The sequence below is a fragment of the Vulpes lagopus genome, chromosome 5, assembly GCF_018345385.1.
Source record: "Vulpes lagopus strain Blue_001 chromosome 5, ASM1834538v1, whole genome shotgun sequence".
Taxonomy (NCBI): Eukaryota; Metazoa; Chordata; class Mammalia; order Carnivora; family Canidae; genus Vulpes; species Vulpes lagopus.
The window spans coordinates 68,604,164-69,069,442 of record NC_054828.1 but is presented as its reverse complement, the minus strand read 5'-3'; the positions used below and the strand labels follow the sequence as shown (position 1 = coordinate 69,069,442).

The 465,279-nt window shown below is 44.0% G+C and overlaps 19 protein-coding genes, 3 non-coding genes and 2 pseudogenes across 46 annotated transcripts; 9 read left to right on the top strand and 15 right to left on the bottom strand.

Moving 5' to 3' along the window:
• The first annotated feature begins 3,996 nt into the window (after positions 1 to 3,996).
• COQ10A (coenzyme Q10A) lies at positions 3,997 to 7,275 on the top strand. Its single transcript, XM_041756186.1, has 5 exons — positions 3,997 to 4,301; positions 4,721 to 4,867; positions 5,663 to 5,855; positions 6,102 to 6,203; positions 6,465 to 7,275. The coding sequence occupies exons 1-5, from the start codon at positions 4,156 to 4,158 to the stop codon at positions 6,630 to 6,632; spliced, it is 756 nt and encodes a 251-aa protein (XP_041612120.1). The 5' UTR covers positions 3,997 to 4,155; the 3' UTR covers positions 6,633 to 7,275.
• A 707-nt stretch (positions 7,276 to 7,982) lies between these two features.
• Positions 7,983 to 36,189, bottom strand: CS (citrate synthase). The gene is made up of 11 exons (XM_041756185.1): positions 35,973 to 36,189; positions 21,860 to 21,910; positions 21,188 to 21,295; positions 19,524 to 19,589; positions 19,042 to 19,173; positions 18,600 to 18,788; positions 11,398 to 11,597; positions 10,522 to 10,651; positions 10,298 to 10,399; positions 9,885 to 10,094; positions 7,983 to 9,569 (listed from the first exon to the last, which is right to left on the bottom strand). Exons 1-11 carry the CDS (start codon positions 36,012 to 36,014, stop codon positions 9,399 to 9,401), a joined length of 1,401 nt encoding a protein of 466 aa, XP_041612119.1. The 5' UTR covers positions 36,015 to 36,189; the 3' UTR covers positions 7,983 to 9,398.
• A 6,265-nt stretch (positions 36,190 to 42,454) lies between these two features.
• Positions 42,455 to 45,679, bottom strand: CNPY2 (canopy FGF signaling regulator 2). Of its 2 annotated transcripts, none has more exons than XM_041756188.1 (6): positions 45,526 to 45,679; positions 44,548 to 44,660; positions 44,280 to 44,395; positions 43,233 to 43,436; positions 42,984 to 43,080; positions 42,455 to 42,617 (listed from the first exon to the last, which is right to left on the bottom strand). In XM_041756188.1, the coding sequence occupies exons 2-6, from the start codon at positions 44,633 to 44,635 to the stop codon at positions 42,574 to 42,576; spliced, it is 549 nt and encodes a 182-aa protein (XP_041612122.1). In that variant the 5' UTR covers positions 44,636 to 44,660; positions 45,526 to 45,679; the 3' UTR covers positions 42,455 to 42,573. The 2 variants fall into 2 exon arrangements, with proteins under 2 accessions (XP_041612122.1, XP_041612121.1); XM_041756187.1 differs by lacking the exon at positions 45,526 to 45,679 and adding an exon at positions 45,190 to 45,493.
• A 411-nt stretch (positions 45,680 to 46,090) lies between these two features.
• PAN2 (poly(A) specific ribonuclease subunit PAN2) lies at positions 46,091 to 60,926 on the bottom strand. Of its 5 annotated transcripts, none has more exons than XM_041756178.1 (26): positions 59,995 to 60,926; positions 58,960 to 59,352; positions 55,736 to 55,905; positions 55,503 to 55,623; positions 55,263 to 55,340; positions 54,600 to 54,867; positions 53,850 to 54,192; positions 53,551 to 53,647; positions 52,567 to 52,686; positions 52,235 to 52,354; positions 51,830 to 51,958; positions 51,503 to 51,702; positions 51,247 to 51,395; positions 51,016 to 51,122; positions 50,717 to 50,815; positions 50,288 to 50,361; positions 50,035 to 50,182; positions 49,592 to 49,735; positions 49,411 to 49,470; positions 49,096 to 49,186; positions 48,336 to 48,493; positions 48,093 to 48,236; positions 47,770 to 47,949; positions 47,554 to 47,647; positions 47,080 to 47,277; positions 46,091 to 46,787 (listed from the first exon to the last, which is right to left on the bottom strand). In XM_041756178.1, exons 2-26 carry the CDS (start codon positions 59,239 to 59,241, stop codon positions 46,753 to 46,755), a joined length of 3,609 nt encoding a protein of 1,202 aa, XP_041612112.1. In that variant the 5' UTR covers positions 59,242 to 59,352; positions 59,995 to 60,926; the 3' UTR covers positions 46,091 to 46,752. The 5 variants fall into 5 exon arrangements, with proteins under 5 accessions (XP_041612112.1, XP_041612114.1, XP_041612113.1 ...); XM_041756180.1 differs by having other exon boundaries at positions 51,259 to 51,395; XM_041756179.1 differs by having other exon boundaries at positions 51,247 to 51,392.
• A 2,667-nt stretch (positions 60,927 to 63,593) lies between these two features.
• IL23A (interleukin 23 subunit alpha) lies at positions 63,594 to 65,440 on the top strand. The gene is made up of 4 exons (XM_041756189.1): positions 63,594 to 63,761; positions 63,978 to 64,079; positions 64,911 to 65,045; positions 65,147 to 65,440. Exons 1-4 carry the CDS (start codon positions 63,594 to 63,596, stop codon positions 65,306 to 65,308), a joined length of 567 nt encoding a protein of 188 aa, XP_041612123.1. The 3' UTR covers positions 65,309 to 65,440.
• Positions 65,441 to 66,457: 1,017 nt separating this feature from the next.
• STAT2 (signal transducer and activator of transcription 2) lies at positions 66,458 to 85,769 on the bottom strand. Of its 2 annotated transcripts, none has more exons than XM_041756183.1 (24): positions 85,646 to 85,769; positions 82,882 to 83,096; positions 82,576 to 82,729; positions 82,127 to 82,222; positions 81,363 to 81,452; positions 81,196 to 81,271; positions 80,675 to 80,760; positions 80,365 to 80,513; positions 73,466 to 73,624; positions 73,266 to 73,358; positions 72,973 to 73,032; positions 72,589 to 72,606; positions 72,278 to 72,371; positions 72,081 to 72,128; positions 71,915 to 71,998; positions 71,661 to 71,759; positions 71,431 to 71,566; positions 71,256 to 71,308; positions 71,032 to 71,126; positions 70,316 to 70,452; positions 69,955 to 70,137; positions 69,662 to 69,719; positions 68,273 to 68,595; positions 66,458 to 67,988 (listed from the first exon to the last, which is right to left on the bottom strand). In XM_041756183.1, exons 2-24 carry the CDS (start codon positions 83,010 to 83,012, stop codon positions 67,846 to 67,848), a joined length of 2,565 nt encoding a protein of 854 aa, XP_041612117.1. In that variant the 5' UTR covers positions 83,013 to 83,096; positions 85,646 to 85,769; the 3' UTR covers positions 66,458 to 67,845. The 2 variants fall into 2 exon arrangements, with proteins under 2 accessions (XP_041612117.1, XP_041612118.1); XM_041756184.1 differs by having other exon boundaries at positions 80,675 to 80,742.
• A 629-nt stretch (positions 85,770 to 86,398) lies between these two features.
• APOF (apolipoprotein F) lies at positions 86,399 to 90,166 on the bottom strand. Of its 3 annotated transcripts, XM_041756150.1 has the most exons (3): positions 89,942 to 90,166; positions 88,310 to 88,350; positions 86,399 to 87,651 (listed from the first exon to the last, which is right to left on the bottom strand). In XM_041756150.1, exons 2-3 carry the CDS (start codon positions 88,314 to 88,316, stop codon positions 86,804 to 86,806), a joined length of 855 nt encoding a protein of 284 aa, XP_041612084.1. In that variant the 5' UTR covers positions 88,317 to 88,350; positions 89,942 to 90,166; the 3' UTR covers positions 86,399 to 86,803. The 3 variants fall into 3 exon arrangements, with proteins under 3 accessions (XP_041612084.1, XP_041612085.1, XP_041612086.1); XM_041756151.1 differs by lacking the exon at positions 88,310 to 88,350 and having other exon boundaries at positions 86,399 to 87,666; positions 89,942 to 90,161; XM_041756152.1 differs by lacking the exon at positions 88,310 to 88,350 and having other exon boundaries at positions 89,942 to 90,161.
• A 6,026-nt stretch (positions 90,167 to 96,192) lies between these two features.
• TIMELESS (timeless circadian regulator) lies at positions 96,193 to 128,192 on the bottom strand. Of its 2 annotated transcripts, none has more exons than XM_041757200.1 (29): positions 128,097 to 128,192; positions 114,473 to 114,637; positions 114,190 to 114,343; positions 113,955 to 114,069; positions 113,796 to 113,858; positions 112,977 to 113,078; positions 112,605 to 112,760; positions 112,015 to 112,148; positions 111,668 to 111,755; positions 111,047 to 111,223; positions 110,240 to 110,457; positions 109,901 to 110,004; positions 109,599 to 109,768; positions 104,740 to 104,874; positions 104,489 to 104,640; positions 103,286 to 103,383; positions 103,060 to 103,195; positions 102,748 to 102,949; positions 102,323 to 102,468; positions 101,385 to 101,470; positions 100,986 to 101,100; positions 100,814 to 100,896; positions 100,443 to 100,585; positions 100,056 to 100,236; positions 99,908 to 99,976; positions 99,664 to 99,782; positions 98,742 to 98,967; positions 98,513 to 98,617; positions 96,193 to 98,372 (listed from the first exon to the last, which is right to left on the bottom strand). In XM_041757200.1, exons 2-29 carry the CDS (start codon positions 114,567 to 114,569, stop codon positions 98,299 to 98,301), a joined length of 3,648 nt encoding a protein of 1,215 aa, XP_041613134.1. In that variant the 5' UTR covers positions 114,570 to 114,637; positions 128,097 to 128,192; the 3' UTR covers positions 96,193 to 98,298. The 2 variants fall into 2 exon arrangements, with proteins under 2 accessions (XP_041613134.1, XP_041613135.1); XM_041757201.1 differs by having other exon boundaries at positions 98,525 to 98,617.
• Positions 128,193 to 128,493: 301 nt separating this feature from the next.
• LOC121491270 (major intrinsic protein of lens fiber) lies at positions 128,494 to 133,418 on the bottom strand. The gene is made up of 4 exons (XM_041756024.1): positions 133,059 to 133,418; positions 132,422 to 132,586; positions 131,906 to 131,986; positions 128,494 to 130,112 (listed from the first exon to the last, which is right to left on the bottom strand). The coding sequence occupies exons 1-4, from the start codon at positions 133,416 to 133,418 to the stop codon at positions 129,927 to 129,929; spliced, it is 792 nt and encodes a 263-aa protein (XP_041611958.1). The 3' UTR covers positions 128,494 to 129,926.
• A 3,156-nt stretch (positions 133,419 to 136,574) lies between these two features.
• On the top strand, positions 136,575 to 136,871 carry LOC121491272 (small EDRK-rich factor 2-like). Its single transcript, XM_041756026.1, has one exon. It carries the CDS (start codon positions 136,590 to 136,592, stop codon positions 136,749 to 136,751), a length of 162 nt encoding a protein of 53 aa, XP_041611960.1. The 5' UTR covers positions 136,575 to 136,589; the 3' UTR covers positions 136,752 to 136,871.
• Positions 136,872 to 147,370: 10,499 nt separating this feature from the next.
• SPRYD4 (SPRY domain containing 4) lies at positions 147,371 to 149,386 on the top strand. Its single transcript, XM_041756025.1, has 2 exons — positions 147,371 to 147,530; positions 147,830 to 149,386. The coding sequence occupies exons 1-2, from the start codon at positions 147,446 to 147,448 to the stop codon at positions 148,366 to 148,368; spliced, it is 624 nt and encodes a 207-aa protein (XP_041611959.1). The 5' UTR covers positions 147,371 to 147,445; the 3' UTR covers positions 148,369 to 149,386.
• On the bottom strand, positions 149,361 to 165,623 carry GLS2 (glutaminase 2). The gene is made up of 18 exons (XM_041756023.1): positions 165,248 to 165,623; positions 158,796 to 158,895; positions 158,242 to 158,363; positions 157,485 to 157,614; positions 156,868 to 156,947; positions 156,615 to 156,778; positions 156,336 to 156,394; positions 154,833 to 154,865; positions 154,257 to 154,315; positions 153,679 to 153,745; positions 153,477 to 153,527; positions 152,875 to 153,051; positions 151,661 to 151,792; positions 151,455 to 151,547; positions 151,227 to 151,288; positions 150,663 to 150,739; positions 150,170 to 150,233; positions 149,361 to 150,032 (listed from the first exon to the last, which is right to left on the bottom strand). Exons 1-18 carry the CDS (start codon positions 165,427 to 165,429, stop codon positions 149,876 to 149,878), a joined length of 1,809 nt encoding a protein of 602 aa, XP_041611957.1. The 5' UTR covers positions 165,430 to 165,623; the 3' UTR covers positions 149,361 to 149,875.
• A 252-nt stretch (positions 165,624 to 165,875) lies between these two features.
• RBMS2 (RNA binding motif single stranded interacting protein 2) lies at positions 165,876 to 263,481 on the top strand. 7 transcript variants are annotated; one of them, XM_041757267.1, is made up of 16 exons: positions 165,877 to 166,142; positions 190,052 to 190,119; positions 191,201 to 191,287; positions 238,377 to 238,543; positions 243,758 to 243,816; positions 244,634 to 244,725; positions 246,518 to 246,675; positions 253,320 to 253,399; positions 253,527 to 253,636; positions 253,963 to 254,009; positions 254,185 to 254,278; positions 260,159 to 260,236; positions 260,580 to 260,690; positions 261,265 to 261,345; positions 261,751 to 261,902; positions 262,884 to 263,481. In XM_041757267.1, the coding sequence occupies exons 3-15, from the start codon at positions 191,222 to 191,224 to the stop codon at positions 261,895 to 261,897; spliced, it is 1,290 nt and encodes a 429-aa protein (XP_041613201.1). In that variant the 5' UTR covers positions 165,877 to 166,142; positions 190,052 to 190,119; positions 191,201 to 191,221; the 3' UTR covers positions 261,898 to 261,902; positions 262,884 to 263,481. The 7 variants fall into 7 exon arrangements, with proteins under 7 accessions (XP_041613204.1, XP_041613201.1, XP_041613203.1 ...); XM_041757266.1 differs by lacking the exon at positions 165,877 to 166,142 and adding an exon at positions 189,671 to 189,950; XM_041757268.1 differs by lacking the exon at positions 165,877 to 166,142 and adding an exon at positions 189,676 to 189,950 and having other exon boundaries at positions 261,817 to 261,902.
• LOC121492036 lies at positions 197,574 to 208,730 on the top strand (annotated as a pseudogene).
• Positions 263,482 to 267,991: 4,510 nt separating the features above from the next.
• On the bottom strand, positions 267,992 to 303,125 carry BAZ2A (bromodomain adjacent to zinc finger domain 2A). 4 transcript variants are annotated; one of them, XM_041757261.1, is made up of 31 exons: positions 302,931 to 303,125; positions 298,057 to 298,141; positions 287,254 to 287,391; positions 285,082 to 285,675; positions 284,847 to 284,948; positions 284,009 to 284,194; positions 283,173 to 283,391; positions 282,220 to 282,720; positions 282,019 to 282,079; positions 280,859 to 280,967; positions 280,588 to 280,689; positions 280,222 to 280,432; positions 278,698 to 278,798; positions 278,293 to 278,358; positions 277,873 to 278,106; positions 277,478 to 277,732; positions 276,873 to 277,087; positions 276,513 to 276,587; positions 276,124 to 276,304; positions 275,963 to 276,022; positions 275,627 to 275,771; positions 273,618 to 274,312; positions 273,271 to 273,475; positions 272,999 to 273,154; positions 272,735 to 272,886; positions 272,259 to 272,548; positions 272,015 to 272,147; positions 271,755 to 271,901; positions 271,136 to 271,362; positions 270,870 to 271,013; positions 267,992 to 270,789 (listed from the first exon to the last, which is right to left on the bottom strand). In XM_041757261.1, the coding sequence occupies exons 3-31, from the start codon at positions 287,387 to 287,389 to the stop codon at positions 270,624 to 270,626; spliced, it is 5,868 nt and encodes a 1,955-aa protein (XP_041613195.1). In that variant the 5' UTR covers positions 287,390 to 287,391; positions 298,057 to 298,141; positions 302,931 to 303,125; the 3' UTR covers positions 267,992 to 270,623. The 4 variants fall into 4 exon arrangements, with proteins under 4 accessions (XP_041613195.1, XP_041613197.1, XP_041613198.1 ...); XM_041757263.1 differs by having other exon boundaries at positions 271,136 to 271,359; XM_041757264.1 differs by lacking the exon at positions 284,847 to 284,948.
• Positions 303,126 to 304,726: 1,601 nt separating this feature from the next.
• ATP5F1B (ATP synthase F1 subunit beta) lies at positions 304,727 to 311,653 on the bottom strand. The gene is made up of 10 exons (XM_041757213.1): positions 311,493 to 311,653; positions 310,847 to 311,029; positions 310,435 to 310,609; positions 309,149 to 309,270; positions 308,705 to 308,889; positions 308,030 to 308,188; positions 307,798 to 307,920; positions 306,905 to 307,117; positions 305,954 to 306,155; positions 304,727 to 304,977 (listed from the first exon to the last, which is right to left on the bottom strand). The coding sequence occupies exons 1-10, from the start codon at positions 311,614 to 311,616 to the stop codon at positions 304,880 to 304,882; spliced, it is 1,584 nt and encodes a 527-aa protein (XP_041613147.1). The 5' UTR covers positions 311,617 to 311,653; the 3' UTR covers positions 304,727 to 304,879.
• LOC121492280 lies at positions 308,995 to 309,065 on the bottom strand. The gene has a single exon (XR_005988176.1). It is a non-coding gene; the product is annotated as a small nucleolar RNA SNORD59 (small nucleolar RNA).
• Positions 310,705 to 310,780, bottom strand: LOC121492281. The gene has a single exon (XR_005988177.1). It is a non-coding gene; the product is annotated as a small nucleolar RNA SNORD59 (small nucleolar RNA).
• An 8,111-nt stretch (positions 311,654 to 319,764) lies between the features above and the next one.
• PTGES3 (prostaglandin E synthase 3) lies at positions 319,765 to 344,026 on the bottom strand. The gene is made up of 10 exons (XM_041756961.1): positions 344,010 to 344,026; positions 342,583 to 343,052; positions 342,059 to 342,545; positions 326,208 to 326,321; positions 325,992 to 326,061; positions 324,946 to 325,044; positions 324,192 to 324,281; positions 322,086 to 322,148; positions 321,225 to 321,249; positions 319,765 to 320,915 (listed from the first exon to the last, which is right to left on the bottom strand). The coding sequence occupies exons 1-10, from the start codon at positions 344,024 to 344,026 to the stop codon at positions 320,896 to 320,898; spliced, it is 1,455 nt and encodes a 484-aa protein (XP_041612895.1). The 3' UTR covers positions 319,765 to 320,895.
• A 5,727-nt stretch (positions 344,027 to 349,753) lies between these two features.
• LOC121491799 lies at positions 349,754 to 370,432 on the top strand (annotated as a pseudogene).
• A 14,638-nt stretch (positions 370,433 to 385,070) lies between these two features.
• Positions 385,071 to 397,747, bottom strand: NACA (nascent polypeptide associated complex subunit alpha). Of its 4 annotated transcripts, none has more exons than XM_041755861.1 (9): positions 397,630 to 397,747; positions 396,748 to 396,819; positions 389,066 to 394,150; positions 387,816 to 387,901; positions 387,558 to 387,635; positions 386,493 to 386,639; positions 385,742 to 385,870; positions 385,403 to 385,525; positions 385,071 to 385,195 (listed from the first exon to the last, which is right to left on the bottom strand). In XM_041755861.1, exons 2-9 carry the CDS (start codon positions 396,815 to 396,817, stop codon positions 385,181 to 385,183), a joined length of 5,733 nt encoding a protein of 1,910 aa, XP_041611795.1. In that variant the 5' UTR covers positions 396,818 to 396,819; positions 397,630 to 397,747; the 3' UTR covers positions 385,071 to 385,180. The 4 variants fall into 4 exon arrangements, with proteins under 4 accessions (XP_041611795.1, XP_041611794.1, XP_041611797.1 ...); XM_041755860.1 differs by having other exon boundaries at positions 396,748 to 396,910; positions 397,630 to 397,742; XM_041755863.1 differs by lacking the exon at positions 389,066 to 394,150 and having other exon boundaries at positions 385,175 to 385,525; positions 396,748 to 396,910; positions 397,630 to 397,741.
• Positions 397,748 to 401,575: 3,828 nt separating this feature from the next.
• PRIM1 (DNA primase subunit 1) lies at positions 401,576 to 423,577 on the bottom strand. The gene is made up of 13 exons (XM_041757153.1): positions 423,406 to 423,577; positions 422,590 to 422,747; positions 417,017 to 417,123; positions 416,872 to 416,945; positions 415,327 to 415,463; positions 414,869 to 414,927; positions 413,754 to 413,863; positions 412,908 to 412,996; positions 412,600 to 412,738; positions 410,516 to 410,585; positions 409,532 to 409,623; positions 403,430 to 403,528; positions 401,576 to 401,873 (listed from the first exon to the last, which is right to left on the bottom strand). Exons 1-13 carry the CDS (start codon positions 423,506 to 423,508, stop codon positions 401,854 to 401,856), a joined length of 1,257 nt encoding a protein of 418 aa, XP_041613087.1. The 5' UTR covers positions 423,509 to 423,577; the 3' UTR covers positions 401,576 to 401,853.
• A 60-nt stretch (positions 423,578 to 423,637) lies between these two features.
• On the top strand, positions 423,638 to 464,545 carry HSD17B6 (hydroxysteroid 17-beta dehydrogenase 6). Of its 4 annotated transcripts, none has more exons than XM_041757156.1 (5): positions 423,638 to 423,762; positions 453,844 to 454,176; positions 456,583 to 456,841; positions 460,807 to 460,970; positions 463,866 to 464,545. In XM_041757156.1, the coding sequence occupies exons 2-5, from the start codon at positions 453,864 to 453,866 to the stop codon at positions 464,081 to 464,083; spliced, it is 954 nt and encodes a 317-aa protein (XP_041613090.1). In that variant the 5' UTR covers positions 423,638 to 423,762; positions 453,844 to 453,863; the 3' UTR covers positions 464,084 to 464,545. The 4 variants fall into 4 exon arrangements, with proteins under 4 accessions (XP_041613090.1, XP_041613091.1, XP_041613089.1 ...); XM_041757157.1 differs by lacking the exon at positions 423,638 to 423,762 and adding an exon at positions 433,082 to 433,133; XM_041757155.1 differs by lacking the exon at positions 423,638 to 423,762 and adding an exon at positions 445,396 to 445,414.
• LOC121492232 lies at positions 433,405 to 433,509 on the top strand. The gene has a single exon (XR_005988143.1). It is a non-coding gene; the product is annotated as a U6 spliceosomal RNA (small nuclear RNA).
• Positions 464,546 to 465,279: the final 734 nt, after the last annotated feature.

The window sequence follows — 465,279 nt, the reverse complement described above, 5'->3', positions numbered from 1 at the left end:
TCTGTGCCCTTCGTTACCTTTGGTATCTTGATTCCCACCAGAAAGATACAGACACTGATAACAGTGCTTTTTCCTGGAGAGAGAAATTAGGGAACAGGGAATGAGGAATGAGAGGGGAAAATACCTATCATTAGATACCTTCAGCAGTTTTTGAGGGACTCCGGGGTGGCTCAGTGGTTGGGCATCTGCCTTCAGCCCAGGGGTGATGGAGTCCTGCATCAAGCTTCCTTGGATGGAGCCTGCTACTCCCTCTGCCTGTTTCTCTGCCTCTCTCTCTGTCTTTCATGAATGAATAAATGAAATCTTTAAAAAAAATATTTTTGTACTTCTACCGTATTGAAAAAAATTTATATTACTTAAAACTTAACCTATTCCTCCAAGAAATCTTCCTCGGTTAACAGGGTTTTTCCCTTTTGTTAGGCTTCGTTAACACTTATATATATTTAGTTTACATTGTAGCAGTCAGATTTTAAGATTTTATTCATTTATTCATGAGAGGCACGGAGAGAGGCAGAGACACAGACAGAGGGAGAAGCAGGCTCCCTGAGGGGAGCCTGATGCAGGACTTGATCCCAGAAACCCAGGATCACCATGCAAGCAAAAGGCAGACGCTCAACCACTGAGTCACCCAGGTGTCCCTGTAGCAATCAGGTTTAAATTTTTTTTTAAATTTTTATTTATTTATGATAGTCACAGAAAGATAGAGAGAGGCAGAGACACAGGCAGAGGGAGAAGCAGGCTCCATGCACTGGGAGCCCGATGTGGGATTCGATCCCGGGTCTCCAGGATCGTGCCCTGGGCCAAAGGCAGGCGCCAAACCGCTACGCCACCCAGGGATCCCGCAATCTGGTTTAAATTGCACACCTTTGTTGCTCATTTCACCCTATATCTTTGACATATAAGTGTCCAACATTACAGAATAGATCTCAAACTCCTTTCTAGACTGTCTTCCAACACAGGACTATATATCGTTTTGGTTTCATTCTTTTTGGTTTTTTTTTTTTCCCATGAAAAAAAGGATTTTGAGCTCTCTAAAGGCAAGGATATACATTATTATTTGTAGCTGTAACAGGGCAGGAGCAGGCACTTAACATTTGACAAAGAGGAGAAAGATGAGGCTGAAGAAGTAGAAACTGAAGGTAGCTGGGAATCAGATGGATATGGGTGTTGGTACATGTTGACTTGACTGTTGGGCCTTCCAGGAAGGGCTGAGCTAGGTTATGGCCCAGAGGATGGGGAGGAGGGGACTACATGGCCTCTATTGCCTGAAATAGCTCTTGGTAACCTGAGGAATTGGAGTCAGGGGTTGAGCTGGGGTCACGTGCCTGGTTCTGGCGTGGGAGTGGAGGTGAACAAGGGAGGTTGCCAGCTGGGTTCTCTGGGCAGCTGGAAAGAGGAGGAAGGGCTAAAGAGTTATTTTTAATATTATTCAGAGCACAGAAAGAGGATTTCCCAGTAGGGAAAAAAAGGGATATGATGTAGGTAACACAGATACTTCCAAGGTTTGGTGAGATGCAAGGGGCTGGGAGGGGTGGGTCGGGGATATTTAGGCCGGAAGTGGTAGCAAAGGTCTTCTGTGAAGACAGACCTGTGATTCAACTGCTGACTTCACGTTTGGGTAACTCTAGGCAGACACTTCCCTATTTTTAAGCCTCAGTTTTAGCAAATGCTGATTGAGGTTTCAACCATTATAGAATGCATAGTACAGCACTATATGCTAACTGGTTTGGAAGTAGAAACTTAGAAGTAATAGTGTCTGTTTTTGTGGAACTTATAAGAACATATGCATACATATGAAGCAACTAAAGAATACAGGGTACATGTCATTTGACATGGCATTATGTGTTTGGGGTAATGTTCAGGGATGGGTTCAGTCAAAAGAGGGTCCTCCTGGAGAAGGTATGTTTTGAGTTAGTACTTGAAGTTACTGATGTAGAATGACAGGGAAATGGCAGGAAATTGGTTGTTCAAGTACAAGAAATGAACTAGGAAAAGTTTAAATGGCAGTAATTAGCTAATCTAATTAGTAGGGGGACAACAAGCAAATTGACTTGGCAGGCCTATTGTACCTTGGGGATTCTGTAGCAGTTAACTCGGTTAAGGCATAGTGTTAATGAGGTCACAGTTCAGTCATGTATCCCGGTTAATTTCTGTCTTTTATCCAGCCTGTTCGTTTCTCCTCACTCTAAGCAGCTGTCTCACATGTGTAAGCCCTTAGAGGGAGTGGGTCAGGACCAGAAAGCAGGGTTGGAAAGAGTAAGTCTGTCCCTCAAGGTCACATGCCCATCTGAGAGTGGCTCCAGATTACCATCTTGGAACTGGAAGGAGATACTGTATCCTGGTGGTAGGGCTAGGGGTGCTGGGGAAAAAAGAAGAAAGAAAAAGAGATAAATAAGATCATTCTCCAATTTGGGGCCTCATGTATAAGTAAATATAAAATAAGGATTAAAATGCCTTCCTTAAAAATGTTAAATGTAAGCTCTTTGAAATCCAAATAAATTGGGCTCAAAATTTAAATCAATTTAAATCCAAAATTTAAATCAATCAATCCCTTCCCTGGCTCAGTTGATGGAGGATCTCAGGGTTGTGAGTCTGAGCCCCACGTTGGGTGTAGAGATTACTTTAAAAAATAAAATCTTAAAAAAAGTTAAATCAGTCCATATCCAATGGAAGTCCCAAAATTAATGCCAATCTCAAGGAGGAGTGGGGAGGTGGGGGATTTATGTTTCCAGGTCCCCATTAAGGGAAGATGTTTCTCTTCCACACCAATTAGACCCCAGAGGCAACAGTCTAGTTACTTTGTCTTCCTTCCCCCTTCCACACATTACTTAGATAAGAGTCTCCTGAATGTGGAAGTGTGATCAAAGATTTGGAGCAAAAGCAGAAGGACTTGCACTATAATAGCATAAACATCTCTAAATGCTCTAAATGCAACAGCAGGCACCACCATTCTTTTTTTTTTTTTTTTTTTTTTTTAAGACTTTGACAGGGAGGTAGAGGACAAGAAAGGGAAGTGGGAGACAGAGGAGCTGACTCCCCACTGAGCAAGGGGCCAGAACTTGGGACTCAATCCCAGGACCCTGGGATCATGACCTCAGCCAAAGGTAGATGCCTAACTTACAGAGCCACCCAGGCGCCCAGGCATGACCATTTTTCTTTTAAGATTTTATTTATTCGTAAGAGACACACAGAGCGAGGCAGAGACACAGGCAGATTGAAGCAGGCTCCGTCAGGGGAGCCGGATGAAGGACTCGATCCCAGGACTGGGGCGTCAAGACCTGGGCCAAAAGGCGCTCAGCCACTGAGCCAGCAGGTGCCCTTGGCCACCACCATTCTCCAAATGCCCTTCTTCTCCACTATGGGAGAACTTCAGTGATTTCTGCACCCACCTAGATCCAATCTCTTTTTATTTCCCTTTTATTCTTCCCATTTTTATCAAGGGCATTTCGCCCTCCTTGGATCGCGACGGCGAGCAGCCTAGTGACACTGGTCGGCCCGGGTTCCCGCCCCCGAGTCTCCCCCTTGGGCAAGCGCACACTCCCAGGCGAAGGCGGTTTTCTCCTCTGAAATCAAGTCTGGTTTTCCCTCCGCCTTCCCCGACTTCTTCCTGTAAATACTAAAAGAGAAAACTACGCAAGGTCTTAGCCCAGAGGGCGGAAGACTCCTTTCCTCCGTGCGTGCAGCACAGCGCCGGGTGCCAGCCCGGAGGCAGCGGCGCGGGCAGCTGCGAACCGGGGCGCGTGCGGACCCGCCGCCGCCCGCGGAGCCGCCTCGGTGCCTCCGCTTCGGCCTCTGCCGGGCGGCTGGGCCCTCGGGCCCCCGCGGCTTCTCACTCCCCCGCGCCCTTTCCCGCCGGACGCGTGAGACTACATCTCCCGAGAGGCCGCGCCGGCCCCCCGCCCCCGGCCCCCGGCCCGCGCCATGGCGACGGCGTGACGTGGGGGCGCCGGGAGCTGCGGGCGCGGCGGGAGCAGCGGGAGCAGCGGGCGCAGCGGGCGCGGCCTCAGTTCCAGGCTCCCCGCCCGCCCAGGCGGGAGCAGGGCGACAGCAGCCGCGGCCCAGGGCGGCGCCGCCTCGCGCCGAGCCCGCCGCCGGCCGCCGCTCCTTCGCAGCGAGGGGGCCCGCGGGCGCCGCCGCCGACCGGGCGAGGGGCGCATGGCCTCGGGGCGCATGGCCTCGGCGGGCGCGCGCCGGCTCCCCGGAGGGACGCGCGCGGCGGCCCAGCGCTGCTGCGGCTTCGCGCTCCGCCCGGCCCCGCCCCCGGGCCCGCCGCGGCCGCCGCGGCCGCCGCGGCCAATGAGGTGAGGGGGAGGCGCGAGCGCCCGCGCGGGCGGCGAGGGGTCGCCCGGGGCGGCGGGGGCGGGGGCGGGCGCGGCCTCCCCGGGGTCTCCCGGGGCGCTCGCCTTCCAGCCCGGGCGCCCAACCGCTGCTTGCCGCTGGCGGGCCCCGAGGCCGCGGCCCCCGAGTCCTAGCTCTTAGCCGCGACGCGGCCCCCGCTCAAAGGATGCACCCCGCTTTTGCCCGCCCCCCCCCAGCACTGTCCTCGGCCGCCCTCGACCTTTCGCACTCGTGACTGCCGCGCCGCCGCGCCCGGCAGGCCGCAGCAGGTGCTGGGGAAAGCTTGTCCGGACGCCCTGCCTGGGATGTGCCCCGCTCCCCCGGGAATGCCTGAGGGACACAAACAGTCGTGACTTCCTCTCTCCTTTCCTCTTGTCCTTAGATTTCTGACGCCCTGCAGCCTTTTCTTGCCCCGCGCTGCCCAGGTCTTGGTGGCTGAGGTTGGCTTACCTCCCTCTCGTTCCTTCATGGGCTTTGCAGCCCCCTTCACCAACAAGCGAAAGGCTTACTCCGAGCGTAGGATCATGGGGTGAGCATCCTCCCCCCTCCAGCATCCTTACACCTTCCCTTCGTCTCCAAATGACTAACTCCAGGCTAGGATGCAAGGTGGCAGTGGTGGGCTAGCTTCCTCCCCGGCCATCCCTCTCCCCAGCTATTATTACTGATCCTTTATCCTTCCCTGCTAGCCTTCCAACCTTAATTTTCCCCTTCCTCGTTGCCCTGTCAATTAAACGAAACATGATTGCATTTGGACAGTATAAGACGACAGGGTATTGTCCCTCTGCTGACCTTTTACACATATTCGTGGGCAAAATAAAAATACTAACTGAGCACTTGCTACAGCTAGTAGTTAGGCTACTTAGGTGTTTTACATAGTTTTTCTCATTTGATCCTGTCAACAAACCTATGAATCAAGTACTAAGTCTGATTTATAGATGAGAAAACGGAGGCACAGGTAATTTTACCTAGGGCTACATTGTTAGAAAGTTGTAGAGCTAGGATCTGAGTTCTTGTGATCACCAATTAAATTGGTAGCCTCTGTTCCCCCTAGATGGTCCCACTTAGTATCAAAATAGATAATAAATGCTGGGTAGCCCAAGTGGCTCAACTGTTTATTGCCTCCTTCGACCCAGGGCATGATCCTGGAGACCCCGGATCAAGTCCCACGTCCGGCTCCCTGCATGGAGCCTGCTTCTCCCTCTGCCTGTGTCTCTGCCTGCCTGTGTGTCTCATGAATAAATAAAATCATAAAAAATAGATAATAAATGCAAAAGCATTCTGTGAACTGCAAAACATAATCTCTCTCTGTGACTCCTTCCTCTAGGTACTCAATGCAGGAGATGTTCGAAGTGGTGTCCAATGTCCAGGAGTATCGTGAGTTTGTGCCCTGGTGTAAGAAGTCCTTGGTGGTATCTAGCCGCAAAGGTCACCTGAAGGCCCAGTTAGAGGTTGGCTTTCCACCTATAGTGGAACGTTATACGTCTGCTGTTTCCATGGTCAAACCTCACATGGTCAAGGTGAGGCACTGGGAGGGATTAATCAGCAAAGTTTTTGTATTTTTTAGCATTTTTTACACTGAAGGGTTATTTTGGCCTTCCTTGTAGTGATTTTATCAATACTTCCCTAATAAAACATTAGAAGGAAAGGAAGACATTTTTCAGTTCTTTCTTATACACTCTTGTACTCATTATAGGTTTTTTTAAAGTACTTATTAAAAGGTTTCATTCTATTGTAATATTATTTGACTAACTGCCCTCTTCTAGGCTGTTTGCACTGATGGCAAGCTCTTCAACCACTTAGAGACCATTTGGCGATTCAGCCCTGGTATTCCTGCCTATCCTCGAACTTGCACTGTGGACTTTTCGGTGAGTCAGGAGGCTGTGGAGCATAGAGCAACAACTGGATTGTGAAGGCTGGGCAGAGGTACTGTGACAGTTATTAAGTATAGCTAGGACTTGGTATTGCCCAAGTCAATGACACTTTCCAGAGGTCTGAGCTTACATCAAACTTTACTCTGTGCTCAGTCCTAAGTAAGGGCTTTTGAGGGGATCTAAGGAACTGAAGTGGGTAAGGGAAGAAAGGACTATCCACCAAGGTCTTGAATAGTTTCTCTTACCCATTCCCAGATTTCCTTTGAATTTCGTTCTCTACTGCACTCCCAGCTGGCCACCATGTTTTTCGATGAGGTTGTCAAACAGAATGTCGCTGCCTTCGAACGTCGGGCAGCCACCAAGTTTGGTCCAGAAACAGCCATCCCCCGTGAACTGATGTTCCATGAGGTGCACCAGACTTGAGGCAGGATTGTTCCCTGGCCTCTCCTCTCCCTCCCAACCCAATTCTCTTATTTATTTCACTTGACTTCTGCTCCAATGTAACAGAAGAGTCTGTGTTCATAATGATATTCTCCCTCTCAATTCCCCAGAAATTGGGTTATAAGCTGGCTGGAAATGCTGGGGCAGAAAAGCAGGAGGTTATGGAAAGAAGACATGCCTAGGAAATGGTCAGGCTCATCTTGAGAGCCTCATATGTCTGATGTCTGCAGCCTTCTCACGGGGAATTATAATCACGACTGTTGGTTGTCTTTGGACCCTGTCAGGATGCCTTAGTGTCTGACCAGGGGAACATTGCAACTTTTCCAGAGATTGAATAAACTGAACTTTTTCCTCTGACAGAGAGGTATTGGGTAGTCAATAACCTGCCTGCCTGAGGTGTCTCAGGAAATGCTAGATCTGGCCCCAGCTTGAAATCTGTATGAACTCACTTTAAGAATATTTCCATGCTGCCTGGTTAGTGGAGAGCAAGGGGCTGTCAACATCAGTGCCACAGGGGCAAGGAGAATAAAAGCACTGAAGAGAATTGTACTCTTGGGTTGTACCTTTTTCTTCCACTTGGCTGAGTTTTTATAAAATTTCAATAAATTAATTGTGACAGTGTGAATTTGGCATTTTTATACTGTTTCTTCGGGGGAACAATGTGGATATAGCAGAGCAGAAGAAAGTCATGGCTTCCTCAGGGGAGTAAAGATGCAAGAAGGCCTCTTGGACATAGTGTCCCTGCTAACTATAGTAGCACATTCTACAAGCCAGGATCTAGTACCCACTCCCTTGCCTATTTATAGACTTTTTCAGAAGGTCAGTTGCAGCAGCAGTCTCAGGACACAATAATCTGGCCTCAGATCTACCATATAGCCCATGGCCTCAGGACCACCTCTTATTCTGAAGACCTTTAAGAGACTGCAAGGAACGGGCATTCCACACAGCACCAGAGCCCTCTAGTGGCTCAGGTCCAGAGCTAGCGGTCCTCCTCTGCCCTTGGTATGGTTTGTTCCTTTCACCCAGTGGGCTGGACCAGCTTCCTTGGATTAGCCACAGAAGCAGGTGTGAGGTCTCAGCTAAGGTCCTTGAGTGTGCTATCTTATGACAAAATTAAGTAGGATGGGGGCGCTGAACGATAAGGACTTCTAACCTTGAGGGGAGATAGGAGACAGAACTCTCCTTTGGAAATTTCACAGGGATCAGACCCAACTAAAGATAAAGGTGCGCACAAGACGACTTAGGACCCACTTAGTCCAGGATCTTGCTAGCCATATTCCTTATTTTATAACAGAAATTCTTCCAGGCCTTATTTAAGAGCAGGCTCAAGCATTGTTAATAAAAACATTTATTTTGCATTTTATACAGAACAACCTGAAGTCTGGATCATGACTTGACAGTTACCCAGGGGTTTACAGACAATGTGTCCATCTCAGCGTGGCTCTAGGGATTAGGGATCCACACAAACACAGGCAGGAGTTTGCAAGGAAGGAAGGGGGCACAGTAGGAGTGTATTTCAATCCTTTCTTAAAGAAAAGGCAGTAGAGCATTCTGAGTCACTGAAAACCTGTGCAAATGGGGCTTCTAAGAAATAAGCACTGTACTGTAAGCTCTTGGGGAAGGGACCGGATAAGGACCTTGATAAATAAAGGGATATTTCCTTGTAGCAGGAAAAGAGAAGGGAGGCCTAGTATTTTTAATGTTCTTAGCCCCAGAACCTGATCGTCAAAGGAAACCACGTCCAATCTTAAATAATTTCCCTGCTCAGAAAGTAGTACCTATATCTCTGGAACCAGACTCTGAAGATATCATTCTGGACATTCCCAAGTCCTTATTCAGTGGCGTATAGCATATTAAAATAAAGGGGAGAAAAAAGGTCAGAGGGTAGTGGCTTGTGTTCCGCAGAAGTGAAAACTTAGATCATGTTAAGCACTCATACAGCCAAATGACTGGGAAGGACTACTACTTACTTAGATAGCGGCATATATAACCTGCTGAAAGAGGTCTCTAGTAAGGACCAAGAAGGGTAGGTCCAGAGCACCCTCAGCTTGAAGTGCAGCAGGTACAGAAAATCTGGAAGGAGGGAAGAAAGTAGTGGGGAATGGAACACTTCAGATCTTAATCTTCATGGGATAATTAAAAAAAAACCAACAACACTGGGTGCCAGTCACAAAATGTTAATGGCCTTTATGGTCACTTGATAGCATAAAAAAAAATGCCAAAGATGTCCAACTAACCAACAGGTCTTGCTAGGAAGTGTCTGTGTGCATGGAAGAGGGTGATGGGGCTTGATAAAGCTGATAATCCAACATGATTCCTATGGAAACAAAAAAGGCAGAGTCCTGATTTGCTGGCCTACGGAGGACTGGAGAGGACAGAACCGAAAGCTCTGAAGTGACTGCAGATTCTCTGCAACCAGCTTTAACCCATGGAAAGGAGAGCCAGATTCTCACTCTAGAGATGGTGGGGGGCCCCAACCTAACCCATATCACATGCATTAGTCCTGGTCACCCTACAGTTGATGGGCAACTCACCAGGCAAGAGAAAGGAACTAACTGGTTGGGGAGGAAGGGGTTACTTTTTATCTCTTAAAGTCTTAATTTATATTTTAACCTCCAACTTATTATCAGTGCCTCAGATACAATTTAATCTTAAGTCTTAAAAAGCCCCCTGAAACAAAACAAAATTATACTTTTTTTTTTAAAGCTCCCTCACTTTCTGGTAGTTAGTCTCCCCCAGTCTTCAGTTTTACCCTGACTTAGAGTCCACAAACTTCATCAGACCATCTGTGCTCATGGACTTGGGCCTCTCTAGTGGGAAGCCTAGGGCTCGGCTCCAGATGAGCTGTGCCAGTACACCCAGTGCTCGTGATACCCCAAACAGGACTGTGTAGTAATTCATCTCTGTCATGCCGTAGTACTGTAAGAATAAAAGAGAGAAAAGTTCTGTTAAAGGCCCTGAGGTAATGGCACGCACAAGTTCAGGGTGACACAAACCTTAACCAAGTCAGCCTTAAATAGAAATGAAACTAGGAATAATACAATAATTGGGATTCTGAAAAGAGAGCACCCTTTTCCTCCTGCCTGCACCTGCCCTCCGCCATAGGCAACTTTATCAAAGGGGTAAAGAAGAAGGTATGAGTCTTTGCTCTGACTACGAGGTTGACTTTCTGCATGGCAGAGAACATTAGGGGTTGGCACAAATAAAAGGGAAAGCAGGGACAGGAAGGCTCACCTGGAGCAGCACGCCACTGTGAGCATCTACATTGGGCCAAGGGTTCTTGGCCTTGCCCTGCTCTAACAGGACATTGGGCACAATCTTGTACAGCTGAGCAACCAGCTTAAACATGGAGTCATGAGGCAGGTGTTTCAGAGCAAACTCTCGCTGACAGGTATATCGTGGGTCAGTCTTCCTTAGTACTGCATGGCCATAGCCTGGGACAACCTGCGAAGAAGAAAGGGTAAAAAAGCCAGTTGTATTCTCAAGTAGATGTTCTTGTCTTTTCTAAATTCTTTAGGATAGACAAATATGGGGGAGGGGGGTCTTCTCTAACTTAGTAACCTCTTTCATTCTATTCTCCTTAATTCTTCCAAATCATGCAACTTGGGTCTTGGTTTCTTTCCTAGTTGCTAAGCATCTCTGCTTACCCGTCCTGAGTTCAGTGTGTTCCATATGTAGTCTCGTAACTTCTCATCTGACACATCTTTGCCAACTTCTTTCTGTAGTTGTGTGAGCCAAACAAGTACTTCCTATGGGTTAGGTTTGGGGAATAAGATAGTGTCAACACATATGCCAAGAGAGAATGCCAAGATCAGAAGAAAAGCACGAGAGTAAGAAAAGCATGGAGCAGAAAAGGAAAAGGAAGTCTTACCTGATTTGCCAAACCATGCAGGGGCCCTGCTAGCCCATTCATGGCTGCCGCAAAGGACAGGTAGGGGTCTGAAAGGGCACTGCCCACCAGGTGGCTGGTATGGGCACTTACATTGCCTCCCTCATGGTCACTGCAAGGAAGTAAGAAAGGAGAATCAAGGCCAAGAGAAAGAGGAGGAAAAAGGGGCAGACTATAGAAATACAGACCTTGCTATTCTCTCATCACATGCTAGCCTACTTATGGGCTCATACCAGCCTATAGCAGCCAATGATACAGAAGCTTTTGTAAGAGATGTCCCAAACTCATTACCAGCCTTTATTCACACTAATCCACAGGGCTGGAGAGGTCATTGGTTGATGACGCCTGTGTGACAAGTTTCTGGACTCTCACTCCAGCTTTAATAGCAATGGCCAGAAGAGGGAGCTCCTAGAAAGCTGAAAGATCATCTACTGTGACAACAACTTTGCCCCAGCTGCTTAGAAGCATTACTTTGTTCTTAAAAGTGGTTATGGTAATCTCCCTACACCTCTGGATTTCCTTTACTAGACTCCTTTCTTGGCTTGTGTGATCCCTCATGCCATGTTTCCACCTCCTTGCTGCCTACCACCTGTTCCCAGAAGATGAGAATGTGAAGGAGCTTTTCTTAAAAATTTCTATCAATCCAGGGCAGCCTGGGTGGCTCAGCGGTTTAGCACCGCCTTTGGCCCAGGGCGTGATCCTGGAGGCCAGGGATTGAGTCCCATGTCGGGCTCCTTGCATGGAGCCTGCTTCTCCCTCTGCCTGTGTTTCTGCCTCTCTCTCTCTCATAAATAAATAAAATCTTAAAAAAAAAATTCTATCAATCCCTGGTAGCTATGGTTGCTAGGTCTAGCTTACCTGTGGATGGTGAGGTACAAGCGCATGAGCTCAGTGAACTGAGCATCAGTATAGCCTAACATGTTGGTAAAATTGTGGGACCAGTCCAGCTTAGAGTCAATGGCCCCAATACTGCTGCCCTCTCGGTAGAGATTCCGGTAAATCTTTGCTGCAACACAAGGTAGCTTTGCGATCAGATCCATACAATCTTCATAAATCAACTGTTGAGGAAAATAGAGGGGGGGAAACAAAAGGATTATCAATAAAAAAGAATTAATAAGCAAGGATGCTCTTTGTACTCCATGGATTGGGCTATTTGGTTAATGGTTTCATGCTCAGTGATTATATATGGAGGGTAACAATAACTATTTAACTGAATAATTTTTATGACCCAGGCTCTGCACTAAATGATTCACACATAATATCTCATGTATATCTTGTGCATTAGGACATAGTAACCTCCATTTCACAGGTGAGGAAACAAGTTCAGAGCATTCAGTTAAATGCCAAAGTCAGATTAAAAAAAAAAAAAAGATTTATTTTTGAGGGGGTTGAGGGAGAAACGGAGAATCTCCAAGACTCCCTACTGAGCATGGAGCCTGACCATGTGGGGCATCCCATGACTCTGAGAGATCATGACCTAAGCCAAAATCAAGAGTTGGACACTTAACTGAGCCACCCAGCACGCCCACTTTTATGTTTAATCATGATCTTTCCCACTACGTGACTTAATGCGCTAAAACACTAGGTTTTAAGAATCAAGTCTATATTTCATCTTTCTTTTCTTTTTTTTAATGATTTTATTTATTTATTCATAGAGACACAGAGAGAGAGACAGAGAGGCAGAGGCACAGGCAGAGGGAGAAGCAAGCTCCATGCAGGGAGCCTGATGTGGGACTCAATCCAGGGTCCCCAGGATCAAACCCCGGGCTGCAGGCGGTGCTAAACCGCTGCACCACTGGGGCTGCCTATCTTTTAAAGAAAATTCACCATATATACCAAGGGTCAAACAGTGGCACTCAACTGTTAATAACAAAGACTTCTGTTTTGTAAGCACTTATTATATAACAGGTACTGTGATATGTTATTTGTATTTTTTTCTTTTCTCACAATAGCCCTGTAAGGTAATATATCCCTCATTTTATAAATGAAAAAGTATGGAAGCTTGGCCAGGTCAAGTAACTTGCCCAAAGTTACCCAAGTTACCCACTCAGCTAATAAGCATCATGTAGCTTAAACAATTTTTTAACTCATGGACAATCTTGTTTCATCTATACCCTTACTTTCGCCTTCCCCCTCCCAAATTATTTTGAGCGAATTCGAAATATCATATATTCCAACATTGAAATATATAAGCATATAACTCTAAAGATAAAGGCTGTGAAAAAAATCATAAAGCCATTAGCCTATAGGAAAAAAAATGAACAAATCCTCAATATTACTAAATATCTACTGAAAATAGCCCACACTGCAATGCAATCATCTCACATCTTTAAACTTTTTAATTTTATTTTTTTAATTCTATTTATTTATTTATTTATTCATTCATTCATTCATTCATTCATTTATGAGAGACACGTTGGGCTGCCCTAAGTCTTTTTGTCTTTTTTGATCAATGTTGGGTTCCCTCTTTTTTTTTTTGGAACTACTTTGCAATTTATTTATGTAAAATCGGATCACTCGTTCTGGAGAATTTCCCAGTTTAGATTTTGCTGGTTATATACCTGTGATGTCATTTAACCTGTTCCTATTAGGGATCCCTGGGTGGCGCAGCGGTTTGGCGCCTGCCTTTGGCCCAGGGCGCGATCCTGGAGACCCGGGGTCGAATCCCACATCAGGCTCCCGGTGCATGGAGCCTGCTTCTCCCTCCGCCTGTGTCTCTGCCTCTCTCTCTCTCTCTCTGTGACTATCATAAATAAATAAAAATTAAAAAAAACAAAAAAAAAAACCACACACAAAAAAACAAAAAAAAAAAACAAAACATAACCTGTTCCTATTGCTCTGTCTACTGTATTTTCTACAAACTGAGAGATCTAAAGGCTTGAGTAGTTTCAGATTCAATTTTTTTTTTTTAAAGCAAGACTACCCAAATGACCATCCAGTGATGTATGCAAGTATTGAACCACTATATTGTAACCTGAAACTAGTATTATACTGTATGTTAACTGGAATTTAAACCTTAAAAAAGGGCAGCCCGGGTGGCTCAGCGGTTTAGTGCTGCCTTCAGCCCAGGGCGTGATCCTGGAGAACCGGGATCCAGTCCTGCGTCGGGCTCCCTGCATGGAGCCTGCTACTCCCTCTGCCTTGTGTCTCTGCCTCTCTTTCTCTCTCTGTGTGGGTCTCTCATGAATAAATAAATAAAATCTTTAAAAATAAATAAAAATAAAAAGCGTATCTTTACAAAAATAAATAAAAATAAACCTTAAAAAAAAAAAAAAGACTACCTAATAAATATTGCTGTTTATTTACTAATAGAAACAGAAAAAGAAGGGGCAGCCCAGTGGCTCAGCGGTTTAGCGCCACCTTCAGCCCAGGGTCTGATCCTGGAGACCCAGAATCAAGTCCCACGTCGGGCTCCCTGCATGGAGCCTGCTTCTCCCTCTGCCTGTGTCTCTGCCTCTCTCTCTTTCTCTCTCTCTGTGTCTCTCATGAATAAATAAATAAAATCTAAAAAACAAACGAACAAAAAAAGAGAAGTAAGTTGATAGGGCATAACTCTTGATCTTAGGGTTGTAAATTCAAGCCCCATGTTGGGTGTAAGAGATTACTTAAAAAAAAAATCTAAAAAAAAAAAAAGAGGAAAATATAACTTAGCTGTCTCTTTTAGGGATATTAGCTTACTCAACTCTTCGGTCTCAATATTATATTCTCAAGGGGATTTTAAGTTCCTCAGGGACAAGACAGAGTTTTGGCATTATTTTCTTTTTGGAAATAACTTAAAAAAATCTGCTTTTGGGAGGCCGGGGTGGCTCGGTGGTTTAGTGCCTGCCTTGGGTTCAGGGTGTGATCCTGGGGTCCTGTGATCAGGTCCCACATCAGGCGCTTCTCCCTCTGCCTGTGTCCCTGCCTCTCTCTCTGTATTTCTCATGAATGAATGAATGAATGAATGAATGAATAAATAAATAAATAAATCTGCTTTCATCCATAGTTCCAGGTACATAGCATGGAATAAACAGTCAATCAACAGCTGGTTGATATTATTATGTAGTGCTAATACACAAGTTATTATTTTTTAAAATTTCATTTATTTATTCATGAGAGACACACAGAAAGAGAGAGGCAGAGACATAGGCAGAGGGAGACGCAGACCCCATGCAAGGAGCCCGATGTGGGACTCGACCCCGGGACTCCAGGATCACGCCCTGGGCGCAAGGCAGGTGCTAAACCGCTGAGCCACCCCAGGGATCCCAATACACAAGTTAAATAGCTAAATGCTCCTGCAAGGAGCAGGAGGTTCCAGTAGTTCTGTTCAAACAAAGAACAAAACCTATTAATAACTAGCCAAAATGAGTTAATCCCTATGAAGTCACAAGTTATTCAAGTATCAAATATTTTGTGAATTTTGTCAATGTCACTGGATTCAATAATAATATAAAAATTAAAAAGCTACTCGAAGCAAGAAATATTCAGCTAACACTTGCAAGTTCTCAGGAGATTACTTTTGTGATAATCATACTCTAACCACACACACCTCCTTACAGATTTATATCCTCCAAGGAAGTAGGTTACTTCCAGAAGCCTGCATCAAGTATATGTAGTCCTAAGAGACTTGGATTAATTAGCATAATGCCAAGAAGAACAGGATCCTGGGCTAGACAAATTGTTATCTGTGGAGTATATACTAACTTGCAAAACTATTTGGAAAGTAATGATTGGCCACATCAAAAAGAAACCACATAAAGGAGATTGTGTTCATTTCCACTACTGAGAATGAAGTTTATAAACCAACATGTATCAGACCAAGTAGGACAACATGGGATCCTTAAGCTGTTTTTGTAGTGGTCAATGCTGTATAGTCAAGAAGAGATCAAAATCAAAACTGACAGAAAACTCTTGTTATCTCTTTATTTTTTTAATTTTTATTTTTATTTTTAAATTTATGATAGTCAGAGAGAGAGAGAGAGAGAGAGAGGCAGAGACATAGGCAGAGGGAGAAGCAGGCTCCATGCACGGGGAGCCCGATGTGGGATTCGATCCTGGGTCTCCAGGATCGCACCCTGGGCCAAAGGCAGGCGCCAAACTGCTGCGTCACCCAGGGATCCCATCTCTTTCTTTAAAAAAAAAAATTTAAATATCTTTATTTATTTGAGAGAGAGAGAGAGATCTCAGAAGGTGAGGGAGAAGCAGACTTGCCGCTGAGCAGGGAGCCCAACCAATGTGGTGCTCCATCCCAGGACAGTGAGGTCATGATCTGAGCTGAAAGCAGATGCTTAACCAACTGAGCCACCCAAGTGCCCCCTATTTCTCTTTTTTCTTTTTAAGATTTTATTTATTTATTCATGAGAGACGCGGAGAGGCAGCAAAACAGGCAGAGGGAGAAGTAGGCTCCCCGCAGGGAGGAACTCAATCCCAGGATCCCGGGATCAAGACCTGAGCCAATGGCAGATGCTCCACCACTGAGCCACTCAGGCATCCCCCTATTTCTTTTTTTAATAAGTTAAGACTGAGATGCTATTTAGCTATTTGTACCAAAACACTCTTCATTGATACAGCCTTGCGGGAGAAAAAAAAAAGGCAATTAAGACAGGCCAACATCACAACTATCTGGAATAAGGATTATAAGGATTGTAAAGCTGACCATAATCATCATCGTGAGTCGTGGCCAGGTAGTTCGCTTTCAATCATCATTAAGAAGGCACACAGAGAAAAAAAAAAAAAAGAAGACACAGAGAGGGGCAACTTGGGTGACTCAGCGGTTTAGTGCTGCCTTCAGCCCAGGGCATGATCCTGGAGACCCAGGAACGAGTCCCACGTCAGGCTCCCCACATGGAGCCTGCTTCTCCCTCTGCCTGTGTCTCTGCCTCTCTCTCTCATGAATAAATAAATAAAGTCTTAAAAAAAAAAAAAAAAAAAAGAAATAGTGTGTCTGACCTTTGAGACACACAAGATATAACAGCAAAAGAGCATGAAGAAAGAAAAAAAAAAAGAGCATGAAGCTCTACTAAACTAAAGCAGTTACTGGTGCTAATATTGGTGCAGTGTGAACTTATCAGACACACATCCTCTAAGGCTGACAAATACATCAGTACCACTTATAAATACTCTCCAAAAGATTGGCAAAGTCCTGGAACATAACATGTTTACTTCAAGACAACTGTACTCAGATGACATCTCACGAAGAGATAATGGCAGAACAGTCAATCAATGATTACACTGAAACAATATTCATTTTAATGATTCAATAAAGGACAGTATGAAACAATGAAGCATGCTTGGATCCCTGGGAAATATCTTATAGGTCTATTATAAAGCATGAAGAAGCTATTTTCTCCTCCTGTCGTGACAATCAAAGATAATAGCACTGTGAGTAGTAACAGGCAGATTCAAGTGGTCAATTTCTAAAAGACAAGGGTTTTGTTTTGTTTTTTAAAGATTTTATTTATTTATTCATGAGACAGAGAGAGAGAGAGGCAGAGACACAGTCAGAGGGAGAAGTAGGCTCCACGTAGAGAGCACAATGTGTGACTCAATCTCAGGACGCTGGGATCATACCCTGAGCCAAAGGCAAACACTCAATAGCTGAGCCACCCAGGCGTCCGGAAGAGACGAGTCTTAAAATAGGAGAACTGCTGGTCCCAATTTAACCTTTTCTGCTATGGTGACCCACACAAATAACAATTACCTGAGTAACATTTTAAAAAGAAAATGGGAAAAAAAGAAAATGGAGGGACGCTTGGGTGGCTCAGTGGTTGAGCGTCAGCCTTCGGCTCAGGGTGTGATCCTGGAGTCCTGGGATCAAGTCCCGCATCGGGCTCCCTGCGTGGAGCCTGCTTCTCCCTCTGCCTGTGTCTCTGCCCCTCTCTCTGTGTGTCTCTCATGAATAAATAAATAAAATCTTAAAAACAAACAAATAAATAGGAAAAAATGGAAAGCAATATATTCAGATTATACAACCTTCTGAACCTGCTGATACAGGGCTTTATGAATGCTTTAAGTACTTGTGAATGTGTATATTTTCCATAATTCCTATGCCTTCTTTCACAGTGCCAACCTAATTTCAAACTCCCTTCCACTTTCCCCCAATAGCAAACACAATTCAATACACAGTTGGCATTGAGTAAGTATTGACCAACCAAATGAAGCAGGATTTGCCAAAACCCCAAAAGGATTGCATCAGATCAGTGGACTGTGCATGTTATTCTGTGCCATGCATCAAGTAAACTCTTTGGGGGCTTTCTCCTAGTCAAATCATCTATCTAGTGTATCTGCTTCACAAAAAGGGACCATTCTGTTCCTATTTTACCTGTCTCCAAATAAGAAAAGAAAATGAGATGGATGTCTTGCTATAAACCTAGCCAGATAACTTGTACTTTACCCAGTGTTTGTGAATACCATGTAGGGTACTGGAAAGAGGATGGAAGGAGTTATGTACTATGCACTGGGACAAGGCAGTCTTCTCATACTCCAACCAGTTCAAACTAGTAAGGGTCACATCTCATTTTCAGAAATCAAAGCTCATTTGTTTCTGGATCCTACTCGCAGGGTAGTAACCACCCTTCTGCTGTGAGACAGTACAGAACACTGGCAGATTGGCATTAGTCCTCCTAGCTAGACTGAGAACTGCCTTAGCTGTCATTCACCTAACATCCCAAGATCTTCCTCATTTGAGGACAAGAACAAGAAAAAGGGACATTTGGGGCTAGGGTAGACTACTCTGTGAAATCTTCCTCAGGGATCCTGTAGTTAAGTCACATCTTTTTCAATGTTCCAACAGCCCTGTGTAATATACCCTATTGCAGCAAGATTTACTGAACTGTATTTTTTTTACATGTATCTCACCCTAATCAAACCAATAACCTTGGTGATAGAAAGCATGTTCCATTTATCTATATAATCCCAAGGACCGAAAAAAAAGCAAGCCTAAAATAAAAATTTGTTAAATGAGCTTCTGTCATAACTCAGAGTAGTAATCCTCTTAAAGATTCTACATTCCTTTTTCTTCCTTCACACTCAAGTCCTTTAAATCCCCATCACACATCAATCATTACACCAAAATTTCTTACCTCCCAGTACTTGGTTCGGTTGATACCCTCTGCATATGCTCGGGCAAAGTTACTTTCACTGTTGAGGGCTGTAATGGCTGCACTGAGCTGAGACATAGGGTGTAGATTGGTAGGAAAGTTGTCCAGCATGGTGACCACATGGGAAGGTAGAGCTGCCCTCTTTGCCCACTCTTTTGAGAGCCAAGACACCTGTAGAAAGGCAGACATTGCTCATAACACTAGGCAAGGGAAAAAGAGAAATAAAAAAGACAGTGACATCTAAATAAAGAAAATCCAAGAGAATTCAACTCAGTCCACTTATACTGCAGAACTCTGCTCTGATTCCTTCCACTTACTACACATCCCTACAAACTACCACCCAGAGCCAAATTAGGATTAAGTGCCTGAGATTAGAGAAAGGCAAAGAAGGAGAAAGAGAAGGGCTAATATCCTTCTGCTTTACCTGTTCTTCTGTTGGGATTTGTCCAGTTACCAGCAACCAAAATAAGCCCTCTGGCAGGGGTTCTTCACCGCCTTTAGCCTTAGGCAGCAGTTTCTGGCACTCAGGGATACTGTAGCCTCGGAAACGGATGCCCTTGAGGGAAAAGAGTTAGGAGGTACAAATTTTAAATTTACTAGCCTGGAAGTCACATAATTGACTAGTCTCATTCTTATCAGACCTTTCAACAAGTTAGAATAGAATTTTTAAAGCTTAAAAAAAAATTTTTAAAAGCTTAAATCTTCACATAACTTAATTCTGTTTAGTACTTTTAGTTTTATTAGGTAATATATTGAAAAGGTAGACTTATTTTTCAGTTATCCCACATGTACCTATTTTCCATACACAAAGACAAATGCTTTGTTTTCTTTACCCTCATCAGTCTAATCTATGGTGCGCACAACAGTCAGTAAACTATGATTAGTGTTGACATGAGGGTCTCTTACCTCATCAGGATCAAGAACTGATGTTTCATATACTAATCCCTTCATGCCTCTCATGCCACCGTACATCTAAAGAAAGAGAGGATAGGATGTAACAAGTAGTCAGAATAATTCAGGCTAGTGCTTGTTAGTGTTCTATGGCATCTGAGAAAGGAAATGTACTTCCTGACTTGTAAGACTTCATTCATAGAAAGATTTCTTTTTTTTTTCTTTTTTTTTTTTTCATAGAAAGATTTCTGAGAGGTTTACTTACTATAGAAGCCTGCTAACACTGGAAATGAAAATTTTAAGTTGAAAAATCTGTCTTTATTTATTGTGTCTGCCTCTGCTTCCTTCTCTTCTTGTATTTTATTCTTTATTCTACCCATTCTTACTCCTTCATTCCCACAACCAAAGTCAACAGAATGCGATCTACAACAGGGAAAGGAGATAGAGACCAAAGACTAAACACTGCTGTGGAATTATCATTTGAGCTGCTCAGACTCTTAGAGCTGGGGAAGCCATCCTAGGGTTGTTCTAGACCACCTGCTGGAGCTGATCTAGGTGTATAAATGATCAACACAGCATTAACTCTAACAGAGTCCTGGCCCCAAAAGCTGAGGGGTTGGGAAGAGGAATAGGTACTTCATTCATCTCTCCCATGGGTAAATTAATCTAGGCTCAACTATTAAATTTATTTAAAAATACTGGGGATCCCTGGGTGGCTCAGCAGTCGGGCGCCTGCCTTTGGCCCAGGGCGCGATCCTGGAGTCCTGGGATCGAGTCCCGTGTTGGGCTCCCAGCATGGAGCCTGCTTCTCCCTCCTCCTGTGTCTCTGCCTCTCTCTCTCTATATATATATCTATCATGAATAAATAAATAAATCTTTAAAAAAATAAAAATTAAAACAGTCTAGGGCGCCTGGGTGGCTCAGTCAGTTAAGCATCTGCCTTCAGCTCAGGTTGTGATCCCAGGGTCATGGGATGGAGTCTCACATTGGGCTCCCTGCTCATGAGGAGTCTGTTTCTCCCTCTATCTCTGCCTCCCTTTTTCTCCCTCATAAGTAAATAAATAAATCTTAAAAAAAAAAAAAAAAAAAAAAAGAACAAAAACAAAGAACATTCTAATTTCTAATGAACATCTGAAGCTCCAACTTTTCCATGTATGGGACAGAATGCTTCTGAATAGTCAGTGAAGAGAATTTTTTTTAAAGATTTTATTTATTAAAAAAAAAAAGATTTTATTTATTTATTCATGAAAGACACAGAGAGAGAGGGAGAGACAGAGGCAGAGAGAGAAGCAGGCTCCAGGCAGGGAGCCTGATGCGGGACTCGATCCTGAGACCTTGGGATCACGCCCTGAGCCAGGGGCAGGTACTCAACCGCTGAGCCACCCAGGCGTCCCAAGAGAATGGTATTTTTTTTTTAATTTTTTAATTTTTAATTTTTTATTTTTTATGTATGATAGTCACAGAGAGAGAGAGAGAGAGGCAGAGACACAGGCAGAGGGAGAAGCAGGCTCCATGCACCGGGAGCCCGATGTGGGATTCGATCCCGGGTCTCCAGGATCACGCCCTGGGCCAAAGGCAGGCGCCAAACCGCTGCGCCACCCAGGGATCCCCGAGAATGGTATTTTTGTTGAAGCACATTACAGAGCTACTTTTTCCAGCCAAAGCCCCACAATCTTTACCATGTCCACAGTGATCTGGCCCACTACTGTCTTGCCATGTTGCTGCCTGAAGGTCTTTATTCTGGCCTGCTCCTTCGGTATCAAGTCAGCCAATATGTCTTTCAAATTCTAAAAAGAGACATAGAGAGGTTAGGTGATGGTCAAAATGTTGATTAGATTTTTCCTACAAAGTAGGTATGCTAAGACTGATTTTTAGAATTTGGCTTTCTCTATTTGCTAGAGAAATATGGTCAACTACTCTGTCCAGATGAGGGTAAAAGAATTAGGCAGAGAGGGAAGGGAATGGAGAGTTTATGGGTACAAAGTTTCAATTTGGGAAGATGAAAGAGTTCTAGAGATGATAGTGATGATAGTTGTACAATAATGTGAATGTACTTACTGCCACTAAACTATACACTTAAAAAAGGTTAAAATGGGAAACTTTATGTTATGCATATTTTATTACAATTTAAAAGATAAGGCAAAAATATTTGCTATTCCCATCTCACTACACTCTTGAATAAATTACTTCCTAAAATAATAGTAATATTAACTAATAGTTATAACAACAATAACAAAAGACACCTCTGAGTTACTCAGGATAATGATGAGAAGCTAGGTGGTAACCAACCCTACTCCCCAGCCCATAATCCCAGGGTCAGATTGCCTCAGTTACTCTTTTCCAGTCCTTACCGTAGAGGAGGCACTGGCATGCCGAGCAGCAAGAACAAGACAAGATGCATTCTGCAAAGAAAACACAACACCTTATGCAACAGTTACTCTTTCCTCCTATGTATAACAAGGAGTTATAGTGACTCATCCTCTTTCTCTCCACCTTACTTAGCCTCCGAGGACAGTCTGACATAAAAAGAGCTGTAAAAGGCCCTGAATAGCTTTGAAGGAGTCCCCAATCTGGAGGCAATAGCAGATTTAACTCTGCATCCATAGCTTTAATAGCATTTGCTGTGGAGAGGCTCTTTCCAGTCATCTGGGTTTCATCATGGCGGGCTTTGCTAGGCACTGAAAGGTCAGAGAAGTGGTTGTTAGAGTCAGGCTAACACAATCCAGCTGTCAATAGTTCTGAGTGGCCTCAGAAAAGCAAATGAGGGGACTGACCCTGCTGGTAAGACCTCTCCAGCCTAGGAGAGGCCACAGGCAGAGGCTGCCTTCACCACACTTCTTCAAAGTTCCTGAAAAAAGCTCAGGAAGACAGAATACCTACAATTTAACAACAGACTACTCAATAACAGCACTGGGAAACCAAAAAACTGGAAAACTACCTTCCAAACACCGAGAGAAAAGAATTATTAAGCTAAGGTATATCCAGGTGAGGAAAAAGTCTTAACAAAAGGGGGTGAAATAGAGACCTTTCAGATAAACAAAAGCTGAGTTTGTCACATACCCACCTGTCCTAAAGGAATTCTACAAAGACAAATAACATAGCTCACCTATGTTTTCTATACTTAGAGGTTTCTCCCCACAAAAAGAAAGGCTACTCTCTATGAGAAGATTGCTGAGGTGCAACAGAGTTCAACACTGCCTTTGAAAAAAAACAACCAATTACACTACTAATCAGCTATGAAGTTTGACAAGATTAACTTCTCTGCACAAGATTTTGAAGATAAAATGATAGTCAAAGCCACCTTCGTTTTCCTCATCTATAAAAGTGGTGTTAGGATGCCTGGGTGGCTCAGTGGTTGAGCATCTGCCTTTGGCTCAGGGCGTGATCACCGAGTCCTGAGATCAAGTCCTGCATCAGGCCTGCTTCTCCCTCTGCCTGTGTCTCTGTCTCTCTCTCTCTGTGTCTCTCATGAATAAATAATTAAGATCTTAAAAAAAAAAAAATGGTGTTAAATACCTACCACATATTTCACAGGGCTGTCTTCTGATAATTAAATTACGATGATGTGAAAACACTTGGCAAACTAAAAAGATTACACACACACACACACACACACACACACACACAAACTAATCCAGGAACAAGACCAAACCTTTCCTCATTTTGTCAAAAGGCCAGATAAACCTTTTCTTGTAACTACTGCACTGCTGGCTGATTGCACTGAAAATCATTTGAAGCAATAGTACTGTATAAATTCCAAAACAGGGGCAGCTGGGTGGCTCAGTGGTTGAGCGTCTGCCTTTGGCTCAGGTCATAATCCCAGGATCCTGGGGTCCTGGGATGGAGTCCTGCATAGGGCTCCCTGCAGGGAGCCTGCTTCTCCCTCTGCCTGTGTCTCTGCCTCTCTCTCTCTGTGTCTCTCACGAATAAATAAATAAAATCTCAAAAAATTTAAAAAAATTTCCATGCCTAAGGGGAGAATTCAGAAGGGCTGGAGATGTTTTAGAATTTAGTATCCTTCTTTTTTGGGAGCACCAGGAAGAACTAGAAAGGAAAGAGATCCTTCAGAAAAGGTGTTTTTTTTGTTGTTGTTTTTTAAAGAAGGTGGGGAGGGGGAGGGGGAGGAAAAGGGGGAGAGGGAGAGGGAGTCTTAAGTAGGTTCTCAGAGAAGTGCAGAGCAGCCTAGGGCTTGATCCCTGAGATCTTGACCAGAGCTGAAATCAAGAGTCTGGAGACTGCCTGACTTTCTGTTTCTCCTCTCCTCTGCCCCTCACCCCCTCCCATGTGCACACATGCACACATGCTCTCTAAAATAAATATTTTAAAAATTAAATGATTTATAAAATAAAATAAAAAGACTCAATCCAAAGCTAAATTCAGAGAATACAAGGAAAGCTACTACATTCCCAAAATAAAGGGGGACTGCCTCAGCTTATTAACTCCTTTCATTAACTTTCTAAAGAATCTCTTCTGGCTCAATGGGAACCATTTGGGCAAAAAAGTAGGCAGCACAAACAGGCCTTTAGCCTCTTCACCCTTCATGGGGAAAATGGAAACCTGAACTAGTATCTAAGAAATGATTTTACCTTTTCTTATTAGTTACCACCGAGTTAACAAGAAAACATGCAAATAAATTCTGTTCCTTGCTCCATGGTCCCTAGATCCTGATATAGAATGGCCACCTCCCAGAGACTACATCAGCCCTGCAGCAGACAGACCTTTTAATTATGGGTGGTTGGTTGTTGTGGTTGTTTGGTTTCTAAAAAGGCTAACATAAAAGGCGAACATATCATCTGAGAGGTGTTAAAATCTCTCCATAATGATCTCTTTTCCACTTTTTAATTTTTTTTCCAAAGATTTTATTTATTTATTCATGAGAGACACAGAGAGAAAGAGACACAGGCACAGGCACAGAGAGAAGCAGGCTCCACACAGGGAACCCGATTTGGGACCGGATCCCGGCACTCCAGGATCACACCCTGGGCTGAAGGCAGTGCTAAACTGCTGAGCCACCCGGGCTGCCCTCCACTTTTTAAAAAAAGATTTTTTATTTATCTATTTATGAGAGACAAAGAGACAGGCAAAGACATAGGCAGAGAGAAAGCAGGCTCCGTGCCGGGAGCCCAACTGGGGATCGATCCCGGCACTCCGGGATCACACCTCCATCCAAAGGCAGGCGCTCAACCGCTGAGCCACCCAGGCGTCCATTTTTCCACTTTTAAATCAGTTTTAAGTTTCTATGATTGCAGGGGTGCCCTGCTGGCTCAGTTGGAAGAACATGAGACTCCTGATCTTGGGGTTGTGAGTTCGAGCCCCACATTGGGTGTAGAAATTACTAAAATCTTTTTAAAAAAAGGTTCTAGGGCAGCCGGGGTGGCTCAGTGGTTTAGCGCCGTCTTCAGCCCAGGCCCTGATCCTGGAGTCAGGATGGAGTCCCGTGGCAGGCTCCCTACATGGAGCCTGTTTCTCCTTCTGCCTGTGTCTCTCATAAATAAAATTTTATTTTTTTTTATTTTTATTTTTTTATAAATAAAATTTTATAAATAAATAAATAAATAAATAAATAAATGAATGAATGAATGAATCAGATGGGTCATTACTGCTGCTTCATTACAATCATTTCTCATATCTATCTGTATGAACGCTACTTTAAAACAATGCATTGGGATCCCTGGGTGGCGCAGCGGTTTAGCGCCTGCCTTTGGCCCAGGGTGCGATCCTGGAGACCCGGGGTCGAATCCCACATCGAATCCCACATCGGGCTCCCGGTGCATGGAGCCTGCTTCTCCCTCTGCCTGTGTCTCTGCCTCTCTCTCTCTGTGACTATCATAAATAAATTAAAAAAAAAAAAAAACAAAAAAACAACAATGCATAGAGGGGATCCCTGGGTGGCTCAGCGGTTTAGTGCCTGCCTTCGGTCCAGGGTGTGATCCTGGAGTCCCGGGATCGAGTCCCATGTCGGGCTCCCTGCATGAAGCCTGCTTCTCCCTCTGCCTGTGTCTCTGCCTCTCTCTCTCAGTCTGTGTCTCTCATGAATAAATAAATAAAATATTAAAAAAAATAAATAGGGATCCCTGGGTGGCGCATCGGTTTGGCACCTGCCTTTGGCCCGGGGTGCGATCCTGGGGACCGGGGATCGAGTCCCGCGTCGGGCTCCCGGTGCATGGAGCCTGTTTTTCCCTCTGCCTGTGTCTCTGCCTCTCTCTCTCTGTGTGACTATCATAAATAAATAAAAAATTAAAAATAAAAATAAACAAACAAACAAACAAATAAATAAAACAATGCATAGGAAGAGAAACTTAGAACTACACTGTCACCCCACTTCCAACATCAGCGAAGTCTTCATTACCTTTGTACTAAGCATCTTGCCCTTTCAGGTGAGGAGCTTCAGGAATAACTTAGAGGGTTGATCTCAACTGTCCCTGATCTCCATTAGTAACACTTCTTAGACAGACCTCCAATTTGTAAAGCAATCCTGTTTTGTGGATAGTGTGGATATGCAGCTATAGAATAAAGCTAGTATATTCTGTTTCTACTGCCCTTCTCTGCTGCTTATTACCTGTGACCCCAGCCACGTCATTTAATGGTTCTGTCATTTAATGGTTCTGTGCGTCAGTCTCCTTATCTGTAAAATGGGAACAGTAACAGTACCCACCTTAAAGGACTGCTGTGAGAATTAAGGCAACACTTAAAAAGCACTTAAAACCACGTCTGGCAAATGCTTTGTACTTGTTATATAATAAATACATAAAATTAAACAGTATGGCCATTTTCTCACATCCTCTCTGCAGCTTAAAAGAAAACTAAAGAAATTAGAAGGATTTTAAAGGCAGCAATTCGTTGATATAACCACTCAAAGGCTAGAATAGGAAAAATTCAAGTTAGAACAATTTTACCTAATGAGGTAAAACACAGAGCACACAATTAGCAATGTGGAAAGGAAATCTGGGTTTTAGCCCCAGCTCCATTACTAGACAACAGACAAAACAAAACAACTAACTGCAGTTGACCCTTGGAACATGGGAATTAGGGATGCAGACCCCTCATGCAGTTGAAACTCTGGCTATAACTCTTGATTCCCCCCAAAACTTAACTACTAATAAACTACTATTGGCTGGAAGCTTTAATGAGAACATAAACGGTCTACTAATACCTATCTTATATATTATGTTACATAGTGTATTCTTACAAAAAAAGGTAGAGAAAATGTTAGTAAGAAAGTCCTAAGGAGGGCAGCCCTGGTGGCGCAGCGGTTTAGTGCCGCCTGCAGCCTGGGGTGTGATCCTGGAGACCCGGGATCAAGTCCCACATTTCTCCCTCTGCCTGTGTCTCTGCCTCTCTGCCTGCCTCTCTTTCTGCCTCTGAATAAATTTAAAAAAAAAAAAAAGGTCTCTTGGTAAGAGATCTTATTTCATAAAAAAAAGAAAGAAAGAAAGAAAGAAAGAAAGAAAGAAAGAAAGAAAGAAAGAAAGTCAGTCCTAAGGAAAAAATATATTTGCAGTACTGTACTTTTTTTTTTTTTTTTGTAAAAAATCCACATGTAAGTGGACCAGCAGTTGAAACTATGTTGTTCAAGGGTCAACTGTATTGTTCCCCTTTCCTTCTCCATATTTAGGATAACACTCAAGCTACTTAGCTCAAAGTCTGATAAGTCTAATAAGGACATATGTAAAGTCTAATAAGGACATAGGTAAAGGTACTCAAAAGCCTTGCTATTTAAAATATAACTGCCTAGCCAGCAGCATTAGCATTTCTTGGGGCTTGTCAGAAATGTGGAATCTTGGGCCTCACATCAGACCTACTATATCCAAATCTGCAGTGTAACAAGCTCCCTAGTTGACCCACATGAACGATAAGGGAGAAGCGTAGAATGTAGACCCTGGCATGTACAGCTATTAACGATCAAGTCTTAAATCCAGGTTCTGTCACTATCCTGCTGTGTTACCTTGGCTAACTTCTAAGTCTCAGGTTTCATATTTCTTTTTTTTTTTTTTTTTTTATTTATTTATGATAGTCACAGAGAGAGAGAGAGAGAGAGAGAGGCAGAGACACAGGCAGAGGGAGAAGCAGGCTCCATGCACCGGGAGCCCGATGTGGGATTCGATCCCGGGTCTCCAGGATCGCGCCCTGGGCCAAAGGCAGGCGCCAAACTGCTGCGCCACCCAGGGATCCCCTGGTTTCATATTTCTAAATTGATAATAATAAAGCCAATTTTGGGGTAGATAAGTAGACTGTACAAAATAGTCTGCATGAGGGCAGCCCCAGTGGCGCAGCGGTTTAGCGCCGCCTGCAGCCCAGGGTGTGATCCTGGAGCCCCTGGATCGAGTCCCATATCAGGCTCTCTGCATGGAGCCTGCTTCTCCCTCTGCCTTGTGTCTCTGTGTGTCTCTATGAATAAATAAATAAAATCTTAAAAAAAAAAGTCTGCATGAAAACATCTAAAACAGTGCCTTCTGCATAAGTGAGTTCAATAAATAGGTGTTTCTCAGAAAAAAAGTGTGTTTTTTTTTAAAGATTTTATTTATTCATTCATGAGAGACACAGAGAGAGAGGCAGAGACACAGGCAGAGGGAGAAGCAGGCTCCCTGCAGGGAGCCGGATGTGGGATTTGATCCCAGGACTCCAGGATCATGCCCTGAAGCAAAGAAAGGCACTCAACTGCTGAGCCACCCAGGCTTCCCTCTTCGAAGAGTGTTGGCTATTACCTACCACGTCAAGTGTCTTTACTCTCTCCTGGAATTGGATTCCAGGAAAGAGGTAGTCAAGCCTGAGGAAGGGGTGAATGGATAATTCCCTCTACCTGCAGAATAGGAAATAAAGTCCCAATTTTCTTTTTAAGGGCCTTAGGAGTGTCCCAACCAGGAGGGGAAGAGTCTCAAGGAGAGGAAACAAATCTAACTACCCAGCAGAATAAATGACTAGAAAGGAGAGACTGGAGGACTGTTATACCCAAGGTTACACACCTCATTTCACCTACCTCCTAGCTGCCAAAGAAACCTGCTGAATAGCTTTGTATAGTACATTCAGACTATACTCACTGATGGGACAGGCAGATTACAAATCTCTGAGTCATCCCTGAACTTTCACCTACCAGCTCCTCCCTCTAATTTTTGAGGCGTGGCATCTAGGCTTTTGCCTTCCAGTAGCACGCCACGTGGTGAGTCACCCTACTGGAACAGCAGCTGTCAGGTGAATCAGGGAGTCACGTTATTCAACAGGTCAGCTCCTTCAGGAGCTGCTTCAGGAGAGAGCTGCTTCCAAAGACAAGGGCCTGGCTCACATGTCTGACAACGGATCTGACAACGGATTCGCTGAAGGGTAGGGGGTGGGTGGTTACAATCAGTAAGAGGTTTTTTTAAACCTCAAACGCTGCCACCCCTTGCAAGAACCCTTATAGTGAGTCTGCTATTATTGATGGAAGTGCGCTGTAGCTCTCAACTGTGCTACAATTGAAAAATGTAATTAAAAGAACTTCCACCTTAAAGGGACAAGAGAGGAAAGGGACTTAGTACATGCAGGAAATTCTGCCAAGCACTTGCCTTGCCTATAATACTTAAGGTATTTCTGGAATAGGGTATTGGCCAAATTACCAAAAATCATCTGAAACTACTCCCTCCTCCCTCAAATTCTAGGAACAGCAGAGTCCTATTTGAAAGAGCACTTTATTTATTTTTTTTTTAATTTTTTTTTAAAATTTATTTATGATAGTCACACACAGAGAGAGAGGCAGAGACACAGGCAGAGGGAGAAGCAGGCTTCATGCACCAGGAGCCCGACGTGGGATTCGATCCCGGGTCTCCAGGATCGCGCCCTGGGCCAAAGGCAGGCGCCATACCGCTGCGCCACCCAGGGATCCCCCTCTTATTCCTCTTAACCTACTGTCATCATTGATCCACACTCAGGACCTTTACTCCAAAGGGGAAGGGCCAAATTTTCTTTGATCCTCCATCCTAGGCATATTTAGAACATGCCCTGCAACATATCCAAGAGCTCCAACATTAAAAGCCTGAGAGAGATGCTCCTCATTTTAATAGAGCCCTTGCCCTTCATCAAAAAAAGATCAGAGCTTGCCAAGCCAGCAGAACTGGCTTAGTTGATGAAGCAAACATAATGCACTAATAACTGGTAGGAAAAATCTTGTGCTGCAAAGGCTTCCAATGCAGAAGGAACAACCTGCATTAAAGGAAAAAGAACACGCACAGGACAAAGACTCCTCTCTCCCCAGAACCAGGTCAGAACTAACGCCTTTTAACATCTGTGTTTCACAATGGTGATACTGGAAGTAGGCCTGCACTCCTCGATCAGGCTACTTAATAGCCTGAGCACGGTAATCTTCAGATTTCATACCTTGAACTCCTTCATACTCATGAGTTTCCTTAATAATTCTACCTAATTGTCATTTTCTAACAGACTCTTCCCTAAAGACTCACTCCAAGGGAGACCACCAAAGACCTCAGAAAAGAATCAAGAGCCCTAAATTTTCCTTTCAGTAGAAATCTTTACAGTTCTTTAACAATTATTTTCTGGGGGATCCCTGGGTGGCGCAACGGTTTAGCACCTGCCTTTGGCCCAGGGCGCGATCCTGGGGACCCAGGATGGAATCCCACGTCGGGCTCCCGGTGCATGGAACCTGCTTCTCCCTCTGCCTGTGTCTCTGCCTCTCTCTCTCTCTCTCTCTCTCTGTGACTATCATAAACAAACAAATAAATAAATAAATAAAATTAAAAAAAAAAAACAATTATTTTCTGAATATCTACTTATTCTATACACACTAAGTGTACACAGGTGAGTAAAGCATACAGGATCTGCTGTCCTATTAGCTTTCTGAGAACTAAAAACTGCTCTCACTTCCACTAGGAGTTTAAGATTTTATTTATCCCGGCAGCCCAGGTGGCTCAGCGGTTTAGCGCCGTCTTGAGCCCAGGGCGTGATCCTGGAGACCCGGGATAGAGTCCCATGTCGGGCTCCCTGCATGGAGCCTGTTTCTCCCTCTCTCAGTCTCTCATGAATAAATAAAATCTTTAAAAAAAAAAAAAAAAGATTTTATTTATCCATTCGACAGAGACAGAGAGAGAGAATAAGCAGAAGCAGCAGAGGGAAAAGGAGAAGCAGGCTCCCCGCTGAACAATGAGAAGGACATGAGGCTTGATCCCAGGATCCTGGGATCATGAGCTGAGCCAAAAGCAGATGCTTAACTGAGCCACCCAGATGCCCCCTACTAGGAGTTCTTACAAGTTTTAGTGCCTAACACTTTGGTCCAGAAATTTACAAGAAACTTTTCTGAAGGCATTTGAGAAAAAGGCCTAGAAGACAAACCTAAAGAAAATAGTCAAAAAAGCCCATATACTCAAAAATTTATACATTCAATAAAGTTGCAAATAAAAAGACGTGTATGTAGCTTTACTGGCCCAAAAGAAGGGGACCATCAGGCATCATCAGTCAGAAGCATTAAAAAAAAAATAGAAGTTTCTAGATCCTATCCCACCTTTGCTGAATCAGAATCTGAAGACAGGATTCAAGAATGTGCAACGTGAAGAAGCAACCCAGATGATGATGCCACTGTGAACTTACAGAATTTTCATTTTTTATTTGTTATTTTTTGTTTCTTTTCTTAGAGGGGGTAGGGGTAGAGGAAGATTGAGAGAATCTTAAGCAGGCTCCACGCCCAGCATGGAGCCCAACATAGGTCTTGATCTCAGAGCCCTGAGATCATGATCTGAGCCAAAATCAAGAGTCAGATGCTTAACTGACTGAGCCACTCAGGTGCCCCAAGAACTTTTAAAAGGATAACATGTGGGCAGCCCAGGTGGCTCAGCGGTTTAGCGCCTGCCTTCCACCCAGGGTGTGATCCTGGAGACCCAGGATCCAGTTCCACATCAGGCTCCCTGCAGGGAGCCTTCTTCTCCTTCTGCCTGTGTCTCTGCCTCTCTCTCTGTGTGTGTGTCTCTCATGAATAATTAAATAAAAAAATTTAAAAAAAAATTTTTTAAATTTATTTATGATAGTCACACACACAGAGAGAGAGGCAGAGACACAGGCAGAGGGAGAAGCAGGCTCCATGCATCGGGAGCCCGATGTGGGATTCGATCCCGGGTCTCCAGGATCGCGCCCTGGGCCAAAGGCAGGCGCCAAACCGCTGCACCACCCAGGGATCCCTAAATAAAATATTTCTAAAAATTTGGGCAGCTCCGGGGCACCGGCTGGCTCAGCTGAGCACACCCAACTCTTGATCTCGGGGTCATGAGTTTGAGCCCCCATGTTGGGTGTAGAGATTGCTTAAAAACAAAATCTTAAAAAAAAAAAAAAGATTTTGGGTATTTGAGTCAAAAAATGAAAGACAGTCATATGCTCAGAAAGACCTATTGCTGGGATCCCTGGGTGGCTCAGCAATTTTGCGCTGCCTTCAGCTCAGGGCCTGATACTGGAGACCAGGGATCAAGTCCAGCATGGGGCTCCCTCCAGGGAATCTGCTTCTCCCCTCTGCCTGTGTCTCTGCCTCTCTGTGTCTCTCATGAATAAATAAAATCTTTTTTTTTTTTTTAAAGACCTATTGCTAACTTTGCTTCACTACTGTTTTTTTTTTTTTTTAAGATTTTAATTTATTTGGGATCCCTGGGTAGCGCAGCGGTTTGGCGCCTGCCTTTGGCCCAGGGCGCGATCCTGGAGACCCGGGATCGAGTCCCACGTCGGGCTCCCGGTGCATGGAGCCTGCTTCTCCCTCTTCCTATGTCTCTGCCTCTCTCTCTCTCTCTGTGAGTATCATAAATAAATAAAATTTTTTTTTAAATTTAAAGATTTTAATTTATTCATGAGAGACACACAGAGAGAGAGAGAGAGAGAGAGAGGCAGAGACACAGGCAGAGGGAGAAGTAGGCTCCCTGCAGGGATCCCTGATCTCCAGGATTAGGCCCTGAGCTGAAGGCCGTGCTAAACTGCTGAGCCACCTGGGCCGCCCTTCACTACTGTTTTAAATTTCATGCCCTACTCAACTCTATCACATAAAGCACTGAAGGGCAAAAAGAATTACTATGTAGCTTTAGAGAGATCCAACACATCTGGCTTCCTGCCTTCTGCCCACTTGGATTCTAAGAAACAAGAATGCCAGCCTTCACCTTTCTAATGATCTACTTTAGCAGTGCTTCCCCACCCCCATGTATTCATCTGTTAACAATCTAAAGGCCACTGGGGGGCACCTACCTGGGTGGCTCAGTGGTTGAACATCTATCTACCTTCCCGGATCGAGTCCCATTATCAGGCTCCCCATGGGAGCCTGCTTCTCCCTCTCCCTATCTCTGCCTCTCTCATGAATAAATAAAAATAAAATCTTAAAAAAGGCCACTAGGATGGACAGATGCAGTTATCCCACCAGTAGCACATGAGGAGGATTTACTCTCCATTTTTCATCTTCAGCCCAACTAGCAAGCATCAAGGAACTGACATCCCTTTGAGTAGGCTGATAATCAAAGTGAAGGCACATAGATTTGGGCGCTTGCCTTTAAAAGTTCTAGGCTGTACAGAGTGCCTGGCTGGCTCAGTTGAAAGAGCATGTGACTCTTAATCTTGAGGTCGTGGGTTCAAGCCCCATGTTGGGTGTAGAGATTACTTAAATAAATAAACTTAAAACATTTAAAAAAAAAGATTTATTTATTTATTTATTTATTTATTTATTTATTTATTTATTTATTTATGTTTATGATAGACAGAGAGAGAGAGAGAGGCAGAGACACAGGAAAAGGGAGAAGCAGGCTCCCTTCATGCCGGGAGCCTGATGTGGTACTCGATCCCCGGACTCCAGGATTGTACCATGGGCCAAAGGCAGGTGCCAAACTGCTGAGCCACCCGGGGATCCCCAACTTAAAACATTAAAAAAAAATAAAATAAAAGTTCTGAACTGAGACCTAGCTAATATTTCACAGAAAAAACTTTTGTTGAACCCGATTTCTGACTAGGATTAATACAAAACACGTTCAGTGATGTAGGTCTACTGTAAAGGAATTATAAGTATTAAATACATGTCTTGAAAAAGTCTAGAGGGACGCCTGGGTGGTTCAGCAGTTGAATATCTGCTTTTGGCTCAGGGTGTGATCCCGGGGTCCCGGGATCGAGTCCTGCATCAGGCTTCGTGCATGGAGCCTGCTTCTCCCTCTGCCTGTCTCTGCCTCTCTCTCTCTCTCTGTCTCTCATGAATAAATAAATAAACTCTTAAAAAAAAAAAGTGTAGAAATACTTAACACTTTTGGCTTGATTTTCTCAAAGTCATTGAACATCTTGGCTTAGAGGAGCAGTGCTCAATGGTACAAGAAATAATTATGATTTGTTAAGTCACAATAGTGTTAAAAGAGAGAACAGAAATAAATCAGTGGCCATACTCTAACTCCCGACCCAAATCCAAACTCAGATCACATGTGAAAAAATAATACATCACAAAGATAAGGCATCCACAGCTAATACTAAGACCACCATTTAGTAGAAATTCATTTGGGTAAACAAGAAGTCCAATAATCTGAATTAGTATCTCTTTCCAACTCAGGTGTTCATTAAATTACCTGAAAGTGGATAGAGTGGAACAATGTAACAATGACTGGCATTTGTGTCACTTAGCAAGGTTAAAAAAAATCTCTTCTCAGAAAAGTGAAACTACATCTGACCTTGAGAATCAAAGTGGTAGGGGTCAGTGTTCCCAGATCAGGAAATGAATTCTCTTTGCTTTCCAAAGCCTACCTAGCAGCAAAAGTAAAATCAGTTAAGCTTTAGGCTATCTGAATATTCAAGGCAGGTGCTAGCAATGCTACAAACTGAACAGGCTTCCTGCTATCTTGGTTATTCTAGTTAGATCTCAGGAAATTTCCACTCGAGTTTTTTTGGGCTTTGCTAGTTTTTAAGGATCAAAAGCTTTCAAATGGCTTCCAATTTACAGGTTTCTGGGGTCCTCAGGATCATTTCTACCAGTAAAGTCAACAAAACAAAACAATACTGATTCTACAATTATGTAGCACTATCATCCCAAAAGCTTCCTGGGCTTCCCCAGAGGCTTAAAAAAACAAAATGAATTCAAAAGGTAAATTCTAAAGGCTTTTAAAAATCACTGAAGGATTAAATGATCTGGTCTGGGTTAGGAGCTCTGGAATGAGCTAATTATGGTGTCGTGTCCCCTATTCTGCCAAAACACTATCTAGAACTCGCCTCATTTCCCAAGGGGCCTTCCTTATCCTGTTCCCTGGCAGCAGCAGAAGCAACAGTCAAGTAAGACAAGTGTCTCCCAAACGATCAGCCTCCACCTGCTGCTGGGCACCCGGAAGAACCTCCATGCTAGATTCTACAGGCTTCACCTCATCTGCCAGCCATGCAAGCTAACACACAGCACGCCAATGCCATCCTAAGACTTTCCTTTCCTCCAGGTGCTGGCAGCTTTAATCTGCAGGAGAAAGTGTAAATTCTCTGCAGAAGTCAAGGTCACTTGTGGGACTGTCCCTGCCTGGATTAGAGGGCTGGGACTCTCTCCTCAAAACAGCAGTTTCTCTATTTAAAGGGTTAAGTGACCCAGGCACCAAAGCCCTGGCCATTTGAAATTGAAAGCACCATTACCTGCAACAAGATTCCTATGATCCAAAGGCAAGAACATTCAAGTAAATGAGGGCCTCCAAGAACGAGAGAGCTCTCTCCGGTAGACTTCAAAGCAATAGCTAAGCCTGAGTGAGCAAGGAGTAGGACCGGTCATGTGACTTTGGCAGCACTATCTCCAGTCCAGTATCTTCACTTTCTGGCCTGCCTTTTGGAGGAACAATCTTTCTGGTTCTTTCTGCAATCATTATGTGATAATTATGCAGAAGGTCTTACAGAAGGGCTCCACCCCACCCAGGCTCCTCCTATACGAAGAGTAAGTGCAAGAGTCCCAAGGACAAAGAGGACCCAGTCCCACTCCACCAGCAGAACTGCTAAGGCTCGGTCACTAAAAGCTTCAAAAATTGGGTCGGAGAAACAGTAAGAGGCAGTTTGGGAGCCGACAAGGCCCTCCCCGCAAAGCAGAAGCCGAAGCCGGCCACGGCGCAGCTCACCAGGGGCAGTGCCCGGAGCCGGCCGCGGCCGCCTCTCCTACCCCCGCACCCCTCTCCCCAACGGGCCCTTCCCCTAAGTCCGGAGACACACGACACCGAGGCTCTCCAGCGGCACCTCCTTTCCGGGGCTCCCCCGTCCTGGCCGAGCCGGGTGACAGCAGCGTCCGGGCTCTCCGCCCGCCCAAGACCGCAGGCCGGAGCGCGCAGCGCCCTCTTCACCCCCGGGGGCAGAAGGCCAGCGGAGCACATGGCCTGGGAGTGCCACCGAGGGCTGGCGGCCAGCCAGGCGCAGGGCCCCTTTAAGGCGCGCAGGGGTGTGAGGTGGAGGGGAGGGGACCCCGGCGCCCGAGAGCCTGCAGTCGCCTCAGCCCCACCCTGGGGCCGCGCGCTCCCTCCCGGAGTTGCTCACCTTGGCTCCGAAGAGCCGGGCGGCCGCAGTGAGTAGAGCCATGACGGGCGAACGCGGGCTTCCGGCGGGGAGGCAGGACCGGGAGAGCTGCGGCCGGGGGAGCCGCCGCCGCTGCACCGAGGGCCGCGCCGACGGGCCGACAAGGTTGAAAGGAGGCGGCTGAGGGAAAGGGGAGACGAGCCGGCGGCGGCGCCCAGCCCGGGGTCCTCGGTGAGGCCCCGCCCCCCGCCCCGACTCGCTCCCGCCCCTCCCAGGGGACTCGCTTCGGGCCCGACCATTGGCCCGGCGTCCGCGGGGGCGGGACCTGAGCCGCTGACAGCGGGCGCGGCGGGCAGGATTGGACCGCCGGGTTGGGCCGGGAGGGGGGCGCGGAGGTGCCTAAGTATGTGCCTGCTAACTCCGTTAACTTCCTCCTCGGCTTCCCTTCTCGCCCTCAGCTGCTCGGGGTTAGCTCTGAGGGGAGTGTGGGAGGAGGGCTCCGACCGAGGACTCCGACCTCAGAGGGCCTCGGAAGCCGGTCCCATCCTGCACCGTCGCGGCCACTGACCACTGCCTGCCCCTCCTACCAGCTGGCGGTCTTTCCTGAGGAATGTCTTTGGTCAGTGACTTAATGGCCTTAGAGGTGACGTCATGTGGACAGGCTATGATGCCAGCGCTGCTGCCTGGCGATCCTTTGAGGTCAGCCGAGGCCACGGTATTATTATAGATAAAGAGACCCCCAATACATGGGGAAGGAAGGCAAAGGCGGGAGGCTGGTATCCAGTGCTCTTTACGGGCCGTCAGCCCTGCGTCCAGTGCGGGGAAATCGAAGTCTTACAGATGCCCCTTAATATGAAGGCTTCCGAGGCCGCCTACCTGGCTCAGCCGGTGGAGCATACCACTTTTTTTAATTTTTTTTATTATTATTTATTTATGATAGTCATACAGAGAGAGAGAGAGAGAGAGAGGCAGAGACACAGGCAGAGGGAGAAGCAGGCTCCATGCACCGGGAGCCTGACGTGGGATTCGATCCCGGGTCTCCAGGATCGCGCCCTGGGCCAAAGGCAGGCGCCAAACCGCTGCGCCACCCAGGGATCCCGGAGCATACCACTCTTGATATCGTTGTAGGCTGGAGCCCCACCTTGGGTGTAGAGATTACTTAAAAAAAAAAAAAAAAATCTTAAAAAGAAAAATGAAGGTTTTCCAGCACAGGCCAGAACCTCTGGGTCTCAGCCACTCTAGTCACATAACCCCATGCAGCCAGTTCACCCCACATCTAGCCAGTCATAAGGGCAAAAGCTGCAGACCAGCCCCACATCCAAAATCAGGCATTAAGCACCCTCTCCTTTTGTCACATCACTCCCATGGGGCTTCTGGACCCCTGCTCCTACTTGGCTGTCTTCTGTACACTCTTATCCTATGCTTGCCAGAGATTAAATGAACCACAGTACTAAAGTGATCTTTCATATCACTCTTGACTAACTTCTCTAGAAAGACAAGACCTCAGGACCTTTGCACCCCCTAATAGTATCATTGTCATTGACCTAGGGGCAGGGTGAAACTGGCCCAAGGACCAGGGCACCTTATCTACAAACCCCAAGCCCCAAATAAACAGTCCTTTTATCTCTTCACAGAGCAGTAACAAGATTCAGAAGTCTCAGTACCACCTAAACCAGGTTTAGATAGACCTTTTTTTTTTTTAAATATTTTATTTATTCATGAGAGAGACACACACAGAGAGAGGGTGAGAGAGGGAGAAAGAGAGAGGCAGACACAAGCAGAGGGAGAAGGAGACTCCATGCAGGGAGCCTGACATGCGCCTAGACCCCGTGTCTCCAGGATCACACCCCCAGGGCTGAAGGCCGAGCTAAACCGCTGAGCCACCAGGGCTGCCCTTAGATAGACCTCTTTTATAAAGAACCTGGTTTATAGCTTGAGGGGGAAAGAGAAAGAAAACCACTATTTCTCTTCCCAAGTTACCTTGTACTTAGTTTCAGACCTACCAAGCAATACTCCTCTGATTTAGGGTTCAGATAGGTAGGACTTAGGAAGGAACTTCATAAAGAAAAGCCAGGTAGAGCCCCAAAGGAACATTGACCTCAACTACCTTCTCGGTGACTTCAAAGTTCCGCTTATCAATATTTGCTCCCAATTTAGTATCTTACAGATTATTTCCTCCTAACCCTAGAATAGTCTGACCTGGTTTCTGCTCTCTAGTTAATTATCCACAGACACCAACCAGCTGACCAGGGGCCTGAACTCCAGTGCCCGCAAGACAGGAGGCATTTTCAGGATGAGTCTACCAAAGGGATATTAACTATTATTATTAAAATGTTTTTATTTATTTTTTAAAAAAGTATTTATTTATTCATGAGAGACACACAGAGAGGCAGAGACACAGGCAGAGGGAGAAGCAGGCTCCATGCAAGGAGCCCAATGCGGGACTTAATCCTGGGACTCCAAGATCACAACCTCAGCTGAAGGCAGATGCTCAACCGCTGAGCCACTCAGGCATCCCAAAATTTTATTTAAGTAATCTCTGCACCCAATGCGGGACTCAAACTCACAACCATGATATCAAGAATTGCATGCTTTACCTTCTGAGCCAGCCAGGTGCCCCCCGCTCAAAGAGATAAATCAGAGTGGCCATAAGGGTAACCTACTTTGGAGCTCTAATGATTGGAGGGAAGGTGAGAAACAGCAGTGCTTTTGACACCGTGTCCTAGAGACTAGTGTTATGAAGGCTTTATGGGCTTGTTTTGAAGTTGTTTAGTCTTGACGTCAACTACTATAAAGCCAGTGGGAAAGCCCAGGGATCAGAAGGACTAAATGTTACCTCCCAGAAGCTAACTTAGAATCTCTTTCTAAATGTGAATGGGACCTGGGGAAGAGAGAAGAAAGGGAGGACTGCTATGAATAAAGCAACCAAATGAGCATTAGGTCCAAATACAACTAAGTGCCTGAGGAGAGGGGGCAATGGAGAGAAGGCGGACAATTGAGGTCATATTGACCTTGCAAGGTCCTCTTTAAAATGAAGAGGCAATGGTGCCCCCTGGTGGCTATGGGTAAGCTGGGGGCGGGGGGGAATGCAATCCAAACTTCAACTTAAACTGCCTATATCAGTAATAGCTAAAATTTATACTTACAGGGATGCCCAGGTGACTCAGCAGTTGAGCATCTGCCTTTGGCTCAGGGCCTGATCCCAGAGTCCTGGGATTGAGTCCCACATCGGGCTCCCCAAATGGAGCCTGCTTCTCCCTTTGCCTGTCTCTGCCTCTCATGAGTAAATAAAATCTTTAAAAAAATGTATACTTACAATTTTCAGGTACTATATAAATATGGTACACCCATTATCTTAAAATTAATCCTCACAACAAGTCTAAGGGATGTAGGTAATAGTACCTTTACAGAGGAGGAAACCAAGGTTTAAAGTATCCAGCTAAGGATTATAGTTCATAATTGGCCAGAAGCTGTATCTTAACTACTAAGCTGTATTGTTTTTATGGTGATGAATGTGAATTATCAGCTGCAACTCAGGATGGGGACTTCTGAGTCATTGTTAACTGCCTCCTGGGCACATCACCTCAATGTGTTCTATATTTTTAAATATTTTATAAAATAAAAACTATAGTCTTACTCATCTGTAAAACCTTTGTACATCCATACCTGAAATAAAGGTAGGAGAGACGAACATTTAGCACCTAAAGTGACCAAGGAGTAGGATAGATTTCTTCAATGAATAATCTGTCTGGAGAGATAGCTGAAAGTTGGATAGAATGCCTTTTCACTATTGATTATTAGAGTCAGAGGGCATGTGTCCAAACTTAGAGGTAGTTTTCAAACAAAAGTACTAGTGTACACAGCCACTGGGGACTACATGGAGAATCCACTACAGGGAATGAGATATAGCAGAAAAACCACTGGCCTAGGGATAAGATGATCACTAAGTCTTGGCTCATGGAAGTCTTGACTCCCCATGACACAACCTCTTTGAACTTAGTTTCTTCATCTGTAAAATGGGAATAACATCTACTTAGAACTGTAAAGATTAAATAAAGTATATGTGCTTGTTATGAATATTCACCATATACTAGTTCCTTTGCCCTTCCTAGTCATCCCTGTCCTATATTTAAAGGACTCTTATCACTGCTCTTAATCCTCTTTAAAAACAGAATAAAAACTCTCTAAAACTTATTTTTATTTTTTGTTAAAGATTTTATTTGAAAGAGTAAGCAAGAGAGAGAGAAGCAGGCTCCTCGTTGTGCAGGAAGCCCAATGCAGGGCTTGACCCAGGACCCTGGGATCATGACCTGAGCCGAAGGTAGATGCTCAACTAAGCCACGCAGGTGCCCCTAAAACTTATTTTTAAAGGACTAGATTTTCACATAATAAATTTTCTTAGTCACATCCAGATCTCATTGAATACTGTCTTTGAGAATGTTTAAGTTCTAACATTTTGATAAACTCATTTAGAAGACACCTAAAGCTTAAGGTGTAACCAGATATGTGAAGTTACTATTTGATCTGCCAAATACTGGGCTAGAATAATTTGTTGTAGGGAGCCTCCAGAAGGGTTCAGATAAATTCATGAATTCCTGTGGTAACCTGTGATATGAATAAAGAGATGTGCAAACTTTATCCTCCTAACCTTCTGAAGATCAAGTCAAGGAAGATAATGTCCACTCTTTCCTATGTAGGACACACCCCTGTGTAGCAATGGCAACACTCTGGGCTGGAGAGTTAACTGCTGACCTTGACAGGCTAGGGGAACATCAAAAGTAACTTATTACCAACTAACAGTATTTTATTAGAATTTGTAACTAATTTTCTTTCTTGTACATTAAAACAATTTCAAGTTCCCTATAAGAGTACTCTCACACTTCTGATAAGCTCTCTGATGGAAGAGTAAGTTTTTGGACACAAGGCAATGGACAGAATCCTGGGTAATACTCACAGGGGTATGAAGCATGTGAACATTATTCATGTGCATCACAGAAGAAAAAAAAATGATTAGTAACAGCTGGTATGGAAAATGGACTTGACAGGATACAGCATTTCCTATGTCTGATGAGAAAAGAAGGAATTAATACGGGGATCCCTGGGTGGCTCAATGGTTTGGCGCCTGCCCCTTTTGCCCCCTGGAGTCCCAGGATCGAGTCCCACATCAGGCTCCCTGCATGGAGCCTGCTTCTCCTTCTGCCTGTGTCTCTGCCTCTCTCTCTCTCTGTCTCTCATGAATAAATAAAATCTTTAAAAAAAAACAACAAAAAAAAAGGGAATTAATACTAGATCCTGAGTTTAGCTGTCAACTAATATCAGGATGCTTGCTCCAAACTAGTGCTTCTGTTAGATTTCACAGGGACTTATGGTACAAGAAAGCTTCACTAAACCCAATCACTTTGTGTGCCAGGCTTAGTGCAAGGTATTATTAAGAGAAAAAAAGAAAATAGAAGCTACTTTATAGCTATCTTAGATCAGACTGACACTTGGGAACTTTAACTTATTGATCCAATTTTGGCACTACAGAACTTCAGGACCTGTGGTATCCCTGGAACTCAGTTTTTTCATCTATAAAATGGGCAGAGGTGAATGAGATGACCTCCAAGGTCCCTTTAGATTAGATTCAAAATGTTTAATTTTAAAAGTCTTTAAAATGTTTATTCAGGTGTTCTCTCCCTGAGGCATTCTGGGATAGAAATGTTCCATTCCAAAAAATAAATAAATAAATAAATAAATAAAAGAAAAGAAATGTTCCATTCCAAACCCCGAGACAGACACACCTCTCAGGATCAGGGTGTTTAAGAAGCTCCTCAAAGAAGGTATCCTTTAGGTTTTCATCCTTTTGCCCCAGCACAGAATCTCCACACATACAAAGTGGGGACAGACTTACAGTCCAGAGCGATAGATGGAGATGATAAAGTATATAAAGGTATACTTTAGTGTTGCAGTTGGCATCAAATCTAAAAGCTTAGGCCAGCAAGCAAGGGGCTTCATTAAATAGCCCTCATCTCTCCCTATCTGATAAAGCCCTTACTTTTCAGATGAGTTGATCATATCCATTTCCCCTTTCTGTGTGCTATTGCTGATCCCTCCATCTGGAAGAGCAGGAAGGGAAGAATAATGCATGTCTATTATTTCTTTCAAGATCAAGCTCTGTCTTACTTTATGCTTCATCAGTATAAATACAAGAAATTTCTAGAATCCCGTACTACCATATACTTACCTATGTTCCCTTGCTTATTCACAGAAGTTCCTCTTCTCTCCACAATTATACTCTAAACACATGGTATTGAGTAAGCACTGATAAATGCTTATCTAGTTTGTGAGTCCAGCAGGAATCTCAGATGGCAAAAGAATGAAAGCCTCATCAGACTCCTCCTACCTTCATGCTACACCACTTCCAAAGCTCTTCCCTCCCTTTCCTTTCCTATCTGGAATCCCCTATCTTCAAAGCCTACTTGTAAGGGTTGATTCTGGGCATGAAAAGACAACACAGTTCATACTTTGGGTTTCACAATTTTTCAGTTCATTTCAGTAAAAACATAATATAAAAGGCATTGCCACCCTCTTCCCCTCCTGGGGGTGATCCATCAAGCCTGCCAGTCTGGGCCGCTCCAGTGGTTCATAGCTCATCATGCGATATGTGCAGGGCATGGTCACATAGATCTGCAAATAGCACATAACAGTTTGAAGGAAAATGCCACTCTCATACCCATATGTGCCACTATCAAGAAAATACCCAACACCAAACAGGCACACACCAACCACCATTTTCCAGAGCAAATCCTGTTAAATGACAAAACATTCCCCCTGTCCTTTCATCTGTATCTCGGATGAGGGAGCCACAAATTCTGAATGCTGATAAGATCATGGAGAGGAACAACCCTAGTCCCTAAGTCACAGGTAATGGAAAGCAACTCTTGACCTAATATCAGAGGATAGGAGGTGGGGTAGGAGGTAGAGGAACATGCTAGAGAATGTGCCAAATTCCAAAGGACTGTGAGGACAGGCAGTAAAGCGGGAGTTGTTTACCTGTTCGCTTACTACAAAGTTTGTCTTTAACATTGTCAGCCTCTCGGGAAAAGAATTCAATGAGTTCATCCTCATATTCCTCCACAATGCTCTCACACTGTCAACCCAAGGGAGAAATGAGTGAGAGAGGGCAGCAAGAAGCCTTTTGCCTCCACCTCCAGAGAGGAGGAGGATTTTAGCACAACTTACCATTAGGCTCTCCAATAACTCCCAATCTTCAAACACCAGCTACCCACTCCCAAAGCTCACCGCAAACTTGAGAGTGCCACTGATGTCTGAATCAATTCGGATGCCCTGTAGGTCCAGTTCACTGGATTCTCCATTCCGGCCCACTACACGTACGTAGTTCTTGCGGTGCGTGGAGGGGTCAATCTGTTCCCCATACTCCTTCATCCGGTCACATACCTCCTCTAGCAGCTCTGTGAGGTGGGCCTCTGAGCGAGCATAAGGCACCTAGAAATGTCCTCAGCCTTGGGTCACATTCTTCTACGTCTGTACATCAGTAATTTACATCCTTACTTTTCCTTCCAAATCTAGTTCAACCAACCTATTCTAAAAAGCCTTCCCTAATTAAAAACAATACAGTTTATTGTATAGTTCCTAAGTGCTTTCAAATATATAATCTTATTTTACCTCACTATACAATCCCAAGAAATAAAACAAGTGCCCTCGGCTACAAATTCTAGATAAACAGAGACCTCTTTGCTTAATCCTAGTCAACTATGTGTCCTTTCCCCTTGAATTTCCTTAATTCTTTTGGGTGTAAGCTAATGCTTTTCTTTCTTTGTATTAAATAATACTAATATCTGTCCTCAATAGGAGCATTAGTCAGATAATGTAAGCTTTGAGGATAACAATTATTAAAGCATCTCACAAACATCATAGCCTTAACTTTTCTTTACAGGCGCTCACTAGATACAGCTTTGTATATTTGCTATGTTTTCCACTAAAACATAAATTTCCTAAATACAAGGATAAGACCTCCTTTTTTCTTTTTTTGAATGAATGTTTGTATATATACGAATTGTGCCGTAAAAACTGAGTGACATTAATTAAGGATGTGGAGAAGGGGGTTGATTAGGGTCTGCTAACCACTACAGCATGAAACAAAGTATTAAGGTTTGGAGCCAGGAAGCAAGCACATAGAGTATAAGCCTCTAACCTCTTACAAACGAGACAGCCCTCTCTGGGTCAATGTTTTCTTCACTTCTATTAAACCAAGGTCCTTCTTAATTAGTTGACTTCTCATTCAAAGTCAGAGTGAGCTACTTTATTTGGGGGAGCAGTAACAGTTACCTCCACCACTGACTGGCTGCCATCTGGATTGATTCGGAAAGAGCCCATCTGAATGGTCTTCTTGGGATCCACCTGGGCAATTTCCCACTCTAGTTCATCCACCAGAGCCCTGCAAGCTGGTGTGAGGGGAGGGAAAGGAGGAGGGAGGAGGGGAGAAAGGAATCACCCAGGGATTTCCATTTATCCTTCTCCCAGACCCTGGATCTCATGCTCTCCCAAGGCTCTGTCTTCCCACCCTCCTTCTCAGTTATTCTCTTTGTGCCCTTACCTCCACAGTGTAGATCCTGGCTCCTCCGAGCCCAGGCAGTTCCCAGCAGGGCCCCCAGAAGCAGGGCCAGACAACCCCAGCCTTTCATCTTTAGCGTGATGGGGTGGCTCCACCTGGGTTTGGGTTGGAATAAAACAGAGGTGTGAGCAGCCGGCTCCATTCCCAACCCCCGCAATCCCTCATCCCGAGGCCTACAAAGGCCGCACTGTGACTCTGGCTCTCCTTTTCAGGAAATGGCCAGGACACAAAGGGGCTCCTGTGTGCCCAGTGCTAGAGGGCTCGGCCTCCCCCTCCAAACTCGGGGCTCAGCCTCAGACACTGCGGCGACAGGTGAGGCCCCACGTGTCGGTCCTTCAGCTTCGGCCGCGGGGGCTCCCAGGGTGACGGGGCAGCTGCGGAGCGGCGGCGGGCGAGGAGCGGGGCGGCCGACTGCGGCCGGGAAGCGGCGCGGCGTCGGGCGGGAGACGAGCGCTCGGCGACCGGCCTACGTGCAGCCAGCAGCGTGGATTCCCATTCCCGCGCCCGCGCCCGCGCCCGCGCCCGCCGCCTACTCCCGCGCGCACCAGCCCCCTTCTCGGGACGCCGCCTCTGCCCTCGCTCCGGGCCACCCCCGACTCTCGGTGCCGCTCGCAGCCGTCCCACCTCTGCTCCCGGGGCCGCCGCCGTGGCCCAGGCGCTCCGGACGGCCGCACTCGCCCTTCGGCGCCGGCCCCAGCACCTGGCGGCTGGGGAGCGGGCTGCCCAGGCTTCCCCGGGGCGCGCCGGCTCTTCCCAGGCACGTCCGCCCCGGCGACTGCCGGCCCCGGCTCCCCGCGCTCTAAGCCGGCGCCCAAGAGGGGTCCGGGGCGCGGCGGCGCGAGCCCCACACCGGGGACCGACCCCACACCCGCCCCTCCAAACTCTCGCGCGAACAGGCAGCTCCGGAGCGCCTTCCCGGCAGCGAGGACCCCGGGGGCTCGCAGAAGGACCCAGACTTGCGTGGCGAGCAGCTCCACGTGACCACCAGGGGTCAGCCGAAGAATAGGAGTGGCCGGAGCACGGCCGGAGCGCGGCGTGGCGTCGGCAGGCGCAGGGCCGCGCGCCGGGCCAGGTGGCTCAGGACCTTCCCCGAGAGGTGCGCGGCCGGCGGGCGACCGCCCTCGTTTCAGGTCCGCAGACTACATCTCCCAGGAAGCACTGCTGCAGCACGGATCCGTAGTACCAGCGGGGCTTAAGATAGCCCGAAACCTGTAGCCCGTCAGCTTCCCCAACTTTCCATCTACGCAATTAACCAGGAAACCAAGCCGCATGTCTTAAAAGAATCCAGCGTTAGGGTACTCGGCAGCCATAAGGAAGACCTAACATCATCCAGGAAAGACACACTTCTATTTCTCCAATATCCTCGACTTTGAACTCCAGAGCTTCACCTTCATTTCTATGTGGGAACTTGAAAAGTTTTTTTTTTTTTTTTTCCAGTTGTTATAGAAAGCCAACACAAAGAAAGGAGGGCTGAAGTTAGAGCATCCCATACTCGCAGGTCTCTAATGACATAGATGACAGCCAATAATATTTTTGATTTTATTTTATAAAACATGCAGTTTAAAACAAAATTTTAAAAAATAACAAAACTTGGGACAGGAGAGTGGATGGAAGACAGATGCTTCTCAGCTGTCAGCAGGAGTGAAGCCAGCAGCCAAGCTTTGTCTAGGACCCAAAGGGCCTTTTGGCAATGATGGTGTTGGCAACACTGGTTTGCTAGGGCCACCGATGCTCTATGTCCTGGCCCCTCCAGGCATCCCTCAAGCAGTCAGAGACAGACCTGAGCTGTCTTAAGTTACTGTTGTAAGCCTGTCACTGTCCAGGACTTCAGTCCTTAGCCAACTAGGAACCAAGAGTACTGGTTCCCGGAGTGGGTTATTTGTTTGCCTGGATAGTAATTACCCAGGATATTTATTGAGAATACAAATTACTTTCCATTTAGGTCAATCCTAGACTCTTTTTCTGGCCTGCTATTTTGCAAAGGATGAAAAAGGAATCTGGCTCCTTTTCCCTTTGCAACAACTCTGCTGCATTCCAGTTCTATTAATAGCACCATCTGTAGACCCTGAGCAGGTCCAGTTCTGGAAGCAGATAAGGTAGAGCCAACTTGGGAAGCCATCTCCTGGTTCTGGGGCCACAGAACTTCCACAGAAGGGAGAGGGCATAGTTTGCTGGGAGAAGGTGAGGTCAAAGCGCCAACACTGAAGAGAAGACAGCTGCATCTGTCAGAGACAAAACCAAGAGCGTTGACTTTTAAGGTGAGTGGAGAAAAAAGCAGAGCAAACCTGTGGCAAACATTTTAGAACTGGGCAAGAGGAGGTTAGGATCAATGGAGAGTTTCAATGAAAAGAATTTATTTTACTGAAGATTAAGTGCTTTGTAAACTTTTGAGTGCTTTACAAATATAAGGTAGGGGTGGTACGGTTGTTGACATCACTATGATCGTTATTATAATCGTGGGTATAATCTTCATATACACAATCAAAACCCACCCTGACCCATCCCAGGTCTTACTCTTGGGACTTGTCTGGCCCTCAGGTTCAGGCACTTTCCAGTCCATCTTCCGGCCCTTCTCATAAAGACCCTTGAGCACTTTGTGGAAGGATTCAGGCTCAGTGCCATTTTTGCTTAGCTCCAGATATTTTCGGTAGAGCTGAAGGGCTGTGCGGGCATCCTCAATACTGTCATGGGTTTCCCCTTGAATCTTCAAGTCTACGGGAATTAGAGGTGGAATAGTTTGGGACCTAGCAAAGGAAGATAAGAACATGTCCCCAACTCACATCTCCAGCTCCCAATAAACAATGAAAAACTTGACTACCCCTGCAGGAAAGAGCCAAACACCATCCCTAGTGCAGAGGAATACTGAAGCTACTTAAATCCATTAGTAAGTCTTACTACTCAGGGCCCTCCCTACTCCTTTGACAACTCCCAACATTTTTTCCTGCTCTTAATGAGCACTACAAGGACCTACAAGGTACACCAACTCACCTAAAAAGTACCAAGCAAGGAATCGCAGGGAAATCATTCGTTTTCGGGGCATATGAAAGAGATAGACAGTGTCAAGGACTTGGTCCTTGGGCACCTGGCAGAGATAAAAGAGTGGGAGACTGAAGGCAGGCGATCTGTAATTTCCCATTTCCAAAAGCACAATATATACCCTAAAGGGCCCACATTCACAGAGTCTTAAAAGAACCCTGCCCGAACCATGAGGTTGATGACCCGGAAGTCCTTCTGTAGACCGTGACCCACAAACTTGACTCCAATGTCTATAAGAAAACGAAGCTTTAAGTAGGTAGACTTGAGAGTTGTGAGGTGCTTAGAGGAAATCTTGGCATCTAGGTCTCCTGGCTTTATCCCCGAGTACTGAGTCAAGTAATCCACCACCTAGGCATAGAGAAAAGGATAAGTCACTCAGGAACTGAAGGGCAGAGTCTCCTCCTACGCCTCTTCCCTGTGTTCTAGAGCACTCTACATAAGCACAAGGTCTGTCTCACTTGTGAGACTCTGGTCTGTCCATATCTTAATACCTGTTCCTGGGTAGAAATGTAGTCATCAATGAAGGGGATACCCTCATTGGGTCCTTGGCCTCGAACACAGGTAATCCTCGCTACTGACATCTGGCTCGGTTTGATGGTAGACTTGGTGCCATCACTGCGTAACTCTGCTTCCTCCTACGTGAGAAGAGTTGATAAGGAAATCAGAGAACTGCTTATGACTTCTAGTATCTCCAGAGTTCAGGTCTAACACCACAGCCTTTTGGACTTGATTACCTCATTAAGGGTGACAAACTCAGCATCCAGGCCCACCAGGTCCCCAACCTGTGGCATCTCATTCAGCATCAGTGGAATAAAAGTAGTGTGTGTTTTCCGTTGCTTCCGTGCTAGTGAGGCTTCAGCCAGCAGGACACTGGCTTCAATAGGGTTCTTGACTGGAAGGGAAAATCCAGAAAACATAGGGCTGGGGATGGGGAAGTAACCAGGGGAGGGAAACCCACAATGGCTGACCAGAGGCTGGGTCTACACTGTGACCCTTCAATAATCAATGAATGTGAGTAAAAAGATCATGTCTGATAAACAGATAGATGGAACACATCAACACTATTAAGAGAGATGCTAAGAAAAAAACAAAAAAGCAGAAAGGAAAGAGTAAGCCGTGGACTTTAGCTTAAAAACTCCAGAAGAATAAAGTTGCAGGGAAACTATGTCTAAAGGCACCAAAAAGGAACTTAGTAAGGAGCTAATCTCCAAAAGAAGGAAGCTTCACTTGGGGAGAAGAATGGTTAGACTCAAAATCAAAACCTTAGCCATTCTGATCAGATTTCCCCCTAGCACCTCTTCCCCAATATACCTCAGGATCTCCAGGTTCTAATTTTAAGGCCTGATGAACAGGAATCTCTTTAGTATCCCTGGAAATAGTGAACACTGTTACCTATCCTCACCTTAACAAGCTCTCTTTCTAAAGACCAATTTTTTTTTTCCTAAAGACCAATTTACACTGCCCACACCCTTCAGTCTATTCTGTATCACTTACTGTTCAGGTTGTATTTGGAATTAAGATTCCTTTTGACGTAATAAAGGATAGCAGGCACTTTCCAACTCATGTCAAACTGCACAGCTTCATGCTATAAAAGAAAAAGCACTTAATGGCCTATGTATATGCCCCCTTTTCCTTTTTTCCTAGCCAGACAGAAAACAGAAATCAAATGCTATTTTTAATTCTGCTAATGCTTTTTATTCTTGAGGATCCATCCCTCCCTCCTGAATCTGCCTGGCATTCTCTAGGGCACTGAGGATGAGAATGCTAGGAAAATGGGAGATAGAGAAAATGGAATGTGTTACAACTAACCTTATCAATAGGTTCAATAAGAAAGTCATTGAAGAGATACCACTGCTGGTGGGTAACACCCTGTGGAGAAGATACAGAAAAAGACTGATGCCAAAGTGACAGCTGGACCACTCTGGCTCAGACCCGGAACACCACTGTGGCTACCACCAGGAGTGTCCCTGCCTTGTGTAGTCTCACTCACCTCCTTACGCTGGTGGTAGGTCTCTCCAACTTTGATGTGAGCCACCAGGCTGCCCCCTGTGCGTGAGTCCAGGATGTGTACCACAGTAGCCATCAGGTCATACACATAGACACCATGCTCCTCCTCTGCCCTGGCTGGGCCCCACTGTGAGGGGGGTACCCAGGCTGCTAAGCTAAGTTTAAGGATGGGGAAGGAAGGGGAATGGGGATGGAGGGCAGGGAGTTTGGGGAATGAGGATGGGGGACCAGGGCAGGTTATCTCCATCCTAGCCCATCTATGATTCTCAATACTGAACTGAGTCACTCTGGAAAAGCCCACAACTGGTAAATATGTGGCTTTATGCCCTTCCTTTTCCCTATACCAAGTTCCATCTACCCCTTGTCCTGCTTCTGTCCCAACCTTCTCTCCCTTATTCCCCTTTCTCTTCCCAGTTGTTCAACAACCTGTATCTCATCGCCATCAGTCCAATTGCAAACATCCAGCCCTTTGTTCTTGGTCATCTTCATGCGAATGGAGAAAGGAAGCCAGACGTTCTTCAATTCCTCAACGGAGGAACACATCAGCATACCCTCTGGACTCCCTAGTTCTTTCCTATCAGGACAAGAGAATTAGAAATTTGTTCTGAAATCTAGCCAGTGACAAGAGGAGCCACAGGGTAGCTCAATCCTTTGACTACACCCCCAAGTCAGTACCTACCAATCAGCCAAAGCAAACTCTTTGTTTTTGGAGATTTCCCCACCATGCTTCTTTATGGCCATCTTAAAGGCAACCTGAACACAAAAGAAAAACTGATTTCCAGGGTGCGTGGGTGGCTCAGTTGGTTAAACGTCTGACTTTAAAACCTCCAACTCTTGGTTTCAGCTCAACTCATGATCTCAATGTCATGGGATAGAGCCCTGAGTCAGGCTCTGCACATAGCAGAGTGCGTTTGTCCCTTTCCCTCTGCTCCTCCCCCTCCATGCACGCGCATGCACGCTCTCTCTCTCCCTCCATCCCTTAAATGGATACATAAAATCTTTAAAAAAAAAAATCTGATTCCCCAGAACATTCATCATAAATGGAGCATAGAAGGGAGAGAAAATGAAAAAGTACACCTAAAGCTCTGCTTCCAGACCTGGCCCTTACCTCAGCCTGCACTCTCCAGAAATCAGCTTCTTTCAAGCTGTTCACCTCACAGTTGATGACAAGAATATCTGGCAGATGGCGGATGTTGCGGGTCTGAATCTGAGAGAGAAAAAAAACAATAACAACCAAGGAAAGGCAGGGAGCCTACGGGACAGAAACCAGGACAGGAAGAGTAAAACCTGGACCTGTGCTTTCAAACTGAGGTCTTCCCACTCCCTAAATCCCTGGATGGCAGCGCTGACCCAGCTAGTCCCGGAGGTGACCAAAGGCAAGTCAGTCCCCAACATGGGAGGACTCACCGTGGGCTGGTACTTCTCACAGTTGTCACACCAAGCCTGTGTATTCTGCTCCAGGCAGATGCTTCGCTTCAGCACCTGAGCAAAGTCACAACTCTTCCCGGTTTTATCTGAGGAGAAACTGGATGCTTCACTCTACGTTCTTCCTTCGGCCCACTGTTAGCCCCCCAACACCCTTTGCTTGATGTTATGGGACATCTGGGGGAGCCTTCCCACCCTAGCTGCAGGGTATACCGCTGGTGCTACCCTCGGGGTAGGAGAGCGTGAAGAGCAGGGTGGATGAGGCTCGCACGGTCTCACTGCCACAGCGGCAGAGGCTGCAGTTCTCCATCTCACAGCTGAACAGCTGCCCGATGACAGAGTCCCCCGATGAGCAAAAGCTGCTAAGAGTGGGGAAGGCAACGTATGCACATGGACGCAGTTAGGAGACCCTCTAAGTCACAGAGGGGCCTGTCACATGGCTTTCACTGTTCATGGCCTGATTTCATACCTGACTCCAGCACCTCGATAAGCCTGGGGTACTTCGAGCTCCTGCATATCCTGATGCAGCTGAGTAAGAATGAAGCGATTCCACCTCTGAATAAGCCTGGCCAGACTGCCTTTGCCTGATGCCTCATCTGAGTCAGCCAGGATCAGACCAAGCGCTGATGCCTCAGGGATGGTGCGGAATGCCCGAAGAAAATTACTGCCCTGGAATCCAGGAAGTGTGTTGGTAAAATGGGGCAGTTTTCTCTTTTGTGGCCATTTGCACAGCACTGTCCCTGCCTGCTCTCCACCCCCCTTCCCCTTTTATGCTCTCAGGTCTTTAGACACTGACCTGACAAGGGTCACCTCGAGAGAGATCCAACATGTGGAAGAGGAAGCCCAGCTCACATGCCAGGCAGAACTCCTTCTGGCAAAGATGGTTCTGGATTAGACAGCGGACAGGCTCCAGGAAGTAGAGCACCTGGGGGGAGAGCGAGAGAACTTGAGGCAGGAAACCAGTATAGGAAAGAAGAAAGATAGGAAAGTTAAGCGAGCTGGTGAAGAACCCAGAGCAGGAGTCCACTACAGGATGGAGTGCACAGAGGAGACCTGAAGGCTGCACAGCAAAAAAGAGCAGTAGCAGAGGCCATGATAAAGTGGGCTTGGTTGGAGAGGCCTAGAAAGAGAGTGGCTGTGGGACCCCAGAGAAGGACCAAGGCAGTAGGCATGTTCAAGTCACAGGCATACCCACTCTTACCTGGATCATGCAGTTACAGTAGGCATTGGGGATGTGGGGCTCTAATCCAGCAAACAGGGTCTTATTGTAGTGTTTGAAGTCAAAGTCCTCCAGCCCTAGCTTGGAGTATTTGATGGTTACCTGAGGCAGAAACAGTCTGAGCAAGATGAAGATATCCTCAGGGTGCCCTAAATCTTCACAGTAGTCATACCTTCCCCAGAACTTCCCCCCGGAGTCCAGGTGGTAGGTGAAGGCTTCTCAACAGTCCTTCAGTCCTTTCCCTTATGACACCCTTTCCCCAGGGAACCTTTCCCCACATCCCAGAGGGCTCCTTCCTTGGTATCCCCCCGCACCTTGCGGTATTTCTTAGAGACCATGTGGAGATGTGGCTCCTCTTCCCGCCCTATCGGTGACTCAGTGACCTGGCTGAAGCTGTCAAATTCACTGTCTGACTCCTTGAGTCGGTAAGGAATCTAGAATTTTTAAGAAGTAATTTTATTGGATGTCTTAATTATCTTTGGTTTCTCTCTCTCTCTCTCACACACACACACACACACACACACACACACCTTTATCCCCACACTGAACCTTCTAATTTCATGGGGTTTTCAGCAGCCACTACTTCCTTTTTATTCCTGCTGCCACCACCCCACCTCATCACAGCTGGACAACTAAGATGGCTTCCACACCAGGCTCTGCACATTCACTCTATCGGGTTCCCCCTAACAAACTCTCCCAAAATTTCAGTGCATCACTTCCCCCACTATACACTGGCATTCAAGGCTTCACAACTGGGCCTTTCCGACCTTAACATCTTGCGATTTCCCCACAGTAACCACTGCTCCAGCCAGACAGGTCCAATCACAGTCCCCATCAGACATGCCTTTTGCAGTTATGCTTCTTGAGACCTCTGCCAACACTGATCTCTCATCTTGAACATGCTCCCGTGTTACCTTCTACTTTTCCATCTTTCATCTTTCCAGCTCAATATCTACCTTTCTCAGTAAGTCTTCCCCGACCACTCTGGCCCAGAGTAACCCTTTCCCCAAACAGTCCTGGCACTGAATACTTAAAAACACTCCTTCAGCATTTAACAAGAGAACTTGTCACAGACAGGTCTTATCTTTGCCAACCAAATACTAAACTTCTTAACAGCAAAGACTGTCTTCTGTGTCTCTGAATTCCCCCTAATACCCAGCATGGTACCTTCAATTCAGTAGGCCTCAAAAAAACCTTTAATGACTAAAAGGAAAACCTGCTGAGGACCAGTAAGGAAACAAGACAGGAGAAATGCCAGGGGCTGCTGTTGGCGCTGAGCCTCTCTCCCCTGAACGTACCTGATTGCGCAGCCTGGTGCGGGGGTTGGGCGCATAGCCAATGAAGCCCACCTTCTTCATGGTGCGGAGAATCTCTGCATCCACAGGGGGCGCTCGCCTGTAATGCAGTAGAGTTCTAGGGCTTGAAGGTTGTGGTGTCTGGCCATCAAATCCCCAACCCCCAAGGAACCAGAAAAAAAGAAGATACTGAGGGCAGACAAAAATCAGGAAAGGAAGAGACTACTACAGGGCTTCCTGAGAAATCAGGTATCTCAGCCCTTTCCCCCTCCCTCCTTTTGGCTCAGATGCAAGGTTACAACCTGGGGGCTGGCGCTGAGTTGGCGGCAGGCCAATCCGAGAGAAGCGCGTCGGTAGTGAGCGGGACAGGGATGAGGGAAAGAGGCAGCAGGTCCTGACTCCAGTCCAGAGAAGGAAGTGAGTCCACGAGACAGGGTAGAGCAAACTCGGTCTCACGGGAGTAAGGGTTGAAGGAAGGCTCAGGGGAATCAGTCCAGAGGTGCACACAGCCCTCAGAATCCCCAAAGGCTAGGGCCTGCTTGCTGGCCGATACGTCAAATGTCATTAGTAGAGGCCCCACAGGATTCACATGAAAGATGTCTGCTGGGTTGGCCAGGCCTGTGGGCTCACAAAACTGGCACTGCCCTAGAAGAGAAGAGGAAGCCCAGTGAGTCCTGGAAGCTGAAAGGGGGCCATCCTGTTATGCCCCTCCTACCCTCTTGCCCTGGTATCAAAGAAAGATGGGGCCTAAATTTATGCCTAGAGATACAAAGAATACCATCAGATGCCTTCCCATAAACCACAGGCAAGTTTGCTCCTCAGTAAAGGCAGTTCTAAAGCTGTTTTGCCTGCCCACCTTTATCTTTTTCTGTGTTCTTCACATTCAGGAAGAAATTAAAGCTCTAATCTCTGATCCAACCTAAATGAGACCCTGATAGCCTGCTAAAAGGTTCCTAGTTTCTCCAACAAAGAGGTTCCTGGGAGTATAGTCCTGCTGCCTAGTTCTCCTTCATACATCAGCCCCTCCTACCCCTCCCTACATTCCTTCCTACCTGACTGGGAGATGATAGCAAGTCGGGACGTGTAGGTAGGGATGAAGCGCAAAAAGGCAGGATCCACGTGTACTTGAAGTGGTGTGATGGCACGCATCATACGCAGATCATACACCTTCAGGAAACGGTCACAGGCCAGGCCAGTGAGGCGACTGGAGAAGCCACAGGCAGCCAGTAGGTTGCCATGCACATCAAAATCTGACAGACTCCCTGAGAAAGCGTCGAACTCATGCTCCACCTTAAAAGTGCGAAGGTCTCGCAGGGAAACCTGAAGAAGAGATGCCTTGGTTATCTTCCAACACTGTCATCAAGAAAAGTACCTGCCACCTACCTAACCCTGTGAGGCCCCTGCCCAAAGAACTAAGGCTCTAGGATACAGGCAATGAAAACACAGAAAAGGTGTTAAAAAGAAAAAAAAGAAAAGCCACGAGCTGGAAGGGACCCCAAAGAGAATTCTTGCTTATTCTTTTGCCTCCAAGGTACAATCTCATTACCATAGAAAACATGAGGCTAAAAGATAATCTAGAAGAACATGGCTGAGGAGGAACTTGGTTGATTCCTCTAGTCCCTCCCACTACCCAGAATGCGAGGGAAAGGAGGAGCCCAAGCACATGTGTAATGAAACAGGGCCTTGTGGTAGGAAGAAACACAGAACCAAGCCACCTTGCCAGATGTGTGGCCACAGAAGAAGAAGCGATTTGTCTGTCTCATAATGGTGACTCCGGGCGTCTCGACTGCGTACTGCGGAGGAAAGCAGGAAATACCCGTGAGAATAATTCTTCCCACAGACCAAAGGAATAGAAAGGTCGCGCACACACTTAGGCATGTTCACAGCCCAGCTACATCCCCGGCCCCCAGAACGTCTCAGACCCGGCCTGGGTCTTTCCTGCCCCAGGCCTGTACCTTCTGAGTCTCCTGGACAGTGTTAAGGTCAATCTCCAGTATGTGGTTCTGCAGCCCGCCAACAAGCAGAGTGCTGCTATCCGTCAGCAGGACACTGTGCATATCCTCACTCTCATCTAGCCTGTGGGGGGAGGAAAGGCTAAGGGACCTGGTTCTCAGAAGCTTCCAATTCTTTAGCCTTCCCATTCTAGGAGGGACCCTCTTTCCCAGGCCAGAGCTGAGAAGCCACTTACAGGTAATCAAATATAATGAGGCCCCCACGGGCCATATACTTGAGGTTGTTCTTGGTGAGAAAAAGGATACCATTTTCCAGGCTCTGGATCTGTCGAATGTCATCACTGCCATTGACCTGAAAGGATGAGTAACGCTCCAAGGCTGGGCCAAAAAATGAAGTGGCATGGCCCTGTGGGGGACAGAAAAATGAGACACACCCTGAACGGAAGGGCAGCGCCATCCCAGATACAGGTCAGGGAATGGATGGATGTTGCTCAGCTTTCCTCCACTCTTGCTTGGCCTTTCTGGTTAGCAGCACCTGAAGTGTAAGGCCAGGATCCAATCTAAGTGATAAAGACACTGAGAATAGTATCTGTGTTTAATGCTTTACAAAGTACTTTGTAAACTCTACCTCATTTTATCCTCACAGTGACCCTGCTGAATAGGTAATGGCTCAGCTGGTTAGAACAGTTTCAGGTCAGGGATGGGGGTCCAATCCTCCACTGGCTTGGTTGCTTTCTTTCTTTCTTTCTTTTTTTTTTTTTTTTTTTTTAAAGATTTTACTTATTTATTCATGAGAGACAGAGAGAGAGAGAGAGGCAGAGACACAGGCAGAGGGAGAAGCAGGCTCCATGCAGGGAGCCCGACATGGGACTCGATCCCAGGTCTCCAGGATCACGCCCTGGGCTGAAGGCAGGCTCTAAACTGCTGAGCCACCCAGGGGTCCCCTCCATTGGCTTTCTTATGTTCCAGTCAAGTCTTAACGTCTACCAGCCACATGGGAAATATGTACTGTGGGTCACAGGCTGGAATAGAGAGAATGTGAAACTCATTCCACCCTTGGCTCCTATGACATCATTCATCATCATCTCTCCTGACTCTTAGCTCACATCTTCTCCTTATGTGCTTCCGTTCAGACCACTCTTAAAAAATAGCTATTCCCAGTTCACCACTTGCTCACTTGAGTCTTCCTAGGTAATTTCATCCACTCTCAAGGTTTTAACCACCCCTGGTCTTAGACTGATGGATTCTAACTCCCTTCCCTAGCCCAAACTACTGCCTCAAGCTTCGAACTTATATATCCTAATACCTACCAAACATCGCTCTTTAGATATTCTGTGAGAACCCCAAACTCATTACATTCCAAACTAAATTCGTCAATTTTACATCTCAATTCTTCTTAACTGTATTCCCTATGGTAGCACGGTCAATGTAATGGACTAAGTCACTGGTCATCAACTTAAATCTTACTTACTTCCAAAATATTTCCCAAATCTGTTCTCACGTATAAATCTCTACAGTGCTTCATTCAGGCCCTCATGTTGTATATGAACTGCTACAATAACCTACAAACTGATCTCACGGAGTGTCCCCCTTAAACTCTAAATACTGCTACCACAGTACTCATATCTGATATAAACCTAACCTTATCATTTTTTTTTTATTATTCATGACAGAGAGAAAGAGAAAGAGAGAGAGAGAGAGAGAGGCAGAGACACAGGCAGAGGGAGAAGCAGACTCCATGCAGGGAGCCCAACGTGGGACTTGATCCCGGGTCTCCAGGATCAAACCCCGGGCCGAAGGCGGCGCTAAACCGCTGGGCCACCAGGGCTGCCCTAACCTTATCGTTCTGGATAAAGATCTTCTATAGTGTGAAAGCTCAACTTCAAGCTCTTATAACCCTGCATGTGGTTTTTCTAGAATGTTCTCCCCCCCCCCCCCCCCCCCAGATATCTCCATGGCTTCCTCTCTGCATTCTAGAGAAGTTAGAATGGACATCCTGGCCTCCAGGTCTCTACTCAAATGTGCCTTTATGAGAGAGACCTTTCCCTGACCCAATAATCTAAACAGTAACACCTCCCACCCTTCATTACCTCAACCACCTTAGTCCACTTTATTTTCCTTAAAGATGCTAAACGATATCTGATATATTATAAATATATTTTGGTTGGGGACGCCTGGGTGGCTCACCAGTTGAGCATCTGCCTTTGGCTCAGGGCGTGATCCCAGGGTCCGAGATCAAGTCCCACATCAGACTCCTTGTGGGGAGCCTGCTTCTCCCTCTTCCTGTATCTCTGCTTCTCTCTATATATCTCTCATGAATAAATAAAATCTTTAAAAACATATGTATATGCATATATTTTTTGTTGTTGTTGTCTTTTTAAATGTTTTTTCTAAACCTAGACCACAGAGCAAGGTCTGGCACCTAGTAGGTGCTCAAAAAACACTAGTTGAATGGAATAATGTCTAACTCTTCACCTTTATCTTCCAGTACAGTAAATCTTAATTGCTTATAGTTCCTGCACTCTGAAGTCAGTGTATATCGTCCTGGGAATGTTATATTCTATTGCTTTTGCCAAGATAGCATTTCCCCCTCTTTTCACCTGACTCCCACTCACCTCTCAGAAAAGGACTTCGGTGTCACTTCCTTCTGGAGGCCCTCTGACCCTTCTCCACCCAGTACATATTTTTATACTGGCACTTAGTCTATATCTTACATTTATAATTAATAAGTGAAACAATTTAGGTTCTTCTAAAATATCACAAAGTTATCTGTTTATGTATCATTTCTTCCTCATTATTCTATAAATTCCTCAGGGCAAGGATTATGTTTTATTCTGCTTTATTCCCTACACCTAGCATAACATAAACACTGCCTACTGAAATGAATGTATTAACAAAAAAGGTCATTCTTTCTGATTAAAAAAAAAGCACAAATCATGCTCTATGGAAGGTAAATTAGTAAACCAACGATAACATGTTATTTCTTACAGAATCTTGGGCTCTCTAGCATACTGGCAATATAGATGCACATTTTTAAAAAATTAACATTGATAACTGCTCTTAAGAGAGATTAAAATCAGCCAGAGAAGACAAAATGACTCCATATAAGGTATTCAGAAACACGTTTGTTACATTCTATAATTATAAAAATGGAAAACAAAGGAACAGCATTAGAGATTGGATTTGGACACTACAGACTTAACTGATGAGTACACTTATCAAGATTAATCAAAGCTTGGAATGGGCAAATGGTAGAAAAATAATGCCTCTGAATCTTCTCTCTAGATCCTATGGCTCCGTCCGTCCACTCCCCTCCTCCTGACTTGACTTAGAGACCCAACTAACTCTCATCACCTCAACTCAGTTCTGCCTCCCAGTAAAGCAGCTGCCCTTGGGCTAAAGCCAGATAAAAGACCTCCAACATCTCCTTTCATCCCTTACAAAGGGGTACAGTTCTTACCCCGTGGCTTCCCACCCACAGCATCTCCTCGTGCAAGTCAAAGTGGGAGACGGAGACAGGCACACCCACTTCGGCCACCACACTGTGCAATTCAGAGTAGACACCTTCCATTATGTGTACTGACTCTGGGACGGGAAGAGCCTCCAAGGCCACCCCGTCCGGATCCAGCTCCACATTCTGTAGCAGACTTGAATTCAGGTGGGCATCCAGGACAGGGTCCAGGGCAGAATGCATGGTAGGGGCATACTCCGCCAGTCCAGGGTCCAGGCCCTCGAAGTTCATGATGACGGCAGATTAGACCCGTGGCACACCCTCCCTTGCAACAGGCCCTTAAGGGGCCTGACCCAACCTTCAGCAAAACAGCACCAGTGGGCCTAGAATGGACATCCTGGCCTGCAAAGGGAAAGAGGTAGCTGAGTCAGTGGCAGGCCCAGGTACTTGTATTCATTGTGTTCCCGATTATCTGGGCAGGAGGGAGATGAGGCAGGCAGATGTGAGAATGCCAGGTAGGGGAAGAAGCAGGCAGGAAGGGCATGGGCAGGGCGGGTAGGGGTGGAAGTCCTGGCCCCTCTTCTCCCCCAGGCCCTCTGTACTCCCCACCACCCTACTATCTAACGTAAGACTTGGCTTCCTTTCCATCTCCCTTCAGGCCTGCTCACTTGCCTGGTTCACCCCAGAACCATCAGTGGAAGGGGCAGCAACTGCGAGACAGGAGTTAGGCAGTGGGGCTAGGGTGCTTGTTTCCCAAAATTAGGGATGAGAGGTGGGGGGTTGGGAGGTGAGACCAAAAGGAGTCAGTTTCCCAGAATCCTCTGCAGTGTTACCCAGGATTCTCCAGGGAAAAATAAGAACGTCCAGTTACCCACAATTGGGGCGGGGGTGGGGGGACATGATGAAAGCGGCTAGTTACCCACAATTCTCTAGGGGAGCCAGAGAAATCAATTACCCAGAATTCTTCCCCGGCAGCGGGGAGGGGAGGGATTAGGGCAGGGGTCAGATGTGTTCTTGGGATGCTTACGGGGATTGGGTCATTACCAAGATTTCTCCATGGCGGATATTTTGGAGCGCGTGGAATTAAAACGAGTAGGGGTAGAGCAAGCGCCGTCAGCTCCGCGGGAAATTCCAGTTTCCCCAATTCTCCCCCGCGCCTGATGCTCAACCAAACCCTACGGCGGGAAGGACGGCGCGTTCCCAGTCGGAGCGTCCAATCAGGAAGGGCGCGAGGCTGCCCTCGGCCAATCAGGAGCAGCCAGGTGCCGCCGGCGCCGCGGCAGACGCGTGACGCACGCGCTGGGGCCGCGGGCTACGGGCCGCCGGCGGGGACACACGCGGTCGCCCCGCTGTGCTGCGCGTCGGCGGCGCGGCCCGTTCTCTCTCAGGCTTCCTTAGAACCGAGCTGGAGAACTGGCTGAGAAGCCGAGCTTCCGGCTCGCCGCGACTCGCGCCTCTGGCAGCGGGGCGCCCGGGGTGGAGCCCTGGGAGCGCTGGGTATTCCCGGCAGGGCCGGCGCGCGCCCTCCTCCCGCGGTGCTCGCGGCAGCCGCGCCGCCACCTCACCCCGCTGCCCCCGAGACTCGCCGAAATTCGCCGGCATTTCCTATCATTTCCAGGCATGGGGGAGAAAACAGGAAGCGGGAGCCTGGCCCTTGGCCGGCCGGCCGCGCCCTCCGCGGCCCCGCTCGCATCCGTCTGAAACTCCCCGTCCGTGAGGCGCCGCCGCACACGCCCCGTCGTCCCGGGCAGCGAGACCCTCGCCGTGCAGTTCCCCGGCCCCGGAGCCGGCCGTTGTGCCTCGGGGATGAGCACGGCAGGCCGGGACGTCCGCCCGCCCCGACGCTCACACACTGAGCATCGGCGGTAGTCAGGGATTCGGAGCTTGAGCTGCTGCGGGATGGGAGGTTGGGAGCGGCCTCCACGCCCGTCAGCTCAGCTTCCAAAGGACGCGTAGGGGTCCGCCCGGAGGGAAGGCCCTCACGGGGGCAGAGTTCGCGCATTCTCTCCCAGTACGTGCTGCCAGATACGCTGCAAGGAAAGAACTCCAGGATTTAGAATTCTGGAACTCAGGGATCCTAGAGTCCGTTGGAAAAGTCAAAGACGGAGACAAAGACACCTTAATTCAGAGGGTCTCTCAAACTGATCTGACTTCACAGGTCCCTAGATTTAAAATCTCGGAAAAAGGGATCCCTGCGTGGCTCAGCGGGTGAGCGTCTGCCTGCGGCCCAGGGTCCCTGCACGGAGCCTGCTTCTCCCTCTGCCTGTGTCTCTGCCTCTCTCTGTGTGTGTGTCTCTCCTGAATAAATACATAAAATCTCTAAAAAAAAAAAAAAAAAAAAAAAAAAAAAAAAAAACTTGGAAAAAGATGGGTGCTGAGAGATCGGACAGTTTGCACATCGTACACTTGGAGAAATTTCCATGTTGAGGTCTCAGATTGAGAAAGGCTTCGCAGACCTATGAGAATTACATGGCGGAAGACCCATGGCAGAGACAGACATCTGGGCTAGATGAGCTGCTTTATAAAGCTGCTTCGTGTCTCCTCGTGGTGTGTCTAGTGTAATAGAATGATGGAGAATGCAGGTTCTGAAGCCACATTGTCTGCCCGGAATTCTGGCCACTCAGATCCGTGATCTTGGATAAATTACTCATTTCCTTCTTCATCTGTAATATAGGGATGATAATAGTACCTACCTCACTGGGCTGTTGTGAGAATTAAATGGGTTAATACATGAAAAGGCCTTGCACCAAGTACTTGGCATAAAGTGAGAGTTGCATGTATATTAGCCCCAGTATTAATTACCTAGGGGAACTTCAGCTGGATTTGGAGTTTGGGCATCCAACTGGAAAGGCTGCTTAGGAGTGTCTTGTGAATGTGATTTGCATAACAGTTGTGGCCCTGCTGACGTCAAGGGGTCACGGCAGCTCCAGGTCAGATCAGTCCTGGAAGTAGTTTCCGCCACAGAACAGTCCCACAATCACCCCACCAACCTTGCTTCCTACCCAAATCTCTGAAGCACCAGGAAGTGAAACAAAGCAGCAGAGCCCCGTGCCTACAACTCACCCTAGTCTCTGTCATCCCATCCCCCAGGAGTCTACTTCCTCCTCCTTTTACCTTTCATCTCCTGTCCCTTAGGCCTCCCAGAATGGGGCCACAGGAGATACTAAACACAGTAAGGTGAGCTCCTCTCCTCCCCCTACAATCCCCGTTTCCTTATTCCATTTGTGTCTACATAGGTAGACAGAGGCAAACCATTTCCCACTCACACTGAGATTATCTCTCTTGATGCTGGAAATGTTTTATCCAAAGGAAAGTTACCACAGAGTCATAACATTTGAATCAAAGGTTTCATTGGGCAGTTTTGAATAGTTCTAAGGGAAGGGAGACCTCTATCAAGGGTAAGTTACTCAGAGAAGGGTCAACCTCTTGGGGAGGCCTTAAGGACCATCTCTGTGGTCAGCCATGTCCTCATTCTGACGTCCAAATTGTTCTGGGACCCTCCACCGGGGTTGGGGCAGTCCCAGATTTGGACCACCCCCCCACTCCCACGCCCAACTTCACATTCTCAGCTGTTTCACTGGATGTTGCATCAGGGAGGGTGATGAAATCAGTGTCAGCGGATTTTACCCATGGATGCAACAGGCTGAAGGACTGGCCAGGGTCACTGACATAGCGCACCTCAACTCCCTAGACCTCCTGGACTTCCTAGCTGTGGGACAGGGGTTAGGCTTAGCATATCTAGCCCTTGCTTACCCTGGCATCCCAAAAGAACCACTGCCTGAACCCCACAGATCCTATGAAACATTGGGCCACTAAGGCTGAGGAGTCAGAAGGTTCTCAGCAACAATTCTCCCCCTCCAAGAGCCCCCAAGCCCTCCTAGTCTCCACAATGAGGCCTGAAGTGGGGGCAGTAATATGTTTTATGGCATTATATGGCTTCCCAATTCACAAAGTACCATCGAGTCCATTCTCTTCCTTTGAAAATAATTGTTCTCAAGGGAGAAAAAGAAGCCCCCCTGGTTCTTAGATAGAGGGCACCAGGTGGAAACCAAACTTCATTCCAAACATCTTGCTATCCTATTGGGAAATAAATGAATGCTTCTGTTTTTTATTTTTCTCAGGCAGGAGGTAAGGAAATTAGGTGCTAGGGGGAAGTATATAGCTTTGAGAGGCAAAAAGATGACGGAAAAGTTAAACAGGAAGGAACTTGAGACTAGATTCATTTAAATATTCGTTCCTCCTACCCCCACCTCCTCTACAGCCACTTCAATTCATGGAGAGCATTACACATATGCCCCATCCCAGGCCTCCAGCCACAGCAACCACACGTCTCATTTCCCTTGGAACTAAGGCTGCATACCTGGGCTCCCCACGGAGGGGGATGATGCAGGGAGGGGAATCCCACCTGCTGTGAGTCACCTGCTAGTATAAAGGGCGGGTCTTACAATGCAGGGACCTTAAAAAGAGACTCAGAGACAAGGGGAAAAAAACAGCAGGAAGCAGTTCAGAAACAGAACAGAAGGAACCAAACCAGAGACTCACAGAACGGAGAGCATCAGGATCAGCACAGGGAAGTGGGCAGAGATTCCACAAGGACCAGTGCAAGGCCCAGAGCCAGCCAGATTTGAGAAGCAGGCAGCAAGATGCTGGGAAGCAGGGCTGTGATGCTGCTGCTGCTGCTGCTGCTGCCCTGGACTGCTGAGCCCCGGGCCATGCCTGAGGGCAGTAGCCCTGCCTGGATTCAGGGCCAGCAGCTCTCACAGAAGCTCTGCACGCTGGTGTGGAGTGCACATCCTCCCATGGGACATGTGGTAAGTGGCAGGCTTGGGCACCAAACAGGAGCCTATCCAAGCTCTTCAAGGATGCAGTGGGAGACTCTCTAGCTTTGGAGGAAGCTGGAGGGTCGGAGGTCATCAGAGAGTAAGAGAGGACAGGGGAGTGAGGTTCTGGGGAGAGTCATGGGCCTAGTGGAGTTTGAAAACATTTCTCTTATCTCTTTAATCTTCCCATTCCCTCCTGCATTCCAGGACCTACCAAGAGAAGAGGGAGATGGCGAGACTACAAGTGATGTCCCCCGCATCCAGTGCGGGGATGGCTGTGATCCCCAAGGACTCAAAGACAACAGTCAGGTAGTAAGATGAGGGTAGACGACAAGGACGAGGGGACTGGTACATCATTGGGTATTGTGGTGAATTAGTAAAAGTTCGATCTGACCTTGTCCGTTCAGCCTACTGTAACCAATATCACAGACTGGGTGGCTTATAAACATCCAAAATTTAGTTCTCACTGTTCTGGGGGCTGGAAGTCGGAGATCAGGGTGCTAGCATGGTCAGGTAAGGGCCTTCAAGACTGCAGGCTTCTGGGATCTTTTTCTTTCTTTCTTTTCTTTTCTTTCTTTCTTTTCTTTTCTTTTCTTTTCTTTTCTTTCTTTCTTTCTTTCTTTCTTTCTTTCTTTCTTTCTTTCTTTCTTTCTTTCTTTCTTTCTTTCTTTCTTTCTAAGATTTTATTTATTTATTTATGACAGACACAGAGAGAGAAAGAGGCAGAGACACAGGCAGAGGGAGAAGCAGGCTCCATGCAGGGAGCCCGACATGGGACTCGATCCCTGGTCTCCAAGATCACACCCTGGGCTGAAGGCGACACTAAACCACTGGGCCACCGGGGCTGCCCAGACTTCTAGGATCTTCATACAGCAGAGGGCCTTGGGAGTTCCATGGGTCTCTTTTAGAAGAGTACTAATTGAGTTCCAGAGGCCTCCACCCTCATGACATCATCACTTTGTGAAGGCCTTTCCTCCTAATACCATTATGCTAGGGGATTAGAATTCAACATCTGAATTTTGTGGGGACACAAACATCCAGACCATAGTGGTGTCTAAGAACAAAGCACTGGGTGGGTCTTTGGTGAATGGAGTAGGAAGAAGGGATGTTTTCTTTCACTGCTTTCTTTCCTCCCACCAGTTCTGCTTACAAAGGATCCACCAGGGCCTGGTTTTTTATGAGAAGCTGCTGGGCTCAGACATTTTCACAGGGGAGCCTGATGGCCCTGTGGGCCAGCTTCACGCCAACCTCCTGGGCCTTAGGCAACTCTTGCAGGTATGAACTAGGGGCCTGGAGAATGGGGGCTTGCAGGTATCAGACACAGGGACTGGACGGTGAAGGATCTAGAGTTCTGATTGTGTACTGTATCCTTTCAGCCAGAGGGTCACCACTGGGAGACTGAGCAAACTCCAAGCCCCAGTCCCAGCCAGCCATGGCAGCGCCTCCTCCTCCGCCTCAAGATCCTTCGCAGCCTCCAGGCCTTTGTGGCTGTAGCTGCCCGGGTCTTTGCCCACGGAGCAGCAACCCTGAGCCAGTAAAGCCAATGGCTTAAGGATGGTACCCAGATCTCCATGGCTCAGCAGTGCTAAATGAATCAGCCCAGGCACCTGTGAGCCAATAAGTTATCAGTCCATTAATTCTAATGAGACTTGCATATGTTGCATACTGACTAACTTATGATGCTGACCTAGGACAAAGTTGAATATTTATTCAATAGGAAGAGAAAACTTAAGATTATTTATCCTCATGGCAGCAGCTTGGGGAGGATTATTTATTATATTTATATTGAATTATGTACTTTTTTCAATAAAGACTTATTTATGTGGATATCTGAGTGTGATTTCTAGGCTTGGTTGGGAAAAGGAAAAAGAGGGCCAAAGGACTACTGTATGCATCCTTCTACTCTGCAGGGCTCCAGTGGACAGGGATATGTTTTCCTGACCTACTGGTATATACATAGAGTATCAAGGATCTTTTAGGTCTAGATCCTGGCATAGCTAAGCAAGCTGAATCGGATTACAAAGGGTTAAGATAAGGAAGCTGGGCCCCTAAATGTGACTCCTTTTGCCACCTGACCCTGTGCCTCCTTACTTTCTTGGCCAAGAGTGTATTTGGCCAAAGACAGGAGTCCCGATCACTGCAGGATCAAAAGTCAGAGCTGTTTGAGCAGAAAGGGTATTCCAGGAAGATGGTGGTAAATCTCCCAAATTAATGGGATTCTCCCTTAAGGACATCTGTGAGCCCCATCGGAGGGCCTGACTACCCAAGGGGAGGTAAACTATCTTTGAAGCAAAGAGAAGGGGGAGGCTACTGTGATCATTTCCCTTCCTTTTCTCCATAGTCACAACATTAAAAAAGCACAGGCTTTGAAGTCAAACAGAACCAGGCTTGTATCTTGGCTTTGTCACTAAACGGCCAAGTGACAATGGGCTAGTTCAAAACTGCCCATTCTAGAACTGTACCCACCCCCCCAACTTATATATGGCTCACAGACCTCTGGAAGAATCTAAGGGACAGGAAAGGCTGTTCTAAACAAGGGAGTAAGAAAAAAATTACAAAGGAGTGCCTACTGGGGTGAGTGGAAATGGGTCCTGATTTGCTGACCTTGATCTTACATGGCCTGCTAGTGTCTCCAAGGACATTAGTCTTTGTGAGCAGAGAAGTAAAGAAGTTCAGAGAGGAAACACTTCTAGGTCAGCACGAAGTTTATTAGCCATATCTGCTCAGAAGGGCCTCTTTCTGAACAGGACTATTCCTCTAACATACCAGCCAGAAAACAGCCCCATGTGCAGGGCCTCACTTCTGTTACGCCTCAAGTCATACTAGAAACATATTTTAGAACAAAGGCAGTTGTCCTGGGGTTCCCTGGGAATGACTAATGTGTGAGATTGTCTGGAGCCCCATGAAAAACATTCAAGGTTCTAAGTTTCAGGAACCTGGTTTTTGCCCAGGTCCACACCCAAGGAACAGAAACTCTTTCAGAAAAACAACATATTGCACAAAAGAATGAATGATATCTTAACAGAGAAATAACTAAGATGCAGAGCAAGATCTTGTTCTGTAAAAATATCAAATTCTACCTATACTATAAAAAGCGATTCCTAAATGCCCAGCAACTCCACCATCCTTGACCTCCAAGAGTAACAGCTGGTCTCCTAAGCAGTGAGGAAGTGAAGACTAGACAGAGAGAATTATTGTGCAAAGCTTCACAGGCATATTAGATTGGCAGGATCATTTTTAAAAATTTTTTTTTAAATTTATTTATGATAGTCACAGAGAGAGAGCTATATATATAGAGAGAGAGAGAGGCAGAGACACAGGCAGAGGGAGAAGCAGGCTCCATGCACCAGGAGCCCGATGTGGGACTCGATCCTGGGCCTCCAGGATCGCGCCCTGGGCCAAAGGCAGGCGCCAAACCGCTGCGCCACCCAGGGATCCCTGGCAGGATCATTTTAGGGGAAGGAATGGGTGTGGCCAGCTTGGGAGGCAGGGGAGGAGACTGTTAAGCAGAGGTTTATCTCCTATTCCCTTCTTTTGAGGGGAGCTTCACATGATAGGCTGAAGCAGAAAGCTCTCAATTTCTGCAGGAAACAAAGGAATTTAGGACTTGAATCAGGAGTAAGAAGAAGAAGGAAGGAAAAGATTATTCTAGACATGAGGGAACCAGAAGAGAGAAATGGAATCCCATCACATGTCTCTGTTCCCTACCAATGGCCAATGCTGTGGGCACCACCACATTAGCCTTACCAACCATTTGAATGTTGACGTTCCTCCCACACTGGAAAGAAGCCACTCCGAGTGCCTGAGCCTTCTAAGTACCTCCTAACTGTCCTGGCCTACCCTCAGAACTCCTGTACCTCCCAAAACAGGCCTAAAATACTAGTTAGAGCCATCGATAACATCTATTCTGATTCATTGGTGCCTCTTTCGTACCCGTAGTATGGTTTTACTTTCCACTCCAAAACCCAGAGTTAACTTAACCAGCTTAGAATGGGTTTTCCATTCTTAGAGAGCAACATCATGATGTAGGGGGTAGCAGGGACAAAAGATACAGGAAGAACAGGAAATGCAGTTCCTAGTAGTCAGAAGGAATCAAAGGTCCATCCGTGTAGAAATGGCTGGAGTGGAAGACGTAAGCCTCATCCATGATGTTCTGGCCAGCCAACAGTGGGTCACCATTTGGCATGATTTCCTCAATCTTCATACTGTTTCTGAAAACTAGACAGTCCAGAAAAAGAAATCAGTCCCCAATCTTTGGTAAGAAGTTCCCAATCCCGCAGGAAAAATGAAGGAGGATGGCAGTAGAGGCCTGGACAAGGTGTGAGGGGGCACTTAGGTCAGGGAAGGAGAAGGCATGTACATTTCATAATAAAAGGGATCACAAAGAAATGAGCCTCCCTCCAATGAGGAGCTTAGAGTTTAGCCTTTTCTATAATGGGAAAGGGAGGGCAGGTGGTAAAGGGAATGTGTCCCCACTTCCCCAGGCCCATCTCACCACTTACTTTCCATTTCCTCAGTGTTCAAGTGTCTCAGATCATGGGGCAGATCTGGCTCTGGCACTGCCTGTGATGCAAGGTCTGGGAGAGGCTCCAGCCTCAGCTCTGGTCCCAAGTCTGGCTCTGACACTCCCTGGGGTACCATGTCTAGTGTAGGCTCCAGCATGGGCTCCAGTGGTGGCCCCAGATCCAGCCCAGCCGCTAGCAGTGGCTCTAACTCCAGGCATGGCTCTTGCTGTGGCAACGGGGCTAGTCCTGTCTCCAGCTCCAAGGACTCTGCTTCTGGCTCCGGCTTAAGCTCCAGCGGTTGTTGCAGCTCATCCACCTGTCTGGATGCGGTAATACACACAAAAGGGCAGGGCTTAGTTGTTTAGGTGAACTGGAGAATGGCGGAGCAAGCGGAGACTATCTCTCTCGACTGAGAAGGCAAGAGAGCAAGGGCACCTGGGTGACTCCGTTGGTTAAGCATCTGACTCTTGATTTCTGCTCAGGTCATGATCTCAGGGTGGTGAGATTGAGCCCTGTGTCAGGCTCCATGCTCAGAGCGGAGTCTGCTTGAGATTCTCTCTGCTTGTCCCTCTACTCCTACCCCGGCCCTACTCGTGCATTCTCTCTCTCTCTCTTTAAGTAAATAAATAAATAAATAAATAATTTTTTTTTTTTTAAAGGCGGCAACAGGGCAATACAGCAGAGGGTTTAAGAGCACAGGCTTTGGAGTTAGGCTTGCCAGAGTTTGAATCCTATCATTTATTAGATAGGTGATCTTCAGCTTTCTGTGCCTCTGATTTATCATCGATAAAATGGAACCATCACCACCTAATAACGCTTCAGAGAGTATGATGGTTAAAAGCAGGACTTTGGAATCTGACAGACCTGGATCATTTACTAGCCATGTACCTTAGGCATGCCATTTCACCACACTAAACCTCAGGTTCTTCGGCTGAAATACCCATGTCTGCCTCACAGGACTATTATGGAGATTCAATAAATAAGAAACTAAATGCAAAATATTTAGTCCAGTACCTGCCACATAATAAACTTTCTTAAATGTGGCTGTTATCACCTAATTGGATGGGTTCTCAGAATTCAATAAAATAAAAAGAAACCTGTTTCTAAAAAAAAAAAAAAAAAAAAAATCTAGTACTATGCTTCAAGTAGATGCCCATTAACGTCAGTGATTATGACTCTTATTAGCAGGGAAGCCCTGTGGAAACAACCTAAGGATAGCAGCAGAGCACTAGGGAAGAAAGAGGCTAGCAGAATGAGGAAAAAAACCTAGAGGTTGGAGACTACGGGCCCATAGGAGAGAAGGCCAGAGAGGCAAACTGAGCGGGTCTGGGTCACCACATCAGCCAGCAAAGGCCAGGGAGGATGGGCAAGAAATGCATCTCTCACCTGTTAGAGACCACAATGAGCCTATGTTTCAGGTATTTCCTCCGTTCTTCGAGATTAACTGTGGGGGACATATGCAGGAGGACAGGGAGGTCAGTAGACTGGACACCTGGCCCAAGGACCCCTCGTGTAAACGGTCTTGATAATTGTATTTCCCTACTAACTAGCCGTGTCCCAGGGACAAATCCTTTCATTTCTCTGGCTACCAGTTTTTCCATGTCTGGAAGAAAGGAGCTGGATCTGTAGATGCCTGAGAGTCCCTGCAATCTTCAGTGACATACATCAACGATCCTTACCTTTCTCCTGGTAATAGCACCCAAAAGCCTCATCCCGGGGAATTCGTGGGTAGAGGAAGCACAGTGGGTTCTCAGGTATGTTCTCTTCGGTAAGCAGCTGGTAGTGGCGAATGATTTTGGTCAGTGGGAGAGACTGTAGCACTTCTTTGGTGAAGGGTTGCAGAGAGTTGATGAGCACCTTATCTGCAGAATGGATGTGGGAAGAGGCAGGCCTGAAACAAACAGTTGGGTCTGGGAGTCCCCCACCCTGGCCATCTAAGCCCCAACCTGCTGAGGGATTCAAGACAGAACCAGGGAAGCCAAGGGCTGGCAGAGGGACAGAAAGGACAGGCTGTGGGAACATGGGGGCGAAGCAGCTGACCATCATCCTGGTGTTCCACCCAGGAGCAGGTGATGCCCCCTTCTGATGTTTCACTGAAGCGCAGGAGAAAGGTGCCAGAGATGGTCTTCTTCAGCAGCCTGCGTTCCTTGCTCCGGCTCACAAAGCCCATGATGCGTCTGAAACAGAAAGCTGCTGTGAGGCCCTCATGCCTCCCTGCTGTCCTGCTGTCCTGCTCTCCTTGTACGGGGAGGCAGCGCCAGGGTTTGGCCCTTGCTCTTGGCCAAGTCACTTCCTCTTACTGATGGTATCCACCTTCCAGGGCTGGAAGAGGTTTGAGGATTCAGTGTGGTCACAGATGAAAAAGCACCTTGGAAAGGCAAATGAGCAGGTGGTGTGACGGGAGGAGCACAGGCTTGCAGTCAGATGAGGCCTGGGTTTGAGTCCCAAGCAGGCCCATTGAGTGAATTCTTTTTTTTTTTCATTGAGTGAAATTTTTTTCTTTTTTGAGTGAATTCTTTAACTTCTCTTTGACTCCACACGGTTGTAAGGATTACACGAGAGAGTTCATAAGGAGCATCCAGCAGGTTCTGGAGCACAACAGATGCTAGGACTATTATGAGTGAAAAAGGCGCGTGACCTTGCACCAGCATTTGCTTGCTCTCTCCCTTTCTGCCACATGAGGGCGCACAGAGTCCACTCAAGCCCAGAAAGGGGGAAAGCTGGGGTGGGGTGAGGGAGGCTGACCAAGGCCTTACCCATCATTCCAGAGATCCTTCAAGTGGTCATGTACCAGCTCCAGAATTTTGTCTAACCACGTCCAGAATGGTAGCTTGCCAGGAGGGCTCTCTCGCTGCAGGAGGAATGGAAAGGCAGGAAGAGACATGATTAGTTGCCCCCAGTGAGCAGATGGGAGTAAGGAGGGCAAGGACTAGTGTTTGCACAGGGGCTAGACGTAGTCGCACAGGATGCAGGGAGTTACCTTAGTGAAGTCGGCCCACGATAACAATGCGCCCTCAGTCCTAGAGTTCTGACCTGTGAACAGACAGACAGTTCAGGTAATCGACACAGGCAAGGCCAGGGTCCTTGGAATAGAAAGGGTGGAGGGCTGGGGAGACTACGGCTGGGGAAAGGCTGGGAGAAAAGGAGGTTTGTACCAAAGAGCTTGTTCCTCAGCATGCTCAGCTGGTCTGGGTCAAGGCCTCGGCCAACATAGGAGGAGAACTGCCAGCTGAGAGCAGGGCCCAGCAAGCTCCAGGGTGCCATGGGAGGGCTGGAGAAGAACTGCTGATTCTGCAAGAGTGGGAAGAGGGCTCAGAAGGAGCACCCTCAGGCCAAGCGTCCACACCCTTCCTTGCCACCCTGCACCATCAGCACCATCTCCTACCTGGGGGTTTGAGCTAAGCAGATTGAACCAAAGAACCGAGGCCCAGGCAATGGAAACTTGGTTCATATTGGAAATAATCACCACAGGGAGGGTGTCCGTCTGAAGAGAAAACAAGAGTCAGAGAGAGGGATGGGATGTTTCTAGCTTTGACAGAGGCAAAGGAGAACTTCCCGCCGGAGAGGCTTCCTTTAACCCCTCCTGAATGCCTTCCGCCAGATCTGCTTCATCTCTCCCTGCCCTCCATTTCCACTTACCTTCAGCTCCTCCTTCAGACCCTGGTAGGTGTATTTGACTGTAATGCTGATAATGTGCAGTTCCTCTGTCACACCCAGCATGCCCTAGGACAGCCGAAGACACAGCGGTCAGTGGGCCCTGTGGCAAGCTCCTCCCATCCCCCCCGCTGCTCTGGCCAGGCCTCACCTTATTGCAGCCCTTTCCTGGGCCACCTGAACGTTGTTCTACCAGAGTCTGTGAGTTGAGAGGAAATAAAATAAATGCCAGAGTGAGGACTCCAGGGTCCCTGGAACCCCTATTTCGCCTCAAGACTTCCCAAGGCCTGGGAACTTCCCTCAGCCCGTTGCACCGGACCAGAACCTTAGGCTGCTAGCCCTTCTTACCAGGTAACCGAAGTCCCAAATTAAGCCCTGACTCTGCCCCTTCTCGGGGGTCAGGGTTTTCTGGTTTGAGGTTAGAATGTTGAACTTCCGGAAGCTATTCCAGGAGGAAGAAGATATATGGAGAAGAGGAGAAGAGTTATTCTAAATACTCAGCAGGAAAACAACAAAAGTCCTACTTCATTCCAGACCTCCCCTCCTCCCTTTGTCCAACCCCCAACCAAGTCAACCTCCTTCTTGTCTGAGCCCCCATGTGGTTATTATGCAGGTTGTGCAGTGCACCCAAGTCGGCAGCATCCTTATCAGACACCTACCCTTGTGATTGAGGATTCCTGAAAAAAAAAAAAAAAAAAAAATCACTGAGAACCAAAACAGTGCAGAAGTTAGGAATTTAGTCTTTAGAGTCAGACAGACCTGGACTCAAACCCAAATCTGTGCTCACGAGTCTTATGGCCTTGCACAAGAGACACAATCTCTCTGGGCTTGTCTCTCCATCTGAACTGGGTGCTGCTAATACCTAACTCACAGGGTTCCTGGGACAAATGAGGACTGGACAAGCCGCATGTCACATAGTGCTCAACAAGAGCGAGGAGGCGGGGTAGGAACACAGCCCCAGGGCCCTCGGGTGAAGAGTGGGTCTCCTCTGCCCCAGCAGCCCATGTCCCTGCCACCCTGTGGCCCCACGTGCCCCAACTTACTTGTCAATGGAGACTTCTGCAGTCAGTGACTCGTTGCCTTCCTGGAGTCTCACCAGGAGCCTAAGTGGAAGAGGGGAAAGTGGTCAGGTTCAATCTCCTGGAGAGATCAAATGTTGGGAAAAGATAAGGTAAGAGATTAGAAGAGGTAGGTGGGAAAAAGAAAAAGAAAGAAACAAGGTAGGTGGATTAAAGAGAAAAGGGAGAAGACAAGAGTGGAAAGATCTAAGGCCAGAAAGCAAACAGTAGTACGAGGGCTGGAAAAAGGAAGCAGGAATGAGTCCTGAAATGCCAACCTTGTTCGGATAGTGAACTTGCTCCCAGTCTTGAGGATGAGGGGTCGGTGGGGAGTTTGGGGCATGCAGGGCTGGGTTTCTACCACGAAGGCTCTGGGGAGAGAGGTGGCCGAGAGAATATAGAGTTCAGTCTCTGCAGGAATAGCTCCTCTTGTTCTTTCCTTCTGCCCTCCCTGGAGGTCCCTCCCCGGCCTCTAGACCTGTGGAGCAGGCGCTGTAGCAACTCCAGGACCTGGGCCTTCCGCAGGTCGACCCCTGCTGTCAGAGGGTCATCCTGATAGCTAACCAGGTGACTTAATCCCTTCAGCTCCTCCAACAGCTGGCGCAGGTGGAACAACAGCTTGGCTCCAGCTGTGAACCTGGGTGATAGGATTCCAGAGACAGAGCAAACTGATGAGTTTCCTGGTCTTCCCCAGACAGGCTCCAGAAGCTTCCCTTTTACTATGTGGAGAGGCAGAAAGTGATTGGGATAAAAAAAGAACCCAGGAAGCCTAGGAAAGATTATGCAACATGATTCATAATCCAAGAAATAAAAATCAAAGCCACTTCCACATATAAAACTGGTAAAAGGAAAAAAAAAAAAAAAAAAAACTGGTAAAAGGGACGCCTGGGTGGCTCAGCGGTTGAGCATCAGCCTTTAGCCCAGGGCGTGATCCCAGAATCCAAGATCGAGTCCAGCATTGGGCTCCCTGCATGGAGCCTGCTTCTTCATCTGCCTATGTCTCTGCCTCTCTCTCGTGTCTCTCATAAATAAATAAAATCAAATCTTAAAAAAAAAAATGGTGGGATCCCTGGGTGGCGCAGCAGTTTAGCACCTGCCTTTGGCCCAGGGCGCGATCCTGGAGACCCGGGATCAAATCCCACGTCGGGCTCCCGGTGCATGGAGCCTGCTTCTCCCTCTGCCTGTGTCTCTGCCTCTCTCTCTCTCTCTGTGACTATCATAAATAATAAAATTAAAAAAAAAATTAAAAAAAAAATGGTGAAAGATTTATTTCTGTAATGAAGCTACTTTTCTTTTTTTTTTTTTTTTTTAATTTATTTATGATAGTCACAGAGAGAGAGAGAGAGGCAGAGATACAGGCAGAGGGAGAAGCAGGCTCCATGCACCGGGAGCCCGACGTGGGATTCGATCCCGGGTCTCCAGGATCGCGCCCTGGGCCAAAGGCAGGCGCCAAACCGCTGCGCCACCCAGGGATCCCTGAAGCTACTTTTCATATGACCCTTCAGGGCAGCCTGGTGGCTCAGCGGTTTAGCGCCGCCTTCAGCCCAGGGTGTGATCCTGGGGTCCTGGGATCAAGTCCCACGTTGGGCTCCCTGCATGGAGCCTGCTTCTCCCTCTGCCTGGGTCTCTGCCTCTTTCTGTATGTGTCTCATGAATAAATAAATAAAATCTTTAAAAAAAATCATATGACCCTTTATATGTACTATTATTCTAAGTGCTTACTGTATTTAATCCTTATAACAACCCTATGAGACAGCTATTATTATTATCCTCATTTTATAGATAATTAAACTCTAGAGAAAGGTTAAGTGACTTGCCTGAGGTCACAGAACTAGTATGGAGTAAGCTGTATATGATCCGGGCATTCTGGCTGCACAGTCCATACTTTTTTAAGTAGGCTCCACACCCAGCATGGGGCTCAAACTCATGACCCCCAGATCAGGACTCACATGTCCTACTGACTGAGCCAGCCATAACATTTTTAATTTATTTTATTTATTTTTTTATTTCTGGGACACCTGGGTGGCTCAGCAATTGGGCATCTGCCTTTGGCTCAGGGTGTGATCCTGAGGTCCCGGAATCGAGTCCTGCATACAGCTCCCTGCATGGAGCCTCCTTCTCCCTCTGCCTGTGTCTCTGCCTCTCTCTCTCTCTGTCTCTCATGAACAGATAAATAAAATCTTTAAAAAAATAAACAAACAAAATTTTATTTCAATTGAATTAACATATAATGCTATAATATACATGCAAGCTCAGGCACTTGGGTGGTTCAGTGGTTGAGCTCTGCCTTTGACTCAGGTCATGATCCCAGGGTCCTGGGATCGAGTCCCACATTTGGCTCCCCATGGGGAGCCTGTTTCTCCTTCTGCCTATGTTTCTGCCTCTTTCTCCATGTCTCTCATGAATAAATTTAAAAAATCTTAAAAAAAAAATGCTCCACAAACTGAGCCAGCCAGGTGGCTCAAATTTTTTTTTTAATTTTTATTTATTTATGATAGTCAGAGAGAGAGAGAGAGGCAGAGACACAGGCAGAGGGAGAAGCAGGCTCCATGCACCGGGAGCCCGACGTGGGATTCAATCCCGGGTCTCCAGGATCGTGCCCTGGGCCAAAAGCAGGCGCCAAACCGCTGCACCACCCAGGGATCCTTTTTTTTTTTAAGGATTTTATTTATTTATTCATAGAGATGCAGAGAGAGAGAGAGGCAGAGACACAGGCAGAGGGAGAAGCAGGCTCCATGCAGAGAGCCTGACATGGGACTTGATCCAGGGTCTCCAGGATCACGTCCTGGGCTGCAGGCAGCGCTAAACCGCTGCACCACCGGGGCTGCCCCCAGGCTCAAATTTTTAACATGGGAAAATATCTAAAAATATTAAATTTTTTAAAACCACAAGATAAAAAAAATAAAATAAAAACCACAAGATAGTACATTTATGATATGACCTGTCCTCGTTTATTTTTTTTCAATGATTTTATTTATTCATGAGAGACAAAGAGAGAGAGAGAGAGGCAGAGATAGAGGCAGAGGGAGAAGCAGGCTCCATGCAGGAAGCCTGACATGGGACTTGATCCTGGGTATCCAGGATGATGCCTTGGACTGAAGGTGGTGCTAAACTGCTGAGCCACCAGGGCTGCCCTGCCCTCTTTTAAAATAAATGTATATTTTAGAGCTCCCTGGGTGGCTCAGCGGATTGGCACCTGCCTTTGGCCCAGGGCGTGATCCTGGAGTCCCGGGATAGAGTCCAACATCGGGCTCCCGGCATGGAGCCTGCTTCTCCCTCCTCCTGTGTCTCTGTCTCTGTCTCTCTCTCTCTCTATCATAAATAAATAAATAAATCTTAAAAATAAAAAAATAAAAAATAAATAAATGTATATTTGGGGCACCCAACTGGCTCAGTCACTGGAACATGTGACTCTTGATCTTGGGGTTGTAAATTCAAACCTCATGTTAGATGTAGAGATTACTTAAATATAAAACCTTTGGTAGGTGGGCGCCTGGGTGGCTCAGCCAGTTGAGCCTTTGGCTTGGGTCATGATTTCCTGGGACTGAGCCCTGCATCGGGCTCCCTGCTTAGCGGGAAGGCTGATTCTCCCTCTCCCTTTGCTGTTCCCCCTGCTTGTGCTTGCTTTCTCTTTCTCCTTGTCAAAAAGATAAATCTTAAAAAAAATTAAAACCTTTAAAATAGATGGATTGTATATTTATGTATATACATAGGGAAAATCTGCAAAAAATGTATTCAAAAGCCCTAACACTGAGTACCTCTGCATGATCAGGTTATGCAGATAGGCAGTTTTTACTTTCTTTTAAGTTGTCTGAATTGTTTTTTCCAATTGAGACACATTATATTTATAATAAAAAAAAATCAATAAAGCTCTTTCTTTTTTCTTTTTCTGAAATTTTATTTATTTGAGAGAGAGAGAGAACATGAGCAGGGAGAGGGGCAGAGAGAAGCAGACTCTCCACTAGGCAGGGAGCCTGATGCAGGGCTTGATCCCAGGACCCTGGGATCATGACCCAAGCTGAAGGCAGACACAACTGACTGAATCATTCAAGCGCCCCCCAACTTTTTTTAAGAATTTCTTTATTTAGGGTAGCCCCGGTGGCGCAGTGGTTTAGCGCTGCCTGCAGCCCAGGGCGTGATCCTGGAGACCCTGGATCGAGTCCCACGTCAGGCTCTCTGCATGGAGTCTGCTTCTCCCTCTGCCTGTGTCTCTGCCTCTCTCTCTCTATGAGTAAATAAATAAAATCTTTAAAAAAAAAAGAATTTCTTTATTTATTCATAAGAGACAGAGGGAGAGGCACAGACATAGGCAGAGAGAGAAGCAGGCTCCATGTAGGGAGCCTGATGTGGGATTAGATCCCAGGACCTTGGGATCATGCCCTGAGCCTAAGGCAGACGCTCAATCACTGAGCCACCCAGGTGTCCACCCCTTCTCCCTTTTAAAAAGATTTTATTTATTTATTCATGAGAAACACAGAGAGAGAGAGACAGAAACATAGGCAGAGGGAGAAGCAGGCTCCATGCAGGGAGCCTGACATGGGACTTGATCCCAGAACTCTGGGATCACACCCTGAGCCAAAGGCAGATGCTCAACCACTGAGCCACCCAGGCGTCCCCCACCCCCTACCTTTTTAAAATATGTTATCTATTTTATTTATTTGAGAGAGAAAGAGAGTGAGGGAGAGTGGAGGCACAGAAGAGCAGAAGGGGAGGGAGAGGGAGGGGGAAAGAATCTCAAGCAGACTCTGTGTTGAGGGGGAGCTCCACATGGGGCTCAGTCCCACAACCCCAAGACTATGATCTGCCTGAACAAAGAGTTGGATGCTTAACCGACTGATTTAGGCTCTGGTCATGATCTCAGGGTCCTGGGATCAAGGCCCACATTGGGCTCCACACTCAGTGGGGAGTCTGCTTCTTGCCCTCTCCCTCTGCCCTTCCCCCTTACTCATACTGTCTCTTAAATAAATAAAATCTTTAAAAACAAAACAAATAACAAAAGAAAGGATCAACATAACACCACCAAAAAGGAAAGCTATATACTTTAACCCAGGAATACCACTTCTAGGAATTTATATTACAGAAATAATTAGGGATGTAAATAAAGATGTAGTTATGAGGATTTTTACTCCAACAGTATAAAATAGCAAGAAATCCGGTTGCTCAGCTGGCTTAGTGGGAAGAGCACATAACTCTTGATCTCAGGGTTGTGAGTCTGAGCCCCCCACTGGGTGCAGAGATTGTTTAAGTAAGTTAAATAAACTTAAAAAAAGAATCCTTTCCCATCTTGCAAGATGGTGGGTGAAAAGATAAGAAGCCGATACTAAGGAGAAGAAACCTGGAGCCAAGAAGGCTGATGCTTGTGGCAAGATTAAAAAGGGTGACCTCAAGGTTAAAATGCCAAAGAAGGGGACACCCCATTGCAGCCAAAAGTGTCCTAGTCAGAGGAAACTGGCACATACTTCCCATTGGCTATGTATTCCAGAAAAGCCATGTACAACAGGAAGCATTCAGTAGCTAAATCCAGAGTTGAAAAGAAAAAGGAGAAGGTTCTTGCTATGGTCACAAAACCATTTGGTGGTAACAAGAATGGCAGTACCTGAATGATTAAACTTCACAAAATGCCTAGGTATTATCCTGTCGCTATGCTTCAAAAGCTCTTGAGCCAGAGTAAAAAAAAAAAAAAACAAACCCATTCAGTCAGCATGGAGAATTCTGAAAGCTAGCATCACTCCTGGCACCATTATTTTTAAAAAGATTTTATTTATTTATTTATTTGAGAGAGAGAGAAAAAAAAAAGTGAGAACATGAGCTGGGGGAGGGACAGAGAGAGTGAGGAAGAAGGAGACACAGATTCTCCACTGAGCAGGGAACCCCATGCAGGGTTTGATCCCGGGGCCCAGAGATCATGATCTGAACTGAAGGCAGATGCTTAACCCACTGAGCCACCAAGGTCCCCTCCTGGCACCATTCTGATCATCCTCACTGGGCTCCACAGAGGCAAGAAGGTGGTTTTCCTGAAGCATTTGAGCAGTGGGGGTTGCTACCTGTGACTGGACCTCGGGCTCTCAATTGAATTCCTCTACATAGAACACACCAGAAATTTGTTATTGCCACCTCCACCAAAATTGGTATCAGCAGTGTGAAAATTCTCAAACATTTCACTGATGTTTACTTCCAAAAGAAGCTGCATAAACCCAGATACCAGGAAGGAGAGATCTTTGACAGCAAGAAAGAGGAAATGTGAGACTACAGCACAGCACTAGGTTGATCAGCATGCTGTGGATTCGAAAATTCTGTCAAAAAACCTGTTCTTCACCTTTAGGGCTACCTCCACTCTGTGTTTTCTCCCACAAATGGAGTTTGCCCTCACAAATCAGTGTTCTACATTTCTTACAAAGAACCTAATACTGACCCATTTCCACAAAAACAACAACTTGGGGGAAAAAACCCAAAATATTTGTTGAATATATACAATGGAATATTATTCATAATAAAAAATAAAGTCTTGGGACACCTGGGTGGCTCAGTGGTTAAGCGTCTGCCTTCAGCTTAGGGCATGATCCTGGAGTCCAGAGATCGAGTCCCACATCGGGCTCCCTACATGGAGCCTGCTTCTCCCTCTGCCTGTGTCTCTGCCTCTCTCTCTCTCTCTCTCTCTCTCTCTCTGTCTCTCATGAATAAATAAATAAAATCTCTAAAAAAAGGTAAAAAAAAAAAAAAAAAGAATAAAGTCTTGCCATTTGCAATGATGTGAATGGAGCTAAGAAAGAATTATGCTAAGTGAAATAAGTCAGAGAAAGACAAATACCGTAAGATTTCACTCATACATAGAATTTAACAAAACAGGTAATAATTATTTAAATTAAAAGACAACTCAAATGAGGGTGCCTGGGTGGCTCAGCTGGTTAAGTGGTGGCTAGCTCTTGATTTCAGCCCAGGTCATGATCTCAGGGTTCTGGGATTGAGGAGTCTGCTTGAGAATTCTCTCTCTCCCTCTTCCTCCCTCCCTCTCCCCACACCTCATGTTCTCTCTCTCTCTAAAATAAATAAGTAAATCCTAAAAAAATAAAGTAAAAAATATATTTCTTGGGTAGTTAAAAAGGAAGGAGAAACCAGCTTGGAGATTAATCCATTCCTTTTACCAAAGCAAAGACTAGGCTCTGGATTATCTGAATGGTAAGAATAAAGAGAGGGTCACTGTGGTCAGACAAGGGAGCTGGGATCATTTCGGGGAGCAGAGAGTAAGGACAATGATGGCTCTTGCCTAGATAAGCAATTCATTACATGAATAAGAAAATTCATTACAATTCACAATTTACAATTTACAAAGCACAGCGCGGTGGCTGGGACAAGGGCTGGGTAGGAGCTGCCTCTTACCACTTCTCCAGCTGTTCCAATCCTCCTTCCTGAGGGGCTCCAATGCAGGCTTTCTGCTGCTGGGCTTTCCATTCCTCCAACTTGGGCAGCAGTAGCTCAATAAGGGTAGTTAATCGGCCTAGCAATGCTTTGGTGGCATCCAGTACCTCCTAAGAAAGATATAAAGTGAGTGATGAGCACTTCTCACCATCATCTTCCACCACCCAACCGGGGAGGAAGAGACAAAGAAGCCAAGGCTAAGAGGGCAGGGCTCCCACATCCCTCATTTTCCCCAGTTCCCCGTTGCCCACTCCCTCTGTCTGCCTCCCACCTTTCTCCTTCTGTCCAGTTCATTGAGAGTTTCCTGCAGAAGCTGGTGCTGTCTCATCTGATGGGGGTCTAAGGAGAATTTCTTCACTGGATGGCGGGAGCAGGAGTGAGACAAATGCTCAGACCCAGGGCTCCTTCCCCCCTACATCCTGATCAGGACCTCAGTCAGTCGGGCAGAGGGAATTTTGAAGGGAGAAGAAGAGGAACCAAGCAAAGCAGAGGCACCTCTGGGCCCTCAGGCAAGTTGTGAATTGAACCAAAAGCCCACTTAATCTGCTAAGGCAGTTTTCCACGCACCTCCCCCAACATACACCAGCCGTCCCTCAGCCACACCTCCAGCCCAACCTCCATAACATACGCTGGCACTTTTAGCTTTGCATGGCAGCAGGGCTATAGCCACTACGGCTGGCTGTAGTAGCCAGAGGAGAGTATCGCTTACTGGAGCTTTTCCCTTCTCCTCTCTTCCACCCCTGCCTCCCAGCATGTACCTGTCTTTCTCCCACACTTCGGTGTGCTTCCTACCTTGGGCCTGGATCTTATATCGGAAGCAGAAGACATCCTGCTGGTCTTTCAGTTGGGAGATGGATTTCACCAGCCTCTGTAGAGGGGATAAGACCCAGATGGGGCTGTTTCTGTGGGAGGAGGCAGGCTGACCCCTACCCACCCTGACTCCTGCCACATCTACTAACCTCCATCATAGCCTTTAATTCCAGGATCCGGGATTCAATCTCATCCTGCTGGCTTTCTACAGGTGTTTTGAGGGCTGGATCTCCTTGCTCCTGAAATAAGAGACTCTGAGCACATTTCAATTCTGACCTTTCATCCCTGAAACCTCTGCCTGCAGTTATATCACAGCATGGGGGGCTGGGGATCTTGTCCTTTTTTTTTTTTTTTTTTTTTTGGAGTTCAATTTGTCAACATATAGCATAACACCCAGTGCTCATCCCACCAAGTGCCCATCACCTAGTCACCCCAACCCCCCACCCACTTCCCCTTCCACTACCCCTTGTTCATTTCCCAGAGTTAGGAGCCTTTCATGTTTTGTCATCCTCACTGATATTTTCACTCATTTTCTCTCCTTTCACTTTATTCCCTCTCACTAATTTTTATATTCCCCAAATGAATGAGATCATATAATGTTTGTCCTTCTCCGATTGACACACTTCACTCAGCATAATACCCTCCAGTTCCATCCACGTTGAAGCAAATGGTGGGTATTTGTCATTTCTAATGGCTGAGGAATGTTCCATTGTATACATAAACCACATCTTCTTTATCCATTCATCTTTTGACCGAGGCTCCTTCCACAGTTTGGCTATTGTGGCCATTGCTGCTAGAAACATCGGGGTGCAGGTGGGGGATCTTGTTCTTGTTCTGAGACAAATATCCCGAGTCCCTTCCACAGTCACTCTCTACTCTAGGAGCTTTCAAAATCACTAAAAATTGTTCTTACCAACTGAGCCCTCTGAGCCTGGGTCAGAATTCTTTTTTCTTCCAGAAGGAGATTGAAGATCATCTCAGCCAACTGGGTAGGGCCCTGGGGAAGGGCCTATAGTAGGAAGAGAAAGAACTGATCGAAGCATCTTCAATGATCTAGCATTCCAGACCTTCCCTACCAGTGGCCCCAGTACTTCCCCCTCCTTCAGGGTCTCTAGCCCCTCCCCTCTTCACCAACGGTACCCTAAAACCTAGCCTTTTCCCAACAGGATCACCTAGACTCTGCCTTTCTCTCTGACAGTGACCCTCCAAGTCCAGATCTGCCCTGGACTTGTCCCTCTTTTCCCCAGATCTGCCCCCATCCCTTTACATCTCCAGGTCCTGTTTCATACCCTAAACCATACTCCTCTACATTCAGTTTCCTTTATATTCAGCTTTTTGGCCATTCCTGGCTCCTCCAAGTACCTGAATGTCCCGATAGAATTTTCGCAAGTTGTGCTGTAATAAAAAGCACTCAGGGTCCTGGCTGCAGCGGCCACACTCATACTTCAGTTGGTCCAAGAAGTGGAAGAACAGCATGTTCACCTTGGAATCATCATTGCCCAGGGCAGCCTCCTGCCTGGGGACCAGGAATGACAAGGATTAGTATCCCAGCAGCGTTCCTACTGTCTTTTGTGGCCTCCTAAACCCTTCTAGACAACTTTGGTGTCTCCAGGATCCTGGGGGCTCAGAAGAAACTACTTTCCACACCCCACTTCCTGAGGAACTCACCAGTTCTGATCTTCAATCCAGACAGCCAAGTGCTGTCGAATGTCCACTGGCAGGAGGCTATCTGAGTAGAGCTGATGCAGCTGATCCTGAAATGGGTTGTCGAGATTCTGTAGCATCTCCCACTGCGCCATTTGGGGTCTGAGTCTGAAGGATGCACGTTCCCAACTGGAAATTTTGCTGGACTAAATAATCCACAGTCTCATGATTGCTTATCACTATAATAAAAAAAATTAATTATAAAGATAAGAAAAAAAAACTGGAGCTACATTGATCCCACTCCTAATGTTGGTCTCTTCCTCTTCTCTCCACAGGTAACCAATATTATCAGTTTAGTTCATATTCTTTCAGACAATACTATTTAGGAGCTGCAATATGTGGGCCTTTTTGTTTTAATGATCAGTTCTTTTTTTTTTTAAAGCCTTTATTTATTTATTTATTTATTTATTTATTTATTTATTTATTCATTCATTCATTCATTCATTCATTCATTCATGAGAGACACAGAGAGAGAGGCAGAGACACAGGCAGAAGGAGAAGCAGGCTCCCTGCAGGGAGCCCGAAGTGGGACTCAATCTCGGGCCTCCAGGATCACGCCGTGAGCCCAAGGCAGACACCCAACTGCGGAGCCACCCAGGTGTCCCTTAATGACGATTTTCAAACACACACCGAAGTAGAGTGAATAGTACAAGAATTATCCATTTACCCATCATTCAACTTTACTAAACATTAATATTTCCATCATCTTAATTTCATCTATCTCCCCCAGTGAATTTATTTTAAATTTGTATTCGTGTTTACTTATGCTGGAACATTTCAAGATCATAAATGGGTTATAAATATTTATTTCAGCATGATTCCTGATGGTCCCAAAGCTTTATCAAGGACTGAAACCTTAACAATCTGCTCTCCATGTAGGAAGGAGAGACTGCCTTCCAAATATTTATTTTTTTTCCAAATATTTAAATACTTAAAAAAAACACAAATATTTAAATACTCTACAAGGAGGTCATTCAATCTCTAAGACTGTGATACTTTTAAGACCTCTATCAACCTCTGACTCTTCATGTATATTATCAACTTTGTGAGAGACCCAGAAATTCCCCCCCACCCATAGAGGCAGGGTTGGGCAAAGAAAGCAGAGGCTTTTTTTTTTTTCTTTTTCTTTTTTTTTTTTTTTTAATTTTTATTTATTTATGATAGTCACAGAGAGAGAAAGAGAGAGAGGCAGAGACATAGGCAGAGGGAGAAGCAGGCTCCATGCACCGGAAGCCCGACGTGGGATTCGATCCCGGGTCTCCAGGATCGCGCCCTGGGCCAAAGGCAGGCGCCAAACCGCTGCGCCACCCAGGGATCCCAAAATTTTTCTTTTCTTTTTTTTTTTTTTTTTTTTAAAGATTTTATTTATTTATTCATGAGAGAGAGAGAGAGGCAGAGACACAGGCAGAGGGAGAAGCAGGCTCCATGCAGGGAGCCCGACGGCCGGACTCGATCCCGGGTCTCCAGGACTCTTTTTTTTTTTTCAAGCAGAGGCTTTTGTTTGTTTTTTTCACCATGAAACTTCACTCAAAACTGGTATTTGAAAACAAACAAACAAACAAACAAACAAACCTGGTATTTGCCTGCTACCAAGTAGGCTGGGCTAAGAATCTTTCTTCCTCTCTTTCCCCGCCCCCTGCCAACTGCCTGCTTAGGAAATCAAAACCTATTATTGTTGCAGATTAAACCTAACAGAAAAGAGTATTTACATACATCCGTGGTCCAAAAAAGGTGACATGATCTTATTACCAATGAAAGAAAAATGTCTGGGGTGGGAGAGATTGTGTTCCGTTAGTATGAATAATCGTGAGATGCTTTTCTACCTCTTTGAAGTAGAAACGGGGAGGAAAGGATTGGTCTGGGATTCCTATTTTTCATTTTAATGCTTTTACTAGTGCTTGGCTTTGAAATCTATGCACCTGTACTGCTTTAAAAAAAACAAATGGAGAGTCTCCACTTCTTAAGGAAGGAATCTCAACTGTTATGAAAAGAGCAAGGTGGCAAGTTAACCGTAAGGTTTAAATACGAGAAAACAAAACAAAAAACCATGGTCTTCCCAAAATAGACCGCAAACACGAGGCCTAAAGGCTGTAACGCTTTTCCCCCAGCTATCCCTCCCTCTCTTGGGCATACATTTTTTGCTCAATGAGCTTTTTGGAAAAGAACTGCATTTTGTATGTGACCTTAGGCAAATTGTTTCACCTTTCTGTCCCTTACGCTTTTTTTTTTTTTTTTAAAGATTTTATTGGTTCATGAGAGACACCCAGAGAGGCCGAGACGCAGGCAGAGGGAGAAGCAGGCTCCATGCAGGGAGCCGACGCGGGGCTCGGCCCGGACCCGGGGTCACGCCCTGGGCCCAAGCGCCGCTGAACCGCTGAGCCACCGGGCTGCGCTGCCCCTTACACTTCGTAAGATAACAGTGAAGGAAGTGAAATCGTATCTACCTTCAGACATCCTTTTTTCTTTTTTTGGCGAGAATCAAACCTAACACAGCCCGGAGGGTCAAGGCGCTGGCTAAGGGATTCGGAGGCTGCCGGGGGGTCTGGGGAGCCGGGTGTCAGCGCCGGCGGCCGGGCTGGATGGGAGACTCGCTCACGTAGCAGGGCACAGCTATTTCAACTTAGAGACGAAGGCTCACGACGAGCGGGCGCACCCCAGGGCCTGCCGCCTTCCCCGGGGAGCGACGCGCGCCCGCACCCCGGCCCCGCGCGGCCCCCTGGGCCCGTACCTGCCGAGAGGCTCAGGCTCCCCTCCGTCCAGCGGCTCCGGGAAAGGCTTCCGGCCCGGGAGGGAGCTCGGGGCCCCGCGCGCGCCCCGTCCGGCCCCGCCCGGCCCCGCCCCCGGCACCTCGGCCCCGCCCCCGCCCCTCGGCCCCGCCCCGCCCCCCGCCCTTCGGCCCCGCCCCCTCGGAGCCCGCGGGCTGGAACGCGCGGCTGAACTCGGGAGCTCGCCGTGCGCAGCCTGGCAACCGCGACGCTGGCGGCCGTTCAGCCAATGCCCTCCGCCCGTTGGCGTCGCCACAACTCCTCCCTCGCGGGGCGGGACCAGCGGCGCCGAAACCACACCTCCCGCCCCACGATTGGTGGGATCGCTCAAGGACGCCCCGCCCCCGTCCCCGGAGGGAGGAGTCCCATTGACGGAACAGCCGCGCGGCGCCGCAGCTGATTTCCGAGAATCTCCGCGGCGGGAGCGAAACCGAGACCGGCCCGGGGCGCTGCAGGCTCCCAGCGCCCCCGGAGGGGCCCGGAATGTCGATTCTTTGGGATGGGAAGCGACGAGCTGTGCCAATAAATAACCGTTTACTGATGGTACCTTGCTAAGCACTGACGTTCCTTGTATCATTTTTAATTTCCACAAAACCCATCCAGGGAAAATGATTATCACTACTTTAGACGTTTTGTTTCTTTTTAAAGATTTTTATTTATTTATTCATGGGGAGACCTAGGCAGAGGGAGAAGCAGGCTCGCCATGCGGAGCCCAATGCAGGTCTCCAGGACCACGACCTAAGCCACCAGGCGTCCCACGTCTCTACTTTAGATGTTTTATTTTATTTTATTTTTTTAAGTACATATTTTATTTATCTACTTTAGATGTTTTAAAAACTGAGTGTGGAGAAGAATTGTAATTGAGGCTCCTACAGGTGAAGCCTGGATTCAAATCCAAATCTTCGGACTCCAAACCCCAGACTTTAAAATCCCTGCATTTTAGAGCATTGCCTTCTTCCCTGATAACCAGGGATTTCGATTTTGAACACATATACATTACAGCTTGTCAAAATATTAGATTTATTCATTCTGTGATCACCACCTTTTATATCCCAAGACTACCATTCCCAGCATCTAAGTCAGAGTCATTAAATAAACCCTAAACTAATAAGAGAGCTGAACTAATGCCAAAGCGCTGTGGTAGTTGTTTCTTCCAGGTCACCCACATCTGAGGTACCCCCCAAGGCCTTCCTGCTGATCACTGGCAGAGCCGTGTTGGCCTCTTGCTCATAGTAATACTGGATCAACTGTTGAATCCCAGCCTTCACTGCAGGTTTAAGTGCGGAGCTGATTAGTACTCCTGTGGGTCCCCCAGACCATCCAGCAAGGGTCATCAGAAGGTCATAACCCATGTCTACGAGCCCATCTTGGCCTCGTTCCTTGGCCTTGTCTGAACAGCTCTGAGCAGCGTAGTACAAAGCTGTGCCCAGATTGTAGTAGGTTCCCACTACTGGAAACAACCGGACTACATTATGCACATTTTCCTCCTGCTCCTGCTCACAGTCATTGATAGGAAGGGAGCGTCGAGCCCTTTCTGGGCCTGGTTGCTCCCTGGCCAACAGCTGTAGAGCAGAGGCCAGGGCATCCATGGAAACTGCCCTTCCTGTGCTTCTCCTTTTCTGGAGCTCTTGAAGATGTTGGATGAGGATCTGTGTAGCTTTTACACCCCCCTGACGGTACAGCTGAAGTTGCAGGGGCCAGACATCAGCCTGGCAACCAGCTTTCTCCAGGGCAATCACCAGTGGCAAGCCCACCAGGAACTTGGGCAGAGGGGCCATGTAGGTGAAGCCAGGCAGGGACTTTGGGAGCAGAGTCTGGCAGGACAAGATGTCTGAGGAAGGTGGCCAGGATCTCAAGGATGAGGGAATGTTTGTCCAGTTTCCATGTGAAATGACATCCACAGAGTGCAGCAGGAGGTAGCAAAAAAACAGTTCAACTTGTATCATGATGAATCTGAGGCCACACATGTCTGAAACAGAGTACACTGGAGAGGAGATAAACCAGAAACACAAAAACCATTTCCCTGAGGGCTGTGGTCTGAAAGGAGCCCATGACTCAGGGCACACTTCATCCATCATCTCCAAACTTCTGCAGGAAATGCAGCCCAATTGTTCCCACTTGGCCTTCCCCATCTTCAAGTCACCAGAAACTTCCTCTGCTCTATTTCCACCCATTTATAAGGGGCCCCAAAATACCACACTGTTCAGGTGAGAAATGAGACTGTCCTGATAGATTTGGTTGCTCCTCGATCCAGGTCTGCCCACTCCTCTGCCACGTGAAGAAAGGAGATACTTGCTCTCCCCCATAATCAGAAAGAGAGGTAATCTCTGCAAATATTTGTCCATTTGTTTTTTTTTTTATATTTGTCCATTTGTATTGTCTGTTCAAACCTTGTCCCCTTGTCACACATTGACCTTGACACCTAAAACCCTGTTCTTTGGCATTTCCTATGTACCTGTCACTTTTCCACTCTAGCTCATGATATGAACTGGGAGACCCAGAGTCAGGAGAGATTAGGTACTATGATTCTCTATTGTATCTCTCTTTTCAGTTTATGAGTTAAATTAGTGAGCTACAGCATTGGGGATTTAGTACAGGGTGGATGAATGAGAAAAAGGTTAAATTACCTGTCATGCTTAGTACATGTTACATGCACTGTATATGATGGCTGAAAGAAAAGGGGGGGAGAATGCAAAATGGAATAAGAATTAGGGGCTGGGAAGTCTTAAGTAGAAAGGGGCAAAGCGAACACCAGTCACATGTTCAGCAGCATGAAATAAAGAACATACACCTGTCCTGAGTGCTCTTCTACATTTCTAACTACTTACTATGTCCCATCCTTGAACACAGTCCTGCGAGAAGAGACTTATTCCCTAGATGGCATTGAATATCTGAAATAAACCTTGACAAATCCCTGAATGCACCTCCCTGAATCCCATAAAGCACCTCCGAGTAACTGTGGAACATTTGCTAAGTTACATTGTCATCATCCATAGACACTGAGAGGTTCTTAACTTAGAGGTTTCTTCAGCTTTTTGCCTAATTTTTTAAAAAGATTTTATTTATTCATGAGAGACACACAGAGAGAGGCAGAGACACAGGCAGAGGGAGAAGCAGGCTCCCTCGGGGAGCCTGATGCAGGACTCAATTCCGGGACTCCAGGATCACGCCAACCGCTGAGCCACCCAGGTGTCCTGCTTTTTGCCTAATTCTTCCTCACGCTCCCAAACCTCATTCCTGCAGCTCTAGGGCATATTGACAGCAAAATCTTTGGACTATGTCACCAGCAGTATGGCAGGTGGCTGGTGGATCTATCACGCCAGCGGGTGTATCTGCCACAATCAATAAATTCCACAGGTAAGTAGCTGACTGTTGGATTCATTCAAGCTTCCCCGCAGGTCCCCCTAGATCCCTCAGTGACCTTAGAATTGCCGATGCTTTCCTCATTGTGCTTTTTACTCTCATGGAGGAGAGGTTCAGTTCACTTTCCTCCCATCCTAATAGGCTGAAGCTGCAGAATGTGGGCCTCAGTCGGGCAAGTAGCCTCCTCCAGGGCCACCCCCAGAGCTAAGTTGGGTAGGTATTCAGGCAGAGGGGCTAAGGAGGGAGCAGTGTGCCAGAGATCCTGGCAGGTCTCGGGATCTGGCTGGAAAGTGTGTTCAGAGGATGGCCTGTTTTTCGTGAAAGATGTCTGGAAGGTCAGGGCCCCTTTCTGGCCATTTCTTGGAAAGAGTCAATGGGGACAGCAAGACACAACAAAGGGGCGCCTGGCTGGCTCAGTCGTTAGAACACGAGACTCTTGATCTCGGGGTCGTTAGGTTCAAGCCCTATGTTGAGTGTAGACATCTCTTAAAAATGAAATCTTAGGGATCCCTGGATTGCTCAGTGGTTTGGTGCCTGCCTTCGGCCCAGGCCGGGGTCCTGGAGTCCCGGGATCGAGTCCCACGTCGGGCTCACTGCATGGAGCCCGCTTCTCCCTCTGCCTGTGTCTCTGCCTCTCTCTGTCTCTGTCTCTCATGAATAAATAAGTAAAATCTTAAAAAAAAAATGGCAAAGGAACAGCACAGTCTAGATCATGGGGGGTCAGCAGGAATAGCCCACAGGAAACATGAAAGTAGTGCTTGGGGTGGGAAATGGGGAAAGGATTGGGGCAGAGACACCAAGACTAGTCAGAGTTAGGAAGTGGCTCTGTCTTGGAAACTTCGATAACCCTGGACATAGCTTTGCCCCCACCCTTACAAGCTGTGGGTGGTCCTCACCTGCTCCAGAAAGAAACAAGCCAGAGGAACAAGATGGTCCAAACCCGTGCTTTCCTCAGTGCTTCTCTAATCTGAGTGACAGCTTCCTAAAGTTCACCTTCTCTACACCCCAGCCAAAAAAAATTGGCCTTTCTGAAAACAGTTAAGGACATATGTTCAAAAATATTTATCCACCTGTTCCTGGCACAGACTTTCCCCCCTCACCTTTGCCCCGTGCTGACAAATGGGCCATCGCCCTTTCTAGCTACTGCTTTTCCTGCCTCATATCCCTGTCATCTAAGGATTTCTCTAGACCCAAACCCAGATCAGGAAAAATTCCCCAGTCTCCTCTGGGGAAGCAGGGAGGCAAAAGGCAGGGATGTCAATGATTCTGAGTGGAGCCCCCAAAATAGTGTTGTTTTCTTAAATATTTTATTTGAGACAGAGAGTGAGCACAAGAGGGCGGAGTGTTAGAGGGAATAGTAGACTTTCCTCTGAGGGAGGAGCCTGATTCAGTGCTCAATCCTGGGACTTTGGGATCATGAGCCAAAGGCAGATGCTTAACCCAGTGAGCCACCCAGGTGCTCCCACTGCCAACAGTTCTTATTCAATGGACTTACCAGGTAGAAAAATGTGAAAATAGAACCTATTGGCATGTCAGACCAAAACCAGAGCAACTTTTGTTTTTGTCTTGTTATTACAGCGCAATACAACTAACCACATTCATTACCCTGACAGTGCCTCTTTGTATGCCTTTGTTAGAACTATAGGAATTGATCTTCGTTTCTCATTTCTAGGAGTCTATATGAGAAATCATAATCTGGAAAATAGGGAATGTTGGCATATGGTACCTTCTGAAAACTGATACAAAAAGCCCATCATTGGGTGTTATTCTGTATGTTGGTAAATTGAACACCAATAAAAATTAATTTATTAAAAAAAAAAAAAAGCCCATCATTTTAGGCAGCCCGGGTGGCTCAGTGGTTTAGCGTCGCCTTCCTGTGATCCTGGAGACCTGGGATTGAGTCCCACGTCGGGCTCCCTGCATGGAGTCTGCTTCTCCCTCCGCCTGTGTGTCTCTCATGAATAAATAAATACTTAAAAAAAAAAAATCCCACATTTTGCCATACAGCTTCCTCTCAGGTGCTCTAGCCTATTTCTGGCAGACAGCCAAAGGCATTAGGCCAGTGAACAAATCCCAGGTTCCTTCTTACTCCTCTCAGTCCCAGAAGGGGCCCCTAATGAGCATAAAGAAATTGGGGCAGGGAGGAAGGGGAAGTTCTCTAGAACAAAAGGAGTAAGTCTTCAGGGATCGCCTGGGACACAATCCTAAAACTGGAAAAAGGAAGAACTGGATTTAGAGGCATTCATTACTGTTGCCTGAAATTTCTGGACCCTAAATCCATGGAGCACAAGACTCCGCTGCTTCTGTATAGCTTAGAGAAGTTTCTGAATCCTGTCAGAGTCTTCCATTTCTGATTTGAAATGGGGCCTACCTCCACATCCATCTATGATGGGGCCTATCTCCACGTCCATTTTGACAGCGTCACCATCTTCCTCAATATGAAAATGGCTTTTTGTTGAAGTTTCTTGAATTTCCAACTCTAGTGCCTTGAGAGTGAGAGAGGAGACAGAATGAATGTGGAAATATGGTAGGAGGAGGAAAAGTGGGGATGAGTTTGCAGAACCAAGGAGATAAATGACAGAAGGATGAAGACAAAAGTAGATCCCCTCAATCAGACTCCCTACCTTTGCTCCTGTCCTTGTCTTCCACCTGTTCTTTGTCAATTCCTGTGAGTTGTCAGCTGAATTTTTTTGGCTGTTGTTTTAATTAGTAGAGGTTTTTTTTTTTTTTTTTTCTTAGTTTATTTTTTATTATTTTATTTTATTTCATTAGTTTTTTAAGATTTTATTTATTTATTCACAAGAAACACACACAGAGAGAGAGGCAGAGACACAGGCAGAGGGAGAAGCAGTCTCCATGCAGGGAGCCCGACGTGGGACTTGATCCCAGGTCTCCAGGATCATGCCCTGGGCTGAAGGCAGCACTAAACCACTGAGCCACCCAGGCTGCCCAGCAGTTTATTTTTTAGAGTAGTTTTAGGTTTACAGAACAATTGAGCATGAGCAATCCCCAAATATTAAAATATTGACATCGTACATTGTGTGGTACATTCAGTACAATTCTATTATTTTTAAAGATATTCATTTTGGGATCCCTGGGTGGCGCAGCGGTTTGGCGCCTGCCTTTGGCCCAGGGCAGGATCCTGGAGACCCGGGATCGAATCCCACGTCGGGCTCCCGGTGCATGGAGCCTGCTTCTCCCTCTGCCTATGTCTCTGCCTCTCTCTGTGTGTGTGTGTGTGACTATCATAAATAAAAATTAAAAAAAAAATAAAGATATTCACTTTATCTTACTATGTACTGTTATTACCTAAGTTCATAGTTTGCATTAGGGTTTAATTCACATCATATAGTTCTATGGGTTTTAGGAAATACATAGTCATACATCTGCCTTTACACGGCCATACAGAATACTTTTCACTGCCCTAAAAATCTTGGCTGCTGTATTAGCTGCCATTCCCTATCAGCCTGGTCTCCCATTGAAATAGGAGGCATCAAAGTTAACTCCATCCACCCCCTAGACCAATGTGGCTGGTACTAAGTACTCAGCAGACAGCAGTCCTATCATCCCTGCTATTATCCCATGGGGACACCAGGGCTGGTTTACAGGGGGGTGCCCAGGGTTTGTGCTTAGCATTCCTCATCCAGCCCTTGCTCTCCTTCAGGTTCTAGTTCCGGCTGAAGCTTTCCTGAGTGACTTAAAGAATCATCTAACTTTGGTGCCTGACTGCCTCAATTGGTCAAGCATGTGACTTATTTTTACTTTTCGAAAGATTCTATTTGTTCACGAGAGACACACAGAGAGGCAGAGACATAGGCATTGGGAGAAGCAGGCTCCCTGCAGGGAGCCTCAGGTGGGACTCGATCCTGGACTGGGGATCACACCCTGGTAGGAAGAGGCTCTACCACTGAACCACCCAGGCGTCCCAGGGCATTTGACTTTTGACCTCAAGGTTGTAAGTTCAAGCCCCACGTTGAGTGTAGATTACCTAAAAATAAAATCTTGGGGCACCCGGGTGGTTCAGTGGTTGAGCACCTGCCTTTGGCTCAGGTCATGATCCTGGGGTCCTGAGATCAAGTCCCACATCAGGTTCCTTGCAGGGAGCCTGCTTCTCCCTCTCCGTCTCTGCCTCTCTCATGAATAAATAAATAAAATCTTAAAAAAAAAAAACAACTCTTAATCATAAGAAACAAAACTGAGGTTCGCTGGAGGGGAGGGAGGTGGGGGGATGAGGTAACTGGGTGATGGACATTAAGGAGGGCACATGATGTAATGAGCACTGGTATTGAATCACTGACCTCTACCTCTGAAACCAGTAATACACTGTATGTTAATTGAATTTAAATTTTAAAAAGATTGGCACTTTATCAGGGGAATGAATAAATCCCAGCTAGAAAAGTGATTGCCTGTGATTTGAGATTCAAAGAGTGACAAAGACTGTGTCACAAAAGAAAGCACACTTGAGCTGATTCTAGAAGGATGAGATGGGAGTTGGATAGAGCAAACCAGCAGAGGGATTGTCATAATCAACAGTTTGGTGGCAGGAAAAGGCCTGCTCTGTGAGGGCGATTCAGAATAGCGTGAGGGGCTGGGGCACTTGGCTCAGTCAGTGGAGCATGCAACACTTAATTTGAGGGTTGTAAGTTCGAGCCCCATGTTGGATGCAGAGATTATTTATTTATTTTTTTAGTATTTTATTTATTCATGACAGACACACACACACACACACACACACACACACACACACACAGAGAGAGAGAGAGAGAGAGGCAGAGACACAGGCAGAGGGAGAAGCAGGCTTCATGCACCGGAAGCCCGACGTGGGATTCGATCCCGGGTCTCCAGGATCGCGCCCTGGGCCAAAGGCAGGCGCCAAACCGCTACGCCACCCAGGGATCCCCCAGAACCACATTTTAAAAGGAATTCTGCCGGTAGAATGGAACAAGAATGAAAGGGAAGAGGAAACTGGGACGAGGGTCATACTGTAGGAGTCAAGGTCAGAAATGAGGAAGTGTGTACTCTGGGGGTCAAACCAATGTAATATGTGACTCATTCTCTTAAGCTCCTTTGGCCACAGCTGCAGTTCAACCTTTATCTGCCCTATGAACCTGGGTGGGAGAATTTAAGGGAGAGAGAATCTGTTTCCTAGAGCCCCAATCACAGTCTCAAGAGCCCTCTTAGCTATCAGTAGCTGGACGGGGTGGGTGGGCGGGTGGAACAGACCAAAAATAAAAACCCAAGAAGTGAAAGATTTTTTTAAAAAAAAGATTTTATGGGCAGCCCGGATGGCTCAGCGGTCTAGTGCCGCCTTCAGCCCAGGGCCTGATCCTGGAGACCTGGGATCGAGTCCCACGTCAGGCTCCCTATAGGGAGCCTGCTTCTCCCTCTGCCTGTGTCTCTGCCTCTCTCTCTCTCTGTCTCTCATGAATAAATAAAATCTTAAAAAAAATACAAAACTTTGATTAGCTATAACTTCTTAAAAAAAATAAAAAAGATTTTATGTGAGGGAGAGAGCAAGAGCAAGGGGCGGAGGGAGTAGACTCCCCACTGAGAAGGGAGCTCCACATAGGGCTCAATCCTAGAATCCAGGTATCATGACCTGAGCTGAAGGCAGATGCTGAACCGACTGAACCACCCAGGTACCTTGTGATTATTTAACATAATGAGCATGTGGTCTCTTTTTTGGGTGATGAAAATGTTCTAGAATTAGACAGTGATGATGAATACAAAACACCTTGTATATAACAAAAGCCAATGAACTGTACACCTTAAAATGTTTTTTATTTTTTAAAAGATTTTATTTATTCATGAGAGACACACAGAAAGAGAGAGGCAGAGACACAGGCAGAGGGAGAAGCAGGCTCCATGCAGGGAACCTGATGTGGGACTCCATCCTGGGACTCAATCCTGGGACTCTAGGATCACGCCCTGGGCCGAAGGCAGACACTCAACCGCTGAGCCACCCAGGGATCCCATCCTTAAAATGTTTAAAATGCTGAATTGTTATTTGAATTTTACCTTAAAAATGCATTCAAAATCTCAAAGAATTCATCACCAGCAGATCTGTACCTGTACTAACTATAAGCAAGGCCCTAAATCTCTTCAGTTCTGTAAAGGCTAAGTAAGAGGTGAGGAAGCTGTAGAAGAAAAGCTGGAAGCTAGCAGAGGTTGGTTCATAACGTTTAAGGAAAGCCATCTCCATAACATAAAAGAACAAGGTGAAGCAGGAAGTGATGATATAGAAGCTGCAGCAAGTTATCCACATCTAGGGGCACCTAGATCTTAAACATACAACTCTTGATTTTGGCTCAGGTTGTGATCTCAGGGTTCTGAGATCCAGCCCCGTGTCAGGCTCTAGGCTCAGCACCGAGTCTGCTTCTTTCCCTCCCTCTGCCACCGGCCCCTTGCACTCTCTCTTCTTCAAAAAAGAAATAAATCTTTAAAAAAAAATTTCATGATTCGTGGGAAGAGGCCAAAATATCAACATGAACAAGAGTTTGGAAGAAGTTGATTTGAACCCTCATGGATGACTTCGAGGGGTTCTAGACTTCAGTGGAGGAAGTCACCGCAGATGTGGAAATAGCGAGAGAACTAGAATAAGAAGTGGAGCCTAAAGATGTGGTACAATTGCTGCAATCTTACGATAAAACTTTCTCAGATGAGTAGCTGCAAAGAAAGTGTTTTCTTGAGATGGAATCTACTTCTGGTGAAGATGCTGTGAAGACTGTTGAAATGAGAGCAAAGAATTTAGAATGTTACATCAACTTAGTTGATAAAGCAGGAACAGGGTTTGAGAGGATTGACTCCAATGTGAAGGCAGTTCTACTGCAGGTAAGATGCTATTGAGCAGCATCACATGCTACAGAGAAATCATTCATGAAAGGAAGAGTTGATCAATACACAAACTTTATTGTCTTATTTTAAGAAATTGCCACAATGGGGGCGCCTGGGTGGCTCAGTCAGTTGAGGGTCTGACTCTTGGTTTTGGCTCATGTCACAATTTCAGGGTCATGGGATTAAGCCCTGGGATAGGCTCTATGCTCAGTGTAGCCTCTGCTTGAGATTCTCTCCCTCTCCCTCCCACTCTGCCTTTCCCCTAGCTTATGCATCTCTCTCCCTCCCTTTCTCAATTAATTAACAAAAAATATTTTACTTTTTATTCATGAGAGACACAGAGAGAGAGGCAGAGGCATAGGCAGAGGGAGAAGCAGACTCCATGCAGGGAGCCGGATGGGGGACTCATCTTAGGACCCCAGGATCTAATAGGCCTGGCACTGGGGAAGCCCTGGAGCAAACTGACTACCAAGCTGAAGCCTGGACCTGCAGCTTTAGCTCTGCAGGCTGGGATGTGTGAAAGTACATACAGCCATACCCACCAGCTCCAAGGACTCTGGAATGGCCGTGCATAGGCAGCAGATACCATGTGGTACCTTGGCCTCTGCACTGCAGGTGTTGGATTCAGGGAAAGCCACATGTGTCTCTCCGCTGAGCACCAGGAGCGGGAGCAGCCAAGCACAAGCACAGTGAAGTCCAGTCGTTGTCAGGAGTAGGCCCCTGACCGCTGAGCCACCCGGGCCGCCCCATCTCTTGCATTTCTAATTCCACCTAGGCCTCTTCTTCCCGAAGAACCTGAACTGCATATGTACTGACTAGAGCTGGTCCAGTTCTCAGACACTCCCCAGTAGCCTCAGATTTCTTTCTTTTAGCAATATCCACCTCTCCCTGCCACATTCCAACTCTAGTTCAACACAGATATCCAGGGAGGCCTAGAGTGAGAAATCTAGTGGCTGGGACTCAAATATGTAAAAAGATAGCTTTTTATTCCTCTTTTCATTTAAAAAATAATTTCAAAATATGGGGTAAATAAATGGAAAAGGACAGCAATACTTCTGTACCCAACCACAGTAAGCAGTCTATACTTGATAAGACAAATTGGTAGAAGAAATTGGGGCTGGAAGTTCTAAAGAAGACTGGCAGGTCAGGGCCCCTTTCAGGGTATTTCTTGGAAAGACAGCCAGTCAGCACCACCAGACACAGCAAAGGAGCAACGAGCCTGCTGAAAAGAAGCAATGCTCAGATTGGGAAGTAGGGAAAGGCTTGGCATAAAGATATACCAAGACCAGTCTGAGCTGGGAAATGTCTCAGCCCTTGGAAACCTCAATTACCCTGGGGATCACTTCACTCCCTACCTTTAGAGGTTGTGGGAGGAAAAAACAAACAAACAAAAAAACCAAAACAAGTCAGAGGAACAAGACAGTCCAAACACATCCTTTACCTAGGGGTCTCCCTGACCTGAATCTCACCTTGGCCCTACCTTAACCATAAACACAGGGAGCCAGAAAGCTGACGGTTTCCAAGAACAGGGAAGGACATGACATTTGTAATATTTATCCATCTCTTTCTTGCCTAGACTTTATCTTTCTACTCTGCCCCAAGCTGGCAAACTGGTTTTTGCTCCTTTTGTGGCTTCTGCTTCTTCCTGCTCCATACACTTGTCACCTGAAGATTTATCCAAGATAAAGGATCTTGAGGTGAGAATGTTTTCATGTCTTCTGTAGGGGAGGTGGGAGAAAAGGAGTGGGTGGTGGTCTCTTTTAACCCTAAGACTTAAAAGTTCTTTTTCCAAGAACACAGGCAGAAGGCTGCGGTACTTGGACAGATTGATGTCAGATTAACCTTTTGCAACTTTTAATTTTACACATTTAATACCAAACACAAACCAAATACATTCACCATCTAGAGGGTACTGCACTCTAACCCTACCTCAACTGCAGGAATTAGGTTCAATCTGATGTCTAGGGGGGATCACAGGAAAGAAACAAGGACAGGATCATTTGGCGCCTTTTTAAAATGGTGCAACACCTCCACCCACCATGTCACAGAGCTCCCCATCTGGTGCTGTGACCCACCTCTAGCAGAAAGCCAAAAGGGGTCCAAAGTGCCTTCTATATGTCACTTATTTCTCCCATTTGCTAAAGGGTGCTACTAACCCAAAGAAACAGATCCTAGAAGAGGAGGAAGTCTCCAGAGAGCTACTGAGGCATACTCCTAAAACCGGGAGAAGCAAGGAGTGACTGCAGAGAGGTCCAACGCTGTTGCCTGAACTTCCTAAATCCCAGATCCATGGGGAAGCCCAGGACTCTATTGCTTCTGTCTGGTAACAGGAGTTTCTGGGTCCTCTGTGACCCTCTGAACTCTGACTTAAATTCGCCACCTAAAAATGGTCTACTCCCACTCCGAAGCTTCTGGTTCTTCAGTTGCTGTCATCTTCATCCTCAATCTGAAACCGTTTCTTCTTTTGGAGTTTTGGAGTTCTCGACTCTGGTGCTAGAGGAATGATAGGGATGAGAAGAGAGAGTATCTAAACATGTTAAGGGGGAAGGAGAGGAGTAGCGTTGATCTTCAGGATTGAGGAGAAGAGTGCTAGAGGTCAGAAGAAAAAAGCAGATCCCAGTAAGACTCCCTACCTCGGCTCCTACCCTCAGCTTCCTCCTGTTCCTCATCGCTGTCTAGTAGTTGTCGCTTCCTGGATGCCATTTTCAGCTGTTCTTTCTCACCAGCAGCCCCTTCCCCTGAAGTGACCATAAGAGGCATGGAATTAGGGAACTGAGGCCTCATGTTCTCAAAATACCCTATCAGCCCTCTTGATCAACACGGCTGGCCCATAGTAAGTACCCAACAGGTAACTGGTCTTACCCCCTGTGGACACCAGGCTGGCTTTCTTTTTTCGGGCTAATAAGAGCGCCCTCAGGGCTTGTGCCTGGTGCTCCTTTTGGTGCTCTTCTTCACGGCTGTGCTCCCTGGGGACTCTAGGTTCTAGTCCTGGCTGAAGTTCTCCCTCCTCCTTTTTCTGACTCAAAGAAGCTGCTACCCTCCGGAGCTGGGTAGGACTCAGCTTGGCTGGAATTCTCCAGAAAGTTTCCTATAGGAGCAAAGAAATTGAAAATGGAAAAAAAAAAAATCAAAAACAAAAACAAAAAAATTAACATGGAAGTAAGACTCTAGTTCATCAGATCTTGATATCATTCATTGAAAAAATATGATCCCACATTGGTAAAGATCCATGAAGGTGATAAATTCTACTTATTGCTTATTTATCCAATATATGCACAATGTATAGCCCAGTGCCTGATACATCAGAAGGTTCCCAGTAAATTTAGTTGTTAACTAAATAAATCAACAAGCGGATATTGTGGATCTAAAGGTGAATCAGATATGATCCCTGCTTTCAAGGAACCCACAATCTAAAGGGAGAAAGGACCAGCATACTGTAACATCACAGGACTGGGGCTACATCAAGGGAATGAGCATATCCCCACTACCAAAGGCCAGGCACACTACTCAGAGACTGTGGACTCTGTCCCGCCAACGGTGGGGAGCCACCCAGTGCTCTGGACAGGAAGTGAGATAATAAAAACTCTACTCTAGAAAGGTAACTGGGAGGGTAGCATGGAAGGCAGAGTCCGGGGATGGGGAGGTGACAGAAGATGAACAGGACGGTTGCCGCTCAGAGCTGACTGGAAGTGAGGTCAGAGATGGCAACTGCAACGAGGAGGAAGAGACATATTTTAAAATAGCAGCAACACCCCGTGGCTGATACTGGAACCAGTGTATTTACCTGCCCAGAGGCAGGAGGCCGAACCCCTAGCTTGCACAACAGCTGCTGAAACTGCTCATTTTCCATGGCTTCCTCGGTTTCTTCCGTCAGTGGCACCAAAGGGACTGCCTGGGAGCAGCCTAGGACAGGGTCGATAGTCATGTGGTGAAGACAGGAAGCCAGAACTGGTCGTCCATCCCACCACGACCAGGACTCTAGCAGCTTCCAGCACCCCAGCCCTGGAAACTGTCGTTTATCCACTCACCATCCTCTTCTCGATCGTCTGCTACTCGAATCAGGCAGTTCTGGAGCCACAGAAGGGGAGCAGAAAAGCCTAAGGGAAGGAGGGAAGCCTATGGGCTCATGCTGCCAACCCCTCCACCTGAGACGTCTCTCCTAGCCCAAGTCCTCACCTTCCTGATACAGGCTCTGCCCAAGGGTTTCAGTTGAAAGGCCTGAGCTACCCTGGGCTTGCTCTGCTTCCGAGTTCTCATCTTTCTCTGCATCCTCATCACTCTCTCCCTCTGGCGGGTTTTCTTCTTCTTCTACCAGATCTTCCTGGCCAAAATCTTGCGGGGACTCCTCCCCAGGAGGCTAAAATTCAGTGGGGTGGGAAATGAAAAAAGGGGTCAGGATGAGGAAATGAGTGGAGTCCTCTGGTTCTTAGTATATGTGCTGCCGAAGCGAGCACAAGTCCTCTGTTCTTGACCACCTGTGGAAACTGCGGGGACCTGACCAGAAAATCCTAAGGCAGGAGCAATGTGAGGGGCACTTCAGCAGAGCCAGGGAAAGACCATTACCGAGCCTGAGGGCATGGACTTCCTCCGCCGTTTCTTATATAGCTCCCGCCGCTCAGCCACCAGTCCCAGAGCCAGCAGCTTATCCACTATTCGCGCCCGTGAGCGTTTGGCTGTGATATTCTTCATGATATGACCTAGCACATCTACAAAGAGGGAAAGTGTAAACACTAGAGGAACGGGGAAAGGGAGTAGTGATGGCAAGCAAGGCCTTTGGAAAGAGGCTAATTCAATTCACTCACAACCCCCACCACCCCCAAATACGGTAAATGGAGAGAAGGGATGGGATAAGCCTCCCTCAGGAAGAGGAAGCAGGGGAAAGAAATGGGTGGCTCGGCTCCCGTCTCAGGGCCTCGGAAGCCCCTGTCACTTACCATCTGAATCCTGGAACTCCTCAAAAAGCCGCTGCAGCTCTAGCTCCTGATCTTCTGTCCACAGTACAATTTGGGTTCCTTTCCTGCTTAAGAAGGCGTCAGTGGAAGAGGGCGCTTGAGGAGAAAACAGAGGACTCCCGACCTCAAAGCCCTCCAGAGCATGCGCCTCTACCTCGGGAAGTCCTTGACACTGTCAGCCAGGCCCAGCCGTACCAGATGGTGGGTGACCTGCTTGCGTGTTCGAGGGGTTTTCAGGTGTGCCAAGATGATGTCTATCACATCCTGACCTAAAGTGGAGGAGCAGTGAGGCTGTCAAGAGGCGTCCTGGAGCTCAGGCTCATGAATCTTCAGATCTCAAGGACCCGGGGATCCCTGGGTGGCGCAGCGGTTTGGCGCCTGCCTTTGGCCCAGGGCGCGATCCTGGAGACCCGGGATCGAATCCCACATTGGGCTCCCGGTGCATGGAGCCCGCTTCTCCCTCTGCCTGTGTCTCTGCCTCTCTCTCTCTCTCTCTGTGACTATCATAAATAAATAAAAATTAAAAAAAAAAAAAAATCTCAAGGACCCATACCTTCCACATCCCTATGGGCAAGGTACAATTCCTGAAGCTGGGCCTCCTCTTCTGGGCTCCACGTAGGGGGTTTGCGACTGGAAGATCTAAATGAGGAAAGGAGAGTGGTGCCTGGGTGGCTCAGTGGGCTGAGCATCTGCCTTTAGCTCAGTCATGATCCAGGGTCCTAGGGCCGAGCCCTGCATCGGACTCCTTGGTCAGTGGGGACTCTGCTTCTCCCTCTGCCTCTGCCCTTCCCCTTGCTCTCTCTCTCTCTCAAATGAGTAAATAAAATCTTTATAAATAAATAAATAAATAAGAAAAGGAGAAAAGGAACATGTAGGATGTTGGCTTCAAAAGAGGAGACCAAAGGCCCTCTCTGGTCAACTCTAAAAGGAACAGGAAGGTAAAAAAAAATTTAAAAATAAAATAAAATAAAAATAAAAGGAACAGGAAGGGGAACACAGGTAACTCAGAGGCCTAAGGTGTGCTTCCTTTCCCTCATTCTCCTTCCATTTAAGAATCTAAAAGTCAAGCTAAGAGACTTTTCGGGTTGGGCCTATGGAGGCTGACACTACAGTGTCAGAGTGGATTATGGGAAAAGGAAGACGTATGAAAGAAGAAGAGCAGAGTTACAGGGAAAGAGGGCAAACATTTCCATGAATCCTCATAGTTTCCCAGCACATTTCAGGACAGGGCACATACAGACTCTCTCCAAGGGGAGAGACTGACCACCCCCATGAAGGCTGCTGGAGGAAGGAAAAGAGAGTAGACAGGACACCTAGGATCCAGTTCCATTTCCTCTCTTGGGTGATTTTGGGGAAAACATTTCACTTTAGGGGCTTGTTTTCTCACCTACAAAAGGGGAAGAAAGACTACCTGACTTGCAAGCTCTTCTAGCTTTGACACCCTGATTGTGTCACCCACTGTTGCCCATCCTTCCCCAACTTCAAGCTCACCCGCCATCCAGAGAGCCATAGCCCTCGGCCATCTCTCGAACCACAGCTGTGTTCTTCCAAAACAGTAGCTCCACAAAGGCTTTTGGATTGACTGCAGCCAATGCAAAGAACTTGCCCAGGATGTACCTGGCAAAAGTCACCAGCTCCTGTGGGAAGGGGAGGCTGCTTTGAAACCTCTGGCCTAAATGTACCCATAAACCTGGCCTGCTAGGTACTTTTTCTCTACCTGTTCCCAGCTGCCCCTCCTCACTCAGACTCTCTCCTAGTTTCCCCATCTGGCTCCCTCAACTTGCCTGCCCGCTTCCTCACTGGTCCATCATCTCTCAGCCCCTGACATCACTCAGCACCCTTTATCTCAAGACCATCCTTTGTGACCCTAGGGCTCCCCTACGCCTCTTGATCCTCGTTCCTCGGTGTGTCCTCACTTTGTAGGCCCCGGCAGCCGGGTCACTAAGCAGACGGTTGAAGAGGCAGAAGAGTGAAAGCTGGAAAAGGAGGGCTTCCATCTTGAGGTCATGGGCCAATCGGTGCAGCATCTTGACAACGCAGTGGTTAGTGTGGGCACTGTTCTGTCGGTAGCTCCGCAGCAGCACCACATAGGCTCGCACAACAGTTGAGCTTGCAAAACTGCATGAAGACAGGGAGGGAGAGAGGGTGTCAGCCTAAGAAGGATGCTGCCCACCCTCCCAGCTCCACAATCTCCACCCTGGGACCAACTCAGTCCGTTCAGCCCGCACCGTTTCAGGTAGTCCAGAAAGTTAAATTCTTTCTCCGACACCTGGACCTCTTGCAACTCTTCCTCCTCCTCCACCTCCTCCTCCCCCTCTTCTTCCTCTTCTTCTTCTGCCCTTCGTTCCTCTGGCCCCTGCTGCCCTATAGAAAAAGGGAGGATTGTGGGTCTCTGTGATGCTGGTTCTAGAGAAGAGCTGGGAGGAGAGAGGTGTGAAGGAAACAGAGACTCACGGGGAAGTGGGGCACTGATGATTTGTTTCAGGAGCTGGATCTCTTCCTCTACAGAAATGTCTTGTGAGCCAAACACATCTCCTTCTGGCCATACCTCCCTGGAGCACAGAGAAAAAAAAAGACTTTAACCAGGGGAGATTTGAGTCATAATTTGAAGTAGGCAAAGGAATTTAGACTCATCTCTCATTTGGTAGCCAGAAAGAGAATGCAAACTGTTACCTCAAAGAGTATACAAAGACTCTAGGGAAATTTTCCCTCAAAAGCCACAGTGCAATGAACACATAAGAACAAAATGCAAACAACCTAAATGTCTGACATTTGGTTAGACAAATGTACATTTGACATTGCTGTTAACAATTATGGCAATATATCTCATGAGAAACAATGTTCGTGATATACTGAGAAGAAAATATGAAACAGTATGTCAATATTGTTTTTATAAAAAAAAGCTGAGTATCTGTATAGATAACCCAGAGGGAAAAGAATCAGAAAGATTACTCATCAAATTGTGAAAGATGATTATCTTCAGCCAGTAGAATTATCTACATTTTTCCCCCAATTAACTGTGCTTTCTGGTATTTCTCAAAAATAAAATAGAAGGGATCCCTGGGTGGCTCAGCGGTTAAATGCCTGCCTTCGGCCCAGGGCATGATCCTGGAGACCCAGGATCAAGTCCCACATCAGGCTCTCTGCATGGAGCCTGCTTCTCTCTCTCTGCCTGTGTCTCTGCCTCTCTCTCTTTCTCTGTGTCTCTCATGAATAAATAAATAAAATCTTAAAAAAAAAAAAAATAGAAACAGGGACACCTGGGTGGCTCAGTGGCTGAGCATCTGCCTTCGGCTCAGGGCGTGATCTTGGGATCTGGGGATTGAGTCTCATATCAGGCTCCCTGAGAGGAGCCTGCTTCTCCCTCTGCCTGTGTCTCTGCCTCTCTCTGTGTGTCTCTCATGAAAAACTAAATAAAAATCTTTTAAAAAGAAATAAATAATAAAATAAAATAAAATTAAAAAAAAAAAAAAAAGCAAAACCCCCGATAAGCCAATCAAAACTCCCCAGGACTCTGTGCTCCGTATAGAGCCCCTGTGTTGCTGATGGGACTTCTCTCTTTCAAAGACAAAGAACCTTGTACCACAGTGAAAGCCTCCCTCTGCTCCCAAAAGTCCAGGAGCTGGATCCAGGAGGATGGATGGGCAGGGTGCTTACCGGGCAGACCTAAGGAGGGTCAGGGCCTGTGAGGCCTGGCCAGCCAGGAGACAGTCCTGGATCCGCACCATGGCTTCTGCCCGCTGCTCTTCTACTGGCACTTCTGAGGCCGCATCAAAGGGAACCACAGAGTCCAAGCTGAGGTCGGGATCCTAGAACAGGATTAGGGCTATGGGAACAGGGGAGGGGAAACCCAGATGTCCTATTAGTGCACTACCCATGGGAAAGGTAGGGTTTCTCCTACTACCTACCTGGGCACAGCATTGTAGCTGCTCAACCAGGGACGGCCACACAGCCTCTAGTTCACCTGCATTATAGGGGACGTGATCAGAAGCAACAGGCTGACCTACGGCCTTCTTTTTCTTCTTTCTCTTCTTTTGTTTGTTCTACAGAGAAAGAACTATTGTCATGATGGCAGGAAAGCTAAGAGGACATTTTCCCATCAATGTCTTCTCTATTAATTAATTCATTAGGGATCCCTGGGTGGCGCAGCGGTTTGGTGCCTGCCTTTGGCCCAGGGCGCGATCCTGGAGACCCGGGATCGAATCCCACGTTGGGCTCCCAGTGCATGGAGCCTGCTTCTCCCTCTGCCTATGTCTCTGCCTCTCTCTCTCTCTCTCTGTGACTATCACAAATAAATTTAAAAAAAAAAATTAATTCATTAAAGGTCTAAATTAATTCAATAGTCACAGAGTGAACACTGTGTGCTATTCATAAGCAGTAAGAAAGCAACAGTGAGAGTGAGTGGTATATTTCCTTGCCCTTGAGGAACACACAGTCCAGTGGAGGAGACAGGTGAGTATATAAGTAAAGTATATTACAGTATGGATAAACTTAGAATATGGCTGGGCATAAAATGCCACGGCGAGGGACACCTGGGTGGCTCAGGAGTTGAGTGTCTGCTGCCTTCAGTTCAGGGCATGATCCTAGAGTCTCCGGATCGAGTCCCACATCGGGCTCCCTGCATGGAGCCTGCTTCTCCCTCTCCCTCTGCCTATGTCTCTCTCTTTCTGTGTGTCTCTTTTGAATAAATAAATAAAATCTTAAAAAAAAAAAAAAAAGCCACAGCAAAACAAAGGAAAAGTACTTGACTTATTTCTGGGGGTCAGAGATTTCCCAAAAGCAGTGATATCTTAAGCAGAAATTTATAGAATGAACAGGTTTGTTATGAAGATACAAAAGACTGTGAAAAGGCTTTGTAAAATGCATAGCACTACGTAAACATAATCTGTACTGTTTTTCTCCTGAAAAGCAGGAAAATGAGAGTCAACACCCCACCCTTGTCCCCTAGATCATGACTGAACCAGTTATGGGTACAAATAGGATGGACTAGGAGGCCCTTGAGGTTCATGCTCTATTCAAGAAACTCAGAATTTAACACATCAAAGGTTAGGAGCATGAGCTTGGGAATCCAACAGATCTGGATTTAAGTACTGACTCTTCCACTAGCAAGACCTCAAACAGGCTGCTTCAGCACTCTGTGATGTGTCCTAGTCCTACTGTGAGGATTACACGAAAGCCTTATTAGCACAGCATCTGACACAGTCAACACTCAATAAACAACAGCACCTCTTATTTCTGATAAGACAATAGAGTCCTGAATTAAAAATATCTTTTAGTAAGGTCTCACTGGTACTACTGTCTCTTTTAACTGCTGTTCTCACTAAATTTTGAGCCACAGCATATAGAATACAGGAAGATTTTTATAAAGCAGAGTGTCTGTCTGTAGGATACAAATTCATTGAGATTTTCTTCTTGTCTTAGACTTTAACATTTTATTTTATTTTTATTTATTTATTTTTTTTATAACATTTTATTTTTTTCATCACTGTGAAGTGTACTCTTTAATCCCCATCCTCCCACCACCCTCCTCTGGTATCAATCAGTTTGTTCTTTAGTAGTTAAGAGTCTGATTCTTGGTCTGTCTTTTTCCTTTGCTCATTTGTTTTGTTTCTTAAATTACACATGAGTGAAATCATATGGTATTTGTCTTTCTCTGCTGACTTATTTTGCTTGGCATTACTATCTCTAGCTTCAACCATGTTGTAAATGACAAGATTTCATTCGTTTTCATGGCTGAATAATATTCCATTACACACACACACACACACACACTATTCATTCATCTATCAATAGATACTTTGGCTGCTTCCATAGTGTGGCTATTACAAATAATGCTGCAATAAATAAAGAGGTGCAGGTTTTTCTTTGAATCAGTGTTTTCTTTTTTTTTTTTTTAATTTATGACAGTCACAGAGAGAGAGAGAGAGAGGCAGAGACACAGGCAGAGGGAGAAGCAGGCTCCATGCACCAGGAGCCCGATGTGGGATTCGATCCCAGGTCTCCAGGATCGCGCCCTGGGCCAAAGGCAGACGCCAAACCGCTGCGCCACCCAGGGATCCCTGAATCAGTGTTTTCTTATCTTAGACTTTTATTTATTTTTTAAAGGATTTTATTTTTAAGTACTTTCTACACCCAACGTGTAGCTCAAACTCACAACCCCAAGATCAAGAGTCACATGCTCCACTGACTGAGCCAGCCAGGTGCCCTTGTCTACAACTTTTTATTTTTTATGCCATTTTAGGCTCATATTACAATCTCATCTTTAGGGATCTGGGGACTGCCTATGGTCTCTATCTTTCTGTGTGTCTCTTTTGAATAAATATTAAAAATCTTAAAAAAAAAAAAAAGCCACAGCAAAACAAAGGAAAGTACTTGACTTATTTCTGGGGGTCAGAGATTTCCCAAAGCAGTTATATCTTAAGCAGAAATTTATAGAATGAAAGGTTTGATTATGAAGATACAAAAGACTGTGAAAAGGCTTTGTAAATGCATAGCACTACGTAAACATAATCTGTACTGTTTTTCTCCTGAAAAGCAGGAAAATGAGAGTCAACACCCCACCCTTGTCCCCTAGATCATGACTGAACCAGTTATGGGTACAAATAGGATGGACTAGGAGGCCCTTGAGGTTCATGCTCTATTCAAGAAACTCAGAATTTAACACATCAAAGGTTAGGAGCATGAGCTTGGGAATCCAACAGATCTGGATTTAAGTACTGACTCTTCCACTAGCAAGACCTCAAACAGGCTGCTTCAGCACTCTGTGATGTGTCCTAGTCCTACTGTGAGGATTACACGAAAGCCTTATTAGCACAGCATCTGACACAGTCAACACTCAATAAACAACAGCACCTCTTATTTCTGATAAGACAATAGAGTCCTGAATTAAAAATATCTTTTAGTAAGGTCTCACTGGTACTACTGTCTCTTTTAACTGCTGTTCTCACTAAATTTTGAGCCACAGCATATAGAATACAGGAAGATTTTTATAAAGCAGAGTGTCTGTCTGTAGGATACAAATTCATTGAGATTTTCTTCTTGTCTTAGACTTTAACATTTTATTTTATTTTTATTTATTTATTTTTTTTATAACATTTTATTTTTTTCATCACTGTGAAGTGTACTCTTTAATCCCCATCCTCCCACCACCCTCCTCTGGTATCAATCAGTTTGTTCTTTAGTAGTTAAGAGTCTGATTCTTGGTCTGTCTTTTTCCTTTGCTCATTTGTTTTGTTTCTTAAATTACACATGAGTGAAATCATATGGTATTTGTCTTTCTCTGCTGACTTATTTTGCTTGGCATTACTATCTCTAGCTTCAACCATGTTGTAAATGACAAGATTTCATTCGTTTTCATGGCTGAATAATATTCCATTACACACACACACACACACACACTATTCATTCATCTATCAATAGATACTTTGGCTGCTTCCATAGTGTGGCTATTACAAATAATGCTGCAATAAATAAAGAGGTGCAGGTTTTTCTTTGAATCAGTGTTTTCTTTTTTTTTTTTTTTAATTTATGACAGTCACAGAGAGAGAGAGAGAGAGGCAGAGACACAGGCAGAGGGAGAAGCAGGCTCCATGCACCAGGAGCCCGATGTGGGATTCGATCCCAGGTCTCCAGGATCGCGCCCTGGGCCAAAGGCAGACGCCAAACCGCTGCGCCACCCAGGGATCCCTGAATCAGTGTTTTCTTATCTTAGACTTTTATTTATTTTTTAAAGGATTTTATTTTTAAGTACTTTCTACACCCAACGTGTAGCTCAAACTCACAACCCCAAGATCAAGAGTCACATGCTCCACTGACTGAGCCAGCCAGGTGCCCTTGTCTACAACTTTTTATTTTTTATGCCATTTTAGGCTCATATTACAATCTCATCTTTAGGGATCTGGGGACTGATATGAGCAGCTTGAGTTATTCTAACAGTTACTAATATAGGATGAGATTCCAGACTTTCTGGCTTTTTATTTAGGGCGTTTGCCAGTTCACTATAATGCTACTGAAGTATAAACAAGAAGGATGACAGCATAATTACTAAGGTCTAAAATGACAAATCCACAGAGTTGGGCAGCCCGGGTGGCTCGGTGGTTTAGCGCCGCCTCCAGCCCAGGGTGTGATCCTGGATATCTGGGATCGAGTCCCATGTCGGGCTCCCTGCATGGAGCCTGCTTCTCCCTCTGCCTGTGTCTCTGCCTCTCTCTGTGTGTCTCTCATGAATAAATAAAATCTTTAATTAAAAAAAAAAAAGATTTTATTTATTTATTCATGAGACAGAGAGAGAGAGAGAGAGAGAGAGAGAGAGAGAGACGCAGAGACATAGGCAGAGGGAGAAGTAGGCTCCATGCAGGGAGCCCGACGTGGGACTCTATCCCGGGTCTCCAGGATCACACCCTGGGCCGAAGGCAGGTGCTAAACTGCTGAGCCACCCAGGGATCCCCAAATAAATAAAATCTTAAAAAAAAAAATGAAGATATTAAAAAACAAAAAAACAAATCCCCAGAGTTTATATGCTTTGTACATACTACATGTTTTGTAAATGTTTCCTGAGTGAATGAAGATATTTATGTTAAACTGGAGATTAATTTAATGAAAGAAGGAAACTACAGTAGACACACATCAGCAACACCAACAAACCTCTTGCCTTCCTTTGTTCAGAGTAGTTTTAACAGGTCAGCTTAAGCTGCAGAAATGTGAGGTGAGTTCCTTGGTCTCCACCCTTCCCTCATGGCTCTTCCCACATTCCAGGGCTGCCCAGTACCTGTACCACCAGGTTCCCACGGCTCCGACAGAACCGCTCCAACATCTTGAGGAAGAGGTGGGTGGTTTCTATCAGGTCACGAAGGAAAGAGCGCGGCTGGCATCTCTCATCAAACTTTCGAAAGAGAGCCAGGAACAGTTCTCGGTACTCCATCACATAGAAGATGTTGTCTAGGAATGGGGAAGAGAAAGGAATGGAAGGACTGGTCTGGAAACTTTGGAAAGGGGAGGGGAGACTGGAAAGAGTGAGATTGTGGTCAAGAGATGAGAAAAGCCAGGATTAGAGACAGGCCAGGGCCTCACTCTTGATGATGCGGCTGCTATCCCTCACAGCCTCATCCGGGGACATGTCCATCTCATTCACTGTGGCCAGCAGCTCCTGATAGGCCTTCAGGGCCAGGTGCATCCTGTAAGATGAGGCAAAGAGGAAAAATGGAGGACAATTTAGAAAACTGGCTCAGGGAAGCAGTACCCCTCTCCCCCCTTCCAAAAAGACAGTGCCATCAACACAATGACCCAGCTGGTCCTTGCTCCCCAGTCTGACCACCTTAATCCTGAAACAGGAAAGAAAGTACCACCCAGAATCCAGTCACTCAAGACTGCCCAAATGCACACTCTGACCCCAATTTTCGTCCCACTCACCGACGTGCCCAGGAGGCAGCCTCCTTGCGATCAGTCAGCATCATCTCATAGTAATTGGTGAGGTTCTGCTCAATGAAGTGGAAGGTACGGACACTGAGGGTCTCAGAAACCAGGCCTGGCCGGAAGGAGGCAGCTCGGTTGAAGGCCATGAAGAAAGCCAAGGCCCACATGTAGTAGGTCTCATCATGTTGCTGAGCCTTCTCCCGCAGCAGGTAATCCTAATGTCCAGAAAAAAAAGACCATCCCATGACCCCAGGGTTTCCAACTTTCTCCTTGTCCTATGATGACGGGATAGACCCTGGACACCATTACAGCAATATTCTAGGATTCAGAATGTCCAGCCCTCTCTTGTTCTCCCCAGGTCTCTCCCCTTCCTCTGGGGAATTTCTCCAAGCCATTTTTTTTTTTTTAAGATTTTATTTATTTATCAATGAGACAGAGAGAGAGAGAGAGAGAGACAGAGACAGAGAGAGAGTGAGAGAGAGGCAGAGACACAGGCAGAGGGAGAATCAGGCTCCATTCCATGCAGGGAACCTGACGAGGGTTTGATCCTGGGATCATGCCCCGGGCCAAAGGCAGGTGCCAAACCACTGAGCCACCCAGGGATCCCCTCTCCAAGCCTTTTTTAAATTGTCCCAGTGACCTACCCCCTCCCAACATCCTCATCATGTCTCAAGGGTGCCCTATACCCTTCCCAACTACTAGTCCACACTCCAGGGTTAACCCCCCCCAGACTCCTCCCCAGTTGCCCTTCTTCCACACCACTGGCCCCATCACCTCTCTCTTCCATCCTTCCCAAGCTCTCACCTTCACCGAGCCCATGAGCCGGTTATAACAATTCTCCAGGAACTCAGAGCAAAAGTCTCTGAGGAACAGTCTCACATTAAGGGCAGAGCGGCGCTGAATGGACAGCTCCCGGGCAGCTTGGCGACGTTTAGGCACCCTGCGAGGCTGCTTCCCCAAATCTGAACTGTAGTTTTGGAGCTGAGGGTGTGGGTCAGGGGATCAGAATTACTCCTCACCACCACCCTCCCCTTGCAGCTCTTTCCACATCCTTAGTGCTAGAATTTCCTCAGAAGAAACTCTTAGAAGGCTCCCTTCCTCTGGTACTAAGTGAAGATACAAGTAAAGACAATAATGTCGGAGGCTCTATTTCTCCTATTGTCTCCAACGTTCTAAGCCCCAGAACAAAGATGCTCTACTTCCAGAGATGATTGCTTACCTTTCTTTCTTTCTTTTTTTTCTTTTTTCTGATTTTATTTTTAAGTAATCTCTATACGCAATATGGGCCTGGAACTCACAACCCCGAGATCAAGAGTTGCACGCTCCACAGACTAAGGCACCCAGCATCAGGCGCCCCATCTGCTTACCCTCCTCCGGTACCCTCAACTCCACAATGCTCCCACCCCACATGGGGAGCATACTCACGTTGTGGAGACCTTTGTGAAAGATGAGGTCCCTCTCCCCAATGGATTTCAACCCCTGGACAATGTAGGAGCCCCCAAATCGAGAATGCCTGTAGTAAAAAAAAAAGAAAAAGAAAAAGAAAAAGAAAAAGAAAAAGAAAAAGAAAAAGAAAAAGAAAAAAAAGCCCAGAGTGATTCCTCAAATCTCTGGAAGCTTTATCTCCGTTCTCTTTCATCAGCACATCAGCGTGTTATGACTACAGAACGTTACCCAGTCACTACTGTCCTAGCCTTTGGCCCAAGTCCTCAGTGGGAAGGTTCCATACTGGAGGGATGGGAACATGGCCAGGGCACCTCCTGGTCACGCACCTGTTGCCTCGCTGAAGGGCTCGAGTCTTCTTTTCCGCCATCTCTCGCTGGCGCAACATCTCCAGTTCTGCCACATCTGTGCTCCGCTCCTGCGCTAGGCGTCCCTGTCCTACTCCTGCCAGCTGTTCAGGGTTCTAGATTTGGAACAAGGAGGAGAGAGTCAGAAGGACAGTCATTCCTTGTTCTAGGTTCAGTCCTTGGAGGAACAAAAAAGATGAAGGAACTAGGACTGCTGGAGGTGCCCCATACTCAGGACATGGCTACTCTGTCTGCCACCCACCTGCCCCAGATAATTCAGCCATTATTTTTTTTTAATTTTTTTTTTTTTAATTTTTATTTATTTATGATAGTCACAGAGAGAGAGAGAGAGGCAGAGACACAGGCAGAGGGAGAAGCAGGCTCCATGCACCGGGAGCCTGATGTGGGATTCGATCCCGGGTCTCCAGGATCGCGCCCTGGGCCAAAGACAAGCGCCAAACCGCTGCGCCACCCAGGGATCCCTAATTCAGCCATTATTTTAAGAGTGATTGTGGCTACACAGCAGAGACGTTCATAGGTGAAGAGCCTAGGGAAAGAAGCCAGGTTCTCACCTGGTCACGAAACATAAGCGAGATGATCTCTAGCACATGCAGACTCCACTGCTGCTCCGCAGGCGAGCTGGCCAGAAAGAGAAGCAGGTCATCCAGGCCACTGAGGTGAACTGCCCAGAGAAGCTGGTCATGGACACTGGCATCATCATCAATCCTCTGAGCAGTGAGTGATGAGGAAAGGAAGAGAGGTCATTCAGTTCCACTGCCCTGCCCTGACGGACATTCTCCAATTCATTCCTTGACCAAGTTTCCCTCTCTTGTCAGAGGGCAGAAAAGCAAAAAAAAAAAAAAAAAAAGAGGGGGGTGGGCGAGGGGGAGGTGGAGCACAACCTAACCAAGCATAAGAAAGCGGACAACCCAAGAACCTCTCACCTTCTCCTGATCAAGGTCGGTTGGAACATGGAGAATATTTCTGACCAGCAGCAGGATCCGTTCAATCAGCAAGTTGTCTTCCTCCTGCCGTTCCTCCCAGCCCTAGTCAGAAGGACAGTAAGAGGAAGAGACTCCTTGCAGAAGGCAGGCAGCATCTACTCTGGCTAGAGGACAGAGGCCCAGAGGAGAACCAGGATTAAGAAGGAAGAAAAGAGGAACACCTGGGTGACTCAGTGACTGAGCATCTGCCTTTGGCTCAGGGCATGACCCGGAGGTTCCAGGATCAAGCCCCACATTGGGGTCCCCGTGGGGAGCCTGCTTTTCCCTCTGCCAGTGTCTCTGCCTCTCTCTCTGTGTCTTTCGTGGATAAATAAATAAAAATCTTTTTATTTATTTATTTATTTATTTATTTATTTATTTATTTATTTATTTATTACAGTCACACACAGAGAGAGGAGAGAGAGAGAGAGAGGCAGAGACATAGGCAGAGGGAGAAGCAGGCTCTATGCACCAGGAGCCTGACGTGGGATTTGATCCCGGGTCTCCAGGATCACGCCCTGGGCCAAAGGCAGGCGCTAAACCGTTGCGCCACCCAGGGATCCCAATAAATAAAAATCTTAAAAAAAAAAAAAGTAGGAAGAAAAGAGTTCAAGCAGTCCTGAGGCAGCCAGAGACAATGGATGGGACTCTGTATTGCAAGGACTGGGACCGTATCTCCAAACTCCACTGTCCTGACAATGACCAGCCTGGAGCCCTGCCCAAAGGAGGAATGAGACGCTAGCAATCCCCTGGGATCCTGGAAGGTGGACACCCACTCACCAGCTGCAGCAGCTCATACAAAGTTTCACTGAGGACTCCAAAAGCCTTCTCACTGGCAAAGGCCTATAACAGAGGGGAATGGAGCCTTAAGTGGCACCCACCCTCTCCATCCCTACTGCCCCCAGCTTCGGCCCCAGGGACCCTGAAGGAGAAACTCACCTCTTTGTAGGCCTGCAAGTAAGCTAACACCTGCAGAAAATGGTGCCGTAAGCTAGGCTCCTTGGGCACACTGCCGAAACAGAGCAAGGCTGGTTGTGTCAAGTTCACCATCAGCCTGGGGAGACAATGAAGGAGGGAGAAGTTGTTCAGTGTTACCAGGATCAAACGCCAAAATCTATCAGCTCAAACACCAAGGGTTGGTGCATGGTAAAAGTTAAAAAGCTGGGGAACCAACCTGATAACAGCATCAAAAAGAGGCTTGTCCTGGCGGTGTTGGGTAAGGATGGGCAGAAGGTCGCTCTGCAGGATCTGGGCTGCCCCCAGCTGCTGCCGCACATCACGAGTGTCATCCTCATGCCTCAAGTAGCGGATCAAATCCTTCACGCTCTCTTCAGGGACAGAATAAACACTTACAAGGAGCCCTGGAAGGAGCTCCACTCCGGCCCACAGGCTATTCATACCCATGACTTGAGAAATTCTAGAGACTTTTTTCCCTGTTTCCGTAAAAAGGTACTCACCTAAGCAATCTGGTTCCTTGTGGTAAGTGTCTCCTTCTAAGTACCCAAGGGCACTACATGTGGCTAGAAGTTCACAATTCATCATGTTCAAGTCCATACACCAGTGGACCAGCCGAGAGAGACAGACATAAGGTAGGTGGAGACAGGACACAGAAATGATGAGGCCTGTAGAGACAGGGAAAGATAATAAAGGTAGGGTCTTCTCCATGAAAGGGAGAGGGGAACAGAACAGGACCCTAATGCTCAGAGTATTCTGAACAAGGTCCTCAAATGCTTCACTTTTGTCAAAACCAAATGTGCTAGGGACACCTGGGTGGCTCAGTGGTTAAGCGTCTGCCTTTGGCTCGGGTTGTGATCCCACAGTTCTGGGATCGAGTCCCGTGTGGGGCTCCCTGCATGGAGCCTGCTCTATGTCTCTGCGTCTCTCGCTGTGTCTCTCATGAATGAATAAATAAAATCTTTAAAAACAACAACAACAACAAAAAAATAAAAAATAAAAAAAAAAAAACAAAAAACAACAACAACAACAACAACAACAAACCAAAAGTGCTATTCCTAGTCCCAGGGAAAACTTAAATGCTTACATTAAGGCTTCTCCCTAATCAAAACCAAGGAAACTCCAAGCCTAAGAATTAAGCACCTGCTCCATACTCCAACTTGGATCTAAAACTATGGAAACGGTCTGTTTCAGAGTCAAGATAATGCATAGAAAAAAAGGGCGGCTAGAGAAAGGCATCAACTCTGAGACTTTTACCCTCAGGGGGCTCTGTAGCCTTTTGGAGGAAGGGGGGAAAATGATCCCCCGTCTCCCATCAGGCCTTCTCCCCCTTCCCCAGCCCTTACACACCCAGTTACAGCTCTAGGGCTAGGAAACCAGCATAGACCATTCAGTGCTTCTTTTTTTTTTTTTTTTTTTTTCCATTCAGTGCTTCTACTTAGAATCTGACACTCCTTGGAGTCCTGAGGCTTCTGAGGCACTGGGGATGCGGAGAGAAAATTCCTTCCCTCTCCTCCTCAAAGTTACTCTTAAATTTTGGGGATCTTAGTAGAAACTAGTGTCTAACGGAATGGGTGAGGAAAAGTATTAAATGGGAACCGGTTAAACTCCCTTCACTCTCCCCAGAAGAACCATCCTCCTTTTCTGAAACTTGTCCCTTTTTTTTTTTTTTTAAGATTTTATTTACTCATCCAAGAGAGACAGAGAGAGAAAGAGGCAGAGATACAGACAGAGGGAGAAGCAGGCTCCGTGCAGAGAGCCCGACGTGGGACTCGATCCCAGGACTCCAGGATTACACTCTAGGCCGAAGGTGGGCGCCAAACCGCTGAGCCACCAGGGATCCCCTGAAACTTGTCCCTTTTGATGAAGATCCCTAAACCTTCATCAGATAATCAAGTAGGTGGAGATCCAGAATCTTGGATGTTTCAGAACCTGACCCTAATAACGCAGATACACACACAAACACATTATATCCACTAACCTGTTCCTGTGAAAAACTGGGAACATCTGTCAGTCTCGTCCTCTTAGCATATTCAGCGATATTGCTCTCAGCCCTCGGCGGCTTCCTCTATAAAGACCTTTCCCTGCTCCTCTAGGCCCTACCTCTAGCCCCTGACTCCACCCTGTTCCCCAAGAGTAAATGAGTTGTGTCCAAAGGACCAGGGTTTAATGTCTGATGTTATCTCCTTGCATTTATGTAATTGGTATACTTCTCTAGGTTATCTGCTATCCTTCTACCCCCACCCAGTGCTACTCTACTTTCTGAATGCTCAGCCCAGCAAGAGAGAGCTGTAAAGCACCGAATGACCAAGAAGTCTGAAGGCAGACTTCTCTTCAATGCCCTCTCTCATGGGACCTCTAGACCCTCAGACCTGGACTCCATGTGGTAGGGGGATCTCTGATTCTCCCCTTAGACGTAACCATCTTTTTCAGCTGGATCACTGGTGTGTTTACATATGTGCACACACACACATGTGCACATACACACATATACACACAGAGTGAAGGGCTTCCCTGTATGCTCTCTCCAAGTGGTAGCAGGAAGCTTACAAAAGAAAACAGCAGAACTGTCAGTAAAGATGTTGAGTCGGCATATCCTCCTCAAAATAAGACACAGCATCACACTCTGGTACTAAAAATTGTGACATGATTAAGTCTTCTAATAACAGAGACAAAGCCACATCTGGGAGGCTCTAAGGCAGATGATCTCATACAGTCCTAGCTCCGCTTCCCCTCTATCTTTGTACTGTAGACCAAGCCTATGTAAAGAGTCAATATTTGTAAAATTGGCTCCAGGAGAGTACTCAGACATCTGCTTCCAACATATCACTTTACCTTAAAGGCAAAAATAGCGAGGTAGTAATGGCTACCTGTTTACCTGGCTACTGACCTAAGAGGGGGAGGCAAAAGGAGATGGGTAAGGAGGAGTCCTTGCAGACTTGAGAGGGAAGAGGTTAGGTAACACACCCAGGACTTCGGGTCCTAATCCTGTGCAGTTTTGACAAAAAAACAGAAAGCAACACGCAAAGCAGAGGAAGAAATGAGTCACAGGTCACGAAGCAAGCTGGCACTCTGGGGCCTACTTGTTAGAACTGGAATCAAAGAGTTCTCCCAGGTGTTTTAGCCGTTCCCGGTGGAAACACGCTCTTAGAGTCATCCAGGGGTGCTGGGTGGCTCAGTTAGTTGGGTGTCTGCCTTTGGCTGGGGTCGTGATCCCAGGGTCCTGGGATTGAGCTCCACATGAGGCATCCTGCTCAGCAAGGAGACTGCTTCTCCCTCTCCTTCTGCCTCTGCCTGCAGCTCCTCCTGCTTGCGCTCTTTGTCAAATAAATAAATAAAGTCTTTAAAAAATTTTTAATAATAGAAAAAATCATCCAGGGGACAGAAAACTTATAGTTCACTCTTCTCATTCATTTAATTGGAAGCTCCTCATTTTGTCTATCTGCTCTTATCTCTCCCAGACCGCTTACAATCTGATCGTCTTCTCCTCCTCTGCTAAGTGTTAGCTTACGCATTTCTGAACACACTGAACTTCTTTCATGTGCGAATCATTCAGGAAAAACTTAACACAAAGAACAACAGTACGACGGCCACACCATGGGGTCAGAGTCCTGGCTTCAATGCCTCCCTCTGTTTTTCACCAAGTCAGTCACAGAAAGGATGCTGTGGCGGCCATAGAGTTGCTCACTCAGATATTTCTCTTCAAGAAAGACCCTGTCGTTCAGCTGCAGAGAATGTGGCTTGCTGACAGACCTCCAGGATCCACCTCCACTCTGCTTCCAGGGAAGCCCCTTAGCTAATGATAAGCACAGGAGTCCTGGGGCCTAGCCATTTCTGTCCAACAAGGACTCCTCTACCAGGCAACCCTTGCTTCTGAGTTTCTCATTGGCTTGGCTGAGACTGGCAGAGCAGCCCGGGGGAGAGGCGGGGTGGGGGGGGACAGGGAGGTTCTGGTTGCCCCCAAACTCACTCCCCCTTTGATCTATCTCCTGACTCCATCTTAGTGTCTGCTCCCCGCAGGATCCCACGTCCATTATATGGTTATTATACTGTGAGAATCCAGTGAGTTCTATCACAGCATGCTGTAAGCTCTGATGGATAATACAAAGTTAAAATAAAAATCAGCAGTTCCCATGCTTCATGATTTCATGTACCAGTATATATTTCCCCCAGACTGGAGAAGCCCCTTGACTGCTAAGCATATTAAAGACAGTGATATTAAAAATAAAAACAAACACTTTTTAAAAACCCCACTAACATCTATTAACACCAATGTTTCATAAAAGAAATAGCTTAACACACACAAAAAAAGTAGATATGCTATGCCCTTTCCCTTTCTTTTAAAGTATATAAACAAGTCTTTATGAAAAACTCCCTATGTTGTCCTTCTGTTTCTCATTTGACTTCAGGTTGATAGAAACATTATTATAGACTACTACTGTTCCACTCACTGACACTCACGAATCATTGACTTTTTTTTTTTTTTTAATTTATGCATGAGAGACACACAGAGGGAGAGAGAGAGAGGCAGAGACACAGGCAGAGGGAGAAGCAGGGTCCATGCAGGGAGCCCGATGTGGGACTCGATCTCGGGACTCCAGGATCACGCCCTGAGCCAAAGACAGACGCTTAACTGCTGAGCCACCCAGGCATCCCAGGAATCACTGACTTATATATTTATATACTATGTATATCATAAAAGTTGTCAACCAGCCCAACAAAAGGAAAGCTCCCTAAGGACAAGGTTTCATTTTACCGTTTATTGCTGCACTCCTTAATGCCTAGAACAGTTTGGCATATAATTAGCATGTAATACATACTTGCTGAATGAATGAATTTTGAATTAATGGATTATCCTGAGTCATAACCTCTGAACCAGTGAGCCCAATTTGGTGATTATAACCCAAGAAAACCATTCAAAAAAGACAGGAAATCACTTATGCAAAAACAAAAATAATACCTCTTCCTAGTACACTCTAAGTTTATAAAATGCTTTCATTTCATAGCTTTATTACACTTTTTTTTTAAATAATGTTACCGTATTTTTTTAAGATTTTATTTATTTATTCACGAGACACACACACACACACACACACACACACACACACACAGAGAGAGGCAGAGACACAGGCAGAGGGAGAAGCAGGCTCCATGCAAGGAGCCTGATGTGGGACTTGATCCTGGGACTCCAGGAGCACACCCTGGGCCAAAGGCAGGCGCAAACCGCTGGGCCACCCAGGGATCCCTTGCTTTATTTATTTATTTATTTTTTTTAAAGAATTTTTATTTTATTTTATTTATGATAGTCACAGAGAGAGAGAGAGAGGCAGAGACACAGGCAGAGGGAGGAGAAGCAGGCTCCATGCCCCGGGAGCCCGACGTGGGATTCGATCCCGGGTCTCCAGGATCGCGTCCTGGGCCAAAGGCAGGCGCCAAACCGCTGCGCCACCCAGGGATCCCGGATCCCTTGCTTTATTACACTTTGAACCTCACGACAGTTCTAAGTGATAGATACAATCATTTCCATTTTACAGACGAAGAAACAGAAGCTCAGAGAGAAGGAACACTTCAGTAAGATGTTTATAGATGAGTTACCTTTAAAGGTAAAGGCTTAGAAACAAGCCAGATATCCCAAGCTTGAGGAACAGCTAGGAAAACCTGGGAATATCAGTAAACAATATGTCATATAAAAACTCACTGCACGCTAAAATTCAAAAGCTTATATTAAAAAAGGGCACATGGGGCGCCTGGGTGAGTTGGTTAAGTGGCCGACTCTCTCAGCTCTGGTCTTGGGACCCTCTCTCAGGGTCCTGGGATGGCGCCCAGCATGGCTCTGCACTCAGCACGGAGTTTGCTTTGAGATTTTCTCTCCCTCTGCTCCTCCCCTTATATGCACTCTCTCTCTCAAATAAATTGTAATAAATAAATAAATAAATAAATAAAGGCACATAAAATAGAATGTTCACAATAACAACCATATAAAAATGTGAACGATCTGAGGCAGAAGAGAGATCTTGGAAATTAATAATAAAGATGTATCTTACATTTCAAAATAAAGGTATTCAGGGGTGCCTGGGTGGCTGTCGGTTAAGCCTTGGGCTCATGTCATGATCTTGGGGTCCTGGAATTGAGCCTGTATGGAGCTCCCTGCTCAGGGGGGAGTCTGCTTCTCCCTCTCCCTCTGCTTCCCCTCCCCTTGCTTGCTCCTGCGTGCTCTAATAAATAAATAATATATATGTATATTTAAAGGTACTGTTTTCAATTCTTGGGATGACATGGTACTTTTCAGTAAAAACAGCAAGGTAGGGGCACGTGGGTAGCTCAGTGGTTGAGCATCTGCCTTCAGCTCATGTTGCAATCTGCATCGGGCTCCCTGCATGGAGCCTGCTTCTCCCTCTGCCTGTGTCTCTGCCTCTCTACAGTGTCTCTCATGAATAAATAAATAAAATCTTAAAAAAAATCCAGCAAAGGTAGTCACTGCTGTACTCGCAGGCTTTCTCTTCCACCCTGTGTCTCCCAGCCCGAAGTCTCCTTCCAACCATCCTTCAGAAGGAATGAGGGCAGCTGGGCTGGTAGACTGAGAGTCCTTGTCTGTTCACGGATTCAATTCACAAAGATGCAGGAACCTGACTCATCTCTTCTCCCAAAATTCCCTTTTGTCTCTTCCTGCAGCTCTTCATCTTTGTGTTTTTGTCTTATTATTTTTTATCTCACATGGTAAATGAGTTTTGAAACAGCTCAAATTCTTGTGTTTCTGTGAACATGAAAGGTTAATTCTGGGGGCATCTGCTTCAGCTCAGGTCATGATTCCAGTGTCCTGATAGCAAGCCCTGTGTTGGAGCTCCCTACCCAAGATTCTCCCTCTCTCTCTGCCCCTCTCCATACCCTCTCTCTCTTGTGTGCCCTCTCTCTCAAATAAATAAAATCTTTTTTTAAAAATATTATTTATTTATGATAGTCATACAGAGAGAGAGAGAGGCAGAGACAAGGCAGAGATACAGGCAGAGGGAGAAGCAGACTCCATGCACCGGGAGCCCGACGTGGGATTCGATCCCGGGTCTCCAGGATCGCGCCCTGGGCCAAAGGCAGGCGCCAAACCGCTACGCCACCCAGGGATCCCCTCTCTCAAATAAATAAATAAAACCTTATGGGCAGCCCAGGTGGCTCAGCGGTTTAGTACAGCCTTCAGCCCAGGGTGTCGTCCTGGGGTCCCAGAATTGAGTCCCATGTCAGGTTCCCTGCATGGAATGGAGCCTGCTTCTCCCTCTGCCTGTGTCTGTGCCTCTCTCTCTCTCTCTGTCTCATGAATAAATAAATTAAATCTAAAATAAATAAATAAATTAATTAAATCTTAAAAAAGACTTAGAAAAGGCTAATTCTGATGCACAGACAAGAGAGTAGGATGTCACTATAGTTAACTAAATCCTCTCCTCCAGCAAAGACGCAAAAGGAGAAACTATATGCACTATTTCCAGGCATGGGACAGAATAAATAAACACAAGTCTGTAATTTCTCTTTGTTCTAATCAGAGCACTTTATTACGCTTCCTGAATTTTCTGCTTTGAAAGCAATTCCCTCCATGCTGCCTCTTTCAGTCACAACACAGGCAAAACAGGAAAACCAGCCATTCAAGCTTGCCAAAGAACCGATAGAAAAGAAAGAAATTCTTTTTTTTTTTTTTTTTCATCAATAAACTCCTGAATAGGTTTTGGGTTTTTTTTTTTTTTTTTTTTTGATTTGTTTGTTTTGTGAAATGCTGTGGTTTCCAAACTTTTGGATTTCATAGATGGGTTTTTTTTTTTTTTTTTTTTTTTTAATTTAAGGAGACTAACATAAGGTTGCCAACTTTAAATTTTGTAACTCAAGGACACTGACACACACATTCCTCATATATTGCTGACTATAAAACAGTTCAGCTGCTGTGGGAAATAGGCAATTCCTCAAAATATTAAACACAGAATTATCATAAGACCAAGCAATTCCACTCTTAGGTATTTATCTGAGAGAATTAAAAAGTATGTCCACACGAAAGCGTGTACATGAATGTTCACAGCAGCATTATTTATAGTAGTCACAATGTGGGGAAAAAAATGTCCATCAACTGATGAATAAACAAAAAGTGGTATATCTATACAATGGAATACTTGACAATACAAAAGGAACAAAGTGCTGATACATGCTATGATATGGATGAAACATTATTTTCAGTGAAAGAAGCCAAACACAAAAGATTACATACTATATGATTCCATGTATGTATGAAATGTCCAGAATAGGAAAATCCATGGAGACACAAAGTAGATTAGTGGCTGCCAGAGCTGGGAGAAGGAGAGGTGGAACACAGCTAGTAGGTACATACAGGGTTTCTTTAGGGGGTGATGAAAAAAACTCCAGTGTTAGATAGTGCTAATGGTTATACAACTCTGCAGACTGAACACTTTAAATGGGTAAATTTTATGGTCTGTAAATTATATCTCAATAAAGCTGTTACAAAAACAATCCCATGCCATTACTATATATTCTATTTTCACTATTTAAACATAAAACAAAAACTAAGAACAAAATCTCAGGATAAAGTACAGTCCATTAAGTTTAATAAACTAGAATTTATGAAAAAACTAATTATATTTTACTTTCAAATTTCATCATGGACAGATGGGAACTTTGTTAAACACCTTAGACTCAGCAGACCTGGACATTTAAAGGGATGTTAGTTACTTCTCCCACTCCACTAAGTACCAAGTGGTTCAGACGAACCAATATTCCTCTGAAACTAATACTTGTAGGCCTCAAAATGCAAGAACCAAACAAACAAACAAAAATCCCCAAAAAATCCACAAAGGATAAAATATTAAATACACTTGCTATTGAAAATAGAAAACTAACTCACTTCTTGAAAACAAAACCAAACAAAAAACTCTTCCCCAAACCAACTCTAAGAACCAGCTTTGAGAATCACTAGTATGAAGAGAATGACATTTGGCATTTGGATTCCAGCTGTCTAGTACTAAATTGGTGATCTTGACTTTGTGGCTTAACCTAAACCTCAGTATACTGAGAAAATAATAAATAAGGAAGTTTAAATGACAACCTGGATGGAAAGCAGTGCTACTCAAAGCATGGTATGCCGACCACTGCGGGTCCACATGTTTGTCTGCATCAAATATGGACACAAAGAATAAGCATTTAGAAAGTCTTATAGCAAGGTAAGAATTAATGTTTGTTGAATCTAATAAATTTTTTAAAGTTTATTTATTTATTTGAGAGAGAGAGAGAGAGAGAGAGAGCATGAGCAAGGATGAGAGGGAGAAGCAGGCTCCTGGCTCAGCAGGGCTTGATCCCAGGACCTCGGGATAATGACCTGAGCCGAAGGCAGATGTCCAACGAATTGAGCCACCCAGGTGCCCCTAATAATTTTTTTAAATATTTATTTATTTATTTGAGAGAGAGAGAGTAGGGAGGGGCAAAAGGAGAGAGAGTCCTAAGCAGACCCTGCTCTGAGCACAGAGCCCACCTCGGGACTCGATCACCACCCTGAGCTGAAACCGAGTCAATCGCTTAACCAACTGCGTCACCCAGGTGCCCCGTGAATCTAATAATTTTAAAGTCTACATTCTGTATGTTTTTTTCATGTTGTATTTTTAGTAATTTAATTTAGTTCAGGTCCTGAATATTTCTAGCTTAGATTACTCAACTGCTTCCTAACTTCTTTTCCTGTTTTAGTTCTCTTAAGTCTACCCTACTATGGTTACCAGATTTGACCATGTAACTACCCTACCTAAAACCCTTCAACAGATACATAAGAAACTTCAAAATGATTGTGTGCGGGGAGAATTGGCGGGGATGGGGGGAGGTATCACCTAGAGTAGGAGAAACATTTAGTACTATTTGAATTATCAGTAGTAATTAAATAGTTCCAGTGTTTTACAAAAGCATTTTTAGAAAAGTGCTTTATATATCAATTATAGCTCAGTAAAACCTGGGGGGGGGGGAACCTACCTGGTCATTTACCTAGATAGTTTGAGAAGCACTGACTGATACCAGGCACCTTTCTGAATGCTGAGCACAAAGTAAGAATTCTTGAAATGTTAATTTCTTCTCTGCCTATTGGACTCTATCATCAGTCACTAAATGTTCATGATAAGCCCCCAAGGCGAAAAGAGAAATGTTGTGCAAGTGCTAAAGAAATCTAAATTTAGTTGAAGAAGTAAAACCCATCTAATATAAAAGAAACCATGTAAAAGACAAAGTCTGCACAAGTTCTAACTAAGTGATATTGAAAAAAATATTCTGAAAAAGTAGGGCTTTTTTCAGGTTCAAGTGGTCAAGGAGTTTGGTCAGAGGAAGTGTGGTGAGATCTGGGCCTCTGAAGGCTCCATAGTATTCAGGCAGCTGAGAGGAGGTGGGGCATTTAGGCAGAGAACTGACAGAGCAAGAGCAGAGAGGGAGCCACTTGGGGTAGATGAAACTAACAGGAAAGCAGTAGAAAGGAGGGGATGGAACGGACTTTATGGGACAATCTTGTCTTTGTCAATTCAAGTATTTAAACAAAAATCACACACACACACACACACACACACACACACACACACAAACACCAAAAAACAAAACAAAACAAAAAAACAAAAATCACAAAGTTGCTGAAGATTTTTGAGCTGAAAAACAAAATGATCAAATTGGGGTCACACAAGCAGCATCACATAACCTACTACTGTATCACTACTTATCACCCTCTGTGAGGTGTCAATCTTTTTCCTTTCACTGCATTCACCCTGCAAAAGATGCCAACCTCAGATCAATCCAGCCATCCACTTTCTAGTGGATAAACTTAAATCTTTTTTTTTTTTTTAATTTATTCATGACAGACAGAGAGAGAGAGGCAGAGACACAGGCAGAGGGAGAAGCAGGCCCCATGCAGGGAGCCTGACGTGGGACTCGATCCCAGGTCTCCAGGATCACACCCCGGGCTGAAGACGGCGCTAAACCGCTGTGCCACCGGGGCTGCCCTGAACTTAAATCTTGACTCAGATTTGCTGAAGTAAACCAAACCCTTCAGAATGATACACAACTACTGTGTGGTCTCCAACCTGAGCAGGGCCCTCAGCCTGGCCCAGGAAATCGTTTTTAGTGTTCCTGGTTCACTTCGTCTTCTCTTTCCCCAGGAACAACTGTTCCTAGCTTTCACTGTTATCCTCAAGCCCCTCTGCTCCATTGCTTCCCAGAACTCTCAGCTCTTTTCCTCTTAGGAACTGAGGTCATCAGACAAGGAAGAATTCTTTCAACTTTCTCCATCCAAGCCTAAAACCATACATATTTCAAATGCTGACTTGGACTTTTTTGCTTCTAATCTAAGCCCTCTATTTGCAATTTATCAATCACTTCCTGGCCTTTAGCTGGTTGTTCATTTCTTTTTCTTTTTAAGATTCTATTTTATTTATTTATTTTTTTAAAGTAATCTCTGCACCCAATGTGGGACCTGAACTCACCACCCTGAGATCAAGAGTCGCATGCTCTATCAACTGAGCCAGCCAGGTGGCCCGGTTGTTCATTTCTCATTTGTTTCCAATCTTCTCTTTATGTTGGCCCATCCCCATGTCAGTGCTCAAAACTCTTCCATCTCAGGGAAGAAAAAAAACCCAACATAAAACAAAACCTTTCTTTGACCCCCTACTGGCTTTTCCGTCTTTCCTTCTTAAGCACAGATGTTCGCAAGCCTTCATCTTTAGTTTTCTTCCTGCCTTACTCTATCTACATAGCTTCCTTGGGCAAACTCCTCCATTCCCATGTCTTCAACTACCATCTCTGAGTCATCAGACTGTATGCTTGCCATACTGAGTTCTCATGGTGTCAAAATCTGTTTCACTAACAAATAGCATTCTCCATCTTTATGTCTCATTGGTGCTTCACATTAAATACGTCCAAAATAGAATATCTTTCTCCCAAAATTTGTCTCTACTTCTATTTTTTTTTCTACTTCTATTTTGGATCTCTTTAGGTACTGACACTATCTACTTAGTCATTCACATAGGAAAGCTAGGCGTATGCTAGATACCTCAAGTCATTAACTCAGGCTAATTCCACTTTCTTAAGCTCTCCTATCCAGCCCCTATAAAAGCCCCATTGCTACTGCCTTTGTTCAGACCCTGAATATCTTAGCTTAAATAAGTCAACCACTTCCTAATTTCCTTTCCAGTTTCCAGTCTTGTTCTCTTAAATCTATTCACAAACTGGTTACTAGATTTGGCCATATAACTACCGTGCTTAAAAACCTTCAATGTATACATATGAAACTTCATGGGGATTGTCTCTGGAGAGAAAAGGGGGGGAGCTATGATAGGAGAAATATTTCCCTTTCATTTTAGTACTATTGGAATTGTTTACCACAGCATGCACTACTGCAATACAAAACTAAAGCTGCATATGCCTACATGCAAGATCTTTCATAATCTCCCTGCTGGTTACGTTGAAGCTACTCTCTCAAGTTACTCTTTTCTCCTGAATGCCCTGGAGTTTTTCCTTTTATCTTTTAAGACTCTGACCAAATGGTTCTTCCTCCTGACTTTTCCATACAGAAGAGACCTCTCTCTCCTTTGTGTCTTACTTTGTGCCATAAATATACTTCCATCATGGCATTTACATATGTTATATGTAATACAGATGGTTTGAAAGGCCTGTCTCCCTTAGCCTCAAATTCCCTGAGGGCATAAAGTATTTCTTATTCATTCATCTTTGAATTTTCAGAGTCTAGTTACTGAATCAAAATTTACAGTGGGTGGGGCTTGGGTGACAGTGTTTTGAAAATGCTCATCTGGTGATCCTAACTCAATCTCCTGTTAGCAACCGCTCTGAATTACTCCTTAAGATCAGGAATCTTTGTGACCAGCACAATGTAAATGATCAATGAAGGTTTTCTAAACTGGAACTGAAGTGGACAAGTTCTGAAATTGAGGGAGGAGAGTTTGGAGCTGGAGATTTGGAGGCATCAGAATACAAGAAGGTGTGTGAAATTGTGGCAGTAAATAAGCTTACTCCAGAGAGTACAAAGTGAGAGGAGTGAGGAAGTGAGGGCAGACTTGTCACCCAGTAATTGCGAAGGACTCATTTACATGTGTTCTTCCATCCAGAAGCTCAGGAACTCTGTCCTATTCATCTGTCCACCTGTCACTGAGCAGTGTACAGTACCTGTTTGGGCTCAGGGACCTTTTACTATCATCAGGGCCACTGAGCCGGAGGTACCATACACACTTCAAGAACACAAAGAAAGAAGTGTTTGGCCAGGGAGGGTGGGCAGTAGGGGGCCAGAAATAGAGGTTTTCAGAGGAACAAGTTGGCTCAGTCCTGAAAGAGAAGTTCATCTAGCAGGGAAGTGACCAGAACTTCAGGCAGAGGGCAGGGCAGCAGCACAGGCACCAAGGCACGAAAGAACACAACGCAGACACGGCTCTCCCACGAGGCTGGGCGTGGAGGGAACGGCACAGGAAAAACGTCAGGGAGCCTTAGAAAAGGAGGCTGAGAGGATCGGGCTGTGAAGGGCCGCGGACGCCAGCAAGGATCTGGGTCTGTGAGCGGCCAAAGGGGAGTTGTAAATTTCATCTGAAATGACCAGATCGATATTTTTTGTTTGTTTGTTTGTTTTACGGTAACTTGTGGCAGCACGAAGGGCAGAGCCAAGAACGGAGGCTCGAAGAAGGAGCTTAATAATTAGTAGCCGACGATCAGCGAAGAGACCCGAGCAAGCACTGTCCTTACGTTTCACACGCGAGACCGGAGGGAAGGGAATGAGCTCTTCGGTTAAAACCCAAGAATGAAGTAAGCGAATTCCGACTCCTGCCGACCACCGGGCGGCACTCGTGCCCCCGGGCGGAACTGGACGCGACGTCCCGAGGTGCTAACTAACGCCCGGGAACCGTCCGTCCTACCTCAGGGGTCCGCACCCCGTCGCACCACAGCCCCCTGGCCGCCCGGGGGCCGAGGGCTCCGGGCGCAGAACTGCGCGTGCGCGCCCGGAGCGCAGCCCCGCCCCCGCCTCAAATCCCGGTGGCGGGAACCCGGCCTCGGCGCCTGTCGAGCGTCCCTGCGGCTCCGAAAGGACGTTTTCCGCCGGAGCGCTCTGTCCCACGCACTCACCCGCTGCCCGCCGGTCCTCAGGAGCCCCGCGGAGCCGACGGCCCTCACGCGCCCGACCGGCCGCCGCCTTTCCCGCCACCCGACTGGGCGGCACCAGTCCCCGCCTGAGTGGGGGCGGGGCGGGGCGGGGCGGGGCGGCCTGGTCCACAGAACCCCAAGCGGGGGGGGTGAAGTAAGGAAAAGGGCACGAGTACGAGCACTGTGTATCGGAGTCGATCCGCTATGGTGAGCTAAGAACCACAGCGTTATGAGTTTTCTGCTGATTTAAGATAATAGGGATCAAAGTCCGATTAGAGGTAAATTTAGAGGTAAATTTACAGACATTCTTCCCCTTCTACTGAAGTGGGTTATTCCAAAGTCTCCGAGGGTAGTTAGAAAAAGTAGGCTTTATTTAGGAGGAAGTGGAGAGTTGAGCTACGCGTTAAAGTGGTCTTTTGCGGGCGTGGGTCTCTCATGCTAGAGATAGAGGTTTAAAGCTTGCGAAGCGTGCAGGCTCCAAAAAGGGAGAGAACAACAATAAATATTCATTGGTAAGTTGAGGATCTCCTCTGGACTCTGCTGAGATTAGTATATTTTGCCGATGACGAAAGAAGAGAGGGCTCAAACGAGTAATTATCTCCTGAATTGTTAAGCATTTGAATTGAAGGAATCGATTTCTGGGATATGAGGAGAGTTATAAGAGATTTGCTGAAGATGAAAGGACATGAGAGAAAAGTGAAAAGACGAACACAAAAAAGGAAAATAATATAAAACTAGAGGTAAAAACAGAAAGCTACCATTTGAAGAGTGTTTTGATCTGCTCTAACTAAATTAAAACTCTGAGGGTCAAAGTCTCTTCCTCCTATGGACCCCCACCCCTACCTCTGCATTTGTCGCAGGCATCAGATTTCCAGTTTTGACTCGAGGGAGCTCTTTGGCTGAAGTACCAGCTGCCTGGAGGCCCCTCTGGGGATGTCTGGAAGAACAGCTAAACTACTTAATTTTTCTAGATTCTAGGCTCACCCTACCCCTTGTTTAGGTTGGGAGCTCACTGGCCCAGGGCTTCCGAAGAGATCCATCATACCAGAATGAACACAAAACCCAGCCAGTGGATGTAGACAAGTTTATGTGGCTTTACAGAACAATTCAAACCCCAATGTTCACTTTTCTCAGAGTTACTTCCCCACCCAAGTCCCTGGGGCAAGCATCCCTGAGATAAGTGGGCTACACTCTCCCATTAACTTCCCCAAAACCTTTTGGTACATTTGGAGCCTGATCTGGGGCCAATACCTCCATTTCCTCTCCCTGCCCCCAACCCCTTCTCCCAACCCTTGGAATGCCTTGTCTCCATCTGCCTCCTGTGAGGAGTACTCCCTGCTTCCCTGCTTCCCTGCTCCTGCATAAAACTAGGGCCATAATAAACTTGACTGGCAGCAGGGTAAAGGCCAGAAGCTTAAAGGTCTTGGTTCCCTGTGTTCACCACACTGGGTTGGTAGAGGAAGATATGGGATGACACCTTTTTTCCCTTCCCAACCTCTCCTGCTGTGCCCCAAAACTCAAACACAGCCACGTTCACTCACATTCATACGCACAATCATGCACACACAGCGGCGAAGAGAGGTGGGATGGGGAGAAAGGGAAGTTTGCACAAACCAGCTCATGAATGCAACTTGAAAGATTTCACACAGCAAAAGGCAAAAAAAAAAAAAAAAAAAAAAAACACACACACACATAAATTAAAAAATAAAGAAGTACATGTCCCTCCCCCAGTCTCTTTCTTCATCCAGGGGCTGGCTCAGCCCTTCCAAGTAAACCCAGAAGCTTCCAACTCCTTCTAGCCAACTGGAGTTTTCACAGGGCCTGGGTCTTCAGTTCAACAGGCTCTCCAGTGCCCTCTGGTTGTCCATTGGAGTCACTGGGCCTGGCACCCTTGAGAATAGACAGTCTCTCAGAAACACTCTTGAGCCGGGGGAAGAGGAGAAAGTCGTAGAGGAGACTGCCTAGTCCCCCTCCAATGATTGGACCCACCCAGTATACCTGTAGGAAAAGGAGAGGAATAATGAGACTTAGGGAAGAGATCAAGAAAAAGGCTTCTCTTTTTCCAACCCAATGGGCACAATTTAAACAGAAACCAGTGTGTGTTTGTTTTTAAATTCTAAATGTCTCTACTCCTTGTGCCTCAAAACTTACTGTTTCTTTTCTGGGTCACCAAATTATTCCTTTATCCCACATCTCAGCATACATATATTCTGTTTATTGTTATCAGTTTGTACTAGTCTATAGATTGCTTTAAAAAATGTTTTAGGGGGGGTAGCCCGGGTGGCTCAGCGGTTCAGCACTGCCTTCGGCCCAGGGCCTGATCCTGGAGACCTGGGATCAAGTCCCACGTCAGGCTCCCTGCATGGAGCCTGCTTCTCCCTCTGCCTGTGTCTCTGCCTCTCTCTCTCTCTCTCTCTCTTTCTCTGTGTGTCTCTTGTGAATAAACGAATAAATAAATGAATAAAATCCTTAAAAAAAATGTTTTAGGGGATCCCCGGGTGGCTCAGCGGTTTAGCGACTGCCTTCTGCCCAGGGCGCGACCCTGGAGTCCCGGGATCAAGTCCCATGTCAGGCTCCCTGCATGAAGCCTGCTTCTCCCTCTGCCTGTGTCTCTGCCTCTCTCTCTCTGTGTGTGTGTATCTCTCATGAGTGAATAAATAAAATCTTAAAAAAAAAAAAGTTTTAACTGTGGTAAAACATATAACAGAAAATTCACCATCTTACCCATTTCTAAGTGTACAGTTCAGTACCGTTAAGTATACCGTATTGTTGTGCAACAAATCTCCAGAACTCCTTCATCCTGCAAACTTGAATCTCTGTACCCATTAAACGACAGCTCCCCATTGCCCCCTCTCCTGAACCCCCATCAACTACCCTTTGGTTTGTTTCAATGAATTTGACTACTGTAGATACTTCACATAAGTGGAGTTATACAGTATTTGTCATTTTGTGACTGGTGTATTTCACGGAGTGAAATGTCCTTGAGGTTCATCCATGTAGCATGTGCTGGGACTTCCTTCTTTTTTATTTATTTATTTATTTATTTATTTATTTATTTATTTATTGACTTCCTTCTTTTTAAGGCTGAATACTATTCCAGTGCATGTAGATACTACATTTTGTTTATCTATTCACTTATGAGGGACACTTGAGCTGCTTCCACCTTAGCTGTTGTGAATAATACTGCCAGGAAAATGGGGATACAGCTTTGAAAAAATATTTTAATTCTGTATGTTTCACTGGCATATGGCCAAACAACACAAACATAGCCAATTTTTATTGAGGTCTTATCCCATGTCAGATTCTGTGCTAAATATTTCACACATATGGTTTTCACATTTACTTCTCATAATGGCCCATTTTATGGTAAGGAAACTGGGGTGCAAAATGAGGCATTTGCCATCATCACACACAAGGCCAATAATGTACTACAACTGGGAGAAGGCCCAGGCCCATCTATACTCCTACATCTCCTGAGCTCTGAGAGTAGAAGTTTTTGACTTCCTGTTCATTCAGTTGTCTACCTCACAGTGCTAGTTTTAGAATCCTGTGGATGCTTAGTAAAAATCCCTGACCAACTAGTGAAGGAATAATATGAGCAAGAGCCTCTCTTTCTAGCAAAATAGCGAATCCTGCTCACACGGGCATGCCAAACTCTGTGACAGCCCCTTTAGCTGAGTGCTGGTAAAACTGTGAACACACCCAGATGGAAAGCAGGCAACAAACATGGAACCTGCGGCCCACACCCATACAAGATGCCTTCAGGATCTTGCCCTTCTCCCCTCACTCACCCAGTGGTTGGTGAAGTTTCTGGTGAGAATGGCAGGAGCAAAGGAGCGGGCAGGGTTCATGCCTGCACCAGTATAATACATCTGCAAAAGACACAGTCATAATTGAGACACTTTCCCCTACTTTACCCCAGCTTCTCTCCCCACAACCCACATGTCCCTGAAGGCTGGGCACCTCACCCCCAGCCAGGAGCAAGTAGGGAAGGACAAACTGCATGGGGGGTCCACAATGGAGTAAAGGCACTGATGCCTTATCTGGGATCAGACAATGGATCCATAGACAAACCCTACATCTACCCATGATGATTCATTTCCACCTTGGGGTCAAGAAGGACCAGATACAGTGGTCACAGAAGAGAGGAACAGAACAGGGTTGATTCCTCTGTGCTGAATGATATAGAGTAAGGTGCATTATGTTCATGTTTGATAGTGAGGTGGGCAGAAGGAAACTTTAAAGTTGGGAAAGGTTTAGGGTCCCTAGAATCCTTAAACAAGAAGTTTCTCCCCTTTCCTGCTTACCCCAAAGAGGTGCCCCAGGGTGAGGGAGAAGCCAACAGCCAGGGCCACAGATCCTAGGCGGCCGTTCCGCCTCTCATCGTATGTGGCAAAGATGCAGAGCACAAACTGGAGCGTCAGGAAGATCTCCACCGTGGTGGCCTGGCCCACACTCACCCCAGGGTGCAACTAGGCAAAGGAAGAAGAAAGGAGGCAGCTCATTAGGGTTGTCACAATGTTACCTCCTTAAGGCCTCCCACACAGGAACTGCCTTATGGCATCAGTTCCCTGGAGAGGAAGGATAACAAACCCCATCACAGTAATTATATTTGTTTCTTAATTTCTCCTAATAATATTCTTTAAGGGTAGAAAGAATTGTATCCACTTATGCAGATAAGGAAGCTGAGGCCCCACCAGGTAAAATAAGTTTCCTCAAGAACCTGCAAGGAGTTGGAAGGAAAGCTGAAACCAGAACTCAGTTCTCTTGAGTCAGTCCAGAGCTTTATGCATTTCTTATTCCTTCCTCACTCCTCCAAACTACCTACACACACACACACACACACACACACACAATGTCCCAGACCCCTGAGGAACTGATCAGCCTCCACCATTCAGGGAGTCAGGGTACCAGGTTCCTCCGCCCCACTTAGCTGATCATTACCGTATTAAGTGCTAGGTTTCCTCGGACGGCAGGCGGGGTGACACTATACAGCACGGCGGCCCCAGCCACGGCTCCCAGGAGTTGGGCTGCCATATAGCAGAAGGCACGGAGCAGAGACATCTGGGAACCCACAAGGAAGGCGAAAGTGACTGCAGGATTGACATGGGCTCCACTGATGTGGCCCACAGCCTGCACCAGCGTAGCCAGGGCCAGGCCAAAGGCCAGAGCCACCTGCAGGACATGCAGGGGTCCAGGGGTCCAACGCAGTGAGGCCCCAAGTCCGAAAAAGACATAGAAGAGGGTGGCAAAGAACTCAGCAAATATAGCCCTCCAGAAGGAGGCTGACCGCAGTTCCCACATGGCAGGGGGGATGGGCAAAATGCCTGGGTCCCTGATACCCCCCTGGCCTGATCTGGGAGGACAGTCCCCTTTATAGAGGACTCTTAATCCCTGGGAGGGGCAGGCTGAAGTGGCTGGCCCAGCCTCTTAACCCCTTCACAGCTACAGAGGGCTGGGCCCACTCTTATGCATCTGTTAAAGCTGTTGGGTTTTCCCCTCCCTCTTCCATCGGGAGATGAGCAGAGCCATGGGTGTTAGGGTGGGGGTACAGTTGGGGCTGGAGAGGCTCTGAGAGGAGAGGACCAAGAACAGGGGGACTGTAAAAGTCTGTTTCTCTCTTTGTGTCAAAGTTGGGGTTCATGCTCCTGATTGACATCTGTATTAGAACATTCTTCAACTCTGCATTGGAAGATCAATCAAATGGAGTTCACTTCATGGGGCATAAGACTGTGCTCCTGGGGGCCTTCAGTGTCCTCTGAGTCGGCCAAGGGTAAGGGTGGGGGTGGGGGTCAGGAGTGGGGTCCAGCTGGTAAGTTGGATAACTGAAGAGAATTCTTTAGTTCTCTGGGATTAGAGGCCCTTTCCCCATTGGTTGGTTTGGTCTGGAATCTGTGGACCCTGCAGCTCTGGGACAGAATAGTTCTGCTGTGTCTGGTTTTCTCCAAGCCCAGGTTCCCTACCCCCAATCCATGCTAGCACTTCCCTTTCCAAAGCCTCAGCCCAGCCTTGTAAACCAAAGACAGGAGGAAGAACCTATCTTCCATGGATAGGCTGGAGGTGGGAGACTGGGGAGGGGAAAAAGGTGTTAGTTAAATTTCAGAATTGGCTTATACTTCATCTTTCCAAACTCACAAAGTCCTAGAAGGAAGTACTGAAAAGAAGGAAACTGAATCATGGCTATGGGGCAATGGAATGCCCTAGGCTGGGATCCCTGGGTGGCACAGAGGTTTAGAGCCTGCCTTTGGCCCAGGGCGCGATCCTGGAGACCCGGGATCGAATCCCATGTCAAATCCCATGTCGGGCTCCCGGTGCATGGAGCCTGCTTCTCCCTCTGCCTGTGTCTCTGCCTCTCTCTCTCTCTCTGTGACTATCATAAATAAACAAAATTTTTTTTAAAAAAAGGAAAGGCCTAGGCCTCCTAATATGGTCCCAATCAGGACCCTAGGGCCTTGAGTCTTGATCCCTAAGGAAAAGTCTGGGGGTAGGGGTGTGTGGAGAAGCAGGCTGGTCAAGGAGAAAGAAGAGGACAAAATGGGGTAGGAGAGCTTGGGGCAAGAGGTTCACTTGTGCTCAGGCTTGATGAGGGACTGGGGCCTAGAGGCGAGGCGGGGCTCTGTGGTGGTAGAGAAGGCAGGATGGGATACACTGGTAGGCTTTACCATCTCTATCTACACCATGGCAAGTCATACAAGCTGCAGGGTTTTCCCATGAAGCACCAGAGGAGAACAAAATTTTTAAAAGGTCTGCAGGGGCTCCTGGTGGCTCAGTTGGCTAAGTGTCTGCCTTTGATCCCAGTGTTCTAGGATCAAGCCCTGAGTCAGGCTCCTCACTCAGTGGTGGGGCTGCTTCTCCCTCTCTCTGCCTGCTGTTCCTCTTGCTTGTGCTCTCTCTCTTTGTCAAACAAATGAATAATTTCTTTTTAAACAAGGCAGCAGTAAATGACTTAAAAAAAAAAAAGAAGAAGAGATCTGTAATAATGGTCCCCAGCATTGGTCCCATCTAGTACACCTGTGGGTAGAGACGGGAGGAACACAAATTAGGGCCTATGCTCCTCTCTTCCTCCAACATCCAGCTTGGAGATGGATAGGAACAGTTACGGCAAAGGCAGAGAGCCCCTCTAACCCACCCACATGTTGGAAGTTGCGGAGAACAGGTCAGAGGGCAGCCAAGGAGACTGGGGCTCCTGATTTGAAGGAAGAGGAACAACTCAAGAGATCCTCGGGAATCTCTTGGGTTTTAGAAGTCCCACCAATCTCTTGACTTCAGGCCCCGTAACCCCCATTGCATCTCAACCAAAGATGCTACTAGTTCCCCGTCCCCTCTGTTGGTCCCAGGGAGTATGCAGGGTGCATGCTGCTTCTGGGAAAGGAGCCTGGGATGGGACAGAGGGTGGTACGTCATGGTGTTAAAAGCAGAGATTCTAGCAACAGATATTTTGGTTGAGATGTGGATGAGAATACAAAGTGACATAACTAGTTATGACAGCTAGTGGGTGTATAAATTGGGATTATCACTTCAGAACACACTGTATAGCACCATTTCATAAAGATGAACAAAAATACCTTCTGACCCAGGAATTTCACTTCTCATTTATATACCCAAGAGAAACTTTCTTTTTCTCTTTCTTTTTTTATTTAAGATTTATTTATTTATTTAGATAGACATAGAGAAAGAGGCAGAGACACAGGAGGAGGGAGAAGCAGGCTCCATGCAGGAAGCCCGACGTGAGACTCGATCCTGGGACTCCAGGATCGCGCCCTGGGCCAAAGGCAGACACTAAACCGCTGAGCCACCCAGGGATCCCCTTCTTTCTTTTTCTTTCTTTTTTTCTTTTCTTTTCTTTCTTTCTTTCTTTTTTTTTTAATTTTTTTTTTAAAATTTTATTTATTTATGATAGGCACACAGTGAGAGAAAGAGAAGCAGAGACATAGGCAGAGGGAGAAGCAGGCTCCATGCACCGGGAGCCCGACATGGGATTCGATCCCGGGTCTCCAGGATCGCGCCCCGGGCCAAAGGCAGGCGCCAAACCGCTGCGCCACCCAGGGATCCCTCTTTCTTTCTTTCTTTCTTTCTTTCTTTCTTTCTTTCTTTCTTTCTTTCTTTTTCTTTCTTCTTTCTTTCTTTCTTTCTTTCTTTCTTTCTTTCTTTCTTTCTTTCTTTCCTTCCTTCCTTCCTCCTTTCCTCTTTCTTTTTTCTTTCTTTCTTTCTTTCTTTCTTTCTTTCTTTCTTTCTTTCTTTCTTTCTTTCTTTCTTAGAAGGAGAGAGTGGAGAGGGAGTGGCAAAGGGAGAGGGAGAGAAAGAATCTTAAGCAGGCTCCATGTCCAGTCAGATGCTTAACCACCTGAGCCACCCAGGCACCCCACAGGAGAAACTTTTCTAGGCCTACACCAAGAGATGTGTATAAGAATGTTGAGAGCAGGGAGACAGAATGAGGGGAAGCAACGGAGGCAGGCCGGAGCCGCTGCCGTCGCCATGACCCGCAATAACCAGCACGAGCTTGCCCGCCAGAAGAATATGAAAAAGCAGAGCGACTCAGTTAAGGAAAAGCGCCAAGATGACGGGCTTTCTGCTGCCGCCCGCAAGCAGAGGGACTCGGATATCATGCAGCAGAAGCAGAAAAAGGCAAACGAGTAGAAGGAGGAACCCGAGTAGCTTTGTGGCTTCGTGTCCAACCCTCTTGCCCTTCGCCTGTGTGCCTGGAGCTAGTCCCACCACACTCGCGTTTTCTCCTGTAGTGCTCACAGGTCCCAGCACCGAAGGCATTCCCTTTCCCCTGAGTCTGCAGCGGGTCCCTTTTGTGCTTCCTTCCCCTCAGGTAGCCTCTCTCCCCCTGGGCCACGCCTGGGGTGAGGGGGTTACCACTTCCCAGTGTTTTTTATTCCTGTGGTGCTCACCCCCAAAGTATTAAAAGTAGCTTTGTAATTAAAAAAAAAAGAAAAGAGGGGATCCCTGGGTGGCGCAGCGGTTTGGCGCCTGCCTTTGGCCCAGGGCGCGATCCTGGAGACCCGGGATCGAATCCCACGTCGGGCTCCCAGTGCATGGAGCCTGCTTCTCTCCCTCTGCCTGTGTCTCTGCCTCTCTCTCTCTCTCTGTGACTATAATAAATAAATAAAAATTAAAAAAAAAGAAAAGAAAAGAAAAGAAGAAGAATGTTGAGAGCAGGGATGCCTGGGTGGCTCAGCGGTTGAGCATCTGCCTTTGGCTCAGGGCGTGATCCTGGAGTCCCAGGATCAAGTCCCGCATCGGGCTTCCTTTGTGGAGCCTGCTTCTCTCTCTGCTTGTCTCTGCCTCTCTCTCTGTGTGTGTGTCTCTCTCATGAATAAATATATAAAACATAAAAAAAAATGTTGAAAGCAGGGACGCCTGGGTGGCTCAGGGGTTGAGCATGTGCTTTTGGCTCAGGGCGTGATCCCAGGGTCTGGGATCAAGTCCCCCATGAGGTTTCTTGCAGGAAACCTGTCTCTGCCTATGTTTCTGCCTCTCTCTCTCTCTCTCTGTCTCTCATGAATAAATAAATACAATCTAAAAAAAAAAAAATGGTGAGAGCAGCACTATTCACAATAGCAAAAAACTAGAAGAAGCAACCCAAATGCCCATTGATAGGAGAATGGATGTATAGACAGTGATATATGTCTCATCTTTTTTTTTTTAATTTTCATTTATTTATGATAGTCACACACACAGAGAGAGAGGCAGAGACACAGGCAGAGGGAGAAGCAGGCTCCATGCACCGGGAGCCGATGTGGGATTCGATCCTGGGTCTCCAGGATCGCACCCTGGGCCAAAGGCAGGCGCTAAATCGCTGTGCCACCCAGGGATCCCATATGTCTCATCTTTATATATAAATATATTTCACACAATGGAAAACTATTCAGCAGTCAAAATGAGTGAATCTGGGGTGGGTCAATCAATTAAGCATCTGCCTCTTGATCTCAGTTTAGGTATGGATCTCAGGGTTGTGAGTTCAACAACTGGGACGTGGAGCCTACTTAAAAAAAAAGAGTGAATCACCATAGTGATACTCAATAATAGGGAGGAATTTTAGCAATAAAATGCCAAGAAAAAAAAGTCCCAGAAGATTACATATGGCATGATAACCATTTCATAAAGTTTAAAAAATTGGGGCACCTGGCTGGCTCAGTCAATAGAGCATGTGGCACTTCATCTTGGGGTTGTGAGTTTGAGTCCCATGTTGGGTGTAGAGATTACTTAAAAAAAATCTTAGAAAAATCTAAAATAAAAATATGTTTTTCAGAACATATGCAGATAAGATGACACTACACAAAAAATAAAACAAAGAATGATGAATATAGGATTCAGGATGGTGTTTACCTCAAGTTGGGATGGCAAGGGGATGAAATAGAATATATAAATATATATTTGTAGATTTCTGTGGTTCTCAAGGTTCTAGTTTTTCTGTTACATGGTTGGTTTTTTTTTTTTTTAAGATTTTATTTATTTATTCATGAGATACAGAAAGAGAGAGAGAGGCAGAGACACAGGTAGAGGGAGAAGCAGGCCCCATGTAGGGAGTCCGCATGGGACTTGATCCCAGGTCTCCAGGATCAGGCCCTGGGCTGAAGGCAGCACTAAACCGCTAAGCCACCTGGGCTGCCATGTTACATGGTTGGTTAATGATGATGCTTAATTGGGATGTCTAGGTGGCTTAGTTGGTGGAGCATATATGGCTCTTGATCTCCGGGTTGTGAGTTCAAGTGCTCCACTGGGCACAGAAATTACTTTTAAAAAATAATGATGCAGGGCACCTGAGTGGCTCAGTTGGTTAAGCCTCTGCCTTCTGCTTGGGTCCTGGGATTGAGCCCTGCATCACGCTCCTTGCTCCTCAGGGAGCCTGCTTCTCCTCCCTCTGCCTGCCACTCGCCTTTACTTATGCTCTCTCTCTGTGTCAAATAGATAAATAAAATCTTTTAAAAAATAGAATGATGCTTAGCTTATTACTTAATAAAAAATGAATTAGGGATGCCTGGGTGGCTCAGTTGGTTAAGTGTTCAACCCTTGATTTTGGTTCACGTCATGATCTCAGGGTCTTGAGATCAAGTCCCATATTAGGGTCCGAGCTCAGTGTGGTCTGCTTGGGATTCTCTCTCCCAGCTCCCTCTGGCCCCTGCCCTCCAAATATGAGAGCTCTTTTTTTCTCTCTCTTTCTCTCAAATAAATAAATAAATCTTAAAAAAAAAAAACCCACAACAAATTAGGGGAAGCTATATATAGGTCAATGAGAAGGGGATGTCGGGATCCCTGGGTGGTGCAGCGGTTTAGCGCCTGCCTTTGGCCCAGGGCGCGATCCTGGAGACCTGGGATCAAGTCCCACATCAGGCTCCCGGCATGGAGCCTGCTTCTCCCTCTGCCTGTGTCTCTGCCTCTCTCTCTCTATGTCTCTCATGAATAAATAAATAAATAAAATCTTAAAAAAAAAAAAAAGAGAAGGGGATATCATAAACAAAGGAATAGTCCATGCATGGGAAATCCATAACAAGCCATAGCAACAACAAAAATCCTGGCTAAATATAAATTCCCCACTAGATATAAATTCCAGGAGGGCAGGGCAGGGATGTGTCCGATTTGTTCACCACTGTAAACCCCAAGCTTGACACACAGTAGACAGTAAACAAATTTTTGTTGAATAAATTAATGTAGGCTCTCCAAGCCTCAGTTTCCTCTGGATCAAATAACATAATGTACATAATGGCTTAATATACTGCCTAATACAGAATAAAGCACTTAATAAACAGGAGCCATTTGATGAGGGTTTTATTAACTACAAAAGCTTACCCCTAACCACCAACTCTACAAACGAAGGGCAGAAGGACAAAGTGCAGCCCTTGTAGACATCAAATAAAATGATTAAATTTCCTTATTTGAAGCTATCAGCTTTTTTTAACTTTTTTTTTTTTTTAAGTAATCTGTATGCCTAGTGTTGGGTTCAAACTCACGACCCTGAGATCAAGAGTTGCACACTCCACCAGCTGAGCCAGCCAGGCCCCAAACTTCTCTTTATTCCTCATCAAACATTGATAAGAATCTCATGGAGAACTGAACCCCAGCCCATTTCTTTTCACATCAGCCACTTAGCTGAATGCCAAACCTTCAAACTCAATATAAGCTTTCAAAAACTCACTTGAATTTTTGTAGAGATTTACATATAACTAGAATATCCATTGTTTTCCACTAGTCTAGCCTCTTTTTAATTTATTTATTTTTTGCTTTAAAGAGTTTATTTATTTATTCATGAAAGACAGAGAGAGAGAAGCAGACACAGGCAGAGAGAGAAGCAGGCTCCTCACAGGGAGCCTGACGTGGGACTCGATCCTGGGACTCCAGGATCATGCCCTGAGCCAAAGGCAGATGCTCAACTGCTGAGCCACCCAGGTGTCCCTAGTCTAGCCTCTTTAAAGGAAAAAAAAAAAAAGGCTGTTCTCCCTTGAGGAGTGGAACCCAGTTTTCCTCAACCCCCTGCTTGGTATGGTTTGGGTTTTTACCAATGCCAGTTCTCTGGCAGTCACTGAGAAACCCACTACCAGGATGCCTGGCCCACCTCCTTCCAGTCACTGCTGAGCCACAGCAAACATGGTGAGCACCTCCTGGATAGTAGAGAAAAACTCCATGCTCAGAGCTTGTCCTATGACTCTTCTTGCTCACCTGGATGAGGCTAGACATGCTAGGACTCGGGTGGGAGGACACAAACACCATCCCTTCACTGTTCCCCAGGCCCCACCATCTACCTACCAAGGAAGCTTTAAACAAAGGATCTGCAGCAAGTCATCCAAAATTATTGAGTTGCTGAGCCTAATCCATTGGTCTATTTGCATCATACTGAAGGTAGCAGGGATGCCTCCTCTTTTGTTCATTCTTTAAAGTCCTATCAGCCATCTGCCCTCTTTACCTACCTAGTGTCACCCTACTCAGGAAGGGGGGAGCTGCTGCTTAGCTGGATGAGTAGCTGGGCTACAGCCACCTGGGGCAGTTATAGGTAGAAGAGGACCTAGGCCAGTATGACTTCTGTGCTCTGGTCAAGGACACAGGACACCTCCTGGAGGGGGTCAAGCCAGTGGGCACAGAGCAGTGCTGGAGTGAGGGGAGGGTTTGTCTGGGTCCCAATGACCCATCAAAACTCTGTGCCAGGCTCACCACCACCAGCTCTTCAAGCAAGAGTTGAGGGACTGTGCCTGGCACATGCACTGGAGCATGAGACCCTAAGAATAACTCCTACAAAGACCAGGGTGCCTAGGCCTTCAGCCAGCAGGTCTCTCCCAAATTGTTGGCTCTATAGGTCCTGGGGGACTAGAAGAGGAGGGGAAGGCAAGCTCAGGTTGGCTGTCTGGGCTGACAGTGTCTGCTCCACTCTTCTCCCCACTGATCTCCCACTCTCTCCTCTCTGTTCCCCTCCCCCCAACAAACTCTTCCAACCAGGTGTCACACTTTTCATCTGGCACTTACTGCCCACCAAGCACCTGTTATGAGAGGATGGGAGAAGGACTGAAGAACAGGACAGAATAAGAGAGAAGTCATAGAATAAGTCCCCACTTGCTTTGACTTTGACTTTGTAGAGAGAGGAAAAGTCTGTTTCAATAGGAGAAAGAGGGAGTCTATTGGAAAAGATGATGAATTCTCCTCTCTGCAGGAATCTCATCTCCCAGATCCCCATTTTGCCAGTTTGGTTCAAGTCTCTGTTAGGTGTCCTGGTCTGGTTTGCAGACTGCTTTTCTAGGTCTAATGTGAGTGGGGTTGGGTTGAGGAGCAAGTGTCAGGTGCTTTCTCTGGAGAAGGAGGCAGCCAGAGAGGTGAGAGTTCCACTCTTGTGATTAGAGAACATTTTGTGTTCTTCCTTCAGCCAATAGTGAGGAACCTCATTCCTCATCCTGCCATCTGCTACCCATTCAGTGCTCTCCCCAAGGGAGCCTTAGACTTTTTTTTTTTTTTTTAAACATTTTTTTAAACTTTTTTTTTATTTATTTATGATAGGCACACAGTGAGAGAGAGAGAGAGGCAGAGACACAGGCAGAGGGAGAAGCAGGCTCCATGCACCGGGAGCCCGACGTGGGATTCGATCCCGGATCTCCAGGATCGCGCCCTGGGCCAAAGGCAGGCGCCAAACAGCTGCGCCACCCAGGGATCCCGAGCCTTAGACTTTTATACTCACACCTAAACATCCGCTCTCCCCAACCTTGTCCATTCTCTCTTCTATCAAGCTCTTTCTCCCTCTTTAGCCCTCCAACCCAGACTCACCAAGGGAGGAGCAAGAGATCATAATGGCTTCTGTGGACCAGAGGTGCTCACAGTAAACATAGGGACTCATCCTTCCACTTCCTAATCATCTTTATAAACCTGGGTTTCAGGAGCCAGAGAGGTAAAGAGGAAAGTTAAAGTGAAGATCTGGAAGACAATGAGAATTCCAGGGAAGGGAAGGATATTTCCATTTCTCACCATAAAACAGAGCAAGCCAGTGAGAAGGTATCAATGCTGACTTGGCAACTAGGTCATTTGAATCTGCAAAGGAAAGTTCCTTTGAGGAATTGCCTAGGAGTGCAGGGGATTCCCTGGTTTGAACGCTCCTGGGATTTCCCAGGACATACCCCAATACATTGTCATTTTCTTTTCTGTCTGGCTTGTTTACTTTTTTTTTTTCCTATCACTCTAATTCATTGTTGTACTTTGGGTTCTTTTCAGGGGTTGCCAAAATTTTTAAGTTCTAGATTCTCCCCCTTTCTCTCTTCTGGCCTTAAGTAAGCATACAAACATTTTTGATTTTTTTTTCTACTAAGAAGTATGGAAGTAGAGAAAATGGTAAAATAACAAACTTGGAGAAGTTACAAAGTTATTTTAAGTATTAGCTGCTGGTAGTGGTGATCATCCTGGAGTCTCACCTATCTCTACGCTAAAGTAAGTTATCACTTGATTAACTAACAATCAGCCTCTGACCTCTTTATATTCCTGGGGCTAGGGATCCTAAGTTTACTTCAATAAAGGAAGACTCCATTTCTGTCTCCAAGAGGTGCCATAGGAAGCATAATCCATAATATTAGGGAGCAAGTACATCTATAAATCTCAGGGAATCTGCAGGCAGAGCTACTTGTCTCGTTCCATTTCTCCACAGTGGGTCCCATGTGATTACCATAGCCATCTCTGAGGTTATCCAGGAGCAGCTTACGCCACAGCCAAAGCTCCAAAGCTACTCCACAGCCAGCCTGTATCATCAAAACCTAAACAATAACCTTGGTCTGAATTCCATGAAAATATCTAATTTGCTGATCTTACAGTATTATAGGAGGATCAAGTGAGATATACTCAGGGAGTTAAATTAGCTCCCTTCAAATGTAAATAAAGTGATTCATGAATTGAGATAGAAACACAATTTACAATTATCAAATATTGAACATCCTCTCTGGCAATTACAATGTGGGTGAATGGAGATACAGCCGTGAGGGGCTGGGTGAACATCCATCTCTGCATCCACCACGTGGAATCTCTATCTCAGCCCCATATTCAGAATGCCAGATCAGCATGTAACCCAGCTCCATTGTGTGGACAGTTTCATAGGACAAAGGCCCCAGCATAACACAAGCCAGCCAGCCCCTTTGGCTAGCTCCTGAGGGCCCCCCTTCTCTCTTTTTCTCTGGTTATGCTTTGCTGACTGCTGACTCCTGGCAAAGTCCAGAACAATCACCACGCTCTGAGTGCATCATCCCTCTCGCATCTATAGTTAAGGGCTCCAATTAGCACTTGGATCTGGTGAGAACCCCCACATGTTAGAAATGGCGTAGGTAATCTAAGAAACAGAGTGAAAATAGACTGACCCATCCTGTCCTTGCCTCCTCATCTCCTCTTCTTCCTAGAGTCAGATAGGACTCCAAGATAGACAGATCAATGCTCACTATGGTTAGAACCTGTCCTAAGTACTTAACAGTATATGTGTTATTTCAGGTACTGGTTTCCCTAGGATTGCATCTCAGTTTATTGACTGTGTACTCTAGTTAACATCCTCTCCTCGGATGACTTCACCTATTTATGTGACTTCACCTATTTCACTCTCCCTCAAAATTATATCAGAGAACATTTTTACCTGGGTGTTCTGTAGATCCCTCAAATACAGCCTGTCTGAAACAGAATGAATTATCTTCCCCCATTCAAACATGCTTTTCCTTTTGTATCCCTTCATTAAATCAGAAACCTATGAATCACTTGGACTCCTTCCTTGAATCCTCTCACTCCCACCTACCCAGTCACCTAAACCCTACCAATTCTACCTCCTAGGTGGCTTAACCCTCATTATGTCTCACCTGAGAACTCTAGCGGCTTCGAGACCTCAGTTGACCCTGTTTCTGGTCTCATTCCCTCCAATTTATTCTCTATGTTGCTGCCAGTTTTATCTTTATAAAAGTACAGGGTGTCTGTGCGGCTCAGTTGGTTAAGCACCTGACTTCAGCTCAGGTCATGATCTCAAGGAGTCTGCTTCTCCCTCTCCTTCTGCCCCTCTCCTCAATTGTGTACACATGCTCTCTCAAATAAATAAATAAATAAATAAATAAAATCTTCAGTGAAAGTACCTGTAATTTGTTATTTGCGTCCCTTCAACAGCTCACGAACGCTTGAAAGACATTCTTACTATGAACACACAACTCTTCATAATTCAGCCTCTACTCTTCCAACTGTTCTCCATATCTCCCCAGCATGAGGCCCTGGCAATTTTATGCTTCTTGTGGCTCCTCAAACACCTCATTCTATTTCATTATCCAGTGCTTTAGCAGAAGCTGTTCCCTATGCCTTGAATGTCTTTTCCCCTTTTGTCTGTCAAGGGAAACTATAACTTAATTATTATGCATGGAAATGTTAAGGATTAACTATTGTATATTAGCATCAAGGTAAGTAAATCACCTGAATGGTGAAAGTAAATTTATCAGATGGATGGTCAGTCTGTGAAAGCAGAATAATACAAAAGGCAAGAAGTTATTTTCCTGAGCAAGGAATAAAGTAATAGAGATATGTCTAAGTGACTGTGAGGAATGTGCAGTGATTGCTTCAGCTTTCACATCTACGATGGAACCTAAGGAGAAAAACTACAGGAACAGAATTTAAGAACTTTCCTCTAATTACCAGCAAAATGCAAAGTATTGATGGAGCAGGACTTTTCTATAGGAAATCTGTCCTCCATGCCTTTGCTCCGAGGCTTAAGAGAAATAGAAACCTCTCTTCTCACACATTAGGCAGGATGTAAAGGCTGGACCAGGCTGACGCCTGGTGGAGAGAATGAGCCAGCCACCGCACTGCAATAACAGGGGCACAAAACTTACTCCCTTTACCCTCATTCATTTATTAATTAAAAAACAATAGTACACTTTGTGCTAATACTGAGGCCCTAGAGCACAGAGAATAAAGGACTTAATCCCTACTCCTAAGAGTTCTTAAGAACCCATTCATAAGAACCTAACAGGTGAGGAGGGGTGCCTAGGTGGCTCAGACTGTTTTTTGTTTTTTTTTTCTTCTGCTTTTTAAAATATTTTATTTAGGGATGCCTGGGTGGCTCAGTGGTTGAGCAACTGCCTTTGGCTCAGGTCCTGATCCCGGAGTCTTGGGATCAAGTCCCACATCGGGCTCCCCTCGCAGAGAGCCTGCTTCTCTCTCTCCCTGTATCTCTACCTCCCTGTGTCTGTCATGAATAAATAAAATCTTTTAAAAAAGATTTTAGGGATCCCTGGGTGGCGCAGCGGTTTGGCGCCAGCCTTTGGCCCAGGGCGCAATCCTGGAGACCCCGGATCGAATCCCACATCAGGTTCCTGGTGCATGGAGCCTGCCTTCTCCCTCTGCCTGTGTCTCTGCCTCTCTCTCTCTCTCTCTCTGTGACTATCATAAATAAATAAAAATTAAAAAAATAAAAAATAAAAAAAGATTTTATTCGACAGAAAGAGAGAGAGAAGGCATGTGCACAAGCAAGGGAGTGGCAGGCAGAGGGAGTGAAAGAAGCAGGCTCCCTGCTGAGCAAGAAACCCATATGGGGCTCTATTCTAGGACCCTAGGATCATGACCTAAGCTGAAAGCAGATGCTTAACCAACTGAGCCACTCAGGTGCCCCTGGCTCCAACCTGTGTCCGCCTTCATCTCAGGTCCTGGGATTGAGCTTACATGGGGCTCCCTGCTCAGCAGGGAGTCTGCTTCTCCCTCTATCCCTCTCTCCACTCAAGCTCTCTCACTCACTCTCTCAGGTAAATAAAATCTAAAAACAAAAACAAACCCAAAACACCTAACAGATAAGTAGCTGCCTCTTTGTAAATGTTACATCCTTGCAGCACCGGGGAGACTGGGGAGTCCAGTTAGAAGGCTAATGCAGTAGTCCAGGGGAAAAATAATGTGATTGGGGTTCAAGGATAATCAGGTTTTGGGATCCCCGGGTGGCTCAGCGGTTAAGCTCTGCCCTCAGCCCAGGGCTTGACCCTAGAGACCCGGGATCAAGTCCCACGTTGGGCTCCCTGCATGGAGCCTGCTTCTCCCTCTGTGTCTCTCATGAATAAATAATACCTTTTTTTAAAAAATAAATAAAATCTTAAAAAAAAAAGGATAATCAGATATGTGACGAGAGAAACAAGTCAAGGACTTCCAGGTTTCGGGCGTCGGCAGTGGGCTGGTTATGGGTTGCAGATCACAGAGGTCCGGGAACCAAGCGAAAGAGGAAGCTTGTGTAAATGTGAGAACAAAGTTTTAGACCTGTTAAATTTCAGGCTGGCTGGCGAGGGGTGGGGCGTATCCGGATAGAAATGTCTAAAAGGTAGTTGGACATACAAGCCTGCAAGTCAGTCCTTCTGCAATAACCCTGAAAACACAAAACCAATATTTATACTATTTACATATTACTATTTATCAAACCATTTAACCTAGTGGCTGCTGTCTGTCAAGTTGTATTCTAGGCTATTCTTTCTAATTTTTACCAAGGTCTAGAGGGTAGTTATTTTTGTTTTACAAAGTAAGACACTAAGTCTCGGGAGAAGTTAAGTGATTTGCCCCAAGTCACACAGCGGAGCTGCGTTCGAATCCTATTATTAATTCTAAAATCTATGCTCGGCACCCTGCTACGCTACCTTTTTAAAGGTCCTCCTTGCTAAAAGTGTGAGCATCAGTCCCCTCGAAAAAGCAAACAAACCGCGCCAAGCCCGGACGCACCCACGCAGAACGCGCCAAGATGGCCGCCCCGTCCTGGGCGCGGGCCCCTCCGTCATCACGCCGCGCGGCGGCGTGTCGCGCACCACGTCGGAAGGGGGCAGGCGGGCAGATGGCGGCGTGTGCGGCCGGGGGCGTGCCCTGTTCAGCCCTGGCGCAAGATGGCGCTGCCCTTCGCACGTTCGTTGTGCCTGTGCCGCCGGGGAGCCGAACGCTTGGGGCTTGCTGCCGCCGAAGCCCGCAGAGGTAAGACTATCTCCTCTCACTCCTTTACCTCCCTAACGGTTTCCGCATTCCCGGGAGCCCTTTTGGGTCATTCCCCCTCCCGATCTGCGTTGGTCTTGAGAGTCCAAACATGGGACACGGTCTGTTTACCCCGAGGCTTCCCCGAGCCCCATATTAACATGCCCGGCTCTTGCCCGCTGACGTCCTGACGCTTTCCTGTGTACTCGTGAGCTCCCCGACCGCGGCCTCGGATCGTCCTATGCACGTATCCCTAGGCCTAGGGTTCTACCCCCGTCATCATCCAGTCTCTTTGCTCGCAGGCATCAGTTTCAAACTGGAAGAAAAAACCGCCCACAGCAGCCTGGCCCTCTTCAAAGGTGACACGGGCGTCAAATACGGCATAGTGGGATTGGAGCCCACCAAGGTGGCCCTGAACGTGGAGCGCTTCCGGGAGTGGGCCGTGGTGCTGGCAGACACGGCGGTCACCAGTGGCAGACACTACTGGGAGGTGACGGTGAAACGCTCCCACCAGTTCCGGATAGGAGTGGCAGACGTGGACATGTCCCGGGATAGTTGCATCGGTGTTGATGAGCGTTCCTGGGTGTTCGCTTATGCTCAGCGCAAGTGGCACACCATGTTGGCCAACGAAAAAGCCCCCATTGAGGGCATCGGGCAGCCAGAGAAGGTGGGGCTGCTCCTGGAGTATGAGGCCCAGAAGCTGAGCCTGGTGGACGTGAGTGGGGTCGCTGTGGTCCACACCATACAGACCGATTTCCGAGGTCCAGTGGTACCTGCCTTCGCCCTTTGGGATGGAGAGCTGCTGACCCACTCAGGGCTCGAGGTGCCTGAAGGCCTCTAGCATGTCCCTCACTGGAGTCCCTAATTATGCTCTTGGCCAATCTCCTCTGAAAGTGTCTGAAACCTTTTAATTTTGCCACCAAGCAATCTCTAACTCTCAAAATTCAGTGTTGGGTCCTCTGTGCAATATCCTAGTCTTCCTCTTCTCCCATACCCTGAGAAAGCTAGGCATACAGCCACCTTTCCCCTCCCCCAAGCCACTGCCAGTTTCCTAAGCTATCATGAGTGTACCTTGCCTGGCTGGCTTCCTTCAGTCCCTCTGCCTCCCTGTGCCCAGACTTGTCTCAGACTGCATTCAGTCCTGGGGTCTTAGCTTTCAACTTGTTTGAATGTATTCACCACTGTGATACCCTCTGCCTCCCTTTGCCCACATGTGATTTTTTCCCCCCCTTTTCCTTGGGGCTCTACAGGATCTCTCCAGAGTAAATCCTTTCTACCTCTGGCTGGAAGAGTGGTGCAGTCAGTGACTTGCCCCTTTACAGTGTATATGCAGTCTGGACTCTGCCTCCCTCATAAAGTGCTTTACGGTGGCTGAAACCGAGCCCTCCTTCCCCAGTACCTCAGTGCCAGACTCTCAGCCCCACACAGCTGCAGCTGTCACCATCCACAGTCCGTCTGCCTTAATCTGCACACCTCTGACATCTGGTATAATCACTGGGTCAGTTACAACCACGACCAAAGGAGACAAGGTACTTTTGCTGCAGTTGGAACTTCCAGAGGGAGGAGGGATGCCTGAGGTCTTGCACAATCCATTTTTGGGCCTGCTCAGTCCCAAACCTCCAAGCATCAGCCCACCCCTGCAACCTGATCTCCGGCAGCAGAATACAGTTAGCCTACAGCAGTAGTTGGGGTTGAGGAAAACGTGGTGGGGTGAGTATCTATGTGAAATATGTATTGTTTGGGCTCTGTGGTTCCCTCTTACTCTACCTTTATGATAGTGATGCAGCTGGATGCCTCTAGGAGAGAGAGAAGGATGGGATTTAACAAAAATAATATGTGTAATTAAAGTTTATTTGAGCACAAAATACTTTCTCTGTCTATAAAATTAGCAGTAGCAGCAGTACTTCCCAGCCAAGGAGGGCAGACCTGTCCAGGCTCTTAAAGCCTGGAACATAGTTGTCCCACTTCTTCTGTGGATATACACCTGTGCATGGTAGCTAAGACCTCTTTACTGGAGTATTTCTGTGTCTCCCATGATGGTTTCTTTAGGGAGAGGGAGAGGGGACCTGGGTGAAGACCTGGGATGATTTTAAGTGGGCCCAACCATTAGGGTGTACCTGGAAGCAGCTCATAGTCTCCGTGGATTGCTCTACTGCATGTGTCCACCAAGGCACTTCTCTATGCTCTGTCAAGGGAATGGGGTATTTTCACTCTCACAGGAAGCAGTGGCCTAAGTTTTGGTCCCCACTGAAGCAAGGTGGCTCTCCATGGCATGTTTGGTGGTTATGGATTGAAGGTGTGGCCAGCTCGTGCTTTTTCTGAGCAAGGACTGTGTGCATGGCCCATGCTCACACCATGCTCTCTAAGTTCTCTTTGGACAGGGCCTCAGCCGCTGCCTCGGCCTGGGTCTCAGATGGTGTGTAGGAGTCCTGGTAATCCTGCAGCAGTTTCACAACCTCCAGGTGGTTGAACTGCACAGCATCATCCAAGGGAACGTTGCCCCACCTAAAAGGAACAAAGACCATGATCAGGCATAGACACCAACGGTGCTCTGGTTACATCTAAGACCATGGTGGCTGGAAGGCAGCGGTAAAGAAGTTGTTGCCTAGCCCCTGCCCCCCTTTTAGCTTAATCTTACTCACCTGTCCTTGACAAAAGGATTCACTTTGCAAGCTTCAATCAGGAATTTAACAACTTCGATGTGTCCTAGGAATATGGGCCAAAGGAAAATGAGATAGTGCAGATTCTCAACCTTTTGGTGTTAACATTAGTACAGACCTCAGCAGCTGGAGTCTAAACGAAGAGGGAAGGGGGAAAGGCCTCTTCATTTTGTTCCCTGCAGCACCCAATCATAGTTGGCCTGCAAACCGCAGGGCATCTGGACAAAACTAGTTGCTGCCCCTGTAACCTTAAGGGCATATATGATAGGGAGTACTCTTGGTAGAAAGGAAATGGTCTTGGGGGCACTTGGCTAGCATAGTAAGTAGAGCATGTGACTCTTGTGCACACAACTCAGGGTTGGGAGTTCAAACCCCACGTTGGGAGTAGAGTTTACTTAAAAAATAAAAATAAACTATTTAAAAAACAAAATAAAAAGTTAAGATCTGCTTCCCCTTTTATTTAACCTTCAGATACCTTCAGCCGCAGCAACATGCAGGGCTGTGCGGGAATCATAGTCTTTCTGTTCCATGTCCATGGCTGACAAGGCAAACCTGAGGGTAGCGGAAAGCATTTGGAGTTACCTAGATCAGCCTAGAATCACTACTGTCTTTTCTGAGGTGGGGATAGAATGGATGGGTTCCAGAAAAGTAAAACAGCTTGCTAAGATGTGTAGACCCTGCATAATCATGTTCTATACCCAGATGAGACTTCCAAATCAGACAGGGGTGGGATGCTTCCAGAAACATCACTGCCTATTCGTGGTAGGTGCCCAGTACGTGTTTGTTGATGTTGGTGATCTATTTGAAGCAGAGTCCTTACCTCCTAGGACTCTGCTCTTAACACCGAAGTTAATCATAACAGTGGCCGCCTGCCATCATTTAAATTCTTATCACATGGCAGTCACTGTACTTAAAATAATCTCATTTAAATGCAGTCTATCCAATCTATCTGGCTCTAAAGCTGAAGCACTTAACTATTTTGCTGTGTTGACTCATAATGAGATCTGTGACCAGGACTATTTCATTGTTTATTTGGTACCTTCGAAGAGCTGAGACATCTCCACTATAGGCAGCAAATAACAGGTTCACCACAGTCTTGTTCTAGAAGACAAATACCCACCTGAGATTAATTGTGACTCTGCACTCACCCATGCCCAGCTTTGCCCTGTGACCCTTCTCCAAAGATGCTTAGCCAAGGGTATTGATAAAGCATTATGGAATGTTCTATTCTGAAATATTCTTACAAGCCATCCGGGGTTTTCCTTACCCGAATTTCTCCCCCTTCACGCCGTGGGTCTAACTTCCGAGCACAGTGCCTCAGGTTGTCGTAGTTGTGGAAATTGAAGAGAGATACCAGCTTCTAGAGTTGTAAGCCAAAGAGATTGTTTACTTACTCCCTGCACTTAGTAGGAGCTCAAAATTGTTTCATTTACTCATTCAAAAACATTAAGTCTTACATGCAAAGTAGCTCACCTGGCAGAAGCTGATGCCCCTGTGGCTGTTCCCTAGCTTGTCCAGTGGAGGTGACAGACACATCATTCCCATGACATTGGGTACCACTAGGAGGATGGCTCCTGACACAGCTGACTTGGCCGGCAGGCCCACCTTGGGGATGAAGTTGAAACTGAGGATGAGCTAGAGGTACCCTCAAGTTCTGGATTATTAAATTGGTCTATCCCAGATGACTGCATTCGTAAAGTCACATCCATCTCAACTTCTTGGCTTGTTAATTAGCTTCTTACTCCTCTCCTGCCCTATCCCCCTTAAATTCATGGCTTCAGTAAGGAAATACTTGAGTGTCTGTGCTATGCCTGATGCTGCTCTACAACTAGGACAGTCTCACTGGACTTCATTCTGGTGACAGAAGATAGATGACCAAAAGACAAAAAGAATCATGGCTTATGAGAAAACACAGGAAAAAAGAAGTAGGGTGCTCTGATGGAGGATGAAGTGGGAGGGAGGTCCTAGTAGGAGGCAGGATGGTCAGCAAAGTCACTGAGGAAGTGACATCTAAACAGACCTGGAGGAGAAGAGGCCAGGTACATGATGGGGGCAGAGAAGGGTTCAGAAGCTGCACCATTATGTATTCATGTGTTTGAGGGACTCAGGGTATTTGACAAACTCCCCTAAGGATTCTCAGCCTAATTTTTTTTTTTTAAAGATTTATTTATTCATTATAGACACAGAGATTGAAAGAGAGGCAGAGGGATCCCTGGGTGGCGCAGCGGTTTGGCGCCTGCCTTTGGCCCAGGGCGCGATCCTGGAGATCCGGGATCGAATCCCACGTCAGGCTCCCGGTGCATGGAGCCTGCTTCTCCCTCTGCCTGTGTCTCTGCCTCTCTCTCACTGTATTCCTATCATAAATAAATAAAAAATTAAAAAAAAATCTTAAAAAAAAAAAAAAAAGAAAGAGAGGCAGAGACACAGGAGGAGGGAGAAGCAGGCTCCATGCCAGAGGCCCAAGGCGGGACTCGATCCCGGGACTTCAGGACTGCGCCCTGGGCCAAAGGCAGGTGCTAAACCGCTGAGCCACCCAGGGATCCCCGATTCTCAGCCTAATTGCCAGGCTAGAAGTTAGTGAAGGAGAGGTGGGAACAAGCTGCCAGCTTCCACCTTCAGGGACTCCATGTCCTCACTCCTTGGCTTGGAGCGGGTGGCAAATGGATGGCAGGGTCAGAGGCACTCACGTGGAAGGCAAACTGGCCCGAGAAGTCGTACATGCCGCAGGAGTGCATGAGGCTGAGGGTGTTGCGCACTGCTTCAGCACTCAGGACGCTCTCCCCCGTGATGGGGCAGATCCCACCGTTGGCCAGGGTGGCTGCCATGACGCTGCCCGACTCACAGGTCACCTCCACGGAGCACAGCTACAGGGACAAGGCGGAGGTGAGGATGCCATGTGGCTCTGAACGCTGTGTTCTTTTTTTTTTTTTTTTTAAAGATTTATTTATTTATTTATGATAGGCATAGAGAGAAAGAGAGGCAGAGATTCAGGAGGAGGGAGAAGCAGGCTCCATGTCGGGAGCCCGACGCGGGACTCAATCCCGGGACTCCAGGATCGCGCCCTGGGCCAAAGGCAGGCGCCAAACCACTGAGCCACCCAGGGATCCCCCCGAACGCTGTGTTCTTGCATGCAGAACAATGTTCTTGGCATCCTGATCTTTCAAAAGGCTCCCCTGGTGTTTCTGCAGGACACGAACCACTAGAGAGGAGTATCCCTCTTGTGGGTCAGAGCAAGGATGGCAGTGTGTCCGTTCCCCCGGCCCCGAGCAGGGCAGCAGTGTTTGCTCACCTGGAAATAGAGATCAAGAGCAGCCATCATGTCTACCCCCTTAGGAAAGCACTGCAAGGAAGAAGAAGGGAGAGCATTTCTCTTTTGCCATCAGCATACCCTCGCACACTGCCAAGGTGTCCACCCGAGTCCACAACCCCATGTACCCTTCCACCAGCTGCAGAATTCCCAGGGACTTTCTCTACCGGCCTGTCCCAGTTACCTTCTTTTCCTTTAGATAATAGCCGATGGCATAATTCCGATCCCCTGTTTCCTTCTCTGACTGGAATCTGAAGCAAACACCCAATTTAGTACTTGACGTTTGAGGGGTGGGTTTAAGAAGGGGGAAAAAATACCTTCCCCGAGAGAGAGAACTAGATCACACATGTCAAACTGAATCCTGTATAAATCCTCACAGGAATACCAGAGGGAAATTCTGACCCTGAGCAAGCACTCGGCATAGCTTTATTGTAAAGTGTAAAAAAAGAAACCAACCCCCAAACTGTCTAGTCATCTAGACTGGGAAAAGTGATGAGGCTCTTGGCTTTGAGAGGCTTGGCAAAAAATGGCTGAGGAATAAACCCTCACACCGCCTCTCTAAGTACTAAGTAGAAATGGAACTAATTCTTTTGCAAAGTAAACAAATGTCAATGAATGGGCTCAGAGGAATCCAGGTGGCCAATCCATGGTGGCCTCCATTCCCCTGGATTTCTTCCTCTCCAGATCCCATCATCCCCCACCTCCATCGTATGTACACACATCCCACAATGTAGTCAGCCAATTCTGTGAACAGGGCCTTACGTGGCATTGCTGAAACCTATGTATTCGTTCCCAGCCATTTTGTTCAGATACTGTAACACCTAAAAGAGAAAAAGGGAGGGACGCCTGGGTGGCTCAGTGGTTGAGGGTCTGCCTTCGGCTCAGACCGTGAGCCCGTGCCTTCGGCTCAGACCGTGAGCCCGTGCCTTCGGCTCAGGGCGTGATCCCATGGTCCTGGGATGGAGTCCCGCATCGGGCTCCCTGTGGGGAGCCTGCTTCTCCCTCTGCGTATGTCTCTGCCTCCCTCATGAATAAATAAATAAAATCTTAAAAAAAAAAAAAAAAGAAAAAGAGGCATGAAAGGCATCATGTGGGTGAGGATCCCTAGTAAACACATACTAGCCTGACTAACCCCCCTGAACTCCTAGGTTCTTATCGCAGCAGGAACTCTGGAGACTTTCCCCTCTGAGGCCACAGATTCCCACATCTCTGGAAATAAGACTTCCAACATGGCCTGGTGTACTATCAAAGTGGGGTTAGAGCCAGGCACTGGGGCAGCTGGAGGGGACAACATGCTATGGAGAAAAGCAGCCAGGAATGAGTAGCAAGGGAACTTACAAAATCAAACTTCTCTGCTTTGTTACAGTCCATCTGGAAAGAGGGAAAGTAAGAGATTGAGATCAGCATTCCAAGACTAAAATGATGACAGGGCAATGTCAGGAACACCTAGTGCAGCTTAATGTTTTACACTGGTTTTTGCTACTGGGAATATTTTACATTTACCGTATCTTTTTTTTTTAAACAACTGAGATTTTTTTTGTACACCTGCATATCTAGTGATCTTAGAAACCAAATCAGGGATGCCTAGGTGGCTCAGCAGTTGGGCAGTTGCTTTTGGCTCTGGTCGTAATCCTGAGGTCCTGGGACGTCACCCATGGGGCTCCCTGTGTGGAGCCTGCTTCTCCCTCTGCCTGTGTCTCTGCCTCTCTCTGTGTCTCTCATGAAATAAATAAATAAATCTTAAAAAAAAACAAATAATTTAGATTTTATTATCAGGTAATGAGTACAGATAACCTCACCCCATCCCTGAGTCTCACCCATCTGAGTCTCACTTCCAATTCCATTATCAATCCCAGCCCTCATCCCTGACTCTCACTTCCATTCTCCTGATTACAGTCCTGTCCCAAAGCCCCACTCCTATTCCTGATCCCCATCTTCAACCCTTACAGCCCAGCCTGGAGCCATCCTCTATCCTATCCCTGACTCCCATAGCCATCTCCAACTGAAGTGACAGGAATGGGATGAGAGATGTGTTGCATATAATATTCAGGTATACCAATTATATTGATAACTGAGATAAAGCTGAAGATTTTAGCCGAGAGCTGGGTCCATTAAGGCCTGCTTAGATGGGAATGGAATGAGACAGGTGCTGGCTACAGGGTAGATAGAGCTATCCCAGGGTAAGGGGAGAGCCTGAGCCTGGTCTCTCACCCCACCCCCACCACATCCCATTGCTTCCTGCACATGTCAACTATAGTGTCAACACCATAGGGACTCTGACACCTGAGTCCCTGAGGGGAGGGTTCCTAACACCACCTTCCTCAGGAGGGGTTGTGATTGGCTTTGGAGTGTTGCTGCCCACACTGTTCTCAGGTTCTTGCTCAAGCCCTGGGAGACCTACAGCTGACAGGCCAGCCTGATACCCTTGCTCAAGGCCAACTCACAGTTTCAGGTGACGTGAATACCTGCCCTGGCCTGGCCATTCACCCTTCTTTCTGCGTCCCTCACCCAGAAATAGCCAATCAGTGCCCAATAGTGCTGTCCTCCCCCTGTATCTGGCATTTGGCCCTTGGTCCTAGGCAGGGGTCAAGACCTGCTCACTTCTCTAAGGGCCAGGAAGCTCTGGGCTCCAGACTCATGAGTGGGGGCAGAGGTGCAGTTCCTTTTACTAACATCTTCAACATATGTGGGTCCTTGGTGTGCCCTCACTGCCTCCTGAGGACAGAGGGATGAGGGATCAGAGCCCCAGCAATCTCCCTGGAGAGCTGGGCAGATAGGAGGAACATAGGAACAAGGGGGTTTAGAGAATAGTACCTTCCAGAAAGCTAGGATGGCACTGACCTTGATCAGGGAGCTCACGACAATGGCACCAGCATTGACCATGGGGTTATGGGGGATTCCTGGGGAAATAAAAACCACCCAGAGTCTTATTAGCTGCTGAGAAAGCCTCCTTTACAGCCTTCCCACTCTGCAGGCTAGACAAGAAAAATTTCTTTGCTGGGGAGGATGAAATGACAGAGCTAATCAGGAGAGTTAGAGAAACAAACAAGGCTTCAGGGATGGGTGGGAATAAGAAGGGGGGACATCTAGGAGTCTGGTCTGAGCCATGGTAGTACTCACCTTCCTCATTGAGGGACAGCTTGTTGTAGCGTAGGCCACTGGGCTCCTTGCCCACAAACTTGTGCACGTACTCAGTCCCTAGGGTGCTTATGGAGATAGCATAGGTGAGGGGCTTCACACAGGACTGCAGGCAGAAGGGAATCTTTGTGTGGCCCACGGAGTGCCTGGAGGCAGACAGGGGCCATGAAAGGGGTCGAGCCTACATTCTGCACCTGTGCCCTACCTCCCCACTCCCTCTCACCCAGCATCTCACCGTTGACCATCCACAGTGCACAAGGAGACGCCCCAAAGGTCTGGATTGGACTTGGCCAGCTGAGGGATATAGGCCGCCACCTGGGCATGAGTGGGGAGAGAAAACAGAACAGAAATATGGATATAGAGAGGGGAAACAGAGCTGCTGAAGTTCAGGGTCAGGAGAATCTTCTAGATAAAAGTGAAAATTCTGTCTTCTTCAGGCCAATGGGTTCCTTCCTGCCTGTTGTTCCCAGGGACACCCAAGTCTTAAGTCCAAGAAGGGCTTATCTTCCTGTAGCCCTATTCCTATAGAGATGGCAGTAAAGCCTATGGAAGGTAAAAACAGGAGAATTCTGGGGTCAGCTTCCCTTATTGGTTCTTAGGCTTAATTATTCTATAGGTCTTTTTCAAAGTTCTATCGAATCCTTTATGCCAATTGTCCTCATAAATTGGGGTTGGATTCCCTCATCTGCTCTAGAAATCACATGTATAGAAATACATAAAGCCGTTGTCCCTATTTTTAAAGGTTCTGCTTCTCATCTCTCAACCATGGATTCCCAGCCCCAGGAAATTTCCAAGAAGCAAGGTATATCTGGCCCAGAGCCCTTGCCCCTCCCTTAGTCCCCTGGCCCTCACTTTGCCTCCAGTGAGCTCTTTGGCATCCTCAAAGATGCGATCCACATGGCTCGTGAACTCCTCAAAATCAGGAATGACAAACTTCTTTCGGAATGCCTGGGTCAGGAGCACAATGTTGCTGCTCACACACCTGGATCCCAGACACGATTGGGTTAGGAGGCTGGAGAGATGCAGCTGTCACTCACTCTGGAGCCATGGAAGTTGGGAATAAGGAAGGTGTGAGTGGTCATTAGGTTTGGGACCAACCGCTGTATGACCTTTGGCATATCACTTTATCTTTCTGGGTCTTAGGTTTCTTTTGTTCCTAAAATGAGGGGTTGTAATGATGTGGAAAGATAGCCCAAGACACAGTACCTTGGGATATGAGAAAAAAAAAACCCAAATAATATGTATAGCGGGTCACCTTTATATTTTAAAAATCCTAAATCATATATTTAAATATATTCTTTTTTTTAATTTAAATATATTCTTATTGGTACGTAAATGCATAGGACATCGTCTAGAAGATACCCACTAATTTGTTAACAATGTTTACTTCTGGGCAAGGGGACTGGGATTGGGGAGACAGGGAAAGGAGAACATGTATTTCCACATTGCTTGCATTTTTACGAGTATAGAACATTCATATGTTACTTGTGTTATACACAAGTAATAAAATGAGGGATTGAACTATCCAATCCCCGAGAGCTCCCTGCTGTTACAGTCTATGTCCACAGAACAGTTTTGAGAATGGTGCTCTTGTTTCCGGGGCCCTCACTTTTGGAAAAGATCTCGGTCCAAGAGGCCACCACTGCTGGACTCTCGAACCATGCGGCGCATCTGGCTCATGCAGTCCCGGAGCCGGGGATCTGATGTCTGCAGTCCAGTGGCCTTCAGTGCCTTTAGGGGAAAGAAGCCTGGTAAGGTCAATTAGAAGGATAGTAATGCAATCCTAATATTCTTTCCCAGTGGATCACAATTAGCTCAACCCCAATTACTACAACAGGTAGAACAAATGGATTTGCAGACTAATAAAGGAGGGACATGGTACAGCTTTGAAGGCTAATAAGGGTTTACTGTCCTTTTCATCAAGGCAGTTGGTTTCTGAACCCCTTGGGTCAAAGTCTCAAACCAAGAATATGGTTTGAGTCAGAGGGTTTAATCTTCCCAGCCTGGAGGAGAGATGGGATTGCCTTATGATTCTAGGTATCTACTGCCATCTGTTATTTTTCACCCTCGTGAAGCAATGTATTAGCTGCATTAGCTGCCCTACATTTGTCCTACCCTCCTTTTCCCACTTTGCAGAGGTCCTGAGGGCTCAGAGGAACTTACAGTAGTGAACTTGTGGATAGGGATTCGTTCCTGTCCTTCAGCAATAGTGTAGAAGAGGAGATCACCCAGGCGGGATAGCATGCCACTCTCTGATGAATCACTGTTTGGGGGCAGAGATAGGGAAGGAGGATAGCGTGAGGACGGCTACCTGCTCCTCCTCCAAGAACGTGACCTTATAAATAGGTATGTGTCCTCACTCTATCTCACTCAGGCCTCCTGCCTGAACCATCTAATCTATCCCTATAATTCCAACTTTCTCATCTTTGCTGGGAAGTCTTAAATCTTATTCTCTCGCTTTCTTGTGTTCCTAACCTTCAGATCTTTATTTCTAGTAGCCTTCTAGACAGCTTTTCTAGACTTCCATTTCTAGATGTCCTGTAGGCACCGCCTATTCAAAATGTCTTAACCTGAGGTTATCTCACCTCCGTCCCTCTGCTCTTCCTCCTGTGCTCCCCATTTGGGTTAATAGCAGTATCACTCACCCAGGTACCAAGCTGGAAACGTGGAATCATTTGGAAAATTCCCATACCTTACATCCATGTTCAGTTGGTAACCCACATCATGGTAACCATGATAATGTTTCTGAAATCCACCCTCTTTTCTTCCCCTGTGCCAGCATGGTATAGTAGAAAGAACCAGAATTTGCCACTTAAAAGCTGTGTGACCTTAATATGGATAGTAAGTCAGGTTATTTAATATTGCTGAGTTTGCTTCCTCATCTGTAAAATAAGGGTAGTAATATCTATTTCACGTGGGTGAAGTAGGCTTAATTAATTTTGTGAAAAAGTCTTTCACAAAGTAAATGTTCGGTAAACCATGCTTCTTTAGCATCAGCTCCATAATGTCTGTTCCCTAACTGCTACTACACTCCCTTGACTTCCAACCCATCTTCCACAATGTACCAGTTCTTTCAAAAACTCAAATTTCTCTATTCAAAAACCTTTGAGGGCAGCCCGAGTGACTCAGCGGTTTACTGCCACCTTCGGATCCTGGAGATCGGGGATAGAGTCCTACATCAGGCTCCCCGCAGGGAGCTTGCTTCTCCCTCTGCCTGTGTCTGTGCCTCTGTCTCTCTCATGAATAAATAAATACAATCTTAAAACAAACAAACAAACAAACAAACAACCTTTGATAGTTCTCCAGTACCTGCAAAATAAGTTCTTATTTCTTGGTATAGCATTCAAGGTTCTTTAAAACCTGCCAACAGGGGTGCCAGGGTGGTTCAGAAGGTTAAGCATCTGACTCTTGGTTTTGGCTCAGGTCATGATCTCATGGGTTGTGGAATCCTCGGATAGAGCCTGAGTCAAGCTTTGAGTTGGGATCCGTGCTCAGCAGGGAGTCAGTTTGAAGTCTCTCCCTCAGCCCCTCCCTGCCCCACAGACACTCTCTCTTTCAAATAAATAAATAATAAAAAAAAAATCTGCCAACGTCCCTTTCCTATTCTCCACAATGCCCCAATACTCCAGTTATGCCAGATAATAGGTAGGTGCCCAAATAGGCCAGGCATTGTCAGGCTTCCTGCCTTTGCCTATGCTGCAACTTCTGTACGGATGACCTTTTTTCTCCTTCACTTGGGACAGTCCTGCTCATCCTTCAAGGTCCAGATCAAATGTACTCATTCTGTAAAGGCTTCCTTAAACCTCCCAATATTGTTTATGCTGCTGGTATGACACAACCCACCATCTTACTGACTTACTGACAGAAGAATCTCTCTTGCTCCACTGTTAGGTCTTTGTGTTTTTTTTTTTTTTTTTCCATAATCAACATTCATTATTTTTACTAAATTAGACGTACGTTGCAAAATTTAAACAGATATGATATTTTTGGGTTATTGATTAAATTCAGAATAAAAAGATGTAAAAATGTCTTTTTTAAAAGATTTTATTTTTGGAGTGCCTGTGTGGCTCACAGTTGGTTAAGAATCTGCCTTCAGCTCAGGTCATGATTCCAGAGTCCTGGGACTGAGCCCTGCACTGGGCTCCTTGCTCAGCAGAGAGCCCTGATGCTTCTTCTCCCTCTGCTTGCTGGTCTGCTTATTTGTGCTCTCTCTCTCTCTCTGTGTGTCAATCTTTAAAAAAAAAAAAAAAAAAAAAAAGATTTTATTTTTAAGTAATCTCTACACCCAGTATGGGGCTCTAACTCACGATATGGAGATCAAGAATTGCATGCTCTCCAGCCGGCTGAGCCAGCCAGGTGTCCCAAGATGTAAAAATTTCTCTTTACTTTTCTTTTTCCCTTCCTTCCTTCCTTCTTTCCTTAAGCTATAAAGACTTCTAATTCTAATTCTTCTGATTTGAAATTAGAAAATTGACATTTTTAAAGGGTGTATCTCCCACTCTCCTTACCCATTTTGCCCATTCTCCCACTCCTTCCCTCTTGATATATCTTTAAAAAAATATTTTATTTAGGGACGCCTGGGTGGCTCAGTTGTTGAGTGCCTGCCTTTGGCCCAGGGTGGGATCCTGGAGTCCAAGGATCAAGTCCCCCATCTGGCTCCCTGCAGGGAGCCTGCTTCTCTCTCTGCTAATGTCTCTGCCTCTGTCTGTGTGTCTCTTGTGAGTAAATAAAATCTTTAAAAAATGTATTTTATTTGACAGAAAGAAAGACAGGGAGCATGCACAGGCAGAGGGCGTGGCAGGCAGAGGGAGAGGGGGAAGCAGACTCCCTGCAGAGCAGGGAATCCGACATGGAGCTCTATCCCAGGACCCTGGGATCATGACCTGAGCTGAAGGCAGACACTTAGCTGCTTAACCAACTGAGCCACCCAGGCGCCCCTTTATGTATCTTTATATATCTATACCTTTATCTGTAGCTATTCTCTCCCTCTATATATCTTGTCTTCATTACATTGAGCAAAGTCCCTAGCACACAGTGTGTTTTCAATAAAAAATTGCCAAGTCACATTTCTAGTAAGGTCCCCTTTCCCCAATGTATCTCTTTTGCTGGCTTACAGCACTTAAAATTCCAGGTAATTAAGACTTCTTGGTCTTCATTAATTCTACTATTAATATGTTAACAGATTTAGAGGATATGTTTTCAGATCGTTCCAAAGATGACAGCTATTTGAGATTAACACCCTTTAAAACTCTTTGTCCCCAGGGCACCTGGGTGGCTCAGTTGTTACCGACTTCGACTGGGGCCATGGTCCTGGGATCCAGCCTAGCATTGGGCTCCCTGCTCAGCAGGGAGTCTGCTTCTCCCTCTCCCTCTGCCCCTCCCTCCTGCTTGTGCACACACTCTCTCTCTAATAAATAAATAAAATCTTAAAAAAACAACAACAATGACTCTTTGACCCAACAATTTGACTATATGTTCACAAAGTCACATATTCACATTTATTGTATTGTTAGTAAGACTGGAAACAACCTAAGTGTTCATCAACAGGTTAGGTAAATTATGGTATAGTCATGCAATGGAATATTATACAGTATAAGAAAAATGAAATGAGAAAGTTCTTTAAGTACTGATATGGGGGATCCCTGGGTGGCGCAGCGGTTTGGCGCCTGCCTTTGGCCCAGGGCGCGATCCTGGAGACCTGGGATCAAATCCCACATCGGGCTCCCGGTGCCTGGAGCCTGCTTCTCCCTCTGCCTATGTCTCTGCCTCTCTCTCTCTCTTTCTCTCTCTCTCTCTCTGTGTGACTATCATAAATAAATAAAAATTAAAAAAAAAAAGTACTGATATGGAATAATCTCTAAGATGTCATATTAACTAATATAAACAAGCTGTAGAACAATGTTTATAGTATGGTACTATTTATGTTTAAAAGGAAAAAGTATGTTTGCCTCTTTAGAACAAAATATTTCTGGAAGGATAGATAAGAAACCTGTAAAAGAAAAAAAGAAAAGAAAGAAAAGACATGAAAAGAAACCTGTAAGCCTGATTTACCTTCCTCTAGGGTGATGAAGCTGGTGCTGGGCAAAAGGAGTAGGAGGGATACTGCCCACTACATTTTTTTTTTATATTTTGAATTTTGAATGATATGAATATGTATATGCTACTTATTGAGTGTGATGTATATGAATATGGACATACTCTCTATTGAAACAATCCATTAAAAAATAAAAAGTCTCTCAAGAAGCTTGGAATAGACCAGGCATGTTTGTATTTAGGGCGAGGAGGAATATCAGAAGAGGGGAATTTCTTTTTCTGTGGAAATCCAATTGTCACAATGAGGCTAGTGCCTATAGGGAGGACGGGATCCATGTGGTGATGGAAGGGAGGAAAAAGCTATCTGAGGAATAATTCAAGAAGGCAATTATGTAGGAACACTTTAGAGCAGGCTTCTGTGCCTGGCAGCTAAAGGAAGACAGGAAATAATGCCGCACCACTGAGGTGTCACAAGCCTTAAGAAAACTGCATACTCTTTTGACCCAGTTATGGATTTATCTCCAAGATAATGTTGGGGGGGGGGGAGGAAAGCAAGGTGCAGAACAATGTGTATAGCATGACACCATTTTTATTTAAAAAAAAAAAAGAACGGGAAATAATATCAACATGTGTTTGCTGACACATACATAAAACATCACTAGAAGATTATATTGATGACACATGTCTCTGGAAGGAAAATTTCCTAGGAATTTACTCTAAGAAATAATTGAACGGGTGCACAAGAATATGCAGTAACCAAATTGAAGACTGGTTAACTACATTATGATACCTTGTATAGTGTAATCTTAAAATGGCTAAATAGCAGCTATTAAAATGACAATATGACACACACATTCAATACTAAAAGCTGTCCATAAATGAAAAAGATAGGTTACCAAAGAATATGAATACTATGATCCTATTTTTGTTAAATTTTATACATACATATATAGAGTATATATGGATATATACCACAACATTAACTGGTTACCTCTAATATTGGGATATTTATTTTCTTCTTGGTACTCTTATTTTTCTTTTATAATCAAAAACAAGAAAGCTAATATTAAAAAATAAAAAAAGAAGCTGAATAACTGGGTGTTTTCTCATTTCTGCCTTTCCCCCCTCAAACACAAGAACTTCTCCCCTTCATGGTATCACACGCCCAGACCCCACCCCCTGCCAGTGCTTTCAACTCCTTCTGCCTAAGGGAACCACCCGATGAGGGGCCCTAGCAAGAATTCCCTGAGAGCACAGACAGCCATAGGCAGGAGGATCAAGGTTCCCCAAAACGCGTCCATCACCTGACTCCATTGGATAAGGAAGTGTGTGTGGAAGGAGTCAGGGATACCACTTGCTCTCCATCCTGCAGAAGACTTGAGGGTGAGGGAGGTTAAGGCTTTGCTCTATCTCACCATTTCTCCCATGGAGATTATTTGGGAAAAGTTAGAGTAGAGAGTAGAACGGGAGAAAGAGGGCCTATTCCTGAATATTTAAATGTTCTGTATTTCCTTAAGAAGAGGTTGATGGACAAGTATAGCCTAAAAATTAGTAAGTCAGTCATACCTTACTGCTCTGTTATCTGTCAGGACAAGGGCTCCGGTAGTGGTGAGACAGTGGGTGCCATGTCTATCTGGCTAGTTTAAAAATGATGTGCATGTCTTTCTGACATGTACTGATGATTCAGTACATCTCAAGGACACAGGAGATGGTCCGTTTTCTGTTCCTGCTATAATAGAGCAGGGGTTATATGGACACTGTCTACCTTGGATTCTGGAAAGGACAAAATTTCCTGCTCATCTCCTCTGCGTCTGGGGGAATAGAGGCTCTGCCTCCAACTGCTCCTGGGTGGTGGAGGGGAGAGGCGCAGCCTCTGGGACAGAATATTAGCCCAAGGGAAGAGAGCCCTTGGCAGCACAAATGACGGGCTGACTGGTTCTGGTTTGGGGAAATCTGTATCTAATGATTTCCCCCCCATTTTTTTCATTCAACAATCAACTGGAAAACTACCCCTATCCTACAGATTTGGGAGCCCTGACAACGCACGCATCCAACACATAAGCAAAGACACACGCACATACCTGCGCACTAGTAATGCACGCGCATCACACATTACACGCCGAGGACAAGCCGAAACACAGACACGCCATACAGATGGGCAGACCCAAGTCCACCGGGGCTCTAAGAGGCCGTTTCATACGCACGCATCCCCTAAAATACACCCGTGGACCTGGAAGGGGGGGTGAGGATGCGCCGTGCGCGCTCGGCCCTGCACTCAGACACGTGCACCAGGCAACACTCCGCGCCCACCTGCGTCTCCCAGCGAGGTACGCACCTTGGACGGGCACCATCCCGAGGACCGACCTGCCCCAGCGCCCTCCCGGGCGGACGGCACCTTACCGCCCGAGCGCGCCGGACCCAAAGCCCCAAATCTAAAGGAAAAGGCATCGCAGGCTAGTGAGCGAGAAGAGAGGGGAGAGGAGATGCGCTCCCGGGGTAAGGGGGCTCGGGAGCTGGCAAGACGACAGCGGGAGTGGGAGCGAGCCCGTCCCCTGCCCCTGTCCCGGTCCCGCAAGCCTTACTGATCCTGGCGCTGCGGCTGGTGGCTGTGCGGCGTCTCCCTGCCCAGCGCCGCGGCCTCACTGAGGTGGTGCCGGACGCCCCCGCCAAGGAGAGGGCTCCGGCTCGGGCGGCCCCAGCCTCCCAGCCGGCACTGAGCGCCGGCCCCGCTCAGCGTCTCCTGCAGAGCCCTGAGGGAGCGCATCCCCCCAGCGCGCCTCCCGCTCGGCCGAAGCGCCCCGGGAGTCTGAGCCGCAGCGGGAGGGAGGGCGGAGGACGCGCCGCCGCCGGGGGAGAGCGCTGTGGAGGAGCGCGGGGCCTAGGATGTGAGGGGGCGGGCCCGCTGGGTGGGGTGGGAGCGGGGGAGGGCCGGCCCCCGAAGCTCGCCGGCCTCCGCGAGGCGCGCTCAACCCCTCGGGTCAAGGGGACCCGCGGCCAGCGGCGTAGGAGACAAACCCCGGCGGAGGGCGTTTGCCGCGGGGTAAGAAAGGGGCGGTGCGCGAGGTTCGATGGACAATGCACAGGCCCAATCACTGGGGAAGCAGAGGTCCTGGGGGCGGAGAAAGGATGAGGCTAGCCAATGAGAGCACGGCGGTGGGCCGGCCGCAGAGAGCCTCGCGAAGGCTCCGGGGCTGGCACCCTGCGACCGCGCGGCGTGCGGACGTTGAGGGCGGGAAAGCTGAGGCTTGGCGGTTGGCGAAGCCTGGCGAGCGCGCGGAGGACGCGGCCGCGCCAGAACGATGGAGTTGCCGGAGAGGGAGGGGAGCGGCGCCTCTCCACACTCGGATAACAGGGAGCCCTCTTCAAGAGGCCATGTAGTGACCTTCAGCGTTCGAAGGCCAGAACCGAACACAGTAGCCCGCCGCGTGGAGCGGCATGGAGGGCAAATGAACACCCCGTCCCCGGCACGCGGTTCTGGTGAGTTGAGGAGTCAGGTGGCCGGAAGACAGCCCGACCCGAAACAGCCCCCGGGCACCTCAGGGAGGGCCCCGAGGCGGCCCCAGGGCGCCCTGGTGGTTAACTGGGTTGCCTGGGCTCTCGATTTCTCTCTACCAGTTATTTGGTGGCGGTTCAGCACTTGCGTGTTCTTGACTGAGCCTCACACGTTTTGTAAACCTGCAAATGCTCCCAAAATTTTAGTCATTTTACTTGTTTACCCCTATATTCCTCACGGAGAAGTGGCCTAGAAAAAAGAACCTTGAAAACTAAGCACATTCAGGAATTTTTGTCAATTGCAACTAGGAAAACATTCATTTGTATCTTCACAGTGCCTCACACAGCATTTATGTATATATTTTAAAGATTTTATTTATCTACTCATGAGACACACAGAGAAAGAGGCAGACCCAGGCAGAGGGAGAAGCAGGCTCCATGCAGGGACGTGGGACTCGATCCCCGGTCTCCAGGGTCGCGCCCTGGGCTGAAGGCTGCGCTGAACCGCTGAGCCACCCGGGCTGCCTGGCATCCGTGTTGAATAGAAGCTCTTGTAATACCAGCTCTCATCTCGTGCTCTTGGTGTGCCAACTATTTTAGTCTATGGCTCCTACTTACCAGACTTCAAAGTAGTTATTGTTAGTCCCATTTGGAAGATGAGGAAAGTGAGACTCAGAAATGAGACTTCTTTGAATAAGGGAACCCCAGTTATTTAATATCAAGTCAGGAATCAGACTCAAGGCTCCCACTACGAGGCTTTCTCCATCCTAAACTCTTCCCAGAATTAACCCTTGCATTGAATTATCCCAGGAAACGACTCCATCCTTAAAGGAAGCATTTTAGGTGGAAGCATTAGGATACAGTACTGGGAATTGTCTAGAGGCTGGCTGTATCATAAGCTATCACTTTTCTTTTTACAATTAAAAAAATTTTTTTAAAGATTTATTTATGATATATAGAGAGAGGCAGAAGCAGTTTCCATGACGGGAGCCTGATATGGGACTCGATCCCAGGACTCCAGGATCGCGCCCTGGGCCAAAGGCAGGCACCAAACCGCTGAGCTACCCAGGGATCCCTACAATTTAAAAATTTTAAGTAATCTCTACACTCAACGTGAGGCTCGAATTTACAACCCTGAAATCAAGAGTTGTACAGTCTACCATCACTTTTGGTTCGGAGATTAAAATGAGCATCAGCGTAACTGTGGGAGAATAAATATCAAAACCATACTCTGGTATGTTTTGGGGGAAGGCTGTTCTCCTTTGCTACAGTTAGGGTTGGGAGGTTTATTTGGTTTGAAACCAGATGGAGTGACCTTTCTTTTGTTTTTGTTTGTTTTTCCTTGGGCAGTCATTCCCTGTCTACTGTCTCTCTCCTATAGGGACTCTCTAATTCAGGAACTCTACTTTGCCCTGGCTGCGTGGCTTTGCCCATGTCTTTAAGAAAAATCTGGTAGTATAAACTCAAGCCAGCATTAGTTTTACCAAATACAATAAGGCTAATCTTTTTTTTTAAGATTTTATCTTTTTTTTTAAATTTTATTTAAAATTAAAAATCTCATGAGAGACACAGACAGAGGGAGTAGCAGGCTCCATGCAGGGAGCCCAATGTGGGACTTGTTGGGGGATTCCAGGATCAAGTCCTGGGCCAAAGGCAGGCGCTAAACCGCTGAGCCACCCAGGGATCCCCTATGTTAGGGATTCCTAAACTACCTAGAAGTCATTTGCCTCCTTTATTTCCTACCTCTGCTTTTATGAATTAGCCTTAATTATAATGAGTAATGAAGTCCCCAATCTCTTTCTTCCCACTTCTCTCTGATTAGAGGAACTGGTTGGGCAGTGAAGAAAATCTGCCTGTAGAAGGGGAGGTTCTTTGCATAGAGAACTAGCTTCCAGCTGCCCTTTGGTCTTTGGAGTAAATTCTTCTTCCACTACAATATTGCTAAATTTGCATGAAGGTGGAGCATGAACTAGTGACTTGGGAGGCCCACAGTATTGTATAAAGTTTAAGGTATTTAAGAACAAATTTGTCATCCCAGGTGGTTAAGGCTTGGCAGTGTCAGATCTTTTTGTTTGTTTCTGATTTGAAAAGGACCCATCTAGTTAAATCTGTGCAAAAATATTAGCTAACTGCAACATGGTCAGCTAGAAATGAGGCTTTTCATAAAGTGAAAGATATCCTCTGTCATGTCTAATAGTAGGTTTTTAGGTCAGTCCCTGGTTGTACCAGAGTTGGTGTATAGGGGAGGATTGTCCTCAGTGATTTTGAGCCTTAAATCAGAAAAGCTAAATCCTCTGTGGTACAAAATTGGAAACTTGATGTTTGTGTTTGGGGAGTGTTTATTTGTTATAATTTAGAGATTCTTCTTGGTTCTGCTCTTTAGATTGTAGCTAAGATATGAATTAGTGCAAGTGAATGATTTCACATAAGCTTTTTTTTCCCCATAAATCTTTGTTCTGCTAATGTTACTGTTGCTGCATATATGCCTTCCTGCTTTAGTTTTTCCATTTGCGAAAGATAATCTCATATTTTACTGGTTAAAAGATAAGTCCTGGGAACTCTGGACATAATCATCTTCCATGCGGTCAACAAATATTTGTTCTTTGGCTTATCCTCTGCCAAGCCTGGAGCTAGGGAATCCAGAAATTAAGGAAAAACAAACAAAATCAGTTTCTGACTATTGGAAGAAGTGAGAAAGCAGTGTTTGGGGCACCTGGATGGCTTAGTTAAGGGTCCGACTTTTGATTTTTGGCTCGGGTTGTGATCTCAGGGTTGTGGGTTTGAGCCCTGAGTGGGGCTTCAGCTCAGCATGGAATCTGCTTGCCTTTCTCCCTCGTGTCCTCCCTCCCCCACCATCACATGCTTTCATGCTTTCTCTCAAATAAACAAACAAATAAATAAATAAATTAGATCTTAAAAAAGAAAGAAAGAAAACGTTGTTTAATATTCCCAGTGAAAGGGATCCCTGGGTGGTGCAACGGTTTAGCGCCTGCCTTTGGCCCGGGGCGTGATCCTGGAGGCCCCAGGATCGAATCCCATGTCGGGCTCCCGGTGCATGGAGCCTGCTTCTCCCTCTGCCTATGTCTCTGCCTCCCTCTCTCTCTCTGTGACTATCATAAATAAATAAAAATTTAAAAAAATATTCCCATGAAAAATGCTGAGATGAAGAGAAATGCAGAGGAAGTATAAAGAAGGGGCACCTAACTAGGCTCAGGGTAAAGGGTAGCTGAGATAAAGGGAAAGGGACCTCAAGAAATGTTGGGTGATGGGAGCCAACTCTTAAAGGATGAGAAGTGTTTGTATGGAGATGAGGAGAAAAGTATTCCAGACAGAGCTCCGCAGTAACAAACATAGCATGAGAGAACATATGAGGGACTCTGATCAGTTGTGAGAGTGAAAATTCAGTTGGGTGTGAGAATATGTGGATCAGTGAAGTAGAGCCTCATTATAAAGAGTATTTTATTTATTGGTTGATTGGTTGAGTAGGCTCCATGCCCGGCGTTGGACTTGAAGGGTCTCATGCTCTACAGACTGAGCCAGCCAGGTGTCTCTCACTGCATAAAGAGTTTTGAACGCTATGATAAAATTATTTACATCCTAAAGGCAACTCCATAGTCAATCTTCTTTCTAAGATGCTCTCCTTCACTTGAACTCACCACCTCATTGCTTCACAAAGAAGCCCTCAGTTTCCTGTCATTACGCTTCTACTCCATATCTGTTCCTCCAGGTGCTATAGAAGAAGAATCCTTCCACCACTTTCAGGTTAATCTCTCCACTTGCTTTGCTGTATTTTTCAACTTCTTTCTCTGTAATGAGTCCATCTTTCATCATTTAAATGTTCAAATCTTTGCTATCTTTTTTTTTTTTGGTAAAGATTTTATTGATTTATTTGAGAGAGAGAGAGAGGACAAGTGAGGTGAGGGGCAGAGGGAGAAGCAACTCCCTGTTGAGCAGAGAGTCTGATGCAGGGCTCTATCCCAGGACCTTGAAATCATGACCTGAGCCAAAGGCAGTTGCTTAATCTACTAACCTACCCAGGCAACCCAAGTCTTTGTCATTTTAAGAAACAATCACAAATGTTATTTGACTCTTACTGTGTTTAATTAAATTAAAACATATCTCAGTTAAATTTTTTATTTATGATAGTCACACAGAGAGAGAGAGAGAGAGAGGCAGAGACATAGGCAGAGGGAGAAGCAGGCTCCATGCACCGGGAGCCCGACATGGGATTCGATCCCGGGTCTCCAGGATTGCATCCTGGGCCAAAGGCAGGCGCCAAACCCCTGCGCCACCCAGGGATCCCAAAACATGTCTCAGTTAAGCAGCTTTATGCAATTCAGGTTTTGTAACAGCATTGCTTTCTTTTCTTTTTTTAATTGCTATTTCTTTTTTCTTAAAATGAGATAAATTGAGGTATTTTGTCTCTTCTCTGTATTTCTTACACCAAGTTTTTTGAAAAAGGCATTACACTTACCATTACACTTCTTTATCATTTCATTCTGTCCTGGATAGTGGTGAAACTAAGCTGCTGGTGCTATTGTGTTGCTTTGGGTTCATGGGCTTTAAGGGATTCACTGGAGCTGAAAGTTTAAATAATATTAGTCAAGGCTACTAAATATGTTAATATATTTAAGAATTGCTAAGTTATCATTAGTAAGCGCATGTATTTGAATAGGATTTAGATTCTGGCTAGACTAGCACTCTGGTGCTGGTGCACATGTTTTGATGTTAGATCTTCACGGAGTAAATGAAATTTCATATGAATTCAGATGTATCTATGATCTATCCCATGTACGTTTCTAATTCCTGTTTAGTTTAACAATTTCAAAATTAATTTTATAGGACTGAAAAAATTCATACATAAGCATGTAAAAAAAATCTCAAGATACCATCACACTGGTCAAATTTACAATGCCCAGTACACATTTTCTCTATTTTGCCAAATAATCTGTTCTGTAAATTGGCTGCTTTGATGGCCATAAGAATAGATTATAGCAAGTCTGGATCATTATAATATGCTAAGAGAATGTAGATTTTGCCAGGGTGCCTGAAGAAGATTTTAAAAAACTCTTAATAGACTAATGCTAATGTGAAAGAATTTGAAAGTGAAAACAAAACAAAACAAAACAAAAAACCTTTGTGGGTAGTTGTGGTTGGTAATGTTTTAATACTTGTTTTTTTAACCTAAAGAACACGAAAGATGTTTTCAGTATCTCGTGTTACTATATGGTGAACAAAACCATTCTCTAAAAAATGAAAATTAATTTTAACCACATTCATTTACTTGAAAGCTCTGTAAACCATAATTTCTCAAGATTTTATGTAATTTGAAAATTTTTACATCATCCATTTTTGTCTGTCAATTTGTTAAAAGCTACTGTTATAACTCTGAAATTTGGGAAATTTTTAGAAAAAACAATTTTATTTATGTTTTCTTTTTCAAGTTTTTATTTAAATTGCAGTTAGCTAACATATGGTGTGATACTAGTTTCAGGTGTAGAATTTAGTGATTCAGGGTTGCCTGAGTGGCTTAGCAGTTGAGCGTCTGCCTCTGGCTCTGGGCGTGATCCTGGAATGGGACATCTGGTCCCACATTGGGCTCCTTGCAGGGACCCCGCTTCTTCCTCTGCCTATGTCTCTGCCTCTCTCTCTCTGTGTCTCTCATGAATAAGCAAATAAAACCTTAGAAAAAAAAGAATTTAGTGATTCTAAGCACTTAGAATCTCTCATGAATAAGCAAATAAAACCTTAGAAAAAAAATAATTTAGTGATTCTAAGCACTTAGAACATCCTGTGCCCATCTCAACAAGTGCCCTTCTTAATCTCCATCACCTAGTTAACCCATCCCTCTGGCTACCTCCCCTAGATAAAATAATTGTAGATTATCAGGCAATATGTGTAGTAATTACCACATAGGCAAGAGATTTTCAAAATTATGCATATTTATTTGCTTATTTGTTTTCTTAAAGATTTTATTTATTTACTTATTCATGAGAAACACAGAGAGAAGAGAGAAGAGAGAGGCAGAGACACAGGCAGAGGGAGAAGCAGGCTTCATGCAGGGAGCCGATGCAGGACTCGATCCCAGGCCTCCAAGATCATGCCCTGGGCCGAAGGCGGCGCTAAACCGCTGAGCCACCTGGGCTGCCCTACTTGCTTATTTGTATTTATTATTCCAGCTCAATTTAATTTAGGTGAAAAATCACAGAAAGAGTACAGAGTTACCAAATGAATTTATAATGTACTAAAATGATTATTAATATAATTGCTGTTTTATGAGAATTATTAAACACAGAAATTAGAAAAAAGTAATACACATTTTTTTCTGTGATAGTTACTGACAGTACTGGTACTTGATTTAAAATTGTTCTTAGGCAAACCTGGTGGCTCAGTGGTTGAGCGTCTGCCTTCGGCTCAGGGTGTAATCCTGGAGTCCCTGGATCAAGTCCCACATTGGGCTCCCTGCGTGGAGCCTGCTTCTCCCTCTGCCTATGTCTCTGCCCTTCTCTCTCATGAATAAATAAAATCTGTAAAAAAAAATAAAAATAATAAAATTGTTCTTAAATATTAGTTTTGAAAAAATATTAGTTTTGTTTGCACAATTCTCATGTATTTATAACAGAATTAAAATGATTTAAAAACTAGGAAACTGGGCATCCCGGGTGGCTCAGCAGTTTAGTGCTGCCTTCAGCCCAGGACATGATCCTGGAGACCCGGGATCAAGTCCCACATCGAGCTCCCTGCATAGAGCCTGCTTTGCCCTCTGCCCGTATCTCTGCCTCTCTCTCTCTCTCTCTCTCTCTCTCTCTGTGTGTCTCTCATGAATAAATAAATAAAATCTTAAAATAACCTGGGAAACTCTATAGGATCATATTGTTTAACAGAATTTTATTACTGAGCACAGAAGCTCAAGCAGGGGGAAAATAGAGGTCATAAAACTTATCAATTAAAAGTTATTGCTGGGACTATTTTACAATTTTATTTACTAATCTGAATTTTGGTTCAAAATTTAGAGGGTACAAAAGGGAATATAGTGAAGTTACCCTTTTATCTGTTCCTAGCTACCCACTTTATGCAGAAGCAAACATCATCAGTTGTCTATATACCTTTCCTTGATATATTTTATCCGTATCTAAGCAAATATATTTTTCCTCTTTTACACAAATGGTAGCATCCTATATTTTTTTTATATATTTTTATTTATTTATTCATAGAGACAGAGAGAGAGAGGCAGAGACACAGGCAGAGGGAGAAGCAGAGGGAGAAGCAGGCTCCATGAGAGAGAGAGAGAGAGAGAGGCAGAGACACAGGCAGAGGGAGAAGCAGAGGGAGAAGCAGGCTCCATGAGAGAGAGAGAGAGAGAGAGAGGCAGAGACACAGGCAGAGGGAGAAGCAGGCTCCATGCACCGGGAGCCCGACGTGGGATTCGATCCCGGGTCTCCAGGATCGCGCCCTGGGCCAAAGGCAGGCGCCAAACCGCTGCGCCACCCAGGGATCCCGGTAGCATCCTTTAAACACTGTTTTATATTTTTCCTTAAAAAAAATTTTTTTAGGGCAGCTCGGGTGGCTCAGTGGTTTAGCGCCACCTCAGCCCAGGGTGTGATCCTGGAGACCTGGGATCGAGTCCCACGTCAGGCTCCCTGCATGGAGCCTGCTGCTCTCTCTGCCTGTGTCTCCACCTCTCTCTCTCTCTCTCTCTCTGTGTGTGTCTCTCATGAATAAATAAATAAAATCTTAAAATTTTTTATTTTTTAGGGACACCTGGGTGGCTCAGCATTTGAGCATCTACCTTTGGCTCAGGGCATGATCCCAGAGTTCCAGGATCGAGTCCCACATCAGGCTCCCTTTGCATGGAGCCTGATTCTTCCTTCTATGGCTATGTAGTATTTGATTATCTGGATGTATTATTAGTATTTTTAAAGTTCCTTATTGGTGAATATTTGTGTCATTTCCATCTTTTGTTATTATGAGTGAATTTATTTCCTGGTTTGCTTGGGATAATCTCAGCTATGCCAGTTGTTCTAGCTTAAATATTAGTAGTGCCCTCTTTCTTTTATAACAGTATCCCAATTTGGACAATTATGGTTAGCCTACGTATTACAGTGCTGCAATTAATAATATTAAATATCTTGTCATTTTGCAGGTTTGCAAACATAACTGTAAGATAAATTCCTAGAATTAGAATTCCTGAGTCAAAAGGTATATGTGTTTGTAAGTTTGATGTTGCCAAATTGCTTCTATTGTTGGTCAGACCATTTTCTAGTCTCACCAGCAGTATAGGAGAGTACTTAGAGACACAAAGAGAGAGGCAGAGAGAGAAGCAGGCTGCTTACGGTGAGCCTGATGGGGGACTAGATCCCAGGACCCCTGGAACATGACCTGAGTAAAGGCAGGTAGATGCTCAACCACTGAGCCACCCAGGTGCCCCAGGAGAGTACTTGTTTTTCTGCCCTTCTCAGGTGATTATCACTTTTTAAAAATGTTTCCCACTCCAATTGGTATAAAATAATTTCTAAGTGTTTTAATTTTAACTTTTTACAAATTATGAGTTGAGCTCTTTTTGTATGTTTAAGAATTATGAATTATTCATATATTTCTCCATTTTCTATTCAGTATTAGAATTTTGATACTGATTTATAGGAACTCTTCATATATTTTGGAAATTAGCCTTCTATAAGATGAGCTGCATGCATTTCCTCCCCTCGTCCTGATTTCTTATTTGACTTTTGGTTTTCCTTTTGTGGTTTTTGCCATGTAGGAGTTTTTAATCATTTTTCCCCTTTTTTCCTTTCTTTTTTAAAAAAATACTTATTTATTTAAGTAATCTCTATACCCAACGTGGGGCCTGAATTTAACAATCCCAAGATCAAGAGTCACACACTCTTCAATTTTTTTTTTTTTAAAGATTTATTTATTTATTCATGAGAGACACACAGAGAGGCAGAGACACAGAGACACAGGTAGAGGGAGAAGCAGGCTCCTTGCCGGGAGCCCGATGCAGACTCGGGACTCAATCCTGGGACTCAATCCTGGGACTCCAGGATCACACACCTAGCTAAAGGCAGAGCTCAACTGCTGAGCCACGCAGGCGTCCCAAAGATTAGAAGTTTTGTAGTTTAAACATTTATACAGAAAATAAATACAAATAGTTTTATGTGGGAGTTCTATGAAACTTTCAAAGAACAGATAATCCTAATTTTATGCACTTTGTTCTAAGAAATTAGAAAAAAAGGGAAACTTCACAACTTTTCTTGTTAAATTAATATAACCTTGTTGTTGTTTTATCTCTACCCCTAATATCTGGTTAGAACTTATGACCCCAAGATCAAGAGTTGCATGTTCTATTGAATGAGGCAGCCAGGTGCCCTTAAATTAGTATCACTTTAAAACCAAACCACACAAGGACAGTATGAGAAAAAATAAATAAAGGTATAAATGTAAAAGTAATAGGACCTATATTTATGACCCAAGTAGAATATATCTGAAGGATGCTAGAATGCTTTAATATTGGAAAATATGCATAATTAACCCCATCAACGGGGATCCCTGGGTGGCGCAGCGGTTTGGCGCCTGCCTTTGGCCCGGGGCGCGATCCTGGAGACCCGGGATCGAATCCCACGTCGGGCTCCCGGTGCATGGAGCCTGCTTCTCCCTCTGCCTGTGTCTCTGCCTCTTTCTCTCTCTCTCTCTCTGACTATCATAAATAAATATAAAAAAAAAAAATTAAAAAAAAAATTAACCGCATCAACGGATTAAGAGAGAAAACCTATTTGATCCTCCCGGTCATTGAAGGAAAAGGATCTGATAACCTTAAATGCAAATAATATGCATAATTAACTACATCAACAGATTAAGAGAAAACCTATTTGATCTTCCTGTTCATTGTAGAAAAAAAATCTGATAACATTAAATGTGCCTGTTCATCTTCAAAGCTCTTAGCAAACTAGACAAGAAAAGGAACATCGTAATAAATCCAATAAAGAGTTTATTGGGGAGTTCCTGGCTTGCTCAGTCTGTAGAGCATGTGACTCTTGATATTGCATTGAGTTCAAGCCCCACCTTGGGTGTACAACTTACATTAGAAAAAAAATAAAGTTTATCAGGGAATAGGGCCAATATCACAATTTCTGTTAACTAGTTTACTGGACATATTACTGTCCAATAAGAAAAAGAAAGAAATGGTATAAAGATTATAAGAAACAAAATTGTCATTCACAAATGATATTCATTAGGAAAATCCAAGTGAATCTACAGGTAAATTGTTAGGGCTAAAAGGAGAGTTCAGGGGCACCTGACTGGCTCAGTCCATGGAGCATGTAACTCTTAATCTCAGGGTTTTGAGTTTGAGTCCCATACTTGGTACAAAGATTACTTAAAAATAAAATCTTAAAAAGAGAGAGATTTCGACAAGATTGCTAGATAAAAGATGAGTGTCCAAAATTTAGTAGTGTTCCTATACTGAGTAATTATACCTATTTTTTAAATTTTTTTTATTATTTATTTATGATAGTCATACAGAGAGAGAGAGAGAGGCAGAGACACAGGCAGAGGGAGAAGCAGGCTCCATACACCGGGAGCCCGACGTGGGATTCGATCCCGGGTCTCCAGGATTGCGCCCTGGGCCAAAGGCAGGCGCCAAACCGCTGCGCCACCCAGGGATCCCCTATACCTATTTTTTTAAAGCTACATTTATGATAGCATTAAAAACTGAAAAGTGCATATGAATAAACCTAATATAGGATGCATAGGAATTTTATAGAGAAATTATTAAATGGAAAGGTATACCATATATTGCAAACCCTAGTGTTTGTATCAGCAGTACAAACCTATGATCCCTGGCTCCTAATATTCATGCCTTTGTGTAAGCCCCTCCCCTTGAGTATAAATGGGACCGGTGATTTCCTGCTCACAAATAGAATATGGCAGAGGTAACTGTGCCTTGTTGGCTATAAAGAAGCAAGCAACCATGTTGTGAGCTGCCCTCAGGAGAGGGCCACATGGCAAGGAACTGAAGACCACCCCAGCCAACATTCAATAAGAAACTAAGCCCCTCAGACCTGGAAGGATCTGAATGCTACCAGAAATCAAGCTGATCCTTCCCAGCTTGTGCCTCATGTGAGAGCTGAGCCTTGGACAACACTTTGATTGCAGTCCAGCTAAGCCATGCCCAGCTATCTGACCCATAGAAACTGTGAGATAATAAATGTGTTGTTTTGCACCCCCTAAGTTCGCAGTAATATTGGTATACAGCAATAGATAACTAACACACCATGTTCAGTGGAGGAAAACATTCAATATTAAAAAGATGGAGGGGATCCCTGGGTGGCTCAGCGGTTTAGCGCCTGCCTTTGGCCCAGGGCATGAAGTCCTGGAGACCTGGGATGGAGTCCCATGTCGGGCTCCCTGCATGGGCCTGCTTCTCCCTCTGCCTGTGTTTCTGCCTCTCGCCCTCTCTCTGTGTCTCTCATGAATAAATAAATAAAATCTTTATAAAAAAATTAAAAAAGATGGAAACTGTCTCCAGAGTAATTAATTTATCATAATTCCAATGAAAATCTCAACAGAATTTTGCAAAGAATTTATAAGAAACCTAAAAAAAAAAATCTAGTTTTTTGAAACCTAAAAATTTTTTTTTAAAAAAATTTACTTATTTATTCATGAGAGACACAGACGAGAGAAGGCAGAGACACAGGCAAAGGGAGAAGCAGGCTCCATGCAGGGAGCTGGATGTGGGACTGGATCTACGTTGTCCAGGATCACACCCTGGGCTGAAGGTGGCGCTAAACTGCTGAATCTCTGGACTGCCCCCCGGACTGCCCCCGACACTCTTGTCTTAACACCAATAGCACAGTCCTTTTTTGCTTTAGCTTTTAGTAAGCTTTTAAATCAATTAGTGTAAATCTTTTAGCTTTTTTTTTTCTTTTTTTTCTTTCTGAACTCTTCAAAATTATTTTGGTTCTCCTAGGTCCTTTGCCTTTCTATCAGTTTGCCAGCTTCTACAGAGAAGATTTTGATAGGAATTGCATTGAAACTATGTATATGTCAATTTGGGGAAAATGACCATTTTAACAATTACTTCTTTAATTTCTCTCAATGTTTTATAGTTTTCAGTTTACAAATCTTACATTTGCTTTGTTAGATTTATTTCTAAATATTTAATTCCTTTTGTTGCTATTATGAATGGAATTGTTTTCTTAATTTGTCTGCTTATTGCTAGTGTATAGACATACAGTTATTTTTGTATATTCATCTTGTAGCCTGTGACCTTGCTGAACTCATTATTCTTTTTTTTTTTTTAAAGATTTTATTTATTTATTCATGAGAGACAGAGAAGCAGAGACATAGGCAGAGGGAGAAGTAGGCTCCATGCAGGGAGCCCGACATGGGACTCGATCCCGGGTCTCCAGGATCAGGCCCTGGACAGAAGGCAGCGCTAAACTGCTGAGCCACCCGGGCTGCCCTGTTTCTTTCTATTTGCTAATTTTCAGAATAAGTTGGTTCCATAATATCCTCTAAAGGTGATTAGTTAGACTTTTAAAAACTTTTATGAATTTATGAACTTTAATACTTTTGATGTGTTTACATTGTTGATAACTTTTTAAAATTTTTATTTATTTATGATAATCACACACACAGAGAGAGAGAGGCAGAGACATAGGCAAAGGGAGAAGCAGGCTCCATGCACCGGGAGCCCGACGAGGGATTTGATCCCGGGTCTGCAGGATCGCGCCCTAGGCCAAAGGCAGGCGCTAAACCGCTGCGCCACCCAGGGATCCCCTGTTGATAATTTTTAAAAAATTTATTTTAATGCTCAAGTTGTCTTACCTTTATTTATTTATTTATTTTTAAAGATTTTACTTATTTATTCATGAGAGACACACAGAGAGAGGCACAGACACAGGCAGAGGGAGAAGCAGGCTCCATGCAGGGAGCCCTATACGGGATCGCGCCCTGGGCTGAAGGAAGGCAGCGCTAAACCTCAGAGCCACCGGGGCTGCCCTTGTCTTAACCTTTAGACACTGGAAGTTCCCTCAAGTTGACTCTTGAATCTTTTGACACAACGCTAGTACTTTTTTTGTTTTGATGGTTGACATTTTTTTATTTAATGTAAAAATACTTCACACTTTTTACAATAGGAAAATGTTTCTTTTATGAACAATTAAATGAAAACTATCTTAGGACCCTATAGGGCTTTTTAAAGTTTTATTTATTTAAATAATCCCTACACCTGTGGGGCTCAAACTCAGACACCTGAGATTAAGAGTTGTATGCTCTTTTTTTTTGTTTTTAAAGATTTTATTTATTTTTTCATGATAGACATAGAGAGAGAGAGAGGCAGAGACACAGGCAAAGGGAGAAGCAGGCTCCATGCAGGGATCCTGACACGGGACTTGATCCCGGGACTTTAGGATTGTGCCCTGGGCCAAAGGCAGGCGTTAAACCGCTGAGCCACCCAGGGATCCCCCCCTTTAAAAAAAAAAAAGATTTATTTATTTATTCATGAGAGACACACAGAGAGAGAGAAAGAAGCAGAGGGAGAAGCAGGTCCCATGCAGGGAACCCAATGTGGGATTCAATCCCAGGACTCCAGGATCATGCCCTGCACTTTGGCAGTACTGACCCGCTGAGCCACCCAGGGATCCTAAGAGTCATATGCTCTTTTAACTGAGTCAGCCAGGCACCTTATAGGATTCTTAATGTACACTAGGTTTGATGCATATCTTAGAAGATAAGACATTAACTTGTTAGGATCATTTGGGTACAACTGAAAATAAGAAACAATAATTTAAATTTTAAAAAATATTTTATTTATGGGGCAGCCCCGGTGGCGCAGCAGTTTGGCGCCGCTTGCAGCCTGGGGTGTGATCCTGGAGACCTGGGATCAAGTCCCACGTCAGGCTCCCTGCATGGAGCCTGCTTCTCCCTCTGCCTGTGTCTCTGCCTCTCTCTCTGTGTCTATGAATAAATAAATAAAATCTTTTAAAATATTTTATTTATTTATTCATGAGAGAGACAGAGAGAGAAAAGCAGAGACACAGGCAGAGAGAGAAGCAGGCTTCTAAGGGAGCCCGATGTGGGACTTGATCCCAGATCCTGAGATCAGGCCCTGAACCAAAGGCAGTCACTCAACCGCTGAGCCAACCAGGTATCCCTTATTTTTATTTTTTATTTTTAAAAATTCATTCATTTTAAGAGTACAATTTAATGACTTTTTGTAGATTTACAAAGTTATGCAACCATCACAACAGTCTAATTTTTAAAAATTAATTTCTATGCCAAATGTGGGGCTTGAACTCATGACCCTGAGGTCAAGAGTTGCATGTTCTACTGACTGAGTCAGCCAAGTGCCCCTAATTTTAGCTTATTTTTATGTTCAACATATTTTAGTAAGTTGATGATAGTGAGTCTACATTAACATATAAAGAAAGAAATTTGCCATTAGCCATTTAAAATTTAATGAGTTGCCTCAGATTCTCAAGCTGCAGGTTATTTACTTAGATTTGTAGTAAGGAATACTATGGGTTTGTTAAGACAACTACTGTGTTTACAAAATATTTAATTTGAAGATAAAAAGATGGATTTGTGATACACAGAGCATAGTACAGTGTAAATATGTATATATGAAAAAATACTGCATTGTAAAATGTTTTATAATCATTGTCCAATTTGGCTCTCACAATAATTCCTGAGAGAAACTATGCCCCTTTTGTGGAAGGGGAAGCTGATGTTTTAAAAGATTGAGATTTCGGGATGCCTGACTGACTCTGTTGGTGGGACATGTGACTTTTGATCTCAGGGTTTAAGTTTGAGCTCCACATTGGGTGTGGAGATTACTTAAAAATAAAAGTATTGAGGGGTGCCTGGGTGGCTCAGTGATTGAACGTCTGCCTTCGGCTCTGGTTGGGGTCCTGGGATTGAGTCCTGAATCGGGCTCCTCAGAGGGAGCCTGCTTCTCTCTCTGCCTATGTCTCCTCTCTCTCTGTGTGTATCTCATAAATAAATAAATAAATAAATAAATAAATAAATAACCTCTTTTAAAAAATAAAAGGATTGCAGTTTTCCTGTTTAACACAGAAAATGGTAGAGCTGGCTTTAAATTTCCAACTTCTGACCTACCTATGTACAAATTCTATGCTTTGTTTTCTCTTTATTTGCTAAAGGTTGCATGACCTATATTACCCAGGAGGCGGCAGTGTTATCTTAATGTTCATTGGGAATTCATTTTTCCCATTGGAGGTACTTAAATGGAAGTGAAAATTGTATTCTTTCAACTAATTCTTCAGTGTAAATTATGTTTGGGTGTTAAAGATAAAAAGGTTAGTAAAGTTGGTGTCTACTTCCTAGGAGCTCACAATCTGGGTGCAAGAAATGGGGCAGCCAAGCAGAATTAAATCCTACTGAAATTTTGTACAAAATGCCATAAGAATATGAATTTATGACAGACCTTTTTAGTGTCTTTTTAATGTGGTAATGGAAATATAGTTTTATCTAGCACACAGATGAGAGACACAAATAAATTCAGGCTTTCTGACTGCATAATGGTACAAAATGAGCAGTAAGAGGAAAATAATGTATATTGTGAATATAAAGGAAAACCTCCTAGCTCTCCTAACTCACTATTCCATCACTGTCAACACTATTTTCAGCGTTTTTTTACATAATTTGTTATTGTACATAATGCTGCTATAAACACAGGGGTGTATGAATCCCTTTGAATTAGTGCTTTTGTATTTTGGGGGTAAATACCCAATAGTATAATTAGTGGATTGTAGGGTAGTTCTATTTTTAACTTTTTGAGGAACCTCCATACTCTTCCCACAGTGACTCTACCAGTTTGCATTCCCACGAACAGTGCATGAGAGTTCCTTTCTCCACATCTTCATCAGCACTTATTTCTTGAATTTTTAATTTTAGTCATTCTGACAGGTGTAAGGTGATATCTCAGGGTGATTTTGATTTGCATTTCCCTAATGATGAGTGCTACTGAGCATCTTTTCATGTGTCTGTCCAATGGCTATAGTTTTCTACAAATCTTGTTGTTTCCATTATAAGTTTATTCCCAGAAATATTGTCCATTATGCAATTTAATAGTAGGCTAAAATATTGTTCATCACTGCTACTTGAGATAAAGAGCTAGTTTGAGGAGAATTGGTTGAACTTTCACCTCTGGAATCCTAGGCTTATTCTTTTATTACTTGTGACCCCAAAATACATATTCATCAGAATTTTTATTTTTTAATTAAAAAAATTTTTTAGGGCAGCCTGGGTGGCTCAGCAGTTTAGCACTGCCTTCAGCCCAGGGCGTGATCCTGGAGACCCGGGATTGAGTCCTGCGTCCGGCTCCCTGCATGGGCCTGCTTCTCCCTCTGCGTCTCTCTCTCATTCTCTCTCTCTCTCTTTCTCTCTCTCTCTCTCTGTGTGTCTCTCATGAATAAATAAATAAAATTTTAAAAAATGAAAAAAAAAATTTAAATGTAGGTTCCACACCCATGTGGGTACCTGAATTCATGACCTTGATTGAGATCAAGAGTCTCATGCTTCACAGACTGAGCCATCCAGGGGCTCCTGTCAGAATTTTAAATTTTATAGGCAAATCAGATTGGTGTACTAAGGAATTTGAATTGAGAGACAGAAAGTCTGGAGTCTGGTGTCAGTTATGCCCTTATTTGACTGCCATGACCTTTGCAAGTGAGTTCACCTCTTTAGGTTTTGTTTTGTTTTGTTTTTAAGATTTTATTTTATTTATTTGAGGAGAGAGAGAGCAGGAGGGAGGAACAGAGGGAGAGGGACAGGCCAGGCAGACTCCACACTGAGCACGAGCCCACTGTGGGACTCAACCACATGACCCTGAGATCACGACCTGAGCCAAAATCAAGAGTGAGACGCTCAACAGCTCAACCAACTGAGCCACCCTGGGCCTCTCTAGGTTTGTTTTTTATCTGAAAATGAGAGAGGAGAAAGGAAAAGAACTGTGCAGTTAATTAGTATTCTGACTCTGTCATCCTCACAGTCTCACAGTTTTTGCGATGTTAGATTTAACTGTTTGAAATTGCCAGTATTCATCTATTTGAAGATATTCATATTCGACCTAGAGAAACAGCCATTTCATTTGTGCAACATAATTGTTAAATTCAGTTGTGGTCCCTACTGGGATCATCTGAGCTATTTATTTTGAGGATAGCTGAGGCCAACTAAAATTAATGTGTCAGATACAGGGGATCCCTCTGTGGCTCAGCGGTTTTGTGCCTGCCTTTGGCCCAGGGCGCAATCCTGGAGTCCCGGGATCGAGTCCCCCCATCGGGCTTCCCGCATGGAGCCTGCTTCTCCCTCTGCCTGTGTCTCTGCCTCTCTCTCTCTCTCTCTCTCTCTCTCTGTGTCTATCATAAATAAATAAAAGTAAATCTTTAAAAATAAAATAAAATTAATATGTCAGATACAAAGGAAATACACATTTAGAAGATATAATATTATCATATAATCGATGTAGTCCATTCTGGATATGCATAGAATCCAGTCTAGTCTATTTCTACATTATGCTAATTTTCTGGCCCAGTGATTTTAGATGATTCGATTCCTGTATTTCTTTAGTGTCTGGCAAAGGAAAAATCTACTTGAAAATTTTGGTAGGCTATTCCTTACAGTAATTTTTGGCTGAAAGTATCTGTTGCTATAGAAGAGAGTGTACTCTAAGCACTGATATCCAGAGTGTGAGGTAAATAATTCTTCAGACTTGTCTTTTTCCCTGTTTTTCAAAGGACTGACTCAAGGAGTTAAGAAGCCAGACTTCCCCAATTTATAGTTTTAAGCCCATTTTGCATCCATCCTACATCAGAAGGATGTGGGGCTAAACTATTCCTTGTTGTTTGACGCAGCTCCTTGAGGAAGCTGATGTTTAAATAAACTCTTTTTTTCTCTTCTTCCTAAGGTATTACCTCATCTTTTTACCATGAAATAAATTCAACTTTTTGGTATCTTTCCATTATCTAGTCTTTGGGCACAAAAGTTAATCAAAGGGAGGAAAGATAATCCACAAGAGAATATTAATAGCTGGGGTGGGGGGCCGGCAGCATCCTTGGTCCTAACATATCTTGTTGAGATTTCTGAACCAAATTCACTAGCAAACTGTCTCTGTCTCACTGCTTTCTTTTCTTTTTTTTTTTTTTTAATTTTTTAAAATTTATGATAGTCACAGAGAGAGAGAGAGAGAGAGAGAGAGGCAGAGACATAGGCAGAGGGAGAAGCAGGCTCCATGCACCAGGAGCCCGATGTGGGATTCGATCCCGGGTCTCCAGGATCGCGCCCTGGGCCAAAGGCAGGCGCCAAACCGCTGCGCCACCCAGGGATCCCTGTCTCACTGCTTTCATATGCATAGTGCTACATCAGCCTGGCTCCAGTTGAATGTCTGTCTAGGGTCTAGCACATCTGCAGGTAATACATTCTTTTGGGTTCTCCACCCTGATGTGGAGAGGCTGATAGTTGCATGCAAACATCTTTCATTATACAAATCAGAGTTGATCTAGCCCCAGCTCCTTTTCTTGAGGCAGTTATTTAAAAGTGTTTTTCTGGAGAAATTAAACAAACAAAAAAAAGACTATCTTGAATCAGAGGTGTAGTTGTCTCTCTCCAAGACAAGTTTCTAAAAACTCCTATTTTACTTTTTCCCCTCAAAACAACTCTTGAGTGCTGGGCCCATGAGAATCAAGAATTTGAGAGGCATTGACTAGATCTAGGAAAATACGGGCAATATAATGGGCAAAGGAGATGGGCACGAGTGTCAAACACACTGAAGAAATAGATTTCTTCCTCCTCTTCTGTGTCTCCTGAATCTAACCGTAGAACTCTATTATATTCTCTGTCTCTTCCACAAAATTCCATAACCTCCTTTAAAAATATATTTACCAGAATAAAGGACGTAGTTTGAGGTCTTGTTGGTACTCTTTGACATAATTAGCTGTCAGCATCAGTTCACAAACCTAGGTCATTTTACTTCTATGGCCCTGAACTTATTAGACAGACTATAAAAACCTAGGTTTTGTGTTAGCTCACATAAAATAAAATTTATTTAACTGGATTCTTCTTTTTTTTTTATTATTATTTATTTTTATTTTTATTTATTTATGATAGTCACAGAGAGAGAGAGAGGCAGACACATAGGCAGAGGGAGAAGCAGGCTCCATGCACCGGGAGCCTGATGTGGGATTCGATCCTGGCTCTCCAGGATCGCGCCCTGGGCCAAAGGCAGGCGCCAAACCGCTGCGCCACCCAGGGATCCCTAACTGGATTCTTCTTTATCTCCCTTCTATATGATAGACTGTCTACCTTATTTTTATATTTTTTAAAGATTTTATTTTTAAGTAATCTTTATACCCAATGTGGAGCTTGAACTTACAACTCTGAGATCAAGAATTGCATGCTCTACTGACTAAGCTAGACAAGTAACCCTACTTTATTTTATTAGCACAGGAAAAATAAAGGTTTTATTTATTGATTTTTAATATTTTATTTATATATTTGAGAGGGAGAGAGAGAGAGAGAGAGCACGAGCAGGGAGGAGAGGGAGAAGCAGGCTTCCTGCTGAGTAGGGAACCTGACATGGGGCTCAATCCCAGGGTGAACCCTAAAAGTTTTAATTTTAAAGCTGACAACTCCAAAGTTTTAAGACTGAAAATTCTATTTTAACATTTTTATTTTTAAAATTAAGACAATTTTTTTAGAGGCGCCAGGGTGGCTCACTCTGTTAAGCATCTGCTTTCGGTTGGGGTCCGCGGTTGAGCCCTGCATCTGGCTCCCTGCTTGGCAGGGAGTCTGCTTCTCCCTCTCCCTCTGCCTCCTATTCCCTCTGCTTGTGCATGTGCATGCTCTCTCTGCCTCTGTCTCTCTCAAATAAATAAATCTTTTAAAAAACTTTTAAAATATATATTTTAAGTAATCTATATCCAACATGGGGCTTGAACTCATAACTCCAAGACCAAGAGTCATGTGCTTTACAACTGAGGCAGCCAGGCATCCCCAAAAGCCTTAATTAAATCAGTATCTTGGGACTCCTGGGTGGCTCAGCTGTTGAGCCTCTGCCTTTGACTCAGGGTGTGATTCCAGAGTCCTGGGATCCAGTCCCAGGTTGGGCTCGCTGCAGGAAGCCTGTTTCTCCCTCTGCCTATGTCTCTCCCTCTCTCCTTCTTTGTGTCTTTCACGAATAAATAAATAAAATCTTTAAAGAAAATCAATATCTTAAAAAAAATCAGTATCTTTAAATTTATTAGCATATATAATATTTTCCCAGATCACACGAGCATGAAATCCATTTGGATTTAGTTTCTATTTAATTTTTGAGAATTAAAAAATAATTTTATTTGTTTATGAAAGACATAGAGAGAGAGAGAGGCAGACACGGGCAGAGGGAGATGCAGGCTCCATGCGGGGAGCCCGACGTGGGACTCCATCCCTGGTCTCCAGGATCAGGCCCTGGGCTGAAGGCTGAGCCACCGGGGCTGCCCTATTTTTGAGAATTTTTATGATTACTAAATATATGTCAGTGTAATTCTTTTTTTTTTTTTTTCCTTTTTGGCTTCTTCAATGTGGCCTCTTCTCTACCTTTAGTAATGGAGCTTATTCTTCCAGTCTTCAGGTCAATTTCTGGGGTACTCAAGATGATTTGATAATTACCTAGTTGTATTTGTGGAATGAGCAAGCCTAGGGTCCTCCTACTCGGCCACCATCTCCCAATTTCCTTATGTACTGTCTACTTTTAGAGAAGAGAAGTGTTATTAAATCTTAGGATTCGGGGCAGCCCCAGTGGCACAGCGGTTTAGTGCCGCCTGCAGCCCAGGGCGTGATCCTGGAGACCCTGGATCGAGTCCCACACCAGGCTCTCTGTATGATGCCTGCTTCTCCCTGTGCTTCAGCCTCTCTCTGTTTCTATGAATAAATAAATAAAATCTTAAAAAAAAAAAATCTTAGGATTCAGGGAGGCCTGGGTGGCTCAGTGGTTGAACGTTTGCCTTTGACCCTGGTCCTGCGATCGAGTCCTGCATTGGGCTCCCTGCATGGAGCCTGCTTCTCCCTCTGCCTGTGTCTCTCATGAATAAATAAATAAAATCTTTAAAAAAATGTTAGGATTTATGAAAATCTCTTTTTCTCTTTTTTTCTAGATCTATTTCTATTTCTTAGAGTAGTAGGACTCTAGGGAAATGGGAGCTGGGGTGTCCAACCTAGTGAGCTTTGATTCTGTAGTTTTGTTTACTCTTTTTCTAGAGATAAGAGATGTTCCACCAATTTCCATTCTTTTTTTTTTTTTTAAGATTTTATTTATTTATTCCTGAGAAAGAGAGCAAGGGGTGGGGGGGCGGGTGGGAAGAGACACAGGCAAAGGGAAAGGCAGGCTTCTGGCAAGGAGCCTAATGTGGGACTGGATCCTGGATCCTGGGATCATGCTCTGAGCCGAAGACAGACGCTCAACAGCTGAGCCACCCAGTGTCCCAGTTCTTCTTCTTCTTTCTTCTTCTTCTTTCTTCTCCTTTCTTTATTTTTTTTTTTTTTAATTTTTATTTATGATAGTCACAGAGAGAGAGAAAGAGAGGCAGAGACACAGGCAGAGGGAGAAGCAGGCTCCATGCACCGGGAGCCCGATGTGGGATTCGATCCCAGGTCTCCAGGATGGCGCCCTGGGCCAAAGGCAGGCGCCAAACCGCTGCGCCACCCAGGGATCCCCTCCTTTCTTTATTCTCCTTCCTTCTTCTTCTTTCTCCTTTTTAAATTTTTGTTTTATTATTTATTCATGAGAGAAACACGCACAGAGAGAGGCAGAGACATAGGCAGAGGCAGAGGGAGAAGCAGACTCCTTACTGGGAGCTGGATGTGGGACTTGATCCCAGAATCCTGGGATCATACCCTGAGCATGAAGGCAGATGCTCAACCACTGAGCCACCCAGGTGTCCCTGTTCCACCAATTTCCAGATCAAAGATAAGAATTTCTGAATGATCAGATTGTTTGCTTATAGAATATAGAGAAAAGAAATTGGATGGGTGATTCCTGAAACTTCTTATCTAGTATTTCCAGCTATAAAGTTTAGCTTGGGGCAGCGGTTTAGCACTGCCTGCAACCTGGGGTGTGGTCCTGGAGATCCGGGATTGAGTCCCACATCAGGCTCCCTGCATGGAGCCTGCTTCTCCCTCTGCCTGTGTCTCTGTCTCTGTCTCTGTCAATCTCTTCTCTCCGTGTGTGTCTCACATAAATAAATAAATAAATAAATAAATAAATAAATAAATAACAAAAAAAATTAAAAAAGAAAGTTTAGCTTGCCTAGTTCTAGTATAAACTTTGGAATGTAACTAAAATACTAGTTTTTTGAAATGTTTGCTTCAAATCATCCAATCTGGATTATACAATACCCACAGGGATACACACTGGGAGATAGTAGAGTAATTAATCAAAATGGAGCTCATATCTATTTAGTGTTTACCAAATGCCAAAGACTTTCCTAAAGCTTTATTTTCCTAAGGCTTTATCTGTTTTATTTTATTTCCCTACAATTTTAGGAAGTAGATATTATTTATTTACCATGTTTTATAAATGAGAAAAGATTCAGACGTGTGAGATAATTTTCTGCGTCATTTGGGTTTGTGACAGGACTGAACTAGAACTTAGATTTGATTCCAAAGGCTAATGAAGTAGGTATTATTTCCATTTTGCAAATGAGTGAATTAGAGATGTTAAGTACCTTGGCATAAAGTCACGTAAGTAATAAGTAATAATGGTGTCAGCATTTGAACTCATGTTTGTCTATCTCTAAAACTCATGGATTTAACTATTTTAAATTCTTTTTTTCTTTAAAATTTATTTATTTTATTTGAGAGACAGAGTGCATGAGTGGCAGAGGGAGAGGGAGAGGGTCGCGACTGGATTCCACATTGAGCTCGGAGCCCCATGCTAGGGAGCCCATGACCCTGAAATCATGAGCTGGCCAAAACCAAGAGTTGGGCACTTACTTAGCCGACTGTGCCATTCAGGCATCCCTAACTATTTTAAATCCTAAAATATCACTAAGCATTAAGGATTAAAGTAGGAAAACAAAGCACATGGAGAATGTTACAATTTTTAAAAAATTAAAATAGGTTGACTGACATAAATCCCGTTATAAATCAGGTCTTAGAGATTAAGGTTTTTGTTTCACATTGTTAGGCTAAGAGAGAAAAAAATCAGCTAAGGGCCTTTTAAATGGCAAGGATAACTTGGCATATAATGAATGAGAATCTCTGAGGGCAGAAAAAGGACTTAAAAAAATATGGTAGCACTGAGAGATGCCTTTAGTATTTTATTTATTACATTTGGCTGCTCTTCCAGTCTCTGTTGCAGTTCCCACAATGAGGCTGTTCCCACCCTTCCTGTGTCCCTTGAACTGAGCAGGCACTTCCTGTCCTATTGGAAATGAAAGTTAGAGATTGGGGCTGGTATGTGGTGTGTGTATGTGTTTACTCTGCAGATGGTTAGTGCTGTCTGTCCCATTATTATAGCAAAAAGGTGACCAGAAAACTGGAATAGAGACTGGGACTTCATTTAAGGGAGGGTTTGGGCTTAATGTTTGCTGTGGCAAAGCAAACAGGGTTAATTTATGTTTTAAGAGAATATCTATGATGGCACAAGGTGACCTGAAGAAGGGATTTGAAGGCTTTAATTTTACATCCCTGTTTCATTTGGATTGGTAGGAAGTTACTGGGTTCATTCTTGAATTTTTTAGTTTCCTACAAATTTCTTATTAAGTCTCCTTCACAGGACATTACTTTGAAACTTTAGAGGTGAGTGTTGTCTCAACTGTGTTAGGTTCTTCTTCCCTGAGAACTTTGTATTTTCTTCTCTATGAAGCATATACTTTTTAAAAATTATTTTTTTCCCACAGCTGAGAGACAACTTGAAGCAAACATTCCAACTCTGTGAACTTCAGTTTGGGCGTAAATTCCAGATTTGGTGAGTGACTCTTTTTTTTTTTAATTTTTATTTATTTATGATAGTCACAGAGAGAGAGAGAGAGAGAGGCAGAGACATAGGCAGAGGGAGAAGCAGGCTCCATGCATGGGAGCCCAATGTGGGATTCAATCCCGGGTCTCCAGGATCACGCCCTAGACCAAAGGCAGGTGCCAAACTGCTGCGCCACCCAGGGATCCCTGGTGAGTGACTCTTAATTGTTTCAGCTTCATGGACCTTGAAGACTAGAAAATGGTGGAATGAAGAGTCAAACAAGATAGCTTACAGTTGTTGAAAAAATTGCTAGGTAGGCAGTTTTATCTCCGTAAAGCAGAGGGAAAAGAAAAGAAACCACTAGACACCAAATTTCATGACCTGGTCCAGTTTGATATTTCCTTCATAAGTATGAAATCATGCCTGGGGGAATCTGAAAAGGAGTGAGAGGCATTAGCCCATCAGTGTGACCCAAGAGGAATAGAACTATCCAGGGATCTGAAACTAGTTACTTCCTATATTCTGTCTCTGCTCTTTGGTGAGCTCTTCTGTTTATTCCTTCTTCATGCATTAAGATCGCTGTAAGTATAAAGTGTGGGGAAAGTCCTGAATTCATCTCACATGTTCTTTCTCAATGTAGTTAGTTGGCTTCACATGTTCTCTGAGGCAGTGCTCCTAGTGGCCCCTTTAAAATCAAACTTGAAAGCTTCTTCTAAATCTTATAGCTCTAAGGGAAAAAAAAATCCTCGGTGTGTTTTCAGGAGAATCAGAACTTGTTCTTATTGGAAAAGGAATGGAATTGAGAGGAGTAGACCTAAGAACTTTTCTTTTTGCTTTAGCTACCAAGACTGTGAAAAATAAAATAACATCTTGGGCATTAGGACCCAGTGGAAGTACCTCATTCAGACTCTTGGTTAACTTCTCTCAGTGACGTAAACAAGCAGCCCTAGCTCATTCTCTACCCGCCCCCCCCACCCTTCTCCCTCCTGCTCCTTTTCTCCCCCTTTCTCCTCCCCCTCCCTTTTCCCTCTCATTTTTTCTTTCCCCCTCTCTTCCCCCTCCCTGTCCCTCTCCCTCTTCTCTTTCTCAGCTCCCTTACATTGAAGAGAAAATGCTGCTATCAGTGACTTCCAGGCCTGGGATTTCGACTTTTGGCTATAACAAGAACAACAAGAAGGTAGGGAAAAGTGCTTTTTTGGAATCCAGCTACTTCCTTTCCTGGGGATCCGGGAGTGCCCTTGGCTTTAACATTCTTCGTTAGAGGGGATCAGAATTCCTCTCTCCACTCAGCGCCTCTCCCTTTTCCACCACTTCTTTTGGCATCTTTTCTCACCTGGCTTTGAAGTTCCAGCAGTTTACAGTCCATGTGTGTGAGGCCTGAAAAGGCAGGGGGATTAAAACAAATCAAGTTTGTAAGTTCGTATCTTTGTGAAATGAAGTTAGTTTGACTTCCTGCTGATATACCCCATCTCCCCTGGAATAGTATGTCATCTCAAACCCAGGCCCCCTGCCCACACCCTCTAAGGTTATTTTTATATTTTTGAAAAACTGTTTCTATTGCTGCCCCACTTCCTTTCTACCCTAACTCTACCAGCATTATCAGGTAAGTAGCTGAAATATGTAGTCAGGGAAATCACAACAGCTTGATCAAGAACTGGGTATACGCTTCTAGACTAGGAAGAGACCCCCACCTCACCCAGTCTGTAGGGAGGGAGTCCCAAGACAAGAACAGACCTTGGGATTAAGGCAGAAAGTTCTGTGATTCTTTGGGTTCTGCTGCTGAGCTGGTGCTTGGACCTCTGCTGGTAGCCAGGCTCTGCAGGGATCCTTGCAGTCTCTGTGATTAACCCACCATTGCCAGAGAATTGTGATACGCTTGGGCGCATGGGCAGTCTAATGAGGAGAGGTGGACAGTGATGCCCACATTCAGTAGGGAATATCCTTGGCAGTTTCTTGGCATTTCAGTGCACACGGTGCTGATTAGGAGGAACTTCATGCTGTAGGAGAAAGACCCTTTACCCTCTGTCTTGGCATTCAGCTGTTTTTTTGAAGAAAAAAGATGTAATAGATGTATAGGGATCTTTTGTCCATCTGATGGAGTATAGGAAGGTGTGGAGAATTCTGCTACTTTCTCATATATCTAAAGATATTGTTATAGATAATTTTTTTTTTTTGTTATAGATAATTTAAACAGAGTATCTGATCAGGGCATTGGGTAAATGTTTAGATCCAAAACACTTAATGTCAATTTATTTTTTTATTTTTATTTTTCAAAGATTTTATTTATTTATTAATGAGAGATACAGAGAGAGAGGCAGACACAGGCAGAGAGAGAGGCAGAGAGAGAGAAGCAGGTTCCATGCAGGGAGCCTGATGTGGAACTTGATCTGGGTTCTCCAGGATCACCCCCTGGGCCAAAGGCAGGCGCCAAACTGCTGAGCTACCCAGGCATCCCTTAATGTCAATTTATAATGGTATTCATTCTGTTTATATCCTTAAGAAATGTGGGTCCAGGGATCCCTGGGTGGCGCAGCGGTTTGGCGCCTGCCTTTGGCCCGGGGCGCGATCCTGGAGACCCGGGATCGAATCCCACGTCGGGCTCCCAGTGCATGGAGCCTGTTTCTCCCTCTGCCTGTCTCTGCCTCTCTCTCTCTCTCTCTGTGACTATCATGAATAAATAAATAAAATCTTAAAAAAAAAAAAAGAAATGTGGGTCCATATATGTTTGTTGGTTATCATTAATATACATACATATGAATATATAATTTTGGTAGAATAATATTTCATCTGTATTCCTTTCAAATTTATGTAGTACTGTATGAAACTTTCCTTAATTTTTTTTTTTTCTCCAAGTCTCTCAGGTTACCCAGACCCATTAAAATAAAGTAAAAAGAATTCCAGAAGTTAGTTTTTTTCCTCCTAGGGGATTCATGTATTCAGTGCTATCTAAAATCTCATAGCTGTCTTTACTCCCTTTCCATCTTGTAGTATAGGAAACATTTAACCAGCTTCTAAATCTGGGATACCCTAGGGGACAAACAAAGAGTTATAATTGTGGACTTGGACTCAAATCTCATATTTCTTCTGATAACTTAAAAGTTTGAGAAGCAATGAAGAATAATTGTGTGGGTTCTTACAGGTCACTGTTATGATGACATCACTTTGAGGTTATTTTGTTTAGTTTAGTTTTTTTTTTTTTTTTTTTTTTAATTTATTTATGATAGTCACAGAGAGAGAGAGAGAGAGAGAGAGGCAGAGACACAGGCTGAGGAAGAAGCAGGCTCCATGCACCGGGAGCCTGATGTGGGATTCGATCCCGGGTCTCCAGGATCACGCCCTGGGCCAAAGGCAGGCGCCAAACCGTTGCGCCACCCAGGGATCCCTAGTTTTTTTTTTTTTAATTTTATTTATTTATTCATGAGAGAGGCAGAGACATAGGGAGAGACATAGGCAGAGGGAGAAGCAGGTTCCCTGCGAGGAGCCTGATGTGGCACTCGATCCCAGGACCCCGGAATCATGCCCTGAGCCAAAGGCAGTTGCTTAACTACTGAGCTACCTAGGTGCCCTGATGACATCACTTTGTATAGATGATTCCTTTGTGTGTGTGTGTGTGTGTGTATGTATATATATATATATATACACTGGTGAATATTGGGTATATTTAAAGCATTATTACATTGTGTTGACCTGTAATGCTTTATGTGTTTCTCTTTTAGGAAGAGGGTGTAGATGGGTGTAGATGTTCATGTAATTTGTAAATTTTTATATTCAAGGTTACATTTTTCATATTAAAAAAAAAAAGATTTTATTTATTTTAGAGAGAGAGAGCAAGGGGAGGGGCAGAGTAAGAGGGAGAACAAGTCTCAAGTGGACTCTGTGCTAAGCGCAGAGCCCATGGCAGGGCTCCATCCCAGAACCCTGAGATCATGAACTGAACCAAAATCAAGAGTCAGCTGCTTAACTTACCCTCAAGGTTATGTCTTTAGAATAACTTTGTTTTTAGTAATAAATTTAAGACATACCCACTAAAAAAAAAAAACATTAAGTATAAAGAGGTATATAAAATAAAAAGTTAAGTTTTCCTTTCATGTCCTGAAGTTCTTACCCAAATCCCACTCCTCAAGTAAATTAAACTGGTAGCAATTTGGCTATATATCCTACTATTCTATTATAGGTTAAGTTTTAATTTTGACATTGGCTTATTTGCCATTTCTATTAAGAACTCAGGTTCTCAAGTATATCAAGTCTGTGTAATAAAGTTCTTGGACCTGTCCAAAATATTTAAAAAACTGAAAGAACAATCAAAATTTAAACTTTTGAAAAATACGAATTCTAAATAGCTGCTTTGATTGTCTATCATTATGTTATACAAAAATCTAGGTATAGGGATCCCTGGGTGGCGCAGCGGTTTGGCGCCTGCCTTTGGCCGGGGGCGCGATCCTGGAGACCCGGGGATCGAATCCCACGTCGGGCTCCCGGTGCATGGAGCCTGCTTCTCCCTCTGCCTGTGTCTCTGCCTCTCTCTCTCTCACTGTGTGCCTATCATAAATAAATAAAAATTTTTAAAAAAGTACTAAAAAAAAATCTAGGTATAAAAATTTGTGGAGATCTGCTTTCTTGGAGGAGATTTTTTTTAAGATTGATTTTATTTATTTATTTACTTATTTATTTATTTATTTATTTATGAGAGACACAGAGAGAGGCAGAGACATAGGCAGAGAGAGAGCAGGCTTCCCACAGGGAGCTTGATGCAGAACTCAATCCTAGAACCCCATGATCACTCCTAGGACCCCATGATCATGACCTGAGCCAAAAGGCAGACACTCAACCACTGAGCCACCCAGTTGCATCATGAAGGAGAATTTTTATATCACAATTTACTGTAGTCATCACTTCTAGCTTGTGGAGTAGAAATAATTGCCAGTGAGCTCAGAAGAGCTATTTGTACACCAGTGTTGTAACTTCTTTGAAAGTGTATTAATTTTATTTACTTGACTTTAAAAAGTAGAATTGTTTTATTTTGAAGCATATTTGTATACTTCACTTGTCAGGGAAGTTGTTACCTGAGGAGTCCGTGACATCATTTTTTTACTGTTTTTGCTGTGGTGAATATAGGAATATAATAAACGAATGTATAATTCCTTTTTTTTTCCGAATGTATAATTCCTAATAAAGGCAGATTCTTTCTCAGGATGTAGTGTTGAATATCCATTCTTTTCTTGGCATTAAAATAGAGAAAAGGGGAACGTAGATTTCAAAGACTGTTCCTGCAAAATAATGTAGCACAGGTTTTAAAAACATCTATTTTCTTGTAAAAAAAATAAATAAATAAAAACATCTATTTTAATGGCCTTCAATTACTCTTTGGTTCATTAAAAAAAAAGTAAAAGGACCAGAGTTCTAGGGTCTCAACGCTTCCTTCAGTGTTTGAAAGTGCCTCTGTAGAGAGATTTGAGTATAGGTGAGACTGAAAGAGGAAATGTTTGGCACTAAAGGAATCTCAGACTTGTAAAGGGTCTAACCACTCCTTCCCTGACATCATCTTCCTGGCATGTGTTATTATAATTTAACTCCTCAGAGCATCAACAACTATTTCCTGTGGAAAAAAAAAAGAAAGGAGATTTTGTACTTGGGATAATTTGCCTTGCCTAACCTATTTTGCATAAATTTCTGTTTCCTCTGGATCTTAATGTATTGATGATCAGTGTGGGGCGGGGGAAGGGAGGGGGTTACTGGAAGCAGAGACTGTTCGGCATTGTCAGATCTTCACTCTTTGAGAAGCAGGAGTTACCTGAAAGTTTAAGTATTTACTTAGGAGTGAAGAAAGTGGGAAGCAATGCTATAATTGCTTATACTTAAACAGGGAAGGATGATTTTTTGCATGCTTGCTATATTTTTCAACTAGTTTTCATCAAGTCAAACTTATTAGAACTGAGGACTAAGAACTCTTAGTTCTTGACTGGGGCAGCTATTCTGTTATCCGTAATAAAGTTGACTTAGTTGGTTAAAGTTTAGTGGTGATATCTTTCCTTTGATCCCTCCTTTCCCTTTTGAGCCCTACTATACTAATTTATGTACTCATTACTGATTATTTTTATGTTAATAGTATCTTTACTTTAATAGTATCACACATGATCTCCTTGCCTCCTAGTTCTCTTCCCCTCACCCCTGGCCCCTAAATAACTTTAAAGGATTTTTAAAAAAGATTTTTAATTTATTTATGAGCAAGACCGTGCAAGGGAGTGAACACAGAGCAGGGGGAGGAGCAGAGGGAGAGGGACAAGCAGACTGCTTACATGGGGCTGGATCTCACTACCTTGAGCTTATGATCTGAGCCGAAAACAAGTCAGTCGCTTAATTGACTGCGCCCCCTGCCAGTAACTTTATATTTGCTGCTAGAGCAGTCTTCCAACATCCCAGCAGTCTAGTGCTGAGCATTTCTTATATAAAAACCTTTAATGGCTATATATTACCTGCTAAACAAAGCCCATGTCCTAGCCCAATACCCACTATTTATCCAGCCTTTCCTTTTTTTTATTAAAAAAATTTTTTTAAAAGATTTTATTTATTTATTCATGAGAGAAAGAGAGAGAAAGAGAGAGAGAGAGAGAGAGGCAGAGACACAGGCAGAGGGAGAAACAGACTCCATGCAGGGAGCCCGATGCGGGACTTGATCCCCAGTCTCCAGGATCAGGTTCTGGGCTGAATGTGGCGCTAAACCGCTGAGCCACCTGGGGTGCCCCCCCCCGCCCCCCTAAAAAATTCTTTTAAGTAGGCTCCATGCCCAGCATGGCACCTAATGTAGGGCTTGAACTCACACCCTGAAATCAAAACCTGAGCTGAAACTGAGAATAGGACATTTAACTGACTGAGCCACCCAGGTGCCCCTATCCAACTTTCCTTATCTCCCCCCCTTCCCCCTCTTGATTCCATTCCTTTATTCTGCTCTACCCAGATGTTTTACCTGTAATTTTTTGGATGTACCCTTGAATTATTGCATTTCTAATTCCATAAGAAAATATGCTATAAGAAAAATAGAAACAGGAAACAGAAAAGAAACAGGATGACATAAAATATAGATTAGAATAAGAGGTTGGATGGAATTATAATACAGATGTGCACACCATACAGTTTTACCCTGAAGGTGAAGACTGAAGAGTACCCATTGATTTTTGTCACTGCAGAGGTGGTTGGTAATTTTGACAAGCAATTTCAGAGTGGGGAACAGAAGTGAGGTTGTAGTGAACAGTGTATGATTGTAAAAAGGTATGGAAGTATAGATGGTGTATGTAGACTAATCTTTTAAGAACTTTAAGGCAGAGTCCTCTTTTCTGGCTAGAGCCACGGTGGGTGCAAAAAAGAAGAAAAAGAAGATCTTTGCTGTGCCAGAAACCCTTAAGAAAAAGCTAAGGAATTCCATAGAGTTGAAGATCGAGCATCTGAGAAAAAAGTTCGCCCCAACGATGCTTTGAAAGGCAAGGAGGAAGCTTATTTATGAAAAAGATAGGCATTACCACAAGGAATACAGGCAGATATACAGGACTGAGATTTGAATGGCGAGGATGGCAAGGAAAGCTGGCAACTTCTATGTGTCTGCAGAACCCAAATTGGCATTTGTCATCAGGATCAGAGGTATCAGTGGTGTGAGCCCAAAGATTCGAAAGGTGTTGCAGCTTCTTTGCCTTCACCAGATCTTCAGTGGCACCTTTGTTAAGCTTAACAAGGCTTCAGTTAACATGCTAAGGATTGTGGAACCATATATAGCATGGGAGTACCCAAACCTGAAGTCAGTGAATGAATTGATGTACAAGCGTGGTTATGGCAAGATCAATAAGAAGTGAATTGCCCTGATAACACATTGATTGCCCGATCTCTTGGTAAATACGGCATCATCTGCATGAAGGATCTGATTCATGAGATCTATACTGTTGGAAAATGTTTCAAAGAAGCAAACAACTTGTTATGACCCTGCAAATTATCTTCTGCATATAGGGGAATGAAGAAAAAAGCACCCATTTTGTAGAAGGTGGAGATGCTAGCAACAGGGAAGACCAGATCAATAGAAGGATGAACTAAGGTATCTACCATGATTATTTTTCTAATCTGGTCAGTTAATAAATCACTACTTTCATTTTTTTAAAAAAGATGTTATGTATTTATTCATGGAGAGACAGAGAAAGAGAGAGAGAGAGAGAAAGAGAGGCAGAGACACAGGCAGAGGGAGAAGCAGGCTCCATGCAGGGAGCCCCGTGTGGGACTTGATCCCGGGACTCCAGGATCACGCCCTGGGCTGAAGGTAGGGGCTAAACTGCTGAGCCACCCAGGGATCCCTAATGACTACTTTTAAACGGAAAAAAAAAAAAAAACTTTAAGATGGGGAGCAGAAAGCAATTAAAAATGGGCAGAAGATATGATTAAATATTTCTTCAAAGAAAATCTACAAATAGCCATGAAAAAGGTGCTCAGCGTCATTAGCCATCAAGGAAATGCAAATCAAAACTACAATGAGATACCACTTCACACCCACTAGGATGGCTGTAATCAAAAAGACAGGTAATAATAACCTGGAGTAATTGGACTCTTCATACACTGTGGGAATGTAAAATGGTGCAACTGCTTTGGAAGTTTGGCAGTTCTTTAAAACATTAAACGCAGACAGGGTGTCTGAATGGCTCAGTCCATTAGGCTTCTGACGTCTGTTTAGATCATGGTCTCGGAGTCCTGGGATCCAGCATGGTGGTGGGCTTCTGGCTCAGTGGGGAGTCTTCTTGTCCCTCTGCTGCCACCTCCTCACCCCGCTCTCTCTCTCTCTAATATAAATAAATAAAAAATCTTTTTAAAAAAGGGTTAAACACTGTCCTAGGTATATACCCAAGAGGAATTAAAACATGTCCATACAAAAACTTGTGCACCAGTGTTTATCGCACCATTATTCATAATAACCAAAAAGTGGAAACCACCCAGATATCCACCAACTGATGAATGGATAAATAAAATATTGTATGTACCCATACAGCGGAAGTTTTGGAATTTCATTCATCAGTAAGAAAGAGTACTGATACATTGTACAAGATGGATGAACCTTGAAAAATGTTATGCTAGGTCAAAGATGCCATTAATGAAGCCCACGTATTTTATGCTTCCATTTATATGAAATGTCCAGAATAGGCCAATCTATGGAGACAGAAAGGAGATTAATGGTTGTCTACATCTAGAGGGGATGGGGATGGTTGGGGAAAATGAGGACTGACTGGGTAATGGGTAATGGGTATTGGTTTTTTTTGGGGGGGGGATAGTGAAAATGTTCTAAAATTAATTGTGATGGCTGTGAAACTGTGATCTAAGTACCACTGAATTTATACTTCAGGTGGGTTGATTACATGGTATGTAAGTTACATATCAATAAAGTTGTTATTTTAAAAAGATAGGGAACAGAGAAATGAGATAAAAGCAGAAAGAAGATAGAGGTAATATTGAGAGAACTTTTTTATTTTTATTTTTTTTATGATTTTATTTATATATTCATGAGAAACACACACACACAGAGGCAGAGACATAGGCAGAGAGGGAGGTAGGCTTCATGGAAGGGAGCTCGATGTGGGTCTCATCCTGAGACTTTAGGATCAATGCCCTGGGCCAAAGGCAGATGCTCAACTGCTGAGCCACCCAGGCGTCCCCAGAGAATTTTTTTAAAGATGGGAGCTATGGGAGCCAAATGTAAAGAGAATTACCTGTGTTACTTTATACTTATTTTCCAAATATATATGTTCCTATTCTTCTTGTTCTCTCCGATCCTTTCATTTTTTTTTTGTGCCTCAAGTATTCAGCCTCTCTGATCCTTTGTTGTTTTTGCTGTCCCTTCCTTTTGGAATAGCCTTTCTGTTGGTTTGTTCCCTCCACCCACATTCATGAAACAGCTCCAGCATGCTAGGCCCTGGGGGTAAGGTATGGTTGTGGCTGTTCTGTAGCTGACAGAACTGTCTTCCAAAACCCCATCTATCCCTCAACTTCAGCTGAAATGTTACCTTTTCTATAAAGCTTCTCCTAATTTCTTTACCTCCCAGCCCTCAAGAAGACTTTTTCCCCCAAAGTCTCTATAATATTCTGTATTTCATATAGGATAATTTATATAATTTTGCATTGCTTTGGAATCATTTAGGTGATGGTCTTATCTTCACTGGAGTATATATTCTGTAAAAGGTAGAGGTAGCATTATTCAGTTTTTATCCTCCAGAACACCTGATAACAGTTTCCTAAGCCTATCTAGTAGATACTAAAAAAATATATATCCTAATAAATGTAATTAAACTACTGTTAGGCATTAAATTAAGGTTAAATGAAGGAAGGCAGCATTGTATTCTATAGAAATAGTGAAATATGGAGTTAGATCTGAATTTAATTGTGGCTTTTGTTAATTATTAGCTGTGTGCCTAGTTGCAAGTTTCTTAGGGTCTCTCTGACCTTGAGTTCTTCATCTTAAAGTGCAGATACATTTTATTGGGTTATTTTGAGAATTGGTAATATTTGATAATATTTGTAATCATATATCGGTATGTATAACTGGGCTATTATTTTTCTTTCTTTCTTTCTTTCTTTCTTTCTTTCTTTCTTTCTTTCTTTCTTCTTTCTTTCTTTCCTTTCTTTCTTTCTTTCTTTCTTTCTTTCTTTCTTTCTTAGTAAGCTCTGTGCCCAACATGGGGCTTGAACTCATGACCCCAAAATCAAGAGTCACATGTTCTACAGACTGAGCCGGGCAGGGGCCCAAACTATTATTTCTTTTATCAGAAAAAGCCGTTTTCTTCATGCCACTTTTTCTTCCAGCTGCTGCCCTATTTCTCTTCTTCCCTTTACCGTAAAATATCTTGAAAGGGTTATCCAAGAGTTGCATGTACTTGCGCTCTCTCATTTATTTCCTTGCATTATTTTTCTTTTCTTTTCTTTTTTTTAAAGATTTAAAAAATTTATTCGTTAGAGACACACACAGAGAGAGACAGAGACACAGGCAGAGGGAGAAGTAGGCTCCATGCAGGGACTAGGTCCCAGGTCTCCAGGATCACACCCGGGCTGAAGGTGGGGCTAAACCGCTGAGCCACCCAGGGATCCCCTATTTTTCTTTTCTCATCTTTAGTATATTACTTGATAATACAGAAGATTACGTGAAATTGATTATGTGCAATTATAAAGCATAATATTAAGAGAATACCTGTAAGCCCACCTTCCAACTCAAGAACTAGAATAATTTCTTATAAATTACATTGTTCTATGTATATAGTTATTTAATTGTATACATTATCTCACTTAATCCTTGTAACAATTTCATCATTATTATCTGCATTTTACAGGTGAGAAAAAAATGAGGTACAGAGTGTTTTAATAATCACTTGCTGGTGAATGGCCCAGTTAGGATTTGAACTCAGTCTGGCTTAGTCTATGTTCTCAATTACTACCATATTGCCTTGTTGCAATACATAGTCTTCTGGCCTTTTTTCCCCTCCATTCTATATGACGTTTTCATTATCCATGTTCTCTTAATTTAATTAAAAAAATTTTTTTGTGATTCATGTTCTATACAGCAGTAATTTATTCAGTTTTCAATGCTGTATGGTATTTCATTTTGTGAATATACCATAATTTATCCATTCTCCTGCCAGTGAGTTTTTGGATTATTTCTAGGTTTGTTTTTGCTATTGCTAACATTGTTGCACTGAACATTCTCATATTTGTATTGTAGTACATTGGTAAGAATTTCTCTTGTGTTTGTACCTAGGAGTTGAATTGCTGACTCACAAGGTATGTGAATATTCACTCTAAAGAGGTAATGCTAAATTGCTTTCCAAGTGTACCAAGTTTGTTCTTATCCATGCTGTATAAAATTTACTATAGATTCACATCCTCTCTACTTATTCGTTCTCTTGTAAACCCAAGATCATTAGGCTTTTACTACCGCCGCTTAACCAGAACTGCTCTTAGAAGGGTCTGCAGTGACTTTCATGTTGTTGAATGGTCAGTTTGTATCCTCATCTTACTTGATTGATCTATTGTCAAAATTGATAACACTATGTCACTATTGACATAATTGATCACACTATTCCTTGAAACACTTTCTTCATTTGTTTTACGGAACACTACTTTCTCCTCTTCCTCTAGTACCTGAGGGCCTCTCTTCTTCTTTTTTTTTTTTTTAATATTTTATTTATTCATGAGAGACACACACAGAGAGAGAGAGAGAGAGAGAGAGAGGCAGAGACACAGGCAGAGGGAGAAGCAGGCTCCATGCAGGGAGCCCGATGTGGGACTTGATCCTGGATCTCCAGGATCATACCCTGAGCCAAAGGCTGATGCTCAACCACTGAGCCACCCAGGCGTCCCTGAGGCCTCTCTTCTTAAAGTTCCTTTGCTTGTTCCTCTTTATTCTCATCTTTAAACCTTACAGTTCCCCAGGATTCAGTCCTTGAGTTTTTTCTTTTTCCTTTTATATTTAAATTTTTTTGAGGGAGAGCATGTGTGTGGGTGCATGTGTGCTCACTCGAGCAGTGGCAGGGAAGAGCAGAGGGAGAGAATCTTAAGCACACAGTGGTCCTCATACAGGGTTCAATCTCACGACCCTGGGAACATGACCAGAGCTGAAATCAAGGTTGGATGCTTAACCTACTGAGCCACCCAGATGCCCCTTGAGTTTCTTTTCTTTTCCAAGATTTTATTTATTTATTCATGAGAGAGAGAGAGAGAGGCAGAGACACAGGCAGAGGGAGAAGTAGGCTCCATGCAGGGCGCTCGACATGGGACTCGATCCCAGGTCTCCAGGATCACACCCGGGCTGAAGGTGGTGCTAAACCGCTGAGCCACCCGGGCTGCCTTGAGTTTCTTTTCTGTCTTTACTTCTCCCTTCATAACTTATCCAGTTTCGTAGCTTTAAATATCTTCCATATCATGGGAACTCTCAAATTGTATTTCTGACCTACACTGCCCTCTTGCATTCCAGATTCATATATCTATTATCACCCTTGACATCTCCACTTAGATGTTTATTGGACGTTTCAAATTTAACATGGCTAAAACAAAGCTCCAGCCTGCTTTCTACCTTCCTGCCAAACTGTCCTCAGTAAATAGTAACTTCATTTTCCCAGGTGTTCAACCAAAAAGCTTAACTTATACTTGAATTCTCTCTTTCTCATACAGCCCATATATAATAGCATAATATGGGCATCCCCAGTGACTTAGCGGTTTAGTGCCACCTTCGGCCCGGGTCGTGGTCCTGGAAACCTGGGATTGAGTCCCGCGTTGGGCTCCCTCCATGGAGCCTGCTTCTCCCTCTGCCTGTGTCTCTGCCTCTCTCTCTCTCTCTCTCTCTCTCTCTCTCTCAAATAAATAAATAAATAAATAATCTTTAAAAATTGCATAATACTAGTATCTATTTTATTGGACTATTAGTAATTAATGCCTAGTACATAGTAAAGGATCATTAAGGCTAGCAGTTATAACGAACCACCCTTGGAAAATATGATTCCAGTATCTCTATTCCTATCTGCATATAAAAAAATTTTTCCCCTAAGTTTTTGTTTAGGAGTAGAATTTAGTGATTCATCACTTTATATATAACACCCAGTGCTCAACACAAGTGCCTTCCTTAATACCCATCACTCATTTAGCCTATTCCCGACCTGTCAACCATCAGTTTGTTCAAAAAAATGTTTAAGATTTTATTTATTTATTATTTATTTATTTATTCATTAAAGATTTTATTTATTTATTCATGAGAAAGACAGAGAAAGAGAGAGAAGCAGAGACACAGACAGAGGGAGAAGCAGGCTCCATGCAGCGAGCCCAACGTGGGACTCGATCCCAGGTCTCCAGGATCACACCCTGGGCTGAAGACGGCGCTAAACCACCGAGCCACCCGGGCTGCCCATTTTATTTTATTTTTTTAATATTTTATTTATTTATTCATGAGAGACAGAGAGAGAGAGAGAGGTAGAGACATAGGCGGAGGGAGAAGTTGGCTCCATGCAGGGAACCTGACGTGGGACTTGATCCCAGGTCTCCAGGATCATGCCCTGGGCCAAAGGCATGTGCCAAACCTCTGAGCCACCCAGGTGTCCCAAGATTTTATTTTTAAATAATTTCTGTGCACAATGTGGGGCTCAAACTTACAACCTTGAGATCAAGAGTCCCATGCTCTACCAACTGAGCCAGCCACATGCCCCATTCCTATCTGCATATTAACAAGCTTATAATTTGTCCCATCTTAAAAAAAAAAAAGGCAGAAAAACTCAAAGCAACCATACTCTGCTTTGATCCCATGTCTCCTGCCAGTATTGTCCATTTCTCTGATCTCTTTCATAATCACACATCTTGGAGCACTTGACTGGCTCTCTAGATAGAGCATGTGACCCTTGATCTCAAGGTTGTGAGTTCAAGCCCCTCTTTGGGTATGGAGATTACTTAAAAAAAAAAAAAAAAAAAACCAGCAAAACTTCTTGAAAGAGCAGATCCTATATTTTCTTACCTCTCATTTTCTTATTTTTATATTTTTAACTGTGGTAAAATATACATATAACACAAAGTTTACCATTTTACCCATTTTTAAGTGTACAGTAAACAATAGTAATTTACATTGTTGTGCAACCAATATTTAGAATTCTTTTTGTCTTGCAGAACTGTAAGTCTGTACTCATTAAACAATTTCCCATCATCTCCTCCTTCCATTCTCTGGCAACCACTGTTCTTTTGTGTTTCTGAATTCTCTAAATATCTCATATAAGTTGAATCATACAGTATTTATCTTTTTGTGATTGGCTTATTTCATTTAGCATAATGTCTTCAAAGTTCATCCATGTTGAAATATTTTTTTTTAAGATTTATTTATTTATTCATGAGAGAGACAGAGACACAGCAGAGGGGGAAGCAGGCTCCACGCAAGGAGCCCGATGGGGGACTTGATCCCAGGACCCCGGGAGCATGCACTGAGCCGAAGGCAGACACTCAAACGCTGAGCCATCCAGGCGTCACTCATGTTGAAATACCTGTCAGAATTTTCTTGCCTTTTTTTTTTTTTTTTTTTTTTTTAGATTTTATTTATTTATTCACGAGAAACACAGGCAGAGGGAGAAGTAGGCTCCCTGAATGGAGCCTGATTTGGTACTCGATCCCAGGACTCCAGGATCACACCCTGAGCTGAAGGCAGATGCTTAACTGCTAAGCCACACAGGTGTCCCAGAATTTCCTTGCTTTTTAAGGTTGAATAATGTTTATCAAATATATACCACATGTTGTTTATTCATTCATCCATTTATCCATTCAAGCAAGTGAGGGATACTTGGGTTGCTTTCATCTTTTGGCTGTTATGGATAATGTACATGAACATGGGTGTACAAAGATCTCTTCAAGACTCTGCTTCAAGTTTTCTTGGGGATATTACCAGAAATAGAATTGCTCGATCATATGGTAATTCTATTTTTAATTTTTTGAGGAATCACCATGTTGTTTTCCATAGCAGTTGTACCATTTTACATTCCCATCAATAGTACACAAGGGTTCTGATTTCTCTACATCCTTGCCAACACTTTGTGTTTTCTTTCTTTTTTTTTTTTTTTTTGATAGTAGTCACACTGATAGGTGTAAGATGGTATCTCATTGTGTTGTTGTTGTTGTAGTTGTTGTTTTGTAAGGCCTATGCCCAATGTGGGACTTGAATTCACTACCTGGCTGTCAAGAGCCTGGATATCAAGGGTCGCATGCTCTATAGACTAAGCCAACCAGGTGCCTCTCTATGGTTTTGATTTGCATTTCTTTAATGATTAGTGATATTGAACATCTCTTTATTTGCTCATTGGTTGTTTGTATATCTTCTTTGGAGAAATGGCTGAGTTTTTTGCTCATTTTTACTTTTATTTTTTATTTTTTATTTTTTTGCTCATTTTTAAAATGAGATTATTTGTTTTTTGTTGATGAGTTACAGTTTTTGTATTAACTCCTTATTAGGTATATGATTTGTAAATATTTTCTCTTGTAGGCTGCCTTTTGACTCTGTTGATTGTGTTATTTGAAGCACAGAAGTTTTATTTGTTTATTTATCTATTTATTAATTTAAGGTTTTATTATTTACTTATTCATGAGAGACACAGAGAGAGAGGCAGAGACACAGGCAGAGGGAGAAGCAGGCTCCATGCAGGGAGCCTGACATGGGACTTGATCCTGGGACTCCAGGATCACGCCCTGGCCAAAGGCAGATGCTCAACCACTGAGCCACCCAGGCGTCCCTCTCTTGTGTTTTCTTCTCTTTTTCCATCTTTTTTTTTTTTTAAAGATTTTATTTATTTATTCATGACAGACACAGAGAGAGAGAGGCAGAGACACAGGCAGAGGGAGAAGCAGGCTCCATGCAGGGAGCCCGATGTGGGACTTGATCCTGGGTCTCCAGGATCACACCCCAGGCTGAAGGCAGCACTAAACCACTGGGCCACTGGGGATGCCCTTCCGTCTTTTTTTTTTTTTTAATATTTTATTTATTTATTTATTCATGAAAGGCACAGGTAGAGGGAGAGGCAGAGACACAGGCAGAGAGAGAAGTAGGCTCCACGCAGGGAGCCGGACGTGGGATTTGATCCCAGGTCTCCAGGATCACACCCTGGGCTGAAGGCAGCACTAAACCGCCAAGCCACCCAGGCTGCCCTCCTTCCGTCTTTTTTTTAAAAATAAGATTGATTGATTTATTTGAGAGAGAGAGAGAATGTACACAAGCAGGGGGAGGGGCAGAGGGAGAAAGAACTCCCCACTGAACAGGGAGCCTACCATGGGGCTCAATCTCAGGACCCCGAGGTCCTGACCTAAGTCCAAGGCAGATGCTTAACCAACTGAGCCACCCAAATGCCCCTCCCACGTTTTCTTCTAAGAGTTTTATAATTTTAGCTCTTATGTTTTGGTGTTTGATCTGTTTTGAGTTAACTTCACATACAGTATAAGGTCATAGTCCACCTTCATTCTTTTGTAGGTGAATATTCAATTTTCCCATGAAAATTGAAAATTTTATTGAAAAGACTATCTAAGTTCCTCCATTGAATGGTCTTGGCACTCTTGTTGAAATCATTTGAGCATATACTCAAGGGTTTATTTCTGAGCTTTCTGTTCTATTCCATTGGTTTATATGTCTGTCTTTATGCCAATACTATACTGTTGTGATTGCTATAGCTTTGTAATAAGTTTTGATATCAGGAAGTGTGAGACTGCCAAGTTTGTTCTTCTTTTTTCAAGATTGTTTATGCAGGGTACCTTGAAATTCCAAATGAATGTTAGAATGGATTTTTAAATTTCTGTTGAAAAAATTGGGATTTTGATAGGGGTTACATTGAATCTGTAGATCACTTTGAGTAGTATTGACATCTTAACAATATTGTCTTCTAGTTGGGTGGCTCAGTAGTTGAGCATCTGGCTTCAGCTGGGGTAGTGATCCTGCGATCCCAGGATTGAGTCCCACATCGGGCTTCCTCCATGGAGCCTACTTCTCCCTCTGCCTCTGTCTCTGCCTCTCTCTCTGTGTCTTTCATCCATAAGTAAATAAAGTCTTTGAAAATATATTGTCTTCTAGTTGATGAGCATGGGATGTCTTTTCATTTATTTGCATCTTAGTTTCTTTCAGCAGTGTTTTTTAGTGTACAGTGTTTTTAGTGTTTAGGTCTTTTACCTCCTTGGTTAAGCTTATTCTTAGGTATTTTATTTGTTTTTTGATGATATTATAAATGGAATTGTTAATTGGCTTTCAAATTATTCATTGTTAGCATACAGAAATGCAGCTGATTTTTTTTATCTTGACACTTTGCTGAATTTATAACTTATAACAGTGTGTTTGTGTGTGTGTGTGTGTGTGTGTGTAAACTTAAGGATTTTCTACATATAAGATCTTATTATCTATGAATAGAACCAATTTTATATTTTAAGTTAATTCCTTACTCTTACCAAGTTAAGATATATACTCAGTTCAGAAAGTCAAATTGGAGCACCTGTCTGGCTCAGTCAGAGGAGCATGCAACTCTTGATCTCATGGTTGAGTTCAAGCCCTAAATTGAGTGTAGAGATTACTTAAAAATAATAAGTAAATAAAGTTTAAAAAAAAGTCAAATATACAGGGGTGTCCAGCTGGCTCAGTCAGTAGAGTGTACAATTCTTTTTTTTTTTTTTTGAGTGTACAATTCTTAATCTTGGAGTTGTGAGTTGGAGGCTCACATTAGATGTAGACATTATTTATTTTTTAAAGATTTTATTTATTCATTTTAGAGACAGAGCATCAGCATGCACAGGGGAAGGACCAGAGGGAGCGGGAGATAATCTCCGGCAGACTCTGTGTGTAGAGCCTGATGTGGGGCTCAATCCCACAACCCTGAGATGATGACCAGAGCCAAAACCAAGAGCTGGACACTCAATCGGTTGAGCCACCAAGGTACCCCAAGTATAGACATTATTTAAAAAAAAAAAAAAAAGGTTTGACAAGGCTTATAGCAAAGGGAGTTCCCTGGTTCCATCCCTTTCTATTTCTTATTCCCACTGCCCAGAAGCAACTACTTTCATTTCTTCATGGTTTTTCAATTTTATTTATTTATTATTTTCAAATTTTAAAAAAGATTTTATTTATTTATTCATGAGAGAGGCAGAGACATCAGCAGAGGGAGTAGCAATTTCTGCTGGAGCCTGATGTGGGACTTGATCCAGGACCCCAGGATCATGTCCTGAGCTGAAGGCAGACTCTCAATCGCTGAGCCACGAAGGCATCCCTATTTGTTAATTTTCTAATTTTCTTCCTGTTACTCATTTATAGTTTCATACCATTTTGGCCAGAAAAGATACTTGGTGTTATTTTAGTATTTTTGAATTTTTTCAGGCTTGTTTTGTGATTTATTACATGCTCTGTCCTAGAGAATGTTCCATGTGCACTTGAAAGAATGTGTATTCTGCTGTTGGATGGAATGTCTTATATGTGTCCGTTAGGTCCATTTGGTCTAAAGTATAATTTGAGTCCTGCATTTCTGTATTTTTTTTTAAGATTTTATTTATTTATTCATGAGAAACACAGAGAGAAAGGCAGAGACACAGGCAGAGAGTGGAGAAGCAGGCTCCATGCAGGGAGCCCGATGTGGGACTCGATCCCAGGACTCCAGGATCACACCTTGAGCCAAAGGCAGATGCTCAACCACTGAGCTACCCAGGCGTCCCTGTATTTCTGTATTGATTTTCTGTTGGGTGATCTATTCATTGTTGAAAGTGGGGTATTGAAGTCCCCTCCTATTATTGTACTGTTGTGTATTTTTCCTTTCAGATCTGTTAGTATTTGCTTGATATATTTTGGTGCTTTGATTTTTTTAAAAAGATTTATTTATTTATTTATTCATGATAAACAGAGAGAGAGAGAGAGGCAGAGACACAGGAGGAGGGAGAAGCGGGCTCCATGCCGGGAGCCTGACGCGGGACTCGATCCCGGGACTCCAGGATCATGCCCTGGGCCAAAGGCAGGTGCCAAACCGCTGAGCCACCCAGGGATCCCCTAGGTGCTTTGATATTGGATGCATATATATTTATAATTTTTATATCTTCTGGATGAATTGACTGCTTTATCATTATATAATCTTTGTCTATTATTACAGTTTCTTACTTAAAGCCTATTTTTTCTGATGTAAGTATAGTTATCTTGCTCCCTTTTGGTTTCCATTTGCATGGAATACCTTTTTCTAAGCTTTCACTTTGTTCTTAGGAGTCTTTTGTAGGCAACACATAAATTGAGTCTTGTTTTTTTATCCATTCAGCCACTCTGTGCATGTTGATTGGAGAATTTGATCCATTTACATTTAAAGTAATTATTGCTAGGTAAGGACTTATTATTGGCATCTTGTTAATTGTTTCTGGCTGGCTTTTATTTTTGCCTTAAGTAACTCTACCCATCAATATGGGGCTTGAACTCACAACCCCAGAATCAAGAGTTGCATGCTCTACCAGTGGAGCCAGCCAGAAATCATTATTTCTGGCTGTCTTGTGGTTCTTTTCTTCCTTCCTTTCTTGCTGTCTTTTTTTGTGAATTGATGATTTTCTGTGGTGGCATACTTGATTTCCTTTTCTTTATCTTATTTGTATCTACTGTAGGTTTTTGTTTTGCAGTTACCTTCAGATTTGAAACATTTTACAGATATGAGTCTTTTTTAAGCTGATAACACTTGACTTTGCATACAAAACCTACCCTTTTACCCTCTTCCCGACATTTTATGCTATTATATCACATTTTACATCTTTTTATGCTGTATATCCACTGACAAATTATTGTAGCTATAGCTATTTTTAGTATTTTTTTAAAAATAGGCTCCATACCCAATGTGGGGCTTGAACTCAGGACCTCGAGATCAAGAGTCGCCATGCTCTATCAATTGAGCCAGACAGATGCCCAGTACTTTTGTTCTTTAACCTTTATGCTAGAATTAAGTGGTTAACACCACTCTATTACACTGTTAGAATATTCTGAATTTGATGGTATCTTTAGCTTTACCAGTGTGTTTTTTCATTTATTTTCATGTTGCCAGTTAGCATCCTTTTATTTCAGCTCATTGAACTCCTTTCAGCATTTCTTACAAGTTGGGTTGAGTAGTGATGAATTTTCTTAACTTTTCTTTGTTAGGGAAAGTGTTTCTCATCTTCATTTCTTTCTTTCTTTCTTTACTTTTTTTTTTTTTTAAGATTTTACTTATTTATTCATGACAGACACACAGAGAGAGGCACAGACACAGGCAGAGGGAGAAGCAGGCTCCATGCAGGGAGTCTGACGTGGGGCTCGATCCTGGGTCTCCAGGATCACACCCTGGGCTGAAAGCAGCGCTAAGCCACTGAGCCACCCAGGCTGCCCTACTGTGGTTTTTTTTTTTTTTTTTTTTAAGATTTTATTTACTTGAGAGAGAGAACACAAGCAGGGAAAAGGGGCAGAGAGAGTGGGAGAAGCAGAGCCCTGCTGAGCAAGGAAGCCTGATGTGGGACTTGATCCCAGGACCCTGGGATCTTGACCCCAAGCCAAATGCAGATGCTTAACAAATGGAGCCACCCAGGTGCCCCTCACCTTCATTTCTGAAGAACAACTTTTTTGGGTAAATTATTCTTGGTTGGCATTTTTCTGTTTTCTTTCAGCATTTTGAATATATTATTCTGTTTTCTCCTGGCCTGCATGGTTTCTGCTAAAACATCTACAAAGCTTTATGGAAATTCTCTTGTATTAGAGAATTTATTTATTTTTTTTTTTTAAGATTTTATATATTTATTCATGAGAGACACACAGAGAGAGGCAGAGACATAGGAAATGGGAGAAGCAGGCTCCATGCAGGGAGCCCGATGTGGGACTTGATCCCGGTACTCCAGTATCATGCCCTGAGCCGAAGGCAGATGCTCAACTGCTGAGCCACCCAGGCATCCCAAGAGAGAATTTTTTTCCTTGTTGAGTTTTAAAGTTTATTTTTTTTTTAAATTTTATTTATTTAAGTAATCTCTACACCCATCATGGGGCTTGAACTCATGACCTTGAGATCAGGAGTTGTACACTTTTCCAACTGAGCCATCCAGGTACCCCTTCTCATTGATTTTAAAATTCTCTTTCTAGGATGCCTCACTGATACAGTCTGTAGAGCATGCAACTCTTGATTTCAGGATTGTGAGTTCAGTCCCCACATTAGGATATAGAGTTTATTTAATAATAAATTCTTTCTTTCTTTCTCTCTTTTTAAAAGTAGGCTCCATGCCAAACACAGGGCTTGAATTCATGACTCTGAGATTAAGACCTGAGTTAAGATCAAGAATCGGATGCTTAGGGATGCCTGGATGGCTCAGCAGTTGAGCATCTGCCTTTGGCTCAGGTCATGATCCCGGAGTCCTGGGATCAAGTCCCACATCAGGCTCCCTATATGGAGCCTGCTTCTCCTTCTGCTTGTGTCTCTGCCCCCCCCCTCTCTTTGTCTTTCATGAATAAATAAGTAAAAAGTCTTAAAAAAAAAAAAAAAAAAGAATTGGATACTTAACTGAGCCACCCAGGCACCACTTAAATTCTCTCTTTGTCTTTAATTTTAGACATTTTTAATTATACTGTATGTTGGAGAAAAGTGTTTTGGATTAAAATTTTTGGATGTGGGCAGCCCTGGTGGCTCAGCGGTTTAGCGCTGCCTACAGCCCAAGGTGTGATCGTGGAGACCCGGGATCAAGTCCCACGTTGGGCTCCCTGCATGGAGCCTGCTTCTCCCTCTGCCTGTGTCTCTGCCTCTCTCTCTCTCCTCTCTGTGTATTCTCATGAATAAATAAATAAATAAAATCTTTAAAAAAATTTTTTTTTGGATGTGCCATTACTTTCATGAATTGGATGTCTAAATCTCTCCAGGTTTGGGAAATTTTCAGTCATTATTTCTTTGAATAAACTTTCTACCCCTTTTTCTTTTCTATCTGGGATTTTAGGGGTGCATAAATTGTTTCTATTAAGGTGTTCCGTAAGTTCCATAAGCTTTCTTCATTCCTCTTCATTCTCTTTTTTTTCCTTTTTTCTCTTCTGACTGGATAATTTCAAATGATCACTCTTCAGGCTTGCTGATTCTTTTGTTTGGTGTAGTCCATAAGGGACTTTGAAGTTGCCAAATCCAACTAGCTTTTTTATTAATTTAGTTTCCATCTTACATAACCTCTTACTAGCATTTGCTAGGATTGACTATTATCCATTTCTTGAAGCACTCTCTTTCTTTGCCTCTGGTTACCTATCACTTTGGGTATTGCCCTTTTGGCCCTTCTCTTTTGGTCTCTTCGGCAGTTACTCTCTTCAGTTTCTGATTATTTAGAGTTCTTTAGGCCTTCTTATCGTACCTTCTTCCTAAGTATACTTTCTTCTGAGGTGCCTGGATGGCTCAGTTAGTTAAGCGTCTGCCTTTGGCTCAGGTCATGATCCTGGGCTTCTGGGATGAAGCCCTGCATTGGGCTCCCTGTTCAGCGAGCAGTCTGCTTCTCCCTCTTCTTCTGTTCCTCCCCTTGCTTGGTTCTCTCTCTCTTTTATTTTTATTTTTATTTTTTTCTCTCCTTTAAATGAAAAATTAAAATCTTAAAAAAATACATACTTTCATCCTAAATTTTAGTTATTGCTATGCCATCAGATTTGCAGATTATAATTGCTAGACCAGATCTCTCCTCTGGGCATCTAACTGCCTAATTGATATTCTTTCCTGGAAATCTCACATGTTATTCAAGTTTTTGTTTTTGTTTGTTTTGCTTTGTCTTATTTTTTGCCCCAGTGTGGTGCTCAAACCCATGACCCTGAGATCAAGAGTCAAATGTTCTGCTGACTGAACCAGCCTGGCACCCCTCAAATTTAACATATTCAAAATGTAATGCTTGCTTTCTAGTCCTCAAATTGCCCTCTCCTGATCTCCACAGTGTTATAAATGATACCACCATCCATCCAGTTACTCAAACTAGACACTATCCTTTCCTAAATCCAATCTATAAACTGTTGTAGTACTGTTGATTCTACATATAAGTTAAATCTCAGATCTTTTCACTTTTTTTCACCTTTACTGCCATCTCTCCAGTTACAGACTGCATTGTTTCTTGTTTGGGTACTATAGTGGCTGCCTAGTTGATCTTTGATTTCAACTCCTGCCTTACTCCAATTTGTTCTTTCCAGAGTATCCACAGTAATATTTTCAAAACATAGATCAGATCTTAGAACTTCTTTCTTACAGGAAATTATTCACTGACTGTCTAATGTGTTGAGAATGAAAACCAAGTACATCACAGGTTGGAAGGTTTTGTGAGTCTTTTTTCCTCCTTCATTACACTCCACCTTCACTGGCCTTCTGTTCCTTTTAGATTCATTTGAAGGGCTCCTGGGTGGCTCAGTCAGTTAAGCATCTGCCTTCAGCTCAGGTCATGGTCCCCGGGTCCTGGGACTGAGCCCCATGTCAGGCTCCCTGCTCAGCGTGGAGGCTACTTCTCCCTCTCCCGCTGTCTGCTGCTCCCCCTGCTTGTGCAAGCTCTCTCTCTTTTTCTCTCTCTGTAAATAAATAAATAAATAAATAAATAAATAAATAAATAAATAAAATCTTTAGATTCATTTGAAAGTCCCACCTTATATCTTTTGCACACATTCCCTTTTTCTGAAATGATCTTCTCTTTCATTCTCTGGTTAGTTTCTTCTCATCCTTGAAGTTTCACTTAAATACCACCGTTTTAATCAGAGTAGCTAAAGTAGGTCACAACTTTCTGATCTTTTCCTTTCTAGCTCATTTATCACAGTGGGTAATTACATGATTACTTTATGATTATTTGATTAATGTCTCTATCTCCACTAAATGTTAAATTTTATTAGGACCAAGACTATCTCTGGTGTAGCTCAGCATTTTGTCCTTGGTACCTGTCCTTGCCTGGTACTCTAAAGCGGGCATTCAGTATTTGTTGAAAAAATGGATGTGAAGTCTTTTTATATCTCAGGCACTATTATAAGAGCTTTACATGTATTTATTTTCATCTCCATAACAATTCTATTGCATAGGTGCTGTTACTGTCCCCATTTTACAAGTAAGGTTAGGCAGCTTATCTTAGCTTATCTTAGCTTAGTACATGATAACACTAGAATTAAACCTAAGTCTTCGTGATTTTTGAACCTGTATTTGTGTATTTTTAAATTTTTTTGAGCCTGTGTTTCAGCTACTTTCTGGTAGTTAATGGGATCTATAGTCAAGAAAGATAGTTTTGAAAAAATATTTATTTATTTTTATTTATTTATTTATTTTTTTTAAATTTTTTATTTATTTATGATAGTCACAGAGAGAGAGAGAGAGAGAGGCAGAGACACAGGCGGAGGGAGAAGCAGGCTCCATGCACCGGGAGCCTGATGTGGGACTCGATCCCGGGTCTCCAGGATCGCGCCCTGGGCCAAAGGCAGGCGCCAAACCGCTGCGCCACCCAGGGATCCCTGAAAAAATATTTAATAAACATTTATTCATCGCCTACTTAATTCCTAAATGAATAGTGAATAATTGAGTGCCTTTATAAAAATTGAATCTGATTTTTCCTCATTTGTAAAATAAAGGAAAGAAAATTATTCTTTTTGTTGCTAACTCAAGTTTAATTAGTATTAAGTCATTATTTTACAATTATGGGACTTGCTAGCTGGGAGGGCCAGGCATGCTAATGTTTTACCTGTCCCCCCTCGTTTAACTACCAGAGATTAATACTTGCCTTGCCCTTAAAGATTGTTGAGGTTTCAGTTTGAAGCATTCCTCTTCTTCCACTCCACGTGAGAAATAAGAAGAAAGTTTGAGAGAAATAAAAACAATACCTTTATTATTAATAAAACTAATATTCAAGAGTGTAGGTTATATCTGTGGACCAGTGGATTTCTAATACTACCCCAGCTTTAGACAGATTTATCCACCCAGATACAGCAGCATTTTTTTTTTTTTTAATGAACAAACAAACAAATGGAAAGCTGTGGACTTCCGCATCTTGTGGCTTACTCCTTTGAAACTTAACCAGTGTGGAGGGGCACCTGGGTGGCTCACTTGATTAAGCGACTAACTCTTGGTTTCCACTCAGCTCATGATCTCAGGGTCTTGAGATCAAGCCTCACATTGGGTTCCTTGCTGAGTGTGGAACCTGCTTGGGATTCTGTCTCCCCTCTCTCTCTCCCCCTGCCTCTCCCCACTTGTGTGCTCTCTCTCTCTAAAAAAAAAAAAAACAAACTTAAATATTGTGGAATAGAAAAGCTAAATCTGTATAGGCATCTCTCATCCTATTGTGCTTCACTTTATCATGCTCTATAGGTATTGTTTTTTTTACAGATTTAAGATTTGTGGCATCCCTATGTTAAGCAAGTTGGAACCCTTTTCTAATAGCATTTGCTCACTTCGTGTCATAGTTTGGTAATCATTGCAATAGTTCAGATTTTTTAATTGTTCTATTTATGTTAATCTGTGATCACTGATCTTTGTGTTACTATTTTAATTGTTTTGGAGTGCCATGAACTCCTATAAGATGGTAAATTTAATCGATACATGTTCTGTGTGATCTGACTGCTTCATTGGCTCTTCCCCCATCTCTTCTTCCTCTCTTCAGGCTTTCATATTCCTTGAGACACAATATTAAAGTTAGGCAGATTAATAATCTACAATGGCCTCTAAATGTTCAAGTGAAAGGAACGGTTCCATGTCTTTTACGTTATATCAAAAGTTAAACATGATTAAGCTTACTGGGGAAGACCTATCAAAGCTGAGATTGGGGCGGTGGAGGTGCCTGGGTGGCTCAGTCACTTAAGTGGCAGATTCTTGATTTCAGCTCAGGTCATGGTCCCAGTGTCCTGAGATTGAGCCCCCCTGGTAGAGCTTCACACTCAGCAGAGTCAGTGCAAGGATTCTCCCTTTCCACCTGTCCCACTCTCCCTGCTTGTTCTATTTCTTTCTCTCCAAAATAAATAAATAAATATACCCCCCCCCCCCCCCCCCGCCAAACTAAGGCCAAAAGCTAGGCCTCTTGCACCAGTTAACCAAGTTGTGACTGCAAAGGAAAAGTTTTTTTATTTTTTATTCTTATTTTTTATTTATTTTATTTATTTTATTTTAAATTTTTATTATTATTTTTAAAGATTTTATTTATTTATTCATGAAAGACACAGAGGAGAGAGAAAGGCAGAGACCTAGGCAGAGGAAGAAGCAGGCTCTATGCAGGGAGCCTGATGTGGGACTCGATCCTGGCTCTCCAGGATTAGGCCCTGGGCTGAAGGCAGGCGCTAAACCACTGAGCCACCCAGGGATTCCCTTTATTTTTTTTATTTTTTTTTCCCTTTATTTTTTTTTTAAAGAGAGTGCCAGAGCATGAGTGAGCTTGTGGAGAGGGACAGAGAGGGAGAGAGAAAATCTTAAGCAGGCACTATACCCAGCGTGGATTCTGATGCAGAGCTTGGGGCTCCATCTCACAACCCTGAGATCATGACCTGATCCGAAATCAAGAGTTGGATGCTTAACTGACTAAGCCCCTAGGGACCTCAGCCAAGGAAAAGTTTTTGAAGGAAATTAAAAGTGCTACTCAAGTAAAACAAATGATAAGTGAAACAGACTTATTACCAATATGGAGAAAGTTTTAGTGGTGTGGGTAGAAGATCAAACCAGCCACAACATTCCCTTAGTCCAAAATGTAATAGAGAGCAAGGGCCTAATTATCTTCAATTCTATGAAGGCTAATATGTGAGAAAGCTGCAGAAGAAAAGTTTGAGGATAGGAGAGGTTAGTTCATGAGGTTTAAGGTAGAAGCCATCTCCGTAACACAAAAGTACGGAGGAGGAAGTGATGACATAGAAACTGCATCAAGTTATCCAGAAGATCTAACTAAGATAATTAATGAAGGTGGCTACACTAAACAACAGATTTTTCAGTGTAGATGAAACAGCCTTCTACTGGAAGAAACCACTATCCGGTACTTTCATAGCTAGAGAGAAGTTAATGCCAACGCTTCAAGGGACAGACTTGACTCTTTTTATTATTTTTTTAAAGATTTCATTTATTCATGAGAGACACAGAGAGAGAGAGGCAGAGACACACAGACAGAGGGAGAAGCACGTTCCCTGCAAGGAGCCCAATGCAGGACTTGATCTCAGGACCCTGGGATCACGCCCTGAGCTGAAGGCAGATGCTCAACCACTGAGCCACTCAGTGTCCCAGACTTGACTCTTTTGTTGAGGTTAATGCAGTTGATGACTTAAAGTTGAAGCAAGTTTTCATTGACCATTCTGAAAATCCTAGGGGCCTTAAGAATTATGCTGAATCTGCTCTGCCTATGCTCTGTAAATAAAATAATGATGTCCTGGATGACAGCACATCTCTTTATAACATGTTGTACTGAATATTTTAGGCCCAGTGTTGAGACTTACTGCTTCAAAAAAAAATTCCTTTCAAAATATTACTGCTCATTGACAATTACCTCGCCACCCAAGAGCTCTGATGGAGATGTCCAGTGAAATTAATGTTGTTTTCATGCCTACTAACACAACATCCATCCTGCAGCCCATGGATCAAGGAGTAATTTTGACTTTCAAGTCTTAGTATTTGAGAAATATATTTTGTAAGGCTATGGCTTCTATAGATAGTGATTCCTCTGATGGATCTGAGCCAAGTAAATAGAAAATCTTCTGGAATGGATTCACTATGCTGGTTGCGTTAAGAATATTCATGATTCATGGGAAGAGGCTAAAATATCAATGTGAACAGGAGTTTGGAAGAAGATTCCAACCCTCATGGATGACTCTGAGAGGTTCAAGACTTCAGTGGAGGATGTTACTGCACATGTGGTAGAAATAGCAAGAGAACTGGAATTAGAAGTGAAGTCTGAAGATGTGACTGGATTGCTGCAATATCATGATAAATTTGAGTGCATGAGGAATTGCTTCTTATGGATGAGCTAAGAAAGTTGTTTTTGTGTTTGTTTGTCAGTAAACTCTACCCACAACGTGGGGCTTAAACTCATGACCCCAAAATCAAGAGTTGCATGCTCTACTGACTGAGAACCCTCTTAGAATGTGGTTTCTTGAGATGGAGTCCATTCTTAGTGAAGATGCTGTGAAGACTTGAAATGACAATGAATGATTTAGAATATTACATAAACTTAGTTGATAAAGCAAGCAGCAGGATTTGAGAAGATTGACTCCAGTTGTGAAAGAAGTTCTGTGGGTAAAATGCTATCAAGCTACAGATGTGCTACAGATAAATTTTTTGTGAGAGGAAGAGTCAACTGATGTGGCAAACTTCACTGTTGTCTTATTTTAAGAAATTGCCACAGCCACCTCACCCTTCAGCAACTACTACCCTGATCATCAGCAGCCGTAAACATTGAGGCAAGATCCTCCACTACCAAAAAGATTGCAACTCATTGGAAGCCCTGATGATGCTTAGCATTTTTTTTAAAGATTTATTTATTTATTTATTCATGATAGACAGAGAAAGAGAGAGGCAGAGACACAAGAGGAGGGAGAAGCAGGCTCCATGCAGGGAGCCTGACGCAGGACTCGATCCCGGACTCCAGGATCGTACCCTGGGCCAAAGGCAGGCGCTAAACCGCTGAGCCATCCAGGGATCCCCGATGCTTAGCATTTTTTAGCCATAAAGTATTTTTTTTAAGTTTGTTTCAGGTAATATCTGTACCCAATCTGGGGCTTAAACTCACAACTCTGAGATCAAAAACATGCTTTTTCAAAGTGAGCCCGCCACGAGCCCCAGCAATAAAATATTTTTTTTTTAATAAAATATTTTTAAATTAAGGTAATTACAGTTTTTTTTTAAAGACATAATGCTAATTGTGTACTTAATAGACTATGGCATAGTGTAAACATAGCTTTCAAGTGTATTGGGAAACCAAAAAATTTGACTTGCCTTTTTTTTTTTTTAAAGATTTTATTTATTTATGAGAGACAGAGAGAAAGAGAGAGGCAGAGACACAAGGGAGAACCAGGCTCCACACAGGGAGCCCGATGTGGGACTTGATCCCAGGTCTCCAGGATCACACCTTGGGCTAAAGGCAGCACTAAACTGCTGAGCCACCCGGGCTGCCCTGACTTGCTTTATTGTGACATTTGATTTAGAGCGATGATCCGAACTGAACCCACAAAATCTCCTAAGTATGTCTGTACTCCCTTCATCTGAATCCTGAAGATTGGGAAAGGATCTGTGTGCCCCTTCCTTCCTCCCTCCCTCCCTCCGTCCCTCCCTTCCTTCCTTCCTTCCTTCCTTCCTTCCTTCCTTCCTTCCTTCCTTCCTTCCATGCTGTTGCTTCTAAAGTCCTCATTATAGGAGGGTGATATGCTAATATCTGTCCCTCTACACTGAAAAAAACATACAGAGTGAGGAACAGTGTTTTTCTCTACAAAGATGACAAGATTCTCTTGATTTGGTTCCATTTTCACAGATCAGACAGTGCTTAATCTAGTAGATTTTTTGATGATTGAGGTAAGATGATAAGCTAAATCTCTGCCTCTTTTGGTGTCATTTTTAGACTGTTGATTTAAAAACATTTTAGAAATTGATTTTTCGGGATCCCTGGGTGGCGCAGCGGTTTGGCGCCTGCCTTTGGCCCAGGGCGTGATCCTGGAGACCCCGGATCGAATCCCACATCAGGCTCCCCGTGCATGGAGCCTGCTTCTTGCTCCGCCTGTGTCTCTGCCTCTCTCTCTCTCTCTCTCTGTGACTATCATAAAAAAAAAAAAAAAAAAAAAAAGAAATTGATTTTTCTTTTTTAAAAATAATTGGGGTTAATTGTTGACCTTACTTACAGTTTGTGAAAGCAGTTGAGTTTCCTGTGTTTAAAGAAATAGCAATGGAAAAAAAGGCTGTGGGTGTGGGAGCCAGATGATTCTGAGTTAAGAATAAGATTTTACTATTTATTAATTATGTGAACTTGGAAAAGTAGCAAACTCCTCTGAATCTCAGTTTCCACATCAACAAAAACCAAAATGGAAATGATACTTGCTTATTATCTTCTTTGTAAGGATTATATTTTACTTGCTTATTATCTTCTTTGTAAGGATTATATTAGATAACAAAATCCTCTAGGGCTTGGAATATGGTAGATGACCAGCAAATGTCTTCTCTTTGCTTGACAAAAAGATAATAAAATAATAGGTCAGTTTCCACTTTCTTGTATTCACTTTTCTAGTTTTTTTGTTTCTTGAGATTAGCTTCAGTAGTCACTTTTGAGAGCCTAGGCCAGGGGCACTTTTACATTGTTACTACGAGTTTTTGTTTTGATTTTTTTTTTTTTAATTTTTTTTTTAATTTTTTTTTTTTTAAATTTTATTTATTTATGATAGTCATACAGAGAGAAAGAGAGAGGCAGAGACACAGGCAGAGGGAGAAGCAGGCTCCATGCACCGGGAGCCTGATGTGGGATTCGATCCCGGGTCTCCAGGATCGCGCCCTGGGCCAAAGGCAGGCGCCAAACCGCTGCGCCACCCAGGGATCCCTGTTTTGATTTTTTTAATGTAAATGTTCTGTTTTTGGATTATATTTTATACTTGTTGAGGGCCAGGTTTTCTTGTTTTGCATTTCTTCATAGCATCTCCATATGTTAGAGATATAATAATTGTTCAGCTATATGTATTTATTATTTTTTTAGAGAGGGGGAGGGGCCGGGAGAGAGGGATGGAGAGAGAGAATTTTAATCAGGCTCCATGCCCAGCACAGAACCTGATGCAGGGATCAGACTCCATCTCACAACCCTGAGATCATCACCTGAGCTGAAATCAGGAGTTGGGACACCTAGCCGTCTGAGCTACCCAGGCACCCCAGTTGTTCAGTTATAGGTTGTTTTTATTCTCCAAATAGTGAGCACTTAGTGTTTCTTGAATGGGATAATGTTTATACTGCTACATATCAATGAACACAATTTCTTTAACAAAAAAAATTGGGGGGAAAAAAGGAATGAATGAATAGGAGGATGTCAGACATAGCAATCAGTCACAATATGTGGATGTTACTGATATCCTTTGCATCCTATTTTCAATCAAATAAATTGTAAGATGAAACAAAACAAAAAAGTTTAATATGTATGAGAGAATTGGAAATTTTTCTTTTTTTTAAGTAAGCTGTACACCTAATATGGATTGAATTTACAACCTCAGGATCAAGAGTCATATGCTCTGCTGACTGTGCCAGCCAGGCAACCCAGGAATTACTAATTTTTTTAAAGGTTTTATTTATTTATTCATGAGAGAGAGAGGCAGAGATACAGGCAGAGGGAGAAGGCGGCTCCATGCAAGGAGCCCAATGCGAGACTCCATCCCAGATCCTAGGATCACGCCCTGAGCCGAAGGCAGATACTCAACCACTGAGCTACCCAGGCATCCCAAATTACTAATTTTTTAAGTGATATAGTGATACTGTGCTTTTTTTTTTTTAATACTTTTTTTCAGGGCCACCTGCTTGGCTCAGTTTGAAGAGTATGCAACTCTTGGTCTCAGTGTTAGGAGTTTGAGCCCCATATTGGATGTAGAGATTGCTTAAGTAAATAAATAAATAAACTTTAAAAAATATTTTTTCAGGGATACATGTTGAAATATTTTAGAATGACATTATATATTTAGTATTTGATTTGAAATTATATGGGAGGTAGGGAAATAGAGCTACAGATGAGGCAGTTTGTACATGAATAATTGTTGAAGCTAAGTGATAAGTAGGTAAGGATTCATTATGTTCTTCATCTACTTTTGTAGATATTTTCCATTATAAAAAATAAAAAGCTCTTGTTACTAAACTTTGCTTCCTATTCTCTACTAGAAGTGTCATCTCCTAAAAAAAAAAAAAAAGTGTCTTCTCCCTTTTTTTTAAATAGGTAGGATGTGAACAACTTTAATATCATAACCCAGGCTAGTTACGACTTAAGGATATCACTGAACAAAACTGTCATGAGTAAGCCTAAACAAAGATAGAAAAGAAGGGGGAAAAATGGACAAAGAAAGGAAGGGAGTAAGAGAGAAGAGGGAGACTGGAGAAAACGAAAGAAGTCAGGGGTAGTAGAAGATTGCCTTAATGTAAAAGTCTCTTATTCCCATTCTAATTTTTTTTCTAATTTCACCTCCAAATGATACCTTTAGTAGGTAAGTAGGAAACTGAGATTCTGTTGTATAAGTTTTGTCAAAATTATTTTGTAATAAGCAAAAAGAAAAACAGCTATTTTGTTTTAGCATATCAGCTTAAGAGAGTAAGGATTTCCCCTTTTAAAAATATTCTTTATAGATGCTACTATATTGTAGCTGTTATGTACATAGTATATATTTATGTGACTCTGGGTACTGGTGGATCTTGCAAAAATTCTTACATAATCTTACGTATTATTATCCAGGAACTGGATAGAATTTTCTCCTCCTGACACTACATCATATTTAAGGGGTCTTCCAACAAGAAGATCTAATAATCATGAATATTTATGCCCCTAATGTGGAGCTGTCAAATATATCAATCAATTAATAACCAAAGTAAAGAGACACTTAGATAATAATACACTAATAGTAAGACACTTCAACACGGCACTTTCAGCAAATGACAGATCTTCTAAGCAGAACATCACCAAAGAAACAAGAGTCTTTTTAAAGATTTTATTTATTCATGAGACACACAGAGAGAGAGAGAATGGCAGAGACACAAGGCAGAGAGAGAAGCAGGCTCCATGCAGGGAGCCCGATGTGGGACTCGATCCCACGACTCCAGGATCATGCCCCGGCCCAAACGCAGATGCTCAACCACTGAGTCACTGAGGCATTCCAGAAACAAGGGTCTTGAATGATACAATGGACCAAATAGATTTCACAAGTATATACAGAACATTCCATCCAAATGCAACTGAATACACATTCTTCTCAAGTGCACATGGATCTTTCTCCAGAATAGACCACATACTGGGTTTCAACTGATACCAAACGAGGTTTCAACTGATACCAAAAGATTGGGATTGTCCCCTGCGTATTTTTCAGACCACAAAGCTTTGAAACTAGAACTCAGTCACAGGAAGAAATTTGGAAGAAACTCAAACACATGGAGGTTAAAGAACATCCTACTAAAAGATGAATGGGTCAACCACGAAATTAGAGAAGAATTAAAAAGACTCATGGAAACTAATGAAAATGGGGCAGCCCGGGTGGCTCAGAGGTTTAGCACTGCCTTCAGCCTAGGGTGTGATCCTGGAGACCAGGGATCAGGATCCTGTGTCAGGCTCCCTGGATGGAGCCTGTTTCTCCTTCTGCCTGTGTCTGTGCCTCTGTGTGTGTGTGTGTGTCTCTCATGAATAAATAAATAAAATCTTAAAAAAAAAGGAAACTAATGAAAATGAAAATACAGCTGTTCAAAACTTTGGGATACAGCAAAAGCAATTCTTAGAGGGAAATACATTGCAATACAAGCATCCCTCAAAAAATTAGAAAAAACCTCAAATACACCAGCACCTAAAGGAACTAGAGAAAGAACAGCAAATAAAGCCTACACCAAGCAGAAAAAGTGAGATAATAAAGTGAGAATGGCAAAAATTAACAAGACAGGAAACAACAAATGTTGGAGAGGATGTGGAGAAAGGGGAACCCTCTTGCACTGTTGGTGGGAATGCAGGCTGGTGCAGCCACTCTGGAAAATAGTGTGGAAGTTCTTTAAAAAGTTAAAAATAGAGCTACCCTATGACCCAGCAATTGTACTACTGGGTATTTACCCCAAAGATACTGATATAGTGAAATGCCGGAAACCTGCACCCCAATGTTCACAGCAGCAATGTCCACAACAGCCAAACTGTGGAAGAAGGCATGATGTCCTTCGATGGATGAACGGATAAATAAGACGTGATCTATATATACAATGGAATATTAGTCATCAGAAGAGATGAATACCTAACATTTGCTTCGATGTGGTTAGAACTGGAGGGTATTATGACGAGTGAAATAAGTCAATTGGAGAAGGACAATCATCATAATGGTTTTACTCATATGGAATATAAGAAATAGTGAAAGAGATTATAAGGGAAAGGAGGAGAACTGAGTGGGAAAATTAGAGAGGGAGACAAACCATGAGAGACTCCTAACTCCTGGAAACAAACAAAGGGTTGCGGAAGGGGAGGTGGGTGAGGAAATAGGGTAACTGGGTGACAGGCACTGAGGAGGGCACTTGATGGGATGAGCACTGAGTGTTATACTATATGTTGGCAAATTGAATTTAAATTAAAAAATGTAAAAAAAAAAAAGAATTTTCTCCTTCAGAGAAAGACAAATACCATATGATTTCACTCATGTGGAATTTAAGAAAGAAAACAGATGAACATAGGAGAAGGGAAGGAAAAAAAAAAGAAAATACAGAGGGAGGCAGATGATTAAACTCTTAACTCTAAGAAACAAACCAAGGGTTGCTGGAGGGAAGATGGGTGGGAGGAGGGGGTTACTGGGTGATGGGCATTAAGGAGGGCATGTGATGTAATGAGCTCTGAGTGTTATATGCAACTGATGAATCACTAAATTTTACTCCTGAAACTAATAATATAGGTATGTTAACTAAATTAAATTTATTTATTTATTTATTTATTTATTTATTTATTTGAGACACAGAAAGAGAGGCAGAGACACAGGCAGAGGGAAAAGCAGGCTCCACTCAGGGAGCCTGTCATGGGACTCGATCCCGGGTCTCCAGGATCACACCCCCGGGCTGCAGGTGGCGCTAAACCACTGCGCCACTGGGGCCGCCCCATTAAATTAAATTTAAATAAAGAATTTAAAAAAAGAATATTCTCCTTTTTTGGAAAACTTACCCTTTGTTTATACATTTACCCTTGAACAATGTGAGGGTTGGGACACTGAACACCTGTGCAGTCGAAAATCCAGGTATAGGTTTTGACTCCCCCCAAACTTAATACTAATAGCCTACTTTTATTTACTTAAAAGATGATTTATTCATTCATGAGAGACACACAGAGAGAGAGGGGGGTGGGGCAGAGAGAGAGAGCAGGCTCCATGTAGGGAGCCTGATGTGGGACTCAATCCTAGGACTCCATGATCACGCCCTGGCCCGAAGGCAGGCGCTAAACCCGCTGAGCCACCCAAGGATCCCTAATAGCCTACTTTTAACCAGAAGCCTTACCAATAACATAAACAGTTGATTAATACATATTTTGTATTTTATATGTATTATATACTGTATTCTCACTACACAGTAAGCTAGAAAAAAGAAAGTGTTATTAAGAATATCAGAAGGAAGATGGGGCATGTGGGTGGCTCAGTTGGTTAAGCCTTTGGCTCAGGTTGTGATCTCGGGGTCCTAAGATGGAGCCCACATCCGGCTTCCTGGCCAGTGGGAAGGCTACTTTTCCCTCTTCCTCTGTGCTTGCTCTGTCCCTCAAATAAGTAAATAAAATCTAAAAAATATATACATAAGGAAGAAAAAAGTTTACATTACTGTATCGAAAAAAATCCACGTATAAGTAGACCTGCATAGTTCAACCTGGTGTTAAGGATCAACCTAATCGGTTTTTGGTATTCAGTGCTCAGTTTGGCAACAAGTCCTCATCTCCACCCCTTACCTCCAACCTCTGCCCCGTTCCAATTGTGTTTGAGATTATGAGTTTGGTAAAGTAGGTTAACTTTTTCCCAAGGAAAGTTTTGTTCAGATCACTGTCTTTTTGAGATTTAAGTTATTTTAGGAATTAGAAGATCACAGATCCTGGACTTAGGCAAAAAAAACTCAAGTGTTTTAATATTCTATCCTACTCTTTTTTTTTAAAATTCATTTGGGGGAGAAAGAGAGAGCACAAGCAGGGAGAGGGAGAAGCAGGCTCTCTGCTGAGCAGGGAGCCTGGTGTGGGGCTCGATTCCAGGACCCTGGGACTATGACCTGAGCTGAAAGCAGACGCTTAACCAACTGAGCCACCCAAGTGCCTCAGTATTATGTCCTACTTAAAAAGAAAAAATAGTGTGTCAGATTTTTAAGAGATTTATTTATTTAAGGATTTTTTTTTTTTTTTAGATTTTATTTATTCATGAGAGACACAGACAGAGAGGGGCAGAGAACACATGCGGAGGGAGAAACAGGCTCCCTGTGGGGAGCCCAATGTAGAATTTGATCCCGGGACCCCAGGATCATGCCCTGATCTAAAGGCAGACACTCAATCACTGAGCCACCCAGGTGCCCCTTATTTATTTATTTTAAAGTAATTACAGGGCACCTGGCTAGCTCAGTCAGAAGAGCATCTGACTCTTGATTTCGAAGTCTTGGGTTTGAGCTCCACGTTGGGTATAGAGATTACTAAAAAAAAAAAAAAAAAAGTAAAGATTTTGAGTCTTAAAACCAGATCCCCAATCTACCAATCTGGGTATTCTTTGAACAGGTAGTGTGAGGGTGGAAAAGAGAAGTGCTGGTGTTTCCTGACTTCTGTGAGTTTCTGATCTATTTCTGGTTGAAATGAAATTGTGTTAAATGATGAAAATATGGTAAATGATGCGGTAGGGTAAAACAGATAAGCAGGTGTTATCTTTTCTCTTTTTGAAACAACTGCCTTGTGGAAGAGGCAGATACATTTCTCTGTGAGCCATGGAGCTGTACTGATGCAGCTATTCTTGTTTACTTTGCAGTTCCTTCTTAGGCCATATATTCTCCTGAACACAGATAATTCATCAGCCTAGCTGTGGAGGGGTTCAATAATGCAGAATAGGGATCCCTGGGTGGCGCAGCGGTTTGGCGCCTGCCTTTGGCCCAGGGCGCGATCCTGGAGACCCCGGATCGAATCCCACGTCAGGCTCCCGGTGCATGGAGCCTGCTTCTCCCTCTGCCTATGTCTCTGCTTCTCTCTCTCTCTCTCTCTCTCTGTATGACTCTCATAAATAAATAATAAAAAAAAAAATTAAAAAAAAAAATAATGCAGAATAACACTCAGTGGGGGCTCAGTTGAGTTCCACACTCAGTTGAGTCCCAAGCAATTGGCTGTCACGTTCACAGCTTCAGCTGCTTAACCTTTAAAGATCCGGGATGCCTGGGTGGCTCAGCGGTTGAGCATCGGCCTTTGGCTCAGGGCCTGATCCTGGTTCCGGATCGAGTCCCGCATTGCGCTCCCTGTGAGGAGCCTGTTTCTCTCTCTCTCTCTCTCTCTCTGTGTCTCATGAATAAATAAATAAAATCTTAAAAAAAAAAAACCACCAAAAACCTTTAAAGATCCTTCTTTTGTCCTGAGAAGTTATTTACCTTTTTTTTGTATTGTTTCCTCATACATATGAGGTATTGCCACACTGACATGTACCCACAAACTGGTGACATGGTTATTAGTTGGGTTGCAGGCATGAGCTTGTACTTCCTGAAACCACTGTGCCTCAAAGGGCTCTGCCCTCCTTAGAATTGTCCATATACTTCAGTTGAGGGCTCTTGGTCTAGTTGGTTTCTCTAAGCACCAATCTATATAAGAGAGTTTCATCTAGCGTATTTGAGTCATAATTCAGATACGTTTGTTCCTTAAATGTTCTACACTGACTAGATGTTACCTACTGCCTGGGAACTTAGAACTGTTCTCTTTCCAGAAGGGAGAGAAACAAAGGATATAGGGTCATGTAAAGGGGTACTTTACGTGTTTACTCAGCTGTTTGCACTGGTTTGGATACTTTGAGTATTTGGGTTTTCTCTTACTTGATTCTGCTTAACAAAAAGCAAAGCAATGTAACAGAATGTTGAAATAAGACTAAGCCTCAGTTTCTAAGTTTCAAAAGAGAATAACACATCTCCAGTTCCACCTCACAGAGTTGTTAGGAAGATCAAATGACATCATAGATGTGAAAGGATTTAAGGCACTGTTAAAGTTAAGACAAATTGATATAGGGATGCCTGGGTGGCTCAGCGGTTGAGTGCCTGCCTTCCGCCTGGGACGTGATCCCACGGTCCCAGGATCAAGTCCCACATCGGGCTCCCTGCATGGAGCCTGCTTCTCCCTCTGCCTGGGTCTCTGCCTCTCTGTGTCTTTCATGAGTAAATAAATAAAATCTTAAAAAAAAAAAAAAAAAAGACAAATTGATATAGAACAGAATTCTGTGTTAAATTGTACCTTGAGAATTTTTGTACATTGAGAGGGGTTTTTGTTACTCAGTTTTGGAGAAATCAGTTTCTCAAGAGCTTCTGACACAAATCTTCCACGCGAGTCTTTAAGGTAGAATGGTTGGTTCATCATTCAGGGTCCCAAAAGGAAACAGATGGCATATCCAAATTGAGTAATTTGAGAAAGATTTAATAAAGAGACTATTTACAAAGAGGTTTAAGGAAACCAGTGAGAGAGAGCAGAGTCCCCTATAGCCAGCAATTACAGAGCCTACATTACCTCATTACCTCTAGATCTAATAAAGCAAAGTACTGAGAGAGATTACCTCAGAATCTGAGAGTAGCTGTATGGAAAGAACTGTCGGCTTCAGTAGTTTGCAGCCAAATCATGGTACTTTGGCAGGAGCTAGGGAAATAAATACTCTGATCTCATTTTCCTCCTATGCTTTGATCTTGTGTACATCTGGTTAGCCAAATCCAGCTAGAAGCCAGAGGGCAAGGGAGCCTGTGCATGCACTCTCTACAGCAGCTTCCTGGTACACAAAGAAAGGTGAGTGGTGAGCAAGAGTGGTGAGTGGATATGGAAATGCAAATGGATTCCTGGGCAATATGCTGTGGCTATATGCTTAACTGAGGATTCAGGTGAGTGGTGAGCAAGAGTGGTGAGTGGATATGGAAATGCAAATGGATTCCTGGGCAATATGCTGTGGCTATATGCTTAACTGAGGATTCTGTAGTAATTTTGGCTTAGGGTTTTTGTGGGTTTTTTTTTTTTTAAGATTTATTTATTCATTCATGAGAGAGAGACTGAGAGAGAGGCAGAGACACAGGCAAAGGGAGAAGCAGGCTCCTCGCAGGGAGCCCAATGTGGGACTTGATCCCGGATCCCAGGATCACAACCTGAGCCGAAGGCAGGCACCTAACCGCTGAGCCACCCAGGCGTCCCAAGGCTTAGGGTTTTTAAGTAGCAATTGTATATATACTTGAGACCCAGTTTGAGTACCACCTGGTATAAACATAATAAACTCTCTGGAGGCCATATGGTTGGTACACCTTACTGTTACCATCTTGGTATTAAAGGATATATGAAACAATTTGCTACTGTTGTGGGAAGACCCATGAAAGAGGAGGAGGAAGAGATAAGCTGGAGATGGTGTCAGGTTTACTTGAATTTAGAGGAAGTAGTATAAAGTGCTGAGTCAGCTTTTAAAACCAGCTATGGGGTGGGGGAATAAATAAATGAAACCAGCTGTGGTGGACAGATATGTGTTATGTGATCTCTGGCTCAGGCTCTGCATTTTCCAGAGATGCCTTTTTGTTTTTTGTTTTGTTTTTACTATTGTTAATGTTTATTGTTTTAGGAAAAGGGGCTTGTAGGAAATATCCCTTTCTCTCTCTCTCTCTCTCTCTCTCTCTCTCTCTCTCTCTCTTTGGTAAAGCTTGTTTTTTTAGCAATCTCTACACTCAATTTGGGGTTCGAACTCACGACCCTGAGGTAAGCACATGGTCTTCTGACTGAACCAGCGAGACACCTTGGAAATATCCATTTCTTGCTCTGATATGATTTAATGATTAATCTATACTTTCACTTGAATTTCAATAAAATATATAAATCTTAGGATGTTTCTATCTGGAAGTGGAGTAGGCTGATGTCAACCTAAGCTGAATTCTTTTTTTTTTTTTTTTTGAGATTTTATTTATTTATTCATGAGAGGCACAGAGAGAGAGATAGAAGCATAGGTAGAAGCAGACTCGTGCAGGGAGCCTGATGCTACTGATCTTAGGGCTCCAGGATTACGCCCTGAGCCAAAGGCAGACGCTCAACCACTGAGCCATCCAGGTGCCCCCAAAGCTGAATTCTGTGCTAGTTCATGTTAACCTGTGATTGCCAAATATCGCAAGATTTTTTTTAAAGATTTTATTTATTCATGAGAGACACGGGGGCAGGGGGTAGAGACATAGGCAGAGGAAGAAGCAGGCTCCATCTGGGAGCCTGATGTAGGACTTGATCCCAGCACTCCAGGATCATGCCCCGAGTGGAAGGCAGACACTCAGCCACTGAGCCACCCAGGTGTCCCTCTCAAGATGTTATTTTAGTGGTTGGAATGTCCTCTTCTCTCCACCCAACCCCATCAAATTTTTATAGTAGCTTTATTGAGATCTAATTCACATACCATACAATTCACTCACTTAAAGTATACAATTCAGTGGCTTTTAGTGTATTTGCAGAGTTTGTATCCATTACCATAATCAATTTTAGGACATTTTCATTACCCCCAAAAGAAACCCCACCACTTAGCCACCAGCCCTCTTCCACACCCCCTCCCGCCCCCCATTCTCACTGCTTACCTCTCCCAGTCAGGTAGTCACTAATCTACTTTGTCTATATATAGCTGTGCCTGTTCTAGATATTTCACGTGATGGAATCATACAATATGTGCTCCTTTGTGACTGACTTCTTTCACTTTGCATGTTTTGAAGGTTCATCCATGTAGTAGCATGTATCTATACTTCATTTCCTCTTATAGCTGAATAGTAGTTTCATATATGGATATACTATACTTTATTAACCATTCATCAGTTGATAGACATTTGTGTTGTTTCCACTTTGAGCTAATATAAGTAATGCTACTATGAAATTTGTACACAGGTTTTGTGTGGACATATGTTTTCAGTTCTCCTGGGTATATACTTAGGAGTGGAATTGCTAGGTTATGTGAAAACTGTGTTTAACTGCTTTAGGAACTCTTAAACTGTTTTTCAGAGCAGCTGTATCATTTTATGTTCCCACCAGCAGTGTAGAAGGGTTCCTGATTCTTTCTTTACATTCTTGCCAGCACTTGTTATTGTTATTATTGATTATAGCATCAAAGTTACTTTTTTTTTTCCAAATTTTTTATTTATTTATGATAGTCACACACACAGAGAGAGAGAGGGGCAGAGACACAGGCAGAGGGAAAAACAGGCTCCATGCACCGGGAGCCTGATGTGGGATTCAATCCCGGGTCTCCAGGATCGCGCCCTGGGCCAAAGGCAGGCGCTAAACCGCTACGCCACCCAGGGGTCCCTCAAAGTTACTTTTGATTAAAACAATTATCTTGGGCAGCCCAGGTGGCCCAGGGGTTTAGCGCTGCCTTTAGCCCCGGGCATGATCCTGGAGACCCGGGATTGAGTTCCACGTCGGGCTCCCTGCATAAAGCCTGCTTCTCTCTGTGTCTGTGTCTCTGCCTGTCTCTCTCTCTCTCTCTCTCTCTCTCTCTCTCTGTGCCTCTCATGAATAAATAAATAAAATCTAAAAAAAAATAAAACAATAATCTTATTATAGCCATCCTAGTGGATATGAAATAGTATCTCATGATTTTGTAAAGATTTTATTTACTTGAGACAGAGAGAGAGAGAGAGGGAACAAGAGAGAGCACAGAGGCAGAGTGAGAGGGAGAAACAGGTTCCCCACTGAGTGGAGAGCCCAACGTGGGTCCCGAACCCAGGACCCTAGGATCATGACCCGGGCTGAAGACAGACGTTTAACCGACTGAGCCACCCATGCACCCTGTGATTTTTTATTTGCATTTCCCTATAGCTCCCCATTAAAAGTTTAATTTCCTATACATTCTTCAAAATACAATTGTCTTTTTCTGAGAAACTTTTCCCTCAGGAATTACCTGTCTTTTCTTTCATACTCCTATACAATTTTACTTGGATCCCCATTAGCACACATATTTCGTTTTGCTAGTTATGGAGATCATAAGCTCTGTTTTGTGAATTCCTTAATGGCTCCTGTGAGTGTGTGTTTAAATTTATTATGAAATATTTCACTCATACTCATGCATTTGTGAGCCCCCACTGTATCACATAGGGCTTGCATGTAGTTGGCATTCAGATGTTTATTGAATGACTCAAAGAGTCTTATGAGTGATTATTAAGAGGTCTTATTCCTAAGGGAAAGTGGACTTTCTCTTATTAGGAGATATTATGATGAAACAAGGGAAAGTATTTTAGGCAAAAATGAGTATGCCTGGCTGGCTCAGTTGGGAGAGCATGGGTCTCTTGATCTTGGAGTCATGAGTTCAAGCCCCATATGTTGAATAGAGTTTACTTTAAAAAAAAGTTCAGATGTGTTATATGTTCTAGAGACCACCAGCTCCAGAAACATGTCTTCTAGATCATCCATATCCAAGTTGCAATAAGAATTTTGATGTCAGGTTCCCGGATTGTACATCTGTGAGATTTTTTTAGGGATTTATTATAATGATACACAATTAGCAAATCCCCTGAGTTTTACTCCTTTTAGCATATATCCATGCCTATATACTATATGCTAGGAACTTAGTTAGCTAAGCACTAGACATAGAATGGGGTTTTCTCCTGCTCTGATGGTAATAAGTAAAGATAAGGGCCCAAGATGGCATCTCCTGCTCTGATGATAATAAGTAAAGATAAGGGCCCAGAGTCTAATGACTCTGATGGCAAATGAATGGATACAGGATTTCTCAATTTTATTAAACCACACAAAATGAACACTTGATTAGAATCTAATTTTCAGAACGAAGACAGCGTTTTACTTACATTATAATTTAAGGATGCCTGGGTGGCTCAGTTGGTTAAGTGTCTGCCTTCAGCTCAGGTAATGATTGCAGGGTCTTGGAATCAAGCCCCATGGCAGGCTCCCTGCATTGTGGAGAGCCTGCTTCTCCATCTCCTCTCAGCTTGTGCTCTCTCTTGCTATCTCTTTTCCAAATTAAAAAAAAAAAAAAACACACACACATTTAATTCACAAGTAGCTTATCTTACTGGACCATTCTCTTAAAGATCTGATGAAAACTTAGTGATTGGGGGGGTTGGCATTTTATCATCTCTACCATTATGATCTCTTGAAAGAGAACAAAAGGAAGAACACTGTCTTGTCTCCCAGTTTCCTACAACTCAGCAACACAAGAAACTTAAAATTCCTGCTACAGGAAGAGGGGAATTCGATTTTTTTATTTTCTGGATAAAGATGAAAAGTTCTACATTTCTGGATCCCCATCCTAGAAGCCCTTCCCCAAGTATTTATTCCCAGATACTCTTAAGAAATTCATCACAGCCTATTCTCTGCACGTCCTTTATTTATTTATTTTTTAAAAATTTTTTTATTATTACTTATTTATGATAGTCACAGAGAGAGAGAGAGAGAGAGAGAGGCAGAGACACAGGCAGAGGGAGAAGCAGGCTCCATGCACCGAGAGCCTGATGTGGGATTCGATCCCGGGTCTCCAGGATCGCGCCCTGGGCCAAAGGCAGGCGCCGAACCGCTGCGCCACCCAGGGATCCCCCTCTGCACGTCCTTTAAACACCACCCCACCAATCTTTAGGCTTTTTCCTTACCTCCCTTCATGTCTAATATCTCCTAACTAGTCTCACCCTCTGGTTTCCCACCTCTCTAAACCAGCTTTGATAATGCAGCTGAGAAATGTGATATTGTGTCTCTGTTTATAAACCCATCAATGTTTCCCACTCACTTCCAGAATTAAATCTCCCTTGTGAGAAGACTGATACCTGTACTCTTCTACCAGATAACTTTGCATATTCCTTTGATACATAATATACTACCATCCTTCCTTTCTGAAGGCAAATTTAATAATCTCAGGTATCTTAAATTCTAGGCTGAATGTGAGGGCCCTTGTTTAAAGGGGTCATATCGTGGAATTATAGGGCATAGTACAACTCCGAGTCCTGGTCTTTTTGTTTTTTTTTTTTTAAGATTTTATTTATTTATTTTAGAGAGAGAGAGAGAGAGAGAGAGTGTGTGTGTGTGTGTGTGTGTGCGCGCGCGCGCGCGCAAACAAGTAGGGAAGGGGCAGAAGGAGAGGGAGAAGAAGACTCCACTCTGAGCAGGGAGCCTGACATGGGGCTTGATCCGAGGACCCGGAGATCATGGCCTAAGCTGAAGTCAGACACTTAACTGACTAAGCCACCCAGACGTCCCTCCAAGTTCTGTTCTGAAGGGCCACTAATTCAAATGACTTCAGGAGTTCCACCTACATGAATGTGAACCAAGGTTATAAGTAACAACCTGCCAGTTTTTCTTCTAGCAGCAGAACAAAACTACATGTCATTCAAAGGGATATAGTTAACTGATAGATGCTATAATAGATTTCTGTCCCTTCCTGAAGAGAACCTGGTGTACTAATAACTCAGCCATTTCAGCTTCTCTAATAACCCTGGAGTTTACCTCACATGAAAATGACATATTTTAGGACATTGTGATAAAAAGCAAATTAGCTTACAATTTAGAGTCTGCTTTGGTTTATGAAATCTACTATAGTACAGAAGAATTAAGGAAATATCTTGCTCTTCAGTGTCTAGCTTAGGCCCTGACAGGACCAGTGACCTCAGAGAACCATTTCAGTAGGAGTCAAGAGAGTCAATACTGCCCTATGCTTCCCTCCCCCATAAGAATATCTCAGTTCTGTACCCTTGTACATACTATCCTTTTCTTATATACATAGGTAAACATGGATTTTTAGTTTACATTAGTTATTATGTCTGCCCAAATAGTTTCCTTTGGGAATCCATATAGGCTTTACCTAGGGACTTTCTCAAGTTTTCTTTTCTTTTTCTTAGACTTTCTTACCACTCAAAATGAGGGTTGTTTGTTTTGTTTTGTTTTGTTTTTTACCATTTCTCTTTGGAGCCAAACCTATGTGACAATTTCAGCTGCATTGAATTAAGAGATAAAAGGGTTTTTTGTTTTTCTTTTAAAGATTTTATTTATTTATTTATTTATTTATTTATTTATTTATTTATTTAAGAGAGAGAGAAAATGAGGGAGGGGCAGAGGAAGAGGGAAAAAGCAAACACTTTGCTGAGCAGGGAGCCTGATGCCAGGCTCTATCCTAGGACCTTGAAATCATGACCTGAGCCGAAGGCAGACACTTAACCAACTGAGCCACCCAGGCACCCCCAAGGTTTTGGGTTTTTTTTTTAACCATATCTTTTTCCTTAGGAATTTTTCAGGCCTTGCAGCAAGTTTATTATCAACTAAGTCATGTTTTTATTTTTTAAAGATTTTATTTATTTATGCATGAGAGACAGGGAGAGAGAGAGAGAGAGAGAGAGAGAGAGGCAGAGACACTGGCAGAGGGAGAAGCAGGCTCCATGCAGGGAGCCTGACATGGGACTTGATCCCGGGTCTCCAGGATCCCACCCTGGGCTGAAGGTGGCGCTAAACCGCTGAGCCACCGAGGCTGCCCTAAGTGATGTTTTTAAATGATAGCTAAGGCCTTAGTATTAAAACCAAGGTTATAGCTATGTAGCAAATCAATAACTTCTTTTCAGTTTATCTCTTTCTTCAGTAACCCTTGTGTTCTCGTTTGGATAGCCCTGGCATCTTTGAAACTGCCCCATTGTGTATTTTTAAGCAACTTTCAGACAAGACAAAAATAGGGCAAATAAACCTAAAAGTCATACATTCAGATCTAGAAATGACAGTACTTGTTTTTTGTTTTTTGTTTTTTTTTCTTTTTTGACAGTACTTGTTTTAAGAATGACATTGAAGGGACGCCTGGGTGGCTCAGCGGTTGAGTGTCTGCCTTCGGCCAAGGGCCTGATCCTGGAGACCCGGAATCAAGTCCCATGTCAGGCTCCCTGCATGGAGCCTGCTTCTCCCTCTGCCTGTGTCTCTGCCTTTCTCTCTCTTTCTCTGTCTCTCATGAATAAATAAATAAAATCTTAAAAAAAAAATACACACATGCCGCATGCACCATCTGCCTTTATTGACTGTATCATGTGACTGTCACCACTATCATATGGGTTGTTCTATATGGGAAGTCCTAGTATAAGTGCTGGCAAAAGAAAAGAGGACAAGGTTGGGAAATATAACGGGTTATTGTAGCTGTAGTAAGTCATGAGTCTTTGGGCCATCTCAGAATGTGGTCTTAGGTCTCTTCTTTGCTGCAATGTAGAGCCAAGGGATAAGCTGCTGTGTTTGTGCAAGTGAGTGCACATTTTTATTGTGTATAGTGACAAAGATAGGAAAATTCTTGCTTTAACACATTTTAGCCCAAGCAAAGATTTTATTTTAAAGTTTGCTAAAGGTCAGAGTCATAAAATATAAGAGGCACATTTCACATTAATTAAGATTCTTTGGAAAAAAAAAAAAAAAAAGATTCTTTGGAGAGGAAGATTTCTTCTCTTTGATATTCATGTTTCTCTTTTTCTTCTGTTACTACTGCTTGCCCTCAACACCACCACCAAAAAGAGGGGTGGGGGTGGGGACCTGGAGAAGAAACTAGCATTCGAGAGGGAAGTAATTCCAAATAGAGTAATACTATAAAGTGCTTTGAGCCTAGGGAGAACTGGAATATGAGTATGATGTAGTAAAATGCACTATATTATAAGTAACTGTGTGAATTTAGAGTATTATGAACCAAATATAAATGTAAACACTAGAAGCCTGTTTAGGACATAAGGATTTAAAATATCCATGAGGGGGGATCTCTGGGTGGCACAGCGGTTTAGCGCCTGCCTTTGGCCCAGGGCGCGATCCTGGAGACCCGGGATCGAATCCCACGTCAGGCTCCCGGTGCATGGAGCCTGCTTCTCCCTCTGCCTGTGTCTCTGCCTCTCTCTCTCTCTCTCTGTGACTATCATAAATTAAAAAAAAAATTTTTAAAAATAAAAAATAAAAAAAAAATAAAATATCCATGAGGAATGGATCCCTGTTTCACCCAACTAACAGAAGTTTTTCTCTAACAGAAGTACCTTAAAAATGTAACAGAATCTGGTTGCCTGCCTTGGTATCAGTAGCAAGAGATGAGGGATGCTTCATCCCAAATCTTGGGTTTCCTTGACCATAATGTATCTATTGTTCAGTCACTTAAACTTTTAAAAATTTGTAAGTTACTTAGGACTAAATCTGTATTAGTATGGTAACAAATTTTAGTTTTTACTGGTAATTAGTATTTTTACATGGTCATTTGTATTTCATTTTATGTGTCTAAGTTTATAATAATGTTTAAGATCTTGAAGGAATTTTGCAGTTCTCCTATTCTACAGTTTTTTTGAATCATATGTTAAATTTATTTATAGTTTTAAAGTTTTATTTCATCTTCATAATTTTTATTTTTTTAAAGATTTTATTTATTTATTTATTTATTTATTTATTTATTTATTTATTTATTTATTTATTTATGAGAGACACAGAGAGAGAGGCAGAGACATAGGCAGAGGGAGAAGCAGGCTCCATGCAGGAATCCCGATGCAGGACTTGATCCTGGGACTCTGGGACCACGCCCCGAGCCAAAGGCAGACGCTCAACCATTGAGCCACCCAGGTGTCCCTCATCTTCATAATTTTCAAATAGAACCTAGATATTGTTAGTCTCATCTCATTATATTAACTTAAGAGGCATACATTGTGTTCTCCAGTATCAGTCTGATAAAAACATTCTACTATAACAAAGTATTTTTTTTTTTCAAAACCTTTAACAAGCCTATTTTGACCTCTCGTTATTCATGAAAGATAGGTAAGACAGTTACGTATTTTCTTATTCTATGACAGAGAGGAATTCCTTAGTTTTGGTGTTGTTTTGTTTTTACTCTCTATTGAGTTAATTGCTGTTAAAGTTTGGAATCATTCTTTCCATGGAGCCAGGATCTTCCTCACTCTCCAATATCTAAATGTATAATCTTCTGACCTTCTGTTCCTCATGTCTTTCTGCAGCCATATGTGTCATTGTCTCAGCAGATGGCACCACCTAGTCCAAGCAGCAGTACCCCAAACAGCAGCAGTGGGAGCAATGGAAATGACCAGTTGAGCAAAACCAACCTCTATATTCGGGGATTGCAACCAGGCACTACTGACCAGGACCTTGTCAAATTGTGCCAGTCGTAAGTTGGGGAACATGTGAGGAGGCTTGAGAGACAATATAGATTCAGTGATACTGGCTTTTTGTCAGATACTCTTGTCCTGAAATGCAGCATTATTTGTCACAAGGTTTCCTAGCAGTCCCTCTTAAGGAAATTCTACCTGCTTCTTTTTTTTTTTCTTTTTTTTTTAAATTTTTATTTATTTATGATAGTCACAGAGAGAGAGAGAGAGAGGCAGAGACACAGGCAGAGGGAGAAGCAGGCTCCATGCACCGGGAGCCCGACATGGGATTCGATCCCGGGTCTCCAGGATCGCGCCCTGGGCCAAAGGCAGGCGCCAAACCACTGCCGCCACCCAGGGATCCCCTCTACCTGCTTCTAATGTATAAAACCTTTGTGTGTTTCTTTTTTTTTTTTTAAGATTTATTTTTATTTTCTCATAAATATAAGATTTATATTTATGAGAGAGAGAGAGGCAGAGACACAGGCAGAGGGAGAAGCAGGCTCCATGCCAGGAGCCCAACTCGGGACTCGATCCCGGGACTCCAGGATCGCACCCTGGGCCAAAGGCAGGGGCAAAACCGCTGAGCCACCCAGGGATCCCCCCCTTTGTGTGTTTCTCTGAGGAAAGTCAGGATGGGCTGGCCTTTGAAGCTGAGTATGTGACTATTTCCATTGTGCTCCCAGAACTGATGGTCTTTGTGGAAAGATTCCTGTCCTTACACCTTATATAGAAATGCTTAATGTCTCTAAAGATATTGATTAGAAGGCAGTGAGAGTTGGCAGTAGGGGTAGAAGAAGGTAGAACTAGACAATTGCATTGTACACTTAGGAGCTTTTCTACTGATAGAGATAATCCCAATGAACTAGAGGAGCTCTCAAATTAGTGGATAAAGGAGAAGGTGGAGAAAAGGGCTATTGCTTTGCATCTACCCCTTACATACCTTTTGGGGTTCTTCACAGTATATTTGAATCATGAGGTAGAGATAACTACCATGGAATTAGCCCAGTTGGGAATGCTGGAAAAATTGCAAGGATCCAAAGATGCCAGCTCAGTTCCATTTGGCAGAAAAATATGTGTTTCGGGATCCCTGGGTGGCACAGCGGTTTAGCGCCTGCCTTTGGCCCAGGGCGCGATCCTAGAGACCCGGGATCGAATCCCACGTCGGGCTCCCGGTGCATGGAGCCTGCTTCTCTCTCTGCCTATATCTCTGCCTCTCTCTCTCTCTCTCTGTGTGACTATCATAAATAAATAAAAATTAAAAAAAAGAAAAATATGTGTTTCAAATGATATATTTGAGGGAATGCTTAGAGGAAGAAGTCTGGGGGATGAGGAGGGGAAAACTGAGTTTGGGCAAATGAATGGTGGAAAGAAATAGAAATAGGAAGCTTAGACTGTGTAATAGCCATCTTTTAAAACTTTTTATTTATATATAACAGACATAGAAAAGTGCACAAATCCTAAGTGTATATACAACAGTGACTTCACAAGGTGAACATACCCTTGTAACATAGAACATCACCAACTCTTCAGAAGCCCACCTCTCAGTTTCTGTCCCCCCTACCCCCAATGATATCTAAATAATTGATTGCTGTGGTTTGTTTGAACTTCATATAAATATAATGATATAGTGGAATGCCCTTTTATGTCTGGCTTCTTTTGCTCAGTGTTATTTGTGAGATTCATCTACATTGTTCCATGTAGCAAAACTTTGTTTCTTCTTATTGCCTTATGGAATTCCATTATAGGAATATACCATAGTTCATTTACCCATTCTGTTGTTGCTGGACATTTTGAGTTGTTTCTAGTTTGTGACTATTATGAATATGAATAGTACTGCCATGAACTTGTACATGTCGGTGCATATGTGTACACATTTATGTTGGTAATATAAATTGATGAGTCATAGGATATACATGTGTTCAGCTTTTGTAGATAACACTAAGTAATTTTCTGAAATGGTTAAACTAATTCAAACTCCCACAGCAGTGTATGTAAATTCTAGCTGTTCCAAATCTTGGAAAAGCAGAACATTCTGCCCCCAAATGTAGTTGTAGGAGTCATCAGAGATATTTTATAAGTCCCTTACTCTTCTGAGGTTTGGTCCATGCAAATCATACAGGTTTTTGCTAACACTGCACTGTACAAACTCAATCTTTAAAGGCTAGGCATATGGGTAAAACTGGTTTCTTTACCTCAGCTCACCTTGCTAGAAAACTATTTAAATGGAAGTGAGGGGACTTAGTCTAGAACTAGTAATTTTTGAGAGGAATGGGAATTGGCAGAAATATTGGTGTGTGAGAGAAAAGACTATCATATCAGTCTGGTTTGTTGATTTCTGCACCATGTATTTCTAGTACTAACTATAATGTGCTACATAAATCCTCTCATTCCGCAAGACCACAAGACAAAAACTCAGGTCTACTTCACCATACTTTTAGGCTTTCATTTTGCTCTTCCTAACAGTTGCCTTACCTTTGACTATGTCTGAAGGGATGAGAATAGTTAGGGTCATCATATAGGATGGAACTAAGGAGCTCAATAGGGGACTATGGAGAAGTAGAAATGAAGCAGGGAAAGAATAGGTGCTAGATGAATTATGACAAAAAGGAGGCAGAAAAGAGCAGGTGGCTGAAACCCTTTTGGATCCTGCGAGCTAAACCTTTCTAGGAAGCATGTTTACCGTGCACAGAGGGACTTCCTGGTTTTGTCCCAGTTGTCTCTCTGGGATGTAGGGGAAGTGAATGTTGCTAGATCCTAAACCCTGCTGGGCAGACAGGAGAGACAGAGTCTGGGATAGGAACCCCTGGCTCTCCTGGAGAGGCTCGGTCCTCTGTGGAAGAAGCAGCAGCACCCTAGCTATTGTCAGCTGTAGTAGAAACTCTGGGCTCTTATCTCAACCTGCTCAGACCACAGCAAACTCCACCCTGAGGCCTTGATAGGGATAGCAGCATGTATGTCCTCTAGCCAGGCTCATGCATCCCTTCCTTTGCCTTAATTTGAAAAGAATCCAAATATGTAGCCCTAAAGGGCTAGGCTCTCCACATTCATCCCCACCCCCATTTTTTAAAAAAGATTTTATTTATTTATTCATGAGAGAGAGAGAGAGAGGCAGAGGGAGAAGCAGGCTCCATGCAGGCAGCCCGACGTGGGACTCGATCCAGGGTCTCCAGGATCATGCCCTGGGCCAAAGGCAGACGCCTAACCGCTGAGCCACCCAGGCGTCCCTCCACCCCCATTTTAATGTGTTCTTTTCCCAGCCTCCAGGGCATTGCTTGGCTTATTCTGTCTAATTCAGTGGGTGACAGAAGCCCAACCAAAAAAGTCAGTGAGAGGCTCCCAAGGAACAAAAAATATATCAATCATCATATAATCTTTAGGGATGAGAGGGGAAATTAAAAAAACAAACAAAACCAACACTTGTTTAGGGTATTGGTCTCGTATTCAGTCCTTGCCAACTGTTTTCGGTTAAATCCTATGCTTCTGATTCTTTAATTTTCACCTTCCTAGAGTGGAACTTAAAGACTTCTTTCTAGTGGAACAATTGTAATATAGTCCTGACCTGTGATACTGCACTGCTCAAGTTTGGGGAACTCCAGATGACTTTGCTGCCAAAGTATAATTTTCAAAAAGTTGAAAAACATGACTCATACAAATGTAGGTAAACACATGCTCAAGATTTATTTCATTCATTAATAAGGGAACCAATAAGATGATAAAATGGATTCAAAGAGCATTTGAGGGACTGAATATTTATAGGTACTAAAGAAAGAATGTTGGAATAAGATTGATAGGTTATATACAAAATTAGTTCATATCCTACAGGACAGTATAAAACAGTAACCTTTGGGATTCTCTCTTTTCAGCTCAGGTCATGGTCTTGGGGTGGTGGGAATCAAGCCCCATGTCAGGCTCTGTGCTCACCATGGAGTCTGCATGTCCCTCTTCCTCTGCTTTACCACCCCCCCCAAAATAAATAAATAAAATATTTTTTAAAAATTAAAAAAAGAAATTATTTGTATTTCTACTGGACAAAATATACAAGTTAATATATATCTTCACAAGGTCTGGACCCTAGTAGTAAGTAGTAAGTCAAAGAAATACCCCCCCAGGGGATCCCTGGGTGGCTCAGGGGTTTGGCGCCGCCTTCGGCTCAGGGCCTGATCCTGGAGACCCGGGATTGAGTCCCACGTCGGGTTCCCTACATGGAGCCTGCTTCTCCCTCTGCCTCTGTCTCTGCCTCTCTCCCTGTCTCTCATGAATAAATAAATAAGGTCTTAAAAAAAAAAATACCCCCCTAGATAATGAGATATATTTCAAATGGGCCTTGTAGACAGTGTTCCAGAATGACATTGAAAGGATATTTTCAGTCCTCATTTTGTCTTACTGTTAAGTTTTGGGAAATTGTCCTTATACTGTTGCTGTGGCCTTATACCTACTCACCTCCCTAACATACTCAAGTCTTGACAGTGAGAAATAGAAATCTTAGAATAAAGTAAACCAGGAAGAGAGAACCGTTTGCACTAAAGTTAAGGTTCCTTGAATATAATAACAAAAATGACAGCAGTTAAGAACTTTCAAGTGTTTGCCATGTAGTAGACATTAGTGCTTTGTATCCATGAATTCATATCGTATTCCCAACAACCCTGTTTCTGCAGATAATGAAACTGAGGCCTGGGAAAGTTAAATGACTTGTCCATGATGACAGCTCCACAGTGCCAGAGCCAGGGTTTGAACAGAAACAGTTTGGTTCAGGTTAACCTTTACTCAGGGGTAGAGAGCAGGGTATCAGAAAAGACAGGTGTGTATGATTTTTCATAGGAGGAATGGTGTTTTTCCAAAAGAAAATAAGTAATTATTAAGGATTATATTTAGTCTCCAGGGAATTCCAGCCAATGCTCTGCCTGTACAGATTCTGTTATGTGGACATCACCAGGCTTCTTTCCCAGAAGATAGTAGTCTCTTTCCAACTAATACCTGAGTCTTAGTTGGGGAAGAAGAGAGAAATGTGTTGATATTATAAGGACTACAGTTACCTTATTTCTTGTAGGCACCTTTGGAGAATAGGTGTATATGAGAAGCATGACATTTTAAATTCATTTTTTCTTGTTTTTATTAAGGTTTGAGTGGAAATAGTTGTGAAGAAGGGGCATGGATTCATCCAGATGTCTCAGTCCCTGATCTGTTCCAAATACCTGCCCCAACATTATCACTTTGCATTTTCTTTTCCCTAGATATGGCAAGATTGTCTCCACTAAGGCCATACTGGACAAGAGCACAAACAAATGCAAAGGTGAGAGTACGAGGAGTCTCTGTAAGGTTTTCAGGCTTAAAAGACTAGTAGATAGTTAGATTGTTTGGTGACCAGATAGCTAGAGCTGAAAATGCTCTTTAAAAAAAAAAAAAGAAAGAAAGAAAATGCTCTTTTGAGGACCCAAGGCTAGAAGCCTTCACAGAGTGCCTGTGAGTCCCTTGTGCTTATTTTGGACTTCATGTTTCATGAAGATTCCCCAGATTGAATGGTAGGTTTGAGTAGGTAAGATTATTTCTACTTAGTAAACCGTTAGAAATGCCTTGTTGTGGTGATAGTGGTGGGATGACTTAGTATTATCTTGTAAGGGTGAATAACTTTGTTGAGATTTTGAGCAGCTCTAAGTGGGGATGGAAGAGAGGAAGGAACGGGAAGGACTATCTGTTGGGGTGGATCAGGCTTCTTGCAGGTGCCTGGCTATCTGCAGTGGAGAGGCTGTATTCCCTACATTCCTAGCATTCTTGGGATTTGGCTAGAAAGCAGGAAAGAATTCTGTTAGGGGTGGGGGCTGTGGATTATTACAAGAGCCTAGTTTCTGAAACCTTAGATTTCTTAAGGGGAGAGGGGGAAGGCAACATCACAAGGACTTCATTGGCCTTGGCTTTCTTAGCTGTAAAACTGACCAAATATCATGGGATTTGACAAGTACGTGGATAACCACATGAAACGTCTTAATTTCTCTTTCTCCCTACTACTTTTATTACATGGATGATAATTCTTCCTCTGTCTCCTGAAAATTATTCTTCTTCCTACCTCCCTTACACCCTCGCCTCCTAGTGATGCTGTTTCCCTGTTCTAGGCTATGGCTTTGTGGACTTTGACAGTCCTTCAGCAGCACAGAAAGCTGTGACAGCACTGAAAGCCAGTGGTGTACAGGCACAGATGGCAAAGGTAAGGGCACTTGCTGTCCCATGTCTGTTCCTCAGAGGGGTTGTGCTTAGCACCAGAGCTTGAGTTCTAAGGCCTCCAGAGGGTTTAAAGCCATGAATTTGATGGGTGAGGGCTATCTGAAATATTTTTTTTACTATGTCTGGCCAAAGATGGCCTGGGCCAGGGTCCCAGTACCCCTTGGCTGCCAGAGGAAGATGTTCTTCAAAATCTGTGGCAGGTTAGATCTGGAGACTCTGTTCCTCTCATCAAATATTATAATTAGATAAGAGGGTCAAGAGGCTTCCCTTTCTCTTGCTGTTTCCCCATTTCCACCTTGGCCCTTGCCTACCAGACATCTTGTAGTAGTTTTGCAACATTCTCTGAAGAAGCCAGTTGTGCAACTCAGATGTTAGGAACAGTGCTGTTCTCTCTGGGTGCAGGTTTGGGGGTGGGGGGGAGATAGGGGTAGGAGAGTTGTTAGGAGTTGGGGAGAGGAGAGCCAAAGCAAGGAAGAAAACTGTCCTTCCTTGTTGAATCTCCCTGGAGCTTTTATCTTAATCCAAACTATTAGAAAACCAGAGGTTTTTCTCTCCCTTTTTTGAGGTGGGATTGCTCCCTTGCCTTTCTGAAGTCATTGTGAATACTCTATAGAGCTGATGAGGCAGGCCTACCCGGCACCTCTTACTGTATGGTTAAAGAATTAAAAGTCCTGAGGGGAAAGGCAGAAGAGGGGTTGGAGTTTGCTGGTGACCCACTGTCTAGGGCAGTGACTACTTAAATTCTTAACAATACAGCTATGGGAAGTTCTTGCCATTTTGCATATTCTACTCCCTGGAGGGGCTCTTCTGAAACCTCTTCTTTCTGGAGAAAAGCCCTCTCACAGTGGAGTTCAGGAGCTTTCAGAGTTCCTATGAGACTAGAGCTCTCCGGGCTGCATGCTGACCCAGTAAGCTATACATTTGCCCCCTGGTGCAGCCCCCAGCACATTGCCTTCCCTTTCCCCTTCTCCCTCTTCCTGCTCTCTCTCCACTGGGGAGTGAACAGGCATTCCTACTTAGAGGATTCTGCTCTGGCCCGAAGAGGAAGGAGGGGGGATTACTTAAAACAGTCCAGCAGGGGAGCAGTGCAGTCCGAGAGAATCCAGCCCCAGGAGTAGGCTGTTGGCAGGGAGTGCTGCCCTGCCTGGTTCTTAAAGAGACAGCCAAAACTTCATCAGTGACTTGTATTATGGGCTTCTAAAGTACTAGAAATATTAAATCTGCTTTCTTCTTCTTCTTCTTCTTCTTCTTCTTCTTCTTCTTCTTCTTCTTCTTCTTCCTTCTTTCTTCTTCTTTCTTCTTTCTTTTTTTTTTTTTAAAGATTTTATTTATTTATTCATGAGACACAGAGAGAGAGAGAGGCAGAGACACAGGCAGAGGGAGAAGCAGGCTCCATGCAGGGAGCCAGATGTGGGACTCGATCCCAGGACTCCAGGATCACACCCGCTGGGCTCAAGGCAGGCGCTAAACTGCTGAGCCACCCAGGGATCCCCCAATTCTTTCTTCTTTCTTTCTTCTTTCTTCTTTCTTTCTTCTTTCTTCTTTCTTCTTTCTTTCTTTCTTCCTTTTTTTGGCCTGGATTCAACATCCAATCCACGGCAGTGAGACTAAGTGTTATAAACAGTTAAGATTCCTTTGGTTTATGTGGCCCCCTTCCTACTATGTCTTTTCAGAGATGTCATTTGTGATGAGGGCTGAGGGTTGTAGAGGGATAAGAGATGTGAGTTTTAAAAAAAAAAAGATATGAGTTTCATTTCCTCCCTTTTTTTCCATAGCAACAGGAGCAGGACCCCACAAATTTATACATATCAAACCTTCCTCTGTCAATGGATGAGCAAGAACTAGAGGGGATGCTGAAGCCTTTTGGCCAAGTTATCTCCACTCGAATCCTCCGAGACACCAGTGGGACCAGCAGAGGGGTTGGCTTTGCAAGGTGAGAGATGCCAGAGTGGGAAATGAGATTAATGAAGAATGTCACTTGGAAGGTCACCAAAAAAAATCTGTGCCCTCTTCCTCAAGGGACCAAAGTGTTGGCCTAAATAACTTGATAGTGAATCAGAAATTCGTTTAACTATAGGTCACAATACTTAAAGACCGATTTGCCCCCAAATCTCTATCCTTTCCCCACTATTTCTTGCTATGCTAGCATTTGTTCCTTTGATCCAGACCCAAACAGAATAAAATAATTCTGATTTTTTTTATAGATAAGGAAACCAAAGCCCCCACTGTGAGGTGATTTGCCCAAGGTCCCCCAGTAATGGATGGTAGAACAGAGCCCTAATCCTTCTGCCTTCAAGATCAGTGGGATGGGGATGCCCGGGTGGCTCAGTGGTTTAGTGCTGCCTTTGGCCCAGGGTGTGGTCCTGAAGTCCTGGGATCGAGTCCCACGTTGGGTTTCCTGCAGGGAGCCTCTTCTCCCTCTGCCTGTGTCTTGGCCTCTCTCTCTCTCTCTCTCTCTCTCTCTCTCTCTCTCTCGGTGTCTCTCATGAATAAATATATAAAAGTCTTAAAAAAAAAAAAAAGATCAGTGGGATGAAGTAGAAGATTTGGTCTTCCTTTTCAGTTCTGTTGAGAGACTTAGATTCTGGAACCAACTCTGCCACTGAGTGCCTCTGTGATACCAGACCTTTCTGAGCCTTGGTTTATTCTGTGAAGTGGAGAGTGATTTTTATTTTAAGATTTTATTTATTTATTCATGAGTGACACAGAGAGAGAGAGAGAGGCAGAGACATAGGCAGAGGGAGAAGCAGGCTCCATGCAGGGAGCCTGACATGGGACTCAAGGATCACGCCCTGGGCCAAAGGCAGGCACCAAACCCCTGAGCCATCCAGGGATCCCCTGGAGAGTGATTTAGATGAGTGATTTTCTTCAGGTGTCCCTAGAACTTCAGAGTTCTCCAGGGCGCCCTCTTCTGAGCTGAGGTGTCATTGTAGGGCTTTGGCCTCCCCAACCCACTGAAAAAATGGTTCTGCTTTTATTTTAAGATTTTGTGTGAGGAAAAAAAAAAAGATTTTGTGTGAGGGACACCTGGGTGGCTCAGTGGTTGAGTGTGTCTGCTTTTGGCTCAGGGCGTGATCCTGGTCTGGGGATCAAGTCCCACATCAGGCTCCCTGTGAGGAACCTGCTTCTCCCTCTGTCTATGTCTCTGACGCTCTCTCTCTCAGTGTCTCTAATGAATGTAAAAAAAAAAAAATGAGATTCTGTTGCTTTTTTTTGCACGTTTGAAAACTATTGGAATAAATGATCTAAAGGTCCCATTTTGTTTTATGATATCTTGTCTGGTTCAGGAACACTCTTACTCTGAAGTGTTTCAGATCTTGGGAACAGGTATAGGGCCTCTTCCCTAGCTAACTCAATCATGGTAGCACCACCTGCTGGCAATCCCAAGTATAACTAAAAGAGTTCCTAGGCTTGTGGTCCTACACTTACTTACTTACTTACTTACTTACTTACTTACTTACTTATTTATTTATTTATTTATTTATTTATTTATTTATTCATGAGAGACACATACACACACACACAGAAGCAGAGACACAGGCAGAGGGAGAAGCAGGCTCCATGCAGGGAGCCTGACGTGGGACTCAATCCCCGGTCTCCAGGATCACGCCCTGTGCTGAAGGCAGCGCTAAACCGCTAAACCGCTGAGCCATCTGGGCTGCCCCCACACTCTTTTTTGAATTTAAATTCAATTAATTAGAATGCCTAGGTGGCTCAGTGGCTGAGTTTCTGCCTTCGGCTCAGGTGTGATCCCGGAATCCCAGAATTGAGTTCCGCATCAGGCTCCCTGCATGGAGCCTGCTTCTCCTTCTGCCTGTGTCTCAGCCTCTCTGTGTCTCTCATGAATAAATAAATAAAATCTTTAAAAAAAATAAATTCCATTTATTAACATATACTGTATTATTAGTTTCAGGGGTAGAATTTAGTGATTCATCAGTAGCATATAACACCCAGTGCACATTATATATTATTTGCCCTCCTTAATGCCCTTCACCTGGTTACCCTATCCCCCTACACACCCCCTTCTAGCAACCCTATTTGTTCCCTATAGTTCAGAGTCTCTTATGTTTTGTCCCCCTCTCTAATTTCGTCTTATTTTATTTTCCCTTCCTTCTTCTATGATCCTCTGTTTTGTTTCTTAAATTTCACATATGAGTGGAAATCATGATAATTGTCTTTCTCTGATTGACTTATTTTGCTTAGCATAATATCCTGTAGTCCCATCCACATGGTTACAAATGGTAAGTTTAATTTTTTTGAATGCTGAGTAGTATTCCATTGGTTATGCTTACGACATCCTCTTTATCCATTCATCTGTCGATGGACATCTGGGCTTTTTCCATAGATTGGCTGTTGTGGACATTGCTGCTCTAGACACTGGGGTGCAGATGCCACTTCGGATCACTGTGTTTGGCTCCCACACTAAGCAAAGGTTCTCGACCCTTTTCAGTTCATGGCACTAACTTAAGTTATGTCAATAATATTTTTGCTCTAAACCAAAAGAAATACTTAAGAGGCACCTGGCTGGCTCAGTCAGTAGAGCATGTGACTCTTGATCCCTGGGGTTGTGAGTTTGAGTCCCATACTGGGAGTAGAGTATACCTTTAAAAAAAAAAAGCAAGGGGATCCCTGGGTGGCTCAGCGGTTTAGTGCCTGCATTTGGCCCAGGGCATGATCCTGGAGTCCTGGGATCAAGTCCCACGTCGGGCTCCCAGCATGGAGCCTGCTTCTCTCTCTGCCTCTCTCTCTCTCTCTCTCTCTCTGTCTATCATGAATAAATAAATACAATCTTTTAAAAAAAAAAAAAAAAAACAAGAGGGGCACCTGAGTCAAGAGTCTGATTCTTGATTTTGGCTCGGGTCATGATCTCAGGGTTGTAAAATCCAGCTCCGTGTCGGGCTCTGTGTTCATCATAGAATCTACTTGTCCCTCTCCCTCTGCTCCTCTCCCCTCTCGTTTGCTCACTTGCACTCGCTTATGCTCTAAGTAAATAAGTGAATAAAATCTTTAAAAAAAAAAAAAAGAAAAGATTTTTATTCCATTCTTAAGTAACTATACTTACTAATGGGATGTTCATCTGTTGAACACTGCATAACTTCTCAAACCTTGGAATCAGATTGGGTACTTACACCCTCATTTCTTGTTACATTTTGGTTTCCTTACGGTATTTGCTTTTGTCATAGCAACTGTGGAAAAACCAGCTTTACAAAAAATGTTATCAAAAGGACTGTAGGGTGGTCTGATGTTGAATTGGTAAGCTGTTCAGAGTTGATAGTCTGCATGGTATTCAATAGATGTTACTGTATTTTCTTCAGAATGTTAGAAAAATCCCCTGTATCTGCCCCTGTGAGCTCACCACAGTGGCACGGGGTGCCTCAGAGCCCAGTTTGGAAACTGGCTTTGAAGACTTGAAAACCTGTGAAATCTCTTGCATGTTCCTAAAATGCTACCTATATGTTTTCTTACACATGTAGATCCTGCAAAGTAGAATTTTCAACAATTACAAATAATGACTTTTTAAATAAAACTGTCATGTTGTTTATAAGTGTATCCAAATAGATCGAAATATCCTAGCAATTTGATACACAAAACTATCCATTTAAAAATACTTAAGGCGGGGGATCCCTGGGTGGCTCAGCGGCTGAGCGCCTGTCTTCGGCCCAGGCCGTGACCCTGGAGTCCTGGAATCGAGTCCCACATTGGGCTCCCTGTATGGAGCCTGCTTCTCCCTCTGCCTGTCTCACTGCCTCCGTGTGTGTGTGTGTCTCTCATGAATAAATAAATAAAATCTTAAAAAAAAATCCATTTATCTAAAAAAAGAAAAAAACTTAAGGCAGGGCACCTGGGTGGCTCAGTGGGCCAAGCATCTGACTCTTGATATCAGGGTCATGAGTTCAAGCCCCATGTATTTTATTATTAAAAAAAAAATACTTAGGATATTTCTTTTTAATAGACATAACTCATATCATTTTTATTATAGTATTCCTTTTTTTAAAAGATTTTATTCATTCATGAGAGACACAGAGAGAGAGGCCGAGACACAGGCAGAGGGAGAAGTAGGCTCCCTGCAGGGAACCCAATGTGGGACGCCATCCTGGGACTCTAGGGTCATGGCCTGGGCCGAAGACAGGCGCTCAACCGCTGAGGCACTGAGGCGTCCTGTATAGTATTCCTTTTTTGCTCCTGATCTTGTATATTCATTCCATTTCCTTACAGAATTATATTCGAGTATAAAATATTTTTAGGATCCCTGGGTGGTGCAGCGGCTTAGCACCTGCCATTGGCTCAGGGTGCGATCCTGGAGACCCAGGATCGAATCCCACATCAGGCTCCCGGTGCATGGAGCCTGCTTCTCCCTCTGCCTGTGTCTCTGCCTCTCTCTCTCTCTCTGTGACTATCATAAATAAATAAAAATTTAAAAAAATATATTTTTATAGCTGAAAGTCTTTTTATGGGTCATTGTTTCATACTTATCTGCAACAAAAATATGTATATACAATAAATGAGACATTTTACCTCTGGTTACAGGACTGTACACATAAAGTAAATGTTATGGAAAAGCTTACTCCTATGACATGGATAAGTTTTATTTTGTTTAGGCTTTTCTAATTAGGTCACGTAGACATCAATGACTATTGTTTATTGCTATAATATCAGTTCTGTTCTTGTTTTTTGTGTTTTTGTGCTGAGTAACCTTATTCACTTATATAAGTAAATGGGAATAGGAAGAGTTTTGTGAAATGGGAATTCATTGAATTCCTCCTCAGTTATAAGCCAAGATCCAAGGTAATCAGTGTGTCAAAACTGATTTTTTTTTTTTATGTGTCAGTTAACCTGCTGTATCATTCAGCTTGTTGGAAGAATTAGAAACATCTGACTCAAAAAAGACTTAAAAGTCAGGCATCATCGCCTCATGTTGAGTTTGGGGATAGGGCGAAGTAAGGGCAGAGCAGTGGCTGTGAGAGGGCTGAACCGTCAGTGAGCATGAGCTCTCCTCAGGCCTGCCAGTTTTAGGAAAGGGCTTATGAGGAAGCAAAGATTCTGCAGGCAGTTCTTTAAAACTCCCCATGCCTGCTCACGCTTTTGGAAGATTAAGGAGTAGAAGTAACCCAACTAAAGACTTCTGCTCTGGGATACCTAGCTTGTGATACCTTTCCCTAAAAGGTTCCATTTAAGGCCTTTTTTTTTAGTGACCACCTTCATAGCACTGGCTCATATTTTTAGTAGTTCTTGGCATAGACAATATACTGAGACTTAATTTAAATATGGAAAGAAAAAAATAAATATGGAAGGAGGGAGAGGTGCTTGAGTGACTGAGTAGGTTTAGGTCTGGCTTCAGCTCAGGTCATGATCTTGGGGGCCTGGGATTGAGCCCTGTATCAGGTTCTCTGCTCAGTGGGAAGTCTGCATCTCTCTCTCTCCCCTTGTGGTTTCTGCTCTCTCTGTCTCTCCCTCTCTCAAATAAATAAATTTAAAATTTTAAATATAAATAAATAAATAAGGGGAAAATACTGTACCTTGTGTCATATAGAGCCTTCTAATTTTTAGAACACATTTAAATACATGATCTCATTTGGTCTATAGTAGGGTAGATGGATGTCACATCTAACAGAAATGAAGAATGGATCCGGTGGGTTTTTGTGCAGGTCCTAACTCACAGAACTTGGGATAGTGACTTGGTACAGGAATCTAGATTTTCTGATTCCTTACTCAGTTGTCTTTCCCCCAACAAGATACTTTATTTTTTTTTTTTAAAGATTTTGTTTATTTATTCCTGAGAGACACAGAGAGAGGCAGAGACAGGCAGAGGGAGAAGCAGGCTCCATGCAGGGAGCCCGATATGGGACTCGATCCTGGGACTCCAATGAGCCGAAAGCAGCCACTCAACCGCTGAGCCACCCAGGTGTCCCCCCAATAAGACACTTAAACTCCATAGTTTGCAACATTGTTTCTATCACTATAGACCATGAACTCTGTCTTACCACTCTTTCCTCCTATAGTTTCATGAAATCTTAATATTATCAGTAGCTAATTAGTACTTGATAATCAAAACCAGAAGCAAAAAAAAAGAAATACTGGCAAGTTTTTAGCTTGTGTGGTTTTATTGGAGTGAAGGAACAATTTCCATTAGGAATTTTGTAGTAACAAATAACGGTGACATGGATCACCGGGCTAGCTCAGTGAGTAGAGTATGTGATTCTTGATCTCAGGGTTGTGAGTTCAAGCCCTACATTGGGCATAGAGCTTACTTAAAAAAAAATACTAGTGACAGCCACTATTTATTATATTCTTGTTTATGAACCAGACCTAATAGTAGGCCCATCCATCGATGTCTTCTTTGGAATATTCATAGCTTAATTTTTCCATTCAGGAACCCTACAGGAGGCAGTTGAGGTAACTTTCATTAGAAGCTAGAGTTACCTCTTCAAGATACCTTGAATTTGTGTGGAGGAAACTGTTTATATAGTCACAACTTTTGGAGCATTCGTGGGCTGGGAACTTAGAGCTTTCTCTTTGAATGTAGGGGGAGCACAGATCCTGGAGAAGCTAGAGCCTAACCCCTCTTGTGCTCCTTAGGATGGAGTCCACAGAGAAGTGTGAAGCCATCATCACCCATTTTAATGGAAAATATATTAAGACACCTGCTGGAGTACCAGGTGAGGCATCTGGGAATCAGGCTGAGAGAACCATAGGTTGTTACTTCCAGTGAAGATTCTGGACGTGTTTTGCATGACTGTGAGTGGACTAAGCGAGGTGGGATCTGTTTGCTTTCTTTCTTGGCAGCCCCATCTGATCCCTTGCTTTGCAAATTTGCTGATGGTGGTCCAAAGAAACGACAGAACCAAGGAAAATATGTGCAAAATGGACGGGCCTGGCCAAGGAATGGAGATATGGTAAGAGGACCTCTGAGGAGACAGGAGTACTGAGGACATTAGAGTAGAATGGAAAAATACCATGGCCCGATTTCTGTGAGTTGAAGTGGCAAGCTTGAGAGTTACAGTAAGTGAGAGATGGCTCACTGCCTAACATGATCTTCAGTGTGGGTATTTAGTGGGATTGTGCAGCCTGCACAACCAGAAAAACTCTGGAATAGCAATAGTAGAACCTGTCCAGACTTCATTTTAATCTGTTGAATCAAATATATCCCAGTCTTGACACTGGGCTTCCTTCTATTCTCCCCAAGGGCTCACAATATGAATACTATGTTCTTCCTTTATAGGGTGGTATGGCCTTGACCTATGACCCCACCACAGCTCTTCAGAATGGGTAAGGATGTTTTATAGCATTGGGCTACCTGAAAATGACAACAGCCTGCCCAGGCACTGGGATATTTCACCTTGATTTTTAAACAGCAGTTAGTAGGAAGTGCCTGTGTCTGTCCATGGGGTCCCTTACCTTGGGACTTCCTGTAACTCCTTACTGATGAGGTTCCTTCCTCCAGGTTTTACCAAGCTCCTTATAACATCACCCCCAACAGGATGCTTGCTCAGTCTGCGCTCTCCCCATATCTTCCATCTCCTGTGTCTTCGTATCAGGTATGTTCATGCTGAAAAAAGGGTGTGGTGGTTTTCCCTATCACTGTGCTTTATAGGTAAAGGAATGTAAGGCTAGAAACTACTTATTTTTTAGTTTTTCCTTTATACTTATTGCCCACGAATAATTTTACATGAAAGCATAACGTGATCACATTACATATATATGGGCTGTTGTGGTAGCATCTTCTTACTCTCCACCACCCCAAAGTAAATCTATATTATATTTTAAATTTCCTATTATTCCATATGTTTCAGAAAATTCTATATTTTTCTTTATGTGCATATACACATATTTATACGGGTTTAGAAGTTGTTTATTTTACAAAAATCTGTCCAAATTAAATATATTTTGTACGCTTCACTCTCTCACTTAACAATCTTAAACCAGTGATTCTCAAAGTTTGGTGCCTGGACTAGCAGTATCACCTGGGAATTTCAAAAAAACATAAATTCTTGGATTCCACTCCAAATTTGCTGAATTAGAAACTCGGCGGATGGGTCCCAGCAATCTGTTTTTTTGTAGTCACCATCTGCCATCATACAGAGTTATTACAGTATTATTGACTGTATTCCCTGTGCTATACCTTCCATCCCTGTGACTTACTTATCTTCCACCTGCTAGTCTGTATCTCTTAATCCCCTCTCCCTGTTTCATCCATCTTGTGCCCCCACCACCCCACCAGCAAGCTGAGTTTTTTAACATGCCCTCCAGGTGATTCTGATGTAGCTCATGTTGAGATTTTTTTTCTTTAATTTTTTTTTTTTTAAGATTTTATATATTTGACAGAGAGAGAGCATGTGTGCACAAGCAGGGGGAATAGCAGAGGCAGAGTGAGAAGCAGGCTCTCTGCCTAGCAGGGAGCCCAATGCAGGGCTGGATTCCAGGACCCCAGGATCATGACCTGAGCTGAAGGCAGCTGCTTAACCGACTAAGCCACCCAGGCTCCCTTTAATTATTTTATTTAAAGAGTTGCATTATATTTCATGATGCAGGTTGACTAGAATTCTTCACCTCTACCTCAGTGAAGGGGATTCACTTGGATTTCAGGGAGTTTTGGTACAAATAATACTTCCATCCATATATTATTCAGCCTAGTAGTCCCACCCCTTGGACTCTAGCTCCCAGCTCAGTCAAACCACTCATATGTAAAGATCTTTATGCCTACATCCTTAAATATAAGTATTGTTATTTCTGGGGGCTAGAGTCCAAGGAGTGGGGTTGCTAGGTTGACTAATATATGGACTTTCAGTTTTACAGATGTTGCCAGATTGCTTTCCACAAAGGCTGTGTCACTTCACATTTCTACTAGCAATGTATGAGAGTGGTCATTTCCCTCCAGCCATAAGTGACATGATGGTCTTTTTAAGTTTTCCTTACCTTGATAGTTATGAAGTACATTGTTACTTTACTTTTTTTTTTTTAGTCATTGTTACTTTAATTTGCACTTCCCTGACTATAGCGGAGTTTAAGCATATCTTTTTATGTTTGTCATAGCTTGATTTGTTCTTCTCTGATTGCTCTCCATATGCTTGGCCCATTTTTCTGTTTGGTTATTCTTTTCCCATCAACTTATAAAAAAGCATTTGTATATTGTTAAAGTATTAATCCTCTAATGTTATATTTCTTACAGATATTTTTTTCAGATTTAATTTTTGTCCATTGACTTTGTGTTGTGGTCCCCAAACTTGAGCTGTGTATCAGAATCACGTGGAAAGCTTATCAAACACAAATTATTTCTTTTTTTTTTCTTTTTAAGATTTTATTTATTTATGAGAGACAGAGAGAAAGGCAGAGACATAGGCAGAGGGAAAAGCAGGCTCCCTGGGGAGCCTGATGCTGGACTCCATTCCAGGACCCCAGGATCACGACCAGAGCCAAAGGCAGACATTCAGTCATTGAGCCACCCAAGTGCCCCCACAGGAATTTCTGATTCAGTAAGTCTAGGCCAAGAGACAAGAGTTTGTATTTCTGTTTCCCAGATGCTGCTGCTGCCAATCCAGGGAACATACTTTGGGAATCACTAATTTTCACCACAAAAAGACAAAAGTTTACAATTTATGTATTATTAAATGTCTGCTTTTCCACTAAAGCTTTTAAATTTCTTAATTAAAAAGGTCTTGGGGGATCTCTGGGTGGCTCAGTGGTTTAGCACCTGCCTTCGGCCCAGGGCATGATCCTGGAGCCCCGGGATCAAGTCCCGCATCAGGTTCCCTGCATGGAGCCTGCTTCTCCCTCTGCCTGTGTTTCTGCCTCTCTCTCTCTCTCTCTCTCTGTGTCTCTCATGAATAAATAAATAAAATCTTTTAAAAAAATAAAAATAAATAAAAAGGTCTTCTCAGTCCCTATATTATACATATAGTCTCCAAGATTTATTGTTTTATTTTATTATTATTATTTTTTTATTTCTGAGTAATATTTGGCTGAGTAATATTTCATTGTATATATATACCACATTTTCTTTATCCATTCATCTGTTGAGGGACATCGTGGCTCCTTCCACAGTTTGGCTATTGTGAACATTGCTGTTATGAACTTTGGGGTGCAGGTGTCCCATCATTTCATTACATTTGTGACTTTCATTACCCGGTAGTGCAATTGTTGGGTCAAGGGTAGCTCCATTTCTGACTTCTTTTTTTTTTTTTTTTAAGGTTTCATTTATTTATTCATGAGAGACACAGAGAGAGAGAGGCAGAGACCTAGGCAGAGGGAGAAGCAGGCTCCATGCAGGGAGCCTGACGTGGGACTCCAGGATCACACCCTGGGCTAAAGGAGGCGCTAAACCGCTGAGCCACCGGGGCTGCCCTATTTTTAACTTCTTGCAGACCCTCCACACAGTTTTCCAGAGTGGCGACACCAGCTTGCATTCCCACCAACAGTGCAAGAGGGTTCCCCTTTCTCCACATCCTCTCCCATGTTTGTTGTTTCCTGTCTTGTTAATTTTCATCATTCTCACTGGTGTCAGGTGGTATCTCATTGTGGTTTTGATTTGTATTTCCCTGATGGCCAGTGATGCGGAGCATTTTCTCATGTGCTCGTTGGCCATGTGTAGGTTGTCTTTGGAGAAATGTCTGTTCATGTCTTCTGCTCATTTCTTGACTGGATTGGTTTTTGCGTGTGAGTTGGGTAAGTTCTTCATAGATCTTGGATACTAGTCCTTTATCTGATATGTCATTTGCAAATATCTTCTCCCATTCTGTAGGTTGCCTGTTAGTTGTATTGACTATTTCCTTTGCTGTGCAGAAGCTTTTTATCTTGACGAAGTCCCAATAGTTCATTATTGATTTTATTTCCCTTGCTTTTATAGATGTATCATGCAAGAAGTTACTGTGGCCAAGGTCAGAAAGGGTGCTGCCTCTGTTCTCCTCTAGGATTTTGATGGATTCCTGTGTCATATTTAGATCTTTCATCCATTTTGAGTGTATCTTTGTGTATGGTGTAAGAGAGTGGTCCAGTTGCATTCTTCTGCACGTGGCTGTCCATTTTCCCAGCACTATCAATTGAAGAGACTGTCCTTTTCCATTGGATATTCTTTCCTGCTTTGTTCAAGATGAGTTGACCATAGAGTTGAGGGCCCATTTCTGAGTTCTCTATTCTGTTCCATTGATCTATGTGTCTTGTTTTTGTGCCAGTACCATGTTGTCTTGATGATCACAGCTTTGTAATACAGCTTTGGTTTTCTTTTTCAACATTCCTCTGACTATTTTAGGTCTTTTCTCGTTCTATACAAATCTTAGGGTTATTTGTTCCCACTTTGTGAAGAAAGTGCATAGTATTTTGATAGGTTGTATTGAATGTGTAAATTGCTCTGGGTAGCATAGACATTTTCACCATATTTGAGAATTGACTTCTTTTAAAAGATTTATCTACTTATTTTAGTGGGGGAGAAGGACAGAGGAGGGAGAGAGAGGGAGAGAGACAGACAGACAGACAGAATCTGAAGCAGACTCTGTGCTGAGCGTAGAGCCCCATGTGGGGTTGGACCCAGGGACACTGAGATCATGACCTGAGCTAAAACCAAGAATTGAGTGCTCAATTGACTGAGCCACCCAGGCATCCTGAGAATTGACTTTTTAAAAAAATTTATTAATGAGGAACACAGAGAGAGAGGCAGAGACATAGGCAGAGAGAGAAGCAGGCTCCATGCAGGGAGCCCGACGTGGGACTCGATCCCTGGACTTCAGGATCACGCCCTGGGCTGAAAGAAGACGCTTAACCACTGAGCAACCCAGGCATCCTGAGACTGGACTTTTTGTTGTTGTTGTTTTTGAGACTGGACTTTTTAAGAAGTATTCTTTCACCTAAGATTTGATATTTCTTTTCATGTTTTTAAATCTTTTAAAAATATCCTTTGATAAGATGTTACTGTTGTTTATCTAGGTCTTATGCTTTTCTTTTTGAATATATTCCTAAATGTTTAAGCATTTTGAGATGCTTATGGATACACTGAAGAAAAGTTACTGGTTTATGTTCATCTATCTTGTATGCAGCTAATGTACCAAATCCTTATTAATACTTGCATTTTTTTTTACTAGTTCTAGGTATATATAGTTCTGTCTGCAGTGCAAAGATTATCGTTTTCTCTTCCTTTCCAATTTTGTGCCAGTTGTGTTCTTACCTAATTGTATTTGATCCTACTATAAGATATTATTATAAATGCAGTGGTTTTAATATTTCTTTGATTAGGTTAATGTTAACAGCTAGGTTTTGGTACTAGCCTTTAGTAAATGTAAGTAGTTTCTATCTAGACTCTATTTTAATGGGGTTTTTTCCTTGTTTGTTTAATAAATTAATAAATGTGAGACAGGAATCCATCAAAATATATACAGCATATGTCTTGGTGTCGGGCTTCTTTCACTCAGCATCTTCAAGGTATACTCATGTTGTAACACATAGCAGTACTTCATTATTTTTTATGACTAAATCAGTCACCTTCCATTGTGTGACTACACTAGTTTGTTAACAGCTTAGCAGTTGATGGCCGTTTGAGTTGTTTCCACCTTTTGGCTATTAGAATAATGCTGCTTTGAATATTTATGTACAGTTTTTGTGTCAACACATGTTTTCATTTCTCTTGGGCATACACCCCTGAGTGGACTTGCTGGGTTACATAGGAACTCTAGGTTTAACTTTCTGAGGAAATGCCAAACTTTTCCAGAGCTGCTGCACCATTTAACATTCCCGCCCACAGTGTATGACACTTGTTATTCTGTCCTTTATTTTTTTTTTAAGATGTATTTATTTTAGAGAGAGAGGGAGAGTGAGTTGAGGGGGAGGGGGAGGCAGAGAGAGAGAATCTCCAGCAGACTCCCTGGTGAGCAAGGAGCTGTCCTTTTAATTACAGCCATCCTAGTAGGGGTGAAGTGGTTTCTCATCATGGTTTTAATTTGCATTTCCCTAGTGACTAATGATGTTGAGCCTCTTTCATGTGCTTGTTGGCCCTTTATATATCTTAGAGAGGTATCTGTTCCTATCCTTTGCCCGTTTTCTTTTTCTTTTCTATTTAAAAGATTTTATTTATTTATTCATGAGAGACACACAGAGAGAGAGGCAAAGACAACGGGCAGAGGGAGAAGCAGGTTCCCTGCAGGGACCCTGATGTGGGACTCCAATCCCAGAACGTTGGGATCACGCCCTGAGCCAAAGGCAGATGCTCAACCACTGAGCCACCCTGGCGTCCCACTTTGCCCATTTTCAAATTAGGTTATTTGTTGACATGTAAGAGTTGCTAATATTTTTTAAAGAGTTTATTCTTAATGTTTCTGTTTTGTGAGGGGGTACTCCAACTTCTTTGGGGTTTTGCTGAACATTATCAGATCACTGGGAGAAACAGTAGTTTCTAGGCAATTAATGTTTTTGTCTGTTTCTTTTGTTTCCATTAGAGAGTTACTCAGACATCTCCTCTCCAAGTACCTAACCCATCTTGGATGCACCACCAGTCATACCTCATGCAGCCTTCAGTGAGTGTTCAGAAGTGGGCAAAAGCCATGAGGCAGTTTGATGTAAAGGAAAACAATGGGATCTCATGATAGCTGACGTGGGTGTGAGTTCTGGTTCAGTCCGTTGTGCAACCCAGCTGTATGACCTGAAAGAAATTCTCTCGGTTTGTTATTCTTAGACAAGGATTCCTCCACACAGGTAGGCAGACACCTGTTTCTATTGTGCAGCTGGGTTGCTACCCACCTGTTATTTCCCAGGATTTTTAAATGTCTGTCTTTGGTGGTCCCTGTAGGCTTGAATCACCACTGTAGGCAGCTTCACAGGATGCTGCCCCCTAACCCCGTCCTTTGTTGCTGCCTCCAGGGCTCCGTTCTGTCGCCAGGGATGGATCACCCCATTTCGCTCCAGCCTGCCTCCATGATGGGACCCCTTACCCAGCAACTGGGGCACCTCTCTCTCAGCAGCACAGGCACGGTAAAGCAGGATATTTCTGATTCTAGACTCAGACTGAGCAAGGAGTACCTGTGTAATGCTTTTGGGCATAAATACTTGTGAACAAGGGTGTCATTCACTTTAGTGTCACTGAAGGTGCGCTCAGACTCAGAATAGGAGATGAAGAGTGCAGCCATCGCGCTGCTCAGCTCACGCCTGTAACGGATTCCTACTCACAACCAAAATAAACGGTGCTTCTGTCTACACAGCAGTTTCTCCAGGAGCTCACACACATTTCCTAGAAATCCTTACCAAAATCGTGAGAAGAATGAAGCTCGGGAGCTTTCTCGTAGGCTGGCTGCACTGGGCCGCGCGCACAGGAGAGCACAGGAGAGCGGAGGGGGCTGTGCGCTGAGGGGATGTGGGTGGCAGGACGGAGGAGGAAGGGAAGTCCTCTGGCAGGTGGCTCTGGAAACCAGTGCACTTTAGGACCACTGGAAGTGCTCTGCGAAAGGGGAATGAAACGTAGGCTTCAGTAGTTTCCAGAGCTCCCCAGGTGCTTTAAGTAGCCCAGAGTCACATCCCCGCCCTGAGCCCCAGATGGTTTTCCTTCCAGTACCTGCCACCGGCCGCCACTCTGCCGGGAGCTTACATCTCCCAGTATGCCCCCGTGGCTGCTTCCAGTGTTTCCGCTGAGGTGAGAGCTTTTTACTCTCTTTGAATCCAGGGTAGGAGGCTGAACAGAGGCAGACATGCCCCTCCCACCCCCAATCCAGATCTTCCTCTAATGGTGATGCTGATTGTGCGCGCTCAGCTGCTAGGGATTGGATGAAAGGAGGAAGGAAAGAGTTAATGCCGGCTTGTACTGAAGAGCGTTTCCTCTCCCCTCCCTCCCCTCCCCTCCCCTCCCCTCCCCTCCCTCCCCTCCCCTCTCCTCTCCTCTCCTCTCCTCTCGGAGGGGAGAGGGTAGTCCAAGTGCTGGGGGGGGGGGGGGTTGCAGCGCATGCGTGCCTGCATGTGTGCGTGCACGTGTGCTCTCACACCGGAGTGTGGGTGGGAGGAGGTCGGAGAGGACACCTAACTCTGGGTGGGTTTTCGCTAGGCTGCTTTAGTGGGAAGGGCCAGAAGGATCGCACAACTTGACCATCGTGCCTTGGCTGTGGTGCAGGAGAGTGGCGGCCAGCAGAACCCAGTGCCGGTGGATGCTCCCTCGGACCACGGGCTCTACTCCTTCCAGTTCAACAAGTAACAGTGGTGAGAGCCAGGCTGAGGCAGCCTGAAGCCAGATGGGTCCCCTGTTGGTCGCCCCACCCACCCCCTCTCCCTGCTTTATGCCTCCTTGAGGGTTCTCCTCCCCTGGGGACTATAGGCAGGCCTCTTTGGCTTGTACTTTACTGAGCTTTGCAAATATATATATATATATATATATATATATATATATATATTTTTTTTTTTTTTTAAACAAATTGAAGGTTTGTGGCAACCCTGCTTTGAGCAAGTCTATTAGCGCCATTGGCATTTACTCACTTTGTATCTCTGTGTCAATTTGGGTAATTCTCAAAATGTCAAATTTTGGGGTGCCTTGGTGATTCCATCAGTAGAACTAGTAGAATGCTAAGCATCTGCCTTTGGTTCAGGACATCATCCCAGGGTCCTGGAATCGAGCCCTCCCAGAGTTGGGCTCCCTGCTCGGCAGTGAATCTGTCTCTCCCTCTCCCTCTGTCCCTCCACCTGTGTGTGCGTGCGCATGTGTGCTCTCTCTCTCAAATAAATAAAATATTTAAAAATACATGTCAAAAATTTTTTTAAAGAATTTTATTGATTGATTGATTGATGAGAGACACAGAGAGAGAGAGAGAGAGAGGCAGAGACACAGGCAGAGGGAGAAGCAGGCTCCATGCAGGGAGCCTGAGGTGGGACTTGATCCCAGGACCCTGGGATCACTTCCTGGGCCTAAGGCAGAGACTCAACCGCTGAGCCACTCAGGTGTCCCCATGTCAAATTTTTTATTACATTTGTTATAGTGATCTGTGATCAGATACTATGACTTGCTCAGGTGACGGTTAACAGTTTTAGCAATAAAGTATTTTTGAGTTACTGTGTGCGTGTTATTTTTTAGGCCTACTGCTCTTGCACACTTAATAGGCTACAGTATAACAAACCTACTTTCTGTATGCACTGGGAAGCCAAAAATTTCATTCAACTTGCTTTACTGTGAAATTTGCTTTGTTGCAGTGGTCTGGAACTGACCCCACAATGTCTCTGAGGTGTGCTTGGACAAATGAATTATTGGAAATGCTGGTGCTCCCGGACTCGAGGGCCGACTGGGAATAGAGAGCCACTGCGGACCCTGCTAAGGACTAACACGTGGACAGTGTTGTTCACAGGCCTGGGCCTAGAGAACAAAATCTCTGCACTCCTGCCCCCTTCTTCTTCCTCCATTCCTGAGGGAGCCTGGGCGGGGGAACCGTCACTTTTTGTGCGTGCTGCATTCAAGGAGATCAGAAGAACTTCTTTTTTCTTTATTTTGCAAAGAAAGTTTTAATATTTTGTTTTTAACTGCAATATACTCTTTCCTTATCCCAAAGAGACGTAGTGCCTGGAGCTTCTTCCCGTCTTTATGAAAAACAGTTTTCGACGTGTTGGACTTGCCTGGGGAGGCTTTAAAAATTTTTGTTATTTCTCTTTTTAAGAAAAGTGCAGTTGTAGAACATGATAAAGGAGTCCTATGGTGGGTCCTTCTGCGCAGCTGCGTTACGGGCTTGTTTTGGGGTCTGTGCGGGGGGAGATGATGCAGACAAAATTTTCTGTTTTATAAAGCTCTTAGCTCACACATCACCTCTCCTCTTCACACATTTTATGCCTTCTTTCTCTCATCCAGACTGTTCTTCTCTTTTCTCTATAGCAAAGCCTGCCTACTTTCCTTTATACGGTTTTAAATTTTGTGAATTTCTTTTTTGAACGAAATTTTGTACAGACTTTGGGGGTTTGGGTGAGGAACAGGTAGAAAGCTAAGGAGGCAGTGGAAGTGGCTTTCCCTTCCTCCCTGTGCCACATCCTGGGAGAAGAGACCAGACTTGCCTTCGGGAAGCAGAGATGTGATGTGGGCTCGTTGAAGAGACACTCCTATGGCCCTTGGAAGCCGTCCTTGAGCCAAATTTAGATGAAGACTAGGTCTTCCCTGACAAGCTCCAGGAGGGCGGACTTCCTGACTTCTGACTAATTCTCACCACTGAGGCCAGCGCCATCTGAGGAAGTGTCTTCTCCAGCGACAGCTTTTCAGGAATCCCTGCCTTCCTGTTTCCTGGAGGATCTCCTTCTGCCCTGGGTCCCAGGGCCCCTGTTTTCCTTGTCACACATTGCTGTGCTCAGATGAACCTTTGCAGTTATGACTGTGCCAAACCCACTAGGCTCCTTCCCCACTGTGGAAGATCAGCTGTTTCATCTAGACCAGTCCTTCTCGGGAAAGTGGTTTTATCCCCTAGAGGCCACTTGGAAATCTCTAGAGACATTTTTGATTGCCTTGCCTGGGGGTGAGGGCTGTGCGCTACTGGCTTCTAGTGGCAGAGACCAAGGATGCTGCTAAACATCCTACCGCGCACGCGACCTCCCCAACTCCCCCCACAAAGAATTATTTAGCTCAAAAAAAAAAAAAAAAAAAGAATTATTTAGCTCAAGATATCAGTGCGCACTTGTGAAACCTTGATGTAGGCAGTGGTGGTATGGCCTCCTGTACCGCGTTACTCGGTAAAGTCTCACCCTGACCCTGGACACGCAGCGCCTTTTGACACTCAGTGTAACTTGTTGAGAGGGACAGAACCGGGGTCCTTGAGTTTTCCCCAGGCTGTGGCCTTGGGTACCTCTGCATACAGCGAGAGTTGTCCTTGGAAGGCTGTGGGCTTGTGCACCTGCCACACGCACACAGGTCGGCGGGATCAAGGCGTGGGCCGTGTTCTGTGTGGTGCGCTGTGCGAGGCCGGAAAAGGACCGAGCTCTCTAACCCCCGGGGCAGCTTGCTCCGCCCTGATGTTTGGATCCCTTTTCCAGGGAACCAGGACATCAAAAGTGATTTTTCCTTCTTGTGGAAGGATAACAGGGCGCTAGGATAGAAAAGGACAGTAAACCCCAGCTCGTTAGTTACAAGACCAGCAATCCTCTAGAACCTGTCTTTGCCCTTGAGCTCCACCTCCTGCGAGTGTGAGGCCGCTGGAGACAGGAGAAGGCCCTCGCCCACCTGGAAGGGGCAGCGCCCACCCGGAAGGAAGAGGAAGGAAGAGCGCAGCCGTCTTTTCCCAGTCCCGCCTGGTGCACTCCCAGCCCTGCCCCCTCCACTTCGAAGTCAGGTGCTTTTTTCCCAGTCAGGAAACCCAAGGGAGAGAATGGAGAAATGGGTGCTGGCAGGGTGCTGGCAGGGTGCTGGCCGGCGGGAGAGGAAGGAGATGCTACGGAGGGAGGAGAGAGGGAGGAGAGGCGATGCCGCGGTCCCCGGCCTGGGGCACGGCCTGGGGCTGTGCCCGGCCTTCCCTCCCCTTCCACTCGTCCTGGAAGTGAGAGTCCCCGTGCCCCCTGCCCCTTTTGTACAATCCCGGGGCAGGGGCAGTGAGTTACGGGTAGGGTGCAAGGCGGAAAGGACATAATTGCCACTACTCATTTTCTCATGGATCTTCCCTGCAGCCTCAGGAAGCGCTTATACCCTGTAGAGCAACCCCGAATCCAGTCCCTTTCTAGAAGGGTTTGGCTGGGCAAGTAACTCTTTTTGGGGGGGAGGGGGGGCAAATAACTCTTGTTTCTGAGTCTCCAGCCCCGGTGAGGAAAGTAGACCATAGATTTCTTGTCAGTGACCTTGAAGGAGAGAATCCGGTCATTGATGGCTAGTTTTGGAGGCGCCTGCTGTGGGGTTTAGTACCGTGGGGACCTTCAGGTATGGAAACTGTCCTTCGCGTGACTCCTGCCTCCCCTTTGACCCCCAGAACTATTTTGTGGGTATTTTTTAACTGTATTCCCCCACACACACACACAACTCTTCATTCTATTGTGTTTTGTTTTGTCTGTAAATGGCCAGGATTTTTCTTTGTTTTAACTCGTGAAGTTCCCCTCCGTGTGTTCCTCTCCTGGGACTCTAAGGGGTGTGTTGGGTGTTTCCGGCTTGGACGGCTTTGGGCTCGGGAAGCCTTGGCGAGTCTCAAGTACTTTGCGGTAGTTACGACCCTGTAGAGCTTCTTTCTGGTGGTTTTCGGTTCCGCTCCTGTTTCTCCCCTAGTTAGGCCACTTCTACCAGCTGCTGACGTGACTGAGGGGAGGACGGCGGGGGTGGGGGCGGCCGTCCTGGGCGGTGAGCTGTTGGCCCGCAGCGCCGGGGCCCCGGAGCGGGCGCGCTGCGCTCTTCACCCTGCGCTCGGGCTTCTCGCTGGGCTCCGCGGCCCGCCCGCCCCGCGCCCGCGCCCCAGCCCCGCTCGTCACACGGTCACATGCGCGCACGACTCCCAGGGCGCCGCGGGGGGTCTGTTTTCCGCCACAAAGTGTCCGAGCCGCGTCTTACGACCCGGGCCTCGACGGGGCTCAGGGCCGGCCTGGCCCTCCGTGTCCGAGTCCTGACTGGTCCCCGCGCCGAGGGGAGGGCCGCCCCGGGCTGAGCGACTCTGGAGAGGCTGTGGGCAGCGGGGGGGGGGGGGGGGGGGGGGGGGGGCTGTGGAAATGACGGCGGGGAGAGGGGATTTTTTAAGACTGTTTTTTTTTTTTTTTAATTTTATTTATTTATGATAGGCACACAGTGAGAGAGAGAGAAGCAGAGACATAGGCAGAGGGAGAAGCAGGCTCCATGCACCGGAAGCCCGACGTGGGATTCGATCCCGGGTCTCCAGGATCGCGCCCCGGGCCAAAGGCAGGCGCCAAACCGCTGCGCCACCCAGGGATCCCTTTAAGACTGTTTTTAACCAAAGAATTTGAAGAGCTGCCCCGACGGGGCGGCCCGGTGCCCGGCGAGGCAGCAGCCCCTGGCGGCGGCGCAGGCGGCGCAGGAGGACGTGTGCAGGGCGGGGTGCGCCCGCTGCCCACCAACCCTCCGGGCTTCCTCCCGGGCTTCCCGGGCCACTCGGCGCAGCCCCTCCCCCGGGGGTGCCCGCGGCTCGCTCCGCCAGCGCCACCCGCGTGGGCTCCCTCCGCGCCAGAAGGTACTTCAGAGGCCGGGCTGGAACGGGGATGCGGGCTCCACGACGGCGGGCTCGGGGCTCGGGGCTCGCCTGGGCCCCGCCCCACGGTCCCTCCTCAAAGCAGCGCCCCCCCCCCCCCGCCGCGCAGTGGAGGCCCCGCAGAGCGCGAGTGGACCCTCGTGTCTTGGCGCGCGACGGTCCCCGGGCCACCGCGGCCGGCCTGCGGGCGGTCACGCCTCGGATCTTCGCTGACCTCGCCGAGGGGCTCCGTGCGGGGCCGCGGCCCAGTAGGCCCGAACGCCTTTGTCCTCCTTCCGCATCTACCTCAGTTTCCCCGGTCAACAGGGGGCACGGGCACGTGGTGAGCGCTCTCCTTGCCTCCGTGAGCAGATGCAGCCCAGCTCTGGGCATTTTTATTTCTGGAGCGTCGTCTTGGAGACTTCGCTCGTGAGTCTTCCTCAGTGGAAATCCTTCAGTTGGGTCTCACGGCGGGGAGGGGGGCGAGTGGCAGCGGCGGAGGTCACCTCTTGCCTGGGAGCCACCGCTGGGAGCTGGAGGACTAAGAACAACTACCCGAGAGGGCTGAGTGGGACTTCCGCTGGAGGCTGGCGCCCTGCGCCTCGCGTCGGGAGAGCGTTCGCGGGAAGCTTCCAGCCTGGAGGGTGGCGGTTCCCGCAGCCCGAGCCCTCACACTGGGGTCCCTGTCCCAACACATTTTTTTGGGTGGTGAGTGCTTTGTTGCGTGCACTTGTCTTCAACAGGATATATTTAATTTATACTCAAAACACATTTTGTATGTTTTTCTTTTTATCCAGATGCTTCTAGTTTTATATTCTTTTCATTTCTATACCAGTGCTACCTACCCTTATATTCTTCCTTTTTGACCCTTGGTATGACTCTATTTTGTCTATTTTCAACTTTTGTTTTGAAATAAAACGTAAAAGTGGACCTCCTGGTGCTTTATCCGTGGGCGGAAGTTGGGAGGTTGGGGAAGGGCCCGCATTTGCTGCTATGGGAACAGCGGCGGCAGCGGCAGCAGCAGCAGCAGCAGCCGCGGACAGGGCCCGGACTCGGCAGTCTGGGTGGCACCTGGCTGCGACGGTCGGAGGGGCCTCGTGGGCACCCTCCTGCCTGAGGCCCAGTCTTCCCCTCAGGAACGGCGAGAAGATAAATACACAACCAGAGTCTTTTGAATCTCTATCAAATGTGGTTTTTATTTCAACTGACAAGCACTTTTCTACAGCTGCACTTGTGGAACATCACATGGCAAAAACAGGAGTTTTTTTTCTAGACCTTTTTTTTTCTTTTTTAAACCTTATTAAAAATGAGATTGGTCCTAAAAATATAGAAAGAAATAAATTTAAATTCACAAAAAACTGTACATTATCAAAAAGTCACTAAAACACCACATTTGGTTATATAAAAACTCAAGTCCCTTTTGTTGTAAAAGGAACATGGAAACTTGTTGGTGTTGATGGTGTGGTTTCTTCCTGTTACCAGACTGATAGAGGGGAGGGGGGACAAGGGGCAGGGGGTGGGTTTATTTTTTTAACCTGCCTTCCCTACCAAATACTCTCATTTGTCAAGAAGAGAAAATCCACCTAGCTCAAGGGGCAGTGAAGATGAGGAAAGAAACACGAGAAATGGCCCCTTTGATCATGCCCTACCCCCACCCCCCTTTCAGCCCCAACTTCTTCAAACTGAGGCTAGGACGCCACCCCACCTCGAGTGCCTGGTCCCTAGGGAAAGAGGTGGCGCTAGGAGAGGAACACAAGGAACACGGAGCCTTCACTCCCCCTGTCCACCTCGCCTCCAACAATAAAATTAGTACATTTTATACCAGGGGAAAACTGCCATGGGGCAAAAAGAAGAGCCCCCAACTAGAACAGTTCCAAACGTTTGACTAACACAAACTTTGTTACAGCGCAGTTATTTAGATAAAATATAAATATTTATGCATAATATAAAGTCAATTCAAATATTCTTCAATCCTCTTAAAAAGCAAAAAAAAAAAAATCTCAAATAAAATTAAAAGTTTTGAGGTTTGTCTGACAGAAAAGGCGACTTTAGAAATAGGCCATGGAGGAGAAGGGGGGCACAAAGGAATCAGGGGCTGCCCAGCGCCTCCTGCCCCGCCCGCCCCCAGGGCCATCCAGTGCTGCCAGTACAGGGAATGCTCCGCCTCGCCGGCGCCCCTCCCCCGCCCCGACGCCGAACGCCTCCGCTCTGCTTGGGCTGCCAGCAGCCCCTCCCCAGTGCAAGTACCCGTATCTCTGGTGGGAGGGGCTCTGCCGCCAGGAGAGCAGGGGGCGGGCCGGAGCTGGAGCGGGAGTTAGCAGCTTTCCTCTCACGTGCTGGGCTTAACGGGGGCGTGGTCACAGGTAGGGCAGTGGTGGACCCCCGAACCCCCGTCCAGGCTCTCCTGTGCTCTGCGGTCACTGCTGCTGCTGCTGGGGAAGGGGTCCCGGGCTTAAGTAGGGAAGGGAGGAAAAAGCACAACTAAACCCACAGAAGCTCATGGGATTAGGAAAAGATCCAGTTCTACCCCTCTCCCCGAGCTTAGGGCGAGTTTAGGGCTCGAAGCTCCGACAGGATAGGGGGTTCCTGCTGAAAGATTGCACAGTTTGAAGAGGCTGGAACAGAAATGCCTGGGAGAGAGGAGACACAGCCTTGTACCCAGAAAAACTGCTCCTGTGGTTTCCCGAGGACAAAAATGTGATGGTTTGAAACACTAGGGAAGGTGGGAATAAAAACGGACACTTGGGGAACCTGGATACCATCACAGCACAGGGGCACAAGCACAGCGATCCCTGCCCTCGCCCTCCCCCTCCCCCCACACCACACACACACAGAGACACACACACACACACCTCTGAGGCCAGCTGATTGCTACCTGGCCTCCATCTTGGGAGTGCGCCCAAACTCAGCAGTAGTTGTCCCTGAGGAGTTCCCAAGAGGGAGGTTTGGGTAAGAGGCGGGGAAGGAGGCCGGGAGGCCCGGGGTCAGGGTGCCTCCCTGCCCTCTCCCCAGCTACCGGGTTTCACAAAAGGCCAGAAACTCAGCACGTGAGGAGTATCCAACATGACAGAGGGGACAGCTATTGGCAGGAAGATGAGGACAGAGAGAAAGACAGGGACCTCTGAACTTCTTTTTCCTTTGAGGGGAAAAAAGATCTGGGGGGAGAAAAAAAGGGTAGAGGAACCCGTACACAATAGATTTACATTATTGGATGAGAGAAAAATCTTAAAGGAGGAAGAGTAGGAAAAGGAAAAACTGAGAAGGTGAGAAGCAGGGAAGGGACTGAACATGGAAGCAGCATGTTCAGGGCCCGGTGTCCGGCTCGACACACTTGGGAGTTAAGTCCACTTTACTGGCCGTCACTGCGGGTCCACACACAGTACAGAGTGTTTCTCGGTTTCACACATTCACTAGAACTATTGCTATTGTTAAATAGCCCCAGGATGCTGGGGCACGTACAGGGAAGGAGAATAAGCTGGGAGGAGGAAGCAGGGACTTCTTTCCTCCTCCTCTTTTTAAATTAGGAAATAAAACAGAAAGGAAAAATTCTTTCTTTCTTTTTTTTTTTTTGGCTTTCAGTCCAGAAGGACCTCATCTCTGCCCCTCTTAGTTGAGGAGCAAGAGGAGGAAAGGGAAAAAGGGACGTAGGGAGAAGAGGATGTAGGGCGCTGCCGAGGGTAAGGTCAAAAATCAGGCTGAGATCTGACTTGAGTCTGGACCCAGGGCAGCATCAGCAGGTGAGAATGGCAGGGTTTTTTGTTTGCAGGGCGGGGGAGATGCCACGAGGTGACTCCCCACCTCCCTTGCCTCACAGATTGGCCTGTTTTCCCTGATAAAACTCCTCCCAGCGGCTCTCGAAGAAGCGACGCATGATGTGCCCGGCCTTGCCAACTTCAGAGTCGTCCTCGTTGAAGGTCTGGCAGTTGTCAAAGACCAGGAGCGCATCAGCCGCGAACTCCTCGGAGCTGGTGTACCTGGGCAGGCGGAGGCGGCGCGTGAGCACGGGCTGGGGGCGGCGGCAACAGCAGCCAGGAGCCGGCGCAGGTCTACCTACCCTCCCCGGAGCAGCCGCTCCCGCATGGTGGAGAAATCCATAGGGTTTTTGATGATGCGCCGGTACCCGCTCACCAAGCGTGGGTTCACAGGCTCCAGGAAAGGCCAAGCTGCATCATGAGACTCCATCTCCATCAAGATAATCCTGTGTCATTAAAGGGACAGGGACGGCTGCTTCTCAAGCAGCAAACACACAGACCCCTCTCCTCCTAGTCCTTTACTCTGGCCAAGGTAGAGCCAGCTGTCCCCAGAAGTCATTCAACTCACTCGCAAAACGTGAGATCACTGTGGTGGTTCCGCATGGAGAAACGCCGCCGCTTCGAGGGGGACAGCCCTTCATCCGAGTACCGAGGCACCGCTGGGCTCTCCCGGCCCCTGGAGAGTACCCGGCGGCGGCGGCCATTGCCCTCCGGGAAGTTCAGCTCATAACTGCTTTTCCGCTTCTGGCCTCGTTTTGGGAAACCAGACTTCTGAGCGAATCCTCCCTCTACCTGCTGAGGCCGGGAAAAGGGAGACCAGTCACAGCTGGAGAGGTACTCGGCTTGCTCCCTGCTGGTTTCCATCCCTGCGTGTCTGCGACTGAGGCTTCGAAATACTTCCACGCGTCAGCCAGCATGTGCATCTACCCACATGATCCAATAAGGTAGGTAAAGGGGGAAACAATCAATCCCACTGTACAGAAGAAAGCAGATGAGGCTATGGAACATAAGTGACTTTGTCCCAAGAAGGATCAGAACCCAGGCCTCCCAGCACGGAGCCTGGAGTTCCTCCCACGGAGAGACCGAGGCGCGGTGGGCAGTGCCGTGTATAGGACTGCTGACACACGGCGGGGGAGAGAACCTCGGACTTCTGCTTGGGAGGGAGAATGACAAAGCAGAAGCCTTACCTGGGCCAAACATACTGCACAGAACCAATCTCCTTCTGGGACAGCCTCCATCTTGGGCCGATGGCAGTAAATGTGGCAGCCACGGTCACATCCGTCACAAAGCAGAAGAAACTCATCGTTGTCACCCTTCCGGCAGACAAGACAGGTCTAGACCAACGGTATGAGGAGGCAAGGTGAGCGCCCAAGCCTCTGCCTGCCCCGAGCCGACCCCGCCCAGACTGGCTGCCCCTCGGCCTTCTCAGGCTCTCCCGGCCTCTTACCACTTTGTTGACGGACTTTTCCCAGGCAATGGACCTCTCCAGCTGGCCCAGGCACAGGCACACCTGGGCTGCACTCCGGCACCGCTCAAGTGTCTGGCGCCAGGCCCGAATGCGAGGGGTGATCTCATATGATCTGTGGTGGGGAGTCGGGGGTGGGAGAAAGTGGTGATCTCCGGATGAGGAGCAGGATCCATTAAACTTAACCCTTCTTCCCAAGACCAAGAATGGGGGTGGGGGCACTCACATCTCTGTGGTGGTGCACTGGGGGGCACCACCGGGTGTGCTGAGCAAGGCCTTCTCCAGCACAACCTCATGAGCTGGCCAGAGGGGCTCCCGCAGATACCGCCGCTCCACATTCTGCTCTAGGGCGGCCAGTCGCATCACAGCCAAATCCAGCGGGTTGGTAGTTTTACGCTGGGGTGCCAGTCCTTCTCTACCCCGACCTCTCCAGGTGATGTCCTCCTGGGAGTCAGGGAGATGCTCACAGTAGGCCAAGTCTTCACGAGTAGAGTCTGGGCTGGGACATGTCCAGCCCTGCAGGTGGGAAAGAATTAAAACTCATTGCAAAGAAAGAAAATAAAGCGTTAAAAAAAAAAAAAAAAAAAGTAGCATCCTAAGATGTCACTTGTGAAGTGGGGACCCAGGGTTTCTCCTAACAGAGTTTAAGAGACAATCACCTCCCCCTCAGCAAGTTCCCACCCAGTGCCAGCCCCGGGGTACCCGGATCTGCAGATCGGACAGGATGACCCGCTGTTCCAGCTCCTCTACCCACTGAAGCACAGCCAGGTCTGTCTCATAGGTCTTCTCTTTGGAGGACCAGCTCATAATCCCTTCTTGAAAGGCGGGTAACTGACTGCGCTCAAAGATGGGGTCTGAGAATGCAGAAGGCAGAGGGAAAGACCCACCAGTGAGGCCGCTGTCCCCAGCAGCAGCCCAACACCTATCCCTGGGCTCGGCAGCTCATGCTGGGCCGACGCATCTTACCGGTTGAGGGCCGGAGGCAGACTTCCTGTAAGAAGTCCCTGTGCTTGTTGAGGTGTTTGTGAAGTGCCTTTTCTCGGATGCCCCGGGGGTGCAGAGCCTTGAGCGTAGCATCCAGTGTCTCAGGATCTTGGATGCACCACCAGCCAGAGCACATCTCTGTGAAGAGTTGATATATGTGGGGTGGGGAGTGGAAACCAGTTCTGAATCCCATGGCCCATACTGATGCCGATCGTACCCACACTCTCACCCCGTGCCACCTCACGGGCACTTACCAGGGGGAACCGGCTGGGCTGTCAGCTGCGTCAGATAACGCTGTTCCATCTGTTTGAAGAACTTGCTGGGGGGTCTCCCTCTCCGTTTCGGCTGTCCTAGCCCTGTGAGACTCTGTGTGCCCTCAGGGTCTCCCGTCCTTCTCTTAGGGGCCGTCCCAGGCAAGGGGATAGAGGAGAGCTGTACTGGAGAACAGGGTCTATTGATCTGTGAGTGAGAGCAAACACAAGATAAGGGCATTTCCATATTTTATAGGGCCTAAAGGCCCAGCCCTTCCCCCAGCTCCAGCAACAGCCTGCACCCGAGCAGCAGCGGAGCCCGTGGCAAGATGAAGTCAATCACTACTCACTGGCCTAGGGGCAGCAGCTTGCTGAGGGGAGAGAGTAGGCTGGTCCTCAGAAACAGCTGGGGGTGGTGTAGGGGCTGCATTGCAAGGCATCTGGGCTGAGAAGTTAAACCAGGGAGCTTGAGAATCGGGGACGGACTCTGCCTCACTGGGCTCTGGCTCCTCCAAGGGCTGTGATGGGGTCGGGTCCAGTTTTCCAGGGCTGCTGTCAGGTGTGAGGACGGAGCTGCTCAACAGGGAGCCGTGGCTCTGAGTCTGGCTCAGCCAAGACAGGAAGGCTGACTGACTGAGGTCATGCTGGCTCTGACCCAAGGACAAGGGGGAGCCTTCTGGCTCCAGGAACCCATTTTGGGACTGAGGATGGAGCTGAAGCTGGGGCTGGGGCTGGGGCTGGGGCTGAGGATGAGGATGAGGATGAGGATGAGGCTGGGGCTGGGGCTGGGGCTGGGGCTGGATCTCAGCCTGAAGCTGAGCATCGGGCTGTTCTGAACCCTGACCCTGGACAGGGGGTTTCAGGTGCCTAGGTTGCAGACAGCCAGGCTTAGTTTTCCGAGGTCGGCCTCGGGACCGGGCAGGAGTACTGGCAGAGGTGCTGGAGCCAGCTAACTCCTTCTTCAGAGAGAAGGGGGCCGAGCTGGGCGCTGGATGAACTGCCACTTTTAAGGAGTCAGTTTCCTGCTTTATCATACCCTCAGGAACTGTAAAGAGAAGTGAAGAGTTTAAGACATACACTGATGTATAAAGGGAAGGAAAGAGGGTGTATAAATACAGGATATACATTTTCTTTTTCTCTTGGACTTAGTTCCCCCTTTTGAGATTCAACTGGGAACAACTTACACGCCAATGAACAGTGCTGGGAAAGAAACACTATTCTCCTAAGTAATCAGAAGCAGCAGCATAATCACAAGCTAACATTTTTAAAGAACCGGATAGATGTTAAACATTATGCTAAGAGTATTAACTCATCCTTCCAACAGCCCTATGAGGTATATGTACTATCGTGATCCCTATTTTACAAATGAAGAAACTGAAGCATACAGCAAGGAAGTTGGAAGTCTCACCCCAGAGCATGTTCTCATAAAATGAAAGCAGCCCAAAAAGACATGAACAGAGATTTCACCAGGAAGACATAGACATGGCCAAAAAGCACATGAGAAAATGCTCCGCGTCACTGACCATCAGGGATATATAAATCAAAACCACAATGAGATCCCACCTCACACCAGTGAGAATGGGGAAAGTTAACAAGGCAGGAAACAACAAATGTTGGAGAGGATGCGGAGAAAAGGGAACCCTCTTACACTGTTGGTGGGAATGTGAACTGGTGCAGCCACTCTGGAAAACTGTGGAGGTTCCTCAAAGAGTTAAAAACAGACCTGCCCTACGACCCAGGAATTACACTGCTGGGGATTTACCCCAAAGGTACAGATGCAATAAAACACTGGGACACCTGCACCCCGAAGTTTATAGCAGCAATGGTCACAACAGCCAAACTGTGGAAGGAGCCTCGGTGTCCATCGACTTATGAATGGATAAAGAAGATGTGGTCTGTGTATACAATGGAATATTCCTCAGCCATTACAAATGACGAGTACCCACCATTTGCTTCAAAGTGGATGGAATTGGAGGGTATGATGCTGAGTGAAGTAAGTCCATCGGAGAAGAACAAACATTATATGGTCTCATTCGTTTGGGGAATATAAAAAATAGTGAAAGGGAATAAAGGGGAAAGGAGAGAAAATGAGTAGGAAATATCAGACAGGGAGACAGAACATGAGAGACTCCTAACTCTGGGAAACGAACAAGGGGTAGTGGAAAGGGAGGCGGGCAGGGGATTGGGGTGACTGGGTGACGGGCACTGAAGGGGGCATTTGACGGGATGAGCACTGGGTGATATGCTATATGTTGGCAAATTGAATTCCAATTAAAAAAAAAAAAAAAAAGCCCAAATGAAAAGCAACTAGTTACCTCCATTAGCTAGGACTCAATTCAGGCTCCCATGAAACACCTACCTAAGCTCTCCTCTGTTCCTTCCACAAAGATACCAGCCAAGTAGGGCAACACCCAGTAGCGGCGTCTATAGCGGTCCTGACCCAAGGAGACTGCTCGAAGCATCTGGGATGAGTGAAGCAGCTTTTTTCGAAAGAAGAGCTGACGCTGGGTAGGCAGTGGAAGGAAAAAGGAATAAAAAACACATTTCCAAAGAGTGACTCTGTCCAGTATATGGGAGATGGACAATGGCTCTCAGCTTCCCTATAAAATTGATACCACCTGGGGCCCAACTCACACAATGATAAATTCCCTCCCAGCCCACATCCCCAGTTCCTGGGAGGTAAGAAGCACAGTACCTTGCTCAGTTTTTCTATCTGGCGCTCTAGCTCTGGAATGCTTGATGCTGTGGCATCAACCTGGAGAAGAAACAAATGGATGAGAGGAAGGGAATTATTAGAGTCAAGAAAGAGAAGTAATGTATTTCCAACTCCCACTGCCCTCAGTGTGGGGCTAGTACCTCTCCATCTCTTCGACCCCTACGGCCATGGACCGTCGCTACAGTCTCTTCCTCTTCCTCTTCCTCCATGCCACTGGTCTCCTCCATGATGCGAGAACTGCGCCTCCTTCCCAGGCTCTCCTCTGGCCCTTGCAACTCTACTTCAGGCCGCCCAGTTCGCTTGGCCAGAGCAGTTTTCAGTCTTGAAACGGATTAAGGGAAAAACTGTGGTGAGGAATGTGAGACTACCACTAAAGGAACCCTGGTATCTAAGCCATCCTGAGCCCTGGGGTAAGGTCCCAACCCCAGGGGAGAGGCTAGAGGCATCAGTTCCAGATGCAAGTTCTGGCTATGCTTCCCCCTTGCCCCATTCTCTCCTCTCTGGGCCCCTCCCTCTGTCCAATCCCTACCTCCGGAGCCGGCCTTCAACAATCCACTTGTTTTTTCTGTAGCTGGACATACTCTCCAGAGTCTTGTCAATCTCACTGCAGAGGAACAGGAAATGAGATTTCAAAGCAGGAGTGGTAGCACAAACAAAAAAGAAGGGAGCCTAAACGGTGAAGGGGATGCAGCTGAACAGGAGTTTCATCCTAGGGCCTAGGTTGGATAAATGGCAGAAGGCGGCTGAGTCTCCCTGGGAAGGTACCTTACTTAGTACAGTCCCCAAGTTGCTCTAGCATTTCCAGAGCATGGCAGTGGACACACATCACCCCTCCCATTCTGACCAAGGCATACAGTAACCATCGCCCGCCCCCCAAGCAGCCCCTCACTTGATGATGAGGGTGGAGCCATTGAGCTCATGCACAAGGAAGGCCAGGACAGCAGCTTTCTGTTGAGGTGGCTGAGCCTGAAAAGGCTGGGTACGCAGGCTATCACAGAGGGCTGGCTCCACTCCATACGCCATGAGGAAGCAGCGTAGGATCTCAGATACATTGTCTCTTGTCAGTGGGATCTCGGACACCTTCTCCCCCAAGATCTTTAAGGACTGTTAGGAGGAGAGCAGAATGGGAGTTAAGAGAAAAGCGGAACAACGTAGGTTGGGTCAATCTGGAACAAGAAAATACACCCAGAGAGAACTATGGGGTGAAAAGAGAAAAGAATGAAAGGTGCTAGGACTTGATGAGATCACACAAAAGTACAAAAAAAAAAAAAAAGTAAAATAAAGGAAAATGAACAAAATAAGCAGAGAAGTCAGGAAGATCAACAGAAGGGAAAATTATAAGGAAAACAAAGAGGAAGAAACCAGATCTTCCTTCCACTTGTCCTGACCACTTCAGGGAAGGGTTTATTTTTGTGTTTAACTTGAAGAGAAAGCAAAACTGAGACATAGCCCTGGATCCCAGGCCTGCCCAACCTGCTTAGGGAAGGCCCTCACCTGACAGTAGGAGGGCAAGCCAGGATCATAGAGCGCAGCCTTCAGGAGCCGCACCAGCAGATCTTGCACCTCACCCAGGCTGTCGCCTTGACACAGGAGTCCCTCCTGCAGGACTCCCAGGCTAGGTACATCTTTGGCAGGGTCAAAGCCCAGCACCTTGCCGAAGCTGTGCAGGAATTCCACGATGGTCAAGCAGTCTGAGAAGGCCCCGCTGGGCAGGACCAGACCCGGGATGCGTGAGAAGTCAGGTAGGGGCTGTAAGGATAAAAGCGGTAGGGCTGTCAAACATACTTGAAGGCAACAGCCTGGGTATCTAGGAGGTTCTTCTTTTATTGGAAATGTCTTCACAACTGGCCCCTCCAGGACCCAGGGACCTGCTACTCTCCCCTCACTACCTGGTGATCAGTCAGACACATATCCTCTGTGGGCTTCTTCATCTCCTCCAAGATCATCTGCTGCCTCTGCCGCTCCTCCAAGCGCCTCTGCATGGCTAGCGTTTTATCGGCTTTACAGGCTGATTTGCCTTTGGACACTTCCTCCTTTTCCTTCATTTTTACCTTCTCCTTCTTCTCCCTCTTCACTTTTTCCTTCAGTTTTTCCTGCTTTGTCTTTACCTTCTCCTTCTCAGCCTACTCACCAAAGGAGAGAGGAACCAAGAGTTCCATAAAGATTCCAGTCACCACCCTTCTTCCCTGGTCCCCATCCTCCCCACCTCAGAGCCCACAAACATGGCTATAAAACAAGACCAACTCACACATGTCTTACAAAATAAGTTTGGTGACTTCAAAGTTATACTTGTGTGTACATGCACCTACCTTGGATTTCTTCTTAGCTTCCTTCTGCTTTAAGCTCTTGGTCTCTTGTTTCCGCTTGTTTCTGGCCTGTAAACCATAAGGGAAGTCATTTCTCCTCAAACTCTGAAAGCATCTCTGCTTGGGCTAGGATTCAAAAACAGACAAGGGTGCTGGGGAGGAGAGGTGAGAGATGGGATGAGGGGTTGGCAATGGATCACTTCTCTCACCCTGGAGATGCCCACATGATTTCTGAACAAGCCCAATTCTCTAAATTAAGCCCCCCCAAATTTTAGGTAAGGAAAGTATGCTGCTACATGAGGGGCCGTGAGGAGGGAGGGGCAGGTGGCAAATGTGGGAGAAAGAAAAAGACAATGAAGCAGATTGTAGGAAAAGTTAACCCACTATGTAAGCTCTGACGTTTCTCACCTGCCCTTGGTTAGTAGGCTGACACTCTCCTCGTTGTACCTTCTGCTTCATCTTCTTCTTGATTTTACTCATCTTTGCTTTATCCTCCTCATTCAGTGTTTCTGTGAGGGCAGAAAGAAAAATGAAGAGTGAGGCAGGGCAGACTGATTCCCAGCATTCAGAGCAGCACACGCCTATCACAAAACTGGGTTCCTAATAAGCAGCTCCCTAAAGAATCTAGTTTTATTTTTGAGTACACATAATAAAATGCTAGGGAGAAAAATGGTAAAGAGATACCAGCTATGGGACAGCACAAAGAACTCAAAAATATCCTCTCCAGAAGTCCCAGCCCCTAGAACAGATTAGACTACTTTAGAAGGGGTCCTAGAGGCCACAATGGCAGAGTAGCCTTGTAAGCTGTCTCTCTTCCCAGAAGACTTGGTTGGGGCGGCAACCCATGGACTGATTTCAGTGCACAGAAAGAAAACAAAACCAAACTGCCAAGGAAAGAGGGGGGTCTCCAAAGTTGGAATCACAAATTAATAAACAATGTGCTAGAAAGAAAGGGCTCAAATAACGGACACCTCAGTAGAACTGGATCACTGACACAGCTATTGCTTATGGTCCGATCTTATGTCTTACTCTATCCAAAAAAAAAAAGTCTAAAAAAACAAAAAAAAAAACCAAAAAAAAAAAACCAAAAAAAAAAGTCTTTGCTTTTGGAAGACTGAATATTGAAATGGAATGCTACAAACAACAGAGTAGTACCCATTCTCTTCTGGCATGGACACACCACCATATCTATACGGCAACCCTCTAAATTAGATACTATCTGTAGATAACCCCATAGAGGCTTCTAGCAAAATGTAAGTGTCTTGCTCCAGGTCATGTGGTCAGAATGTGGCAGAGCTGGAACTCTGAATAAGAGTCAGAAGACTACAAATTTTTTTTCAAAATTTTCACACTATAATGAATAAATGTGATATTTGCTGAAAAATTACACTATTTCCTGTTTATTGACTATTTCCTACCAATTATCTTTGGATTCAGATGTGAATCCCGAACCTCTGTGATGGTGGCAATGAATAAGGTAAAAGTGCACAACCCAAACCTATAAGCCAATTATCTTTGGATTCAGATGTGAATCCCGAACCTCTGTGATGGTGGCAATGAATAAGGTAAAAGTGCACAACCCAAACCTATAAGCCAAGGAGCTGAAAGATGGCAAGGAAGGATATCTATCCTTTGCCTATCAATATCTGGGAACCACCCAGGTCTGTGGACCACCCAAGGATCCACTAGTATGAGCAAATCAAGAAACAGGTTGTTAAAAAAAAAAAAAAAAAAAAAAAGAAACAGGTTGTTAAAGAAAAGTGCTGGGACTTTGGTGCTGTTTTCTAGGGAGGGGATGGTAGATTCAAATTCATTCTGTCCAGATAATTAATGCCATGCTCCTGGGAAACACAGGCATTAGTAATTCCTCAACATCTCTAATACTTCACAAAGCAAGTAGAATCCTAAGTAAAATAAGAGACACCATTGTACCTTGGGCTTCCAGTTTCTTTAGGAGGCGGTTATCTGTCTTATTCAGCAACTCAGCGATTTTGACCTTGGGTGGCCGACCTCGTCCCCGTTTCACCTTGGGGACTTCCTTAGTCTTGGCCTTCTCAGTGTTTCGAGGTCGGCCCCGTTTCCCAGTTATTGCCTGAATCCTGGATGGGATCTCCTCTGCTGAGAGCTGTACCCACTGCAAGCCCTAAGGTAATGAGGAAGACTATTACAATGTGAGGGTGCAAGCCACTGGATCCTCTGAATCATTCAGCCCAGAACCTCCAAACCCCATAAGAAGCTACAGCTTGTCCACCAATTCTTTCTCAGAGACAAAAGCATATTTAACCCCGGGGTATGCACCTCTGGTGTGTCTCTCTCTTCAAAGAAATCTCCAACAGGCATACGGGGACTGAAACTGAAGTGCTCACGGCGGACGTTGTGTACCACATTGCGGCTCAGATACTAAAAGGAGGAGGCAAAGTGGCATTAATAAAGTCACAGCCCTACCATGCCTTTGTCCAATAACAGCACAAGCAGAACAGGCCAAAGAGCAGAAAATGCTAGTCTGTTGCCACTGGGCCCAAGAAAAGAGCCTGTGCTTCCATTAAAATGCCCATGAAAGCTACATTACCTTGATCACTTCTGGAAACTGTTTCATCCTCTTCCCACAGGGACCATAATACCACGTCTCCCCTTGCCATCGGTGGCTACCCTTCTTGATGCGCACCTCTCTCCGCCACCTGCCAGAGAAGCACACGTGCCCTGCCGCCAGGTCACACTCCTACCCACAGTCAAGCCATCCCAGGAGGCAAGCTCACTGAGATGACCCTCCCAGCATCCTGTCTTACTAGATGCAAACATAGATGCAAACATAGCACGAGACACAAATGTGGTGGCAAGGCAGGCCTGAACTCTACAAATCCTTCAGGGCCCCGGGGGGAAGGCAATACACCAAACTCCACAGGCCCAGAAAGACCTGCACCCTGCCTTGACAAAATCAGTGTGTGATGAGCAGCTAGGAACCCCCTCCCTAATACCATTCAAAGCAATTGCTGGGTTTCCAGTGAAAAGGATGAAGACTAAAAGCAGAAAAGAAAGAGGGTGAGGGCACAAGCAGAAGAGTAAACTTGCTGCTGACTTCATGAAATGATTTTGTAGGCCAAGGTTTAGTAAGGAACTCTGTGTTCTGAGAAACAGATTATTCTAAGACTAAGCCTTATCTTTCTCTCAAAACTTTAAGAACTCAGACTTGGTGACCACAAGTAGCCTAGAGGGGTGGGGGGTGGGGACAATCAGGAAGGCAGTCATTCTTATGAGGCCCTCAGTGTCAACTGGCTTGTTCATTCTGGTCACATACCGTTCTTGCCCTTACCTCTCCAAAGAGCATTGAAAAAATAATAATAATAAAAAATCCTAACTCATCAGGATTTAGTCACTCTCTACTCACTGCTATCCCTTCTGTAAGTATATAAAGCAAGTCAGCTAATTTGGCTATCTGAGCTCTAGGGTCACCAGCTGGGTTTGGAAAAAGATAACAGCTGTAAGCCCCTGGAGCGAAAATCCAAGTAGCTACAAGATGAATAAAGAATAGGTGAGGGGAGGCAGATCCTGGGAGAAGGAGGAAAGCCTAGGAATCTCAGGCATTATCATTGCAGATAACTGTCCTTTAATCCATTTTTTTGCCTAGCCCATTCCTCTCCATCTCAGATGAGATGACCTCTCTTCCCTTCTTCCTAAAGTCATTCACTAAATTTGTCAAGGTCAATGTATGTAGCAAATTAGAGCATTTACCCATGTTGGAGGGGAAGACGAACTTCTTCTGGGGTAGCAATACGTCTCCTCAGGACATCACCTTGGGAGGAAGATAGGGGGATACCCAAGTTAAGAATTTAAGCAAAACAGTGAAACAGGCCAGCAGGAAAGGGCTAAATGCCACAAAAGGATAGCAACTTCTTGAAACTGGCTAGGAATGGAACAGAATCTGACACTCACCACTACCAGAAGTAGTGATTCCTTCTCCAGTGATCTCCTCCAGATCAGTGGTGGTTTCAGGTAAGGTGCTGACATCCTTATCTGCTGGGGAGGCTGCTGGGAGGACAGCTACCGGGGAAGCTGCAGGGGATACTTTTGGGGAGGTCACCGGGGAGGCTGTCAAGGAGACTTCTGAGGAGACTGGTGGGAGGGCTGCTGATGAAGTTGGAGAGACAGTTGGGAAAGCTGCCGGGGAGATGACTGGGGAAATTTCTGGGGAGACTGCTGGCGAAACCGCTGGGGAGACTTCTGGAGAGATTTCCAGGGAGGCTGCTGGCGAAACTGCCAGGGAGATTGCCGGGGAAGCTGTTGGTGGGACTGCTGGTGAAGTTGCTGGATGGAGCTGAATAGTGGATGACTGGTCAGAGGTTGGCTGGGTGAGAGGTGGTGAGAAGTCTGAAGCCTGAGTCTCCATTTCTTCCTGTTCTGCATCACTACCATTATTCAGGTCAAAGCTGTTATCTAGAATCCAAAGGGACAGGATGGGTAAGGAAAAATAGTGTCTTACAAAGCAAGAGAGTCTACTCAGTCGAACCTGGACTAAACTAAACAGAGTCACTTAGAGGGCTTTTCCCTAGGGTTAGAAAACAAGAAGTAGCCTCTGGCTGTCCTCTCCAGCCATTCATGAAGGTTAAAGGGCAAAGCTGTTGCTGTCACTGTGTGAAGTACCTTTTACCTGGACCCAGTAAGGCCCTTGGCCTCCTTCTTCCTGCAAACTCCAAGTCCCACAAGTTCTTCTGGGCACAGAGCAGAAGTCAGTGAGCAGCCTGTGCCTTTTTTAGTCCCAAAGCACACTATTCCATAGCCCCCCTCAGCTCCCAGTAAGGCGCCCACCCCTAAGGCCCTATCTACGGAACTGGTTTTCTCACCTTTTCTCGGGTTGAAGAGACTCTATCCTCCCTCTCTTCACTTACCTTGCAGGACAGACTCCCCAAGAACAGGTGGAGAGTTGGGGGTGGCAAAGATAGAGGCTGAAGTTTGACTATCATCTGCCAGGAGACTGAAGGCAGTGGCATTATTGAGAGAAGGGCAATCAAGGGCAGAAATCACAGGGCTGTCCTCAAGAGGCAGCTTGTCCTCTGTATCCATCAGCTCCGTGTCATCTATACCATAAAGTCCTCCACTCACTGGCTCTTCAGGAGGTGAAAAAATCAGAAAACAAGATTTAAGAAATACTGGTCTCAGGATTTCCCAATTCTAGTTAGTTCTCATTGTGTGAAGTTTCTAATTATTAAATTAAGGAAATTCTACAGCTCTCTCCCTGAAACAGTAAAGTCACCAGGCTAATAGGGATTGTAAAAGCTTGAAATAGAAATGAAGGGAAAAGTATTGGCTCTATATCGACCCACAGACCAACACAAAATTCTAGCATTCATCATAAAGTCGGCCTTTCTTATATTTCAGTGGGGTAAAAGGTACTCGTTCACTGGCAAGTTTTCTTAGTGAGATAGTTAGAACCCAAATAGCCCAACTATGTGGTAATAAGTCCTTATCCGGTGAATTATTACAGCCCAGGGCTCCTGGCCAAAAGGAACATTGGGAGAGAACCTGGGAAATGAACCAATTCAGCTCAGAGTGCAGCTGGCCTAGTCAGCCAGTGGCATGAAACTGTGTTCAGCCACAGGATTATCTGGAGGCCCTGATGCTCCAAATTCCTCAACACTTTCCTTGGTTTACCATCTCTTCTAGGTGATAGAAGCTGGCTACCTTCTGCATGGACAAACTGAAGGGAGCCAGCTGCCAAGCCTACCCGGTGCCAGAGGGTTGAAGGGCTCCAGAGAGACTTCACTGAGGATTGGAGTGTCTTCCAGTTGATCAGGAAGATGTGAAGGATCATCTAAGCAGCTCACTGTGGGGTCAGGGACCAAGACTGAGACCTCTTGGTGTAATGATTCCACAGAAGGGACAGAGCCATTGTAGCCACACATCTTTAGTTCTAGGAAATCCCAGAAGAGAGCAAAAGTCATATCAGTGCCTTCAACTGTTCAACTGTGGCTACAGTAGGCAGTCAGTCTTTGCTAGTGGGATGTTCATTCTTTAGTAATTTTAAGTACCAGTCCTATGGTTGGGTTCCAATCTTACCAAGATACTCTAGTGAGTAATGCTAATAAAATCCTATAGCAAGTAAAGAGAGGAGGAAAGGAGAATGGGGTCTGAGATAAGAGCCCCATCATATTCTCAGCTATTTCCCCCATCCAGTGGGAACAGGTGGTAAGCAGAGAAAATACCCAGTGATTTTATAGAGTGGTCACTCTTGTATTTGGAATCAATGCCAAAATAAGCATTTATCTATTTTGAGGAAAAAGAGAAGGACTATCACATGTACCAATACTAACAACAACAACAACAACAACAACAACAACAAATGGAGTAGACAAGCAACGGTATGCTCTGCCTGCATCATTCCCACCTTTGGGTGCCAATCACTATTAGGGCTCAGCCCACTTCAAGCAGCCCAGTCTGGCCTTGCCATAGTCAAGTCAAATTGGCTTCAATGCCCTCCGCTAATGCCCCAACCCCTTCCTGTATTTTGGAAGAAGCCCTTCTTGATGCAGGGTGTCTGTTGGGGCTGTTTCGGGCTCGCCCACCTGCCCTCTCCAGGCCAGCAGCTCTGCATGAGCTTGAAATAATTTGCACTCCCACTCGCGAGCTGGTGCTGCTGCCACAAAAACACCAGCCACTTGGCTCTGCTAATCACCAACATGCAAATCAGCCTCCACTGCAGAGAGCTGGAAAGACAAGTTTTCCTCACCTCAAAAAGCCACTGCCCCCCCCACAGCCCCGTTTCTCCTCTCCCAGCCCAGCTCACAGACCCAGTTATACCTGGCTGCTCTTCTTCCAGCTCCAGGCTGCCTACCAAGCCAGTGCCATTCTCTGCCACAACTGAAGTCAGCTCCTTTTCTGCTGCCTCATCAGGATGGATACCACTGCCTACCTCCTGGGAGGGTGCAAAGGTCTGGATGCTGGATCCCAACATAGGAGAAGTCTGTGGGGAGGTGAAAAAACTAGGGGGTCCATTGGGCATCACCTCAAAATTCTGGTCAGGAAAGGAATCATACAGTTCCTGTGAGTCGAAGTTAAGCCCCATGGGACTCTGGGTACCGTTGGCCCAGAACTCTTGGCTCCCAGCCCGAAGGTTAGTGTTGTGACTTGGGGATGAAGGCTGCCGGCTGCCCCCAAGGATGCCGTTGAGTGGGTATTGTCCCCCCGAGAACTGGGAGAGAAGGGGTGGGTCCTTGAGATTGCTGCCAGGATTGGCAGATGGGTACTGTGAGTAGTTCCAGAGACAGTCGTAGGCCACGCTGGGGTGATGGAGGTGCGAGGTGCTGGAGGAGTGGGGAGCAGAGTTCAAAATCCCTGAAGTAGTAGTGTGAGATACAGTAGATAAGCCATTAACATTCACATCCCCATTCAAACCTGGCAGAGAAAGAGGAGAAGGGTCAGTTACAGATCCGTGTGCAAGATCTAGCGCCTCTACCAAAAGAACAGCGCTGACTAGAAAAAGGGAAGGTGAAGGGGAGGGGGATTCCCCCTCTGCTATATTTATAGCTTTTCGGTCTCCAGGGAACACCGAACCCAGATGCTCCTGATGCTCCTGGATGTAAGCTTAGCAACTGCTTCTGAGGCTGCTGAGTAGGGAGCTGGGGAGCTCTACTGGCCTAGCACAGGAGCGACCAGCAGAGAGCTGACTGCTGCTGATGCTCAGGGTTTTTTATTTTTTTAAATGAAGCTGCTTGCAGACTCCCTACAGTGACTTGCATTCTTCTCCACCCTCATTCCCTAGAGGAATTCTTGCCTTGGAGTGGCATGACTGAATTCTCCAGGCCCCCACCCCCCCTTACCCCAGAGCCCGTTTGGCCCTGCAGTGGCACCAGAAGGGACAGCCTCCACCTCACTGGCACATGCAGATCCAGCACTTTGTGCTGGGCTAAGAATAGAATCTGCAGTCACCACAGCAGCAAGATCCCAACTCAGAAGGCTGGGCTTGGCCCCTCCCCATAGGAACTGGAGGGTAATATTGCAGGGGGGAAATCACTGTGTGACCAGTGCTACAGACTTCAGTTCTCAACACCTCTGGACTGGAGGACAATTCAAATAAAATGAACTAAGATACTAAAGACACTTGGGAGAGGGAGTCCTCCAGTGAAATAAAGGAGCTTCGTCTATCTATCTGCAACCCCCGTGTGAAGGACAGAAGGGAGAAATAGGTATAAGGCTATGGCAGTATTTTTCTGCTGTAAGGAAGGAGGGAAGCATTTGGGCTTCTCTCTGCTTCCAAGTATAAAGTACCTGAAATCCAGGCAAGATTAGAGAAGTACTTGGCAGAGCTATGTACAGAGCAACTGATAAGCCAAATCCAGGGAAAGACCTGATCTTGGCAGCAACACTTCCATCTGGAATTATAATAGATGTTTCCCTATGGGGAACTAAGTAAGCATTAAAACTCTCTCTGTCCCTACCTTCTAATCTCAAGGACAGGGGTGGCACAGACACTCCAAGCATCTGCCCTCTCCTCTACTACACAAACTAAAAGGCAAACACATCCCTACCTTCACCCAAACTCTCCACCCCCAATCCTAGGGCTGGCTTCACCTTTAAAAACAGCTTCTCAGGGGGCTGGACCTTTATCTGTCTCATGGGTCCACAAGTATTATCAGAAGCAGTAGCCATCTCACCACTCTGGCAGTAGCCGGGGAACAGGGCTGACAGAAGAGCAGGCCAAGATGAAAAAGCCAGTATGTTTTTCTAACCCCTCCCAACCTTAAGTCAAGACTAAGAATGCTGCTTCCAAAAACCCCTGGAACTTGTTCTTAGAAACTTGATTTCTCTCCAGCAGCTGAAGTTCTGAGGATTTACTTCCTCCCTCCCCACAGGGCAAGAAAAAGAGCTGTAGTGAGGTAGCTAACCCAGAGGGGAGCCAAATCTTGTCCCATCAACCTGCTCTATAGGAATTATGCCCACTCCCTCCCCAGGCCATGTGGCCCTCACACTCACTTTTCCCTTGCTGGGGGAAGTTCATGGGAGACCCGTTAGTGTAGAGGCCCTCCCCTGAGGAGGGAGAGGGTTTCAGTCCTGAGGCAGCAGGTGCAGGGGGAAGGCCAGTAAAGTTAAAATGGTCGTTTGCCTCCATTTCTGTAGGAGGGAAGAGAGAGGGGGGAAAAAAAATACTGGCGGTTAAACAAGGTTATATCACCTGGAATCTTCTAGAGGGAATGCCCCCTCCCCTCCATCTACTTACCCTTCTTCTACCTATGTACTGGGGGTTATTTCAGGGGGTACAGGTTGAAAAAAGAGGAGGAACTATACCCCTAACCTGGGCAATGACCCTACAGAAATAGTGCTATAAAGCCACCCTTGTAGAGATAAATAGTGAGAAAAAATAAGCTATAAGCCTCGAATAATCTTCCCCTGTAAACCCCTTAATCAATCTTAACTTCTGGTCCAGGTTATCCTCCTAAGTTAGATATTATTAAACCTCTATTATGTTATATTTAACCTATTCCATCCTTTTGTTTTCCTTCCCCTCAAGGTAAGGCCAGAGTCCCATTCCCAGGGGCCATAGAAGGTTCTCAATGCCATCTTTTTGATAGGAAGCCATGGAGATAGGGGTGTTGGCAGAAAAAGCATATCTGACACATATGCTACATTGTTTATTATTATACTTGAGTTAAATTATTTCCATGTTATCCTATGATAGCCCTAGGCATGTGAAGAAGATAGTAACCTTAGTGAAGGGATTTGAAAACATGTTTTAGGGAAGTAGACCATAATAGCAAAACTCAAAATCATCTAACACTTCTACTCTTTTTCATGGTTTTCTAAGAACACAACTCAGAAAAAAGTCAGAGGTGGAAAACTGATTAAAAAACAGTGGAACCAAGGGATCCCTGGGTGGCTCAGCAGTTTACCACCTGCCTTCGGCCCAGGGCGTGGTCCTGGAGTCCCAGGATCAAGTCCCACGTCAGGCTCCCTGCTCCCTGCGTGGAGCCTGTTTCTCCCTCTACCCGTGTCTCCGCCTCTCTCTCTCTGCATCTCTCATGAATAAATAAAGAAAAATATTAAAAAAAAAACAAAAAACAGTGGAACACCAAGGAATATTATTCTGTTATACCTATTATGGTTACTTCCTAATGTTTTGGTTCTGTAGCTTAAATGTAAAGGGTCATGGGAGAATAGTTGGAGATCTTACATTTGTAAAGGGTAGTGGTTCCTTGGAGGGATAGTATGGTTAAAAAGCTTTTTGCACTGTTCTGAACATGACAGGGCGAAATGAGAAGGAATGATAAGTGAAGCTTTTGGTCAGAATATATTTAACCTTGGGATCCCTGGGTGGTGCAGCAGTTTTACCGCCTGCCTTTGGCCCAGGGCGTGATCCTGGAGACCTGGGATCGAATCCCACGTCGGGCTCCCTGCATGGAGCCTGCTTCTCCCTCTGCCTATGTCTCTGCCTCTCTCTCTCTCTCTATCATAAATAAATAAAATCTTAAAAAAAAAAAAGAATATATTTAACCTTGACAAAGCAAAGATAAGAGGGAAGAAAGATAGGAAGCAGAAGCCAGAGTTACTGGTAAAATCTGACTTATCAGATACTATGACATACTAGTACATACTAATTTGATATGTAAGAAACACAATCTATCTCAATATAGAAAAAGCAACTCCTTATGTTACCATGGTTTTAAAAAGGGCAGAATAATTCAGGTAGATTTATCAAGCTTCCAAGATAAGGCAATAAAGACCTAGATGATGTTTTAAGCACCTCTTTTTAAAAAGAATCAGAAGTAAAGCTGTTTAAAGAATGAATAAATTAAGAACATATATGACTACTGCCCAAAGATTTTCAGAATCATGTTCCTAAATATGCTAGATAATGCAAATTAGACACCATTAGGTGTTCTGAATATGAAATATAAACTATTTGTGACATGACAGCTATCAGATTTTCTAGCTAAATACCCTAATTGTCTCTACCTTTATCAATTTTAACTGAAAAAAATTTTTTTAAGATTTTATTTATTCACGAGAGAGAGAGAGAGAGAGACAGAGACAGAGGCAGAGGGAGAAGCAGGCTCCCTGCAGGGAGCCCGATGTGGGACTCCATCCCGGGACTCTAGGATCACACCCTGAGCCAAAGGCAGACACCCAACCACTGAGCCACCCAGGTATCCCTTAACTGAAATTAAAAAAAAAAAAAATTTTTTTTTTAAACAAGTCATATTTTATTGACAAAAGGGGGAAATCTTTTTAGCATAGATTGATTTCCCATATTCACTCTAAAATAGGCAGAACTAAACCTGCTGTGCATCAAAGAAACTTGGGTTTCTACAGAGAAAGACCTCAGGATCTCCGAGGATTTTCCTACAAGGGCCACTCCTCAGTAATAAAGGGTCTGAAAAATAAGCCTTATGGAACGATAAGCTTCTGAAATGAAAGACATCAAGGAGGAAAGTTCACTCCCTAATCCTCTAGGTTAGGTTCCTTCCAAAGCTTACATCACAGAGCAAAGAGGACATGCAGTAATTCATTTCGGAAGTACTAGAAACGCTATTCCTGGAGAGCCAATCTCATCTGATCCCCACCTCTTCCCTCCCCCAGTTTTATGCACAGCCACACCTCCCGTGGTATGTGTGTGACAAACACCTTTTCTCCCATGTGCACCAAACTATATCCTTCCACTCAATGATAGGCCACAGTTCATTTCTCCATTTTCTATTTGAATCTGCAAGGAAACTAGTGACCTTCTTTCTCCTCTCTGCTACTCTGGGAAAACACAGCGTTTCCGGTCTCATAAATTACATACTAATAGGAATAAATGGATGGCTCACAGAAATCAGATAAGTAAAAGGAATGGGAAGTTATCTAGTGCCTGAGGTCTGTTTCCCCACTAGCCTTTGCTGAAGGGTCATCAGGACCACAATCACTTCATTTACAAGAAGCTTCCTAAAAATATAAAATACTCTTTGTGCTGTGCAGTGAAAAGAGCACAACATTACGGGCTCTACGTTCAAATCCCAGCTATACTACCATTAGCTGTGTGACCCTGGACAAGTTACTCAATGTTGCTGAACCTCAGTTTCATCATTACTAAAAATTGTAGTACCCACCTCCATGGCTTGTGAGGATAAAAAGATAACAAGACCCAAAAGATCAAAAATAAAAATACAATTTAAAACCATAATCAGAGGCACCTGGGTGGCTCAGTCAGTTAAGTGTCTGACTCCTGATTTTGGCTCAGGTCATGACCTCAGGGTCGTGGGACTGAGCTCCACATTGTGCTCAGAGCAGTCTGCTTGAGACTCTCTCCCTCTGCCCCTCCCCACCACATCCTTGGTCCCACTCACTCTTGCTCATTCTCTCTCAAATAAATAAAATCTTAATTTTTTTTTTTTTTTTTTTTACCAGTACTACAAAACTAGGGGTAATCCTCCCAGCCAGACTTCCTTACACATTGACTCTTGATTTCAGATGACCCTTAACTATGGGATCACACCGCGGGAATGCAAAAATGTAGACAGCTCTTGTAAGCAATAAACCTAGGGTTATTTCATTTTAACCTTCCTACCCAAGATGCTTGTCACAATAATGCCTGAAGGTAAATTATGACCTCCCATCTATGCCCTCCCTCCTACTAAGGAGAATAGGTAAAGCAAAGGAGCATATCTTCCTTTGAACTAATAGGATTTTGGCCAAATGAAAAAAGAATCAGTCAGTGCCCAACCCCCAGAATAGTAGACAGCTCTCATGACCAGGAAGTACAATCAGGCCAGTACTCAGCCCAGTCCTGGTAGTGTGTAAATGGATCTCTTAAGACACTCTATGCTTCATTTGTAAGAATTAAGGGACATTGCTCCTTGAGCTTGAAGCAGTAAAGCCCTTGCCACATGGCCAAATAAGGCTGTTTTTCTCAGTCTCAACTGAAGAGCTACTTATTCTGTGGACCTGTGACATGGTTTTAACATAAAAAGGCTGACAATGCACAATGTGTTGAAATAAATATTACAGATTTCAACACTGTTGCAGGTGTCCTGGCCAATCCTAACAGACTTCTGAGGCTACCCCCAGAAAGACAAGGCACTTTAACCATCCAGCCAGACACTTTGGCAGTACCTGCAGTTCTTTGGTTCATTCTTCCCATATAGTAATACCACAGTTCTACAAATAGAGAGGTTCCTAAATTGGGGGGCGGGGCAGGAAGGGGTGGGGAAAGCTTTCAAGTGTTTATCTTTATTAAACAGGAAATCCAAATTTTACTGTATAGTAAATAAATCATACCACTATGTCTTAGCTTCATAATTGTGAATGTTATAAAGGATATTTCTCAAGTCTACTCGTATTTGGATTCACGAACCATAATCTAATACAGTGGTTTCTAACCAGGAGTGATTTTGCCTCTGGGGCTATTTAGTAATGTTGAAAAGTATATTCTACTGGCATCTAGTAAGTAGAAGCTAGAGATACTTCTAATGATCCTGTAATATACAAGACAGCCCACCACAACTAACAATCATCTGGCTCAAAATATCATTTGTACCAAAGTTGAAAAGTCTTGCCCCATACAAAAGCTGCCCCATTCTGCAATTCCTATTCCATACCCTGAGAGAATTACAAAGATGTACTGACTTTTATTAAAATCCCCTTTCTGGCTAAGCTGTCTTCCTCCACCCATACAGAGTTCAAAATGCCAACCCATGCCTTCTCTAGTAAAGGATAGCCCATTCCAACAGCCCTGGTAACAATCCGCACTTGGAACTCTGACTCAGACCACTACAGCACGTATGGACTGAGGCTTTTTCTCAAAATGTGCTTTAACTCCCTTTCATAGGCAGGACAATGAGGCAGAAGAATGATGAAAGAAGACTACATATATTAAGGGGAGCCACTCAGCCCAAGGCATGATGCTGGAGACCCGGGATCAAGTCCCACATTGGGCTCCCTGCATAGAGCCTGCTTCTCCCTCTGCCTGTCTTTCTCTGTCTCTATTAGATAAATAAAATCTTAAAAAAAGGGGGGGGGGGGCAGCCCTGGTGGCTTAGTGGTTTAGCACTGCCTTCAGCCCAGGGCGTGATCCCGGGGACCCAGAATCAAGTCCCATGTCTGGCTCCCTGCATGGAGCCTGCTTCTCCCTCTGCCTGTCTCTCTCTGTCTCTGTCCTCTGTCTCTAATAAATAAATAAAATCTTAAAAAACAAAAAACAAAAAACAAAGGGGGGGGGGCGCCACTCAAAGACAACGGCCATGTCTAGGCTGCTCAGAACACAAAGAGGATTGTTCTTTGTCCTTATTTCTTCCAAACCATATAGGTTCTACATCAATCAGATAATATGTTGTACCATTATATGTCCAGCACCTAATTTAGTGCTAAGTACATAAAAGAACCAAAGGAAATATTGCTGAAGCCACAGATTGGACAAATGAATAAATCTATCTTTTCTGCCACTATCAGCTTACTCATTCAATAAAGGCTGTGGTTTTTGCTCAGAGAACCCAAAAATTTAGCTTCATTCTTCAGAGGTAACAATTCCTAGAGAGAAGAGAGGTCCCAAATCTTAATGTATTTTAGACAGCTGTCCCCTACGGAAAATAAGGCCTAGAAACAGGGAAGTACTGAGAAAGTAAGAGGCAATAAATTTGAGCTCTAAATTAGTGAAATGTTCTTGGTTGATTTAACTGAACACTCAAGGTACACACTCAAGGTACACAGTAGGTTTTAAACTATTTGTTGACTGAATAAAGAAATCATATAATGATCTAAATGAGATTTTCTGTCACAGTTCTCTCTGGTCACTTCACTGCCAGAGGAATGGAGATGCTTCTGAAATTACAGGACAGTAAAAGTCATATTCCAAAGGTTGTAACAAGGTTATTTCCTTCGTTCAGCCCTAATTGTTTCTCAGAATTTCAGTTCTAACAGTTAAGAACTCGATCCTTGGGATCCTTGGGTGGCACAGCGGTTTGGCGCCTGCCTTTGGCCCAGGGCGCGATCCTGGAGACGCGGGATCGAATCCCACGTTGGGTTCCCGGTGCATGGAAGCCTGCTTCTCCCTCTGCCTATGTTTCTGCCTCTCTCTCTCTCTGTGACTATCATAAATAAATAAAAATTAAAAAAAAAAAAGAAAAAAGAACTCGATCCTTGCCTTCAAGAAGACATCCCCCCATAAAAAAAAAAAACATGAGATGAGCAGGTAGGTTAAGATCCTGTTTAGTGAGACAGGTCATGAAGAGTCCAACCTGAGGAGACCAAAAGTAGTGAGACCACTTCTCCCGAAAAACCCCCATATGTTAGTTTCGATGAATTTTTGCTAAGATTATCTTTTTAATTGGTAAAAATGCCCTATTATTCTCTTTAACTAGGACAAAACACTAAGCAACATAGTAACACAATGCTACTTTTACTGCTAGTGACCCAAACTAAGAACTATCTCCAGAGCTCTTCAAATACAGGTTTTCTGTTTTGCAGAATTTCATAAATTTCAAAATGAATGAGGCAGACTGACAAGTTGGTTGGAAAAAAAAAAAAAAAAGTCCTTCTGGAGGCCCTGGCTCACTCACTCAGTAGAGCATGCAACTCTTGATCTCCAGGTCCTGAGTTCGAGCCCCATGTTGGGTGTAAAGATTATATTAAATAAAGTCCTTTGACCCATGTGCAACAATGCTGATAAAGTATTAATCTTGGGCTATGGGGTATATGAAGACATCCATATCTCAAGAAACAAATTTGGAAGATTATTTGCCCCAGGAAATACCTTCCAAGTTTTATACTTCACTCTATGTCCCAAGACATAAAAACATTGGCATTATTGCCTTACTGTACACATCAGATACAAGGTCAAGGGATCCCTGGGTGGCGCAGTGGTTTGGTGCCTGCCTTTGGCCCAGGGCGCGATCCTGGAGACCCGGGATCGAATCCCACGTCAGGCTCCCGGTGGATGGAGCCTGTTTCTCTCTCTGCCTGTGTCTCTGCCCCTCTCTCTCTCTCTCTCTGTGTGTGTGTGACTATCATAAATAAACAAAAAAAATTTTTTTAAAAAGGAATAATTATATATAAAAAAAAACCAAGGTCAAACATCACACCAACTATTGGACTAACTTCTACACTATTTTAACAGTAAAAGAATATAACATAGCAAACCTCTTCAGAGGTAATAAGAAAGGTCAATGGCAGCAAGACACAGTTATCCTAACAAGCTTTGCTTCTCTTGGCAACACCTGATTCCAGAACCACAAGACTGCAAGATGAGCCTCTCAAGGAAGTCTAGATTCCTGACTAGCTCTGGAGGTCAGCCCACATAGTTCTCTCTATACCTCAAAATTTTCTCCTTTATGAAGAAAACAAAAACAAGAAACCAACAAAACACTCAATATTAAGAAATCCGCTGCTCTGATGGAAAAATGCATCCATTTTACAAGGATGTGGGAAAAGTTTGCTTCATTCACCATTCCAATTAATCATGAATCCATATCTACTTTCTCAAAACCAACTTCTATTCCTTTACGGAGTCCAAAGAAAAGAGTGGTCTTTTTCCTTCCTTCACTTTTTTAACCCCCAACGGGGAAAATCAATTTACTATTCTGTCAGGTCTCAACTTAGGTAAACAAAGGCTGAAGAAAGGGAAACTTACAATCAGTGTGTCAAATTAACCCTGTCAGAAAACACCTCAAAAGAACCAACCAGCTTCTCTGTGTCTCTCATGAACAAATAAAATCTTTAAAAATAAAATAACCGCCCCCCCCCCAAAAAAAAACAACCAGTCATGAAGAGGGACAAGAAAAAGGACAATAATACTGAACTTGTTTTTATTTTTTCCATAATATCAACCTCAACAGCTTCAGTGAAAAAAGCAACGATGCTATCTTAACAGTGATGCTGCTGCTATCACGTCATACATCCATCTATTCCCACCTGGACCTCTAATCTAGGAATCTGCAATTCAGGTGGGAGGGTTATGACTGGAAAATACTGAAAAGATTAATGTTTATGCCAGCCTTAAGCAGTTTTTAGGATAGTCCAATGATCTGAGTATGTCATCTCTCAAAATACAAAATCCTGTTGCCAACTCCTCTCTAACCAAAGTGCCTGGGGACATAGTACACACAGTGCACCACTATATGCTAGAGTAGAAATCCTCTGCAGTTATCAGGTAGGAGAAAGAAAATGTGGACACATGACTTTGTGCAGAACAGAGGGAAAAAAGCTCACCACTCTCCAAAAGGTAACAAGAGAGAAGATGTCTTTTATGGATTGAAGAGCGAGTCACATGACAGCTAACCTTCCTTATTAGTTGGTTCTGCAGAAAGTAAACCACCCAGCACCCTACATCAATTAGTACGCTTCCCACGGGGACTAACTACTCTTAGGCTAGAATCACCAGTAAGGAATAAGCCCATCACCTTCACCCCGCAAATCAGTCCCTACTCCAACATATAAACTCCATTCCCTCTTCTTCCACTTCTCAGAATCTTTCTTTTTTTTTTTTTTTTAACTTTTATTTATTTATGATAGTCACAGAGAGAGAGAGAGAGGCAGAGACACAGGCAGAGGGAGAAGCAGGCTCCATGCACCGGGAGCCCGACGTGGGATTCGATCCCAGGTCTCCAGGATCGCGCCCTGGGCCAAAGGCAGGCGCCAAACCGCTGCGCCACCCAGGGATCCCTACTTCTCAGAATCTACTCTTCATCTCACAAGTTCATCTGATTAGGTGCTCTGCAATACAGAAAGTTATACTTAAGAATACATTAAGTAGGACCCTAAAAAGTCACTCTCATGCCACAGAAAGATCCCAGGTCTTCCTGGCAGCTCTCTATCCCTGCGAGAATTTTCATCACTAGTATTCAAAGTGCAGCGGGGCTGGTGGATGACTGAGTTTGCTTCTCTATGACCTCTAGCTCAAGGAAAACAACAACAAAAAAATCCAGACATGGAAGCAGAGATGCTCTGGAGTGTGGGAGGAGGGGGGAGGCAGATCGGGATTCAGTGAGTCAACTGCAGTGACTACACTTCCAGCTGACAAATGAAGTTTACCAAAAAAAAAAAAGAAAGAAAAAGAAAGAAAAGAAAGAAAGAAAAAGTCGAACGAAAGGACTCCTAAGCCACATGGTTGGCAGGATCCAAGCTTGCCCAGAAGGCCTCAGAAAATGAAACCAAATCTGATTAAAATGGACATTTTAAAACAACAAGAGACGCAGCAGCAAACGCACAGCTGCCATTTCCCGGCCACTTCCTGCGGGAGGCTTGGGGGAGGGGCTGTTTGTGTACAGATGGAGGTGGAAGCTCCCCCCCCCCGCCCCCCCGTAGGATGCAAATCTCGCACTCCAATAAATCCTACAAAGGATGCCCGCTATCGGCATAGTCTTTCCTCGGAAAACTGGGAACATAAGGAAAGAAAGGGATGATACGGGATCGTCTTTTCTGCCACGGAACCGGGGATCCCCTTAGTAAGGGATCCCCTCGGAAGGGGATCCCTCTTTATTCTTCCCTTCGGCCCCTAAAAGCCCGGCTCAGACGGCTCGGCGTCAGCTCCATCAACCCCCATCCCTCGAGTGGGAGACTCCCGGGGCTCGGCGGCCCGAGCCAAGCACACCGCGCTCCAGCCAGGCCCTCCCCTGCTCGCCACGCTCGAGGGAGCGCGCACCCCGCACCGAGGGAGGCACCCGAGACCCCCGGAAGCCCCTCTACCTTCCTCTCGCCGCTGCCAGGACGGCCCAGTCCCCACAGACGGAGGGTCTCACCCGCCCAGGGAACCCCCTCGCCCACCCTCCGCACCGGGCAGCCCCCGCCCCCACCCCACCCGAGGAGGTGGAGCCCCTCCCGGGGATTCCTTCCGAGTCCCCCACAGGAGGCGTCTCCACCGGCCGGGCGGCTCCTCCGCCTCCTCGCCGCCGCCGCCGCCGCCGCCGCCGCGAGCCTCCTCGGCCTCTCCCGCCCCCGCCAGCCCGGCCCGGCCTTCAACCGACCCGCCAGCCCTCTTCCCCTCCCGGCCAGCGGAGCGGCGAGCCCCCCGCCCCAGGCTGGGTCCCAGCAGGAATGACGCCGGAGTCAGCTCCTCGCCCGGGGCGACGCTCCGGGCTGCCCCGCAGCCTGTTCCCTGAGGGAAGCCTCGGAAGAAAGCGGGGCTCCCTCCCCTCAGGCCCCCGGCCAGCGACCCAACAGACCTGAGGCGGCGGCGTCCAGCCTGGCTCGGGGCTTGTCTCTCCCCGGGGGACGGGCGGTTCACATGGCCGCGCTCCGGGCGCCAGGAGGGGAGGGGACCGCGGGGGAGGGGGTCTGGGGTCCGGGAGGGGGGAGGGGGACGCGGCTCAACCGCGGGGCCCGAGCGGAGCCAACATGGCCGGCGGGGGAGGAGTGAGCCGAAGCCGGCGGGGGCGGGGAAGCTGCGGCCGAGAGAGAGCCGCCCTCCGCGGCCTCCGCCACCGGGTCCTAGCGCCGCCGGCCCCGCTCCCCGACCCGGATCTGGGTCCTAGCGCCGCGGCGGCTCCCCCAGCCGGCCTGGCGGCTCCCTCGGCCTAATGGCTCCTCGTGGGCGGTAGTCCTGCTTCACACCGAGCAAGCTGAAAGGCGTGCCACGGGCCCAGAGGTTAACCTGAAAGACTAGACCAAAATTTTAGGACCAAGGCATGCGCCATTCCCCTAACAGGGGTGTGGGGTGGAGGCGGAGGGGATAATCTCAAGGGCACTTATTTCCCAGGCTGGGTGGTTGGTTGAAAAGTGGAAGTGTAGGAGCTGAAAGGTTAGTGAGGAAGTTCAGTCCTGATAAAGGGGCGGGTAGAAAGGCAAGAGGCTGCGGCGTCTGCGCCCACTCACCTGTGTCCCGTGGGGGCAGCCTGGTCCTGTCTGGATCACCACTTTCCCGGTGACATCTGCAGGGCTCTGGGAGTCAGGAAGATTCCTGTGCGTAGGAAAAGGAAGCTCGGCTCTGGAACCAGACCAGGAAGACCTCAGTCTAGCCTAAACCTGGCCGGATCCGCGGGGAATTAGCCGGAAAACTGGCACAGCAAATAAGATGCCCCAAATGTCCAGCTGCTCTAGAACCCCAGTACTGTTTTTGATAGGGCTATATGACTGTGTGAAACCTGAGAACAGGAAAGAAAAAAAACTAGCAGAGGACTACAGTTTGGCTCTCATCTATAATGTCTATTGCGGGGCCCCAGGATGGAAGAGTGTCATATAATATTAGATTTTAGAGAATTTCTAGCTCAACTTGCTCTCGTTTGGCAGGTGAAGAAATTAAGGCCCAGAGAGGTTAACAGGCTTGTTCAAGGTCAAACTGTGGATAAAATGTGACTAGAAACCAGGTTTGTAACTCAACAGGCTCTGCAGACTTCAAGATAATTCCTATTCAATGCAATGTAGTTCTACAAACAATTGCAAAACTCAGGCTGAATATGCTGGAAGAGGAACAGAGTGTGGATAATGAAACTCTGGCAGGTTGGAGAGTCAACAAATACCTTTCCCTCTGGGGGTCTGGGAAGGAAGAAAATCTGAAAACTGGATGGGGACAGGGCAAGGCAGGACCAAAAACACACCAGTCTGGATTGTATTTCCTAACGTCACAGAGGAGTAGGCTCTGCCTCAATTTTGGGAACAGACTCTACTCCCTACCACAAATGGCTCAGAGAAGCTAATAAAGAAGTGAGCTTCAGTAAAGCCTTAAAGCCTGTGGGCCAGAGGGAAGAGGCTAAGAGGGTTAGAAGGGTTACTCTCCCATTCCTGAGAGAAGTAGTTTACTAGGGGGAAGGAATAGACAGGTCAAATCAAAACTCTTCTCCCCTCCCTGACTCAATAACAGATTTATAGGTCACCATTGGAAAAAGAAAAAAAAAAAAAAAAGACCCTAACAGCCTGCTGACCTGAGTTAAATCAAAGGATAAGGGCCCCTTCTTCTGGAGAAAGTAGGGATCCGGCAAACTTCTGCTAAGGAATGCCCCACCTTCCCCAAAATAAAAAATAAAAAGGGCAGATGAAGAGGGTTCAGGGCTTGGAAGTGGCTTCCTAAAAGGCCAGGGAAGAGAGGCACTATCTTTTTTCTCTCTCTCTTCCCTTTTCCAGGGCAGACGAGGGACAATCCTCCTACCTCCGCCCCCGTCGTAGGGCTGGCCAGTCAGAGGCGGGAGGTCGGGGAGGAGCCCGCCAGTCTCGGGCGTGGCCACGCCCCTTCCCCCACCACACACCCACACACACCCACCCGCTGGCTCCACTACGCTCCGGAAGAGCCGGTTACTCCTGTGCCCCACTGGCTGCCCCCACCCCTTCCGAGCCCCAGGCCTAGTCTCCAGGGCAACCTCTAGAACTATCCCAGCCAGGAGCGGTAGGGAAGAGGGGTGTTGGATAGGAGGGCCACCTGGGATTAGAAATGAAAGTGGGGCAGGATCCGTTCTTCCCATCTGGTGCAGAAAGACTTCAATTACCTTCCTCCCTGAGAGCCCCCTCCTCATCCCATCTAACCAGAGACCTTCCTTGCTCTTTGAGCCCGGATGAGGGTGAGGTGTCAATATGCCCAACAGCTGGGTATTTACTTCTAGTCAGAAGCTACCCCAGGCAGCAGCTGTGCTTCTCCCCCCATCCAGACGACAGAGGGCAGACTGACCCCATATGTCCCCAAACATTCCTCAGTCTCATCACATGTGGTCAATCACCCACCCTATCTCCCTTCAGGAAGCTACTAGAAACGGGAAGGGGCAAATGGTCACCTTTTCAGCAACTTGTGAGAAGGGTATCTAGGGAATACTCTGAACCTCTCTCAAGCCAGGCCAGTGGGCGGGTAATGAAGAAAATGAGAAGGGAGAAATTAGCACCTGCTCCCCCTTTCTCGCCCTGCCTGTGTTCCTGCGGCACCACCCTGACTCTGGGGTCAGTTGCCACAGTGCCTGGCTCCACCGAGCCAGATGGCTGGGGCTGGGAGGGGGAAGAAAGAGAATGGGAGAAGGAAGAGGATTCGTTTGCATCCCTTTACCTCCCTCCCTCCGTCCCCCCCCTCCCCCTCCAGATACTCCTGGAATTCCACCCGCCAGGGCTGCGCTGCCCACCACCCTTCTCCTCCACCCAGCTATCTTCCAGGTCATGGAACAGGACTCCGAGTCTGGAACAAATCCAGATGCCCGGTCCCCTCATTCTGGAGTGGCGGATCTAGTGGAGGAAGGATGCAAGCCCCAGATGGGAAGGGGCAGAGTTGGGGGCCCGGCTGGACTCGGAGGGAGGGGTATAGTCCCCGATAGAGGGGAGGTAACTATTAAAGCCCCCACTCCCCGCGCTGGACGGTCTGCAGTGTGGATAGGGGCTGGTCGGGAGTCAGCCCTGAACCCCGCAGCCACTCCAACTTGCTCCCCTCCCTCTCCAGGTTAGTCCAAAACAGTCTCCTCCTCCTCTTCTCTCCAAGTTGGTATGTGCCCCCCTCAGATTCACCCACAGACCTGTTTCAAACTCCCCAATGAGCTCCGCCACAGTCTCGCAGGCGGGGGGGGGGAGGGGGAGGGGGGAGGGGAGAGGAAGTGGGGGGAAAGCCCTGTTCCTTAGAGTGGGACTCCCTCTGCATCTGAGCCGAGAAGGTTAAGATTCCCTCACCTCTCCCTCACCCCCACCCCCCAGCACCTTCACGCGCTTAGATCCAGCCCTCACCCACTATGTCCCTGCAGACCCTTAAGCCCGGAATCACAAGATTCTGGGTGTGCCTCCCTCTCCCCCATTCCCTGCTCCTGGAATAGAAGTGTTCCGAAGCTGGCCCAGCCCACCCCAGGTCCAGGAAGAGGGCCTTTCCCACCTGGGCTGGCTGGTGGGTGCTGAGGTTGGACCCCCAAACTCCGGGAGACGGGGGGTGGGGTCAGAGCTACAGAAGAGCGTTAGTTGGGGCTCAGCTGAACTTGAAGGTCGACACGGAGCAGGGCCCACTAGGGACTGGGTAGTCCATGTCCATGCTAAACCTCCAACCCCCACTTACTACGAGGAAGGGAGAGGAGTTGGGGTGGCGGTTGTTCCCCCTCCCATTGGAGGTTAGGATGGCGTGGGAAAGCTCCGGATCCAGGGGGGAGGAGGCGAAACCCAGACCGCGGGAGATTTCTCTGGCGAGGCAGGCGCGGGGGAGGGGCGCTCCCGGGGCTGGAATAGGAGGGGTGCTCGGGAGAGGTCGGCCAAGGCGTGAGAAGCCCGGATTCCGGGCGCCGAGGACCGGGGAGAAGTGCGCGGGCAGATAGTGCGGGGGAGAGAGGAAGGGCAGTTCCCGCAGGGGAGTCGGGCCGAGGCTCGGCGGCGGGGATCCCCGGGCCGGCGACTGCAGGAGGGCCCCGCCGGGGACGCCGCTACCGGGCGCGAGCCGGGCCTCACCTGCAGCAGGGCCGGGCCGCGGGGGCGGCGCGCAGGTGGTGGGGGCGCCGGCGGTGTGTGCGGGGGGGGGGGGGCGGCGGTGTGTGCGGGGAGGGGGGGGCGGCGCGCAGGTGGTGGGGGCGCCGGCGGTGTGTGCGGGGGGGGGGCGGCGCGCAGGTGGTGGGGGCGCCGGCGGTGTGTGCGGGGGGGGGCGGCGCGCAGGTGGTGGGGCGCCGGCGGTGTGTGCGGGGGGGGGGCGCCGGCGGTGTGTGCGGGGGCGGGGGGGGGGGCACTTAAAGAGGCCGGAGCTCCGGGGTGGCGCCCGGCGCCGGGCAGGGCGGTCGCGAGGAATCCGCTGGGGGAGGGGAAGCGGGTGGCGTCTCCTAGGGGCGAGAACCAGGAAGGATCCCAGATGGAGGAAGAGAAGAGAGCCCAGAAGAAGAGACAAACTTCTCCGGTGAAGTGGGGAGGCTGGTGGGCCCAAGCCGAAGGACTCGGGTGGAGCTCCGGCCGCGACCTCCTCACAAAGGGCCGGGAGGGCGGCGGCGGGTCAAGGACGCGGGGCGAGGGCGGGTGGGGGGGGCGGCCGCGGCCCGGGAGCGCAGCGCGGCCTTGCCAGGTGAGCAGGGCCCCGGCTCTCGGCCCCGCGGCCCGTGCCCTCAGCTGGGGGGCCCCCGGCCTCCTTCCCCAGCGCGACCCGACCCTACACGCCTCTGGACTCAGGAAGCCACGAGGGCCAGGACCTCCTGGGCCCTTCAACCTCAAGCCTGCCTCTCGCGGGGTGTTGGGGCTGGCGCTGGGGGGGCCGCCAGTGGCAGCCCTGGTGAGACCGCTGTGGGACCGTGAGAACCGGCTCTATTTCAGTTTTCACCCAACCACCACCACCCTTGCAGCAACCTCTGGGGCAACAGGAAGCAGCTGCTCAGTGCAGCCCCCACCTGGTGGTGGGGGAGGAGAGACGACGGGACTTAAAAGGCCTGGGAGAAAATGAGGGGAGGAGAGGCACCTTAAAAATCCTCCAACGCTACCAAAAGTGGGCTTTACGTTTTGGGGGGAGGCCAGCAGTGCATACTGTCAAGTATTCCTTGAATCTCAGCTCAAATGGGGAGGAGCAGGGGGCTGGGGCGTCGGGGGTACGGGGAGGTCGCGGAGAGCCCCACTTAAGGTGCAGAGTCTCAGACTCTTCCTGGGAACCCGAGCTTGTCAGTGCTCCTGATCCCTTGGTCCGCAGACTCACCGCCTGAGTCCTGCGCCCCTGTAGCCCGGTTTCCCCTCCTTCACCCCCCAAAAGAGCAAAGGTTAGGCCCCACCCCTGCTGAGTCAGCCAGGGAGGGAGGTAGGCATCCTTCAGGCCTTCCCCGGGGGCTGGTCCTCATACTTACCCATGTCCAGCTGGCAGGGCTCCAAAGCTGGGACCACCCAGCTCCTCACTGTCCTTGGTTCCCCCTTCACGTGAAGGCTGGTGTTAGATCCTCCTAAACTGTGAGCTGGGAACTAGCACGAATCAAAAAGCCAATGTATGCTTCCTGCGAACCACAGCCTGAACTGCTGTAGGGTGATGTCCCTGTGTGACAGACTGGGGTGGGGAGGGAGGAGGGAAGGGCGGGGCTTTCTCTGGGTGGAGAGGGAGGAGGAGGCGAGGACAGGGCAGAACCAGGAGAAATATGGAGGAAGGTTAGATCTGTGTTGACACTCCAGAGGCGTGGTGGAAGAGTGGTAAAGGAGGAAGGAAATAAACAGTTGCAGCTAGTGAGAGGGAGAAGGTTCTCGATGAATGCTGAGACACGTAAACGTGTGGGGGAGGGGATGGAGGGATACAAACGACCTTAAGGATCAGTTCCCAGGTCTGCATCTGGGTAACATGGGAAAACAAAGCCCCCATATCTTGGGGCCTTCCTGCATCATCTTCTTACCCACTGGAGTCAGAATCTAGAGGAAGTGCCCCCACCCCCATAACTCAGCATTTCCCCAAATCCAGGCTTTTCTGGGAGCAAAAGACCTGGCACAGTCGGCTCAGGGGCTCCACCTTCTGTCCAGATCAAGACACAGGAGAGACTAGTGCCACGGACGTCATAGGCAGATGGGAGTTAACTTACAGGCCCCTACTCCACCCCTGGCATCTCTCCCAAGGCCCCTCCCCAACCTTCAGCCCTCAGGGGCCTCTGAATTGGGATCTCAGTTTGTCCCCGCCCTGCTTCGATCCAGCTTGAAAGCCTCAGGGGTGGAGCCTATAGATGCAGGCTCCTCCTCAGGACAAAAGCCCCAGCTGGTTTGTAAACAGTCATTAGCTAAGAACCACATCCCAGCAAATGGCCTTTATGGATTTCAAAATGGTGAGATTAGAGTTCTTGCAGTCTCCCGGCCTACCACCAGAGGGCAGCAGGAGATGGGCCCTAGTTCAGGAAAGCACACTCACTGGGCTGGGATTAGGCACTTAGTTCACACTGAAATAGGTGTACTTTGGAGTGCTCCTGACCTGCCATTTTAGTGGCTAAAATGAAGCGGAAATAACCTAATTCCATTATTTAGTTTAGAAGGCCAACCCCACAAACCCGGAAATTGCCATGCCCTGTAACAGATAAAGTCTCCCCAACTTTCCTTAAGGATTTTAGGAATCAGGACAGGCCTCATGGTTATTTACCATGCACTGCCTCAAGGGATCACACGCAACTCTAGGCTTGCCCAAAATATAAATCAGGCAATAGTCAACAACTTCCTGAAAAAAGGTGGGCAAGGAGAAAGCAAGCAACCTTAGGTAGACCTGGTGGGGGGGGGGCGGTGGTGGTGGCGGGCTTGACTTGAGTTTTGCAGGTTTTTAATCCTTCAGAAGCATCCTTTACAAAAAGTTGGATTCCTTCAATTCACTGATTGATCCCTGCTTTGTCTTAGTATTGCATTCTGTAGACCCATCGCTCCTCCATATGCTCTTCTTAAAAATATCCCTGTTGCTTTTTAATCAAGCAGGAATAAACTATAAAGTATATTCAAGGCAAACAATTGATTTGCTTTGCCAAATAAAGGGCCAAAGCAGAGGCCCTACTTTTGAGATCACATCTGCAGGGAACCCCTCATAAGACCGGCAGTTGTCCATCAAGACAGTACTTTGTAGTATTTCTTACAGCCACTCTAAAACTTAGTGTTGGTGGTGGTGTCAGGACAAAGAAAAATAGACCACTTCTGAGGGATGTACATTTTATTGGAAACTTTAAATACTCTTCAGACAGAACACAGGCTTTCATGTGGCCTACAGAGCAAACAGATTTTTCTTAGATTAGGGGCAAGAAGCACAGCACCGAGGATGATCAGTGCTTAGTTTGCCAAAAGGACCTCCTCATGAATGCTCTTCAGCCAGCTTGTCAGCTTTTGCCACAGCTTCTTCAATGGGTCCCACCATATAGAAGGCCTGTTCTGGAAGATGGTCATATTCACCTATATGGAAAAAAAAAAATCCACTGGTGAGAAGTGGCAACTTTTTGCAGTGTATACATACTTCACCACTTGGGGGCCACCAGTCAGAATGTGATGAATTTGTGTCATCCAAGAAATCTTTTAACACACTTCTGTCACAAATAACTTGTAAGACATAATACAGTATGGATTAAGAACAAATGGTCCTGGCCATATAACCTGGATTCAAATTCTTACTCTTTACTTCAGCTGGATATCAGGACCAGTTATTTTATATTCTGTGCGTTAAGATTCCTCATTTGTGGGATCCCTGGGTGGCGCAGTGGTTTGGCGCCTGCCTTTGGCCCAGGGCGCGATCCTGGAGACCCGGGATCGAATCCCACGTCGGGCTCCCGGTGCATGGAACCTGCTTCTCCCTCTGCCTGTGTCTCTGCCTCTTGCTCTCTGTGTGTGACTATCATAAATAAATAAAAATTAAAAAAAAAAAAGATTCCTCATTTGTAAAAACACGGTAATCACGCCTTCCTTATAAGGACCTGTAATTCACTTAGAATAGCTAGGTCTGAAAACACTCAGTAAATGTTAAATGACAACAACCAAGTAATACAAGTTCACTCTCTCTCTTTTTTTTTTTTTTTTAATTTTTATTTATATATGATAGGCACACAGTGAGAGAGAGAGAGGCAGAGACACAGGCAGAGGGAGAAGCAGGCTCCATGCACCGGGAGCCTGACGTGGGATTCGACCCTGGGCCAAAGGCAGGCGCTAAACCGCTGCGCCACCCAGGGATCCCTACAAGTTCACTCTCAGAAGTAAATACAGAGTATTTCCAAAGAACACTGATAGGAAATAGTTTATTTTTTAAAATTACGTGACTAGACACAATATACTTATGTACTGCTCGATGACTGCTGGAATGGGAATATAGCACAGTGAGCATTCAAGAGATTTCAGTTTCTCTGCCATTTTATGTTCAGCTTTATACACGTAATCTCACCTGCCAAAATCTGCTGGAATCCTTTGATGGTCTCCTTCAGAGGTACCAGCTTCCCCATATGACCTGTGAAAACCTCAGCTACCTGGAATGGCTGAGACAAGAAACGCTGTATTTTCCGTGCACGGGACACAGTCAACTTGTCTTCCTCAGAAAGTTCATCCATACCCAGGATGGCAATGATGTCCTGGAGAGATTTGTAGTCCTATGAGAAAACAAGAAAGGCCTGAATAAATACTTACACAAAATATTTTTCTTTTTTTTAAGTAGGCTCCATGCCCAAAGTGGGGCTTAAACTCACAACCCATATATCAAGAGTTGGATGCTCTACTGACTGAACCAGCCAAGCACCCCAATATTCATTCTTTCAAATTTGGACAAAAACCTAAGCGTTAATACCACCTTGTACCCAGCGCTTTGTACAAAGCATTTTATTTTTTTTTAGAATTTTTTTTTTTAATTTTTTTTTATGATAGTCACAGAGAGAGAGAGAGAGAGAGAGAGGCAGAGACACAGGCAGAGGGAGAAGCAGGCTCCATGCACCGGGAGCCCGACGTGGGATTCGATCCCGGGTCTCCAGGATCGCGCCCTGGGCCAAAGACAGGCGCCAAACCGTTGCGCCACCCAGGGACCCTGTACAAAACATTTTAGCACCTTACCTCACAAAGTAAACAAGTTAGTAGTGGTGAAGTTACATACTTGGGATCCTGAGGGCCCTCAGCTAAGATCAAGGTCTTATCCTCCCCTCTAGTCTGGTGCCATTAGAAAACGGATTCCAAACCTAAGTACCTGGAAACCCAAGAGTTCTCCTTCACACTAATAGAAAGTGGTAGTTTCATCTTTCCTTGCTCCAAAGAAAATCACACAGGTCACCAGGAAAGATTTGCTATTAATATTGTCCCCAAAAACCCACCGTATGACTTTATGGCCACTGATCTCACCTGCATTACTCACCTGCAGAATCTTTTGTACCCCACGAGCAACATCATAATGCTCATTTCCAACAATGTTGGGATCCATGATTCGAGAAGTAGAATCCAGAGGATCCACTGCTGGATAGATGCCCAACTCAGCAATAGCACGGGACAGCACAGTGGTAGCATCCAAATGGGCAAAAGTAGTTGCAGGGGCAGGGTCAGTCAAGTCATCAGCAGGCACATAGATAGCCTATAGTGAGTCAAGACCCCATGAGGAGCAGCAGGAAACCAAGTAATTTGATTTAAGCCACCCTTTTTTGACCTCCCATCATCTTTTAGCATTCAAGACTCAACCTCAAAAATAGCCTTATCATCCCTAATACCTGCTGAGTGAGCATACAGATGATCTGGTCCCTCCAAGCTGTGCTCAAAGAATTCATTGTCATTCCTTTTGTTTTTCATCCCCCATTTTAATTCTATTTTATTGATACCCACAGTTTCCGTTAAAAACAAAAAATCCTGCATGACTACAGCAGTTCACTAGGTTCACTGAAAGTCACAACAGTTTAGACAAAGTAATTTTGCTATGTGTGTATATATACACATACACACATCATCTATATCTGCAGATGTGTAGTGTGGCACATTAGTGCAGTACATGATTAATGCGATTTTCATGCAGCTCCAAACTCCTAAGGCTTTCTAGAAACCACTACTTTGTGATCCACATTCACATATATGTCTTCAACTACTTCAAATGAGCATTTCTTAACCTTCTAGGGTCTCTAACATGCACACATAGAATTTTATACATTATTTTGGGGAGCTCATTAACCTGGTCAAAACCTTGAGACATAAGCAACTAGGCTGTACACTTTCCTGTATATACCTCTATACAAATTAGACCTTCAACCATTTCATTGTTCTTACCTGTACAGAGGTAATAGATCCCTTCTTGGTGGTGGTGATTCTTTCCTGCATGGTACCCATATCAGTTGCCAAGGTAGGCTGATAGCCCACAGCAGAAGGGATCCTGCCCAATAAAGCAGACACCTAAAAAAAGAAAGAAAAAGAACAAAGGTATTAGGTGTCTACATCTTTAGCCTCATCTGCACCATTCCATCGAAAAGTCCAGGAAATAGGTTCTTTCGAGGCTTCTTACCTCAGAGCCAGCCTGGGTGAAGCGGAAAATGTTATCAATAAAGAGCAGTACATCTTGACCCTCTTGGTCTCTGAAGTATTCGGCAACAGTCAGTCCAGTCAGAGCCACCCGGGCGCGAGCGCCAGGCGGTTCATTCATTTGACCGTACACCAGCGCTACCTGGAGTAATCATACACAATCAGAAAACCTGGCAGGGGAATATGGAAGCCATATACCCAAGGTCTCCAAATCGGAGAAACTACCAAAAAACCCTCCTTCTCAGAAAGCGTCAAGATTTTGGTTTGCAAATTTCTTTTCCCTTTTAGAGATGGGGCTCAAAATAACACAAAGATAGTTTCTTATAGCATTAAGGCAAAACTCCTGAAATAGGAAGGAAATAAAACGAAGAAAGGCACAAAACAGGGTTAATTGGAGACACAGAAGTATCTCCAACTCCCAAAATTAACTTTTAAATGATGGGACTATCTACTAAAAACAAAGTTTGGAAACGTAATGTCAATGAAGAAAGAAAACATACTTTAGTGTATTACAAGCTGCAGGAAAAACACAGAAATTTTTGTAGCCCCTGGGACACTAAAATGAAAACGTAACACATGGCTTCAGCAAGTAATACAGTCAGCTAAAATGGTTTCCTGGCACTACTATTACGTGGACATAAACCAGGTCACTACTTACCTTGGAGGTAGCATCTTTTAAGTTGATAACACCAGACTCAATCATTTCATGGTATAAGTCATTGCCTTCACGGGTCCTCTCACCAACACCAGCAAACACAGAATAACCACCATGGGCTTTAGCGACATTGTTGATTAACTCCATGATCAGTACTGTCTTGCCAACTCCAGCACCACCAAACAGCCCTGGAAGAGATTGAAAAGAAGCAATATTTAAGCGTTGTGTGTTCCCAAATAAGCAAACTTAGAAAAAAAATAGAAAAAAAAATTACACTAGTTTTCTATCTTTTCCCTTCTCAGGAATGGCATCTGGCTTCAGCAAACTCAGAAGAACGAAAGTCAGAAGCTACTCATCAGTGAGGGATAGATCTTAGTACCTACTTATTACACTGCAGGATTTTTTTCCCACATTAGGTTTGGAAAATATGTACTACAAATAACTTACCAATTTTGCCACCCTTGGCATAGGGAGCCAGCAGATCCACAACCTTGATACCAGTTACCAGAATTTCCTGCTCAACACTCATTTCCACAAACTCAGGGGCTTCAGCATGAATAGCTGCAAATCTGTAGAGGTAGGTAGAGAGGATCAGTGTCTTTTTATTCATCTTGTTGAAAGTTTTCTCTCAATTCTCATCTCTTATACAACACTCCACACAAGCTGGCATCGGGCACCTCGCCTAACATTCTGCAATAAAGGGGATTCCATTTCCATTGTCTCAGGAAACCATAATCGCAATCCCTAACAACTTTAACAGTCAAAAAGATTTTCCTTTGGGATCCCTGGGTGGCGCAGCGGTTTGGCGCCTGCCTTTGGCCCAGGGCGCGATCCTGGAGACCCCGGATCGAATCCCACGTCGGGCTCCCGGTGCATGGAGCCTGTTTCTCCCTCTGCCTGTGTCTCTGCTTCTCTCTCTCTCTCTCTGTGACTATCATAAATAAATAAATAAAATTTAAAAAAAAAAAAAAAAAAAAAGATTTTCCTTTTGCTAAGCCCTAACCTAACAGCACTTCTTCATGCGTCAATAGGAAATACAAAGACCCACCAATTCTGGAAACCCCGCAACCTCAGCCATTGGTATTATTATGATTTTTTAAAATATTTTATTTATTCATTCAGGAAAGACATGGAGAAGTAGAGACACAGGCAGAGGGAGAAGCAGGTTCCCTGTGGGGAGCCTGATGCGGAACTCGATCCCAGGATCCAGGAATCGCTACCCAGGCTGAAGGCAGACACTCAACTGCTGAGCCATCCAGGCATCCCAGCCATTGGAATTAAAACTCACATAATCAACTTGAGTCCTAAGCATCAGGGTTTTTTTGTTTTGTTTTTTACAATCAGAACTTTCGCATCCTTAATTTTCTTAAGAAACCATATCTACGGTTTTGATAACAATACATCAGGGACGCCTGGGTGGCTCAGTGGTTGACCGTCTGCCTTTGGCTCAGGGCGTGATCCCGGGGTCTAGGTCTCTGCCTCTCTCTCTGTGTTTCTCATGAATAAATATAATCTTTAAAAACAAACAAACAATATATCAGCATTTTAAGCAGTCTCTGCAGGAACATTTTGCTACACTACAAGGTGTTGCCTTCATATACAAAACTACAGAGGGGTGCCTGGGCGGCTCAGTCAGTAGAGCAGGTGAATTCTGGTATAGAGCTTACTTAAAAAAAAAAAAAAAAAAAAAAAGTAGTCCCTTTGCATGTAAATGCAACAAGAGGGATATTTACTGTTTGGTTTTGATGGGACCTCTCTCATCAATAGGTTCACCAATGACGTTCATGATTCTGCCCAAGGTCTCAGGACCAACAGGAATTTTGATTGGTGCACCAGAATCCAGGACTTTCTGGCCTCTAACCAAGCCTTCCGTGCCATCCATGGCAATAGTCCTCACTGTGCTTTCACCTGTTAGTTGAAGATATTGCAAGGTTATACAGAAGGACAAGCAGGCTTGGTATTTAATGTTCAGCTGGCATGAAAGACCTAAAGCAACCCAGACTCCTTCTCAGTACCTGAAATGTGGCTTCAGCAAACTCAGAAGAACGAAAGTCATTTTGATATAATCGTCATTGAAGGAGGACCGATTTGGGGGGTACTTGGGACTCAGCAAGTTCTTTACAATTCCTAAGAAATTCTACTTACCCAAATGCTGGGCCACCTCCAAAACCAGCCTGGTCTCCCTGCCTTGCACTTCCAGGGCATTTAGGATGGGTGGTAGTCCTTCATCAAACTGGACATCCACCACTGCACCAATGACCGCCACGATGCGCCCGGTGGCAGCGCCTGCCTTCGGCGAAGGAGATGTTTGGGTGGCATAGTCTCTGGCTAACAGACAAAAAAAAAAAAAAAAAAAATGTTGGAAGAAATTGGGGTGAGTGCAGTTGATGGTCACATGAACTGGCAAATTCGGCCCAAGACCGGCCTCCTCTTGCTTTCAATTAAGACAAGTCCGGAGGGAGGGCCGCGCAGGAACCAAGAAGGCGCCTGCACAATCTTCCCATGCACAAAACTCCATTATTCGCGGTCTCCGTGACCCCGTCCAAGGGAAGGTCAAGGCACCTGCCCGCACTTCGCCGTCACAGAGAGCCCTTTCCCAAAATGAGGCGAATTATATCGAAGAAGGCTCCCATAGGCGACCTATTCTTGTTCGCCCGCGGTTAGAGGGCAGGGCGCCGGCCGGGACGTCCTTCGGTCACCAGAAATGCCTCAGGCCCCAGTGACAAGCGGCCTGCGGCTCAAGGTCATGGGGCGGCAGAAGCGAACCCGGCTCTCAGAGGAAGACACTCACCGGACTGGAGCGCTGCCGGGCTGGCCCGCAGCAAGACCTGGACTTGGGGTAGCGGCGAGGGGCCGAGTCCCCGCAAGGCCCCGGAGGCCGAGGTAGCAGCCACTCGACCCACAAAACCCAACATGGCGGAGCCCGGGTGGAGACTGAGCGCCGCAGCGGTGCGGGCCGCCGACTCCCCCGTTAGGGCGGGGCCTACTCTGCAGTAAGCACGGCCATTGGATGAATTTGCTGAACATCACTCTCAGTGCTGCTCCTATACGTCAATAATATCCGATCTTTTCAACCATTGGTCAAAATCGGTGCCAATCTGAACTCCTTGTTTTCATTGGATAATATCAGGTTAGGTCCACCCTCGGAGCCTCGAGACATAATTGGATAACAAAGATGCCAGTTAGAGAGCGTTCTTGGCGGAACTACGTTCCGAGCGGGGCCGAGTTCCTGTCGTGAAGCACGCGGGCTGTCTTTGGCTGTCCTTGGGCTCTCACGTTAGCTGGGACCTTGAGCGAGGCGACGGTCTGCGGGGCGGGACGCACCCCTGACGGTGACCTTGGGGAACTCAGGAGCCTTCTCTAGACTCAAAGCACGGTTCTTCTTTTGCAGCAGTGGAATTGGAAGCTTCCAAGTAGTTCAGGAGGTCAGGAATCCGGACACTTAGTACTGTACAATGAAAGAAACTAGTGTATCCCGGTCATTTAACAGATGTGTGTGTGTGTGTGTGCCAGAAATTGAGGAGATAAAGGTAAAATTAAGACTTAGGACCTGCCTTTATTATTATTTTTTAAATAGGCTCTACGCCCTATGTGGGGCTTGAACTCACCACCCTGAGATCAGGAGTCAGATGGTCTATGGACTGAGCCACCCGAGTGCCCCAGGACCAACCTTTTAAACAGAAAACGATGCAGAAACGACTAGTGCAGGGTAAAGTGGGTACAGGAAGAAGGAAGGGATGAATTTGGGCCACCTAGAGATGCAATGGAATTGTCTCAAAGTGGAGGAGATGAATATACTTGTGAAACCAAGTAGAAATTCCAGGGTAAAGTAGACTATTCCAAGCACATGTTTGCGTGAAACTATGTTCTTTTTTTTAAACTGCAGGTGAGGAAGGTTGGAAATAAGGAAAAAAGAGAAACAGTAGTAAAAAGATTAGCAGGAGCCCGCTCTAAGGGCTTTGGATGGAAGTGAAGACAGGGCTGAGGTAAGTGTGTGGAAATGTTCCTTGAGTTAGGAAAATCAGAAAACCCAGGGCATTCTTTTCTGTAGTATTGATTTTGGCAGGTTGGAGAGACCCTTTATCTATTAGAATAAGCGTGGCCATATAGAGTTTATCGTGGTGTTAGCTCCCCAGATTTTGTCCCACCAGCTCCCATACTCTCATCTTTCTGCATGATTGTGAGAAAGTCTCCTGTTTGGCATGTAGAGAGAGCTATCAAAGAATTAAAGGAGAAAACAGGAAGAGAATGTTAATTTTGGGGTGCTTATGGTAATCTTGCCTAATAAGAGGCAAAGAACCCAAGAAAACAGCAACATGTATGGAGCAGGTAAGAAAAATCAGGGACACCTGGGTGATTCAGCGGTTGAGCATCTGCCTTCAGCTCAGGGCATGATCCTGGTGTACGCGGATCCGGTCCCACATTGGGCTCCCAGCATGGAGCCTGCTTCTCCCTCTGCCTGTGTCTCTGCCTCTCTGTGTGTGTGTCTCTCATGAATAAATAAATTTTAAAAATCTTCAAAAAAAAAAAAAAAAGAAAGAAAAATTAAACAACAAAGAAAGCAGCAGAGGAATAACACCAAGGACCATAATGTGAAGAATCAGGGGGAGGGGTACCTGGATGGCTCAATTGGTTAAGCAGCTGACTTGATTTCAGCTCAGATCATGATTTCAGGGTACTAGGATCAAGACCCTGATCAGGATTGGTGCTCAGCCAGGAAGTCCGCTTCTGGATTCTCACTCCTCTCTCTGCCCCTCCCCGTGCTCTAGCTCACTCTTTCTCTAAAATGAAATAAATCAGGCCCGGGTGGCTCAACGGTTTAGCGCCACCTTCAGCCCAGGGTGTGATTCTGGAGACCCAGGATGGAGTCCCATGTCGGGCTCCCCGCAGGGAACCTGCTTCTCCCTCTACCTGTGTGTCTCTGCCTCTCTGTGTCTCTCATGAATAAATAAAATCTTTTTTTTGAATAAATAAAATCTTAAAATAAAATGAATAAATCTTTAAAAAAAGAAAATAAAGGGGGGGCACCTGGGTGGTGCAGTTGTTGGGTGTCTGACTCTTGATTTCAGCTTAGGACCTGATCTCAAGGTCTTGAGACTGAGCCCTGGTCAGGCTCTGAGCTCAGCAGGGAGTCTGCTGGAGAGTCAGTGTCTGTCTGTCTCTCTCCTTGCACCTCCTCCCCCTTGATGTTCTGTAATAAATAAATAAATAAATAAATAAACAAACAAACAAATAAATAAATAAATATTTTTAAAAATCAGGAAAGAGAATGTTGAGAAAGTGGTCAATAGCATCAATCACAAATATTCTATAAAATAAGGGCTGAAAAGAACCAACTAGGAATTCATTCCAGGGTAAAGGTGGGGGATCCAAAGATAATTTGAGTGGGCTGCATCCTAAGACATGATACACATTTTTGATTTATGATCCATGCTCTTTCCATTATTCTGGGCAGCATCCCAGTTAATAGGTCCCTATATGTTATGGCCTCAACTATTAAGAGTTGAAGTTTCTGTAGCTAAGCCATGATATCCCACACTGGAGCCAACTAGGTTAAAATCTTGTTTCTGCTCTTTACTAGATGTCATTGGGAGAGTTAAATTCTCTGAACATCACTTTCTTCACCTATAAAAGAGATAATAAATGGGAATAATCTCATAGGGTTCTTTTGAGACTTAAGATTAATAATGAAAAAAGTATTTAGAACAGTTCTGGCACATAATTAGCACTGTATCTGTGTTAGCTAGTATTTTTACTTACTATTGACTTAGTGTTAAGATCTTTGGTTTTGGGATGCCTGGGTGGCTTAGCTGTTAAGCGTCTCCCTTCGGCTCAGGATGTGATTCTGGAGACCTGGGATCGAGTCCTGCATTGGGCTCCCTGCGTGGCGCCTGCCTCTCTGTGTGTCGCTAATGAATAATTAAATAAAATCCTTAAAAATAATTTTAAAAGATCCTTTGGTTTTGTATCACCAACTTTGGTCTTGGCCAAAATATTATGAACCAACATTTATAGTGACACTTCACTAAACCCAGGTGTCAAAGATTTTCATAAATTTCCAGATTACAGCTCATTACCCTTTGAAATGCATCATACATTTCTCTTAGCAGATTACCAAGTAATTTAACTTTTTCTTGGACATTTGGGTTATCATTAAACATCTCAAATTCCAATGCTAAATACTTTCAATGTTATTAAGGTAGATGAACTATTCCTCCATTATGCTCAATTTCGTTAACTTATTTTTGCTCTTGATGATGGCCCATAGCAACTTTATATCTTGTTCTGAAATTAGTGAATCTGCTATATTTGTAATAATACGAAAATAAATTTGAGGGGATCCCTGGGTGGTGCAGCGGTTTGGCGCCTGCCTTTGGCCCAGGGCGCGATCCTGGAGACCCGGGATCGAATCCCACATCGGGCTCCCTGCATGGAGCCTGCTTCTCCCTCTGCCTGTGTCTCTGCCTCTCTCTCTCTCTCTCTCTCTCTCTCTCTCTCTGGGCATATCATAAATAAATAAAAAATTAAAAAAAAAAGAAAATAAATTTGATTAGCTTGAAATGAGATAGACCTTTCTGAACAAATAGTGTCATCTATTTTAGAGTTCTGATATGTTTTGGTCCTATTTCATGTTTCTTGATTCCCAGATAGCCCAAGGTACCTATTTTATGTGAAATACAAGCTACTTTTCATGGGACAATAGGAACCACAAAGACCTAATCTGGCTTTTTTTTTTTAGATTTTATTTATTCATGGTGGGGGGGCAGAGACACAGGCAGAGGGAGAAGCAGGCTCTATGCAGGGAGCCCGACATGGGACTCGATCCCAGGTCTCCAGGATCACACCCAGGGGTGCAGGCAGCGCTAGACCGCAGTGCCACAGGGGCTGCCTGATTAAGTGCTCTTCATTTTTTTTTTTTTTTAGAAAGATTTTACTTTTTTATTCATAGACACAGAGAGAGGGGCAGAGACACAGACAGAGGGAGAAGCAGGCTCCACGCAGAGAGCCCGATGTGGGACTCGATCCCAGGTCTCCAGGATCACACCCCAGGCTACAGGCGGCGCCAAACCGCTGCGCCACTGGGGCTGCCCTTAAGTGCTCTTCAAATGCTTTTTGTTAAATGCTTTTATATATATATTTTTTAGTACATCACTTATCCTTTAACCTAATAGCTTTTTTAAGATTTATTTATTCACGAGAGACACACACACACACAGAGAGGCAGAGACATAGGCAGAGGGAGAAGCAGGCTCCTCTTAGGGAGCCTGATGCGACTTGATCCTGGATCCAGGGATCATGCCCTGAGCAGAAGGCAGTCATTCAACCACTTGAGCCACCCAGGCGTCCCCTGATAGCATTTTTTTTTTTTAAGTAGGCTCCACATCCAGCATGGAGCCCAGCCCTGGGCTTTAACTTGTGACCCTGAGTTCAAGAATTGGATACTTAACTGAGCCACCCAAATGTTCCCTAATAGCATTTTTTGACATATTTTTTGAAGATATTAAGTAATCTCTACCATGAGGCTCAAACTTACAACCCTGAGATCAGGAGTCCTATGCTCTACCAACTGGGCCAGCCAGGTGCTCTGACCTATGTTAATTTTTAATGTCAGATTAACTTTTCATTTGTAGCTTCTAGTTTATGATTGGATGTCCCCATAGCATTAGGTAAGAATTTGATTAATAAATTGTTTCAGTGAATGGGTCAGAACAATCTGCATGAGAATCACCTAAGTCAACACTTAGCCATTATGATAAAACACTAGCCATAGGGAGTTATTTAAATTTAGAAAAATTAAAATTGTCAGTGATACTAGCCACATGTCAGATTCTCAGTAACTATGTGACTAGTAATTACTCTATCAGACAAAGATATAGAACATTTCCTTTGTCAGAAAGTCACAGTGGACAGAGCTGATATATCTGCAGTGCCAACTGATTCAGAATCTGCATTTTAGATCTAAAACAGTCATTGTCAAGCTTAAGATGTCTTAAAAATGTATCACTGGCCTCCTCTGCCCTCCCATTTCTGACTCAGTAGGCCTGTCTGGGGGCCCAGAATTTGTATTTCTGACAAGTTCCTAGGAAAGACGAATGCAAAGTCCAGGGACCACTCTTCAGAAATCACTGACCTCAAGTATCAGTTAAAGTGCAAATTTGGTCTCTGCATGGACCTACTAAAGCCTGTCTACCTACCAATGGGACCTAGCAATCCACGTTATCATAAAGCCCCGTGATTTTGATATATTGAGAACCACTGGATTCAAGACGAGCCAAAGAAGGAAAGGATGAAACTAGAGCTTCGAGGCTTACTAGTTTTGAGAACAAAGAACAATGGTTGGGGCACCTGGCTGGCTCAAGTGGGCTGAGTTTGAGTCCCAGGTTGGGCAAATTACTTAAAATCTTGGGGCACCCAGATAGTTGAATGTCCCGACTCTGGATTTCGGCGGGGGTCAGGAGATTGAGCTCTACATCAGGCTCCATGCTCAGTGTGCAGTCTGCTTTGGATTCTCTCTCCCTCTCCCTTTGTCCTTCCCACTTGTGCACTGTCCCTCTCTCAAACAAATCTTTTTTTTTTTTTTAATTTTTATTTATTTATGATAGTCACAGAGAGAGAGAGAGAGGCAGAGACACAGGCGGAGGAAGAAGCAGGCTCCATGCACCGGGAGCCCGATGTGGGATTCAATCCCGGGTCTCCAGGATCGCGCCCTGGGCCAAAGGCAGGCCGCCACCCAGGGATCCCTTTAGCAGCCTGAACATTTTTTTTTTTTTAATTTATTTATGATAGTCACACAGAGAGAGAGAGAGAGGCAGAGACATAGGCAGAGGGAGAAGCAGGTTCCATGCACCGGGAGCCCGACGTGGGATTTGATCCCCGGTCTCCAGAATCGCGCCCTGGGCCAAAGGCAGGCGCTAAACCGCAGCGCCACCCAGGGGATCACAAATCTTTAATAAAAACAAAACAAAAAAACAGGGGATCCCTGGGTGGCGCTGCGGTTTAGCGCCTGCCTTTGGCCCAGGGCGCGATTCTGGAGACCGGGGATCAAATCCCACGTCGGGCTCCCGGTGCATGGAACCTGCTTCTCCCTCTGCCTATGTCTCTGCCTCTCTCTCTCTCTCTGTGTGACTATCATAAATTAAAAAAAAAAAAAAAAAAACCAAAATCAAAACAAAAAAACAATGACTGAGGGACAAATATACTCAACAAAGCTGTTATAGCTGTAGTGGAAGCAGCTTTACAGGTCTCTCACTTCTGAACTAGTGATCATTCAACACACAGCCATGGAAATGGGTTGCTAAATGGAGTATGGAAGTCACTGGATTTGAGGCTAAAAAATTTAGGTTAAAGTTCTGGATAGGTTCCTCACATAATGAAATTATCCAGATTGACAACAAAACTTGTAAGCAAAAAAAAAAAAAAAAATTGTAAGCAAGTGACACGATATGGCTTTCACTTCAGAAGACTGCTTAACAGCAAAGCAAGACTGACAGTATCTTAAATGCATTGTCATCTCTAGAAATCTTTCTGCAGGTCCCACCTGCCAGTGCAGAAGTTTACCTTTATTTTTAACTTATGAATTACATTAATTTGTTTCATCTCTAGACCCACTCGCAAAACATCCATTTCTGAAATGTATTCATTCAAAAATTATTTCCTGAGCTTCTACCACATTCAGGTGCCATCCCAAGGGCTGGAAATTTATTAGTGATACAGAATGCCCTTCACTCTTTGAGAACAGACCTCTCAACAATTAATAAAGTGTCTCTGATCCACAGGGAGTTTGCTTCTCCCTCTCCCTCTGCATGTGCTCTTTCTCTCAAATAATAAAATCTTTTTTTTTTTTTTATGATAGGAACACAGTGAGAGAGAGGCAGAGACACAGGCAGAGGGAGAAGCAGGCTCCATGCAACGGGAGCCTGATGTGGGATTCGATCCCGGATCTCCAGGATCGCGCCCTGGGCCAAAGGCAGGCGCCAAACCGCGGCGCCACCCAGGGATCCCTAAAATAAGATCTTAAAAATAAAGGGAGTTGAGCAGCAGCCCAGGTGGCTCAGAGGTTTAGTGCTGCCTTCAGCTCAGGGTGTAATCCTGGAAACTTGGGATCGAGTCCCACATCAGGCTCCCTGCATGGAGCCTGCTTCTCCCTCTGCCCGTGTCTCTGCCTCTGCTCTCTCTCATGAATAACTAAATCTTAAAAAAATATTTTTTTTTTAAAAAGGGAGCTGAACTTTTAAGTAATTTCCCCTGAAGCTAATAACTATACTTATTAGTCATACTAATACCTTTGACATGCTCCAGACAAAGGAGAGCAAGGTTTTTTTTTGACATGCTCCAAAGGAGAGCAAGGGTTTTTTGTTTGTTTGTTTTTGGTGCAAAAAGGTGCCTTATTAAAGCATGGTCAGGACAGGACTCTTAGGCAAAAGAGCTGCTGCACAAAGGAGACCAAATTTAAAACAATTTAAAAGGACTGTTGAAGTTCAAATGTACCTCCCAATGTAGAAAAATCTAGGGCTTTGAAGAAGCTGCATTCCTTAACAGGACCAGAACCCATATTATACTACCATAACATAATAAAACAGAATTGAATGCGAAGTGCTATGCCCAGGCCTCCTGGAAAGTATGAAGATTTTCTAGTTCATAGCATTTCAAGAAAATGGTTTTGAGTATCACTCTGAACAGTCATATACTTAACAGGGGAAGGGGAAAAGGTGTTGTCCCTTCTAAATCACCATAATGCCCTATGCAAACCTATTATGGCACACTTCCCATCTATCCAGTTTTTGTTCAAAGTTTGTCCCCTGTTGCCTAGCCTGTGACTCCCTGAGTACATTAAGTACCTGAAGAATTGTTTTAATATTTGTAGCACTTAATATTGCCTGTATGTACTTAACGTCAAACATAAAGAAATACGAAAAAAAAATAAATAAATAAAAAAAATAAAAAAAAAAAAAAAAAAAAAAAAAGAAATACGAAACGGGAAGCACTTCTATGCTAGGACACAGAACACAGAATACACAGAAGTTAGAGGGAATAAAAACTGCCAAAATGCAGATGCTCAAAGATTTACAGGAGGACAACACATTTAGTTTTATTTCAATCAAATCACAACACTTTCTTTTCCAACTGCTGCAAAGTGCATCTACAATTTGCTATTACAGATCCACTTTTAAAAGGTTTCCTGACATTACAGCAAGCCTTTTTTTTCCAAACAGAGGAATATTCCCAAATTCTTCCTCAAGTAAAAAGAAAAACTCCATTCCAGTAAATGGTAATACATGAATTACAGTAAACCAGACACTTAAAAGGACAGCCAAAAAGTCTTCCAACAGTTTATTAGAAAGAATGTAGACATTAAAAAAAAAAAAAATCCCCACTGTCATGAACATAAATTGAGGTTTTCAGCCTGAGACAAGCTGAATCAAAAAAATAAAAAATCCAATAGTGTATTAACATTTTTTCCACTCATTTGCCATACTGACAGTGCAAATACAATTTGGTCTAAATGTACAGACTCTCAAGCAACAATGTACAGCCTTTCTTCGTCCTCCATGCTAAGAGATGTAAAAGTTTAAGGGTCAAACAATACCAAATGTACAGGCTTCAAAACCATCTAAGTTAGGGCATTCACTAGTTTTAGCTAAGATACATCTGGAACACTGACAAGTGATCACTTACAATAATGTGAAGTAAATCTTTTGAAAAATAAAACTTTAGTGGAATAATTCTGGAGGATATACCAGAGGAACAAGTTACCAGTTTAAGGTATCAACCAATTTGTTTCATCAGCCACTCTGAGTCCATGTGCTAAAATCTAAAATTTAGTTATCTTTCTTCTAAGCCAAGATCTTCCTATCATGTCAGTATCTATGTTATGAAGTAAAAGGAGACTGAGGTGAAATGTTTTTATTTACCACAACTGCTGTATCAATTGCCTAGGACCTCAACAGCATCATGGAAGTCTGGGAAAAGTTCATGCATAAGGTTATTGCCTTAGCTGACTTAAAATTGCCCCATACAATGGTACATATCAACCCTTAGTGAAGCCTTTAAAAAAACAAACAGGTTGAAAAATGGGTTAAAGGAGGCAAATACAGCATCTGCCTTTAGAGCTATCAATTCAGGAATTCTCTCAATTATGAAATCTTGCAGAGAAGTTACTCTTCTTTCTCAAAATCCGGTGATGACAACATTTCTTACTCCAGATCTGGCATTTCTGAAAGATTTAAAAAAGATCAGCATGAAGTATAAGGGAACAATCTATCAACTTCAAAGTTTTATTTAAAAAAAAAAAAAGGCAGTCAACAATAGAATTAGTTTCCTAGGGAATGGTCTTTTTTTTGGGAATTGTCTTTTTAAATGTAAATTTCAAATCATTCAAATTTCTACTTTTTCTTATTAGAGGCCATGAAGAATTAATTTTTCTTGCAAGAACTGTAAAGAAGTTAACATCTCTATTTTGAGAGCTTGTGGTCTTTGATGTGAAATATCACTATGTAAATAGACTTATTACAAAGACACTTACTTTCATCATCACTGTCTTGTGAATCCTGCAGAAAGAAGAATTTCAAAAGTTAACCAAGTTGACCAAACATTCCTCTACTAACTGAACAGTTTGCCTTAAAAAGCTGAAGCACTGTACTTTCACTAAAGTAATAAAGATATGTGGTTATATTAAGATTATGAATATAATCTCTGGACTTAACAGGTTTACTTAAGATGAAGAGACATAATCGCTGAGGATCTACCTTCCTGTAAGGTGTGTGCCTTTTGATGGGAATTGGTGCTCATCCCTTAAATTCCTGACTTATCTTGGTATAAAATGGTTTCTCTTTTCCCTTGGCATTCAATGGAAGAGGAAAACAGCTCACTGTGAAAACTACTGGACTGATACAAGACAAAATGAATTCTAATCCTAGCTATTGAGTTGTCTACATATTTTTCAAACTGTACCGAACAACTTTCTTGAAGATGTTAGCAGGATGCCAACAGGGGGAATGTTGAGAAAAGTGATCCAGTTTATCCTTAAAGATTCAGAAAGGTCCATCTACTTTATGGTTTCTGATCAATCCTGCTGCAAAACCTGTTTAACTTAGTCAAGATAATCCCTAAGTTAATTCTTAATTTAATACGGCATATGATGTCTCCATGCAGTGATTCTCTTGAAATCTGGTCCTTTGAAGAATAGTCCATGGGACATCTATTCCCTAGTAGATACCTATCTTTCAAAAATGAGCACATTTCAAAATTGCTTTTCCCTGTATTTCTTAGGAAAAAAACCCAACAAGAAGTGGCAAAAAAGCAATCCTGAATCTATATAAAACAACCTATAAATACATTGTTTCTTACTATTTAAGTAAACAGAGAAAAGAATTTATAGACTTACATCATCTGCTCCATCTACTTCTGGTAAATCTACATCCTCATCACCACCCATGTTGTTCATCATCTATTTGAAGTGTAAAAATTAGTTTTAAAAATGATGTTAAATTAAGCCCTAGTTATTAGAGGTTGCAAGCTCCAGAATACACCTTAAGTCTGTCATAGATTTCCACCAATAAAAAAAGCAAAACAAATGTTAAGTACCTTCCTTGCTGGAAAAGGTAGATTTTTATAGGTAATTACATAAAATCCTGACAACTTGTAGGGAAGACTAAGTTCTCATTGAAGAAAAGTGAAGTTATTAAAATTTATCTAGCAGATATTTATCTATGATGCAGAAATTAAACACCAAAATCCTGAAGAGTGCTTACCTCTGGTGCCTAAGGAAAAGAATGGGATTCATTTGTAGTTGTAAAGCTTTGTATATCTTAAGCTAAGTGGCATGTGTATTATAAAGACCCTCAGGATGATTACATTGTATAAAAGGCCTGAATCCTAAATCAAAGACTGAACAGCAGTAACATGTTAAAAACAAAAAATAAACATAATTCTTGAAATAAAAGGTACATATACTATGGAGAATAATACCCTTGTGTATGTACTCTTGTATACTCACAAAATGTTGGGACTAACAACACAGCATACTTACATGAAATACTAACTTACTAGCTTTAATTTCTTTTCTTTTTTTTTTACTATCTTTAATTTCTGATCACAAATCAAGCAGTATATTATTTAAAAATATACAAAAAAATCAAACTAAAAACAGATGGGGAGGGACTTCTCTCTTCAAGGACAACTTTTCTGTATATTTTTTAAATTTTAAAATATTCGCATAATCATACATAACTTTATAAACAAAAAATTAAAGCTTCAAAAATCTATGCTTACCTGCACTTTAGAGTTAGAAGGGCCCTTTAAAAGCTACCTAATCCTCAAATTGCTCAGTATAAAAGTTCTGGGCAAGCTGGTATTGAATAATATGAATAACTAATAAAGAGTTTCCCTACAGTACTGTTGAACACTTCGGTTAAGTTTCTTTGAGCAGCAAAAATGCTCAAAATGTGCCAAACACAATGCTAGCTGTTGAGGATACAATGGCAATAGAGATAGAACGAACTGAATGCATTCAAGAGCTATTTAAGATGTAAAACAAAAAAACAGAACAAAAGATAGCTGTTAATGTTATACTAGATGGAGACAGTAAGAGAAAACAGTGTTAAGCTGTGACACGCAGAGCTGGGTAAAATGGTGGCACCAATTACTACAGGCAAGGAATAGGAATAGCATAAAGAGAATCTTCCAATCTTCCCTTTCCTCTTTAAATTGAAATCAAGGTGCCAGAACCATGTGAGATGTTGAATAAGCAGTTGCATACATGACACTGGGAATTCATTCCTTTTAGCCCTTAATTTTCAAAGAAGGGATATAAACAAAACCTAGTCAATTAAAATTTCAAATAGCCATGAAATGATCTCATCTTCAACTTACAACCTAATATTCTGTTTTTCTAATCAGGTTTACTGCAGTACATTTATTTCATAAGGCTTAGTCTACCTAAAGGGAGATCAATGATTTTTTTTTTACCCCCTTTGGCCATGCAATATGTATTTGGATGACATCTTGGAAAAAGAGGCTTACTTTAATCCTTTCCTTAATTTTGCGAACTAAAACATCCTTACACACCACTCATCATGCACATCTCACTACCATTTTTCTGTTTAAAGTTTATATTCATATTATATGGCTCTAAAATGCAAAGTAATCCATGCTCAAAAAAAAAAAAAAATCAGTTTCAATACTAGAATAACTGGCTGTAAAAACAAACCAACACCCCACCCCCCAAAACTAGTTATATTTGCATTGACAATGTGGTTTTGTCTGTATACAATTTTAGAACTTACCACTAATTTTTAAAAGAATTATAAAAGAATGTTAAACTTTAGGATAAAATGATCATTGTTAAGATCTTACTTTATTTTGCTGCAGAATGACCTTTAAAGTAAAAAAAAAAAATTAGGTCTTAAATACCACTAAGGTGCTTTAAAACTAAATTAAATTCACATAGAAATGTACTGAGATGTGGTAAAATGCACTTATAGGAACTTACCTCAGAAAAACGATCAAAATTAGACATGTCTTCATCTGAATCATCTTCCCAGTCTTTCCAATTATTGAAGTCCACACTAAGCCAATTAAGCTATAAATCAATACAAACATCTTATAATTAGGTTAACTTATACGTACAGGTATATATGTATGTACCTTAAACAATATTTTTGGGAATTAACAAAAAAGACAAAAAATTAACAAAAAAATAATAGATTATAAAAAAAATCATAATGAAGTAAAATGTAATTAAGGTCAAGATAGTTTCACAAAGCTTCTCTCACAGCTCTTAATCATAATTTAAAAAGTGGGGGAGGGACACCTGAATGGCCCAGTCAGTTAAGCCTCTGATTCTTGATTTTGGCTCAGGTCTTTATCTCAGGGTTGTGAGTTCAAGCCCCACACTGGGCTTCACACTGGGTGTGGAGCCTACTTATGTTCCCATGTGATACATAAATAACTAATAAAGCCTAAGAATGAATGAATGAATGAATGAATGAATGAATGAATAAATAAAGCCTAAGAAAAATCTGCCTCTTGAATTCAGCAAAAGATTCTGCATCAACTAGGGACTGACCTTATTCTGACCACATTTGGTTTTAAGTTAAAACTAATAAAACTCAAAGAAAGGAAAAACATATAGAACACAGACTTTAATACCACTTAACTCTGAAACAAACATTTTATTCCTCATGCCAAATGTGTCTTTTATTACTTAAAAATGTTCAATTTTCCCTACCAAAAAAGAAACATACCTTTGCCCTTTCTTTTGTTAACCTTGGCCATGACTGGCCAGATTCACCTTTTCGTAAACAACATAAAATTGATCTGTCCGTTCTTTTATGCTTGGAATCCTAAAAACGAAAACAAAAACAAAAGCACCATCACATCATTTATCTCTCCAGTATCACTGTAGAATAAAAAATAGCTTGTCATTCCTCAACTTTCCTTTCTAATTTCTTTCCCTACGTTTTCTCTAAACTTTAAAGAAACATTCCCTAGATTACTAAAAATTCAGTAGCTATGCAAATTGCAAAAAATAACTTTTCCCTCCCTGTACAAAGTGAATAAAACAAAAACCTTAAAAAAATTAACCAAATATAATGCAATCATAGAATAATTTAAAGATTCTATAAAGTTAGATTAAGACAAACCTCAAGAATATTGCCCTAAGTCCAAACAGTGATAGCAAGAACAAAAAAAAAAAAAAAAAAAAGAGTATGCAGAGAGGTAGTTGCAGAGGGAAATATTGCAAAAATATAAATACGCCTAGTTAACCTCTGAACTTTTTTATTTTTTATTTTTAATATTTATTATTATTATTTATTTATGATAGTCACAGAGAGAGAGAGAGAGAGAGAGAGAGAGAGAGAGAGGCAGAGACACAGGCAGAGGGAGAAGCAGGCTCCATGCACCGGGAGCCCGATGTGGGATTCGATCCCGGATCTCCAGGATCGCGCCCTGGGCCGAAGGCAGGCGCCAAACCGCTGCGCCACCCAGGGATCCCAACTTTTTTATTTTTTATATTTTATTTATTTATTCATGAGAGAGACAGAGAGAGAGAGGCAGAGACACAGAGGGAGAAGCAGACTCCTTGCAGGGAGCCCGATGTGGGACTCGATCCCAGGACTCCAGGATCACACCCTGGGCTGGAGGCAGCCACTCAACATTCAACCTGAGCCACTCAGGCATCCCATAACCTCTGAACTATTAACAATTACTGCTTACTGCTAAAAAGAGTACTTGATGTATGCCCATTTCCTCACATATAAATTGGAATTAAAGCATCAAGACTACTTACATTTGGATCAATACAGTGAAAAAGATCAATTTCATTTAAATGTTTAAAATTATCACTTCCTCCAAGACAACTGTGTAAAAAAAAAAAAAAAAAAATGAGCCTCTTCAAGAGATAAAAATTAGTATTAATTTCAGTAAAAACACAAAACAAGCTAGCGAAAGTTATTCAGTTGTCTGACACAAACTTATTACCCAATGATGTAAAATGGTAATTTACCTGAATGTAAGTTTGGATTTTTCAAAATTTACATTAACATCTTTACTGTCTTCAACACAAAATTCAATGAAGACGTAGTCCCTTCGATCGTACCACTTTGCAGAAGCAGGCTGCCTACAAAGAGATAAAATTAAACAAAGTTAAGCTGGAATTCATTAACTGAGTATTTACATAACCTCCAGAGTTTGGCATATAAGTAACGTTTCTCTACTCCACTAGAACACTGATTATTTTGAGGCAGATTATTTTAAGTAGGGGCTTGAACTGCCAACCCTGAGGATCAAGACTGAATCTGGTTTCAAAGACCCTGACACTTAACTGACCGAGCCACCCAGGTGTCCCTTGAGGCAGTTAACTATAATTTCAAATGGAAACTACATCTTTACTCTTTAACAGCTGCATTCCAAGTTAAAACACAATTATACTGATTTCACAATAGGAAAGAATTAAAAAATGAAACAACATACAATAGGATTAACCATTACGTTGCCCTGTCAAAATTTATGTGCCATATACCTTTAGTCTTGCTCCTAAATGCCAATTTCATAGAATTAAAAACAAAAAACAAAAAACAAAAAAACAACACATCAGAACTAATCCACTGTCAACTGAAATTCAGAAACATTTCTATTTATAATGCCAGAACTAGGGAGAGGGTAGGGGAGATGATGGTAGAATTGACAGTGTTTTCAAAAAAGTTCTCATCTGTAGCTTATTTCTGACTATATCAGGCAACCATTTTCTGGGGACAAAGTTTCCTAACTTTAATGACATTAAAGAATTAAGCTTTTTTTACAGTCTTCTATTCTTCTACACATGTATCCAATAGATACTATACTGGAAAGAACCTGGACTATTATCTTTAAAAAAATATTTTTCTAAAAAAAGGATTTTATTTATTCATGAGAGACAGAGAGAAGGCAGAGACAAAGGGAGAGGGAGAAGCAGGCTCTTCACAGGGAGCCTGACATGGACTTGATCCCAACACTCTGGGATTACACCCTGAGCCAAAGGCAGACACTCAACCGCTAAACCACCCATAAGTACCTCACCCCCAATTCTTAACTTAAAAAAAAAAAAAATCGTTCCTTTACAGTGTTTCTCTTAAAAAGGTCTTTATTTATTTTCCAAATAAATAAGAAAGCAAGTGAGCAAGAGAGAGCAGGAGGGGGAGGCACAGAGGGAGAGGGAGGGAGAAGCAGACTCCCCCCAACTGAGCAGGAAGCCCAATGTGGGGGGTCAATCCCAGGACCCCAGGATCATGACCTGAGCAAATGGCAGATGCTTAACTGACTGAGCCACCCAAGTGCCCCAAAACTGTTCTTTGTAATCTTTAGACAAATATCCTCATATGCATAAAAATTCCTAGTAAAATTCACACACATAAGCACCCGAACAGCATTTGCTCCATAGAATGAACCAGAAAGACAATGAGGGAAAGGAAGCAGAACCACATGATTTTCAATGGTTTCACTTATTTCCTAAAAATAAGCATGTTCTGGTGATAATGTAAAAGCTAAAGTTATAGGCTGGCTATACAGGAATTTTTATTATTTTTTTTTATTTTATTTTTTGAACTCTTCGGTAATCCTCGAAGTTAAAAAACTTAATTATCGTATGTTCTAGCACTACACATAAGATAAACTCAAACGAAAGGAATTAGTTTGTTTCAAAGCTCTGAAATTCCCAGCCCTAAGGAGTAGCAGTTTAAAGTCCCTATAAATAAACAAGTTGCAACCAAGTGCTCATCAGTGTTTTTACACAACTGTTAAACTTGAATAGTCATATTCCACTCTGGGATATTGATATCAGATCCAAAGGAGGTTAAAAACTATGGATGGCAGTTTTCAAAGTCTAAATACTAGCCAAGCAGCAAGGGTAAAGCTATTTCTTTAGGTATCTATCAACAAATTTAAAAAACAAATAGATTTTTACATGGATCTGAAGTCTAACCAAACTTCTTTTGGACTAAGGAATCACTTTTAATGTCAGTATGTTAATACGGCTAACAAACAAGTTAGGAGTTTTATGAATAGGTCACATTATTTTCAGCTCACTTCTTACCAAAATGGCACTCTCAGTATGTGGCAACCTGTTGGTCTTTAACAGAAAATATTTGCTAACAATGAAAACTTACTAGTTTTAGGTTCATAGATTTTTAAAATGTATTTTTTAAAGATTTTGTTTTATTTTCCTATTAAGATTTTATTTATTCTTGACAAAAAAAGAAGGCAGAGACATAGGCAAAAGGAGAAGCAGGCTCCCCACAGGGAGCCCGATGCAGAACTCGATTCCAGGACCCCCAGATTGCAACCTGATCCGATGGCAGATGCTCAACCACTGAGCCACCTAGGTGCCCTGGTTCTTGATTTTCAAATTGAAGTGACCATATAGTCCTATGTTTAAGAAGTGCTCAAGAGGGCAGCCTGGGTGGCTCAGCGGTTTACCACCACCTTCAGCTTAGGGCGTGATCCTGGAGACCCGGGATCAAGTCCCACATCAGGCTCCCTGCATGAAGCCTGCTTCTGCTTCTGCCTGTGTCTCTACCCCTCTCTCTGTGTCTCTCATGAATAAATAAAATCTTTAAAAAATAAAAAGTGCTCGTGATAACCTGAACAATGAATACCAAAAACCAAAAAACAACAAAAAAACAATGAATACCATGTGCTAAAATACTATTTCCTTTTTTTTTTTAAGAACAGAAAAAATTTTTTAAAGATTTTATTTATTCATGAGAGACACACACAGAGAGACAGAGACACAGGCAGAGGGAGAAGCAGGCTCCATGCAGGGAGCCTGATGTGGGACTCGATCCCAGGACCTAGGATCACACCCTGAGCTGGAGGCAGACGCCAGCCTCTGAGCCACAACCTCTGAGCCACCCAGGCGTCCCTAAAATACTATTTGAACTAAAGGAACCAGGTTTCCTATAAAGAAATGGCTGACCTCAAGGCCTGAGGTGGGAAATACAGATGAGGTTGGGACATCTTGTGCAAATGCAGCTATTAAAAACTATGAGGTCAGGGGCAGCCCAGGTGGCTCAGCGGTTTAGTGCCTGCCTTCAGCCCAGGGCCTGATCCTGCAGACCCAGGATCGAGTCCCACAGTCAGGCTCCCTGCATGGAGCTTCTCCCTCTGCCTGTGTCTTTGCCCCTCTCTCTTGTGTCTCTCACGAGTGAAAAAAATCTTTAAAAGATTACTGAAACTTTGAAGATCTGAATATGGACAGGATATTAGATAATATGAAGAACACTGTTAAATTTTGGTAGGCATGAAAGGCACTATTTTTATGGGGGAAAAATCCACTGAAGATGAAATCTTAGGTATATGAAGTTTATTTTTGGAGTTTGCTTTAAAAGACTTCAGGGGGAAAAAAAATTAAAAAAAAAAAAAAAAAAAGACTTCAGGGGGGCACCTGGATAGCTCAGTCTTAAGAGTCTGCCTTCAGCTCAGGTTATGATATCCCTAGGTCCTGGGATCGAGCCCCACCTCAGGCTTGCTGCTCACTAGGGAGTCTGCTTCTTCTCTCTCTACACCCTCGCCCATTCTCTCTCTCAAATAAATAAAAACCCTTATAAATAAATAAATGGCTTTAGCAGAGGCACCTGGGTGGCTCAGTTGGTTGAGCATTTGACTTCAGCTCAGGTCATGATATCCAGGTCCTGGGATCAGGTCCTGGGTCAGGCTCCACATTCATCAGGGAGTTGTCTTCTCCCCTCTCCACCCCAAGTGTGCTCAACTCCCCCTCTCTCAAAAAGGTGAAATCTTATAAAGTAAAAATAAAAGACTCCAGGAAACAAAAAGGGGGCAGATAAAGCAATGTGGCAAAGGCCTGCGAAGCACTGAATCTGGATGACAGGTAGGTGGGGATTATACCTTTTTTTTTCATTATACTTAAAAAAAAAAAAGTCAAAAAAAAAAAAAAAGTCACTAAAGGATTCTGGCAGAGAATACTTCCTTTGGTGTAACCCAGTTTAATTTTGAAATTGTGTTTTACTTGATTAATGAAAGGATTCTATTCCAAATATATTTTACAAATGGTAAACTGGTAAATGCTTTTGTAGCCAAATTTAACATAATCTGAAGATTATGTTTACCTTGTAAAAGTTGCATATTAAAAGTCTACTACTGTGGGGCAGCCCGGGTGGCTCAGCGGTTTAGCGCAGCCTTTGGTCCAGGGGCCTGGTCCTGGAGACCCGGGATCCCACGTCGGGCTCTCTGAATGGAGCCTGCTTCTCCGCCTCTCTCTGTGTCTCTCATGAATAAATAAATAAAATCTTAAAAAAAAAAAAAAAAAAAAGCCTACTGTAATAGTGAAAGAGCACACTAATGGTGACATGGTTATTACAACAGCTACATAAAAACCCAACTATCATATTAGCTCTTCAGTTTGTTCATACTGAGAACTTTGGAACCAGAGAATCTTTTTCCTTTTCTCAAATTCACATGAAGTTATCTAGAATTAGATCATTATTATGGGCTGAACTGTATCTTCTACAAATTCATATGTTGAAATTCTAAACCCCCCAGACTTTACAATGTGAATGTATCTGGACAAAAGATAATTATTTTTAAAGACTATTTGAGAGAGAGATAGAACCCTCTCTCTCAAGAGAACCAAGCAGGGGGAGATGCAGAGGGAGAAGCAGGCTTCCTGCTGAGCAGGGTGCCTGACACAAGACTTGATCCCAGGGTTCTGGGATCATGACCCAAGCCAAAGGCAGATGCTTAAGTGACTGAGCCACCCAGGCATCCTGGAAAGAGAATCTTTGAAAATGAAGTCTTATGGTGGGCCATAATCCAACATGACTGATAACCTTACAAAAGACAAGGACACAGGGGGATCCCCGGGTGGCTTAGCCGTTGAGTGTCTGCCTTCGGCTCAGGGCGTGATTCTGGAGTCCCAGGATCGAGTCCCACATCGGGCTCCCTGCATGGAGTCTGCTTCTCCCTGCCTGTGTCTCTGCCTCTTTTTGTGTGTCTCATGAATAAAAAAAAAAAAAAAAAAAAGACAAGGACAGAGAGAAAAGACCCCATGAAGACACGGGAGAAGAGGGCCAAGAAAAAAGGCCTCAGAAGAAACCAATCGTGCTGACACCTTGATCTCAGACTAACACCCTCCAGAATTGTGAGGAAATAAATTTCTATTGTTAAGTCACCCCATCTCTGGTACTTTGTTAAGGCAGCTCTAAGCAAGCTATTACAATCATTTTCCAAATAACAAAATTAAATGATCTAAACCAGGGTTTGGTGCAGAAGCCAAAAATGTTTTATATTTGTAAGGCATTGTAAAAATGAGCATGTGAGACAGATATTTGTGGCTTGCAAAGCTTAATGTTTATTAGGAAGTCCTGATCTAAACTATCAAAAATACAAGAGGGGACCCTATAACTTAACCTTAAACTAGTAATAAACTCATATATCCACTCATCTGGAAGAGTAATCAATTGTTTGTGAAATCATGTTTGTCTTCTGAGGATGTTTCTTTTTTTATTAACCAAAAGAGAAGCTGGTTTAGCTTTAACTCCAGCTCCTAAATTATAGTGAACTTGTTTCCAGCCTTATACTAACATTGGCAAAATTCATAACCACTGTGCAAGTCAGTTCACTCTAATAGTATATACCTACAGATGTAAATGAAAAAATTTTACCTCCGCATATGCTATATAAATAATCCAATACTTAAAACAAAACTGGAAACCCCCCACAGTGGGATATTCTGTGCTCTTCCGACAGAACTTCCAAGTTCAACATTAGGCCCAGATCTATTCAAGCAACTAAATTTTGCAGAACCTAAAATTCGCTATAGTTTTGACTAAAACTTCTTAGTTTGTCTTAAAAGGACAGAGGGGGTACCATTATTTGTTCCCAAATACCATTTTTAATATGTTAGAATCTGGTAAGTTTTAATTCAAATTTGTAGAAAACTACAAGTACCTTTCACCTTAAAAAATAGATTAACCCCCCCAAAAAGATGCATCAGTGCAACGGTCTGAATTCATCCCCTAAAACATGTATGTTGAAATTCCAATGCCCAGTGTGATAATAATAGAAGGTAAGACCTTTGGGAGGTGCTTAGGTCATGAGGGTAGAGCCTTCCTGAATAAAAAGCCAGGAAGTGGGCTCTAATACTAGATGACCCTGCTGGTGTCTTGATCTTGGGACCTCCAGCTTCCAAAATAGTAAGACAATAAATTTTTGCTGTTTATAAACTAACCAGTCTGTGATATTTTGTTACAGCAGTCCAAACAGACTAGACCACCAGCAAAGCTAAATGGAAAAAATTTGCTAAAGAAAACTTCTCGAATATTGTAATTCTATGTGCAAGTCATACTGAATTATAAGAGACCATTAAAAAACCTCAAGCCTTTTGTGAACTGGAAGAACAGACATACATAACTGGGGGTAAGTTCACAATGCTGAAAGTTGAAAACCAAGTTAAGGCTAGATCAACAGATGCCCCTGGAGACAATGGAAAGGAATTTGGTTTATTCTTTAACTGGGTAGTTAAAAATAAACAAGCACACACACACTAATGGCAGCCATCATCCCTTTAGAGCTTTGGAAATTTTTTTTTTTTAAGATTTTATTTTATTCATGAGAGACACACAGAGAGGCAGAGACACAGACAGAGGGAAAAGCAGGCTCCATGCAGGGAGCCCGATGTGGGACTCGATCCCAGGACCCCAGGGTCACACCCTGGGCCGAACGTGGCGCTAAACCGCTGAGCCACCCGGGCTGCCCGAGCTTTGGAAATCTTGAGAGAAGAATTTTCCACATAGAATTTTTTTTTTTTAAGATTTATTTATGATAGGAGAGAGAGAGAGAGAGAGACAGAGAGAGAGAGAGGCGGAGACACAGGAGGAGGGAGAAGCAGGCTCCATGCTGGGAGCCCGAGGTGGGACTCAATCCTGGGTCTCCAGGATCGCGCCCTGGGCCAAAGGCAGGTGTGAAACCGCTGCACCCAGGGATCCCCTCCACATAGAATTCTATAGCTTATGACCTGTTTCTCTACCATTAACACTCTAGTCAAAACTCCAACATCTTTATTTCTTCTCTCTCAGAATTTACAATGTCCAGATATTTTTATAAGCAGGTACTGCAGACCATCACACACAGTAAATATGAAAAGTATTGAGCCTGTACATCAGAATTTAGTGAAACAGGGGCACCTAAGTGGCTCAGTTGGTTGAATGTCTGTCTTTGGCTCAGGTCATGATTTCAGGGTCCCCTGAGCTCTGCACTTCTGCACTGGGTGTGTGTGTGTGTGTGTGTGTGTGTGTGTGTGTCCCCTGCTCAGCAGGGAGTCTGCTTCTCCCTTTGCCCCTCTTCCACCAAGTGCAATGGCAGGGCCCACACTCTCTCAACTAAATAAATAAGATCCTTACATAAAAAGTTTCTAGGGCGGCTGACTGGCTCAGTTGGTTAACTATCTGCCTTTGGCTTGGGGTCATGATCCCAGGGACCTGGGATCAAGCCCAGCACCGGGCTCCCTGCTCAGTGGGGAGTCTGCTTCTCCCTCTCCCTCTCCCCCTGTTCATGTTCTCTCTCCCCCCCGCCAAAAAGTTTCTATCATATGCAAAGGTGATAGATCATTAGTACTGGACTCCTTACTTTAAATCATTGGGAAATAATTCGGATATTATCATTTGGTCACAAGATAAAGGCTCTTTGGGGGCATCCTCAGCCCCTTCTTCCTGCTCTATCTTTCGCTCTCAAATAAATAAAATCTCTCTTTTTAAAAAAGATTTATTTATTCATCACTCACACACACACACACACACACACACACACACACACACACACAGAGGGGCAGAGACAAAAGCAGAGGGAGGAGCAGGCTCCCCACAGGGAACCTGATGTGGAACTCCATCCCGGGACTCTGGGATCACGCCCTGAGCAGAAGGCAGAGACTCAACCAGTGTGCCACCCAGGCGCCCCTAAATAAAATCTTTAAAAGTAAATACAGGGGATCCCTGGGTGGATCAGCGGTTTAGCGCTGCCTTCAGCTCAGGGCGAGATCCTGGAGACCCGGGATCGAGTCCCACGTCAGGCTCCCTGCATGAAGCCTGCTTCTGTCTCTGCACAGCACCACCACCACCCCCTCCCGCCGCCATGAATAAATAAATAAATCTTAAAAAAAGAAGTAAATACATAAAGGGCTCACAAACAAGCCAAACGAACTTTGTATTTGGCGATACTTTTTTTCCCCCAGATTTCCCAAAATAAAGCATAGCCTCAATTAACAAAATATAAAATCAACTATTTAATTTATAGATGGTTCTTATCAACTTTATCTTTCAACACTGACCACCTACATTCTACAGAAGATATAGTTGAATTTGGATGAAATGTGATATAGCGGAATAACAGAGTCATAGTAAAAACAACAACAACAACAACAAAAAAAACCCCACAAAAAACCTTAGGACCAATCCTCACTATCAAGCACTTCATGTAGCCAAGCCTAGCAGATAAAATACATTTAGCGCTTGAATGTTATTCAATAAACAAATATTTACTAAACATGGGGTTAGGAATTGTTCTGGAGATAGAGCAGTCAACAAAACAAAACTTACATTCAAGTTAAATGTAGTCCAAAAATATTCTCCTAAGAAATATTGGGGGAGGGGGGTAAAGGGATCAGGTCCATTACTAACTACAGTTTATCTTAATGTGTACATAGGTAACACATCACAACACTCTCAAACAAAACAAAAAACAAAAACTTTCTCTGGTTATTCGTATAGCTGAGCTTTGAATATGAGAGTTAAGAGCACCAACCCTCTAACAAAGTTGAAAATCCAACCATAATTTAGGACTCCCCTAAAACTTTACTAATAGCCTACTGTTGACCAGACTCTTATCCAAATGTAAACAATAAACACATACTTTGTATATTATATGTTATACACTGTATATTCTTCCAATAAACTAGAGGAAAAAGGGCAGCCCCAGTGGCGCAGCTGTTTAGCTTCCCCTGCAGCCAGGGGCGTGATCCTGGAGACCTGGGATCAAGTCCCAGGTCGGGTCGGGTTCCCTGCATGGAGCCTGCTTCTCCCTCTGCCTGTGTCTCTGCCTCTCTCTCTCTCTCTGTGCCTCTTTGAATTAAATAAATAAATAAATAAATAAATAAATAAATAAATAAATAAATAAATAAAGGAGGGAGGGCGGGCGGGAGGGAGGGGAGGGAGGAAAGGAAGGAAAGGAAGGAAAGGAAAAAGAAAGGAAAAAGATAAGAAAGGAAAGAAAGAAACTAGAGGAAAAAAAACAATGTTGAGAAAGTCCTTAAAAAAAAAAAAAAAAATTTCACAGGGGCACCTGGGTGGCTCAGGCAGTTAAGGGAGTCAGACTCTTGTCTTGATCTTAGGTCAGGTCTTCATCTCAGGGTTGTGAGTCAAAGCCCCACACTGGGCTCCACAATGGTTGTAGAACTTACTTTAAAAAAAAAAAAAAGGATCCCTGGGTGGCGCAGCGGTTTGGTGCCTGCCTTTGGCCCAGGGCGCGAGCCTGGAGACCCGGGATTGAGTCCCACGTTGGGCTCCCGGTGCATGGAGCCTGCTTCTCCCTCTGCCTGTGTCTCTGCCTCTCTCTCTCTCTCTGTGTGTGACTATCATAAAAAAAAAAAAAAAAAGGGTGTGTGTGTGTGTGTGTGCGCGCGTGCGCGCGCCTGTATGGCTCAGTTGGTTAAAATATTTAAAAAGAAAAAAAATACACTTACCTTATTGTATTTATTGGAAAAGATTTGCCTAAATGGACCCACACAGTTCAAACCCGTGTTACTCAAGAATCAACTGTACTTAGTTTTTTTTTTTTTTTTTAAATTCATGTATTCATGAGACACACAAAGAGAGGCAGAGACATAGGTAGAGGGAGAACAGGCTCCCCACAGGAAGGCCAATGTGGGACTCCATCCCAGGATCACAACCGAAGGTGAAAGTGGACACTCAACCACTGAGCCACCCAGGTGTCCCAAAGAGTTTCCTTTCAAGTTAACTCTTAATGGAGCACCATTATTTTTCTGAATTACAGGATCACTTTGAATTCTAAGATAAAACAATAGAAATCAGAAGACTAGCTTTTTACTAAAGCTTAACAACCTAGTATTTTCTAGGTTTAGAAGTAAACATTTCTATTTAATAGGAAGCTTCTTAAACACTAGATTCGATTATCTCTTATACATCTCAGAGTATCTTTAAACATCATAAAAGATTATAAAAGAAAAATCATTAAAACCAAGGAAAAAAAATCAGCAATAAAGAGGTTATAAAATTCAGAATTACTGATTTTTTTAAAACTAAGTTTGTCAAATAGTCTATTATTTACAAAAGGGAATCAAGACACAGGTAAATCTTTTTTAGTTTGTACTAAGTGAGGAATGATATGGATACATGAAATTCTGCTATTAGAAAGGAAAAAAGTAGTTCCTTTTTGGACTGGGCTTTTGACTGCACATAGATTGAGCAGTGAAAAGCCCTGTCCACAAATGTCTAAAAATCCAACACACTCTCTTTTTTTTAAAGATTTTATTTATTCATGAGATACAGAGAGAGAGGCAGAGACACAAGCAGAGGGAGAAACAGGCTCCATGCAAGGAGGCCGTGGGGACTCGATCCCGAGACTCCAGGATCTTGCCCTGGGCAGAAGGCAGGCGCTAAACTGCTGAGTCACCCAGGGATCCCCAATCCAACACTCTCTTATGCATATTCTTTCTTCAAACAAAACCCAAGATATACTTCTCATACTTCAGAGTATCTGTATGTCAGTTGTACTACCATGTAAAACTTTCTAGATAGGTGATCTGAATACACATGCTGACCCAGTTGCTTCCAAATTACTTGCCAAGGTGCATCAGGGCACCACAAGAAACTTACTGGGTTGCTGCAAGATATTTTAAATTTGAGAAAAATTTAGTGATACTCAACCTCAGTTCAGACACCAGGTGGCTCAGTTTTAAAGCAGACTGCACCACATCCCTCTCCATTAGCCTTTATTTCTCCAAAGTTAGAATACTGGTGGTTGCTGTGATTTAGAGGAAAAAAAAGGGGGAGAGGGGAGAAAGGGACCCATAAAAAAAAAAAAAACAGTAGGGAACAGAAATTGAGATAGACATATCTAATCTGAATTCAAGTTATAAGTTACACAGTGCCCAAAGGGCATTCATATTCCATAACTGTGGTTATTAAAAACAAAACAAAACAAAAAACCTTTTTCTTTCAATTTTTGTGGATTTGCTTTTCAAAGACTACTAGGTTGTTCGGATAAATTACTTAAGTTGTTTTGACCTAACTAGAAAACAGAACTGCTAGGTTACTTCTTTTGGCCAGCAACACCATAAACAAAACAAAACAAAACAAAACCCAAGAAACAACAAAAAACCTAAGACAAAAAAGGGCAAACCAAGAACATTTGTGAGCCTCTGTGTTATTAGTTCCTTTATTTGGTAATTCCTACTCTAAACGTAAAAGTGAAAGCTGGCCTTAAAGATGGTATTTCTCCCAAGACTTAGCGCCTTTCTTCCAAGCAACTCCAGCCTTCCTACACTCCCACTTTTGTGCACTCTTTTAAATATCTCCAGAGCATATATAGTAATTTTTCTTCAAACAAGACTCAAAAAAAAAATAAATAAATAAAAAGAACAAATAAGACTAAAACAAGGTCAACGTTCTCATTGCCTCCAGTAGAGACAAATTTCAGAGCCTCTGGACTCCATTATCGTATGTCAAGAAGTGGCACAGGTTTTAACAGAAACAGTTTACATAATAAGACAGAACTACAGAGACATAGTTATTTCTTTGGAAATAAAAGATCACTGGGAAATTATTCTTCCTTTCTGTAAAGTGGAAAAAATAACCTGTCAGAAATCCTGAGCTCCAATTCTATCTAGGACAACTCCTTATACTAATTAGCACTGTGTGAACTAGTATTTATGGAATTTAAATATATACTAAAAATTTTAAGAACACCTGTCTGTGACTTAGAGCCTTCTGTACACAAAGATAATTAAAATGCTGAGCTGGAAAGGACTCTGACAAATACTTTTTTAATAATAAAGTATGACAACATGTGAAGATCAACTACTGTACAGAAAATGCACTACAGCACATTATGGCTTTGGAAATACAATATGGGGAAGAACATAACTACTGCTCAAGGTAATGTGTAAAGTAATTGGCATCTTCCTGAAAAACCAGAAGTTCAAAGGTGTCGTAGGGAGACAGAGAAGTCAGCCTCAATTTAAAATCATTGTCAATCTACACAGTAGATAATAAAGTTTACTACAACACATATTGTATTTCTGTAACAGAATACACTAGGATCAACAATTTCCCATTTAGGAACTCAGAAAAAATATCTTAAGAATTTATGGGATGCCTGGGTGGCTCAGCGATTGGGCGGCTGCCTTCAGGCTCAGGTCATAATCCTGGGATCCAGGATTGAGTCCACATAGGGCTCCTGCGAAGAGCCCGCTACTCCCTCTACCTAGGTCTCCGCCTCTCTCATGAATAAATAAATCTTAAAAAACAAAAACAAACTTTAAAAGCTAGACTGGTTCTGAACAGTCCATATTACAAGAGTATTTTTCCTTGAAAAATGACAGCCTTATCACTCAGGACTCCAAAATGATACAGCTTCAAGAAGACTGTAAAACAGAAAATACAATTAAACATGTGTATCTTAAGTAATAGTATATACTTGCCTGCACTGAACTGATTTGTCACTTCCAGTTTCAACTGCTTTCTAGTTAAAGTCTAACTAAGCATAGAAAAAAAAGAAGAAAATCCAGTTGCCAGGTTACAATGGTTCGGAAATCAACACTGAAAAAAAGCCATCATCAGTTACTCTTAACTTCCAGAAATTAACCATATACCTTACGCTCATTATTATATTTTGGAGGCTAAAGAGTGATCATTTTATTTTGGGGGGCTCAATTCTACAAAGCTGAGTGTTGGTAAAAGTATTAAAGATTTTAATCAATGTTTGAGATAGTCACAGTACGTTTCTGGACAACTTAATTCAAGTACAAGACAACCCAAATAATGACTTCAAATAGCCCCAAACTAAACAAAACAGGGGCGCCTGGCTGGCTCAGTCAGAGTATGGGACTCCTGACCTCCAGATCATGATGGTGTAGAGATTACTAAGAACAACCAAAAAACCCAACAAAAACTTAACAACTTTTCCTTTAAAAAACAGAACTTTGGGATCCCTTGGTGGTTCAGTGGTTAAGTGCCTGCCTTCAGCTCAGGGCATGATTCTGGAGTCTCGGGATCAAGTCCCCCATCCGTCTCCCTGCATGGAGCCTGCTTCTCTCTCTGCCTCTGTCTCTGCCTGTGTCTCTCATGAATAAAAATCTTAAACAAAACTTTTTTTTTGTATTTTTGTTTTTACTTTGTATCTATTGTTCATGAGTCTAAATTGGAATGAGAACCAACTACAATGACTAAATTTAAAAAAGCAAGGAAACTAGCACACCCCCTTACACCTTTGAAGGTGACAAGTCCTAAACCAGTCTCCTCCAAAGAGGTTAAAAGAGTGAGAGATTTTTTATGTAAACTATTAAACAAAACTTTAAAAACTTGATTCTAAGAAATGTCCTAGAAAAACCACCACTAAACAGTACTCAAATGAGAAAAAACAGACCTTAAAATATCCAAGCATGAATGTCTCTCTCCACCTTAAAATAAGTTTTACAGCAGGCTCAATCAGAAGAGCATGCAACTCTTTGATTTCGGGATCCTGAGTTAGTGCCCCATGCTGAGGATAAAGATTACTTAAACAAACATAAATTAAAAATAAATAAAAATAAAAACTAGAATGCTTTATAGCAAGCAACAACAAAATGAACCCTTATCGGCCAGATCCTTCTGGGGACTAAATGACCTACTAAAGTTTTTTTCCAACTGAAATAACGGATTCATAATATTCATCTTGTAAACTTATTCAAGTCATTAGTTCAAGAAGATCACCTAAATAACTTGCAAGATGGCATTTATTTTAAAGAGATTTATCTAGTCTCTTCAAAACACGCTTTGAAAGTAGCATTCTTGTAACTTAGACTGCTTTTTTGGGTTTATTAACACTTTTAATCTGAGTTTTTTTTTTTTTTAAGATGTTATTTATTTATTCATGAGACAGAGAGAGAGAGAGAGAGAGGCACAGAGACAAGGGCAGAGGGAGAAGCAGGCTCCATGCAGGGAGCGTGACATGGGACTCGATCCCGGGTCTCCAGGATCACACTCCGGGCTGAAGGCGGCGCTAAACCGCTGAGCCACCCGGGCTGCCGCTTCATCTGAGTTTTTAATCTATTTACCTGACATCTCTTATCTTTATTTCATGTGCCCTCCCAAAAGTATATTTCAAGTCATTTAAAGCTTGGTATTTCTTAGTGAAAAAATATTTTATTTGGCTACATTAGTCTACTAACAGTTGGTAGCTTCTCAAAGAATTTATTCTCGACTCATGGAATTTCAAAGTATAAAAGGCATTTTAAGACTGACAATCCTGGGGGGGGGGGGAGACAATTCTGCTAACGTTATTTGGAACAGATATTGCAAAGGGAAAAACAAAAGCTACCTCACATAGATCAAAATATTTTGTTAGACACCACGGGGGAAGGGGGAATCCTAATATTTGGTAGTTCCCTCTTACACGGTATTACTGTGTTCTTGAGGCTTGCTCTCCATCAACCAGCTGCAGTGTATCCTTTACTAATCCATTTAGAGGTCCAGCACAACATACTCACCATTAGTATCATTTTATTAAGTAAACCTTTGAGAGTGTTACTTTTCACAGGAATTAAAGTTGTTACCCTTCAACTACTCCATACATGTATAAACTTTTAGGGAGCATGTAGTACCAAAAAAACCTATAAAACCGAAGGTTCTCCCATCTGCAAAGAGAAAGCTTTCCCTAAGACTGTAAGGCCTGGAAACGGGAATGCCAAAAACTTTCGTTCGTTTAAAAATCACTAAGCCTCGCTTTTTACCACAAACTAAAATTGCCCAGAAAACAAAACAAAACAAACAAAAAACCTGTCTACCCAACGTAAACAAATTTAAGCTCTTAAAGACAAGAGGGCAATCACGTACCAATTTGCACCTTTAATTAAAACAGGATCGTGAAACCTCACCTCCAGTCTAACGCTGAACACAGAAAACGTCCCCAAGGATCTTTCGATTCCACACGTGCGAACTACCTGCTCAAGGCTAACTCCTCGCGGGCACGGGCAAGGCTGAGTTTTGGCAACCTTCACTCTCGGCAAAAGCCTGGAGTTGGGAGGCCTGGGAAGACCCATTCCCAAGAAATCACGACCCGGAGAGAGCGGGGGAAGTTGTGATGACGTTGTGACCTCCCCGCAGTGGCCGAGCAGTACCTGTCGCTCGCGGCGGAAGGCCGCGTGCTGCTCTGCGAGGAGCGCCGCCGGCCTTCGGGGAGCGCCCCCCGCAGGTGCACCTGGCCCGGGGCCCGGGCCCGGCGCCGGAGCCACAGAAGCGGACTGCCCAGCCGGGCGGTCTCCAGGAGGCTCCGCACCGCCCACAGCTCCCGGGGGCTGAGGCCTACGGCTAAGTTGCAGAGTGCGAGCAACCGGGGCCGGCAAGCGAGGAAAAGTGGGGCTTCCGGCGCGGGGAAGCCGAGGGCCGGTCCGAGGCGGGGAAAGAGGACATCTGGAGGGAAAATGTCCTCCGCCCGCCAACGGTAACCGGAACAAGGATACCAGACCTCCCACCGCAAGAGCGAACGCCCGCCGCCGCGGCGGGGAGAAGGCCGAGGGGGCCCAGGGCGGGGGAGGGGAGGGCGGCCTCGGCCTCCCCGCGGGGCGACCTTCCCCCGGCCGGCCGGCGCACTCACATCGTGAACGGGGCGGGGGGCCGGGCGAGCGGGTGGGCGGGCCTCTCCGGCGGCAGCTGCCGGGCAGTCGACTCTCCGCCGGTGGCGACTCGGCGCTTTCTTCCCGGTCGCGGCCTCTCCTCGCTTCCCTCAGGCGACGGCGGGCTCGACCCGGGTCCCCAGAATGCACTGCGCGGAGAGAGCGGCTCCTCCGGTCGCGGAGAAGAGGAGAGTGTAGGAATCGGGGCGCGAGGACGGAGGATGAACGTGCGTGCGTGCGAGCGAGGGGTGGTGAGGCCGGGCGGCGGCTGGTGACGCAGCAAAATGCCCGGGCCCTGCCGCCGCGCGTGCGCACTCTTTGTTTTCGGGCTCCTGCGCGGTTTTCTAGAGATATCTACGGAAAGGGCGGGGCCTCCCGGCTCCTTCGCGATCCTTCCCGGCGCGGGCCCCGCCCCGCGCCGGCTCCGTCCGGCCGGGCTCGTTCCCGCCTCTGCTCCCGCGCTCCCCCCTCACCGTAGGAAGCCGTTGGCGGCCAACCGCCGGGCCACGCGCCCGGGCGCCGTCCCCGAGACGCGGCAGTGCTGGCGGCGGCGGGAGGAAGGCCGAAGCGGAGGGCCCTGCTTCCCCTGGACGGAGCGAGCTGGTCCCCGGAGGCACGGAAGGCCCGGGCCGGGGGTGCCGCGGGCAAGGCCGGCCCCCGGACGGTCGGAGAGCCTCTCGAGGGGCGCTGCGAGTTCGAGGTGTTCGGCAGAGGAGGGACGCCTGGCCCTGGGGCGGGCACGTGCCCTCGCTCCGAGACGGCTCGTGCCGGCGGGGGCGGGCGGCCTCCCCGCGCGTCGTGGAGCGGGTTCCGCGCTCGAGCTCAGCCGTTGCTCGTGGCTCGTTGCCCCTTTGTCCCTTGGACCTGGTTGGGCCCTGATGAGGGGTAGGAACCCGGGGAATGAAAGCAGTCCTGCGTCCCCCGGAGAGGGGCCCCGAACAGCGCAGCAAGGGGAACAAAGGGAGCCGGGGCGTCCTAAGACGTTTGGGGGAAGTACCGGCTTCACAGCGTTAAGGACCCGGGGATTCGTGCTGTGCAAGGCGGTGCCGGGAACCACAGACCGTGGACACCACGCGCAAATCTTCGTTTAAAAGGGGTGCCAGGCCCCAGCCTTCCAATACTATGATTTTCAGGAACCTACTGCCTGTTGGGGAGAGCAAAATACACAAAGGTCGAGTGCTCTAACGGAGGCCCAAAAAGTAATGGGAGCATAAAAGGAGGAGAGGCCGATATTGACTGGAAGGATTAGCACAGGCCTTGTAAAAATAATAATAATAATCCCAAACATGGAAGTAAAGCAAGGAGTGGAGGAATGATCTTTCACTTCATACTGGGACTTGGTTTAACCTGCCTCCCCAAGGATTGTTCTCTAGGCGAAGGTGCCTATATTTGACTTTGCTAGCTTTTAAAAATATTTTATTTGAGAAAGGGCTCGAGGGGGGTCGTGTTGAGGCAGAGGGAGAAGCAAACTCCCTGCTGAGCTGGGAGCCTGACACCTGGCTCTGTCCCAGGACCCTGGGATCATGACCTGAGCGGAAGGCAGCCGCATCACTGAACCACCCAGGTGCTCTGGACATCCCTGTTTATAATATGATTAAACCTCAAAATTTATGAGTGATAAAAAAGCTAACCCCGAAGTTACGTGTTTTTGTGTGTGTGTGTGTGTTCATGAGAGACAGACACAGAAGTAGAGACACAGGCAGAGGGAGAAGCAGGCTCCATGCAGGGAGCCCAGCTTGGGACTCGATTCCGAGTCTCCAGGATCACGCCCTGGGCTGAAGGCGGCGCTAAACCGCTGAGCCATCCGGGCTGCCCCAAAGTTACGGTTTTATTGCTCTGTAGAACACTCACCAGTTTTGTTTAACCTGCAACCTCATTCTCTCTCTCTTTTTTTTTGCCTGGCTTTTTAAGTGCTCCTGTAACCAGTTTTACCATCTTACTAGTGCCATCAATGCGGTAAATAAATGTTTGGCTCCTGTTAATTTTATATTTGTAGGAGAAGTATGTGTTTTTTTCGGGAAGGGGGGATTACGTTTTTAAATTTTTAAAAAGACTCTTGACAGTCTCATAGAGGTGACAGCAGGAATGAGTGGGAGGAGTACATTTCAGGCAGGAATCTTGAAGGTGAAGATCTAGGTCAGGGGTTGGCCGACTTTCTGTAAAGGGTGAAATAAAGTTACAAAGTCTTTGTTGCACCTTTTAAACTCTGTTATTGTAGCATGAAATCAACCATAGAACATGACCTCAGGGTGGGTCCTTGGGATCAAGCCCTGTTTCAGCTCTGCTTGAGATTCTCTCTCCCTCTTTCTCTGCCCCTCCCATGGCTCTTGAGCTCTCCCCGCCCCCTCTAAAAATAATCTTTTTTTTAAATCTTTTTTTATTATTATTTTTTATTTATTTAGGATAGTCACACACACACAGAGAGAGAGACAGAGAGAGGCAGAGACAGGCAGAGGGAGAAGCAGGCTCCATGCACCGGGAGCCCGACGTGGGATTCAATCCTGGGTCTCCAGGATCGCGCCCTGGGCCAAAGGCAGGCGCTAAACCGCTGCGCCACCCAGGGATCCCTAAAAATAATCTTAAAAAAAAAATTAGGGGCCCCTGGGGGGCTCAATTGCTTAAGTGTCTGCCTCAGCTCAGGTTGTGATCCCAGGGTCCTGGGATAGAGCCCGGAGTTGGGCTCCCTGCTCAGCTGGGAGCTCCTTCTCCCTCTCCTCCCTGTTCCTGCTCTCTCTCAAAATCTTGGGACATCTGAGTGGCTCAGCGGTTGGGCGCGCCTTCGGCTCAGGATATGATCCCGGGGTCGGGGGATGGAATCCCGCGTCAGGCTCCCTGCATGGAGCCTGCTTCTCACTCTGCCTGTGTCTCTGCCTCTCTCTCTCTGTGTCTTATGAATAAATAAAATATTTTTTAAAAATCTTAAAAAAACAAAATTAAAAATTGATAGTATCCCAAATTTAGTCTGCGGGCTATATTTGCCACTCCCCTGACCTGGGATAGCCCAGAGTGTGGGGAATAATTCAAGACAAGGTTTAGAAGTAGATCACAACCAAGAAATGGTGGTAATGAGTATCGGGTTAATTGTTCTCAATTTATTTCTCTGACAATGGAAAGGTGTTGAAGGTTTTTTTTTGGAGAGGAGTAACACTCTTGTGTTCTAGATCAATTTGGTAACATATGATGAAGTGAAAATGGAAGAACTGAATTGAAGATAGCATTTAAAAGATTGCAACCTCAAATAGCTGGCAATTTCGTTTATCAAAAGAAGTCCTATGGGAAAAACTGACTTTCACACAAAAAATTTTTGGAAATTAAGGCCCATTGTGCCCTAATTCATAGTTTGTTTTTTATCTTACTATTCTCATTGGATCTATTTCAGGGGATTTCATGTTAGTGTCGGTCTGGAAATGGCTTTCTCACCCTTTGCAATAAGATTGATGCTTTTACATGTTACATCAATCATTAGCTGGTAGGGACCCAAGTTGTATCAGGTTTCTTTTTTAAACTCACAAGTTCTGTTTCTAGTAGGAGGCAAAATCTAGATTCAAACATGTATAATTATAGTGTCAGGGCTTTTGGGAGAGAAATCTACAACCCAAAATGACAGGAACTGGAAAACACTTGGCAAGTACTAATTCCATCTCCTGGGTTTAATCCTAACAATCCCTAAGAGAAAGCCAATTAAAAAAAAATTAGTAAAAGCAACATGAAAACAATTTGTTAATTATAATAGTAGTATAAATCTTCTTTCTAGTATTTTTAAAGATTTTATTCATGAAAAAAAATTAAAATTAAAAAAGAATATTTTATTCATGAGAGACACAGAGGCAGAGACATAGGCAGAGACATAGGCGAGACTTGATCCCAGGACCCCAGAGTCATGACCTGAGCCAAAGGCAGATGCTCAACCACTGAGCCACCCAGGCACCCCTAAAGATTTTTTTTCTTCCTTTTTTCTTTCCAAAGATTTTATCTATTTATTCATGAGAGAGAGAGAGAGAGAGGCAGAGACACAGGCAGGGGGAGAAGCAGGCTCCTCACAGGGAGCCCAACTTGAGACCCGACTCCGGGTCCGCAGGATCGGATCAGGCCCTGGGCTGAAGGCGGCGCCAAACTACCAAGCCACCCGGGCCGCCCTCCCTAAAGATTTTTAAGTTATCTCCCCACCCAATGTGGGGCTCAAACTCAACAACCCTAAGACCAAGGGTCGGGTTCTTTACCAACTGAGCCAGCCAGGCATTCCTCCCTGATGTTTTTCTGAGGACTAAATTTTAATGTGGGTTCCACAGACACTACTAGCAAAAAAGAACTATAATCTAGAAGATTGACATGAGCACTTAAAAAATTAAAACAAGTGAGAACAATAAGATTTATGAGGGGATTTTCTAATAAGAATTTAGATTGGAACCAGGTGGCTTAGCGGTATAGTGCCGCCTTCAGCCCAGGGCCTGATCCTGGAGACCTGGGACCCAGTCCTACGTCGGGCTCCCTGCACGGAGACTGCTTCTCCCTCTGCCTGTGTCTCTCTCTCTTATTCTCTCTGTCTCTCGGGAATAAATTTTAAAAATTAAAAAAAAAAAAAAAAACTTAGGTTGTTGGGATATCTGGGTGGCTCAGCGGTTTGGTGCCCACATTTTGGCCCAGGTGTGATCCTAGAGTCTTGGGATTGAGTCCCACATCAGACTCTCTGCATGGAGCCTGTGTCTCTGCCTCTCTGTCTCTCATGAATAAATGGATAAAATCTAAAAAAAAAAAAAAAAAAAAAGGGACACCTGAGTGGCTCAGCGGTTGAACATCTGCCTTTGGCCCAGGGTGTGATCCTGGAGTCCTGGGATCGAGTCCCGCATCGGGCTCCCAGCATGGAGCCTGCTTCTCCCTTTGCCTGTGTCTGTCTCTCTCTGTGTCTCTCATGAATAAATTAAAAAAAAAAAAAACTTAGGTTGTTAATTTTGTATTTGTGAGGCAAAGTAGTAATCTGTTCTAGGTATAAAGAATAAGAAATTGGGTCATAATCATCTAGCTAAATATCACATATAGCAACTTAAATTACTTTATGTTCTCTGATGCCATCATCTTCCCCCCGTTTGCAATCATACGTCTGGTTTGGCTGTAATGGGAAGGGTTAAAAACAAGTGTGTTTCATGTTGAGCTTTTTCCTATTCTGAGTTTTGCTACCATTTTGTGGGCTGATAAAAGCATGAACAGCTCTAGGAGAATGAAGAGGTTAGCTCTTTAAAAAGCTAATCTTGGGAACCCTGGGTGGCGCGGCGATTTGGCGCCTGCCTTTGGCCCAGGGCCCAATCCTGGAGAGCCGGGATCGAATCCCGCCTCGGGCTCCCGGTGCATGGAGCCTGCTTCTCCCTCTGCCTATGTCTCTGCGTCTCTCTCTCTCTCTCTCTCTCTGTGACTATCATAAATAAATAAAAATTAAAAAAAATAAAAAGCTAATCTTACTTTTTTTTTTTTAATTTTTTATTTATTTATGATAGTCACAGAGAGAGAGAGAGGCAGAGACACAGGCGGAGGGAGAAGCAGGCTCCATGCACCGGGAGCCTGATGTGGGATTCGATCCTGGGTCTCCAGGATCGCGCCCTGGGCCAAAGGCAGGCGCCAAACCGCTGCGCCACCCAGGGATCCCCAATCTTACTTTTTAAAATGAAATATATTTGGGGATGCCTGGCTGGCTCAGTTGGTGGAGCATGTGACTCGATCTCAGCTTCATGAGTTCAAGCCCTACATGGGGCATGAAGCCTACTTAATTAAAAATAAAAATAAAATGAAATATATTTAAATTCTCTAAAAATGGTATTGTATTCCAAATACTACCTTACAGTATATATACCTAGAGTTCATAGTACAGGAAATGAGACTATAAAACGAGTGATATGAGTGATACATGCTATTTCTATGTAAATTAGCAATATTCTCTGGGATCAGAAGAAATCAGGTAAAATTTGAAGAAGGAAATCAGGGAGAGGGAGAAGCAGGGTCCCCTCTGAGCAGGGAGCCCAACACGAGGCTGGGTCCCAGGACCTTAGATCATGACTTGAGCCAAAGGAGACAACCAACTGAGCCACCCAGGTGCCCCCACTCCACCCCCATTTTTTTAAGATTTTATTTATTTGACAGAGACAGAAATCTTTAAAAAAATAATAAAAATAAAATCTTGGGATGCCTGGGTGGCTCAGTGGTTGAGCATTTGCCTTCGGCTCAGAGTGTGATGGAGAGTCCCAGACCAAGTCCCACATCGGGCTCCCTGCATGGAGCCTGCTTCTCCCTCTGCCTGTGTCTCTGCCTCTCTCTGTGTCTCTCATGAATAAACAAAAAGTCTTTAAAAATAAAATCTTTTTAAAAAAATAGAGCATTTTCCAGACAGAAAATCTAGCATATGTAAAGCAGGGGCAATGGAATTTTATAAGATCTGTGCAAAGTATATTGTGACTGGAGCTTAGGAGAGACTGTAGGTAAAGTAGAATGGTGAGAGTTAAGGCTAGAGCGGTGGATCCAGTCCAAATGGTGAAGGGCCCAAATGGCTGCTTAAGGAGTTTGAACTTATGTTGGCAACAAAGAAATTTTTAATAGGACTGATGCTATTGTGGGCACACAAGTTTCTTGAGTGTCATATTTGTCTCTTGTGTTTCTAATGCCAGACACATATGTGTCTGGCAAAAAAAAATGTTTGTAGAATATAATTTACCATCTGGAGTGGAGAAAGACTGCAGACAGACTAGTTATGATAGTTTAGGCAAGAGGTTAGAAAAAAAACTCACTCAGAATTTTGATAAATTTCTGACCTTGAAAACCAATTAGAAACGGGGAAGAAATGAGGTTTCTACTTGGGGAGTTTCAACACTTGGGGTGTTGGTGATGCAACACCATCAGCTGAGACTGAAAGGGACAAATATAGGAGTAAAAAACATGATAACTGTATTGTATATATTAAGTAGTCAAGGGAAAGGTTTTTATTTTTTTTTGGCTTGTTTAAGAATTAGGAGGGTTTTTATTTTTATTTTTTTAAAGATTTTATTTATTTATTGAGAGAGAGGCAGAGTCACAGGCAGAGGGAGAAGCAGGCTCCATGCCCGACGTGGACTTCTATCCCTGGTCTCCAGGATCACACCCCAGGCTGCAGGCGGCGCTAAACCACTGTGCCACCGGGGCTGCCCCAATTAGGAGGGTTTTTTTTTTTTTTTTTTTTAAATTATATTTGAAGGATGAGAGAAGCCAATGGAAATGGAGGTACTGGAGAAGACAGGATAACAGAGAACAAAGTCTGGCATAAGGCAGGAAATGATAAAACCCAGGGAAAAGAGATGGTTTAGGAAGAGGGGAGGAGATGAAAGTAAGCCTAAGGGCTTTTACACTAGTATGTGGATACATTCTAAACTCCTTTACACATAGAAAAACTCAAGACTTGGCTTGTAAGGATGGATCTCTTGTATGATATATATAGCTGGAACTATTTTTGGTATTCTAATCCTGGAATGTTACAGTTTTGGATTTATGCAATGGAATGAATGTTTATGTACTCCCAAAATTCATACAATGAAATCCTAAACCCAATGTGATGGATTTAGGAGGTGGGGACTTTGGTATGAGGGTGGAGTCCTCTTAATTGGTTATTAGTACCCTCATAAAAGAGACCGCAGAGAGTTCTCTCTTCCCCTCTTTCTACGATGCAAGAATACAACATAAAGTTGGCAGTCTGCAACCTGGAAGAGAGTCCTCAGCAGAATCTAACGGTGCTGGTAACCTGATCTCAGACTTCCACCTTCCAGAACTGTGAGAAATTTCTGCTTATAAGCCACGTAGTTTATGGTACTTTGTTATGTTTACATATTATACCTTTCTTTTTTTTTTAAGATGGGGGGTGGCCACCTGGCTGGCTTGCTTGGTTAAGTCTCACTCTTGGTTTTGGCTCAAGTTGTGGTCTCAAGGTCATGAGATCGAGCCCCCCTCAGGCCCTGCCCTCTGTGTAGAATCGGCTTGAGATTCACTGTTCTCCCTCTGCCCTCCCCCTGGCTAGCTCAGTCAGAGCTTGAGATTCTTGATCACAGGGTCTTGAGTTCCAGCCCCACATTTGGCACAGTTTCCATTATAAAAAAAAGTAAGATCTGTCAATAGCCATATTCAAAGACTTTTGGTAAGTCCCCATTCTGGATCTTTTGAAGCATTTGACATAGTCTACCCACCATTCCTGTTTCTTGAAATGGCTTTCTCTTGGTTCTTATCAATCTCTGACTGACTGACCTTTCTCTGTCCTTCACAGACTGCTGTCCTCTAAATATAGGGGATTTCCCAAGTTCTATTCTCAGAGCTCCTTTCCATCACTAGTAGTGGCTAAACGTTCTTAATCACAATAACTTAATGGGTGTATATATATATATATATATATATTATACATATAGTTTATTTATATATAAACAATAAGGATTAATCACAATAACTTATTGGGGATATATATATATTATATATAGTTTATATATATATACAATAAGGATTCTCATTATTTATAGTAGTTATGTTCTGTAAAGTCACCACAAACACTGATTTAGTGAAAACTGAACCATTGCTCCTAGGAGAAATACAGGTTAGGTTTCTAAAAGCTTCTAGACAGATGCCTGGGTGGCTCAGCAGGTTAAGTGTGTCTGCCTTCTGCTCAGGGTGTGATCCTGTAATTCTGGGATCAGGTCCTACATCCAGCTCCCTGCATGGAGCCTGCTTCTGCCTCTGTCTTTTCCTCTTTCTCTGTCTCTCATGAATAAATAAAAGTCTAAAAAACAAGATAAAACCTTCTAGTCACATTTTCATTACTGATTGGTACATGATCTTGTTTTATATGTGTTTCTGTTTAAAGACACTTAGTTTGGGACGCCTGGGTGGCTCAGCAGTTGAACATCTGCCTTTGACTCAAGGTGTGATCCTGGGGTATGGGATTGGGTCCCACGTTGGGCTCCCTGCATGGAGCCTGCTTCTCCCTCTGCCTGTCTCTGCCTCTCTCTGTGTGTGTCTCTCATGAATAAATAAATTAAAAAAAAAAAAAAAAAAAAGACAGTTTAGGGCAACCCTGGCGGCTCAGAGGTTTAGCGCCACCTACAGCCCAGGGCGTGATCCTGGAGACCCTGAATGGAGTCCCACGTCAGGCTCTCTGTATGATGCCTGCTTCTCCCTCTGCCTGTGTCTCTGCCTCTCCCTCTCTGTCTCTATGAATAAATAAAATCTTTTTTTAAAATATTTTTTTCTTTATTCATGATAGTCACAGAGAGAGAGAGAAGCAGAGACACAGCCAGAGGGAGAAGCAGGCTCCATGCACCGGGAGCCCGACGTGGGATTCGATCCTGGCCCAGGATCGCGCCCTGGGCCAAAGGCAGGCGCCAAACCACTGCGCCACCCAGGGATCCCCTAAATAAATAAAATCTTAAAAAATATATATATACTGTTGACTCATTAACATTGAACTCACAACCAACAGCGCTATAACTCATGCCTGAACAAAGCTTATCTAACACCTGTATTTTCTCCAGAAGGTATGTCACAGCCTTCTTGCACCTAGGAAAGCTACACATCACTTCAATACACGTGAAGGCTTCTTTAAACTGCAATAAAAGAATGCAAAAAATGTGTGACTATACCACAAAAACATGTTTGCAGTCTGAGATCTGAAACAAAACAACTGTGCCACAGCTCAGTATGTGCACATCAGGGAACTTTTTCACTGCTCTGCATGTCTGTGGATGATCATGAATTCACAGATGTGGAATCCGTGAATAATGAAGATTGACTGTATATGCATATGTATATTTACAAATTAAAAACTTTAATTTAGAAATTAAAAAAGCACCCAAGTGGTGCAGTGGTTGAGTGTCTGCCTTAGGCTCAGATCATGATCCTGGGGTCTTGGGATGGAGTTCCACATCAGGCTACCCACAGGAAGCCTGCTTCTCCCTCTGCCTATGTCTCTGTCTCATGAATAAATAAAATCTTTTAAAAAACCCAACTTGTATTAGCAGCTACTAATGTTATTAATGTACTTGTCTTAAGTACCTGCCTCCAAACCAAACCAAGCAAAAACTCTTGAATTCCTCGAGGCAGGGTGACAAATTTATCTTTATATCTCCATCCCAACAGCACACTACTGAGGTTTTGAGGGTGCTGTCATCTATTACTGTTATATATAATCCAAAGGTTCCTGAGAAGACATAACAGTAGGGACCTACCATCAAATGCACAATATTTTTGAAAAGAGTAATCTTGTCCACTATCTTTACCTCATTTTTTAATCTTAGAGAAAATCCTAAGGAGTCAGGTCCCTATTCCCTCTTCTCTGGGCCCTACGCAGAGTTTTTTCTCTCTCTCTCTCTTTTAAAGATTCCATTCATTCATCCATCCATGAGAGACACACAGAGAGAAAGGCAGAGTCACAGGCAGAGGGAGAAGCAGGCTCCATGCAGGGAGCTCGATGTGGGACTCCATCCCTGGGCCCCAGGCGGCCCCCCAGACGGCCCTCTGTGGCAGCTTTAGTACAGACCATATTGTAATTCCTAGGTGGTTACACGGCCCCTCCCTGAGATGGAGGTTGGGAGAACCACTATAAAACTTCAAAATGTGATTATATTTTTTGTTTGCAAGGGGGAGGAGAAGGCACAGCAGAAGGAGGAGCTTTGCGGGACTTAGGGGCCGAGGCTTGTGAGAACTTCAGCTACTTCGTTTCTAGGTCCCTTCTTTATGGCTTTCTCCAGGTTCTCTATTCTGCAGATACCTGTGACAGCTAGAAGTTATCGGTGTTCAGTATTTGATGTTCTTCACCCTTCCTGGTACAAGAGTGAGAGCAAAGAAAGAGTTTTTAAGAAAGAAAGGGTGAGGGATCCCTGGGTGGCGCAGTGGGATCCCTGGGTGGCACAGCGGTTTAGCACCTGCCTTTGGCCCAGGGCGCGATCCTGGAGACCCGGGATCGAATCCCATGTCGGGCTCCCGGTGCATGGAGCCTGCTTCTCTCTCTGCCTATGTCTCTGCCTCTCTCTCTCTCTGTGTGTGTGTGTGTGTGTGAGACTATCATAAATAAAAATTTAAAAAAAAGAAAGAAAGAAAGGGTGAGACACCTGAGTGGCTCAGTGGGTGAGCGTCTTCCTTTGGCTCAGGGCGGGATCCCGGGGTCCTGTGATCGAGTCCTGCGTCAGGCTCCTTACTGGGAGCTTGCTTCTCCCTCTGCCTGTGTCTCTGCCTCTCTCTCTCTCTCTCTCTCATGAATAAATAAATAAATTATATATATATATGTATATATATATATATATATATATTTTTAAATTGTTCAGGGCAGCCCCGGTGGCGCAGCAGTTTGGCGCCGCTTGCAGCCTGGGATGTGATCCTGGAGACCCGGAATCGAGTCCCACATCGAGCTCCCTGCATGGAGCCTGCTTCTCCCTCTGCCTGTGTCTCTGCCTCTCTCTCTCTATGAATAAATAAATAAAATCTTTTTTAAAAAAAGTTCAGCAAATAAACAAATATGGCAAAATAATAGTTGTTGACTCTGGAAAGGAATATAGCTATTCATTGCACTAATCTTTTTACTTTATGTATAAAATTTTTCACATTATCTATCTATCTATCTATCTATCTATCTATCTATCTATCTATAACAGTTCTTACACATGAAGAAATCAAGAAAGTAATTCTCACACATTTTCCTAAGCCTACTTTAACTCCCTCACAGAAGTGAGAATCCATTTTTTAAAAAGAACCATTTGAATCTACCTACTTCCATCACCATTTCTCCCCTTCACATTTGTCTTTGGTAAGAAAGTCAATGCTTCTTCTCCTTTGTATTTAAAGATCACCTTTTGGTTTTCCTTTCCTTTAGCCTCCTTTCCGCTACTTCATGAGAAACAACTCTCAATTTCTTACATTCCTTTTCTCTGATAATTGTGAGTAGGGGAGAGGAAGAAGAGAGGAATTTTTTTTTCTTTTTTTTAATTCAGACAGAGAGAGAGGCAGAGACACAGGCAGAGGGAGAAGCAGGCTCCATGCAGGGAGCCCGAGGTGGGACTCGATCCCGGGCCTCCAGGACCACACCCCGGGCTGCAGGCGGCGCTAAACCTCTGCTCCATTGGGGCTGCCGGAAGAGAGGAATTTTGTATCTTGATTTTGTCACAATCTAAATCATGAGATAGATTGCTAATAAAGTTGGTACTCAGTGCTTAAATTTTATTGTTGAAACAAATTTATTTTTAAAGATTTTATTTATTTATTCATGAGAGACACAGAGAGAGAGAGAGAGGCAGAGGGAGAAGCAGGCTCCCTGCAGGGAGCCCGAGCCCGATGTGGGACTCGATCCTGGGACTCCAGGATCACGTCTGAGCATCTAAATCTTTTTTTTTTAATTTTTTAAATTTTTTAATTTATTTATGATAGTCACACAGAGAGAGAGAGAGAGGCAGAGACATAGGCAGAGGGAGAAGCAGGCTCCATGCACCGGGAGCCCAACGTGGGATTCCATCCCGGGTCTCCAGGATCGCGCCCTGGGCCAAAGGCAGGCGCCAAACCGCTGCACCACCCAGGGATCCCTGAGCATCTAACTCTTGATATAAACTCAGGTCTTCAACTCAGGGTCATGAGTTCGGGGCCCCGTGTTGAGCTCCATACTGGGTGTGGAACCTATTTAAAAATAAATAAAATAAGGTGAATTTTTCTCCCCCTAATACTTTGGGGCCTCCTTTGTCTATTGGGCTTAAGGGGAATGGGATGTCAAATTTAATAACATGCCATGAGTAAAATATGAGAAAAGTGAACCTCAGGATATTCCAAAATAAAAACATTTTCCTCAGATAAGTTTTAAATTATATTTTCCTGGCTTTAACTTCCATTATGTGGACAATTGGGAATTGACTGCAGTTCTAAATGCAGCTTCTAAGAAGCTTGATATTTTGGTATATACTCCATCCTGTAAGTGTAAGTGTAGGCTTCTAACTCTCAGAGGAAGGAAGCAGCCTCTTTGCACCTTAAAGCCAAATTCAAGGAGTAAGAATGTTTATGTCAGACAACCTGTTTTCCTGTTTGGCTCAAGTCCAATAGATGGAATATTGGGCAAAATGAGACATTTTCATGTTTTCTTATATGTGGTCAGAAAAAAAATAAAAGACTTTAGTATCTAGTTTTCTTTTCTTTCTTTTTTTTTTTAAGTATTTTATTTATTCATGAGAGACACAGAGAGAAAGAGAGAGGCAGAGACACAGGCAGAGGGAGAAGCAGGCTCCATGCAGGGAGACCTTCAGCCCAGGTCTCCAGGATCAGGCCCTGGGCTGAAGGTGGCGCTAATCCGCTGAGCCACCCAGGCTGCCCTAGTTTTCTTTTCTTTATGCTAGTCGATCCAGAAATGGGTATGACAGGCCCAAATCAGCCACACATTTTACTTCACTGCTTCATGCTCTTTTGTAGATCACAAAAACAGTCATCTCTTTAACTGAAGATATCTCCAAGTGATGTGACTGGCCTTTCTATCGAAATGTTTCTAGCCATCATGTTGCAGTTCAGTAGCTTTTGCAGCATAACAAACCACCACAAAGTGGCTTTAAACAACAATTTATTATTGTTATTTTGTGTGTTGGCTGGCTACAACTATGTGACTTTTCTGCTCTATGTGTTATCAGCTGGGTTTACTCATATGACAGTCATCTAGAGTCTTGACGAAGACTGGGTGTGGAACCTATTTAAAAATAAATAAAATAAGGTGAATTTTTCTCCCCCTAATACTTTGGGGCCTCCTTTGTCTATTGGGCTTAAGGGGAATGGGATGTCAAATTTAATAACATGCCATGAGTAAAATATGAGAAAAGTGAACCTCATACAATGTGTGAGTGATACAATATGGCTCACACATTGGTCAGTAGGTTCTTGCTATTGGCTGGAACTTTTCTCTCCACCTAATCTCTCCAGCAGGATAGCTGGACTTCTCTACAAGGCTCCAAGAAGGTGAAAAGTGAAAACTACCAAGTCTCTTAAGTCCTGACTTTCAGGGCAGCCCTGGTGGTGCAGTGGTTTGGTGCTGCCTACAGCCTGGGGTGTGATCCTGGGGACCTGGGATTGAGTCCCACATCAGGCTCCCTGCATGGAGCCTGCTTCTCCCTCTGCCTCTCTCTCTGTCTCAACAAATAAATAAAATCTTAAAAAAAAAAAGTCCTAACTTTCAAATTGTCACAGTTTTATTTCCACTATATTCTCACGGTTAAAGCAAGTAGCAAGGCCAGTCCAGATTCAAGGGTTGGGGAAATAAATGCAACCTCTAAATAAATAAATAAATAAATAAATAAATAAATGCAACCTCTTGATGAGAAGAATAGGAATGGCAGGAACTATATTGGTAGTCACCTTTGCAGACAATCTATCACACATGGGAAAAGAGAAGACTAAAGAGACAGAAAAGAACTTTAGTTGAGAAAAGAGGAGAAATATGAGATGAAACAGAGAAAAAACAATATAGGTGTGCTTCTACAATGCTTTTGTGGTCAGCTGAATTTCCCCAGGAAAACTAACTGAAAGTACAAATGAATGAATATGTTTGTTCTTAGTGAAGGAAGGAAACATCATGCATTTTGTCTGCCTTCTTGTTCTTTTTTTTTTTTAAGATTATATTTATTTATTCATGAGAGACAGAGAGAGAAAGAGAGAGAGAGAGAGAGAGAGAGGCAGAGACATAGGCAGAGAGAGAAACAGGCTTCATGCAGGGAGTCTGATGTGGGACTCGATCCCGGGTCTCCAGGATCAAGCCCTGGGCAGAAGGCAGGCGCTAAACCGCTGAGCCACCCACGTGTCCCTGCCCTCCTGTTCTTAAGCCTAGAATGTTAAGGAAAATTCAAATAGACAGTCATACAAAATATAGATATAGTATTTATATATGAACTGTTGAATTTAGAAGATAGGTTAAGAACAACTGCTTGGAGGGCAGCCCCGGTGGCTCAGTGCTTTAGCACTGCCTTTGGCCTAGGGAGGGATCCTGGAGTCCCATGATCGAATCCCATGTCGGGCTCCCTGCATGGAGCCTGCTTCTCCCTCTGCCTGTGTCTCTGCCTCTCTCTCTCTGTGTCTCATGAATAAATAAAATCTTAAAAAGAAAAAAAAAAAAGAACAACTGCTTGAGTTCAAATCCTTGAACCACCACTTGGGCAGTTACCTCATTTCCCTGAGCCTTAGTCTCCTCATTTTTTTTTTTTTAAGTAGGCTCTATGCCCAATGTGGGGCTTGAACTCACAACCAAAGGTCACACGTTCTACCAACTGAGCCACCCAGGTGCCCTAGTTTCCTTATTTTAAAATGGACTTAAAAACAATACCTATTCGGGGATCCCTGGGTGGCTCAGCGGTTTGGCTCCTGCCTTTGGCCCGGGGCGCGATCCTGGAGTCCTGGGATTGAGTCCTGCGTGGGCTCCCGCATGGAGCCTGCTTCTCCCTCCTCCTGTGTCTCTGCCTCTCTCTCTCTATCATAAATAAATAAATCTTTAAAAAAATACCTGGGATCCCTGGGTGGCGCAGCAGTTTGGCGCCTGCCTTTGGCCCAGGGCGCGCGATCTTGGAGACCCGGGATCGAATCCCACGTCGGGCTCCCGGTGCATGGAGCCTGCTTCTCCCTCTGCCTATGTCTCTGCCTCTCTCTCTCTCTCTCTGTGACTATCATAAAAAAAAAATTAAAAAAAAAATACCTATTTTATTGGCTTATTATGGGGATTAAATTAGATAATATACTTGGCACATTGCCTGGAAGAGAGTCAACACTGAATAAATATTAGTTATTCTTATTAAATCTATTAGGTCTGCCCTCATATGATAGAGAATCTTCCACTAGAAAGAATACTGTCAATGAGGGTTATGGCCCCTGTGCCAGAGTAAGGCAATTATTTTGACCTTCTGGGTTAAGGACCTCATAACTTACTCATTTTGCTTTTCTCCTTGCTTCATAGACAAGCAAAGAGAACATCAAAACTATAATATTTACAATAGATGAACATTAGAGATCCCCTAACCTTCCATATCATGAACAAATCCTCAAAGGAACTCAACAGAACCCAACTTCTATTTGAGGTATTATTATCCAATAATAATGCCTAAAATTTGTAGACTATTTCAGAGTTTATATTGCCTTTTTATATTCATTATATTATAATTCTCACCATTCTACTGGGTATTATCCCCAGTAGACATGTAAGAAACTGGGTCTTAGGGGGATCAAATTACATTCATGCCCAATATCACATAGCTATTAAGTGTCAGAATTAGTATTTGAATCTGGTGTTACAATATCTATTAATTAAACTATTCCAGTGTAGAGAGTAAAATATTATGGGTTTGTTAGGTTAGAATTATCCTCTAGGTGCAGCTAGCATTCTAATTGGGAATTCAGACACCAGAGGAATTGCTAGAAGCACTTCAGTCATTTCAACTCTAATCAACATTAGATGTTTTACTTATTAAACCAATGAATGACAGAAATTAATTTATATTGGAGAAATTAATAGATTGTTAGTTGGAAGAGTAGATGTTAGGGATTTTTTTTTAAAATATTTTATTTATTTGAGAGACAGAGTGAGCATTATGAGAGCAGCAGAGGGAGAGAGAGTTGACTCCTGGCTGAGCAGAAAGCCCGACGCGGGGCTCGATCCCAGAACCCTGAGATCATGACCTGAGCTGAAGGCAGATGCCCAACCAACTGAGCCACCCAGGTGCCCCAAAGTTAGGGATTATTGCTGAAAATAGTGGTGCTGTGGATTAGATAAAATAATCAAATGCTTTTCATGCTTATATGAATTGATAATGGTACATGAAATGATAAAACACAAAAGCATTTCATTTTTTAAAATTTTATTCATTTTTCATGAGAGACACACAAAGAGGGGCAAAGACACAGGCAGAAGGAGAAGCAGGCTCCATGCAGTGAGCCCGACGTGGGATTTGATCCCAGGCCTCCAGGATCACACCCTGGGCTCAAGGCAGTGCTAATCCGCTGAGCCACCCAGCCTGCCAAGCATTTTAGTTTAAATCTTTCAAGACCTATAACCTATGTCCTTAGGGATGGAGCCTGACATGTATATAAAAGGTTCAGTGTCTTGACATTGTGGTGGAAGGTTTGTGGTTGCCTGATGCCAATTCTAAGGGTAATAAAATCCTAATTTTGTTCTATTACTGCATTTATCTTGTTTAAAACTTCATGCCAAAGCATGGTGGAATCATAGAACATAGTGCTTAGATTTTTTTTTTTAAGATTCATTTATTTATTTATGAGAGACAGACAGAGAGGCAGAGACACAGGCAGAGGGAGAAGCAGGCTCCTTGCAGGGAGCCTGATGCGGGACTCGATCCCTGATCCCAGGATCACACCCTGAGTTCAAGGCAGAGACTCAACTGCTGAGCCACCAGGCATCCCAGTGCCTAGAGATTTTTAAAATTATTTTGTTTTGGTTTACTAGTAAGTATTTAACACTAAATGTCATCTTCTAATTTATAAAGTTATGTTCTTTTTGTTACATCACGTGATTCCATCTTCTCCACTATATCTTGCTATAGGTTTTTTGTTTTTTATAAAGAGAAAACTGGCGGCCAGATGCAGAACTCCCTATGGGCGGGGAGGGGGAGAGGCTAGAGAGACCTCAGCCTGCAGACGGGCACCGACAGGGAGGCTGTGGCACCTGGAGACTGTGAGTGGTTCACCCGGCCCATGGGCCAATGAGGATCCAGGCCAGATCCGCAGGCCTGCGCGGACTCCCTGCAGCCTCCCCATCTGCTATGGAGGGTGCCAGTGAGCCCCCCAACACCTGACTCCGGAGGAGCTGACGGAGCCAGAAAACACACGGCGGCGGAAGCTGGAGTTGCTGGTGGAGATCCAGTGCGTGTGGAGGCTCTCAGTGAGGCCATTGACAAGGTGGAAGGTCTGGAAGCCCAAGAAGGCAGTTAAAACCTTGCAACAGAACTAAAAGGTAGCAATGGGCAGCAAGAACTTCAACATGTGCCCCAGAAGAGGATCTAGTTCTTGGTGGAGAAGGAACTTCTCCAGAACATGCTCATTTCCTGTACCAGGGCAAGAGCCTGAACAACACAGCTATGGGGGCTTCCTTGGGGCAAGGAAAGAGCTAAACCTGCCAATGCTCCATGCCTTTGTAGGTCTGTAGGAGCCCACAAACCTCAGTCTAGTACAGACCCTCAGTCAGTTACTCTGGAGCTTTCTGCCTCCCCAAAGAGGCCCAGAAGACTGGCCATAGATGACAGGAGCCTTTGCCCAGTGATACTGCCTGTGCAACCCCAGGGTTTTCTAGTCTACAGGTGTATGTGAGGTGCTATCCTTCACCTGATCATGCTGAACGCCGGCCTTCACAATCCCAGTGTCTGGGACAAGCTGGGCCTGGAGCTCTTTGGGGCCATGAATCAAAGCATCAGTGAGGGTGGGAACTGCCTGAGGAGCTGCTCAGAAACCTCTACGACAGCATCTGAAATGAGCTCTTCAGTATTCCTGAGGATGATGGGAATGGTCAGACCCATACCTTCTTCAGCCTGGACGTGGAGGCCTGGCTCCTTAAGCTTGGAGGAGGCCAGGTGAAGGTGTGGAACTGGCGCTGCTTTATTGTCACAGACAACTGCCTCTACCATTTTGAGAACATGACAGACAAGGGCCTGGGAGGAATCATCCCTGTGAATAATCTGAACATCCAAGATGTTGACAAGCCTCAGAAACCAAACCACTTTGAGCTTTGCATCACCAACAACGTGGGGGCAGCTCATCAAAGTCTGCAAAATGAAGGCAGATGGCAGGGGGTGTACCTGGCTTCGGCTCCTATGCAGGCGAAGAAAAGTGGGTCAAATTCATTCAGGATCCTGTGAGGATAGGCTCTTTCTGTGAGATGCTGGTGGCAAGGAAGAAGCTGATTCTGTCAAAAAGGAGGGAGCAGCCCTGCCCCCTCGCTCCATTACTTACTGTGGAGCTGCCCTATCTTGGTGGCTGGATCCCTGGGTCCTGCTGTTGCAGATTCTGGTTTGGAAAATTCACCATCTCTATCACTGTTCTCTTATTTGCAATCAACACGCTGTTGGTAATTTTTTTTTTTTACACTGTTGGTAATCTTACTATTTAACCACGAGAGAGAGTTCCTACTTGGAGGGGCAGTTCTTCTAAATAACATATTAGCAAAGAGAATTCATCAATGTACAAAAGAATAATACCCTACAACTAAGTAAAGTTTATTTCTGGAATGCAAGAGTGGCTGAATATTAAGAAAATAAATCCCTGGGGATCCCTGGGTGGCTCAGCAGTTTAGCGCCTGCCTTTGGCCCAGGCCGCGATCCTGGAGTCCCGAGATCAAGTCCCACGTCGGGCTCTTGGCATGGAGCCTGCTTCTCCCTCTGCCTGTGTCTCTGCCTCAATCTCTCTCTCTCTCTCTCTCTCTCTCTCTCATAAATAAATAAATAAATCGTAAAAAGAACATAAATCACTATCATTTATTGTTTTATTTTTTAAAGATTTTATTTAAAATCTGTCCCATGTCGGGCTCCCTGCTTCTCCCTCTGCCTGTGTCTCTGCTTCTCTCTGTGTGTGTCTCATGAATAAATAAATAAAATCTTTTTTTTTTAATTTTTTTTAATTTTTTTTTTTATTTATTTATGATAGTCACAGAGAGACAGAGAGAGAGGCAGAGACACAGGCAGAGGGAGAAGCAGGCTCCATGCACCGGGAGCCCGACGTGGGATTCGATCCCGGGTCTCCAGGATCACGCCCTGGGCCAAAGGCAGGCGCCAAACCGCTGCGCCACCCAGGGATCCCAATAAATAAAATCTTAAACAAAAAATGAAAAGAGAGATACTGGTTACTTTGAATATATTTCTACGAAATAATAAGAAATATTGAATAATAAGAAAGATTGAATAAGAAGATTGAATAAGAAAACATGCAGAAAAATGTTTAAGCCTTTTGACAAGGCTGTTCTTCAAGAAATCTGTATGTGCATTGAAAAACAGTAACAGGGACACCCGGGTGGCACAGTGGTTGCGCGTCTGCCTTTGGCTCAGGGCATGGCCCCGGGGTCCTAGATCAAGTCCCACATCGGGCTCCCAGAGGGGAGCCTGCTTCTCCCTCTGCCTATGTCTCTGCCTCACTCTGTGTCTTTCATGAATCAATAAGTAAAATATTTTTTAAAAAAAGAAAAACAGTAACAAAAGACTTGTATAATGATATTTTTGCATGTACATAACATTACATATAGAGAGAAAATAAAGAACTATTTTAACATGTCCAGGATAAAAAGGGCTTGGGCAACTTTAGTGCTTTTTCTAATTGCCGTGGAAAATTTTCTATCATAAGGGAGCAGTGTTTAAAAAACAAAACAAAAAAAACAAAACAAATGTAGCAGACTCTTTGTTAATTCATTCTGGTTCTAACATGGAAAAATGCTAAACATGTCTGTTCATTCAACTATATAACAATTTTGAAAAATTCACCAATATGCAGCTTCTTATCCCTAGAGACATTGAACCATGAAGAGAAGCTGTAGTGAAATTAAATAGCCATTGAAATGTTCTTAGAAAATGTATTTTTCTTCCTTAGAAGTTACTGTCAGAACTTCATTGTTCCTAACTTTGTTTTAACCAATTCTCTTGATGAAGTGCAAGGAATGAAATAATACAGCAAATGAAATAATACAGAATGAAATGTGAACAGCAGATTTGAACTATGTGAGTCAATTTACAGGCAGATTTTTTCACACAGTACTGTAAATATATTGTCTCTTCCTTATGATTTTCTTCATAACATTTTCATTTTCTTTTCTAGCTTATTTTTTTGTAAGAATGCAGTATATAATATATAAACTATATGTTAATCAACTGTTTATGTTATCAGTAGGGCTTCTGGTCAACTTTAGGCTATTAGTAGTTAAGTTTTTAGGGAGTTAAAAGTTATACTTGGATTTTCTGTGTGTGGGCTTGGCATTGTTCAAGGGTCAGCTGTAATACAACAAATCCAAAGCAGCATGAGACATCGATTTTCAGCAAGTTAAAAATTTGCTCTAAAAAATTTTTTTTTCTCTAAGCATCAGTTGTCAATTGCTAATCAATAAGAATCAGTCAGCAAGTGAGGAAACCTAGGAACTAGGTTTATGATCTACTGTGTAAAGCTTTAGGCTTCTCTCCTATTTATTATCCCTCCTAATGTTTGGAATCATAAAAATTCTCATAACTAGCTTCTACTTATATTTGGTCGGGCCTAGCTCTACCTGCTTCAAATTTGAGGATATCTTTACTCGATATATTTTTTTAAAAAAATTTATTTATCTACTCATGGGAGACACAGAGAGGCCGAGACACAGGCAGAGGGAGAAGCAGGCCCCATGCAGGGAGCCCGATGTGGGACTCGACCCCGGTTCTCCAGGATCACACCCTCTGCGAAAGGCAGGTGCCAAACCGCTGAGCCACCCACCCCCACCCTCACCCTCACCCCCACCCCCACCCCACTTTACTCGATTTCACTGTCATCCTCAAAATTGATTTCTTTTTAGACTAAAAACCAAATATAAGAGCTTTTTCTCAACTGTGTCCACATTCTGTGATTGGGAATCCTAATTGCTAAGGAGTAAGAGGCCAGTGTCTATAAAAGGAAATAATTATTAAAGGCTAATCAACGGGCTAGAAATTCTCAGCTCTACTTGAATAGAGGTAGAAAACAGGTAGGAGCAGAGTAACATATTAGGAAAATTGCACAAGAAATAGGATCTGAAGATCTCAACTAATTTTTTAATAGATTTTATTTTTGCGAGAGAGAGCGAGCGGGAGCGGGAGCGGGAGCGCAGGAGCAGGGGCTGGAGGGGCGGGAGCGATGGGAAGGGCAGAGGGAGAAGGAGAACAGATTCCCTGCTGAGTGTGGGGCCTGAAGCGGGGCTCCATCCCAGGACCCAAAGATTATGACCCCAGCGGAAGGCAGATGCTTAACAGATTGAGCCACTCAGACACCTTGCAATTCTAATTTTATTCCTGGATCACCTTGGGAAGAAAAAAACTATACCACTTTTTTTTTTTTAATTTTACCTCTTAATTGAACTTTATTGCTTTATAGAGAGTTAACAAAGATTGTACAAAAAGAGTATTGCAGGAAAAAGAAAATAATATTGCAGGTTGCCTCAGTTGACATTAATATTGCCATTTTTATATATTTTTCTTTATTTCAAAGGATAAAATAAATAATATGTTAACGATTTCAGGAATTAATATTTTTTAGAGGAAAATAGATAAAATCAAATACATGAAGTAAGAACTTTAGTTTTGGTTGTTTCTACCTTCCTCCATTGAAAAGAATCAGTGGCTTTTTTGAGAAATAATTGATACAAAATCTGGGGCAGGAAAGGTATAAGGTGAGCCTGAGACATCTTGTTTATGCCATAAAGCAAGGCAGGTTTTTTGTTTTTTTTTAATTTTTAAATTTTTTTGAGAGAGAGAGAGGGAGAGAGAACTCAGAGGGAGAAGCAGACTCCCCATTGAGCAGAGAGCCCTATGTGGGGCTCAATACCAGGACCCCAAGATCATGACCTGAGCTGAAGGCAGATGTTTAATCGACCAAGCCACCCAGGTGCCCCAAGTAAGGCAGCTTTAAAAAATTAATAAGGTTAGGCTTCCACTTCTAGACATAACAAAGAAACTGGCACAGAGTAACCCCTCCTATTTTAAGTGACTAGAAATTGGGAAAAAATATATCAAATAAATGTTTTTAGACATTGGACAACAGGCATAGAAACAAACAAGGTGAGAATTATAGTCATCGTGGCATTTTATGAACTCTCAACCTAGTGAAGTGGGGTCCAAGCAGAGCACTGCAGTCTGGCCTAGCTGAGAAGACAGGGGTAGACTTTGTGGAGGCGGAGTCAAGTGGAATTTGCTGGGTAGACTACTGATGAGGAAGGAACTATTCAGGAAAAAAGCCAGAACATTGCTCTAGCCAAGATGAAGTAACAGGGATCTGATCTTTTCAACTGAAAAAACAAAACAAAACAAAAAACCAAAAAACCAAAACTAACCTTAAAAAACTTGATTAAATATATGAAGCAATGGTTTTCAAGACATGGGACACCATGCAGTAATGGGCAGTGATTCCTGAAAGATGAGAAACAAATGAAGTAAACCCTATGATTCTCCCAGTTTATTGCTTGGAGAGAATTTCTAGGTCATACACAAGAAGAACCTAGAAAGAACTTGGCAGTCATCTTTAGTTAAAGAGATGGAGGCCAGGCTGGCTAGAGAGCACAGGACAAAGGAACAGAACGAAGAGAGCTATACACTAAGAGATTTTAAAAGATACCTTGAAGTTTCCTCTTGAATCATCTGCTGAGTACTGGTTAGCTTATTTTTTTCCTTTTTTTTAAGTAGGCTCTACATCCAACATGGGGCTGGAACTCATGACCCTGAGATCAAGAGTCACATGCTCTACTGACGGAGCCAGCCAGGAGCCCCTGTTTAGTGTATTTATGTGAGGAAATCACTTAAACCAGGTAAAGAATCACCTGAAACAAAGAGAGTAACCTCTGAATCTCACATAAGACCAGGAATAGTGTGTTCCCACCTGCCAGAATAGAGGACCTTGTAATTCCCTGGGTACAATACTTAGAAATTTGCCTGAGCATTTTTTTTTGGTATAAAAATCAGAGAAAATTGGGATTAATTACCCTAAAGAAGAAGAAAAATGTTTAAAAAAAAGAGGAAAAAAATCAAAGCAGAGAAGTAACTAAATATATTAATAATTTTGAGGCATACAGGGAGAAAATAAGAACTTAAGAGTCATTTAATAACAAGCAGAACTTAATACAAAATCATTTTCACTCGATTTCCAAATAGTCACATATCTAATGTTGAGGGGATCTCCTACGGTACCTTCTCATGTGATATTTTGCAATCAAATCCAAATATTAGCAAAAATTATTTTGAGATTACCAACGAAATAGTTTATTTTTGCCAGTGACGAATAGAGACACCAAACACATATTTGAAGGTAGAACATCTAGAAATATAAGAGATCTAGACTCTACAAACCTCCAGAGAGTAGAGTCTATTAGCTGTTTCCTTCTTCTTCCCCATGCTCCTTCTGATGTCACTTCTCATCTATCCCATTATAACTGTCTTCCAGCTGATGGTCAGCCTACAACCACCACACCCCCGCAGAGCCACCTTACAGGTATTGGCCAGAATAATTCTTTTGTTGTTGTTGTTTAAAGATTTTATTTATTTATTTGACAGATAGAGCACCAGCAGTAGGAGGGGCATAAGGAAAGGAAGAAGCAGGTTCCCTGCTGAGCAGGGAGTCACACGTGGGGCTCAATCCCAGGATCCTGGTATCATGCATGACCCGAGTCGGAGGCAGATGCTTAACTGACTGAGCCACCCAGGTGCCCCTGCCCAGAATAATTTTTTTAATTCTTTTTTTTAAATAAAGATTTTATTTATTTATTCATAAGACACACACACACACACACACACACACAGATACACACACAGAGGCAGAGACACAGGCAGAGGGAGAAGCAGGCTCTATGCAGGGAGCCCAAGGTGGGACTTGATCCCGGGTCTCCAGGATCACACCCTGGGCTGAAGGCAGGAGCCAAACTGCTGAGCCACCCAGGGATCCCCCAGAATAATTCTTATCTCAGTTCTAATTGTCTCATTTTTGTGCTCAAAATAAATATATAAAATATTCTTTTATGGTTTAAGAAGACTCACATTTATTTCAATTCACCTCTAAGTCTCTTGGTTTCTAAGCCAAAATTATGGCTAATATTAACCATTAGCATTTATCAATTGCTTACTCTGTGTTAGGCACTATACTAAGCATATGTATTATAACATGCAGTGCTCCCTCAAGCCCACTGAGGTTTTCTGGAGAACTATCACAGGAGATTGTGGAGAGCATATGTAGAAGATGAATTAAGTTGCTTTCGCCTGGGCTGCTGAGTGATTGCATAAAGCAGAGCCTGCTTGCTACTTGTTGTATGAATAAAAATAAAACTTCTACTTTATTTAAAAAAAAATTTCCCTGGTGGTAGGAAAAAATTGGTTCTAGACTAAACTCTGCTCTGACGGCATATAACAAAGTTTAAAAGCAAGCCCTGAAAAGATGAAACTATTTCCAAGTAACGTAACTGTCCCCAAAACAAATCTCAAGAATATTTATAGGAATAGAAAAATAGGGATCCCTGGGTGGCGCAGCAGTTTGGCGCCTGCCTTTGGCCCAGGGCGCGATCCTGGAGACCCGGGATCGAATCCCACGTCGGGCTCCCGGTGCATGGAGCCTGCTTCTCCCTCTTCCTGTGTCTCTGCCTCTCTCTCTCTGTGTGTGTGACTATCATAAAAAAAATAAAAAATTATTAAAAAAAAAAAAAAAAAGGAATAGAAAAATATCCAGAACCCAACAAAGTAAAATCTGTATGTCCGGGCACTCATTTGAAAATAAACGCACATACAAAGAAAGAGAAAATAGTATCCAATTATGAGAAGAAAATTCATCAAATGAAACTAATTCAGAAAGTATACAAATGTTAGAATTAGTAAACGAAGATTAAAACACTTAAAACTTTATTTCATATGTTCAAGAAGCTACAGAAGAAAAAAAAGAAACTACAGAAGATTCTGAGAAGATGATGGACCAGGGGCCTGTCACTCCACCTAGGCAGCAGCTGCACTGGCAAAATCAGTCTGATGTAACTATTTTGGAACTCTGGAGCCGAGGAAAGGCTTGCAACTTCCAAGAGGAGACTTGGAGAGTAAATTTTAGCTGGTTTTGATCAACTTTAGCTGTTAACATAGTAGCACCTACCCATCCTCCACTCCTAGCCCCACGGCAGGCAGCTATGCGCATGTTCTAGGAGCAGCTTATGAGAACCAGAGTGGATAAAAAGGATCCTCTCCTCCAAATGTTGGTAATCTCTGTTCTTATCTCTGATTGCTGCTTCTGATCACAGAGGTACAGACGAAGACAAGGATGACAACTGTTGTTATACATCTCCCTCTGACTGAAGTGACTTTCCCAAGGGATTTATTTATTTATTTTAAGATTTTATCCATCTATCCATGACACCACACACACACACACACACACACACACACACACACACACACACGGAGGCAGAGACACAGGCAGAGGGAGGAGCAGGCTCCATGCAGGAAGTCCGACGCGGGACTCGATCCAGGGTCTCCAGGATCACGACCTGAGCCAAAGGCAGATGCTCAACCACTGAGCCACCCGGGTGCCCCTGTCTTTGGCTTTTGACAGTTTTACTGTAATGTGTCTCTATAGACAAACATCCAAAATTCAATTTAATATGTTTTTACCGTATTAGTAGAATAAGGGACAAAAAATCACATTATACTCTCAATGGATACAGAAAAACATTTGAGAAAAGTCAACACTTTCAGGATAAAAACACTCAAACTAGAAATAGGAGAGAACTTCCATATGATGAAGAGCATCTAAGAAACAGTTACAGCTGACATCACACTAATGCTGAAAGACATAATGGTTTTCACTCAGATCAAGCAAGAAAAATAAAAGGCATTTCCTGTTTATAGATTAGATGATTTATTTTTTTATTATTTTTTTAGATGATTTAATTTTGTTGAGACGGCAATACATCCAAGACTGATCCAGAGATTCAGTGCAATCCCTATCAAAATTCCAGCTAGCTCTTTTGTGGAAATTGCTAAGCAGATCCTAAAATTCATATAAAAATGCATGGCACCTGGCATAGACAAAATAATCTTTTTTAAAAAAGATTTTATTTATTTATTCATAGAGACACACACAGAGAGAGAGAGAGAGAGAGGCAGAGACACAGGCAGAGGGAGAAACAGGCCCCATGCAGGGAGCCCCACGCGGGACTTGATCCCAGGCCTCCATGATTATGCCCTGGGCCGAAGGTGGAGCAAAACCGCTGAGCCACCCTGGCTGCCCCTGGACAAAATAACAAAATAATCTTGAAAAAGAAAAAGTTGAAAGACTCATCCAAAAAAAAAAAAAAAAAAGAAAGAAAGAAAGAAAGAAAGAAAGAAAGAAAGACTCATCCTTCCATGTTTTTTGTTTGTATATTTAAACTGGCCATTTGGGCTGCCCGGGTGGCTCAGCGGTTTAGCATCTGCCTTCAGCCCAGGGCGTGATCCTGGAGTCCGGGGATCGAGTCCGGTGTCAGGCTCCCTGCGTGGAGCCTGCTTCTCCCTCTGCCTGTGTCTCTGCCTCTCTCTCTCTCTCTCTCTCTCTGGTCTCTCATATATAAATAAATAAAATCTTTTTAAAAATAAATAAACTGGCCATTTATTAAGCACTCACAGAGTTCCAGGCATTGTACAAAGCATTAAAACATTTGTTGGAACTCTTTTAGAGGAAAATTGCTTATTCTGTTTTACTCATTTTTGCATGGCGTTGACATTTTAGTTCCACTGTCATAAAAAGACCAGTTCTTCAAAACTTGCTCAAGAAACAAGTTTCTGATCCATAGAAGTAGATCATGCAGAAGTTTCCCTGTCAACTGTCACACTATGTTCTCTCCCACTGAAACCACCCCCCTTCCTCCTCTGAAGCCTCCACCTCCATCTCCTCTTCCACTTCTAAAACCTCCACCTGTACCACCTCTGCTACCTCCTCCTTGACCTCCCTGACCACCACCTCCAAGAGGTAACCACCTGGATGTTGAGTGACAGCTGTTTACATGGGTCTATATAAAACTTCTGCAGTTTTGGGGCACCTGGGTGGCTCAGGAGTTAAGCCTGTGCCTTTGGCTCAGGTCCTGACTCCAGGGTTCTGAGGTCGAGTCCCACGTCGGGCTCCCTGCATGGAGCCTGCTTCTCCCTCTGCCTGTGTCTCTGCCTCTTCCTCTCTCTCTCTCTCTCTCTCTCTCTCTCTCTCTCTGTGTGTCTCTCATGAATAAATAAATAAAATCTTCAAACAAAAAAAAAAAAAGGAAAAATAAAAATCTCTAAGTTGTCCAAATATTTCATCCACTTTACCAATTTGTTCTTTGTTCTCTAAATAAACTGGAGCATTGAAATAAGGCACCTATTTCCATCTGTAGTACATTTACAAACTATGTCATCATCCCGGGGATGCAGGAACTCTCCTAATAAAACTCCATGTTCCGGAGGTCCTTGGTGTTGGCCTTTGGCGGCCACCTCCTTGTCCAAATCCTCCTCTGCTGCCACCGGCTTCCGAAGTCACAGCTTCCACCTCTGAAGTGGGCAGTTGTTGCTGCTGCTGTGATTGAAGCTGCCACCCCGATTGAGGCCTCCACGACCTCCGCCCGGAAAAGCCTTGCTTACCCCACCGGGGCCACATGCACCTCCATCCTTCCATCCTTGGAAACTTAGTACAGAGGTAAAGCAATCAAGACTGTGGTCTGGGGATAAGGATAGATACAGAGACCAATGGAATAGAATTGAGATCCAGAGATAAACTTTTCTATTTGGTTAATCGATTTCTGACAAGAGTGTCAAGACAGTTGAATGGGGGAAAGAATAATCTTTTTTTTTAAATTTTATTTATTTATTCATGAGACACACAGAGAGAGAGAGAGAGAGGAGAGAGAGGCAGAGACACAGGCAGAGGGAGAAGCAGGCTCCATGAAGGGAGCCGGATGTGGGACAGGATCCTGGGACTCCAGGATCATGCCCCAGGCCAAAGGCAGGCGCTAAACCGCTGAGCCACCCAGGGATCCCCAAGAATAATCTTTTTAATGAATGATGTGGGGACTACTAGATATGCAAAAAAAAAAAAAAAAAAAATTGGACCTCTACCTTATATTGTGTATAAGGATTAGCTCAAAATGGGTCAAAGGCTTTTATATTAAGAACTAAAACTAGGGCAGCCCTGGTGGCACAGTGGTTTAGCGCCGCCTGCAACCTGGGGTGTGATCCTGGAGACTAGAGATCGAGTCCCACGTCGGGCTCCGTGCATGGAGCCTGCTTCTCCCTCTACCTGTGACTCTGCCTCTCTCTCTCTCTCTCTCTCTCTGAATAAATAAATAAAATCTTTAAAAGAAAAAAAAAAAAACTAAAACTATAAAATCCTTAAAGAAAAACATAGGTGTAAATCTTTGTGACATTGCATTAAGCAATGGCTTCTTGCATTTTACACCAAATGTGTAAGCAACCAAACGGAAAAAGATTTTATAAATCAGAATTGAGCAAAATTTGAAAATCCTGTTCTTCAAAGGATACTCTCCGGAAAAGTGACAAGACAACTCAGAATGAGAAAAAATATTTGTAAATCATATATCTGATAAGGGTCTAGCATACAGAGTATATAAGGAACTATTCCAAGTCAACATTAAATGCATAAATAACTTAATTTAAAAAATGGACACAAGGGGAAGTCCCGATTGCTCAGCAGTTTAGCGCCACCTTCAGCCCCGGGGTGGGATCCTGGAGACCAGGGATCGAGTCCCACGTTGGGCTCCCTGCATGGAGCCTGCTTCTCCCTCTGCCTGTGTCTCTGCCTCTCTCTGTGTGTCTCTCATGAATAAATAAATAATATATTTTAAAAAATAAATTAAAAAATGGACACGGGATTAGAAAATTTATTCAAAGATGATACACAAATGGCCAGTAAGCACTTGAAAAGATGACATTAGTCATTAGGAAAATACAAATCAAAACTACAATGAGATACCAATTCATACCCATTAGGATGGCTAAAATAAAAATGAGATACAATAACAAATTTTGGTGAATATGAGGAGAAATAGGAACCCTCATACTTTGCTGGTGGGACTGTAAAATAGTGGAGCCACTTTGTTTAACATTTCAAGGAAGTGTTTTCCAGAGTTACCACATGATCTAGCAATTCCACTTCTAGGTATGTACTAAAGAAAGATAAAAACATATATTTATATAAAAATGTGTATGTGAATATCTAACAGCATCATTCATAGTAGTAAAAAAAAGTGGAAACAGCACAAATGTCTATCAACTAATGGATGAATAAACAAAATGTGGTATGTTCATGTAATTGAATATTATTTGGCCGTAAAGAGAAAGACATACTGCAATATAGATGAAATTTAAAACCATTCTGGTAAGTGAAAATAGCCAGACACAAAAGGCTACATATTGTGTGATTCTATTTACATTAGATGTCCAGGATAAACAGAGACAGAAGGTAGATTTGTGGATATCTTGGGTTGGAGTGGGGAGGGTTGGGTAGAAATGAGTAACTGCTATTGGGTATAGGGTATCTCTTTGGGCTCATAAAAACATTCTAAAATTGATTGTGGTGATGGCTGCACAATCCTTACTAAAAACCACTGAATTGCACGCATAAATGAGTAATTTTTATTTTTGAAGTAGGCTCCATGACCAGTGTGGATGGAGCCCAAAACAGGGCTTGAACTCACAACCCTGAGATCGAGACCTGAGCTGTGATCAAGAATTGGACGCTTACCTGACTGAACCACACAGGTGCCTCATAAATGCGCAAATCATATGATATATGAATTATGTCTTAAAATAATGTAACTCAGATTTATAGAACACTCCACCTAACTACACCAGAATACATACTCTTTTCAGATACACATAGAACTTTTACCAAGATAGACCATATTCTGGGCTGTAATACAAGGCTCAATAAATTTATAAAGATATCAGTATACAGGCTATTCTAGGGCCACAATAGAATTAAATTAGAAACCAGGAGCAGAAAGACATCTAGAAAATACCCCAGTATTTTATTTTATTTTTTTTTAATTTTTATTTATTTATTTATTTTTTTATTATTATTTATTTATGATAGTCACACACAGAGAGAGAGAGAGAGAGGCAGAGACACAGGCAGAGGGAGAAGCAGGCTCCATGCACCGGGAGCCTGACGTGGGACTCGACCCCGGGTCTCCAGGATCGCGCCCTGGGCCAAAGGCAGGCGCCAAACCGCTGCGCCACCCAGGGATCCCCCTACCCCAGTATTTTAAACCAAATAAAACAATTCTAAAGAACCCACAAGTCAAAGAAAAAATTGAAGGGGAATTTTTAAATAATTGAACTAAAGTTTGTGGAGATTTGTGGACTCCAGAAAGGCAGTAGGCAGTACTTTTGGAGGAAATTTGTTCTAAACTTACCAAATACTCAGCATTTAACAGAAACAAGCTATTGATTTATACATCAACATAAACAAATCTTAGTTACTCACGGTGAAAGGAGCCAGTCAAAAAAGTATATCTTGTATAGTTAAAGGTCCTATTTTTTTTAAAGATTTTATTTATTTATTCATGAGAGACACAAAGGGAGAGAGAGGCAGAGACACAGGCAGAGGGAGAAGCAGGCTCCATGCAGGAGCCCGATGTGGGACTCGATCCCAGGATTCCAGGATCAGTCCTGGGCCAAAGGCAGGCACCAAACCACTGAGCCACCCAGGGATCCCCAGGTCCTATTTTTTAAAAAGGATTTTATTTATTCATGGGACACACACCGAGAGAGAGGCAGATACACAGGCAGAGGGAGAAGCAGGCTCCTTGCAGGGAGGCCGATGTGGGATTCAATCCTGGGACTTCAGGATCATGCCCTGAGCCAAAGGCAGACGCTCATGGCTGAGCCACCACAGGTCCAATTTTTAAAAATTCTGGAAAATTCAAACTAATCTTTTTTTTTTTTTTCAAACTAATCTTTAGTGACAAAATAGATCAATGGTTACCTGGTGCCAAAGTTTGGGGTGGGGAAAGAGGAAGGATTACAAAGGTGCATTAAAGAAGCTTTTTGGAGTGATTGGTATGTTTATTTTTATTTTGGTGATGGTGTGTGGGTGTATAAATATGTCAAAAAATATCAAATTAAACACTTTAAATAGTAAATTGAAAAAGAGCCCAGAAATCTGCATAGAGATCTTGAATCTTCGATTGAATTCTAAGCTGTGCACATGAGGATAAGTTTCTTTCTTTCTTTCTTTCTTTCTTTCTTTCTTTCTTTTTTTTTTTTGATAAGTTTCTACTTAGTTTTAGCTTTCTGTAAAACTTGCCTGATGTTGCTTACTAAGCCTCCAGTGTTGATGTGATGCCAAGATTTGATCCACTCTTTACCCCTATTATGGGACATGTATCAGGGATGCAAAAACCAATGAACTCTATTTCCACAAGGAGTTCTCATCAGAGCATGGACCCCAATCTTCAGGAGCCAGGCATGTATATATATGTGTGTATAGCTATTAGGCAAGAAAGTATAAAGACTAAAAGCACTCTAGAAAGGCCAAATGCAAAAAGCAGTAAAATCCAAGTGCTATATTTAAACATCTCCATACTAATTAACTAATTAAACATTTCTGTGGCTGACCATTTTATCACTGCTGGTGTAGATGGATAAGGGCAAAAAGTATTGCAAGATCAAGGTATGAGGATATATCAGGGAAGAACATAGGCAAAGGATTGCAAAATAAAAGTTTGATTTAATTAAATAGTTTATGTATTTGGGAAGACTGGAACATAAAGTATAAGTGAGAGGCCAATACTTGTTACTTTATTTTTTTTTAAATATTTTATTTATTTATTCATAGACACAGAGAGAGAGGCAGAGACACAGGCAGAGGGAGAAGCAGGCTCCATGCAAGGAGCCCGACGCGGGACTCGATCTGGGGTCTCCAGGATCACGCCCTGGGCTGCGGGGGGCGCTAAGCCGCTGCGCCACCGGGGCTGCCCTACTTGTTCCTTTATAATATATATTGAAATTTTCAATAGTTTGTGTAAGTATTTGCTTAGTTATGTCACCAGACTGGATGATAACAGAGGAGGAAGGGTCTTGGAAATTCACAAGAGAGTTGTTTCCCTATAGAAATACCATTCTGAATACTAATTTCATCAGAAGATGTTTTACGCTCACGAGCCATTCCTTCCCTAAGCCGGAAAACAGATGCCATTCTTGGATGATTAAATCAAACAACCTTGATATCTAGTCTGGACAATGCTCAGAAATTGTGTGTCAAATCATAATTGGTCTCAATTGCTCTTGAATTAGTTCCACTATATTTTGAAAAATGGTCTGTATCCATATGTAGTATCATCAAGAAGCTTTAAAGCACTAACTTTTTAAAATTTTTAAATTTTAGGTGGTTACTGTATAGTGCAATACTGGTTTCTGGAGTGGAATTCAGTGATTCATTATATGCAAGGCCAGTGCTCATCCTAACAATGCCTCCTTAATTCTCATCACCCATCTAGCCCATTCCCCACCCACCTCCGTCCATCAGCCCTGTTTGTTCTCCATTATCAAGAGCCTCTTATGGCTTATGTCCTTCTCTCCTTTTTTTCTTTTCTCCCTTCCCATATGTTCATCTGTTTTCTTTTTTAAATTCCACATATAAGTGAGAGCATATGGTCTTTGTCTCTCTCGAGCTGACTTATTTCACTTAGTATAATACACACTAGCTCCATCCATGTCATTGCAAATACCAAGATTTCATTCTTTTTTTTAGATTATTTATTTATTTATTTATTTATTTATTTATTTATTTATTTATTTATAGACGCAGAGAGAGAGAGAGAGAGGCAGAGACACAGGCAGAGGGAGAAGCAGGCTCCATGCAGGGAGCCCGATGTGGGACTTGATCCCGGGTCCCTAGGATCACACCCTGGGCTGCAGGCGGCGCTAAACCGCTGCGCCACTGGGGCTGCCCAACATTTCATTCTTTTTGATGGCTGAGTAATATTCCATTGTGTGATGTGTGAGTATGTGTGTGTATGTGTGTATGCATATCGCATCCTCTTTATCCATTCATCAGTTGAGGGACATCTGGGCTCTCTCCATCATTTGGCTGTTGCTGATAATGCTGCTATAAACAATGAGTGCATGTATCCCTTCGAATCTGTATTTTTGTATCCTTTGGGTAAATACCTAGTGGTACAATTGCAGGATGGCAGGGTAGTTCTATTTTTAACATTTTTAAAAAAAATTTTATTTATTTATGATAGTCACAGAGAGAGAGAGAGGCAGAGACACAGGCAGAGGGAGAAGCAGGCTCCATGCACCGGGAGCCTGATGTGGGATTCAATCCCGGGTCTCCAGGATCGCGCCCTGGGCCAAAGGCAGGCGCCAAACCGCTGCGCCATCCAGGAATCCCTATTTTTAACATTTTGAGGAACCTCCATACTGTTCTCCGAGTAGCTGCACTGGTTTGCATTGCAAAAAGCATTAACCTTTGAAGTTAAAGACTGAATCTAAATCCTTCTTTAATGTTATGCTATAACCAGATACACCAACTTGATTTATTACCACATCAATAATCACAGTATTATTCATTATATTTCAACTACAGTTCTCAAACCACACTTTTTTTTAAAAAAGATTTTATTTATTTATTTTGGATTTTATTTATTCATGAGAGACACACACACAGAGAGAGAGAGGCAGAGACACAGGCAGAGGGAGAAGCAGGCTCCACGCAGGAAGCCCAATGTGGGACTCCATCCCAAGACCTCGGGAATCACAACCTGAGCCAAAGGCATAGATGTTCAACCACTGAGCCACCCAGGTGTTCCTGAAAATCTCTCTCTTTCATTACCCCAACAGAAATAAAACAATAATTGGAGGCTGTTCAAATGCTGAATACTCCTTAAATGAATAGGTTAAAAGATGTGTAGAGAAATATATGGAGACCAAGCTAAGGATTTAGAATTTCATTATTTGCCTTTCCCATTAGACTAATTTCCAGGAGGGCATATCCATGTCTTATTCTCTGTTGGATTCTCACTGTGTAGCTAATGGTAGTAATTGTGGAATTTATTGAATGAGTGAATACTGATTCCCATTTTTCAAACTCTATTCCAACGAGAGGGATATGTAAGGCTGAGTAGGCAAGGCTCCGGAATAGTTTCTTTAATCAGTTTGTTAGAATTTTAATTAACTTATATGGAACAAAGGATTTCATGACTAAAGTTTTAAAGTAAGTTGCTGCTTTATTCAACAGAGCTTTATGTGGGAGAGGATTTTACTTTAAAAATTTTTTAAATTAATTAATTTATTAATTTATTTATAGAGAGTGAGAGAGAACATGAGCAGGGGGAGAGGCAGAGGGAGTGGGAGAGAAAGAATCCCAAGCCAACTCTGCACGGAGTGTGCAGCCCAACTCCGGACTCATCCCAGGACTCTGAGATCATGACCCAGCCAAAACTGAGAGTTAGGCACTTAACTGACTGAGCCAACCAGGAGACCTGGGAGGTTTTACAGTCAACCCACCTTATGGAGCTAAGTGTAGAGGGATACTTCGTGGAAAGTAGAACAATTAGGAAATTATGTCAATAGCCTGCTCAGGGTGGTCTTTCTTTCTTTCATTTGAGAGAGAGTGAGTGAGTGGGGGTAGAGACAGGACAGAAGGACAGGGAGAAGGAGAGAATCTCAAGGGGATTCCCCACTGAGCAGGGAGTCCAATGCAGGGCTCCCTCTCATGATCCTGAGATCATGACCTGAGCCAACATCAAGAGTTGGTCACTTAACTGACTGAGCCACCCAGGTGTGCCTTAGGTGGTTTTCAATTAAGGCATTAGGAATGAAGAGAGAGGGGATAGACAGAATTTTTTTTTCTTTTTCTAAATATTTTATTTATTTATTCATAGACACAGAGAGAGAGGCAGAGACACAGGCAGAGGGAGAAGCAGGCTCCATGCAGGGAGCCTGACGTGGGATTTGATCCCGGGTCTCCAGGCCCTGGGCTGAAGGTGGCATTAAACCCCTGAGCCACCTGGGCTGCCTCAGAAATTTTTTCTTAAAATAATTTAAAAAAGCCAAAACAGTTAACATAGGGGCGCCTGGCTGGCTCAGTTAGTAAAGCATGTGACTCTTAATTTCAGGTTGTGGCTCAAGCCCCATGTTGTGTATACAGATTACTCAAAAATAAAAAATCTAAAAAAAAACAAAAATCCCCCAACAAAGCCTTTAACATAAACAAATGATTACCATCCTAACCACTTTTTAAGTGTAGTTAGTTCAGTGAGATTAAGTATATTCACATTGTTGTGCAACCCTCACCCTCTATCTTCAGAACTTTTTCATCTTCCCCAATTGAAATTCTGTACTCACTAAACCAAATTCTTCCTCTCCTTTCTCCAACCCCTCGCAAACACCATTCTATCTTGTCTCTATGAATGTGACTAATCTAGGTACCGTATATAAGTGGAATCATACAATATTTGCCTGTTTGTGACTGGCTTATTTTACACAGCTTAATGTCTTTAAGGTTCGTCCATGTTGTAGCATGTGCCAGAATTTCCTTCTTTTTCTTTTTTAAAGATTTTATTTATTCATGAGAGACAGAGAGAGAGGCAGAGACACAGGCAGAGGGAGAAGCAGGCTCCATGCAGGGAGCCCGAGGGACTTGATCCCAGGTCCCCAGGATCAGGCCCTGGGCTGAAGGTGGCGCTAAACCGCTGAGCCACCAGGGCTGCCCAGAATTTCCTTTCTTTTTTTTTCTTTTTTAAAGATTTTTTTTTTTTTAAATTCATAGAGACAGAGAGGCAGAGGAGGCAGAGACACAGGCAGAGGGAGAAGCAGACATCACACAGGGAGCCCGATAAGGACTCTATCCAGGGTCCCCAGGATCACGCCCCGGGCCACAGGCAGTGCCACCGGGGCTGCCCAGAATTTCCTTTCTTTTGAGGCTGAATACTATTCCACTGTGTAGATATACTGCTTTTTGTTTATCAATTCATCTGTGAGGGTCATTTAGGTTGCTTCCAACTTTGGGCTATTGTGAATACTTCATGGATATACAGATGTCTCTGAGGCCCTGATTCCACTGGAGTCTATACCCAGAAGTGGAATTACTAGATCATATGGTAATTCTATTTTTAATTTTTGATAACTACCATACTGTTTTCCATACCAAAGACACCATTTTACTTTCCATTAATGGTGCACAGCAGGGAGCCTGGGTGGTTCAGTTGGCTAAGCCTTTGGCTCAGGTCATGACCCCAGGGTCCTGGGATTGAGGACAAGGAGCTCCCTGGTCAGCAGGGAGCCTGCTTGTCCCTCTCTCCCTCTGCTATCCACCCCGCCTCCCCCCGCCCCCTGTGTGGGCTTTCCAGCTCTGTCAAGATTTTATTTACTAGAGAGAGAGCGAGCACAAGAGGGGTGGGGAGGAGGGCAGAGGGAGAAGCAGACTCCCCACTGAGCAGGGAGCCCAATGTGGGGCTGAATCCCAGGATCATGACCTGAATTGAAGGCAGAAGGCAGATGCTTAACCCCAACTGAGCCACCCAGGAACCCTTTTTCAAATTTTTGAAAACACTTTCCTTTTGATAGTAGCTATTCTATAGCTACTATATATATATATATTATATATTCTATACTACTATTCTATATTCTATATATATATTCTATATACTATTCTATACTACTACTATAGCTACTATATATATATTATATATATATTCTATAGCTACTATACTATATAGTATATATATATACTATAGTATATATACTATATACTATATACTACTATATATATACTATATATATACTATATATACTATACTATATAGTATATATATATACTATAGTAGCTATTCTATATCAGCGTGTGAGGTGCTATCTCACTGTAGTTTTGACTTGCATTTCCCTAATGATTAGTGACAATGAGCATTTTTTCTTGTGCTTATTGCCGATTTGTAGAACTCCTTGGGGAAAGATCTGTTCACGTTTTTTGCTCATTAAAAAAAAAATTTTTTTTTGTGCACCTGTAGTTCTTTATATATCCTGAATACTATTCCTTCATCAGATAGGTCATTTATGAATATATTCTGACAATCTGAATGCTTTTTTTTTTAAGGTTTTATTTATTTGACAGAGCACAGGCAGGGGGAGTGGCAGGAAGAAGCAGACTCCCTACAGAGCAGGGAGCCTGATGCAAAATTTTTTTGAGGGATGCCTGGGTAGCTCAGTTGGTTTAGTGGCTGCTTTTGGCTCAGGTCATGTCAGGTCATGACCTCTGGGTCCTGGGATCAAGCTCCTGTTAGTGAGTCTAGCAGTTAAGCAGTTAGAGTCTGCTTCTGTCCCACCCCGCCCATCACCCCACCTCATACTCTCTCTTAAAATCTTAAAAAAAAAAAAAAGACTTTTTTCTGAGAGAGAGAGAGAGAGAGAGAGAGAGAGAGAGAGGGGGAAGAAGAAAGCACAAGCTGATGGGGGTGGGGTGGGGTGGCAGGGTGGGTGTAGAAGGCTAGGGAGAAGACTTCCTGCTGAGCAGGGAGCTCAAGGCAGTGCCCGATCCCAGGACCCTGGGATCATGACCTGAGCTGAACACAGCTGCTTAACCAACTGAGCTGCCCAGGTACCCCTGTAGGTTGCCTTTTCATTCTGTTGATTTATGTCCTTTGTTGCAGAGAAATTTTAAATTTTGGTGAAATCTAAATTTACTGTTTTTTTATGGCAAGAGATTTATATTTAGATTTATTGCCAGCTGGACTCAGTTCAGATGAACCCAATTTTGTTGGCAACATCCAAAGCATCAGTCGGGAGCTAGTGGAACATATGGTTTCTTCTCTCCATCAGGCTTGAACAGGGTGTTATCTTGGCCACAGCAATATTGTAGAGCTTCTTCACAGCCTGATCTGGTGCTTGTTGGCCTTAACATCCACAATGAAAACGAGTGTGTTATCTTCTATTTTCCTCATGGCTGACTTGGTAGTCAGGGGGGACTTGATGATGGCATAGTGATCAAGCTTGTTTCTCCTGGGGGTGCTCTTTTGTGGATATTTGGGCTGCCTTCTGAGATGCAGGGTGTGTTGGGTCTTCGGAATATAGGCATTATGCAGATCTTTTTTTTGGATGCCTTTCAGCACAGCTTTCTTGGCTTTCAAAGCCTTTGCTTTGGCTTCTGCTTTGGGAGGGGCAAGGGCTTCCTTCTTCACCTTAGGGAACATCTTCATGAAAGGAATTTTTTTTTTTTTTTAAAGGTAATTTCTACACCCAACGTGGGGCTTGAACTCACCACCCTGAGATCAAGAGTCATATGCTTTACCAACTGAGCCAGCCAGGCACTCAAACCTATTTTACTATTGCCTATGCTTTTGGGATCACATAAACCATTGCCATATCAAAGGCACGAGGCTTTTATCCTGTTTTCTTCTTAGAGTTTTACGGTTTTAGGTCTTATAGTTAGGCCTTTGATCCATTTGCAGTTACTTTCTTTATATGGTAAGGCGAGAATGCTTTGTCATTCATGAGCTGTATTAACACAGGGAAAACAGGAAAATTCTGAGAGGGTAGACAGATAATGGAATTAATTTTGGGGATGTCAAAACTGAAGATGAAACAAATTTAAGAGGAACCAAGGGGATGTTAAGGAGACTAATTTGAAGACAAATATAGCTATGCATCAATGCCCATTGGAATTAGCAACTAGGTGAACTTGAGAGCTATTTGGTGGAAAGGTACAGATAAAAGCCTACTATGGACTAGAAAGGGAATGAATGTAGAGCTACATCTATCATCATAGAGAGATCATGGAAACAAAGTTGAAATGAAAAGAAATCTGCAGGAAGATATATAATGTACAAAGTTTTTTCTTTTTTTTACATTGTTTAAAGTTTTAAAACTTGTAAATCACTAACTTCTTTGGGTATATAAATATGTATTGAGAAAATATCAACTTAGGTAGAGTAATTATAAAACTAGTTCATGATAGTGCTATCTCGGAGGTAAATAGATCTGAGGAAGAATATACAAGGGTCTCTATACCTATCTGTAAGGTTTCTTTTTTTTAAAAATTTTTTTTAAATTTTTATTTACTTATGATAGTCATAGAAAGAGAGAGGCAGAGACCCAGGCAGAGGGAGAAGCAGGCTCCATGCACCGGGAGCCCGATGTGGGATTCAATCCCGGGTCTCCAGGATCGCGCCCTGGGCCAAAGGCAGGCGCCAAACCGCTGCGCCACCCAGGGATCCCTAATTTCTAAAAAACAAAATAGCAGGAGCCTGGGTGGCTCAGCAGCTGAGCATCTGCCTTTGGCCCAGGGTGTGATCCTGGAGTCCTGGGATCGGGTCTCACATTAGGCTCCCTGCATGGAGCCTGCTTCTCCCTCTACCTGTGTGTCTCTCTCTGTGTCTCTCATGAATAAACAAAGTCTTAAAAACAAAATAGCTGATGTCAGGTGCACAGTTCTCTATCTGCACATTTGAAGTATTTCCCCAAATACGAAGAAAGTCTGCTAATGGAGAAACATGGTGAGAGAATACAGCTAACTGGCCTATTTTGTTTATCTTTTCCTTTATAAATCAGAAGGGTCATTCAGTAAATAACCAGTGGGATCTAACAATCCTATACATGTTTTAGAAATATCAGTTTGTTTTTATTTCCTTTAACAGATGAAGTCAGAGGTTACTTAAAATATCACTGTTGGGACGCCTGGGAGGCTCAGTGGTGGAGCGTCTGCCTTTGGCTCAGGACCTGATCCCGGATTCCCGGGATCGAGTCCCAGGTTGGGCTCCCCGCATGGAGCCTGCTTCTCCCTCTGCCTGTGTCTCTGCCTCTCAGTCTCTCATGAATAAGTAAATAACTTTAAAAGAATATATCACTGTTAAATGGTCCTTCGGGAGCAACTGGATGGCTCAGGTCTTGATTTCAGGTTTCTGAGATAAAGCCCCAAGTTGGGCTCTCTGCTCAGTGGGTATTCTTCTTCCTGTTTCTGCCCCCCCAAACCCTATACTCAGGCTCTTTTTTGCTCTGCTTTAAAATAAATAAAACCTTAAAAAAAAAAAAAAAAAAAAAAAAGGACTGGTGACTATTTGAACAGAGACTTAATCATTTTAAGAACCAGCAAAGAGGGGATCCCTGGGTGGCTCAGTGGTTTAGCACCTGCCTTTGGCCCAGGGCGTGATCCTGGGGTCCTGGGATCAAGTCCCACAATAGGCTCCCTGCATGGAGCCCGCTTCTCCCTCTGCCTCTGTCTCTCATAAATAAATAAAACAATCTTAAAACAAACTATATATTCCCTAACTTAAGAACCAAAAATTCGAAAAAAAAAAAAAAAAAAGAACCAAAAATTTGATCATTCTGTGACAGAGAATGTTAGTGATACATTTCAAGTGTGGTGGAAAAAAAATGCTTGAAGGGAAGGAATGGTTGAAGAAAAAAGTAGCGATAACAAGGTTCTTGAGATGGGAAGAAAGCACTATAGCACTAGTGGCAGTAATAGCCTTGAACACGATACTTCTCTAAAAGTAACCAAGAATTGGCAGTTTAACACTGTAGAGAGGGAAAGGTGAGGGAACTAGGAGTTAATATCCCTGAATTTCTTCCTGAAATGAGAATTACAGAGCTAAGTCAGATTTGGCAACCAAGGGGCCTATCTTCAGCCTCATGAGACTTTCGTTGAGCAAATGAACTCTTCTACCCCAGTAAAATGGAAGGTCACCGTTCTTAGATATCAATCTGTGGTTCTTCAGTACAGCCTACGACTTCTTACAAATATAGCCTACCGCAATGAAAAGACACTACTATTCAGTGGCTGTCTTTGGGGGAAGTCATTTAACCTCTTTGGCCCTCAGCTTTCACTCACATCTGTTAAAATATCTACTCTTAGGAATCAAGAAGACTGAATTCAAGGGGCTCAGTCAGAGGAGCATACAACTCTTGACCTCAGGGTTGTGAGTACAAGCCCCATGTTGGGTGAAGAATCTTACATAATAAATAAAAACATACATAAAATACATAAATTTAGTTTACATAAACTAAAAAAAAAATTGAACAGTAATATAAATGTCTAAAGTTTCGTCCCCAAAGCCTTCCACCATGTTAACCTCCTAACATCGCTTTGAGGTATATTATCACTCGTTTTAGGATTCTTATCTCTACATTTACTTTTAAGCCTTCCTATTTCCAAATTTCAGTTCTCGGCTTTTCCCCCAAACCATTTTCTAACAATTCAAACTCAGAAGCTTTACTCTTCATAGGACTTCTATGGAGTTAGGTATATTTTTCATATACTGGCTAATTATGTATCAATTTACCTGGTTTCCACTCACTGTCTTAGCATAAATTATGGCTAATTATAATTTATTCTGTACATTAAAATGTCTGTATAATGAGAGCAGAGGATTTGCACTGTATACAACAGTCAAAAACTCCCTTCATGAGGTACCTTTTCATTTTTAGTCTTTTCATCTACATCATGTTCCCTCTAAGCCCTGTATCAAGCTTTTACGTATCAAGATGTAACCAGTGTGAACTGCTTCTCAAAGGCCAATATATATATTCAAAAAGATTGTGGGCCACCTGATTTTGGGCCAAAAAGAAGTGGTTGAGGGACGCCTGGGTGGCTCAGTGGTTGAGCATCTGCCTTTGGTTTAGGTCGTGATCCTGGGGTTCCGGGATTGAGCCCCACATTAGGTTCCCCGCAGGGAGCCTGCTTCTCCCTCTGCCTGTGTCTCTGCCTCTCTCTGTCTCTCATGAATAAAGAAATAAAAATCTTAAAAAAAAAAAAAAAAGAGAAAAAAGAAAAAAAAAAAGATTGTAGGCCAGAAAAGAGGCTGATGATTATCAAATATAGAAGAATCATGGGCAGCCCCGGTGGCGCAGCGGTTTAGCGCCGCCTGCAGTCTGGGGTGTGATCCTGGAGACCCGGGATCGAGTCCCATGTCGAGCTTCCTGCATGGAGCCTGCTTCTCCCTCTGCCTGTGTCTCTGCCTCTCTCTTTGCTCTCTTTGAATGAATAAATAAAAAAATCTTAAAAAAAAAAAAAAAAAAAAAAAAGAATCAGGATTTGCTAACAATTAACCCCTGGGAAAGAAAATGGAAAGGAGAAACTTTACATGTAAGTTGTATTTACTGAAGACAAGACAGTCCTAACAGCCTAATATAGCATCTTCTTACAAGGGTCAAAAGGACTGAGATTTTAAGTGGGGAATATGTGGCTTTAAACCTTTTCAACTAAAGCTGAGGTCTGAAGAGTAATTATGGATTTTTCATTCTAGAACCTTCATGTTTTTTTTGGGGGGTGGGGTGGGGGGAGGGGGGAAGAGACCAAGCACCCACTGAGTTCATCCAACAAGAAGCCATAACTTTATTAATGATAGAAACAGTACAAATTTCAAACCAAGCTGCAGTTATTCTTTTGAAACACCAAAAAAAGTCCTCGTTTTCATACGGTTACATTGTTAATTCCTGTAAGAAAAGAGATCATTAGTAGTAGTAATAAGCAAATTGAGAATTCAGGCCATTAAAATATGAAGTAACTCAGAATAGGCTTTGGGATGAGGCTTCCTTTTTTTTTTGATGAAGCTTCCTAACTGGCTAATATTAAACAGAGAAAATAAAGTCACCCATAACTGGTCGGGGCAGAATTCAAGGAATAAAGGTTTGGACACTTACCATAATAGCATTTACAATATCATTACTGTTGTTCTTCAGGGCTCGGACTGCCTTTGCTCTTGACACATTTGCTTGTGACATGACCAATTCTATGTCCTTAACCTCTACACCCGTTTCATCAACCTAAGAGAGGGAAAAAAATACACAATAAATTAAAGGCCCCAAGAACAATTTCAGTAGTTCTTTGGAGTCAGGAGTCTCTTGAACCTAGATAATATAATTCAGAAACTATTGAACTCCACTGAATTAGATAGTCTAAAGCAATACAGAATCCACTCATCAATACAAACATACTACTATCTGGAGAGGATGAAAAGTATAAAAGATTTCCCTATATACCTCTTCTTCTTCACTCTCCTCTTGTACAGTTGGAGTCTGCGTGTTTTCTTGAATGTTTGAGACAGCTTCACCTTGAACTTTGAATTTCTCAGCAGCTGCTAGTTGTGCTTGCTGAGATAAGTCCTCAATCTATAGTGCAGAAAATACAGATTTATGCAAATAGATCAGTCTGCAGTAAATGAAATACATCATTTTTATCTTTTCTAAACTCTCACTCTAAAACCATTTCAGGTTAACTTACTATATAACTTTAAATGCTTGCCCTCACCAAGATTATAGATCACTGCACAAAGAGAAGTAGTTTAGGGACGGTTGGGGGGTGCTCAGCAGTTGAGTGTCTGCCTTCGGCCCAGGGTGTGATCCTGGCGTCTCGGGATCGAGGCCCACATTGGGCTCCCTGCATGGAGCCTGCTTCTCCCTCTGCCTGCATCTCTGCTCTCTCTGCCTCTCATAAACAAACAAACAAACAAACAAACTCTTAAAAAAAAAAAAAAGCAGTTTAGGTCTAAAGCAGTGGTTTACAACCAGGAGATGGTTTTGTCACCAAGGAACATCAATGTCTTGAGATCTTTTTTTTTTTGGTTATCACAACTGGGTAGGATGCTGCTAAACATCTCTAACACTCAGGAAAGCTTTTCTACAATAAAGAATTATCTGACCCCAAATTCCACATCAAAGAATTATCCAATGGAGTATCAATAGGGTTAAGGTTGAGAAACCGTGGTCTAGAGCACATCCAAGAAAACTTTACCTTGGCTTCCCCAAAAACTATGTAGGTATCTGAAGCTGGGCTCTTGTAGACATCTGGTTTTGTGATGACAAACAGGATATTCTTAGATTTCCGGATAGTGACTCTTGTAACCCCTGTAACCTGTCGAAGACCCAGTTTGGACATAGCCTAAGGAATAGAAAAGAACATCAGATTTTTAACTTCTCTAGAAGCAGGTTCAGAGGGGGATCTGGGGGATCCCTGGGTGGCGCAGTGGTTTGGTGCCTGCCTTTGGCCCAGGGCATGATCCTGGAGACCCGGGATCGAATCCCATGTTGGGCTCCCGGTGCATGGGGCCTGCTTCTCCCTCTGCCTATGTCTCTGCCTCTCTCTCTCTGTGTGTGTGACTATCATAAATAAATAAAAAAAGTAAAAAAAAAAAAAAAAAAAGAGGGGGATCTGGGTGGCTCAGAGGGTTGCATGTCCAACTCTTTTTTTTAAAAAAATTTTTTTTATTATTTATTTATGATAGTCATACAGAGAGAGAGGCAGAGACAAGGCAGAGATAAAGGCAGAGGGAGAAGCAGGCTCCATGTACCGGGAGCCCGACGTGGGATTTGATCCCGGGTCTCCAGGATCGCGCCCTGGGCCCAAGGCAGGCGCCAAACCGCTGCGCCACCCAGGGATCCCAGCATGTTCAACTCTTGATTTTAGGTTAGGTCATGATCTCAGGGTTATGAGATCAAGCTCCACTTCAGGCTCTGCGCTTGGTGGGGAGTCTACTTCTCCCTCTGCCCCTCCACCTGCTCGTGTGTGAGCTCTTGCTTTCACATAAATGAGTAAATAATGTAAAATATTAAAAAAAAAAAAAAAGAGAAGTAGCTTTAGAAAGTAAAGAACATAGTAATAACTACATCCAAAGCAAAGCCTTTTCCTAGGCTAACTTTATATAATATTGGTTTTCAGGACTCCTGTTTTTTTTTTTTTTTTTTTTTTTTGCCATAGTAATTTCTATCACTTTAAGTATGATTTTACTACTATGGTTCCTCCTCTCTAAAACTGCTTCATCAGAACTTTTAATCATTGTTCTAACTTAAAAAATCTTACCTTTCGTGCCTTCTTTTCACTCCGGCTCTGTTTTGCTTTACTGACTGGTTCTTCATCGATTTCAGCTGCTGCTGCCAGCTAAGAAGATAAAACAGCTATGAGTAAACTGGAATATAAGGCCTGGATAGCAAAATCCCCATGAGGTTTTCCGTTTATTAAGGTTCACATTTCCTAATATTTAAGTCAGCTCTCAACCCTCGTTTTCCAATGCTTCCTTGACTCAAGTACTTTGACCAGCAAGTAAGAGAATACCCCCACCTGAGCTTGTTGTGTGGTTGCTTGTGTGGAATCCTGTTCCTCAAGCTCTGGTACTGATTCATCACTGTCAGATTCTGTTCCAGACCCTGAGATGACAAATAACTTTTATTATTTTATAATGGATTATAAGGAGGAGGCACCTCACCACAGCCCCTGGATTAGAGATCACTGGCTTATGCTAGACCTCACAAAGTTAAATGTAAACCAACTGACTTGTGTGAAGCCAGCCTGACAGCCTCCAACTTAGCCAAACTAGTGTGTACACATCCATTAGAGACCCAGCCCCAGAAATAAGAGGTGATTACTAGTTACAGCCAAGCAGTTTATCAACTGTAACTGCTTCCTTTCTCTCAAGGTCTTCACTTGGCACACGCCAACACCAATGACCTATATAACTCCAAATTCTACCCAACAGCCCAACCACCCCCAAAGGTTCTAGCAGACAAGGTATCTCCAGATAAATAAGATCACATTGTGGAAGTAGACCAGGGAGGACACTTTCCCTTCATCCTTTATATTGGGTTGGGGAAGGCCAGAAGCAGTTGTGTACACACATTCAGCTTTACTTTCAAACTACTCACCCTAGCAATTTGGTTTCATCAATATAACTTGATGATTTTCAATGATTGCCAACCTACAATTCTAACAGTCACCTCTGTTAGAGCCTATCCTGTGACCTCTCCCATTTCTTCCAAATATAATTTACATATTTTACATTTACCTCAATCACAAGGCCAAGCATCAATAAAGACTACTGAGAGAAAAAAAGCATACACCTGCACCATTCTCAGGCTAGGAAAAAAGTCTTGAAAAGGAAGTCCCTTGGGCACTGGTCATTACTAAATCGAAGATGTGAAAAGAAATTCAAGCAGTTCCATATTTCCCAACATTTTAGCAAATCCCAGGCCCAGGGACAAGGTTAGTTATGTGGTAGAGATTAGAGCAAATTAAAAGTCCTAATAGGTCTTGGTTTTCAATGTCAGATCATTCAGGTAGAAAAGATAGCAGATTCGTAGTTAGCTTGGACTGTATTATAGATGATGATACAAAATAGACTATCTGAGGTGATGAAAACCAAGATTGTTACACATTCCTAGAGCTTTTGCATTTAAAATTATCACTCTATGTTCTATGTCCAAACACAAGCAGATATACTGGAGAAAGCGGCGCATCCTAGGGTTAGTATTGGTGGGTAGCCCCAGGAGGGGTGTGGGCGACACACCATGCACACAGCAAACCAAGGCAAATACCCTTGTTGTTCTTCAGAACAGGCTGCTTGGCAGAGGGGGTTGGGGCAGGGATCCCAGCAGGTTTGGGGGTGGGCATGTTGACGAGGACCGACTGGAAAGGCACTCCCCCCGAGATTGGTTCCGGGGGAATCAGAGGCGGCAGCTCATCCTCATCAGCTGGGGCTGAGGGCTTACAGGGTGATTCCAGCACCAGCCCAGGTGAGGACGGCAGAAATTGCTGTTTAGGAAGCAGAGGGGGGACTGGGGAGGGAGCGAGAGGCAGAGAGACTGATGGGGTGGGTGCTGGAGAGACAGGTGCTGATCCAGCTTTGGAAAGGACTTTCTCAGAGGAAACTGTTGCTAGAGGAGGAGACGTCACAGACTCAGGAGGAAGAGCCAAAGGGCTTTTTGGGGAATGAAAAGAATCTTTGCTTTTTAACGGAGAAAGAGGGAGGGTTTTGGGAGTCTTTGAAGAGACTTTCTGAGCAGAAACTGTCTCTGTAGAAAGGGGTCCTTTAGTACCATTCTTAGCTGAGGGATCTGGGCACACAGGAGGTGAAGCAGAATTCTTCTTGGCCAGGAGACCTTTCTCAGAGGGAGCTGTAGAGCCTTTCTTTACTGGTAGGCCTTTAGAAGCCTGAGGGGCAACGGACCCCAAGGGACATGTGACTGAAACTAGAGACATAGGGGCCTCTTTGGGTGAGGGAGGAATCTCAGATGAGGAAGTGGGGACACCTTTGGATGGGGTAGCTGGGGCTCTCTTGGGGGATGGAGTTGGTGAGGCACCTTTGGAGGATGGGGTTCCTTTAGAGGATGGAGTCACAGCTGGGGGAACGGAGGTCCCCTTGGGAGATGGGGTTGCTGGGGCCCCTTTGGGGGCTGGAGTTGCCAGAGACTCTTTGTGGGAGGAAAGAGCCACAGTTGAGGGAGGGGGAACCCCTTTGGGAGGTGGAGTAGCTGGGGCTTTTTTTGAAGGAGTCATTGCTGGGGGAATGGGGGCCCCTTTGGGAGGTTGGTTAGCTGGAGACTCTTTGGGGGAGGAAGGAGCTACTGATGAAGGGATGGATGTCTCTTTAGGGGATGGAGCTGCCGAGTCTCCTTTGGGAGAAGGAGGAGCCACAGCTGGGGCAGTGGGGGCCCCTCTGGGAGGTGGAGTAACTGGGGCTTTTTTGGAGGCTGGAGTTGCCTGAGACTCTTTGGGGGAGGGAGGAGCTACAGCTGGAGGAATGGTGGTCTCTTTAGGGGATGAGGTTGCTTGGCCCCCTTTGGGAGATGGAGCTGCTGGTGTTCTTTTGGGGGCTGGAGTTGCTTGGGGCTTTTTGGGGGAGGGAGGAGCCACAGCTGGGGCAGTGGAGGCCCCTTTGAGAGGTGGGTTAGCTGGGGCTCTTTTGGGGGCTGGAGTTGCTTGGGACTCTTTGGGAGAGGAAGGAGCCATAGCTTGGGAAGTAGAGGTCTCTTTAGGGGATGGGGCCGCTGGGCCCCCTTTGGGAGGTGGAGTAGCTGGGGCTCTTTGGGGGTCTGGAATTGTCTGGGACTCTTTGGGAGACTGGGTAGTTGGGGATTTTTTTTGGGAGGAAGGAGTCATAGCTGGGGGAGTGGAAATCTCTTTAAGGGATGGAGTTGCTGGGCCCCCTTTGGGAGGTGGGGTAGCTGGGGTCTTTTTGGAGGCTGGAGTTGCTTGAGACTCTTTGGGGGAGGAAGGAGGTACAGCTTGAGGCGTGGTGGCCCCACTGGGAGGATGGGTAGCTGGAGACTTTTGGGGGGAGGAAGGAGCCACACTTGAGGGAGCAGAGGTCTCTTTAGGGGATGGGGTTGCTGGGCCTCCTTTGGGGGAAGGAGGACCCACAGCTGGGGCAGTGGGGGCCTCTTTGGGAGGTGGAGTAGCTGGGGTTCTTTTTGGGGCTGGAGTTGCTGGAGAGTCTTTGGGCGAGGAAGGAGCCACAATCGAGGGAGTGGAGGTCTCTTTTGGAGATGGGGTTGCTAGACCACCTTTGGGGGAAGGCGGAGCCACAGCTAGGGCAGTGGGGGCCCCTCTGGGAGACTGGGTATCTGGAGACTTTTTGGGGGAGGAAGGAGCCACAGCTGAGGGAGTGGAGATCTTTTCTGGGGATAGGGCTGTGGGGCCCCCTTTGGGGCAAGGAGAAGCTACAGCTGGGGCAGTGGAGGTCCCTTTGGGAGGTGGGTTAGCTGGGGTTCTTTTGGGGACTAGAGTTGCTTGAGACTCTTTGGCGGAAGAAGGAACCACAGCTGAGGGAGTGGAGGTCTCTTTAGGGGATGGGCTTGCTGGCCCCCCTTTGGGAGATGGAGTTGTGGCTTGTCTGGGGGCTAGAGTTGCTTGGGACTCTTTGGGGGAGGGAGGAGTCACTGCTGGGGCAGTAGGGGTCCCTTTGGGAGATGAAGTAGCCGGGCCTCTTTTGGGGGCTGGAGCCGCTTGGGCCTTTTTGGGGGCTGAGGTTGCTGGGGCTCCTTTGGGGGAGGAAGGAACCACAGCTGGAGGAATGGAGGCCTCTTTGGGAGATGGGGTATCTGAGGTCTCTCTAGGGGATGGAGTGGGTGAATGCTTCTTGGCCAGTGACCCTTTAGGGGCTTGAAGGGAAAGACTGGCTTGTGGAAGAAAGGAAGCTTCAACCGGAGAAACAGGGGGTGATGAGTGATTTCCAGCAGGAATATCAGGGATAGCAGGAATACTTTTAGAAAGAGAAGGAGAAAGAGTTAAGGTAGTAGGAGCTGAACCCTTCTTGGTTGGACGTCTTTTAGTTTGAGGAGACACCTTAGTCCCTAAAGGAGATGAGGAGTCACCTAAGGAAGTTCCTTGAGAAGATGCATTAACAGAAAGACCAGGGTCCTTAGTTGGGTGCCTTTCAGGAGAGGAAGCCACAGGTGCCAATGCTGAGGTATGAGAAATACCATGAACTTTCTTTGTACCATGAGGAAGAGAGGGAAAGGGCTCAGACTTGGGAATTTCAGGGGCTAGTGCCAGGGCAGCTGGAAAAGCAGAAACATTCTGGGAGGATAAAGTCATAGCTGAAGCCACAGGGCAACTTTCCGAGGCTGGAGGAACCAAAGGTAAAACAGAAAGAGTGGAACTACCCTTCTTATCTGGATGGCTTTTATGAGCTAAAGAGACATCTCCTAGATTAGGGCTGGCTTTAGCGGTAGGAGTGGAGGCATCTTTGGTAATTGTAGGGACCACCCCAACAGCGGCATCATGTTCCAAAGGAAACGTAGCTACGGCTGGGGTAGTGAGAGAACTTTTGAGAAGCAGATTAGAGGAGTCTGGGCTTGAACAAGGATCTGTCTTGATTACAGAGGTTGGAGAATTAACATCCAGAGGAGAGGGAGCAGTACTGGCTTGTGTAACTACACAGAGAGGCTCTACAAGGCTTCTCTTTGCTAAGGTGGCTTCAGGAGAAAGAGTTCTCTCCAGAGATGATGATATACTTTGGGGAGCGGGGGGATTTTTAGGGGCTGCCAGGGCCAGTGGTATTAGAGTAGAGTCTTTCTTGGTAGGAAGTCCTGCCTGGGCTGGTGAAGCAGGGGTTCCAACAGCAGAGAGAGGTACAGTTTGGAGATCTTTTTGTGTTGGTAACTTTACCAAGGCTGATGCAGGGAGACTTTCGGGATTCTCAGGGGCTAACAGAGGAGAGACTGGTATTCCCAGAGGGGTCACTTGAGGAATAGAAAGTTCTTTGGGAGCCATAGGAGCCATAACCAAGGCAGCATGGGAAGCTGAGTCCTTATTACTTATGGGACCTGATGAAGTTGGAGGAGACACACAAGTAGTTACTTCAAAGGTAGTAGGTGCTGCAGAAATTTTAGAGGGGTTAGTCATAACAAATGGGGTGGTTGCAACAGAACAAACAGAAGTTTCTTTCAAGCTTGGACTCCCTGGAGGAGGAATTTGGGTCACCAAAGGCTGAGGATGAGTGACATTAGGAGAGCCTTTGAGAATGACAGAGCCTGTAGGAGATAATGGAGAAGAGGTATCTACACTTGAGCCAGTAAAGGAGGCTATGTCAATGATGGCAGAGGGATCTTTGTCAACAGAAAGAGCCAGAGGGGAAGCTAAAGCCCCCACTGGAAAAGTAGCCATAGCAGCAGGAGCCACCTCATTTCTAGAAGGCAGGGGAGGAATTACAGATCTCTGAGAAGGATAAGAGGCCCCTATGGGAGAATGATCTGCAGAAATGGCATCCACTTTAGGATTTGACAAAACATTAGGGCCTGTTTGACCTAAGGTCTGAAGAGGAGAACCAAGAGAACTCTGATGTAAAGGTGTAAGATGAGAGCCTGGAGAAGTGAGGGAAACTGGAGGGATACTAGGAGCCACAGATAGAGACTGAGTTGAAAGAGATAACACAGCAGGTGAACTAAGGGGTCCCTTTAGGCTGAGGCTTTCAGGGTTTTGCGGAGAAGTCAGAGCTGAGGAAACAGGGATGTCTTTGAACTGAGGAAGAGTGATGGGTGGCATCTGAGGACATGAGGCTACTCCAGACTGAACAGAGGCCAAGGGAGTTCCAAGACGGGAAGGTACAGTACTGACTATACCTGGAGGGATGGGGGTGCCTTTTGGATTAGGGTCTACTTGCAAGGGAGCTTGAATAGGACAGGTCTTTGGATCTAAGAAAGCAATGGGAGGGGACAGAGATGTCACTGACCCAGACTCAGCCACAGCAATCAAAGGAGGAGAACTAAGAGGGTTAAGTGGATATGCAGAACTCTTTTGAACTGAGTGGGGAGCCAAGGCCACCAGCGCCAAGGGAGCTGAAGAGGAATGGGCACCTTTCATTGTCGGAGTTATCATGGGAGAGGCCAGAGCTAAGGCAGCTGGGGAGATGGGAGGCCCTCTTAGGTTGGGTAGGAAAGCTGGGGTGTCAGTGGGGGAATGGGCAACTCCCAAAGGCAGGGCTGTCCCAGAGGATGACTGGGGAAAAGGAGCTTCCAAAGGGGTTGAGACAACACCAGAGGGAGAAGGGAATGGGGAAGGCTGGTTAGGGGTTGCCAGAGGGCATTGCTGGGGGGCCAGGGAACAAGGAGGGGGAAGGGTAGATTCAGACTGCCCTAAGGCAGCAGTGACACTCAAGGCTGAAGACACAGGAAGCACAGCTGGAGGAGAAAAGCAAAAAGGGGAATAAAAAAGGGAAGGAAAAAAACAAAGGTGAGTTATGCAGCCCAACTTGGTACAACATGCCTCATAGGAAACACGGAATTTTTAATCTGAGAATGAAAGTCACCACACAGGATTAGACAAAGGTGACAGGCAACAGCAACCTCCCCAAACATACTTCAATGGTTGAATAAGAATACACCCCTCTCTCCATCTCCCACATTTCCCAAGTTCTACCAAAAAGAAGCAAACTATTTTAAGGTGGAGATAACAGTCTAAGCAGCCTATTAGTCTCTAAACTGGGAGCACCAGGCCTAGGAGTGGGTTGGGAATACCATGCTTTCCACCCTTTGTCAGATGTGCCCTCCCTTCCCTCCTTGAACAAACCCAAAGTCTCTCTTCAGGCCATAGAATACCACTAGGATAGCTGCTCTACTGTCAAGGATGACAAACTGAAACCACATATTGAAAACTGGAATAAGGAAAAGTAGGGACTGGTGATGATGGGAGTTGGACATGAATGAAACAACAAACAAACCTAAGTCTTTATATGCTCAGGCTTTTAAAAAAATCTGACTCGTAGAATAAAGTTCTAGGAAGGTGGTGTCGACGTACAATTCTTTTTTTTTTTTTTTTCGACGTACAATTCTATATGAACTATTAAATACTAAGTCACTTTGCCACCCTGTGCCTGTTTACCTACTCCCCTAAAACAAAAGCAAGCAAACAAAAAAAACCCCAACTCAACCAAAAATGGGATGTACTTCATAATCTCTACCTACACACTCTCCTAGATATAGTGAGCTCTTCAGACATCAATTTAAGATGAATCAGACTGCCAGGGTGAGAGTTTAGTCACAAGGGTAGGGACTCTATTATGAAACCATAGCCCAACTTGTTAAACCAGACTGTGGTTCTATTTTGGAAGTAGGGAATTGGAGTGGAGAATATATTGGCTCTCCACCCCTTAATCTGGATAAGTATGTCATCCTGCCAAAATAGACCAATGTTCTGCACTACAGTAAAGCTCAGCAAAAGATTTTCTGAATGATAAAAATTCACAATTTATTCAACCAGTAATCCTGAAATTGTTAGAGAAAAGACAAGTGGCCCAATCAGTTTTTCCCGGAGAGTAGATAGGTCAAAGTTTTAGGATTAGGGTGCAAATGCCTCCAAACATATTAATCACAATTTGAAACTTAGAATGTTTCTTCTGACTAGAGTTCAAAATAGGATAAGGCCCAATTTTCTTGCTTTAGACACCATAACCAATTCCCGGGGCTAGTTTTCACATTTGTTGTAATTATAGAAAAAATTCAATGTTTTACCACTGGCACTCCCTTAGTATTACAAAACCTATTGTGCAAGCTCAAACTATTCAGAAACAAACTTAACAGCACTAAGAATGACTTCAAAAGCAAATGGTATTTGTTTTCAGATTATTCTATAATAATTCAGATTATTCTACATTCATCTGAATTTCAGTCTCCACATTTGTAAAACCAAATTGTTCAATAAGGCTCTGGTTAGCACTGAATTACAGGGTCTTTAGAGACCAGTCCTTTATTTTCTCATTCTGTTAAGTCCCTTGAACTTCAAGGATGTCATATAGCTTGTTCACTAGCTTAGAGGCCCCCTCCCTTTCTTTTCTAGCAGCTGTATTAATCCCTTCAGCTGCTAAAATCAGACAGGTGGGGAGAGAGAACCTCAATGCTTTCAACTATAAACAACTCTATTTTAATTCCAGAAGAAAGAAATTGCCCTTAAGTGACAGGTGGAGTTTAAAAAAAAATTTTGTATTAAGAAAAAATGAGCATGGAAGTTACAGCCTGAAGATTTCTTTATTTCAACACAACTGACGCAGCAAGAATATCATTAAATATTTTTCAATACCTCTCAAGTTTTCTAGAGAAGTATTTTAACCAGAATTCAAGACTTGCCTTTACACTACGTTTATATCCATCAATTTCAAAGCTGAAGAGCAGTCAAAGGAAAAGCCTTATTTCAATTTTGGGTTCCAGGCAAGCTGTTGATGCAGGCACTATTCCAGCACACTAGAAACATCTTAGCACCAACCCATAAAGTGAGTTAACCAACCTAGGAGGGCGGGGGGCCCAGCGGGGCACATTTACCACCAGCACACACATCTCACCCAGACATGTGATGAAGGCACAGTGCCAAACTCTGCCATCTAAAACCTTGATGCAACTTGCTGGCTGGAACTTCACAAAAGCTCAGGTCTCCTTGGCCTGCAAGTGTGTCATCCAGTTCCAATAGGTAAGAATCACCAAGCCCCTTCCCCACTCGGTTTTTCTCTGTGGGTTGAGGGTTGGTTCCGCAGAACAGTCTGTGAGGCAGTTGCCATACACTACAAAGCAGGCCAGGGAGCTTTTAATGCTCCTGGATCTTAAAAATACGGTTTATATTCCATTCCCTAATTAAGTCCCTCCAGGACAGCAGTTAATACCATGATTCTCCTCCCTGGTAAAGCTACAGCCATCGTCAAGGAGTTAACCCTCAAAGACCTCGTTTTACAACCACCGAATGCTCTTAGGGTCAATCGTACATTTTAATGCACAGTAAGGGGGGGACCTACCTGTCTCAGCCTGGGGCTGTGGCAACTCCTGCTCTGTAGCAGGGACGGTTTCTGTGGCTTCACCAGGCATTTCTGAAGGGAATAAAAAGGAGGCCTGAATTGACTGGGATCCGTTCTGCTACCCAACCCAGAGTCAAATATCCTTTAAAAACTCTGCGAAGGGCTGTTAAGAAAAAACAAACAAACAAAACCATCAGGGTGTTTGGGGACAATCTTCCCCACAGCAGCCAGGAATACGTAAACAAGAAGCCGCGAGCCTCCGATCCCGGATCCAGCGGATCACCTTCCTCTACCTCTCTTCACTCCGCAGGGCACGGCCTGCTGGCGCCCGGGAGTTCCTTTCACACCACACTCCACATCCCACAAAGGCGACAGCCGCCACCGCGTTCTCGGGCCGAGCAGAGGCTCCTCGGACGCTGCCCTGCAGCACCTCCCCTCCGCCGCTCACGCCGCCGGGACGCCCGGTGGCCGACATCGCACGCCTCAGGTCCCCGCACTCGCTTGCCACAATTAACGGCGTGTGCGTGTGCGCGGGGGGGCTGTTCCCAGGCTGTGACCCCCTTAACCTCCTTTAGGTCTCGTGAGGCCGGCCCCAGCCGCAGACGCGCTCCGTTTCCGCCCTCAACACCGGAGCGGCTCTCCTCTCCCCGGCCTCGGCCTGCGGGTCCGGCGCGCGGGCCCCCTGCCCTGCTTTTGCCAGGACGTCAACCGCAGACCCCATTTTGTCCGGAGGCCCCAAGGCCAGACTTCCCTGGGCCGAGCGGGGACCCAGTCATCCTGCAAAGCCTCCGGCTGCCCTTAGCTCTCAGGCCGCGGGCCGGCTTAGTCCGCAAGAAAGGCGGATGGCTGCGGATAGAGAGTAGCGGCGAAGACAGGACTTACTGTGCGCGGAACGCGGAACCAAGATGGCGGCGGAAAGAGAGCGAGCGAGAGCGTGACCCACGCCTGTTGCAGGAGGAAGCCTGGCGGAGGGGGCGGGGCCACAATGCGATTCCGGGTCAGGAGCGGCCACAGTCACTTCCGGTAACGGGTGACCTGTCCGAGTGTTCGCGGGTGGAGGTGGGACGAGGTCTAAATAAGGGTAAGAACTGGGAACGCGGCGCGCCGGCGTGGCGCGACCCGCTCTTCCGAGCTCTGCGGCCCTTCCCGTCCGCCGCGTCCAGGCATGTTTGACACCCGAAGGGAAGCTGACGACGGAGCCGCCTCTGCGCGCTCGGCACTGAAGCCGCGCGGCGGTACTACATACAGTGACTTTTCATTTCCCCTTTTCAACGAATGCAGGGAAATAGGAGACACTAAATAATACCGGGTTCCACGGATCGTGGTCACATTATTGCAAGGCAGCGGTGACTTAGGTTAATCCTCCGCTATTTTACTTTTGGAGTACACGGTTTAGACCGGTGCCGAAGCTAGTCGATTGCACTCCTCGGAAGAGCGATACAATTTTTTTTTCTTTTTCTTTTTTCTGGCCTCCTTTTAGGTAAACAGATACTATTCATTCTAGTAGTCCCAGCCCTCATGTTAAGAAGTCATGCTTTAGGGGCAGCCCGGTGGCTCAGCGGTTTAGCGCCGCCTTCAGCTCAGGGCCTGATCCTGGAGACTGGGGATCGAGGCCTGCATCGGGCTCCCCGCATGGAGCCTGCTTCTCCCTCTGCCTGGGTCTCTCAAGAATAAATAAAATCTTTAAAATAAGAAAAAATCATGCTTTACACGGTAAGAGCCTGGACGGTAGGGTGTAATTTCAGTGTTTGTGTTAGTGAAAGGCCATGGCGCAAGTACCTTACCGAAACCAGCCTGCGCTGTTCGCGTTGTGGCTGCCTTTTAAGGGAAGCAGCGACTATGCTTTGGAAACTACGTGAAGTGAGTATAAATTAGAATTCAGTTAAATAGTGGAGTTTACCGGGAATGAGAAATTCTGAAACTTTTTTTCAGGTAGGGGAGGCAGTACCGCGGAGTGATAAGAGCCGAACTCTGTAGGGGTGCCTGGCCGGCTCAGTTGTGAGCACACAGGACTCTTGATCTCAGGGTCATGAGTTTAAGCCCTACGTGGGGTGTAGAGATTGCTTAAATAAACTTAAAAAACACATATATAAAACATGAACTCTGTAGCCGTACTCCTTGTCTGAATCACAGCTTGGTCACCTCATAGTGACCTTTCGCCATTTAACCCATTTGTGCCTCAGTTTCCTCATTTATAAAATGGGGCTATAGTAACTACTTCATAAGATTGTTAGGAAGACTAGGTAATATATGTACATTACTTAAAAAGTGCTTGTATTACTTTCTATGAGTAAACATGTGATCTGGAAGATTTGTCAGCACAGTCCATTTATTTACCTTCAAAAGAAAGGGCCAGCAATAGCTTATCATCTCCTTAGACAAGTAAATATTTTGACCATTTCCTTTCCTTTCCAATCAAGCCCACTGACCCTTCTGTTGTGAATGACTAAGGAAGGATGTATTTTCTTTCTTTGGATTTTTAAATAAATTGTCAAGTTTGGGATGGAAGACAGTTTTGTGCCCTTTGTTTCTACAATTCTCATATATGTAGGAGTTGGTAAAAATCAGAGAATAGGGAAGTCAGTATAGTTTTTGAGCATATTTCTGCTGTCTTCAAGAACCACATTTATTTATTTAGAAAAAAAGGACTTTTTAAAAAATTCTTTAGGTTTTAAAAAAATTTTTAAATTCAATTTGCTGACATATAACACCCAGTAAAATGAGTGGGGAGGGGCAGAGGGAGAGGGAGAAGCAGGCTCTTTGAGCACAGAGCCTGATGTGGGGCTCAGTCCTGGGACTTGGAACACCAGTATCATGACCTGAGCTGAAGGGAGACGCTTAACCGACTCACCCAGGCGCCCCTTTAATTTTTATTTAAATTCCAGTTAGCATACAGTGTAAAAACATTTATTCTTTTACATGAGTACAATATGTTCAGCTTTATCCAAGAACTTTAATATTAAAGCATTAAAAGACTTTAAATGGTAGACATTTTGGAAGCTTGAAACATCTCTTGTTGAAGCATAATACCAGTTCTTTCTTACACTCTTGTTCTGAAGTCTTTTTTTTTTTTTTTTAAGATTTTATTTATTTATTCATAGAGACAGAGAGAGAGAGGCAGAGGGAGAAGCAGGCTCCATGCAGGGAGCCCCTTGTGGGACTCGATCCCAGGTCCCCAGGATCACACCCCAGGCTGCAGGCGGCGCCAAGCCGCTGCGCCACTGGGGCTGCCCAAAGGTCTTTTTTTTTTTTTTTAAGATTTTATTTGTTTATTCATGAGAAACAGAGAGACAGGGGTAGAGACACAGGCAGAGGGAGAAGCAGGCTCCACGCAGGGAGCCCAATGTGGGACTAGATCCCAGGTCTCCAGGATCATGACCTGGGCTGAATACGGCGCTAAACCACTGAGCTACCCAGGCTTGTTCTGAAGTCTTTTTTTTAAATTTTTTTATGATAGTCACAGAGAGAGAGAGAGAGGCAGAGACACAGGCAGAGGGAGAAGCAGGCTCCACGCACCGGGAGCCCGACGTGGGATTCGATCCTGGCCCAGGATCGCGCCCTGGGCCAAAGGCAGGCGCCAAACCGCTGCGCCACCCAGGGATCCCTGTTCTGAAGTCTTAAGATGGACTGAGTCTTTAGTAATTTTGTATTCAGGAATTATAACTGACCCACTTTTCCAGACCTAAAAACTGAACAATATATAGTAATTAGAAGCTTAAATGAGGAATTTTGCACAATGGCCTTTAATGTTTTTTCTTAAAAAATTAGAAACGAGAAGGAAATGCAAGGCATTGCAATATGTTGACTGCATTGTAAAGTCTGTTTTATATATATAAGCCAAAAGATTAAGAAAAAAAAAAGGCTGTGTGGCTATAGAGAAAACTATGTTAAAGGAAATGCAAAGGAGGGAAAATTTTCATAAATCACAGAATGCACCAGCCTGATAGCTTGACTTCTTAGTGTTTCTCAAAAGATGGACTGTAAACCTGAATGACTGTTTTGTTTAGATTGGTTGTAAAACTAGGCAAAAGAAGTCTGACACTTTCAGAAAAAAAAATTAAATATGGTAGAAAAAAACCTTTAAAATTAAGTATCTGGATATGTAGAAAGGGAAGTATAACAAGTTTTGACAAGTATAACAAGTTTTATGTCAGTGAAACTGGTTATTCTAAGCTGCTGCTTTATGGTGCAGCCTAATCCAATTGTTTTCTGAGGAAGGAAGTTGGTAGCTACAAATGCAACAGTTGTAAAAAAACACTCTACTATCTCCTATTGTAATCTAGTAACATATTTTTTGAATTGAAGTTTCCGTATGTTTAGATGCCCAGTATATATATATATATATATATATATATATTTTTTTTTAAATTTATTTATGATAGTCACACAGAGAGAGAGAGAGGCAGAGACACAGGCAGAGGAAGAAGGAGGCTCCATGCACCCAGAGCCCGACGTGAGATTCGATCCCGGGTCTCCAGGATTGCGCCCTGGGCCAAAGGCAGGCGCCAAACCTCTGCGCCACCCAGGGATCCCTAGATGCCCAGTATAAAATGATTTTTAAAAGATGGGCAATGGGGTGTGGACTGATCAACAAAAATATCAGTAAGCAACATTAAAAGTGATGAAATACACACTCCAGGTATAATTAAGTGTCTAAGACTTAAGGACAAAGCTCTCATGCACCTAGAATATTCATTCAGTTCATTAATTAGGAGGCTGTCTCCAGTGAGCTGAGATTAGAGTCTTTGGGATATTACTGCTCACTTGCCCCTACATGTGGCAACTGGTAGAAGTATATCAAAATACATATGGCAACTGGTAAAAGGTATATAAAAAAAATCTTAGCATTATCTTTGTATGATATTAACTTTTACAAATGTATCTGCAATCCACTTATTTCTCCCATTATTCTTCCTTCCAGAAAGCTGGACACTCTCCTTTGGTAGTCTCCGGAATCTTTTCAACATAATCATTTTTCAAGAAAAGGAAATTTTGCTTTGAGCACACATCTATGGTTCTACAATATTTATCAAATGGCTCTTGAAATATCTGATTCTTGGTTGAAGCTAGAAGATATCTACACTGGTTTGAGGAGAGTTGTTATCCTCAGAAGTCTTTTTGTAAATCTGAAAGAGAATAGATTCTTATCAAAGGATAGTAAGGGAAAACAAGACAAATCCCATTTATTTTCACATTCTGATTTGCTTAATGCTTCCATTAAATTCACATCATGCATAAAGATTTGTTTTCACATTTGCTGAAGCCTACATTATAGGCTGAGCTAGTACAGAAAAAGAATACAAAGGACTTAACACAGCCAGTTGGAATGGCAGGTTCATTGAGGCTTTCCAAGTTCAGAGTCATCATTGTTCATTCAATAAGCACATATTTGAGTGTCTACTATGAGTTCAGCATTATCTTGGGCACTACTCTTTAAACATCATGCATATTATTAAAAAATGAAGTGGAAAAGGAGTTTGTATTTCTATAACCCTACTACAGTTGTCTATGGTATCCTATCAATTTCCTGAATAATATTCACTGCTGATTTCATTTGGCTTATACATATGTTCACATCTCTCCTATTCAAAGAACTTTTTCCTTTGATACTGCTGTCCTCTTACTCTTAGTATCTCCTTTTAGTTTCAGTATCCAACAGGATCTTAACAGTTCTCTACTGCATTTGACACTTGATAATCTCCTTGAAATTTTCCTTTCCCCTGGCTTCTGTGACACTTTTAACTTTCCTAACTTTCCTCTTTCATCTCTACGTCCAAATCATTACCAACTCTCAAGGATGGCTGTAGTATTTGCACCTTTTGGAGATAGCCGGTACTAGTGTCCTAATGGTAATAGCCCAACTGGCCTCTTGCTCTCTCTATTCTCTCCCCTTCCTCTCCTCAGATATATTGTTGTTAGTTTTATTTTGCTAGATAAAACTATAAATCATGGTACTCCCTCAAAAACCTTTGCTAGCTTCCTTGTCCCCGTTGAAGTAAGCCCAAACTCTCAAGACTAGAATTCAAGGCCATTGATACTCTGGCTTCAGTCTGCTTCTTCAGAATTCTATCCTATCACTTCCTGACACATCTTTGTTCCAGGTTAGCTGGAACTACTCGATGGCCTCCAGAGTTACCTGGCGCTTTCCTGTCTAATGCCTTTACCTTTGCTATTCCTTCAAGAATGAACAACCTGTCTCCTTTTTCCATTCCTGTACCTTTATCAAATCTCTGCTTGTGGAAATCCTACTCATACCTCAAGGCATGGTATAATGGCATTGGGAATTAGAATCTGCATGGCAGCTCACTGTAAAGCATTCAAATACCACTCTTCATATGAAATCTCAGGTTCTCTCAATCAGATGAGATCTTTCTTAGCATTTTATACTTTTTTGTTTTTATCAGTGAGTACTTCCTAAGGGCAGGGAGGCATGGTGTGGAATTCATTTTTGTAATTAATCTTTGTTTCCTTCATATTACCCGATTCACAGAAGTGTTTAATGAATATCTGTTGAATTGAATTAAGGGAGCTCAATTTTTAAAACACCAAGGATAGTAAGCTAAATTATTAACTTATTTTAGGAGGGCAAAGGCTAGAGCTCTAAAATTACTCACTTGCTGGATGCTTTCAACTTCCCACACTAAGATCTAAATGACTAAAAGGGAAAGGTATAGCGTCTTACCACTCTTCTTGAGAAGTTCTCCTTTTCGGGATTTATCCAGGTTTTCAAGAAACTGTTCAAAAACTTTTATATAAGGAGCTAGACTAGTCTTCTTATAATCTAAATTATAAAGGCCATGCATTGTAATTAGCATTTTGGAAGCAAGAATAACATGACAGTATAACTTTAAGTTTCTTATAAGAATTCTCTAGAACACAATTCTCTATTTTTTTAAAAAATATTTTATTTATTTATTCATGAGAGACACACAGAGAGAGGCAGAGACACAGGCAGAGGGAGAAGCAGGCTCCATGCAGGGAGCCCAACATGGGACTCGATCCTGTATTTCCAGGATTACACCCTGGCTGAAGGCGGTGCTAAACTGCTGAGCCACCCGGGCTGTCCCAACAACACAATTCTCTAGTACAGTACTTCCAACATAATGATAAATGTGTTGTTTAACTACTCTAGTAGCCACATTAAAAAGGTAAAATTAATTTTAATATTTAATCCAGTGTATCTAAAATATTATTATTAATACACCATAAAAATTGAAATATTTTATATTCTCTTTCATAGTCTTTGAAATCTAGCATTTTGTACACATCTCAATTTAGATGATACATTATCATGAAAAATATTTGATTTATGTTTATATTTGAAGTGTAAAATAGTATAAAAGTAGGCTCATTTACCCAAATTTCCCAAACATTAAAACTTTTAAATTTTAAACATTAAAACTTTTTTAAAAAATTTATTTATTTATATTAGAGTGTGTGCACACACTTGTAAGAAAGTGAGGGAAAGGGCAGAGGGAGAGAGAGAATACTGAAACAGACTCCTCCTCACTGAGTGTACAGCCTGATGCAAGGCTGTATCCCCAAGATCCTGAGATCATGTCCCAAGCTGAAATCAAGAGCTGGCCACTTAACCGTTGACTGAGCCACCCAGGCCTGTATCAGTTTTAAAATTTAAAGCAATTAAAATTAAATTTAAAAATATCAGTTCCTGGGGATCCCTGGGTGGTTCAGTGGTTTAGCACCTGCCTTTGGCCCAGGGCTTGACCCTGGAGTCCCAGGATCGAGTCCCACATTGGGCTCCTGGCATGGAGCCTGCCTCTCCCTCCTCCTGTGTCTCTGCCTCTCTCTCTCTCTCTCTCTCTCTGTGTGTGTCTCATGAATAAATAAATAAATTAAAAAAAAAACAACAAAAAACAAAACACAGGCCACAAAAAAAAAAAAAAATCAGTTCCTTGTTTATACTAGACATTTTTCAAGGGCTTGATAGCCATATGTGGCTACTGTATTTTAAGAGAGTGCTGCTTAAAAATATCCAAGTCACATGTACATATCTACTTTAGTAGTCAGGCTTTCTAGTGTTAGACTGACATAATCTATTGCTCTTTGTTAAGTCTCATATATTCCTTTCTTTAGAAATTGTGGCTTCAGTAATAAATAATTTTATTAACAGAGCAAACATTAAAAATGTGAAGTTAGGGCATTTTACCTGGGGATAAACTAAAGTTTATAGTCACAGTGACTTAAGTATAGGTATTCTTTGATTTATATAAAATTTAAAAGATGTACACAACAAAACTTTGAATACAGAATCTTATTCATTTATTTAGTTACACAATCTATAATATCTGTTAGGGGAGAAAATCTGAGAACAAGATGAGATTTGGATTTCGGTAGCATGCTATGACTGCATGGAATCTTCCTCATAATGGTTCATTTCAGAGTGAAAAAAATTATACTTAAAAAAATTTAATAAACATACTTGGGACTAGAAAAGGAATTTTGATGAGGATATTAAGGATAAATATCTGAACTGTGGCAATTATAAAAGCACATTATAGTTTGTCTTAAACTTTTATATATGAATTTTCTTTTAATAATAAAATGTATAACAAATAAACAGTTTAGTTTGGGATCAACCACATAAACTTTGAATCTTTAATTCAAGATTCTAAGCTCCTTGTATATAAGTCATATGGGACAACCCCAGTGGCTCAGTGGTAAGTGCCGCCTTCAGCCCAGGGTGTGATCCTGGAGATCTGGGTTCGGGTTCCACGTTGGGCTCCCTGCATGGAGCCTGCTTCTCCCTCTGCCTGTGTCTCTGCCTCTCTCTCTCTTTCTTTCTCTCTCTCTCTCTCTCTCTGTGTCTCTCATGAATAAATAAAATCTTAAAAAAAAAGAAGTCTATATGTTTACTTCACCATTGTGGAATATATAATAGACACTCAATAATTACTTAAATATTTACTAACTACCTATTACATATTAAGTACTATGCTAAATTCTATATGTGCTGCTGAACTGAGCACCAAACTCTTTGGTTTTAAGAAGTTTTTATTTTTTTTATTTTTTTATTTTTTTTATTTTTTTAAATTTTATTTATCTATGATAGTCACAGAGAGAGAGAGAGGGGGGCAGAGACATAGACAGAGGGAGAAGCAGGCTCCATGCACCGGGAGCCGGACGTGGGATTCGATCCCGGGTCTCCAAGATCGCGCCATCCCTTTAAGAAGTTTTTAAATGAACTGGAAAAACAAGTCCTGTATGTAGTAATAGAAAACAATATAAAATTAAAAGACCAAACAGGCATATTGATAATTATAAGGCCAAATAATCCATCAGTGAAGGGTTACTGAGGTGGCTATGAAGTGGGTCTTAGGAAAAAAAATAGAATTAGGGATACCTGGATGGCTCAGTCAGTTAAGCATCTGACTCTTGGTTTCCGCTCAGGTCATTATCTAAGTGGTATGACTAAGCCCTGGATCGGGCTCCATGGTCGTGTAGAATCTGCTTGAGATTCTTTTCCTCTCCCTCTGCCCCTCCCCCAACTCACACTTGCAATCTCTCTCTCTCTCTCTCTCTTTATTTATTTATTTATTTATGATAGTCACACAGAGAGAGAGAGAGAGACGGGTAGAGACACAGGCAGAGGGATAAGCAGGCTCCACGCACCGGAAGACCGACATGGGACTCGATTCCGGGTCTCCATTGCGTCCTGGGCCAAAGGCAGGCGATAAACCGCTGCGCCACCCAGGGATCCCTTGCACCCTCTCTCTTAAATAAATAAAATCTAAAAAAAAATAATAATAAAAAAAATAAAATCTTTATTTTTAAAAGAGAATTTATTCATGAAAGACAAAGAGAGAGAGGCAGAGACATTGGAAGGAGGAGGAGAAACAGGCTCTATGCAGAAAGCCCCATGTCGGACTCTATCCTGGGACTCTGGGATCACACCCTGAGCCAAAGGCAGAGCTCAACCACTGAGCCGCCCAGGTAGTCCCTAAATAAAATATTTAAAGAAGAAAAAGAAGGGGCGCCTGGGTGGCTCAGTCAGTTAAGTATCTGCCTTCAGCTTGGATCATGATCTTAGGGTGTTGGGATTGAGTCTCGCATTGGGCTTCCTGCTTCTCCCTTTCCTTTTGCCCCCTCCCCTCTGCTTGTGCTCTCTCTCTCTCAAATAAATAAAATCTTAAAAAAAAAAATAAATAAAAAAGAAAAAGAAAAAAGATATAATGAGAGGAGAGGAGAATATTCCAGGATTTGGGAAGAAGGGCAGGAACAAATGGTACTAGTATGAAAAAGGACAAAGGCTTCAAATCACAGAAACTAAAACAATAGTAGGGAACTTACATATCACTTACTCCAACCCCCCCACCATTTCTAAAGCACCTCTGTTGACTATTTATGAATACTTGAAATGATAGTTTAGTTTATTTTTGAATAGTTATATTAGAAAATTTCTCTTTAAAATATCTGAATAAGGGATCCCTGGGTGGTGCAGCGGTTTGGCGCCTGCCTTTGGCCCAGGGCGCGATCCTGGAGACCCGGGATCGAATCCCACGTCGGGCTCCCGGTGCATGGAGCCTGCTTCTCCCTCTGCCTATGTCTCTGCTTCTCTCTCTCTCACTGTGTGCCTATCATAAATAAATAAAATTAAAAAAAAATTTAAAAAAAATATCTGAATAAAAAAGATGTCTATCAAGAGATTAATATTAAAAAAATTGTGTTAAAGTAATCTATGCATAAAATAGTACTAACAGGCTGGAAAAAATAGCAGCTGCTCTAATTCTGACCTCTCCATCCTCTTGAATGGCAACCACTTTTTCTTTTCCAGTATCTACTTCTAGCAAATGAACACTTCAATTGTTTAGAAAATTCGAGGCCATTCTTAGGTCTGTGGCTTTTGTGGGGGACAAGTAGGAAGGGGTCAGAAAGCTCTTTTCTTAATTCTCAGTGTTTTGAGATTTCGAAATGATGTGCCTTGGTGCTGGTTTGTTTTCTTATGCTGAACCTTTTCAATAAAGGGCCCATTTTCACAATGGTTTCCTATATAATTGATATTTTTTCCCTCCTTGTTTGTTGTTTTTCTGAAACAACAGGAGGTATGAGACCTCCTGAACCATTCTTCTGATTTCCTTTATCATTTTCCTCCTTAAAATAACAACAAAATATCTTTATCTTTTTTGTATTACTTTCTCCCACTGAATTTTGTATTCTAAGGATTATGTTTCTGATTTCTAAGACCTCTTTGTTCTCTGTTTCTTTTCATAGCAATCTGATCTTGCTTCATGGATACTCTATCTTCCCTTATCCTCTGAGGATATTAATTTCTTAAAAAAAGGTTTTCAGGGTACCTGGCTGGCTCAGTTAGAACATAGGACTCTTGATCTCGGGGTGGTGAGTTTGAGCCCCATGTTGGGCACAGAGATGATTTAACCCATTACTTAAAAAAATAAGGGTTTTCTTTATTCCTTGCATTATCTGTTTTCTCTGAGTGCCTTTTTCCAGTTTATTCTGATTTTTCATGTTGGAGACATTTTTTAAATACCTTATTTACTTACATTAAAAAAATATTCATTTTTTCATGAGACATACAGGGGCAGAGACATACGCAGAGGGAGAAGCGGGCTCCCTGCAGGGGAATCTGATGCAGGACTCAATCCCAGGACCCCAGAATCGTGACCTGAGCCAAAGGCAGATGCTTAACCACTGAGCCACTCAGGTGCCCCTATTTACTTATTTTTAAAAAAGGTTTTATTTATTTATTTGAGAGAGAGAGAGAAAGTGTGGGGGTGGTGGCAGAGGGAGAGGGATAAGCAGACACTACACTCAGTCTGAGCCAGACTCAGCTCGATCCCATGACTGAGAGCGTAACCTGAGCCAAAACCAAGAGTTGGACACCCAACCAAATGAGCGACCCAGGTGCCCCTCAAATACCTTACACAGAATGCTTGTAATCATTCTATAAACATTAATAATGAAATGTATTATGTTTAGGTATTATGTTTGAGCTGGAATAGATGAAATGATTTTTTTTTTAATGGAGTGATATTTGAGCTTGGATTTTGACAGAAGGTAGCATCATTTGACCAAGAAAGGTCAGAGATCACAGATCTGCACTATTACAATAGTCACCAGCTACATGTGGCTATTTTAAATGAAATGAAAATCCAGTTTTCACAATTCAGGTGGATTGTGCCACATGTGGCTAGTGACTACCACACTGAGCAGTGCATTAAATTTCCATCATCACAGGAAGTTCTATTGGCTTTGTGGCTATAGAGTGTCTCTTGGGTGTTGTTAATATAAAGATTTGGCTTCTATTAGCAGGAGATTTATAAATTCCCTAGCTCCTTCAAAATCTTGAATATATAATTCAACCACAGTTTAGATATATATTACCATAACACTCATCTAGCTACATCAAAAACAAAGAACAAAAGTACTGCATACATAGTAGTTGTTAAATAAGTAGCTGTTGAACCTAAGATTGTGAGAGTCAAACAACTATCAACACAAATTGACAATTTAATCTTATAGTATAGATCCTGGCATTTAGATGTTGCTTAGTAAATATCTGTTGATTAAATTGGATTCAACAGCACCTTCCGGGCAACTGATGAAGAATGGACATTGCTATGATATTATTTGTTAACATGATATCATGTTACATATGATATTATGATATTATATATTATTATTTGGTGGTTTCAGGATAAATATTGATCCATTCTGGGCTGAATCCAAAGAGAATTAATTACTTGACTGACAGAAGGATGTCTATATAAGAAACATGTTAAAATGAAACTTCAACATATTAACGTACCTCTGGTTCTATGTTTGATATCAGATTCAGCTTCATTTCCCTCCTTTCCCTCATCATTAGTGGAAACGGCATCCAATTCATGGCAGATAGAGCTACAAATAATAGAATAAGAGAATTTTTTAAACTTTTTTTAAACTCTATACTTAACGTGGGGTTTGAACTCATGACTCCAAGATTAAGAGTCACGTGCCCTACCGACTGAGCCAGCCAGGTGCCCCAGAATAAGAGAATTCTAATTTTTTTTTTTTTTTTTGAGAATTCTAATTTTTAAAAAGATTTTATTTATTTATTCATGAGAGAGGCAGAGACACAGGCAGAGGGAGAAACAGGCTCCATGCAGGGAGCCCGATGTTGGGACTTGATCCCAGGACTCCAGGACCTCACTCCCTGAGCCAAAGGCAGACGCCCAACTGCTGAGCCACCCAGGCGTCCAATTTTTTTTTTTTTTTTTTAAGTAGGCTCCATGCTCAGTGTGGAGCCCAGTATGGGGCCTAAACTTATGACCCAGGGATCAAGACTGGAGCTAAGATCAAGAGTTGGATGCTTAAGTGACTGAGCCACCCAGGCACCCTAGAATAAAATTTTTTAAAGTTGGTTCTTGGTCAACATTACCCAGTGTGTGATAGCACATGAATCACACAAGATTTTCTGTGAAAAAGATGTGACCAACTAAATTTGGGATATTCTAAAAATCACAATCTCTTGTTAGAATTTTCCATGCATAATGAAAATTAGGAAATCTTACAGTAAAGAACTTTTTATCTGTTTAAGTTGTTATTTCCCAAACTTATTTGAACTTGTAATCTTTTTATTAGAGAAGAGCAGCTTGTGTTCTGTGGAACTCACTAGGAAATGTTGCCCTACTAGGGCATCATCATATAGCCTCAGAGGAGCTGCCTCTCTGGAAGGGATCTAATTCAATCTACTTCAAATTTAGAATAACAATCACAAATTAAAAAAAAAAATCAACAATCTAGAACATACCTTATGGTTGGAACAGTAAATGGATCAAACTGATCTACTTTCTGTAAATCAATAGGCACAGAAATTCGACCTATAAGAAACAAAAGTTATAAATTGATGATTGTAAAATACAATCTTATGTGTTATTTTGGCAAAACTTTAATCTAAGGCTTAGAAAAAGGGTTAGACTCATCTGTTAAAAAAACAATAGTTAGAAATTACTTACACATTAGCCGTGCTTTTAATTTCTCTTAAAAATAGGTATGAAAGACTGTTGAGCTATTACCTAGTGCTCTTATCTATCTATCTATTCATTCATTCATTTAATTAATTAATGAGAACACAGAGAGGCAGAGATATAGGCAGAAGGAGAAGCAGGCTCCCTGCAGGCAGCCTGATGCAGGACTTGATCCTAGGACCCCAGGACCATGACCCAAGCCAAAGGCAGATGCTCAACCACTGAGCCACCCAGGCATCCCTCTACTTTTATTTCTATCTCCTTCCTCCTAATATCCTTTTATATATAAGTACAGAATGATATTAAATTAATGAGTCCTGAAAATGAAATAACATAGTTATAGTTCATTTCATTAACTTGGTTTATTTGGTGAGATCAGAACAGACACCTATATGTTGGGCATCTTTGGAAAGCATTTTAGAAATAAAGTCGACAGCATTATACTACCATTTCATAATATTCACACCTGGGAACACCTCATAAAATTCATCACATCGCAGAAATGAGATAATGAATCCAAAAAATGCCAAGTAAATAGCAAGTAAAATAATTAGGAGAATTGAGAGTTGCTGCTTGAAGACTGCAGCTGCTTAATGGGAAAAGGATATAATCAAAATGTACATACATATGAACATCATTATTTACCCAAACCCTGGATATTAGAATAAGGGGATACCCACTAAAGCTCTAGAATTAGGTTTAATAAATATTAACAAATATAGGGACGCCTGGATGGCTCAGCGGTTGAGCGTCTGCCTTTGACCAGGGCCTGATTCCAGGGATCGAGTCCCACATCAGGCTCTTGCAGACAGCCTGCTTCTCCCTCTGCCTGTGTCTCTCCCTCTCATCCTCTCTCTCTCTGTCTCTCATGAATAAATAAATAAAATCTTTTAAAAAAAATTAACAAATATATAGTGAGCACTAGGTGTTATATGGAATTTATGAATCACTGAACTCTACTCTGAAACTAATCATATACTATATGTTATTGAATTTAAATAAAAATTAAAAAAAAAGAAATATTAAGCTTATTACCAAAAGAAGCTGAAAACACATAGTTGATAAGTTTGGAAAGGGGCTTATTCTAATATATGGACTAGAGAATCATTACAGATCATTAAAGGAAACTAGGCAAGTTGGGAGAATTGAATGTGTGACACTTTTTCCGAGCACTTTACATTTTAGATCTTCATAAAAATCCATGGAGGTAGGTACTATACTATCTCCATTTACAGATGAGAAAACCAAGGCACAGAGAGAAATTTGCCTAACATCCCACACACGTGACAGAGTTGGATTATTGATGCTAAAAAGGACAACTATATATAACTATGTATGTTTCCTGGCTGGATGATGCAAAGTTTATGTCAATATAGCACCTTTTATATTTATTTTAAAGTCAGTTTCAGTCTATCAAAACATATTTAAGAGAAATGTGAAGGAAGAACCCTAAAACTATGGAAAAAGAACTGAGGGAGGAGGCATAGTGGGCAAAGCACAGAACTTTTGAGTTTTAAGAACTGAATTCTGTTCCTAGCTCTGACACAATTTATTTTAAGACAAGTCACATTAACCTCTTGGAAAACTGTTTTCTCATCTGTACAACAGGTGTTGTTCTATGATTTCTAAGTTCCTCAATAATTCCAACACTAAACCTCAGAAACCCAGATGAAAATTATTTATGTAGTGAAAACTCATCTGGTAGCTACTAATCAACAATTAAAAAATAATTTAGATATTACATAATAGTCTTTCAATTTTTCATATATCTCAGACATCATAATGTATTCACACTGAGTGACATGCTTATTAAAACAAAAAAGAACTCATTTTTCTTCTAGTTTTCTTTACTTTCTTTATACTGTACCTGTTTTAGGATGAACACTAAAAGGGCTCTTCAATAAATGATTGATTCCTTTGCTAACATTGATATCCAGCCGTGGAAAACAGTACTGGAGCATGATTTCCAATTCAAGCCAGTGCCCACATTTGTCATTTTTGATATCCTAAAAGCAGAGGCAAGTCTAGTGTGAGGATCAGTTAGGAATTTTGAGGATTTCTTTAAAAAATGGCTTCCAAAGCTCTTTAACTTCTTTAACTTACTAAGCAAAACAATCAGAATTTAATTAAGAATTACATTATTATATTTATAATAGAGATTTCAATGAAATATACCTGAGAGCTGATGGCTTTCTTCAAACACTCCCAACGCTGAAGTGAATTGTGATGCTTCTGGAAGTTTTGTTGAAGTTTCTCATGAATTGGTAATGAGTCATTAAGGAAACACTCATTTAGGGCACATCAACGAACAACTTGTTTTCAGTATGTATTACCACAAGGATTTCAAAAGTTTATTAGAAAGTAATTATGGGGGATCCCTGGGTGGCGCAGCGGTTTGGCGCCTGCCTTTGGCCCAGGGCGCAATCCTGGAGACCCGGGATCGAATCCCACGTCAGGCTCCCGGTGCATGGAGCCTGCTTCTCCCTCTGCCTATGTCTCTGCCTCTCTCTCTCTCTCTCTCTCTGTGACTATAATAAAAAAAAAAAAAAAAAAAAAAAAGGTTCATCCCTCATTAAAAAAAAAAAGAAAAAAGAAAGTAATTATGGTTTTCTAAAATGCAAATTTTAAGATAGCCACCTGGGCTGCCCTCTAAAATGCAAATATTAAACACATATCCTTAAAAAATTCCCCTGTAAAAATATATACTGATATGACAGAAATAATGCCAAAATAACTATATGGGTTAATATAAAAGCCTTCCCTGATCTGTACATATTTTGACTAAATGATTCAGCATTCTTTAAGTATCTATTAATTCTATGAGGATCAAATTCCAAAAATGAAATTTATTTCCAGAATGGCCTCATTTCTTATTGTATTCCAGACTAGAATGCAGAAAACCAGTTTTGTGTAAAAAGATTAAACTTATAAGAGTGAATATATGAGAATATGTAGGCAGAATGCATAATATCATAGATCAATACATATAGCTGACATAGAAATGGCCTTGAGAAAGGATATTTTCAGGAACAAGGGCTAAAATTTTATCCCAGGTTTCTTTATTTTCAAGAATATCTTGATCAACTAAGGCATATTCTTCAAAGTATTTTTTTATTATGTTTATAGATTTGCTGTAGGAATAGTAATAGCACAGTCCTAATACTATTGGCAACATGTACATTGCGTAGTTTTTCTTGCCATTTGGGAGACTAGTGCTTACTTCTATTGAATTTTTTTAATGAGCATATACTAGTCTAATAAGAAAAATACAAACAGAAATTAGCTATGTAACGTGGGGATAATACACCTTCACAGGATCATAAGAGCTAACTAAGACATTCTAAGGGGGAACAACCTGGTACAGTACCTGGCTTAGAATAGATTCAAGAAATGTTTACTTCTAAAACTCCACAAATTAGAAGGTTAATAGCATCATAAATATGTAATAAGGTAGAAAGCAACCAGGCCAGGACAACATAATAATACATCAGTAGCAGAGTATGGGACAGAATCTGAATAGCTTCTACTGAGAAACAGAGTAGTTTCTACTAAGGTACTTGCTTTAACACCTCAACAATTATGTAGTGCTTAGCAATTTGCAAATAGACGTCACACCTATTGTTTATTTAATCTGTGCCACAACTCTGAAATACATGGAGCAAATGTTATTTTCCCCAAAATATATATATATATGGAAATAGAGGCTCTAATATTTTATCATGGTCTTAGAAAGCCACAGAATAGAGATTCTTACTCTTAATACGATGCTCTTTTCACCTAGAGAAGTAATGAATTTAGTGGAAAGACTATTTTGAAATTAGGCAGACCAAGACATGAATCCTGAATTTAACAATTACTTGTGTGGTGCCAAACAAATTATATAATCTTTCTAAATCCCACTTTCTTCATCTATAAATGGAGATATCACCATGTCCCTCATGAAGTTATTGTTAAGGGCAATGAGAACATTTGTAAAGCATGTCATGCATACTGCAGCATAAAACAGCCATTCAATTAACTCTTCCTATTATTATCTATAAAATGCTACCCCAATAGAGAAAATTGGTAATAGTGTAACTGTAAAAGCATGTGTAGGTAAATCAGACAAGAACTGCATGGAGTCTTTCCCAACAGACCTGACAAAAGGGTGAATTTTTTCACTTAGGTGGACTTTCTTTTTAACGTCCTGACCACCCTGAAAAATAAACCATCAAAAAAGAACTTCATATATATGACACAAATGAAATACTAAAAAAATTTCTTTAATGTGTTCTACAGATATGATTAAATTGTCAAAATACAGAAATTTACATGCTATTTTATATAGTTTCAATACCTGTAACTTTCTGGGTTAACTTCACTTGATATAATTGAACTAGAAAAGCAATTTTTTCCTTTTGTTACAAAGGAGGATATTTACAGTAAAATATGAAAGATCTTAGAAAATGTAGCTACTTATGATTATTTGATCTGCTGGTAAGATCATCTACTCTGGAATATGCATATAAAAGATAGTTTCATTTTTTTCACTAAACATTTCAGGCTTGGAAATATCTGGCAAACAAAAAAATGTAAAAGATCATTGAGATCTTACCTTTACAAGACTCAAATACTCAACTATCCCAGAACGTACTGCAGAGGACAATTTTCTAACTGATTCATCACAGACCCAACAATGAACACCTCTCCTTCCAGAATATACCCAGAGACGATGCTTAAATCCAAAGTCCTCTGAGGAGGGGAGAAATAAGTTTTAAAATCTATAAATAAACTGGTTCTCGCTTACTTCCTTGGTTTCATTTTTACCTCTTATTCACATGTACTCACCTTAACTATACTAAATTACATGTAGTTTCCTGTGTCTATGGTCTTGCCTTCATGTCTATACGTATCGTGGTCTCCTCTCTCTGCCAAGAATTTCTTCACACTCCAGCATTTCCATTTTTCTCCTTGACCAATTGCCATTTATCATTTAAGACCATGTCTAGGGGGACGCCTGGTTGGCTTAGTGTGTTAAGTGATTGCATTCGGCTCAGGTCATGATCCTAGGGTCCTGGGATTGAGCCCAGCATCAGGCTCCCTGCTCAGCAGGGAGTCTACTTTTTCTTCTCCCTCTGCCCCGACCCCCACCTGTGTTCTCTCTCAAATAAATAAAATCTTAAAAAAAAAAAAAAACAACACAACCCTGTCTAGGGACATTAAAAAAGTTAATAAATTTAAAGTGTTTAGAACAGTGCCTGTACACGATACACAGCCTATATAGAGTTAGCGTATTTATTTATTTATTTTTTTCAGAGAGAGAGAGAGAGAGCATGTGTGTACAGGGGCAGAGGGAGAGAGAATCCTAAGCCGGCTTCACACCCAGCACGAAGCCCAACGTGGGGCTAGATCCCAGGACCCTGAGATCATGACCTGGGCTGAAATCAAGAGTTGGAGGCTTAACCAACTGAGCCACCCAGGTGTGCTGAGAGTTAGCTATTTTTAACATTATTATCATCACCTTTTCATTTTTATTTTATTTTTCATTTTTTTCTTTTTTAAAGATTTTATTTATTTATTCATGAGAGACACACAGAGAGAGAGAGAGAGAGAGGCAGAGACATAGGCAGACGGAGAAGCAGGCTCCCTGTAGAGAGCTGATGCGGGACTAGATCCCAGGACCCTGGGATCATGACCTAAGCCAAAAGTAGATGCTGTCACTGAGCTATTCAGTTGCCCCTATCATTACCTTTTCTGATGCAGTCTCTTTCCATTCCTGTATGTACTCCTGCTGTTCTATATCTCCAGGGCACCCTGTGTGTATTACTTAACATAAATGTAATCCTCAATTTTGTCTCCTTCCTAGACTGTATAACCTACTTGAGGTAATCATCATCTTTCATATTTCCCTCATCTAGGACAGTTTGTAGCACATACAGCTGCTCGACAGATGACTGAATTGGGAAGAAACTCACTGGTTTGATCAATAGCTTTATTAGAGTTTCAACTACAACTTTATTCTAAAAATCTCTTATTTTCTGGCCATATGTTTCAAGGAAACATGTTAGAAATCTATGAAATTTGATTATAAAATGGTATAGACAGATAAATATCCACAGGAAAACAGATTATTGCATTTGACCCCACTGCCAATACTTGCCCTTCAGTGCTCGGTCGATTATGTGTATGGCCATCGTCATGAGGGTCCAGCACTTAGAACATATGTCTGCAGAACTGGAGCACAGGAATCATTACTCATTGTCAGTGATATCACCCACCCTACCAGCAAGGCATGCAGTACTTACCTACAACATCTCCTCACATCGTCATAGTCTGTCATGTCAATGTCAAACACCAGTTCTTTTTCCTGAGCCTGGAAAGCTCCCAGCTTTACTGTATTGTGTTGATTGGGCTACAAGTAGAAAATATCAATCATTTTCTATAAGAGCTGTCATGCTGCCAATTATGCTATTTTCTACCCACACACAAAAAAAGTGGCCGAAGAGCAATGAAGAAACCATACTATAATGCCAACTCTCTATCAGTTAAAATTCATTAATTCAGATTCTATACACCCAGAATTGATGACAGGGTAAATTTCATCTACCTAAAACAGGTTTTGATAAATATATATTACCATAGATATTTGTTTTTTTTTCTAGTTCTACTGATATAATTGACATGTAACCCTTGAATAATAAATATTTATTAATCAGTAAGAGATCATAATAAAGCTTTTTTAGGTTTCTGATTAGGAAAAGCACATACAAATAATGCCCTATTGCAAGCTGTCTTAAAGACCTTTAATTATTATTGGACATATAAGTAATAAAAATATATTTAAAATATTTCAATAATTCAAAAGATCTCAATTAGTTTGAACTGAGCCTTTGGCTCAAGCTGTAAGTAACCTCCTTTGAGGCTATGGGCCACCAGGTATAGAAAGCAGGCTACAGATACCTATCTTGGTCTTTCCAAACCTGCACAAAAATGATAGTAAAGGTTTTCTTAAGAAAGAAATTTAAACAATCTTTTAAATTAAATCTTTTAAAGAAAAGATAAGATATTAAGATATTAAAGAAAAGATATTTAAAAAATCTTTTTAAAAAGGACCAGAGGAAAAAATCTTTTTAAAAATCAAAAAGTTCCAGAGAGGAGAAAATATTACCACAATTTTTATAAGGATACCCATAAGAGCTGAATCTTAAGCTCTCAATAAGGAAATTACACCTCAGCATCCCCCCAAAATTCAGGTGAAAACAGGTATCTCTAGAGTGAGAGAGTAAGACTGTGTGTTTGTGTGGTAGAGGTGAAGCTATGATTAAAAATATTATCAGTGAAAAATCTATGAAGCAGTTAGTTCCTCAGATTCCTCCATTACTCTGCAGAGCTAGGTGACTGCACTTTCAGTTTCCTGGCAGATACCTAATTATTATAGGGAGAACCTCAAACAGTGGGTCTCTTTGGATTGGGATGGGAGGCAGGAACAACAGGTACTGTTGAAGAAAGTGTATTGTACTGATATACAGGGGATTAAGTGAGTATTTACGTATGGAAAGCTGAGACCCAGTGCTCTTCTCCACTTCTATATCCTATCACTGCCACCCCAGGTAGGAGACCAGAAGATTCCTCTCTGAAGAATCTGATCAGGAGTGTCAGGCATTAGGAATAGAAGATGAGTGATCAAAACAAACATCTCTGTGCTAGTGGAGTTTTCATTTAAGCAAAGATCTAGAGAAATTGACATCAGAACTTCCTTCCCAAAAATTGGTCCAGCCAGATCACTCTGTAATAAATCTCAGCCATGTATACACATCTTCCAATCAGCTTTTTTAGTACTTTATTTATTTAAAAAACATTCTATTTATTTATTCATGAGAGACAGAGAGACAGAGAGAGAGAGAGAGAAAGAGGCAGAGACACAGGCAGAGGGAGAAGCAGGCCCCCTGCAACAACAGCCCAACAGACTTAATCCCTGAACCCGGACTACGCCCTGAGCTGAAGACTGATGCCCAACTGCTGAGCCACCCAGGCGTCCTTAGTACTCTATTTTTAAATATAAACAACATGCAAGAAATTACCAGACGGGGAAAAAAAAGCAACTTTGAGAAAACACTGAATAACAAAAAACTTAAACTATCATTGATATCCTCAGAAAGATATGACATATCAATGAAAAAAGTATTGGATGCTCTAAAAAAAGTTCTTGGAAATTAAAATAGCAGAAATGAAAACCTCAATGGAAATTCCCCAGAGAGTAGAGCAAAAGGACAAAAAAATAGAAAATAGGATTAAAAAAGAAGTAGTGGACCAGTCCAAGACATATAACATCTGACTTAAGGATTTCTAGAGACATCAGAGAAAAATTAGATTAAAAAAATTGTATTTAAGAAAAAAAAAAGGGGTGCCTGGATGGCTCAGTCAGTAGAGCATGAGACTGTTGATCTCTGTTTTTTTTTTTTTTTCTTTTTTAAGATTTTACTTATTGATTCATGAGAGACACACAGAAAGACGCAGAGACACAGGCAGAGAGAGAAGCAGGCCCCATGCAGGGAGCCCAACATGGGACTTCATACCAGGTCTTTAGGATCACACCCCGGGCCAAAGGTAGCGCTAAACTACTGGGCCACATGGACTGCCCGATCTCTGTATTTTAAGTTTGAGCCCCACATTGGGTATAGAGACTACTTCAAAATAAAATATATATTTTTTAAGATTTATTTATTTATTCATGAGAGACACGGAGAGGCAGAGACATACACAGAGGGAGCAGGCTCCATGCAGGGAACCCGATGTTGGACTCGGTCCCTGAACCCCAGGATCATTCCCTGGGCTGAAGGCAGATGCTCAACCACTGAGCCACCCAGGTGTCCCCAAAATAAAATCTTAAAAGAGAAAAAAGAAAATGTCCTAGAATTGAAGGACATGAGTTCATGATTATAAGAGCCCATCAAGTATCTAGCACAATAGGTATAAAAACATGCACACCAAGGCACATCATAGTCAAATTTTAGAACATTAGGGAGACGGGGGATAGGTAGAAAATCCTAAGAGCTTTCAAATCCAACATAGTGGAACAAAAATGAGAATGCATTAGTAGTCTTTTTCTTTTTTTTTTTTTAAAGATTTTGTTTATTCATAGAGACAGAGAGAGAGAGAGGCAGAGACACAGGCAAAAGGAGAGGCAGGCTCCATACAGGAAGCCTGATGTGGGACTTGATCCTGGATCTCCAGGATTACACCCCAGGCTGCAGGCAGCGCTAAACCGCTGCGCCACCGGGGCTGCCCTGCATCAGTAGTCTTTTTTTTTTTTAATGCAGTTTATATAGATAGTTACTTTATTTTTTTTCTTTTATTTATTTATGATAGTCACACAGAGAGAAAGAGAGACGCAGAGACATAGGCAGAGGGAGAAGCAGGCTCCATGCACCAAGAGCCGGACGTGGGATTCAAACCCGGGTCTCCAGGATTGCGCCCTGGGCCAAAGGCAGGCGCCAAACCGCTGCACCACCCAGGGATCCCCCTGCATCAGTAGTCTTAACAGCAACACTGGAAACTAGGGGAAACTGATATACAAACTCAACCATTACTTAAGCCTAAAGGTAGAATGAAGACATTTTCCAGATACAGAAAGTGTCAAGTATTTTCTTTTCCATGCACCTTTTTTCAGGAAGCTCCTGAAGAATGTGCTCTACCAAAACCAGGAAGTAAACCACAAAGAGAACAAAGGATTCAGGCAACACAGGATCCAAAATAGGAGAGAGGTGAAAGGAAACTGGGGTGATTACAGGATCATATTTATCCATGAGGCTTAGAGGGAGCAATCAGTCCAGCTTGGAGGTTGGAAAGCTCCAGTGAAATTTCTTTGGGATGAAACTGACCAACTACCTGGTGGGTCTGAATACATTAGGAGATTAGTCAATTGGCAAGAAATTTGGGGTTGACTTAGTGATCTAACCCTGATTTTTTAAAAATATTTTATTTATTTATTTGAGAGAGAGAGGGAGAGCATACAAGTGGGGGGTGGCAGGTGCAGAGGGGGAGGGGAAGCAGACTTCCTGCTGAGCAGGGAGCCCAATGTGGGGTTCCATTCCAGGACCCCGGGAACATGATCGGAACCAAAGGCAGATGCTTAACTGACTGGGCCACCCAGATTTTTAATCTAACATATTGGGACATGTGGAAATGGGAAGGTGAGGTGAAAAAAAGCTAAATCCTCACTTGCCAGAGTAGAAGGTCAAGTAGATTATGCTTAAAATGGAAAACAGAAGAAATACAAAAATGTTATTTACACACGAGGGGCAAATACCTTAAGAATCAGCTAAAAGAAAGTAGTTGCCTCTGGGGAGCAGAAAATAATGGGAGTAGGAAACACTTAAAAAAAAAAAAAAAAGCCTGGGGTGCCTGGGTGGCTCAGTCCATTAAGTGTCTGACTTCTCATTTTGGCTCAGGTCATGAGTTCAAGGTCAGAGGATTCAGCTCTGTGTTGGGCTCTACCAGTAAGTTGGCTTGAGATTCTTTGCCTCTCCCCCTGCTTGCACACCTGCACTCTCTCTCTAAAAATAAAGAAAAGAAAAAGCTCCATATAAAAGCTATTATCCCATGAGCGTATTTCTCCCCCTCATTTGTGTGTTTTTAAGGAGAGAAAGAATGGCAATTTTGGTATGTTCACTCGTTCAACAAATATTTATGGTGCACTCTCTCTGCCAGGCACTATTCTAGCATTTAGACTACATCAGTAGCGATGGGTAGGAGTGGCAGGTTACAGTAGGCATCACCGAGTGAAGACTTGAGGAGGTGAGGGAAGGAACCCACAAGATACCTGGGAAAATGGGATTGGGCAGTGGAAACTGCTTGAGCAAGGGTTAGTGTGGCTGGAGTGGAGGGAGTGAGGGGGAGAGAGGGGCTTCTACTCTGAGTGAAATGGGGAGCCACTGGAGAATGGTTTTGAGCAGAGGAATCACAGATTCTGACTTGCTTTAAAAGGACTGCTGTTGGGCAGCCCGGGTGGCTCAGCAGTTTAGCGCCGCCTTCAGCTCAGGGCATGATCCTGGAGACCTGGGATGGAGTCCCACGTTGGGCTCCCTGTGTAAAATCTGCTTCTCCCTCTGCCTGTGTCTCTGCCTCTCTCTCTCTCTGTCTCATGAATAAATAAATAAAATCTTAAAAAAAAAATAAAAGGACTGCTCTGGCTACTCTCTGAAGAATAGACTTTAGAGTCTATAGGGGCAAATTGTTAGAAAGTTTTTACCATAATTCAGATGAAAGATGATAATGGTAGTAGCACCGGTACCAGTGGTTGGATTTCAGATACTATTTTAGTAGAGCTAAAGGGATTCCCTAATGGAACAGATGTAGAGTGTGAAAGAAACAGAGGAATCAAGACTCCATGGGGTGCTGGCCTGGCTCTGCCCGTAGAGTAGGTGACTGTCGATCTCAGAGTTACACTGGATAAAGCTACTTAAAACAAAACACCTCCAATGCTGGAATACAACCAACTCACTTCCAAATGTAGACTATCAAGGAACAAAAAATACTGCAATTTACTTGCAAGAAAGTTAAAGTGGGGCTCCACTAGAATAAGCTCTAATAATTAAATCTCAGAACAATGGGGGCACCAATCCATTCTTGGTTTATTTTACTTATTTATTTTTAAAGATTTTATTTATTCATGAGAGACACAGGGAGAGAGAGAGAGAGGCAGAGACACAGGCAGAGGGAGAAGCAGGCTCCATGCAGGGAGCCCGATGTGGGACTCGATCCCGGGACTCCAGGATCAGGCCCTGGGCCTGAGGCAGGTGCTAAACCGCTGAGCCACCCAGGCTGCCCTGTTCTTGGTTTAAAAACAAAACTACAAAATACACAAAAGACTTCTTACTCTGTGGGAATATACCGCGCCTATATCAATCTTGTATGGGTTCATTTTCTGCATCTCCTTTTCCAGATCCCTCTGGTTGCTGAAGGATTGGTAGCGAATGTAAATATCATCTTTCAACGTGAATGAAAATTCACGGTGTTGAAAGTAATTCTTTATTACTGCAAAATAAATATACAATTTTAAAGTTAATTTGGTACTTTTTGTTTTGTTAATTTGGTACTTTATTCAGCTCGGGGCATTATAACTCTGACCCATGAGAAGATAATTTTAATGAGCCCTCTGTGCCCAACACTGTGCTACATATTAAAAAAAAAAAAAAAAAAGACCTACTCCCTAACTTGAAAGGGTTTACCATCCTGCATCTGATAGGAAAAGTAAAAATGGGGGAAAAGATGCAGAAATTTTATTTATTCATTCATTCATTCATTCATTCATTCATTCATTCATTCAGAAATATTTAAAGGTGCAATGTCACCCGCGGCTCCTCGGCGGGCCGCAAGAAGCTCAGCTGCGAAGTCGGCAGCTCTCCCCTGCCGGGAGCTGCCCGCGGGCCCTGAGGCGGGAGCCGCCTCTGCTGCCTGAGGCTCGGACCCAGTCGTCGCCCGGGCTCAGGCACCGCGGCCGGCGAGCGCGGCCCTGACTGGAGTCCGACCGCGCAGGGGCCGAGGCTGCTTACGCTCGCCCGCTCGGCCCCTTTACACCCCTGAGGTGGTGGGAGCGCGAGACAGGACGCCCGGCGCGCAGGAGGCGCCCTCCCAGAGCCCCCTCCTCACCGCCCCCCGAACCACTGCCCTCTCCGCCCCCGGCTTCCATCACCTCCGCCATAGTTGAGCCAGCGGTAGTACTGGGCGTAGGGGAAAAGCCTCCGGTAATAAAGCTTAAGCAGCTCGGGCAGCTCGGCCGGGTCATACGTCGCCATGGAGCACGGGACTCAACCTCTGCAGGAGGACCGCAAGAATTGGCGGGAAGCACGCAGCCCGGGCTTCGGCCACTGCGCAGGCGCGCTGTGCCCACGCCCCGGCCTCTGCAAGGGCCTTTGGGAATTGTAGTTCCCTCTTGGGGGTTGGCCTGGGCGCGGCGGGATCTCAGCGAATCAGCTGCCTCGCTAAACTCGGCTGCTCTGGTGGGCAGAGGAAAGCCGCTTCCGTTCCGGGAGGGATCCCCTGCGGAAAGGTGAGCCCTTGGGCTTCTGGACTTAGGTGCTAAGATGAAGTAAGAAATGATGTTCCCCGCTAACTTTATGATGTTTCAGAAATAACGCATTTAAACAGTGTAAACCAGTATCTTTTAAAGAGGGTTTGGAAATTAATTCTTCATAGAATTACTAGGTCTAATATGTGGAAATAAACGAAGACCAAGCAAATAAGAAAATCAAAGCCTATTTACTCAGAGTTTGCTATATGGCAAGGGGTCAGCCGCAGACACTGGAGTTTTGGCAAAGACTCAAAGGCGGGCAGAGGCAAGGGAAAGCTTTACAGTGGGGGGAGGGGAGGTTTCAGGTATACCTCGATTCAAGGCTGTTTGCAATGGGAAAGCTGTAGTTGGGCTATCCAGGAGTAGGGACACATATTTGACTTTATCTGGTTGGTCCTAAATTGGAAGTGGCCACAAAATTTAGGGAAGCTGGTATTTATTAATCAAGGGCTGGGCATTTGGGGCCAGTTGTTATAGGGGCTATTGTTTGGCTTCCTGGACTATTACTACAGACAGTGATCTGACTTCTGCAAGTCTAACTTACAGCACGCTGGCTTCCTGGGGTGTTTATTATAGATAGATAGGGGGATTGGTTTCCTGGGTTGGCTTCTTCAGGTTGTAGGTCACGGTTTTGTTTTTAAGTAAAGTCTACACCCAACATAGGGCTTGAACTCCCAACCCTGAGTTGCATGCTCTTCCACCTGAGCCAGCCAGGGTTCCTCAAACTTCTGTCTTTACATATGGCCACTGTTTGTATACTCAGTCTCTCAAATAGAACATCCAGGAATTCTAAAATCTGAATTAGAGGAATCTTGCAGAATCATGGAGAGCTTTGAAAGGAGTCTGCTACTCACTTGCCAATCTGCCAATCAATCTTACCTGGTAAAGATACACCTCATTGCAAATGTGGAGTCGGGTGGGAAGTCTATAATTACAAAGTACGTTACTTGAAAACCATCATTTTCATGAATTTTATGTTTGCAGTAACAGTAGAAGAACAAGGAGAGAATAGAGTCTCTCTTAGCCTAATCTCGAAAATGATCACAGTCTTTTAGCTTTTGTGGGCAAAGTGGTCAAAAATGGACTCTGGGCAGATCATACTTATTTGAATATTCCTTGAAATCTAATTTCGTGCACAAACTTAGTTGATTTTCACAATCCTTATGCATCTTGTTTTGAGTAGGGTGAATTTTGTTACTGGGAAGATCTCTCTAATAAGAAAAGCAAGAGTGCCGTGGGGAGTGCTCTTTTTCAGAGCCGTCTCTCTCTGGACTTTTTTTTTTTTTAATATTCTATTTATTAACTCATAAGAGACACACAGAGAGAGGCAGAGACATAGGCAGAGGGGAGCCCAACATGGGACTCAATCCCAGGACTCCTGATCACCACCTGAGCCAAAGACAGACACTCAAGTGTTGAGCCACCCAGGCTTCCCCTCCCTCTGAACTTTTTTTTTTTTCCTTTTTTTTTTCCCCTCTGGACTTTTTAATGGAGGTTTCTCAGTTTTTGCATTGCTGCCTTTAGGAACTGACTTCTTTGGAATATTTGAGAGTCCCCTGTTTGAATTTCAGAACCACTAAGGAGCACAACACCTGAGAGAGCTAAGATGTAAGGGAAAAAAGCAAAGGAAGTTATATTTTTTTAAGTTATTACTGTGTACTCAATTTATTTAACATTGATTTTCTCATCAGAAAAAGGGAATAATAATAGCTACTATTTATAGAGCATTTGCTATGCTGTCAAGAACCCTTTTGAGAATTTATTTTTCTCCCTTACACCTGTCAGAATGGGTAAAATTAAAAAGACAAGAAATAACAGGTGTTGGTGAGGATGTGGAGGAAAAAGAACCCTTGTGAACTATTGGTGGAAATGTAAATTGGTGCTGGCCCTTGGAAAGCAGTATGGACTTTCCTCAAAAAACTAAAAATAGAAATACCCTATGATCAAGTAATTCTATGATTGGGTATTTACTCAAAGAAAATGGAAGCACTAATTAGAAAAGATATATCTATGTTTATTGTAGATTATTTACAGTAGCAAAGATATGTAGGCAAGCCAAGTATCTAAAATAGATGAATAGACAAAGATGTGATATCACCTCACCCCCCCCCACACACACAGAGGAATATTATTCAGCCATAAAAGAGAGTGAGGTCTTGACATTTGCAACAACAGGAACGGACCTAGAGAGTATTATGTTAAGTGAAATAAGTGAGACAGAGAAATACAAATACCTTATTATTTAACTCATATGTGGAATCTAAGAAACAAAATGAAGAGACAAACAAACAAAAAAAAAACCAGACTCTTAAATACAGAGACCAAATAGTGGTTGCTGGAGGTGAGGTGGGTAGGGGGATGGGTGAAATGGATAAAGGGGATTAGGAAGTATTAACTTCTGTTATAAAATAAAGAAGTCACAGAAATGAAAAGTACAACATAGGGAATATAGTGAATAAGATTTTAAAAAAATATTTTATTTATTTATTCATGAGAGATACAGAGAGAGAGAGAGAGAGAGGCAGAGACACAGGCAGAGGGGGAAGCAGGCTCCATGCAGGGAGCCCGATGCGGGACTCGATCCCAGGACTCCGGGATCATGCCCTGGGCCAAAGGCAGATGCTCAACCACTGAGCCACCCAGACGTCCCAATAGTGAATAAGATTGTAATAACACTGTTTGGAGACAGACGGTGACTACACTTACCATGGTGACCACTGAGTAATGTATAGGATTGTTAAAAAAAAAAAAAAAAAAAAAAAGGGATCCCTGGGTGGCGCAGCGGTTTGGCGCCTGCCTTTGGCCCAGGGCGCGATCCTGGAGACCCGGGATCGAATCCCACGTTGGGCTCCCGGTGCATGGAGCCTGCTTCTCCCTCTGCCTGTGTCTCTGCCTCTCTCTCTCTCTCTCTGGGACTATCATAAATAAAATAAAATAAATTAAAAAAATAAATAAATAAATTAAAAAAAAAGAACTTAATTGGGGCACCTGGATAGCTTAGTCCATTGAGAGTCTGACTTTGATCCCAGTTCAGGTCTTGATTTCAGGGTCATGAGTTCAGGCTCATTGAGCCACGCTCGGCCTGGAGCCTACTTAAAAGAATTTATCCCTCATAAGAACCCTATGTGGTAGATAGTAGTATTATCCTATTTTATAGATGGGGAAATATGTAGAGAACTTAAATTCTTGGTCCAAGGTCACACCACCTAGTATGTTGGGAAAGCCAGACAGCTATCTGCATTTAACTGCTAAGCTACATGTTGTGTCTCTACAAGGAGTTGTTGTCAGAATTAAGTGAAATAAAGTGAGAAGTCCCTAGCACAGTTCTTAGGCCACAACCACACTCTATCAGAAAGTTGTTATTCTGTAAAAGTGCCCTGGTATAGAGGCTGTTATTTTAGGTGCCACTGGGGGGCAGTATTGCCATTCAGTTGGTTTCCCCTTGTGCTTTCATCCACATAGCTGCAAAACCCCTTTGTCCTTCAAGCCATAAACCGTCTGACATCCTGTTTTCTTTTACTACATACATCTACCATCATCCTCTTTGGGTAATCCATCAATCCTAGGTCTCCGCAAATTATTTGCAGACTTGGACACCTACTTCATGACTTCCTTTCTAGTTTGACTCTTGTTATTTCGGATGTTTTTAACATATAAAGGATGATCTATTTGATTGATAGATCCACAGATAGTTAATGAACATTTGTGTTGAGCACTTAGCTAGATTCTAGGGCGAAAAAAATTAATGACATAGTTTTTGTTTCTGAGAAAGTTATAACCTAATAGGGGCAATAAACACAAATCAAAAAATGTAATGAAGTGTTATAGGTGTATTTATAACCCAGCTGTCTATAGGTATCAGCATTTTCCTTAAGAATTGGGTAGGATTGGTACAGGGACACAGGCACAAAATTGTAAATGGCATGGCACTTTCCAGAAACTGCTTGAGTTCCATATGGACAGAGCTCAGACTTGAAGGGAAGGCCTGATGAGAGGTGGAGCTAAGAGGCAAGCATTGCGTCTAGCATAGCTAGAGCATTGCATGTGGAAATAGAAATGATTTATCTTTTGTTTTTATTCTGCTTTGGTTAAAATTAAGATAGAATATTGATCATATTAAAATTTGATGAGCCGTCTTAGAGTAAATAATCTTTTTTTTCTTAAAGATTTTATTTTATTTATTCATGAGAGACACAGAGAGAAAGAGGCAGAGACAGGCAGAGGGAGAAGCAGGCTCCACGCACCGGGAGCCCGATGTGGGACTCGATCCCGGGTCTCCAGGATCGCGCCCTGGGCCAAAGGCAGGCGCCAAACCGCTGCGCCACTCAGGGATCCCGCTTCTTCTTCTTTTTTAAAAGATTTTATTTATTCATGAGAGACACAGAGGCAGAGACCTAGGTAGAGAGAGAAGCAGGCTTCTCACAGGGAGCCCAGTGCGGGACTCGGTCCCCAGATGGGATCACGCCCTGAGCCTAAGGCAGACGATCAACTGCTGAGCCATCCAGGTGTCCCATAAATAAAAATTAAAAAAAAAAAAAGAAATACCTCTGCACCAGTTGTTTTCCTCTTTAATAAGGTAAAAAGGAGAAGTTTAGAGAATGTGTTCTGATGATGCAAGATCATAATAGAGACTTATCTAGTTGTAGCCAAGGTCATATTTAAGTTTAATTATGATAGGGATCCCTGGGTGGCGCAGCGGTTTGGCGCCTGCCTTTGGCCCAGGGCGCGATCCTGGAGACCCGGGATCGAATCCCACGTCAGGCTCCCGGTGCATGGAGCCTGCTTCTCCCTCTGCCTGTGTCTCTGCCTCTCTCTCTCTCTCTCTCTCTCTCTGTGTGACTATCATAAATAATAAAATAAAAAAATAAGTTTAATTATGATAGATTTTGTCTCTTGTTATCATGAACTACTGAAAAGTAATAAAGAGAACCTTCATAATTGTTTAAGAGCAAAGTTTTAGTTTAATATCACATGTATGCTTCTTCTAACTACAAAGCAAATGATAACCACAAAACTGATATAACATATTAAACATGCAGGTTTTTTTTTAATCTCTATACTGTATTTCATATATAAAATTGATTTTTTTCATCTAAACTGTAAATTAACCCATCAGTTTTTTGATAAGTAATCTGCCAGTGTGCATATTGTGTAGGTTTTCATGTTAGTCATGAAGCTACGTACTCTTTGGGTCTAGCTTTCTCTTCGCAGACTGCATAAAATAAAGGATGACAGATTCAAATGGAAACACATCAAGCCTTGTTCTTCCACAGGAATTTGGATTGGTGGGAAGACAGTGAGGAGCCTTGGAAGTCTTTTAAGCAGGAGAGAGGCATAAACAAAGTTGTGTTTTAGAAATAAATTCTGGAGCTCTGAGGAGGGCAGATAGGAGAGAGCAACCAGAGGCAGAGCAGTCCCCAGAAACTGTTGCTGGAATCCAGGTGACAAATATTTGGGGCCTGAACTAAGACAGTAAAATGTAGATGGAGGGGATTGGGTGGACATAACTGACTTAAGGTGGTAGAATTAATATTGACTGGGTGTGGGGAGTGAGGAAGTGGTCTAGGATGATTTCTCAGGCTTCAGGCTTGGTCAGCTGGAGAGAAGGGGGTTGTCTGGCACCTAATGTGAACTCATTACATTTGTTGAGTGGATTAGATTTAGGGATAAGAAATAAGATGAAAATGAGGAGGACCAGGGCAGCCCTGGTGGCGCAGCGGTTTAGCGCTGCCTGCAGCCCAGGGCGTGATCCTGGAGACCCAGGATCGAGTTCCATGTCGGGCTCCCTGCGTGGAGCCTGCTTCTCCCTCTGTCTGTGTCTCTGCCTCTCTCTCTCTCTCTCTCTCATGAATAAATAAATAAAATAAAAATCTTAAAAAAAAAAAAGAAAAGAAAAGAAAAAGGAAATGAGGAGGACCAGATTGCAACGAAGTATCATTATTATAGTTTTGGAAAGTTGAGTTACTGCTGTGATACTCTCTAAGCACCCTGTGCTTTTCTTTCATAGTTCCCATCAGTATGTAATGATATATTTATTTGTGGGATTATATATTGAATGTCTGTTTTTTCTGCTTAGATTGTAAATTCTAAGATTTCAAATATCATGTCTACTTACTCACCTCTAATCCCTAGCTCACAATAGGAACTCTGTTTATGGAATGTATAGGTGAACCCAGTGGAAGATGTCTAGCAGGCATTTGGATCTGAGGAGCTAAATCTCAGGAGTCATCTGGACTGAAGATCAGAGTTGAAGGCGATGATTACTGAGGTTGTGTTCAATGAGAAGAGAAGAAAGGCCAGGATAGAACTCTTAACGATACTGACTTTAGAAACTTGGTAAAGGAAGAGGAGCCAGCAAAAGACAATGCAAATGAATAGGAATAGAAGCAGAAAAGAGCTGGCAGAGGGTGATTTCATAAGAGCCAAAGGGAGGAGAGTTGTGAGAGGATGCTGATTCCCATTCCAATGTGGGTACAGAGTGTTTCCCACATATCCAAACCAATTCTTTAGACACTAGCTGGGTGTCCTACAATTCAACTCCATTACGACATTATCTACCTGGAGGTAGCATCAGATTCTGTAGGTTAAGGGTTCAATCACTTAAGACTGCCCTGCTTCAGATGCTGATTGCAAGCCCATCTTGTCACTCGTGCTTCTGACCCACTGGCTACAAATCAGTGTCCCACAGATCGCTCCTTGGGTTTGATTAATTTTCTGGAGCTGCTCACAGACCTCAGGAAACCCATTTACTCACTAGATTACCAATTTATTACAAAGGATATGAATCAATAGCCAGATGAAGAGATACATAAGGCAAGGTACGTGGGAAAGGGCATGGAGCTTCCATGCCCTCTCCAGATTCTTCCTGAATCGAATCTACGTGTGTTCACCAACCTGGAAACTCCCTGAACCTTGCCCTTTTTGGGTTTTATGGCAGCTTCATTATATAGGCACAATCAATTAAATCGTTGATCTTTGGTGATTAAACTATCTCTGGCCCCTTCTTTCTCCCTGAAGGTCTGGGAGTGGGACTGAAAAAATCCCAACCTTTTACTCCTGGTTGGCTCCCCTGGCAGCCAATGAAGTGCTTTTCAAAAATCACCGCATTAACATAAACCCAGTTGTGGTAGAAAGGGGGTTGTTAGGAATAACAGTATACCCACTTTACCTTCTTGACTTTGAAGTGATTTCAGGGACTGAGGAGAAAAGGCCAAACATTGTAAGGAAAGATGCTCCCGTTGCTCTCTATCCCTCAGGAAATTCTAAGGGCTTTGGGACCTGTGAGCCAGAAACATTGACGAAGACCAAACATTTATGAAAAATATGTTTTTGGTCATCTGAAAGACCAAATGTATATTTCTTAACAAATTACAGTACTGTATACTGATACACACTACTGTGTGGAAGAAGCTTGAAACCATTCTACACGAAAGGAGCCAGTCATAAAGGGCCACGTATCGTGTAATTCCATGTATGTGACATTTCCAGAATAGGCAAATCCATGGACGTGGAAAGTAGACTAGTGGTTGCCTAGGGCTAGGGTAAGAAAGAATGGTGACTGCTAAGGAGTACAGGGTTTCTTTTTGGGGTGAAGAAAGTGTTCTGAAATGAGATACCCTGTGAATATACTAAAACCTACCAAACTGTATACTTTGAAAGGGTGAATTGTATGGTGTGTGAACTTTGTCTCAATAAAGCTGTTAACACACACACACACACACACACATACACACATACGCACAAAGGCACATATCCTGGCTGCAGGGCCTGAGACTAAGCAGCTGCAGCTCTTTGGAAAGGTGTCTGACTACTTGAAGGCTTAAGTCCCAAGTGTGAAGCAGCTAATCTCAGGTTGGCAGGCTTGTGGGCTCTGGTAAAATTAGCCAGCTTCCTTACTCCTAACTCCAGCAGGGGTTTGCACTGTAGTATTCCAGCTTAAACTGGAGGATGGAGGACTGAAGAGTATGGGAAATGCTCTGGTTAGCCAGGGCAGCTCTTTTCTTTCTGCTTTTTGTTTTGGTTATAACAGATGAGCAAGGATGACACTGGTCATCCTTGAGAACTGCGTGTCCAGCTGAGCAAGGATGACACTGAGTGTCCAGCTGAGCAAGGATGACACTGGTCATCCTTGAGAACTGCAAGCTTAGCTCAAATAGTGGAGTGGCCCCGGCTCTTCCCACAAGAGGGAGACGTTGTGAAAGCAGTGTATAAGGTGGAGGGTGGGCAACACTGGAGTGGGAGGGGGCCACTCCCCGTGGGGATTCAGGAAGTCCTCTCAAGTCTCCGGGACTAGACTTTTCCTAAGCTGTGTGTGTATATGTGTGTGTGTGTTGGGTTGGGGACAGGGAGGAGATAAGGTCTGTGTGGAGAGAGGTCTTGATAATGATTTTTTTATTTTCTGCAAAGATCTTTCAGCTTTCATTCCTGAAAGACATTTCATCAGCATTATTCTTTCTGCTTTTTAAATCTTTACTCTTGGGGCACCTGAGTGGCTCAGTGGTTGAGCATCTGCCTTTGGCTCAGGTTGTGATCCCGGGGTCCTGGGATCGAGTTCTGCATCAGACTCTACGTAGGGAGCCTGCTTCTCCCTCTGCCTGTGTCTCTGCCTCTCTCAGTGTGTCTCTCATGAATAAATAAATAAAATATTAAAAAAATATTCAGTCCTTTGGAGTTTGGGAAAGTATTGTTTAAAAGTTAGGGGTGAAAAAAAAGTTGGGGGGTGATTTTATCCTTGCAAATAAGAGCTCCTGGGTATGTTCTATAAATTAAGATTCTTGACAGTGGGGAAAATCAACTCTTTCATAGTTAATACTGGTAGCTGTGAGGTAAGTTCATGAAGCAGTGGGTAAGCAAAAGGAGCCTTCTCTAATTAAATCAAGAGAATTGTGTTGCTGAAGCTTGACAGTCTAGTTTGGGTCTTGCCTTAGACAGTCCCCACTCCCCCACCCCAAAGCCACCCCTTCTCCCATTTCCAGCAAGCTCTTTGTAGTGGGAGTGGTAAATTTATTCTTTTCTTTTCTTTTCTTTTCTTTTCTTTTCTTTTCTTTTCTTTTCTTTTCTTTTCTTTTCTTTTCTTTTCTTTCTTTCTTTCTTTTCTTTCCTTTCCTTTCCTTTCCTTTCCTTTCCTTTCCTTTCCTTCCCTTTCCCTTTCTCTTCCTTTCTTTCTTTCTTTCTTTCTTTCTTTCTTTCTTTCTTCTCACTTGTCCAGTAAACACGGTTTAATCATCCCATTATTCTTTCCCACTTCTTAAATTTCTAATTCTGTAGGAAACAGAGAAGTAAAATTCCAAAGGCAGTTAAACAAGGAGTATTTGAAATCTGACATATATTCCCAAACAAGAATTCTTCAGGTAACATTTCTCCTTTCTCTTTGTGGAATCTTATATACTGATATGAAATGAAGTGTGATATTAAAAAAATGCCTGTCCAAGGCATCAGTTGTTGGAGTATTTGCTTATTTTTTCCCCTTGGCAGAAGTGAAGTCAGTTTTTGGAATGAGGCTGAGATTGGAGAATCTTTTAAAGTTTTATTCTTGGACAGATGCAGCATCTTCAAAAAGAGTTTGAGGTAACCTAAAGTGAAAGACATATATGCACTTAGGGATATTAAAATGCAAATTGAGTGCTCGCTTTGGCAGCACACATACTAAAATTGGAGTGATAGGGAAGATTAGCATGGCCCCTGCACAAGGATGACACGCAAATTCGTGAAGTGTGCCATGTTTTAAAAAATAAATAGCCAGTGGAGTACAAAAAAGAAATAGAAAATTAAAGTGATAGAAGAGAGAAGAAAAAGTGCTGTCGACAAAGGCTAAGAGAATTACTCTGATTGATCACTAATTAAATTTGGCTTTGAACTTTTTTTTAAATTTTTATTTATTTATGATAGTCACAGAGAGAGAGAGAGAGAGAGAGAGAGAGAGAGAGAGAGGGGCAGAGACACAGGCAGAGGGAGAAGCAGGCTCCATGCACCGGGAGCCCGACGTGGGATTCAATCCCGGGTCTCCAGGATTGCGCCCTGGGCCAAAGGCAGGTGCTAAACCGCTGCGCCACCCAGGGATCCCTGGCTTTGAACTGATAAGATAATATGAAAAACTAAGTAGTTTAAAAATAATCAGTAGCATACTCTTTACTTAGAAAACACAAAGTTTCTCCTGGTAGTAAATGCATGACAGCTTTTATTATGTGGGATCTTGCATAGTTTACAGATGCATGCTGTTCTTGATAAGAATTTTTAAAAATATATTTTATTTAAATTCAATTTGCCAACATATAACACCCAGTGCTCATCTCATCAAGTGGATAAGAATTTCATAAGCAAATGCAGAGGCAATTTTCTTCAGACTTTTTTTTTTTTTAATCAAAGAAGTAATTTTATTTATCTAATTTGAGTCAAAAAGATACAGGTCATAAGTGGACAATTCAGTGAATTTTTACAAAATTAATACTTCTATTACAGCCACACAGGCCAAGAAATAGAACATTACCAGCACCACAGACAACCCGTAAAACCTCGCTCCATCTTTCACACCACCCACCTCCCCATGGGTAATCAGGAATCTGATTTGCAGCAAGATAGATTAGTTTTGCCTCTTTGTATTAAGTTTGTGAGATTCATACATCTAATTGTGTAGCTGTAGTTCTTTTTTGTCACTATATAGCATTACATTGTATGAACATATTTCAACTTACTTAACTGTTGTTACATATTTGGTTGTTTTCAGCTTTTGGCTATTGCAGATAATGCTGCTATGAACACATCTTATGATGCACATATTTTGTTGTCATTGTTATAATGTACCTAAAAGTGGAATCAATTAGTATAGGGAAGGTGGATCTTTATTTTTGGTAAATAAGGACAAACCATTTTTTCAGATTGATTGAATCAGCTCTTTGAATGGAAATGATTGATCCATATTCTTGTCAGCACTTGACATTGTCAGCTTTTTTTTTTTTTCAGTTAAAACATTATGGTGGGTGCACAGTGACATCTGATTATGATAAACAGTTATTGACTTGAGCACCACCTAGTCTGTATGTCCAACATGGGAAGAAAGAATGTTGTGGTGGATCAGTCCATGATTCCATGTGGTGATTATAGACGCACTCATAGCATCAGGGACTAGACTGATAGGTGTCTATAGACAAACCCAGGTCTGAAGATTTGAAAGGAGGGAATAAAGGCTACTCCTTATTTTGCTGTGCACCATATTACAGAGAGATATGTCCTCCGCTTGAGATTGAAGAAAGTCAGGGTGAACTGGCATTGTCTAGTATGGGGATAAAGGGCTGGTAGAAATGATGAAGGAAGTTGCAACACATGGAGTTTCGTGTACTGTGAAAAAATGGTAGCTGAATGCACCAGGTAGTTTGAGTTCTCATGGTGAAATTTCCTTCTGTTAAAGCCTGAAGGAAGAGGTAGGACTCATAGAGAAAGGTGTAGAATGGCACCGATAAAACAACAACAACCAAAATAGTGCTAATAATATCTAATAATTTTATACTGTTTTATGTGTGTTAACTCATTTAACTCTCAACAAATCACTGAGGTGTCATTTTCCCATTTTGAAAATGAGCATCCAGGTATAGAGAGGTTAATTCACTTACCCAAGGTCACAAAACAAGTAAATGATAAAGCCCGAATTTGGACCCAGATAATCTGGTCTCACAATCCAGGCTCAAGACTTTATGGTATCCACAAAATTAGGGTTGGGGGCAGGGGAACTCATGCAGAGAGATTCTTAGAAAGAAAGAAAAGGAAAAGTAGGCAGGGAAGTAGCAGGTAGTCTCACTGGTATCAACTAACAGGCTCCCCCCAAAAATGTTCTGACAAATGGAATACATTGTGCACTGTTGCTGAAGAGGAACATCATGGAAGCTTGAAACATCGCCAGGTTGGGATGTGAGAGTCTTCAGAACACAGCAAGCACAATGGCTAGGTAGGGAAGCCCACACAGCAGAGAGCCTAACATTGAGGATTGCTAGTCTTCCCTCCTTCTCACATCTGTATCAGGTTTTTATGGTTGCTCTACTGAGGGATAGATATAAGAGTATCGCTGCTAGTTTCTTTTGGGTTTCCTGGTTGTAGAGAAACCAATCAGGGGCGCGGTTGATACTTACATTTTTAATATCCATGCCAGTGGCTAGGGACCCTGTGGTTGCCCTAGATTCCAAGACAACTGGAGAGATAATTCATGGGGCTTCAAAGGAGCCCTGTCACTAAGACCTGGGCTGAAGGATGGGATCTGGAGACTGGTAATGGGGAGAGAGGAACAATGGAGGGACAACCTAGTGGTGCTTAGGTGGAGATTAGACCATCTCTACTTCTTCTTGGAGCCCCTGGACATGTCCCACTTCCCTACATCCTTTTATACCATTGTTTCCTCTTCTGCTAGCTTTTCCCTTTTTTCCTTATACTTACATTGCCCCACCCAAAAATATAAATAACCTTCTCTGGGAGAAGAGCTCACTCTAAATGGGGAGAAGAGGAAGGAGATCTCAGGCTGGGAAATGGCCAGATGACCTCTGTCGTTTATGTGGATAGTCTCAGGACCAAGTCCCCAAGACAGAACAGGCCAATGACTGCACTGTTGGTAAAGAAAAGGCTCTGTAGGTGTTCCCTGCAGAGTCATGTTTGGACTCAAGCATCTCCAGCCCAAGGACATAGCTCAGTGAAGACACTAAGCAGAACCCTGCCCCAGTGTTGCTCATCTCCCTGAGACTTCACTCAGGCTTTCTGTTCTCTCTTTCCAGCTTACTTCAGGTTGTTCCCCATCCTTTCCAACACTTACTATTTCTTGTCTTTTTGGATCCTATATATATGTTGACTGTGTATATGTGGGTTTGTTTCTGGGCTCTTGATTCTGTTTCCTTAGTCTCTGTGTGTTTTTATGCCAGTAACATACTTCTTTGATTACTGTAGCTTTATAGTATAGTTTGGAATCAGGAAGTGTGAGGCCTCCAGCTTTGTTCTTCTTTCTCAGTATTAATTTGGCTATTAGGGTCTCTTTTTGCTTCCCTAAAAATTTTAGGATTGTTTTTTCTACTTCTGTGAAAAATGCCATTGGAATTTTTTAAAAAAGATTTTATTTATTTATTCATGAGAGAGACAGAGAGGGAGAGGCAGAGGCACAGGCAGAGGGAGAAGCAGGCTCCATGCAGGGAGCCTGATGCAGGACTCGATCCCGGGACTCCAGGATCGTGCCCTGGACTGAAGGCAGGCCGCTGAGCCACCCAGGGATCCCCCAGGATTTTCTATATATATTGACCATGCTTGCATCTCAAGGATTTGAAAATGGAAATCTTCCTAGGACTCCCCCATCTAATCACTAGGTCCTAGGGTATCTGCCTCTTATATTTCTTTCTTTCTTTTTTTTTTTTTTATTTACTTATGATAGTCACAGAGAGAGGGAGAGAGAGAGAGGCAGAGACACAGGCAGAGGGAGAAGCAGGCTCCATGCACCGGGAGCCCGATGTGGGATTCGATCCCGTGTCTCTAGGATCGTGACAAACCGCTGCGCCACCCAGGGATCCCGCCTCTTATATTTCTAATTGCTCCCTTCCTCTTCAGATCCACTGAATGGTTAACTCTTTCATCTCCTGTATATCTTTGTTTCAGATGTTGCTTTCTCTTTGAGGCCTACTCTGACAACTAAATGCTATAAACTATCCTCTCTCCAGCCTTCTTGATCCCCCTTATTCTGCTCTTTTTCTTTTTTCCAAAGTGCATATCCTCTTCTAACCTATTTATTATGTCTATTGTTTATTTTACTTTTTTAAAAGCTTTATTGAGATCTAAGTCACATACATAGTTCACACATTTAAAGTTTACAATTCAGTCACTCTTAATATATTCACAGTTGTGTGATCATAACCAAAATAAATTTTAGAATATGTTTATTACTCTCTTTCACAGTCACTCCCCATTTTCCCTCAACTCCTTCAGCCCAACCCTAGGTAACTACTCATCTACTCTTTGTCTCTATAGATTTGTCTATTCTAGAAATTTCATATAAATTGAATCATGCAATATATAGTCTTTAGCAACTGACTTCTTCCACTGAGTATAATGTTTTCAAGGTGCCAAAGCAACTGCGCCATTTTACATTTTCATCAGCAATGAATGAGGGGTGAGCACTTAATGCAGTACCTGGCACATAGTGGGTGCTCAATAAATGTTTATTAGATGAATGAATGAAAAAATGTAGGACACAGTCTACATTTTTTAAGCATGCCAATTAAGGGCTTTCCTGATCAGGTCCCTACTATTTTTCTAGCATCATCTCCAGCCTTACAAAACTCTCTGCCTTCTCATTTCCTGTTCCTGCTGCCTGGGGTATACTTCTTGTCATTCTGCTTAGTGTGCTGAGCTTCTGTTCACTTCTAACACTACCTCTGCCCTTACATCTTTGGCAAAAATAGGTGCTTTCTCTTCCTGTCGTCTCCACATTTTCTTAGTGATTTATTTCTATTTTTATATCCCCTACTTGTTTTGTGAGTTTTTTAAGGGTTGGCACTGTTCTACTCATCTTTGTACCCTCAGTCCTTACCCAGGGTTTGGCACAGAGTTGTTATTTAATAAATGTCTGTTTCAGTGAATAAGTAGAGGAAATGGCAGGAGCAAAACCCCAGAGGGAGAAACTGAGTTTTCCAACTTGACTGTTAAAAAACAAAATTCAACAGAGTAAATTTGAGGATCTAATTGACTTTATTAAATAATTCATGAATCAGGCAGTATCCCATTTAGCAAGTAGAGGGGAGCTGCACTGAGCTTGGAAAAGGTTTTTAAGAAGAAATTTTTTAGCAAGGAATGCATTCTTTAGGCAAGGTTGCCCTCCTAAGGGAGAAAGGGTCTATGGGAGATTATCTCCTAGTGTTGGCCAGGAAATTCCATTTTGGCTGGTTAAAGGTTGCATTCCTGGGGAGGTTGAAACTGTAGTTAGCTTCAGTATTAAATCATGGTTTACTGACATGGGATCTTAACATAAGTGACTCCATTTGGGGCCTGAAGTTTTCTTTTTAACATTCCCCCCTTTTGATCAGACTTTGAGTTTAAGTGAGAAATGTGATTTAAAAAAATTGTTTTTTGAGATGTGATAAAAATTTAAGGCATTAGCGCCACCCTCAACTACTATTCTGCAGTTTTTCACAGCTGTTAGAAAAACAAAATTCAACTGAGTAAATTTGAAGATTTAATTGGCTTTATTAAATGATTCATGAGTCAGGCATCCTCCCATCTAGCAAGTAGAGGGGAGCTCAGAGGAGTTGTACACAATGGAAGGTTTTTATAGAAGGAGGGTAGGGCAAGAAAATTATTAACAAAAGAAAAGGATTATTCTAGGCAAGGTTGCTTTCCCTTAGGGGGAAGATTAGGGGGTTTTAGCATTCAGATTATCCCATCTTCCTTTGGAGGATGGAGAGAGCCCATGTGGCCGACTCATAGGTGCTGATCAGAAAATTCCTGGTTAAGACTATATTTCTGGGGGAAGGTTGAAACTGCAGTTAAATTAGGTATTAAGCCCCTAATTAAAACTAAATTAGGCCTTGACCTAAGTGATACCGTTTTGGGCCTGTGTTTTTCTTTTTAATACAGCTTTTGTTGATCCTTTGGTATTTATAGGTCATGACCTTTTTTTGCTTAATTTCTGAGATATCCACAGGTTATAACCTCAGATTCACAATTTTTGAGTTGTTCATCCTCTTTGTTCTTTTTCTGATGTCCCAGTCTTAGGGAGATCATTTGCTTGGTGGTTAGTGGCTATGAACATGCATATAAAACTTTTGAGAGAATAAAACACATCAGGGAGATTATTATAATTATTTTAAGGAGGATAATTTCCAATGTTTGAAGTGTACTTTGAAGCCATAGTCCCTAGGACCCAAACCAATCAAAATCAAATAAGTCAAACAAAGACTTTATGGAAGGAGTCACCTTTTTAAGCCAAGTGGCTTATTCAGTGATCTTATGTAGTTGAGTTTTAGCTTTCCCACAAGTGTTAATCTAGATATCACACGTGGTGTTAGCCACAACAGAGACACCTTGTTCAGCTAACAGATAATCAAGGACTATCTTATTATGAAGAACAATTTTGAGAGTCTAAGGATCCTTGTTGGGCAGCTGTTGTTTTAGCAAAATTTTGCAATATCTTCAAGAGTTAAGGAGAAGTTTCTGATCATATTCTCATTTACTTTTACTCCTAATCAGGGAAGTATGACTCTGACAAAGAAAGTGAATCCTGAGTCACAAATGCCTCTTGGTAGGTTTTTTCTAACTTAATAATGTCAATCCAGGGAAACCAATCATTGAGATGTCTTATTTCACTTGTGAAAAATTAGGGACACAGTTAGAAACCCTAAGAGGCATCACCCAGCTACGCTATTTAGCCATTCATAGACTCAAGGGGAATGGTAATCACCACAGACAGAGGCAAACTCTGAGAAGGCACAAACCAATGCCAGTAACGTGGCATTGTTAATGGACAGATAGAAGATTTGATGACAAATCCAGTAGTCTGAAAGGTGAAGGTTTCCACTCCTAGCCATGACCTAGGAGATGTGGATGATGGTATCTTTCCAGGTCAGCACCAGAGGAAAGAAAGGGAAGAAGAAAGCGTTTCATATTTAGTTAAAGTATGAAGTCTTGATCTGATGTCTTCGGAGAGAAGCAGTCTATCTCAATGTCAGCTTATTTTCCTACTCACTTTGATTTGGAAGTCTCCACTGCTTGTGTAGGACCAGATGTAGGTGGGGCTTTCTTCAGCTGTGGATGCATTTTCAAGGTTTAAGTCCCTGAAATCTGGCTGCCCTTTAAGTAGTGAAGAAGACCTGGTAAAGTCACTTCCAAGGAGATTCAAAAGGCAGTCTTTGCTCTTACCTGTTCCAAATCAGAAGGATGGAAGAAAATTGGAAGCTAAACAAAAAGTGTCTAGTCATGGGCCCTTGGGTGGCTCAGTTGGTTAAGCGTCTGCCTTTGGCTTAGGTCATGATCCCAGGGTCTTGAGATGGAGCCATGCATCAGGGGCCCGGCTTTTCCCTCTCCCTCTGCCCGTTCCTCCCCCTGCCTGTGTTCTTTATGTCAAATAAATAAATAAAATCTTTTTTAAAAAGTCTAATCATATCTGAGTCTAGGCCCATCTCTTTAAGATATGATATTCTGAAGCACCTGGGTGACTCAGTCATTTAAGCATCTGCCTTTGGCTCAGGTCATGATCCTGGAGCGGGGGAGGAGGGGAGGGTTCCTGCTCATCAGGGAGTCTCTTTCTTTCTCTCCCTCTTTCACCAGCTTATGCTCTCTCTCTCTCTCAAATAAATGAATAAAAATCTTTAAAAAAAATAGGATATTCCAGTCAAAGCTTTGGTAATACAACCAGTCTTTCTGCTTGTGTCCTGTTAAAAGGAGAACAGATTTTCACTGAATTTATGTAAATGACTATTTTTGTCATAAAAAGAATACTCAAGAGTTTTTGAACTATGGAGGGATCAGGTAGGGAGAGAAAGTAAATGTCTATATCTTACCAAATTTTTGGTAAGTTACAAGAAAAAGAAGTTTTCCTAAAATACGAAAAAGCAAAATTTTAGAGAATGAGTGATGTTTTAAACGAGTCATAAAAATTATAATAATCTTCTTCAGTTCATTAGTCCCATGTTATTAATTCTAATTCTTGTTATGTTTAAATCCAGTTTTCCCACCAGTTTTGGAAATTCTTAGTTCAGTTGTATGATCTGAAAGTTATCAGAAATCTGTATTCTAAAAAAAAAAAAAAAAGAAAGAAATCTGTATTCTAGAGTACTTGTCAGATTCCTTTCCATGAATTTCTCTGAAGATGAAACATTTGCTGGAAGCTTTTGTAAAGGCATCTGAGTAAAGCAGTAACTGTTTGTAAATGGCTTAAAAAGGTCATGGTTAACAATAGCCAAATTATGGAAAGAGCCCAGATGTCCATTGACAGATGAATGGACAAAGAAGATGGGGTATATATAGTCAATGGAATATTACTCAGCCATCAAAAATGAAATCTTACCAGGACATCTAGGTAGCTCAGCAGTTGAGCATCTACCTTTGGCTCAGGTTGTGATCCCAGGGTCCTGGGATCGAGTCCTACATCAGGCTCCCTGCATGGAGCCTGCTTCTCCCTCTGCCTGTGTCTCTGCCTCTCTCTCTCTGTGTGTCTCATGAATAAATAAATATTTTTTAAAAAGATTTTATTTATTCATGAGACAGAGAGAGAGAGAGAGAGAGAGAGAGAAGCAGAGACACAGGCAGAGGGAGAAGCAGGCTCCATGCAGGGAACCCGACATGGGACTCAATCCTGGGTCTCCAGGATCATGCCCTGGGCTGAAGGCAGACTCTAAACCACTGAGCCATCCAGGGATCCCCTAAATCTTAAAAAAAAAATAAGTCTTACCATTTGCAATGATGTGGATGGAACTAGAGGATATTATGCTAAGTGAAATAAGTAAATCAGAAAAAGACAGTTATCATATGATTTCACTCATATGTGGAATTTAAGAAACCAAACAGAGGATCATGGGGAAGGGAGGGAAAAATAAGACGAAATCAGAGAGGGAGACAAATCATAAGAGATTCTTAATTAGGGATGCCTGGGTGGCTCAGCAGTTGAGCCTCTGCCTTTGGTTCAGGGCATGATCCCAGGATCCGGGATTGGGTCCCACATCGGGCTCCTTGCAGGGAGCCTGCTTCTCCTTCTCCCTCTGCCAGTGTCTCTGCCTCTCTCTGTGTCTCTCATGAATAAATAAATAAAATCTAAAAAAAAAAAAAAGATTCTTTTTTTTTTTCTTTTTTTTTTAAAAAAAAAGATTCTTAATCATAAGAAACAAACAGGGATGCTGGAGGGGTGGGGTGGGGGGATGGGGTAACTGGATGATAAACATTAAGGAGGACATGTGATATAATGAGCATTGGGTGTTACATATACCTGATGAATCACTGAACTAATAATACACTATATGTTAATGAATTGAATTTAAATAAAATAAAAAAAATTTAAAAAGTCATTAAGGTCTGATTAGAGTTCATTACTATGTCATTGACAAGATGATAACTAGAATTACAAGTGATAGCATATACCAGGAATTATCAAATTTCTAGGTTTCATACAATTTGTAGAACACTTATTTTCATAATGTATATCTACATAAATATAATCGACGAAGGGTTAGCATCACTTATTTTATAATGTTTCCCATGAAATCTAACATACCAAATAAGCCTAATTAGTTTCATATCTCTCTTTTATGAGGAGATCAAATCTTTTGAAATGTTCCAGGAACCCTCAGGAAAACTTAAAAGTTAGTTTGTGGTCAAAAGACTTCATTTAGAATTTGATTATGGGAAAATTATCAAAGGATACTAAAGGGGCTTTAAAATACTTGGTCAAATAGGATCATAGGTCACCATGAAACAGTACTTAGTTATCCATTTAACCGAAGTGACATTAAGACTTTATGGGCCAATACAGAAAGTTAAATAGTTGTAAAAAGCCTTAGCTCTTTTTTTTTTTTTTTAAGATTTTATTTTACTTATTCATAGAGGCAGAGAGAGAGGCAGAGACACAGGCAGAGGGAGAAGCAGGCACCACACAGAGAGCCTGACGTGGGACTCGATCCCGGGTCTCCAGGATCACGCCCTGGGCTGCAGGCAGCGCTAAACTGCTGCGCCACCGGGGCTGCCCCCCCCCCCTTTTTTTTTTTTAAAGATTTAATTAATTTATTTGAGATAGAGCATGAACTGTGGGAAGGGCAGAGGGAGATGGAGAAGCAGGCTCAATCTACACAGGGCTCAATCCCAGGACCTGGGATCATGACCTGAGCCAAAGGCAAGCACTTAATGCATTGAGCCACCCAGGACCCCCTTAGCTCTTTTAATATTAAACTCAGCTTTTTTCTTCTGAGTAATTAAAGATCCGATAAAGACAAAATGTAGAATCTTTGTTTTTCTAGGCAGATTACATTAAAGGTAAAGAAAAACCCCTTTTATCAGGTTTTTATTAAGAACAGACCAAAAAACAAAACAAAACAAAACAAAAAACAGACCAATAATCTAAGGAAATCATCCTTTAAAATTTTTTAAAATTTAAATTCCATTTGATTAACATACACTGTATTATTGGTTTTAGAGGTAGAATTCAGTGATTCATCAGTTGCATACAATACCCAGTGCTCATTACATTGCATGTTCTCCTTAATGCCCATCACCTGGTTACACTGTCCCCCCCACCTACCTGCCCTCTGGCAACCCTCAATTTGTTTTCAATAGTTAGGAGTCTCTAATTGTTTGCCTCCCTCTCTGTTTTTGTCTTATTTTCTTCTTCCTTCCCATCCCTTATGTTCATCTGTTTTGTTTCTTTTTTACTTTTTAAAAAATTATTTATTTATTTATTTATTTGAAAGAAAGAGAGAAAGCACAGGCTGGAAGAAGGTACAGAGGGAGACGAGAAACAGACTCTCCACTGAGCAGGGAACCCAATGTGGGGCTTGATCCCAGGACCTTGAGATCATGACCTGAGCTGAGGGCAGATGCTTAATGGACTGAGATACCCAGGCACTCCTGTTTTGTTTCTTAAATTCCACATATGAGTAAAATCATATGGTATTTGTCTTTCTCTGACTGACTTGTTTCCTTCTAGTTCCACCCATGCCATTGTAAAAAAAAAAGATTTCATTCTTTTTGATGGCCACTATTCCATTGTGTGTAGGCATACTTTATATACTTATGCACATATATATATACTTTTATGTTAAGTGACTCCATTTTGGGTTTGTAGTTTTCTTTTTAAGAACCGCAGACTGACATTAGTAGGTTGGACTTTAGGTACAGGGCCTGAAATCATCTGGTGAGGTTTATACTTTGTCTGGTGGGCCACGGGGGACTGCTGAAGGGGAATAACATGACTGAGGCTGGGCCCAAGAAAAATGAAGCCAGCAGTGATGTGTAGAATGAACTGTAAGCTGGGAGACAGATTAGCTGGGTGAGAAGAGTGAAGGTAAAAATCCAAGGTAGAGTGTCAGGAAGAGCAGAGGAGTAAGAAATAGTAGTAGAGAATTTGTAGGATGTGGTTTCCTTTCCAACCAGGACCTAGCAGAGTGGCTCCCACAAAGAAGGACTGTTGTGCTGTTAACATGGTAGTGACCAGAGAACACACCGTCGACCTTCACTAGCACATCCACTGAGTGAGTTTCAAGAAGCATCGCCTCTCGTACTCAGAGATCCAAAAAATTGCCATGAAGAAGATGGGAACTCCAGATGTGTGCATGGACATCAGGCTCAACAAACTCTCTGGGCCAAAGGAATAAGGAGGAATGTTCCATTTTGTATCTGTGTGTGTGGTTGTCCAGAAAACATAATGAGGATGAAGATTGACCAAAATAGCCCTATATGTTGGTTAACTATGTATCTATCATCACTTTCAAAAATCTACAGACAGTTAATGTGGATGAGAACTAACCAACTGCCAACTATCAAATAAAGATATAAAATGCACCAAGAACAAAAAGAAGAAGAAGAAGCTGTATGGTTTGAAAAGCAACTGAGTGTGAGTGAAGAGTGATGAAAATGGAACAGCCGAAGACTGGACAAGGCTTTGGACAAGCCCAGTTCCTGGCAGAGTGGTCAGGTTGAGTAGGAGAGTCTTGGCTTATTACATTTGCTTCCATGCGTCTTTGTGGAATTAGATACTTTCTAACTATCTACAGAGGGGAAAAGCCTGTAGAAACACTATGTATTATAATTGCGGCCTTTAAGAAAAACATAAATACTGCAGGGGATACATGACATATAATTATAGTTGATCAATTAGGTGCAGTGGCATTGTTTTTCAATTGTGCTGAAAACAACAGTCTGGGGCACCTGGGTGGCTCAGCAGTTGAGCGTCAGCCTTCAGTTCAGGGCATGATCCCGGATCCTGGGTCCGAGGATCGAGCCCCACATCGGGCTCCCCGCAGGGAGCGCCTGCTTCTCCCTCTGCCTGTGTCCCTGCCCCTCTCTCTCTCTCTCTCTCTGTGTGTGTCTCTCATGAATAAATAAATAAAATCTTTTTTTTTTAATTTTTATTTATTTATGATAGTCACAGAGAGATAGAGAGAGAGGCAGAGACACAGGCAGAGGGAGAAGCAGGCTCCATGCATCGGGAGCCCGACGTGGGATTCAATCCCGGGTCTCCAGGATCGCGCCCTGGGCCAAAGGCAGGCGCCAAACCGCTGCGCCACCCAGGGATCCCTTTTTTTTTTTTTTTTTAAATAAATAAAATCTTAAACAAAACACAAAAAAACCAAACAGGCTCTTCCAGAAGTGGTAATTGTTTATTCAATTCAATTACATACTGGACGAAAGCCCTGAGGTGGCTGCTGTGTCACTTATAAAGATGAATCACTCACAGAACTGCACCAGGGGTACCAGTCCTGTTGGAGAGATGAGTTATATGGGAGAGGTATGAATAGATGTTATGGGAGAACAGATCTATCTGCTGGTTGATGCTTCAGAGGGAGCTTTATATGGAGGAGGTATGAATTGCTGAGCATTGTGGGAGGACAAGATAGTATTTGACATGCAGAGAGGAGCAACAAGGGCATTTACAGGAAAAGGAGTGGTAAGAGCATGGACAGACCAGAGCACAACTAGGTGGAGAGAGGCCAGTTCTTTCGTTTGGTTGCAACATAGGCTCTATGAGTGAGAGGAAAGGGCGATAAGTTTGAGGCCTAATCATGGAAGGCCTTGTATACCCAACTAAGGTTTTAGACTTAGAATATTTTTAGTAGGTTCAATGCTTTACGTGGAGTTACATCAGCAGAACTGTGCTTTGGGGAAGTTAACCAGACAGCACCATGTGGATGAGAGGGGAAGGGACTGACACCATGGGGACAGCGAGAAGTCGTCTATGATAGGCAAGCAAGAGGCACTAAGAGTTGAAGGCTTGAACAATGGATGCAGCCATAGGAGTGAATAGGAGGGAACAGGTGCTCCAGACACAACAGAGCCAGACTCTACAGCCTCATCTCAAGGAATATATGTGGCAAGGAAGAGAATGTGTCAGCACATTAAGGCTAAAATGTAATACAAATAGAAATTGGGAATACTGAAGGAGAAGCACTTTTAAGAGAGAAGATGATGAGTTCTATCTTGGGTATATTGAATATCTGGCTAAACATCGGGCTGGAGAGTACTTAAGGAAATTAGAAATAAAGGACAGGGCCTCAGAAAATGGTCAGGTTGGGGATACAGATATGAGCAGTTGTATGGAAGTGAGAGTTGAGAGGGGATAAGATTGCCCAGGAGAGAGTGAGAAACAGGCAGGGAAGGATTCTGGGACAGAACATTGGGGAATCTTTGCATTTAGGGCATAGGAAGAAGGGGAAGGGCAGAGGAGGAGGAAGGGAAGGAGCACTGTGATGGAAGCAGGAGAACCAGGAGAGTGGAGTATCTCAGAAGTCAAGGGAGGAACATGTTCCCAGAATTGGGTGGTTAAGATGGAGCAGGTGATGGCTTCTGCCTGTGAGAGCAGGGAGCTTAAATGGGAAAAGTAGACCAGGGCCAGACCATGGGAAGTCTTCTAGGGGAGAGAGAATATATATAGTGACTTGATCCTGTCTCTACTACTCATTTTCTGTTTGACTTTGGACAATGCACTTAATTTTTGCCTTGATTTGTGCCTTGGTGTCCTCGCCTGAAAAATGGGCATAATGATTGCACATACCTCATGAGGTGGTCGCATGAGGATCACATATGTGTGTGTTGCTTTGAACAGTGCCTGGCACAAGATAAGTTCTTAATTACTGTTCACTATTATAATTATTTGCCACGCTGAGGAGTTTTGACTGTATCTGTGGGGGATAGGGAGCCATAGAGAGTCTCCAACAAGGGCATTGGCATGATCTGAAAGCAACCTCCTCCTTCACCCAAGAGCCAGTTGGAATCTGAGAATCAGGTAAGATTACTAGAAAAAGGAAAGTGCTAACTATTGCAGTGATATCAGAGAAGGAAGAGAGATAAGAGGTCTTGAGGATTGGCTGCCAGGTTCTTGGTGAGCTCTGAGTTTCCTGAGAGTGATGGGAGTGGGAGGTGGAGTACAAGGGGTTGGGGAACACAATGGGTGATGGGACAACAGAGGACCTGTTCATAGGCTCTTTGAATATTTTGACCATATGAGGTAAGAGAGGATGATCATTTAGAGGGTAGCGGGGTAGCCTGGTCTCAGGGAGGAAGGAAGACAGAAGAGGCAGCCCAGAGGACAGAATCAAGAGACATTTAGAGTGGGGATGTCCTCTGTGGATGTGGCAGCCTGAAAGGAGAGGTAAAATGTGGGTATGAATTAGATTGTGCCGGCCATTGGTTCAATTTTAAGGAGGATGAGCTGGTCTGGATTTTGGCGGAGACAAGAAGGGAGCTCATCTGTGGAAGAAGAGCCCCGGTGAACGGGCGGTTGGGAAATCGAGAAAGTTAGAGAAGATTTGGAGTGGGTGTTATTGGGAAAACAGGAGGGAAGGGTCAGATGGAGGCAAACAGAAGGTCTGCCTTGTATCAGCGAAAGTCCAGCCGAGGAGGGCTATCCTTGATTTGATAACAAATTGACAACAAATAACTTGTTTGTTTTATGGCCATTCCCTTGTGCCCTTTGACAGCCGCCATTGAGGGAAGGCGGATGGTACAGGCTTTGGGAGGCCAGTAAAACATCCCTCAAGTGGCTGGCCGTGGGACCTACACTGAACAAGGCGGTAAGCCGTAAGAGGACTGTAATAATAGAGACGGAGGAAAGGGAGGGCACAGTAGGAGGAAAGAGACCGGAAGAGGTGAGGGAAGAAGGGGGAAGAGCCCTAAAGATACAAAGGGCTGTAGTCGGAGAGGACAGTTTCAGCTTTCAAGATCTTTGTGGGAGAGCAGCTTCAAATGCTGATGAAGACGGGGGTGGGGTAGGGTGGGTGGGGTGGAGGGTGGGGGGCGGTTAGGCCTGGAGTAAATGGTTAGATCTTAGTTGTGCATGTGTTTATGAAGGTGTTTTCTGAGTTGCACTTCAAAACTCCTTAAAGAAAATTAACCAGGTAGCATCATGTGGATGAGAAAGAGAGACTGACGATGTAGTGTGAGAAAGAGCTAAGTTCCCCTTACCTCAACAGGAAGTCGGTTGAAATTGTCCAGGGTTGATAAATCCAGAAATAGTAGTATATCAGTCTATAAATCTCCTGGGTCAAAGGCGGAAGCCTAAGTGATTGCCCGGCTTTTGCAGATGGATGGTTGTAAAACAAGCAGACCACTCACTTGGGGTTTGATATTTGAAGCAGTCAGGGCATCTTTAGCTCATGTTTAGGTGTGGCCCGCATCTGGAGATTCTGTTTGGCCTGGCATCTCTCTTCTGCAGCTGTCTTCTTGCTGCTGGGTATGCGGTGCTTGAAGAGTAGGACCCGGGGAGTCGGTGCAGCCTGAGCTGCTCTCTGATGGGGAAGTAGATTTTCATCTTTGATTAGCGTGAGGAAATTACTCTTTTAGTGAATAAACAGGCAGGCTGAAGCCATCCGTAGAGTGCACCAGAGAATGCCAGGTAGGCAGAACGGAAGCAAGGGCTAGAGAACGCAGAGCTCCCAGATTGGAAAAAGACTGAAAGCTGGGGGTGGGAAAGAGTGGGGAGGTGGAGGGAGAGGGAGAGGGGAAGAGAGGTGGAGAGAGGGAGGGAGCATTAAACATCTCTGTCAGTTATTTTCTCCCCATGCACTGGCTCCTTCAGTTTTACTCCCCTACACCCTGAGTGGCTCTGCACCCAGTTACAGTGTGTTGGCAGGGGGAGGGGTGTTGTCCCCGCTGACAAGCAATTCTGTGACACCAGCTGGGTGTCCTCCAGTTCAGCTCCATTCAGACATTGATGTAGGAAAGATGTTGGGCTTCAGAGCCAACAGCCAAGGAAGAATTCTTGAGATGCCTTTGGGGCAAAAAGGTGGTTTTATGAAAGCATGAGGGCAGGGGCAGGGCCTGTGGACAGAAAGAGCTGCAATGGGGTTATTAGGGGTGGCAGTTTATATACTCTCAAGTTGGGAAGGGGCTGGGGATATCATAAGTCTCTAAGGAATTTTGGAATCAAAGTTTCCAGGACCTTGAGGGGGCTATCTATTGTTGGGAAAAGGTCATTTATTACTGTCTGATAAAACCTGAGTCATGAGACCCTTCAGATGCTTATCAGTGGTTCAAATGGCTGGGGGATGATTGCTAACAAGTATCTTGGGAGGTAGAGATAAAGGACATTTCCAAAGGGATTTTTGTATATTAAAGAAGGCTTCAGGGTCCTGGGCTAAGATTGCCTTTTGCTCTTAGCAAAATACTAACATTTAGGCAGCTGAATCCCTAGAGGCACATCACTCTGTCTGTTTCAAGGACTTGTCAAGTGTTTGTAAATAATAAGGAAATCTAATAATTTTCCTTCTGCTTTGTTTCCCACATCATCACTGTCTACCAGGAGATAGCATCAAATCCCAGAGGTTAAAAGTTCAGTCCTGCAAGACAGCCTCCTGGTTAGCCAGGTTAGCACCTGTGCTTCTGACCGACTGGTTACACATTGGAAGTTCCAGTGATCCCCTTTTTGAGTTATATTAATTTGCTAGACTTCCTCACCAAACTCATAGAAACGCTTAACTATAGAGAACAAACTGAAGGTCACCAGAGGGGGGGTTGGTGGGGGTGGATGAAATAGGTGAAGGGGATAAAGAGTACACTTAACATGATTAGCACCAGGTGATGTATAGAATTGTCGAATCACATATTGTATACCTGAAACTAATATAACACTGCATGTTAACTATACTGGAATTTAAAAAAATTCACAAAAATATTGTATGTACTAGATGACTGGTTTATTATAAAAGGATATAACTTAGGAACAGCTAGATGGAAGAGATGCCTAGAGCAAGGAGTGGGGAAGGATACAGAGCTTGCATGCCCTCTCTAAGCATGTAGCCCTCCCGGAATCTCCCAAGTGTTCACCAATTCATAAGCTCTCTGAACCCCATTCTTTTGCTTTTTTATGGAAGCTTCATTACATAGGCATTATTGATTTAAATCATCGGTCATTGGTGATTGGACTCAGTCTCCAGCCCCTTTCCCCTTCCCAGAGGTGGAGGAGTGGGTGGGGTTCCTTCCAACCCTCCAATCACATTATTGCTTCCCTCATCCTTAGGTGTGGTTTGCAAAGTAACCTCATTTACATGATAAGACAGCTTCGTGTTCTCCTCACTTAGGAAATTCCAAGTGTTTTAGGAACATTATGCCAGAAATGAACAAAGACCATATGTATATATTTTATTATAAATCACAGTATCATAACCCTTCATTCCTCTAGAGCTATTGCCTTCTTTCCTCTCTTTCCCAGACTCTTTTGAAAGGCTCTACTTTCTGCCCTCCAGTCCATCCATCAGCCCACTGCAGGCTGGCGTCTTCACTCTTAACTCCCTAAGAGTCTTGTTTCGATTGCCAGTAACCTGCTAGTATTCAGTGAACCTCCATGCTGCGAAGTTGATCCTCATGAAGCCCCTCTAACGTTGGCTTCCTTGGGCTTTCTTTCTATTACTTCTCTGGCTCATTCTTCCTGTTGTTCCCTTTGTTCCCTTTGTCCCTCCACCCCCACCCCCACCTCAGGATATTTTCATTTAATTTATCTAACAGCATTTGTCTAACAACATAGCACCGACTGTGTACCATTTACTGTGCCAGGTGCAGATGAATACACAACCCTGGGCTCTCCAGGGTGTTCATCTAAAAGTGGGAGGAAGCCTTGCAACAAGTTGGTGAGTGCCATGATCCACTCAAGTGCAGGCTGCAGTGGGGATGCCAGGAAGGAAGCAGTCCATTTTGTCAGACCAGGGGTCAGGTCAAGAGGGGTCAGGAAAATCTTATGCCTGGACCACTCTCCCCACCACTTTGCCTGAGCTATCCTTAATCTCTCGGTGCTCATCTATAAAGTAATGTGGCAGTTGTGGAGGTGCATTGCTCAGATGTCTTTTTTGCTTTAAGGAGTGCAGTTGACTCACAGCCTCCAGCTGTTGCTTTTGGATCGGCTATGGAATGTATACTGAGGCACACTTCTGGGCACCCCCAGCCAGTGACTGCGCATGGCAGCAGCAGTAGAGCCCAGCAAGTTCTGCCCAGTGCAGGATTCTACTGGGCAGTCTGTGCTCAAGGGCCCCCCTCTGGCCTGGTTGAGACCTTCCTAAAGTGTAGGCTGTCCTACACTTTAAGGAGCTTCCTCTCAAATCCTCCCTTCTCTCTCTCCTTTCACACCCGCATTACCATCTACTCCTGCACTCCTGCACTCCTCCCTTTTCCCCCACTGAATCACTTGCAATACTAATTGTTTTGGCATTTGAACCTAACACAGGGCTAGGACAGGACTGTGCCATAGTGTGAGAATTCAGTGAGTTAATATTTGGGAAATGCTTAGAGAAGGTCCTGATACACAGCAAGTGTTATGCTATTGTTGTTGTTAGCTATTGTTATTATTATTATTGTTTTATTATCCTTTAGATATCAACTTCTATTTTACTCTTTCAAGAAACCTAAGATCTGCCAAGCGCATCTTGTCCTTAATTCTGTTCCATTGCTTTTTCTTGTTGGCCTTCACACTTAGATGGTGAATTCAGTGAATAATGGAACATTGTTGGGTTTACTGTTGTTTATCAGTGCCTAACATTGTGTCTAACTCGTAGTAGATATTGAATTGATGTTTCTTGAATAAAAAATGATGATTCAGCTAAGTATTAACAGATGAGCATTATTTGTCAAATGGATTAGGGCTGGAAGAAAGGAATTGTTGAGAGAATTGTCTACTGTGGTGTGAAAAGCCTGTACTGTGAATTGTGTACTGAAAGCTGCTAGTTATGATTGAAAAATAGGGTGCAAGAGAGATGTGGCAAGAAAGAAGCCAAAGGAGTAAGTCAAGGGCCAGACCGCTGGGAAGGCCTGAATGCCAAGCCAGAGATTTTGAATGGCAGTCACCTCATGCAGGTGTCATGCAGGTGTCATCCAGGCCTTCCGATGTCCTAGTGGGCTCACATCCATCTTTGTTAGTGGTTATGTGCTTACGAATCATATGTTACTTCACCCAACACTAAAGATTGCCCCCCAAATGGTGGCTCTTTCTCTAGAACTACATGAAGAAATGTGGGCATCTTTGAACACTTATTTTAACAAGGCATCTTAATTGGTCTTTATTTACAAACTACTTTTTTTTAAGATTTTATTTATTTATTAGAGACAGAGAGAGAGAGAGAGAGAGAGAGAGAGAGAGACAGGCAGAGGGAGAAGCAGGCTCCATGCAGGGAGACTGACGTGGGACTCGATCCCAGGTCTCCAGGATCACACCCTGGGCGGAAGGCGGCACTAAACCACTAAGCCACCAGGGCTGCCCTACAAACTGCTTTGGCTGCTCTATTTCACCCAAACAGTTGGGTCTCTTAACTGGTCTCTTTGCTTTCCTCAAAGCCCTGTTAAATATACCTTCTACTCCCACCGTGAGACAGATCTCTCTAAAGCTAAATCTGTTCATCTTACTCCTTAATTTAATACTTCCCAATAATAGCAACAAGATAATGTCCAGATTCCTTAGTGTGGTCCACAAGGACCATCATGGTCTGAGCCTTTCCTGCCTCTATGCTCTGTACCGCACCGTGCTGAACTGCTTGTAGGCATCAGGAAGTTACGCTACTCACCACTTTGTTCATGTACACACTACTGCTGCCTGGAATGCCCTTCATCTGGCTACTTTTTGAACTCTTATAGGAATTAGTTCCAAAATTACTGCGTCTGTGAAGCCATTTCTAACTTTGTAGGCAGTGGTCATACTCCTTTGCAGCTTCATTAGACTGTGTGTATATTGCTTTGGCACTCACCTCACTGCATTGCACTCGTCTGGTTACCTCTGATCCCCTCTCTAGACTGTGGCTCCTTGAGCATTAGTGACTATGGAGTCCCCAACACCTGGTGCAATGCCTGACATATAATATATACTCAGTAGATAATTGGTTAAAGAGAAAAGGACAAAATGAAATAAAAGCCATTCTCTTTCTTTTGAAGGGGAAGGAGGTCCCCTCACCATGTGGTGGTCCCTGGCGGCCCTCGTGGGCCTGTACTACCTCCTGCGCTGGTACCGGGAGAGACAGGTGGTGAGCCACCTGCAGGACAAGTATGTCTTCATCACGGGCTGTGACTCGGGCTTCGGGAACCTGCTGGCCAGGCAGCTGGACCTGCGAGGCTTGAGGGTGCTGGCTGCATGTCTGACGGAGAAGGGGGCCCAGCAGCTGAGAAGCCAGACGTCAGACAGGCTGGACACGGTGATCCTGGATGTCACCAAGACAGAGAGCATTTTGGCGGCCACCCAGTGGGTGGAGGAGCATGTGGGGGACAGAGGTATGGAGAAGTATTTTCTCCTTTTATTTACTTGGGCATGAAGATGTTAAAATTTTCTCTCTGTATATAAAATCTCAAAAGCAGGGCTTAAAAGACAGCAGGCTGTCTTTTTCATTTGAAAGATGATCGTGCTCTTTGGTAGTGTTTCATTTCCTTAACAATGTTTACCTTGAAAAATGAGCCAAATAGATTTGAAGCTATTATTTCACCTTGTCAGTGGGGTATTTATAACATAGTTATTTATGTTTAAACAATTTTCAAGGTATTCTTAAGAAACTGATTCTTTCCCCCTTTGCTACCATTTAAAATATAGTCATTCCTGGGCCCCTGGATGGCTCAGTCGGTGAAGAGTCCAAATTTGGCTGAGGTCATGATTCCAGGTCCTGGGATTGAGTCCCGTGTTGGGCTCCCTGCTTGTTGGGGAATCTGCTTCTCCCTCTCTGTTTGCTCCTCCCATTGCTTATACTCTTTCTCTCAAGTTAAAAAAAAAAAAAAAATATATATATATAATATATACATATATTTAGAAATACATAGTCATTCTTTGAAGTCAGCCTTTGGTCCATTTCTTTCTAAAAAATTTTTTTCTGATCAATAGACTGTATTTCTTAGAGATATTGTAGATTGACAGAAAAATTCAAAGTGAGTACACAGTTCCCATATACAACCCCTCTTACAGTTTCCTCTATTATTAACATCTTACATTGGTGTGATACGTTTATTACATTTGATGAGCCAATATTAATATGTTATCATTAACTAAAGTCCATAGTTTACATTAGGGTCCACTTTGTATTGTACAATTCTGTGGGTTTTGCTGAATGTTAAATAACATGTATCCACCATATAGTATGATATAGAATAGTTTCACTGCCCTAAGATCCTGTGTTCCACCTGGTTGCCATCTGTGCCCTCCAACCCCCGCGAATCCTGGCAATTACTCATCTTTTTCCTGTCTGCATAGTTTTGCCTTTTCCTGAATGTCATGTAGTTGGAATCACATTGTATATATGGCCTTTTAAAATGGCTTCTTGCAACTAGCAACATGCATTTCAGCTTCCTACTTGTCTTTCTGTGGCTTGATAGCTCATTTCTTTTTATTACTGAATAATATTCCACTGTATGTATAGCAGTTTTTTGTCATTCACCTCCTGAAGGACATCTTGGTTGTTTTCAGTTTTTGGCAATTGTGGATGAGTCTTCACTTCTTTTTTTTTTTTTTTTAAAGATTTTATTTATGTATTTGAGAGAGGAGAGAGCAGGAACAGGGACAAGGGCAGAGGGAGGAACAGACTCCCCACTGAGCAGGGAACCCATGTCAGGGGTCTATCCCAGGACCCCTGGGATCATGACCAGAGCTGAAGGCAAACACTGAACTGACTGAGCCACCCAAGCACCCCACGAGTCTTCACTTCTAAGTTTAATTTTTATCCAGATCCTCTTCATTCCCCTTCCTGTCTCTCCCTCTTGTTTTCTGATTCCATAGATCTTGTTAATTGACCTTCCTAAACCTCACTTCACCCCAGGAGTTGCAGACTAGCAATAACATTGTTTTGTTGGGTTGCAGGAGGTTTGATATTTTAAAAAATTGACTTGAAAGTTGACTTCAACATATTATATCCTCTCTGAGGATGTATCCCAGGCAGAGTCAGGAATTCTGGGGAGTTACAGCCTCTGTGCTGTGCCTTGCAGTTTATTTCTGTTGTATTGTTACTGGTTTCCCATCTGTTAGAGTGTGAGCTACCTTGAAGACACGGGCCTTCCTTACCCATTATTGTACTTCTAGTTTCTGGCATATTCTCTGGTACCTGTTAAGGGCTCAACAAATGCTGAATAGATCCTATCTACTCATAGTTGTTTGTTTGTTTGTTTTTTAAGATTTTATTTATTTATTCATGAGGGACACAGAAAGAGAAGCAGAGACACAGGCAGAGGGAGAAGCAGGCCCCCTGCAGGGAGCCTGATGCAGGACTCGATCCCAGGACCCCAGGATTACGCCCTGAGCCAAAGGCAGATGCTCAACCACTGAGCCACTCAGGTGTCCTGAAGAAACTATTTTTTTTTTTTTTTTGAAACTATTTTTTATTAGAATCCCTACCTTAGGTGGGCCCTGGACTTCATATCTTATTGAGGCTATAAATACCAAAACCCGTATTCACATTGGTTGGCAAATTCCTTCAAATCAAAGCTGGTATCAGCGTCCTCTTTATTGTTTCTGGATTCCCACCTTTTCTTAGTTTTTGGCCTGACCTTTTTTATACTTTCTTGTTACAAACTGATGGACTCAGAAACATTAGAGAATATATTTTGTCTAACATTTTTTTAGTTGTCAGCAGGAAGATTGATTAAAGTAAAAAGTTTGTCAGTTTTGTTTGAAACTGAACTTCTGCTTTGACTTTGTTCTAGGTCTCTGGGGCCTGGTCAACAATGCAGGCATTTTTCACCCACATTGCTACAGCGAGTGGCTGAAGATAGAGGCCTATGTGGATGTCTTCAAAGTGAACCTCACTGGTTTGATTGAAGTGACCTTAAGCATGCTTCCCTTGCTGAGGAGAGCACGGGGGAGGATTGTTAACGTCTCCAGCATTCTGGGAAGACTTGCTTTCTTTGGAGGAGCCTACTGTAGCTCCAAGTACGGAGTAGAAGCCTTTTCAGATACTCTGAGGTAATGCTCTTAAGTTAAAACAAAAGCAACTCTTGAGCACTTAAATATGTTTTAGCCATTGTGCTGATTGCTTTCACCTACATTATCCCGTTTCATTACTCTAAAAATCTTGATTTGTAGATATTATTACTAGTCTGTTTTATATAGGAGACTGAGGCTCATGGGCACCTCGGTGGCTCAATCAGTTGAACGTCTGCCTTCAGCTCAGGTCGTGATCCCAGGGTCCTGGGATTTAGCCTCTCCCTCTGCCTGCCGCTCCGCTGCATGTGCTCTCCCTCTTTCTCTGTCAAATAGATAAACAAAGTCTTAAAAAAAAAAAAAAAAAGGAAACTGAAGCTCAGATTTAAATCTCTTTTCCCAAGTTCACCTGCCATAACCAGGGTTTGGCATAACTGTGTTTCGACCCTAGGTCTTTGTCTCCTGCCACCGATCACACTTTAATTCTCAAGATTTATCTTTGATGAAATTTCATTTCTGAAGAGAAGGTGACTGTCCTCCTTCCTCCTTAACGTGAGCCTGGCCTTGTCTCTCCCTGGTGAGACTCTCTCTCTCTCTCTCTCTCTCTGGGCGCTCATCTCCTTACTCTGTATATCTTTTCTTCTTCTTCTTCTTCTCCTTCTTCTTCTTCTTCTTTTTTTTTGTATATCTTTTCTTTATCTAAGAACTTCTTTTCTTAGGACTTCAGTTCACCACAGCCCTTAGTTGGCCCTGCCTCTACCTCCTGGCTTTTTTTCAGGCAGTGTTTTAGCTTCATGTTGCTCTGTCAGCTTCTTCCTTTTTATATTTCCCTTTACATTTTCATTCCCAAGAGAGACGACTCTATCAGCTGTGTTTATTTTCTGTGTGTGCCAAGTGACATGTGTGTGCCAATAAGTACGTGACATTTTTGTGTACTTATTGTTGTGCCAGACACTGTTGTAGGTACTTGACATCTAACAGGTCATTTAATTTTCACGCAACCCAATGAGGAAGGTAATTATTTGTATCTTTATTGTAGGTGTGAGGAAACTGGGGCACAGAGATTAGTAAGTCTTCATAGTCATAACACAGGTAATAACAGGCAGAGCCATCCCGTCCCAGGCAGGGCTTTCCTCCCCATCCAGTACCTTCCCTGGTCCAGTTAGCTGTGGACATGATGGTGTAGTCACATGGCACGAAATATTGCTGCTTAGTCTCCCCATTAGCGGGGGCTGACTTTAGGGCAGTTACTTGGAAATGAGCTGTGAATATTTTTAGGCACTATGGATTAGCTTCCTATAGCTGCTGTAACTTTTTTTTAAGACTTAATTTTTTTAGGGACGCCTGGGTGGCTCAGTGGTTTAGCGCTGCCTTCAGCCCAGGTTGTGATCCTGGAGTCCTCGGATCGAGCCCCATGTCAGGCTCCCTGCATGGAGCCTGCTTCTCCCCCTGCCTGTGTCTCTGCCTCTCTCTCTCTCTCTCTCTCTCTCATGAATGAAAAAATATAATCTTTTTTTTGAAAAAAAAAAAAAAAAAAAAAACCTTAATTTTTTTAGGTAATCTCCATACCCAATGTGGGGCTCGAACTCACAACCCCAAGATCAAGAATCGCATGCTCTACCGACTGAGCCAGCCAGGTGTCCCATACACATTGAAAGCGACACGTATTTGTTTCCTCACAGTTCTGGAGGCCAAAGTCTGTAATCAGTGTTACTGGGCCAAAATCACGTTGTTGTCAGGGCCAGGTGCCTTCTGAAGGCTCTCGGGGAGAATCTGTTCCTTGCCTCTTCCAGTTTCTGGTGGCTTTCAGCATTCCTTGGCTTGTGACTACATCACTCCAGTCTCTGCCTCCAAGGTCACATTGCCTTCTCATCCCCTATGGGCCTTCAGATCTGCCTCTGTGTCGCTTATAAGGGTAGTTGTGATTGCACTAAGGGCACACCCAAATTATCTAGCATAATCTCCCTATCTCAAGACGCTTAATTTAATCACAACTGTGAAGTGCCACATAGGGTGACATTTATAGGTTCCAGGGATCTCTGGGGGCCGTTACTGAGCCACCATGTGCCATAACTGGTAGATATCTCGTATAACACGCACATTGTACTATCTGCCTAGGAAGAGAATAGGGAAATACCTGAGGAAGTCATGTGAGTCGTCACCGTGTAGCAGGCACCTTGCCTGGCCTGCAGCCTAACTGACGTTCTGCCTGCCCCTATGTGGCTGCTCCTGCTGGTTTACCACCACTCATGACTGGTGTCTCGGACCCCTTGACTCATTCGCAGACCAAGAGCAAAGAATGTCCTTCCAATGTTCAAATCATAAATTCCTTTAGAAAATTGCAATGTGCCTTAATTGTGCTAAGGCGGAACAGGGAAAGGAAGTTCTGTCCCACATTTGAGTTGGAGTTTTAAAGGGAATGTAGATGTTGTGGTGTGATGGGGATCACAGTGAGGAAGCTGCAAGGGGAAGCCAGAGGTGCCACTGGCTTGCATAGCCCTCTCTTCTCCAGCACACGCTGGCACCTGGAGGATCTTTCACTGAGGCTCTACCACGGAAAGTTTTAGGTTTTGCTTTGATAAAGGGAGGCTTTTCCTTTAGAACAGTGGTTTTTAACCTCTAGGATGTCTCAGAGCCACTTGGATGGCTTATTCAAACAGATTGTCGGGTCTCACCCCCAGAGTTTCTGACTTTATAAATCTAGACTAGAGCCCAATAATTTATATTTCTAACAGGCTCCCAGATGCTGGTGTTGCCATTTATTTGGGGACCACACTTTGAGGACCAGTCACTCACTGCTTAGAGGGTCATGATGCTTTGTGTTTTACCTTCTTATGGACTATTATTTCAGACATTTCTCTTTTTTTAAAAAAGAGATTTATTTATTTATTCATGAGAGACACACAGAGAGAGGCAGAGACACAGGCAGAGGGAGAAGTAGACTCCCCATGGGGAGCCCGATGCAGGACTCGATCCTGGATCCTGGGATCACGCCCTGAGCCAAAGGCAGACGCTCAACCGCTGAACCACCCAGGTGTTCCTCAAACATTTCTTCTTGATATCAGCTTGGGCTTCACCTTCTCCAGTGAGGCTACTTGAACCTCTAGATTAGGGAGTACCCCTCATCATTGTCTCCTAAACACCTAGAGGATACCTCCACTGTGGTCACGATGCCATCTTCCTTCACTTGGTGAAGGCAGCACCTAGCCCCATACCTGCTACTACATACTCAGCCCCTGATAAATATTTTGGAACTGTTTGTTGAACTAACCTGAGTATTCTAGAGCGACCAGTGACTTGTAATCTTAATGCCCATGTCATATTCCACTAATGGTCTCTTGTAGTCTTTGAATATATGGTGATTTTTCAGAAGCCCATGCTCTTGTGGATACGATTCCACTACTTGGTATTATGTTCATCCCCTTTCTTTACTCAGAAATTCCCTCTTTATCCTTCAAGGCTCTACTGAAACATTCTCTCCTCACTGAAGCCTTCTCTGACTCCCTCAGAAATCTGTCTGCCTCCTCCTCTCTACTTATATGGCCCCTCGAATACCTCTCCTTTATAATTCTTTTGAGTTGTATGACAATTATTTGCTTACTTGTTGGACTCCCCCACTGTGAGCTTTTTGAGGCAAGCAACTGAGTCTTAATTTTCTGAGATCATGCATGTGAAATACTCAGCACAATACCTGTCATAATAATGCTAACTTTCTTTATTATTCCTTGTATTCTTCATGGTTCTACATCTAATACATGGCAGGTACTTAGTAACTCTGAAAAGAGTGGATGTAGAATTGAATGGTTATGGTAGTTTGTATGATCATGTCCCGATTTGTTGGACCTAGAGATATTAAAAAATTTTTTTTCCTCTCCATTTCTTTATCCTTTAAAATATTCAGTAGAGATGTTTTTATAAACTTGTTCTTTTTTGTTTTCCTCCCCGAGAGCGTTGAAATTGTGGTATCTTTCAATCAAAAGAGTTAAATCGAGGGTTTTTATTTTCAGGCGTGAGCTTCGACATTTTGGGGTGAAAATCAGCATAGTTGAACCCGGCTACTTCAGGACCGGAATGACACATGTGGCGTGGTGCCTAGAGAGACTAAAGCAAGCCTGGGAAGAAGTCCCCACGCATATTAAGGAAGCCTATGGACAGAAGTTCTTTGATGCTCGTGAGCTTTTTTTTGGATAGGATAATAGATAACCTTGCATGAGAAGGGGAAAAGAGGGTTGGTGAGAATGATTGGCAGGTCCTCTGAGAGCAGAGGTCCTTAAGCAAAACCTTCCCAGGACAGGAGGGGTTTGGGAAAGTCCCAGTGCTCTCATGGTTGTTGGTGATGGCTGCCATGGCTGAGGAAGAGGTTATATAGATAGCCAAGGACCAAGGCTTGTGCTGCTTTGTCACCTGTGGGCCTGGCCACCTGAGCAGGAGGGAGGGATTACATGGTTAGAGGTATGGTACCTCTGGATCTTGTGTGCCCCTCTGTAGTTTGGTGGGGCTGGTGTGGGAGGCCTGCACAACTAAAGTCCAGCCTTTAGTATTGTCTACCCTTTTGGTAACAAAGGGCCCAACCACAAACTCCATGTCTTATTGTAGGAAGAGGAAGGCTGTGTGTGGGCAGAGGGAAGAGGGTGAGGGCTAGCTTTGCAGGGCCTTATTGACTGTGTCCAGAGACTAGACCTCATATGCATGTCTCAGGAGCTTCATTGGAGTGAGATGGTTCAATTTCTTGTAAGAATGTCATTCTTATGACCTGGAAGAGAAGGCAGTTTGGGAGTGGGTGCAAGGCAGTCGTCTTCATAGAAGTAAGTTAGGCACATTGGTGTGGGGTTCCATCTTCCTGGGAGAAGCAATGTTTTTTCTTCACACAGAGAAGTCAACAACTTGCCAAGGCCAAATGGAGCAGCTCTCCTTTCATAAAGGGACCCTGTGATGGGTAGGGTAGCAGCAGCCTTGTCGCTGGCTTTGAGTGGTATGGTTTATTTATCAGCGAAAAGGAGGTTGACAGAAGTCGAACAGAAGACTCCTCACCTGCAGCACTGTCTTCTGGGCGCATATGGCCCAAGAGGGTCACCATTAGCACAGGGGAGAAAAAGTGGATCAGGAAAAAGCTGGCACAAAACAGTGCCTGAGCTTTTCAGAACTCGCTAGGGAACTGTTCCCAGCATGCCAGGGGCAGCCATAGCTGTAAACTCTTCCCCATCTAAGGTTTTAAACTGTGTATCGGGAATTTTCCCCCCTCTGGATACATACAGTTTGATGATAGAAATTAAGAGGAAAATAGAATTTATTGTAGTGGCTATACATGAAAGTATATATAGATATAAAAAGATATATATATTTCATGATTTAAAAGGAGTTGAAATGTTCATAGAGTTATCATGGATAACTTTACAGTGCTATCCAATAGAAATATAACGAGAGCCGTATATGTAATCTTAAATTTTATAGTTGCCTCTTCAGAAAAAGGAAACAAGTGAAATGAATTAATTCTAATCCAGTTTATTTAATTGTACATATCCAAAATACTATCATTTCAGTATTTATTATCAATATAAAGTTGTTAAGGTATTTTATATTCTTTTTTCTTATTAGTCTTTGAAAATCGGTGCATATTTTACATTTACAGCATATTTCAACTTGGATGCTAAGTTTTCCTAGGAAATACTTCATCTATAGATTAAGAAAATTTAGAGTTGCCAGCAGTATTATTCATAATATCTCAAAAGCAGAAACTACTTAAATGTCCATCAACTGATGAATGGGTACGCAAAAGACAATAGTCATACAATAGGATATTATTTGGCAATAAAAAGGAATGAAGTACTGATACATGCTACAGCCTGGAAGAGGCTTGAGAACGTTTGGCTTGAGAACGTTTTGCTTAGTGAAAAGAATCCAGTCCCAAAGGATTACAATGTGTAACTCTATGTATATGAAAGGTCCAGAAAAGGCAATCCACAGAGACAGCAGCAACCCTACAGCTGGGTTGGTGATGCTGATAGGTATAAGTTTTCTTCTGGGGATAATAAGAATGTTCTAAACTTAGATTGTGGTGATGTTGCATAACTCTACATATACTAAAAGCCATTGATTTCACTTTAAATGGCTGAATTTTGGGATGCCTGGGTGGCTCAGCGGTTGGGCATCTGCCTTTGGCTCAGGGTTTGATCCCGGGATGTGGGATCAAGTTCCGCATCGGGCTCCCTGCAGGGAACCTGCTTCTCCCTCTCTCTGTGTCTCTTATGAATAAATAAATAAATCTTTTTAAAAAAATAAATAAATGGCTGAATTTTATGGTATATTAATTATATCTCAACAAGATTTAAAAACTTTCCAGTTGCAAAGGTAGATTCACATATCTCTGTTATTCCAAAAATACTAAAACGTTTTCCAACAATGGCTTTGAGTTTTATTTATTTTTTTTAAATGTTTATTTATTTATGATAGTCACACACACACACACACACAGAGATTGAGAGAGAGAGAGAGAGAGAGGCAGAGACACAGGCAGAGGGAGAAGCAGGCTCCATGCACCGGGAGCCCGATGTGGGACTCGATCCCAGGTCTCCAGGATCGCGCCCTGGGCCAAAGGCAGGCACCAAACCGCTGCGCCACCCAGGGATCCCCAGCTTTGAGTTTTAAAATTAAAATTTTTAAATTCCATTTTTAGTTATACTAGCTATATTTTAAGTTCAGTAACTACATTTGGCTAGTGGCTGTCACTGGGAAGCATAGATCTAATCAGCCTAATCCTTGTAGAAATAAAATGTAGTTAGACTTCTATGAGCGTATAACAGGATCTTAACACTAAAATGCAAGGATTGGGACGCCTGGGTGGCTCAATTGGTTAAGTGTCTTTTGGTTCAGGTTGTGACCTCAGAGTCCTGGGATGGAGATGTCCTGAGATGGGCTCCCTGTGCTCAGCAGAGAGTCTGCTTCTCCTTCCTCAGCCCCTGTCCCCCACTTATTCTCTCTCTCTCTCTCAGATAAATAAATAAAATCTTAAAAACCCAAAACCACAGGGAGTAAGATCGCTAACCGTCATTTCTCTTTTTGTATACAGATCACAATGGCGTCAAACAAGGGCTCTTGAAATGTAGCACAAACCTGAACCTGGTCACTGACTGCATGGAACATGCTTTGACATCTGTGCATCCCCGCACTCGATATTCAGCTGGTTGGGATTCTCAGTTTTTCTTTATTCCTTTATCTTATTTGCCTACATCACTGGCAGACTACATATTGACGAGATCCTGGCCCAAACCAGCCCAAGCAGTCTAAGAAAACTAGTTTTATGGCTCTTGAAATGAAGAAGAGGAAAGTCTGAAATTGATCATTAGTATCTCAGTAATCCTTATTTGGAATTAACATGTTTATATTCTAGATATCCAAAGGTTTTTCCTTTAGGTAATAAATTTTTACTATTTTAAGCGTTTTTTCATTAGAATATTTCCAAATACATCGTTTTTCTTTGCCTGTTAAACAGAGTGGACTGAAAACAATTGAACTTGTTTTAATATTATATCTTTACAAAAATGAATAGTTTTCCTGTGCAATTATACACTATTGCTTGAGGACTATTGAGAAATATATGGGCCTGTTTATTTGAAATGGATCTGTAGGGATCCCTGGGTGGCGCAGTGGTTTGGCGCTTGCCTTTGGCCCAGGGCGCGATCCTGGAGACCCGGGATCAAATCCCACATCAGGCTCCCGGTGCATGGAGCCTGTTTCTCCCTCTGCCTATGTCTCTGCCTCTCTCTCTGTCTCTCTGTGACTATCATAAATAAATAAAAATTTAAAAAAATTAAAAAAAAAAAAGAAATGGATCTGTACTATGGTACTTTAAATAAATATTTCATTTATTTAAATGAAATATTTCTGCCTTCTCTCTGTTGCCAGCTATTTTTGAGGATGTTTCTTCTTTATTTAAAAATAAGTGGTTTTTGGGATCCCTGGGTGGCGCAGCGGTTTGGCGCCTGCCTTTGGCCCAGGGCACGATCCTGGAGACCTGGGATCGAATCCCACATCAGGCCCCCGGTGCATGGAGCCTGCTTCTCCCTCCGCCTGTGTCTCTGCCTCTCTCTCTCTCTGTGACTATCATAAATTTAAAAAAAAAAAAAAAAAAAAAAAAAAAAAAAAAAAAAAAAAAATTAAAAAAAAAAAAAGTGGTTTTTAATGTTTTTTTTGTTTTGTTTTGTTTTTAATGTTTTTAATTAAAATAATATACACAGGGGATCCCTGGGTGGCTCAGCGGTTTGGCACCTGCCTTTGGCCCAGGGTGCTATCCTGGAGTCCGGGGATCGAGTCCTGCGTTGGGCTCCTGGCATGGAGCCTGCTTCTCCCTCCTCATGTGTCTCTGCTTCTCTCTCTCTACTGTCTATTGTGAATGAATAAATAAAATCTAAAATATATACACACACATAGTGAAATGTTCAGCTAACATTCAAAAGCTTAAAAAAAAAAAAAAAGCCAGCAGT

Excerpts from the sequence above, each read along its gene's own strand:
- GLS2 (XM_041756023.1), bottom strand. The coding sequence starts at position 165,429 with ATGCGCTCCCTCAGGGCTCTGCAGGAGACGCTGAGCGGGGCCGGCGCT. Across the intron at positions 157,615-158,241 it reads GACCGAGATCTTTTCCAAAA|GTGTGTGAGCAGCAACATTG; the intron begins GTGAGGGCCCCG and ends TCTGGGATCCAG. Across the intron at positions 156,395-156,614 it reads GCTGTCCCTCAATGAGGAAG|GAATCCCCCATAACCCCATG; the intron begins GTGAGTACTACC and ends TTATTTCCCCAG.
- SPRYD4 (XM_041756025.1), top strand. The coding sequence starts at position 147,446 with ATGGCGCTGCCCTTCGCACGTTCGTTGTGCCTGTGCCGCCGGGGAGCC. Across the intron at positions 147,531-147,829 it reads TGCCGCCGAAGCCCGCAGAG|GCATCAGTTTCAAACTGGAA; the intron begins GTAAGACTATCT and ends CTTTGCTCGCAG.
- ATP5F1B (XM_041757213.1), bottom strand. The coding sequence starts at position 311,616 with ATGTTGGGTTTTGTGGGTCGAGTGGCTGCTACCTCGGCCTCCGGGGCC. Across the intron at positions 308,189-308,704 it reads TAAAAGATGCTACCTCCAAG|GTAGCGCTGGTGTACGGTCA; the intron begins GTAAGTAGTGAC and ends TGATTACTCCAG. Across the intron at positions 304,978-305,953 it reads ATTCCAGCAGATTTTGGCAG|GTGAATATGACCATCTTCCA; the intron begins GTGAGATTACGT and ends TTTTCCATATAG.
- COQ10A (XM_041756186.1), top strand. The coding sequence starts at position 4,156 with ATGGCCTCGGGGCGCATGGCCTCGGCGGGCGCGCGCCGGCTCCCCGGA. Across the intron at positions 4,868-5,662 it reads TCCGAGCGTAGGATCATGGG|GTACTCAATGCAGGAGATGT; the intron begins GTGAGCATCCTC and ends TCCTTCCTCTAG. Across the intron at positions 6,204-6,464 it reads CTTGCACTGTGGACTTTTCG|ATTTCCTTTGAATTTCGTTC; the intron begins GTGAGTCAGGAG and ends ACCCATTCCCAG.
- CNPY2 (XM_041756188.1), bottom strand. The coding sequence starts at position 44,635 with ATGAAAGGCTGGGGTTGTCTGGCCCTGCTTCTGGGGGCCCTGCTGGGA. Across the intron at positions 43,081-43,232 it reads GTGGCACTCTCAAGTTTGCG|TGTGAGAGCATTGTGGAGGA; the intron begins GTGAGCTTTGGG and ends TTGGGTTGACAG. Across the intron at positions 42,618-42,983 it reads ACTTTGTAGTAAGCGAACAG|ATCTATGTGACCATGCCCTG; the intron begins GTAAACAACTCC and ends TGCTATTTGCAG.
- LOC121491272 (XM_041756026.1), top strand. The coding sequence starts at position 136,590 with ATGACCCGCAATAACCAGCACGAGCTTGCCCGCCAGAAGAATATGAAA.
- BAZ2A (XM_041757261.1), bottom strand. The coding sequence starts at position 287,389 with ATGGAGGCAAACGACCATTTTAACTTTACTGGCCTTCCCCCTGCACCT. Across the intron at positions 282,080-282,219 it reads AATCACTACTTCTGGTAGTG|GTGATGTCCTGAGGAGACGT; the intron begins GTGAGTGTCAGA and ends CTTCCTCCCAAG. Across the intron at positions 276,588-276,872 it reads GGCTCCACCCTCATCATCAA|TGAGATTGACAAGACTCTGG; the intron begins GTGAGGGGCTGC and ends GTTCCTCTGCAG.
- CS (XM_041756185.1), bottom strand. The coding sequence starts at position 36,014 with ATGGCTCTACTCACTGCGGCCGCCCGGCTCTTCGGAGCCAAG. Across the intron at positions 10,400-10,521 it reads TGCATGGTTTGGCAAATCAG|GAAGTACTTGTTTGGCTCAC; the intron begins GTAAGACTTCCT and ends CCTAACCCATAG. Across the intron at positions 9,570-9,884 it reads ACAGTGGCGTGCTGCTCCAG|TACTACGGCATGACAGAGAT; the intron begins GTGAGCCTTCCT and ends TTATTCTTACAG.
- TIMELESS (XM_041757200.1), bottom strand. The coding sequence starts at position 114,569 with ATGGACTTGAACATGATGAATTGTGAACTTCTAGCCACATGTAGTGCC. Across the intron at positions 104,875-109,598 it reads GTGGGAACCTGGTGGTACAG|AACAAACAAAAGAAGAGAAA; the intron begins GTACTGGGCAGC and ends CTTTCTCTGTAG. Across the intron at positions 100,237-100,442 it reads AGTCCATGCCCTCAGGCTCG|CCTCCTGGGGAGGAGTCCCC; the intron begins GTAATGGTCTTT and ends ACTGAATTTTAG.
- STAT2 (XM_041756183.1), bottom strand. The coding sequence starts at position 83,012 with ATGGCGCAGTGGGAGATGCTACAGAATCTCGACAACCCATTTCAGGAT. Across the intron at positions 80,761-81,195 it reads ATATAAGATCCAGGCCCAAG|TGAAGAAATTCTCCTTAGAC; the intron begins GTAGGAAGCACA and ends CCCGCCATCCAG. Across the intron at positions 70,453-71,031 it reads AAGGATCTCTGGAATGATGG|ACGCATCATGGGCTTTGTGA; the intron begins GTAAGGCCTTGG and ends TTTCTGTTTCAG.
- LOC121491270 (XM_041756024.1), bottom strand. The coding sequence starts at position 133,418 with ATGTGGGAACTGCGGTCAGCCTCCTTCTGGAGGGCTATATTTGCTGAG. Across the intron at positions 132,587-133,058 it reads GAAACCTAGCACTTAATACG|TTGCACCCTGGGGTGAGTGT; the intron begins GTAATGATCAGC and ends TCCTTTGCCTAG. Across the intron at positions 130,113-131,905 it reads GAAACTTCACCAACCACTGG|GTATACTGGGTGGGTCCAAT; the intron begins GTGAGTGAGGGG and ends CTTTTCCTACAG.
- IL23A (XM_041756189.1), top strand. The coding sequence starts at position 63,594 with ATGCTGGGAAGCAGGGCTGTGATGCTGCTGCTGCTGCTGCTGCTGCCC. Across the intron at positions 63,762-63,977 it reads ATCCTCCCATGGGACATGTG|GACCTACCAAGAGAAGAGGG; the intron begins GTAAGTGGCAGG and ends CCTGCATTCCAG. Across the intron at positions 64,080-64,910 it reads GACTCAAAGACAACAGTCAG|TTCTGCTTACAAAGGATCCA; the intron begins GTAGTAAGATGA and ends TCCTCCCACCAG.
- PRIM1 (XM_041757153.1), bottom strand. The coding sequence starts at position 423,508 with ATGGCGACGTATGACCCGGCCGAGCTGCCCGAGCTGCTTAAGCTTTAT. Across the intron at positions 422,748-423,405 it reads CTGGCTCAACTATGGCGGAG|TAATAAAGAATTACTTTCAA; the intron begins GTGATGGAAGCC and ends TTTATTTTGCAG. Across the intron at positions 409,624-410,515 it reads TTTACTGTTCCAACCATAAG|CTCTATCTGCCATGAATTGG; the intron begins GTATGTTCTAGA and ends TATTATTTGTAG.
- HSD17B6 (XM_041757156.1), top strand. The coding sequence starts at position 453,864 with ATGTGGTGGTCCCTGGCGGCCCTCGTGGGCCTGTACTACCTCCTGCGC. Across the intron at positions 454,177-456,582 it reads GGAGCATGTGGGGGACAGAG|GTCTCTGGGGCCTGGTCAAC; the intron begins GTATGGAGAAGT and ends ACTTTGTTCTAG. Across the intron at positions 460,971-463,865 it reads ACAGAAGTTCTTTGATGCTC|ATCACAATGGCGTCAAACAA; the intron begins GTGAGCTTTTTT and ends TTTTGTATACAG.
- RBMS2 (XM_041757267.1), top strand. The coding sequence starts at position 191,222 with ATGCTGCTATCAGTGACTTCCAGGCCTGGGATTTCGACTTTTGGCTAT. Across the intron at positions 246,676-253,319 it reads AGAGGGGTTGGCTTTGCAAG|GATGGAGTCCACAGAGAAGT; the intron begins GTGAGAGATGCC and ends TGTGCTCCTTAG. Across the intron at positions 254,279-260,158 it reads CTCCTGTGTCTTCGTATCAG|AGAGTTACTCAGACATCTCC; the intron begins GTATGTTCATGC and ends TGTTTCCATTAG.
- NACA (XM_041755861.1), bottom strand. The coding sequence starts at position 396,817 with ATGCCTGGTGAAGCCACAGAAACCGTCCCTGCTACAGAGCAGGAGTTG. Across the intron at positions 394,151-396,747 it reads ACAGCCCCAGGCTGAGACAG|CTGTGCTTCCTGTGTCTTCA; the intron begins GTAGGTCCCCCC and ends TTTCTCCTCCAG. Across the intron at positions 387,636-387,815 it reads CAACCACACAACAAGCTCAG|CTGGCAGCAGCAGCTGAAAT; the intron begins GTGGGGGTATTC and ends TTATCTTCTTAG.
- PAN2 (XM_041756178.1), bottom strand. The coding sequence starts at position 59,241 with ATGAACTTCGAGGGCCTGGACCCTGGACTGGCGGAGTATGCCCCTACC. Across the intron at positions 55,624-55,735 it reads CTCATTATATTTGATTACCT|GCTAGATGAGAGTGAGGATA; the intron begins GTAAGTGGCTTC and ends CTCCCCCCACAG. Across the intron at positions 52,355-52,566 it reads TCTCTAAGAAATACCGCAAG|GTAACCATCAAATACTCCAA; the intron begins GTGCGGGGGGAT and ends TTTCTGCCTCAG.
- PTGES3 (XM_041756961.1), bottom strand. Across the intron at positions 326,062-326,207 it reads AAATCCAAACTTACATTCAG|TTGTCTTGGAGGAAGTGATA; the intron begins GTAAATTACCAT and ends TTTTTTACACAG. Across the intron at positions 321,250-322,085 it reads AAGTAGATGGAGCAGATGAT|GATTCACAAGACAGTGATGA; the intron begins GTAAGTCTATAA and ends TTCTTTCTGCAG.